General features: G+C 40.7%; 4 protein-coding genes, 3 long non-coding RNA genes and 1 other non-coding gene across 27 annotated transcripts; 3 read left to right on the top strand and 5 right to left on the bottom strand.

The window, feature by feature from the left end:
• Positions 1-3,880: 3,880 nt before the first annotated feature.
• PLAAT1 (phospholipase A and acyltransferase 1) lies at positions 3,881-32,283 on the top strand. 12 transcript variants are annotated; one of them, XR_012507606.1, is made up of 5 exons: positions 3,881-4,018; positions 12,622-12,760; positions 16,167-16,435; positions 22,441-23,280; positions 23,968-25,787. XR_012507606.1 is itself a non-coding variant. In XM_045519802.2 (5 exons), exons 2-4 carry the CDS (start codon positions 12,622-12,624, stop codon positions 23,247-23,249), a joined length of 438 nt encoding a protein of 145 aa, XP_045375758.1. In that variant the 5' UTR covers positions 3,881-4,018; the 3' UTR covers positions 23,250-23,280; positions 23,968-25,787. The 12 variants fall into 12 exon arrangements, 11 of the variants coding, with proteins under 11 accessions (XP_045375758.1, XP_045375760.1, XP_074221960.1 ...); XM_045519802.2 differs by having other exon boundaries at positions 23,220-23,280; XM_045519804.2 differs by lacking the exons at positions 22,441-23,280; positions 23,968-25,787 and adding an exon at positions 32,260-32,283.
• ATP13A5 (ATPase 13A5) lies at positions 25,692-125,312 on the bottom strand. Its single transcript, XM_010959264.3, has 30 exons — positions 125,158-125,312; positions 108,755-108,928; positions 107,753-107,899; positions 107,466-107,536; positions 107,280-107,360; positions 97,596-97,665; positions 94,824-94,958; positions 86,364-86,436; positions 85,304-85,432; positions 79,250-79,420; positions 76,815-76,972; positions 75,562-75,750; positions 70,292-70,353; positions 68,390-68,540; positions 66,026-66,112; positions 65,214-65,370; positions 62,113-62,230; positions 58,669-58,793; positions 57,711-57,871; positions 55,511-55,636; positions 54,326-54,405; positions 51,960-52,002; positions 50,026-50,135; positions 46,380-46,476; positions 44,187-44,259; positions 39,235-39,409; positions 36,622-36,824; positions 30,405-30,493; positions 27,846-27,926; positions 25,692-26,388 (listed from the first exon to the last, which is right to left on the bottom strand). The coding sequence occupies exons 1-30, from the start codon at positions 125,218-125,220 to the stop codon at positions 26,128-26,130; spliced, it is 3,660 nt and encodes a 1,219-aa protein (XP_010957566.2). The 5' UTR covers positions 125,221-125,312; the 3' UTR covers positions 25,692-26,127.
• A 2,213-nt stretch (positions 125,313-127,525) lies between these two features.
• ATP13A4 (ATPase 13A4) lies at positions 127,526-255,025 on the bottom strand. 6 transcript variants are annotated; one of them, XR_012507596.1, is made up of 31 exons: positions 254,646-255,020; positions 218,951-219,124; positions 201,947-202,093; positions 199,444-199,514; positions 199,272-199,352; positions 198,360-198,429; positions 196,643-196,777; positions 192,332-192,401; positions 188,038-188,172; positions 185,491-185,661; positions 184,478-184,635; positions 183,671-183,859; positions 180,931-180,992; positions 177,480-177,630; positions 175,438-175,524; positions 175,056-175,209; positions 173,808-173,919; positions 168,945-169,069; positions 164,351-164,514; positions 163,412-163,537; positions 162,089-162,168; positions 160,638-160,680; positions 160,126-160,235; positions 158,140-158,236; positions 156,326-156,398; positions 149,918-150,089; positions 148,986-149,179; positions 147,806-147,894; positions 144,846-144,926; positions 130,920-131,084; positions 127,533-128,713 (listed from the first exon to the last, which is right to left on the bottom strand). XR_012507596.1 is itself a non-coding variant. In XM_074365834.1 (30 exons), the coding sequence occupies exons 1-30, from the start codon at positions 254,706-254,708 to the stop codon at positions 131,043-131,045; spliced, it is 3,426 nt and encodes a 1,141-aa protein (XP_074221935.1). In that variant the 5' UTR covers positions 254,709-255,020; the 3' UTR covers positions 127,526-131,042. The 6 variants fall into 6 exon arrangements, 4 of the variants coding, with proteins under 4 accessions (XP_074221935.1, XP_045375763.2, XP_045375761.2 ...); XM_074365834.1 differs by having other exon boundaries at positions 127,526-131,084; XM_045519807.2 differs by lacking the exons at positions 127,533-128,713; positions 130,920-131,084 and adding an exon at positions 133,714-136,614.
• Positions 255,026-266,573: 11,548 nt separating this feature from the next.
• LOC141577941 (uncharacterized) lies at positions 266,574-278,626 on the bottom strand. The gene is made up of 2 exons (XR_012507595.1): positions 278,521-278,626; positions 266,574-267,271 (listed from the first exon to the last, which is right to left on the bottom strand). It is a non-coding gene; the product is annotated as an uncharacterized LOC141577941 (long non-coding RNA).
• A 50-nt stretch (positions 278,627-278,676) lies between these two features.
• On the top strand, positions 278,677-362,120 carry OPA1 (OPA1 mitochondrial dynamin like GTPase). Of its 4 annotated transcripts, XM_010959268.3 has the most exons (31): positions 278,677-278,903; positions 287,110-287,428; positions 288,076-288,172; positions 289,890-289,997; positions 290,500-290,553; positions 291,235-291,302; positions 299,501-299,611; positions 304,357-304,410; positions 307,171-307,275; positions 308,915-309,001; positions 309,630-309,743; positions 312,159-312,239; positions 312,369-312,443; positions 312,767-312,838; positions 312,923-313,022; positions 313,363-313,493; positions 316,113-316,185; positions 316,277-316,349; positions 317,259-317,374; positions 318,239-318,303; positions 319,079-319,155; positions 324,954-325,119; positions 327,202-327,354; positions 328,732-328,840; positions 329,317-329,396; positions 332,464-332,604; positions 334,344-334,460; positions 335,998-336,091; positions 336,594-336,704; positions 356,822-356,896; positions 359,041-362,120. In XM_010959268.3, exons 1-30 carry the CDS (start codon positions 278,872-278,874, stop codon positions 356,884-356,886), a joined length of 3,048 nt encoding a protein of 1,015 aa, XP_010957570.2. In that variant the 5' UTR covers positions 278,677-278,871; the 3' UTR covers positions 356,887-356,896; positions 359,041-362,120. The 4 variants fall into 4 exon arrangements, with proteins under 4 accessions (XP_010957570.2, XP_074221918.1, XP_074221920.1 ...); XM_074365817.1 differs by lacking the exon at positions 290,500-290,553; XM_074365819.1 differs by lacking the exon at positions 299,501-299,611.
• On the bottom strand, positions 349,469-359,820 carry LOC141577940 (uncharacterized). The gene is made up of 3 exons (XR_012507593.1): positions 359,719-359,820; positions 355,476-355,541; positions 349,469-349,709 (listed from the first exon to the last, which is right to left on the bottom strand). It is a non-coding gene; the product is annotated as an uncharacterized LOC141577940 (long non-coding RNA).
• Positions 362,121-377,132: 15,012 nt separating the features above from the next.
• On the top strand, positions 377,133-392,945 carry LOC141577892 (uncharacterized). The gene is made up of 3 exons (XR_012507458.1): positions 377,133-377,368; positions 389,512-389,616; positions 391,558-392,945. It is a non-coding gene; the product is annotated as an uncharacterized LOC141577892 (long non-coding RNA).
• An 80,501-nt stretch (positions 392,946-473,446) lies between these two features.
• Positions 473,447-473,518, bottom strand: TRNAG-ACC (transfer RNA glycine (anticodon ACC)). Its single transcript has one exon. It is a non-coding gene; the product is annotated as a tRNA-Gly (tRNA).
• Positions 473,519-487,587: the final 14,069 nt, after the last annotated feature.

The following is a 487,587-nucleotide window of genomic DNA, read 5'->3' as shown; positions in this document are numbered from 1 at the left end:
TTAGAATAGAACAAAATTTGAGAAAAAATCCAGTACTTGGCAATGCAAGGAAAAATGAGGATAATGATATCCATTAAAAGTGATATAGGTGCTAAATGAGATGATATATATGTTTTAAAAAAATGGAGCACTATATGAATATGCCTTATGACTACTTATGAATTACTTCCTTATTTTATTGGCATATTGCTCCTTGGTTCTATAAACACTTCAGAAATCTGTAGATGATCCTTTCCCTCTAATATTATTATGTTCTTTGGCTTCAAAGCCATTATACCTTAGGAAACACTGACCAGGAACACATTTAAATTTCTCAGGAATAATCAGTTTGATTAAAAACGGTGACATTCTTTTCCAACATTCAAGAAACACCTCGATCTGCACACATGGAAAATCTGGAGAGTTTTTTAACATAGCTACAAATGTGGTGGGGAGAGGGAAACTCTGATGGTTTCTCAAGCCTTTTTTCAATTAAAATCTGATTTAACTTACTCTATTATGACAGATATAAGTAAATGTAAATATATAAATGTGGGATTTTTTTTTTTTTTTTGGTAACGTCTGAGATTTCTGAATTTCTCTCTGATTGCATTTAGCAAGGGGGGAATCATCCATGCCTGTGAGCAGCTCCCAGGAATCTGTCGGCTTTTCACAGCATAGTAACCCACCCATCACTGCCTCAGACCTTCCATAAATACGTAGGCTGCGTGCCTGTGCTTTCAGAACTTCACAGGTTTCCATGGATACGGGAATTTTAGTGCTGAGGCACATTACTATCGTTTTTCTTGTCACCAAGAGTCCTGTAAACACTTGTGCTTTAAGATTTTGTGCAGAAATTTAGCATTTTATGGAGGACCAAGTCAGAATTACCTTCTCCCAAGTGCATTGTATGATTTCCCCTTAGGGCAAAGTCCCTAAAAATCATTTATATTTGTGGCCTCTTTTTAATGATGGACTTTTATTTAGCAGACTAATAAAAGACAATAAAAGCTTAACTACATTGTCAGTATCACTTTTACGTGACAGATATTTATACTATGTAAATGTTACAATGAATAAATAAGACAGTTTGCTCTAAACTTGAAAGAGGCAAAAGGGAAGAGCAAGGATAGGAATATTATGTATGTATGTAGCCATTTCTCTTCCTGAATATAGTGAAATGTGTCATTTTCAAGGATACCCTTGTGTTACATCTATTGACCAATCATAGTTTGACTGTATTCTTCCTTATGTTTTTGTATATTTTTTTGTATAATGTTAATTGTATAATCCAAATCTTTATATAATCAAGAGACCTTATTGCTAATTTGTGAAAAATGGCAGGCTATGTTATTACTTTTCCCATTTCATACATGTATAACTGAGGATCAGGCTTAAAGGACATGTCTCATGTCACACAGCTGGCAAATGACAGAACTGGGATTAGAACCCAAGATACCTGATTCATTGCCCAAGTCTTTTCCATTGCCCTTTTTTCCTGGGCAGAATGCAGATAACTTCTTCTATAAAAGTCCTACCCATGTCCTATCTTCCTTGCCACATGCTGGTAGGTTTCTGTGCCTCTGACCTGAGCTCCATTAAATCATTCTTTTCTCCACCAGGCAGTCCCCTTAACTGCCCTAGACCCTTGGCTCAGGCTGACTTACCAAGCATGGTAGTTTCAAATGCACATAACTATGGGGGAAGCAGCAGTCACAGAGATACGACATAGCCTGGATGTGCACTCCGTGAGGATTCTGTAGAGGAACAGATTTCTAGCTCCAACCACATTGACCAAGAATGTACAAAGCACACTGAATGAGAGGTTCGAGCAATTTGTCCCAAAATCCAATCTGAACAGACCTATCGCTTGTCAATATTCAAGTCAAGAAAAAAGCTTTCATTTTTACAGCATGGATTTTGGGGGGCAAGGTTGCAACTACATGATTGACTGTCTCAACTCTCACTTATTATGCTACTGTAGCCAAAACCTGTATCATCTCAGCAAAATTTCTGTTAAGGCCAGGATATCTTTACAAGATCATTTTTGCCCTAAGTCTCATTCACCTCGTATTTGTGCAGACTTTTGTTTTTGTGAATTTTCATCCGAAAGGAAGACTTTGTTTTTACTGTCTATATAAAGAGGGAGTTTGGCTAGAGGAAAAACTCTTGACTAAGAGACCTAATCTGGGTCTTTCCCCAGGAGATCCTGAGTGAGGACTTCCATGGCTCTGACCAAGACCTGAGTAACCACGGGTTTGTTGTGAGGCTCAAATGAGACAAAGGGTATGAAAACACTTTGCTAGTTGTAAAATACGCATTAAAAAACAGGGTTCTTTTGAGGATAACATTACATAATGCCAATTGGTTTCAGTCTCCATGTGTTGAAAAGGCAAATAATGACTCCTGTTAACCCAGGGCTTTTGCTGGTATGTGGACTTTATTTTACAACAAACATGACTGAAGTAGCTCCATTATGGTTATTTCAATATGTTTCAACCCTTTCAGCCCCACTAGGCAGCAACTGAGGGTGCCATCCACTTGGTGCTTCCCTTAATATAATAGCCAAAATAATGGGAACTGGTTATTTGGTTGTAATCTAACATCCGCTCCTATCACATGCCATGTGCAGCCCTTGAGATCCCAGGACTACAACTCTAGATTCAGACAAACTTTGCCTATTACTGCCTGAGGCTAATTCCTCATTCTTTCTGGATGGAAATTTTAATTCTGTGCTGTTCATCCGTAGAGTATTGCTGAGTGATTAACCACCTCTCCAATCGCAGGAGTGAAGGGAAAACTCAGAGTTCCCCTGCGCCACAAAGCTTTCTCTGTTTTCTCCTACAAATTCCATTCAGGCATCGAATTGAATTTACTCTTAACATTTTATCTGTACCTGGCAGGGATCTAGAAGTAAAATTACAAGATTTATTTCATTTTAATTCTATCATGATGCATTTAATCACAAATACCCCCAAAATGAAAAGGTAATTTATCATTTTGCCCTGACTGAGCAACCCTCCTTCGTTCACATTCATGAATCCATAATGCAGGGAGGAGAACGGATGATTAAGTGTCTGATTAGTGAAAACAGATTAACCTGGCAAACACAATAAATTTAACTCATAAGCAGGATGGCTTTATAAATGCTCACAATAACTCTCCTGTATAAAATCATGAACCACTGCCTTCAGTGATGACTCAATTGAAATAGTTGGGGAACATAAAGCAAATGCATGTTTATAGCTTTCTTCCTTGAGACATTAAAAAGATACTGAAAGGTGTACCTGATTCAGTTTATAACTCTAAAAATATATTATATAGGGAACAGGCAAGAAAAATATTGACTCATAAAAGACACAGCCACAACCTCTCAAGTGTTCCAGTTTCCACTTTACCAACAAATATATGTTTTTAATGTCTGCTACTCTGTTTCCAGAGATACCAAAGCCAGACCCCAGTTTCAAACCATGCAGATTCACCCTTAACCTTCACACACTGAACCCAAATTCTTTATAAAGGCAGCTGCATCTTTAGGTAGTTCTTATCCCATTGTGGCAAAAAACAACAAACAATTAGAAAGCTATTTCAGTCTTTGAATCAGTAGGGGGGAAAAATCCTTCCTTTTAGCTGACAGTCCATTTATATCAGAGTAAAAATCTAGGTTATGACTTGTTTGAAGGAAGGTCCTGTGCTGCGCTCCAAAAAGTTCACTGAGCAGTCCGCCAGGACTTCCTTACTTGGTCAGTTAGTATTCCTGGCATCCCGTTTTTAGCAAGGAGAAAATGGATACTCTTCATGCCCAGGTGTATTTTTAAACTCACATGGCTGTATTCCTGGAGGCCTCTGCTGGCCCGGGGCCTGAAAGGAAGTGAGTTAGGCTTTGCTCTGTCACGTGCACCCAGGTCACGCTGAATAAGGGACTTGCTCTCCTCCTCTAGCTAGAACCAGATCTTTTTCAGGGGCAGGGCAGGGGAGGTGGGGAGAATGGGCTGCCTGAAGGAGTCTTGTCTTTAACAAAGGCCTCATCAGGAGCCAGGTAAATTTCCCAGTGGGAGAAGCGGGTACCTGGAGATCTAGAGGCCGACGCTCTGGCTCCATTCCTTCCTCCTTTCCCCGCCCCAGCCCTTCCCACTTCGAAGTTGATCTTAGACTTGAGGGTGGTGAAAAGGAGGAGTCCAAAGGGAGCGGGGTTCCACGTGTGTCCCTACAGACCTGGGAGCTGGATCGGGCTCACGAGCACACATTTTGTAGGTGTGTGGTGGTGGGAAGCCGGGAGTGTTTTTAAGGCCAGTCCTTCCTCCTACCTCAGCTAAGACTGAGAGGCTTTCTTGGGGACACAGGGACCAAGATCCTTTCTGCCGCCTTAAAGGAATTTGTGTGGACCTGGAAGGGAGAGCACTTCTAGTGGATGCAGTCTGTATGCATGTTCAGGAACATTTCTGAGCTCAGCAAGACGAGTTAAGTGCACCAGCGCGGCGAACGTCCCAGTGGCAGGGAGGGGTGTCCTTGGTTAGTTACTGCGCTGGGGCTGCGCTTGGGCGGTTGGGTTTGTGTGCTGTGTCAGTACCGGTGGAGGGCAGGTGTCCTGTGGGTGCTCCTCGAGATGCACACGGGACGGAGGTGTGTGCGGAATGGGGGCAGGCAGGCGGAGGATCCCCGGCGGTGGCGCGTACCCCGGCCGGGGCGGCAGGAGCCGCGCGCGTGCGCAGCAGCATTAGGGCGCCGGGGTGGCTCCGCGCGGCGGGACTGGCGTTGGCGCTGCAGGGCGGCCCTGGGTAACCAGTAGTCGGCCGCCGCCGCCTGGCCCTCCTCCGGGAGCAGATGGAGTCGGCCCGCGGCCGCTAGCGCTAGCGGGAGGGTCTGCAGCTGGGAGGCCGGAGCCACCCGGGACCCCCGCCGCCGCCACCGGCGGGGGAGGACAAGCCAGGCTTCAGAGTGAGGTGTGCAGGAGATGGGGAGGGAGGACTCTAGGCTCCCAGACAGCCTTGCTGAGCCGACTGTCCAATGAGAGAGCCCCGAGGACCAGTGGAGAGCATCTAATTTGACTCATATCCCTCTTTTTACAAATAAGGGAACCAAGTCCATAGGGAGAGACTTTCCTAAGTCACACAGCTATCCAGTGGCAGAACTGGACTGGGGTACTGGGCCTTTCTTATCAAGGCTTTTTATCCACTCTCCTTATTGAAATGAATATGAATAATCATAATACAACTATTTATCATTATAAGATATTAGATTTTGGAACTATGAATGGTGATATCACTTTGGCGTTCAGAACTATTAGTATGATTTCTGTGCTGGAAAAACCCAGCCACTCTGTCCTCCTGGGCTTGGATCCTCATTACTTAATTCATTAAACATTAGCTCTGTGGTTATTTGTGCCAGGTACTCTGCAGCAAACGGAAGGTGTAGAGATAAACAAGCACCAGCCCTCCATATGGAGCAAAAGAGAAAACCCCCAGACACCAGTAGCTGACACAGGTGTAGGAAACGCCATGGGCATTAGAAAGATAATGGAGCACTGGTGACTCACTTCTGTGTCACTGCTGGCTGACTGGAGGAAGACCTTGGTGATATCTGATCTAGATCTTTAAGAGCGGGTCATTTGGGGGCATTTGGAAATGGGTGGCGCATTCCAGGTAGAAGGTTCGGTATAGTATTAGCAACACAGCTGCAGGTGAGACTGAAGAATAATAGCTTGGTTTGCCTAGAATGTGGGGATGAATAGGGAGGCCAGGATTACAGAGGGGGAGAGATGGGGAGTCAGGAGTGGGAGCCTGGGAGGGGTTTCAAGTTGGGAACGACAGTGCAGTGGCTGAGGATGGTTCACCTGGCTGGGAGCTGGATCCCTCCGCTGTAGGGAAAGGATGTTGGACCAAGGATCCTTGCAGCTCTGAGGGTCTGTGAATTAGCCGATCTGGGAGCACAGGGGTTCATAGAGCCATCTCAGTGTGGCCAGGGCTATGGATGACAAATGCAGCTGGAGTGGGAAAGAGTCCAAATTGAATTGGGAGACTGTTGGACTATAGGGATAGCCAGTGATCGTGTTTCAGACTGCCAATAGCATCCTTGGGAGTAGTTTGTGAAAAAGTGCTCTTAGTATTCTTGTAACACGTGGACCCGAGCAGCAGTTAATCAGCCTGTCCCTATCTGTACAGGTTACAGTTATTTCTTTTGATGCATCCCCAGGGACCAACAGGGAACCGTAAACCGGGCAGCTTGTTTTGGCGTCTGAAATGAGAAATTTCTTGTACACAGATTACAGACTTACCTTCATGTCACTCTTTGTTTTAAACTAGTCAAACATTTCTGTGAAGATGAACTAAAATGAAGTGTTTCTACCTTAAAGGTGACACAGAGAGATTTCTGCAGAGGACTTACAAATGTATCTTTAATTGGCTCTGTGCTATCTTGTTTATGAAGCCCTACATGACATACTTGTGCTTGAATGAAATGAGTAGATATCCATGTAAATCAAATCACCCAAGCAGACAGGTTTTAGCCATTTTCCTAAGGTATGAGTCTGGGAACCGTCTAAATACTTCTGGCCCCATCTCCACCCCTTCCCTGCAGGAGAAGAGGAAGTGTTTCCCCCAACACTCCACTTCCTGTTACTCCCTAGTCCTACATATAAATGTTTAAAAACTTCCTGTATTGGCTTATGAAATGTACATTTAGGATGCTTTTGCAGCTTCCCCGTCTAATGAATATTTGAGAAGAGGGAAAAGATGAAATATTGTTTAGTAGTGATTCCTTTGGTTAAACATGTTAATCAGTGGTGTCAAGAAGGAGCGTACAGTCTGGAGTAAGAAGACAGACTTGGAATTGAATTCTAGTTCTGTCACGTACCACCTCTGTGACTTTAGCTCTGACACAATTCATCTGAGCCTCAGTCTCCTCATCTGTAAAATGGTGATCATAATAATCAGCTCACAGTTGTTACACAGTCTAACAGCGTGCAAGCAGGGCTGTAGAAATGTCAGCAAGGGAGGTGGTATAGTGCTCTAGGAGACAAGCAGTTAGGACGAGGAGCCTGCCTTTGGAGGTAGGGCAACCTGAGTCCAGAAGTAGATTCTGCCCTTTCCCACTGTGTGACTTTGGGTGATCCCTGAACCACTGTGAACGTCAGGTTCCTCATCTTTAAGATGGGAGAAATAATTGTATTACTTTGTGGTGTTGGTTCAAGGATCACACCTGGTACAGGTCCTGAGATACAAAGTGAGAGAACCCGGGAGGTGAAAGGGACCTTAGAAGGCCTCCTCTCGCTTACAGCGCCCCCACCCAGCGCCATGGGAGTCTTACTTTCATCAACCCTGACGGAGACTGCTATCTGTACCAGGGCCTCCATTCCGTTGTTGGATCACCTTCAATAAAAGAAAAAATTTTCCTCATAGACAGCTAAAATCTGCCTCAATGTAACTTCCATGTGTTGATCCTCTTCTGTGCTCTGTAGAAAAAAATATATATCGATCTTTATTTTTTAATGAAAATTTTTATTTTAATTAAAAGGTAATTTTAGATTCACATGCACTCATAAGAAATAATACAGAGAGATCCCTTGTACCTTTACCCAGTTTCCCGCAATGGTAACATCTTACAAAACCACACAATGATATCACAAACAGGTTACTGACATGGACTCCACGGGGAGACAGAACATTTCCACCACATCTAGAATCTCTCATATGCTGTCTTTTTATAGTCACACCCACTTCCTTCTTACTACTTCCTTGATCCCTGACAGCCACTATTTATTCTCCATTTCTACCATTTGGTCAGGTCAGAATGCTGTATAAACGGGATCCTATGCATAACATGGCACGTCATTGGCTCTTTTCACTCCGCATAATCCTCTGGAGAATCCCCCTGGTTGCGTTGTTGGATTTATCAGTAGTTTGTTACTTAGCATTCCATGGTATGGCTGTACCCCAGTTTGATGTTCACCCACTGAAGGTCATCTGAGTAGTTTCCACTTTGGGGTTATTATGCTGCAAAATCTGTGGACAGGTTTTGTGTGAATAAGTCTTCATTGTCTTCAGTCTCCGGGATAAATGCCTAGGACCACAATTGCTGGATCACATGGTAGTTACAAGTTAAGTGTTTAAAGAAATTCCCAGACTGCTTCCCGAGTGGCTGAAGCATTTTATATTATCACTAGCTCCACAGCCTTGCCAGCATTTTCTGTGGTCCCCGAGTTTTATTTTACCTATTATGATAGATGTGCAGTGCTGTCGTGGTTTTAATCTGCATTGTCCTAAAAGCTAACAATGTTTAACCTGGCTTACTGATATCTGTGACTCCTGTTTGATAAAATGTGTCTTTGTGTCTTTTCCTCAAGTTCTAATTATATTCCTTGCTTTTAATTGCTGAGTTTTGAGAGTTCTTTCTGTGTTCTCGATACTGGTCCTTTCTTTGATATGTCATTTTCAAATATTTTCTCCCACTCTGTAGCTTGTCTTTTTGTCCTTCTAACAGGGTCTTTCGTGCTGCAAAAGTTTTAAATTTTGAGGATGTCGAATTGTTGGTTTTTTTCTTTCATGGATAGTACTTTTTGTATCAAGTCTACGAACCCTTTATTCACCCTGGATCCTGGGGACCCTATGTGTTTTTCTCCTTTGTGTTTTATAGTTTTACATTTTATATTTAAGTCCATGATCTATTTTGAATTACTTTTTGATTAAGGAGGTGTGAGACATGGGTTGAGGTTATTCCCCCGCCAACCCACTGTAATTCTAACTGTTCCATCACCATTTGTTGAAAATCTTTTTAAAAATAGCCTGTGACCTTGGGTAACTCAAATCACCTGCCTGGCTCTGTTCCCTTTGTTTCAAGAATGGGAGGGTTGGACCAGGACTAGATGGGTGTTATTCAATCTCCAGGCCTAGAAGTCCTGGGCCCTCAGGCAGCAGCAGTGAGGAGCAGATGGGGCTCTCACGCCCTTCCCTGACGCTGTCCAGGACTGGGCTGTTTTATAGTTTTTATATTTTTTTGTGGGTCCATCTAATATCTGGTTTGATACAGGACCCCACTGCTAAAAACGAGTGTGGAGGTCAGTGGATTAGGTAATATCTGAATTCCCTTTTTGCAGTAAATTGCTGTGATTCTAAGTGTTTGGTGTCAGAGATCAGCTTCTTCCCTTCCACATTAGCCTTCATGCTTCTCCCTTAATTTCTTGAGAGGTTATGCATTTGAGAAGTTTTCCTTGTGACTCAGCCATTCCTCTTTATAAGTATAATGGGTTTCATGAAATCAACTCACTTACATTTCATAAGTCGATTTGCAAACGATATGTCAGAATTTTAAATGTGTTTTATATATTAAAAATTTCCAGTGGAATCATCTATTCCACAGAATTGTTGTGGTTGAAAGTGAGGATAAGGAACTAAAGCCACATGTAAGCCATGAACCCATCGCTCAGCCTTTACAAACAGCCACCTCTCCCTGCCATCCACCATCTCCCTGCTCTGGCCAGCTCACAAAGCACTGCATCAGCTTCTAGCCAGTTCATGAAAGGTTACTTAACAACAGCTTTTCGAGATAAACAGTTCAGTTCAATATTATTATTTTTTTATTGAGGTATAGTTGATTTACAATGTTGAGTTAGTTTCTGGTGTACACCATAGTGATTCAGATACACATTTATATATATATACACACATATATTCTTTTTCATTATAAATTATCACAAGATATTTAAATATAGTTCCCTGTGCTATACAGTAGGTCCTTTCGTTTATCTATTTTATATATAGTAGTTTGTATCTGCAGGCCCAAACTCCTAATTGATCCCTCCCTGTACACCTTCCCATTTGGTAACCATACATTTGTTTTCTGTGTCTGTGAGTCTGTTTTGTAAATAAGTTTATTTGTGTCATTTTTTTTTTTTTAGATTCCACATGTAAGTGATATCATATTTGTCTTTCTCTTTCTGACTTACTTCACTTTGTCCTATATTCTTAGGAATATAAACTGAGACTCAGGCATTTTGCCTTTCTCAGAGTGACAGAAGTAGGCAGGGGAAGACCTGAGATTAGAGCTCATATCTTTCACACGTAGCCCAGTTATTCTTTCTTCTGTATTTTATAATATAAGGGTTTCTGTGGATATTTTCCAAAAGTTGGCATTTGCTACTATCACTTCTTATCTGTAAAATGGGATAATAACATACTAAACTCAAATCATGGTAGGCTTTTAAAGAATGAATTAGGGTTAATTGAGATAGTGCATCTGAGAAAAAAAAGTTATACTGCAAAAACGCTCTCTGTTACGTGGTGGTTATTGTTGTTTTTTGTGGGGGGGGCATTGGGTTTATTTGTTTATGCTTAGGAGAGATACTGGGGATTGAACCCAGGACCTCGTGCATGTGCTCTGCCACTTGAGCCGTACCTTCCCCCACGTGGTGGTTATTATTGTAAGCTTGGCTAGGTTTCTGAATGCTAGCCAGCAGCTGTGTGTACTTGCTGATTCCTATTCATGGGAATTGTGTTTGTTTATATCATAGTATAGTATCTATTTTTCCTTTTAGTGCCCATGTGGCCAAATTGTGAACTGCTATATTAATAAGACTCAAACATATCTGAGAGGGTGGTTAGACTTAATGGTTTCCATAAAGTTGTTTTAGTAGTTATTTTTCGACAGATGGACAGCTTACATTTTGGCCTCATTTCTGTGACAGTATGATGATTGAAGTTTTCAACAGATGGCATACGAATAACTTGGGAAAACACCCTCCCTATATTAATTGTTGTAAAAAAGACTTTTAGCATGCCAGGAAAACGATAATCTGTATTCCCAAGCCCTTAGCCTATGCTATTATAATTAGAATTTAGATGATTTGGAAGTTTCCTTTTCTGGCACTGGGATTTATTTTGTAAATGAGTGAACGTATCTACATTAGAGTGAGAGATGCTGGGAAACACTCTGTTGTCAATTAGATATTCAACATGGACATAGCACGACATCTCCTTTTGATTATCAGTGAATGGACACAACTTCCTCTTGCTGAGTCATTCTACTTTGATGCTACGCATAGAAAATGTAATGTTCCATCAGGGACTTATGTGTTCTTTCTAAAAAGGATTGATTTAAAAGGGAAAAATTTCACCAAACTGAGAATTTTCAGACAAATTCATCAATATGGTGAACTCCCCAACCTTCCAAGTTGTTATGTTCATCCCCCGTCTGCATCAACCACCTTGCACTGTTTCAGGAATCACAAATGAGATCAGACATTAAGCGGGGCAGTTAGGGAGTGGTGGAAATCTGTGGGGTGTTTGTGATGTCACAATGACAAAGGGCATTTACTGGTGTTTAATAGGCATGTCACCCAACCTGGATTTGGGTGCGCAGCAAAGCCATCTACTGACACCGGGTTGTGGTGAAGGAAAATACAGTATTTATTGCAGGCACCAAGCAAGGAGAGTGGGCAGCTTATTCTCAAAAGACCCAGCATCCTCCATGGCTTTCAGAGAAGGGTTTTTAAGGGCAATGTGAGGGAGGGGACCACAGGGTATGTGATCAGCCTGTGCTCAATTCTCAGATTGGTTGGCATCAAAGTGAAGTCTTGAACATCATTAATTTGGTTTCAGTTGGTCTGGGGTTTCCGTGCTCCAGGTCAGCAGTTTTTACTGATGGGGGTCTGCTTCCTGTAAAAACAACTTTGCAATGTGTGTCAGACATTTATATCTTTCAGGGAACTAGGAGTTAGGTGACTCTGCTAGGTGTCTGATTTATAGTCTAAATTGTTACCTATTTCCCAACAGCTATCCTTTGTTTCCACCTCTTCACATTTCCTAATCGTTAACTCTTGGCTCAGCCTTTTGAGACTCAGGGGAGGGCTGGGAGACTAAAGCAAAAGCCTTTTACTACAAAGGACAGGGACACAGGCTTGTATACGGTTTCAGGGGGAGGTCAGGGTCCCTGTAGCTGCACAGCACAGTTTGGCGCAAGGAAGAAAGGTCCTGTGTCCTACAGTATGCTTGGATACTTGGCTGGCCACTCATCTGAGCCTGGAACTTATATGTGCTTAAATTAAAGAACAGAGTAAGTTTTGCAATACGAAGTTTTTTTTTTTTTGCGCAGAATATTAGTGTCTATTCATACCTCTGCTCTTTGATTTTACTATGCTGCTATATGAAAGGCTGAAAAACTTCTGATTTACTTCTGAATCCTGACCTTTTCATGCAGTGTGCTTTATTATATTTTTTGTGTAGTCATAGACTGAGCATTTACATAGTAAAACAAGTATTTTTATAAATTGGCTTCCTCTTTCTATTCCAAATAGGACATCATATTAACATTTGAAATTTAGTGTATAGGTAAATTATATTATCCATGAACTTCTGGATTTAAAGAAAGAATTATAAATGCTTATTATAATAAAGGCACCCTGGGGTTAATCAGTATGAGAAGCATTGCTGTAGAAAATTAAGCAACAGACAAATTCTTTACTTGTCCACATGTGCACACAAAATTCAGTGTTGGAATCATTCAAAGAAAAGGACGGTGGTGTGAATCTAAGTCTTAATAAGGAACGCAATCCCAGTAAATTCTCTATTCTTATGTTTCTATGGAAATCTTAAACTGATTTTCTTTTGACGAGTCATATCAGCTAGATCTTCTTTGTATCTGTCATTGCAGATGGCGTTTAATGATTGCTTTAGTTTGAGCTATCCTGGCAACCCTCAGCCAGGGGACTTGATTGAAGTGTTCCGTCCTGGCTATCAGCACTGGGCGCTGTACTTGGGTGATGGGTATGTTATCAACATCGCTCCTCTAGGTAAGGTTTGTTTCCAGAAGCCCATGAGAGCTTTTTCGTTTTCTTGTCATAAGAAGGCATCGTGAAAAAAATCATAAAGTAAAACAAACTAGAGATAAAATGTAAAAAGTCGGTAAATCCAGCTGATCTAGGGTTACGGAAGGACATTCTAAGACGAAAGTGGCATTGAAGAAATCCCAAAAGCCAATTACAGTTGACATTTTAAACACTTTGTATTAAAAAAAAAAACCCACAATTAAAAAGTAAATAATCAGCTGGGGGAAATATTTACCACAAACATGACAAGAGTCAGTGTCTTTCTACATCATACAAGTAGATTATTTCAATTCATCAACATCTGTTTTTGAATTTCCCAGTATGTGCCGAATGCTGTTCTAGATGCGGGGGATACGTAAGTCTCCCTGCACAGAGGGGCTTACATTCTAGTGGAAGGAGAGAGAGAGAGACCATAAACCAAATACGGAAAGCAATGTTAGATTAGAGATAAGTGATGTGCAGAAAATAAGTCATAGGAGCAGGATAGGACATGCTGGGGGGTTGTGGAGTGCTGTAGTTTTAAATGAGCTGGGCAGGAAAATCTCATGGGAAAATAACATTGGAGAAACAGCTTGAAAGAGGCAAGGAAACCCAGGACGTGCTGTTTGAGGAAAGAGTTTCTTAGGCTGAGGGGACAGCAAACACCCGAATCCCAACAAACGAATGGGTTAAAAATTGTGAACAGTCTTTAAAACGTGAAAAGCAAATACCCAAACCCATTTTAAAAGGTTTCAACTTTTTAGTCATTTAAGAATTATAAAATAAAATGACAGGTTTTGTGCCTCTCATGTTAGCAAAGTTCAACAATTTGGTTAACAATCAGTGTTGATAAAGATACAATGAAGTGAACACAAGGATATTGTTGATAGAAATATAACTTGATAAAATCGTTCACAATAACGATTTAATAATATGTATTGAGTCTTAAAGAAATTCGTATGCTCTGACCTTGTACTTTTATTTCTACTAATCCATTCTTGGGAAATATTTTTAGAGATGTTTCTTTAACATTTGCGTATGGGAGTGTTCCCTTCTATCTCATTTATAATGGTTACAAAAATAGACAATGGATTAATGTTCAGTGAGGAAATGGTGAAATGAATTATGATTTAGCCACAGAATATTAGGTATCTGTGTCTGGCAGAATATTTTAGTTGCAAGTAACATAAATCAAATTCAAATTAGCTTAAACAAAGAGGCAGATTCATTGCCTCACCGAAGGAAACTACAGAAAGGGTAGAGATGCCTGGATCCAGGAGTTTGAACACTGTCACAGCTCTTCACCCCATGTCTGCATTCTTTTCTATATCTTGTCTTCATTATTCCAGGCTACGTCGCTCTAAGAAGCCGAATTGTTGACCATAAGCATCCTTCGGCTCTCATACTTATAGTCTCAACAGGAGAGAGCGAATTCTTGCCTGTTGCAGTTAGAAAAATCACGGAGAATGACTCTGTAATTGTCCAGTGTGGGTCCCATGTCCCTCACTGAACCATCACTGTGCCCATGAGAATGGGATAGTCTGAGTGTCCTAGACAAAGTCTTTTCCAGAAAGAAAGAAGTGGTATTAAGATAGGTGCTAGGTAGACAAAAACAGTAGCTCCTTTAAGAGCTAAAAATCATTTCTAGACATTTTTAATTGCATGCAAGATGGTCTTGTGTGATAGTTATTTGAAAATTCCAGACTAAAAAGGCATTCTGTAATATGATACCCGGTTTGCAAAGAAATCACATATATCTACACCTACATGTGAATACACACATACACGCACACATACATGTGATACTAAAAGACAATAGAAGTACATCAAAATAATAATCGTAATTATTTCTGGGTGGCAGGATAATGGGTGATTCATATTTATGTGTTTATGCTGTATTTTTCTGTATTTTCTAGATGTTTAGAAATGAGCACAAATTAAGAAAAAAATGTATGCAAATAACAAATAGACTAGAGCATATTTTTCCTTGAGATGCTTTTTAAAAATGTGTTTATAAGCCTAAGTCTTACTATCTTGAGAGCTGAGAATTTTTAATGAAATGATTTTTGCAATATCTTGAGATATCTGCCTCTTATTCTACAATTCTGGAAATGGAAATTGTGACTAAAACAACATTTATGATACAGAACCGCTCATTCTGCAGAGTCTAGTGATTAGCAAGAAGCAGTTCTTTACATTATCTCTGCAGTTTTCACATTTGGAAAATTATATGAGGTTTCTGTCCTGTTTCCTTATTTTCACGTCTAGCTGCACATTAATGTGGTTCTAGCACTGAGCTTTGATCTTGTAGACTGAAATTAAAATCGCACTTCTGTTAATTACTCATAAGATATTCTGTAGACCACTTTATCTCCCCAAGCTTCAATTTTCTCATCTGTCTATTGATTGTGTCAAACTAGTCAAAAAAAGAAGCTTAGTGATTCTAACTAGAATATATGTGTCCTATGAACTTGTAATATGGAAGAACTTTCAATGTGTTAGGTATTACCTGGAAATGCCGCTCCAGTGAAAAGGAGTTTGGAGGATAGAAAAAAAAGAGGAGTGGAAAGAAAACGTGTTTAAACGCTGGTTATACAGAGACCCTTCATCTCATGCTTTACGTGGACGGTGGCCAAGAATAGCATTCTTGAGCGGATGGAGAGGGCCTGGGGCCTGGCGTTAAAGCTGAACGCTGAGGAATCATTTGTCCAGCATCAGATGCCGACCCCGGCAGGCCAGGATACAGATGGAATGGTAGGGTATGGGGTGTTGTAACAGGTAGGTAGGGCACTGGAAGGGGCCACATACAGTGGACAGTGTCTACTGCATTAGGTTTAATGTTAGGACTTAGCTTCTTGGCTCAAAGAACTAGCAAGACAAAGGCAGGGCCCCAGGCTGACCCTAGCTGACCCCTTAGAAGACTGGGGTCATGTGCAAGTTTCAAATTGAAGCCTTGTTGAAAGAACAAGTGTAAATGCAGAGATGGGGGTAAAGAGTGTGGCTTCGATGCACGATGAGTGCTAAAGCCCAATGGTATTAGTTTGGAAAGGATTCAAATGCTGAAAAAGCAGCTGCCTTATAGAAAAGGAGGCAATGATCTTATCCATGTTATGTTAGAAACATACGCCAAGATCCCTAATAATGATACCAATTGAGAGAGAGCTTACTCCTCAAGAATGGGTAGAGTTTTCACACCCAGTGATATACATTTTCAAAAAGTTTTCTTCTGTTCTCACTCATACAGAATTGTACACGTGTGATTGATAAATTAGAGCACGAGTGTTTAAGGTTAGTAAGATAAAGTGGGTTCTGGTTTGAGGATGGGTTAGGAAGGCATCGCGGTCCCCTGGGCCGGGTTGCTTCATCTTGCTAACCAGAATTCTCCTTACAGAGGATGGCGTCCCCGCATCGTTCACAAGCGCCAAGTCTGTGTTCAGCAGAAAGGCCCTGGTGAAGATGCAGCTTTTGAAGGATGTTGTGGGAAATGACACATACAGAATAAACAATAAATACGATGAGACGTACTCCCCTCTCCCCATGGAGGAGGTCATGCAGAGGTCAGAGTTTGTTATTGGACAGGAGGTGGAGTATGACGTGTTTGTCAACAACTGTGAGCATTTTGTGACTCTGCTCCGCTACGGAGAAGGCGTTTCAGAGCAGGTGAGTTTTCTTTGGGAGAAATAGAAGTTTCTTACAGTGGGGAAAAAAAAACTGCTGACTATGATAAAGTTCTTAGGTCTCAAACAAATTGAAAAGAATAAGAAAATATGAGAACACTGAAGGACAAAGAAGGGAATCGAGGGGGCTCCAAGGGCATTCAGCAAGTTAATGACCCAACTGAGATTAGAACATTCATAGCATGAATTTGGGGCTAGAAGGGACCTGAAGCAGAATCCAGACCATCGCTTTCTCTCCATCTTATTGCTCCCTGTCCTTCCATTGTTTTCCTGTCACTCCACCATACAGCAATCAAATCAGTAACTCCATAAACTGAAAAGAATATGCTGGAAAAGAATACTGACTGTTTTGATTGGGAGTTCACGTGCCAAGAATTAGATGGTATTACTGAGATTCTTTTCCATTAGCTGATAGAAGCTGAGATAATGATGCCATATTTTGGTGGGTTTGTAGATGTCTTCTGTTTCCCTGCCATGCTGGTTTCAAAGAAATGTTGTGCTTTTAAACAGATCCTTTGATTCGTTATAGAGCTTTTGGATGATTTTTAGTGGATTAGTTGACTTTATTTGTAAAGTAACTTACAGTTTTGTTATTTACCATCACTATTTGTAGCATGGCAGATTCCTCACTGAAAGCAGCTGGATTCAGTTGTCCTTTCCCTATCTTCCCACCAATCCAATTCCATCATTGATGGTTTCACCTAAGGATTTATTAAAGTGGTATAAGACAACGAATATATGAAGGCTTCCAGTATCGTGAACTGGTGGATCTGTTATATAAATGTCTATGCTAAGGAATGAAGTTACAATTCTTCTCACGAAAGCTTGGGGAAATGGGAGACGGAACATAGTGAAAGGACACATTTGTTTTTATTAAGAAATAATTTAATTGGAAATTCATTTTTATTAGGAAATACATTACCATAATGAATGTTCTGTTCACATTCTATTCACCATAACTTGCTTCTAAGCCAAAATAAAGAGGACATACACACAAATTTCTGCTCACCTTTGCATTGAAAACTAGTGGTGTAGCTGGGAAATAGACTGTGTCCCTCTCCTTTGTTACTGATAAAGTTGTCCACCACACTCAATCAGCAATTTTTAAAATGTAGCTAAATTAAAAAGAATTAGAGCCATCTTTTTGCTTTGACTCTCACTTGTAATCTATCATCTTTTCACCTTTCATATCCAGATCAAGAGCAAGGAGAAATTAACCACTTTTCAACAAATAGTAGAACTGTGTCCAGCAGTGTCTGATGAAGATGGTACAGTGACAAACTTAAGAGCACACCTAAGCTTTGGAATTTGCTAATCTGAGCTAGAATTCCATCGTCACCACTCCTTAGGGGGATGACTTTGGGCACATTGTGGGCACGTTGTTTATCAGTTTCCTAATCTATAAACCGAGGTGGTTTTGTAGCTTGCAGGAGATTTTAAAAGTCTCTTAGCATATTGTATTACATATTCTCCATGCCGGCAAAAGGTGTGCTTTCAAAGATACTATGTTTAATTTCAGTATCTAGCAATTTTATAGATCTTTGTTGAGAATCGCTGGTGATCTAACAGAAACTTAGCCTTTGAATTATTATTTTTATTACTATCAATAATTGATAGTGTTAGTACTAATAATAGCTAGTATTAGATTCATTTTTTGGATGCCTTTAAAGTCTTAGGGGTCTTGAGCATGGAACAGTTTCCTTGGAGAATGGCTATGTATTTCCCCAACTTAAAAAACTATAAATGCATGGGAAAGTTAGAAAGGTGGAAGTATTATGGCTCCATCTTTTTCTTCTTTGTACTTTTCTGTATTTTTAAAGAAATGAGTAGATTTTATTTTTTAGAATATGCCACCCCCAAATTCATCACTTTGGCATAAGGATTATTTTGAGCAATTGAGAGGCAATTGAAAAGAAGCAGATACAAAAAAAAGCTCCTTGCCCTCCCCCTAGTTGCCTAAAATCAGGACATAAGTTTTCAAAGATGTCCCTCCTCCTCTCACTACCAGAAAGGACAGAAGTGAACCATCAGGGACAATCAGTCGTTAATGTAAGACCTGTATCAGCCTAGAGAGGGCACCAGAGGAATCCACACGACAAAACACTAACTAGCCTCTGTCCACCACTAGTTGCCTGTCTGTTTACCTTCCCACAGTTTGCAGCCCTTGGAAGGTGAACCACTTTCCTTTGTCCTGTCATTTCTCTACAAATTTATTGCTTTTTGTTGAAGATGCTATGTAAGCCTGAATTCTAAGCCACCTCTTTGAGTTACTCTTCCCTAAATTTCTCCCATGTGTATATAGATGTACATGGTAATAAACTTCTGTTTATTTTCCTCTTGTTAATGTTTCATATTGTAGAGCTTCAGCCTAGAACTTAAATGGGTAAAGAAAAAAATTTCCTCCTCTAAAATAGTTAACATTAGGATTCACTTTTTGTGTTGTACATTCTGTGCGTTTTGACAAATACATAATGACATGTATCCATCATTACAGTATCGTACAGAATAATTTCCTGGCCCTAAAAGTCCTCTATATTTTGCCTATCATTTCTCCCTTCCCCTAAACATCTGGCAAACACTGATTTTTTTTTTTACTGCCCTGTAGTTTACCTTTCCAAGAATGTCATATAGTTGACATCATACTAAGCAATATGCACTTAAAATTCCTCCATGTCTTTTCATGATTTGATAGCTCATTTCTTTTTATCAATGAATAATATTCCATTGTCTTGGATGCGCCATAGTTTATTTATTTACTCATCTACTGAAGGACATCTTAGTTGCTTCCAAGTTTTGGTTAATTATGAATAAAGCTGCTGGAAACATTTGTGTGTAGGCTTTTTTGTGGATGTAAGTTTTTGACTCATTTGGATAAATACCACAGAGTATGATTGCTGGATCATATGATAAGAGTATGTTTAGTTTTGTAAGAAACTGCTAAATTGTCTTGTAAGTAATTGTACCATTTCACATCCTCACCAACAATGAATGAGAGTTCCTGTTGCTCCACATCTTCTGCAGGATTTGGTGTTTTGGAGGTTAGCCATTCTGATAGGTAAATAGTGGTATTCCATTGTTGTAATTTGCAGTTCCTTAAATATATATCATGTTGAACATCTTTTCATTTGCTGGCTGCATATTATATGCAGTGATGTGTCTCTTGAGATCTTTTGCCCAATTTTAATTGTATTGCTTGCCTGTTTTCATGTTGTTGAGTTTTAAGAGTTCTTCACATGTTTTGGATAACAGTCTTTTATCAAATATGTCTTCTGCAAATGTATTCTCCCAGCCTGTGGCTTGTCTTTTCTGTATTATAAAAAATTTCTCAAGTCAGCGTTTCTCACTGTTAAAGTCTTAACAGGTTATTAAAATGTGTGTATCTTTGTGGAAGTTGGCAGCACCCTCGAGTGGGCCTGGACAAAGCTGACTGTCTTTCATTGCATAGGACTGCAGCCTTAGAGTGTTGGGGGCCAAGGCATTTTGATAAACCCTATAGTCATCTTTGACCAGCTGCACTGATACCTGGACCCGGCTGCTTCAGTTAACTAACGTTTTCACTGGGCATGTATGGATCCTCAGAATGAGGTCTGTATTACAGCCCACACACAGAAAGCCCTGTAGAGGAAGAAACGTGCAGAATAGGATTTGGTGATCTTATAATCTTATGTAAGCCATGAAGTAAAAGATCTCATGCAGACCGGTTCACCACAAACGTCCTGGGATGTTATAATCTTGCAGGTCAGATCCCTTACACATAACTCTAAGGAACTGTCCAAATTGCATGGGATTTTTTTTTTTCCCTTTAGAATACAACTTGATATAAAAAAAATGCTGAAGATTTGGGAAACTGCATGCTGGAAATGGCTTTATTATAATTGCATCTGGCCTGTACTATCTCAGGGAATTCTGATTTAGAATCAAGTTGTCTGTCCTCTTAGATTTATGGGATTTATCTCAACGTGTTACGTTTCTAGTGGCTGAAAGATACCCAGGGGGCTAAGTCTGCATCTAACTGGGGCCACCCCACCCACAGGATCCTGCCTTTCCCAGGGCTGTCCCCTGCTGCCATGTGACACCTCTGTTTAAAGATACGAGTCACACATTTCTGTTTTTTTCATCGCCTGCCACGTTTTCCTGTATCAGACCGCCTGGGACCTCAGCATCCTCCTGGGATTGCATGAGGGTTGGGCTTGGTCTCTAATTCTTGATCCCTGATTATTGATTCCGTCCCGCTTTGGAATTTTATCCAGTATCTTTTTATCTCCCAGTCTCTTTTTGCTCCCCCTGTGATCTGGGGGTAACTCTATGCTGTAGTGAATTCTGACTCTCTCCTGGAAAACAGTTTAGGGTGCAACTAATTAAAAATTACAATAAAAGGAATAATCAACCAACCAAATAAGGGAAATCGGAATTGTAACCTAAGGTAGGATTTTTCAGTTGTTTGCCAGCATCATCCTCCCTGGCAACAGGGGTGGTGGCAGAGTGGGGGGTAACAATTACAGACCTTGTTCCTACAGACAGCAGGATGTGTAATGAAAGGAATACTCTTGCCATGGTGCTTCTGTCATTTTTGCTGTTCCCCACGGGGAAGCTGCAGTTGGGGAGGGAGCACTATGTGGCATGTGGGGGCAGCAGGCTCAGTGGTGGAGGGCTGAGGGTTAGAGGGAGGGTGTGCTCCAGTGTGGGCTGGGTCAGGCTTCCCAGCATTTGGGCTGGTCCCCAGAGTCATTTAGGAAAACTGTTTTGCTTTATTTGAAAGCCTGATTCTGAAATCCCAGAGAGCAACTGTTGTTTTCAGAATACCTGATGACTCTGAAGTATCAGAATGTGACCTTGGGGTCATAAAATTGCACTCAGACCCATGCAGATGGAAGGCAATATGAGTTGAGTGCCATGAAATCATGAATATTCATCAGATCCCTCATCATGATGATGATTAATATCCTTAAAGCTGTAAATGCCTGAACTCCTTTATGAACAGTTGAGCTTGCGAGGGGTTTATTTTAGTCTGTCTACATGACAAATTAATTTTGATACAATAGTTAACACCAGTATTGACTTCTCTTGAAGTTTATCAGAATAAAAATTGTATCTACCAAATAAGAGTCTATAGGTATTTAGCTCAGATCACACCCCTGATTATTTTTCTAATAGACATTAAGTCAGGGAACACACACATGCGTGCACATGTGTGCACACACACACCCACCCACACACGCACACACAAGATATTCACCCTGGTATAGACTGAACCAAACCAATGTGTGTTTAGAGGATAGAAGTTGTGTAGGAGGAGAACATGGTTCAAGACTAAACTATACCTAAACATCTTGGTAATACAACCTCCCTCGGGCAAATCACTCTTAACTTCTCAGTTGTACAAAACAGGAGTAATGCTACCTCCCAATGGACTATGATGATTAGTAGGAATCGTGGCTTAATGAATTTATAAACTGTCAGGGGCTATAAAGATACGAAGAATATATACTTATGTGTATTTTTATCTTTGTCATAATCATAATAATTATAAATTCATTTCATCCTCCCAGGAATTTTAATTTTGCATTGAGCTTAAATTCATCTATTATACATTAAAATGGGTCTTTGGTTTAGGAAACAAGCAAAAGCTGGGGTTTAGGACACTCAGATGCCTTTAGAGTAAGATGTGGTTTTTGTTTGTTTCCTGTTTCCCTATAGGCCAACCGAGCAATAAGTATCATTGGGTTTGTGACGGCTGCTGCTGGTGCCTTCTCATTCCTGGGCTTGTTTCCAAAAAAACTAAGAGCAAAATACTATTAATTTACCGAAGAGATATTGGAGCCGAAGGAATTTGCGAGGGAAAAAAAAAACAAACCTGGGATGAATACTTATTTTCAATGCATCATTATTGTTTCAAATTCCAGTGATGGATGGCAGGCTCTTTAATAAATTGCTTACTGGTATTATCTCATCTCTGAGCCACGGACATTTTTCTCCCTCTTAACATAGATCTGCTGTGGCAGCTGAACCAAGAAGCAGGAGCCGCTGGAGTGAGCCAGCAGAGGATCTTAAAGTCACATCATAGTTTATCTTCTGTAAATACTGTTGTCCTTTCCCCTGAGGGTGACTATTTTATATTTGCTGGAGGGATGAAGAACCTTTTATATGTGATTTTGAAAGAAAGTTTAAGAACCTCAAATTGTTTGGGTTGATATCAAAATTCATAGTCCTTTTCTGGTGAGAAAAGAAACTGGGAAGTTCAGCATTTCATCAGGCAGCTTGAGGAACATTGATCCATAAGCCATCTGAGGGTGCACGCCCACCTCCTGGCTCCTGTGTAGCTGGTGGCGGGCGTGAATGGGAGAAAAGGGGCTTGCTCCAGTGTTTCAGATCCAGTGATTTCCCTGGAAGCCGCTCATCTGTCCGGAGGATGTGACAAGTAAGAGTGGGCTGTGGCTTCTGCAGACGCCTTTGTTCCCTCTGGATTTTGAAGTATTTCAAGTTTGACCCTTTTAACCTTAGCAGGAGATCATTCAATGTAGGTTTGAGGTGCCGTATTTAGAAAACAACATCCCGTGTTACTTTTGAAGGCTTTTACTCTAAGTCAAGGAGTGTCAGGATTTTATTCTTGCGTTTTGTTGATTACGTGTTGAATGAAACAAACTACTTTTTCATACCTGTCCAGTGGAATTCTTGTTGGCAGCAGGTGGGGAAAAGTGGATGCAGGTCTCTGTACTCCGGAATTAAATCAGACATTAATAACGTTCTGCTGAAAACCACTCTTCCAGCCAATGACATCCTTCTTGTGCTGTCATTAAAAGCATGGCATTGAATAAAGGAAAAGTTCAAGTAAGTAACAGGGGATGGGGGTGCAATGAGGGAACTAGGAATATGGTGGATAAAGTCACTAAATAGAGGACTCAGTGCAAGTCTTGCATTTATTGAACTGAGTTAGCTTTTACTCCAGGGCCAGAAATACTTTACAATCTAATTGCAGGATTAAGAATAATCATAACAGAAGGGGTCATGTGCTACAATCAGGGCCAGTAGAGACCCCGTCTCTTCCTGTTCCCTGATTAACCCTTCCCTTTTTTTTTTTAAACATTTTTTATTGATTTATAATCATTTTACAATGTTGTGTCAAATTCCAGTGTAGAGCACAATTTTTCAGTTATACATGAACATATATATATTCATTGTCACATTTTAACCCTTTCCCTTTCTTATGACACCAATTCTGTTTCCATATAACCGCTGAAACTCTCTCTTCCTCCACTGCTCCTCTGGGAGATGTGAATGCCTCCTACTTGGTAGCATGATCCCAGATTACCCTTTCATTTTTATTCTAAATTCAGTTTCTAGTTTCAGTTCCTTTTATGTCCTACTCTCAGCAATAGTTTAAAAAAAAAAAAAAGCTCTTTTCCAGTATTGTCAAATCAGGGTGGGGTTGGAAACAGCTTGACGTGTTACGTCTCCTAAGGTGTGCTTGCTTTTTAATAAAGATGACTGCAGAGGGCAAATCTTCACCCTAAACAGGAGACTTGGGTGTGGCAGAATTACCACACTGGCTGCTGGGAGAGGGAACAGAATTGACGACCCGGAGGACATCCTGAGGATCCTCCAGTCAAACTCTGGACATCTCCACTCCAGAAGACGGTCCTGGCAATACTGGATAATGGTCACACACGCACTTATACATTAAATTCACTTTTCACACACGTAGTGTTCAAGGTCCTAGTGGTTTTCAGCCTTAGAGCTCACAAAGTGAGCCATCAATTTTTCCCCAAAATGGCCACCCTTGGTGACGGGCAGCTGAAGGCTGTCCAGTTGGTTTCTCCTATAGGTGATCATTTGATATGTGGCCATGTTTCTTGTGCTTTTATCAAACATTTTTTTCTGAGACTAGCAAACCTTTCTCTGAGTATTTTTAGCAAAGTCTAGTGTAGAATTCAACTTGATTATGTCCTGCCTCCACCTTCCAAAAAAGATGTGTGAAATAAAGATCATCACCCATCAGATCCTTAGTAGGTTATTGAAAAAAACTGCATCGGGGAGGCTGTACATTGATTGAATAAAGATTTTTAAAAAAATCTTTTCATGCTATTTAAATGTCATAGTGTTATCAATTGAGTCTTCTCATTCTAAAGGTCAAATTACTAAATTCAGACACGTCAGCTCAAGGAAAACTGAGCTTCCGTGTGTTTTAGGTTGACACACATTTCTTAATCATAAGGTAAAAATCTTTTTGATCTTTTGACCTTTCATTGGTACCCACTATATTAGACATATTTTAAAATGATCACTTTCCAAGAGCTGTGCCTCCAAGAAAAGGTGAATAAAATGTAAATATTAAATATTTGTTTTCATAGGAATTTGCATTTATGCTGCTGGTTTGTGTAACAAAGTGTATAGGGTTATTTACAGCAACGAATTGCTGAAACGTTGCAAACATTTTTTCAATCCTAAAGATGTCAGAATTGTAAGGACATTGTTGAATCCATACATCACATTATTAGGCACGTAATTGGCACTCATGGAATGGGACTGGTTAACTAATTGCCTATGACCCATTAAAGATCTGTTTAATTAGCAAAATTAGATTTATGGTTACAAGGAAAGCCTAGTAGGTAATTTAAATGTTCACTAGGAATAAATATCCTCTCAAAGTCACAGTGAGGTGGATATATGTTAAAGGTAATAATGTGCAGAATATATTTGTAAAGGATGTACCCTTTCTTGTGGTCATTAATGTTCATCTAATAATTGAGTTAGGTTTTTAAACGATGAAACGGAACATTAGGTTGTTTGGCATCCTGAGAATTGTCATGTGGTAGATACACAACATTCTGGGCCCCTTCCCTAGTAGTTCTTTTTTAAGATGAGCAATGCTGAATATAGGCCAACTTTTAGAGGTTTTCACCTGTCATGCTTCTTTGAGTGAAAAGCACATTTTAATAGTTTATTTCATTACCTTTTGATCTATTCTGGACTTTCTAGCTCACTGGCCACAAAACAATATTTGGGAGATGCATTCTTTGGTGGAGTTTGCTTAGACGTTCGCTGTACTCAAGCCAAGATTACAGGCAATAAACAGAAACTGCCATCACTCTCCCCTTCCACATTTGCTACAGTTAGAACTGAATTTTCTGAAGTAATTTTCTATTCTTGTTTCTCTATTAAAACCATACAAAAGGAACAAAAAGAGGAATTTTATGACCTTGGGCCAAGGTATATACATAAATATTCTTTGCAAGCAAATATAAAATTGTGACAGTTTATTGAGAGAAGGATTTTTTCCCCCAAATTCCTTTATTTCTGTAGATGAAAATAAAAATTACATTGGTGAAATTTTCAAAGTCTTCTTCAATTTTTCTTTCTTCTATCAATGTTCATACTATTAATTTCACTACCATGAAAAATTGTGCACTTTAACCAGGACAATGCTATGCATTGTGAATAAAGTTTGTTAAAAAAAAAGATATTCTAGGAAATGCATTTTTTTCTACCATTGGATAATACAGTCAAAATAAGCATATTTAAGGTCTTTTGTTGCAAGGCTCAATACACTGAGAAATGCTCTTTGAATCTTCAGATGGAAAACAAAAAGATAAGGGCAGACTCTCCTCAACTCCCTACAATGCTTTAGTTTCTTGGAAAAGGGGGGCTGGTGCTGTTACGAATGTGCAACGATTCTGATTACAATCTGGTCTCGAAATGCTGTTCTGTGGTTTGGCATCCCAGGTCGAGCTTTCCTTTTGGAATCTGTTCAGCGCTTTCGTAGCCTTGGTTGATGTAGAATCCACTTTCGCTGTCACCTGAGTAATCTGTCCTGTTTGTGGGAGGCCAGGTCGCATCTTCGGCCAGTTTCCTTTGCCACTTCCTATATTGACTCTTAGAATAGATTCCAAATTCTTTCTTGATCAATAGCCAGAGCTCTTGATTTTGAAGGACGGCATCCTGGAAAATCAGATGGGGAAAAAAAAAAATTAAATCATCCTCTACTTCCCACTGCAGCCAGGTTGCTCACTGCCACCCTGTTCCCCCAGGCCTTCCTCTGAGGTGTGCCCATTACTGCCGCCCTGTGGCCACCGTCCTCCCTGCAGTCCCCATGAAGCCTAGCAACTCCCTGGGCTCTGGGTTCTTCCCCTTGAGAGTGTGCTTGTGTTCACAGAGATCTGCTGGAAGCTTACAACCTTTCATTTCCACAGATTTCCTAGTTAAATCCTGGCTGGTGATTCACTCGGAATTATTTCACTGCAAGATTTAAATGATAACTAAATAATGTATTCAAAAATCAATAAAAGAAAAAAAAATCACTGCTACCTGCTATATGCCACAGAGAGGGTGTCAAATAATGGTTTGTTGAATGAATAAATGAACTCTAAAAATCAAGTGTGTTTTGCATTCCATCTTGGGGATTCTCTTTTTTCCTGTGTTCACAAGCACATACAATTTTATGCATTTATAATAGAATCAATCAAATCTTGCATTCCACTTTTGTTTATACTAGACTTTCTGTCATATAAAATTTGTAGCTACTGTCTTCTCCATAATCACTTTTAATGACTATAACATTTCTTCAAATTATTGTAGAACTATTTAAACAGCATCTCAACTTTTGATCACTTAAGTTGAGTGTAATATTTTACCATTGTTGACTCTGCTCATCCCTATGTGATGAATACTTTCATCCATGTAAATTTTTTTTCTCTCCTTTTGGGTTATTTTTAAAAATATAGTCTCAGAAATGGAAATTTTCAGTTAAAAAGTAGGAGAAGTTTTATGTACACTGGATACATGAGATATTTGTATATATACATATTTTTTTCTTAATTTGATTTCTTTTCCCAAGGAACTTCAGTACATGAATCTTTTTTTAAAACTATCCTTTAAAAAATGATACCTCAGCCTTTCGCTGAGTAGGAAAAGCCATTTAGTGACACTGAGTAAAAGAAAAATGCTATAGGGGAAGACCTTCAAGGGTGAGAATTGACTAGAATGAGCAATGACTTCCCTTCTCTCTTAATTAAGGAAGCTCTCCTGAAGACAGTCCTTCACTCTAAAAGGTTTCGTTGAATTTTAGAGCTGGAAGGTCACCTGGTCTAGCCTCTGCCAGATTATTGAGAATACTAGGGAGATACAACACATGGCTTTCATATGAGTCGCAATTAGAGTTAATTTGATGTTTTGCTTTCTACGCCACAGATCCTGAGAGCATTTCAATGCAGCCTTTAAAGAATTTTAAGTCATTCTCATTTCCCCCAAAGAGAATGTGTACAGTTTTTACAAACCCTTAATAACTATAATTTTGGGGGGACAAACATGGTTGTTCTAAAAAATGTTCACCTGTTGAGAATGAGCCCCTTTATTTATCTCCCCAGAAAATTGTAAGAAGCGTACGGAAGTTACTTTACCTCTACAAAGAAGGCCACACAGAACAGGGTGAGGGCTGCCACCAAAATCGAAACCCTCCATGATGTGATGGTTGGGATGAGCTGCAGAGAGAGAAATACCACTTTTATAATTTGCATACTTTAAACTTGAAAAAACTCACATATTAATGATCTTATCTAATTGATATATTTGTAACAACTCTCTGGGCATGGCGAATAGGCATGATTTTTTTCCACTTGACAGATGAGAAGGCCAGTACCTTGCCTAAGGACTCAATAAATAAATGCCAATAAGTAAATGGCAGAGCCAGGATTCGGTGGAGAACTGACTGCCTCTTGGCCTGTGCCCCTCCCCGGCCTGATGACAGACGTGGAGCAAATGCACCCTGGGTCACAGCCATGAGACAGGACTGCTCTGGGGCCTCTGTGTCTCTCTCTTCATTTTTACCTTTTCAAATAGAAAAAGATTAAATCATTCAGCTAATAATATTATTAATCCTAATTTTCCTAAAGCAAAATCTACTTAGAGTTCATTCTTTCAGTAAAATTGACACATGAGTAAAAGAAACAAAAGGGGGCCAGAGGCTCAAGTTTATTTTGATAGAAACTCAGTGAAAAAATTTTGAACCTATGTTCCCAGCCCTAAATCTAATGACTTGATGAGAGTTGAACCCACCCAACCAACCTCTTTGTAAGGATTAAAGGCTATGCCTTGACCACCAGATACACTTATTTAATAGACATAAGAGCTACAAGTTCCCATGGCCGCATCCACAGCAGAAGAATAGTTGTGCAGCCCCCTTTTTGACCCTAAAGGGTAGAGAATGTGTACGATGACTCTGTAAGGGAGGAGCTGCCTTTGGGACTAAAACCACAGACCCCCGGCAGTGTCTAAATGCTCACCTTTGATTCTCATCCCTATTCTGATGTGGGTTATTTCAAAGTAACACTATGTTTGGTTTTTTTTTTTTTCCCTAAGTGGAGACAGCCTTTCTCAGGGTTGTGAAATAGGTACCCTGGGTGCAAGGGTTGTTTGGAGAAGTCTGTAGGATACGGCCGTGGGTCAGATCATAATGGGGAACCTGGCCCTTCCCCTCACTGCTGCCACCACCCTCATCTGGGAGGTCTCCTCTCCAGCCCTTGGCCTGGAAGGCACTGGCCACACTGCCTTGGGATCATCTGCTTGTGTGATGCTCTTCCCTCTCAGCACCTGAGCTACTTGAGAGTGGTGACCACATCTTACCCACCTTTGTAACCCCGATGCCAAGCACACTCTGGAGCTTCATAGTGTTTTGAAAATGACTGAAAGGTCTAGGTTTTCATTTCCTTACTGCTTCTCTCCCACAGCCTCTCTGCTGTCATACACAGCCTTCCTTCCGCCATCTAATTAATCTGTCTTAAGTGCCCTGCTGAAAACCTGCTCAGATATCTTCAGTGACTCTCGTTGCTTTCAGCACAGAGTCCAAACATCACTGGCTGCCTTCATCCATCTGTGCCTTCCTCATATTCTACTGCATGGGTCTTAGCTAACCTTCCAGGGCTTCTTTGAAACAAGCCTTGCTTTGGAGTTTTAGCTCGGCCACCCTACATTCTTTTGCATTTCTGAGACAAAAGAGATTTGCTTAGCCTTCTGCTTGTGCTTAGGCTGTTCTCCTGGTTGGGAATACCCTTGCCTCCTACTTTGCAAAATCTAGCCCATCCTTCCGGACCCAGATCAAGTTGTATCCCCTGCATGAAGCCTCTCATGGCAGCCACAGGCCCCAGTGAGGCTGCTCCTTCCTATATTCTTCCCGCTTCTATTTGACACTCTTTGCAATTATGATGACCTCAGGTGGCGATGCCATCATTTCCCTTGGGTCTGGTTCATCTTTGAAACAAAACTATAGATTGGAGGTCAAGGGTCAATCTTTATCTTTATTTCTCCCACAGTGCTGGGTCCAAAAATGGATTCAATAACTATTTATAAAGTTATTAAATAATTTAATAAATTTAATCTTATCTCAGTGCACCCTGGATCCAATGATGCTCACTGAACTAAAACTCCCTAAATGGGGAGGGTGTGTAGCTCAGTGTAGAGTGCATGCTTAGCATGCACATGATCCTGGGTTCAGTACTTCCACTTAAAAACAATTAATTAAATTACCCCCCCCCCATTGCCTAACCCTCAAAAAGCAACTAAAACTCCCTATAATCAACATCTGACAGGTGGAACATGATTGGCCTATAAACCAACTTTTTCTTACTCTTCACAACTACATTATAAAGGCTTTCTACTATATGATTAAAAAAATTAAAGAATTTATTATTGTATTAATGTATTAATTTCATTGTATTAGTATAACATGGAAGAATAAAGTATCCAAACATGGTATCTCAGGCATGAACAGGACAAATGGACCCAACTAATAGTACTAACAATACGAAAACACTCAGAGGCCAGCCTCTGTGGGATTGAGATGTGTTATTTGCTCTTCTAGTAAATGGGCCACTCTATTCAGCGGCCAGAGAGAATATAAGAGTGATTGACATGCAAATTACAACATAGTCCCCCTGCACATGGGAGTCACGGATACCACGTACCTCCATTCCATGGTATATATCTTGAAAATCAGAAAACAGAATGAAAATTGTGAGGCCCAAGGCAGACATCAGCAGAAAGGAGAATATATCTGAAGAAACAGCAAACATTATTTTTAGATGCTAAAGGAATGTTTCCTATAATTTGGCACACATGTTGCAGAATCAATTAACTCTGTTGTGCAAATACTGGATACATCTTCAGATGTTTTGATATATCCTCATATGTTTTAAAATATGTTCTAATGCTTGCAAGACAAAGGTGATATCTTATAATCTTTCCTTAAAGAGCTGGGTGTAGAAAGCTGTTAATTAAACATATACTAGTAAACTCTATAAAGGAGTTACCTCCACCGAGGAGTCCTTGGGCTGGGACACCCTGCAGTGACCAGCCCATGCAAATAAATGGTAACCAGGGAGGTCTTGATGCTTTGTCATGGCGGGTCTAGTGAGCTGTGCACAAATACATAAATGTAACAGAGGAACAAACCTGACTCCATATTGGATCTTTTCTTGAGCTCTAATCTTTGTGCTCTGTAGCCTGTGCTTAGTCATGCTGACTCTGCACATTTGTAAAAGGATGTTGCCTATAGTTTGAAATATACATGATAGCCTATTCTCAAGGCTCTGTCTCCTGGGTTTGACCTTTAAAGGTATAACACATTTCCATTCATAGATAAAAAGTTGCAGAACAGAGAACAACATTTGTCTTGTTGGAGGTTTACGGGAGCACTGTGACCAGACCTATACTGACAGCTGCAAGAACAAAGGATTCTGGCACCAAGAAGTTTGCAACAACCAGCCACAGTCCCTCCCTCCCCTTTTAGTATAAAAGAAGCCTGAATTCCAACTCGAATAAGATGGTTCTTTGGGACCCTAGTTTACTATCTTCTTGATCTGCTGACTTTCTGAATTAAATTCTCATTCCTTGTCCCAACGTTGATGGGACAAGGAATGTTGATCTCATCTGTTGATCTCCCTGTCACACAGAGAGCAGTGTGAGCTTGAACTCCGTGACATAGTCAGTCCTCTTGGTGGCACCTGACTCTTCCTTGTTGCCTGGAGAATAAGGTCCAAGATCTCCAATGATTGACATGCCAGGCCTTCCAGAGTCTGGTTCCAATCAGCCTTTCTAAACTGATCTCTGATTGCTCTTCCTATGTGCCAAGAAAGTTCAACCACAAACCTGCTGCTTCCACAGAGGCCCATCACCTTCCAGCTTCAGTGCCTTTATTCACAGAATACCCTGTGTAGATGCTGTTCTTCAGTCCTGGCAAGTTCCAGTTTTTCTTAAAAAGCTCAGTTTGTAACCTGACTATACTTCAGTAAAAATATGTATTAAAAAAAGCTTGGTTCCAATACCACTTTCTTTTAAAGTCTCCCCAGTCCTCCCTTACAAAGTTTTATTTCATATGGTGTGTATCACACTCTGCTTGGCATGATCTCCATTTATGTATCCACTAGACTGTAATCACCTGAAAGGGACTTTGTATCTGCTTCTCTGGGACTCTGAATTGAAAGAGGAATTGCGAAAGTAGCACGCACATCTGCTGGATTCTTTCTCTCTAACCTGCCCCAATCGCTTTACTTTGGGGAGCTAAACTTCTCAGAATGCGTTGTGCCGACATCCCTGTTCTTATCTCCCCCACCCCGTCCACTTCGGTGTCCATCAGAGCTTTCAAGCACTTTGTAGACAGCGCCTTGTAGATGTTCTTTGATGGGATTAGCACCTTCAGGCCCCAACAACAGCATTTAATCAGTGTTGCTGTGCTATAAATGATTCTTACAACCGTCAGATTTATGAACAAGCAAACTAGGTTTTCTCTGATTTATTTTCTCTCTACCTCATTTATTCCAGTGTTGATAGTCTACCGGCCCCCAACTCTACATAGTTCTATACCAACTAGAAGTCAGAAGCGATGTCCCTCTACAGTAGGCCCTATTTTTTGAGGCCATTAGAGCTGTAATTTCACCTACATGCACCCTCATCTTCACCCATGCCTCATTTTACATATACAACTAGATGCATCACCTCCCGGAGGAATACTCAAGCTTACTTGAGAGGGGAGTGAGGCAGAGAGAAGAAAAAAGGGAGATGCATCTCTTAAAATAAAGCAATCTGAGCAGCTTGGTGAAAAGAAGACCCTAGGAGATGGCTGTGTAGAGTTTTCATGTACTGTATTGTTTCCAAGTCCCAAGGACCCAGATGTGGGGATGAAGATGATGCCGCCAATGTCCATCCTGATGAAGGCCTGGTACTCACTAGAACTGGGCTGGGTGCTCTGCACATCACACCATCCTCAGACCAGTGATCTGAAGAGCAGGCCAGGCTGGTGCACAAGGGAGCAGTGTGGAAACAGAATAAGGCTCCCTTCTTCAATTCAGCTTTGATTGGAAAACACAAGATGACCTGAAGTGAACGTTGCCCTTCCTAGTTAGTTGCTATTGATGCAGAAACTCGAAAGGATGGGGTTCTGTTTGCACAGGTGATTTGGAGACAAGTCCTGGGCCAGCCATTACAGATTATTCTCAGATAAGAGAAGGGTTAGTAAATATTCCCTCCTGTTTGCATAAAAATTAAATCTGTACTTTTTATCTATCTCATCATCATAAAGTTGACCTTCTGTCAAAGGCTGTTAAGAAGGGTCAGGACTTTTCTGTTACATCAAAGTAAAACTGCTTGTGTATTTTAACAGTAGTTCCAAGGACTTTTGATTTGTAAACTTGAGAGTATATGATTTATTGTAAGATTGTGTTTGTTAGAATGTATTTATAAAAACTGTTTTCCACCTAAAATTATCAGTTATGTTTGACATCGGGATTTGAATTTACCCATAAGCTTTAAGTCGCTATGGTGTAACAAATCCAACTGTAATTAACTCAATTTATGTAGAAGGACTCTGCGGCTACTAATCAAATGAAAGTGCTGGCCAACATAATATAGCCTCCTTGTAAAGCACGTTTACAATAAAATAGATGACTCTGAATTGAAAACATAAAATGGAATCATGGTTTGTTGTGAGAGAAGCTGGGGAATTATCAAATACTATATCAAAATTTAATAAAAATATAAGAAATTTGGGAAGAAATTTATTTAAAAAAACTATAATTAAAAGAAGATCTTAGCATGCCCCCAAAATCTTTGACAAAACACCTATACGAAAAAGGTGGAGGAGGGGATGAAAACTGATACATATGAATCATATAATTGCTAAAACTAATTTATGTAGTAAATTATGTTTCTAATTTAGGAATAAGAATGGATGTCTCTAATACCTATGACTTTTTTAGAAAATCAGAAGTTAGAGGGTATTCCGGATGATGTATAAAACTGGAGTAAATTTTCCAAAGCAGAAATATTACAGGCTAGATTTTCTCTGATCATGACAATAAAATTAGAAATTATGAACCAAATTTAAATTAAAAATCCCTCCCACATACAAATTAAAAACAAAATTCTAAAAATTTGTTTGGTCAGTAAGGAAACTTAGTCCACTTGTAAGCTGTTGAGAAGAAGAGCCGTAGAAGAATGAGAACAAAATCCCTTCCCACTTGAAAATTAAAAATCACTGTTCTTGAAACTAGTGGGTCATAATTAGAGACATAAGAAAATGTAAAGAATGTAACCCAAATTACAATTATTGACCTTGAATGCTTTTCCAATTTCACAAGAATAAAAGAAAATACATGGATTATAAAATCAAGTCAAACATTTAAAAAATTTTCAAAGGAGGTAAGAAGAGGGGGGGAAAATGGGAAAAGCAAAAATTAACAAATTGGAAACTAGAAAGTGTACAGAATTATTATATCTGAGAGCTTGTTATTTAAAGAAAACCAGTAAAAACACATTTCTGGTAAAAATAAATGGAAATAACACACATAAACATAATTAAGATGAGAAGATATTAAAAGAGTTGTAGAAGGCATTAAAAATTATAGGAAAATACCACCGAATATCCTATGCTAAGACATAATAATCTCAAGGAAAAGGAATTACCTGGGCAATCTTTTTTTTTTTTTATTTTAAGAAAAAATTTAAAAAGAGGATAACCTAAATCAATTCTGAAAAAAGTGATTTTTTTCAAAAGAAAGAATTTGGAACCAGATGATTTTACTGGGTTCTTGCAAGTGGTCAAGGAATAGACTATTTCTATCTATAAAATACATTTTTCAAAGGAAAGGAAAAGTCCAAGAGTTTCCAAATCTAACACCCAAACCTAACAAAACACTACACAGAAACCTACAGATCAACCCAACATAAAATGCAGATATTTAAAAACAATAAAATTCAATTCAGTAAAAGTATAATCTACCACAAATAAATAGAGTTTCCTGAAAAATATGAAGATGATTTAATAATAAATTTATTAATGGAACACATTCCAGCAAAGGTCAAAGGAGCAAATGAGTATAATCATCTCAGTAGGTGATGGGAAGTCATTTGATGAAATACATCTCTCATCTCTCATTCTTGATTTTAAAATATACTCTTGATTTACTAGAAATAGAAGGGCATTTTCTTTACATGATGTGACCTACTTGACTTAGTATTCAAAATCACATTTGCAAGTGAAAACTATAAGATATATTTTTACAAAGTAGAACTCTGCTATTTCCGTTATTACTTAATATTGTCCTCGAAATTCTGGATTGTACACGGAAACAGAAAATATAAATAAGCATTTTAGCTATTGGAAAGGAAGAAGGAACATTATTAATTGCAGATGATCATAATTATCTTTCTAGAACACTCAAAAATCAAACAGTAATAGCAAAGTTCAGAAAGACTTCTGAATAGGAAATAAATACGATAAACAACACTGTACCTTTCACGAGTATTTGTGATTACCAGTTAGAAACTATAACAGGAAAAAGTCAATCACAATATAAGCAGAAATACAGATGGCATAGGACTAGTTGTTTAGATAGAGGTACAGGATCTATAATGGAGAAAACTGAATATTTACTAAGAGACATAAAAGAAAGCACGAATAAATGGAGAGAAATGACATGTTCTTAAATGTGAATACCAGATTGTGTAAACAAATAAATGTTTCCCCTAGTATCAAAATCCCAAAGGTGATTTTTTTTTTAGAAGCCTGGCAATTTATTCTATAGTATATTCAGAAGAATGAACAAGAAAGAAAAGTAAGAAAGTAAGAAAAAAATGAAGAGTAATATGATGATACACCAATCTTACTATGTATTAAAACTCGTTAGAAAACTATAGTTTTTTAAGTATAGTGATAGATCAAGAAGAGGTTGGCATATTAACGAAACAGAGAACATAGTCTAGAAACAAATTAATTATATATAAATTAATATGTAAGTATATAACATAAATATAATATAGAAACATACAAGTTTACACACACACACACACACACACACACACACACACACACACACATATATATATATCAGGAAACCATAAGTATACATGTATATAGGTATGATAGAGGTGGCATTATATTCAGTTGAATAAATGACCAAAAAGAATATTAAATGATGGAATCTGCTGGGAAAACTACTGACTAGATGGATAAACTAGTTTGACCTTTACTTCAAACTATACGCCAAAATTAACATTAGATTTAAAAAAGCATAAAAATAAATTAAAAAAACTAAATGAGTGATGATCTATCTGATTTTGTAATGAGAAAAAACTGTGCATAAAAGCAATGGAAGAAAATCACAAAGGAATAAACAGCTCATACAAATAAATAAGAAATATAACAGCAGCCCAATAGAAAAAAAAAAAAAACGGATGAAAATGTAAATAGAAAATTCAGAGAAGAAGAAAGGCTAACAATATGAAAATGCATTCATTTTTACCGGGGATCAAAGAAATTCACAGCATGATTAAAGTGGCTCTCCCAAAGATACAAAGCTACTAAAAGGTCAAGTTGTATTTGAATTGATTAGAAAACCTCTTACAAAATATCTTGACATATATGGATGTGCTTAAAATAATTCTTGATGACTCAAATTAGGACAGGACTCTCGTGACCATTCACTATTGCACACGTTTATCTGCACGTGAGCTTTCTGCCCATGGGCTCTCCTACCTATGGCAAGTACCGTTCAGTGCTCAGTTTTACAGTAATGTGATTTTTTTTTGCTTCTCAGTCAATTGCTTCACCAGTGAGTTGCAACTCTGGGGATGGTGGAAGAGTAGGAAAAAGATATTTGAAAAAAAAAAACCAAACATCATACTTACAGTTTGTGTAGATGGGTTTTCGAAATGGCTTTCCCTTGGAAAAGATAAATGCTACTGTGATACAGTTGATGGTGGTGATGGGCCACAGGGTGGTACTCTCAAAACTTAAAACTGAACCAGGAATCAGAGTTGCATTTCCAGTCCAGTTTCTTTCCAAACTCACATTTGTTGAGAAATGACTCTGGTCGTTCAGAAAGCACTCACTACAAAAGAAATCACCAGCATTTATGGGACTTTTTATTCTATGTTAATCCAGCTGGTGGAAAAGAATTAGTTAATTATTACCAAGGGACCTCACCTTTCAGGCTGTTCCAGCCAGTAACTACCAGAACATATTCTGTTCACCTCTTGCGATGACAAAGCAGAAACAAAATTCAGAGAAGTCAAGATTGTTCTTCGACCAGAATTCCATTTAGAACAAATGATCGCTCTTGAAAGGGCTTGGATGACAATTTCCTATGGAATTACTTTCAACTCAGAGTCTATGAACTGTGTGTGGTGGTGGGGGAGGGGAGAGCAGTTGTGGTGGTTTGGGGGTGTCTTTTCTTTCATGGACTAATGTGAGCCTCCTAACTTGGATCCTGAGTTTGAATCTGCCTGCTCTAACCCATGCTCCTCCCAAAACCAAAGCCTCTCTTCAAGATCCAAACATGACATTCTCCTGCTTACGAGTGTCTATATTTCTATTTTGCTAACGAATTAAGTTCAGACTTCTCAGGCAGGCCCAGAAGACTTCATACTCTGGTCTCAAGCAATTCTTCCAGCCTTATCTTTTGCCAGTCCTCCTATGTTCCTTATACTCCAAACATAGAGAGAGATTCCCTGTTCCCCAACTTGCACAGCTCTGGGTCCACACATCCTATTCCCTCTAATGTAACTCTAACCAAAACGTCCTTATATTTGGTAGCCATCGTGACTACTGCCCCCATCCTTCCCTCTACTGCTGCATTTAGCTCATTGTTTTGCCATTATTTTCTACCCCTGAGATGAGAATTTCCTGAATGTGGAATTTCTCCTTTGGTTTTGTTTTTTTTGTTTGTTTTACTCAGATTTACAACAAATGCTCAGCACTGAGCACAGACATGCCATTCAATATTTGCTCAGAAAAACATTTAAGATACGGGCTTTCTCAATCCTGACTGATGTATTTGCAATATTCATTTTTTTTCCAACAATCAAACCGACAAACTAGTTCCCATCAGCTTTCTCGTTCCGCTTGAAACTTGTTACTACTTTTATAACTGTTTATACATAAAATTCATTTTTCCATTGTGAATTCAAATGTAAGACTTAAGTCTTATTATCCTTGGTTCCCTAGACTCCAGGAATGTGCTTTGCGTAGAGTAGATGTTCAGTTACTGTCTGCACAATACATTAATGAAACAGTCAGTAGTCACAAAGTTTCCTTGTACAAAGGGGACAGAGAGACTAAAAGGCCTGAATTACAGAGCTTAATACCAAAATGTATCTAATGCAGTATGCTTGCATTGCAGACAAGAAAGTTCAGGACTAGGCTGGCATGGCTAGTTAATGATAGAAGCAGGACTGGCCACCTATCATCCTTTTGGCTACACCACGTTGTCTCCCAGATTCAATCAGAACCCTGCTTCTCTGAATACACACACTCCAATTTGGGGAAAAATTTGGTTTTGAAACAAAGATGAATTTCTATATTGCAAGGAATACCCGAGTTGCTGAATTTGGGGTCTACGTCATAATCTAATACATCATTGGGTAGTTTTCAATCTGTCCTTCACGGATTTCCTGGGGCTCTGATACTTTCAATATCACAGTGATGTGAGCAGGAGTTTGTACAAACCCTACTTCAAAAAGAGAAGCTCTCTCTTCCTGTCTTTCCCTTTGGAGGTCAGGCAGCCTTTGTCAGAAAAAATTAGTTTGAACATCTAAGGTGCAGTTCACTTCATCTTACTCTTAATTTATATTTAAGGAAATAAGCCTTGGGAGGTGAAGAGATTTGCCCTGAGTCTAGTGTTCAATTCAAATCATAGTAATGATAGTAGCATCAACTAACATTTTAACATTCATTTGAAATTAGCATTCCTTTGAAATTTAACATTCGTTTAACATTCATTTAAATTAAGCAAATCTCTCTTGTATATCAGGGGTCAGTTGGCGATAGCCCATAGGCCAAATCCGACTCACCAGCTGGTTTTGTCAATAAAGTTTTATTGGAACACAGTCACACTGACTTGTTTACATGGTGTCCACGGCTGTTTTTTCACTATTAACAGCAGCACTGAGTAGTTGCAACAAAGACCACAGAGCCCACAAAGGCCAAAATATTTACTTCTTGGCCCTCTACAAGAAATGTTTGCTGACCTCTGGTCTATACGATATCCAAATCACCAGAGAATGAATACATTCAGTCAACCCACTGTTAGGTCTTCCCACCCTAGAACTTGCTGCTAGATCACCCCAGCATGCCACCTACTGACTGTGTTCTGTGTTCTGTCCCATCACTGGGGTTTTGCAAAATGGAGATAACTTTTGTTAATTAAAATTTTAGAGTATGTGTTCAAACCAAGTCGTACAAAGTCATTGGGTATTCATTGTACCAACTTCAGAAAGGAAAAGTAAGAAACGAAACTTTACCTGTATCTGTAGACCTCACAATACCAGGGCTGCTGCTTCACGTAGAGAAATGCACAGACCTGCACAATGCAGGTGAAACAGGTATTCAGAAAGACTGAGAGCAGCAAGGGAGGAGAAAGGAGCTGTCCTGCTGGTCGGTACGGAGCCAGCTTTGGGTAGGCATGAGTTGAGCTCACTGAAAGACAAATCCATTTTTTCCCCTGTTACAATTTCATTATTGAGAATAAAAGACTGAGATGCATATTATCCTGAGTGTTGTGTTAGGGTTCAAGTTCAGCAAACATGAATTAAGGGTTTACACCTTGGAAAGCTCATTGCTTAGTTAACTGCACATCTAATGCTACCAGCCTTTGCCTCTTCCATGCTTTGGTTTCACCCTCAGAAACAAAAAGTAGTGGGTTTAAAAGTCCAATAATTAATGCATTTACCATATTGAATAGTGCAAATATTTCTCCACAACCAGACTGACCAGGAATGATACGTAAAAGAGGAAGATGCCCTTCCGTAAGGATAACAGCACTATTATCTCTCAATGCTGACGGGAAAGCAGAGTTAAGATGAAGAGAGTAAGGATGCATCTAGCTAGACTAATCTTCATATACTGGGAAGTATTTTTTAAAAAACACTCACTCTATTATTCATTCAACCAACATTCTCTGAGCACTTCAGTGTACCAGGGAGATGCTAGAGGTGTGTCCTGCTTCCTCCTGGATAAGTGTGTAAGTGGAGGACTGCTAGGGGACATTAGACTTAGGAAAAATAACTTTAAAAAATCTTGCTTCTGGATGAGAGTATTAAAAATATATTTTGGCCCTGGGATTTTTTTTTTTTTAACATCTGAGGGGTTGGCAAGGGTCAGAGATTAAACAGAACTGCCAAAAAAAAAAAAAAAAAAAGATCACTACATCCATCTTAGAAGCCTTTTATTCTAACAAACTGATGAAAATGGAATGTATTTTACTTCTCAGGGCAGAGCAAGAAAGAAGCATGGGGAGGTCAGGATGTTTCAATTCTTCCCATCTGTCATCTCTTTCCTTCCCACAGCTGATGACTGCTTTCTTTGTTGTAAGAAAGTAGGGTATGTCTCCTTAGCTTTGTGTTCATGCATGTAGGGGCAAGGCAGTGAGGAGTGTGTCCAGTTTGGGATAATAAAACTCTAAAGTGGGTCTTTAGTTTGCTCAGTGTGTGTTCTGGGGTGATCGCATAAACTCTTTGGTCCTTCATTTTCTCAAGTATAAAACGACTATGTTGGAATGTCTAAACGGTCCCCAGAGGCTTTTCCAACTCACTCACCCTGAATCTCTCTGCCTGCCTGAATCTTTACCTCTAGCAGTTTAACCAGTGTTTCCCGGGAGGGTGCTGGGCTAGTGGCCATGAGGTATGCAGAGATGAGACGGATATCTCATCTGTTTTCAAAGAGCTTGAAGTCCAGTGGAAGACACAGATGGGGTGTGTAATAAAGAAAGTGACTAGCCTTTGTCTCAGGGACTGTGTATGGACAAGCAAATCAATCAGCCAACCAATCAATCAATCATGTGATGGCATTGTCTTTTCCCCATACTAATTCAGGCTTAAGGTCAAAGGCTTTAGTCTGGGAACCTGGGAAGTGTAGATGCCTTGGTGCGAGTGATTTTACGTTAATCGTACAATCATCAATGACTCCGAACAGCTGCAGATAAATGTCCACAGTTCTCAGCCTGGCAGTCAAGATTCTGTGATCTGACCCAACCTACTTTTTCAGATTTTATCTCCTGCTGTTTCTTTCCACATACCCTGCAGTGTGGTCAAATTGAAAAACTCTCGCCCTATACTTAGCAGCTCTCTCTTGCTCCTTCTGCTTCCTTCTACTTGAAATGCCCTTCTTTTTTTTTTTTTTTTTTTAAATATTTAAAATCTATTCACCCTGTATTTTGGTGCCAATGCTACTTCTTCCATGAAGCCACCCCGGTATCTCTCTTTTCTCCATTGTTATCTCTTCCCATCATTAGAAACAATCTCCTTTTTATGAACTCCCAAAGCATCTGTTGGTTTCTGGTACTCAGTACTTCTGACTTGCATTTCATCCATTCATGTATGTGAATCCATCGCTAAACTTGAAACATCAGTGAGAAGCCTTATAATGCCCCTGGTACTTATGTGCCTAACACATAATGGGAGATGAACACTTTTCTAAGAGGAGGTTGAATGGGGATGTCCCTCTTGGCTGGGGAATTTTGCTGAGCCTCATGTTTGAGGACAATGAAAGGCAAGTGCCAATTTAATGTAAAGAGAGATGACTATCGTATCTTCATAGTACCTAGTAAGAAAGCTGTATCCTGGTCCTTCAACTGTAAGCATTCCATCCCCTCTTCCCCAGTTACCCAGGTACAGACCATATATAAGAGAAAACCATGGAGATGATCAAGAGATTCTTTAAAGGGAATTGTTAAGAACAGCAAGAGCTGTGGTTTTCTTTCCAGCAGCACCCCAATACAAATGAGAGGAAGTCCTAAGAATCACCCTAGGAGAGACCTGAAGTGGCGAGGAGGAGACTGAATTTCTCATTCCCCTGCTTGTAATAGCAGAGGGAAGAGAGAGGGGGCAGCATTGAGAACAAGCTATGCATCTATTAGCTGGTAGGTCAAGTAAAAGCTATGGAAATTAACCAGACTAGAGCTATCTTGGAAGGAATCTTCTCAGCGGGGCAGTCTGCTGGGGCTAGAGGGCCAGCAGAAGAAAACGGCTTTGTAGCACATAGCACTAGAAAAAGCAGTGGCTGAAAGGAATCCTAGGGGGTCAGAGGAGAGAACAGCACCGATGTCAGGGAGTGGTCTGGTGCAGACCGCTCCTCAGGGACTCTGAAGAACTCAAGGACTCACAAGTGAGCCGCAGGCGAAGTGCCTGAGTTTAGACGCCTACCCTGCTGGAGGGCACGTGACAGGACAGAACTACAATAGCCCCACTTAAGGAGAAAGTTCTGGGCTGCTGCTACTCATGGTTGCCAAAGCAGGGCTGAGAGTAGCCAACACAGGGAAAATAGACATCCTGGCCTTCTCTCCCACTGCCTGCTCCAAGCCACAGGTCATGCTTGATTTGGGGAAGAAAATTTTAAATTGGATAAAAACATGAAATGTTAATTTCTAATACTTGGCCTTTTCACAGCTAAAGGTGAGATTATTTTAATACCTGGAATGGACCAGGAAATGATCTGCCTGTAGCATGACTGAGCTTGCAAGGATGGGAAAGCAATAGTGTTTGAAGGTAGCGGGTGAAAATAAACAAAAAATAGCTGTTTCCTCACTCTATTACTCCCTTCACCAATCTACCCCGAGTCCAGCCCATTTACTGAGCCAGCTACACATTTGTTGACTAATAATTGGATGAAGTGCCATCTTTCCAGTAGAACACTATGCTTCTGATCTAGCACCCTTCTGAGGCTTTTGTCTCCCATTGGTAACAGTGGTCCTGCCCTTAGTCATCTCAACTCTCCCGCCGAGCCAGCTCTGAGATGAGAGGCTAAGTTTCACAGGGTGACCAAATGGCAGGAAGGTCACCAGGCTATTGCCGTGGGAAAGAGTAAAGTACACCCATCACCATGGGAGTCAGATTCATAACCAATATCATGGAATTAAGTGCGCAAAAGCTCAAAGCAACTTGCTCAAGGTCGTCTGGCAATTCTGAGGCAAGGCTACCACCCATGTTTTGGAGTTTCTAATCAAATAGTCTACTTGTACACAGTCTAAGTCTTTTCTTGGACTCACCAAGTTAGTCAGTCTTCTCAAAAGAAGACGAAGAGGGTGCGTGGAGCACAATATCTTGTAATGAGTACTTGCAAGATGCGATGTACTGGGCTATACACTTTACATGCATCGTGTTATTGGATCCTCAGAGTCCCACAAGGACGCTTCTATGAGTCAATTATTTACTTAGTGAATACGTGCCAAAGGTCACAGAGACAGGGAGGATGCCCATGGCCTTCACTTTGATGCTACTGCCTGCTAGCTTAGCTCTTGGAACCTCCTGGTATTCTTTGTTTCTTTTTAGCATCCTTGTCCATGTTCACAAGTAAATCATGTAAATTGCTTAAAGAATATCCAACACAGTAGAAGCAATATCACTGATTCAAAATTATCCAGCCATGTGAATATTCATAAAACACAGAAAATATTTTAATGGGCTATGAATATTTCAACCTTAAGAATCAAAATTGACAGTACTTACATCTCTGATACTAGTAAATGTTGTCATTGGGCTGATAAGATAAATGACTTTGATATCAGTTTCATGCTTTAAGATGCTACATGGAAGGTCATTAATATTCTGCATTGCTTGAAGTTTTATCTGTTATTTTTCATAACACTTCCATTGTTGAACAAGGAAAAAGAGATGTGTATGTCATTCTTTTTCTTTGCTCTCTGTTGAAGGAGTCACCTTTCTTACTTATTAAGAGTTAGTATCAAGCCCTGAGTTCTTTGACAGGAAATACTTTATCAGTGTCATCTCAAAGGAAGGAAATGAGCGATAGCCACTGTAAGCCACACCTTGCTTTTGAGAGAATTCCACTAGAATAAAACGCTAGCATTTGTCCTCAAACGTCAAAGACCTAGCAAAAATCTGGTTTCACGTCAATGTGAAGCATAGCTGCATAATGGAAAATGACCTTTGGGTTTTAAAGATTTCCCTTCCTGGATTTCTTGTACATTTTTCTATGTACAAGACACAAATCTACAAAGAACTCAGAATACATTGACAATTTTCTGAGGCTAAGACCTATTCGCTATCAGGATATTTTAAGGCCAAGTCTGAGGACATCAACCCTCAACTTACTGTAAAGACCACTTTGAAAAAATTCATAGGTAATGAGGTTTTGGTAGTTGAAGTGTGTTGTTCTCCAAAGCTCTTATTTATATGAGTATTTCTGGTATTTCATGGATAAATACAAACAATATGGTTTACTTTGCCAAAGAGCTTACTTGTTAAACAGACCATCAAGGTAATGGCTACATCTTGCATAAGATACTGATAATTCCCAAAAAGCTGTAGTTGCTGAAAAGGAAAGGAAAGTAAACATAAGTGAAGCTCATCATAACTTCATCATCATTCCCAACACTCTTCTTGAAAGCAGTCAGGAAGCAATTGTTACTTTTCTCGCACCTTAGGAAGAGAGTCATTTACCTAAAATCTTTAGCATCTCGTTAGATAGAACAGAACTAAATCATTACTAGGGGGTGGAGGGTATGGGTCAGTGGCAGAATGCATGCTTGGTATGCACAGGGTCCTGGGTTCAATCTCTAGTGCCTTCGTTAAGGGGGTAAAATTAAATTAAATTAAAAAATTTTAGATCACTCTTTTCCCAGTGTTTAATTTAATTCCAAATTAGCAATGAAAGTCAGTCAGTTGGGAAATATCCTCCTATTGGCCACAGTAATTCTGGCTGCTGTAGTCTCAGCCTGGACGGTTGAACCCTCAACATGAGATATTTAAGCCTGAAAGTCTTGCTGGGAACTTCAAACTTAAGTCTGGGTCTTTTAAGTCAGGGTCTCAAATCATTCCACACATTTTCCCCTCCATCCTATTCACAGATTGAGGTCAAGTAAGCCCATCACAGACTTCATTCCAGTACACCTGCCTTTCTAAGTTGTATGTAGACACAGAACTTCTTTTCTGTTCACATTAATGGAATTGAAGAATTTCAATATAAAAGTCAGCTGGTTATTCTCCAGGAACTTGCCCTGCACTATCTTTCGCAGCCAGGTCTGTTTATTGGCTTCCTAGCTATTGACTGAGCACTCAATTATAATCTGGTTCTACACATTTTACAGACCAGACTCATGCAAATAAAAAATACTTCTGGGTAAACCAGAACTAGAGGGCAAACTCAACGCCAAGAAGCTTCCAGGTGAAGGTCCTCGGGGTATACTCTTACTTAGGGTTAGACCTTCAGAGTGAATGGGGTAACTTTTCAGAGTAAACTCTGGTTCCAACTCTATCCAGGGGGACAGTGGGACTGAAAATCTGCTTTTGTATTTTTCAGAGGATGCAAATGATTCCTCAGCATCCCTCTCATCCTCCAATTCTTCCCCTGCCTTCTTTACATTTCCTTCTCATGTCCTTTCCCCTACTTTTCCCCTCAGATTGGTAAAGTGATACATATGCAGGGTGAGATGGAAGAGGGAGAAATTTTCAAAGGCGGCTTTTCTTTTTATTCTGGGAGCAGCTTTCATAGAACGATGGAAGGCTTTGGCAATCAGCCAGCCTGACTACCTGGAGGTGGATAAAGGCTTGGCCAAGAGCACGATCGCTTTTACTCTTAGTGACAGAGACAGAACGTGAATCCAGGCTTCCTGACTTGCAGTTCAGGTCTTGTTTCTATCCACCTGGTTGTCCCTTAGCCTTGGTGTGTGCTTCTTGCAGTTGGTAGTCTACCAGAGGCTGGAGCCCTGTGCGTCTCTCCTTCACCAGGAAAGCAGTAAAATAATCCCCTCCTTGCAGCATGCCCTGAGCTTGCTGTCATTTTCCTGCAGAGCAAGTTAAACCTGGACCGATACAGATTACTTTCAACCTACACATACTTCTTCCATACAGCTAATGAATTCTTAGATGATTATTTTTATCATTTCATTTCAAAAAATCTTAATTTTTTTTTTTTTTTTTTTTTTTTTTTACAGAATTGCTAATCTTTTACTAATGACATGTGAAAGTTCTGGGCAGGTTCAGAAGGAAAGCTCCAGTATGGGAGTTTTTCCAGTTTTTGAATCCTTCAAAGTCAAACTCAACAACTTATCTTTCTTTTTATCTCCTTTTAGTGGGCCCAAAATATTCCACAGTTGGAGACTGATCCGTTTCCTGCAGTGTTATATTTAGGCGGCTCTGAAGCTCTCTTCACATTCTAAGTGAAGAAATCGAGCCTTGGGGAGGTCAAGAGTCTCAGGTTATCTGGAGAAAAACAACACTCATAGAAACCAATTCATGTGCACTTATTTCTAGTGCCATGTTTCCTGCACAGTTCTACCAAGTTTGCAAATTTGCAGACATCTGTTTTGAGAAATGTCATTTATTTATAAAACATTAAATCCTGGGTAGGAGCTGCACCCCTCCCCACCCCTGGAAATACACAAGGGATGTAAATGCAATTAGAACTGGGAAGAAATTATTTTGGTTCATACCCAATAGAGCAGCGATGTACCAATAAACTGGATGATGCCATACATGGTCAAGTACTTAAATACCCCAAAGGATGAAACCAAAGCAGCTCGGCCTTCTCTGTTGAAGAAAAAAAAAATTGGTTATGTATGATACACATCTCTCAGTCTCTTTTCTATTTCAAAAGGAGCTCATTTTAATAGCCTGTTGTTATACAATCACTTAATCACTGATTCATTCTCTCAATTATTCATTTAACCACCCATTTGCTCATTCTCTCCTTCAATCCTAACCTCACTCATTGATTCACAGGCTCACTTTTTTTAGGGCTTCTGAGTACCAGCGTTTCGCTCAGAGTCATGGAGGATACAAATGAATCAAGCACAGTCCTCATTTTCAACAAGCTTTCAGTGAATTAAAAAGATTACCATGTACATTATAAACGCAATACATTGTGACAAGGTGCAAAATGTCAAGCATTGGCTCTCCTGAGACTCATTCCATTCTAACAACACTTGCTCCCTGTGTATGTTTTAAAGTCCCTTAGAGATATCGAGCTAAGGGACAGGTGCTCTCACATTATGGGAGTGTAGACGTGACACCAATATTTAAGATGAAATGGGTTTTGTTGGCTTCAGTACACCAGGAAGAACCCACGGTAATAATCGGAGCTAGTATGGGAATCAAAAGAAATAGACAATGGTAAAAATGGCAGCTTAAAAAGTAAACAGTCCCTAGTCAATAATATTGCAATAACTTTGTATGGTGATGGACTGTGACTAGACTTACCATGGTGATCAATTCATAATGCATATAAACGTCGAATCACTATGTTGTACATCTGAAACTAATATAATGTTGTATGTCAACTATACTTCAATTTAAAAAAGAAAATAAACAAATATTACCCCCATAAAAAATTCTGTTCAAGCTGTTATTCCTGTAACTGGGTCTAGTTGGTGATAGATTACGACAGACCAAAGAAGACAACGTGAGGTAGCAGCACAGGGTGGGGGTGGGGGGTGGGGAATCCGGCAAACAAGCCCTCCTGCAGCTTCCTCTTGTCAAGGTGGAAGCTTGGGGATGAGAGGAAGCCCGCATCCTCTTGGTTTCCAGTTCCCAGTGACACGGCACCTGCGGTGCTCAAAGACTTTGTCAACAGAACAGGGACACTTGAAATAAGACCTAAAAAGCCAAACCAATAACCACTTTGCTTCAGGCAAGATGAGAAGGTTCTCGAGAGAAGTGAGCCAGGATGCTCTGGGTGGATGCTTTCCACCAGGCTATGAGGCACGGCCCTTTGTTTTCAACACAGAGGGTGGAAGAAACCAGCGGAGAAGGGGCAAGCATGGGAAGCCTGGATTGTTTTCTGACATGAACTTTGTGATTGCGTCTTTCCTTCTGCAGTTGCATACATTTCCAAGAAAACTGACACCTAGACTTTTTTTTTAGAGTGCAAAAAACCAGAATGGTACAGCATAAAGAATGTTTTGCACAGGCCTCCAAAATTACTGCTGTTCCTAATAGTTGTGAATTTTAAGCAACCCAGTTGTTTATTTAATGCATTCACAAATGTTCATGGAACGCTCTGAGGTACTGTGGCAGGCACAGCGACACAGAAATGAGTAAGACATCGTCCTTGCCCTAAAGCACTTGAACTATAACAAGTCAATCATGTTTCAAAAGATAACAATGAAAACCTGTGTTCTGGATCCATGCACCTAAAGCCACACTTCATCGATCCTCAAGAGGATGCTTTCCCAAGAATAGCCAGGGTAAAAGCAGCCTAAAAGAGCTGAACCATATCTAATGTTTATGAAACTGTGAAATATAAAAGCAAAGGGTTTCTACCCCAAAGTCTCACTAAACCATCTGCCACGAGAAAAATTTTACATTCCGACTGATATTTTAAAACAGTATATTGCATTCACAAATGCATTGAGCTGCTTGCATGAGAAAGAGCATCTGAAATTCCATGACACTGCTTTTTGGGTGAATCCAGTAGGCGCTCTGTGCAACCATCCTGGAGTTCAAACCTCCTCCACACCTGACACTCCAGCTTAACTTCCACAGCTCCCATTTGAGAAGACTTCCAGCCCAACTGGGCTACCTGGCCTCTCACCCCAGTCTCCAATTAGAACCCCACTTCTAAGCATGGCTTTCCATCTAACTCCACCTGGAATTCCACCCCCCGCCTCCTTTGTGTTTACATACAACCTATTCATCCTTCAAATTACAACCCTCCTCTGAAATCACCTCTCCCGGCACTGAAATATTACTGCATTATTTGGACACTAACTTATTTAAAGCTCATTTATTGAGCACCTTTCACCTACCAGGTAGAAAATTCTGTGTTACACGATTTTATCTCTGTACATCTATCTATATATACCCTTTACTGGAATGTAAGCCCTCAGGGCAAAGCTCTGTCTCATTCTTAATCCATCACATTTTTAAGCTCAATATTTAGAAAGAGCTCCATGGATTGTGTTGATGGCTGGAAGCATGAACTCTGGTGAGGGTCTTGAATGGTCTTGTTTTGTAGTCACCATGATGCAAATCAAGTTAGGGCACTAGCGATAGTAAGGGTAGGGCTTGGAGACACTCTCCAAAAGACGAATCACTAAAACATGATGCTTTGTTCACTAGAGATGAAAAAAAGGAAAGAGTTAAAAGCACATCGAGGTTCTGAGCCTCAGAGAGGGACTCTAAGGACCCAGTGGTCCTCGGGACCAGGAAACATGGGAGTGAGGAAGGGAAGCTGCTCTGAAGGCAGGGGAGGTGATGATGTTTGCAGGCACGGAGGACACAGGTGCAAGCACCCAGGACTCAGAGAAAGAAGTCAAGCTGTCTTGCTGATTTGCAGCCAGACAGAAGCTAACACCTTTGGGTGAGTAACTCCTACCAGTAGGTGCCAATTCAGCTGCCCTAAGGGACATGCTGAGAACATCATGGTTGTCTTTTTTTGTATAAACCTCAAGATTTAGTGATGACTTCCAGACCACTGGCTGTGAAGATAGGCTGAGATTACTCCACAGTGTTATAGGAGACAATAAAGGAATACGATTTATAAACAAAATGTAAAACCTGATGTTTTATTTTTAACTGCATTTAAAATATGAGTAGAGACAAGATCAGAAATAAGAGTGGAGTGGATGCGAAGGAGCTGTACCAGGAAAATAAAGAGTTTTTAATTCCTTCCCTTTCCCTGATCATTGCCAATCAACGGGAAAAGTCTTTGGTGCAATCATCTTGGATATTCACAAATTTGGATTTTGGAGACAGAACACTTTGGGGAAGCTATCTGATGGAGTGCTCCTTTTCTGCTTCCTCCCCCTTCCCCAACCCCTGAGAGAAAGGTTCCAGTGAGCAGCCAACATACAAAATAAATGAGACATGAGATAGACAATCGGTTTTTAAAGATCAACTTTAGCTTTTGACCATCCACCTAACACAGCCACTTATCCTTTAAAGCTCAACAAAAGCCACTTTTTTGTTGATTTTACTAGCCTTCTCAAGCAGTACTCATGGCCCCCTTACTTGGTGCTCAATGGCACTTCCCCCGTGCCTCTGCTGTGACATTTGTCACTTTTAAATTATAGCTGAATTCTGTCCGGAGCCAGACTGTGGGCCCCTCAGTCAGGGGGTGGAAAGGGAGAGGTGGCTTACTTGATGAGCTGAGGCACACACTCAATATTGCCCATCTTCGAGGTGAAAGGGGATGCCACAGACGCCTCCTGTTCTGACAGCGAAATGCCCGCGTGAGCCATTTTCAAAGCCTGGAATGATAAACTCATGTTGCACCCGCGACTCCTCAGGCCAGCCTCTAAATGCTCAAACACCGTGAGGCCATTCTTCTTATTACAGTGTTGATAATATCTCACCCTGCCACCCCCAGGTCTGTGTTTATGCTGTCCCTCCACTTGGAATACACGAAGTCACCAATTAAAGAGGCACCAACTGAACAACGACCCAGAGGTAGAAGAATGAGGGCTCTGTAGGTATTGGTTGAGGGGGTGTAGAGATGATAAGAAAGTGAAAGCACTCGTTTGGGAAGTCTATTAAAAAGATGGCAGCACTAGATGGACCTTTATGGGAGCCTTTACCATCATGGTTCTTACTTAAGAGGCCATCTTCATGAACTATAGGAAAAACTATCTAATCTCCATCTTTTCCTAGGCCGCCTGATCCAACCAATCAGCTAACTGCTGGGATGCAGTATCAGGCATACAGCATCTTCACTGGAGACAGGGACCAGATCACACTCAGCAGAGAATCATTCCAGGCTACACGTTGCCTCACTGAAATCAGGGCTAGTTAATTTCTCACCAAGACTGAAAACTGTCCACGAGTGCACACACATTGGCCAGCAAACAGGTCACTAAGCCCCTGATCCTACGAGAACTGTATGAGAGTGTGTATTTCTGCAGCTCTGTAGAATGTGCAAAGCACCTGGTTAACATGGCCACTATACACTCAATTCATGTTCAGTGGATATTAGAATCTCTCCTTCTTTCTCCTTTCTCCCTCAGCATTTTGTGCTTCATTATGTAATTTAGGACCGTCTACTTTATGTTAGGGTTAGTTTTATGCATGATTTTTATTCCTGCCAGATAATGAACTCTGTGGAGGCAAAGACTAAATCCTTTTAACACCTGATTTATTTGTTTTGTTCTAAATGCCACATTATTCATGAGAATGGATACTAACTCTAGATTTTGAAGAGCAACAACTAGCTTCTTCTCATAAAGCATGAGGCAGAAATATTCATAACAGATCTCTGAGTATGAACATAGTTTTTCACAGAACTTTGGAAAAATTATTTAAGAAGGAAGTAAACAAATACCCAGATCTTAAGTATCTAATAAGCTTTGCAGATACAAAGCATTTCTCTTCACTTCTTGTCTCACAAATTAGCTTCTAAAATATTTTGTTCTGTACATAAGTCTTCAAGGTAAGCTACTATTTCAACCATATCTTTGAAACTCAGATTACAAAGTATGTACCGCTTTCTACTGTATTTGACAAGTAATCTACAGAGAATCTTTTAACTTAGGTTTGCTGTAGTATGTAATAATCAAATAATTTTGTCTATAATTTCACTGAGCATAAGAGTTCTGGGGTAAAGCCAACTTATAAAAACTAACTCCGGTGTAGAGGTCTGGCAGAAATAAATATAGTTAATACATAATTCAAACATTTGCCATCGGTTTCAAATATTTCCTTCACTAAGCCTTTACCAGCCGTGTGACTTCAGGCAAAAAAAGAATTCACCCCTCTGAGACTCATTTCCCTTTTATAACTGGAGAGATTTAAACCAGCTAGTCTTGTAAAGTCCCTTTAGCGTCTGAAGTATGGGAGCCTATGTAGCCTTTCCTCATCTTTATTATTCTAGGAGTTGCCAGAAAACAGCCGAAGTCACCCATCTCCCTTTACCCCACACCACTTCCAACCCGCACGCCAGTGGACGTGAGTATAAAGATCAAAATGATCACGTGATGCGATTGCTGGTGGAAGGGTGAAGAGTCAGACCCCAGGGGATACAGGGTACTCAAGAGAGATATGAGTGAACCCCCTAAATTAGAAGTATAATTTCTACTCACCCCACAGTCATTAGCTCCGTCTCCACACATGCCTACATAATAGCTGCAGGGGAAGGAAAAGGAAAATTAACAGTTTAACGCCGTGATTAATTCCCATCATAAGTAGCTCATACGTGATGTGTTTGTGTCCTGAATACATGTGGAATCAGGCTGAAGGAAAATGACTTGGAGAGAAATATTCCCAGAGGAAGAAAGTCCTTGTATATTTAAATCGTTTCAATCAATCACATGGAAATGATGGTGATACCGACAAGGACGTCCAGGAAGATGATCACACACTTCAAAAGAACTCCTGTTGGGTTATATCTACCAAGGCCATGCTGAAGTGTGTGCAGTCACAATCGTAGTGCTTCCCACACAACCTAATGCACGGACCATAACCTAGTCCATCTGTGTTTTGGTTGCTGGCTGCCACTGAAAGCTTAGAGTGTGGGCAGTAGGATGAGAAGCATTTGGGAAATGGCTTAACAGATATAATCAGAGGCATATTCACATATCCTAGATGCATCTTGGAGTGAAAATGAGCTAATATGCTCCCCATCTATACCAGTTTGATGTGCAAACACAACGGTATAAATAGAAGAATAAGTTTTAAAGCTGTTGTTAAAGAATAGGAATTTCTGTTGCAAGATGCACTCTGTCTTCTTAGTAAGTAATACATTGTAGGTAGTGATGAATGGCAATACTATTAAAGGCTCAGGGGTAATTTGCCAAAAACACATGAAATAACACCGTCAACACAGGGAAATACGAAATGCTCGGATAATTTCCTTATTATCAGTAGACACATAAGAAATACCCATCTTTACAGGTCAAAAATGGTCAAACATAAAGAAATTCATATGGTTCAACCTGATCTTCACCTAGTATGTATGAAAATCACCCTGTAAGCATTTGCTTGTGATCATGCACATATCAGGACTATGCACATTTGCTGAAAGCGGCTTCCTTTCTTCAGGCATAAGGCCTATATTTAGTCTTTATAACATGCGGAGAAGAATTTACATCTTCTAGTATTGCCTGGATTCAGAATCAGTTCTGAATGATAAAGGTATGAAAAGGAAGACTGAGAAATTGAAAGGACAGCCTATCCTGAGACAGCATATATCTCCCTGGACTGATTTTTCTTTCGGGGAATATAGCTTTTCCAAAGTAAGCATTTAAGTTGGCAATATTTCTCAGGCATTTGAGAAGGGTAAAATTACTCTCTTCATCCAATATCATATAATAACTACGTAAGTAAAATAGTCATTTTAGACACTGGTTACTAACCCAGCCTCAAGGCATTGTGGGAGTTAATAGTTAGTTTTTGAAACTTCCCCAAGAACGCTTAGGCAAGAAAAAATAACAGTCAAAGGCAGTCTCTAGATTTTACCTACTACTTGTCAGCAATTATCTAAAGTTTCACAACTGTCCATTCCTTTTCACTTTCTGGAAACCTGTGGTCCAGAAATTGTAATATTCCCAGCAAATAATAGGTAGATCTGGTCTCAAGAAGACCCGTTTCACTCTGATGTGACTTGGTCATCTGTATTTTGAAGGAGATAGGAAAGTACTTTGTCTTTGTTTTTACTTCGGCCTCTATAGCTAAAACAGTAAAAATGCCATTACATCTCTTTCCTAGAGGGCCAGAAATTATTCACATATCTTCTAATGGACCAATCTCAAATAATTGCAGATGATAACACATGCTTCCCCATTTTCCCTATTCTGAGCTGTACAAACCCCTGTTGTTTCTTTTCTCTACATCGAGCAGGGGATCTTCCTCTAACTTAGGTCACAGAAGGAATGTTCTCTGGGTTAAATGACTTCTAAAATGGCCCTCCTGGTATTCATGACGTATAATGCCCTCCCTTGAGTGTGGACAAGACCTTGTAACTTGCTTCTAATGAAGAGACTAAAGTGATGGGATGGGATGTCACTTCTGAGATGAAGATATGTAAGTAGTGACACCTCTCTCTCGGACTCTTCTTGCTTATTCACTCTCCTGGAAGCTAGCTGACACACTGCGAGCTTCCTCAAGAAATGACCCTGGTGGCAAGGAACTGAGGTCAGCTTCTGCCCAACAGCCAATGAAAAACTGAAACTTTTAGTCTATCCACCCACAGAGAACTGAATCCTGCCAACAACATGAGTGAGGCTGGTGGCAGATCCAAGTGCTCAGATGACTGTGGTCCTGGCCGACAACTGATTACACCCTGTGACAGACTCACTTAGCCAGAAGACTCAGCTAAACACACCTGGATTCCTGAGCCACAGCAATGTAAAATAATAAGCAGTGTTATAGGAAGCCACTATGTTGGGGGGTAATTTGTTACACAGCAATAGATAAGGAATACACTCTCCTTTCATGCAATAACACCTACTTTAATTTCTGAAATTCTTCAACAAGGCTAGATTTCTGCCCAGGAGACATTCTTGCAAAAATAGTTCCATTCACCAGAATCTGGAGAGAAAAACAACTATTGCAATAAGATTAGAAAGAAGAACACTTTTAAAATAAAAGAACAGCCCTGAAAAATTACTCCTGGCCACTGTGTTAATATAGCATTGGGTGGTGTGTCATTAGACCAAATGTCAAAAAAGGGAAAAGGGGGGATTTAGCGCTTTAATATTTAACGTTCACTCTCAGTTCTCCATCTCAAGTCTATTACTTTTTTCCAGGTCGTTTGTCCAAGATGAGGTAAGCTCTAATTAATAACAGTAACTAAAAAGCAACAGAGCATACGGGATTAAGATGCTTAAGGAAACACAGTTCTTGTGACTAAACACTGTCTCCATAAGTGCAGACTAAGCAGAAGAAAGAGCAATAAACTGAGAGGTGAGACTCACGATTCTATTCCCAGCTCCGTCCCAAACCGTGCAAACCTTAGAGGAGTGACAACCTGTCTGAGTTCCCGCTTTCCCATCTCTCCAATGAGGAATTGCACTAACAGCTTGCTACAAGCCTTGAGGGGGTCTAGATTCTACGGTCCTTGACTGGTAAGGCAACAGAACTTCCAACACACTGCTAACTGATTGTTGCTGCCCTGGCCTTGTGCTCTACTTATCTTCTTCCCACTGACAGCACAACCCTACAGGGCGCTATTTTAAAATAGACACACAGCGACAAGATAACAAACGATTTTGAGAACAAACCACGAAGCCTTTGTTTCCTCCGGCTTGTAATTTAAGAATCCAGACAGGAAAGGGACTAGGGCTCAGCCTGACATGAGTTGGTGGCTTTCAGAGAGAAGCTGACCCCAGAACAGGAGGCAGGTTTGGAACGACCTGACCTGGAGGCTCCCTCTGCTGGGGACGGAGTGGACTGGCTACGGGGGCGGGGCGAGGGGGCAGGACCAGGGCGCCCACCCTGAGCAGGAGGCCACGCGCATGTGCAGAGTGGGCGGTCCCCGGAAAGTCCGGAAGCAGCAGTGCCTCTTCGCGGGTGTTTATTCTCCAACTTGGAGACAACCTCGCTGATCCTCGCTGATCGTCACCTGCATTGTTCTCTTATCCTTTTTTGCTTCATTAATTTGGGGAGCAAAACACTTCATTTCTCCAGTACTTACCTTTGGAAGCAAGCTGTTAAAATGCTGAAATAGCACTTGGTATGATTTCCCACTCATAGCAAAATGGTAGCAGCTCCCTCTCTCTCCATCAGACACTGAACTGTTTCCAATGCTGATGTAAGTGTCCTAAAATTAAAAGGGCATTATTTCTACGTTGGCTCTTAAGGAATGTCTCCATTTTCCTACATTTTATGGAAGGAATGGTATTCATGTTACATAACAGTGTGAGGGCCAGCAAATACATCTGTAATTTGCCCAGTGAACTTGGTCTTATATGAGGAAGACACTCAAAATGTACCACGCACCGGACCCCCCACCCCCAACACACACACATCATGATATGCACATAGAATGCCTGGCAGCATGATTCTCTGGATCCTATCCTGGGAGCTAACACGGGTGATGTCAGTCTACTGAGGAAATCATCCCAAGGGCCCCATGAGTGAATCCGAGGAAGAACAGGAAACATTCTTCCATCCTCTTCCTTCTCCTCATGCATCCTTTTATTTCCTAAGATCTCTTACCATTCATTCATTCGAAACCATGCCCAGTTTCCTCCCTGTAAAAGAGGTAGACTCTTTCTCGAGAGCCTAACCTGACTTCTCTGCACCTCACAGTTATCCTCTCCCTCATCTTGCCCAGATCCTCTTCCACATCCTGTGTTCCCCTGCAGCAGCACTAGTCCTTTTCTGAAACCCTCTCTCTCCTGCCTTTAACCTGTCAGTGTAGCCCCATCACTGGGTTCTAGCCCCAGCTGGCTCCGCTCCAAGAGAAAGCATCTGATGACTGGCTATGCACTCATCATGTCAATAGCTGATGATGGTTTTTCACGGAACGATTCTCAGAGGGCCTTACATTTGTGTTGGAGTCTAAATTCAGATAGTAGAAAAGATGAGAACATTTTCTTCATTGGAAGAATTCATTAAAGAAAGCATCTTATTTGAAACAAAAAAAAATGCTTTGATGTGTTAAATTGGGAGGCTAGGTGATACACCCATCCCCTTCCAACTTCCATTGTAAAACAGCCAACAGAAGATGTGCTGTTAAGTGTTCCCTTGAGGCAAGGACTGGATGTTTTTCTTGGAAATTGAGGAGAAAAAGTACAGTGAGAGGGAACCAGAGAGGAGGAGAAAGCCTGAGACTGATGTGACTTCTCCCGGCAACGACAAACCTTTAGTAGAGGCGTTAAACTCCTAAGTGGGTAGTGTGAGTAGACTCTTAAAAATTAGCGGGGATCTGAGTTTCATCATGCACTGAAGTTGAGGCAACTTGCATTGATGCCGAGGCAGGTGGGTTTGCAAGGAAATCAGAACCTGGAATCCACTGAAAGCGGAGCGCTGGCTGTTACCTTTCACAGCCCACACAATGGATTTGAGCCAAGTAAAGGCACCTCTTCACAGGGTAGGGGCAGGGCTGCTCTGTACAGCTGTGCAGTTTGTGTGCTGCACAAAGGCCTCTTCTACACTGAACAATCTGAAGGGCTGGGCAGCCTGGAGGGAGGGAGCATTTCTGTAATTTATCACCTGGAGGACCATCTCTTTGAATTCATACAAAGGTAGAGGAGCTACATTTAGTAATGAACTGTCAGGCTGCAGCTCATTCTCGTCACATGAAAGGGCTGTCCTGTTGTCAGTGCCCGGGAAGCTTGCTACCTAGCGATCCCAGCATCTGTTCACATCATGTCACGGGTACAGTACGGTCCAAATGCCCATGGACTGGGCATGGCGGGGGGAGGGTGTGGATTCGAATTTAATGTCCTGCTCTGCAGCTCACCAGCGTGTGTCTTGGGCAAGCTTACCTCTCTAGGCCTCAGTGTTCTCAAATGAATAGTTTGCTGAACTGTGTAGGGTAACCGAGGATCAGAGGGGTGAAATGGATGTTAGTGAGCGGCTCTCAGTCACGTTGCCCACAGGAATCACTGGGGGAGGGAGTGACGCTGGCTCCCAGCCTGGAGATTCTGATTGAATCTGTAGAGTCTTGGTTTTGGACACTTAAAAACTCTTCTCCGGGTGATTTCTATGTGAAGCCAAGACTGAGACCTGCTGGTAGAAATGCTTAGATCTTTGTAATCTGTAAAACTCTGGCCAGATGTGAGGGACTTTTACCATGGTGACTTCTAATACCGAGAGAGGGCTGCTCAGGGTCAGGGCTATTTTCCATCCACCCAGGGCCACAAAGGGGCCTTCGATTATTCACTCACATTCTTTCCAGGTCCCCTTTCTTGGTTCTCCACCAGCTGCCATGTCACGGAGGCGGGGACAGACTCTTCTGGTTCATTGGCTTCAACAAGGATCACTTGACTCCCTAGAGGAATCATTTCAGAATTCTTTGCAACAGTAATGGCTGTTTGAAGGTTGTCCCCTAGATGACAAAGAAATTCAGTGGGCTTGCTTTGTGTATAAACCTCTCTGCATCCAGAACTGAGCTCGCCCTCCTCTGAGTGTTCATACCATATGGTTGGTGCCCTTGACCATATTGTTGGGGGGCATTCAGTGCTTTCTGCCTTTTCCCATAACCATTGATCAAGCCTAGACAGTAGTCCAGCACTGTCTGCATCTCCCTCCCATAGAGCATCGTGTTGTGAACGTGGCGTATTTCTAAAACACGCACAAATGAATAGATAAATATTTAAGTGCTTTATGACGAATCCTCAGGAGACTAACAGCTTCAAGTGGTGATGGTCACATGGGCCCGGCCTGATACCATAAACCCATTCTTGGGGTCTGGATTCCAGTTAAGTAGAGCACAAAGCACTTAGGGCTGCCCGTGTTGGGTTGGGTCATCACATGCCGTGCCTACCCCACTGACCTGGAGGACAGTCCCGCAGAGACTCACACCCTTTACACAGAGGTCTCACTGGGCTTCTTGATCAGAACCCAATCTCATCTTTCAACATTTGCTGTGAGCCCACTAGCCCTGCACAGATCCTGGGTAGGAGCAGTGGGCATCAGACAAAGAGAGTGAGACCCAGTCCTGCCTCTGAAGCTCACGGTCGTGCTGTGGGGAGTGGCACATGTTCCCAGCTAACTGGAACACAGGGTAACAAACTTGACAGCAAAGCATTTTTCTTTCTGTCTCAGTCACATAAACTCAGCTCACACGCTCTTTTTCTTATGCCTGGGATACAGGCAACCTGTCAGGCCTTCAGCCACCCATACCGGTGATCATCACGGTCCTGATGCGGGCCTCCCTCAGTTCCTTCAAGACGGGTTTGGTTTCCTTTTTCAAGCGATTCTCCATTATGAGAAGTCCCAGAAATGTTAACTCTGACTCCACCTTCTCTCTTTGGATTCGGGGAGAAAGACAACATTAAAGTGTATCCATACAGTCTCAATGGCTGGATCTATTTCTTCTTTTGAAAATGTCCAAGTTTTATCAATGTAATATATGTACAGGTTTGAAAAACTAAAAAGAATCCCAAAGCTTATAGTAATGAAAACTAATAGTCATTGTCTCCACCACACCTCACCCCTCCTGCTTCCCAGAGGCAACCACTTTTATATCTTTTGGCTGCTTTTTCCAGTTTTCAATTCTATTTAAAAAAAAATGTGTTTATCTTTCAACTCTTCTGTTGGTTTTTTAAATTTTTTGTTAGTCATATATACTTTTTCATTTTTTGAGCCTGTAAGCATTTCAGCTTATTAGAAATTTATTAAGTACAGACTACACGTAGGATACTCTAGTAACAGCTGAATGTGGAATCACTTAACTTCAGCCTCCATCTGTAACCTTCAGTAAATACATGACATCATCCAAGGAAGAGTTTTCATAATTTGAAATCGGAGGCTTGGAGTCTAACCGGGTTATATTAGTTATGTGGGACTTCTCCTCTGGAATAAAATAAATCTCAGGTGTTTCTTAAAAAGTAAATTTGGGGGCCAAGAGCTCTTTCTTGATCCCTCATTGTTCCTTTTTTCTGTCCAGGGTGGAGTTAAGATTGCAGGGAGAGGAAGAGGGAGGAGGGGGAGACCCCGGGAACTAACTTTTATACCTGCTATCAGCTAATCCCCCCTGTTCAGTGCCCTGAGTCTCACCTTCACCTGCCATAGTACAGGACATGTCAGAGTCTCACCCTCTCTGGGGCTGCAAGGTAAACCGACTTTCCTCCTGCAGTACCTTTCTGTCTCTCTGGCATGGTGTAGGCTACAGCTTCTTCTGTCCTGCTGACTCAGCTGCCATTCTTCCCCACCTACTTTGCATCGTACACAAATATGTAGAAATCTTTCATCTGAACTTACTGCTTTTCTAGTTTTCTTTCATACTGTTGGTTTTTTTTTTTTTTCCTATCACATTAGGAGGGCTTGGGAGGGAAATACTCAGGTGATCAGTTAACTTTCTTTAAGAGAAAGATCAGAGTTGGATTTCTCGATGAGAAATAATTCCAACTGGGATAGAACTAAAATGAAGCAGCCTCTCTCCGGAGGAGAGTGCAAGTGGCTACATCCTTTGTTCAAAAGTCCAGTCATTAAATCATGACTTTTAGATCTTATATTAGGCACTTTGGTGATTATTCAGATAATCAGATATAAACCCTGCCTTAGGGATCTGAGAGAATGTTATAAAATCCACCTTCATACAGAATTCATTAAATTCCCATCATTTACATTAATGACTTTCTATTATAAATTGGATTAATGTTTTCTCATTAACTAAAACTAAAAGAAATATCCAAAAATCTTCTCACCAATTTATTCTGGTTTTGGTCTCTGTTTTATGACTCTCCTCTTGTTCACTGCATCAGGCACTTGGGTCTCTTGGGACGCTGCAACTTTCTAGCAAAATCCTGTGTCAAGGCCTTTGCACCCACGGACTATGACTGCCTGCCATGGTCCTCCCCTGGATATCTGCATGCCTTGCTCCCTCACTTTACTCTGACCTCTGTGCAAACCTTGCCTCCTTGGAGGACTTCTCTGATCTCCCTGGGGAAAATGGCACTTTCTGTCATTTAAAAATCCCCTTAACCTACTTTATTTCTTTCCTTCAGGACATTTATCACTACCTGAGAATATTTTATAGATTAATTTTGTTACCCATTTCCCTCCATTAGGATGTAAGCTTTGCGAGGACAAGGATTTTATTTTATTCACTTCTGAATCCTCAGTGCCTTGATGAACATCTAACACATAGTCAAGCTCAATAGAAATTTGCTAAGCTCATGAAAGGGTAAATCTTGATCAGGTATTTCTTCTGTTTTTAATTTTTAAGTGATTTTTCCCTAAGTCCTCTCAAGAAACTCTTCTACTTCCCCTTTCTGACCCCAGTCTTTTGGAAGTTATTGATTTTTCTCATTGGAAAACTTTGTTAAATATAATTTGATTCCTAAAAAAATCAAAACTCTATTCTTTCACCCTGTTTGAAACTAATAACTATATTCTAAGAAACATAATCAATCCTGATATTCTCTGGGAAAACCTGAGTTGTTTGAAAATCTAGCACATTTATCTTCATTTTCTTATTTTGTTATATTTATAATAATGTCCATCTCACTAGTGGCTTTTAAATGAGAACATCACAGCTGCCTGTATATGTGGCAGCTGCACAGTGGCCACACTCCATGTCTAGCAACATAAATCTTTTCTTCACACATGACCTTAACTTCCATTATTAAAATTTGTATCTTGAAAAATTACAAAATCCTGTGTGTTACGGTTGCTCAAGTATAGCTAACACCATGAATGTTAAACCCGGGAGTGTCATTCATATATTTCAAAATGAGCTTTGTGATTCTATTTGGAAGATTAAAATGTCATGGCTGAAAGGCTCCTTCAAAATCATCCAATCCCACATTTGATAGATGGGGGAAATAGATACACTGTAAGAAAGGGATGGTGATTACTGATTCGATTAGAGTAGAGGGACTTAGGTTGTAAATAGCAATGTGGAGCCAAGGATATCCACATCATATACACAGGGGCTAGTAACTGCATATAAGTGAGGATCTCTCTAACAGCAACACAAAATGAAAGTAAAGAACGCATAAGATTTGTTATTCAATTTTCCACAGTATTTCTCTACTCCTTTGTCATAAACAACTCAAAAACAACCTCTAATAACTGAGACAGAAAGAAAGAAAAACTAAGCTATAGATTATCCACTACTGTGGGCAGTTTATCCCTGAATGTAGTTAAGAATACTGAATGCCATTCCATATAAGGAATGCAGTTTGCACTCACTGCTTCTCCAGATCTGAGGGAGGTGTACTAGTGATTCCTGAAAGAAGCCAAGTCTGAAGGATTTGGAGGTCATTCAAAGTGCCAGCTGTATCCTCTCAATCTCTTTATACGGGGACCCCCGATCAGTCAGCCATGTGACAGTCCCAGGTTGAAGGAGGGACGGTTGTTTTTCATGGGATGATGGAGAGATGACTCACAGGTGTCTGGGAGTCAGGAGATCTCAACTGCCACCCTTGTTCCTCCAACAACCAGCACTGTGACCTGAGCAAGTCCTCCCCAGTGTGGCCCATCTCCAAACAGGGGGCTCGATGAGTGATTTTTCATCTCCAAGAGACTTCATGGGGTTTGAGCTGTCCATCATGCACTTCCAGAACTCATTCACCTCGTGCACACAGAACCTGTGCTGGTGCCAATTTCTGAGCTCCTTACCTTGCTAAACTCTCCACTTCTGAAAGCTTCTGCATCTTCAAGTTTTTGTGGGCAAGGGCAATGACACGGAAGCCTTGCATTGTGTAATTCCTCAGCTCCTGTGAGAAATTCTTGGGCACTGCCAGGAGAGAAGGGAGAGGTAAATGAAGGTCACATCGAAGGTGACTCAACTTCTAAGCAAGACTAGGATGCAGTCCAGAGACAGTCCAGGAGAGAAGAGGTGGAGGGAAGTAGATATAGCACTGTGGTCTACAGGGAAAACAGAAAAGAAAAAAAAAAAAAAGGCACTGGATTAGGAGCTGGCTCTTGATCCTAATATTTGTCTTTCTGCTGACTGACCATGCATCCTTTAGCATCTTTCAGCTCCAGTTTCCTCATCTCTATTGTGGGAATGAAATTCCCTTGTCTTCCTAATAGGTCTGCAGTTAGACTGTGAGATCCTTGAGGGCAGGACCAAGTCTTTTCCGTGTCTGTCTACCCAATCTCTAACATAGTATGTAGGGGATGATAGGGGTAGGCAAACATCTGCCGAACTGATCCAGAATGAGAGTGTCTCTGAAAGCACACTTCAAGCTCGAAAGTACTACATGACTGAATAAAAGGAAGGGTTACTATTATCTGTTGGCCAAAATGATGCATCACCCCAAGGACCAAATATACGAAGACACTGGAATTCTACTTGGAAGTAGCTGGTGACGTAAGTAAAAAACCAACTTTTTAAAATGCCAATAGTTTCAAAAATAACCAGACCATACAAACTATTAATTATATTGCTTACTAAATAGATGTGTGATTGCCTCCCAGATTCAACCATGCTGTACAGTTTCTTGGGCTGAAAATATGGCTTTACTATACTTGGCCCAGCCCACATCACCTCTCATCGCTCTAGCCATTATATTCAGAAATCTGTAGGCAAAGCCCGGTTCTCTCACTGACGTTGGGTTACATCTATGTTGAGAGCCGTGGACCCTGGCTGGCTGCAGCCTTGAAAAGTGCCAGAGCCTAAGACTTCCTGTTTCCCTCTCCTTGGTCCTTTCCGTCCACTCCATGCTCTGCCTCCAGCTGACTCCATCTCCCTTTCTAATGCTTATCTCACTACCCCCAATCCGCTTTCCAAAAGCCACCTCTAGTGGGGAGGGTATAGACCAGTGGTAGACAGCGTGCTTAGCATGCACAAGGTCCTGGGTTCAATCCCCAGTACCTCCATTAAAAATAATAAACAAACAAACAAACAAACAAACTTAATTGCCTCCCTCCACCCCCCTAACCCCCCTCCCAAACAAACAAACAAACAAAAAGACCGAGTTGCAGTCACTCTACCTTGTTTTAACTTTCAGTCTATAAAAATATTTTAATAGAAAAGCTACAGCTTCAGTTAAAGGCCACCAGCAACTTCATCAGTGAGGTATCATTACTCTATCAGAAATGAATGCCAAAGATGTGTCATTCAGCAGCTGGGTGCCCTATGCGCTGCCTGGGTTCAGTAAAGACAGACCTCAGGACTGCCTACCCAGATGAAATGATGGAAACTATTGATCCTCTAGATCAGGAGTCAGCAAACTACAGACCAAATCTAGCCCATTACTTGTTTTGGTAAATAAAGTTGTACTGGAACACAGTCATACCTATTTGTTTACTACTGAGGGCTGCTTTCAGGCTCCAGTGGCAAGGTTGAGCAGTTGAGACAGAGATGGTGTAGCCTTCAAAGCCTGAAATATTTACTACCTGGCTCTTTGCATAAAAGTTTGCCATCTGGGCTTTATATACTGGATGACACAATGCCAACATTTGTATCTTTTGGCACGGTGATCATAAGTAATGTTAATATATCTATAAAATCTTTACAGTTTATGTATGCCTACAAAAGTGTTAGAAAGGAGCACAGTATAATGAGAAGTGTAGTGGCTTAGCTAGCAAACCACCTGAGTTCTAGCCTCTACTGCCAACCAGCTCCCTGACCTTGGGCATGTTATGTCTCTCTTCTGTGCCTCAATTTACCCATCCATAATAGGAGGAGGTTGTGAGTTTCTCTATGTCCCCCTTCAGTTCAGACTTTTTGAAATTCTAAATAATTTTAGGGGTGGGGATCTAATTTCAAGGAAGCTCTTGGCTCCCTAGTTCTTAAATACAGGAAAAAAAGAAATCGCTGAAAATGATATTAACATATGTCAAAGATCAGAAGTTAGGACAAGAAGAAGAGCTGGAAAGGCTACCAGAAGAATAAGAGGTGGAAAATGACAGACTGAAAAGAAAAAAATTGCAGCCAAGTGTAGACCATCAATCTGGATGAAGTTAATGGGAGCTCCGAGGAAGATCAAAGTCAGGAAAAGAGGGGTACTTCTGAAGTTAAAAAAAGATTCCAAGTAGAGAGAGAAGTTAAAGCAATCATTTGCCAAATCTAGAATTCTGTGCACAAGTTGATGGCTATCAGCAATTGTAAGGAGAATATAGATGAAAATCAGGAGGAAAAAGGCCAATTTTATCCAAATGAACTCATTTGAATGCAACAATATTCTTATAAATCTGAGCTGCAGCTTCGAGATTGCATATGTTTATAAGACTAAGAAATAATACAAATCAACTCAAAATCTGGCCCAGAAAGATGAAATTGCTGTGAAAATGATCAATTACCTTGCTCTAACGGCATCTAATTTACTCTAATCACTTTTTTTCCCCTAAAAGAATTATCTTTTTTATATTCTCCTCCCATTGATCTGTCTGAGGCTCCCAAAGTGGTATGAGCCTCGCAGGGGGTGAAGGAGCACCCCTGTCTGCAGAATTATCCCAGTGTCCAGACCTGTCTCTTTGGTTCCCTCTGAATGCTCCTCATTCTCACCCTCCCTGGTTCTCTGATCCCCGTGTTGTTTCCTGTTCTGGCTCCTGATGCCCCACTGTGGTTGGGCTTTTCTGGCTGGACCATAGCCTGGAATGTACTCTCTGCTTCTCTGCTTTGAAATGATCACCTCTGCCTTTGCAGATCTACTGGGCCTACCTCCCACCTCCTGAGAAAACAACCACCTCCACATTCATTTGATTTAGGTTTGTTAGCTCTGTGTGTTTGAGCTTTTAAAATCCTGAAAGAGACAAGTGGCCGTTAGTACCTGTTTCGGGTCTGCAGAACCTGGCCAACATCTCGGGGGCACCTTTCATGTAGACATGGAAGTGACTGTCCCCTGCCAGCTGAGCGACCACAGACATCCTCTGCAGGCTGGAGGAAAATGGAAACTGACGCAAGACGGTGATGGCTTCCACGGGGCCCTGTGAGTACACCGAGACAGGGGAGCTTAAGATGCTGTTAAGTAGGATTCAGCAGATGCACACAACAAATAAGCTTGACTCTGCACTGAGCCCAGGGACACCATGAAGTGGTATATTGTCACAGCATTGATATTTTTCTGGCTGTGTTTAAGGCGATTCCCTCATCAAGCTGTCTGGTCTGAAAGACCCTTCCCCTTGGCTGTCTGGAGAAACCCCAATCATCTTCCAGTCCAAGCTCACAGGGCACCTCCTCTGGTACTTCTCTCCCAGAAACAGAGTTCACTCCCACCTCTAGACTCCTGCTGTTCTTTCTTCAGCCTTTGTTATAGCACTTGGCATGTCGTATTGCATTTACTTGCACCTCTACTAATTTTTCCATCAGCCCACGTTTTCCTCCAACAGAGCCCAACGTGTCTCGTTTTGAAATCACTTTATCCCTGAGCACCTAGCACAGTGCTCGAGCATACACAAGTACCCTGTGAATGTTTGTTGAGTCAATTAATGGATAAATCCAGGAATCAAAGAATGAGCAAACCAACTATGGACACCATTAGGATAAGCCAAAATAGCAGGAATATAAAAATACATAAAAGTCAGGGGCATTTCACCCGTTTTAAGGGGAAATATTTATATAATTTGAAGAAGCAAATCATACCCGACTGGCTTTTGGTCCTGGTTTTATTATTATGTTTGTATCTGACGTCCCAAATTCGCAGTAGTCCACATTGCAATCTTCCATTACCTGTTTTAAAAGGAAAACATTCATAGCATCACTTTGAGAAAAATACTAAGAAAGAACTACCTCTGATTGGCATGACACTTTAATCTTTTCAGAGCCCTTTTCACATATTTTCTCTTCTAGGCCAATTATCTTAATACCATCCTTGTCCAATTTCTGTTGTGTTGGTTCATATTACGGACCTTATTGTAAAATGTCAAGAAGCCAGAATTATTGTGACCACATTTTAAGTAGTAATTGCTGGAAGAAATGCTAATGACAGCCCACTGGCTCTTCCTAAAAGGCATGTCTAGTAAATGGACGAGGGTTGAAGTGGAATCTACCCTCCAGTGTACCTGAGGGCATGAGCTCTCAGATGACTGAGAACTGAGTCTTGAGATGAGCACAGAACTATTTCTTATGCTCTGTCTATGCTCCTAGCCTAATTGGCTAACTAGAGAGTTACAAGTTAGCTGTTAGCCGATTAGAAAGCGTATTTGACAATAGTTTGTATTCTTTGGATGTTACAACAGTATAAGTTATACCACCTGAGAAACCAATATTAAGCTAAAATATGGGAAAAGCAGTCAGATATGTAAACAGTAGAAGTCAGAAAATAGGAGACAACATCTGGTCTCTGCTCAATCATTTTACTTGTCCAGCCTTGGGGACATCGTATCATTTCTCGAGATCTCGCTTTCTTCTGAAAAATATTCTGACCTCCCTGCTAGTAAACATTCTTAGAGTCTATAAGGACATTTTTCCTCCCCTTTATGTTTAGTGAAAAGCTCCTAACTACCAAAGATATTTAACTGGAGACTTTCTCATCCAGCTTTAAAGTCAGTGAACAATCTCACACTTTTATGCTTTGTTTGGAGTGGATACAACTGTTCTCACAGAGCTAATACTATCGATATTATAGTATTATGCATGAGACCCCAACATGTACGCCATTTGTACAGATAGATCAAGCCTCCTCCAATGGAGAAGGGGGCACTGTTGGAACCAGGATCAAAGTCACATACAGCAGTAATGACCATGTGCAGCTCACCACGGCGTCAGCACCAATGATGCTGGTGAGGACGTTGCTTATAATCATTACACTGATGCCTCTCCACTACGATCCAAGAAAGTAATTTCTGTTTTGTCTTTATATCAAACACTTCTCCACAGCAAAGTCTTTAATTTTAACTTACTGATATCAGAAATTTCCCCATTTACCAGGTTTCTCCTATTATTACCTTAGCCTCTAGAAAGCTACAGTTTTTGTACAATAAATCTTTCAATTAGCCTTTTTGTGTTCTTCACATCCCTACAATCATTTGTTTTCATTCCTCTACAACTTTGTTGAAATGCTGTCCTATACTTGAAGTGTCATTGTAAGAAGCTTTAGAGCGTGTTTATTTTTTTTTTTTTTTGAGGACAGAACAATGTAATTAATTAACTAACTAATGAATGAATGAATACCCTCCATTGTTTGGGCACTTTCCAATGCACGCAGCCTCTTCGGTTCACACTCTCAATGCTCCATAAATGAGGCGTTATTAGCAAAATGCACAGATGAGGTAATGACTCAGAGTCTTCATTCTGGATTTGGAGTCACGCAGCTGGAGAGTAGTGGAGTCGAGAGGTTTTCCCACTGCGTCACGAAAGCCACCAAAATGGGCTTATACCCTTCAAACATCATTCACACTCAGCTCAGGACACTGAACCTGCTGGATTGAGGGACCTCCATTTCGGTGTCGAGACCTTTCCTGTCTATCACAGCCGCTACGAGCCACTTGTGGCTATTTAAATTTAAATTACAATTAATTAAATAATAACATTTAAAATTCAGTTCCTCAGTTGCATACCCACATTTCATGTGTTCTGTAGCCACACGTGGCTAGTGGCTACTGTATTGATCAGTACTGCTTTAGACCAGGATGTCTCTGAGAGTGTTTTGTACCATGTTTTGGCCTGTCAAGGTTTTTGTGGTGAAACAGGTTTAGCAAATGCTGCGTATCATAGCCCCTGGTGAATGTTCACAATGCACCGCAGTAGATTAACGAAATCCCCATAGTCAAGAAATCAGCTTAACCTTGTTTAAACAGTGGTTCCCAAATTTATTCGACCATGGAAACTTATTTCATCTTGGTCTCATTAACAAAGTCTTGGTGCAGAGGTTGGGAAATTCAGGTAGGACCAGACCTTCTTTTGTATATTGCTGTGAATCTGAGTGTCAACCGAAGTTAGGAAATAAACTCTCAGTATTTCTTTAAGTTTTCCTCATTCAGTTGAACTGAGAAACTGTCACCTTACCCAGGCAGTGCCCTCAAACATCTTGAGGTCCAGTGGGTCTCCCTGGATGGTCCCGTCCAGGAGGATCAGGGAGTGGCAGCTGGCCATGGCTGCACACAGAGGGCCCCACGGCAAAGCCCTGCCTGAGGTAAAGCTGTGGACTTCCTGGAAACTGGTAGGGAAGGTAATCAGTAAGTTAAGATCTTCAACAAACTCATTTTGCACACCTTTCCCCTTAAATCTTACTGACACAAGCTTAACCTAACCGCTGTGCTCAAAACCTTTCACCGTTCCCCATGCCCTGTATGATAAAGTCTGAGTACTTGGGTACAGTCACAGGGACTTTTGCCAGGTTACCGGCAGTCAGCCCGGGGGTGGCAGTCGTGAGGGAAGGCGCATTGTGGGAAGGCTCACAGCTGACACCTGCAAACTGCAGAGCTGCTTCTAGAAAGCCACACAACCCAGGCCAAGTGTCTCCAGGTGAATGGGGTAACCAGGATGGGAAGGAAGCCTACTTGCTGGTTCCTTTCTCCTTCAAGCAGAGCACGCGTGGACTCTGAAATGGTTCTCACTACTCGGCCCTTTGGCCTTTGTGCCTATTGCCTGAAACTCCCAGCATGGATATCCAGCAACTAAAACTCACTGCTCTCTTTGACTGTAGACTGGCTTGGCTTGACTTCTATCCTCCCATCTTAAAGCTGAATAATAACTATGTCTAGCTGTTTCTACTTCCCCCAAACTTTCAGAGTACTAGGGGCAAGGGAGGGAGAGAAGGGGTGGAAATTGCAAACCTCTCTTTCCCCTTTCAATGCTCTGGCCACTGGCTGCCCTGGACAAAGGCCTGAGCTGGGCATTGGAGCAGCCTGGAGCAGTGGCACATGGACAGGGCTAGAGCCCAGGCAGTGTATCGACCCCCGGCCCAGGTGTCTTCTGCTCCGTCTCACTGCCTGACTGCTGTTCCCTTGTGCCAGTGCTGCACCCGGCCCCGTCACCATCCTGGGAGGCCCCTGCATGACCCCTTCAATGACAGCAGCCTCGGCCACTGTCTGGAGCCCAGGCGGGCTACCCAGAACTTAAGAGCAGAGGCTTCTCCACTTGGACTGAGAATACAGGTCCCGGCCCCGCAGAGAAGAGAGTTCAGGGGTCCTCTCTGCAGACAAGCCCTCCCTCCCGTCTCTAGCTCTGTTCTGGGGGAGCACCTATGTGATTGCCCTCTCCCCTCCCTAGTGCCAACTTTTAAACCAAATTAGTAAAAATTCTAGCCTTATCCCCTTCAGAACCTCTCAAGTGCTCTCTCCTTCAGATTGGTTTTCCTGGTTCCATTCATTTTCAAAATTAGTCTCTACCTTTTATCCACTATGTTATAAAAATCAGGACTGCGTTTTCTATCACATAGGACTTTTCATATCAAACTCAGGACTTGTTTTAGATGAAGCGATCATTATAATGTCTTCTCCTCTATTCTGATTTCCATGCCATAACTGCAAACTTTTCCTCTGTACGTTGAAGGTGAGTGCATCTGCACCTCCAATCCCACTAGACTGTGAACCCCACGAGGGGGGAGATGGACTTCTTCCTCTCTGGATCTCCCACCTCACAAGACACCCAGGAAGTCTGTGCAGTTTTGAATTAAGCACAGTCTTGATTTCACTCTTTGCTTCTCTGTTTTATTCATTCAACTCCCTAATCATCCACTGTATTCAATTCCATTTTTCATGTGAAGTTTGAAGACCTACTTTCCCTGTTTGATTCTGAACTTAGAACTCATTTAATTTCACAAGTTAGACTAATGGGGAGCTGGTACCAGCCAATTATTATATATATTTTATGTGAGATTCATCCCTCAACACTGGAAGGGTGGGTTAGAATGTCACCAAAATAGCCCCACCAATCACACATTTCCATCTTCACTGAAGTGCCTACCAGTTGTTAGCAGTAGGGACAGTCCCCCAGAGGTCCAGTCCATCTTCCGTAAGAGTACCAGTCTGGAAAAAATTAACATTGGTTTTAGCATAAGATTCAGAGCTTTTAATTATATGATGATTTACACAAAACCCCAGCTCCCAACAAATTAAAGTACATCTAATTGTCCCAAGCCCTTATTTTTTTTACATCAAATGTTTATTTTATTTTTTCTATTCTATTTTTATTGAAGCATAATTAATATACAATATCATGAAATTACAGGTGCACAATATAATGATTCAGCATTTTTAGAGGTAATGCTCCCTTTGTAGATAAAATATTAACTTATTAAATATTTGTAAGCGTCTAATTTTGAATCAGAGAAGAGAGCCTGAAAGAGAGATTGAGGAGGTGACAAATGATTCCCAAAGGACCATGTTGAAAATCAGGTGAGTCAAGCTCTCAATTATTACAAAATGTAGGTTTTTTTTTTTTTTTTTATTGTTGTGACTGTTGCTGTTGCTAAATGAGAAAGTTTCAGTGAATAGAAAGCCAACAAGAACCAGCTCGAGTTTGACTTTTCAGTTGGCACCTGCTGTCTGTCTAAAGCCGAGCTGGAAATTTCTTTGTCTTTCTTTTCAAGACTATTTCATTCACAGTCTGCCAGCTGGTTCACACCTATTTCCTACAAATATGGGTGACATGGTGACTGTCCAGATTGATAACAAAAACAAAATGTTGATAAAGGGCTTTGAGACTCTAGAGAGAAATGAAGTGCTAACATAACTATTAATTAATGCCCATGGGTGAGTTTACTGTTAGATCAAGAGGAAAATGGTTGGGAGATCTGATTTGCTGTATTATGGGCAAGTATTTGTCAGATAGTGTAACAGAGAAAGCAAAATGGAATTGAGGACTAACCTAGCACCTTCCGTCTGCTCATTGCCTCACAGTCGATCACTAATTACAGACCCCGGTGTCTGTAGGCAGTAGGCTAATAGCATTAGGCCTGCTTAACACCCAGCTCCAGAGTAAGGAGGTAGCCCAGCTGCCCCAGCACCATCAAGGCAGAGCAGAGCATCTCCATGCACGAGGGAACATCCTTTTAACACTGACATCCAGGTCTGTGACACTATTTTTCTTTAAAGTCATCTCTGTGTAAGACACTGAAATTTCCAGTTTTCTATCAAATGGTATCTCCTACCATGACAGCACATCACATTAGCATAATGCTTGCGGTGAAGTGCTCACAACGCTCTCGCTCTTACAGCTGAGTAATTAGGATAGAGATATCCTCAGATTAGAGGTGAAATGAGAGTCCTTGGGGTCCAGGGGCCTGCAGGTTGGAGAGGAAGAACCAGAATCCAGCCTGTCTGGAGCTGTCCTCCAGATGGCAAATGTTATATAAATTCTGCAAAGCATATTGAAAGACAAAGCCCCCAGTGGGCTTCTGGATTAAGGAAGTAAGGAATCTTGCTTTCTTAATTCATTCGGCCTTCATGGGGAGCTAACATGCTTTGTGTGAGTTATTCCTTGAAGAATAACAACAGGAAAAAAAAAACCAAACAAACAACAAACAAAAAAGACTATCTGCTTCATTTCCCTTCTGTATTTTATAAGGGCCCTCATCTGTGTGTTTAGATTCTAAATGCTCTTGAATTGTTCCACTTCAAAAACAGTTAGCAACTTAATCCAAACTGGAATGTTTTCCTGATGATCAGATTACACTTTTAAACATCAGTATCTTGAACATGAAAACAGAGATGATACTGCAGCAAAACAGATATAGGACCATGTTATTTCTTTACATGAAAATGACCCTGATACAGTAAAACTAGCCATAATGGGAGAAAAAAACCCCCTAAATTATAGTTGCTGTTCTAAATGGAATAAGACAGAAAAAGAACACTTCTTAGCATACATACTAGCCCAGTCTTGGGCTGAACTGAATAAAAAAGAAAGAGAAAACTTGTTTTAGTGAACTTATAACAAACCAATGTAAACTAGAAATAGATGGGAACAAATGTATTCAAAAAGTCTGTGGTGAGTATCTTCTAAATTGAAATAATACTAGATGGAAATTCAATTAGTTGTAGAGTGCTTGATTCCAACATTGTATTGGTAGTTTTATAATATGAAAGACAGAAAAAAAACTTAGAGGTGATTGTAGTTCAACCTTCTTAGCTTCAAAAGTCACACAGAAACTTAGTGTCAAATTCAGGATTAGATGTCTCATTTTCCTGATTCCCAATCAAGAGATCTTTGCACAATCAAAACTACAATGAGGTCTCACCTCACATCAGTCAGAATGGTCATCATTAAAAAGTCTGCAAATGATAAATGCTGGAGACTGTGTGGAGAAAATGGGACCCTTCTACACTGTTTGTGAGAATGTAATTTGGTGCAGCCACTATGGAAAACAGTATAGAGATTCCTTGAAAAATTAAAAATGGTCTTACCATATGACCCAGCAATCCCACTCCTAGGTGGATAATAATCTGGATGGAGCTCTAATTCAAAAAGATACATGCACCCTAAGGTTCATAGCAGCACTATTTACAATAGCCAAGACATGGAAGCAATCTAAATGTCTATCAACAGATGACTGGATAAAGAAGTTGTGGTATACACATACAATGGAATATTACTCGGCCATAAAAAAGAATGAAAAATGCCATTTACAGCAACATGGATGGACCTAGAGATTATCATACTAAGTGAAGTAAGCCAGAAAGAGAAAGAAAAATACCATATGATATCACTTATATGTGAAATCTTAAAAAATGACACAAATGAACATATTTACAAAACAGAAATAGACTCACAGACATAGAAAACAAACTTACGGTTACCCAGAGGAAAAGGGAGGGAGATAAATTGGAAGCTTGGGATTTGAAGATATTAACTACTATACAGAAAACAGAGAAACAACAAGGTCCTACTGTACAGCACAAGGAACTATGTTCAATATCTTGTAGTAACCTATAATGAAAAAGAGTGTATATATATATATATATGTCTGTGTATAACTGAATCACTATGATGTACACCAGAGACTAACACAATATTTTAATTTGACTATACTTCAATTTAAAAAAATGTTCTTTGCACAATAATATGCCATCAGGCTTTATAGCATTCGGCCAAGCCTGCTGATGTGCAGTCCCTGACACAGTCGAACAAAGGAGCACATGAGGATGTGGAGAGAAAGCTTTATACAGGAAGTAAGATGAACACTTCCAGAAAAATTAGTTTTAGAAACAGATGCATATGTAATGAACATATTTTATAAATCTCCCTCTGGTATCCTAGACACTGGTGAGGCTGCTGGGTAAGTGATGGGAATCCCTATTAGGGGCTGATCTCTGGCCCTGCATCTAAAAGGAGGCTACTTTTAAGTTAACTCTGATGGTTTCTTTGCCAAAGGAAACTGAACAAGAACTGAAGTGATGTAGAGCTATGCCCCTTCCACCTGGGGACCAAGACATGTCATGTCTGCTCATGGTGTCTCTCCAGCATGTCCTGGGCTCTCCATCCCTGCCCTCCTTGTGTAGGAAAATGAGCCATTTCTTCTGTTGTCCCCAGGTGGCCTCCTGACTTAGTGAGACAGGAGGGAAGGGGCCAGGGCACAACCACTGAAGGAATGGCACAGTGATTGAGGACAAACTGGTTAGAACCAAGATGGTGGAAGATTTGGCTTCCAGTAGACCTTGAGCCTCATGGCACACTCACAGACGCCATGACAGTTCCTTGGCTGACCATAAAAGGTCCAAAAGTGGGTGGGGGCCCAATTCCTGGAAATCCCCCCCCCAAATTGTTGGAATAATTCTCCTACTCATTAGCATATGAAATTAGCAAGCCCATAAAAACTAACAACCCCATACCTGGAGGTTGCTCTCTCTCTTGCCTTCTGAGATGGCCCACACTCTGTCTATGGAGTACTTATCTCCCTGACTTTTCTTTACTATGCTTTGTTCTTGAATTCTTTCTTGTACGAGGCAAGAACCCATTTTCTGGCAGCATTAGTCCTAGCTCTCTCTCATCCCTTCTCACAAGTTTCGCAAATGGAATAAATAAAACAAACCAAGAGAGATGCCACTGATCTTAAAAAATCAGAAGGGCTCCCATTCTCCACCCCTTAGCTTGGCACATCAGACCCGCAGCAGTTGACTCCTCCCAAACAGCTGCATCCCTTCCAAGCAGCTGCATTCTCACTATCCATGGTCCCAGTCACCACATGCTGCAGCCCTCACTTCCCTGTTTTCTGAGCTGCTCGCCGCTGAGGCTGGGCCCATTCTGTCTGACAATCAAAGCCACAGCTCAAAGGGGACATCCCACCTGTGGCAGGTAACTGCACCCAACATTTGGCTCATCTCTTTCAGTACGCATCTCTCTGCGTTTTCTTTGTCTACACTTCCCTTCTGGCTGCTTCTTCAGCTAGACCATGAGCTTCTCAAAAGCTAGGAATGTCTCGTGAATGGGGCTCTCTGCCGAGGTGGGTTAACCAAAAAGTGGCGAAGCCTTTATCAATTATTTGCATGCAAATGAACTGAAGACACGGAGAAACCAGGTCGGGTCCACTGCATTAGAGCCAGTAAACTGGGTGCCTGAGGTGAGGGCGGGATGGAAGCTGAGATGGCTGACAGACACTGTATATCCCCTCCAGGTCCCCAACAGGAAAGCCACAGGGAGAGGTCTCGGGACTGTTCTGCAGCAGCTGTCCCCCACCCCCCACCCCCCAAACACATTTCTCCTCTGCCACCTTTCCAAGGCCCTAAGCACAGACAACCTGCCCTAGTCCTGAATCCTAATACCCTGGGAAGCAAAAGAGGAAAGAGGATCCAGAGTGTGTAAACATGCATCCTGGTCCACTCCCTCCTTTTCCTTAAAAGAAGCAGCAGAGGAGAAAGGAAGATGCTCACTTAAGCTCTGGACAAAGTGTTTCAGGGAACAGAAGTGTTCCTCATATTTTTTGCCAGAAAAAGCCAGTTAGTCATAAAAGTTATGACATTATGAGATGGTTTTGAAACCTGAAACAGGCACAAAAATATTAAATTTCACGGAGAAGAAATTCATGACGTGATGGCTAAACTACTTCCTTAGGACTTGGGTAAGTGGAAGCGTGATCTAGAACATGATCTCCTACTAGCTCACTTGGTGACCTTCTCTGGCCTCAGTGTTCCCATCTGTAAAATGGGGGTGCTGGACTGGACAGTTTCTGAGGCCCTTCCCAACTCGGTTGTGTCTTGAAAGTTGGTGACCTCCAACCTGGAAAGTTGAGCTCATACTTTGTCAAAGCACACGAGGTTGATTTGTCCACACATGTTGATTCTCTGCGGGGAGATACAGAAGATTTTCTTTTTTCTCATCCTCTTTTGTGCGTACACGATGCCTGTGGTCAGGGCAGCGGGCAACACAGCAGGGACAGTCACGGTCAGAAGGAGCAGGGCCATGGCTGCAGTATCTCTTTGAGAGACCTAGGGAGGGGAGGGATGTGCAGGTTAGCCTGCTCAGTGTTCCTGCTTCCCAGATGAAATTGGCCTCAAATTCCAGCCCCACTGGCTTTGACATTCTGCCTCGCTCTGTCCAGGCTCCATTCTACCATCACCAGTGTGCCCTGGCCTCCTCTGCCCTTCTTGCCTTTAAAAATGCTCCCTGAGGGCTTATTTCAGGTTGAAATGACTACCCAGAGCTCAAGTTTGAGCATGAACATTACCTAGAAATTCTTATGACTGTGTTTTTGCCTCCTTTCCTCAGCACACATACCATCTCTGATGTCATTAAGTTGGGCATTGAAAATAGGTCACTCAGCCCCAGTTTCATACCTGTGTTTAGATCTTTTTATTTATAATGTTTTATTCCTCCTGATAAGCCCACACTGCTAAGATCCCAGCATGTTTTGTGGAAGAGACTACACAATTCATAACAGAATCAGACTCTCAGGGCCAGAAAGGACCTCAGAGGTCATTGGTGACCACCCTTTCCTCTACAGCTATCACAACTCTTAAGAGAGATATCCAAATAAAACCGGAAAGCCTGAAATTTAAAAAGGGAAGTGGGGATTCATACAGTACACAGCTCTGTAAAAGTAGACATTTAATTTCATCTCAGAAGCTAACAAGAACACAGGGAAACTCACTGACTGCATGGTGTGTCCATGGGTAAGCCATGGACAATGTACACACTCAAATACTTCAACACTCTCCAATAGTCCAGACTTCTAGGCAAGGCATTCAAGGTCCCCTTCAATCTGGTCTACTCCTACTTTGCTAGACTCATCTCTTAATTGCTTTCTGGTTCCAGAATACCTCTGTAATGCTTTTCTTCCTTTGCATTTTGCTCATTCAAATTAGTATATCCTTCCTGCTCTCTGATACAACTGACTAAATCCTCCCCATCAAATCAGGCTTGAGACATGTGTGTTTCCTCTGAGGCTGGTTGGACTAGGATCTCACAAATGCCACAAATGCAGTAAACTCTCACGACTACCCAAGTGGTGAAAGAAAGCTATGCTATTAAAAGCCTTACCCCTAGTACTTACTCCATGGTACACGTAAACACCAAGGGCATAGAAAAAACCCATGACTCCAAGGCAGGCCAGGAACACTATGAACTTGAAGGCATCACTGTATAATTTGAAGTTCAGAGGCCGGGGGTAGAGGATGGATCTCACCAAGTCCCCTTTGGCTGTATTGTAACCTACATGAACATAATCATACGTAGAGTAAGGTCCTTCAATACAGTTTCCCTCAAAACCAAAAAAAAAAAAAAAAAAAAAAAAAGGTTTGCATTGAATTAAGAATTCGTTAATAGGATCACTTGAATATGGAATTCAGAAACAGCATTGCTGTTACCTAACAGTGTATTTATGTTTATTGTTCTTACAGGTTGCTAGGAACAATAAATTGTGTTCACTTGGCCCTGCTCGATTTCTCTTGCTTTGGGAGTCAGTGGTCCAGCGGCTCCTATGTAAGTACAGCTCCCCATTCACACATGGGGTTAAGGAAGAGAAGGCTAAGGGGGCTGACAAAGGTAATGACCAGAAAAGACGAGTTGCTGAGAGAAGAAGACTTTAGAGCACAAATATGTGTTGAAAATAACAGAAAATTAAGAGAAAAATAAAGCACAAGGCAAGTAATCTTACATGCCTCTGATCATAGCATCCTAATGCTCAAAAGCTTCCAGATCCCACACGTTTTAGAACCAAGTTCAAATTTCTAGGCATGGCATTTGGGGTCCCTTTCTATTTGATGTACTCTTGCCTCTCTAGACCTATCTCTTAACTGCTGACTGGTCCCAGAAGACCACCAGGGATTCTTCCCTTTGTGTTTTGCAGACACAAGTTAGCATATCTTTCCAGCTTTCTGATAGGATTGGCTAAATCCTTTCCATCCTATCGGGCTTGGCTCAAAATGCCAACTCTTTAAATAAGTGTTTCCAGAATTTTGCTCCCATACTTCATACCCAAAATAATTGCTTCCACTCTCTGGAGTCCCTGTAACACTTGGTCACATGACGTCTCTCACTGCCCCGTGTTTTCGTTAGCTATAAATCCATCTGTCTCTTGCGCCAGACCATAATCTTCTTTAAGGGTGAGGTATCTCACAAATTTTTTTTCTTTAGCTCTCTGTGCATAACACTTAGTGGGTAATCAATGATGTCTAAAATATTGGCAAAAAAGATTCACTACCATATATTCCAGATAAGAGTCAGTACTGTAAGTATAAAATATGCCTTAATCCCACTGCTTGGTGAACATCTGGTCTCCACAACATGGTTTTGCAGGCTTTGGAGAAAAGGAGGGGAGTTTCCTCTAACCTGTTGCCCTAGCATTTTACCTGCTCAGGTCAGGGGTTCCCATGCTCTCTACCCTTTAGCTTCTGCATAGGCAGCAGTTTGAGGGATGTTCTCATGCCCACTTTTTGAGCATTAAAAAAAACAAAACCCTTGATATATTTAATTTTAAAATTAAAATTTTAATTTTAATAACCAGGTAGATCAACTGAATAATACACTAAACTAAAACATAGAGATATCAAATGATGTGTTTTGCATCAGTGAATATGTGGTGTGGCAGAAACACAGGTCAAGGGTGAATACAGAGAGCGGGGCCCAGACCACAGAAGGTGTTAATCATGTATTGTCATGTGAAAGAGTGGGACTAAAATTGGTAGTCTTGAAAAGTTTTTGATCATGGTGTTTATGAATTGCTCCAAATTATGTTTTAGAAGTGTGATTTGATGATTGATTGGGGATAGGTTAGAGAAAGGTTAAAAACATAGTAATGGTGAAACATATTTGAGGTGAAGGGAAACAGTCAAACGAATATCTGTGTTGTAATAGTTTGGGCACCAATGATGACGGCCTGGATAAAACACCAACCATGGGGATGAAAGAGAGGGAGAAGGTATCTGCAGAATCTCCAGGATGTGGTCCCCTATTTGGTATGGGAGGAAGCGAGGAGTTAAAGATGATATGAAGAGGCTAGCAAGATGGTGATGCTGTCAACAGAGAGCAGCAACAGAGGAAGGCAAGCTCCCTTTTAGATGTCTTGACTTTGAAGCATCTGTAGGACATGCAGGCATCCAGCAGGCATCCAGCAAAAACCTTGAAATAACAGTCCAGTAAACACCTCTTTGAAAGGAAAAAGTCCTCAAGTAACAGTGACTGAAACTTTTCTTGGTAATCACTTAGACAGGGTGCAGAGGGAAAAGAAAAGAAGCTGATGGACGCACACCAGAAAGCCTCCGTGAACATCGTTTTGGCTTTGAGGAAGTGTACTTCATCCTTCATACCCTTCATCATAGACAAGGGTATTAACAATGAACCCTTAAGTTGGAAACGGTGGCAATTTAGAACAATAAGGGTCTGATAAACCAGAATGTGACAAACTCCATAATCTGAAACAAGGTTTTCCTAGTCCAGCTCCCCCACCTCTAATCTTGAACCAAATTTACAAAAGTGGAATCTACTAACCTGTCTGCAAAACAACTGCTCTTACTGGCCCCTGCCCAGAGGGCTTGACCTGGATGACTTCTGTTCCGCAGAAAAGCACGTGTTTCCGATAGTCCTCCAAGCTGTGGGATTTCCAGGCAGTGCTGTTCTCTGTGGGGGGCAATGGTGTCTTTGTAACAGGTATACTTTCTCCTACAGAAGATTGTATTTTGTTGATTCTGTATGAACTTCAGGCGTCATTTAGAGCTGGTACTTGGCAGTTTTAAGAAAGGATACAAACCGCAGCTAATCTGGTTGCTAATTCCTATCTGATGAGTCAGATGACTCTTCTGAGGGATGCTGGTGATTCAAACAGTGGTACATGATTATATTTCCAATGTTTATTTAAGATTTGTTTATGTTTTCCACACACGCCCAGTATGGTTTGTTGTTTTTATTTAAAAAGCAGCCCACTTCAGGAAAGAGAGTTATAACTTAATCACTTCCCCCAGGTGTTCTTTAAGCCCAGCATTATTCTAGGCAATGAAGGAGCTACAAAGCATGTGTAGAGTTATTATTTTTTGCCTTTTAGTCACTTATTAATCAGCCCTTTCATCCGTTGATTCAGCAAATATTTTTATGTGCTTATTCCATACCAGGCACTGCTCTAGGTGATGGGACTGTAATAATGAAGACGACAGACAGAAATCCTAACCTCATAAAGCTCAGGGAACCAGGCTAGTACATAGCAGCAAATAATTAACTATTTAAAATACAATATGGAAAAACATATGATACAGTAAATATTTTGGAAGCAGTACCTGGTTATCTGAAGATCTAATCCAAATGGAGGATCAGGAAAGATTTCTTGTACATTTAATAAATGACAACTTGAAAGGAGACTCGGCCCAGCCAGTTCAAGAGGAGGGGAAAGTGTTCTTAGAAGGTCTGAGAGAAAGAGTGTGGTGTGCTCTGGGCATTAAATATAGTTGAGGATGTTTGGGAAAGGAGTCCTGGAGGTACAGAGATGGATGAGAAATGATGCCTTCATGAGATCTATAAAATATTCTTCATGTGGAGGGTGGAAGGAGAGGAAAGTAAATGAATCCTATCAAAGCCCGCTTATATTATCTCATTCTTTTCTCAAAAGTCCTTTAGCTTCCCCATTGCCATTACTAAAAAGACTCGGTCTCTCTTGCTAGATGATCGGAGCCACCACAATCTGAGCATCCATGGCTAATTGCTCTTCGCAGACTCCAGCTCACCTGGGCCACTGGCATATGCTACTACGATGCCCATTCTTTGCCGACATCATTCAATTAGCAAGATAACATTCATATTTCCTATTTGAAAATATTAATTAAATTGATTATAGTAATTTAGGTTTTCTCTCTCCTTCTAGGTGGTAACTGAAGGCAAGGACTTTGACACGTATTACATTTTAGATTAATCATTTTCCTTACTGGTATCTAATAGGTTCAAAATACGTCTTTTTTGCTGGATGCATGGATGAATTAAATAAAAACAATTACCCAGGTTGTTCTGTTTGGTTTTTCAAAGCTAGTCTTCTACGAGGGTGCAGTTTTTATCTCTTCAGGTGAAAGAAACTATAATATTTTTATTAGTGGTCATGAACATGCTTCAGGAAATTCCTCTAGCCAAGCACTGTCGCTAAATCATTTTCTTTAAAACAATTATGATATCCATCCATTGCATGGATTTGTCAGTTGCATTCTAAATGGCTTTGTAAAAGGGATCGAACCTTTTGACAAAATCTCCAAATCATTGTGCCACACTGCTTTGAAATCAGCCTTTGTAAAAGGCAGATACTTATAGATAATTTCAAATGTTTTTCTGCCTTTGGATCACAGACTACTAAACCACAACATGTGCTTAGACTAATGTTAGTGAATAGTTTCACCCACATAACTGAGGGTATGGGGGCAGGCATTCGATCAATCAAAGCATCCTTTGGAGATCATGTTGCAGAGATGACAGTCAACTCAGAGGATTTTTACACAGAGATGATTTGCAAGTCTTTTTTTTTTGTTTATACTATTCAAATATTAATAAGGAATTGTGTTCTTGGCCTTTCTTGGGATCCTAGAAAAGGATGGATTCCCCTACACAATTTTGGAGATCTAAGCAGACTGGAGAGGGCTTCAGGCGGAAGTACATCCATCAACAGTTCTTTTGGCTTACGGAACCTGGCGATCCCGGGTGCCGTGAAAATAGAGATTTTTTTTCTTTGTCTCCAATGAGCCAAATGTCTCTACATGGTGACAATCTTCGAAAGTCTATGTGCTTACTTATTTATTTTTCTGGGACCATCAGACTGTAAACTACTTGAGAGCAAGGACCATTTCTCATCCATCTTGGTGACTCCAGTGACTCCAGCTTGGCGACCCAATGCTGGCAAATAGCAGGCATTTCTGAAACTTTATTGAATAAATGACTGAATGAGTGAATAAATGAAAGAAAGACAGGAGAGAGAGAACAAAGGGAAAAAGGAAGAGAGGAAAAGATCTGACCTACCCACTGATTATCAGCTTGTCTGAGAGGATATAAGTGTGAAATAACCACTTAGGGAAATTCCTGTGTGTCCAACTCAGATCACTGCCTACTTCCTGCACATATGATCCAAATCAGTCAGTAATTCTAGTGAGTGGAGGACGAGGAATGGGAGTACGGCAGAGTGAATGCTACCTGCCTCCCCTATAATTATTCCTAAGAGAATGAGGAGCAGTAGTTGCAAGCACAGGCACTAGGGACAAAATGCCTGGGTTTTCTTTCCTTCATAGAACTTACAGCTGTTGGAAATCGATGGCATTTGCCTACTTTCTGCTTTTCTGTCTTCCCACTAGAGTGCCAGCTCCAGGGGGGCAGAAATCTGCCTTTTTCACTGCTGTATCCCCAGTACCAAGTAGAGTGTTTGTGCCATAGTAGGGCTAATAAACATTTGTGGGATGAATGAATGAACAGATAAACAAATGAATTCAAATCTCAACTCCACCACTTTTAGGCAAATAAATTACTTACCATCTCTGGACCTCAGATTCTCCCGCTCTACAGAGTTGTGGATTGAATGATATAACATAAGTACAGGCTAGCACCATGTCTAATACCTATAAGGACTAAGGAAAACTAGTTATTGTTGCCAAGAGAAAATGTCAAAATAGCATTTCCCGTGGTATACCATTTTGCCTCCTGACCCCTTCGTGTGGAGCTGAATCTTGAAGAGGATCAGTATATCAGGAAGTAGAAAAAAAAAAAGGCAGAGGTGATGATAACTGGCTTTTGTATTTCAAAAGTCATTCACAAAGTTGGTCACGGTTTTTAGAGACCACTTGCAGGAACAAAACTCTTCTGCTCCATGCCTTTCCTGTGCTACTTATTAGCCAAATAAAAACCCCTGGACTGGGAGTTGAAAGAAAAATCTAAAGGAAACTTCGATATTGTGTCTCTGGGAGAAAGGACTTGAACCAAAATAGGACATGGAAACATTCTAGAAGTTTATGGAAAGTGGGAGCAAATGTCACCTGGGTCTGCTGTCTTTCCCAGATAGATAGGTCTGGGATGGTTCCTAAGCCCCTAGCGGCATGAAGGAACAGAAGGAAGAGCTGCCCCAGACCAGATACTCCTCTCCAGGGCCTAGCACAGCTTCTGTAGGGAGGTCCTGCTAACTGATGGGGATGACTGACTTATATCAGACACTTCATGCGGCATACTTTCAAGTACGGCCAAATTTGGACCCAAAATAAAAATTAAGTGTAGTTATAAAATACAGTTAAGCTTCTTGCATAGTTGAGCTTATGACAATAGGATGAAGGTAAGATGATGAGAGGAAAATCCTACAGTGGGCATGTGCTATGAATGGGGGTAACCAGCAGAGAGGAAAGACAATGAGGTAAAAACACGGAAGGGGGGACTTTAACCACCTTCAAATCTTCATCCTCACTCTTAGGGTCCCTGATGCCTGGAAGCAAATGCCAACTCCAACTCTGACTGTTTCATTCACGAGCTGAGCATCCCTGATCTCTTTTCACCTCGGTTTCCTCATCTGTAAAGTGGGTATTATAATGGCTCCCAGTCTAATTTGTTTCATGCCACAATGGAGTGAGATATAAAAGTTGTTTATAAAAATATAAATTGGGGCGAGGGTATAATTCAAGTGGTAGAGCACATGCTTAGCGTGTGTGAGATTCTGGGTTTAATCCCTAGTATATCCATTAAAAAAGAAAAACTAATAATAAATAAATAAATAGACCTAATGACCTTCCCCACCAAAGAAACCCCAAAACAATAAACAAACAAATAAATAAAAACAAATTGCTATGGATATTTAAAAGTATTTGCTATTTTTCTTCTTACATAAATAAAGACGTCTATATATGCAAAGTCCTATTTTTGCCCATGAGAAAAATTACATGAGTCACATTTGTGGACAAATGCTCCAGAAATACATTTGCAGTTTCAGGAACCTAACCCTAATTCAATTGTCCAATCAGGTCCTTTCCACAAATACATGCGTGAGTGGGAGGACCTGTATAGGCTGTGTAATGAAGTATTCAGAGCAGGCTGGCACTTAGATCTATTTCAAGAAATTAATGAGACAGAAATGTATTTCTGTTTTATATGCCTATTTCTAAAATTGACTTTATCAGTACTTAGGTTATATAGATATTAATGCTGGTGACTTAAATTTTCCTGAAACAGACCCTCAGAAAAGCCACTGACCATGTAAGGTCATTTTTAGGTCAACTTTGCACATTTGTTAAAAGGCAGGATTTTTGCCATTTCTCCTTCTCTGAGACTCTCTGAGTTTCCCTGAGAATCAGGATAAGAACTGTCCTCCAGGTCAGGAGACCCAGTGGAGTAAACCCTGCTGGGCGGTCTTCCTACTGCTGTGCGTTCGGTCCCTGGAGAGAAGCCATTCTTGGCTGGCAGGCTGCTGGGAATGTGTGATGGTCGCTGTCTCCAAGTGAAGAGAACAGTTTGCTCGGGTCTGCGGTTGGCAGCGGTGCACTATGGCAACACTCCGGAGGAAAGGTATGATCAGTATGCAAATCCTCGTCACTACCATCATAAGGCAGTTAGAGTTTAACACATAAAATGGGTATTTTATGATTCTCCTGAACATATTTATATTTACGACATCTTCTTGTCTCAATTTTAAATTAAGCAGACCCATTTTTAATGTGAAATCTGCTAATGTTGAGCAATTGAGGAATAGATAATGACTCTCTTTATGTTTAGGTGACATTAAAAAATTTGTGTCTGTGTGTTTTTTCCTGTCTTTACACCATTTGGAAACAGAAAAATGCAACAATCTGTAAGCATGAAAGACAACTAATTTCTGTATTTCTGCTGCCATTTAGTCTCTTCTTCTCTCATTATGATGTTCTGTGTATTTATTTATTTATTTTTTGGCCTAAAGAATATTTTATAAATAGTGCTTTACTAATTGCACAAATTCAAGTGGAATTTACCAAGTCCAAATGAGGACAAGGACAGTTCAAATCATAACTAGACACTGATTTTCTGCTGGTGAGATCAACTGGACACATGATTCTAAGGAACAGAATTGTTCTACTGCCTTTCTGGAAGGTTCAACTTAGTCTCCTTCCCAGTGACAGCTGGGGCTCAGTTTTCTGCCTACAGAGTACAGAGCCGGATAAAATCTCTATGCCCTGCCAGTGCTGAGGCGGTGGTTTCAGGCTGTGTTTTGTTTGGACAGGTGTCTGAACCACTCTCACATTCATGAAGAGATTGTGCATCATATAAGATAGTGCTCTCAGCCTCCTCTGAACTCAAAGTGCCCTATTCATCCCACTCATAGAGCAATTAATTGTTCTGCTGTTGTGTTAGACTTTTCTTCTAGTTTCGTATGTATTGTGGCTTGGTTCTTCTGTTCTTAAACATTTCTTATTTGCATATATTGAGTTTCCACTCATATGTATAGGCTGGGTGTGTTTCCCCCAACTATCTCTCAGTGTCTTAGCGTTGGTATAAAGCAGGTTAAGTGTGTCCTGATCTGCTTTGCTAATTTGGCCTGGAATTTGGATGGAAATAGGAAGCTCCATGACAACCGCCCACCTGTGAGCATGCCTTCATTCACCACACAATTTCCATCAATCAGAACAGCATCGCATGGCAATGAAACTTTTCCTGGAAGGATAAGAAGATCTCCTGGAACCAAGAGACGGGATTCCAGCTCCTGCAAACCTATACAACAGCAAAGTTTTCATGACTAGCTGAACTTTTCCTGTTTTTACTTAAGAATAAAAGCAATGGAGAACTCTTATCAACCTGTTGGCCAAGAACTACCACGCATGCACCCCTGCCCCAGTCCCTTTCTCCTCAACTGCGGAAAACCGGGATTAGGGAATTGATGCCTGGGCCACAGCAAAACATTTGCTCAGCAACAAGATCCCATCTTGATCCTAGTACCTGGGACGGAGCTCTGCCCACAGAAGACTCTCAAGGTCATTGGTCAACGGAGGAGTGCCCCTTTGCTGCTGCTTGCTCTCTTTGGCTGTGTTCCCGACTCTCTGTAGCATACCCTGTCCTTGTAGTGGGGCCTGGGTGAACACTCCAGACATCGTCTGCTGTCCTGGAGTGCAGTTCCTCACTCCTTGCTGACAGCCATGGCCACCCCACCCCAGGCTAACTCAGCAAATGCCAAGTGTCCAGCCAGCCAGCTATAAGCTTCACTCAGGCCTGGGTTCTAGATAACAGATTGAAATGTAGGATGCAGAGTCTGGGATGGTTAGTTGGGGAAATCCAAAAGCCTTGAGAAGGTTTAACCAATAACATTCCAATAAGCAAGATGTGGAGGACAGAGAGAATTTGAAGTAAACCACATACTGGACAGAAATGGTTCACTCAGGGCTGGGACCATGGTGAAGCATGCCAGCTACCTACGGCACAGAATTCAATGAGGGGCTCACTCTCAGGATCCCGCAGGTGCAGACCAGCATTCTCATGACCTTGCCTCCTTAAATTTTGCATCTGTGTTGCCTTGTTTGCCTCACCTTGGCCCCAGTTCTCAGTTTCATCAGAGAAATTTTTTTCTCCTTGACTAATAATCAAAACAAATGTGACTGTCTCCACTCGGAATATTAGGATGCTGAAGTCGGCAGAACATATCACTTACCTTTGCCTTTTACAATGACTGTAACCTGGACTTTGTTGTGATCCTCCACAAGGTTGTGCAGCTTAACTGATTGCTACAAATTTAAAGTCAATATTTAAACATTACATTGTGTGGGTTGCGAAAACCACCTGATCTCAATACAGTAAGTGCTGAGCCTGCTCCGGCTGTCACAGCCAAACTGACTCTGGGAAAACACTCAAGTTCTACTTTCCATGCTCCTGCGTCCCTGCCCCAACCCCTACCTCACCCCCAACTCCCTACTTGCAGCGGCAAATATACTCATTCATTTAATGCTGTTTCAATCCTGGGGAAAATAATGCACAACCACTGCCCCCAAGGACTTAAGCTAAGGAACCAAGGCTTCACTGCCTAAGGACACACAATTAGAAGTGGGAAGAGCAAAGAGACCGCAAATAGGTTACTCTCCTTCTCTGTGCCTCTGCTGCCCTGCCTGTCAAACAACAAAGCTGAATTTGATCTGTAAGTGACTTTCCATTGTAAGAGGTTGCATTTTGATTGGATGTAGAACAGCCATCGCCTCCTTTATGAACTGGTGGATTTTCATATTGGATGAGTCTGCAGACTGGAGTCACGTTGCTCTGTTTAGAATCCCGGTGCTACCACTTATGAGTTATTTAGTTCCTTTTCCTCTTCCGAGGGTGGACATAATAACAGTATCTATTTTATGCAGTTGTTTTAAGTTAGTTAATGCTTATCTTATTTTAGTTATCCCCTTTGGATGGTACTCATTATGATGGTAAGAGCTCAATGAGTGTTGAAGATAAATAAGAAAGTTGCTGTTTAAAAAAGATATCTGAGTCCATCAGCTGGAAAGATTCACTTGAGGTGGAATTCACTGAGATATACCTTGCACAAAGCAGAGGAATTAAAAGGTGCCTGGAGAAGAGGAGGCAGCATCCCCTAGGATGACTCAGGGGACAGGAAGACAGAGGTGAGAGGGGGTGTGGTCCACACAGTCTCTATACTGACTGTCAAGGGCACCATCAGTCAGAGGCAGCAAGATGCTGGACCAGCCGGGGCTTCCCTAGAAGGCGCTGTCCCTCTCTGTAGGCATGTCAGCTGCTCGCACATTTCCAAAAGAAGAGGTCTGAATTCAGTCAACAGTAGATAAACACAGCTAAATGTAATTCAAATATAAACCTTTTTCTTTTAGGTGTTAGAGGAAATTATTTTTATCTGTTTTGTTGGTGATTTTTAGTGCTACAAATGTCACCAGGCTTAAACAAACACTGCACACAATTATGCACCTTTCCTCTTGAGAGAACATAATGAGTTCAGCGTTAATATTTATATAGGGCAATTTATTCTTTCCTTCAGTTTTGCATGAAAAGCTAAACTTCAGTCATTTGGACCGAGTGGAAGAAGCGATATTACTGTTGGGCACATATTTATTGCTCTAACTTGACTTCCTGAGGCTTGTCTGTTGGGGCATTCATTTTAATGGTGGGTAACAATGAGAAAGTGATTTGGCAGCAAGAACCCCGGACTCAGTCAAGATTCCTGAGTGGTGGGTCAAGCTTACCCATTAACCAGCCAAGTAGCTGTATGTAAGACATTTCACCTTATAAATTAGCTGTTGTCTCTGTAAACAGACAATGTTGAATTGGACCATTTCCAAATTCCTTTCAGCCTCTAAAATGGCATGATACTAGTTTATTCTACATATCAGAGCTTTATTCAAAAAACCCCAAGGGTTCCTAGGAGAAATACCCAGAGTACAACAAATGACTCAAATGATTATTTTTAAACAATTTAGAACTTTATTCAGCCACCATGTACCAGGTGCTATTTTAGGCACTTGGAATATATGGCTTGACTTTTTTAATCCTCGAAATAATCCTATGATGAAAATGTTATTATCGCTGATGTACAAAAAGCAAAAACAATTAAAAAAAACTGAGGAGTTTAAAAATGTTAAAGTAACTTTCCTACAATCATTTGCTTACTAAGTACTAAAATTAACAATAAAACCCAGGTATATCTGACTCTGAAGCCTTTTCTGTTGATGAATATGTCCTCTGAAAGTACTTGAAAACAGCTTTTGTCTTTTAAGAAGATAAACATTCTTCCTTACAAATTTCTTTAAGTTATTTTCTTGCTGAGCAAACTCTCTTAGTCAATGTCATGTAACTTCAGCTTCGCTGAAGAGGAAGATAACACATTTGGAAGTGGTGAAGTAAGAGTTAATAATGCTTGACTATAATTCTCAAAACATTCTGGCATAAAACTGGATTTGTTTATCAGACATAGCATTCTGCATAATCTGCCACACTTCCATGCCTTTGCTCAAACTAGTCCCTAGAATGTTCACCCCAGGTTTCTACTAGCCAACTCTTCCTAATCCTTCCCATAAAGCCTTGCTCAAATGTCATCTCTGCTCCCTAAGTCCCTAACACCCCCAGGAAGAATTAATTGTTCAGCTCGCTAGGTTTCCACCTGTATTAGTGTATAGATCACATCCCACTACAACTGTTTTCTTGTCAGGTCTCCCCTGCAGGACAGAGGTTCAAAGATGGGACTGTGTATTCATCTATGGATCCCCAGTGATGGATCACATAGTAGGACTTCAGAAATACTTATTTAATTGACCTGAATTATTCCACTTCTCCCAACAACGCTGCAGTAGGATAATGTAAGCATCCTCTTTGAGCTAATGTGCTCAGAAACTCTACAAACACAGGTTTCCATGACAACCAACCAACTAGGAGAAAGCCAACACTGTGATGCACGCCATGATTTTGAAACTCGCTGCCTGATTTTCATTAGACCCCCTTTGGTTTCTTCAGTCCCTGTTCAGTGGGACCAGGATCAGTTTCCAAGACTAATTTGCATATTGTTATTATCTGGCCTCTGTTGCTGTGTGTCCTTGTGTTTGCTGTAGCTGGGTTTCCTCCAGCAATGAGTAATGAGGGCATTAACTCAGGTGTCTCTGGAGCCCAGCTCAGTCCTGAATGAGGCAAAGCACTCTGGGCCAGGTACCCTCTGTGCTATTGCTCGCAGCCACCCGTGGAGCCAGCAATGGAGTGTGCAGCACAGTTCAGTGGAAATACAGTGGAGTGCCAAGATTTGGACTCATACCTGCACCAAGCGTGTTAGACCGGGACGGCAGCGGGGAGTTTCTTGGCTCAGGCAAGGTAACCTCTCTCTGTGCGGCATGATGTGGGGCGAGAGCAGATGCAGGAAGGTACCTTACGCCTCTTCTGCCAACTTATTCCCCTCTTGTAATTTTCAAAAGCCTGTATCTGTTTAGCACGATTTGGAGATGGCAGTAGATGCTCCTTCTTTTCCTCCCAGCCTTCCTCCCCTAATCTGCTTTTTGTTATAAAATTATTAAACAATCATTTACTGCCACAGGAAGCTCACAGGTTACTTTGTGATTTTGCTTAATGGGACAGTGACTTGACTTTGAGTCAAGAAACCCTGGGACTAAGGTGTAGAGCTGCTCTTCCTGGGTGACGTGAGCAAGTCGCTTTCCCTCTCTGAGTGCCACTGTCTCTCCCTTTCAGGTGGTGGGAGGATGTATCATATGTGTATCATTTCACAGGTTGCCAAGTCTCACACAAGCACATTCATTATAAATGTCAGAGCCCACCGCAAACTGTAAAGTGCTAAGCAGATATTGATTGTGATTTAAACTGCAAAGGTACAGTTTCAGGAAACTGGTCCGTTTTGTAGAGTGTTACGAGATGCCTTACAGGTTAAGTCAGATAAGTTTGTATTAACAAATGCTTCATATCTTCATTTCAAAGAAGTCTTTGCAATACTGCCATCGAGTCTGAAATTCCCATGCCAGTCACTGTTTTGAATAAAGGCAGTCAGAGATTATTTAAGGTGTAGATTTTGAATGTTTAAATCCCATTAAGAATTTTAAAATAAATATTAAGAAAATAAGAAATAGAAAAAAAGAGCATACCTAATTGTGGAAGAGGAAACTTTTATAAGCAAAACAAGAAACCCAGAAACCATAAAGAAGAAAGAAACATATTTAACTAGACATTTTTTTTTTCATCTAGCAGAAGTCAAGGTCAAAAGAAGAAAAGATTTAAAAAATAAAACTGTTTAAATGCATGCTAGATATAAAGAGGTAGCAAGTAGAGAAGAAAAATGCAAATCTCTTTTAGACGAAGGAAAATGTGTCTAATCTCACTAGTAATCAGGGAAATAGAAATTAAAACATCAATGAGATGCAATTTTAAAAAATGGATTGAAAATTTTATAATGTAAATTAATGTAAATATAACACCTATTGCTGGTGACGATTTGAGAAAATGGTTAGTCTCATATGTTGCTAATAGGAGAATGAATTATTTCATTTGGGGAAAAAAATATTACAGTATCTTTTCAAAACAAACATATCTTTTGATTCAGCAACCTAGCTTTTGGTTGCTTTGCTGAAAAAAAGAAATGCAAACACTAATATGTAAGGATGTCCTATATTGTAATTAAACTTGAATTGAATTAATATATTTATGGTGGCAAAAATTGGAGAAGAAACTCCTATTTTCCATAAATAAGAGAACATTTGAATAAATTATGGTTTATCATGGAATATCACACCACTGTTTTTAAGTATGATTTAGAATTATTTGTTTATAATGGTGGATGGCCATTATATATACATTGTAAGATGAAAAATATAATTTCTAGATTAATGTAAATAGAACAATTCTGTTTTGATAAAACAAAAGAATAAATACATAATTAAACCTCTGTATAAACTTCTATTTCTGTGCATCTTATAGAGTAAAAAGAGTGAAAAAATATGTTTGGCTGGTGATGACATTAATAAATAAAGAGATAGCTGTGTTCGAGATCTTGGTGCTTGAATTTGTCCTTTGGTGGATTCCTCTGTAGTAATAGCTGTTAATTAAGCCTTTAGAATGTATAACAATCACCTGTTATGAAACTGTTTAAAAAAGTGCAAATTCCTGTTATTACCCTGGATATTTTGATTTAATAGGTCAAGAGCTCAGGAATCTCAAGTAATTCTCTTACTGAAATATTTCCCTTTGGATTCTGGAGTCAAACCTAATGTTTTCTACAACCCTTCTCCCTATTCCTACACAGAAATTTCTAAATTTATTTTGGGTCTCCTTAAAGAAAGGTACACCTGAATTCCAAGTGAAGAAATGGCCATCATAAAGGAATTTTAAAAGAGAGACTGAAATTTGTCATAAAGGTACAAATGGAAAAAGTGCAGGACAAAGACAATATTTAAGTTGGGGGAAATAAGTGGAAACATCCTAGGGGGCATGTTCGATCAAATCATAGCACCGCATTTCCTTGAGACAAGTTGATCACCAGTAACAGAATCTTGTTAAGCTGGTTGAAGCAGAAGATGAGAACTTATGAGGATGCAGGGACGTCTTATGAACCTAAGATGGGAAGTGCGGGCAGGTCTCCCTAGGGCTCTGAATGGGAACAGGAAATGCTGTCAGGAACAGGTGACTGTCTCTGCTGGACTATGCATTGCTCACCTCTGTGTCTCACTGTGTATTTGGTTCACTCTTTCCCTCTCTTTCTCTGCGGAAGTTTTTTCCTCTGCTTGTCCATCCACAGGAATCAAGGGTGGTCACCCTGTTCCTACCTACACATCACTTCTCAGATCTCCTTCCTAATAGCGCATGACTAGCAGCTTCAAGCCTTTATTCCAGGATCCCAGGCAAAAAGATACGTTGCTATCACCCCTGTTGATGGATTGGCTTCCAATGGGTGTGGTGCCTTCTGTTGTAAGTAGCTGTGCCAGTGAAGGGAGAAAGCCACATGCAACAAACCAACTGTGGGCTGCCAGAGCTCTGAGCTCACCCAGTTCTCAGAGAAGAGGAGAGGGAGTGGAGTACTTGCCCCCAGACAGGTGAACTTCATTCCATACCTGTCAGAGACTAGGAAGAGGCTGGGAAGAGTAACCCAAGTTCCTGGATCCAGCCCCTGGTAAAGTCCCTCTGTTCTTTGTGTTCTTGGGTTCCATGAGCTACTGGTGAATATTTCTAATATATATCCCTTTTGTGATTAAGGCAGCCTAAACAGGTTTCTATTATCTTTGTACACAGCCTGACTGAGTAGTTTATCTGGCCAGTCAGTCCAACATTAATAGAGTTTGCATCTATAGGATTGACTCCAGTCTGCAACACATGCTCCCACATTTCCAGTGCCCAGAAAGTTTCTTATTAGTGTTTTAATGTTTTTTCATGCTTTATTGGTGGCCCTGGCAAAATGATAGAATTCTAAAAAGGTAGGACCTAAAGAAACAGATTTTAACCCCCACCCCCCGCCATTTGCAGCTGAGGAAAGTGAGTTCGGGGAGGAGAAAGGAGTGCCTAGAGTCACACAGTGAATGAGTCAGTGGTCCCTAGAAGCCCTGTCCTGCGATGTTCCCATGCTACTTCCTCGTTCAAGTCAGAGCTCCTCCCTTCAGTCTCTGTGCCCCCTCCCATCCACCGCCTATATCCCCCACTACAGGAAGAATAATTAAAGCAGCAACAGCCATATCAGTGGCAACAAACAGCAAATCTGATGAGTGCCTAATATGTACCAGGAACACAAGTACTTCAAATGCATGGTTTCATTTAATTCTCGCAGCAATAACATTGAACACACACACACATCTCACAGGTAAGGAAGCTGACTGTTAAAGTGTCAAGTAACAAACAGTGTCAGGGAACGCAAGTAGGAGTAGCGAGAAGGAAAATGTGACTTGACTAGATAAGACCTTCTGCCCAAAGTCCTCAGAATGTTCTGTATCTTTCCGCAGAACCCAGAGATGGTCTGTGATGATACACTCAGGTGATTGTGTGCATATGTCTTCCCAACAGCATGAAGCACATAAAAGAAGGACTGTATTCCCTCATGTTTGACATAAGCCGGGAAGCATGAGAGGCTTGCTGGCATCAAATTACATATTCTATTAAAGCAAAGATTTCTCAAAACCCAGCAACTAGAAATTTGATTTGGGGGCCTCATATTACATACGTCTATCAAATGACAAAGGTAAATGTTTGGGACACTGTCATTTGTTTCCTACTGTGGCTGAGCAGAATGTGGCAGATCTTTTATCGTCCTGGTGTCTACTTTCCCGTTTTTGTTCAAATGCTCAGAGTTCACCAGAAGGACAGTCATTCTTCACCTGACTCGTCAGCTAGACAGAAAGAAATTGCTACCATCAAAGGCAGGTTACTGGTCACTGTTAATATTTCTGGGATTTAAATTAGTCGGTGAAGAAACACACTCAGGAACTCAATATAAAAAAGCAAGAAAACAAATGTAACAAAGCCCTTCTCATCCTCACTCTCTAGCTCAAAGTGTCTCCATTCATTTAACTTTTCATTTTGAGGTCCTGTTTTCTAACCCTTTAGATATATATCGCCTTTCTTTGATTTGTCATCCAACACTTCATAACTCAAAATCTGTAGGATCTACAACCAGATAAAAAGCCAATCTTAGACCTGATATTTGCTGAGTGACTGAAACAGATGAGTAATAAAAGGGCTTTTTCAGTGGGGTTTGTTTAAAAGCCTCCACGTCTGCCTTACTGACATACATCCAGAACTTTACTGACTCTACTAACAGCTAGAATGCATCGCTCCTCTCACACGTTGGTTTGACTTTCTTCCCCAGCTATATGCTACTTTGAAAAGGGCTTTCTGCTAAGGAAATACTGCACACACAGTAGAATTTCACTTATGAGGAGCCAGAAACCCTGACTTTGTCACAAACCCACTTTATGACCTGAACAAGCTCCCTGTATCTTAGTTTCCTCTTCTCTAGATGAAGGAGCAAGTTTGAGACTAGACTACTTCAGTAGAATTGATGGCTTGACACAAATACTATTGCTCCCCATGACTAAAAATCTAATTCCGGAGTCAAGTTTTCAAAAATATACAACAGATACAGTGAGACAGACTTTACAGGTTGCTTCATAACTTAGCCTGGTGAATCTTAAGCAACGTAGCAGAACATTTTCCAGAAAGATGCTGTGGAGAACTGAGACTTAGAGAAGCTTTGGAGATATAAGTGATATTCAGTGAGATTCCAACTCAGAATGTGTTGCTGTATCATTTCGAAGACTAATTTTCTTTGAAAGGAAAATTTTAAATGGCTCTAAACAATGATGGCAAGAGAGATGGAAAGATACTAGGCTGTCATCATTAATCCGTCACAGTTGTCTTTCCTACACCACTCAGATGCAGAATTAGAGTCCTTCTAAACATAGTATTCAATATCATTCAATGTTTTCAGCTGATAATCAGTTTGCAAAGACGATTAAATCTACCTGGTATTCCTGAAGCCCTCCTTCTGAGATGTTTAGTAAGCCTTTACTTTTTCCTTTGTTATGACTTATGTCTAGCAAAGCAACTCTTTGCTCTCAGCGGAAATTCCATAGGTTTACTTCTTGTACAGCCAGAAGCTAATACAGAGTCCAACTAAGATTTCTGCTCTTACCTGTCGCAAATCATACACACTTAAGACAATGGAGATAACAGACAAGATGATGATGGCCACAGAGTATTCGATGTAACCTTGAGACAGCCACAAAGTTAGGGTAAAGGCTTGAAACACGTAGAATGGATTTAAAACCTGTAGGTGCAAAAACAGTGTGTGGGTCACTTACATGGACCTTAATGGCAGTCAAGATGACGTCATTTCTTGATAGATTTTTTTTCCAATTTTTCCAACATACAACAATTGAATTCACTTAGAACTCCATTAATTTCAGTGAAGACAATGTCAAGCACACAGAATGTGACATAGCAGAAGCAAATGTATCTTAATCACTCAGAGTCATGCTAATAAATTGATCATTCTTATTTATTTTGAATTTTCAAAAATATTTTACCAATAACAAATTTCTAACAATTTACCTTTTTAAGCAGATTTACCCATAATGGAGGGGAAACAGGATTCAGACTCTTTTTAAAATAAACTTCAGTTTTGGAATTTTATTGCAGGTTTCTTCTTCATGTAATCACATACTGCAAACGTAGTCAGGTTGTACACTAAAAATTCAAGATTCCGCTTTTATCCAGGTCATTCGTTTAAAAATAACATACTCTCATGTCTCAGGTTTAACCAAGACCCTCTGAGAGTCAGTCAAGCCAACATGGGCCTCCCCTTGAGTGAGGAGGGCTAGTCTTATCCAGGGAAGAGAAAAGTCTCGCCCAAAGCTGCAGGGAGAGTATGGGCAGAATGTATCACCAGCCCCAAAGCTGGTCACCCTTGCAGGTATTTTTGATCTCTAAATAATTTATTCAACTTTTTAAAATTCCCTAAAGGTCTCTATTTTGGTCCCACTGACTTAATAATAACAGAGAGGGCAAACCCGAGGGAGCTAGAGATGGTTCCGTGACTTACCCACGTAGCATGGATTAAAGAGTCCACCTGAACAAAGCAAGGATGCTTTTCTTGGTGAAGGGCTCTGTATAATTATTATGAACTAGATGAAGCAGTACCTAAAGTCAGTGCCACTCTTTCCTACCTCTACTTCTTGTCATTCTCTAATATATTAAATACATTTCTATCTTCGTCCTAAAAATGAACTGACATCCAGTTAATAAGCTAATAGGACATATCTTAAAATTTTCCTAAATCCTTGGATGTATTTTATATGTTAAAAAAAAAGCTCATGTTCCTTAATGTTTTTATTATTTCCATTGCAACACACTTCTCTTACAAATTATAGCTCTTCTCTCTACTTGGCATAAACTGCTTTAACTGTAGATAATACGTTTATGATAATATGATTTTGAGTTTGTATAAATGCAGTAGAAAATTGGTTAAATACTTCTTGTAGGAGAAACAAACCTATCCTAATTAATTTAGTTCCCTTGTTCAAGATTCTTTTGAAATCAAATGTGAAGAAGTAGTTTTACTTGTTTTTTGTTTTTTTCTACTAAAGGCCTAATAAATAAGTGCCGGAAAATATGAGCACTTCTTTAAAAGTAGACCAGACTGGCACTTGAGAGAGTCTTTGGTAATTTGAAAATGTACTTGAGGGAAGGAGTTTAAAAAGCGGCCTGCTTTGTAATGGTAGGAGAGATCGTGCATACATGGACGCATGGAGTATATGGGGCATCTCAGAACCTTCCAGTCAATTTTGCTGTGAACCTAAAACTGCTCTTAAAAAAAAAAAAGTCTAATAAAAATGCATTTTTAAAAAATGACCATGCTAAAAACCAAAATGGCCATCTTTGTGGGTGGAAATAGACTAGAAATGTGCAGCACTGATTGATCCGTCTGCTCGGTTTCACACAAGGACTGGAGGGCAATGGTTAGGAGCTCAATGCTAAGGGGAATTAAAGTCCCATCAGTGGCAGGGGACACAAAGCCGGCTTGCTGAAGGAAACAGCAGTAACGATGGGTTTCCCCTGTCCCAGAGGCTGAGGAAAGTAACAACCAGCCAGGGTTCACCAGCAGAGGGCGGCATAGGAGAGACAAGTTTGTGGTGCAGCTGTGACCTCGGCCAGGCCTCAAGTTGGCTCAGGGTCTGCATCCTTAGGGACAGAGCTCAAACCTCCAATACTGGCCCCAGTTCTGAACTGGGGACCCATGGGGACCACTAAGAGGCAAACGCAGAGTCGCCAAGGAGGGGGCATGAGCACAGAGAGAAAGAGAAAAATGGAGGAAGGGAAAGTCCCACCCACGGCGAGGTTAGCAAGAATAATAGCTTCAAAGCTCACAAGAAAATAAAAGACAAACAAATAAATTAAAAACCCCACTAACAGAGGAAGAAGTCACCTTCAAGAAAATGGATATAATAGAGCAACATGAAAAAGACCAAAATATTACTTCTTAAATCCTCAGAGGTCGTGAGTAACAATACTCCCCAAGTCCCGCCCGCTACACCTACCACCAAAAATTGAAGAAAACAAAACAAACAGGAGATTATAAAATGGGAATCGTCCCTCATACTGGGAAGAGAATTGTAAAGTGAGTTTGAATTTGAGACAAGTGGCTATGAAAAAGGACCAGTTAGAAATCCTGGAATAAATATATATATAAGAAGTAATATTTTTAAAACCTCAGCAGGCAAGAAAAGAATAAACTAAAAATGGGAAAATTGTTGCCAAATAATAAAGTTGCATGAAATACAGATTTTTTTCCTCTTCAAAGTATTCATGTGTTTAAGATTTCCCTGAATACTAGGAAGTAAAAAGTAAAAAACAGAAGGTTTTTTTTGTTTTGTTTTGTTTTTTTTGCAAAAATAAAAACAGTTACCTGTTTAACAAGCAGCTTCCATATGGGTTGTATGTCCACCTCAATGGCATTGGGCCCGCACACTAACCTTCTGCAGGAGATTGATCATCTATTAGTGTCACACCTACAAGCTTGTCAGTAAGCGAGTACAAGGTACGCTAAGCAGAAGTCCCTTCTCTACACTTTAGGGACTTTGTACCTTCAGTCAAAAATTAATGTGCCATTCTTAAAATACTAACATATTTTTAAATGAAAGTACATGATGGACAATGTTGTTTTTCTGGTTAAACGATATCTTAAGTACAATACAACCAAGGATCAAAATGAAGTTAGAAAGGCATCTGAGTTTCTTAAAATCATTTGATTATACTCTAAGAACAGCTAAAAAGACACAGATACAAAGATGTTCCCAGAATTCTCAAGCATTCTGGATTGCTCTTGAGGTTGGAGATTGTATCTATCTTACCTTGGTATCTCCAGCACCCAGGACAGGTTGTTAGTGTATGAACTCAATGAATATTTGAAGGAATGAGCCAATGAACTGGAAGATGGTATATGGTCTTTATGGCTAACACCTTGTAAATCTACACATATGTACATTACAGTAAGAAGCCCTCATGTTTGCACAGCAGTTTATAATTTATAAAGTTCTTACAAAAGATTCTGTCATTTGATCATAGTCCAGAGGAAAGAACTGATATCCCCACTTTGCCAATGGGAAGAACTATTGTCAGTGTGGGTGTTTTGACAAAGGTGCATATATCTAATATTAATCACAATATAACTTTTAAGCAGAGATGACAATGTCAGAACCCACATTTAACCATTTATATGCACTTTCTCCTTTACTCATCACATTATCCTTAGGAGATTTATATTATCATCTTTATTATAAAGAAAACTGCAGTTCAGACAAACTAAGTAACTTTCTCAGAGTTTCAGAGCTAGGAAGAGGCAGAGCCAGGCTTCCCACCATGGTCTCTATGACTCCAGTTCACACTCTGCCTCAGTAAGGACCAACGGTGAAAAGCTGCAGGACGGATCTTTGGTCCAGGGTATGACAGGGAGCTGAGCTCAAGTTTGTCTGACTTCTCTGCCATGCTATTCCAAATGCATTTATTGTTTGAAGGTCAGCGAGGACTCAAATCAAGGTCTTCTGACTCCATGCGTGAAATCACTGTGGCTCAAAGATGTTGAGAAGCAGTGAGGTCAAACAGCATGTGCTGCTGTGTTAGGGACTTCAGAAATCCCTAAACCTCACACCAGGAAGGGGTCATAACTCAAACCCCACTTTGGTGGGTAGGATTTTTTTTCCAGAATCTGCGGAAATAACCTATTTTTGTCAAGTCTCAGAACTCCTCAGAATCCTGTACTTGGTTCAATCTCTCTCTCCCTCTCTCTCCCCCAGTCTCTCTCCTTGGCATCCCCTCCCCAGGTCCTTCACTTTGCTAATGCCTACTTAGCCGCTGAGAACCACTTCTGATAATAGATCCTAGTGGTTGAGAAATTCAAGATCCAACACATCCAAATTTGAGTTCTGAGTTCAGCTAATCCTTTGTACTTCCTCCTCCCTCTGCCTGGAGCCAGCTTCCCCCACATGTTTCCATGACTACTTCCACTCTTCATTCAGGCCTCTGTTCAGGTAACATCTTAATGGAGGCTTCCTGAACAATTCTATCTAAAATAGCTACCCTGACCACCCAACTCAGATTCTCTTTCGCTCCTTAACCGATATCATTTTTCTTTATAGGGTGTTTGATAATCTGAAGTTACACCGTATTATTTACACGTTAACAAGCATGCAAACAATAGAGTGGATCCTCCGCTATAATATAAGCTTCTAGAGGGCACTGGTACATCCTGAATGCCTGAAACAGGGTCTAATACACAAAATGCACTTGAGAAACTTTTTGTTGAATGAATGAATGGATGAATGAGGTGTGAGCTCCCATTCCCTTAGCTATAAAATGGAATACCTCACAGTACATGCTTTATGAAATTGCTATCAGTAGCATATGGTATAACTATGTAAAGCATTTAGCACAAGTGCCTAGAACATGACAAGTTCTTAATAAATGGCAACTGTAGTTGAAGTCCCGCTTATCCCCACAGGCACGATCAAATATTTTTCTTGCCTCCAACAACCCTTCATTTCTTTTTTTTTTTTTTTAACATTTTTTATTGATTTATACTCATTTTACAATGTTGTGTCACATTTCAGTGTAGAGCACAATTTTTCAGTTACACATGAACATATATATATTCATTGTCACATTTTTTTCTCTGTGAGCTACCGTAAGATCTTGTATATATTTCCCTGTACTATACAGTATAATCTTGTTTATCAATTCTACATTTTGAAGTCCCAGTCTATCCCTTCCCACCCCCCACCCCCTTGGCAGCCACAAGTTTGTATTCTATGCCTGTGAGTCTGTTTCTGTTTTGTATTTATGGTTTTTTTTTTGTTTTTTTTTTAGATTCCACATATGAGCAATCTCATATAGTACTTTTCTTTCTCTTTCTGGCTTACTTCACTTAGACTGACATTCTCCAGGAACATCCATGTTGCTGCAAATGGTGTTATATTGTTGGTTTTTATGGCTGAATAGTATTCCATTATATAAATATACCACATCTTCTTTATTCAATCATCCATTGATGGACAAAACCTTCATTTCTTAATAATAGCATGTACCTCTTTGAATTGTAACATATGTCCCTCCCCTCAAATTTCCTAGACCCTCTTTAATGGCAGAGATGGAGCTTTCTCAACTTTTGTTTTTTTCTGGCATCTAAGGGCACAGTATTTGACACAGAGAATGTTCCCTAAATAATGGAAATAATTAATGAGGACCTTTGTGACCCATGACTAGAATGCCCTTTCCCCTAACAAGGCTGAAACCCTGTGTACAGAACTACAGGAGCACACAGGCTATGAAAGGCAATTTAGAAAGGCCAACAGGCACATGAAAAGATGTTTAACATTGCTAATTATTATGGAAATGCAAATAAAATCCACCATGAGGTATCACCTCACACTAGACAGAATGCCATCATAAAGAATCTACAAATAATAAATGCTGGAGAGGGTGTGGAGGAAAGGAAACCCTCCTACACTGTTGGTGGGAATGTAAATTGGTACAGTCACTATGAATAACAGTTTGGAGGTTCCTTAAAAAACTAAAAATAGAGTTACTCTATGATCCAGCAATCTCACTCCTGGTCATATACCCAAAGAAAATACTAATTCAAAGAGACATGGACCTCAGAGTTCACAGCAGCACTATTTACAATAGCCAAGACATGGAAGCAACCTAAATGTCCATTGACAGACAAATGGATAAAGAAGATGTGGTGTATATATATGATGGACTACTGCTGAGCCATAAGAATGAAATAATGCCATTTGCAGCAACATGGATGAACCTTGAGAATACCATACTAAGTGAAGTAAATTAGACAGAGAAAGACAAATATATGATATCACTTATATGTGGAATCTAAAAAAATAATACAAATGAATTTATTTACAGACATGAAACAGACTCACAGACACAGAAAACAAACTTATGGTTACCACAGGGGAAAGGGGGGAGGGGAGGAATGGAGTTGGAATTTGAGATTAACAGATATACACTGCTATATGTAAAACAGATAAACAACAGGACCTACTGTAAAGCATGGGAAATGATATTTAACTTCTGGTAATAACCTATAATGGAAAAGAGTCTAAAAAAGACTGCATATTTACAAAAAAAGTATATATATACACATTTATATATATATATATATATATATATATATATATATATATATATATATATATATATATATATATATATAACTGAGTCACTTTGCTGTACACCTGAAGCATTGTAAATCAACTAGACTTCAAAAAAAAAATAAAAATTAAAAACAAAACAAAACAAAACAAAACAAAAGAAAGGAGCAAGTCAAGTGCCCTATGCTCTTTGCCTTTCCTTGTCTGGTGAGATGGTTTCTGATGTTATTGTTAAGGGAGAGAGGCTCAGGTCTCACGAGGACTGAGATGCCGCGGATTCATACTTCCCTGTCTATGATCCTCTTTAGGGTCATGTTTGACCACAGACTGGCATGCCCTGGCTGCTTCATCTTTTCCACTATGTCTTGCCAAAAAGTACTGTGTGTTGAGGGATCATGTACTCATCTCAAATTCAGTGCAAGCCAAGCAGACTGTCCGGGACATTGACCAATGGCTGAGCAACCACTGGAATATGAGGCTTGAAGCTGGGTCACGTGAGCAAAGTTCAAGGAATGAAGGACAGGACATGCTCTGACTTTAAAAATTTGACGAGCTGGCAGAGAAACGAGATCCTGAAATTATTCCTTGTGGTCTCCAAAACTAAATAGTCTGAATGAGATTAGGTAGACTTACCTCATAATCAGAACTATTCATTAAGGGAATCATTGCTATGGAGGTAGAAGGTCCCTCTCCAGAAGAGATCGAAGAATTTCTTGACAGGAAGGTTATGGGGGCATTTCTGCACTGGCCGTGAGCTAGACTTGAAGGAGCACTGAGGTTTCTTGCAACCATGAGATATTGGTAAATCTGCTGGAAGGTATTTATTCCTGAAAAACCAGGCATGGATGACTGGGAATGTTTTCTTTGGGGATGGTCTGTATCTCTTTTCAATTTGATTATTTGTTCATTCATTCATTCATTCATTCATCAATTTATTCACCAAATAATTGTTGAGAGTATATTGTATGCTAGGCCATTTAGGCTCCAGATGGTGAAGACTATAGGCAGGAGGATCATGTCAGAATCACTGATAAGCTTTTTCAAATTGCATGTGACCACTCTGCTTCCATTTTTCTTTTAAATTGAAGTACAGTTGATTCATAATGTTGTGTTAGTTTCAGGTATACAGCAAAGTGATTCAATTATATATATATCCTTTTTCAGATTCTTTTCTATTATAGGTTATTGCCAGATATTGAATAGAGTTCCCTGTGCTATACAGTAGGTCCTTGTTTTTTATCCCTTTTATATGTAGTAGTGTGTATATGTTAATCCCAAACTCCTCTTTCCCCTTTGGTAATCATAGTTTGTTTTGTATGTCTCTGTCTACTTCAATTCTTTATAAGCTACCAATTGAGTCCTTGGCAGAGAAAATGATTTATAGTTTTCCAAACAGTTAATGCTAAGCCAGGGGGTTCTGGCATGACCCACTTCCATGAATTTTGGAATTTTTAGGGAGCAGGTTTATTAGAGTTTGAAAAAAGTCCCCAGGTGATTCTGCTAGTTAGTCTTTCACTCCCCTAATGCACCCACTTTATAAAGGAAGGGAGACCTAAGAAATTTTCAGATGCCTGGAAATGGCATCCAGTTGCTGGGGTTTGCAGAATGTAACAGGTATGCTGGTCTTAGAGCCCTCACATTAAATAATAATAACAAAGTTCGCATGTTTTGAGAAATCGCTTTCTGGGAGAAAAATCCCTATTTTAACAGTGCTTGAAGCTGCTTCTATACTTTGATGAAACATTTATATAGAGAAGGCTCGATTTACAAATGACAAAGTCATTTTAGGTTTTCATATCAGTCCTCACCTGTGACCTGTCCATTTCTTTCACTCCCTAAAGCACATTTTCAGATAGCCTCAAAGAAAATCAAACTCTTGTAGGATTTCATGTTGTACATGTGAGCTAAGTGAGGCACTTCTGGTCATCTTTTTGGGGGAAGTGCCCAGAGTATTCCCAGACAGGAGGATGCAGAAGGTAGAGGAGCAGGAGGGTTTCTGGGTGGGGGTGGGGGGAGGGGGAGAAACCCCAGGCAGCATCTCACCAGGGAGACCCAGGACTCAGGCTAACTTGTGCTGCCATAAGGTTTTGCTCCGAAACAAGGCATTGGAGTTAAATGACTTTATACTTTCAGTGGCCCCAGAGCCATAGAACCAAGGGTTATATTTTAAAGTAAGTTGCTGACTTCTAACCAAATGCTAAGATTTGAGACAAACTTACTGGTTTCCAGAAAAATTAGTGAGGCCAGACTCCTCTACTTCAACCCACCCTTCCTAACTCTTTTCCAAAGAATTGATCTGATGGGCGAGCGTCTACATTTGGGCTATTTTCTAGGGCTGCAGCTTTCCAAGGGGATAAGTGTCACAGTACATAGCCATGACTTCTTTTCTGACTTCTGCTCCCCACAAGACGTGAGGAGAAAGAGAAGAGGGTTTCACAGAAGTCCGAATCTCTTTCACTCTTTCCTGCTGTGAATGGAAAAATACTGCAAACCGTATAAGTAAACAAAGAATGCTGAAGCCATCAAGTCATCAGCCGCCGCCACACCCCAGGGAAGACAAGCCTGCAGCCCGGCCTCTGCAGCCACTCACAGTGGTGCCCTCTGAGGGGACTCAAAAGAAGAAAGGATAAGATACTGGTACTAGATAGCTAAGTGCTTGTAAAAGGAATGAATTCAGTGAGCCCAAATGTTTGCTTCCTCCCATACAAAGAAAAGCACTAAATTCTTTAACTTGAGATGCCTGGTTTTCTTTAGATAACAAGTAATCTTTTATTGTTCCAACTACCTGGACTTTGTTGTAAAGCTCCTATATATCCTAGCTCCTCCCCTACCTCTTGGGAGCCATCCCTCAGAGCGATCTGAGAGGCTGTCATCCTGGCTCGAGTCCTCCTGCCAAATAAAACATGACTCTTAACTTTTAGGCTTCGCATTTATTTTAGTTGACACTGCCTTCCTCTTACTTCTTTTTTTCTCTTCTTCTGGAACAGCCTCCACCAGCTTGGAGCTTAGCACTGATGGAAAATCCACCCTCCTCTGCTGTTTGTCCCCCAGATGATTTCTGTCTTCTCGTAACAACAGACATGACTTTTGCCCCATGGTGTGACAAGCGTTGAGAATTAAGTTTGGTCCTGTGGAATCACTGAGCTAATTGTGAGCACCTCTTCACAGCTCCATGGTCAGTGACGTCACATTGAAATCAGCCATAGTTGGATCATTCCCATCATAGAAATTGGAAAACCATATCCATCAACACTTTTTTCCTTCCCGAGTTCTGGGTTACCAGCAAGGTGGCTGGTCTGGAACCTACCCCCAGTCAGGAGGTACCTGGACTTGTACTGCCAGAAAGTTCCCCTTCTCTTTTCAGGAAGCTAAACAAAAGAGGCAGGAGCAGGGTGGGCTGAGTGGAAAGAAGATGAAGAGTCATCCCAAAACTGTCCTAATACACTGAGGTATCACCTCACACCAGTGAGAATGGCCATCATTCAGAAGTCCACAAATGATATATGCTGGAGAGGGTGTAGAGAAAAGAGAACTCTCCTACAATGTTGGTAGGAAAATAGTTTAGTGCAGCCATTATGGAAAACAGTATGAAGGTTCCTTAAAAAACTTAAAATTACCTTATGATCCAGCAATCCCACTTCTTAGTATATATCTGGAGGGAACTCTAATTCAAAAAGACACATGCACCCCAATATTCTTGGTAGCACTATATACAATAGCCAGACATGGAAGCAACCTAAATGTTCATCAGCAAATCACTGGATAAAGAAGTTGTGATACACACACACACACACATATATACACACAATGGAATACTATTCAGCCATAAAAAAGAACGAAATAATGCCATTTGCAGCGAAATGGATGATCCTGGATATTGTCATTTTAAGTGAAGTAAGCCAGAAAGAGAAAGACAAATATTATGTGGCAGGGAACCTCTGGAATAATTTGCCTGCTTTCTTCCTGATGCCCTCTGGTGATTTAAGGGACAAGTTATCACTCTTGATGCCTTAATTTGCTTTTTGCAACAGAAAAATGAGAATTACATACGTCTGTGCATTTTCTCTTCGGCTGCTAGGAAGCCTAAAAGAGGATATATTTAGACTCTTGTGGCTTTTCATAATTAGAGGTTTTTTTATGTATTTCCCTTTCTTTATTTCTTATATTGGGTCCTTGCTTTTCATGCCAGCAAGCTTAAATTCATTGAGGAAATTGGTAAGATATTACTCAACCAACTAATCAATCACATTAAATTTTTGAAAAAAGTCTTCAGTCTTCCACTAAAAAACAAGGAGGAAGACTGGGTGCAGGGGGCAGATGTTCCACATTCTACTTACTCTCTTTACTCTCCAAATAGAAAAACTCAGAAAATAAAACATGACTTTATGTTTCTAAGTAGATTATCCCCTCTATTCTTCATATTTGGGAAACTATACCCTTTGTCTTGCTTATTAGATTGTCAAGTTCTTTATTGTGTGGACCGGATCTAAATTTAATTATGTATGATGCTTATTAAAGCTTGGCACTTGAGATATAAGAACAAACATGAGGTGGCTACACTGATGGGAAATCTTTCCTGTGGAAATGGTTTCCTAGGCAGAGTACACCTACTCTGATACATTTATCAACTCTATTTCCTAAATCAATCAATCCTTTCAATGTCTTGTGCTTAATGTTATTAAACCAATATGTTTTTAATGACTTTGAAAACTTTTTCTGTTTCAATGTATTAAGCATTGCATCTGAAATCTTATATAATGGTACCATTTCTAAGGCATTTTGTAATACTGTCATCGTCTAGATGCCTGGTTCATTTTTCATACTGTTCAGAGGGAAAACTTGAAAACAATAACAGATCAGTAACTCTCAGGCTTGGTGTGAATACAGATCACGGGGGTGTTTGCTAAAAATGCAGAATTTCTTCTCTCACCACTCCCCCTAGTTTCTACCCACTAAATCAGAATTATGGAATAGGACCCAAGAGCCTGTCTTTTAAGTACCAGATTGCTTCGTAGCTTGAGAATTTGTATTTTTCACTAACTGTGAAGAAGGTCAGGCAGATCCTTCTTCTTGTCCTTAAATTGGGCAAGAGATGAAGGTGATTAATAAGATTCTTGGGAAGTCTTGCGATGGTTGACTTGGCAGACTCACTAGGATTTATCATTTCAAACTTATAGATGACAGAAGCAGGGACTCTAGATCACGTGAGTTAATGAGTAGTCTATTTCCAGTGCTACTATTTCACTATTACTCCCTAATCTGTGTGCATCTACAGTTCTCACAACTGTACCACTTACCCTTGTCCGTCTTTCCCACTAGCCAGTCAATGTCTCTGGGATGATGACTAAGTCTTATTTATCCTTAGCTCCCTACCGCCTTGCAAAATGCCTGGAATATTTGAGGAGTTTAGTTAACAGATCAATGAGTGCATTTATTTATTCATTCATTCCACAAATATCTATTGAGTTTCTACCATGAATTGGGCACTGTTCTAGGTGCTGTAAATACAGTGGTGAATAACACAATTAACTGAACAGACAAAATTCTCATCTCCAGGGCTGGTTCTCCGTAGTAAGATGCAGCCATTATATTGTCTTTCTCCAAGGATTTAGAGAATTAAGATGCTGCTGTTTATGAAATGACTCAAGATCTTTTTAAGGAAAGAAAAAAGACAACACAGAGAATACTGCTCTACAGTCCTGAGAGAAAATATCCAATGTAATTTGATTGCATTTTTTTACTCTTTTCTTTTTAATAAGCTTGTCTAAGATGAGAATAATTTAAGACTATCTCTCTGACGCTGGTAAATGAACTGGGGTTATTGAAGTTGATGAAGCATTATGTCAACAATTCACTGATCATAAGCTATTTGAAATTTCAGTTCTGCTGGCGGAGTTTTCTCGGGGGGTACCACAAAAACCTACCTGACCTCTTGTTCTTCACTAGTCAGACCCAGCCCAAACGTATGATGGATGTCATGGCAGGAGTTGCTATCTTCGAGCAACCTAGGATGTGGTCAGGACAGGAACCGCACTTCAGTTCATGCTACTCAACCAATCGCTGTTCTTCCCTTATATCCCGATGAGCACTGAGAAAAAACTCGGACTTACCCAACTTTCTGAAACCTCTTCTCCAAGTTGTCCCAAACATACCTGATTTTCTGCACTTGGATACAACGCAGCTGCAATTACAAATGCAATAGAACAGATGTCACTCACAGAGTAAAGCCCATCAGGGGAGGTGAGGGTTGTTTAATCCAGGTCCCCACGTGGCTCTCACTTTCCTTGAGACAAGGCTGTAATTCCCAGATTTTCAGAACTTCCATTTAATAAATATTATTATTATTATTATTTTTAGCAAAGACATGCCATAACATTGCACTCTTAAAATCACTTACTTTTAATTCTGGCTTTAATACGGCTTGGTTTATGACAGAGTGGCAGTCAGCCACCACGGGTTCCTCTGGGTTCTTGCTTATAGGGAACTTCAGCATGGATAAGTAGAGGCAGATTACCTTCTTCCTTGTATATCTTTGAAATTCATCCTAGAGAAGACAGTCCAGCCCATGATATTCTCCAGTGTTATTCAATAAAGCCCTCAGTCAACCAAGTACCTACCAAGTGCTAGACCAGTGGTTCCCGAAGTTTGGGCTACAAGAAAGCAGCGTCAACATTCTCTCGGAACTTTCTGGAAATGCAGATTCTCAGCCTCACCCTAAACCTACTGAATCACACATTCTGGGGTGGGGCCAGCAGTCTGTGTTTTAAGGAGCCCGCCAGGTATTTCTGATTTGCACTAAAATTTGAGAACCCCTGTACTAGGGAATAAGGAGAAAGATACACTTTGCGAGAAAGTTTGAAACCAGAAGAGTTTCTGGCTATCTTAAAATGACATCTAGATGTTTAAAATATATAATTTCCCTCAAAATACATATTTTTGGAAAATTTGAACAAACATTCCCGTGTTGTGTCTTTAAGAGCTATAACACTGACACCCCTGCTCGGGTAATGGCGAAGAGCGCTCACAACTAGCCTGTCAGGGTAGAAATTTCTCCAGGCTGACGTGGAGGAACTGTCCTTCGTTCCTGGGTCGAAGTAAGAGATGGGAAATAGATAGCAGAGATGGTTTCCCCATGTTTTATTTGGAGACAGGGAAACACTTTTTCTTTTTTTTTTTTTTTGGAGGGGAGGATAATTAGGTTTATTTAAATATTTATTTTAATATTTATTTTTTAATGGAGGTACTGGGGGTTGAACCCAGGACTTGATGCATGCTAAGCACATCCTCTACCACTGAGCTATACCTTCCCCCCAGGAAACACTCAAATAGAGGGAGATCCACTCTGGAATGCTGGCCAGTCACAAGGTGTGGCACAGATGTGACACAGAAGGGTACGCACCGTTGTCCTTAGCAAAACAGTGTCTGCTTCTTGCAAGGGGCACGGGATGCAGGAGGCCCACACCCTCCACTGGGGCTTCCAGTAGAACACCAGCAGAAGGGCTCCACACGTCAGCACAGAGGTTAGGAGGCAGAGGGCTCTGCGTAGATTTCTGGTCTGGTAACCAAACACCTCCTGGAGATTAAATAAAAGATCACTCTTTTTTCCCCCCACATAAACACATCGTTTTGTTCCAAGACACAAACTTTAGAGGCAGGGGTGTTAGCTGGTGGAGAAATCTGGTTTTGGCTGGTTGAATCAAATTGATTGCTTACAGCTGTCAGCTGATAGCATAAAAAAACAAGGAAGGACCTATTTTGCTACCCTGACATGTGGGACTAAAACGTCAGACAGCAGGAGCAAGGAGTGGGCAGACTTATCTGGTTCTAAATACTGGTAAGCATCACCTCAGATTTCTATAAAATACCTCATGTTTTGGACCAGATTTACCTTAGATATGAGGTTTTTAAAAAATTATTAATATGAATTTCCTGGAGGAAGATAAAATTATGACTGATATGATCCATACTTATATATCTTTTTTTAAATTGAAGTATAGTCAGTTTACAATGTTGTGTCCATTTCTGGTGTACAGCATAGTGTTTCAATCAGACATTAAATACATATATTCATTTTCATATTCTTTTTCATTATAGGTTACTACACGATACTGAATATAGTCCCCTGTGCTATACAAAAGAAATTTGTTGTTTACCTATTTTATATATAGTAGTTAGTATTTGCAAATCTACAGTTCTCAATTTATCCCTACCCACCCGTTGTACCCCCGGTAACCAGAAGTTTATTTTCTATGTCTGTGAGTCTGTTTCTGTTTTATAGATAAGCTTATTTGCTTCTTTTTCTTCCTTTTTTTTTAGAGTCCACATATGAATGATATCAGAAGGTATTTTTGTTTCTCTTCCCGGCTTACTTCACTTAGAATGATGATCTCCAGGTCCATCCATGTTGCAGCAAATGGCATTGTTTTCTTTTTTATGGCTGAGTACATACTTACATATCTTCCTTTATTCAAATTCAGATTTGTTTTATAATATATGATTGAGAAGGACTGAAAGTGTAAGTGTACTATTTTCTAACACAGTAGGATGATATAAATTAAGAGATTATCTGTGGGCATGAAAGACTTTCAAAAGACAACTTATAGGTATTTACCCTGAGATTTACCTGCTGAAAATATTTCCAGTTCTAATAATAGATTAGTTAACATTTGTTATGAGTTAAGACTTGAGATGTGGATGTGGTTTTAGGGGAAGACAAATAGGCAATTTGCTTAATTAAATCTAATTTATAGTTTCCATCCTCTACAATGAAATAAATTCATAGTATTGCTTTTTAAATGTCAAAAATAGGAGTTTTAGAGTATTTAGATGACCCAGAGGGCTCCTGAATATGAATGACATTGTTACTCTACCCTTTGAATCAGTAATTCCACACTCAAAAATATACCCTAAGGATAGAGGTTTTTACTGAGTTTCTATAACACTTTAAGTGATGGAATTGCCTGAACTTTATGCCAGTTTAGATCATGTAATAATAAATCTCTTGGCTTAGTTCTATGGAAAATTTTTTTGATCTTCAATGTGATCATTTTCATTAGTATTTTCTAATAAAGAACTCTGTGGTAGATCAAGATTTTAATTAACAGTTGTTGAAAGTAATCCTTAAACGTATTGAAAAGTTCACAGGCTTAAGAAGCAAAGACATACGTTTGAGTCACCACTCTGCTAGTTATCAACTATGTGACCTTAGGCAAATCATTTCACGTCTAGAGAATCCCAATTTACTCTTCTACTGATTAGAAATATGTGCCTTCCAGGGTTACTTGTGCTCAAATGAGATGATGTCCCTTCAGTGCTCAGCAAAATAATTACAATGTTAAGAGTTCCTTCCCACTGTTCCTCAGCACTATCACCTGGGGAAAAAAATGATCATTAAGTTTAGTGATGCAGCCACTCTGTTTGGAGATTACTCATGATAAGATTTAAATGTAACTTAGAAACATGTTCAGTGTGATTTTAAGCATATTTTCAGTTGGATCTCCTTTCTCTCTTCATATCTTTCCTCTAGTTTTGTAAACCTGTTTTGGTTTTATTTGTGAATTACAGATTTATTAGACTTAAATAAAAAGTATATGCCAGTTCACATATTATGTCATTAATATGCATTATCTTCCTAAGTTATTTACAAAGGCTTATTGCCAAAGCCCAAGTGTATGCAAAATAGAAACAGAATGGTTTGGAATTTTAGTCTGGCTTGTAGCTGAAATGAGAATGTTTGTAAATGATTTCCCATTTTTCTGTTTACTTACACACAGCAATGACATTGGTAATCATAATTCTGGTTCCCCTTCTGTTCTTTTCCATACAACAATTTTTTTTTATTAAAAAAGGAACTCACAATGCTATCATGACTGCAAAGAAATTACTATAGCTACCTACTGCTAATAACCTTATAAATTGGAGTAATTCTTTGGGGAAAATAAGGGGACAAATTGTATTTAGAGTTATAAAGATATTTCTATCCCTTGAATCAGTAATTCCATACTCAAAAATATAACCTAAGGAAATAATACAGAAAGTGGAAAGTGATGTATATAAAGATATTCAGTGCAGCATTATCTGTAATAGTGAAGTTATTAGAAGAAATAAATAATAGCTAATGGTTCAATAAGATGTGAGTCAAAACAATGGGCTATTGTGCAGCCATTAAAAACAAAATGTATGAAGTCAATGTGGACGCTATGGGACATTATACTATATAGTGTAAAGTGAAGAAAAGAACAAAGAATAGACAGAATAGATGGAAAACAAATAACATTATAAACTTTCACTCAATATCAGTAATTATTTTAAATGTAAATAGCCCTAATTCTATGATTCAAAGCAAAGATTGTCAGACTCGATAATAAAAGAAGGTCCACTATATGCTCTATACAAGAGACACACCTTATATAAATACAAAGAAGCAGAGAGATTAAAAGGATAAAGAAGGGGGAAATACAGCATGCGAAGACTAATGAAAGAAAATCAGCATAGCTATATTAATATCAGACAAAACAGACTTTAAGGAAAGAAGTATTATGAGAAAAAGAAAGACATTTCATAAGCTAAAAGATCCACTCAACAGAGAGATGTAACAATCTTAAATTTTTGTGCACCTATAAACATGATTTCAAAATTTATAAAGAAAAATTGATAGAACTTAAATTCACTCTCATTAGAGATTTTAACACATAAGGAAGGAAATAATAAAGAAAACAAATGAATGAAATAGAAAGCAGACGTACCATAGAGAAACTCAATAATGCCAAATTTTTACTCTGAAAGGTTAATAAAATTGATAAGCTCAAATAAATCTGAATGTTTTTATGGTTATTAAAGAAAATTAATGTGTAACTAAAAGCCTTTCTACAAAAAAACAAAAACAAAAATAAAACAAAACTTCAAGCTCAAATGGCTTGTGAATCTTTTCAAATATTTAAGGTAGAAGTGATATCAATCTTTCACAAACTCTTTTAAAAATAGAGGAGGTGGGAATGCTCCCAATGAGCTTTACGAGGCCAGCACATTCAGCTACCAAAGTCTGATAGGTATGTTACAGGAAAGGAAAATTATAGGCTAAGATCTGTCAGAAACATGGATGGAATAATCTTGAAATACACTATTTAACCAAATCAGTGATATATGAAAAAGGCAATGCATTATTACTAAATGGAGTTTATTCTAGGATTACAAAGATTTGAAAATCAATCAATGTAAATCATTGCATTTTGGTATGTTAACATTCAGGAGGCAAATCATAAGGTGATCTCAGTAGATACAGAGAAACTTTCATAAAACTGAACACCAATACATTTTTTTTTAAAAAAAGAAAGAAACCTTTCAGCAAACTAGTGATAGATAGGAACATCATTCAGCTAGCATCATGCTTAATGATGAAATATTGAACAACTCCCCTCTTGAGATCACAAGCAAAATAAGATTATCAACAATCGCCACTAATATCCACTGTAGTACCAGAAGTCTTAACCAGTGTAATAAGGCAAGAACAAGAAATAAAGTTTAAAATAATTGGAAAATGAAAAGTAACAATACTATATTATATACTTGCAAGTTGATAAGTGAGTGGGTCTTAAATATTCTCACCACACATACAAAAAAAGTAATTACATGAGGTGTTGGAGGATTTAGCTAACACTATGGTGGTAATCATTTTACAATATTCAAGTATATCTAGTCAACATGTTGTATATCTTAAACTTACAAAATGTTATGTCAATTATATCTCAATAAAGTTGGGGGAAAAGAAGTAAAACTCTCTTTATGAGCAGACAATGTGATTATGTACATAAAGTCAAAAGAATGTACAAATTATTAGAATTAATAAGTGAATTTATCAAGGCTGCTGGATCAATATAGAAAATATATGGATTTCTACATATACAGTCAATATAGAAAAATGAGCTGTATTTGTATGTACTGGTAATGAACAATTAGAGAATAAAGTTAAATATTATTTGTAATAAGTACCATCAAAGGAAAAAAAATCAATTACCTTGTAATAGTTCTAACAAAATTGTGAAAGACCTCTAAGTTAAAAACTACATATTATTGCTGAGAGCAAAGATCTAAATAAATGGAGAAGTATATTCAGTTTGAGGATTAGTCATTAGCAATCCCATTTAACTAACTGGTGATAGAAGTCATTGAAGTACACTTAAGAACAGTGCACTTTTACTGAGACCACTGTATTTATATATGTGAATTGTTTTTATTAGACACTGTTCCAAGCAGGTGGAAGTTACCTTAATTACTTTAATAGGATTGCATTGAGAAAGAGATGATGGCAGCAAAATTTGAGAAAGGAATGAAAAAAGAAAGGGATTTCTATGAGAAAAAAAGAAGGGATTTATATGGGAAATAGGCAGTTTGGTGAAATGGGAAAACAGTAGCTGCCTCCTAGTGTGGATGATTGGGAAGTGCTGACATACACTGGAGCAGAGATGAAACCACATTCCTAATAACCAAGATAAATTTCTGTGAAAGATGCCGTTTGTGGCTGGGGACAGCTCAATCAAAATATCAACAGTTTTCTTCCTTATCTGTTAAAAAATAGGTAAGTAGATAGATAGTAGATGGATAAATGACAGACAGATAGAGAGATAGATGATGGATAGATATTAAAGAACTTGTAAATGTCAGAGTAACTTTCAGAAATGTGTAGCTCCAAGAGCAGAGATGAGTAGAAGCAATGTGTTTGCTTACTTGATAAACTGGCCTCATAAAACTTGATAAAATTCCTTTCTATCATTTCTTAGTTTTCCCAGAGTTTATGCAGCTAGATATGGGATTTGAGGTTTCAGCTAAAAGAATCAAATCTCTACTTTATCTGGCATCCTTTCAATCTACTCCCAATCTGCTTGCCAATGTTTATGTGATTTTGAATTTGTCACGTTTCCATTTTGAACAATTAACCTCAAGTATAGTTTAATTGTTCTAAATGATTATTCTTCTGATGCCGTAAAAGTCACTCAGATTTCTTCTAAATATTGATTCACTTCTGGTAAAATCCACTAAGAAATGCAGGGTAGTGGAGGGAGCCTGGAACAATATGTGTGCCCTAAGAGGAAGATGAATAGAATCCAGAGGTCTTGTAAAGATAATGGGTTCAGAATCTTGAACCCATTATATGTGACTCCTTGCAGTAAAGTAAGTTTTGCCACCTATTTAGGGTTTAGCTTCTGTAAGTCTCAGTTTCCATCTCTGTACTTAGGGGATATTAACAGCACACCTCGGGAAGAATAGTTGTGAATACTGAACAAGAAGTGTAAGGTGTTGAGCACAAAGGAAGCCCCCAGTCAGTGTTAGCGGGTGGTTTGGTAACAAATTCAGTCAGAGGAGGAAAGCGGTGATTATTTCAGTTTGGAGTTGCAATTTACTGAATCATGGTTGGCCAGGGAAACGGGCAGTGTTCCATGGGGTGAGGACCCCAGATCTGCCACCTATTAGTGGAGTTGAATAGCACAGAGGTTGTGTCCATCTTCACATGGACCTGAGTCTCAAAGCAGTGATATTCCCTCACTTTTTTGTTCCCCACTAGAATTCTGTATTCCAGATACCAGGAGCAGTAGCACATTCTTAATGGTCTTTTTCCTAGGCGCAGATTACAGAAGTAGCTTGGATTAGGAGTAATTGAAATATGTGTATCTTTTGACAGAGGTCATTGCCTAAGGTCACAATTTAGAAGCCTATCCAGGATTGTCTGCAGAGCCTCTGTTCTTTATACACCACCCCGTTGCCTCCTAGAAGCTCCCACTTCTGTTTCTTGCTCCATCACTTACAAGTTAATGTGATCTGGGTAAAGGATTTCATTCACTGAAATTTAGATTCCTCATGTGAAAAATGTGGCTGGTTGTAAAATGCAATGAAAGTAGTCTGATGTCACAGTTAAAAGCTGGGGATATGGCATGAGAAAACCAAGTTCAGATTGTGCCTTTACAACTTGACCAGATACATGACCTTGGGTGATCCACTTTACTTCTGATGACTCAATTTCCTCCTTCATAAATGGGAGTAATAACATTAACTATTTCTAGGATTGTGAAAAGCTGAAGAGTTAATGCATACAAAGCATTTAACACTGTTCCTGAAACATTCTGAACATTCCATCTCTGTTGAGAGTAAATACTAGCTTGGGTAATTTACAGATCAACAAAATTTCAGTAGATTAAAAGTGACTAGTTCCATTGTACTCACTGTGAAATGTTTTGACCACAGGCAATATTCAGAACTAAATGTTATTTGCCAAAATCATAAGTTGTGTTTCTAAAAGTGATTGATCCAGTGGCTTAAATGGAATTTTTGCTTTCCCATAGAGCACAAATTGTCAAAATTGAAGTCAAATGCAGGCCAAAAAGAAACTGCTCACTTTGTAATACATGAAACTAGGAGAAAGCCTTTTTTTTTTTTTATATTTATCTATTTATTTATATATTTACTTATTTATTTAAATTTTTTATTTTTATTTTATTGAGTTATAGTCAGTTTACAATGCTGTGTCAATTTCCGGTGTAGAGCACAATTTTTCAGTCATACGTGAATACACATGTATTCATTCCACATTCTTTTTCACTATGAGCTACCACAAGATCTTGTATATATTCCCTGTGCTATACAATATAAACTTGTTTATCTATATATATGTCAGTATCTATAAATTTCGGACTCCCAGTCTGTCCCTTCCCACCCCTCCTCCCCCCTGGCAACCACAAGTTAGTATTCTATGTCTATGAGTTTGTTTCTGTTTTATATTTAAGTTCATTTGTCTTCTTCTCCTTCTTCTCTTTCTTCTCCTTCTTGTTCTTCTTCTTCTTCCTCTTCCTCCTCTTCTTCTCCTTCTTCTTCTCTTTCTTCTCCTTCTTGTTCTTCTTCTTCTTCCTCTTCCTCTTCTTCTCCTTCTTCTTCTCCTTCTTCTCCTTCTTCTCCTTCTCCTTCTTCTTCTCCTTCCTCTTCCTCTCCTTCCTCTTCTTCCTCTTCTTCCTCTTCCTCCTCTTCCTCTTCTTCCTCCTCTTCCTCCTCTTCCTCCTCCTCTTCTTCTTCTTCTTCTTCTTCTTCTTCTTCTTCTTCTTCTTCTTCTTCTTCTTCTTCTTCTTCTTCTTCTTCTTCTTTCTAGATTCCACATATGAGTGATATAATAGGGTATTTTTCTTTCTCCTTCTGGCTTACTTCACTCAGAATAACGTTCCCCAGGGACATCCATGTTGCTGCAAATGGCGTTATGTTGTCATTTTTATGGCTGAATAGTATTCCATTGTGTAAATATACTACAGCTTCTTTATCCAGTCATCTGTCAGTGGACATTTAGGCTGTTTCCATGACTTGGCTGTTGTAAATAGTGCTGCTGTGAACATTGGGGTGCTGGTGTCTTTTTGGATTAGGGTTCCTTCTGGATATATGCCCAGGAGTGGGCTTATTGGGTCATATGGTAAGTCTATTCCTAGTCTTTTGAGGAAGGGAGAAAGGCTTTAAGATAAACACCAAATTGATTACAAAATTAACTAGATGTAGCAACTACACACACCAGTGCACACACACACGAGCCAGTACAATCATCCTTCACTTCTATAGGAGGTAAACAGTGTGATAGAGCATCCTCCTTCTGTTGCTTATAATGTGACCTTTTGTATGTTACTTAACCGAGCCTCAATTTCCTCAGCTGTAAATGGGTATCTGAGTGACTAACTCATAGGGATTAAATGAAAATATACATGAAGTACTAGCACTTAAAGGACCCTTTTAAAATCATTTTTTTTCTTTTCTTTAGAGGTAGTTCTGACAGCTGCCATCAGAGACAGAACTAAGAATGGCCATATTCCTCAGGAAAGGAGAAATACAGGGTGCAGCTTCACCTAAACATGGTTTTTCTTCTCCAAATTGCTTTTGGCGGGATCCTCTTAGTCTTATGGAACCATCCCTTGGGGTCTCCTTGTCTTTTTCCAGAATTTTTATCATGTCTGGAGCACTAGCATTTATGAACCACAGGTCTTGTGACCAGGTATTTTTGAGTCTTTGTAAATACTCTCATTCTTATGTTCACTATACGTGTGTTTCTCCATCTGAAATATTTGTTGCATACCCACTACTTTGCATACCGTGTAAAGTGCTGATTCAAATGTTTTGGAACAGGGCTTGTGGGTTGCAGTTCATAACGCTTTCACTTATTCAAACGAGATTCTTACAGCACAAAGTTAACAAACTTCTTTACTCAACCAGGACACAACCTAAATAACTCTCAGGACTGCAGTTCTCTTCTGTGGGTGGCAACACCAGTTTTTTGCTGTGACCTGTCAGGCTCTTCTTCTAGTGAGAATGTTCCAACAGACTTAGAGTAAGTTAGCTTTTTCTGTGTAGGCCTCAGACTTTTAGTCCATTGAATCATGGCCAAGGAGATAATATCTCTATGTTCTTTTATGAAGCTAGAATTCATCATGTTTTATCTTCTTTTTTTTTTTAACAACAATTCCTGCACCGAGTTTCTATTCATTATTCACAATCTCCCCTTTGTTGTCTTTATCTGGACATGCCAAATTGTGTTCTTTTATGTGTTAAATGGGAGGACATTCTTAAAGCTCAGCTCTCTTATCTTGAACTCTGCCATGTTTCAAGGTTCTTTTCTTTAATGCTAGGATAATATTGTCTCTAGGTAATGAATCATGTTATTGGTTATTGTCCCTCAGTTGTCTATTGCTAGTTTGGTTTGGCCACATGCAGTGATTTGTGTTAGTTATCACTAGCTGCCAAGCACTGTTAATTATAGTTCCCCATATTTTGCCCCACATTCATGTCATGCAGTGCCTTTTGAGTAAGGATAAAATGTCTTGAGTCCTTTCACTTTTGTCTACATTTGACAATAAGAATGATCCTTTCCGGACGTTTACTTAGCTGCCATTTAATCCTCACAACAAGCCTATGAAATAGACATGATTACTTTTTGAAATAAGTATTATTATTAATAATTTTTATGTTATCATTATTTGTAGATCAAAGAAAGTGAATCTTGAAGAAGTTCAAAATAATTATGGAAATAGTTTAACCTATTAAATGTTCCTCTAATGCTTTCTTTCTGGAGTAAGAAAGGCCATTCACTCTTTGTTATTAACCTATAGTCAATTTACTCTGTTGTGTTAGTTTCTGGTATACAGCATAGTGGTTCACATATACACATATTCTTTTTCATATTTTTTATTATAGATTATTACAAGACACTTTATATAGTTCCCTGTGCTATGCAGTAGGATTTTGTTGGCCATCCACTCTTTAGAAGTGTGAATCAGAGCCCAGTACCAAAGAGATGAACATCTTGTTACTCTCACCTGTACGCATGCCCATAAAGTCAGCTAGCATCACTACAGCAAAAGTGCTACCACGTGGTCTTCCTGGAAGTAAAAGTGCAACCAAGGACCTTTGTTTGATGAGGCTAATGGCAAGAGAGCATTAAGTGTACATCTAAAGGTAATGAGAGGCGTGGGCTGATTAGCAGGACCATTTCTGGAACCAAAATTTGCCCTACATCAAAGGCATGGGACAACATGGCATGTTCTGTTAAAAGTTATCTGTAGAATAAGAGCATTGCTAAACAGCAGGGGTGTCTCAGGAATAATTTGGTTCAAATTTCTCTCTTGGGAAAAATAGCTGTATACCATCCTTCACAGATGAGCATCTATTGTCTGCTTAAGATAGGCTGCTTACTACCTGCCAGGGCTGCACCTTTGCTTGCTGGACAGCTGTGATGGTGTATTCGTTTTCTATTGCTGCATAATAGGTGGCTTGAAATAACCCAGATTTACTGTCTCACAGTTCCCGTGGGTTAGGTCTGGTTAGCTGGGTCCTCCGCTCAATGCCTTGCAAGAAAAAAATGAGGTGTTGTTTGGGCTGTGCTCCTTCTGGAGATCAAAGATCTCTTTCAAGATCACGTTGTTGTTGGCAGGATTCAGTTGCTTGTAATTTTAAAACAGAAGTCCCCATTATCTTGCTGGGTGTCAGCCAGAAGCTACTCTCAGTTCTCAGGTCTTAGAGAACACTTAGAGCTCCTTGCCACACTGAAACATCTGTCTTCAAAGATGCAATAGAAAACCTCCCTGGCATCAAATCCCTCTCATGCTTTGAATCTCTATGACTTCAGGAAGGGCCCAGTTTCTTTCCTGGGCTCACCTGATTAGGTCAGGACCATCCAGATACTCTCCCTTTTTTTTTTTTAAATTGAAGTATAGTTGATTTACAATACTGTGTTAGTTTCAGATGTACAGAAAAGTGATTCAGTTATTTTTTTCAGATTATATTTTATTATACGTTATTGCAAGATCTTGAATATAATTCCCTGTGCTATACAGTAAATCCTTGTTGCTTATCTATTTTATGTATAGTAGTTAGATCTGTTAATCCTATACTCTTAATTTGTCCCTCCCTCCTTCTCCCCCTTTGGTAACTGTAAGTTTGTTTTCTGTCTGTGAGTCTGTTTCTGTTTTGTATACAGATTCATTTGTATTATTTTTTTGGATTCCACATATAAGTGATATCATATAATATTTGTCTTTCTCAGTCTGGCTTATTTCATTTAGTATAATATTCTCTAGGTCCAATCATGTTGCTGCAAATGACAATGTTTCATTCTTTTCCACGGCTGAGTAATATATATATTATATGTATTATTAATATTATTATAGTAATATATTACTATAATATATAATATATTACTATTATTATATATTCATATATTATATATATACACACACCGCATCTTCTTAAGCCGGTCATCTGTTGATGGGCACTTGGGTTGTAAATATTGCTGCTATGAACATTGGGGTGCATATATATTTTTGAATTAGAGTTTTCATCTTTTAGGGATATATACCCAGGAAAAGGATTGCTGGATCATATGGTAGCTCTACTTTTTGTTTTTTAAGGAACCTCTATACTGTTTTCCACAGCAGCTGCACCAATTTACATCCACACCAACAGAATAGGAGGGTTCCCTTTCCTCCACACCCTCTCCAGCATCTATTATTTGTAAATCCCTTTTTGCCATGCAACATAACCCAATTACAGGAATTATAAAGCTCATTATATTTCTGAGTGCTGCCCACACTCGACCGGAGGGGACTGTACAAAGGCAAAGCTCATCGGAGAGGGGTTATGTTACGATTCTACCACCACAGATGTTTGGAAGGGCTTTCATAAGGAAAATAAATCAGGCTGAGCTCTGCCAACTTCTACTCTGCTCTCCACATCAGCCTCTCAACTACTGGAATGTAACTACCATAACTGATCTTTGGGGGACTATTCCCAATGTCTTTTAAATGATTCTTATATAGTTTAAACAGTTTTTATATAAATTATAGTTTAAACAGTTCTTATATAAATTATAACTTATTTCTTCTCTTCTGCAGAACAGACTTTAACAAGATATCTAAGGACTAATTTTTTATGGTTATATCATATATATGGCAACTAAAATCCAGTTACAAAATAAAGCACTTTTTCATGCATAGCTACTAAGACCAAGTCTTTGAAAACCTCATTTTGTCTTTTGATAATAACTTAAAAACTCAATACTGAGGCCTGTTACACTCCATTTTGCCAATTTCTCCTCTACAATCCAGCCTAGAAAACTTTTTGAATCTGGATCCTGTCACTTATATTGTTCTCTCTCCCTCATGGTGAGGTATCAGTTGAGGATTAGATAAACTTGCCTTCATCCAAGCCGTTAATTTAAATAGTGACTAAACACAGGAAAGAGACAATAAGGCTCACTTTTAAATTTTCAGTTTTAGTCCCTTGAGTTTTGGTTTGTTTTGTTTGTCCTTTCATGGAAAATGAGGAGTACATGACAGTGTTTAAAAGAATTCAGATGTTCAAAATTCCTGATTTTTCTTACCAGCTCTTCAGACCCTGCTTTTGGAATGGTAGACCTCAAAAAGTTACCCCTCCCCAGGTTTCCTCAGAGACAATGGCAATAGCGTCAACATCAATCTCACTGCACATCGATATTAATATTCATTTTTAAAGGGCACAACTCCTGACTCCATGTAAATTGACCCTTTACGTTTTCATAGCACTTTCCCCATTTCTTATGTGACCCTCGTGAACTTTGTGAGTCAGAGGGGCCAGTGATGTCATTCTCAGGCAACTAGCCAGGTCCAAAAATTTGTCCATAGCCACACGGTCAGCAGGGCAGCCTTGACTAGGATCTGCTGTCTGAAGTCCAGAGCTCCTGCACTGTTTCCCAGGAAAAAGTTACCACGAAGGGAAGTGCCCTCCCATCGGACCCGTGTCCTGCACACCCAGCAGCCACCGTGCCTTCTGGGGCTGCTCCCACTTGTAATTTTACACTAGCTTGGTGGGTATCTGTGCAGAGGCGGTGCACGGACGGAATGATTGGACTTGGCAACTGATGTGAACAAAGCAGCTCTCCTGTCTCAGGGGCAGAATCAAGACCATCTCCAGAAAGTAAATGCAAGTGTGTCCAGAGAGGATCCTGAAACAGAGGCCATGGTGCACATAGTTTGCCTGGCAGAGGTGAGATATAATGACTTTTTTTCTCCTAGAGGAGTAATAATAAGGCTAAAATGATACCAAACATTCATTGAGAACATCCCAGCCTTTCCTATGGTGGTTCCATGGAGCAGTAGTCACGAAGGAATCTGCACGCACACATGCGCACACACACACACACGAGGAAGGCTTCCATGGATACACGTGAAACAGAGCACACTGCAATGCCCCTGTTAGAGAGTGCAAGGTAGACCAAAGGCTCTGACAGGCCCTGCTGTTATCCGCCTACCTGTTTCATCTAGTATTTCTCAAACCGAATTGCTGAGGAGAAAAGTGAGACTTTAATGTAATAAAACGCATTAACAATGTTGTATTACAGAAGATATTTTTGGAAAGGCTGTCTTTCCTCATTGAATCCTCACCCGGATTCTGAATGGTAAGTATCACTATCCCCACTTTACAAAGGACTCAGCGACGTGAAATATGTCACCCGACAGGACCAGAATTCAAACCCAGGTCTGCCAGAGAACAGCTCCCATTCCCATTAGGCACTGCACTGTACAGCCCAAAGGCTCCAGGCTCACTGAGGGTCTGGTGTTGTGAAGGATGCTCTGGGCTGTTTGTGAAACTGTGGGTTCTCAAGAGAATATAAGAAAAGCTGACCATGAATGGAGCGGCTGGTGAAACACTGGAGTAGAAAAAAAGGAAATTCTTTGAGGAAAAAGACAAGTGGAGGAAAAAGAGACGACTGGAGCCAGGTAGGAGTGAGGAGGGTGGGGAGTGGAGGAGGATGTGGGGGAGGACAGTGAGGGCCAGTACAGTGAGGGTATCGATCACGTGGGCTGCTGAGAGGGTGATGTGAAATATTGCTTGTCAAGCACCCAGCATCGAGCGGGCACAGGAAATATTAGCTGCTCCCCTCCTGGAGGAGTAGGGACCAGAATACAGGAGACATGACAGCAAGGTTCAACTCTGGAGGCTCCTGCCAGGCCTTAAATCTTGCCTGATATCTGCGGTTGGCTCAGCAAAATAACCCAAGACTGCAGTGGATAATCTCACAGGCCCTCTCCATCCATGGAGGTCATTTGTCCTCAAATCCTCTCACACAATCACTGTGCTAGTTCACATGAAGTGATGACCGTAAATAGAAGTCAGATTGGGCCATGGGGAACCTTCTGGAAAAGAAGAGCAAGTGGAGAGAGGTCGTAATGTCACAGACCGACAGCCCCCAAAGCCTGGGACTAGACCAGACCCCAGTGGAGTTTGGCCTACTGATTATCTTAAAAAAAAAATTCCAAAATTTGTAAGAAGGCTATTTCACATAAGCATACAGATTTCCAGCTTCCCTTTCAAACTGGAAGATCTGTCAGCAGTGAGCCTGTGACTTACAGGATGGCAGTTGCCCAGAGGTAGGGGCAGCTTCCTCTCAGCCCGTCTATCTAGGTCACCCCTGTGCCCCAAGGCCTACCTACCTCATCCAATTTCCTGATCCGGCCAGAGTAAGATTTGCATCTGCGATCTCTGCCCAGGCTCCCGAGTAAGATTTACTGGGAAGGAGAGAGAGGTCTAAAGCCACTCCCCGTCCCCCGCATGCCCATGCCACGACGGTGAGGCAAGCCTCGTGGGAGTCCTCACAGAGCTTCTTGGTGGATCGCTCTAGAATTACTTGGTCATCAACAAAAATGAAGAAAACTGTGGCACCTGACCTGTTATTTAATCCTTTGATACCCACGCCCCCTCTGTAATGGAGAGGATGGAAACACCAAGCTCTAAGCTTTACAAACACAGCACTTGCATGGAGAAAAAATAAAAAGCAGCCAGGGTTTTCCGCACGCTCATCCGCACGTTTGAAAAAAACCATCAGAACTGGCACAGAGGCGTTGGGTGGAGAACACAGGTGAGTGGGTCTTAACTCTTTGCCTCCCTTCAGTCCGAGGATTTCAGAGCACCATATCACTGTCAAGGTCAGTGGGGTTCGGTAAGGCAAGTCCCCCAAAAGCCCCTTTTGGAATTTAAATTTCCCAGAAGCCACATTAAAGAAGTAAAAGGCAGCAGATGAAATTAACTTTCCTAATGTTTTATTTAACCCAACGTATCCCAAACATTGTCATTTCAATAAAAAGTATTAATGAGAGATTTTACACATTTTTAAACTAAGTCTTCAAACTCCTGTGTGTATTTTGCACTATAGCACATTTCAACTGGGATCAACTCCTTTTCTAAAACCACATGAAGCCAGTGGCTGCCTTATTGGACAGACAGGTCTAAGTGAAATCACTTATTTTCCATCGGTTAGCAAATGCGGGCAGGTGGGGAGAGAGTGGGTCTGGATTTCCCGCAGATCTCGCTGGGAACTGGGAACATCAGGCAGGAAACTGACTCCCTCCTGATGTAGGAACCACGTCCTCTGGGTTCCTTTGTGCCCTCCGGTGCCCCCCTCTCTCTTTGTCTCCCTTTCTCATTGCCCAACTGGAGACACCCCTGCAGTGTAAACTGCGCTGGGTGTGGAGGGGGAAAGGGTGCAATGGCTTCCCAGCCCCTCCCTGGCAGGCTGAGAACCTTGGGCAAGTTACTTAACCTCCCAAGTCTCAGGTTTCTTTTCTATGGACTAGTATTAATTCCTTCCTGGAGTCCTAAGAATCAAATAATAAATGTAAACTCTTTGGCACCAAATAGACATTGTAGGAGTTTTCAAGCTTTTAATGATTATTTTTTCAAGATTTACATGTTTGGTGGAAGGGGCAGTAGGAAAAGAATCGGAGAAGTGAGAACTTTTCTTTGTTTGTTTTTACTAAGTCCTAAATCCCAGGCCATGCTCTATTCCTTCTCTAGGACTTGTTGCTTATAATCTCTCCATGTTTTTATAAGGCATGATTTCAGCCCAAAGCACTTTGACTCTAAGTTATGCAGATACACTAAGAACCTTTTTTTAATTTAAAAAAAAAAGAGCTTCAGTTTTTGCCTGAACTTGTGGAATTGCATGGAGTGCCAGATGATAAGGGGGCACACCTCAGTGAGTACCCTGTAGACGTGTACCCCGACTACTCTGCAAAATGTTTGAGGAGGGAGCATCACGGGTCCAATAATTCAGGAGACAAGAACACCATCATCTAGAAGACACAACTTTCTCACCCCTGTAGCTTCCCCCAGCAGAAAATTGTGCCTTGTGCTTTTCAAGGAGCTGTAGCAGACCTAAACCTCTCCAGGTCCTAAAGCCAGTCCCATCCCAAGGAACCCCTGCCCACAGCCGCTGGCACTGTGAGGAGACTATAATGAAAAGAAAGGAAGACTCACCAGTTCATTCTCTTCTCCTGGGTTGAGCACAGCCCGATGGTCCTTCCAGCTTTTCTCCTCCATCTAAACCGGTCCTGTTGGCTAATTCCTTGGGGAAATGTCAAAACCACCAGGGATCAGGTGAACTCGGAACAATCACTACTTGTCATTGCTGTCCCCAGGTGCTTTTAAAAATCTCTTAGCACACGCCTTACCTATTAGTCTAACAAAGGAGAGAGAGGAAATACTTTCCTTAGTCGCGGGATTGGTCTGTTAATCTAACCTCTTTTTTTTTTTTTTTAATTCTTAGTATTTATGTGCTGAGCTAGATGTGAGTACCTGCAGACTTAAGTTGTTGAACTAGGAAGATAAATAATTTCATGTGCTGTCCATAAATGTCTCAGCCAAAGAATGGGAATGGACACTTTGCCAAACATCTGAGACAAAAAGGCCAACCAGTGAGAGATGAGTAAAAACCACACAGACTTTGGAAAAGTAATGGGCATATTGGGGGGTGACAAGGAAAATTGAAGGAAGGGTGTTTGGTTCGTGACAGGGAATGGAGGGATCATTTTAGAATCAAGAAAATCTGAATTCTAATCCCTGATCTACTGATGACCCTGGACAAATCACTTAAAATCTGAATTTCAGGTTTCTAACATGCCACATGTCAACAATAAGGAGAGAGTTGATATAAGGCTCTAAGGTGATGTTTGAAAAAAGCCCAACTCTAGCACCTGCTTTGACTTAGCAGCATGACTTCAGATGACAGCACCAAGGATGAGTCACCACGTGTCTTAGAGGGGGCATGTGACCCCGTTCTCAGCAGTGCAATATGAGGGAGAGACAGCCTGGGGCAGAAGTCTCCTGGGAAAGAATGTCTTATTGACAAAGAGAGAGAACTCTTTTGTTTCCTTCACTTTCTTCTTCCCTTGAAAAAATGATATGTGAGGATGCAATGCTTGGAGCATGACAACCATCTTTAGATCATGAGAAAGATGAAAATCACCATGTTGATGAAGGTGGAGAAAAGAATAAAAAGGCTCAGATCCTCATGATTCCCTGAAGCCACAGAACTAAGCTAGGGACTACCTAGCTCTAGAGGCCTCGTTAAACATACAATTAAATGTTCTTCATAAAGCCACTGTTGTTTGTGGTTTCTGTTGCAGCCCAAAGATACAAAATACAACACTCATTGCAACTCTGTTCAACTTTACTCTGCAATTATGTGTTGAACAACAGATATTCCGGACATTGTGCTGGGCCCTTGGGACTCAGTGGTGAAAAGGAGAGTCACTACCCTGAGAGAGTATACAGGTGCCTGGGAGAGAAGGCCAAGTGAGCAGCCTCTTCAGTAGGAAGGACATCGAACTCAGACTTGATGGGATAAGAACAGCTTCCCGAAGGAAGGACATCTATGCTGACATCTCAAAGACAAGCACAAGTTAACCAGGCGGGAGGAACAGGGGATAGTGGCAGATGGTGGACACATTCTAGGCCAGAGAATAGGAGAAGAGAATGTATGAAAAGGTTCGAGAGAGGTGAGAAAACATAGCTTATTTGGGATATCCAGGGATATCGCAGTAAGACTTAAGGATCGAGGGAGTGAAGTGGGGGATTGTGTTAAGCACTGAGCATGGAATGTAAGCAGCGGTGTGCTTGCTCATAAACGGAGTCAAACTGGCTGCTCCATCTTTGGGTGGTATATATATGTATATGTATTTATTGTTTTTGTATGGGAGGAAAAAAACAAGACAAAACTTCGTCTTCCAGACAAGACCCAAGACTTTAGCTCCTTTCAACTGATGAATAAACATTCTTTCTGTTCCACATCAAGTCTTCTAATAATCACAACTGCTCACAAATGAGCCTTGGAGGTAATGAGCTTCCTGGCCCCCGGAGTATTCATGCTGACGTTCAGCCTATTCACCACACAGAATGAAATCATCAGATTAAAATTTGTGTTAGATAATCCGGAAGCTCTCTAAGTATCGAGCACTTGCTTCTGCCATCAGAGGACAGGTTCTGCAGGGGAAATAATCACATCTGCTTTAAACCCTACCTCCTGGAGGATCTGCAATGGATATAAAAGCTTAAAAGATCTACTGTCTGATTGCTGTAAGCAAGAGAGTCGATCACAGCTCAGTGGCTCAGCCAGCCCCTAGAAAGCCCACGGGTTGAAGAGCCACCTACTGTGTTGATGTGTGTTGATGTGTGTGGTGGGGTGGGGCAATTGTGGGAACAGCCGGGATGCAGACTCAGTACTGGTGGGCGGGGCTTCCTAGAGCAGCTTAGCCTTGGAGCTCAGAAAGTCGTGACCAGTGATTTTTTATTTGTGAAATGAAATGAGAACGACTAATAAACATAGATATTAAAATGATCTTTTATTGGATTTTGCATGTACAATTGTACCAGTAAAAATAATTTTTAAAAATAAAATAAACTTTAATTAAAAAAATAAAAAAACAAATATTACTGTACATGAAGAAAGAAGAAATGAAATAATACTTTGAAATATTATTAATGTATTTTTACGAAAGAAGAAAAATGCATACATTGTAATTAACAGTAACATTGTGGTAACTAAGACATGAATTTTAATAAAATCAAAACACCTACAAAGGGTAAAATTTGGGCACTTATCAAATTGTTCAACGTGATGTAAAGTTTTATTTTCTTGACCCACTCTTTAGTTTTAAAACAAACAACTTAAAATTTGAAAAGAAAAATAAATTTCAATTTTAAAGACATTATTCAAATTCAGTAAAATATTTCAAGTATGAACTAAGATTTGCACTCACCATACACAAATGTTTAAATTTGCAATGTGCACTCTGTTTTACTCTTTTTGAAGAAAAGCCTAGGAAGACAGCACTAGATACCTAAGTTAAAGCCAGGGGATGGAAATCTGAGCTCTCTAGCTGAGAAATTAGATTTTATATGGTTGGCAAAAAGTGCCCCTTGGAGTAGTAATAGTAGCTTGCCAACATCTTTGGCTCTTCTGAATTCAATTCTACCGACACGTGTGAAAAGCCGCCATATGTAAAGCACTGCTCCAGGCCCTGAGATGAGGATCTAACAATGAATGAGGCTGGAACCCTGCCCTTGAGCTCAGTCTACTGCTGCCATGCTCTGGAATAGAAATCTTCTGCATCCTCTACCTTCCTGCAGCTGCTCTTAGGACCTCTACCACAGAAGGGCTTCACAAGCTCATCTGTCATGGACAGGCTCAAATTCAGCTCGTCACCAATGTGTAAATCGTTCATTGCTTAGTTGGAGCCTTTGAGGTACCTTCCTCCTACAGAAACTAGGTGTTCAGAATTTGTTGGTGGAAGTTAGGACATTTGAAAGTGATTGATTTTTGGAGTATCTGAGCTTGTAACAGAAAACTAAGCAGCCCAGGGACTTCTGATTAGAGTATGTGAAGTGAATCCAAGGGGAGAGAAATATTCCACCCGGCTCACTTAACTGCTGTGTCCTGGTCGATAAGGAGACGGCTCCTCCTCTTCTGCTGATGGCTTTTCTCTGGGGCGCTCCTGTCTGCTCCTGTTCTAGGCGTGGCTGTGCATCTGCCCTCCTTAGGGGTAGAGACACAAGTTAGGCAGCCGAGCTTCCTTGGCCCTCACGGGAGTCAAGTACCAGAGCTTGGATCAAGCCCTAGGCTCTACTTGATCTTTATTGTAGAAGTTACCTTATGCAGTGCAGACACTGTGATTTGGTGCAGACCATTGAAGCAGTTACTGTTTTTATATTTCATTTGCTCCTGTTTAGGATTTTTAAAATGTTGTGTCTTCAGTCATTAAAAAAAAGTATTAACTTACTTACTCTACTATGGAGTCAGTTCTATTTTGTTAATGCTTTATATGTCCCAGGCTTGGGGGCCTCGTTGCCTTTGGGTCCTCCGACTTTGATTTGGGGACCATTCCCGTGGAATTTTACATGTAAGTCTATAGTGGCACTTTGCACTTTCCAGGGAAAGAACTATTCATCTTCAGATCCAAGGACTTAGTGCAGGGAGTGGCAGATGTGGCAGGCGTTCAATAAGTAATGTGGAAATGAGTAAGTCACTCTTTCCCTGCCTGGGGAATCTGCTTTACACTATGTCATTCTTCATATTAAGTAAATATTTACAGAATTTTTGCTTTAGAATGGTCAGTGGCAGAGTGGAAAACAGAACTGGGATCAACACTGTTTGTGGTCTGTTCACATCTGCTTGAATGCCTCAATGCCTCCGCAGGCATTTATGCATTTTCTTCTAATGTACCTGCGACTCCCTGTAGAGGATTGTCTGTGAGCCCCTTTGCCTGTCCTAGCAAAGACCCAAAAGCCTCTGGAGTTTACTCCCCACCCCTATCTGGCCCAAGCAGCCCTGAGCCAATGGCTAAGGCTGAAGTCTGAAGCTCTGCTCCCTTGCGAAGAGTCGAGACGCAGGGGTAAGTTTACATTCCAAGGCTCCCTGACATCATCGGGTTGAGGTTAAGACTTTGCCCAAAGTCACATTTTCCCTTGTGTTTTCTTCCACTCCCTTACCAGTTTCTCTTAGGAATACTTCCTTAATAAAATATTTGCCCCTAAATCCATGGCTTAGTGTCTGCTTCCGGGGAATCCAACTTCAGAAAAGAACTAACGGTTCCTAATATTTGTAACCCCCATCCCGGATCTATGGAGGCACCATCAACTCATTTCTATTGTAGGGGAGGGCCAGGGAGGGGAACTACCTGCTGTATAAGCAGGTTTCCTCTTGCCTTTGTCCCGCTTGGCTCTTACCAGCTCCCTCACGCCGAAGCCTCCAGTGGTTAGGTCTAACCATTCTTTCTGCCTAAGCTATTATGATTATTCCAGGTGAATTCAATAGCTCATTTTATGCTCCTGGAAATGTATTGACTCTTGTCAAGAAATTCAGGCTTGCCAAAGCTTATACCGCATTGACCTGGCACTCTGTATTTTAGTAGCAGGACAGGAACAGAATGTCTGTTTAATTTAATCTTCTGGAGAGGTTTCCAGACAATTGGCCACAAGAACAAATCTACACAGACTGCCAGTTGCATGGCTTGTCAGCTGAGTACGAGAAATGCCAGTGAGAATGACTGTCAAGAGTTAACTGTGTTTGTCAGGGAAGTCACCTATCAGAGTCTGACCAGTGGCCAAAAAGATGCCCCAGTGCTGTCAGAGCAGTATCTTGGTGAGCACCACACTCACACCTCTGCTCCCCTCACTGTCGACCATTGAGACAATGCAGGATGCTGGCCAGAAGAACAATGGCATTTCTGCAATCGGTGTGGTCTCCACTCGAAGAACAGAGGTTCAATAACATTTGTCGATCGGAGAGGCTTCCCCAGAAAGAAAACAGCTGGGGTGGGGTGGGATGGTTATAAAAACGGGGAATGGACTTAGGCTTTCCAGAGTGAGCTGGGCCCATCATCTATCCTAAGCAGAATATCACCCTCTGAATTGATGTCCTGAAGCAAATTAATTTCTTGCTAATTGATTCCAGATGATCTAACCTGGTTGGAGAGATGAATATTCTCTGAGATCCTCAGACCAGGATTGGTTGTGCTTTTTCTCCCTTATCTGAAGGATGGATTAGATTGAATGACTTAAAGAGTGGAAGCTTTACATAAATTGTCGACTAGCTTTAAGAGTACAAGGTATTAAACACCATTGTATGTTTTTGCCTTGGGCTAGGGGCAGTGCTTTCTCACTGAACTTAGCCGGCAGGTGATTGTGTTGTCAAGAATGGAGTACTTAGAGCTCTAACAAAGAGCAGGGATGGACGTGCTCACCTCGAAGGGAGAGAAGTCTGTCAACAGACTTTCTTCCCACCAGGGACTGCTTTTATAACACAGAGTCGAGAATGCACAGTGGAACGTAGCATTTCCAAAGGAAATACACCATAAAGTATTCTCTCAGCACAGCAGGAGCTGGTGGTGAAAATTGTAGATGAGTCTCTGTGGGGATAAATGCAAGATAGTACATTTAGGGGGAAATCATCTAAGTTATTTTTTTAAGATTACAGTTCCTAAATCTGATTCATCATCAGAATCACCTGGAGAGCTTGATAAAGTTTGGGCTCCCCAGGACCTAGTCCAGAGATACTGACTGAGTTTGTCTGAGTCCAGGCCCAGGACTTCACTTCTAATAAGCTCCTTGGGGGGTTTCATGGTGGGTCAAATTTGAGAACTGTGTTCCAAAAAGAAACCTATGAAGTGCTGTGGACTATTCCCCTGGGGAGAGTGGGCTAACATATGATGTGACAGCAAAAAATCAACTCAATACTACCTACAAATATGTCCGAATCGGGACTGCTTTGTACAAGTCTTTGCATCTTATAGGAGATTCTGGAGTCTTGGAAATCATCCAGGAAGGGTTAATTTTAAAAAGCAGTCCTTCAGGATAGTCAGGCTGTAAAATAAATTCTAAAAAGAAAGTTGACTCTGGAAACACAAATAATTGATTTTGTAAACAAAGGCTGGTGGTGGGTCACTGTGTATCTCATTTTAAATAAAAAAGAATAGGCAGATTAACTGAAAAATAATTTTAAACAATTAGTAAATCATTGATAATTACCTTTTAATTAAAAAAGAATTATATTCATTCGATTCCCTGAAAGTTTATAGTGTGTCCATTATTTCATTTATTCTCCACCTATGCGTTCTTTCACTTACTCCTTCCCTGATTCACACAACACATTAAATAACTACTATATACAAAGCCAAAACTTTAAAATCCTCCTTAAAGCATGAGAAGTGTGGGAAAAGAAATTATGTGCCACATTTAATCTCCATGGATTTTTGCAGCTATGAATGAGATAATAAATAATATTCTCATGCCAATAGCCAAGGAAACTAAGATGTAGACATAGTAACTAATTTGCTCAAAAGCAGAAATCAGAGAAGTCTGGGTTAGAGCTCATACCTGTCTGACTGCTACGCTTATACTCTGAGCTGCCACATGCCATTGTCCAAAAGAGGCACTTTTGAGATTGACTTTATCTGAATACTGTGTGGTCCCGGAGATGAGGTCAGACGGGGGTACTTGTCGAGAGCCTATGACTTCAGCTAGCATGGCTGTTCCTATGCCTCCACAGGTCACCTCTGCCCCCACATAGGCTCCAGTCCTGAGCCACCCGCTCTGCCCTGGGACACTTGCTGTGTAAGGTGTGGGCAGACACAAATATTTGGTCTTTCCCAAGTAGGAGTCTTGGCATCCAGATCAAACTAGCATTCATCTAGGGAGGATCTGAACCTATAACATTATCCCCAGACCAAACCAGTTTCCAGTTAGTCATGGATTGCAGCTGAATTCTTGAGGTTATTTAAGCCTTTATATCCTCAAAGCTAACCTTGGGCTGGGTCAAGAGAACTGAGTTGGCTTTCAAGAAAGAGCGCCCACCCAGCTGTCAAGTCACCTCATCTTGTACTTTGCTCAGTTCCTGCGCAGATCAGGAGCACGGAGTGGCCCTGGGGCTCTGAGCTGCTTTCCCGGAGTGCTTTTACCCCTAAGTGTTCCTACCTGCTCTTTCGCCAAGTGCACTTCACTTCCTGGGGAGGTATCTCTCCAGTCTTTACAAGCTATGTTTCCCTGGTCACATAAACCTGGGGCAGCAGTCAAAAACAGGGTCACAGAAGCACTGCCATGCTGAAGCCCCTCCTGAGTTATTGAGAAGGTCCACAGAATGTTGCATGGAGGGCTCCTGGTGACAGCATGCTCTTCCCTCCCACTCAGACCACAGACCACTGCTCTGAGATGACCTCTGCAGCTTCCATGAGGTTTCTGTGGGTCTGATCTGACCCTGAGATCAGTTGCAGGGGACCCCAGGTGGCACACCACTCTATCACACCTCGCCATTCTCCATCTCCTTTAGCCACTTTCTACCTTCCTTAGCCATTTGGGGACAGGCTCAGACTGTTTATGTCACCTATATGTCTCTGTGTGACACCACTAGCCACTGGCAAAATGCATCTCCCACCGATGCTCCCACAGTCACATCACTGCCAAGTGACAGAAGTCACAGGTAGATTCCTTCCACCCTGCCTTTATTACACTCTGACACACCGATCACAGAGTGGGCCTCTATCTCTGTCTCCACCCCTATCCCTATGTCTGTCTCCACCCCTATCCCTATGTCTGTCTCTACCCCTATCCCTATGTCTGTCTCCACCCCATCCCTATCGCTGTCTCCACCTCTATCCCTATCTCTGTCTCCATCTCTAGCTCTGTCTCATCTCTCATTTCATCATAGCTTTCTCTTCCTTGGGCTCTTGCAAAAGTTCATAAAGGTGGGGTGAAACCAGAGAACAGACTGAAAAATACACACCCAGTTGCACTGAAACTTCGCTTCTGTACCCTAATACCCAATGTTTGGTTTTCAAACATGGTTGCTTGCCTCAATTCTCTCTTTCCTTGAGTTGAGTACCCTTCTAGGAGAGTCTACCCTCACAGATAAATTTCTAGCATCCTCTACATATTGAGACGGTCTTTGTAGCATATACCCAGCTCTTCTAATCCCACAGCACACCTCCCCACACACACAGTATAAATGGAGAGCCAAACTCATCAAGCACATTGGAATCAGTATACTTTGTACTTTTGGTTGTATTTATTCACAGTCCTATTGTTTTAGTTAAGCTTCTTTGTACCGAGTGGAAAACAGATGTTCACAGACAAAGGAGGAGAAATTAATCAACAAAGTGTCCCAGTGATTATATTCTTTTATCGACTCATAAGCCACAGCTGCTTGCAGCACTCCAACCATGGCCCTGTGCTAGGCGCAGTGTGGGAAGATGAAATGAATCAGGCTTGGTCCCTACCTCCAGAGAAAGGTGCTCTTTAGTTAAAGTGGGGTTGTATAGGATTTGGAGGAATTTGAAACAGTCCAGAACCATAATACAAAGTAAAAAGAACTGCCTGTTATTCAAAGGATCGATACGTAGAGTGTGATGTGTGTGCAGATAAAAGAGATCTCCTTTTTGGCTTGGCAGGTCCAGTCACATTCTAATTAGATCTTGAGAAATAGGTGGGATTTGGATGTATGAAGATAAGGGTAAAATTTCAAAGAGAAATCAGCATGAGCAGAGGTATTGAGTGGGAAAGTGGTTACTGTATGTTGGGAATAAGCTAGTTACTGAATGCTGGGGATGACAGTTTGTGGCAACACAGAGCACAAGATAGAGAAACGTCTGAGATGGGGCCAGTACAAAGGGTCTTGAATTCCCTACTAAACAATGTATATTTTATCTGGTAGATAATTTAGACTACAAAAGGTTTCTGACCATGGATGTGAGAAGATCAGAGGTGGGCGATAAAATTAATGGAGACCTTGAGAAGCAAAAATAGAAGAGAGAGCTCAGTTGGGGAGACAAGCTAAGACATTCATATTTAGGTAGGTGGTGGCCAAGGTCCTACATGAGAGATATTGCCAAGAGTGTGCAAGGATTTAAGAACTGATTGGAGAGGGGAACGGGTGGGACTCTTCATTGCATACCCATGTTTGTGATTCCAAAAGAAAACTATCTCACTTAGCCACAAAGCTTTCTTGATATCACATACAGCCACCATTTTTGACCTGCAACACAGTGTGAAACGAATGGTGCCCCGCTGAGTTGTGCAGTGCATAATACATGCAACGTATGTGAGACCTTCCAGCAGCCTAGTCACCCTCACCCACGACTTGAAACGCAACAGTTTCCTTAGTCAATATGTGTGCAGCCTTTATCACAGACCAGGGCTTTATCAGATTTTTCATGGAGTTGAAACACTAAGGAGAGACAGTCTGGAGGAGACAGCAAAGGAAACAGAGCTGGAAGGGTCTGGATAACCCCTAGAAGTCTCTTCATTCAACCACAGGCATTGCTGTGCAACATGTTACATTCTTTTCCTCAGTGGGTGGGCTGATGGGATTAGCAGGATCTGGCTGGGGGCGAAGAACATAAAAGACTTGGGTTTGGAAATCAGTAGACCTGGATTTTCTACCCAGGTCTCCCATTTTGCAGGTGGATGATCTTGAACAAATGGCATTGTTTCCACCTCGGTCTCCTGAAGGGTTTGCATAAGTATTATGTAAGAAACAAGCCAAGCTAGTGGGGTGAGGACACCCTTAGATGAAGTGGTTAGGGCAGGGCAGGCTTCTTTGAGGACGTGATGAATGAGTTGAAACCTGAATGAGGAGTCAGCCAGGAGGGTGGGAGCCGGTGGGGGTGGGGGAGCATTCAGGGCAGAAAGGATGGCCACCGCAGTCCTCCTGAGGAAGGAACAAGCTTGGTGTGTTTGGGAAAGCCAGTGTGACTCATCCTAAGATTTTCTCAATGCCTCCAAGGAGAGGTAATTTTGTTGATAAAGTTTAAAGGGTCATTTTAAGAAGCCTAATGGAAACCAAAGGGCAGACAAAGTTGTGCAGCAGCAATTTTCAAGTTTTTGTGTTTTTTTTTTTTTAAGCATAAAGAAGTAATCATGGCACGGACATAGAAAACGAACTATGGTTACTAAAGGGGAAATGGCAGGGAGGGATAAATTAGGGGGTGGGGATTAACAGACACACATTACTGTATATAAAATAAATAAACAGCAAGGACCTACTGTATAGCACAGAGAACTACATTCAATTTTATGTAATAACATATAATGGAAAAGAATCTGAAAAGAAAATATATATCTATGTATATGTATAACTGAATCCCTTTGTTGTACACCAGAAACTAACATTGTAAATCAACTACACTTCAATAAAAAATAAAGTGATACAAATAACATATATTTTTAAAAAGTGAGTATGGTACAAAGCCAAGAGAAAATCCGTGTGACCCTAAAATGCTGTACAAAACAGGAGGTGAGCAAAGTTCAAGCGGAGATACGGGTTTCTGCTTCTGGAGGCTGAAGGCAAAAACCAGACCTTTATGTGATCTCGTGAAATAAGCTCACAGGGCTCTAGTTTTATGATTTTACTCTCTCAGCTGTGGGAGGTGACTTTTCCTGTGATTGATGGTTGGGTTCAAGAGAAATTCTAGGAAAGATAAAAGGTCTTTTTGGAGGAAAGCGTGATCGTGATGGCAACCCACCGGAAAGCTGCCTCACCTGCCTTCCCATGTGGTGGTGCCACAAACATTTCATCCTGCAGAAAACAATGTGGAAAACGGACACAGCAGGGAATTCACAGGCAGAGGTCCTGGGTCTGAATCCAGCTCTAGCTCCTCTTCTTATGAGCTGTGTGCCCTCGGACAAGTCACTCAGCCTTTGGAGGATCTGATACCTTGTGAAAAGGAGGATAGTAATCCTTGCCCTGACTTCCTCCTAAGATTGTTACGAGGCTTAAATGGAAGAATGAAGATGAAAGTATTCCTCAGACCATGGCACCCTGTGTACAAAGCTGGGGGTCACAGCCCCGCAGGGTTAGGAGTCCCTGGGACTTCGTAAAGCTGTTGCTTTATCTCGACATTATTGGCGGAGATCATGTCATTTTTTTAGCCAGAGTGAAAGACTTCACTGGAGAGAGAGAGAGAGACTGATTTTAGAACAACAGAATGATAGATTTTACTTGTCTCTTTTGTACAAAATAATTTATTATAGCATACACTACATACAAGGCTCTGAATAAATAATCACTTTTTCCAGGTGTCACATCTGTGTGTGTGTGTGTAATGCACACTTCTGCAAGCACATAAGGACACAGATGGAACAGGCGTATTTCCAGTCTCTATTTCCATCATCACATATTTAGTGAGGCGAGCCGGGAGTCCCGGTTCTTCTCTGCAGGTAAGAGCTGCATGCCTTGGAGTGAACATACAGGGGACCCTCTCAAATGATTTGGACCAGGTGGCTGTGTCCTTTTCTCCTCCAAGTCCTGGTCAGGAAAGATACTGGGCACAGGTAGTTCAGCCTTTGAGTTTGGAGCACTCTCGTGGGAGAGTGCTTCTTGTCCTCAAAAATTTCAAGCATCATTTTCTAAGAAAATACACACATCAGAAGTATCTCCCTGCTGTTAATTTGGCAGTCAGGACCCCTCACTGTGCACCTCTTTTCCAGGTTCCTGTTCCCATCAGAAGCCACCCTCCAAGGTACAGAGCGGTCAGGTCACACCATGGGACCTCCCCAGCCCCGCTTCCCACAGGCTCAGCCTCATGTTCCGTGTGGGCAGCAGTAGCCAAGGGTTCCCACAGCAGCCTGAGAATGACACACTGGGCGTATCAAGCCTGAAAGGAGCCCCGCAGGTAACTGAGTTTCATCCGATACTTGACCTCCTTTGCTAATTAGTCTTTGAATATCCACTGGAACCACCAACGTCACAGAGCTCACACCTCGTGAGGTCGCCGGCTTCCTCCTCTGGCCGTGCTGACCTGAAGTGCTTCCCAGCCTGCTCTTCACCCACAGGTGGTGACACTCAGTCCAGGTCAGTGCTTTCGTCCTCAAGGTAATCTCTTCAAGTATTTGAATACAATTCTCCCGTGCCGTGAACGCCCATTTTCCCAAGCTGAACACTTCCTGCTCTTTCCCTTACTGCGTCTGAGATGTAGTTAGTCTCAAGAACCATCTTTAGAAGGAGTCCCTTTTGCAAAGATTCTAGGGCTGGTTGGCCAGTGAGGAACCAGAGTCCTCCATCCCTGTTCCTTACCAGCTGTGTCTGACTCTCTGAGGGTGGAATCACTTTGGGTCAAGACAAAAGCAACACTGAGTTTCAGAAAAACAAACAGACAAAGCCCTGTGGTTCAGGGTTTTGTTTTGTTCTGAACACACCTCCAGCCCCGGCCTGGCAGGCTTCCTGGCATTCATTTGAACAGAAGGCCCTGGTATGTGCAAAGGCTCGCCTCCTTGCACCTGGCAAATAAGAAATTCACTCTTTGTTTGACGGAGAGGTCATGCCATGCACCCTGCCCTGCTGGAGCTCAGTAATTAGGAGGTATTTGGAAGTAACAGAAGGTTCACTCAGAAGAGCTGTGTCTGTACTCTGGGTGTGCTCTCTTCTCCGTGCATCCCAGCTTTCTCACCTGCAAGGTGGGGATGGTAAGCCCTTCCTTGTCTGAGTCCTGGAAGAATATCACAATTCAGATGGCTAAAGGTGACAGCATTAGGTGAGGGGCTCCTCAAAGTATGACCGGAGCACCCTACTCTTGCTCATCAGTAGACTGTAGCTTGTCCCCGCCCACAATATTTGAAAAAAGGAAAAAAACTATCAGTTTTAGGAAGAGACATATAGAGCTGCCATCTCACCACTCAGGCTGACTTTGTAGAAGGAAACATTTCTTTCTGTACCAAGGAAGACAGAGTCTGCATTCTGTTTTAATGATTCTTCACACCCTATTTTAAAACCAGAAGCAACCAGGTAACTTTGCGGCTGAGAAACACCATGTCCCCAGAATTACCGGCCATGCTCAGGAGTTCAGCCGGGGAAGGGAAAGCTTCCAGATGCTTTTGGTAAGTAGCAAAGCCAGTCAGGGACTCACTCCATGCCCAGAACATGAAAAGTTTGCTTTAGCTTTCAAATACTATTTGTGGCTGGTTTTCTAGAATTCAGTGTTGCCTGCTGAGCTTCCAGAAACCTGGGTGCTGTCCATGTTGAATGAATCCAATATAACCAAATTGTAGTCGTGAGAAGATAAGGGAGATTTTTGTTTTCTGAAAACTAAAGCCTCAAACTTGAGAAATGTGTAGATTGCAGGAGGACATATGTTAATGGTAATGTGGAATGTTGATGCATGAGATTAACTTTTCTCAAAAATAACAGAGCAGAGGGGTGGAAATTCTGGGAGTTGTGCATGTGAGACGAGGGGTCCTAGAACACAGAAGTTCACAGGGTCAGGAGACAGAGTTTAGTGGGTGGTATTCGTGCTCTTTGATATGTGCTGCTTTCCTTTCTTTCCCAGGAATACAAACCAGACCAACTACACAACTGGTGGGGCCCGATGCAAAGCAAAAGTGCGGGGACCCTTACTCAAAAATCAAGAGTTTAAAGATGGCAACAGCAGAGTATTAAACCAAGTATGGGGCCCTTTTGAGCAGGAGGCACTGTATGACTGCCAGATCACATGCCCATGAAGCCAGCCCTAGTAAAGACAGTACTTCCCAGCTCCTTTGCCAAATCCCTGGTTAATGGGGTGTGAGTGATGGAAGCGATATGGGCTACTTTGGGCTGAGGCAGTGAAGAACCCCCATCTTCCTCCCCCTCTCACGGCACACGAGGAGTCCTTGTATTGAGTTGGTGGAGCCATCAGGCTGGAGCCGTCACCACTTCAAGGAGAGCTATTCTAAAGAGTCACCTGGACCAAGAAAGAAGCTCTCAAATGTTAAGGCACTGAGATCCCGGAGTTGCCTATTATTGCAGCATCCACTTAGCCTATCCTGACCAATACGCAGAAGTCCAGAAATAGAAGGAAACATCTCAGATCTGAAAAGCACCACAAAGAGAAGGAAACCAGGCAGTGAAGATCGGTATGATGGTTCTTGTGTGTTTGTTTTTCCATCAATGAAATAAGAATTCAAAAAATGATCTTTAACATGTTACAGTTCTATGCTATATACCCTCAACTCATTTAACAAATACGTTATCTAAGAAGAAAGATTACCTACGCTCCTCCTTCAGCCTCCCAATCTCTTGGCTCATTGCCATCCCTGGGACATTCTTGATTCACTGAACACCTCTAGTACTTTCAGAAGCCAAGAGAAAACACTCTCCGAGGGCAGTGTTCTGCTCCGTAGAAAGTATTTTACCAAAAAGATTTTAATTTGTCACCATGCTTGGGGAAGTTTTTAATTCCCAAAACTCCAGCTGAATGTTCTAAGAGTCTCATTGCTTAAAAATCACTGAAAACGGTCCCTTTAGTCATCGTTTCTATGCTATATAACCTTGGATATCACATTGCCTTCACAGCTGTTCCTCGTTGCTCTCAAACACCGGGTTGCTGTAAGACACACCCCTGCCACATTTGGGCATGTCAGAGTAGGAGGTCTGGTTTATCGGGGGCCAACTGGGGTCATCTGCCAGGGCTCTCTGCCATATCCGATACTGGCTTTTTGATTGATAGCCAAAACATCTTTTGATTATCATCCACAGGGCTCTATTTTCAATAATGGCCTCCTGAAAAAGAAAAGAGTTACTCTTTACAGTCAGAAACTAAGTCTTTCCAGAGTACAGCCTTCCGTAGACCCTCATGAGGCACCACTGCACTGGCTGCTTCAAGCCAGCTTGACAAAGAACTTGAGCCTCCGACAGATCCAAGGTGGTTTCAAGCAATAGATCATGGCCTCTCAAACTTTTTCACTTAAGAAACTCTTTGGGGAGAAGAGAGAGGTACATATTTTCAAGAATCCAGAAACATAGCTTGAAGTAGTCTGCCTCCAGGATGAAATTTCTTCTGAATCTCATATGTAAATTAAACTTAAAAGCATCCAAATTCTGCAGTCCACTCCTTACTACCTCCACATTTGGTGGGGGAAAGGGTATAGCTCAGTGGTAGTGTGCATGCCTAACATGCATGAGGTCCTGGGTTCGATCCCCAGTACCTCCATTAAAAACTAATGAATAAATAAATAAATAAACCTAATTACCCCCCGCAAAAGAAAAGAAACAAACTAGAAAAAAGGAAAAAAAATTATTAATGTAAATGACATTTAAAATTACTTACTACCAAATGGTACTATCCCTATAGAAAGATGTGCCACTTATATGATGTGGCTTGGGTGTACTCGAGCTGCACAGTCATGAACACAGGTGGATAAAATTGGAATGTGGGCCTCAGTCTTGGAATTGGGCAGATCGGGGTTTGAGTCCCAGCTCTGACACCTACTATGGGCAAATTAATTACCCCATCTGAGCCTTAGTGATTAGAAATAATAATTCCTTCCTCTTACATTTGTCCTAAAGGTTAAACACCTTCCCTCACAATGCAGGGCATGGCTTGGCATAGCTGCCTCCCTTTACCATTCTTCTGAACTATTCCTTTAACAAATGGCTGTGCGTTGTGGCCTTATTCACATAAGCCTTCAATCTTCACTTACAAATATTTCACTGCAATGTGTTTTTTTAAGATTACAAAAGTTATGTCTCTTTGGAAACATTTTGGACTGCCATTTATGTCATGAGTTAGACTGAGCCTCGAATAGAGCCCAAGTTATAACTTGTAAAACAGAGTGCATGAGAGGTTATCATGTTAATTTCATTTTTTTAAAAATCATATGTGGTCAGAGAGGTTGACCATCTTAGAAGTGATCAGGAAAGAAATGAAGAGGATAACATGGGGAACCGAGCGTCCCGCAGGATTGGAACTGGTTCTGGTGTCTATCAGTGGTGTCTTTGCTAAACTGAGTTAATTCTGTAGGATTCTACAGGGAACTTTGCTAGAGATAATAGTTTCCTAAAATCCACCCCTCTTTGACATCTGAATCTGCTGCCCATGGAAATGACAGAGAACAACTAACCTGAATATTCCTCTAAAAACTGATCATCTGCTGACAGGCTGTTAAACGTCCACACAGCCATCTCATCTGCATCTTGCCAACCTCAGGGATCACCTTGCCAGACCTGTTACTCCACTTTCCCACAGCAAGATTATTTGTCCTTAATTAACAGAAGAACAATAGTTCTCCTTAGAGCTGGGATAAGGAGGATCATAGGTATCCAATGAAAGGTTTTAAAATCTAACTCACCTCCAGGAAATCTTAGCAGGATTTAGACAAAACAGATGAACATACACACAGAGAAAGATTTGAGTGCTCTATACCATGTCCTGAGCTTTTCTACAGTTCTAGAAGTAGGATGATCTGTATTGCTTTGTTGCCCTACAAGGAAACCACTGAGCGATGATCTGCCCTGTCACTCTACATTGTACATTAAATGCAGAACTAGAAACAAAAAGGAATGCCTTGATGAGATACCACTTCTTAAAATAAACAAACGAAAACTTCATTATACAAGCTCTTCTGATTGGCTGTTCAAGTAATTCATACGTATATGAATAAACACATAAGTAATAAAAAGAGAGGGGTTAAAGCTATCCACGTTAGCTCCCCTGCCTGTTAGCAGGAGGTTAGATTATGAGACTCAGCAAAGTAAGGATAAGGTCTCACTCAAACCTGTTTCATGAGTATCAAACTACCCTCTCCGTCTGCTGGGGGTGGGCAGGCTCACTTCTTACATTTAACAATTGAATAAGCCTTTACCCAGCTCCTATGAGAATAAAGCAGGGTTTCAGGTGCTATGGCTACCGAGACGACTTTTTGCCACCATAGTTTAATGGCAAGTGAAGAAATTTATACCCAAATAATGATAATGCTTGTCCTCTTTCTCCCTGTAGATTGTGATTGTGAGCTCTACCCCTCTGCCATTCTCCCTTTCACATCATGCCCTAGGACATAGCACATGTTCGACAAGTGCTTGTGGAAAAAGTGAATGAGAAAATGATTGAGAGATACAAAGTAAGGAATGGTAAGTACCACAAGAGATAATATAAAAATGATAGCTGATATTTACTAAGCACTGTGCTTTTCACTGTTCACATTTCATGGTCGCAGTAACCCTATGAGATAAGGTACCATTATTATCATCATTTTACAGATGAGGAAACAGAGATGCAGAGAAGTGTAGTAACTTTAACCAAAGTCAGATAGCAGGAAAGGGTGGAGCCAGGACTCACACCCAGGTAGACTACTCCCCAGTGTATACTCTTAACTGCAAATATACTGACAGTAGAATGGCTTCCTGCTGGGGGATTACGGCAGACTTTGCTGCTTGATTACCCTACAGCCCATTCCTCTCAGCTTTTCCCTGCCCACCTAAAAAGAAAACAAAAAAATCATAAACAGTCTGAGCCAATCTGTCTAACTTTTTGGCATAGATCCACTTCCCCAGAATACTTTTCTTCTAAAGATGAAGATGAGATAAAGTCCTCAGCAATGAGACATAAGAGGAAACCTGTTGGTGGGCTGTGAGACATTTTTCTGCTGTCTGATAAAAAGTTTATACTTGAGGGGAAAAAGCTTGCTGGTGCCTCATCTTCCATATTTTTTCCTGCACTGAAAACAGAATGCCCAGAATGGGAAAACAGAATGGGAGCTAGCTGGGTACCATAAGCAACAACCACCAACACAAAAGGTCAGCCTCTAAGGATGGTGACACAGAAGAATGGTGGAAGAACGTGGATCCCCAAGGATGCCACAGAGTCACTAAACTAGACCTGAAGCCACTCACCTCCAATCTTCTTGTTAAGTGAGTCAATAAATATCTTTATTGTTTAAGCCACTGTTAACTGAACTTAGTTACTTGCCTAACTGATTCAGGCATCAGGAAAAATTCATGAACAGGATAATGCCACAGCTGTGCCATAGAGGGTGGAATGGCATTTCAGTATGCAGAAATGGAGAAAGATGTTCTAGACAGGAAATGATGTGACTGTGGACAGTGACAAGATATGTACATAAGGTTATCCCATAAAGGACGAGGATCATCTTCCTGCAACTCCATAAAGGACTCCCATGGTGATGCTCTATTATTAATTTGGTTTCTTTGGAGAGCATATGGTTTAGCATAGAACTTCTCAGTGTGGTCCCGGAGTCAGCTGCTTCAGAATCACCAGGTAACATATTAGAAACAAAAGCTTGTGTCAGCTACAGACCTACTGAATCAGAAATGCTGGGGCAGGGCTGGACAATCTGTGTTTTAACAAGCCCTCCAGGGGTTCTGATACCCACTGTGGTTTGAGAAGCCCTTAGAAGTGAGATGCTCCTTATCCTAATTCTGTCCTGTTCTGCCACCAGCTCCTGTGCAACCTTTACCCTGCTTAGTAAGGAAGGTTCCTTGAGCTTCTGCCCATAAAATACCGCAGGGAAGTCAGCCTCCAGGAGCTCTCAGCTCCCCATGAGTCGCCCCTCACTGGAACAAGCCTAGGCTTGTAGCTGAGAGCAGGAACAGGGACAGGTGCAGTCTTCTAGTTCATCTCTCCCACGAAACGGATGCCTTTTCTGGGACACCCCGCCCCCAAGAGTGGGCTTAAAGAAATGGAGATTGTATCTAACAGCACTGAAGGAGGAGAGAGTGAACCACGCAGCGAGGGAAAGGAGAAATACAAGTTCGTTTTACTGAGGAAATGGAGCATAAAGAATAAACGTCGGGAAAAGCACACTATGAATCTCATTTCCCATCTGTAAAGTGAAAATGATACAAGTTGTTAAGTGAAAGAAGCCACACACAAACGGCCATCTACTGTATGATCCCCTTTATATGGAATGCCCAGAATAGGCAAATCCACAGGGACAGAAAATAGATTAGTGGTTGCTATGGGGTGAAGGAGGAAGAAAGGGAAATAAGGAGCAACTGCTAATGGGTACAGGGTTTCTTTCAGGGAGATGAGAATGTTCTGGAATTAGTGGTGGTGGTTGCACACTCAGCAAACATACTAAAAATGACTGAATTGGATACTTGCAAAAGGTGAATTTTATAGTATGCAAATCACACCTCAATTTCAAAAAAATAAATTGAGTTGAGTCTTTATTTGTGAATTACAGAAAAAAATAGGACCTTGTTCCATTCTCCCCAGCTCCACTTCACAGATAAGAAAACTAATGCCTTGCTTGGAATTCATCAGACAGAAACATCGTTGCTCATGTTGCCAAGGAAGGGAGCACCTTGCACTGTTGATCCTCCTCAGCTAAACCTCTTCCTTCTCCAGACTCCCAAAGAACGGCTCCACCGCCCCAACCAGTGTGTTCAGCAAACTGAGGACACTTACCTCCACAATAAGGGACACAATGAAATTGGAGCTGAGCATAATGATGATGTAGACCCTCCACAGGGCAGGCGTGCAGAGCAGCTGGTGGGAAACGGAGAAGCACAGTCAGTCTGAAGACACAGATGATGCTGCAAAAATGTTCATGCATTCACGATGTGCATTTTCATAGGTTATAAATTACTGGTGTAATAGACACATCATGTATGTGTAGGTATGTGTTACCTTGAGACACAGATACATACTTCATACATGTAAGTTTTCTATGCATGACTGCACAGAAAATGTGGAAGGATTACATTCAATGCTTGCGATGATTTGGGGACTCTGTAGCTTTCTTTTATCTTCCTTTCTTTCTTTTTCCTTCGTAACTTCAAAATTTTCTAAAATAATTTGGTCACTTTGCAATAAAAAAAAAGTAAAAGTGGCTTTTTGTTTGCTTGCCTTGTTTTCTTATGAGGGAATACAGGACTGTGGCTCTCTCTCCAGGAAGCTCTGAGGGTACACGTGTCAAACCTCCACACTGGGCAGCATTGCCCTCTTCCCTCTGGTGCCACATCTCCCTTCAGCTGAACCCTGCTTTTGAGCCCTGGGTCAGGGCTTAACCCCCAGGGCTGTGCATACAGCTGCCCAAGCTGTGCCATCGTAAGGGCACTTGCCAGTGGAGCAATCAGGGCTGAATTCAGCTGTCACGACCTGTCTCTTTCCCCACTTTCTCTGTATCTTCCCTGATCCCTCCCCAGGCATGTGATATATATGATATACATGTATAATTGAATGGATGAATGAGTGAAACGAAGCCAGGAGCACTTTTTTTGTACCTGGCACTGCCTCATGTATTGCCTTATACATCAGTGGGAGTAAAAACTGTTACAACTCTATGCTGGGAGGATCAACCAAAGGGCTGAAACTCCAAAGGCTATGCTCAGACTCTACCACCACATTCACCTTAAGGCCACACTTCCCCTGGGCCCCTCATAGCTAATAACCGAGGAAAGCAGGGCTTCTAATCACACACATTCTTGTGGAACACTAGACACCTCTGATGGGCAACTTTGGCCTTGACTTCCTTGGACTTGCGTGGCAGTCCGAAGCTGCTCACGCAGTCCTCCTTCTTGCCCTCTGTCCTTCACGAGGGTCAGACCCACTTCCTAATGTGGTGCCCTCCCCACCTCCTCTGGCCTCCTAACCTTTTCCCCCCATAGATAATTCCTCCAATACCTGTCTTACACCTCACAACAACATCTCCATCTCAAAAGACTTGGACAAATGTAATAGTTTCCTACTATTTGGGTAAAAATGTGGCAGAAAATACATATAAGGAATATATTCATACATAAGTATAATGTATCTCTAAAAGTGTGTAAAATAAATTGGGGTTATCAGTTGTCTCTAGAGAGGGGAACTTGGAGTTGGGGAACAAGGATGGGAGGGAGGTTCTCACAACATAACTTCTCTAACTTTAGAATTTAAAATCATGTGAACGTTTTCTCTATTTGAAAAAATTCATGCATTTTTTAAGTGAGCAATAACTAGGCTGCAAAGTAGCATGATCCCATTTAAAATAACTAGACGTCATAAATCAAAGGAACATTTATAATACATGAATTTTCAAACATCAAAGGTTATAGTCAATAATGTTATCATTTTCCTTGCCTGCATATTTACATGTTCTAAATGCACTCATAATTTTATGTAATAATAAGAAAAATAACTATTTTTAAGGTAAGCAATAAGTCTTTGCAGAATCTTTTGAAGTCATGCTGACAATGACTCCACACATCAGTTCCCTCCACACCAAATATGTTCCTTATTTTGTTATAACAGAGGACCCAGCTCTCCTGTAGGAGTCTTCTCTATTAAAGAGTGTAACTAAATCCAACATGTCTTAACCTTAACTTTGGCAGGACTAAGAAGTTTTAATTCATTTAGAAGACTAGTGGGCAAAGATTCTTTTTATCTCCATGAGTACTTAATCTAATTCACGAATACAACTACACTGTTAATCACAGCAATACAATTACAAAAATGAAAAACTGAATGTAGATATCAGTTTGGATGTCAAACTTCACCATGGGTTTGTGAAGGTGCTGCTGGTTTGGAATGCACTATGTAGTCCAAATGCTTGTCTACATTTAGGAAGCTGATGTGCAATGATGAGTCAGTCACTGTCTTTATGTGCCGTTCACTATGACAGGCACTGGTAATATAAGAAGGAATAAGACAGGATCTTGGCCTTCATGTGAAACTTATCTTTGAGATGGAGAAGCAGACAGGCAACTTCACAAAGAACTAAGAGCTCAGTTTTTCTATCATCCCTTCTGTACTTCATTTATTGGTCTAAAGGGTAGTTAGCAATGATTAAATCAAATTTAAAAGAACAGATTAGAGGAATTAAAATATGTATATTTCCCCTTGCTTGAATATGTAAAATTTCTGTCTCTTACAGAGTTTCAAAGTTGTCTTAAAATTAGAAAATTTAAGGGAGTTTATGAGTTTCAAAATATGAATCTTTTAAAGTAAGTTCCATAGACATTATGTACATACAGAAAAGCATGTTTTTAAAGAGTTAAAAAAAAAAAGTAAATACAGATTTGAGAACTAACCCCAAAAGTGTTATAGGCAAAACTGTTTTAAACAGCTTCAAAACAAAACCATTTAGAGGAAAATTCTGTCACATTTGGAAGAGAAGATGTATAAATAGAATTTCCAATCTTACAGGGATCTTTGAAAAGAAAAATGTTCAATGTATTTGAAATACTTAGTCAAGATTGGACAGAATTTTATTTCCTGATCAGCTTAAATAAAAAAGTATGAATAAACTCAGCATTCTTTTTAACCTTATCATCTCAAAAGAGTAATTGGTGTCAAGAATTCATGTCAACTGTAATTGTGACTTGCTTTTTGAAGTCAGGATGTTATATAACTACAAAATCTCATCATATCCCAGAAATAAAACTTACATCCAAACGCCTATATAAGTCTGGAAAATCAGCAAATAGAATGAATAGACACACACCCAGCTGTATGGCCAGTACAAGGACAAATATATCTGAGGAAATAAGAACACAAACTATCATTTAGATAAATCTGAGTACAGAGTGTTACACTTATTGATAGACATATTTTAGATTAACACTGATTAAATTTACTTGATTTCTACACCTAACACAGCATAAAGGATGAAGAGTACTCATTTCTATGCAATGGGTCTCACCTCTGCAATGTCTATGCCTGTCCTTGAGGTAAGTGGAAATTTTGACATGCATGTTATATGTTTCAATTAATAAAAATGGGAACTATATATAGGGTAACATTGGCAAAATACATTTTCAATAAATGCCTTGGAGATAGCCAAATATCTGGGTCTCCTTCATGCAAATCATCTGCCTCAAATCCTTCTCTGGAAAAAAGAAGGGCTGAAATTAAACAAATGTTTAAATTGCAATTGTGTGAAGGTCACATTCGACTGCTTCGTCATCTGAAGAAGAGTAAAATAACTTTCTCCAAACAGATTTTTATGATGATATTAATTCTTCAACTTTTTCTTCTAAATTTTCCCAATTAGAGGAATGGCGATGCTATATAAATAAAAGTCTCAAAGGCTAACCAGGTCACCCACTTCTCCTAACACACACCTCCACCCCCAGCCCAGAGTGTAACGAGGTGACAGGTACTTTGGCCAAGAGCCTCAATAATCTTCTATAGTCAGGTTCCTCCAGGCTGGAATCACTCCCAGAACTGCCAACCACACAATGCCATCCTGACCATCTTATACACGGCAGGAGACACTTCCAACTGAGTACTGTGACCCTTCTCCCAACTTCCTCCAAGATGAATTCTGACAAGTACTGGCAAAGTGGAGAAATGTGTCTTCCTCATCTGGAGTGATCCCATGAGAAGACACCTAAATTTCGAGTGAAGGAAAAAGGTGGATTAAGAAGCCCTAGTATTAATGCAGCTTTGAAGGAGGTAGAAAGGGACCAGAAATGAGACTGCATATATTTTTTTTTTTTTACAGAGCCCTGGAGTGGAAGTCAGGAGACCCTAGATGCACCAAGTCTGAAAGTGCTCCTTGAGTGACCCAGGCTTGTCCTCCTCTCTGATGACATCTCACCTCTGATCTGGTATAGTCCTACTCACAGTTTCTGTAGGTGGGCTGCCTGAATGGTTTTCCTTTAGAGAAGACAAGAGCCACAATGATGCAATTGATTGTTCCCAAGAACCATATAGTAGTATTCTCAACACTTGGGAAGTCACCGTTACTTCCATTCTTTTCTAGAGCAGTTGGAGAAACGGTTAACTTTGAGATGGTTTCATTTCGCATCGTGCAGGCACTAAAAAGGAAACCAAAGAAACTGATGAAGAAGGGAGATGGCAAGTCCTTATGAAGCATTTGTATCCACACAACTGCATGTCCTCAATGCTTTTATAATTGCCTATACTTTGAGAAAGAATATACTGAAGAAATAAACCAGCATGTATAGAGCTATATTTTGGGTAGATAGACAGATGATGATGATGATAGAAGATAGAAGATAGAAGATAGATAGATAGATTGATAGACAGATAGATAGATAACAAATTCAGTAAGTTATATATTCAATAAATTGGGCACCGATCATGTGTTAAGTCTATTTGCAAGAAAAAGACATAAGTAAGTCATGATTATTCCTTCTGTTTGCTTAAGATCTCTGAACATTTACAAGCAGAATGACCGTATAATTTTATCATCCAACAGGCACAGATGTGAATGTGAAAGGGAAAAATTAATCATTTCATTGGGATATCAGACTTAGACTAGGGCTGCCTAGCCGGACTATAATGCATGGTCACCCTAGATATAAAAGATGGACATGGTTTATTATCATACAAGATGAGCAAAGACACGTGTCAATGAATGACACCACAAACTGTGCTACAGAGAAGAGAAGATGACTGGAAAATTGCCAAGGGCCTTAAGGAAGCCAAAGCTTTTGGCAGAATGAAGATCCATTTGCCTCTCATCATATGGGCCGGACAATGTTCGACAGAAATTAGAATGTGAGAAGCTGGAAACGAGGCTGTGATCATACCTGTGCATCTCCATGGAATACCAAGGCTGCCTCTGTACCAGAATGAAGCCCACAATGTGCATGGCCAGGCTGAGAAGAATGTTGAAAATCACAGAGAGTAGCAGAGGTGGGGAGACCAGCCGTCCTGCAGGTCTGAAAGGCACCAGCTTGGGATAGGCACCATTCAAATTCACTAGAAAATAAATTCAAACTTTTATATATGAGAACAGGAAAATGTTGTATTCTTCACCAGAAGAGTGGTGTAACTTCTTGGACCCACATATATTAGAAAATTGGTAAATTGAAATACATCACAAAGCGAGGGAACACAGCAATGAATGAATTCAAACTCAAGCCATATGAGGAACTCTTAAGAGAGCAGACATAGAACAACCAGAAGATGCTTTTCCCCCTATTAAATAGAGAAAGACTATTAAATTACAGATGAAATGAACACTCTCATACATTGCCTGTGGAAACATAAATTGACACAAAAATACCTTCTGCAGGGCAATTAAGCAATAAATAGGAAGAGACTAAAAAATGTTCATAACTTTTGACACATTTATTCCACTTTCAGAAATTTCTCCTAAGCTAAAAAATCAGATTTAGAAAGATGTTCATCACAGCATAATTTACAATAAATTATGGTACACCTCTACAATGAAACAACGTGCAGTCACTAAGAAGTAATGCTTTCAAATACAAAATTACAAAGTAAGGAGTGACATCAACAAAATGGTAGATTAGGCAGCTCCAAGATCCCATACTTCTACAGAAACACTGAAGAACATGCAGAAACAATCAGAATCAACTTTGTCAGAACTCTGAAAAACAGACACAGATTTACAGCAACCAAGCAAAATGCAGAGTCAAGAAAAAGACAACTTAAAAATGGAAGGATAGGGGTGGAGAGTGTAGCTCAAGTGGTAGAGTACATGCTTGGCTTGCATGAGGTCCTGGGTTCAATCCCCAAGACCTCCATTAAATACATAATTAAATAAATGAACTTAATTACCCCCCCCAAAATGAAACTAAAAACTTTTAAAAAATGAGAGGAAAGCTGTGTGGTATTTTTACTTGCCCCAGCCCCTCTCTCTCCTTAGCTCAGTGGCAATCTTGAAGATGGGTGTCTGCATTCCCAGTTGGGGACCCTGGTGCCTGGTTACAAAAGGGAAAAAGTAGACTTTATCCACAAATGATTGTGTATGTCTGTCCTGTCCTGTCTAGGGGCTACCTGAAGGACTGGTGCAAGGTGCTCACCTCTGTGTCACCTAATACAAAACTCGCTCCGGGTGGAAGAGCAGCATACATTCCTTGAAAACACTGTAAGGCTAACAAACTACCCACAGTCGCCTAGAGCTAAAGACTACAGTTGAGACATAAAATAACCATCTGAAGACTAGGTAGAAAAGTTAAGGAACATTTGTTTAAAAAATCATTGTATTCAAAAGTACCTGTGTATGTTGGGGAACATAGAAAGTCATGTGCATGCTCAGGGCAAGATGTAGGCTCAGAAAAGACCAGAAAAGACCCTAAGTTTTCAGCCCTGGATGATCGCTAGACTCAGCACAAGAGTGGCTAAGTGCTGAAGAGCCCGGCACAGAGCCAATCTGCAAAGACTGGGACAGGTATTTCTATATTCCTGTTTTTAAATTCTTGGAATTCAGTGGAATCCCTGTCAAAACATTGGCTTAACAAAAGCTAAAGCAACAGAGATTTTAGTGACCACACATGACAACTGATACGACCTTTGCAAAAATAGTTTAGAAAAGTTACTAAATAAATGGATTACTACAGTCTTCAAAAAGCAGCCAAATATCAAGCCCTGGGGAAGGGAGAGAATCTGATTTCCAGAGTTACAGCATTATAACATTGAATGGAATAAAAGAAATTGACAGAAATAAATTCTGAGGAAACACAGACATTGGACTTACTGGGTGAAGACTCTAAAAAAAAAAAAACTGTCTTAAATATGCTCAAAGAACTAAAGGAAATCATGGACAAAGGACTAAAGGAAACTAGGAAAATAATGTGTGAACAAAAGGAGAATAACAACAAAGAGAGAGGAATTTTAAAAAGAAGCCAAAAGACATTCTTTTTAAAGAATCTTTTTTTAAGACACATGCACCCTGGTGTTCACAGCAGCACTATTTACAATAATAGCCAAGATATGGAAACAACCTAAATGTCCATCAACAGATGAATGGATAAAGAAGATATATATATATATATATATATATATATATATATATATATATATATATATATATATATACTGGAATATTACTCAGCCATAAAAAAGAATGAAATAATGCCATTTGCAGTAACATGGATGGACACAGAGATTATCACTAAATGTAGTAAATCAGACAAAGAAAGACAAATATCATAAGATGTCACTTATATGTGGAATCTAAAAGAAAAAATTATACAAATTTTATTTACAAGCCCAAAATAGACTCACCAACATGGAAAACAAGCTCTGGTTACAAGGGGGGAAAGGCAGGGGGAAGGGACAGATTAGGAGTCTGGGATTAACTGATATACATTACTATATATAAAATAGATAAATATTAAGGAACTACTGTATAACCCAGGGAACTATATTCAATTTCTTGTAATGAGCCATAATGGAAAAGAAACTGAAAACATATATATATGTATGTATTTATGTATATGTATAAATAATTACTTTGCTGTGCACTTGAAACTAACATTGTAAACTGACTACAGTTCAATAAAAATAAGAATAAAAAAAGTTAAACAACAAGGTTTCACTGTACATCACAGGGAACTATATTCAATATCTTGTAATAACCTATAATGAAAAATAATGTGAAAAGGAATATATATGTATATATGTATAACTGAATCACTATTCTGTACACCAGAAATTAACACAACATTTTAAACTGACTATACTTCAATTTAAAACGTCTGAAATAAAAGAATCCTTTTTTATAATTTCTATCTCTTTATTGGCATACTCATTTTGCCCAGTAAAGGTAACTACTGGGGTGAATATAAAAGCAAATATTATTACATTTTTGTTTTTTAACTCCACTTTTTATTTCTACATGATTTAAAAGACAGATGCATAAAAAATAATTATATTTATGTTATGGGCACACAAGAGATAAAGACGTAACCTGTGACAACATGAAAAAGGGAGACAGGGCTATAAAGCGGTAGAGTTTTTGCCTCCTACTGAAGTTAAGGTACCAATTCGAACTAGATTGTTATAAATTTAGCATGTTATATGTAACTCCCATGATTATATTATGTAATAATTAAAAAAAGTTACAGCTAACATCACACTCAAGGGTAAGAGACTGAAAGCTTTCCTCCTGAGATAAGGAACAAAACAAGAACGCCCGCTTTCACCACTGTTATTCAACACTGCCTTGAAGGTTTTGCCTAGCACAATTAGAGAAGGTAAAGAAATAAGTCATCCATTCAAATAGAAGAAAGAAAACGATCTCTATTCACAAGTGACAAAATCCTTTATATTGGAAATTTCAAAGAATTCACAAGACAGCTGCTAATAAATGACTTCAGTTAATGTTGCAGGATACAAGGTCAACACATAAAAATCAGTTGTGTTTCTATACACTAGCAATGAATATTTTAAAAAGGAAATTAAGAAAATTCTATTTTCAATGGCATCTAAAAGAATAAAATACCTAGGAGTAAATTTAACCAAAAAGGAGAAAAATCTGAAAATTATAGAACTTTGTTGAAAGAAATTAAAATAAGACATAAGTAAATGGAAATACATCCAAAGCTCATGGATTGGAAGGCAGTATTTTAAGATATCAATACTACCCAAAGTGATCCTCAGATTCAATGCAACGTTTGTCAAAATTCAAATGACATTTTTTTGCAGAATGGAAAAGTTGATTCTCAAATTCACGTAGAATTGTAAAGGGCCCTGAATAGTCAAAACAATCATAAAAAGGAACGATGTTGGAGGACTTACATTTTTTGATTTCAAACTCACTCCAAAATAATAAACAAAACAGTGTGATACTGACATAGGAACAGAATTGAGTGTCCAGCAATAAACATAAATCTACAGGAAAGGAATTATTTTTTCCCATTTATGTATTTCAAGTGCCTGTTAGAGTAAATAGTACAAACTAGACACTCATTAAATGCGTAACAATTTTGTGGAATATCAAATCTGGTAGAGTAAAGCATTGCTTGGGCATGTCAAGTGTCTGCCCTGTTAAATATCCAAGATTAGATGCTGAGTAGTTGCATTTCCAGAACTCAGGATAGACATTAAGGCTAGAGATATAAATTTGGGATTCATCAGCATATAAATGACATTAAAGCCACAGAATTGGTTGAAATCACTTAGGGAGATGGTGCAGATGGAAAGGACAAGAGAACCAAAGAACAAGCTCTGGAACATTCTAAAAGTCAGAGCACAGGCAAAGGAGCAGAGGCCAACAACAGAGATGGGGAAGGTGTATTCATTAAAGGGCTAGATAATTCGGGAGTGTTTGGCATCACAAAAGCCAAGAGAAGAAGCCTTTTGAGGAAGGAGAATGCTGTTGAGAGATTCCAGCACAATGAGGAAGGAGACATGATCATTACTGTTGACAGCAGGGAAGTCCCTGGTGGCCTTGACCAGACAACAGTGTCAGGGAGGTGGCAGCAGAGACAGGAGTTGTTCTCTTTGAATATGTTCTTCGAAAACAGAGCTTTTGAACATTTTTTTTAAATGATAAGTTGGTGTGAGAGCGGTTAAGATTATGATGAGAAGGTACAAGATGAGACAGTGTGAAAGCAAGACCACGAGGCATGTGGAAAAGGCAGCTTAAGACTGGTACTTCTGAATGTGTCAGTACTGTGTACCCTCCCAGCCAGTGGTGGTTGGAGCTGGCTCATATGGGTTCACAAAGGCCAATCGCTGCTAAGTTTGTGAGCCAGTTATTAAACACAGCCGTTATTAAAAGAAAATTATATAAAGTTGCAATTAAATATCTTAAAAGTAAAGGTAATAAATACTCAAAATTGACAGCATCCTAACCATTTTACTACATTTTAGCATTATCTGTGTTCTTACAGTTAATTATGACAATTCAACTTAAGTGTATGTTATGTATGTAACGTAGCCATCATATCAAGAACAATTTTTAACTGAGGAACTATTTTTCCAGCTTTCAAGAACCAAGCTTCCAAATAAGCATATAAGTTGCTCATATGACTGATGACTGATTAAAGTTTCAACATGAGTCTTTGTTATTTTGCTCATTCAGGTAAAGAAAGACGTCAACCAACATTCACGTTAGAACTGATTCAGTCATCAGTCGCAACCATATGTTGACAATGGATAGAGGGGTTTGGCAAAACTCAGTGAAAACGTTCTGTAAGAATCAGTTGGCTGAATGGAATTTGCAAGAAAGCAATTATTTTATTATTATTTGAAAATTGCCCTCTACATATTTTTCTTTTCAGTAAAGCTTATAATACACTCATGTGCATACATATACAAACATTTGGGACAGAGGGAAGCCAATTGTTAAATATTTTCTGGCATACCACTGCCTTCCACCAAATACAGCACAGTGTCAGTATCCAAATTCATGCCCTCGAATGTTAGAATCTGGCTGAGTGACATGAAATGACAATAGAGTTACAGATGGCAAGTGGGCAAAGAAGAGATACACAACTATTTGGGAAGTTTGAGCTAGTGGTGGGTTTGAGGTCGAGGAAAAGCTTTTAAAGAAAGAAAATGCAAAAATATATTTGTATGCTGATGGTGAAGAAAGAGATTACTACAGCAATACAATCCTTGAGAAAGCAGGATCGGGTAGGGTTAAAAGTACAAGTGGACCTGCGGGCATTTATATGTAACAGAGAGAAAAGCAAAGAATATGGTAAAGATGATGGTTAGTGGATGGGTTGGGGAAAAAAAATCCCATAGCAGGGAAACTGGAGAGACAATTCATATATTAGTTAAGAGGTGGGAAGTGGGAGTGGCGCATTGGCAAGATTACCTTTAATCTCTATTCTAAATCCTGAGAGGCTAGGGTTGGACATGGAAACATAAAAGCCATTTAGCTTCTATAAATTGGGCACATTTGGACCATAACTATACCTAAAAGCACACTGAAGTCAGCATTCCTGATTTTCAAGGTGCTTTTTTTTTTTCATTTTAAATGTTTCATGACCATTTATGGAAGCTCTATATTTTATGGAGAACAGCAGAACAGCTAGCCAGCTTCTCCTTTGCTAACTCTTTCAACACATGAAAATGAAGATTCCATTTCCTCTTTCTCTGTACGCTCTACCACTTTGGGGAATAAGTCACTACTGTGGCAGGCTCTGCCCCTCCTGATGGACAACCCTAGGCGGGCAGAGGGAGGCATGCGGAAGGAAGCACCTCTGAGAAGAAGGCTTAAAAAAATGTCTTACTTGTTACACCAATTAGAGTTGTAATGGCCAGATCCTGGAACAGAAACTGGTAATTTGAAAGGCTGTTTGTCTCCTGAAAATAAAAAGGAAAATGGTTCAAAAAAAATGTTACGACCTTCTGGATGAACTTTGACATCAATTGCACTCATTTTCTCACAGCAACATAGGATTTCCAAGCAAATTACCAAGGAGACAGTGTGGTCAGGGGTCTGGTCATGTTGGCAGGGGTATCAAAGACGAGCCTGCAAACCCCTCTCTAACCAGGAGGGCCACTGCCATGTGCTTTTGGGGCTGGTCCTTTGAGCATAGATATCATCCCTTATTGAGGGGACTATCTCATTCTACCAGATTCATCTCTGCTCTCTTTTCTACTTGTTTGCAGAAAAGTTAGGGTTTGGTCTGGCATAAAAAAAAGGGTGTGTTTCCAAGTGTAAGTGACAAATGTGTGGTGATCTTACCTAAATCTCACCAGTGGAAAATGAAAATAACTGAACTCACTATTTGCATTATTTGGTGTTGTTATAAAGTCCTAACAAAGCTCCTTGATATTCTTGAAAGAAAAAACGTTCAGGTCTTACTGATTTTAAGCAACGTGCTTCCTTGCCCTCCTCCACCACTCCTTAGTGTAAAAGAGCTAATGATGACCCATGTTTAACTCTACTTTTGAGCATGAGTTATTGGGATTCCAAAATAGGGCCATATTTCTATAAAAAGCCTCCTCTTTTCCAGCTTATTCATCAGTGAGTAGTAAAAGACTTATATAATCTGGAAATAACAGAAGTAAAACCTTCAACCTTCAAGAGGGCAAGACATGGAGAAGAGCCTGGATATCTTCAGCACAAATGGAATCTCCTTTCTCAGTGTAAGTTAATGGAAGAGGCCCATAGATTAAGTTCACAGACACTACATGTATCTTTCTTCCTTTTCTGTTTTGTTAAATAGAAAAAGCCATCAAAAGATCTGTGTACTTTGCGGGGTATGATATGCCAATTTTCAAATCCTTACATTCAGGAAATCAGTGATATGCTGCTTTATACTAGTTCATGAGAGTCAATTGCTTAATTTTCAGGGGTTTTGTGAATTGGCTGTGAAACACAGCCAATATAAAAAATTAAATTATACAAATTTACCATTATATAAATTGTGATAAAAAATAAAGTTAATAAATACTCAAAACTTCACATTTCCCCATCATTTTCCTACATTTTGTTTTGCCGTTATCTATGGTCTTGAGGTTACCTACAACTTTTGTATCTATATGATGCAACCACTATAGAAGGCATACTACTGGACGTGTCTTCCCAACTCCATGTTCAGTGGCACCAGGGAGATACCTGGAAACCAGCCATGGTGGGCATATTTATACCATTGAAATTGGCAAGTATTAAGAATCAGGGTTTGTTTTTCCAGGAAGAGCCAGTTATGTAACAGTTAGCAGCACCCCCGTCAGAGAAGCATCTCCTTAATGAATGATGTGCTAAGGCAGAGCCACACTGGGGTTGGGAAGCTGGAGTCCTAGCCCAGGCAAGCAAAAGTAACAACGAGAGAGAAAGGTTGTGTTCAGTTCTGATCCTGGGCTACAACTATATAAAAAGCTTCTGTCAGGGACTCAGAGAGTTGACACCAACAAGTTTTCCTGAGTACTTCAGTCTATTTCTGATTTACTTTCAAAAAACTTTAAAGGGCATTTTAGAGGGGCTGTTGGTGCTCGAAATATCTCCTTTGCGCACTTTGTTTAAGATGCATTGCAAATTGAGAGTGACCGCTACTTGTTTTAGGCTTCACTAACCAAGAGGCTAGGTCCCAAGTCATACCCAGTAGAGCAGCAGAACACCGATATACTGAATCATGCTGTACAGAGCCATGTACTTAAACATGCAAAATGACGTAACGAGAGCTGCACGTCCTTCCCTGTGTGAGAAAAGAAATGAGAAAGTAATGAAATGAAAGCACTGGGAAGAAATGAGGTCAGTTATTCTGTGCTGTTCAGCTGAGCTCAGGAGAAAAAAGTTGAAAGCCTGATTATTCGATCATTTGTCTGACAGACCAGAAAACCTTGAGCCAGTGGGAGGCAGCGGTCAGTATGCTAAATCACCAGATTTTCAAGAAAGACCAACTCCAGGCCAAAGTCCACAGGCCTTTGATGAGCAGTGGAGCCCAGAGTCAGAGTCACTCTTGTCCTCTCTGTGGGCGCTATTTCAGCTCCAGGTCTGGAGACCTGTGAACTGGTCCCAGAGCTCATATCTACTCACAAATGTGATTTAGAAGGTCATTTTCCATCTCTCAGTCACTGTTTCTTCATCTGTGAACTGAAGAATTTTAATAAGATTGCAGGTTTGGGGGCCATTTTCATGCTCCAGGTGCTCCGGGAATTTGGCAAACATCTCATTCAAATCGCATTTGGCAGTCCTACCTTCTTCTAAAACCGAACTAAAACAATCTGCATACTCAAATCAGGCATACATCAAATTTAAAGAGACTGGAATCAATGAGCATCTTCATTTGTGTTTCTGTTGATTGAGTAAATAGTATATATTTAAAGCATAAAACAGATTACTCATGAAATACTATGTTCACCTCTTCCATTTGGGAAAAGAATAGAGTTTCAATTTACTTCTGGTCAGAATGATTTCCTGGGATTCCAGATCCCAGTCCTCAAAGCAGGCTTCTTCTTCTTATCAGGGCTCTGCTGCTTCCGTTTACTCTGCCTAGAAGGTAGTTTCTCCTCCTCCCTCACTCTCTTCGCAAGGCTTCTCCACACCACGCGTCTGAAGCAGCCAGTTCCACCACCCAAGCCATCTTCCCCTTTTTTGTGTTACCCTTGCTTTTCTGTACATGTGTTTATCGCCTGTCTTCTTCACCGGCAGAAAGCTTTGTGACATCAAAGCATATTTAATCGATTTGCTTCTGGGTCCCCAGTGCCTCCCCCAGTTCCTGGCACTAAGTCCCTACTTTATAAATATTTATTGAATACAGGAATACATTTTTAAACAGGGAGGAGCTCGCCAAATCATTATTTTAATGTGGTGGGAAGAGTATGGTATTTGTAGGTAATACACATTGGAACAAAATTAATTCTAATACAATCTTCAGTCCTATATGTCTGTGAGCTTGGATACATCAATTAAGTTCTCTGAGCCTCAATATTTTTGTTTCTAAAAGAAATAGTGACCATTCCTACATTTCCAGGCTGTTTGGTGTATAATAGGCATTAAAGCATTTTATAAACTGTAAACATATACTAGTTATAATAACCAAAATCAGCCACAATGTCCACCATTTCCATCATTGAAATAAAGGTATACTCCAGGGCTGGCTGAGGGGTACAAAACACCAAGGGAAATTTTAGTAGAAGCAGCAAAGATGAATAAATATTCTGAAAACGGGGGATGGGAAGGATATTTCAAGGAAGCACAAAGAGGCAAGAGAAAAGGAAGGCAGCTGGCGAAGAACGTGTTTCTGTCCATCCCCCCGTTAATACAGCATCTAAGGAGACATATTTAAAATAATAATAATAAGAGTACAATTGACATTTTCAAAGCAGAAACACATTGCAGATTCCAATCTTCTAAAAATAACCTATTCAGTGATTTTTGTTAGAAATGCCACTGCTTTCCCAGGGTTATTTTTGCCTCCTGCTAAATGTACTCAGGAGTAGAATGTTTGACGGCGTTCTCCCACAAAGCCCCTTCCCTGCCCAGGGACATGTGGTTGCCTGGTCTTTGCCTGGCAGAACAATGGGATCTGGAGCTAAAAGTCAAGAGAGGTTGAAACAATGCTGGGGAAAAGTGCCTACTTACTTGATAAGGTGCGGTACACACTCAATGTTTGGAGTTTTGGAAGTGAAAGGCGAGGCCACGGATGCCTCTTGCTCTGATAAAGAGATGCCCACATGAGCCATTTTCAAAGCCTGAAAGCAAAGAGTCAACTTACTGTGGATGCGCACTCACGTACACACTCTCCTGAGGGCATGCAAGGAGAGGCCAGTTAAGCTGGCCACAAGGTGGCTTGTGGGCCAAGCACTAGCCAGGAGATGATTAAATTTGGTTCTGCCTGCCACATAAGAAAGAGCTGGCACTGGGTCACCTACTCAAAGAAGTGGGGAATCCAAGAACCAAATTCTATTTCATTTAGTACTGACGAATTAATCATTATGTAGCTTTGGTCAAAACCATCCCAAACCCTCTGCATCAGTTTCTCCACCAGGAGGAATGGAGATGATGTGTATCCCAGGGGACATTATCTCTTAAAGGGCTCTGAGCAAGTACAACTAAGAGTGCGACGATGGCCCCACTCCCCGGCAGCTACTTACCCCACAGTCATTGGCTCCGTCACCACACATACCTACAAAGTAACTAAAAGGGAACCGTGTCAATTGTAGAGGAGATCAAAGCAATCTTGACTGCTAATTTCTCTAATTAAAAAGATAAAATGAGCTTCATTACTTAGGGCTCAAACTTATTATCTATTTTAAGGGAGTTTTCCTAACAGTCTGGTTTGACTAAAAGTAAAGTATGACTCGGCAGTTCCTACTATGGATTAAGGAATCCAACACACCGTTCCTGACCCCAGGGGTTTCAAGGCCACCTCACTGTCTAGAAAACAGCTCTGTCGGCTGTAAAACAGAATGTGGATGATTACATGACAACACTGCAAGGCGAGGAGGGCACAGGAATTGAAACCAGAAGATCTAGACCTTTGATCTGATCACGTTACCATCTTGACTATCATTTTACTCATTTTGCTATGAGTATTCGGTGAGGTGCTATATTCTAAAATGATAAACTAAAAATTAGTTGTTGGTGCTGTTAACAGTAACTGGAGAAGAAATCCACTGTGCCAGTCGTCACTCAACTCAAAAATGCAGTGCCAAGCCCAGGAGTTGAGAAAAGAAAATATATCCCCATTTCAGGATTGCTTTTTGAGGCTGTTCTTTTGAATTATTGATGAATATTATCGACAGTCTGCTTTTAAAGGTAGGAGGACCCTGACAGCATTTGCAGAATTTGCTGTACTTCTCTTCCACGCTCCTATGTAAGGCAACGAGTTTACTGTGTAGGTTTTTAATCCTACTTGATAAAAGAGGACTTTTTAAATATAGAAGCTTGCCTAGTGACTGAATCATGTGAGTTGGAGGGTAGACTGGGAGCAAATAGGAGTTGGAGTCATGTCGGTCTGGTCCAGCACCAGAAGTAAGGGATGCCCCCAGACTCTGTAGGGTTCCATTAACAGGAAATAAAGGATGTCAAATGATGGGAGTGCATCAATGGAGACCCTTTGTGTTAGGAGCATTCTTCTGATTTAGGATGGAGAGGATGCTTCGGCACAAGAACACTTTAGTATTTTTAGGGCTATGTGAGCCACTCGTCATATGGACCTCCCTGCATCATAACTGTGATGATACTTTGTAAAAATGAAGTCTAAATTTGCATAGCACCTTCAGGAGCTGAGTTCAAATTACCTTTCCAGAATTATTTCTTGTGCCCCTTATGTTCTAGCTCAGTAGTGTTCTTAGCTCTGGATGAAAGGAACTTTTAAAAAATACTGATGTCCAAGCCCCACATGAGCAATTGAAACAGAATCTCTGGATGGTGGTGTCCTGGTATTGCGATTTCTTTCAAAGCTCCCAAGGTGACTGTCACATGCAGCCACGTTGAGAACCAGTGTCCTAACCAAACTGAGTGACTTCTTGGACCTCTTACACTCCCCTTAACTGTCATGCCTCCATGCACCTCACACCACCTGAACTGGTAAAGAACCTACTCCAGCTTCTGAAATTCTTCCACCAGACTGGATTTCTGCCCAGGAGACATTCTGGCAAAGATGGTCCCGTTGATCAGTATCTGTAAAGAATGCAAGAGGGAAATGTTTTTATCATGTCAGCTGGTCATACATAAAATAACTGATAACAGTCACAACACTGACTGGGTAATGATATGCGTGAACGAGAAAAAATGTTTCCAAGAAGTCCTCCTTAGGATTTTAAGACTGACATTGAGACTTCGGTCATCAGATAAGTGACTGGGGAGACCGAATCAGTAAATAATAATAATCAGTTAGTTAATAAACAGAGTTGATGAAAATGACAACCTACAGGTATTTAGCTCAGCTGCCGTAGAGATTGTGGTCCTGAAAAATCCTGAGTTTAATGGCATCTTACACCAACAGAGTACGAGAAATTGCAAAATAACAAGAAGCCAGGATCCCAGGAGGGGGAAAGGAGCAACTGCTTCTCAGAAAATTGTTCAGCTCTAGCAGAAAACCGGCCTAATGATGAGACAGTGACTGTCTGTGGTCTTTGACTTAACTGTACCATCTGGACTTGACCAGTTGTGAAACTCAGCTGCTATCCCAAATCTAACTTGGGCTATGAGACACTAATGGGCTGTCATATAAAAACCTACACCAGCTCCATCCACCTGAGCCCCATCCTACAGACTAAATTCTTCTATATTACAGCTGTGTGCTCCTTGCTTTTCTTGGCAGTGAATTCAGCTTAGTGTGAACTCAGCTTTAAAGTCTTCTTTATTTTTTCTTAATCAGTACCTAAGATAATGAGCAATTAAATACAAATAAATAATCTTTAGTTTACATTGGACACAGACTTTCTCTAGTTTGTTCACATGTTCCATATCTGTAACTTACCTGCTCCCACTGTGGGTTTGTTCTTCATTAGAAAAGTTTTAAGTTTAAGACCTCTTCTATATAGAGGTCCTCTACCAAAAATTTCATGGAATTCTTCTATTCTTGGCCTGCTGTCCTGCATAATTGCTGAATTTTCACTATACTGTGAAACCTCTAACCATGGGAATACGGTGACAGCTGCCCCAGAGTAATCTGATCACTTGAGAAGTCACTAATACTTAAATCCTATAGACAAAGGATACTTGGTTAATCAAGTTTACCCAGTTTAAATCTAGTAGCAAATGAGACAGCAGTGACCTCGGCAAACATATCTGCCTCTCTTACGATACATTCAGTAGGTATATCTAACTTATTTAGAGATTTGAAATTACTTAGGATCATGCTCTGAAGGTGACATTGTTAGCATCTTTACTGGGAGATTGGTACCCTCTTAGAACTTACCTTTGGCAGTAGGCTGCTGAAATGTTGACTTATAACCTGAAAGGATTTTCCACTTAGGGCAAAATGGTAACTTCCTTCTCTGCTATTATCAGAGATGTCTTCCCTGATGTTAATGTAATTGTCCTGCTGAGCAAGACACAGTTATTTCAGACTTGGTATAGTGGTTAGGACCACAGGCACACCTGAGAGAAGGCAACTATGGCAGTCTAGGTTCTCTCTTTAAAAGTCACACTCCAGCCCTGATTCCTCAGAGAAGCATTTTCTCTTTGCTGGATTAACCTTTGCACATCAACAGCCTCTAGTGACCAGGAGAATAACACTCATGTCCTGTCCTCATCCTGATTTGATCTCGGTGAGTCCCTGAGAAAAGCACATTTCACACATTTCAAGTGTAAAATACAAATGCTTTGCAGCTTAACAAATATCTCTCTGAAATGAAAACTTGTTTTTTTTTTCTTACAGAATTAATATTGTCCCACAAGGACACACAACAGAGACAGGATACTAACAAGACTAGAGACAAATGAATAAACTTTTTTTTTTTCCACCCTGAAGACAGAGTCTGATTTTCCAGTGCACACAGCAATGTCTCTCCTAGGGACTGAGTCCTCTTTGAACTCAATGGGATGGCTGGCAAATAAGAAAACAATGAAAAGTTAGACTTGCAGCCATGCTCACTATATTCTTTCTAAAGACTTTTTTTAAGTTTAAAAGAATAAATTATTTCTAGCAGCCAGGAAAGCACCATAACTTAAAGCTCAGTAGAAACGGTATGGGAAACTGATATAATTGAGTTCTATGAACTGCATACATGTTAGACATTTGGAGAAGTATGTTGACCCTAGGTCACCTGTACACCTCTGCCAGTCAAAGCTGCTCCGTAGTCAACACTGGGTGACAAGTTAGATACCACGGCAGAAGGTCTGTTTTCAGGTGTACCTGATTCCTGTATGCCATGTGCTTCTTCTCTTCTACTAATTTCCAAGATACAGATGCTGATGAGGACCCAGGAGTTTCATTTGCTTCAATGAGAATGACTTTCTGGTTTTCAGAAACCATCCCAGACTTTCTGGCCACTGTTATTGCAGTCTGAAGATTGTCACCTAGAAAAAAAGAGAGTATCCCAAGATGAGGTTGACGAGCTAGAACCAATTCATTAGAGCCTGGAAAACTAGGGTCAGGAGTTTAGGCCTTATTTTGGGTGTGAGGAGAAAGAATCTCTAAGGTCTTTCTCAGCCCTAATCTTCCATGATTTCATGATCCTTTTTCTTATTTTTGCTGCTTTTCATCTGGTTACCTCATGACCTACAGTATATTTTTGCCAGAGAGTGGGAAGTAAAATTAAAAAGGCAAAATTCAAATCTGTTTCTATCATTTGTTAACAGCTTGGTAAATGTTTAGCAAAACCTCACTGGTTTAATCTCATATCTCGTGGCTCCACTTCTAGCTAAAAGGGAGTAAACCCACTAGAATCTATTTCTCCCACTGATCACAGTGGAAAACTCTGAGGAAAAAATACAAACAAACAAACAAACAATAAATAAATAAAACTCCAAAACCTACCCAAGGACTTTGAAAAGTAAATATAAATGGCAGTATATGGAAGGGAATCAAATTTGGAGAAATAACCTATAAGATCAAGAGATTCTCAGCTCTTTTTCCTCTTTCCTCTCACATAATTTGGCCTAAATGTAAGCCCCAGTTCCAGAGCTCTGCAGATAGCTAAAACTCCAAGAAAAATCTAGTCTTTCTGGCCAGAGGAACCAGGAAAGGGGCACTGGAGGGCGGAAGAGTTATGAGGGAAATCCTGGAAAGAAGAGAGCTAGACAAGAAGGCTAATTCAGTGTATGAACTATGTAAGTTCTGATCTCAATCCAGAGCTGTGCATGGGCAGAACAAACCCAAAGAAGGATAGCAAAAGCTTCAAGAATTGAACTATGATATTAATCACTTCCCATGCCCCAGTTTTACTTGCTAAAATATCTACTTTAGAACTGAATAATATAATAGCTGAAATTTTAAAAATTCATTGGATGAACTCAATAGCACAAAGGATATGACAGGAGAGTCAGTGAACCTGAAGATAGATCAATAGAAATTATACAATCTGAGGAACAGAGAAACAATCTTAAAAACAGAAGAATCAAGACTGAAGAATAGCAAAAGAATTCATATTCATGTCATTAGAGCCCAAGAAGGAGAGGGGAAAGAGACTGAAACAGGACAAAAAATTTTTTGGAGAAATAATAGCACAAAACTTCCCAAATACGGTAAAAGATTTAAATTTACAGATTCAAGAAGCTCATTGAATCCCAATCAAGATAAACTCAATGAAAACCACACCTATACACATAATCAAGTTGCTAAAAACCAAAGATAAAGAAAAAGCAGAGAAAAACAATATATTACATATAACTAAGGTAATTTGTTGCCAGAAGATATACTCAAAAAGAAATGCTTGAAGTTCTTTGGGCTAAAAGGAAATGATATCAGAGTGAAACTTGCAATATAAGGAATGAAAACAGTAACAAAAATAATAAAGATCTGGATAAACATAAAAGTCGATTTTTTCTGCTCTTACATTCTTTAACTCTTGACTGTTGAAATTAAAAACTCTAACATTGTCTGGTGGGGTCTCACTCTATGTCATACACAGGACAACTATAATGTAAAGGGGAGAAAGTCAGGGACATTTATGATTATACAGCTATGTGAAAGGTTTGGTAAAGATGTTGTGATTCCTAGAGCAACCACTGAAAAAATAAATAATATAGTAACAGGCATGGCTTCTCCTAGATTTCTACCATAATACTTTGAAGATCCTTAAAAGAGCTAACTGGTGGGAAGAGGATGCTCCAGCCTGAGATCAGAAGAGGACAGGGAGCCTTGAGACGGAGAGGTTTCTTCCACAAATCTCAGCAGGGTAACAACAGCCCGTCCGCTTTGCCACAAAGCCTGTGAGAGGCATCTTGTTTAGGATGTGCAGCCCAGGCCTGAGCCTTAATCATCTGGCAAAAAAAAATTCAACAACCTACTTAAGAAGTCCCGGAAGCTAGGGAAGGAAAGATCAGGCAGAACAACCAGAACACGTGACTAGGGAAGTAGGATCGCTGCTGGAGACCGATGAAAGCTGCATTAAAAATAATGAGAGTTTTTTAGATCCACTCCTACCCCAAAACACAATTTAAGAACATCACAATTCAAAAGGTGATTTGAAGGAGATAATCGTCATTTTTGATACTGGAGTTTGCGGTTTGGAAAAATTGAGTGCAAGAAAAAAAAATCTTAGAACACAAAGCAAAACTATAAAAATATGAGAGCTACATAAGATCGGCTACAAGGATGTACTGTACAACACCAGGATATAGCCAATATTCTGTAATAACTGTAAATGGAGTGTAACCTTTAAAAATTGTATAAAAATTAAAAAAAAATGAATGTTACAGGAGAAAAGATAAGAGACTGAGAGGATAGATGCAGAATAACAGAAATTCCAGAAGGGAAAAAAGAAAGAGAGAAAACAAAAGGCATTAGTTAAATGAACAAGGGAACAAATTTTCCTGAGAGGAAGAAGACAGATTTAAAGTGCTCACCATGCTTGAGACTAAATTAATGGAAAAAGATAAATATACAGGCACATCCTGGTAACATCTCTAAACTCCAAAGTTAAAGAAAAAAGATTATATATAAAAATAACAAGTTACCTACAGTGAACTGGCATCGGACCTGTATATGCAATACCCCAAACCAGAAGACGAAAGACTAATACCTACAGACCATTAATAAAAAAGGACTAGAACCTAAACATTCTATACCCAGGCAAGCTATCACTCACCTGTCAGAGCAGAGAAAGATATCCCAGGATATATAAGAAATCAGAGAGCATATCATCCTTCTATCCCATCCAAGGACAGTTCTTCAGAAAAATTACAACCAAGCAAGGAAAGAAACAAAGCAGAAATTTCAATGTGAAGGAAGAGGTGAAGAGGGCGGTGGAGAGTGATGAGTTCTTATTTCTACGTAAATCTAAATGGTTAAGGATAGATTCTGAGAATGTGTAAAATAAGTGCTAAATCAAGATTTTTAAATGGGAGGGCCATACATAAGGGGAATTCTAATAAGTGGTAAATTAATTCAGCAACACCTAGAAATTGGATCAAGGGGCTAGAAAGGGAGACGGTAAAAGTGATCCAAAAGTTTCTTGGATTGTGGGGGGCTTTTTAGGGGGTGGAGATGTACCAAAGGGGAGGTGAACATATTCTAGCGCTCCCAACACAGAACTGGGTTCAAAGGAAGCAGAGTGGGGAGAAAGTGCCTTGGTGGGGAAAGATTGTATCCTGGTGCTACAACGAACCAAGTCGAATGCATCTGAATTATGAGAGCAGAGGAGGAGAAGGGAACACATGCTCAAAAAACATGACTGCATTAGGAAATCATTTACTCTTCACTCAAGAGCTTTCATTAAGAAATTTCACAAATTTGTATTCTATATCTATGACTCTGCTTCTGTTTTGTATTTGGCAGGGGGTGGGAAGGGACAGAATGGGATTTCAAAATTATGTAGAATATGTAGACTAGATAAACAAGATTATACGGTATAGCACAGGGAAATATATACAAGATCTTGTGGTAGCTCACAGTGAAAAAAAATGTGACAATGAATATATGTATGTTCATGTATCACTGAAAAATTGTGCTCCACACTGGAATTTGACACATTGTAAAATGACTATCACTCAATAAAAAAATGTTAAATAAAACAAAAAATAAAATAAAAGTTCATGACAGAAAAAAAAAAAAAAGAAATTTCACTACTTTCTCTTGTGTGATCCTTGCTCACCGCTCCCTTGTTTGCAGTTTGGGGTTTGGGAGTAAGACTAGAGGGGACAGCATTTTTTAATCTCCAGAACTGTAGATCTCATTGATGGGCCTTCAGTGTAATTTACAGACCATGCTGACCGAGCATTCTTCTTCTAACATTTAACAATAAAAATCAACATCTTAGCTGGGAGGGTAGAGCTCAGTGGTAGAACGTATGCTTAGCATGCCGAGGTCCTGGGTTCAATCCCCAGAACCTCCATTAAAAGAAAAAATTAATAATAATAAATAAATAAACCTAATTACCTTCATCCTCCCACTATCCCTCCCCCCCCCAAAAAGAATAAAACCAACATGTTTGCCCAGCTCATGTTTTCTTATTCAGGTGTTAGCTCAAATGTTCCCTCTCAGAAAGGACATCTCATCTAAAGTAGCTGGTCAGACACACTTTACCACATCACTCTGTTTTGTTTTATGTATCTCATAATATTATTGCCAGCTGTTTATTTGATTGATTGATTGACTGATTTTCTATCTCAACCCATGTGAATGAAACTCAGTGAGAGCAGTAACTTTGCCTTTTTTGTTGCCCATCTCCTGTATCTAGAATAGTATTTGGTCCATAGTAAGGAGTCAACAATATTTGCTGAATGAGTGCATTTCTGTCTATTTCCCCATCAATTTTTTCCTGCTTTCACACACACTTGTTCTATACCTGTGATCATGACGGTCCTTATCCGGGCAGAGATGAGCTCTTCCAGGACAGGTTTTGTTTCTTCCTTTAATCGATTCTCCAAGATCAACAGTCCTAAAAATATCAGATCTGATTCTACCTGGTCCCTAGAAGTATATGGATGATTGAACAGAAATCACACATTAATAGTTCTTCTTATAGGAAGCAAAACAAAGACCAAGATAGCTCTCTCTCTGTCAGAGTGGTCCCCACTCAGTCATTCAAGCACCATTCCTGAGGCACTGAATATGTGCAGGAACCATCCAGAAAGAAGACAGGAGAGGGCACAAAGGATACAAAGATGTTTGCTCTGACTGAATCGAGAGGAAGAGAGAATACTTATTAAACAAAACATTTGCTTTAACTTTTATAGACAATGAACTTAAATGACCACGAAGGTACTTTCCATACGCTGTAGTGATTTTCATCACCTCACCTTTAGCAACCACCAGAGAGGTGTTCTAGCTCTGGTACAAAACATCATGAAAAATAAAAGAAAATACCAGTTTCTCTAGAAACCAAAGCTATCATCAATACTGTTTTAGTCCAGGAGGTATGAGGCTATAATCTCAAAAGAAAAGAAAAGGAAAGAAAAGAAAAGGAAAGAAAAGAAAAGAAAAGAAAAGAAAAGAAAAGAAAAGAAAGAAAAGAAAAGAAAAAAAGAAAAGGAAAGAAAAGAAAAGAAAAGGAAAGAAAGGAAAAAAGAGAGTCCTTCTAAGATCAAGCTTCTCTCTCTCTCAGTTGGTAGCACTGCTCTTTTACATAAAGTGTGCATGTTTCTGCAAACAAATAATTCTCTTATGCTCCTGTCCACCACAAGAACATTTCCAAGATATTCTGCAGGACCAGTAGCAGGGGAGTACTTCTGGGTTGGGAGTTCAAAGATTCTTCCATGATTCATTTATCTGAGACCCAGAAACTTCTAGCAGACACAAGAGCAAGACACCAGCACTGCCTAATTCTGGCCAAAATGCAGAGGAAAGCAGTACCCAGAAAAGCCAACCTGCCTTTCTTGGCATGTGTGTCTCAATGCTGGTCCTCACATCAGCCAGGAGCCTGGTGGAGAGTTAGGGACGCTCCCCAGGTCACTGCTAAAACCTCCCCCAGAGTGGCAGGAAGTGTACACAGATTGAATTGCTCACCTCAGAGCTGACTCAGAAGGATAGCATCTCCTGTCCTTCTGAACCTGGCATTTAAGTCTCTCCATAATCTGATTCCAAATGATCTTTCCAGCTTCATCTGTCACTAAATTCTTCATCTACTACAACCCCTAGCCAAGTTAGACCACTTACCATGGGTTTGCCTGCACACAGCTGTCTCTAAACATTTGCTCTAAACTGCCATAAGACATTTCTTCTTATTCCATGGGAAAGGTCGTAAGTTTCCCAGGATCTTCCATTGAAATCCTTCCTATATCTTGAGGCCCAACTCACATGCACCTCCTCATAAAGACTTCCCCAGAGAGAAATACTTGCTCCCTCAGCGCATTACTTCTACCTCAGTTTATCTTGTATATTATTTGTCCACATATTATCATTTTTTGCTGTCTGATCTGTCTCTGTCTCAGCTCCTTAAGGGCCAGTTTGCCTGGTTCAATGACAAGTTCAACAACACCCACATGGTGCCAACACAGAGGAGGTACTCGGCAAATATCTGTCTTTTGAGGTGCTCTGCTGCCTGGTGTGACCTTTTTTTTTTTTTTTTTTTTTTTGCCAAACTACCTAGGGAAATTCATTTCCTCTTTCAGAAATTCTACTGCCAGAGGTTCCTCATGGGAACTGAAGTCAGCCAGTCTGTTAAATCAATGACCATTTACTGAAAACCTAAGTAAGTGCAAGGAACAGGGCTTGGGAAGTGGGGAAGAGAATAGGCAAGGACTATAGTAACTCCTGACTCCAGAGATTTCACATGCAATGGGGATGGCAAGATGACGCATGACCACCTTGGCTATATAGAAGGCTGGGAGGAGTATCGTGATCATGTACACACAAGAGTCCTACAGAGTCGGAGAGGAAGGTGTAATCATTTTTAGGTGGAGTAATTGGAGAAGCCTTCCTGGAGGAGGTGGTATTTGAGCTGGTCTTTAAAGGATATCCTAGCTGATGCCTGATGAAGGTCCTCCAGTCTTTCTGGTGGCCCTCATACACAGGCCTCAGGTTTTAGACATTTTTGGAGATAAGAATGGTGCAACCTCAAGGCACCAGATCAGGCCAAGAAAATGGCTCCAGAGTCAAGCATCTGACAATGTGTGCAGCCCCTTTTGACACTCGTATTTCTGTTCCTCGGGCACAAAGCTGTCATAGGGTTGAACACACTGTAATTAGGAGATCAGCATTCTAATCCCAGCTCTGCAACTACCTTGCAGTGTGACCATGAGTAAATCACTTTCTTTATCTGGTAATCTCTTTCTTGTTTTGTAAAAGAAAGTGGTGAAACTAACGAATCTGCAAAGTCTGTTCTAGCTCTAACATTACATGGTTCTTCTTTTCATGAGTATTATAATATCAGCGCTGGAAGCACTTTGAGTAAACAGACACACACACACACACACACACACACGTCAGAAAGAATGTTCTGCTCTAATCAGGGATTAACAAAGTTTAGGTAAATTAACTTAGCTAGGAGTAGGTGTGTTGGTACTGTGGCTTTAACACAGGAGGGGCAGATTGATGACCTAAGATCAGATCCTGCTAGTCAACTTGTGTACAAAACTTACCAGATTTTGAAAAGTTGGAATTTCAATGCTGTGGGCCAGGGCATGTCTCTTCTGTGTGCCACAGCCCTCACCATGCCCCATTGCTCGTGGGCCTCCATGTGCTCATAGGCTTTGTTACATATGCCAGCCCCAAAGTCATAGGTTTGAAACTTACAGATATGGAAATATTTTACTATAATAATTAGAAGCAGCAGCATAGTAGCCAGAATCCTGACATACGTGTCAACAGGCTCTCAGGAAACAGAATTCCATTCCCAATTCTGCTACATCCTGGACCCAAGTTTCCTCTTCTTTAAAATGGGAGATCCAATCTCAAAGCTCACTTGTAGCTCTCTGACTTGAGTGACCTGGGTTGATTAAATTACGACAAATATCCAGAACTATAATAGCCAAAGTTTTAAGGGTCACATTAATGTGGACAGGGATCCCGTAGTCAATGACTTTGGAAGAGCCACTTCCACCTTTGAGCTTCAAACTGTTCACAAAGTGACAGGGTTGGGACACATCAGTGATTTTAGCAGGGGCAATACTGCCTCTAGAGGACATTTTGGAAACAATGTTAGACATCTATGCAAGATTTTCAGAAATGACCAGTGCCCAATGAAGAGTTACCCTAGCTCCTATATGCCTTTTAAATATTTTCCAGGACATTCATGGACACTAACAAATCATTTATACTTTCCTGAGCCAGTACAGGCTTACACTGTTTATTTTACACTATGATTTTACTATACAGTACACTGTATTATTATAGTGTATGTGTGTATATATATATATACATACATATATATATATAGTAGTATTATATTAAGCATAAATAAAACTGTTTATACTTCCTCTTGATCAGTTTTACATATAAACACAAAGTATTTTTGCCCATTTTTAATATTCTATTGAGTTTTCCAAGAATGTAACTACCATGTAAATTGAGAGCAAGTTATATTGTTTTATTCAGTATTACCAACAGTTTTTAGCCACTTCACAGAGTCACCTCACTGACAGTAAGATGGCTGATGGTATTTGAGACTCAGATGTATAACATACCTGTATCAGTCTGCATTCCTAGCAGCCCCAATAATTCTACACGCAGGTGCAACCAACGTACTGCTTCACTTTGTTTTAGTGGAGTCAGCTGAGTATTTATTGAACTATCTATTACTTTTTGTAATGCATTGTAGTTTTTGCTTCAATTTTCACCATATAGGAGGGCATTATATTTCTTTTTCACAGAGAATATGTACAGATCATGTTACATATGAATTTTAGTGTATTAAAGGAAGTGGTACAAAACACAGTTACAATAAGAGAATGTTGAATCTGACAGTGTTGAACACAAATATAGTAGATCTCCCAAATTTAAATTCCTAAATAACAAAATAAGTCGCAGTGTGATAAATAGTGGCTGACATACATAGAGTATTGGACATGACACTGAAAATGAAATAAACACCATGGCCTGAAAACCGTGGAAAATAAAACAACAATAAATTTCAACTAATAAATTAATCCAGTCCCTTTTAGCTTTTGAGCATTCCTATTTTAATCTATACATATTGAAACTATCTTTAGAACGGCTGCTCCGAAGCTTTTCTTGTTTCTCTACAAATTTATCTAGATTATGTGTTGAGTCCAAGCTATATTTATTTGTTTCATTTAGTTTTGTATTTCTCAAGATTTTTTTCCAGATAAGCATTATGTTTTCTGATTTTCAACTAATTCACCAACTATAATAAAAAATCAAGATAATAAAATACCAATATAGCAAAAAATTAAATAAAATATCCCAAATAATTAAAAGTCAAATATTTACATTTGGTTCAAAAGAAAGACACAACCACAATTTCAAGCTCTCTGAAACATGGGTTATATTCCTATATGTTTTCACAAAGCTATACAATCACATCATGTTTTACAATGTACACAGCTATTTATCATCAATTCTCCCAGTCAGTGTTCACATCAGCTTTGTGATTTAGGCAAAGCAGGGGTACTATATCCCCATTTACTAAGTTCAGAAACATTTCACGCACTCAAATTCCACAGGCTATGTTACTAAGTCTACTGCCCAGTCTGGTACATCTTCCCATGAAACCATTCTGCTTCATCAAAATTCTCCCCATCCCATTTACCTCATCAAGGCAGTGGTATGGTGGTCCATTTCCAGCTTTTTGTAGGCGAGTCCTATGACCCGGAAGCCCTGTGTCGTGTAAATCTGAAGTTCACTAACAAAACTAGTTGGTACTGTTCAGAAAATAACACAAGATTAATATGCAATATGAGCTCAGTTGGCACTGGTGGTGAAATTCTTTATAAACAGATCCAACTCTTGCCCAAGAATACACACCTCTAGGAAGGTACACAAACAAGTCAGTGGGAACCCTCAGTAGAACTATATTGTCACAGTTGACCTCTTGGGAGCCAGTGAAGTGGAAACAAAAAGGAAGCATTCAAAAAATAAAAATAAAAAAAGTGTATAATCCAAAGAGTTTTACCAACAAACATTGATTTAGAGTCTACCATGTGTCAGGAATTAGCTATGCAGAGATTGAACTGTAGGCTCCGCTCAGAGCATCTCTGTCTAGTAGGGTGACAGCCAGTAGACTAACAACACAATGGAATGAGATGACTGCTATGATTCAGGCAATTTGCAGCATGCTATAGAAGCCCTTGGTGCATCTACCAGACTGGGAGGAGGTGGTTAGGTGGAGAAGGGAAAGGGCATTCTGGCTGAGGGAGCATCCCGTGCTCAGGCACGGGGACATGAAACAGCAAGCCTTGAGTAGTTAGTTCAGCTCACAGGGAACACAGGAGTGGTAGATAGGAGTGGTAAAGAAAATTTGGAAAGTTTAATAGGATTCATATCATGAGTGCCTTATGTATAATACTAAAGGAGTTTGAGATTACCTGGAGCCTATGGGAAACAACCAGAAAATGAAAGCAGGAAAGTGACAATAGAGTTATACTATGTGATGGGAAAACCAATCTGGTCACAGTATGAAGGGTGAATCAGAATAGGGGACACTGTGGGCAGACAGCCAATTCACCAACTATTGAAGGGATCCAGTGGAGGGATGAGATGGGGGCCTGAGCTGATGGAGTCACAGGGCCATGGATGAGCAATTGACAAGACAGGGATGGGGAGGAATCTGGGAAGAATCCTATATTGGGGTTGGGGAGTGGTACTATCATTCACTTAGATGGGAAATATAGAAAGTGAGAAAGATAAGCTTGATTTTGCTGTTGAGTTTGGGATGTCAATGAGTCATCCCATTGGTGATGGTCAGTGAGCATTTGGATTCATCGATCAGGTGCTGAGGGGACATATTTGGGGTGGAAATACAGATTTTTCCAGTTGTAATGTAAGTCTGTTCACTTACTTGTCTCTGGTTGGCAAAAGCTGGCCACCCTCTCTGGTGCACCTTTCATGAATGCCAGCCGGTCACCCCCCATCTCTTGGACAATGACCGTCATCCTCTGCAGTGCTGATGAGAATGGGAACTGATGCAGGATTGCAATTCCTTCCACTGGGACCTGGTGGAGGGATGGGGAATGGAGAGGGACACACTACATAGCCTCTAGCTTTGAGGAATTAATTACTCCTCCCCCAATCCTTATTTTACAAATAAGGGAAACAAGATCTCACTAATTTTCACATGTGGAAGTCAAAGAAAACATACGTCCAAGCTTTCAAAATTGTGGGCCTGTCGGGACTCTCCTTTTGAGTCTGACGTTTTGGGGTAGAGTGCAGGCAGGGCTTACCTGGCTGACTGTCTTGCAGGGCTTAACGACCATGGCATATGCCGGCAATCCCTTGATGTGGAAATTGTCCCCGGAAATCGCCATTTCCTATTTCAAACAGGATAGGTCACTGTAGAGATTTATTTCTTGTTCCTCCACTAATACAGTGCTCAACCCCTCCCCTGGAGAAAATCCTCAGACCGGCACAGTGTACTCCCCTCCCTCTGCTACATGGAGGTGAATCAGACTTAGTTCACCACACACACACAAATAATGCATCGGAAATGCTGTGGAACTTGAAGGGCAGATACTTCTGAATTATTTGTACAATTTATCCTGCTTTCTCTGCTAGAATGTGCTGAACAGAGGCTCATTCTCCATTTCTGAAGGGCTTAACTTGAAAACAGTGAGCATGAATAGCCAGACTTACTGTGTGTGAGGCAAGCACCTTACTGTCTTTCTTCTCCTGATGTTCAAGGCTGCTTCTGCTCTTCCTTCTCTGTCTAATTTGAATTGACGGTCCTCAGGGTACAGTAGGACAGGGACTGTGATGTACGTGGTTAATGTTCAGTAAACACGCGGTAATTGCTATAATAACGACCCTAAATTATAGTCAAAGGAACCTTTTACCCAAAGATCCCAAAATGTTTTATAATCATCTCATTGACTGGCAAAAAAAAATCTCAGAGAGGAAATTATGATCCCTACTTAAAGATACAGAAAAGGTAACCTAGAAAGGGTGGAGAAAATTCAATCAGACTGCTGCAGAACCATGCCCTACAACAGTTGGAGGGGACCCGGAAGATGTCTCCTTCGGTGGACTGGATACACATGTATCGCAGGGACCTAGAGCTGCACCAGGCTACGGGGCCACAGGAGGTGGGCTTGTAATAAGCAGGTGGGGGTGTGTGTTCCCTAAGCTGTGCTTTTACTCCCCATCTTTTATCTTAGTCAGAGCAACTCCAATTATTTGTTTGTTAGGGTGTTTTTTTATCTTTTATTTTCTTATTGAAGTACAGTCATTTTACAATGTTATGTCAATTTCTGGTGTAAGGCATGTTTCAGCTCATCATATACATACATACATTTGTTTTCATGTTCTTTTTCACTGTAGGTTACACTAAGATATTGAATATGGTTCCCTGGGCTATCCAGGAGAAACTTGTTGTTTATCTAATTTATATATAGTAGTTAGTATCTGCAAATCTCCATCTCCCAATTTATCCCTTCCCACCTCTTTTCTCCCCTGGTAACCATAAGTTTGTTTTCTATGTCTGTGAGTCTGTTTCTGTTTTGTAAATAAGTTCTTTTGTGTCTTTTTTTTTTTTTTTTTTCTGTAGGGTGCTTTTAAATAAGGTTTCTTTTTAAAAAAAGATTCCAGGTTTTTTGTTTCATTTTGTTTTCTGTGAACAGTGCTAGTCTAATTCAGTCCTCTCATTTTAAGGCCACGGAAGCCAAAGCCCCGACAGCAGAGATGACTTCACCGAGTCAAGGAGTCAGAGCAGAGCCAAGACTAGAACCAGGAGGGCCAGATTCCTCATCATGAACGAGACCATTTGTTCTGAAATCTACTTCAGAGTCTCAACAAAAGCTCTCATGGTTTTCCTTTTTATTGTTTCTAGTCTTTGAGACAAAAATCAATACTAAAGTAATAGTAATAAAACTCCTGGTACCAATGAGTTATCCTAAGCACCGGGGACAGTGCTGTTTCCTAATATTCATGTTCTAGAAAACTTTGAAACCAGACATTGCTCATACTACAATTAGAAAGATTTAGAATTAATTATACAATAATTATACTAATACTATCCAGCCTGTAATATGTGCCAAGCTCAGTACCAGGGATTTTTAAAATGCATTATTCCCCTTTCCTCACAGGAACCCAAATATGGAAGTACTTGTACTGAGGAGAAAACCAGGCTTAGGTGAGTTCTCCTCTCACTGCCACTTGCACTCCATATTGGAGACCTCACCTTTTTATAAGTACTGGATAGCTATGATACAACCCATGTTGGTCTGGCATTGAAGAAACTACTTAGATTCTCTGCAGAGCACAGGCTTACCCAGGAGGTGGCTTCAAACATCTTGAGGTCCAGTGGGTCTCCCTGGATGGTCCCGTCCAGGAGGATCAGGGAGTGGCAGCTGGCCATGGCTGCACACAGAGGGCCCCACGGCAAAGCCCTGCCCGAGGCAAAGCTGTGGACTTCCTGGAAGCTAAAGGAGCAGAGGGAAAGGGCTTTAGTCCCACCCCTCCAGGCCAAAATGGAGCTTCTGGAGGGGACTATCTTTTTAAAAAGTAAGTTAATGTGCTTTGCTGCATTGCAACCCCACTGTTTAATCCCCCGCAGTGAATGATAGTGCTTCCTGCAGCCATCATCCTCACGTAAGTTCAATGAATATGAGAAATATCCTGAGGTTCTTTCAAGCTCTTTCTTCCCTCTTCTCCTTACTTTCTCTCTGGCACCAATTTAAATCCAGGGATATAGAAAGAGCTAGAAGTATCACCCTCAGTTCTAAGGGCATCCACTCCCACCCGCACTTCCGGACCACTTCACTCCCTGTGCTGTGAGACAGAACAGGCGAGCTCATACTACAGCTACTGGCGTGTCTGTGTATCTCCCTCAGTGCATCCTTCAGGGCAAGGCCGTCTCCTCCATATCCCTCTCTCCAACATATCCGATGTTTGGTCCACAGTAAACAATCAACAACTATGTGACTGAATAAATGAATGAGTGGTTATTGTAAGTCAGAAAGATCCTAATGGCAAAGAAATGAAATTTTTAAAAAACATTTTTGAAAAGGCACCGCATTCCCCTCTTCCACCCCAGCATCTGGTGTCTGTATTGCAGCCATCATCACCACCGCTTCCTACAGAGAGTGACCTCATCTAAAACCTGCTGAGACACAACTCAGATGTCATATACAGGGTTCTTTCACTAATTCAGAGTTGAAGTCATCCAGTTTGGCCTGAGCCTACTAAAGGATGCCCTCTGCACCTTATTGCTCAGTACCTTCTTTAAGATGTAGCGCAGTAAGTGGTTCACCGAACAGTCCATCCTGTTTGGGGGACCCTCAGTGGCAGAAGGTGCTTCCTGGATTGGGGCAGAGTCTGCTTCTTGGAGCCAGTCAGAATCTACTTGTGCCTCATCCTACACATGTCAACTCCTTTCAGATTCGTGGACCAGCCTGACCAGCTTCCCCTTTTATACTCCCTTCCTCTGAGTTTACACAGGAACCTCTAGCTACGCCTCCAACATGCAGATTCTGGACTTCTGATCTTCCTAGATATTCTTTCTTGGAAAAGTTTTTATTTTTTACTTTTTGTCCTAGTTTTTCTTAAAACATGGTCCCCAGGGTCAGACTATCATATCTCATGACATGGATATAATCATTTCCTTAGGTTACTCTGGCCCTTTGTTCCTGAAACAAACACATCAGAGTGTTAACCTAGGCATACTTCTTGCTGCCTTCCTCACTCAAGCTTCCTTAAGAGTTCAAAAACCTCTTGACTGATTTCTGACCCTGTTGATCGTACCTATAATTATATATTGAAAGGTCAAGTTATCTCAGTGGTTTACGATGAGTACCTGGCATTTTCATAAACATCTAAAAGGAAGCAATCACCGTCAGTGATTAACACAGATCCTCAGGCTCACTCTGTGAAGCAAACACAGATCAGAAAAAAAGAATCTTATTTTTAAGATGGCCCACAAACTGTCTTCAGTATGTAATTCTGACTACATAGTTCTGAGTTCCTGCGGACTGGGCGAAACTCCGGTTTCCACAACAAACAGAACTCTCTGACAGCCCTGTCTTTGTACTTTTATTTGAATGTTTGTGACTTATCAAGACCAAGTCGCTCAGGTAGCCTTCCAATGGGTCTTAAAGTACCTGGTACATTGGGCAGACCCTCTTTGGAAAAGATGAAAATTATCAGAGATGAGCCCATCTTTTACCAGAAGAAATTAATAGCCTCTAAGTCAGGTACTGACTTCTTATATAGAATTGAATCTGTTTTCTCTAATTCTATTAATTCAATTTGTCAATTAAAAAATATTTTTAATTGATCTTTTAGTCATTTGAAGCCAACTTCATTTTTGAAGGAAGGAGGGGAGAGAGAGAGGGAAAGACAGTGACAGGCTGAATTAGTCTATCAATAATCTAAACATAATATCAATTGTTTTTATTTAAATTTGACAAGTCACTTTTAGAAATAGAAAGTTTTAAAAGTTTTGTGAATAATATGATGTCAATTCTACTGTCATTCAGTAGATGAATATTTGCAAGATGGAACACATTTTGCTCGTTTTAGATAAACAAACACTTATTGTGCGTCTACTGTGTGTGTTTGTTATAGTGCTATGACATGAGAGATGCAAATATAAATAAGAAAAAACTGCTCTCAAGCTGCTCACAAATTTGAATAAATGCATACTTTTTTTGTAGAAGCTGGAACAGAAGAAAAAATGAACAAGGAGACCAGGTATATATCCAAATCTATCTTCGAGAGAAAATGAAAAGCACTTTAGAAAGTTTAACACTTGCAACAGGCTTCTTCTGTAGATGAAAATGGTTAGAAGCACCAGGATTAATTTTTTTTAATCCAGGAAGTAGACTTGTTTAGAAATAGCATTTTAATATGAAAACGTATTAAACGTATATAATTAACACATTTCATGGATAAATTGTATGTCAGCAGCATAACGCAGGAAAGGTACCTTTTATGTAGAAGAGGCTTTGTGATTTTGGTTGCGAGTGTGAGAAGGAAATGCATTCATTAAAAGAACAAAACCTGAAATGAACTGTACTTAATTAAAAAGCAAAACAGAACCTGAATGTCAAATGCTTCGTGTTCTGATCAGGCAGGAAGTTGTAGTGGGGAGAAAAAGCAGGCTGAAAAGTAAACTCAGACAAGAGGGCCCCGGGAGAGGTTACATGCAACAGTTTACCACCCTGGCTGAAAGCTGCCCAAACTGAGTCTTTTCTGGATGGAAAAGAGGAGTTTCTGGCAGCCAGAAGGTGGAGCTCCCAGAACTAGAATATGAAGGAAAATGAAGTGTACCAGGTGTGGTTCCCAGGTGTTTCTCTTCCTGAAATTCAGTGTCTCTAAGTCAGGGCAGTGTTCTCCCTCCTAGCACATGCGAAGGCTTCCGTTTGTGCGAGCACGTTACCTTCTTGAAGGACAGTGTCCTCTTATTGTCCAAAGGACGCACCCTGGCCCCTGACTAACATGCTGAAAGCAAATCACATTATAGTGAGGATTTGAATGCAGTGTTGAAACTTGCCCTTCATCTCCTGGGTTTTGTGAGTGTCCTGGGGCTGGGGTGCGGGAAATACGCATGTTTTAGTGAGCTTTGGAAGTAATCAAGAAGAGAAATTAAAGGAAGCTACTCTAGCAACAATTGCTCACCAAAGCCAATGCTAAAATCTCCCCATCACTAACATTCTGTGGGGAAAAAAATGTAGAATTCTGGGAAAAAAGAAACTATAGTGCATTCAGTCCCAAATACTCACCCATTCCCATCACAGGGCACGACTCCCCAGAGATCCAAGCCATCCCTTGTCAAGGTGCCTGTCTAAACAGAAACAAGCACTCGGTTTACTCTGAAGATCCAGTAGCCCCCTAGTGACAATGATAAATTATATTTTAACAGGAAAATAAATGTCACAATCAGATTATCAACACCAGCACTTTAAGAAAGGACAGTAAGGTGGGTATCAGGAGTCCTGGGTGGAAGCTTTGAGGAACTCATACCAGTTGTATGACAAGCTGGCACTTAATCTCTTTGAACGTTAGCCTTCTCAGCGATAAAGGAAGAAAAGGGTACCTGCTTTCCATATTTCAGAGGCTTGTTTCGAGGATTTAATGGAAGACTGAATGGATGGGAGAGTCCTTCGTAAGCCTGCTAGAAGCTATAAAAGGGGTGAGCTTTAAAAGCGTTTCTAGCACAAGTTAAAAGTGTATCTTCAGAAATAAGTGATGGGAGTAGAATTTTTCACTATTCTAAAGAAATAGCTTGCTATTTGACACCTATTTGGTAAAAAGGTGCTTGTTGGCATTTCTCTCAGTGTGGTGTAATGATGAAAAGCTTAGCGCGGGTTAAAACACCAGCAGTGGGACCAGGTTAAATTATTTAATCCCTCTAATCATCGGAGCCCTTATCTATAATATGGTCATAATTATATAGGGGTGTGGGACAATTAAATGAGATAATACAAAGTGCCTAATTGAATATCTGGCATAGAGTAAGAGCTGATAACAATGATAATTACTCATAATTATTACTTATTTTTCATTCAAATTCAGGTCACAATTATTTCCCCCACCCCTGTTTCTTTTTCCAAGTCTGAGGATAACATGACCCAAGAAACAGAATGTCTTTCCTCATGATGCTAGTTTGATCATAAAATAATACTGAAGTGGTGGCAAAAGCCATGTTAACCTTCTGTTCTTGGTGAGCTTTCTGATATTCCGGTAATTATAAAACACAACTCTAATCCCATTAACTCTTGACTATCAAAATCCTTCAATGTACTGTTTAACAGACCCAGAGCTTCAGTTTGGGAAAATGGGAAGTCCTGGAGATGGACGGCGGTGATGGTTGCACAGCTACGTGAATGCACTTAAAGCCACATAAGAATGGTTAAAGCGGTAAATTTTATGTTATGCATATTTTACCACAATAAAAAATAAATTAAGAAAAAGGAAGGCAGCAATAAAAAAGAAGAAAAAAACACCTTCAATGACTCCTCACTGCCTAAAAAGTATGTAAAGATTTCTTAGTCAGACATTGGAGGTCTACAAAACCCCTCTCCCATTACGAATATCCTGCTCTGATCAAAAACACACTCCTGACGCCGTGCCTTTGCCCATATTCACCTGCCTACAGTGCCCTTGGATTGTATACATTTTTTAATTTCCTGTATATTACGATGTTTGATAGCTTAAGAAGTCCTTCTCTTTTTTAAATTTATATTTTATTGAGTCAACAGAGGTTGATATTTTATAAGCTACAAAAAACATTATATAAGTTTCACATGTACAACATTATATTTCTACTTTCATATATCCTACAGCGTGCCCACCACCCAAAACTTAACTTAAGAAAGCTTTCTGAGAGGTTCTGAGTCTGGAGAGAGACAGCCTCCTGGGACCTAGTCAGTTCTTAAGAGACAGCGAGGGACTCAACCATGAGCCTGCCTGTGACATGCTAACCAACCAGTCAGGAGTCACACCTCCTCTAGCAGCCACATTCCCCAGGAGACAAGATCCCTCTGCCTTAATCATCCCAGGGTCAGGTGCCACACAGCTAGAGACCACTCCTCCAGCCCGAAGCCCGCCGAAATCACTCCAACTAACTGATTGCTGGCTATTTACCTTGCCTTGTCTTGCCTTCCCTGCAGAAATTCCAAGAAAGACCATAGACTAAGCGCTCCCCTCACCCTTGTGTTGTTTCCTGGTCACAATCCAGCATTCCTCCTGCTGTCCTGCATGGTGAGACACGCCTCTTCTCTGTAGGGGAACTGAGAGTAACACTGAACTTTCCTTTCAATGGCTTTGACCTCTGCCTGCAGCCACTTAGTCACCTGTATAAATTAAGACCCAGGCACAAAACAGCCATTCATTCCCATCTTATCCTCACAGCTCCCAATATGTGTTTACAGATGAAAAGAATGTACTCAAGAGAAGGTAGAGGAAGAGGCTGGTTGGGAATAATTGGCATGTGATCAAGGATTATTTTAAGCAATATATTTAGCAGATGGGAAAATATAGTAAGGGGTTGACTAGGGGTTTATTTTAACCAAGTCTTTTAGTAAGCCACAGCTAAATAGGAACTCTTCCTTTTCTATTCATTCATTAATTCAAAACATATTTATTGAGCACTGACTATATGCCATGTAATAGCCTTAGCATTAGAGACACAGCAGTCACCACAGTAAAAAAGTTTAAATTTGCTTCTTTGTATGAAGGTTTTGACCCTAGAGGGACAGAATGCTATTTTAATTAATTGTGTTTCATAGAATATTAGAGTTGGAAGGACCCTAAAAGATTCAGTACCTACTCTCCTTTCCCTAAACCCTAGAATTTGAGAGCTCAAGGATGTATCTGTCCTAGATCACACATCCAACCAGAGATAAAATGAAGTCAGTTGCCCACATCCCATGTTTCCTGCCTCACAAGCATGTAATGCACCTGTGTGTGACAACAATGATGTTAAAAATGGCAATGAGAAGGAGTATGAAACACACATACCTTGTCAAAGCAGACAAGGTTTAATTGTCCACATACATTGATCCTCTGGGGGCTAATGCAAAAGATGCCTCTCTTCTTCAGCCTCCGCTGGGCATAGATAATGCCCGTAGTCAGAGCAGCAGGTAGAGCAGGAGGAACTGCAATGGTGATGACATCCAGGGCTTTCTTCACCACCTCCTCAGGGGGTTCCTGCGAAGATAAAGTCCCTCTTCAGCTATTACAGATCAATCAGTCGTGAACTCTTTAGTGCATATGACTTTTTCCCTTCTTTTTGTTTATTTCTTTAGATCAAATTCCTAGAAATGACATGAGCGGGTCAAAGATGGTTCAGAGGGTATGAATGTGTCTATGGCTCTCAGGACATTTTGCTAAAGTGGAACGAAAAAGCTTGTAACAATTCATACTGCTACCAGCAGAGGAGAATGTACCAGTTTGCCATGACCTCATCAACCTTGGGTATGTGGATTTTATTTAAAAGTCCTCATCTAACAGCTACGAAATAATACATTGTTGGGATAAATGTATTCTTAGATTGAAAATGAAAAATAGCATAAAGAAAAGTACAAGAGCAGAGGCATGTTGGTAACTCAATAAACAAAGTGTTTTATCCCACTAGATCTGATGGTTGCCAGGGAACTTGGTGATCAACTGCTTATATTGGGGACCTGGGGGTACACAAGCAGGTTTCAAGGTTTGGCTTTGTTTTCCCAGGTTTGAAAACCATGCCTTATATGAAGTTCTACATGCAGAGTATAAAATATAGATGAGTGTACATAGGCAGGCAGAATAAGAACAAAAGCATCTCACCCCACTGAGCACAAAGACGCACAAAGTATAGATCATCCCAATGGTGGCTGTCCCTACAAGGCACAGGAGGAATCTGATGGCGTCCCTGTAGAGCTTAAAATTCATCGGCTTTGGGTAGAGAATGGATCTCACGAGGTCCCCCTTCGCAGTGTTGAATCCTGAAACAGCAAACACACCCCCCACACTCTCAGGATGACAAATCCTACTGCTAGAGTTCTTCTAAACTTCAACATCGCCTTTGTTTTCTCCAGAGATAATTTAAACAGTGCTTAAGCCCAAACGCAATTAAAGGCTAATTGGCAAAATAGCTAGAATAGCTATATCTTAGCTCTTTCAGTGCCTGTTCTTCTCTGGCCTTCCCTCCTTCCACTTCCAAGTTCAACGCATCCCAGTCATAGGAAGAGAGCACCATACGGGGGCAGAGCACAGCTTTTCCAAATACAGCTTCATTATAAGGAAAGGACTTGTAAACACACGTGTGCCCACACATGCACATGCATGCACACACATACACACACACACATGACACTTGAATTTAAATTAAATGGCCCAGTGAATACATATGGATTCAATTTCTAATACTTTTCATCATCAAGTTTTCAGTTTTCAGTCCTGCCTAGAAAGAACTTGGGTTAGCTTTTTGGGTTAGAAGTTTGAAGTTCTAGGTCCAGCTCTGTCAAAGACTGGCTATGTGATTTTTTTTAAAACTTCACTTGAATAGTGTGGGTCCCAGTCTATTTGTGTACAAAGTGGAGACAGGCGTCTTTATACTACTAATTTGATATGTGGAAATAGTGTATAAACTGCAAAGCGCATCGTCATTGCTGTCATCAGGTTTATTATTTTTACTAAAAGGCATAAGCCATAGTTCAATTCCCATTTAAAATATCTATATTTACATTTATTAAGTTTGTTCTGTAAAGACTGCTCCTTACCTAATTAATTTAAGGCACTAGACAAACTGAGCAAAAATATTTCATTTAAATAATAAAACAAAGGAGATGCTAACTAACCCGTCTGCAGTACCACCGCTTTCACGGTCCCAGAGCAAGCCGCCTTGGCCTGAATAACCTCTGTTCCGCAGAAGAGGACATGCCGTTTGTAATCCGCTTCACTCTGTGTTTTCCAGGGCACAGAGCTATCCATCTTAGGTAACGGAGTTTTAGTGACCGGAATACTTTCTCCTACAGAAAACAAGCAACACATTTTGTGAGATGGGATGCCTTCACTCGCTTAAATCATGCGAACACTAAGTCATCATTCGGCGGACATTTTTTGTGAGCCTGCCAGGTGGCGGGAACAACCCTGGGTACTGGGGATGCAAGGAGAAACACAACTTGTTTTTAAGAAGTCTGTAGTCCAGAGGGAGAGATGGACATGGAAAATAAATAAGTATACTGTCATATTATAAATACTATGCGTATTGTAAAATCAAATGTGGATGCTGAAACAGGCTGGGAAAAACCTACATTTAGGGAGTAGCAATGTGCAGTCTAGAATGTGGGGTCTGGGTAATAAGAGGCCATGAGAACTATGTAGGAGCCCAAGCGCGGAGGGCCCTGTGTGCACATACTTAAGCGCTGACATGTTTTTCTCTCGGCACCGATGGTAGGAGGGAAACAGGGAGCTATTTAACTGTATGACTCAGGAGAATGCCATCATATCTATGTACAAGAGGGTGTACTCTGTCTGCAGTCCAGGGAATGAATTGAAGTCTGATGAGGTTGGAGGCTGGACATCCAGTTGAGAAATGATCACAGGAGTCCCAGTTGAAGAGGATGAGTTCTGAACTGTGGCAGCTGGCAGCAGGAGTAGAAAATACTCCTGGTTTTGAGAAATAAGGAAATGAGTAGCTACAAAACTTGGGGATATTTTTATATTGGCAGATCATGGGTCCAGAGGAATTTTAAATGGCTCCCTGGTCTCTGACTTGGGAGAATGAGCAGAAGATGGCATTAATCTTCAACACAGGGATTATAGGAGGAAGGAAGAATTGCCTTTTGGTCGCCATGAGCTGGAGATGCCTTGCGGAATGATTATGTTGAGATGCTTTGTAGGCAGTTAGATATTTATTTGGGTCTGTAGCTCAGGGGAGAGGCCTTGACCAGAAATATTTAGTTACAGTTCATCACCTTAGAGATGATAATTAAAGCCAAAGGGAAGAGACAGGATTACTTAGGCATCAAGTGAAGGGTGAGAAAGGAAAGGTCCAGGACCTCTGAACAGCAACGAAAATCAAAAAGATGGAGGAAGAGGAGCAGTGCAGAAAGCTGAACAGTATTGTCAGTGGTTGAAGAATTTGGAGAGACAGCACTGTCTTGGAAAGTTAGAGAGAAGAGCATTTTCAGAAGGAAGAGATGGTCAGAATGGTCAAATGCAGCAGATAGGCCAATAGGATGAGAAATTTAAAGACTCCATAGTATTTGCAAATTGGGATATTAGCGACTTTTGCCTGCGCACTGGGAGGGTCAGATTTCAGTGGGTTGAATTGCTAATACAAGGTGGTGAATGAGTTGTGAAAGTAACCATGGCCTCTTCTGAGAAAAAAACTCATTAAAGCCCTCCACCGGTCTTTGCAGAATGGACAGAAAAAAAGTCAGGGATATATTCCAGTATACTAGGGCCACATTCATTAGGAAAATGGTAGTTGGCACTGTAAAAGTCCCAGAACTAAGAGATTTTTATGAAATCTATGGATTCCTTAGAGAAAGGAACCTGACCTGTCATACCTTTTTTCTTGAAAGTTCACATAGGAGAGAGCTATGTGTTCTTGTCTCCATTTCGTGCCTTCTTGGTCTGCCAGGAGAAGTGGATTTGATTTGGACTTTAATGGGAACCAGAGTACATCAGTATGTATTTACAGCCTCCAATTCCATCTCTGAAAGAGGCTTTATGATTCTTTATCTTACAGAATGGTTGGCACAACATCTTTTCATAAATGCATCTGTAAGTGAGAACTCAAAGCTCCGTGACCTTGAGAAGTCACTTTTTTCTGAACCTCAGTTTCTATATCTATGAGATATGACGTCCCTCCCAGCTCCAGCCTGCTATTTAAAAATGAAATACAGTCAGTCCAAAATAGCCAGTGTGTATTTTGAAAGTAGCAGATTTGCCAAATCCTGCATCATGAACTTTTCAACATTTTCAAACCAAGCTAAGAAGAGCTTGGACTTGACCGAGGGGATTTCAGGATGTCCTTAAGGGTTGTCAAACCCTCCGAGTTTATCTGAAGATGTATTTCATGTAAAAATACTAAACATAAAAGTCACAGATGATTCTGAAACATCTAATGACCTCTAAAATCTTTAAAGGTAAAATGACAGAATCGTAATAACCCTTTGTTCAAGAAAGAAATGCTAAACAATCAAAAAGTATGACAGTATCAAGCCTGGCACACAGAAAACAGCTTTAATTTGAACTCTTGGATCCATCCGGTGCAGAGCTGTTAGTAAGATTTGTGGGGATAGGAAGGCCCCCAGGCAACCCCATGCTTTGCTATTATCATTAAGGAAAACCTGGGAGAGCTAGCAGAGGCTGTAAGCCAGGAGATAGGACCATACCTGTCAGCATGCCTTCATCTACCACACAGCTGCCATCAATCAAAACGGCATCACATGGCATTTGTACTTTGTTCCCTGTCAAAATTAATAGATCTCCAGGTACCAGGAAGCGTGATTCCAGTTCCTGGACTCCAGCTGAAAGTATGAGGAAACAGAGTCAAGTCAGGTTTTTCTCCACACAAACACAGTCCAATGTCTACCTAAATTGGAAATCAATGAAAAAGCAACCAGGGTATATAGAAAAAGGAGGGTATTCCTCAACATTGATTCAAAATCTGCAAACAATAAGAATAAAAAAGATAATATATTATATTACTACATAAAATAAAAACCTTTGGGTGGCAAAAAAAAACCAAAGGATAAAACTAATAACAGATTCAGAAAACACATTTGAAACCTACATTATAAACAAAAGATTAATATTCCTAACAAAGTGTTCTGAAAAAAGGCATATAGCAAATGACAGTATAGCAAAATTGCTGGAATGTCAACATACAGTTCACATGCGCGCACACACACACACACACTACAAATGGCATGTTGCTAAACATTTGAAAAGATGTTCATTCTTACTCATAGTAAGAAAATTGAAAAATCTGTCTTTCCTGCCTTCCTTCCTTCTTTCTGGCCTTTCTTTACTTCTTACCATCCTTATCCAGTCCCAAAGCCCCAAAGCTATAAGGGGTTAACCCAAATAGACATCTATGCAGGGGGCTAAGTGGGGAGGGGAGGGTGGCAGCCCCCTCCACGTGTTGGAGACTAAGAACAATGGACGGGTGTTTACATGGCCTAGTACGGAGTGTCAGAGTCTGAGGAGGGAGACAAGGGCCCCCACAGTGTCAGTGGCCTGGTGTGAGATGCTGGAGTCCAAACAGGATGAAGAAGGTGTCTGCATGGGAAAGCAGCAGCAGTGATGGGTGATGGGTTACATGCTGGTAGGCTGACACAGTAAGTGGATATAACGAGGCTAATGAAGACCAGGTTTCTCACTGAAGAGGGGAAGTTACATATACAAGCAGATATAAAACCAGAATGAACTCTGTGGTGTTGGACTAGAATTGGAGACAACAACGTAAACTAGTTGTTTTCAATAGACAGGGAATTAATATAAATGTGACTGTGTATGTATACAAGAATATACGCAAATATAACATATTTGCTTGTCTTTTTTAATATGCATATTCTCTAATTCGGTTCCTGAGAGGGCCTTGGAACAGTGAAAACCCAATAATACTGTGCACATCCAGTGCCCAAATTTTGGTTTCTAAATTTCATTTCCCTCCAAAAAAAACCAGGGCTCTTAAAAAAAAAAAAAAAAAGGGCTGATTACAACACTGGGCCAAGAAAAGTACAGTATAAACTAAAGCATCCTGCTATGCCACTAAATAGGGCAGTGCTCAAAGAGTGACGGGGACAGATCAGAAAGATATCAAAGCCAGCCTAAAGGACTCTCACTGCCTCAGTCTGTAACAATTTGAACATCAAAGTTAATAATGATAATAATGAATGATAACCCATCAAATAAAATAGGCATTCATTAGTCCATAATGACATGAGTAAATGAATAAGTAAATGAGGAGAAAAGATAGCTTTTCCTTACAGTAAATTGGCCATTAATTAGTGTAGAAGAAAAGAAAATTAGAAAATCACCATTTGGCAATTATCAAAGCAATAACTAATCTAGCTAAGAAACATCAATAGATACTAAAAACTAGTGGATGAAAATTTGATGAGCATGGTTTATTTATATAGTCTCAAGGTATCTCTCAGCAAAATAAAAATTAATTAGAAAGAAAAAAAAAGTAAATTTACAATAGAGAAACCTGGCAGACACCATTTAACTAAGTAATCCAAGTTATTATCACCAGTAATAGGACAAATTTAAATTATATGATACCTGAGAGGAAACAGTGAGAACATGACATCACTTTTGTAATATTCCAGCCCAAAATGCATAAACCAAATTTAACTATAAGGGAATATCAGACAAATCCAAACTGAGGGACATTCTACAAAATAATTAAGAGTTGAAAGAGTCAAGGTCATGAAAGTCGAGGAAAGATTAAAGAAGATTAAGGAGACATGGCAAACAACAGTATTGTATAATCTTGGATCCTTTCTTATTAAGACCATCACTGAGACAATCAGAAAAATTGGAATAGGTCTGAGCATTTGTTGGTACTAATACCAATATTAACTTCCTGATATTAATGTTTTCACTGTTGTTTATTTAGAAGAACGCCCTTGTCTTTAAGAAATATACACTAAAGCATGTGGGGGTCATTGAGCCTCATGTCAAAAACTTATTCTCAAATGGTTCAAGGAAAAAGTTATTTGATTTATTCTTGTGACTTTTCTGTAAGTTGTGAATTATTTCCTTAAAAAAAGAAGAAGGAAAAAAAAGAGTGAAATATACATGAGATAGCATCACTCATCTATCTAATTAGAAAAATCTGTAAGTTTGTCAGCATATTCTGTTGGCAATACTGTGAGGAAACATCCACTTTCACACTTTTCTGGTCCAAATGAAAACTGGTACAATGTCTATGGAAAAAAATTTGGCAACATCTATCAAAATTGCATATACATTTATTATTTAACTCGGCAATTTTACTTCTCAAAATCTATACCAAAGATAGATTGGGCAAAAATATGAAAAGACATATGCACAAGGTTTTTTATTACAGCATTATTTATAACAGTAAAAGGCTGGAAAAAAATCTTTCAATAGAGAGTTGATTGAAAAAAATTATGGTTCCTCCACACAAGAGAGTATTATGCAGCTGAAATAATCAATGAAGACTATATATACTGCTCTGAAAGGGCCCCTGGGAGACATCATTAAGTATGTAAAGAATACACTCCAGGAAATATAAGTTAAATGTATGTAACATACCCCTGGTATTTAAAAAGCAGCTGTATAAATATATATCTTATTCTCTATATTATCACTATGAATGTTACAGATCATTGTATTTTTGAATGCAAAAAAAATTAAAAGACAAAAATGATTACTATTGACAGTATGAGTACATAGGTACAGAGAGGAGAAATAGGAAGTAGATTCTGAATGTCTTTTATGGATTTAACTTTCAAATCATGTAGATATTTTATATAATATCTATTCAAGCTAATATAAAAATAAATTTGAAAAGCTGGCACTAAAAATCTAAAGCAAAATGAACGAGGTGAACCTATCAAGTCATTGGAATAACCATACAGAGAAAAGTTTTTTTGAGTCACTCTAAAACATACATTTTTAAAGTGTAATTTGTATCTTCCTAATGTTGTTTCACAAAAAGGAGAAAAAAGGAACTCTAAAAAAGTCTTAAACTGTTTTTAGGAATCATATTGTTGCAGGTGTGTTGGTTTGTTACTCAGAGATTATTGTGTATAATGGGATAAAGCAGATGAGTAATTTGTTGCTGTCATTGAAAATCAGGTCTTTGGGTGTAGAGAAAGGAGAAACAGAAGTATAATCAACAAAGTTAAGTGAAAAAAAAAATACCTATAGTTCCAAACTTAAACTGGAAATATCAGTATAAACTCTTAATTTATGTTATCTTTAAAATATTATTTCCAAGGTATGTTTTCTGAAAAGGCCTGGAAACAATGACTAACTCCATAGAAATGAGCACTCCTAACACTCTGATTGAGGTTTCTAAATACCATACCTAAGAGGTCTTTGGGAAAATGGATGTGTCCAGGTTTGGAGCAGGAATTATCCAAGATAAATTTAAATCTTATCATATCAGAAAGCAATAAAAGTTTCAGACTACTGGGATCATGTCAAATGAATTCAGGAGTCAACCTGAAAAGACTCTAAATGACCAAAGATGGGCAATTTCAATGATAATAAGAATAAAAACTTCAATGGATGATAATATATTAACCATGTTGACATTATTCATCCATAATGACACTTAAAATTTTTTTAAAGCCTTTGGAAAATGTTAGAAGATCAACCTAGTATTTTGAAAGCTGATAAATAAAGAGAAATAGTCATATATTTATCCTGCCTTTCTTAAACAAACTGGATCTCAGGGTAATGAAATAGTTCAAGAAGAGTATCTCTCTTTACAGAAATATTCCATGTAATATATGAAGATGACATATATTTTAAACTCCTAAAGAAATAATAAATCTAGGTCATGAAAAAAACTCAAGTTTCTCATCCCTTTAAGTAAATACGCAGAAAAAAAATGCGTATGAGGATGAGAGTAGTAGAACAACCAGAAATACAAATCAAGTCCTTTTCTGACTTCTTATGTACATCTAAAATAATGTGACTTACCTTTTCTCCCAAATACAGAGACTGTAATGCTATTATGTGATTCAACTAAACGGTGGAGCTTTACGGATTGCTGGAAAAGAAGAACAGAGAATAGAAAAAGGCTTTTCTATTTGAGGATAGGTCCCAGATACTATTCAGTGAAGTGCTAGCCTTCTTTAAAGATGGAGCCAACTGAATGTACTGTCTAAAGATAAGATTGAGTAGCCTGCTACTCAACTGAAAAAGCATCTAGTGCATGATGCTCTTCACCCAGTGATAAGAGGTATGTGTTCTTTAGTAGAAAGGAACTTCCCAGCATGCTCTGCCCACTCAAAAGAACTTTGATCATTCAAGATATATATTTATACCTAAATAGCTTCAAGAGCTAAACATTATTTCAGCTTCAGGTTACCCCACATCAGAGTTCCTAACCTATAACTTAATAAAGGGTTCAGTGGTTCCTGTTATTTCTGTGTAGTATTTGTTGTTTTAATATATGAAATACATGGGACATTAAGAGTGAATTAATAAGAAGAAAAAAAATAATAATAAAATTATACTTTATTTCACATTATTAAGAAACTATTGTGTGAAAGACCTTTCATATGGTGCTGGGGATTAAAAGTCTCAATCATTTAGTGTTTTCATTTATTTATTATGATTTTCCCATAAGACACTCCCCAAATTTCCTAGCTTCAAATCATTTACAAATCTGATTAATATGTTCTAAGAATGATTAGTAGAATAATACAAGGTGAAAGGGTGTTTTGCTATAACTTAACTCTTTTATTCATTTAGGCATTCACTCAACATTTATTGAACAAACTTTATGGGCCAGGGACCCATAAAGGGGTAGAATGGTCAACCAAACCGATATGGTTCTTACCATCAAGGAATTTACAACTTACTGGGAGAAATACATTTAATCAAATAATCACATTCATGAATGCATCATTACAATTGCAATAAAAAGAAAAAATAAGGTGATTTTGGAGCATATATAGCTAACGGAACCAATAGAAATCTTCACTGAAGAAGTGACCTGAATCAAATTTAGATTGTTGGATCTATGAGTCTCAAACTCAAAAGAGGTATTTGGACTTGAGATATATAAATCTGAAAGTCATTAGCATGTGCCTTTAGAATTCACTAGCATATACAGTACAAGAATAATGAAGATTCAAGGTACTCATATGAAAAGACCAATCAAGATATTAATTATAATAATAATAACAAAGCTATGCAGAAAGTAATGTAACTGTGCTACCTCTTACATAAGAAAGAAAAACTAAATATATGTATTTGTATTTGCTTGATTTGCCTAAAAATTTTTTTTGAAGAATGCTCTAGAAACTAATAAAAATGTTTACAGAAATGGAGGGGCCAGGGAAGAGGGAGACTTTACGTGATATACATTTTCATATTGTTTTGATTTTGAGACACTAGCTTAAAAAAAAAAAAAAAGGCCAGGTAGAGGAGGATGAGCTATAAAAAGAGGAATTAGAGAACTGGAGAGGTGTTGTTACTGAAGTCAAAGGGAAAGAGTGCTTCCATAGCAGTTAATGGTCGCAACTGCAACGGGGATGTTTAGTGAAATCTACACTGTGAAAAAAAGTATCCTTTGTAGGAAGGGAATCATAAAATCAGTAAGCAAAAGGCCAATAGCCTAATAAAAATTAATGAAGGACACGAATACAGTTCACAGTAAAAGAAATACAGATAGCTTAACACACGAGCAAGAGCTCAACTTATAGTGGGAAACATGCTGTCAAGGTTATGAAATTCTATTTTCACTTATATTGGCAAAAATAAGGAAAGCAAACACTCATCTACTCTTGGGAGAAGTGTATATTGGTATTACTTGTTTAAGAGGCATTTTGACAATGCCTACTAAAATAATACATCTAACTTATGATTAAGTAATTTCAAGTAGAGATAATTTATATCTTTTTATCAATACAGATATATATATGTGTATATGTATTTGTTATGTACACATTTACATGTAATGTAAATTATATATACTTGTGATGTGTGAAAAGATACATATGCAAAACTCCTCACTGCAGCATTGTTTTAATAGAAAAGACTAGAAACAACTTAAATATCCATCAGTATAAGACTGGTTTAAAGATTATGGTACATCTAGAGAAAATATATTTGTGCAGATATGGAAAGAGATTTAAGATGTATTCGGTGAAAAATGCAAATGCGTAATAGTGTATATAGCGTACTTCCATTTGTGTAAAACAATTTAATGCATGTGTGTTTAATAGTGCTGAAAGTATATAGAACATCTGGTCCAGTGGATATCTCTTAAGAGGGGACCTGGACACTGAGAGAACTAGGGTGAGAAGAATATTTACTTTTCAGTTACACTGTTTTGTTCTGTTTGAACTTTTTAAAAAAAACTATGTCCATATAGTACACCTTCTATTAAGGAAGAAAACTAGCTAGTTAAAAAGAGAATTTTTTAAAAAAAATTTTGAAACCATCTATGGGCCTTAGGATTATAGTGGTCACCTTAGCAAGAGTTGTTTGAACGGAGTCATGGGAGAGGAAGCCATCTTAGTACAGATGAGAAATGGAGAGAAGAGTAAATGAAGAGAGAGTGCGTAAAGAGCTAGCTCAAGAAATTTTGCTGTAAAAGGGAGAAAACAGGTAGAGTAGTACCTGTTAGAAGTACCTTCAGTACCTGAAGTTAGAAGCATGGTCAAGAGAAGGGATTTTTTTCCCGCTCCTGGGCATATATCCAGAAGGAACCCTACTTCAAAAAGACACCTGCACCCCAATGTTCATAGCAGCACTATTTACAATAGCCAAGACATGGAAATAGCCTAAATGTCCATCAGCAGATGACTGGATAAAGAAGATGTGGTATGTTTATACAATGGAATACTATTCATCCATAAAAACAACAACATAATGCCATTTGCAGCAACAGGGATGTCCCTGCAGAATGTCATTCTAAGTGAAGTAAGCCAGAAAGAGAAAGAAGAATACCATATGAGACCGCTCATATGTGGAATCCAAAAAAATAAAATAAACATAAATACAAAACAGAAACAGACTCATAGACATAGAATACAAACTTGTGGTTGCCAAGGGGGCAGGGGGTGGGCAGGGACAGACTGGGATTTCAAAATTTGTAGATACTGACAGGCATATGCAGAATAGATAAACAAGATTATACTGTATAGCACAGGGAAATATATACAAGATCTTGTGGTAGCTTACAGCAAAAAAAAAAAAATGTGTATGTTCATGTATAACTGAAAACTTGTGCTCTACACTGGAATTTGACACAACATTGTAAAATGACTATAACTCAATAATATAACGTTAAAAAAAAGAGAGAAGGGATTTTTTTTTCATTTGTTCGTGGGTTTTTTTTTTTTAAGTGGGGAGAAGCTTGAGCATGTTTAATTGCTAATGGGAAGGCTCTTGGGAGAAGGGTGGAGAAGGGGTCATTCACTGACCACATTAGCATGCTGAGAAGGTGGGAGAGGAGGCTATGGAAAGCACAAGCAGAGGGCATTTCCTCCTCCGTAATGAGAGATCCAGGCAGGAGGGAGGTGGAGACAAGAGTCCCTGGCAGTTGGAGAGTGAGCAGTTGAGCAAATTCCTGTCTTATGGCTTCTATCTTAGTGAAAAAGTGAGATTATCAGTTGAATTAGACCAAAAGTGGCATATGGGTAGTTAGGCATCTCAGAAAACTGAAGGAAGATTTGGTTTGAAATCTTAATTTCAGAGAAAGAGAGAGTATGTTGACCAGAGATGTATAGAAAGTTTGCCCAGGTGAGGTTGGTATTCATGGATTTACAGTGTACTCAACCAACCTGTTTTGTGTGATTTTCCCTCTACAGCACCTAGATCCCCTGATGTAGGCATAAAGAAAGCCAAGAGTTGGATTAGGATTTTGACAAATGAATACCAACCAAACCAAAAGGGCAAAGATAATAAACACTCCTTATTTATTAAAGATTCATCCACCTCCACCCTTCTATCATCTTCAAGATCCATCAGGATTCTCTATATATAATTTTTTCATTTATTCACATTTCATAAATATTTGCATATTCTTCTTGATAATCAGCCTGAATAATCTAAAGAGAGGGGAAAAAATAACTTGAAAGGTTAGGGATTGGGATGTGAGGGAAGGGAAAGAACTAACACTTGAGCATTGGCTATTACGCTAGACATTTACAAACTCAGTCTCATTTGTTAGGGAGTGGGCAATCACTATTTCCTGATTATACTCCTCTCTAACAAAATTTCAGCCAAGTCATAACTCTTCCTTTCTGAGACCACAGGATTGGTGGAAAAACTCACCTCTCTGAGATCATACACTGTCAAAGCTATGGAAATGATGGACATGATTATGATGGCAAAAGCATATTCCTTATAGTCTTCACTAAACCACAAACAGACACTGAAGAGTTGAAATATGTAAAATGGATTTAAAACCTGTTGGCAGACATAAAAACAGGAAGACAAGGGAGATATTTAGGCTTCACACTTAGCTATTCATTGAGTTGCTTGTTGTCGTAATCATCTCCATGACACAAATCATCCCACACAAAATTCTTTTTTTTTTTTAATGGAGGGACTGGGGATTGAACCTAGGACCTCATGCATGCTAGGTACACACTCCACCACTGAGCTATACCCACCTGCCCCCACACAATATTCTTATTCTTATTATATTTATGCAATTGCCATGTGTCAGACACTGCACTAAGCAACTTTACCTGAATTTACTCCTTTGATTCCCATAATTATCTTATTAACTAGAAGTTATTACTTATCTTCATTGTAAAGATGAGGAAACTGAGCCTTAGATCTTGAGAATCTTGCCCAAGATCACACAGCGGCAATTGTCACAGACCAGGACTTGAACCCAGGCAATTACTTTTAATCATCGCTGCACCTTATAATTTACAAAGTACTATCTTGTGTATCCTCATGTTGACCATCACCACAGTTGGGTAAGGAGTAGTTATTATCATGTCCAATTTACATTTACTGGCCTTTAGATGGGAGAAGTCATAGGTCAAGTTTACAAAGTTAAAACGCTTTCTAGTCTATTGTTCTTCTCCATGACACCACATCTGAAGCCATTAAGGCATTTTAGGTTAATGTATGCATTGAAGACTAAATTTTCTCATCAGTAGAGAGCCAAGATGAAGGTGGTAATCTGTATGAGCACCTGGAACACTATGGAGAAAGCAGAGATTAACTCCAACAGTTGTAATCTTGCTTTGGTTAAAAACATTTTGTGCCCTTACTCAAATTCCCTCTAGTTGATTTCCATCTGTCTAAACCAGGAACAGTAATCCTTGCCGCTGGTTAGGGAACAAGCACACACAGACTTTCCTTATCAGTTTATTCTGCTTTCTTTCATGCCTTTAAGCTTGCTAAAAAATTTTAAGAAAGTAACTTGAGTTTAGTAAGCATTTTTGAAGGCAAGGAGGAGTGGAATTAAAGTGTAGGAGAGGACCCAGAGTACAGCTGTCTGGTTATAGTGTCATAACAACCGCCATAAAATGAAAAATAAGCCCAGTGTTAGAGTCAAAGAGAAAAAAAATTCAGCTTGGTAAATAAGGGCCAAATCTTTCTTTCCATCCCCACACATTGAGATCAATAGAACTAAGGCTGAACAGGTGTTTTCTTCCTACAATTCTGGATGCTAAGGAAATTGTATCTGTTGCCCATCAGAAAGGGATTGAGGTGTTTAAGTTTTATTACTTTAGTTTCACAAAGTTGAGACAGGGGATTAAAAGTATAGGATTAAAAAAGGAAATAAAGAAAAGAAACTTTGTGCTCATCCAGTCTTTAAAGGATGGGCAGACACATAAGCATCAAATCTTACACTGTTAACAGGCAATGTGTGTGCAAAATGGACTCCAAAAAAGAGTAGAGATATGAATACACTTTACATTCTTTTTAAATATCCTAAATTACAGTTACTATTAACAAGTATCATTCTTGGTCGCTTGACTAGAACCAAACTTCTTTATCTTCTAACCAGCACCAAAATACTGATTACCTCTTTGATGAGCAGTTTCCAAATTGGTGTGATTTCAACATCAATGGTGTTTGGTCCACATATTAACCTCCTGTGGAAAGAGATCACACATCACTTCGTTACTAATAATAAAAATGAAATATATTTCTCACCCATTCAAAAAAAGATCTATTCCATGTTCACTTCCTCACTTGTGGGGCCAACATAAGCCTCCTTTGTTATATTCCATCCCTTCCTCTCTCAAAATAACTTGGAAGAGGGTTAGTTTCCAGGTATAAAAACAATAAGCATGATCGTACTGCATTTGTTGAATTAGACTCTTTCTGAGGTCTAACTATTTCCCTGATGGTAGTTTGAGTGTTTAATTTTAGCCATGGTTCCATTCAAGTGGTTTCAGGATTGGCACTCTCTCCACTCTGTCTCTCCCCAACTCTGGCTCCATGGATGTGGAATGGAAGATTCATTACGAAAGAACAGTTTCACTGACAAGGGATACTGTACCTACTTCCCTACTCCTATTCAGTTCTGGGAAGCTGCAGAATTGGTTTTACTGTGAACGAAAAGGTGTTGGGCTCTCAAAAATAGCTCCACATGGAGTTCTACGGTCCTTTAATTGAAAACTCAGAGGGAACCAAACCTAGAGTCAGAGTGTGAGACGCAATCCTTCCTCTGTCACTTCATCTGTGAGACCTTGTTTAGGCCATTAAACCTCTCTGAGTCTCAGACTTCTCATCTGTTACGTTGAGATGAGCATGTCTATTCTAACTACCCACCAAGGTTGCTTTGATGAAGTGAAATAATTGGATAATACTAAACAGAGCATTCCAATGTATTCTGGTATTGACCAGTTAAGATAACTGTTTACTGGTCTGTCTACCTGGCTAACTGGTATTGGCCCTTTGGATCTGATGCAGATAACAAGAAACAAGGTACCTAATCTCTTGTTCTTCGGTTGTTAAACCTGATCCAAATTTTAGATGTATCTTGGCAGAACTGAGCCAGTCTTCCAAAGAGCTAAAATAATAACAATGAAAAAGACATAATTAGCAATAATATTTTTGAGATAACGTTTTTCTTTTTGAATGCGATTGCTCAAACAACTTACCCAATTTTCTGGAACTGTCCTTCTAAGTTGTTCCAAACATATCTTATTTTCTGCACTTTTATACATCTCACCTACAAAAGAAAAGTACCAAAAAGTCTCTAGTCTGAGGATCAGTGGCTACACAGGAGTTCATGGCCAAAGAAGCACTTGTGGAAGAAGCCTGGGGTGTGTTTGTTGTCTTGGCTCATCCTGGAGCCTCGAGTTTCTTGCCTTATACCTTCCTCCCCTTTCCAACATTCTCTGCAATTTTGCAAATAGAGCTGGACTGTAATCACAGCTACTGTTTATTGAATATTTGTGGGGTTGACTTTTTCATTACTCCATGGTAGGAAAGATATTATCTTCATCTTTCCTTTCCCCTTAAGTTCATTTTGATTAAGTAACTTGCCCAAAAGGACACCTATTAAGAAAAAGGGCTGGAAATTGAATTCAAGTCCATCTGGCCCCAAAGTCTAGTGTCTCAAGGATCTAATAGTTAAACTGGTCTCAGAGGAAGGTCTGAGATTCCCATAACTTCCACTATTTAAGTTGTACTGAGTGAGAGTTGCCTAGTTCATTAATTCTCTAAGTTCAAAACTCTAAGTTAGAAACAATGTGAAGGCCAAAGACGGTAGGTGATTGTGAGACCGCTGCTCAATTAGAGAACCTAACAATAGGCCATGGAACCATGAGCTGTGATTGGCAAATTTATGACATAATAGACACAAAATGGCAGATGGAGGCAGTGATGGTAAAGAATAAAGAGGTGACTTATAAGTTTCACCTCAGACCACAAAATGGAAAATCTCATTATCTCCTGACAATTCCTGAGGCTAATCGTCACAGAGTGAGAAGAGTGACTCCATCATAGACCTCTTAAATACCTTTGCGATTCCCCTAGCAGGAAACATCTCTGCCTGGACTATCTCTGCTCCCTTCCTAGGCTCTGGAAGCTGGTAAGAGGCTGTTAAGCATCATATTTGCAAGGGGTGGAGTTTATTTGTCCATTTTCTGGAACTTCAGACCAGGAAACAGCAATTAAGAAATCAGGGATCAGCTGTGGGACGATTTCCATCTTTCTGCTCAGAACCAGGAATTGTTTCCATCCCCAGGCTTCCCACTCTCCACTGCTTGTTGGAACAAGTTGTAAGAGAATCCTGTTTAACAAGTTAAGCACTGGGTTTCGGTTTTGTATGTGATCCTACAAAATGGCCCTTGGAGTCTCCTCTTAGTCTACGTTTGCTACAGTCTCCAAACTCCCCCTACGTGGCCCTGAACGGTTACCATTTTGGTTTTGTGTTATTACTGTTATTGTCATCATTGTTGCCACAGCTGAGCCTGTGACACATCTTCCAATTTTAATAAAAGTTTCAGTCCTTTATATGAATACATCTCATGACCGCTCACCAATCACCTGAGTGTCGATCTTCTCATTTTAGGTTCACAACAGTCCTGAGAAGCAGGCAGAGAAAGTGTTACTACTCTTATTTTATCAATAAGAAACTCAAGGCTCGGGGAGGCAGTAACCAACCAAGCTCCCTGTGCTATATGCTGGTAAACGAAGCTTTCAAGCCTGTGGGCCAGGACTTTCCATTTCACAACCTCTGCCCCTTCCTCATATTTCGTTTGTTTTAATATTCTTCTTTTGTTTGTCCACCTGTTTGTTTATGCAGTTAAAGATGCTGGAGGTCAGCAATACTCTGAGGCCAGGCCCATAAGGCTGATTTGGGATGCCTGCTTCTCCAGGTGAACGGCCACCTAACAGATTAAGCAATCTGTTAGTTGTAGGCTCTTGACCACGTTTTGTTTGTTTCCTTTGCAAGTTAAGACAACTAGGTAATAACAATTGACAGTAGAGAAGCTGCTGAGAAATTGACTTTGGTTATTTAAAAAAAACTGACCTTGAGCTCATAAAACCAGCTTAAACAACTGTCTACACATATATAAATTTAAGAGAAAGCAGTCTGTGTTATAAAATGTTTTAAATATGAATGTTAGCTAGTCATAACCCAAGTTGTATTCATTTAATATGATGAGAAGGGAGTAACCCAAATACATCTGAATGACAGAATACAAAATAAGGTCATTTGGCAGACATAGCAAACTCCCTAGATACTCCTGGGTGATAAACCCTGTTACATAGATTACAACACAATGTATGATGCTACTAAGAGCTAGTATGCACTGAGCATCTACTAGGTACCTCCCACCACATTGATCTTTGTATCTCTTAGTTTTTATTGAATTTCATCAATTAATATTAGAGGTAGGTATTACCATCTTTTTATACATGAGAAAACTGAGGCTCGGCCGAGTTGAGCGGTTGATCCAAGGTTGCACATTTTAGAAGGATGAAGCTGAGATTTGAATTGAGCTTTGTCTGGCTCCAAAATCTGTGTTCTTTATAATGTTCTACATTGTCAATGAAAGATTGGCACAGTGGAGGATCTGAATTTAATCTTAAATTTGGAGAGAAAAAAGGTTCAATTTCTCTAGCCCCTGCAGTAGCCATGAATGGGCTTACCTTTAGGTCTGGCTTCCTTATGGCTCTGTTGATGATATACTCCTCATCGGAGATGAGGGGGTGGTTGGGAGTGAGAGGAAATGTGCTGTTTAACGCAGACAGGTAGATCCACACTACCTTTTTCCAAGAGTAAGTCTGGAATTCATCCTGAGAAAATAAACACCAAAACCCCCGGGAAATTCAGAGAAGTCATCAGGCTAAAATTCAACCTGAAAAGCATCATTTTAACATAATTCTGTAAGTTTATGGAGTTAATAAACATTCTAGATAGAATGATATGCCTTTGAAAGCTGGTAGACCCAGAGCCTTGAGAGAAAAAGCCTTGTCATCTCTTACTGAGGAACTGGGATGTAAGTATGAGGCACTGGCCTGAGTCATGAGGCAGAGTCTTCGGCAAGAGCTAGTTTTTCCTATTACCTTCCAACCATGGTACTATGGCCAGATGCAAATTTCATACTGAAAAAAATTAAAAATATAAAAAACCCAAAAACCAAGCAAGCATTCCAAAGTGTTTCTGTAGGTCTCAAAGGTTAAGAAACCAGGTCAGCTGAACCATCCCCATGTTTTGAGACTTGACTTCAATTCCACCTCTTCCAGAACAACCCTTTAACACTCTTTCATGGGGGTGGAAGCAGTCTGGGTGGGGGTCCTGTCACTATACTAACTCCAAAAGATTCTAAGACATCCGAGTGGATTTTATGTGTAGCATTTACCCATTCAGATAATAACCATTGTTAATATCACATCAGTTTGTAAGGGACCATTCCGGTCCCTGTTACTCTGCTGCTCCCTATAGTTCTATTCAGTGATGGAGTCATCAGTGAATGGAAAAGGGACGTGGCTTCAATTAGGGTCATGCATGAAGGTAGCTTCCTAAATGATACCTGTGTTAACTTCTTGACAATTACACATGGGCATGTTCAGTTCATGAGTTCAGTCTTTTCCCCATTCATTCATCAGATTCTCACTGAGCGGTCGCAATTCTCCACATGGATGAGATATGAGGGACAGTAAAACACGGTCCTTACCTTCAAGATAAGCTAGGAGAACTAAGTGAATAATCCAAGGCAGAAGGTAATTGGGAGCACAAGAGAGGCCTGGTAAACTTCAGGAGCTAGGAAAAATGGCCAAGGAAGTCAAGCCTGGGAAACAATGTGGTGCCTGGGGAATAGAGGTCAGAGGTGAAGACTGTCTCCACCACACCCACTTCTGCCATGAAGAGTGTCTGAGCTGACTCTGCAGAAAGCAGAGGGAAGGTACAGCAGGTGTTGATTCTCCTGCAGAGAAGCCCACCTCTATACCTTTGCTCTTGCTGCCTCCTTAGCCTGGAATGCACATCCTTCTCTCTTCTCTTTATGTCTTCATGGGGCCAGATCCTAACTATCCATCAGGGTCTGGCTCAAAGTTCACATCATGGGAACCTCTCTAATTTCTCTGGGTGATCTTTCCTCTATATCATCAGGGTACTTGAGATGCTTACCACATCCTACCACACTGCATCCCCCTTTGCCCCTTCACCTTATGACTTCTCTTGGACTGTGGGTAGGGAATCATGTCTGGTGCATGTCTTGTGCTCCTGCCAGGCTCAGCACAGATTCTGAGAAAAGAAGAGAAGGAGAGTGAAGAGAGAAGCTCAGGGAGGGAGAGGAGGAGGTAAAGCACAGCCAAGGAAGTAGGGAGGAGAGTGGAATGAAGAGGAAGGGAGGGAAGCAAGGGAAGAGAAAGGAAAGAAAAGGAGAGAAAAAGGGGGAAGGAGAGGAGGGGAGGGAAGAAACCTTAGTAGAAAGTTGAAAGTTAATGAGTTAATTTTTAAAGTCGGTAAAATTGGCTCTTACCTCATTTTAAAACAAATTACTAAATTGAATCAAATCAAATGTGCATGGAGTTACCTTCAGAGACTAAGAATGACCAAAGATGGCTACGTTTCCAATGATCAAGCCACTGAACTGGTGGACGTGTTTTGTATACTGTGGACTATGTGACCATCACCCCAGAGCACACCATGACGTAGCTCAGAAATACATAGCTTTGCTTTTGAGCACATCGGTGGCTCATGTTATGAGAAGAACTTTGAGTTTCTAATAATAACAGTAATAAAAATAGTTAATATTTATTTAGCACTTACTATGTTCTAGGCACATAATGCTACATGTGTATGATCTCATTTAAAGCTCAAAAACCCTATGAGGTAGTTGCTGTTCATTCTCCTCCCCATTGTACAGGGGAGGAAACTAAGGCACAGTTGGTAACTATCAGGGCAGTGATTTGACATTCTCATCCTGTAGCCCCTCCAGGGTCCCATCTTACCCTCTGCTCTAGTCTACATTTTGTTTAAAAATACAACTTGATTGGATTGCCATTATTATATCCAGCCTGAACTAAGATTGCCAAAGGACAAAGTTTCAGTGAAAAACTTGGTATGAAAAGCACATCATACTACTCAGCCATAAAAATCGACAACATAATGCCATTTGCAGCAACATGGATGCTCCTGGAGAATGTCATTTTAAGTGAAGTAAGCCAGAAAGAGGAAGAAAAATACCATATGAGATCGCTCATATGTGGAATCTAAAAAACAAAAACAAAGCGTAAATACAGGACAGAAATAGACTCATAAACAGAGAATACAGACTTGTGGTTGCCAGGGGGGCAGAGGGTGGGAAGGGATAGACTGGGATTTCAAAATTGTAGAATAGATAAACAAGATTATACTGTATAGCACAGGGAAATATACACAAAATGTTATGATAACTCACAGAGAAAAAAATGTGACAATGAGTGTGTATATGTCCATGAATGACTGAAAAATTGTGCTGAACACTGGAATTTGACACAACATTGCAAAATGATTATAAATCAATAAAAAAATGGTAAAAAAAAAAAAAAGAAAGAAAAGCACATCATTTGTAGGTAAATAAGAACACAAATGACAAAAGGAGCATCAGCACCAGAGACCTCGCGTCACCAAGTAAGGACGATGATGGAGATAACCTACTCTTGGTCCTCTTAAACGAAGCACATAATACTAACTACTAAATTTCCAATGATTACTTAGCAGTTTATAAAAAACCTTTTGTGTCAGTTGTCTTCTTTTAGGATCACAATTCTCCAAAGTCAGTATTATCGTCTCCATTTTGCAGATGAGCAAACTGCCCACCCACAAGGCTACTAATTACCCAAGCCAGTCTGTTACGGGGAGTAAGAGAGAACAGAGACCTGAGACCAGGTCTTCCCACCCTGAATCTCGGCTCCTTCCTCTCTGTTTCAACAAGTCATCCCATGGTTTGTGGCTCATGTATAAAAATCACCTTGAATTCTGCTCTGTGTAACAAACAGCATCCAGTTTCTCAGAATCTCTGATCTCCTGGCAACAGAGAATCTGATTCCTAAAATCCAGCTGTCACTCTCTGGCTCTGTTACAACCACAAACAGACCTCTGGACTGTCTCTAAAACAGGAAAGGCAAAGTGGAACATTGGCACTCCCAAGTTCTCACGGGCCAGTGTTAATCCAATGTACCAACTGCATGCCTTAGTCTAGGTGAGTATTAAAAGATGAAATTCGTCTTGTTACAGTTGGTAGCATCACTAAATTGAAGAAGGTGCTTGGATATATTTGCCTTTAAACTCATTTCCTGTCATTCCCTTTTACCACCAGGGTCTTTTAACTCATAATTCTGCATAATGCAAAGTAGAATTCTTGAAGTTAAATAAAGATGCCACAGTGAAACATTTTTCCTAGAATAAGGCAGTATTCTTGACTTTTGTCTTATTCACTACCCTGTTAAAGACTGTAAAATCATCCATAGTTTTTAAAAAAACTCACCCACCTTTTTTGGGGGGCGAGGCAAAGAAGTGAAGGGACAGTGTGTCCCTAAGAAGTGGTCACTCGGGTGACATCATCAACTTCTCTGTGTTCAGCTTGGTGTTGTCCAGGATAGAAAGAGCACAGGCTCCTTTGTGAGTTCAAATCTCAGCTCCACACCATGTTGAAAAAAATCACTGCAATTCTCTGAACCTGATTTTTTTATCCAGGAAGTGGGGGGATAAAAGACGTGTCATGGATGTTTGAATGTTTGAAGGATTACATGCAGTAGCACTTAATGACCTGGTCCGGGGTGTGGCCCATAGCTGGGTGTGACAACTGCTGGTGACAGAGCTGTACCCCACTTCCATAGTGTGTTGCTCTTGGGATCTTTCTGTAAATAGAAACTTATTTTCCCTTTAAGGAAACTTTAGAGTTTCTAAGAGTCTATTTCTCTTTTCTGGAGAAGTCTATTTACCTGGAAAAGGCTATTTCCATTTCTATCTGTTTCCCAGCTCTCTCAAGCAGTTAATGATCTTTAAAAGCCCTTAAATGCACCAGAAGAACCACCACTTACAGTAATTGCTTTGTAATGCAAATAGTCCAAATTGTTTGCCTGATAAATCTTGACTTTTTAACACCTCAAGTCTCATTGAATAGACTTTACCTCCTCTTTACCAAGAGAATTAACCAGATCTGCCTTTGAACTCTTAAAGAGGAGGACTTCAAATAATTTAAGAGTGGATTTCAAAGAATTGAATGTACACAGAAGACTTATGTTTGACCTGGACCGAAAGAGAATAGAGAAGCAAACTTGGGCTTTTTTTTAGTTCCCTGTGAACTTGAACTTTCTGAACCTGGGAATGCTAACTTTTATACTGAATAAAATGAGTGACCTTGCTTATTTTCCTTCAACTTTTTGCTATAACCTCCTCATCTCTTGGAATTCAAAAGGAGTGTAATGGTCACTCCACAAAATGCAGTATTTCTGAGCTTGCCTTCAGAGGAAAACAGTAACCCATTGCACAGTTCCGGACATATTAGGAAATCAGTATTTTTCACTTGGAGATGGATACACTGCCTTGGATCTGAGCAGGATCCTGACAAGAGCCCACTGTGGTCTGTCGTCTCCTCTGGGGCCCCGGAACTTGGTGGGAAGTCCTCCTGGACTGAAACCTCCCACCTTGGTGGAGGTTCTCATATATCTGGGGGTCCTCCGTTGCTGGCTGCTGTCCTCCAGGCTCGCTTCCCATTTTGTCTGTATTGTTCAGGTGGCCTCTGGGATTTGCTTCCCATTTTGTTTGGGTGGCTGACTTCTGCTTTTGGGATTTTGTTCACCATTTTTTTCCTGAATTTTCTTCTTATAACACTGAGATTAAGACCCTGCAGAAGGCAACAATAATTCTAAGGGCCTGATGAAAATGTCTATGGTTATTATGGCCATTTTGAAAAAATATTAAAAAACAAATTCTGATCCTAAGGGAACAGAAGTGCTTCTAGGAGGAGCTTGCATCTCTCTCGCTGTACCTTTAGGACATAAATGTTCTACCTGGTCTTCTCAGGAAACTCTTATCTAGGCCATCTCTAATTCCTAAGACCAAAAAACAAAGGAAAAGAGGCTTTTTAACTCAAACTGCTAAAAGGACTGTCTTGCTCAAACAGCCTCCTTGAAATTGTCTGTCAAAGGCAGATACAAATCTTATAGTCTTTCCCACACATAATATAAGAATTTGGTCCTATGAGGAAGGAGGCAGACATCATTTATTCCAATTGTTATTTATAAACTAGTGACTTTTTTGTTGTACCCAATTCATGACTAAAGTTTTAAAATGAAAACTAGGAGAACTCTGTCTGTGTCTGCCTGGACATCTTTATGTCTCTGTATGCGCCTTAAAGACATCGTGTGTTTCTAACTTTGGGCAGAATTGCCAAATTAATCTGTAAAAGAGTTCTATTTAATTGGCTTAAAGAAAATTAAATACTCAAATTAATTCTCAGAAATATAGTAAAAACTAACCCAAATGAATTTCAGGTTTGTGTGATCTGGGAAATATTCTGTATTAAATTAATATTCAGTAGTAAAGGTAAAGTTTGTTTTAATTAATACAGACATGCCTTTAGAGTCATCAGCATTATGTATAATATTTTTATTGTACCTAAGTTTACTAAAAGTCAAATAAGTTATCTCTGTTACAAAATTTGTCAGCAAGAAAAATAACTTGGTATGATATTTTCATAAGTAAATTAAATAAATGTAGATGGGATAAGAGTTTTTAAGTAAACTCTTTTAAGAATAATTGTGTTGTATGATGTGTCTACCTCAAAAGAGTTACCCCAAACCTTTTTGGAACTTGAAACTTTAGGGTCTTGCTAAATTAAGTTAAATGATGGAAATTTATTAAATATCTAGATAATTCCCAAATAAGATACTGAAACACTAATTACTGAAGATAGGCCTCCTTTTACAGAGAAACTAAAGGTATTTGGGGACTATTAGAAATATGTTTGGTTCTTTTCTATAAGAAAGCACAAGTTTTTAAAAATTATAAAAAGTAATTATAAATTTGCCAATCTAGATTGCTAATGCAAAAGTTCATAATTGCTTACTTCTTGATTTTTTACTAAAAATGAAGGTTTCTAAGGCTTAAATATTGTAATTAATATATGTAATTAAAACTACCAATATTAATAAGGACAATATTTTCATATTCAATGATATGTTTTTAAAGGTATAAAGATTAGAAAAGCATTTTTTTAAGGGAAAAGAAAATAATTTTGTCCAAAAGTTGATTATTTCTACATGGGAAAGAAAACAAAGGGCAAACTTAAACACATATAGAAAGCCATAGAATGTTTGTAGGGAAAAAAAATTTTGGAAAGAATTTTATGTGCAGTCAAGACTGGCTAAGATTGGGATGAATTTAATTAAATGAATAAATTTTAATATCAAAAGTAAGCTGGTGCAAAATTTGGTTTTTCTCTGTTAAAAGGACAAGGTTTTTCGAGATTATTGGTCTGGTCTTAATGAGAAATTGTAAACAAGGATTCTCTTTACCTTTAATGTTATCTGTCTAGAAAACAAAGTTTCTACAATGTGTAGCTAAGGTTATTTATAACTATATAACCTTTTACATTTGCCTATGAAGTCTTTAATTGTCATTTTGGTTAAATGAACAACTAAACATTGTTTCACAGTGATTTATGAGCCTACTTGTCCAAGTGTTTAAAAAAAAAAAAGGCATTTGATATTTTTGACAAACTTCCCCAAATCAAATTCTAAATGAAGTCTTTTTAACTCAGAACTAACTTTGAGGTATGAGATGTTCCAGAAGACCCCTGAGATAGCCCACAGATTTGTTCTTTGTCCTTATAAAAAGGGAGATGTTAAACAAATCAGGCTTGTTTGATCTGTTAAATTACATGGGAAGTGTTATCAAATAAGAAGTAATACTGTCTTCTTTATGTTGTGTCTGGATAGGTATATACTGTAAGTGTTTCAGAAACTGAAATTTCTGGAAATCTAATATGTCCTGGCATAATGTTATCAGGCATAATCCTAGTTATTAAATTAAAGTGTTGTATGCCACAGAAGAAACCTAATTCCCTTGTCAATTGCATTGTAACCATACCATTTAACTCTTTTATCAAGTACATATAGTTATTGTTTTACTCTGATGCTTTTATAAATACGTTTCATCTTTAGAGACATTCACGTAAAGGACTCTGACACTTTCTCTAGAGGACAGGTTTCTGACAAACTTTCAGATCTTACTATTGAACTGGGTAAGAATTTATAGCACTCTAAAGAAGAAACAATGGCTTCATAAAACTGCTAGCAAAAAACCAAGCTCAAGAATCAATTCTAGGGGCAGAGTATAGCTCCAGTGGTAGAACACATGCTTAGCATGCATGAGGTCCTGGGTTCGATCCCTAGTATCTCCATTGAAAAACCAAATAAATAAATAAACCTACTCACCTCCCCCTGCAAAAAAAGAACAGTTCCATAGGAATGAGTGAACTGATGAGGATGATTATAACTTTTATGTTTTTTATTTAAAATATTGACAGTTATTTTATATTTTGCTTTTCTAGATTTAAAGAAACTTTTTCTCTCAAGCTGTGACTTGTAGCAGTTTGATAATGCACACTTTGCAAACAAAGATAAAACTTTTATCTTTTTCTCCCTACCTTATCCCTCTAGAATTTGGAAACTCTTAGTGAGTATTCTTATTTTCATGGCAATATGGTTATTTGCATAAATTCAATAAGATTCTGTTCTCCTTATAACAGGACACAATTGAAAACATTGGTTATATAACCAAGGCTTTGACGGGAATGTCCTGTTTGACAGAGACATAGATTAACTCAGATATGACCAGACAGCTGTAAGGCACTAAGATTGACTTTATGGAGCCAATAAAGACTCTTGGAAATAGCTGCCTAGTATCATGCTTACAGAGTTCCACAGAAACATTACCAGTTAAGTAAAGAAGGTCAGTTCCTGGCAGGTGCAGGAACCTCAAGATATTTTGAGGATCTCAAGCAGAGAAGAATTTACCCAAATTTGTAGGTGTTGAAGTTCCTGGCCTGGAGAGGCCTTTTAAAAGTTCAATCTGAGATTCCTTATGAAAAGTTCCTGCAAAGCAGATTTAAAAGAGCCTATATGATCAGTTGCTATTTTTTTTCACTCATGTAAATAATCAGGCCATATATATTGAAAACAGACTTATGTTGCAAACAAATTAGTCTTAATTTGGCTATATAAATGAGAATGATTTTAGAGAGAAAAATTAGGTTTCAATAATACATCTTTGGTATATTCAGTTCTAGTGCTGTTAATTGTCTTTGAGGTTTGGGCAATTACCTGTAAACTAGACTAGATCCTGAATTCGTCCAGATTTCTCCAATATCTGGTATGACTCTCCAAACTAATGTTTCTGGTTTTTCTTCCATTCTTTTAACTTGGAATCATTGAGAACTAAAATTGCCATTTACCTAAACACCCAATGACATCATAGAGGCATTTCAAACTGCAGAACAGGCTTCAGCTCCGACATCTAGAAACCTTCAGCTGGCTCCCCTCTGGACTTGGTGGTTTATTGCAATCCAGATTGCAACTAGCTATGCTAATTATTTTTCTAGTTTGTTCTCTCTTTTTTGTTGTTAAGCTGTTTATACTTTGTGTCTCTCACTGCTATATTATGACACCCCTCACAGGAAAAATGACAGCTCAACATCTGGAGATGATTGAAGAGCTGTGAATTTCTCCTGTTTTGAATGCTGCCTAAGACACACTTCCTAGATATCTCTTTATTGCTCAAAGGTGGTCATAAACTCTCTAAAAGCATACACCTCCCACATGACCACGTCTCTCTCTCTCCTCTTATGAGACATGGCTTTCTGGGAATAAGCCTTCCTAGTGCCGAGGGAGTTGAGACCAATGCCGAATAACTAAATGGTTGATCATCAATGCTTTCTAAAGGAGAAATTTGAAAGAAAAATCAAACTGGACTCAATATTGCTAAGAGAGCTCTCTTAAATGGAGCCAGGAGGCCATTAAGGAAGTGTGACATGCACCTCTTAGCCTAGATAGAATCTGAACTTTTGACTTGATGAAATCATCCACAACACCTGCCAGAGACTCAAGGTATTTCTCAGACCCTTACCCTAAGACAAATCATGTCAATCTATCTATTTATTGGGCCCCTACCCTAAAATGACTGATTTTTAAGGACAAATATTTTCTGATCTGTGTTAGAGCCAATCACAATTCTCTCCAGGCAACTTTTAACAACCTTGTGGTTTTTTGTCTTTATAAGCCCCTGACACTTTCTCGTCCCCAGAACACTCTTTCAGGGTTACCTTATATGTCTCCCAAATTGCTGTTCTTAAGACCCCAAATAAACTCTTATCTGTAGCCTTTTGCATTATTTTTGGTTGACACAGGGTATGTTGAACCACATCCTCCAAAAAGGAAGTGGGGTGGGGGGGAGGTGACCAAAGCAGGAAAGTTATATGACAAAGCAAACACAATATCCATATTTTTATGTAAAAAGAAGAAATCCTGAACAACTCAGCATAAATTTTGTTTTCACTGCTTACAGCTCTGGATTCATGAGCATTTTTTTTAAACATTTTTATTGTGATACAGTAAACTACACATATTTCAGATGTACAATTTGATGAACTTTGATAGATGTATACATCCATGAAACCACCACCACAATCAAGATAGACAATGTTTCCATCACTCCCCAAGAGGTGCAATTTTCGAATTCCCAATTTATCTCTTCCCACCGCCTTTACCCTCTGGTAATCATAAGTTTGTTCTCTATGTCTGTGAGTCTATCTATATTTTGCAGGTAAATTCGTTTGTGCCCCTCTTTTTTTTTAGATTCCACATATAAGTGATATCATCTGGCATTTTTCTTTTTCTTTCTGGCTTACTTCACTTAGAATGATGATCTCCAGGACCATCCATGTTGCTGCAAATGGCATTATTTTATTCTTTTTTATGGCTGCATACTATTCCATTGTATATACCACATCTTCTTTATCCAGTCATCTGTTGATGGACATTTAGGTTGTTTCCATGTCTTGGCCATTGTAAATAGTGCTGCTGTGAACATTAGGGTGCATGTGTCTTTTTGAATTATATTTTTCTCTGGGTGCAAGCCCAGAAGTGGGATTGCTGGATCATAAGGTAAGTCTATTTTTAGTTTTTTAAGGAACCCCCATATTGTCTGCACCAATTTACATTCCCACCAACAGCATAGAAGGGTTCCCTTTTCTCTATATCCTCTGCAGCATTTATTGTTTGTAGACTTTTAATGATGGCCAGTCTGACTGGCATGAGGTGACATCTCATTGTAGTTTTGATTTGTAGTTCTCTAACAGTTAGTGATGTTGAGCTCTTTTCATGTGCTTGTTGGCCATTTGCATGTCTTCTTTGGAGAGATGTCTATTTCAGTCTTCTGCCCATTTTTTTTTTACTTAGGTTGCTTTTGGGGGGGTATTAAAGTGTTTGTATACTTTGGAAATTATTCCCTTATCCATCCCATCATTTGCAAATATTTCTCCCATTCTGTAGGTAATTTCTTTAACTTCTTTATGCTTCCTATGAAAAATGGGGAAAAAGTAATCTCTACCAGTGAGGACCAAATCAGGCAACATACGTGCAAATCCTTGCAAACTATAAATCACAATATAAATAGCCCTGTATTGTAGATAATGGCCTCAAAACTATTTGTCTTAATAAAAAATCATCTCTAAGAGCCCAGCCTACAGAGTTTCAGGGATTTCTAACTGAATGCCTAACAAAAAATGATTTAAAATGGAGGAAGGGGGAATGGTATTCAGAAGAGGAAAGGAGTACCTAAAAGAAACATAATGGCGGCATCTTCTCTTACTTTCTCAGCCATGGCTTTCACTTTAGTGTCTTTGTGATAAAGTGTTGGTGGAAATCGCAAGACCATTTATTAAAGAGTCAATTCATTTACTAAATTAAATTAAATTAAATAAATATTGAGTACCTGCTATGGCCATGTGCTAGGTGCTATGTGAAATAAAAAGCCATGGCCACTATCTCCAAAAAGCTTATAGTCTAATAAGAGAAAAGGCTATAAAAAGGTATGTAACTTACTAGGGGAAAACCCTGAACTTAGAGAGTCAGAGACAAGTTCAAGTTCTTTGTCCATGCTGTCCCCTTTACCTGGACCATTCCCCATGTGCTCCTCCCCACCAGCCACCATCACATTCTAATTCTTTACCATCCTCTGATGCTCAGAAAAGCCTTTCCTGGTTTTCTTGACTTAGTCATATCCCTTGTCTGTAATCCTACAATAACCATGAACCTTTCCTAAGTACCACTTATGACAGTCAGAGGTTTGCATTTATTTGTGTAGAGATCTGATGAACTGCATGAAGTCAAGAACCCAGATTTTCCTAACCGTCATACTCCCCCCACTTCCTACCCACGAGCTAGCGGTGTGGCTGGCATACAACCTGTGCTCATCAAATTTATGAAGGAAGGAAGAAGGGAAAGAGGGAGAAAGGAAGGGAGGACGAAATCCTGGCTGACACTTAGAAGGTTGCAAATTCACTTGTCCTCTCTGTATCCTCATCTGTAAAATAAAAATGAGCATGCCATTTCCCAGGGTTGTTATGGGAATCAAATAATATAATCAATGAGATGCCGTTTTATAAAATGTAAAATGAATGGCATTTTAATGTAAGGCAGACTGCAGAAAGCATTACAGCAGTCAGTTAAAAATACAGAGCTAAAAGAGAATGAACAGGTGATTAATTCCCTCTGGAATTAGGGCAGAGAACGGATCAACAAAGATTTAATAGGGAAGGTGGTATATGGCTGAGGAATGAGTAGGTTTTAGTAAGTAGAGATAGAACATCTACTTTGTACGTTTACTGTGTAGAGGGTGTGTGTGTGTGTATGAGTTGACTCCTCTCCAGAATGTCACTGTGTGAGAAGAGGGATTTCCATGGCTGTTCATAACTGTATTCCCAGTGCTTATCACAATGTTTGGTACATAATTGATGCTCAATAAATACTTACTGAATGAATAAATAAGGGAACGAATGAAGGAAGGAGATAGGAAATATCAGAAGAAATTTTATGAGTAAAAACATAGACAAAACAAAGTATCTGGTTCCCTTAGAAAATGATGCTGATGTGGGGAGCCTGGGCTTGGAGAGACCAGGTTGCAGAGGAGAAGGGAGGGGTGGAAGCAGGAATCCAGGAAACATGAACACAGACACTGGTGGCTGATGAGTGTCTGGTGGGCTGGTGGACTCTGCATGCCATGTGCATGGCCGGTTTGCCAGATTTCTAAGTGTTCAAACTACAGCCCGTTGCACGACATCTTTAGGTGCAACAAGGGAAAACGTTCCCCGTTAAAGCATTGGAATGAAATGCCCGGAGGCAGGCCTAATAGCCCATCATCACAAGTTCTCCTCTGCACTTCGGGAGCCTCTGGCAACACGCGACATACAATGACAGTGAAGGGAAAAATGTATTTGTAATCATGATAAAGATGAAAACTATGGAAATCATCAAGAGCATCTGAATTCAAAGAGGCCAATGAATGCAAATCATGTTATTTGCATAGCAATGTGGCATCCTCCAGATATTGGTTAAAATTCAGAAGTAGATGAATAATAAATAAAATGCCATTTTTTACATTATAAAATAAAAATGTAATTACTCTTATCTTTTGGAAAAATCTCATTCTTAGAGGTCCTTAATAAGAAAAGGGGAGCAGAAAATAAACTGGGTGCTAAAGACTTCGAGTCGGTATATCACATTACTATTTTTTTTAGTGTTAAGAAATGATTACCTAATCAGTATCTGTGATAATGATCTGTAATCTTACTAGTGTGAGATTGATGATAAATACCAAGTACTGATTTTTTAATAACATGAAAAACAGATGCAACACATTTTCAGGTATGAGTCACCCAGTCTTTCTTCCTGGGAAATCTTTACTGTCCAGCTATTATAATTCAGATAATGTCTTTCTTCAGGTGTCATTTTAATGCAAATAACCTAACAGCAGACTTTTAAACTATTGGTGCCCAAAGCTTATTTTAATCTAAGGCTCTCAGAGTAAAAGTGTTTGAAATAATTGAGTTCTTGTCTAATTACATAAAGACTAATTTAGCACCTCATTTATTTGGAGAGTCTCTGGCATAGCAAATCCATTTAAACTGACGCCCAAGAGCAGGTAATTAAAAATTAAAGTTGAAATCAAGATGAGAACGTCAAGATGGAAGCTGATTTCAATAGCTCTGATTATTTGTAGAGAGCAATGAAAGGGAGAAGGGCAAAGAAAGAGGGGGGAGAATGGAACGCAGCCCCCTAAGGCACTTATGCCTGTTTGAATCCTTCCACTATTGGTCCAGTTGCAAAGCTGACCCCATGCAACTAGGAGAGGTGACCTGACTGAACACGGATGACGGCTGGGGATTCCTAGCTACAGGACGCCTTCTCCATGTCTCCTGTCCTGGAAGGAAATGCCAGGGCTCCTGGCTAGTGAGGGAAGGATGCAGCATCCAGATGAGTAGGGCCATTAGACATCGGTGCTTCTGGTCCATAGCAAAGCCCTTTTATACAGCAAGCATGTGGAGCTGCTTGAGCAACAACACACACACACACAAACACACACACACACACACAATCAAAATGGTCTTTGATAATGCATTTTACAGTTTGTGAATGGCTGTTACATATGTGATCTCGCTTCATCCTCACACCAAACCAAGAAAGGACAAGTGCATTTTACTAGACCTGTTCTATAAATAGAGACCCTGAGGTCCTGAAAGTTTAAGTAAAAAGCTAAGGGGGGGGGGCGATACAGCTCAGTGGTAGAATGAGTGGTGCCTAGCATGCCCAAGGTGCAGGGTTCAATCCCCAGTACCTCCAGTAGAAAAAAAATTTAAGTAAAGAAACTTAATTACCTCCCCCCGCAAAAAAAAAAAAAAAAAAAAAGGACATCACACATCTAAGGTGCTAAGACTAGAAGTTCAAAACTTTGGATTCCAAAACCCAAAATGCACCATTTCCCTTTTTTACTTCTTTCACTCTTGCCAGATCTTTCTTTTTTCTTTATAAATTTTAAGGTTTTTTTTTAATTGAAGTACAGTTGATTTACAGTATTATATTAGTCTCAAGTGTACAGCATAGTGATTTAGTATTTCTACAGTCATATTCCATTGAAAGTTATTACAAAATAGTGGCTATAATTCCCTGTGCCGTACAATATACACTTCCTTATCTATTTTACACATAGTAGCTTGTATCTTACTACTTCTTTCTTTCTTTCTCTTTCCTTCCTCTTCATTTTCCTTTTCCCTACTTCCTTCTCCATTGCCTTCGTTTTGCTCCCTTCCTTGCCATTTCCTTCTTCATTTCCTCTTATTTCTGTCTGTGCCTTGACCCTGCTAGCAACCTCAGAGCTTACAGCTCTGCCGACCAGGTGTTCTCCCATCAGAAGAGTCTGGGGGCACATTCTGAAAGGCAGAAAGCTTTTCTGTTTCTGAGGTTGTTTCTGTTGAAGCAAAAGCATTGCCCTCTGAGAACTAGTTGGAAGAAATGGTAGTAACTGCAGGGTAGAGTAAAGTATTTTCCAAATCCTCCTTTCACGCCCAAAATTAAGACTCTCATAGGTCCTTAAGTTCACATGGAGGGGGTTGATCTATGAAAGGATCCCAAAGATGTAGTTTTACATTAGTTTTTATGTTTCCACCCTGAGCCCCGGAAAACAAATCTCTCTCTACCCCTGTTCCAGCAAGACACTCAGGCTGTGTGTAAGAGGACCACTTACAACACTTCGCTAAATATCAATCGTTCTCCTTGAAACTATATAAATATACATTGGCGAGCCATATAGCAAATATCCAGGCCTCTATTTGTCTCCCAAGGACCAAATGAGCTCATAAATGGGAGTGAGGACTACCTACGGCAGTGTTGCACAAGGTAGGGTCCCTTATCAGAAGCATTAGCATCACTTCAGAACTGGCTTAAAATGCAAATTCTTGAGGCCCAGTCCAAATCTAAAGAATTAGAAACTCTGGGGACGGGGCCCAGCAATCTACGTTAAGAAACCTTCTGGATGATTCCAATGCCTGTGGAAGTTTGGAAACTACTGGTCTCGGTGCAGTTGCATGGGAAACAGCCTTGAACTAGGAGCTGGGATAAATGCAACTTAGTCCTGGTTAGGTCTTCTCTCACCAAGAAGTGTGGGTGTGTCCCCTCTCCAGGCCCCATTTCCTCCCCATCAAAGGACGAAGTCTTCCTTGGTGAGCACCAGGCAGTCTTCTCTCATGCAGATTCCCTGAGCCTTCATGAACTATGGCTTGAGGCAGCCTAACATCATCAATATGACTTGCTCTTACTCCACTAGAATCTAGCCTTCTTAAGGTCTTGAACTTTATTCTCCAAGAATCCGAGTTAAATTATAGTTGAAGTTGGGAGGAACTGCTTCAGCTGTCACCTGTGTCATGGTTCATATGTCAGCTAAGCTGAGGCATAGAATAGGTGGTTCTTGAAGTGACCAAGATCCAGAAATAAGGGGTGGGGCTGACCCCAGGGAAGCCAAGTTCACAAAGACAAACCTCATCCCAGTCCTAGTTTCCCTGGGGTCTAGCCCCAACTCCGTTAGATTGAATTGTGGAACTTTTGTTTTTTCATCAGTTATAAGACTAGTTGCTGTCCTCTCCTCCTGCTGCAATAAAGAAAATGTTTAGAGAGGTTGTTGTACATAAAAAAAGCTAACAGCCAGTAGAGTTTGATTTATCTAGAATTGGGTTGTCGTTCTGGGTCTTTTGGGCTGATGCATTGGGAGACCCACTCAGTAAAAGACAGACAGAAATGGGTCCTCTGTGAGACTGTACTTTGACTCTTATCAAGAGGAATATCTACTTTAGCCTGTCAACCACCACGCATTTATGGAATCTGTACCCCGTGCAGTATCTAGGGATGCAGCAATTAGCAAGTTGGAAATGGTCCCCTCTCTTGTGGAGCTGACACTCCAGCAAGAACAGTGCTCATCGCCTAAGTGTGATGAGTGTCAGTGTCAAAGAGAATATAGGGACTCTCACCTGACACCAGGACCTGGTATTAGCAGAAAAGGGCAATGACCTCGGGGACAAGATGGCTGCATTTTTACCCTAGCACGTCTGCAGGATGTAATACACCCTTACCAAGAACCGTGGCTCCCTCAAGGAGCTGTGGAAGACTGTATCCTCTGCCGGGTGGGGGAGGTTGCTTCCCATCTCCTCCCCCTTCTCCTTCCTCCCTTCCCCCAGGGATGCTCCACTGGAGGAGGGCTGGGATAAGCATGGATATGTCAGGATGCAGGGGAAAAATGAGTGTGAATGTTACTGCCTGGAGCCTGACTTCCCTTCACACTACCTATTACTTTTAGCCAATAACATGATTATTCCCTACTCCAATATTCACTAAAATCACAGTTTTAAAAGGACTACCCTGTGACATAGGTCTTCTTCATGAAATCCCATCATACACAAATTATTGAACTCTTGGTAAATAAATGAAAGGCTGTGACAGAACCAAAGGCTGGAACCTCCAGCTGCCGCCTGCCCTGCGCCCCTCTCCCCACAGCCATCCCATCACAAGACGTCCGGGGGAAAAGGCCGCAAGGTACAAGACCGGGGACATACTTACTGTTGTCCTCAGCAGCACGACATCTGCTTCTTGCAAGGAACACGGGATGCAGTTTGCCCACACGTGCCAAGCGGGTCTCCAGTAAAACACCAAGGGGAGAATCCCAAAGGAGAAAATGGAGCCGGCAAGGCAGAGGGTTTTCCGGCAGCTCTGAGTCCGGTAGCCAAATATCTCCTGGGACAGAACCAAAATGATCCCGAATAAGCACAATAAACAACAAAGGAACAAACTGGAATTTGGGCGATAAAACTGGGGGGCAGAGAATGAAAAAGTGGAGGAGGGTGAAAGGAGGACAGAATGAGGGGTGGAAAAAGGGTTACCGAATGCAAGTTCATGTGCCCGCTGCACCATGAGGCCAAACAAACTGAAACGTCCAATTTTGGAGCAGAGAAAGGTTTATCACAGAGCTGAGGAAGGAGGACAAGGAGGCTTATGTCCAAGAAAATCCTGAACTCCCCAAAAAGTTTCAGCAAAGCATAGGCCTTTAAAGGAGGTGGGGTTGAGGGTACGTGATCAGCTCGTGCACAATTCTCTGATTGGTGGGCGCTGAGGTAACAGGGCGGTCAACACTGTCAACCCCTAGGCGCCAGAAGGTCTGGGGCCACGCGCTCCCGATCATTAAGTAGTTCATTTTCTCTCATTTGCTGGTGGTTTTAAGCATCTGAAATATCAGGAAATATACATGAGATATTACTATGTGGGTACTTCAGAGAGGAGCTACAGCAGAGGTTATGGGGGAGGGGTCTGTCCTGGGAAGGCCCCACATGGTCCTGCTTAGTTACAAAAGTGGGGAGAAAGACTCCTGGCAAAGTGTAATACACGATCCCAGGCCTCCAAGAAGTTGGAATCTAACTGGGAAATTCAGTTTCTACAATTTTAGCATGTGACCACTCTGATGCCAAACCTATACTACGTGATACATTATCTTTGGGGTTTGGGGTTTTTTTGTTTTTGTATTTTTACTATTTCCTTTTTTTTTTTAATTGAAGGATAGTTGATTTGTAATGTTAGTTTCAAGTGTACAGCAAAGTGATTCAGTTATATACATACATGCATGTATATTTTTTATTTTCAGATTCTTTTCCATTATATGTTGTTACAAGAAATTGAATATAGTTCCCTGAGCAATACAATAGGTCCTTGTTGTTTAGCTATTTTATATATATATATAGAGAGAGAATGTCTGTTAATCCCAACCCCTAATTTATTCCTCCCCATCCTTATCTTGTTTAAGTCTCTCAAGCATCCCCTGAGTAGGATAATGTTACCCTCACTTCATAAATGATGAGGCTGAGCTCAGAAAGTCTGCATGTAATGACTTGTCCAAGGCCACACAGCTGGCAAGTTCTGCTGCCAACGTTCAAACCTAGATCCGTCAGCCTCCAAGTCTTGTGCTTGCTCCACAGCCTTCACAGAGGTGCCCACGAGCCATGTGACAGAAGAATGAGGCAGCAGCAGCAGCAATGAATGATTCCCTTGGCTGGGATCAGCAGCACCGTGGGCAGGAGGTACAAGAACCAGGTCTTGAGTTTGGAGTCAGGATTTGGTGAAAGTATTTGACCACACGAAGATAACAACTAAATCCTAACTTGTCTTTGGAGGTTTGGGGTAGAGCTATGCATTCCCACCCTCCTCTCTTGTTCAGTAACAAAAAGAATGTTATGTCGAGGGGTGGGGGGAAACCATAGAGACGATTTGATTTATTTCAACTCGTGCTTACCGAGCAGCTGCTATGAGGGGTCAGGAGACCCTGGAGGATACAAATATGAAGAAGATAAGAGTCTGACCTCTAACAAATTTATAATCTGGACAAACTTCTTCTTTCCAAGTGAAGCCTGGGACAGAATGGAAAACCAGCCCTGAAGTGTATGGCCAGAGTTCCAAGGCTCTACCCCAATAAGCTGCAGGTGCACTTTATATTGGTTATAATGGCTGCAACTGACAGGAAGCAGAGTGCCTGGGGGAAAAGCACATTCTCTGGGTGAAGACTATTAGAGTTCAAAGCCTAGTCTACCCCTTCCTGGGTGTGACCTTGAACAAGTTAGTTAACCTCTTTATTCCTCAGTTTGTCACCCATAAAATGCGGGTGGTGACGATGGTACCCACTTCACAGGGCTGCTCTGACATTTAAATGAGTTACTATACATAAATGCTACATAAGCATTTACTACCACTGCTGCTGCTCCCACTACTTCACCATTTCCTGAACATAGACCTGAAATTCAACCCCTGGGTTTATCAGCATTTAGATCTAAGAATTCCTAGTGTCAACAGTTCTACTTTTGTTAGAATTGCCTGTTAGGATGAAGGATCTGGAACATGTAACTTTAAAGCCACCAACTTCTCTTTCTCATTTGATGAAGATATATTATCAGAAAAGTTTCTGTGCTTCTGGGCTGAAAGCTGCTTTCATATGTAATTAGGAGGTTACTTCCTCTTATTAGCAGTGCACGCAGGTGCTGAATGTTTTTCTCAGCTCTCGGCCACATCTGGCGTGCCTTTGATAAAATGCTCACCTCACCTCAGAAATACAAGCTCTTGACTGATTTTGCAAAGTAGCATGTCAATCCTGACATGCATACTCAAGCTGTTGCTCCCCAGATGCCAAGGCTGGAATGGTTCTGTCCCCTTATCATGCCGGAAGCAATGCTTTGTCAGACCCTTATGGAGTATGGTCCCAATCCTAAATTCCAGATCTGTCCCAAGTCCATCCCACCATCTATTCCCATGTGCTTTTATCATGTTCCTACACTTTGGAACAGATCACCTTCTACCCGCCCTTTCCACCTGGCCCTATTTTAAAAAATCATCTTTTAAAAATATTTAAAAGCTTCTTTATCTTGCCATTCAACTGAGTCCCCATATAATTTGCCCGAGTTATGCTGGTTCTATGAGCATCAATCTCTCTGTTACCTGCCTTCTTTTACAGGCTATGCAATTAGAGCTCTCTGTAGTTTCCAAAGTGTCTTCATGTTCATTATCAAAATAAAGCAGGAATTATTACCTTCCATTTCCAGCTAAGAAAGCTGGAATTTCAAGTTATTTTAGTAATAGTTATTATTAGCAACTAATGATTTGGAAACAATGACAGAACCTAACATTGACTGAGCACTTAAAAGCTTTTCACTAAGCACCTTACACACACTTGCATTTCGTTGCAAAAGATTAAATACGTTTCCCAAGGCACAAGGCTCATAGTAACTCAGACCTGGGCCTCCAGTCCAGATCTTGACAGCACATGGAAGACAATGTGAGCTGACTATTTCTACTCTAAGGCTCTTCTTTATTCTGTTTTTAATTTCAGTTCAATTTAAATTCAGTTCAATGTTTTTTTAAGTGTCCACCAAATCGCATCCTTGTGCTAGACACAGAGATGAATGAGAAAATGTTTCCAGCCTCAGGAAGCTCATTAGTTTAATAGGAAGCTCAAGAAACAAATAAACAGACAAAAATTAAATAAGGTTAGAGCAATAAAAGAGTTATATAGAGGAGCGACCAAATAAATTGTCATCTGAATGGGGTGCTATTAGCAGTAACACCAAAACAGTGCAGGTAGACCAGAAGTACTCCAGGCAAGCCAGGGAAGATCCCCTAATGATACCACAGTGTTACTCTAAAAGCTTACCTGCTTTCAATCTGTGGATATGACACCACCAGTTAGTAGCTCATGACCCGTTAACCTATTGAACTTTTCAATAGAAAAGCTGAAATAATGTGGACAAAGAGCATTCAGTTATTGCTTGTTGGAGTGAGTTGAACTGTACTGACTTGGAGTTAACTGCATTGCAGGGGCTATTAATAGCTACTGGATTTAAAATTGCAAAAATTAGTACAGTGCTGTTTTGTATTGCCCCATAGCAATTTCCTTCCTGCATTACGGGGCGCGTTCCATGTCCCTGAAAATGCTTAAGGGAACGGTCCCTGCTACCTAGCCCTCCACCTACTCCTCCCTCCCATAAAAAGAAATCAATCAGAAAAAAAAAAAAAATGTTAGGAAAATGTCCAAAGAATATCACCCTCATGGCAGTCTACGTGCATTACCGAATAGCGTGCTGTCCCTTTCTTTAGCCCCCGCCGACCCACACATCCTCCTCCTCCCTCTGTCCCTGGGCATCTACAGCCTTTGCATCCCTAAGGGCTTAAAGTCTGGCTTCCAGGTGTACAGGCCTTCTCCCTGCAGAACCTCCGTGCTCAAGAAGTCAAATTTTGCTCCTCGAAGCAACGGTCTAAGCCACCTTAGCCAAAAGAACCCCCTAAGAGTCTACAGACTTTCTCCCCAAGAACACACATACCTAAAGTTCTTCGTAGAGATTCAGGGGGTTCCCATAATCTAGAAAAGACCATGTATTAGAGGGTTCATAAGGCTATATCCAGGCTGATTTTTCAGAGTTTACACTAAGAACGTGACCTTGGGGCCTGGCAATAAGTAAGTACTTAGTGAACAGAGGAAGTGTGAAGACTGGGGCTTATGGAAATGTGGGGCGGGGGGGTGGGGTCCCAGAGGGGGACAGCAAGAGCGGAGTGGTGGCGGACTCCAAGAAGCTCCATCAGGTGGTATCATCACCTGGGGGCCCACCAAGTCCTGAGAACGGCTCTAAGTCTTATAGTCCCAGAGGCTGCCAGCAGAACAGGGAAGACTCAAGTTACCCAGGGCTCAGAGGTTGGAACATCATGAGAGAGGGAGATGTATGCACCGGCCACACTGAGCAGATGTGCAGATGTTAAGAGTTTGTAATCGTCCCAATAGCACCGTCTCCACAGCTGTGATTGTCCTGCCAGGGGAGCTCATGTAAACACAAGGCTTAAACTGGGCTCTGGAATCTTCTCTAACTCCCTGACTGACATGACTTCTTTCAGTATATTCAATCAATTACTATCAAATCCTGTTGGCCTGGGAGCCATTTATTCTCTTTAAGACGATTTTGCTTTTCTCGACTGGCTTCATTAAATATTTGAAAATGTAAGTGATTCATTTTTTAAAAGTTTACCTCCCTAAAGATAATCTCTTTCCCCTTATTTCCAAACCTGGTGCGTGAAGAGAATGTTTTGCTGCAATTTCCACACAACCGCCACAAATTAAGCTAAAGGAATGCAGTTGACCTCACTGCTGATCTTAACCACAAATTTGATTCGAATTTTTGCCTCAGTCCTTTTCTTTTTTGCCACTCTTTCATGCCAAAGAATGATTTCCTAAGTGGCCTCTAAGTTAATTTAACTTCTAGATGCAGGTGAGTAATTCTCAACGTGGATGACCTAATCCAAAAATCTTAAACTGGAGGCTCAAAAAGAATGGCCTGAAGACAGGTTTCCTGTTAGCCTGGTATTTCTTAAAAACTTCAAATTGGTCCCTGAGTTATCTTCACATAAAAATTCTACCATTTAAAAAAATAATAAATCAGGGATAAATTGGGAGTTTGAGATTTGCAGATACTAACTACTATATATAAAATAAACAGTAAGTTTATTCGGTATAGCACAGGGAACTATATTCAGTATCTTGTTAGTAACCTATAAAGAAAAATGAATATATGTATATATATATATATATATGACTGAAACATTATGCTATACATCAGAAATTGACACAGCATTGTAGACTGACTATACTTCAATAAAAATAAATGAATAAATCAAAAATTGTGACTCTACTAAACCCACACTCTTGTACCACAAGAATCAACTAGAGGTCTCCAGGAAACACGTAAAAGGAGCCCAGGAACTAACCCAACACCACGCAGTGAGAGAAGATGATGCAGCATGGCGTGGTGTGTTCCCACCACAGGCTCTGGTACAGCACTTCAAAAGAATCAACTCCCAGCAGTGCCCGACAGCCGGGATGACTTAGTAATATAACAGTAAGTGAGAACAACCAATGTACAGGATTGCAACGGCATGATAATCTTTTTATAAAGTTAAAAACAATTAAAAGGTAAAAATTATTTTTAGGATACACTTAGATAAAAGAAAACTACATAGAATGGAAAGGAAGGGAGTGATGAACACGTGGTACAGGACAAACAGTTACTTCTATTGGGCTGAGGTGGAGAAAGAGGGGCCAAGTTGTCAAATGTAGGTCACGGTCAAAATTCTAGCTTCTGTTTGACTGGTGGGGTCATGCATTATTGTAAGGAATTAAGCAACTAACTAAATTAATGGAATCCAGCATGGGCAAATAACGAGTATGTCATGAACCAAAAACTATGGACAATCTAATTGTGAGCCCCTGAAGTTCTGGGGGAAAAAGAAAGAAAGAATCAGCTGGAATTAGTAAGAGGTGGCCCCTTTAAATGAGCAGGTGATGTCTGGTTCCCATAGTCCTTGCCTGTTTCTGGAGACTCTAAAAATTAGATCAAGGTAGTGGGGATAAAAAAAGAGGAAGCATCAGCAACCCCCAGATACTGCCCCATGGGCGATTAGGAAATTTTAACTGTCCCATCATTTAAATTACACTGAAGTTAGTTTGTAAGGCTAGGTTTCTTGAACAAGTGTTTTTCTTTTTCTTCCTCCTTATTGTCTTTCTCCAGGAGTTGAAAAGATGCTAAAGGTAAGACTGAGTTTCCCAAACTCCTCACCTTCAACAGAGACAAACCAAGGGCCTGGGCTGAAAGGGACAAACTGATCTGGACATCTGCCCCACAGGCTCCTGCTCTGGCCCAGAGTGTGTTCACAATTACCTTTGGGTGAACTGTGCTAATTTCTCAGTCTTGGAAATTGCTTTACAAAGAAACTATTTTTAAAATATGTTAGAAATACTCTCCAACAGTGACTGCTTGACAGCTGAGTCCATTTTCCATTAACAGTGTTGACATCCACTGAGTGGTGTCCCCCACAAGCCTCGAGGGGGACCCTTGGAAGTCTGGTGGCCTGGCTGTCTTTTGCTGTCCTGTGACAGACACTTGGACTGTCACTTAATTTCATTCCCAGCTTTGCAATTTCACTCCTCTCTCATTCCTAGCCTTGGAGTGCCACCTCTCTGGCCAATAATTCCTAGATTGCTCATACAGCATTACCCCACACAACTGCTCTGGGAAACAGCATGGTGGCACTGTCAGGCCCAGGACCGAGGAACTCCTCAGCAAAATGTCTAGGTGCTGCGTCCCCAGCATAAAGTCTTCAAGGTGTCTTTGCTTCAGTTCCATTCAAATTGCCCACTGTGTCTAAAGTCATGGGTAAGGTAGATCTGCCAGAGATAAATTTCCCACCCTCAAGAGGCTGAGAGGAAAGGTGATAGATTAAAAATTATGATTGAAGTGGGGAGGGTATAGCTCAGTGGTAGAGCACTTGCTTAGCATGCATGAGGTCCTGGGTTCAATCTCCAGTACCTCCATTAAATAAACAAACAAACAAACCTAATTAACCCCCTCCCAAAAAAACCTAATAAAGGGAAAAAATATGATTAAGAAAATATGAAGTGTCATGTGAAAAGCACAGAGGGAAACATGCTGTCACTTTAGAATGATGGTGATATCCTACTGAGATGATAATTAGGAAAAGCTTGACAGGATAATTGTTACTTGAGGTGGACTTGGAGACAGTTGTTAGAACTTCAGGAGTCGGGAAAGAAGCAGATGAGAAAGGGCACTCCAAGTGAAGGAAAGTGATCAAAGGTACAAAGTCTGGAAACATGGAGTGTATTCAAGGACAAAATGTCAGTTTAAGGTGTTACAGGTCAAAATGCCCATCGACAGAAGAATGGATAAAGAAGATGTAACATATACATGTACATATATACACACAATGAGATATTACTCAGCCATAAAAAAGAATGAAACAATGCCATTTGCAACAACGTGGATGGACTTAGAGATGATCATATTAAGTGAAGTAAGTCAGACAGAGAAAGACAAATATATGATATCACTTATATGTGGAATCTAAAAAAAAAATGATTCAAATGAACTTATTTACAAACCAAAAACAAATTATGGCTACCAAAGGGGAAAGAGGGTGAGGAGGGATAAATTAGGAGTTTGGGATTAACATAAACATACTACTATATATAAAACAGATAACCAATAAGGACCTACTGTATAGCCCAGGGAACTGTAATCAATATCTTGTAATAATCTATAAAGCAAAGGAATCTGGAAAGGAGTATATATGTGTATGTATAACTGAATCACTTTGCTGTACACCTGAAACTAACACAACATTACAAATCAACTATACTTCAATAAAAGAAAATTTTAAATAAATAAAATTTCCCTCTGATCTTTGGCCAACTCAAAAAAAATAAAAGGTAACTACAGGTCAATGTACTGTGATGTTACAATCAACCTCATACTCTACGGCCATATAATGCACCTTTGGTGGGACTTTGGGATTTCAGGACATGTACCCTACTCCAGCTAGTCACTGACCCAGAAAGTCTGCTGAACACTTCAAAGCTGCACCTACATCCTTCCCCCTCTACAGCCAGCAAGTGGACTTCCCATGACTCCCCTAAAGCTGCGGTCTTCAGGCAAAGTCACCAGCTGGGCGGCATTCTGGTTATGGAAACAGGAAAAACAGAAATGCCTGGGGTCCTTTGACCTAATCAAGGCAACCTTTTCTCAGCCCAGAAGGCTGCCAGCATGGGCTGTGGAAACTCCTCCTTGTCACACCTGTTGGCTGGCAGAAAAGGAATCTGTCCCACCCATCAGTGGCAGACAGGGTGGTGACACCCTGCCCTATGGCTAACTGTCCACCCAAACTCAGCTGAACATCATGAAAACACACAGTTCATGTGAATAATAACTTTCGTTATTTCCTAGTCACCCTGAATATATATTTTTCCATATTCTCTCACAACCCGATAAAGAAGGTAACAACCGTGTGGGTGAGAATAAGGAAGGTAAGTTTCCAGGGGGTTAAGGAAAGTCCCCAGAGTCACCCAGCTTGTAGGTAACAGTGGAAACTCATTCTACCAAGAAGCCTCTCATAAAGACGCTCCCACCCCAGCTCCTTGAAATTCTCAACTGGCAGGTGTCACCAGGGACAGTGCTTGAACTCTTGCTGATTGTTCACATTTGAGCTAATGGATGCACCGCCCAGACAAGTTCTTAGGTTGCCCTCAAACAGGTTTTCGCAAGCTTCGAACTGCAGAGAGAGAGAGAGGAAATAGGCAGGAAGGACTCCACCCAGCAACCACACAGTGGTTTCTGCAGGCAACATCTTAATCTTCTGGTCTGGTCATCTTGGGCAAGAGGAGTTTTCTAGGTTCCCGTGGAATGCTAGAACTACAACCTCTCTTGCTGGTGATGTCTGAGTAGTGTGAGACAAGTGGGGCTCGGACAGATCAGCGTCTGGGACCCCATCCTGTCTGGGCAGCCGCCACTGAAGAAAGGGCCAAGGCCGGGCAGAACAGGGGAAAAGCTACATTTAAAGACCAAACACTGAGTTCAAGATTTGTTTCTGTCACTTACTAATTTTAACTGGAAATCACTATCCCACCTAAAAAATAATAATAATAATGCCTACTTCAGAAAACTGTTATTGACAATGGAATGGGACAGCAGTGATGAAAGCGCCACTCAAAATACAAGTTGTTCTTAGAGGGCAGTTTGACTCAAGGTTAACTGATAAGCCCTCAGGGACGCTCTGACATGGCTGGTCCCTCCTTATCACTCAGATCTCGGCTTCCCTGAGCACACAGGCTAAAGAAGCCATCCAGTCAGTCTCTTCACAGCATCCTTTTAAAATCTCTACCAGCCCTCATCGCTGTCTGATACTTTTCTTATTTGTTTATTTTGTGTGTGTGTGAGCTGTTTCTAGAATCTAAGTTTCACAAGCACAGAGTTTTGATCTGTCTTGTTCATTGCTGGATCCCTGGCACAGAGAACAGTTCCTGGAACATAACAGGCCCACTGATATTTTCTGAGTGAACAAATGGCTCTGATAATGTTGTAGAATACAACTAGACTGCTAACTAGAGAAGCCAAAAATGGCGATTACAGACTGTTAGCGTCTGACGACTCTGAGCAAATGTCCAGTCAAACACCATTTTTCAGAGAACAGATCTGAGATCTTTGGAGAACTCTCAAACGAGGGCACACAGAGAGAGAAAGGACCGGAAAAGCCATGATCTCCTCCCAAAGTTAGACTCTTTGATCAATGGAAAATGTATCGACAATAAATTGTATTCTCAAGTGGTGTGATTTGTCTTTAGCTTCAGGTATTACTGTTTGTCACTTACCATCAAGTTTTAGAAAATGAAGGAGAGGGAAATACGCTACAAGAATTCTGAGAGAGGGCAGGATCTGAGATGATCTGCTCCTGCATTTCTTTCACAACATGGGACTCCCACACCTGCAATGAAGCAAACTCTACTTCCTGGGGAAGCCTGTTTCATTTTCAGGCAATCTTACTAATAATTACACTCTGTGCCAGACACCGGGCTAAAGCCTGGAAGGTGGTACTCTGAGCTCCCGGTCACCCACCTCATGCACGCACACACACAAACACTTTCCTCCCAACCAGAACAACTCCATTTCTATCTGTCCAAACAACACAAAATCCGTGTAAATATATTGATCTTCCATTCCAAGTCGATGTGTAAACAACAGATTATGTAGATAAAAATCATTTCAACAATCACTATGTTTATTACCAAGCTCTCTTGTTGAGATGGCTTGAAATGTTTACCATATAGTGGAGGTGGGGTAAAAGCATGCCTAGAACAATGGTTACCACCCTGATTTGGAAGGAGGAGCCCTTTCTTAACATTGCTGGTGAGAGGCAAATTGTTAAAACCACTTTGGAACGCAGTTTGGCACTATATAGCAAGGTGAAATTTATGCATACGGTGTGACCCAGCAATTCCACTCGTGAAAACCTTCTCTGCAGAAATGTGTGCACATGTGGCCCAGGAGATATGAACAAGAAAAACTCAAAACTGGAAACCATCCAAAAGTCCATCCACAATGAAACTGACTTTGTTTTTTAGTATAGTCTTACAATAATATATCCTGGTGCAATTGAAAATGAATCAACTCTAATTTTATGCGATAATAGGAATACATCTCACAAATAAGTGTAAGAAACAAAACACAAAAGAATACGTGATTGATTTCAATTATAAAAACTTCAAAAACATTGCTATGGAATGCATATGTGGTTAGAAAAAAAACTTTTAAGGCAAGAAAATAATAATTATAGAAGTCAGGTAAGAGGTTACCTCTACACTGAGGGAAGGTGACAGAGATGGGTTATAGTTAAGGGACCCCAGAAAAACATCTGGAATGCTAGCACTGTTCTATCCTCTGACTTAGGCAGTGACCATATGGGTTTCGATTTATTATTAAATACTCTCAAATGATTGAGTTCTACTTTTGCTTATGGAGGCTTGGTCATTGCTTGGTGGGCACACAAGTCCTTGAACCCATAGTAATAATGCTAAGACTTATTGAGAGTGAGAGTCGTAGCCGACAGACAGGTTGCAGCACTGTCCTGCAAGTAGGGGGAGAAAAAGCATCGTCTTGGAGATGGGAAAGGCTGAGCTTTAGTCTGAACTAAAGTCTATTAAAAAATCCCTTTCCCTTCTCTGGGCCTCAGTTTCACCATCACTAACAGAGGAAGATGAATTATATGATCTCTGAGTCCCTCTCAATTTTGATACCTATAGTTCTTACAATAACAGGAACCTCACAAACGTCATCTATGTGGCCAGCATGCATCTATGTGACCCCTCGTGGGTGCACATCTAAGGTCATAAATCCCTTCCATGGAGATGCCTGCCCACGTGGTCTTCACTCAAGTTTTCAATAGTCTTTTAAGGAAAAATAGAGAGTGGTCTCTATTGCACCACTTGTGCAAATGGCTGCCATCGTCCTGTGCAGACCACCTGCTTGAGACCATCAGATAGTCCTCTGGAAGAGGGAGCATGCCACCTGTGGAAAGCCCTGTGCTTGGTCCGGAGAATGGGAGCTGGCAGGCCACCGTCTGACTTCCTGACCACTGTGTCATATTCATCAGCCAAGCATCGGATTTCCCAAGGGTGACAAGACTACCTGATTCACTTCCATAACTGGTACTCAGACTTGAGCATCGCCTTGGGGAAGGTTTCTCACAGTTCTGTAAGATGGTACCATCAAGCCAAGATGCATGATTCTGGTTTTGACAGACAGAGAAGGGGCCTCTTACTCTGCTGGGGAATCTCAAGCAAATGGACTGAAGTGGCAGATGATGAAATTAGGACAGGTGATGGGGAAATGAGTGACCCGATAAAAATGGAAAATTGTTTGGGAGAATCTACCTTTTTGAAATATCCTGGGATGCCACCCCCAACTGATAAAGGGTAATTCGTGACATTCAGTGCTGGGCTAAATAGTTATGACATCATTGCAGGGTGTTTTGTTTTGTTTTTGTTGTTACAGAAGAAATACATGCAAATTTTAAAGATCAAAAAAGGAAAATACAAATAAAAACTTCATGCAAAAAGAAAGTGAATGAAGGGCAGTAAATAGCAAAATATCCTTTTTTTGTGTGGGTGAGTTCTAATTCATTGCATATATATGCTACATCTTTATCCATTCATCTTTTGATGTGCACTTAGGATGCTTCTGTGTCTCGGCTGCGGTTAATAGGGGGGTGTATGTATCTTTTTGAGTTAACGTTCTTGTTTTTCTCAGGTATATGCCCAGGAGTGGAATTGCTGGGCCATGTGGTGGTTCTATTTTTGGGTTTTTGAGAAGCCTCCATATTGTTTTCCATGGTGGCTGTACCAATTTGCATTCCCACCAACAGTGTACAAAGATTCCCTTTTCCCCACATCCTTGCCAACAGTTGTTACGAGTGTTCTTTTTGATGATGGCCATTCTGATAGGTGTGAGATGCTGTCTCATTGTACTTTTGATTTGCATTTCCCTGATATTAGTGATGTTGAACAGCTTTTCATGCTCCTGTTGGCCATCTGCATTTCCTCTTTTGGAAAAACATCTCTTCAGTTCTTCTGCCCATATTTTAAATGGGCTTTGTTTTTGCTTGCTTTTTAATTGAAGTACAGTTGATTTAAAATGTTGTATTAGTTTCTGGTGTACAGCATGGATGGACTTGGAGGGCATTACGCTAAGTGAAGTAAGTCAGACAGAGAAAGACAAATACTGTAAGATATCACTTACATGTGGAAGCTAAAATAGTACAGCAAACTAGTGAATATAATAGAAAGGAAACAGACTCACAGATGTAGAGAAGGAACTAGAGTGGTTACCAGTGGGGAGAGGGGCAAGATGGGGGTGGAGCATTAAGAGGGACAAACTATCAGGTATAAAATAAGCTACAAGGATGTACTGCACAGCATGGGGAATATAGCCAACATTTTAGAATAATTATACCCTAACCTTTAAAAATTGTGAAATCACTGTATTGTATACCTGTAACATACAACATTGTATATCAACTATACTTCAGTTTTTAAAATATGATATTATAAAATAAATACATAAATAGATAAAAATTAAAAGAACAAGTAAGAACTTCATAATCCCACAACCCAGAGGTTATCGCAGTTAACAACTCACTGCATGTATGTTGTTTCTTTTATCAAAATGAAGCCATACTGTAAATGCTTGCTCTTTTATAATCTGCTTTTTCACCCCCTGGCCTCCATTTCTCCAGGTTCAGTGCGTTTTTATCTAAACTTATACCCAAACTATATTCAGATTTTTCGATGGACCCACTAATATCCACTACGACTGGTTTTTCCAAACTGGCTTGGCATTATTCTATTTCTTAGCCTAGATAATAGTTAGTGATTGTTCACTTTATAGTTATCCATTAAGCTGCACAAAAATATTTCATGCACTTTTATATAGATATTATATCATATTTCACAATAAAAGAAAGGCAGAATGTCACATACTCTTACATGATTATCATCTTGCTTTTGCTGGTTCTTTTAATCTCACTCTTACCCTGTTTCATGATAATGACTTATGGAATGGTCAGTGCCTCCGCAAGAGTTCAAATGCTAATAGCTACCTTCCCACAATTTCAGATGTTACACAAAGACAACCAACAAATGACCTAGTCTTCGGCTGCTTTTATTTAATGGGTTTTTTTAAGAAATAATAACATTTATCTCACAAGGAAATGGTCAAAAAAAAAAAAAAGTCCAAAGCTTCTGTTTATAAAGAACTCAACCATTTCACAATATATATATAAATCACACTGTACCTCTTAAACTCACACAATGTTATATGTAATTATATCTCAGTAAAGCTAGGGAAAGAATAAAGTCTGTGAGCCAGAAAGAAAAAAGAGAATTGAATTTTTGTTTTGTTATTTTGCATTCCAATAAAAATGTAGGTGCAATTTTATGTCAATTTAAGCTTGACTATAAACCAAAGAAGGGATTTCCTTAGCACAGTGCTTCCAAATCTTTTTGATATAATAGTATCCATAGAAAAATGACAATATTTGCACAGTGCAGATCTGATGAGTAGATGATGCTACTTAAAGCTGCAGGGGACACCATCTGAACATTCCTATAAGAATCCCTGTAATGGGCCTGTAGCACCCCAGTGCCATCCATGACGTATCAGGTGCATAGCCTTGCCTTATCCTATATTTATAGCAAAACAAGACCTCTCCTCTTTTTTCCCTCAGTCTAATCAGAGTCATATCAGGCAAAGTTGTACTTAAAATGAGTGTGTCCTATATCTAAGCACCATTCCTAGTAATACCCTGTCTTATCCACTAACATGCTTTATTCAAGCAGAATTTTTGTTTGTTTTTGTTTTGCAAATGCCTGCCCCTACCTCGTTGTTCTTTCTCTTAGGGGGGAAAATCATAGTAATCTTTAAAAGTACTATTCAAGTCAAATCCTTCTACAAAGCTCCCTCAATCACAATTAATCACAAGTTTAAAACCAGACTCATTAGTCACACCCTCTTCTCTCTCTGAATCCACACCACCACCACACAGCCAGTTATATGACTCAGAAATCTCGGAATTCCCTTCATCATTCTGCCCCTCCTCTAATTGGTTCAAAGGCTATGGATTGTCTCCTATATTTTTCTCAAATATGGTCTCTTCTGTTCCATCCCTGACACTACTCTGTTAGTTCAGTCTACGCTCACTAGAATCATAGTGAGAGCCACTGTTTCCAGTTCCATTTGTGCCCCCACTGTTGCCCACCCTGCTACAGAGTTACCTTCCTAAAGCTGCTTTCAATTCCTTCCTACAGTGACCAACCATCCCAATTTGTCTAGGACTGAGGGCCTTCTCCGGATGTGAGTTTTCAGTGCTAATGCCCAGAGGGTCCAGGCAAGCCAGCATGGTTGGTCATCTATTTTAAAACCCTTTAATCCCTTTCTTTAGAATGACATGCAAAGCCCTTCCCAACCTTCCCCACAGTATCTTTTCAGCCTCCCCTCTCTGTTCTTCCTGTCCCACTCCACCACACACACACGCCCTGCTCACCAACTGTGCCAAGCGACATCTAGTTCTCCGAATAGAATGTGCTCTGTTTCTTTACACCTCAGTACCTCGGTACATTGTGCCTCCTTGACTTAAAATGTTCTTTACCTTATCTGGGCTTGCTGGTAAACTCCGATTTGTCCATCTAGATTATTTTCAGTTGGTACTTTTTCACTGAAGTCATCCAGAAATTTGCTGTAGCTTCCTTGGTGTTCTCACAACACTTTGCATATACTGCAGTCATAACAGCAGCCCACTGAACTCCATCCTCCACTGGATATTCAGCCCTAGGACTTTTTGTTCTAGCCCTAATACCTAGCACAGGGACTCATATATAGTTAGTACTCAAGAAGGGTGGAAGGAAGGAAGGTATAAAGGAAGGAAGGAAGGAAAGGTATTTCTTTAGATCACTTTAGTTCCTTGTAGAACTTATACTTGAGTTAGTTGAATAAAATGTTTGCTTCTTCCATTAAAGTGTTAGTCCCTAGAAGGCAGGAACAAAGCTTTATCTATATCCATAGCATCCACATTGTAGAGACTCATCACATGTTCAATTGATATAGATTAGCTATTGTCTAAGACTGAGAAAAGATGGGTGCCATAAAGGCATTTGCTGGGGGACATGTCAAGAGGGACTGCAGGGCTGGATACTCATGGTCCAAAGGTATTAACTGATTCTATCCCTTCCTACATGTGACTACCATGGATTTACCTTTACAGCAATCACTTTTCTTAAGGGAAAAACTCTTTCTTGCTAAATAAATAGATAGGAAAGTAGAGAATTAGAATCTCCCATCTAAACCAGGCACTGGAAACAGTTGAAACAGCTCTACCCTCAACTAGTTTCTCTGCCTTTTGAGAGAAAATGATTCCTTGCTCCATCATCACATAGCCCTTATTTCAAAGTCATAAGTAAATATCTTACCAGTGTACCTAAATGTGGGACTTCCAACCATATGAATCAGAATCACATGGACACTTTTTAAAAATGTAAATTCCTGAAACACCACCCCAAATTTCTGAAGGTAGGACCAGAGGACCAGGGCATCTCCAGCTCAGTATCTCAGCTGATTCTTATGCACATGGTATCTAGGGATGGCAGATCGATACAGTGAAAGAGATATTTCCATTTAGACAAGTAATAGTTCTTCCATCAAATGAGTTTTATAACGGTAACTACCTCACAGGGTTGATGTGACAATTAAATAACATGTTGCCTATAAAGTGCTTATATGATGCCTAATACAAGGCAAGTGCTCTCTATGTACTAGCCAATACTGTTCCTAGACTTTGAGTTCCTTGGTGAAAGAATATGCCTTTTTCATCCTTGTATTGACCTTGACATTTTAGCATCCAACATATGGACCTACAGATAATTGGCCCCCAACAAACTGAATTATACCAAACTTTGATCTTGTGTAAGGTTGGATGGAAAAATTAAAACAGGATGCCATTTTTTCTTAAATTGGCCAAGATCTTTGATAAGTTCTGAAAAGTGACCAATGAGATTTACCAGGGCATTTTTGTACAAATTCAGTAGGATCCTTCATGAAGTGGCACAAACTTTCTAAAAAGCAATTCAGCAAACTTATCAAGTGTCTTAAAAGCATTCATAATTTTGTTGCAGTGATATAATTATTGTTTCCAGGAATTCTTTGTAAGGAAATAATCTGAAATGAAAAGGTAAAATTCTATATTACTACACACAAGAGTAAAACATACACACACACTAGAGAGAATTTAATTGTCAAACTTCTGGAGAACAGTTAAGTAAATATGACACCTCCACAAAATGGAATATTATTCAGTCATCAAATTAAAATTCACAATAGGGGGAGGGTATAGCTCAAGTGGTAGAGTGCATGCTTACCATGCACAAGGTCCTGGGTTCAATCCCCAGAACCTCCTCTAAAGATAAATAAATAAACCTAATTACCTACCCCCCCAACAAAAAATAAAATAAATAAGTTTTAATAAATAAATAAAATTCACAATAAATTTTTAATGACATAGGGGAATATTTATAATGTGTTAAATGAACAAAGGCATTTATACTTCTAGTCCAATCATGTAGAAGAAAATTATAGAAGAAAAAGCTAGCAGAAAATACACCAAACATTAACAATGATAGAACCATGGTGATGCTTATCTATTTCCTTATAGTTTTCTGTGCTTTCAAAAATATGTAAAGTAGAATCAAATATATTTTAAAATAAAGTCAGAAAGTAATGTTACTTTTAAAAGTAAATGAGACTTTTACTTCTGGAAACATGGGGAAGACTTGCTTTTTCCTATTCCTCCCAATGAATTCAACTAAGACTCATGAACATTACATAGAAAACAAAGATAAGAAGCCTAAATGGTGGAGCGAAGGCAGATTGGCTGGGGAACTTGGGAGCCAAGGAACAAATGACATGGTAGTGAGTTCCCTGGGTTTTCTTTTTGCCTCATCTATAACTTGAATCAAATGAAGTAGCAACCTGGAAATGAGAGAAAACACACACACACACACACACACACACACAGCCTGATCTCTCTACCCACGTGACCAGGAAAAGGATCCAAAGTTCATGCACATGAAAAACTGTGGCCCTCACTCCACCTACAGCAGCAAAGGCCAAGTGGGGAGTCTAGACTGCTCTTCTCAACATGTTGTAAAGAGGAACCTCACCTTCCTGCAGGAATGATGTCATATAAGACTACATAAGGAGCCAAGATTTTCATTCCCACCAAATAGTAACAAGCACCTTTTCCCCTTGGATGTCAGTGGAAACCATGTGGAGCCTGGACTTCCACTCCCAACCAGCAGTAACAAGGCTCCCCTCCTCCTCCATGCTGGGGTGTTGTCAGAGGAAGCCTAATGGAGATTCAAGACTTTTTACTTCCAACCAGCAATAGTAAGACCCTATCCCATGGCATCCATGGAGGCCATGTTGGGAGGAGGAATGAGGCACTTCTCACACTCCAAGCCATAGAGTTCTCAGTGGAAGCTGGTGGTGCTGAAACTCCCACCCTCAACCAGCAAAAACGAGGAGCCTCCCTCTCCTCAAGTGTCCATGGCGGTTGAGTAGGTAACCGGAACTTGCACCACCAACTGGCAGGAATGAGACGCACAAGCCGCACAAGATCCAGGTGGCCCAGAACATCTCCCAGATGATCACCGCATCACAGAGTTGTATCTGTCTCACTGCTGACAATCTTATGCTGAACCTACAGGAGGAAGGTTTCACCCGGGGAAGTGATAGCCTCATCAAGGGTAAGAAATGAGGCTGGTGACCAAGAACTCCACCCCCAGGGAAGAAGTGGATCTGTTTCTCCCCCGGTTTTTGAGGAGGCAGCTTGGGGTCCAGCACACCCCCACCAGTGGAGCAGTGGAGCAGTGTCAACAGAACCAACTAAGTTTTAAATAAGATCCAGAGTCTCATAACATAATATCTAAAATGTCCATGTTTTAATTTTCTTTAAGTCATACCAAAAACAGAAAGATCTCAAACTGAATGAAGAAACATAACCCATAGATGCCAACACAAATATAAAAGAGATGTTAGAATTATTTGACAAAGATTTTAAAGCAGCCATCATAAAAGTGCTTTAAGGTGCAATTAGAGTCACATGTAAAAGAAATGAAAAACAGAATATCTCAGCAAAAAATAGAAGATCTAAAGTAGAATCAAATGGAAATTTTAGAACTGAATATTAAAAAAAAATTTAGAACTGAAATTAAAAAAAAAAAAACTCTCAATGGATGGGCTCAACAGTAGAAGGGAAGGACAGGAAATAATGAGTGATGTGAAAGATAGAACAGTAAAAATTGCCCAATCTGAACTACAGAGAGAAAATAGCCTAAAAAAATGTTGAATAGAGCCTTAGGACCTGTGAAACTATAACAATCTTATTATTCATGTCATTAGAAGGACAATAGATAATTTGAATAACCCCATAACTATCAAGAAAGTTGAGTTTATACTTTTTAGGTTTCCAAAAAGAAATCCCTAAGCCCAGGTGGTTTCACTGAAAAACTCTACTAAACATTTAAAGAATAATTAATATCAACTCTTCAAAATTTCTTCCAGAAAATAAAAGAAGATGAAACATCCCTTAATTTATTTTTTGAAGCTAGTATCACTAATAACAAAACTAGACAGTATAAAAAAAGAAACAAAGTTGACACAACATTGTAAAATGACTATAACTCAATAAAAAAATGTTTAAAAAAAAAAGAAACAAAGGAAGGAAAAGAAAGCAATCAAACTGTAGACCAATATCCCTCAGGAATACAGAAGCAGAAGTCCTAGATAAAATATTAACAAATAGAATTCAACAATATGTTAGATGAAATATGCACCAAGTGGTGTATTCCAAGGACATAAGACTACTTTAACATCCATAAATCAATCAATGTAATCCATCATGTTAACAGAGCAAAAAAACAAAAAATAAAACAAAAACATGATCATAGCAATTAATACAGATAAAGCGTTTGACAAATTTCACATCCATTCCTGATAAAAACTCTCAGAGTAAAAGAAATGAAAGGAAGCTTCCTCAACTTGACAAAAAGCATCTTTAAGAATATATAAGTGACATTATATTTAATGGTAACAGACTGAATGTTTGCCCCATAAGATCAGGAACAAGACAATGTGTCTATTCTCACCACATTTATTCAAAACAGCACAGGAGTTATAACTAGACAAGAAGAAGAAATAAACAGTGTACAGAAATAAAATTATTTCTACTTGTATATGATTTCTATATAGAAAATCCCAAGAAATCTACCAAAAAACCCTCCTAGAACTAATAAACGAGTTCACCACAGTCACAAAATACAAGATAAATATACAAAAATCAATTATCTTTCTGTATCCCAGTAATGAACACATGAATACTGAAAATAAAAATATAAGATGATTTACAATCACTCAAAAAATGAAATACTTAGGTGTAAATCAAACAGCATGTACGGGACTCGTATACTGAAGACTACAAAATGCTAATGAAAGAAACCAAAGAAAATCTAAATAAAATGGAGATAAATACCTCATTTATGGTTGGAAATCTCAACATAGTAACAATTTTAATTCTTTCCAAATTAATACATGGATTTAACACAATTCCTATCAAAATCTCAGTAAGATTTTTTGTAGCTATAAACAAGATTATTCTAAAATTTACATGGGAAAGCAAATGAACTATAATAGCTAAAATAATTTTGAAAAATGAAATAAAGTGGGAGCAACCAGTCTACCTGATTTCGAGACTTATTGTATAGCTACCTTACTCAGGACTGTGTAGCACTGGCACATAACTCAAAGGAAAAGAATAGTAACCAAGAAACAGACATATAAATATGCCCAATTGACTTTTGACAAATATGCAAAAGAGATTTGATGGTGAAAAATAGCATTTTCAACAAATGGTACAGGAGCAACTGGACATCTAAAGACAAAAAATGGACCTAAGTCTCACATCTTATACAAAAACTAACTCTCAACGGATCTCACACTTGAATGTAAAATATAAAACTTTAAGAATAGAACTAGGAAAGAATATTGGGGTCTATGGCTACACAGAGAGTTCTTAGATTTTACTTCAAAAGCACTGTCCATGAAAGGAGAACATGATAAATTGGAATTCATTAAAACTAAACTTTCACTCTGCAAAAACGTTTGCCTGTTAAGGAGAGGAAAAGAAAATCTATTGACTGGAAGAAAGTATTTGCAAGCCACATATCTGACAAAGGACTGGTATCTAGAATATATAAAGCATTCTCAAAACTTGATAGAAAAAAATTCAACTAGATTATTGACAAAAGACTTGAAGTTACAGATGGCTAATAAGCACATAAAAAAAGATGTTCAAAATCCATAGCCCTTAGGGAAACACAAACTAAAAATATCACTAATTACCCATCAGAATGGTTAAAATAAATACTAGTGACAACAGCAAATGCTGATGAGGACGTGGAGAACATGAGTCATTTGTCCATTGCTGTTGGGAATGTAGAATGGTACAGCCACTCTGGAAAACAATTTAGTTGTTTCTTTAAAAACTAAACATGTAACTTCCATACAACCCAGTGATTGCTCCCCTGAACATTTATCCCAGAGAAATGAAAAGTTACGTTCACACAAAAACCTATACACAAATGTTTATAGCAGCTTTATTCTTAGGAGCCAGATACTAGAAACAACTCAAATGACCTTCAATGGATGAATGGTTAAATAAAACACAGCACCATGGAATACTATGGAACACTACTCAGCGATAAAGAAGGATGAACTCTTGATATACGCAACAATCTAGATCAGTCTCCAGAGAATGATACTGATTAACAGAGTCAGTGTCAAAGTTTATATACTGTATGGTCACATTTATATAACAGTCTTGAAATGACAAAACTACTGAAATAGGGAACAGATTAGTGGTTGCAAGAACTTAAGTGTAGATAAGAAGGAAATGGATATGGCTATAAAAAGGCAAATGAAGAGGCCTTGTGGTGATGGAAATGTTCTGTACCTTAATCATATCAATGTCAATTTCCTGATTATGAGATTGTACTATAGTTCTGCAAGATGTTACTAATGGGTGCACAGACTCTCCATGTATTATTTCTCACAACTGCATGTGAATCTACAATTATCTTTACCAAAATAAATAAATAAATAAATAAATAAATAAATAAATAAATAAATAAAATGAATATTTAGAGTAGATTATCTCTAAGTGATTTTCTATATCTGAAATTCCATGATTTGGGTGGGGGGGGGGTGTTTCAGGATCCATTTGGCTCTTGGTGAAAAATAGCTGCATTATTTCCAGGAAGCAAAGCTTCCTACAGATCTGTTCACCAATCTTCGTGCTGGTAAGTAAGGGTCTGGGCACCCTCAAAATGAGAACAGGTATGAAACCAAATCAGACAGATCTTACAGATCTACGTCTATTTAGAGGTGGAAGAAACAAGGGTCAGGCAAAGGGAAATTCTTTATACAAAATAAATGGTTAATGGAAGAATCCTTATTAGGAAGAACCCAAACTTCTAAACAGGCCCTTCCCGTCACAACATTTTGTAAATATCTACCACTCTCACTGACAGCGTGTCTAAACTCTTTAACACCATGCAGCCCAAGTCCTTTCTGAGCTCTACAAAATCAGCATTAAAAAAAAAAAAAAAAAGACTTGGACCATCCTAACAAGTAATATTTCACTATGACAATGAAGAAAAAGTTAAAAAAAAAAAAAAAAAAAAAAAAAAAAGGAAATGAGACCAGAAAGGAAAGGAAAAGAGTAAGGGTCAGTCAAATTTTTTTCTGTAAAGTACCAGATAGTAAATATTTTCAGCTTTGTGGGCTGTACAGTCTCTCACAACTACTCAGTTCTGCTGTTGTAGTGCAAAAGCAGCCAGAGACAATCTGTGAACAAGTGCAGGGAGCTTCCAATAAAACTTGATTTATAAAACAATCAGTGGCCATATTTCAAGCACAATCCATAGTACGCAGACCCATCCCATAGAAGAGCAACAGAAATGTTTAATGTTTACACCTGCAGTGACAGTACCTACCTAATGGGGTTATTATGAATTTAAAATGAAGGATCACATGAAAATGTGTGTCAATGGACATAGGCCCTAACAAGTTGTCGATAAATGTTAACTGTTACTATAATTAAGCAGGAATTGTGAGCAGTTCCTTTGCCCCTTTTCTGTTTGTCCACCTCTGTTTCCCTCAGACATTAACTTTGAAAATGAGATCACTAGGTAACATTTAACCTAACTCCTGATTTATGCTTTACTGAATGTACACAATGCCTTGCCTAACCTGTTGATTCCTCGCCTGGATTAAAAACAGAAGGAAGGAAGAATTAAGTAGTTAAAGAATGACTAACTCTCTACTTCTCGCTAAGCAAATGTGCACATGGACCACATGGGCAAGGCAGCATCTAAAGGAGGATCAGGAGTCAGCTAATCTGTACACAGTGGAAAACTGACAAAGAATCTGACCCCCTCCCTTAAGGATTAGCCAAGATTATTTCCTCTTTTTCCCTTTAAAACCTTTCATGGCTGTGCAGAATCTTCAGAGTTGATTTTGGGAGGCAAGTTTACCTTCTCCCTGAGTTGCCAGCTTCCTGATTAAGGCCACCTTTCCTTTGCAACCAACGCTTGTCTCTTGTGTATTGATTTTTATGAGTGGCGAGCAGCCAAACCTGAGTTCGGCAACAGAATCAGACTGATCTAAGACTTGTCTGGATCTGAACAGAGAGGTCTGAACTCCTTATCTTCAACAATCTTAGTGACAAAGTGAGTGGCACCTCTGTCTTCTTCCAGGTAGATGTCCCTTTATCCCAGAATCTCTGTGGATATCAAAGAGAGAATTGCATGGAGAGAAGGTAGCTTCTTTAAATTATCATTGCAAGAATTTCTGAGATGTGTTTCAAAGAACTCTGCCACATGAAGGGCAGTTGAAGAAACTGAGTGTTTAGATTGAAGAAGAGATGTTTGGAGGGTGGGGCTGGGGGACACACAAGAACAATTTTTAATGCCTGCATTGTAGAAATGGAAGCTGATTTTTTGACAAGTGGCCCCAAAAGGCAAAAGAAGTAGGACTAATGAATTCAGGTTAATAGAACCAAATTTCAGTTCAACATAAGGAAGTGTTTTGTTTTTATTTTTAAGTAGTCTGCTCTGTCTTACAAGGAAATGATTTGTCTTATGGTAAATTTCCTCCTCTGAGGGCATTTGAGGAGAGGTTGAATGGGTGAGGTAAGGGGCTGGAGAAGGTTAGATAAACCTTGAAGAAGCTCCTGGCCTGAGACTCTATGCTTCTACGGAACAGGTAAAATGAAGTGTAATAAATCAGGCATCTATTTCTCTAAATTCTAATCCTTATTTACCTCTCAATTTGTGTGCTATTTTATATAATTTTGGAATGTATCTGTAACTAGCTACATTCATCCATCATTCATTCATTTTTTTCTGAAAATATATATTGTGAACTTTCGAGGTGTCATGCATTTTTCTAAGCATTGAAGACACAGCAGTGAATAGTTGGTCAGTAATCCATGAAAGATTAAGTAGAAAATTATATCCTCCTTCGGGTAATAAAATATTTACTTTAATTTGCGTATTCTTTTGCTGTTTTCAATTGGACAATTAATTGTTATCGGGGCCATTTGTAGGCAATTATTTCAATGATGTTAAAACTCAAATATAAATTTTTTCCTGCTCTGTGATCTTGTGTAAAAGTTCAGAAGGAAGATGATTGGGTTTTTCTCTCAATAGTTTGAAAGCCCCCATAATCAGGCCTTTATTAAAGAGCAGATACTATAGCTGTGGCCACAGGGGGTGGAATTTGATAGTAAGATAATAGGAATTCTAGCTTTTATTTATTCCTCATAGGGTAGAAACTGCAGGGGGAAGCTACACAGGAAACCTTCCTGAAGTGAAATATGAAGGCTCCCTGGTCTATTGCCAGAGGCCCGTTCACCTCTGCTACACGGGACTGCTGTGGTCAGAGCTGGTCCTTCAGATGCACGTGATGCCTTCTGCCTGAAAAGCCTTTGAATAAATAGAAGCTTCACAACTTTCTGTTGTGCACTTGCTCTTCATAATTCTCTGGGATGGAGAATGGCAAACATGGCATTTCTGAGCATCAAAATCATACTCTTTCATGGCAGATAGACATGAGTTTAGATCTCTGCTCCTGAGAGGGGGATTTTCTTAAAACCTAGCCAATCTAGCCTTACAAATTTGTAGACCACCCCTACAAAGGGCATGATTTTAGGAACTAAGAAAGACTATCTTTTAAAAAAATCCCTCTCATTTATACAAAATGCAGGTAAGATTTATAGGCAGAGGTATTCACTACAATATTAGTAGAAGTAGTAAGAGAAAGCAGTCTATGTATAGGATTCAGGTAATAATTGAAAAATATCATATAGCCATTAAAATAATGTTTAAGTATTTTTAATAACACGGGGAAAATATATACATAATAATAATAAGTGAAGGGAAACAACATAAGATTATGCAATATGATTTCAAATTTAATTGAAAAAAAGATGAGGCATAAACAAAAAAAGGCCAAAAGATCAATGTATCAAATAAAACACCAGTGGTATTTGCCTTGGGTGATGGCATCATTGAGATTCTTCTTTTACTTCTCTATTGTACACAATTTAACCAATGAATATGATTAAAAGAAATTTTAAAATTGGAAAAATAAATATTTTTAAAAGCCCTTTTTTTTAACCTCTTTACAGATATCTAAAATACCACCAGGAAAGCCCCTTGAAGCCCAAATACAAAATGACTGGCTAAGACCAAGTTGAACAAGGGCGACAGATAACCCTATCTGCCCCTACTAGAAGCCTGGCACTGAGCGACAAGCCAAGGAGGCCACACTGGCGGAGCGACAAGACCGTGAGGAGAGACCACTTCTGATGCAGGCACGCAAGGATGACTAAAAACTGCAGGGGAATCTGGGTGACCTGATACCAGCCCCTATGCTCCTGTTCACTGGTATGCCCCGAAGCTCAGAGAGCTATGGATTTGATAAAAAGAGACCTGGAGGTTTAGTTTCCCACAAGCTCAAGATGAGCCCAAAGTATAAAATCGCTGCTAGACTGATGCACGTGGTCTTGGTGTCTTTAGGAGCTGAAGCGGTGGCAGTGGTAGTAATGCTAGTCGTGGCGGTGGTGGTGATAGCAGCGGTGGGGGTGGCAGTAGTGGTGGTGGTTACGGTGGTTGTATTGGTAAGAGCAGTGGTGGCAGTGGTCGTCGTGGTAGTGAAGGCAGTAGTTGAGACAGGGGTACTAGAAGTGGTGGCAGCAGAGATGGTGATGGCACTGGTGGTAGCAGCAGAAGACCCCATCAGAGGTCTAAGGCAGGAAGCCACCGGAGTTAGAGCAGGAGCTTTGGAGTCAACCTTCCCAAGGTTCAAGATCTGCTTTTGCTGCTTTTTAGCTTTCAGCGTTTGATAAAATGCATAACTTCTCAGGGCTTCCTTTTGTAAAATTGGGATTAACAAGTCAATTGAGTCAGGAAAGAAGAGAAAAACTCGTATAATATTTGCACAGAATCTTCAATTCACCTATTTAGTAATGTCAATGTTACATGTAAGATATAAACAATCTGTTGGGGGTGAAGGATAAACACATGACTCTACTACAGAACCTAGTAAAAATTGTTACAGTTCAGATCTACTTTGGACAAGGAAGTGACTGAGTGTGACTCAGGGGATCCCAGATGTCTTAAAGAAGAGGATCAGATTTAAGATGAGTTCTGCTGTATGGGCAAGGCGCTAATGGCTAGGTATCAGGGTGAAGACACATCTCTGACAGACAAAGTATATAATATATTCTGGGAAGAGCAAGAAGACCACATTTGGGTGATAAGAGAAAGTAGAAAGGGAAAAACTGTCTCTTGGAATGAAAGTAAAGACCTGGACAGGGTGGTGTGATCTCCAAGCTAAAAAATCCTTATCACGTTTGCTAACTCCAGGTTGAAGAAGAACAAACTTGAAGGTAAATGTGTGTCATAAAAATCAACATTATATACAATGGAATACTATTCAGCCATTAAAAGAATGAAATAATGCCATTTGCAGCAACATGGATGGACCTGGAGATTGTCATACTAAATGAAGTAAGCCAGAAAGAGAAAGAAAAATGCCATATGATGTCACTTATATGTGGAACCAAAAAAAAAAAAAAAATGACACAAATGAACTTATTTACAAAACAGAAACAGACTCACAGACATAGTTACGGTTACTAGCATGGAAAAGGGGATGGAGGTAGAGGGATAAATTGGGAATTAGGGATTTGCAGATACTAACTACTATATATAAAATAGTTAAACAACAAGGTCCTACTGTATAGCACAGAGAACTACATTCAATACCTTGTAATAGCCTATAATGAAAAAGTATATATATGCACATAACTGAATCACTATGCTGTACACCAGAAATTAACACAACATTGTAAACTGACTATATTTCAATTAAAACAAAACAAAACAAAACAAAACAGGTAGAAGGAACCACTTATCTACCCAAACTGAATTCTTGGATGCTTTTGTTTTTGAACTGGCTTCAAAAATTGACCTTTCCTCACAATATCATCTTCTCTGTACTGATTCTGAGGCTGTAGTACCAGAGATTCAAAATCCTCCAGCCATGGTTTCCCCAAGAAGCTAAGAGATTCTGGAAATGCTAAGGTGATTATGGTTTCAGCCAAGGCCCTGTGTGTGCAAGCACTAAAATCAGAAAGTGTCCTAGCCTGAGGGACATAATACTTCTCTGAAAAGCACACAGCACCTTTGGGCCTCCTGCTGTTCTTTCTCTGAGGGCGCATCTAGGGCATAACTGTGCTCAACGTCCATAAGAATAGCCCCAGGCTGAGGACAGATTTGAGGAGGTGATGTTCTGAGCTGCCTTTCAACTCTGCCCAGCTGTGGTTTCAGGCAAATCACCCAGGCTTCCAGGAAGGGCATGTAGAAATAGCTGTAGGCCATTTAGATAAGTGGTCCTGTTCTGCCTAGTCTTCACAGGGCTTTGAAATAACCACAAACCCTCCTTGAAGCTGGCACCCAGGAGTGAATTTCCTCTGGACATATCACCAGATCACCAACTCTTTTGAAGGCTAAGTCCCTGTGCTCTGTGTCTTCTGTGGGCCTGAGGAAGCTATAGGGCTCAGCACCGGTTACTTAATTGTGGGCAGATTTACCTTTATTCCTTTATTCATGAGTAATTCATACAGCCGCTGCCAGAAATCTCCAGTTCCCACTTAATGGAATGTCTCCAGACATGTTCTCCTTTCCATGGCTAAAAAAATCTCACAGTGCTTTGAAAAAAATCAAGAGTATCACTTACATTTCTTCAGATGCTTCACAGAGATTTTATCCACCTGTTTTAAAACTTTTTAAATCATAATTTTTGTATGTGTTGGAGAGGATCCCAAGAAGCCATCTGCATTGGTCCCTAGCTCAAACCAGTGAAGTATTATTATCTCCACCTTGTAAATGAGGCGACGTCAAAGAGAAGTAACCATTATCTACTTTAAAGTAGATTATTCAGAGAATAAATAATGGCAGAGCCAATGCCATAGTGCTGCTCTCCAGCCTCCTAATGTTGTGTTTCTTTCGATTATGCCCTGCTGTTTTTTCCACTGTTAACAACCAAAGTAGTGCAAACAGAATTTAGCAAAACCAAGAGGCAGTAAACCACCATGTTTAAAGCGAGAACTTGAGCTGTATCTTTCCATTTACTTGGCCAGATGAAATTGGGCACGTCATTTAATCTTTCTGCGCCTCAGTTTCCTCATTTGTAGAAGAGAGATGATCATTCCTCCTCGGGTTGCTGAGAGAATTCAGGAAGTTACTATGTATAAAGATTTTAGTCCAGATCAATCACCATGTAAGTATTTGCTACTACTATTGGTCCCCTACTATTATTGCCATCCCTACTGCCTCCCACTATGGGATTAGGTGGTAGCATTCTTCCAACTTCTCCTACTCATCCTGTTCGCCCTCCTCTCTTACCCCACAATCTATGGATTATGAAGTCCTTTAAATTCTGATTTCTAACTATCTCTTAAATCCATTCTCCCCTCAGCATCCTTTATGACAATCTGTAGTTTCATCCTGAATCTCCTACCTGGACCATTTCAAACACTTCCTTGTCTTTCCTCCTCCAAGCAAACTTCCTTACCCTCAATATGGCATCCTTTGGAAAGGTAAATCCTACCATATCATTCCTTGTTTTAAATCTTCTAGCTAATTCCACATTGTGTCCATCAGGCTGGCATCACAATCATTCTGACCAAGTGTAGCTCCACCATCACAGGTTCTAAATCAGTAGGTCTGGAATGAGTGCCTAGGAATTAATTTTTTATATATTTATTCCCCAACTTGATTCTGGTATGTTTTTTTTCATGGACGAATGTTTGGGAATCATTGAAAAAGATAAAATGTACACTCATTGAACATCTTATAAACTCCTTCACAGTCTGGCCCTCACCTACCCCTCCAGGAAAATTAAATGCTATCTTTCCCCTTGGAATACTCTCTGACTGAGATGCTCCTTCTTCTGTGCTCCCACGGGTTTGGATGCATAACTCCCACAATGACACCCACTTCATCACATTTTCATTATGTTGGCATCCCTGGTTCCCCCAATTGTAGGACCAGCTTCATGAGCAGGTGACTTGTGCAGCCATATAAGGCCCTGCTCTTGGAAGGACGCTCTGCGAGAGCTATCCTGAAGTTCTTAATACTTGTTGAACCAAGGCCATCTCATTTTCAATTTGCACTGGGCTCCTCAAATTATGTACTTGGTCCTGCCCACTCAACTGTGAATGCCTTGAAAACAGAAACTGTTTGCTATTCACTCAAAATCCTCTTTGGTGAGCACAGAGGATTCCTGGCATAGAGTAGGGGTTTGGTAAATATTTGTTGAGTTTATACATGAACGGATGAAAGGGTAGAATAAGGTATCTCTTAGAAAAATATTGTAGTTTAGCTAATTAACTCAGATGAATAAGCTTTGTTTATGCTTCAGGAAGAGAGCAGTCAACTGATAAACTCACAAGATGATTGACAATCCCCCCAAAATAACACAAAAATATCCTAGGTTTCTCTTTAAATGACTCAAATGGTTTCTCCCTTTGAGTCCTGCTGCCTGCCTGTTCTTCCGAGAATGCAAAATTTCAGGTTAAGGGAGCTTGTAATTGTGCCATTAAATATGTCCTGAGTATGCCAAGGACTGTGCTAAATCCTGGGGATGGGGAGGAAAGGGAAGAAGGAGGCCATAGAAGGTGAACCAAGCAGGGTCCCTGTTCTCAAGAAGTAATTAAGACTTACTCTTCATAAGTTTCTATCAGAGATGAGTTGACTTCATGGGAGTTCTGCAGCAATGAATCAAGAATAAAGACACCAGACTTGGCCAGTAGCCCAGCTTCCTGAACAGTTCAACTGGCAAAATGTCTCAGTCCGAACACAATTCCTCCACTATGAGATCTGTGGGTTCACTAGTTAACATTGGCAACCAACTCGGAGGTGCTCGCGGAGCATAATAAATAAGTGGCTATAGCGGTGGGGGGAGGTGCTTTTGCTCCCTGCTGTGGGGGAAGAAAAGGCGGACATCAGCTATCAAAGTGAGCCAGATCATCGAGGAGGACAGATGCCCCAGCTCGTGGTGAAGGCACGGCAGGACTGCCGATGTGGCAAGGACCCCACACCATCTGGCTGCCACATTATGTGCCCGTTGTACTAACTACTTGCTGTTCTCACAAATGACTTGGAATTTCAAAGAGTTCTTCTTGCTTTTCCACATGCACTGGGTTTTAGCTCCCCAGTCTACTAGTTGATATCACATCGGTGATGACATTAAGATATTCGAGTCAGAAAAGATGCTTATGAACATATAGAGATGTGTTCAACTTCAAATCAAGGAAATGCAAAAATAACACAGCTATCATCATAAAGTATCATTTTCACATTCCAGTTGAGCCAAAGTTAAAAAGATTGATGACACTCAGCATTGGCAAGTACGGTGGAGAAATCAAATATTCACAGAAAAGATTGCTAGTCAGAGTATTAACTGGTACAATCACAATCTTATGGATGGCAATTTAGCATTAAGTATCAATAAAAATTTAAAACACACATCCCCTTTATTTTTTATTATTATTTTTTAACGGAGGTACTGAGGATCAAACGCAGGACCTCATGTATGCTAAACATGCGCTCTACCACTGAGCTATATCCATCCCCTTTAATGTAGCAGAGCTATTTCAAGGATTTTATCCTAAAGAAATGATCTGATAAATACGTAAAAATACATGTACAAAGGGGTCCATCACTGCCAAAAAAATTTAGAAATAACAGAAGCGTGCAACATGAAAGATTTGCTTAATCTAGCATAGTCCATCCAAACACCATTTAAACGTTATGTGTAGCTATAAATATCAAAAAGGAAAAAATATCCATAATATATTTTAAGTGTAATGAAAAGGCCAGCTTTAAAAAAGAGTGTAAATGGAATGGCTCCATTTTTTACTTTAAAAAAAATACTTATTTGTGGGTATGTGTGTGAATTCTTTTAAGAATAGATTGTGATTGATTTTATTTGATTTTATTTTGTTTCGGAATGGTGTGTAGTGCAAATAAATGGGTGCTATTCAAATACAATACCCTTATTGTATTTGGAAATGTGGTGGGGAGGGCAAAGAGAATAATATGTTCTGTGGTGTGCTGATGTATTTTTAACAACTGGCCTTCAGGTGGGGCAGGTGGAAGTTCTGCGTAGCATCTACTGACTTTTATGGCGTAAATACTCCCAATATTGCTCATTTCAAGCTACTAATGTGACATCACTGAATGCAGAGTTAGGAAGAGATGTACAATAGCATATCATTATGTAGTGTTTCCATGATACGGATACAAGAGATATAGGTAATCACCAGTTTATCAATAATATTAAAATGTAGTAAAGTATTACAAAGTGGTGAATTTTGTGTATGCAGTTTTTATAAATCTAGAAGGAGAGTCACCAATATAATAATATTGATCATGTCTAGGTAGAACGTTCATGAATCATATTTACTTCATTCTTTAAACCTTTATATGTCATTTCAATATTTTTACAATAAACATATTCTACCTTTATAATCAGAAAAATATTCAAGGTGGTTTTTTTTTTTTTCCCCTTTCTTATTTGCTAAAATCTAGGAAAGAAAAAAAAAGGCAGGGAACACAACTTTTAAGACAAGTCTCGCTGGAACACTACACTTCCTCAAAAGGAGGGTGATTTCATTAGAGTGTAACTAAAGATAGTGATACTAAGGTTTGCATCAATTAAATCATATCTTTGTTTGGTCATGGTATAAGCAAGTGAGCACTTGATGTTTCTGAGGCCTTGCAAAGTATAAATATGTAACAGCAGAATTCAAAGGAATTTGAGATTCCAACTCATTCCAACACAAATAAGGAAACTGAGTCCCAAGATTGGTAGGTGTTTTCCAAAGTAAGCACTATGAGGCAGGTTATGAAGTAACTCAGCTCCTCTCTGCTTATAAATGGCCTCTATAGCTTGTGAACAAACATATGTATTCCCTGGGGGTGGGGGTACGGCTCAGTGGTAGACCGTGTGCTTAGCATGCATGAGGTCCTGGGTTCAATTTCCAGTACCTCCATTAAAAACAAAAAGTTAATTACATAGGCAAATAAAAGTATCATTTTTTTAAAGTATAGATTCCTCACTTGTTATTATTTAATGAGAAGAGGTAACCTTATTGGGGGGGAGGGTAATCTGTATTTAACTCATTAATTGCTGAAGCCCTGATTCCTCCTATCATTGTATAGATAATATCAGCTTACACTTCTCCAGAATTTTGCACTTCTTAAAACACTTCCACATAGACTGGCTTAGTTGATCCTCATAAGAGCCCTGTGAGACAGGTAAGGTAAAGACTACTCCCATTTTACAGATACAAAAACTGAGGCTACAGCAAGAGAGTGGCTAGCCCAGAGCTGGTGAGAGCCATGCCTCTGGTCCCATTACGGTGCTGTCTGGGAGTCAGTTTCCTCTGTGGGTCCTTTCTGAGGTATTCATCTGGATGAGCCTTCTCTGAAGGTCACTGTCTCCCCTTTCCTGCCTTGTTCTTTTAACAAGTCCTTTCTTTCATTGGCTCCTGTCTCATTTTTCACTTGAGGATATTACTTTCAGGTCACCTAGCATTGCTCTTCAGTTCCTGTTTTATTAATTCTAGAAGGGAAGACAGTCATAGGCATCATTAGGTCTGGAAATAATCCATTCTTCTTTATTTGACATGAGGACTAGACCCTGTTTTCTCTTGAAATTTGCAGTCATGTCTATCATCAAAGCAATGACCAGTGTATATTAGAAAATGAGAAACTGTATATACTTTGATGTGACACATTTCTAGATAATCTTAATTTTCTAAATAGGATTAATATTGAGGTCAAAGGAAACATACTAACTCAGGAACTAACAAATCATATATAAAAATGAATCCTGGGGAATGTAAGATCAGATGCTACTAAGCTTTGTTTTATTCAGGCAGGAAGTTTGTTCTCCTTTGAAGAGTGCAATGTCTTCTGGGAGAACCTAAAAAGCTATGAATGGGCTATGTTCGGGTCTACCAACCTAAACTAACCTATGTGGGGTCTCAGCTCCTGGTTATTGGCTGATGTAACCTTAGACAAGCAAATTCTCAGGGCATCAGTTTCCTCCTCTTTAAAGTGGGAATCCTGGCACTTACCCCACAAAGTGTAGCAAAAACTAAATTAGCTAGTGGCCAAGAAACTATTTCATAAACTAAAAATCACCATAAACTATACTCAACAGTTTGTAATGGCCTGTAATGAAAAAGAGTATGACAAGGACTACATATGTAATTGAATCACTATGCTGTACATGAGAAATTAACACAACATTGTAAAGCAACTATACTCCAAGAAAATAAATAAATAAACATTAAAAAAAATAAGTGGCATACATTGAAGATATGTTGATAATTTTTGAAGTTTACTGCTCTGGGTGAAGGGAATGGAGAAATAAGTTTAAAAGGGACAGTGTCAGTCACAACAGCAGGCAGGTGGCCAGGTTCTCCAGGCAGAGCAGGAGGCAGAGCTCAAGAGTGCATATTAATTGCTGCACCTCCTCTGAGGCCACCAGCCAAATGACTCCTCTCCAGAAAACACAGCGTCCCTCCCCGTGTCAAAGGCCCTCTCCTAGCTGGGATTTCAGCTGCATGCAAAGCTAAGCTGACTCCCTGGTGGCTTGATTGGGTGGTGCTATTATGAAGACGAACTAGTAACAAAATTGCTTCACTCCAGTATATAGGCTAAAGAAGGGACAGTGGTTTCCCTGGTGCTAGGAACTAGCAAGTAGATGATTCTTCATGACAAATTGTGGCAGAGCAGAAATAAGTAGACAGGAAACGGATGTATTTCCATCTGAGGATTTGATAGAGAATTTAAAAAACCATTAGAAGGAAGGAGACCTTGCCTTCTGGTGAAGAATATTCAAGATGAATATCAAATTTTCAACTTAACACAGAGAATTCTCTTAATATAGAGAAAACACTCTGGAGAAATAAGGATGATCGCCAACATGGCTCAGAAGGTCATTTCTGGTGACACCTGTGTAGAGGCTAAAGTCATTTGGTGGTCAAATTGGAAAGAAGTAAGGAGATAGTTAAGAAAGCATGTAAGCTTGGATGCCTTTTATTTCCCTATAATTTTTTCAGCTTTGATAGCGGAGGGATCTACTCTTGAAGGTCAAAAAAATGTTGTTGCTATAGGAACAGGTAAGCAGATTAGACCTGAAAGACCAGTTTAGGAACCAAGAATTTAATAGTCAGGGCTAAAGCAATTAACCAAGAAAACACTTTAAGTAAATATCTTTTGGGTTGGTTATTTATATATTAATTCCAGGAAGATAAAAATGCTGTTGGAGAATGAGAACATCGCATTTTAACATTTTAATTACACCATTACTGGCATAAAAGACTATGCTTACACAATTAGCAGAACGGCCTTATTAAGAGAAAGTACACATTTCTAACTCTCTCTTGATTATATTGTAATTGAGAAATATAGCTTTAATTTCAGCAAGAGCATAGGAATCATCTTTGATTTTCCTGTAGTTTCCCAAATGGGAACACATCTAAAATAAAAGAGTGAACTCCAGAAAGTTGTCTGTAAGCAATCTACACAGGGAATTACAAGTAACATTCTAGAAGTAAACAGAAAATGAGTGTAAGCTGATAATTGTTAATATTTCATATGTTTCCCCTGCCCAACAGTCTTTGTGAACACAGATATGTGAGCAGAGAAGGTCAGGACCCTGGCTGCCCTCCTGCTTCGCTGTAGCTGTTCCTCTTCCTCTAATCAGGGAATACACTGCTCCCAGCATCAGGGATTTGCTGAAATTATTAGAAGTTTTGAACAGAACTTGCTATACTGGTGAGGCTCAAAAACAAATCATAAAGTGGCATTGTACTCTTCTCCCTTTCGATTTTACTTAAAAAGAAAACATTCTTGATAAAATGAATACAGTATTCTCATCCTAGCAAACTTCTGCTGTCAGAGATTATATTTATGGGAAAGAGATGTCTTGAACATTACCTTTGCTCACGGCATACCAGAATCAAATCGCAAAGAAGCATGTGAGTGTGTGTCTGAGTATGTGTGTGTGTGTGTGTGTGAGAGAGAGACAGTGTTGGAGGTGGGGAGTGGGGATGGGGAATAGGGGGGATGTGGCAGGAATCTTACCATCTCATTCTCTTCTCCTTCATTGAGCAAAGCTTGCTGGCCCTTCTCAAACTGGTCCCCCATGGAAAAGTAATTCCACTCCTCCCTGACCTTCCCAAGCAGAAGATGCGTCCAGGACGAACTTGAACTTGCCGAGCCACCACCCTTCGCCAGCTGACTGAAAGAGTTCAAGATTCTCCAGGTTAAACTCCTTCTGGAGTGCACACCTTCCCTCAGCAAATGACAGTACTTAAATACTTAGCAAGCCGAACTCCTCCCACTAGCCACTCTGTTCAGAGTAATTACTGCCGGCTCCTGACTTGCTGAATTCTCCCTGAGCAGCTGTCCCAAAGGAGGCTGCTCCCATGCTGATCTTTTTGTGCCCAACTTACAGGGAAAGAACTCATTGCCTGCACAGTGCCTGCCAGCATAAGACATCTGACTGCAAATCCAGCAAGACAATGCAGAGTTGGCAGGACCTTTCCGAGAAGTGGGGAGCAGGCGCGAGGACTCCCAGTCACCACTTTATTCCCAGGGGCTACAGAATTGGGGTGGGAGGGAAGCTAACAGAGCTGCAGACTTTACTTGATTAATGAAAACCCTAATCCATCGGCGTGTAATAGGATCCTCATTCATTTTGCTTACAAAAGGTAAAAATTATGGCTAATCCTCTTCAAAAGGTATTTGAAATCACATTTTTGTGTGTATGCAAAAAACATTCCACTTAATGTGAATGTGGTATTGAGTTTACTTTGTTAAGAAACTTACAGAAAAAGAACAAAGGTATAATCAAACTTCTGTGTAGTCTCCTCTCACTAAAATGTTAGTGGCTAAACTCTCAAGGAAGTCTAGAAATAAAATAGTCAAGTGACTACACGGAAAGACTCATTCTGAAATTTTTTCACATGTATATTCAATACACATTATTTGAGTGCAGGGACTACATATGTAAATCAATTCATATTTGCTACCCTCAGACTGCTGTAGGGATTTAAATATGCCAACAAATACGATAAAAAGCGGTTAGTTACTATGAGAACTGGAACAGAAGTCTAAGATAACTCTTAAAAGTCCCAGTGTGATGGAGGGGAACACGCATCCATGTGGGCTCTAAAGGGAAAAAAAAAAACCCCAGAATCCAGCCGTTCATCTGTGCCAGCCTCACTGGGTGATCATTTTAGCTGCAAGAGCTGGTTGTTCTCATTTGGTAATCGGAGGAACTGAAGGAAGACTTGGGAAAGCGTGTTATGCAGCACCAACCAAGGGCTGTTGGAGTAATCAAACTAAAGGTTCAGTTTAACAGCAGGCAGTAGAGTGCAGTGATTAAGGACATGTGCTCTGGATTTGGAGGTCCTGGGTTCAAATTTGTCTTTCCTAATTATGTTACCTTGGGATAACAAGTTTCATAAGCTCCAGAAGGTTCCATCTGCTCACGTGTAAAATAAAGATGATGATAATAGAACTTACCTCCTAGAACTGTTGTTATGAGGGGTAAGTCCCTGGGAAACAGGGTCTGTTCTGTAAAGGAGAGTTATTTTCACCTTCACTGTGTCCACTCACTCTCTTTAAACTTTGCATACCTGTTGGTGCTGGTATCACTAACCTCACATGAAAAACTCTAACAAGACCAAGACTGAAGTGTGCGTATGTATAAAAGATTGAGCAAACAGTAAAGTATAAATGAGATAAACATAAAAAAGTAAGCTATTATGGGAGAGGGTATAGCTCAGTGTTAGAGTACATGCTTAGCATGCACGAAGTTCTGGGTTCAATCCCCAGTACCTCTGTTAAAAAAAATTTAAAATAAACCTAATTACTTCCCCCAACAAAACAAAACAAAACAAAACAAAAGGTAAGCTATTATGATATTAATTTACACATATACACATCCATCCATACATGTAGTTCTCTGAATTTCTAAAAATTATGAGCACAATTTAACCAAATAAAACATTTTATCACAATATCAAAATATGAGGAATATGGGATTTCTTTTTAGGGAAATGAAAATGTCCTGGAATTAGATAGTGGTTAGGGGAGAACAACTTGGTGAATATACTAAAACTCGCTGAATTGTTTACCTTTTAAAGGGTAGATCTTATGAATGTGAATTATATCTCAATAAAAACTCATATCAAAAAAATAAGTGAACATTTTAAGAGTTCTAGCAGGCAATCATTTAAATATTTAAGAGGGAAAATAATAAAATAAGATTTTAAATGTTATCTGGAATGATGAGGGTTGAGCAATATTCATATGTGAAGTGGTAAAACTATGCCAGTGCTAGTGGGCAGGTGACAAGGAAGTGTTTCATTCTATTGTCTACAGCTGGCAATCCTTGCACTGTTTCCTTCTGGCTGGGTTCCTGAACACACTTGACAATCCATGCACCACTGTGGGGGTTAAGATGAGTGCGTAACTGACTAAGAGTTTTACAGAAAAACTGCGCACGAACGTACCTCATAAAACAGATCTGGTTATGCCCTAACAATTTTAAAGCCAAATTGGAATAGCAAAATAAGTCCCTAAGAACCTAAAAGACTTTTGTGAAAACCAGGAGGCCCTAGAAAACCATTTCGACAACATAGCCCAGGAAAACTGAGGACTTTGAAGTAACGAGTTTCCTCACATCCCTCAAGACGTTCTCATGGTACAGTGTGCGAGCGCCTCTGCAGCCACGTGACTTGTGCGCCGCGCTCTCCCTGGTTTAGCACCGTTGTTCCGCCAGCATGAGTATCTCCAGAAACAGTACTAGATTCCATGGAAAAGGAAACGGGATGTTTACGAAACACTTCCATCCGTCAGGCGCTATTCTAAGCATTTTATACTCACCATTCACAATACTCACCAGGGTCTCTATAGTCAGTACTGTTATGGTCACGCCCACTGAGCAGACACAGGCACAGAAGTACTTAGTGAAGAGTGGGCATTTGGACAAGGCAATGCCGCTCTCCCAATCTGTAGTCCTAGTTGTTAGGCGAACGGCTTCTGCAGGTTTATTTGGCATATCCAGAGTGCTCTGCGAGGGATGTTGCATGTATATGACCAGGAGAGCCTCTTTGTGGAGGAAACATTTGGGAAGGGCCTTGAAAGCAGACAGCAAAGTCTTCATAGGTGGAGTTGCTGGGCCCTAGACCGAGAGTGGAGCCATAGGAAAGAGCATTTGAGGCAAGAGAGCCGCCAAAAGAAGAAACGCGCAGACTTGTCCAAAGTCCTTCCTCTTTGCTGCAGCCGGGGTGGGTGTGAAGGAAGAAAAAGGGAGCGAGAGATGGCAGACAAGAGAGATCAAGGCCATTATATGGAAGTCTTGAATTTGAAGCTTGAGTCTGGGCTCAGTACAAGTAATGATGTCAGTGAAGGCAAACTGATATCATAAGTATAAATATTTTTCTTGATCAGCCCATGCTTAAATATTGTAGAAATCATTGCCTAAGCAGGTTCTAAAGTAATTCAGTCTTTGTAGACAGTATTATATGTAAATGGACAATTTCTTAAACCCTCTAAGTTAAACCTCGTATTTCCTTTTAGAACATTGTTTGAAAGTTATTATTTATTAAATAAATTTTAATATAAAATAAATTTTAATAGACTTTTTTTTTGGAGCAGTTTTTGGTTCACACCAAAATTGAGCAAAAGGTACAGAGATTTTCCTCTGCAAATACACATCCTTCCCCACGTTAGCATCCCCCATCCGAATGATACATTTGTTATAATCACTGACACATCATTTTTGCTCAAAGTCCATGGTTTACATTAGAGTTCACTTTTGGCGTTACATATCCTATGGGTTTTAACAAATGTATAATGACATGTATCCTCCATTATAGTATCGTGGATATTAGTTTCACTGCCCTAAGAATTCTCTCTGCTTCCTCTGTCCATCCCTAACTCTCCCATGAGCCCTGACAACCACTGATTCTTTTACTATCTCTATAGTTCTGCCTTTTAGAATGTTAAGTAGTTGGAATCACACAATGTGTTGCCTTTTCAGATTGACTTCTTTCACTTGGTAAGTTGCATTTAAGTTTCCTCCATGTCTTTTTCTGGCTTGATAGCGCAGTGCTTTTTAGAGCTCAATAATATTCCATTGCCTGAACGTACCACAGTTTATTTACCCATTCACCTACTGAAGGACATATTGATTGCTTCCAAGTTTTGGCCATTATGAAAAAGATGGCTGTAAACATGCATGTCCTGATTTTGTGCAGACATATGTTTAGGAACCAAGAATTTAATAGTCAAGGCTCAAGCAATTAACCAAGAAAACATTTTAAGTAAATATCTTTTGGTTTTGTTATTTATAATCAACTCATTTGATTATGTCATTAGGGAACTTCAAATTAAAACAACAGTGAGATGGAAGGTAAATAGCTCAGTGGTAGAGTGCATGCTTAGCAGGCATGAGGTCCTGGGTTCAATCCCCAGCATCACCATTAAAAATAAATAAATAAATAAAAACCTAATTACTTCCCCCAATCGAAAGAAAGAAAAAGAAAACAACAATGAGATATCACTATCCACCTATATAAAATTGCCAAAATCTGAAACACTGACAACACCAAATACCAGCAAGGATGTGAAGCAACAGGAACTCTCCCTGCTGATGGGAGTGCAAAAAGGTATAGTCACTTTGGAAGACAGTTCAGGAGTTTCTCATAAAATTAAACATTCAGCAACTGTGCTCCTTGGAATTTACCGAAAAGAGTTAAAAGTGTATTATTTAAATCAGTCTCTCTTGCCCTTACTTTTGCCTGTTTGAAATTCCTATTCCACACTCTGTGTGCCTCACAGGGTGCGGCATGGCACAGCGAGAGAAGCAGGTGTGGATTTGATGTGTTCCGATCTCGAATCTTCACATTTTGTGGACAGAATTCATTCGTTCACTCATTTATTTAGCACTTACTGGATTACCTTCAGTGTCCCATGACCTGTACTAGACAAAGAATGTAGATTAATAAAATACATCCTGGAAGAGCTAAGTCTATTAGGGAAGCGAGACAAACACCAAAATATGAATTCCAAAACAAGTGCCAATTACAGAGGCATGGCAGAGGGAGCTCAAGCAGGGAGTTAGGCCAGGAAGGCTTCATGGAGGTGGGGAGCTCTATGCTGGCCTAGATAAATGGAAATGAATAGAGAAAATATTATTGACAAAGAAGACTGAAAGCAAAGGCCCAGTGGAGGACCTGCACATGAGCCAATTCTGGGGATTCCAAATGATACACATATATTGATAACTTAGAATTGGGAGGAATGCCCAAGGGGAAAAGTTGCTTCAGCCTTTCCCTGATTCTTTCTCCGCACTCATTTCCTCTCAAGTGCTCCATCTTAAATAAGAACGGAAAGGGAAAAAAAAGACAACAAAAAATTAGCTACATCTTTGCTGACCTGGTATCTCGGCTTGCTTTCATTTCTCCCAGAAGCATGTCTGCTGCCCTGAGCGCTTCGCAGCCTCTTTGGGTGTCTGTAATAGACGCTAAATGGAAATAATGGCAGTACCAGTTTCTGCTGGGACCAAGGGGATGCTGATACTTCACTTGCCTAAACCATTTAGATGATGTGAAGATAAGTGGTAGTAATGTTTCATCATGTGTTGATTTCCACCTTTCATCTGAGAACTCCACAGCATCTTACAAACATTATTCCTTGCAACATCTCTATGAAGTATGGAGATGAGTAATATTATTGCCCCTGCTTGGGAGCTGTAGGAACTGAGTCACAAAGGGGTCACAAAGAACTCTTCAAGGTCATGTGTGTTCAGCATGGAGTGGAATCTGAAAGGGCGAGGTGTTTCTGCCTTGTCATCATTGACAGTGCGCTGCCTCAAGCTTCCCCTTATGTCCTTGTTACTCAAATCTGATTATTTGTAAAGGGCTTGAGATCTTTACGTCCAGAACTGTATCTAAGTTCAAAGGTGTCATTATTAATTATCCTAATCTGCACTAAGGCATGAACTGTGGAGTACACTGGAGCAAGCAAAGATGTAATGTCCCAAAGAAGAATTAACTACCTCAAGGTGGTGATGTGAAGTTTAATTGGATTAATTAACATTTGTAAAACATTTAGCAACCCTTAGATGAAAGGGTCTAATATAGCAATACAGGGCCTCCCCATTAATTACAGAAGGAAAGAGCAGGTTAATGCTGGCTCTACTTGTTGGAAGCATTGCTCTCAACTGTCCCTGCTTGGCACTGGATCCTGACCTTCTCTGAGGTGACTTGGGGTGGCGCGTTGGTCCATGTTCAGAAGAGCCCCCCTTGCTTTCTGTTATTTTCAAAAATAAAACATAACAAGCTCCTCTCTGGAGGTAAGGTAGCTTCCCTTCTGTGAAGCGTATCTAAGTTGGCAATTCTTATGACAATCCCAGGTCATTAATGACAGTCTATAAAAACAAAAGCCAAAAGAGAAGAGTCCCCAGGCAGAAACTTCATGCCAGTGTGCTTAATTTTGAGAACTTTTAACCTGACATTTTGAATATCAAAACAGTGCATATTAAGGTGTAACTATTAAGAATCACAGACTGTTACAACTAGACTGGGTCTTAGAAATGACTAAATTACCCTCATTGTTTCTCAGGTGAAGAAAAAGTTTCAGAAACACTGTATAATGATTTCCAAGGTCACCATCTATAAGAGGTGGGACTCGAATAAATGATTCAAGACTTACGTCATGTACTTCACACAGTACCACCTTGTTACCCACTTTTTGTTAAGGAATCAGAATAGGGTTCTTTAAAACAGTTTCTCTAGCATACTTAAAAGAGGATTTCATTTGGAAAGTTCTATTTAGATAGGACGTTTGCAGAACATACTAATTGTGTAAAGCCATGGCCATATCACAGAATTGCAGAGTGTATCCAATTATTGAGGCAGGGTAGAAAGGATGTGGACACACCCAGTGTAGTAAATACCTACACTTGGGGAACTGATGAAATCGCAGATGCTGACAAAGAAGGTTCAATCCAGCAGGCAATTGAAGTTTTGGCAATCTTTGCTTACAGCTAAGGAGGGCAGTTGGCCAAGGGAAGGGAGGTCATAAGACAGAAGTGGAAACATTTCCAATGAACAGCTAAGTCCAGCCATGAGGAACACGGTGCAGGTGATACTTGGAAATCCAAACAGGAAGATGGCTCCGGGAGTCTATCCTCCAATGGCTAGGCCCAGCCAGGGGCTTTGGGCCTAGGGCAGTGTTCCAGGTCCAGGTAGGAGCCTGGCAAGAGAAAGCCCAGTCCTTACTCCTAGGAAGGTTCTGGGGCACAAGTGCAGGCTGCCAGGCAAGAACTGGGAACACTAGTACCCACGGGGGACCTGACACTTGGGAATAAGGCAGAAGGCGAATTAGCAGAATCAGGGCAATGTCCCCGCTCAGACTGGTGGGGAGTGTGAGCACTGGAGAGTGAGGCCTGGCTGGGTTCAGTACCCCCTCTGTGGGGCTGGGATGACCCCACAATGGCTGAGCCTCCTGGCGAGAATCAAGAACAGGTCCCAGCTGGAGATGGAGAGAGAGAGGCAAAGCTGGGACTGGCTGCTGATTTTCCTGTTTATCATCCTTCCAAATGTCCTCTTGAGGATGACTTGATGCTAGTTATCGCTGTCATCACTCATCAGCAAGTAAGACACTGCACAGAGGAGGAGACTCTTGAGTGGCTTGATCAATGATATTTGGGAGGGAGAAGAGGCTGAAATGAACGACTAAGTTTGGAGCTTTTATTTGTTCATGTTTAGCACGTCTCCCAATGCCCTAAGCAAATGGGTGATAGGAAATGTTATTTCCTGATTTAAAAATAAAAGAGTGGACCTGATGCACTCCCAGTACTCAGACCTTCCTCCCGTTAACCTGGTGTCACTGGAGGCTTGCTGAGATCTTTAGCTCTCCCAAACCCTCCGAAAACCCTACAGAAGCACCTCAAATTAACAGTCTAAGGAAAAACTGAGTCTGCCATGCATATGCAACTTTAAAATAAGTTCCTCAGCCTCCAGCCCGACCTCTGTTCTTATAGAGGCGTTTGGGGGCTGTCACCATCTTGCCACTGCCCTCCTGTGCAAGTCCCTGAGAAAGACCGCATTCTTTCCATGTCTGCCACAGAAATGTCCCAATACCTCTCCCTACACCGGGGACTGAGCCACCTTCTCCCCTTTCCTCTCAGTCCTTCTCTGGCACCAGGACCCCTATCGCTGGCTGGTTGCCTGCTCTCTTGTTGCTCCATTTGTTTATACTCCATTCTCCCTGCAGGAGGTGCTTAGAGGAGCAGAAGTTCTTTACCAGTGGTCCCTGTCCTGCCCCCAGGAGCTCTTCCAAACTTTTTGTGGCCTCCCAGCCCAGCCCTACCAAATCAGGATCCCTGGAAGTGGGAACACAGAATCTACATTTTTGGCAAGTATGGGTTATGTTCAAAAAAGAAAAATTGTTTAAATAAGGTAGATGTATTATCATAGCAAGCCACCCATGATACATAAACTGCCAAGTTAAGTTGCAGAGCACTATGTGGAACATAATCCTGTTTTTGTAAAAGCAGAAAATACATGTGTGTGTGATGTGATGTGTAAGAAGGGATTTAATCAAAGGAATCCTTGGACTTGGGGTTTTAGCCACTGTTTTCCTATTTCCCTCTGCCACTCACCTCCCAAATCTTTGATGCCCTGAAATTAGGTCCAGCCATGGAATCAAACAACTTACATTATGACTCCACCATTTAATAACAATGGAAAATTTGGCAAGTTACTTAATTATCTTAAGCTTCAGCTTTTCATCTGTGAAATGGAATAATACTATTCTATTCAATGGGATGGTTGTAAGGATAAATAAGATAATGTGCTCATGCCCAGTCTAATGTTAGGCCAATTATATTTTTAAAGGAAAAATTAGTGGCAGTTGAAGATAACTGTACTTGGGAATTTTTTCTTTCCTAAAAAAATATTTTTTATGGAATAGTATATATATAAATATAAAATATAATACATATTGAAAATATTTATATATTTATTCCATATACGTGCATAAAATGAGAAAACAGACAATTAAATCATTTTATTTTAGGGAGGACGAGCAAGACAGTGGTATTGGATTAAGAGATACAAACTACTATGTATAAAATAGATAAACAACAAGGATATAGTGTACAGTACAGGAAAATATAGGCATTAATTTGTAATAACTTTAATCGGAGTATAATCTATAAAAATATTAAACCACTATGCTTTACATACGAAACTAATATAATATTATAAATCAACTATATATACTTCAATGAAAATAAATAAATAATATAATAAAATGTTTTATTAATATTTCTAAAATAAACACATGCACAAATTGTTTGGTTGAAGAATGTCAGCCTATTAGGACGAGAGGGTTCAAAGCAGGCCAGGCTAAGCCCGAGACATTCCAACCCTGGCCACTGAGCCTGCCAACATGGGCCTTGCTGAGGGCACCGCTGGCTGCCACCTGCAGGCTTGGTCCCAGCCTGTGTACTTTAAGGCAAAAGCTGCAGGACTTTTGGCAGATTGAAGAATCATCCAAATATCCAATTACCTGCGCGAAATCTGTGTGGGAGGATTAGCAAGCTGATAAGTGAAACTCAGCTATGTTCTGAGAAATGCATTTGCAGGAACTCACGAAGGTGCTTGTCTTAAGGAATAGGAGATTTAGGAAGCGCAGGTTGGTCATCTTCAAGCATCTGACTGCTTGTCATGTAGGACGAGATTGACACTGACTAGCGAAACCAAGGGAAGAGCTAGGATTAGCGCGGGAAGCTGCTGCCTAGTGGTTAAGAGTAAGGGCTTCAGTCCTCTTGATTGTGATGATGCTTTCGCGGGTACACCCTTGACGGATTTTACACTGTAAATATGCTCAGTTTATTGTAATCCAATCACACCTCAGTAAAGTAGGGAAGCATAGGAGCCTTTATGTCTGGTGGCTTGGGCTCCATTACTACTGAAGCCCTTACCACCAGTGTGATCCAAAACAAACCCCTTAACCTCTAGTAAATCTCCTGTGGTTGATAAGAAGCTAGCTGAGATAATTCATATAAAGCACTGAGCACAGAGTCAATGTGGCAAACATTTGCTGTTATTATTGAATGTTCTGACTTCTGTGAAATTCTTAGCATTGGTAGGGGTAGTTTAATACAAGGGTGCCAGGCCTATGAGGGTGGTTTTAGAACCCTGGGTTTCCAGGGACATTTGAAAGGCCATCAGAGGGCACTGGAAAGACAGAGAATCCCAGCTAACCTTTGTCAGCCTCACTGTCTAACGTGGGCAGCCTCAGCCTTTTAAATGAGAGGAATTTAGAGTCAGATAGTCTTGGCATTGGGAGGGAACTTTAGAGATTAGCTGGTCTGATTCCAATCCAGAAGTTCCATTATGTACATGAGGTGTCTAGCCTTCCTCTCCTCCCTGCTCCCAGTGCCCCTGCACAGGACACCTTCTCCGTCAGCACTCTGCTGGCATCTGGCAGCCAGGAGCCCACATACTAAATTGCATTAAGTGGTCAGGTATTTGGAATAGGAGGTGGGAAACACATTCCCGTCCTGTGTCTTGTTCTCCCACTCTGATCTTGAACAAGTCACTTCACTGCTCTGAGCCTCACTTTCCTCACCTGTTAGACGAAACTGCTATTTGTCCCTTCCTTGAGATCTTGTCAAGCACTTAGCACTGCTCAGACGAGAGTTAAGTGCTCCGTGAAGGGCAAGGCACGAGACTGTGTGAGTGAGCACCATGGGGGGTAGCAGAGGTAAAAGCAGCACAGAACGGAGTGCCTGAGTCCTCCACTCACAAACCTATGTGGTTGCCGAAAGGATCAAGTCAGAGTGCTCCCCTCCCCTCCAGGAAACACACGTGAGTTTTCGACCATGGAGGCAACACACCCATCATCGTTCTCTTAACCTACTCGTTTTGCAACTCTCCTAAATTCCTGCTTCATTTATCGAAATGTAATATCTCAGGTTGCAAAGATTGCTTAATTTTGGATCTTCAGACTTTGCTTTAATTTTTTAACCCTTATGATAGAGCAAATGGTCTCCAGCTTATACCTTCTCCACAACTGAACATTCCATGTATCGGAACAGCAGCTGGCCTGACTCCCTCCCAAAGCACTGGTGACCCCACTTAGCCTGTATTCTCTCCCCAATAACCTGTAACTCCTGGGTGCATAGCCCCAAACCTGATCTTCTGGGGACTCCCAGCCCCAGGAAGACGTTAAGTCACAAAAGCCTTTCCTGTTTTTACCTCTAGTCCCACAATGTTACACGCACTATCCCAGCGTAAGCCCTGGTTACTCTTCCATCAGATGCAATGGTGACATTTGTCTCACCATTCCTTTCCATAACATTTCTCGCCCCTTTAACCCTACAAATTTAGCCTATTGCTAATTTCTTCAACCCCTCTTGCCCCAGATGTCATTCACAAAAGCTTAACATTGTGGTTCATGATATTTTCAATTACTACTCAAATATTTGATGACATGCTTATGTTAAGAATGAAAAGGAGTTTTCTAGAAGACTGCTTGTGAATTTTTATCAGGTAGAATGGATTTTCAGCAATCATACCTAACATTCATTGAATGCTTGCCATCTACCAAACACCGTTGTGAGTGGTTTAACTCCTCTGATCTCACTTTCCTGTCATCAACTCTATGAGGCAGATGCTTTTATTATCACCACTTTATTCCACTTCTAGAAATTGTTCCTAAGGGAGTAGTCTTGGCTATATTCAAAATGTACATATACAAAAATTTAATCACAGCATACTATGATAAACTGAACATATCCAATACGATGTAATAATATGCATCCACTAGATATCAAATTTTCAGGAATATTTGATAAGATGAAAAAGGAAATAAAATGTTAAGTGAAAAACAAGATGTAAATTTTTATATGCAACATGAGCCTGATATTATAGATGGATGCAGAGACAAAAAAAAAATAAAGAAGAAATATCTGAGAGTGAGTATCTGTACGTGAGAGAGTTCTTTATTTGCTTGTCTCTATTATCTAGTTTGCCACAATAAACATGCTTTAATGCCATAATCAGAAAAAGTAAATGTTATTAAAAACATGTTTTGCTACAGCATAATTTCTTCAAGTTCTACTTAACCTCTACTAGAGCCCAAGTCTCTTGCCCCATTGGGAGCTTTACAATGTCAATCTATATGCTAGAATTTAATATTATTTATTCCCAAAGATAAGGAGTTGGAAATGTAATGCAAGTTTATTCCAATTACATAGAAAAAATCCAAATAAAGACCCCGTGTGCCTCACTTGTGTCAGGAAAGTTATCCTCACTAAGGAGCCACCAAATCCTCCTGAATTGCCCTGAGGAATGAAAACTCAGTTACTATGCATTAGGCCTTCTCTTTTCCACCAGAACGCTTCCTTCTTCTAGGAGTTTTCATCTCATTGATGTTCTTTCTTTCCTCCTCGCCAGCTCCTGCCGTTCTGAATCCCATTGGCTCTGGTCCTGTTTGAAGCTTGCCCTGGTTCCTCCAGAGACACTCCCCTTCTTCTGATCTCGTGAGCCAGATCAGGATAGCCCACCCAAGGTCCCGGGTCCATGGTGGCGCCCTCAGTAAACTGGGGGCACCCGAAGCACCACCCATTTCCTCTGACTGCCAGAGAGCTTCAGCAAGCAATTCACTCCATTCTTTCTCTGGAGGAAAACAAAAGTAAAAGTAAGCATCTTTCACCCAGTTGCAGGGAGTAATGTACTCTCCTCTTCCACCTGAGCCATTATTTCTGGGCATATTGAAAGGAACATGGATTTGTAGTCACCTTGAATCCGGACGTGAGGACAGGCTCTACAATTAGCTAGGGGAGATTTGCATGGTTGCAAAGATTGCTTATCCATAAAGTAGGACTAATAACTTTACAGGGCAGTTTGGAAGCATAAAATTAGGCAAAATATGTACCTAAGTGAGCATAACCCTAGCACCCTGATCTTCCTTTCTAAGACCATTCTCCAATAAAAGGGACCAGGGCTCCTTGCAATAAATGGCTGATGCCAGGACTAGGGCAGCAAATATACATGATGAGCTTGAAGCCTCTTTTAGGGCCAGAAAGTCAAGCAGTGCTCAAAAACAAACAAAACGAAGACAAAAAGAACAATGATGGGGATGTATCAAAAGGGCACTAGAGCAACTGGAAGATCCCAACAGCCAAAACAGTCTGAGCAACAGAATTTTTAAATCGGACTTTTGGATTATAACCCAAAGTATAAAATAATGATCCACGAGTCCACACTGATATAAATAAAGGATAGGGTAAATAAATAAATAGCGGAGAAGAGGCAAATCTGCTAAGCAGAAGAATCCAAATAATGTGTGTAGATACTGCCCCTTCAAGGAGGATTCCATGGCTCCCCACTCCTTACATGTGGGCTGCTCACAGCAACTTCCTTCCAAAGAGCACAGCATGGGAAGGGGTCAAAAGAGCAACTTTGTGGTAGAGAACCCTGACAAACACTAGCTCAGCGAGGTGATCAAGCTCAATATCAACAGTCACCAATCATGCCTACCGTTTGTACCCTTAATAAGATGCGATGAGAACTGCACTTTACCTGTGTAATACTCTCCCCTTAAACTCATAAACCCATCTATTAAGAGAAAACACATTAGACAGATCCCCATTGAGGGATGATGTACAAAATACCCGCCCTGTACTCCTCAAAACTCCCTAGGTCATCAAAACAAAAACAGTTCAAGAAACTGTCACATCCAAGAGGAGCCTAAGAAGACAGACAACCCAGTGTAATGGGATATCGTGGGACAAATAAAGAACATTTGTTTAAAACTAAGAAAACTTGAATAAATTATAGACTTTATTTGCTAATAACGTGTCGATATTGGTTCATTAACTGTGATAAACGTCCCATATAATGCCAGATGTTAACAATAGGAGAAACTGGGTTTGGAATATATGGGAAGTCTCTATATTATTTTTACAATTTTCCTGCAAATCTAAAACTATTCTAAAATTAAAAGTTCATTCTTAAGAGGAAGTAATGTGAATACAGTGTGTTTTTTAGAGAAAGTAGAACAGCTTATTTTAAATATATAGCATCCCAGCCTCTATCACCTTGTGAAAATAATTGGAGCCACTTTGATGGCAATGTCAGGATTTAGATCTAAATTGACGGTATAAACTGGCTGGGGTTTTCAAAAAACAAAAACAACCCACCCCCCCCCCCGCCTTGGTTTAGTGGGATAACTCTGCCCTCTAGTGGCTTAATATTTAATCTACATGTTGTGTCAAAGGACAGCCTTCATGCTCCAGACAATTTTGAAGTTTCAAAGGCTAGACAAGAGTCAAGATACACTCAGAGCTTTGATCTACTGGACTGAATCCCACTTTGTTCATATACATAGAACTTGACCCTTCTGAATGGTCTCTGAAGAAAGGCACAGCCAGATGAAGGCACCAGCTGACGGGAATGTAAAAGGGCACAGCCAGACAGGAAGGCTGGCGGACAATGTAAACAGGAAGAGTTAAAAATATTTAAATACCTTCACCCAGTAATTTCACTTTTGTAGATTGTCCCCCAGAACATAATGCAAGTTAGAGGAAAAGATTTAATCTGTTAAAAGATATGTTACATACAACAGTAAAAAATTAGAAACTAAGTTTTGAACAGTCAGGGGATTGTGGAAGGAAGGAAAGAAAACCATACCCATATAATGGATTTATTATGCAGTCAACAGAGACATGCCTAAGAATACTTAATGATGTGATTAAACTGTTCATGATAGAATGTTTAGTAAAACTCTATAAACAATATGATCAAAACTTTAGGGAATAACATAGAGGACCATATACACATAAACACATGAACATCATACATATTTCTTAGGTCACAGTGTGCAGAAAATGTAACTTTTTTTTTCATATCTCCACTTGATTTTTGTTTTATTCCCTCATTTGTACTGATCGCAGGAAATGAATCTAGCTAAGTCACCCCAGAGTATTTCCAGGCACTTTATGTTTAAACAATTAATTAAGGATTTTCCCCTTCCCTCTTTCTTCCATTAGATTAGCATCTATGTTCCACGGATGTTGGTGTCACACAGAGGGTAGAAAGGCTGGTCGTTCACCAGCCTCTGGCCTTCACTGGCATAGGTTGAGCCATCGCTGGTCTCTGCTTATCCGGTCATTTGTGTTTACTGGGCTTGACTCTGTTGAGATGTCTGTGGCTCCACCAGGGGTTGTATCCCAGCCCTCTCTTAGTCCCTCTCCACACCTTTGGAGCAAATGAAACTCTAGGGCATTTTCCCAGGCCTCCTGGACCAAAGGCAACGTGGGGTGTGGTACCCTGCTAGGCTCTTGCCAATTTCTTCTCCAATACTGCTGTGGTCTGTTAGCACATAAGGCTTCTCTGTCCCCCTCAGGTTTCTCCGGAACCAGGATCCAGTTCTCTGCTTGAGGTCCCAGCCCCACCACTCTGAGATGTCTGTCATCCCACAAGGTATAGAAGTGTCTCTGGGACCTACACCAACCCTGAGCAATCACACCTCCCACATCTTTCCTTCCTCAGCCATGAAGTGATTCCTGAAATCCATGACAGGAAAACTGAATCCTACATTATTCATTCTTCCAAAGTCTATTATTTATAAAATAAAAATTAGCTCGTGTACGCAAAAGTCAGACTGTAAGACTTAGAAATCCTTTTTCTCTAAGTAAAGTATCTTCCGGAAATTTCAAGTCTATTTTGAAAACTTAAGTGCTGGTAATTGTCTCATTTCTTTCTCTTTGCTTTCCTATGGTAACCTTACACTGAGGGCACCTAGAAATGTCTTGCTGGTGATCGAACAATCAGAGGAAGGATGGGAGAAAAAAGGAATGAATATACGTCCACATACACAAACATACATACATGCACAGAAGCATTCATATTTATAAAAAGAATAGAGAAATCAACTCAACAAAAGGTTTTAGTGGTTGTCTATGCACTTCCCTCCACACATTATTTCTTAAATTTCTAGAAGAAACGTATTTCATATCATCAAAAAAAGAAAATTATATTAAAAAAAAATCAATGAACAAGTCTCTGACTCCTAGCATCATCACCCACAGTAAAGGAGAGAGAGGAGGGGACCCAGGCTTTCCGTTGGCCGCACCCAAAGCTCTCCTCCCCTCAGTCTCTGTTTTGTGGTCCGTGACACTACTGCCCACTTTCATCTTGAAGCCCTCTCTTTCCTCAGCGTTCAGAGCACCAAGCTTTCTTAGCTCTTTTCCTAGTTTTCTCATCCATCAAAAACCTGAACCTCAAGTCTGTGTCTGACGCTATAATGAGATGAGACATTCAGGGGTCCTGGGAGGGAAAGAGGGTGATTTGCATGACAGGTTAATGTCCAAATTTGTGGCCAGAGGCAGTACTATGGTCATAAGATGGATGCACATTTACCTGAATCCGACAGGCTCTGGGACCACTTTGACCAACGTGGCAGACATGACACTGAAGGGTCGGGCTTTACAAGACTGGCAGCTTCCACTTCTTCTGGAAGAGCCCTTTCTCTAGGAGTCCTGAGCCTCCACGTGAAAGCTGAACTAGTCTGAGAATACACATTCTGCTGTGAGGAGCCCGAGCCAACCATGTGGCATGCCATTTGGAGAGACATATGATGAAATGGTTGCTGTTTTAGGACACCAAGTTTCAGGGAGTTGTTATACTGCAATGGGTAATTAGAACACCCCAGTAAAAGGGGGTTAATACTATTGTAGCTATCTACGAGGAGCTGTAGTGAAAATTATCTTCACAAGTTCCAGAATTTCTATGGTGGAGGGGGCTATTTAGGAAAATACCTTGATAAGCCAATTAGGAGTAGAAGGTGAGACCCTAAGGGGATAAGATGGCACAGAGAAATAAAAAGATATAACTAAACAACTGGGAACTGAAAATGGACAAGACTCTGGAGGCAAAGAAGAGCAATAGAGAAGTACATAGAGATAAAGTAAGAGAAGTGGAGGAGGGGCAAGTAACGTGGCTGGAAGCTAGAACACAAGTTGCCGAAACAACCAAGAGACTTTAAAAGCATGAGCATCTAACACATTTGGTTTGGTTGCATATTCATGATGAAAATGTCTCCATTTCTCCAGAACTTTCATCAACTTTGCTACCAGTATTAGATACCTTTTGTTACATTAAAAATTTTGGGGGGGGGGTGGAAATTAAGGAAAATATCTGAGTACCACGCTGGGACAGACTCGGTGAGAACAGAGACAACAAGTGCCAATTCCTACACTGAATTAATTTAGGATAGTGATTCCCAACAGGGAGTGATTTTGCACCCCCTCCCACCCAGGGAACATTTAGCAATGTCTGAAGAAACTTTTGATTGTCATGCCTGGGGACAGGGCAGTTATGACATTCAGATTGGCACTGAGTGGGCAGAGACTGGGGATGCTGCCAGGAATTCCTACAATGTACAAGACAGCCACCCACAATAAAGAATTGTTCAGCCTGAAATGTCAATAGTCCCAACGCTGAGAAATCCTGATTTAGAGGACACTAAAGTTCTGAGTCAGATGTGTCTGTTAGAACCCGAGTCTTCCATGGAATTTATAGAGCTCTTGGAGAAAATGTTAGACTTTCTACAGTCCGTGGACAATAGTTTGAATCAATCTTATCTAAATGATCAGGACAAGGTTGTTCTAGTCAGCATCTGAGTTACGGCATCAAATAAGAAAATTGAAGTAGTCATGGTTCTTTTTGCAAGTGACAGAAACTAACTCTGGGAAAACTGAGCCAGGTAAGGACTGTATCAAGCAATAGTGGGCAGCTTACAGAATCTCTGCAAGGGCTGGAGAAGGTGGCCTGGAGGCTATGCAGAGAAGAACAGTCATCAGGGCACACTGCAGAGCTGGCCCACAGAGACAGTGGTGTCCCCATCACTGGCACAGAAACTGCTGGAAGGAAGGAAGGAAGTATGGATGTGCTAGCAACTATGATGGAATGGATGCTTCAAAAGAGGAAAGGAAAAAGAAACATAACATCAAAGAAGTTTATTTTAAAAGCATATAAATGTCTTTCAGCCTTAACATTAAAAAAGGAAAATCCAGCCATTTAGATTTAAGCTTTATTGATATATGCACCCCAATGTTCATAGCAGCACTATTTACAATAGCAAAGACATAGAAACAATCTAAATGTCCATCAGTAGAGGACTGGATAAGAAACTGTGGCATATTTGTGCAATGGAATACTACTCAGCCATAAAAAAGAATAAAGTAATGCAATTTGCAGCAACATGGATGGACCTGGAGATTATTATTCTAAATGAAGTAATCCAGAAAGAGAAATAAAAATAACATATAATATCACTCATATGTGGAATCTAAAAAAATAAAAAAGAAGATGTGAACTTACTTACAAAACAGAAACAGATTCACAGACATAGTAAACAATCTTATGGTTACTGGGGGGAAAGGGAGTGGGAAGGGATAAATTGGGAGTTCTAAATTTGTGAATAATAACTATTATATATAAAATAGATAAACAACAAGTTTCTTGTGTATAGCACAGGGAACCATATTCAATATCTTTTAGTAACCTATAATGAAAAAGAATATGAAAACGAATAAATGTATGTATATGCATGACTGAAACAGTATGCTGTATGCCAGAAATGACTGACACATTGTAAATTGACTATACTTCGATTAAAAAAAATCAATATTAGACTTAAGCTTCATTGCCATCTTTGACCTTGTAATCATAATCCAAGTCAGAACACATTTTGGATAATTACGATGTCTTCCTACCAGGCTCTCTGCTTTTAGTCTCCCACCTTTAACCAATCTTACGCCTCACCCCTCACGGTAAAGTAACCTCCATAGAGCACCATTTGGAGTATGGTGCTTCCCCACAAAGCTGTTACACATAAGAATTTTTGCCAAAAGACAAATATCCAAATATAACTTGACATCTTCAAAATACTCTGTGATCTGCTCTGAACCACTTTTCACTTTTCTCTTCCATTACTCTTTCAGGCAATAGTTTGGAAATTGAGCCCTAAATATACCACACATATCTGAATAACGTGTGACCTTGAGAAAGTTAACATATTTCTCTGAACTCATAAAAATAGAACATGGAAGTCACATTGTCCACCCTGCTCATAGATACGACCAGAGGAAATCACATAGTCTGCACTGCCCATGGGTAGACTAGACCATGGAAGGCCTGCTGTCTGCACTGCTCCTTGGCAGCACTGGAAGCCCTAAACCCAGCGTCCTGAGGTAATGGAAGGTAAGCACGAGAGCAGTCTTCTTCGTGTCTTTTTGGCTAATGCAGTGGGATTAATTTCCAAGGCCAAGCCTTTGTCAGACAGATTTCTAAGTTGCAACTTAGCATGTGGAAGCCTGCACCTCACAGTGACTTTTTTCCAGTGCTCTTAAAATAGCCAGGTCTTATCAATGGAAAAATCCTGCAAGTTGAAAGTACTTCAAGCTCTTTCATTCTGCATAGAATGTACAGTTTAATAGAATAGGTATGAATCTCAGATCGTAAACTCAGGTGTGTGATTAGTATTGCATTTCTTTAAATCAACTGAATTTTAATTCTGAGCCCTCGTTCAGTGGGTTTCTAAGAAATCCAACCACTGTCAATATGCTGGTTCTCCTTTTATGGAGAGTAAAATAAAATTAGTTTCCTCTCTCACTATGGAGAATAAAATAAAAGCGGGTCTCATGGTGTTTTAGAAACAGATGGACATAGGTTAAAAAGTAATCTAAAACTGTAAGTTCAATGGGAATATAGATAGCAGTACTTAAACAGAAGGAAACATCTCATGCTTAGAGAAAAATAACACTATTTCTGATGTTACTGCTATAGCTAATGCTTGTAAGGCAGAGACAGGCAGTGAGAACAACTGGCCGAGTTCTCCTCTGTAGTTCTCAGCTTTACTTGTGGTTGAGCTGGCCACGTGACTAGGTTCTGGCCAACAGAATGTGGGCAGAAATGATCTCTGACTGTACTGACCACCCATGTAGTAGTCACATTGTCAAGTCATTTCTATGATAGCCCTTCAAAACCAGACCAGACAATTCTTAGAGCTCAGCAGAGTAACCCTAAAGGGCATCTATTTCAGACGGCGTAGGCTTAACAGGGAAGCCTCAGGAGAGCCCTCCAGTGCACATCCGACTGTCACGTGAGAAAGAAATAATTCTGTACTGTGATTAAGTCTTTGACATTTGGGAGTTTATCTTCTTAGAGCAGCATATCCCATCCTTTCTTAACGAATACAATTATTAAGCGTTTACTGTGTACCAGGCATACTTTTAACGCTTCATATGTATTAGCTCATTTTGTAAGGAGACAGATCAGCCCGTATTACAATGTCAGGAAAACAGAATGATGCAGAAGTAAACCTAAAATGGTCATGGAGCCCCAGATTCACCGCACACATCCTTACAGGATCTCTTCCTCCATCTTTTCTGCTCGTCTAAATCTCACCCATCCCCAACAAAATGACAAACTAGGTAGAGTGAAGGAAGCAAAGAAAGAAGGGATTCTAATCTGAGTTCGTTTTAGGCAAATATGCATATCTAATCCTACCCGTGAAGGAACTTCTCGGGGGCTGTGCATTCCAGCGTCTCTCCTACCAGTATAAACTGGTAAATGAATCACTGTCAGTAGATCCATTTTGCCTTCTCTAAATGCAAGTGTCATTGCTGCTAAGGTGGTTCTCCAGACTGGGAGATAGTAGATCTCACTCTTCCGGTGCTGTTTGCAAACCAGATTAGGATTCTAGCAGTTGTAGGGGGCTGTTGCTTCAACTGTTCATCTTCCTAACACAAAGCTAAGACCACCTGAGGCATGAGGGAGCAAGGAGGCTGTCAACAGCTTACAATGATGAGCAGCAAGGATGTGACAGCTGGTCCCTCTGCAAGGCACACAGCTCCACCCACTCCTGCTGAGGAAGACTCCTGCAAGCTGGAAAGGCATTTGGTACAGGCGTTACAGGAATAGATTACGATGCAGGGTTACTTAAAGGCTGGACAGGCCTGGAATAGGGTAGAGGTAGACGATATGGTATTCGTCTAAAACAGAATCAAAGAAGAAATGTTTCAAAGCGTAGAGCAAAAATACCTCTAAGTAGGGGGTAGAATGCTCAGAACTGAGTGAGTGGAAAAAGGAGTATTCTGCAGGCTTTGGACATGACATTGGCCCCAAAGAGGAGACAGAATTATAAGCAGTCAGAGACAGGAAACTTCAAAACAAAGGGAAAAGCTAAATAGCACAAGTTTTCAGTGCATTTGTTTTCTTAAGTTTTTGGGTTACACTTTTTACAATAGAAGTTTTTGCCAAGTTCTTCCTGGGAGATGCCCAAGTTCCCTAACACTGCATTCTTCCTCTGTGGTTTCCTGGAGAAGGAAAGCAGCTAAGTGACACAAAACTGCACCATCATTGTTATTAAACTCTCCCCACCCCTCAGGAAAGCATGTTATAATCCACATCAACAAACATTTACAAATCATTTCTTAAGAATCCTGGTCTGGAGATACTGAAAAAGAGTAAAACTCAGCTCCGCTTTCAAGGTACCGTGGTCTGGCTAGAGAGACAGACACTCATGTAATAAGGTAAACAGTGTGACTGAGTACACACTGAGGACCAAGAAAAGGGGGGAAGTTCTGCTATAGGGCAGAACTCTAGCATAATCAAGTGGGCTTAAGAAAGATAGTTCTGGAGAAACAGAAAAGGATGTACTTCTAAAGAGAAAAACAGGCTCAGGAAGGCTTGATGAGAAGCTATTGGGAAAGTCAAGTATGAGGGGCCTGAGCTAAAGTGTAGCAATGGGGGTAGAGGTGATACATCATTTGAAAACATATTTCTGAGTACTTAAATCAATAGAAAACTAAATGCAAAAATGAGGGAGAGCAATCAGAGGTGACTGGGATTTCAAGCCACAGTGAATCAACAGTGCTAGTGACAGTTGTGGATATAGGGAAGCTAATTTCGAGTGGAGATGATAATTCTGGTTTGGGATTGGTGATTAATGCTGAGATATTATTGAGTTATTCAGGTGGAAAAAATCTATTATGCATTTAGAAATCAAGTCCTGGAATTCCAGAGGGAGGTAAAGCTTACAATACAGATTTGAGAGTTTTCTTTATAAAGGTGAAACTGAATCACATTAACCTTTGTGAAATTGTGCAAGAATTGAAATTGAAATCATTTGTAAATTATTAGATCCACATTATTTTATAATGTTTGTATTTTAAGACTAAAAGTATAACCTGCAGTGTGATAATGCAGGAAAAAAATATAAGGTAGAACACTTTCAAATAACATGATTGTTTACATTGAAAACCTTAAGAAATCAATAAAAAAATAAGCCACTGGACATAATGAGTTAAGAAGAATCTCAGAATACAAGGTCAATACAAAAAATGTTGTATTTCTGTATACTATGAATTGCTCTTGAATTCTTTCCTATGTGAAGCCAGAGACACTCACTTAGCAGGGTATGTCCCAGGGACTCACCGGAGACCTGGGACATGACCATCCTCTAGCACCCCATTCTCCTGCAACACCTCCAAGAGGCGAATCCAATTTTTTATGGAACAGATTCAGTAGGCTAAATTCTTAGAAGCAGAATTGCAAGACAAGGACTTTGTAAAATGTAAAGATAACTCATATATGAAAGGAGTTACCGTTATTAGGTTTCTCTTCTTTTCCCTAGAACAACAGGGAATTAACAGTAACAAAGGAATTTTTGCGTAACTCAATAAACCTGGAAAGAGCTACAGTTTGTACAGATCAGTATAGCAAATTCCTATTTGCTCCTGCCATTAAAACAGTCACCATAACAAATATAATAAAGAAAATTCCCAGAGTCCTTCATTTGGGAAGTTTACTACCAGTAACTAGATCTAGACTTGGTATTACTATGAATGGATGATACTGACTTATGATTCTGATGATTACAGGGAAAGAAATTTTCTTTGTGTGTAGCATGTGTAGGGATGGTACCCTTAAAATGAAGGGAGCACAAGGCAACTATAATTTTGGTCCTGGCTATGCCACTGATTGACTTCACTACCTTCCATAGGTTAGGTCCCCAGTTTCCACATAAAACATAAAATGTTAAGAGTTGGAAGGGGAAAAGGGTATTTAAAGTTATAGAACTGACTTTAAACTACTTAGGGAGATAATGAAGACAGAAGAGAAAGGGTCTAGGATCTCCAACCCTCCAACTGTTGAGAGGTTAGGCGGAGGAACCAACAAAGGAGACTGGGGGGGGGGGGGGGGGGTAACAGACTTGAAGAAAAAGGAGACTGCGATGTCCTGAAAGCCAGGAGAGGGAAGCCAATTAAAGAGAGTGCTGAACACCTAAAATTCTGAGCTGAATGCAGAGAAGTACAGTGATCACCGGCAATATGCAATTTTTGCAGAAGTTGACAGCAGCAATTTCAACAAATTAGTGAGATTAAAAGCCAGAGGAGAGCCGGTTAAAGAGTGAATGAACGAAATCATTTTTGATGACTTTATAAACTCCACAAGCTTATTCCAAACCCTTAGCCCATCTAATCTGAGCCCCACTCAGATCTAACCTTCAGAGATTCTAAAGCACTTAACCCGTCCATGACTCCTCCCCCAACTTCCCGTTCTGAGGATATTAAAGTGTTTTGTAAACAAAGACGCCGACAAAAGCGCTCAGGGGCGAAGGGTGGGGGGAAGTCGTGGGTTTTCATTACTCTGTTCTATTACTCTATTCCTACACTGTACGCATTTTGTATTCCCTACGCTCCTCCATACTCTCTCAATATCAAATTTTCTTAAATTGTTAGCCACCTAGTGAGAATTTATCAATCCAGACTTCATGCCCTTCAACCCGCCAATCCCAGCCCAACATCTCGACCCGTCCCCTCTCCAAGCCTTTAGCCTGAGAGGCTCGAATTCACCTTTCCGACCCGGAAACAAAGAGGGCGAGGCAGGGCGAGGCCCGGTGAGGGAAGCGAAAATACATTGGTCCTTCCAGAGGCTTTGAGCGCATGCGCGAGTCCTCCCCGGCCTATTTGTGCTGCCCGCCTAGGAAGGGTGGAGGGGCTGGTTTTCCTGACGGACCGAGTACGGGTGCCGGGCAGGCTCTCGCGGAAGTCCATTCGCCATTGGGAGGGCCGCAGAGGCTGCTGTGTGCCCTTGTTCCTGAGGGCCTCTTCCTGGGTCATTCGTGGAGCAGGAGCCGGACTGGGGCTGACACCGGGGCTCCCGCGTGGCCGCCTCGGCGCCTGTGTGACCTCGTCGCCGGTGAGATGTGGCGGCTACGCCGGGCCGCTGTGGCCTGGTAAGTGCGGGCTCTGACCTGGCCCTGTTATCTCTGGGGACTGCAGAGAATGGGGCTGTCCCCTCACTATCTTCAGAATGTGTAGGTAACTCTCAGGCTTGGCAGGGGGCGGTTGGAGGATTCGGGAATATTTTTGAGGATCCAGAGTGGCAGGAGGCCTGACTCGGCTTACCTGAGGTGCTGGCCCCAGTACTGACCCCTGTCCCTGTTTCTGTGCCACTGGAAGATTCTGGGCGCTTTTCAGTCTTGGCCTGTCTCTGTTGTCCTTTTGTGCCTGCCGCTTTCACCCTTCTGTCCTCGCTGTTATCTCTATCTCTGCTGGCTTCTTGTTTCTAACCCCTCCTTCCCCGGTCTCTGGCTCTATCCATGTGTCACCTTTTCCGCGTCTCTTAATTCTGTCTTTTTCTTTTACCTACATGCCAGGTTTACATTGCTTTTGCAGGTACCCGAGTTCTTCTCTCGGTGTAAGTGGGATTCTGCTTCATTCCTTAATCCGCTGAATGAACATGATTTGGAGTTTGATCGGGAGCAGTGACGCATACAGTGTCAGAGATAGTGATTAGAGATAACCTCTTAATAGCAGCTTTTTTCAGTGTTTGGGGAGGGAGACTTGATTTTTGGATGCGAGGTGGTGAATGTGGCACCACCTTTCTAATCACTGTGTTATTGTTGCCCAGGCCTGGCTTAATCCTAAACAGAAAAATCGTTTAAGTATTTACATTTCTATGGATTACTGTGTGCATTTTAATGAGTTTAAATTTGACTTTAATTAGCACACGTGTTCTTGTATTCTTAGACATCTTCAGGTTTAACTCATTGTTGCAGGCGTTTGGTTAGAAGTAACATGCATCAAGCAAGGTTGGAAAAACTTGGTTTTCCTGAATGAACTCAATCTCGAAACACCTGTCTTGGTTTTTTTTTTTTTTTTCCCCAGAATGTTTTAAGTAGTGCAACAAATAGTGTTCATAAGCAATGGAATCCATTTGTTGTATGAGTCTAAATTTAGAACTAAATGGCATACAATAGGTATCCTTTTAGTCAATTAGAATAATTGAGTAAGTTATTTCTAACCTCATGGAATTTTAGTTTCTGAGTAAATCCACAGCCCTCAGTACTGAAGTAAGTTATTTACAACTATTTCTAATTTCTAATATATTTACTGGAGAAATATATCTAAATGTCTTTAAGTAAGAAAAGACTTTGCAGAAAATAGAGTACTTCGTTGGAGCAATTAAGATACGCAAGACAAACTTTAAAAATTGAGTTTAAAAAAGGCTGCTCAATAACTGATTATTGTTTATTTAATTGGATGCTGTCAGCTAAATTGTTTCTAAAGATACTTTCGATTCCATAGTCATGGCTTAAAATGTCTTATGTTGATATCACAGTTTAGCTACCTGCAAAGTAAAGATGTGGAAGGTCAGAAGCCCCAAGATCCGGAGTTTGTCTTTTGATGTAGTTCCTATGCATGTTATGAAGGAGTATATTTAAATTCCTATTCTTTAACAGATAAACATTTTTTGACATAAATAGGTGCTCATAGATATGTAAGAAGACCGATGGCCACCATTTATTTAGGTGCAATAAATATTTTGTGTGAAATTGTTGAATACTTTAATTACATACTAAGAAATGGTATATAGGGTAAAAGAAGATGGTATATGGGTGAGAATAGATGCTTTCTGGGGTGGGGGTGGAGGAGCCTTATTTTGCATCACATTTGATTTTTAGTTTGGTCTAATACAGAAGTGTATTTTCAAAACCGTTTTCCGATATTGCTACATACTTGTCTAGCATTCTTTGTTCCTAATAAAAATTCTCAGGACAATTTAATGTGTGTGTGTTTGTGTGTGTGTAGGTATCCAGGTTTTCCCTTCATGGACACTTTTAGGATCTTGGCCTTATCTTAAATTTCTCAAGGCTTTATCTTAAATTTCTCAAGGCTTTATCCGACTACCCCCAACCTAGATCTGGCTTGGTACTCGGTGTGCCTTTCTGTTAAAAAGTCAATTCTGGAAAAATTTTTCTTACTTTGTTTTCTCCCACTCATTTTTTTTTCTGTTCTTTTTCTTTTCAAATGCATATTAGATGAATATTGGTCTTCTTAGATTGATCCTGTTACCCATGATTTCCAAAATATATATGCATATCATCTTAAAAAAAAGAATGCATGTTCCACAATGTGTGTATGCATATTTATTTTTAAATTATGTACATGTACCTTTGTACTAATTAATTATTTACCTTATAAATCTACCCTGACATATTTTTGAAGGATGAGATACAAGAAGTATTGTATTTAGAAGCTTTGGTACTTTCTTCCTTAATCCCAGTGGGTCATTTTGTGTAGCCCATGAAATGCATTTCACACACCGCCCCCACTTTGGATACCACTTCTCTGAGTCACTTAACTTCGCTTTCATGGTTTCCACCTTTTTTCTTTGTCTTCTAAGTTCTGGAGAATTTCCTTAGTTCGTTTTCTGGTATTGCTCTTCTTTTTTTTTTTTTCCAAAACAGCTTTAATTTCAATGAATTCTTTTTTAATATTTATTAAACTCTAAAAGATATGTTTAATTGTGTAAACTTTGTATTGTTCTTTGATTGCTATTTTTAGTGACAACCTGCTTTTATTACTTACCTGCTTTATCTTTTGGAAGCCTCCCAAGAATATTAATTAAAATTTCATATCTCTGCTTTTTTCAGGATTAATAGTATTGTTTATCTTTGACATCCTCTTAAGAGCTGCTAGTTTTCTGCAAGAGTCTGGTTATCTAATTATATTTAAACATGAAGGACTAATGATTGACTTAGATGCCTTGTGTGGGTTACCCTAAATGAGAAGGCTGACATAGCAAACCGTGTTTTAGGTGTATGATGTATCATCTAGCAGGCTTCATTTTAGAACTTTTAAAGAGTAGGCAGGCGATCTGATCGTGTTACATATGCCAGCATTGTTGGGGCCCGCTCTGGGAATCGCTCCCTGGCCCCCCTGCACACATATACACACACTCTGGAGCCTTAGCTCTTCCCTGCCAGGCTGCTCAGCCTGTGGGCAGGTGTTGCTGTTAGCACTCAGCTGCATTGCAATGGGGTGGAGGGTGACCCAGACAGCCTTTAATCTGATGGTGCTTCAAGAAATCTCAATTTCTTCTCTTCACTCACTTACCTGTATCTCAGGAGGATGCTGTTGGGAAAAATAGTCCCTCCTGAAGGAGCATTGATCTTTTAGAGCAACATCATGAATTGGAAGCTCTAGAAGTAATTCTTGACATTGCCTTTCCAAGCACTAGGATTTTGCTTTGAGTCAATTATCTCTTCCAGGGGACTAATGGAAGAGCATTTTTCATGTAGTTCCTGGCTTGGGCTGCCATACACACCCCCGTCCCTGCTCCCAGCGACAGCTATTGCTGCCATTGTGGAAATAGGAATTTTAGGGGCTTTGAAGTAAAAGAGGGAGAAAATAATGAAAAGCCAAAACATCTTAGAGATATGACCACTGAGACCTGGAGTTCATCTACTTGGATATTTATTTAGATTAACTCCTTTCTAAAATAAAAAAAATCATGTAACTTTTGATACTTAAAGGGCTATATTAGTGGAGGTTAGTGTGCTAATGTTGAAATGACATTTATTGAGCATTTACTCTATGGTCATTCCTAGGTTCTTTTTTCTTTCTTTCTTTTTTCTTTCTTTTTTTTTTTTTTTTGGGTTCTTCTCTCAATAACATGTTCATTCAGCAAATTTATTGAATGTCTGCTGTTTGTGAGGCATTGGGTTAGGCTTTAGAAATACGGTGGTAGGCAGAACAGACAGACAGGATCCTGGCCTTATGAAGATGGCAGCTTACTGGTAGAGACAAATTTTAATCCAATAATTATAATACTAATACAAATTTTTTAAGCACTGAAGGAAAAGTAAAGGGAGCAAAGAACTGTAGCAGGTGGACCTGAATTAGAATGAAAGTTCAGGAAGAGGAGGGAATGCATGAGGTGGAACTGATTGTGACAGGAGTTAACAGGGGTAGCAGGAATTAAGTAGGTAGAAGAGTTTATCCAAGTACGGTAGATATCAACGCCCTGAGGTGGGAAGGAGCATGGTACAGTTGAGGAACTAGATGACAGCTGGTCTGGAAGGAGCTTGGATATGGGTTGGAGTGAGGCAGGGACCAGCCTACATAGGGCTTTATAGACCAGGAGTTTGGATTTGATTCTAAATGCATGGGAGACAGTTCTGCAGGTGAGTGCCAGTGATGAGACTTTCATTTCAGAGGAATGCTCTGGTTGTGCTGTGGAGAACATATTGCTACAGACTGTTGTAGCAGCCCAGGTAAGGAATAGTGGTAGTGGAGATGGGAGACGTGGAAGATTTGAGATCTATAATGAAAGCAGAAATAACAGAACTTGACCATGAGGGAGTTATCAGGAATGATCCCTAACTTTGTGGCTTATGTAACTGGATGGATGTTCATGTCATTTCCTGAGCTAAGGAGTGCCAAGGGTCAGGGCTTCAGGAGGAAGGAGAAGGAGGGAGATCATGGTTTTGGACATCTTGAACTTGAGGTACTCTTTTGGTATCTTAAGTGCTGATGTTGAATAAGCAACTGGACACATGAACCTGGAATGTAACTATTTGTATTAGACATAAATTTGAGAGACATGGGTATGTAGATGGTCAGTGAGGAAACAGGCGAGGGTAAGATTGCCTGGGAAGAGTGTGTGTGCAGTGAGACGAGAAGTGCATTTAGATCTAAGCCAGTTGAACTCCCAACATTTACAAGGTAGTTGGGGAGGTAGTGACTGAAAAGGAGTAGCCAGTGAAGTAGAGTAAAACTAGAGTCTGCCCAAAGAAGAGGGAGTTCCAGCAGTGAGGAGCTGCCAGCATTGTCATACATTGCTGTGGGAGAGAAAACGAAAACTGAAAAAACAAATTCCCAGTAGAAGGCTTCGGGGCACTTGGTAAGAGCTGTTTCACTGAAGTGAGACAAGTGGAAATCAGGTTGGTGCGACTTTGAATAGAACAGAGAAGTGGACCTTTTTTTCTTTCTTTCTCTCTCCTTTAAGATGGCAAAGGCTTGATTGTGATCCCTGAAAAGGAAGGAGGAAAGAAAATTCTGAACAGAGTGATTTCCCCTTTAATGGGAGAAGGAGTAATTCCTGTAATCTAACAGGGATTGTGGGGCTAGTGGGGAGCTGGTAGAGGATGGATGTAGATGTGGTCAGTGGACAGCATGTTTCCTTCTTCTGATAGCTTCCATTTTCTTTGTGAAGTAGGGGCAGGGTTGTCTCCTGAGAGCTGAAGGAAGTTTGGGGGGATGTGGGAGGTTAGACGAGAGTGGAGAACACCTGCAATAGTCCTAGAAGAGAGTGAAAGAATGAATTGATGAAAGATGAGAAGCAAGATTGTCAGGCAGTCTTGAAGGCCTTGGTGAGATGCCTGTTCAGTTGGGTGTGGTTTTCTTCAGTAGTGCTTCATTCCCTTGGTACAGGCAGGGAGAAAAGTGATAAAATTCATTTAGGGTTTGTATTTTGACAAACAGGTGAAACAAGTCAGAGGGCAAAGGAGTCTATAGAGTATTTGTAAAAGAGTTATTTAAAATATGAACAGGAGAATTCTAAGGTGGGTAAGTGGGTAAATACCTAAGATGGACACTAACAGATAAGGAGAAGAGTGAAGTCTCTCAGTGACTTGGTTGTCCCAGTAGGATCAAAGATGCTTATAGTGAAAGGAGATATGGTTTAAGAAAAGACACTTGAATTTGCAATTATTGTCAGTGACTCTCTGATACAGCCATTAGCCCATTTTAACATTCTGAGGTTTTGATGAGTTCATAATTTGCCCTTGATCACATAGCTAGTAAGCAGTGAAGCTGTGACTGGAACCAAAGGTTATCTAACTCAAAAGACTAGGTGGGTATAGGGAAAGAACTAAAAGAAGTTTGAGCTAAATGTTACGGACCCGTGAGCTATTCCCCCAGTTGGTTCAGCCCTTGAGTTTTTGTATCTGTAAGTGGTGATGTTCATCTTCCCTGGTAAAACCTCATGGCTACTACTGCTCTTTCTGTGCCTCTTGTGTTTGCTCTGTCACTCTGGTATCCACCTTTCTCTTTCCTTGCTCCTTGCTGCCACCCCACTGTAGTCTCATATCTGGGCAGCTGAAATAAGGTCACTTTCTGTCTTCCTTTCTGATCTACTTTTACCTAACATTGTGTCTTTGTCATTTCGGGCTGCTATGACAAATCACCACGTACTGACTGGGTGGCTTAACCAACAAACATTATTTCTCACAGTTTTGGAGGCTAAGAAGTTTAAGATCAGAGTGCTGGCAGATTTGGTGTCTGATGAGGACTCACTTCATGGTTTGCAGATGGCCATCCTTCTCTCTGTGTCCTCACGTGGCAGAGAGAGTGGTAGAGTTCTAAGCTCTTTATCTCCTTATAAGGGCACCAGTCCCATCACGGGGGCTCCACCCCATGACCACATACAAACCACTAAATTACCTCTGGGTGGCCTCACCTCTAAATACTGTCATGTTGGGGAGTAGACTTCCACACATTAATTATTTGGGGGGAGTAGGGGGTCACAAGTACTCAGTCTATAGCACATTGCCTTTAATATTTTCTTTCATTACTGTTTAATTAATTTTATTCTACTCAGAAACTCTCAGTGGCTCCCTATTGCCTACAAAGTAAAGCTGAAGCTCAACCTGATGTTCCATGTCTCCATAGTGAGCTTTTAGACTCCTCTCCCATTTCCCCTCCCATAGCGAGCCTTCTCAGGCAGCTCATTGGGCCTCTTCCCATTTCATTGTTTCAGTTCCAAATCCCTCTCCCTATCTGAAATGCCTTTTCCTATTTTTGACCCTTCAGTTCCCACCTAACTTAAGATTTACTTTTTCTTGGAAATTTGCGCTGACTACCTCATCCCCCAGGGATCGCTTTTATTCCTGTAAATCCTTGTACCATTTAACTGTCTCTACTGCTCCCTTGACATGGAGGCATTTGTTGTTTTACTAATTTTTATGTGTGTATAGTTGCTGGGATGGAGCCCATTTAAAGCTAAAATGAGGACTTTTGCTCTTTATGTAGGCTGAGTTTGAGGCCATGAGAATTTAATTTCTTGATTAATAAAATTCTACTTATTTTTATAAGATGCGGGAAATTATGATTTATCTTGGAAGCAGAGCTTAAAAAAAAAGTTTGGGATGTTTACCAAGTTGTAAAAAGAAGATAAATGTATTTGTGATCAGAAGTAACCTTTACCTGTAGAGTTACAAATCAGCTGTGTGCCTAAACTGGCAATGTGTATTTTCTCCTACAATTAAATCCTATTTCCCTCAGGTTTCCTGAGTTAGAAGGTTCCTACAGAGCCTTGAATCAGAGCCAGGTCCAGTGTCATCCCCCAGGGTTCCAGAGGAGGTGGCAGGTGCTCACAGTGCCACCTCATCCTTTTACCTGGGGCCACACCTGGTTTTTGTGTCTACTGCTTCCCAGATCTTATCCACTGGCATCTGTCATGGAAAGAATCTGGGCTCTATTGGCAGACTAACGTGAGGTTCCATCCCTCTTTCACTGTTCACTTGTCATTTTGCCTTAGGCAAGACACAGTTTAAAAAGGCAAATTGGTAAAATAAGGATACTTACCTTACTGGGGCTTTTTGAGAGTTAACAGTAGCATTTGTGTAAACATCTAGCATATTGCCTGGCACTTAGATACTCCCTCTCCCCTACTGTCTTTCTTTACAGCATTGTTTCTGTGTTCCTTGATTCCTTTTTCTTAAGATATTTCTATTCCCCTGTGATTAAAGGAATTAATAGTTTAAAACTCTTTAGAATGGGGCCTGGCCCACAGTAAGCATTGTGACTATGTGTTGAATAAGATAATCAGGTTATGGTTGTTGGTAGGAGGCTTTCATTCTCTGCCAGGAAGGACAAGAGGGAAGAGCTTAGACAGTAACATGTATATTTAGATTCTTTTCTCTTTGGAATGTTTTCTTTTTCCTTTTTCTGGGGAACCAGGTACCTGAGGTATCAGTGATTTTTCCATAATTTCCATCCCTCAGCTGTCTCAGGATTGTGAGACTTAGATGAGAGGGCAAAGAATAGCTGTTCTAAGCTGTTGGAATTTTTGTACTTGAAAGCAAAAGTTTGCTTATTTCCTTTGAATTATTTCCCTGTCTGATCTTTCTTCCACACCCATTTTTCTTTCAGTGAGGTCTGCCAGTCCTTAGTGAAACACAGCTCTGGAATACAAGGAAACTTACCACTACAAAAACTGCATCTGGTTTCACGAAGTATTTATCATTCGCATCATACTACCTTAAAGCTTCAAAGACCCCAATTCAGGACATCATTTCAGCAGTTCTCCTCTCTAACTAACCTTCCTTTACGTAAATTGAAACTTTCTCCAATTAAATATGGCTACCAGCCCCACAGGAATTTTTGGCCAGCGAGAGTAGCTGCAAGACTCTTAAAACTTCGATATCTCATACTAGGATCTGCCGTTGGGGGTGGTTATACAGCCAAAAAGGTGAGTTTAAGTTTCCTATTGCTTTTCCAATTATTCCAGCATGATTATTTTACGGTTTCATAGCGTATATCATTTTCCTTTAGTGCAGTAGAATACAATTAGATGTTTTCTGAGTGTCTACCGTGTGCTGAATTGTTTTACTGGTGCTAATAGGAAAATGCTCTCTGACTGTTACTTACTATAGGAGATGCTAATGGCCTAGCGGAAGGAGCTCTGAGCTGGGAGTAAGCACACTTAGGTTTGAGTTTTGGTTTTGCCATTTAGTAGCACAGGCAGGGAAGTAAGTGGCATGTTCATGCAACCACTTCTTGGCAGCTCTGGGACCAGAGGCAAGATGTCCTGACCCCTGGTTTGTCTTGCTTCTATTCCTCAGTGTTTAAAGCCAAATCATGAAACCTGTTTGAAACAGGAATATATTTTGAATTTTTACACTGTCTATATTTAGTAAAGCAACATTTACATGTTTTATGTGGTTGTCTGCTAATTTATTTTTAGAAGAGCTGAGGCCACTTTGTTCTAAAAATTTTGAACATAATACATCACTCTTAGTAGATTAGTGTGTTTTAACTAAAGAAATTTAAGTACTTTTTCTTTGTATTTTGTGTGGTATTCAGAGCATTTGATTAACATGCTTTTTTATCTTTTAGACTTTTGATCAGTGGAAAGATATGTTACCTGACCTTAATGACTATAAATGGATCGTGCCTGACATTGTGTGGGAGATTGATGAATATATAGATTTAGGTTTGTATCAACATTAAAATACTTTTATTCGTCTTATCTTTAGAAAAGAGAGAGTTTCTTAACTCATAAGTTCAAGGTGTAGCAGTTTTATTTTAATGATAAAATTAATAGAGAAAAAATTGGTAAGAAAAAAAATTATCCCTTAGTTCATCACTTTAACACAGCTGCCATTATCCTTAAGAAACAGTTTCTTTTCATTGTACCTATTTTGTGTATGTGGTTATTATTTTCGTTTCCTTTTTAAAAAGTATATAGTCATAGTGAACACACACTTTGCTCTCTTTTCTTTTGCTACCTTCCACATTTGTCAGCATTTTCCATACTGCCAAGCCACCTTCTTGAACATCATTTTCAGTGTTGTATGTTACGCAGAACAGATGTACTGTGCCCTACCTAATTAACCCTCTTTGACTGGATATCTTAGTTATCTGTACTTCTTGTAACCGGATTCCTTACAAGACTGCTGGTGTCCAGAGTAACTTCTCCTGTTAGTCAGCCATTGTTCCCCTTTTCTAATAACAGAAGAGAAAAAAGTATATTTGATAGTTGTGATTGCCAGTAAGTCATGGTGATCTTTTAAAAAAAATTTTTTTTTTCCTGATGAAATGATTTTCGTCAAGTCTTTTATTTAGGCTTTGTGTTGGCTTTTTTAGATTTTAGCTTAGGTGTATATGGGGGTGGATTTAATCTCTGCATGCACTATTCACAGCACTTTCTTAAAGATAAAACTGCTGCCTTGACAAAGATATTTGCAGGAAAAGCACTCTTTGAAATTATTTTTCTAACATTTATGAGGAGAGCTTTTTAACTTGATACATTCGCCAGTACCACAGAACAGTGGCTGAGAGCCTGAATTCTGAAGCTGGCCTGCCTAGGCTTAAACCTGACCCTGCACTTTGTTCTGTGCTCCGATCCTGTTACTCACCCCCTGTGCCCCATTCCTCATCTGTAAAGTGGGCTCGATGATAACTGTTTTGTAGGATTGCCTTGAAGATTAAACGAGTTAATGCTTTTAAAGCACTTAGAATAAAATCTGATACATATTCTTATTTTGAGAAACTTTGTGTGTTTTGTCTTTTCCAGAGAAAATTAGAAAAGCCCTTCCTAGTTTAGAAGACACATAAAGTTGTACCAAACTTTGACAAAATTGTTGAGTATTTATAAATGAAAGTACTTAGTCACTTTATAGATAAAGCTAGCAAAAGTAAGGGCTTGTCTTGGGCTTGTAGACAGCTTTTTATGTTTTGAAATGGTAACAAGTGTGAATCTTCTTAGGGAATATGAAAGGAGAGAGGAAAGTAACTGAATTCTGTTCTTGGACTTGAACTGGGATTTCATCACTTTTTTTTTTGTATTCAGGCAAGGTGCTACAAATGATTTTTTTTTCTTTGCCTCTTTGCTATGACTTCCAAAAGGTACTTCTATACACCAATCCAGTGTTAACATTAATACAGTGCTTCTGTCCCAAGGCATTTAACTTATAAATTAAAGATACTCCTCTAAGCCATATGTTTGGTGAATATTTTTTAAAAATTTTCATGGCCTGCAGAATATCACTAGAATAACACATTGTTTCAGATATATGTAGCAGTTGTAGTTGTAATGGAGAAAAATGGAAAAAATATTTTTATTTAAATTTATATGTGGTTATTTAAATTGTATGTTTTAATAATCAAATTCTTAATTTTGAGAGTATGTATTTTTTTCTTTTCTCCAGAGAAGATTAGAAAAGCCCTTCCTAATTCAGAAGACCTTGCAAAATTGGCACCTGACTTTGACAAGATTGCAGAAAGCCTCAGCTTATTGAAGGACTTTTTCACCACAGGTAAGGAAGGACTTGTGTTTGATCTCGTTTAAAATGTCAGAAAATACAGAGGAAAAATACTTAAGATGTATTCATTTGTTTATTACCATGTTTTAAATGAAAACATTTAGTACAAATAAAGACTAGGTTTTTGGAAAAAGAAGATACACACAAAATTTTGTTGCTCACTGGTTTTAATTTTTGTTTGGCCAAACAAAATGAAAATTTGCAAGAACTTAAACATGCTTGGCTTTAGTCAGTGAAAAAAAATAGCATTTGTTCTTGACAAGTAGGTGAGACTTCCTGTGTGTTTACTTTTCCTAATTGGTTAGAGCCAATTTGGTGATTTTAAAACAAATTTAATTATAGTAGACCATAATGAACAGAATTTACTAAGGTTAATCCAGGTGTATTTGCCCAATTCTGCCCTATCATGCTATAAATCTGAGGTCTCAGACATCTTTGTTTGCTCATTCCTGTTAAATTTTACATTTCTATTTCCCCCTTTGCTGATTTTTCACAGGTCACAAATTGGTTAGTGAAGTCATAGAAGCTTCTGACCTACTTCTCTTGTTAGGTGTGTAAACAGATATTTTTGCTGACCTTAACATGCCTTTTAAATGCTTCTAATAAACTAGTTGCAAATAAAATTGCAGACCAGATATATAATGCTGCTTATGCTGAATTTTAAAATGCCAGAATTATATTGGGCAAATTCATTATCCTTTAGGTGGAAATAATAAAGTAATTATTTTTTGGTAAAACTAAAATTCCTAGATATGTATCTATATTATAAGAGTAAAGCTATTACAAAGAAAGTTTGCTTAACCAAAATATTTTCTTGAAACTGATCTGATTGTTTCTGACAATTGAAACGAAAAGTCATTTTAGTTTGTCTCATCTGTCCTGTCACAGTTGACATTTTAAATTTAACTTTTTTACTGTATGTGGTCTGTAAATGGCAGTTGTGTAAGGCCAAACTGTAAGTACTCTCATGTAAAATAATCCTTATCAAAGATTGTCTTATTTTTATTGTAATTTTCAGTGATATTTTAAACAATCAGTTAAACACATCCTATAATATTTTTGAACTTTTTTCCTTAGGTTTCCTTTATTTCTTAAAATAAGAATAGTTTCCCAAAAAGTGATGTTTCCTCTAGAAATACATTTACTTTTCAACTGACTAAACATAATTTGGAATTTAGTTTAGCCTATCGACATCACTGGAGAATTAAAGGATCGCATATTTATCTTTAAGGTTCACCTGGAGAAACGGCATTTAGAGCAACAGATCCTGGATCTGAAAGTGACAAGCGTTATAAAAAGGCAAGTGTAAGGGAGCATTCTTCACATAGATAGTCTGGAAAGATTTTAAAAAGTTTTTATCTACCTGGAAGATTTGAAAATGGTAACATCTGAGGAACAAATATACAAGCATCCTACAAAGGTATTGTTATTAATCTTGGTATAAAATGCAGCGTATTATGTAACAGTTCTGGAAATATAATGGGAGGAGCCCATTTCCCTCAAACGTGTCTGTGAAGCATTAGTTTCAGGGATTGTCCTCAACAAAGGGTTTTGTTGTTAAATATATGTGGGGGAAAGCTGGTATAAGTAAAACAAATCAGGCTTCTTTTCTTTTCCCTGGAATTTCTCAGACCTTTATATACCCGTGTGCATTGTGAATCTCTAAGATAAGTCAGAGTATGCAGGGTTTTCCAGATTTGTTTAACAACAGAACCCCTTTTCCGTGAAATATCATCTAGGAACTAATATTTCATGACATACATTCAGGGGAAATATTAAGGGAATAGCAAGTTCGTTACAGTGATGGGGATAATAGTAGATAAATAGATTTCTGTTACATTGGTAGTCAACAGAATTATGTATGGGGTTATTTAGGATATGTTAATTTCAATACATGTAATAAAATCCTTATGAAAGTTTTAGGAGAATTGCTGACATTTTCTTTTGGAATTGGTAAGATAACTGCTTCCTTGGAATTTTTTAAAAAATTAATACCTAGATAGACAGATATCTGGGAAAAATATTCTATGAACATTTTAAAATTAAATACTGAGAGTTTTTACGATTTTAATACATTGAAGTAAATAGTTCATTTGGGAAGCAGGAGGAAAATAATTCCTGTGTGTAGGTTTCCATCTTGTTTCCTGTCCTTCAACTTTGAACTTTTTACATGATGTTCCAGGTTTGAATTATATTTTCAAAAGATTTTTTCTTTCGTCTTTTAACTTGATCTTTTGGAGAAAACATTTCAAAATGTGTGTATATGTGTGCATGTGTATTTTAACTTTTAATTTGATCATTTTTGATACCTTTTCCATTGGCATTATTTTAACCAAGTGACCCCCTTGACTATACCTGCTGGGGAGAAAAATTTGAATAAAAATTAACCTATGATGCACAGCTTATTTTGAGCCTACACCTTGGCCCTTAATGCAGATAGAGTTATTGTGCAGAGAGGAGCTAATCTATCTGGGGTGAAGGAGGCTCTGTTAAGGAATGGAAGTGTGGTTTTCAAGTGACAAGATTTCTTGTTGCCTAGATCAGTTAGGTGAGGCCTGCATCTCTGTTCTTTTCTGTTATGGCCTAGGATTGCTTTGGTAAAGGAGAAACCTGTTTAGGGCTGACTTGGATAATTCCCTTAAAATCCTGCCAGGGTGATAAATGAGTAGTAATTGATAAATGATTAGGAGCTCTGCAATATAGAAGAAACAAGAGACTGGATCTCTGGGAATTTGTATGGATTTCATTTTATGCAATAGGCTTCAAAGCAAATGTATTGCTTTATTTTATAATTTACTTTGCTTGAAGATAAATGCTCTTGTAGACTATTTCTTTTTAACTTTTTGCATAGCTTATGGTGGTTATCTTACCCATTAAAAACTTACCAGTTATTTCCAACTATTTGTTCAAATGCTAAATCTAGAGTTCTAATTAAGCTGTTCTCATTATAGGCGAAATCAAATAGTATTAAATGTTAGTATAAATATTTACTATACAGAAGAAGTATTTTCAGCCTCAATTAGTGGTTTTGAATTCTGTTAATATGTAGCATTATGTTTTCAAAGCTTGACTATTACCTGTGATATTTGAAAATACTGAACTGCTCAGATAAGATGGAAATAAACTGATTTTAAGAGACTTGTTTATCAATTGGTGGTTGAATGTAAGCATGGAAAGGGAGACCTTAGCAGAAGCCTTTTTGAAATTACTCTAAAACTCAATAGGCAATCAGGTGGTATGGTGTTCAGAGTTTGAAGCAGTCATGTCTCAGCTTAAAGACTGTCTGGTTTGTACCAAAGTTTCTGGCTAGACTTCAGGTAGAAATGTAAAAGTAAATGTGAATCAGATTCTTTTAAAAAGTAGTGATAAATTAAACACATTTTTACAACTGGAACTAAAAAAAGATTTGTTCTTTCTAATAAGAGAACACATCTGGAGAAGTGTTAGCATGTCAAGGGATAGTTAGGAGCCTTTCAAAGTCAACTGAAGTGAAAGTGACAGGGAACTGAGGGAACATAGATGTCAGATTGACCTGAGTTAGACAGAATGAACAGCATGATGGACAGATTACCTGTGGTTCCCAATCTGGGGTCACTAGACTTTGGGTCTTCTGCAACGTTGTAATTGAGTTCTTCAAAAAGTCAAAAAAGCGTGTATTCCCACATACTGCTGCCCAGGCTAATGAAACATCCAGTTTCTTTGATTTTGCCTGGATTTATATTCATTCAGTTTGTGGACACTAGTTATGTTATGTTGATCAAAAGTTCTGATTTTATTTTTGAGAAATAAAGGAAAAATAAATAATGGAAAAATACTGAAACAATTTTTTAATAACTGCTTTTAATCAAAAATTTGAAAACTTGTGTCCACTGTAGAAAAATATTAGAGCCCTTACTGTGAAATGAATAATGTTCTTGAGTCTTGATAATAATATTCAGGAGACCTAAAGAACTACCTGAAGATGAATTAGGAATTGGAGTGGCGAGCCTTTTTTAGTGAATTAATGGACTAATCTGGTTTGTAAATCAGCAAATTTCTGTATATTGGTCATAATACATGTAGATGACAGGACCAGTTAGTGTATCTTCTCTTTTTAGATTTAGAAAGATTGTTGTGTTTTAGTGAAAATTAACTTGCTAAATGAGACATTTTATTATTTGTACTTTTGCTCTATGATGTTTCTGATTGGTCATAAACATATCACAGAAGTAAGGAATATTGTCTTTTGGAAGGTTACAAGCACATTTATAATTAATAGAAAATATTTGGAGGATCTTTTAAAAGTCCAGATCATAAAAATGGTATTACTGTTTTAAATATTATTAACAGTAATTCTCTTCCATTCCGTGTGTTACTCTAATTCTTATTTGTGTGGCTTTACTTATTTTGTACCTCCCAGCTGAAATAATCTCTTTTCCCTTTTCTTTGCCTAATTTTCACTCATCTTCAAAGCCCAGTTCATTTGTCACTTTCATGAAGCCTTCCATAACTATTTTAGTCCCACTAATTTTACTCTTAATGTTTAAAACATTTGACAGATGAAACACCATTTACTTTGGCTTTCATTCTTAATATTTAATGGGCTATTTCTGTCACAAAATCTCTGTACTCAGAGCACCTAGGATAATGCTGAATTCTTAACAAAATTCCTTGATTGATTTAACTCAGTAAAAGAGAGGCTAACTTAAAGTAAGTGAATTTGATTAATGCTAACAAGAATGGGCCCGAAGATTTTATATAATGTGGGTTTGTTTTTTTTTCTTTTTTTTTTTTTTTTTTTTTGGCTCTCATTACCTGTGAATTTCTCTTGGCCTTCAACATTTGGCAACTATTCAGGAAAATAAGAAGGTGAAGGTAGCGTGTATATTTGGAATTCTGAATTGTGACAAAGCAGTGTTACTTAAGTAGGATTTACATTTCTGGGATTCCTCATGCAACAAATAATGTAAACTGGCAAAATGAAGTTTTCACAACCAGCACCATCAAGTAGCCACAGATTCAGGAAACTTAAGTTTCCTGAGCAGCTGGCAACTAGCAAGTATAGTTAGTTAGATACTTATTTTATTCCTTAATAATAAGCATACTTCATTTTTATGTCATTTAAAAAACATTGAACATATACTGTATACATAACACTGTTTTTAGGTAGTAATTTAGAGCAAAGGGGATTTGATAGAAATTGTAATATTGACAAAAACTATTGGTAATTAACCGATTTGTTCATCTCTTAAAACTATTATTTGTAGAAACTGTCCAAATAGTAAAATAGAATATGGTATTTCTGAATTGAAACAGGTTAAACAATACAAGTGGAAAGACATGTTTCCTGCTGATATCTAATAATAAACATATTTTAGTTGGCTATGCATATCTTGAGCAGGATTATGTATTACTGGGGTTGGAGAAAAATAGGAAAATAGTTCTTTTTAGCTAGTCAAATAACAGAATTATTCAAACTTTGAAAAGTAGATTAGTGCCTAGGAATATTTTTTACAGGAAGGGGAAAGAAGTCTTCATTGTCAAACAGTTCTTTTCATGGCCCCACGTTACTTACAAGACTGATAAAAGCTGGGTTGACAAGCCTTCCCTCAGAGGCGCAGATAGTAACTGTTCTAGCTTGGCAGGCTCAGGGTCTCTGTGGACTGCTCCCCCAGCCCACTGTAGTTTGCCAGCTCCTTCTCTAAAAAGTACGTTACATATGCCCTCCAAAGTTTTGTAGTCGTCCCATTTTTCTCTTTTAAATATAGATTGAACCTGATGGGTCAAAGGCAGTTTGAAAGTAGTGAGACTACAGAGCTAATAGGATGGTATCAGGTGCAGACTTTGGAGTCACACTGCCTGTATTCAGATCCTGCCCTTCCTGCTTTCTGAGCTGCACGACCTAGGATAAGTTCCAGCTTCTCTGAATTTCTGGTTTCCTTTTCAGTAACAGAGGGAACTCGACCTGATAGGGTTGCTGTGAGAATTACATAAAGCTCTTTAGCGCAAGACCTGGCACATAATAAAACTAAATATTAATAAATATGATGATGACAGTGATGATCGTTACTATCTTACACTTTGAATTATTCCTTCAGTTAACAGCATATTAACATTATTTGATTAATTTCCTCCCCTTTTCTTATTTCTGTGGGAGGCTGTCTGGGAATTGTGATGAGTGGGAAAATGGATTGTACGGTTGATGTGTAGCTTATTTACAAAATAAGCATTTTTTTAGGAAACTCAATTTGGATTTTATGCTATAAACTTTGTATTATTAGGTAAAAGTAGGTTATCATTTAATTCATTCAATTCATTCAGGCAACAAACGTGCGCCAAGCCTTACTCTGGGTGCTGGCTGTGACACATGTAATGTGTCAGGCCTTATTCTACGTGTTAGGTGTAAAAACAGACTATGGGCTCTGCTCTGCTATTAATTTTTAGAATGCTATTAACAATATAATATTTTAAATGGATGCACATATATATACATAATTATATATGAATATAATTTAATTTTATAATTTACAATATAATGAGTCATAACTTTAAGATTTTAAAAAATCTTTTCTATGAACCTCATCGACTTTTAGAGGTATTTGCAGCACTTTCAGTTGATGCTTTGGCTTCTGGAGTAACCACTGATTTTCTGGTCTGACATTATACTTTTTTAAAAAACCAAGAACGCTGTGCATGAAATACAGAACTATGAGAGCTACAGGGTCAAACTGACAGTGACCAGGAGATGTTTAGAGAGTATTTTATCTGTGGTTGTTTACAATAACTATTGTTATAGACAAGAATCATTACAGCTTTAATATAATACATGTCATTTTAAAAATTATGTGCTATTTCTTGAGAGAAAAACTTCTGTACTTGGGAAGATATTGAGTAAAAGTATTTTGTTCATTTAAGGAGTGTGCCCTGCACTCTTAAAGGCACACACAATTCCTCCTCTTCCTTGTTCCACATGAGTTAGCTTTAGAAATAGCCCATCATTATTCAGAGAGAGTTGATGCCTAAAACTGGATAAAGGTAAAGCTTTTTTAGTCATGTAGTAAAGTGTAAATAGCTTTTTCTGTGTCTAATTCTTGTTCTCTTCCTACTTTTTTCAGGAGGTAACAGTTAATTTCAACTATCTTCACATAACAGTGCTTCAGTAACAGACTTGGAAGGAAAGTGAGGTGTCACTAGAAAGAGGGTGTTTTTCTTGTAATGGTGTAGATATTAGAGTATTTATCATACAGTTTGTATATAGAGATAAGCGATGGACTAGGGAGGGGTGGTTAAGCTGTAAGTAAAAAGAATCATGTGCCTGATAGACCAGCACAGTTAAGAAATGTGGAATATTTTCTCACTGCTTTGATGTTTTATAAATTATAATACTGGTATTATGTTAGTTTAAACACAGGCACACTAATGTAGAAGCCAACGTGAGAAGCCTTCTTTAAAAAGGAGTCACTTAGAGAAATCTAAAGATTTAGATGATTAGGAGAGGTGTTTATGATAAATGACTAAATGAGTAAAAATAAGTTGGATTACTTTTCTTTCTGCTTGATGAAAGTCAGTGATATAAAAAATAAAAAAGGACATTAAAAATTATGGGGATGATGAGAGTAGTGAGTTGGCATTGCATTTCTTTGATAGAGTTATCAATGACCATAAAAGTATTTATTTAAAAGAGACATCTTAAAAGATAACTGCAGGTTTTTTATACATTTTGTACTATTGAATTTGGACACAGATGTTGAAATTTCAGTTATGTTACTTGCCACTTTGATGTCCTCGTACTTGTCATGCAGAAATAACAACTAGTTTCATCCTTTGATTTATAGTAAGTAAACCAGTTTTATTATTGTTGGTATAGTTTAATGTAATAAAACTAAGGAGCAAACAAAATTAAAATCCCCCAAATTGTATACTAATATTTTCCCTTGTTTAAAATGCTTTACTATATTAAAGCTTTTCTATTTGTATTTACTTCTTTTCTGGAAGACTTTGTTAAGTCTTTAGATTATATAAACTAGGTTATTAAGCCTTCGGATGAGTCTACTAGTTAAAATTTGGATGTAATGTTAACCAGTATTTCAGTTTAAGAAAATTTATAATTGTCTTATGCAAAATAAAATATTTTTGGCAGTTATTTTATAAAGCTGTGAAGCTGTTTGAAACTCCTAATTTAGACTATTTTGATAACTGTTAGTTTTCCTCTTTTAGTTTTTATAACTTGGTAAAATTGAGCCTGTTCTCCCAGAAAATATTTTTGTGCAAATTAAAGAGTAACCTCATTCATTGGAACTTTACCTTTTTAAGGTTTCTAAGAAAAATTAGGCTCCCAACCTTGTCAATTCCTAGTTTTTTTTCTTCTGCGTTTCTTGAGATCGATTGTCTGAAAGACCAGCATTTAAAAGCATTGTATAGAAAATGACTTCTATTTTAGTTTCATGCCACATGTGAAAACATTGCACCAGATGAACATTTCATAATTATTAAATGGAATTCATTTTAAACATAGAAATGGTGATTATTTTGTGCATAGGTCCAAACTGGATTTTGTTTCATTTTTATTTTCATAGTAACTTGTGTTATCTCCATATCTTAATTATGTTCTTTTATAGTACCTATGCTTTAGTTATTGATATCTCATTGGTTATAGTCTCATAGGCTATTTTTATTTAATGTCAAAACAGCTCACAAAATGAAAATTCATTGAAATCACTTATTTGATGATGTATAAAGTTAAAAGAGTATCCCAAACATTTTTTAAATTGCCAAAAAAATCCCTTAAAGCTTAGTCAAATAAGATAGTGTGCATAGCATGTAAAATATATGAATTAATGTAAAACCTTGATTAACTTGATGCTCAAAAACTTAGTTTTGAGGGGCTGTAATCTTTAATTAATTGAAGACATTAAATGTCAAGGAAAATATAATTAAGAATAAATAATGTAATAAGTAAATAAGCTATTATGTGTTCTCCGTTTAGTCTTATGAAACTTATGGTTGAGAACTAAAAGATTCGGGCCTGTAAGATCAACACTGTTCAAAAAATCAGTTTTGGTTTTTCCCCATATGTGTCATCAGGAGTATACACTAGTTCATGTTGGCAATTCAAAAATAAGGGTTGAAATTTTTGTTTTCTTGATTTTCGTGTTCCTAGGAAATTTAGTGAACTATAGTGCCGCCTTCCTTGAGCATTCCAGTTAGTCTGGGTTTTACTGTATTTTGATATTATATATCTGGCTCATTTTATTTAGCAAACAGACACTGCATTTTCCTTTTTACTTTTTAAACTATTCTGTTTTATATTTTGAGACATAATTTTACTGAGGGAAAAATGGAAATGTGGTACAGAGCCCAGTTATATAGTGGCTCTAAAGGTATATAACTGAGTTTCCATTTTTGTTATAAGCTGTCCATTCCTTCCTAACTTACATCTGTACCTTTCTTGTGCCCTTTGGTTTAACATTGTTCTCCTCCCCAATTTTCCTCTTCTCCTCATTATAAACTCATGGCAGGGTCTGCTTGGTGAGCTCATTCTATTACAACAGCAAATTCAAGAGCATGAAGAGGAAGCGCGCAGAGCCGCTGGCCAATATAGCACGAGCTATGCCCAACCGAAGCGCAAGGTGATGGATGGTTTAAGGGGGCTACTGATGTGTTCTCACTAATCAGCCATTTCTACCAAGATCATGTCGCCTTAATCCATTCATGGACTCCAAATATGAGAAATAATCTTTGACAAAGTGAAAATATGAAAGATACATAATACAGATATGCAACTTTCCTAGAATAGGTAAACAAACCCAAAATACCAAACACAGGAATTTATTTTCTGAAAATTAGATTATCTGTGAGGAATAGTGGATTTGTACTTAGAAAAGAATTATAAATTGTGGTTTATTTGGTCCCGTTATTAAGTCACCCTAAGTTTGTAGCCAACTTGCCTGTTTATTTGTTCTCCAAGTTTTCATTTCTAAAATGAAACAGATTACTGTCAGTGACCATGTTAAATTGTTTAAAGAATGAAATGTATTTGTTTTAGCTGAAATGAATCAACAGAGAACATTCTTATTTCTTACAGAAATTAACTTAACTTTTGAACAAAGTTATTCCTAGATACTTTAAACTTGTGGCATAAAGATTTTCCACATTTATTAATAGAGTAGGCAACCAATAAATGTTTGCATTGGACCATTGAAAGATTGAACATTGGAAATTTTATATAATTCTGGTCACTTAAAGAACAGGTTTTAATAAAAGTCAGCATAACTCTATACAAATATTTGGCTATAGATGTAATTAAGAAGTCCTTAAATATATGCTTTTCGCTGTTAGTCGATCCTGTAGCATAGATCCCAAGATTAATATTCTAAAGTGACTAGAGTCAAATGAAACGTATGTAATGATTTTAAAATTATACTCTAAGATCTTGAACTAGGCTAGGTGTATTACATATATTAGATCAGAAAAGTTTCAGAGTTAGGTACAAATCTTACTCAGGAAAGAAGATTGGTCATATAATTAGCTTCCTGTAGGTTCTGATATTGAAATCAATCAGTATGGTAGATAATCAGCGCAGTAATTCTGCTGGCTAACCCCATTACGTTTGGTGGTAGTTAACACTTGAGAGTACTCATCATAGTTTGATTTATTGTTCAGTGTCGCTTCCTGACTTTTCTCAATTCCATGGCTGTGGAATCAACTCCTGTGTATTGTTTAGCTTTCAGTGAATGAATAACATAGGTATAAATAGAAAGCAAGTTGTTTTTCTACTTGTGTTAAACCAAGGAAGTCCTTGTTTTAAGTGGTGCTTTAGCATTCTCTGTTCTGTGTGCTGTTGAGAGCACCACCTAAATACTCTAACAAATTGGATGCTTAGGCGGAGCCATCCACTCCTTAGCTTTGTTACAGGAAGCAGGGGAAGGAACTACTGTGTTTTGGTCTGTTATAGTCCTAGTTACAAGTAGTTCTCGTCTTTTCATGATGGTGAAATATGAAAAATGAGCCCCATAGATTTGCTGTTGTAAGTTCTAAGATACGGTTTTAGATTATCGATAAACTATTGAATCTGATGATTTAAGTGGTATCAGTAGTGAATACTATTTATTTTTGACAGTGCCACTGCATAGTGTTCATTTGGGGCCTACTTTACTAGCCTTTTTTCAGGCTTAGAGATATCCTTCCTATTTATAATATTTATCAAATTATCCATGTAACCCTTTTTACTGACAGGACTGTACCTCCACTTGTTTTCTTTATCAAAGTATACTTAGTAGAGCACCAAACAGGGCTTGTTCCTGCTCACTTAGGAGTTATCTTATGTGGAAGTCAGTGGTACTTTAGAAACAATTTATGCTGCTCTGTCATGACATCATTCCGTGTACTGTCCTTAAAGTAGTTTCCTTACTGTCTTCCCCTCGGTTCCTCCTATGGTTAGTACTCGGATGACTTGTCAGCCCTTCATTGTCAGAATGATCAAAATCTTAATTTGATGAGATTTTTTTCATTCCAAGGATTTGCAGTTTACTTGAGGTCCAGAACCACAGCTACTTTTTGCTGCTTTTTAATCATTTTTTTCCCATTACTTGAAAATACAAACAGGCCTTCATTTTTTTATATCTTCTTAGTAGCAGCTAATAGATTTTCTCTGTATTATCTGAACAGAGGAGCTCATGCAGAGACAGTAGATTAAAACTGCCATTGGTGGGTTGCCTCCTATGAATATGTGCACATACATAGAAATTTTTACGAGTCTTATGCATTTCAGAATGGCCACAATGGCTTGGTAGGAAGAAATACTTAAATTTTTAAAACTAGGCTTGGTTTCGTGAGGAGCTAGTAAAGGTTTTTCTCTTTCAGCTTTAGCTTGTTTCTGTGGAGGGTTCTGCTCTTTCCCCATCAATTTTACAGCCCTGGAATTGTAGAAAAGCTCTGGTTTCAAGATTGTTGATATCCCTTTTTGTCAGGGTGAGTTTTAAATTAATTTCATAATGAAAACTAAATATATTAAACAGCAGGACAAGAAGTTACTGTAAGTAGCTGAATTTTACCAGTAAAATGCATCAACATAAAATATACCCAGATTGCTGGTGAAGACCTTAAGTGACAATAGCATGTACTAGTCTCTTAAGAAAACATGTAAAAGTATCATCTGATTAATCTTTAATATTTATCTTATAAACTTAGAAGTTTAAGTCTTTTATCCTAGAAAATATTAGGTCTAATTCTTGACTCAACCCCCACCTGTCTTTTAATATAATAATCTTCTAATTTAACATTAATCTTTTAATTTAACGTTAAACTAAGCAGATAGGAAGTGTATTGGTAAAACTATTCATGAGTTATTCCTAACAATTGTGCAGGACAGGCACATGATAAATTCAAATACTCCTAAAAATCTGAATTTATAAAAATCTTAACAAACGTGATTACTAAATACTAATATCCGCATAAAGATTGTATTTGTAATGTTCTAGTAACTTTATATCATTTTAACTTTTTATTTATAGTTTTAATTTTACTACATTACCAAGTTAACCTTTTATAGTCCTTGGCTTATAGTAAACATTGTAACTTTTTTTTTGTAATTGTATTAGTTTCTTAATTATTGCCCCAGATGTAGAGTAATGTTGGGTTTTCTCCTGTAATTTAGAGTATATTGCATGAAATCTTTAAATATTCATATCCAAAACTAAAACAGTTTATACTAATGTTGTTTATACAGTTCATACTAATTTAGCTGCAGTTGGATGAATATTTAATGGAACAGAGTAAATCAGGGTGCCTTTTAAATTGAATCGGGAATATAATCTGCTTAACGAAAGTTTTATAACCACATCATTACAGTATGATGGCATGCCATATGATCAAAATATGGAATTATTTATTTCTTCATTGGGCTTCAAGATTTTGTTCTTTGGATTGTGGGCTCCTCCCCAACTTGCTTGTTTCCTTACATTTTAGGAGACTTAATAATTCTTGTCCATTTTACTCAAACCCATAGTCAGATGGAAAAAAGCTACTATCCACAAGTCTCTACTTGATACAGGAATGAGAAAACAATAATACAAAGTTTGTTTTGTATTATCTTTTCTATAATTACCAAACCAAATTTGGAATTTTTAGGCATAGGCTTTTAAGGAAAAATGATATGTACCTGTCATTTCTAGCAAGCATTGTCATTTTTATTTGAAAGAAGTTTGGAGGAAATTTTGAGAAAGTGTTTGGAAATAGGACTTAAAATCTCTAACTTTATGCATGGATAAGAATTATTAATGCCTACCTCAATAAGCAAATCATTTAAATTTTTTTCATATATATTTGCTACCATGATGTTTTGATTGCTTAAATAGCCAATGAATGAAGATGAATAAAGATTTTATGAATTTTAAGTTAATTTTTGTCTCCTATGGAATAAAGTCACATTTAAAAGTTTTGAGCATTAGAAGTTAGATAATCATTTTGAAAGACTGAGTATGACAACTTCAGCATCTCACTAAGGAGTCAAAGCACAGTTACATGGATTTTATATAAATGACATCATTTTAATTATAATTAATTATTGTGTCATATTTAGAATTGTGACTACTGTAAAGCCTGCTAGACAATAAAGTTCTTTATTTTGAATATTTTATCTTAGAACTATTAGCATTAATAACAATTGGAAATAGTTTACACAATACCTGTGGATTTTATCCTACTTTTGTTTTATGTTCAAGTCAGTTTTAGTTGCTTTACTCAACTTCATTGCTACTGGATGCATTTGCTTTATTATGGCTAGCAGATCTTGCACTGGAACTGAATTTAAAAACAAGAATCTGGCTCCACTTAAAGCTCTGAATATGCAAGTTGTTCTTTGCACTTATTAAATACTTCCCTATGTACAGAATAGGAATGGATAGTATTTGCTTAAAAGATACACTGTGACGAATGAACTTTTTCGATAGTTGTAAATGGTAATGTGTCTGATTTCCCAAAACATTTCTGTAAGGGTATCAGTACCTTATTTCTGCAAGGATCCAAGTCCCTGTGCTTGAGTATAGAATTATCTGTCAAGAATATAGTAACCATATGTGTTGATCTCTTATTTTTCTAGCAAGCCAGTCATAAGAACTGACTAGAGTGACAAGAGGATGATTGCTTTTTTAGTTTTTCACTTAATATAAAATTTTGATGAGCTATTTTTATTGATGAATAAGATTTTTTTTTACTTTCTTAAATAAGCATTTGATTTAAAATTCACTTTGATTAAATGTCCATGTAAAGCCAGTAGTTTTCACTCTTAAAAATGCTTTTTAAAAAAATTAAACTTACTGTATATTCTATATAAACCTTATTCTACTGAATGAAATAATTTATTTTAAATATTTAGGTGTCAGACAAAGAGAAAATTGACCAACTTCAAGAAGAGCTTCTGCATACTCAGGTAATTCTGATGAGTAAAAAGAACCAGAGTTTTTCTTACACTCTAATGTAAATTTGGTTATGTAAAAATTTATTGTTTTTAACAAAGCAAAATGTGGAATGGTTCAATGATAGAACCTTATTATCAATAGATGAAAAAAATACAAAAGCTAGTTGAGAAATAAGGAATAATGAAGGAACTTGATAAATTTAGTTAACTCGTGTAAAAACCTATTTTTGAGTGAATCTTATGCTTCTAATTTTAAAGAAAAGCTATAGGAGGAAAAAAAAACTGGGGTAAGTGGCTTGTCTTTATATAAAAGTATGCTTGCATTTTTACATTGATAGGCTGATTAATTTAAGTAACAGTTAAAGACATTGGAGTTGAATCTGCCACAGTTCTCTGAAGCCCAAAGCTATTAAGATAACCTTTCCAAAGATATTTCTAACACTGCTCTGAAGGCTGTTTTCTTATAGCTGATGATACAATTATCATTATTTTAAAGACTTATTCTGTGCAATATAATGAATAGGTACCATTCTAGTGAAAAATTTCCCTATTACCCACTCTGTCGTTAGTTATTCTATGTAGATAAAATGATATGCAATAATTAAGAATTTTTTTTTTAATTAAAAAGACTTACCTTGGGTCTCTCTTTTTAGGGGCAAAAATACAACAAAGACAATCTAGGTAAAATTAAAAACCAGTACATTTTGAGTCTCAGGTTTATTTATTATCTATGCATTGATTCTTATACCTGACTATGTGTTAGAATCCCTCTGGGCAGCACACTATGTACATATTTTAAGGCTGCTCGGCCAAGTGATTACAATCTGCAGCCAGAGATTAAGACTGATTATCCTCAGAGTGTGGTCTCTGGAGTATTAACATCAGTAGTATCCTTTGGGAACTTGTTGAAAATGTAAATATTGGTCCCTTCCCAAACACACTGAGTTGGAAACTGGGAGTAGAGCTGAGCAATCTTTCTTCTTAAAAGCCCTCAAGTGATTCTGATGAATTCTTAAGTTTGAGAATCATTGGTTTAGAGACTTGCAGGACAGCCCAGTAGGACATCTCTGCAGGATGGCTGCATATTGGCACCTATACCAAAGAATATTTCCATCTCCAGGAAATGCAGATCCATAATTGATTCCATATTTACTAAGAAGTGAGCCAGTGGAAATCCTACCACCCTTATACCTATTGATACCAACCCTTCAGTTTGTGCAGTTGTGGTTGTCAGCTCTAGGTGTTGACGCAAACACTCTATGGAAAATTCATGTTGTAATAACGGTGTTACCTATATCAGTAGTGCCCGGTAAAAATATAATGCAAGCCATGTGTAATTTAAAATTTTTACATTTAAAAAAAGGTAAAAAGAAATAGAATTTTGATGTTAATATTTAACCCAGTAGATCTCAAATAATATAATTTAAACATTTAATTAGTAAAAATAGTAATGAGGTGTTTATGTATTTTTACTGAATTATAGAAATCTGGTGTATATTTTCTGCTAAACACATCTCAATTCAGACTAGCCACATTTCAAGTGTTCAATATCTACATGTGGCTAGATATGGGGGTACCGTCCGTATTAGACAGTGAAGACCTAATTCTTAGATAACTACCAGAATTTGTTGTATAGGCTATTACTACATGTAAATGAACAAGTTCTGTAAAAAATACATTTATAATCGAATCTAGCCTGTAGTTCTACCTGTCTCGTACTATATAGTTCAGTGCTAATATTGTTTTCTTTAGTTTGGCTTAAGTTGGACATTATCTGAGGATAAAGCCGTGATCTCTTGTTACTTCCTTTGTTCTTGGAACATTATAACAACCTAAAAGATTTTCTAAGAAATATTTTCCATTATAAAAGTCATATTATTATAAGTTGGACATAAACATTCAGTTGATTATAGGAAAGAGTAATTCTTAATAGTTTTCTGAACATTGTTAATGTTTAGAGGAGAAATAATTTAAAAACAGAGAAGAACAATTAGAAAAGGATCACATGTATTTGAAAACAGTGTGTAGCCAAGCATCTACTTTGACAAAAAAAGCTTGTCTAAACATATTCGTCTACTTTAAATTGTTTTTAAATCAGTATTTTAAAAATTAGTATGTATTCTCTGGCCAAGAAACTTACTAAAACTTGAAAGAGTTTGAGCCCTCAACTCAGACCTATATTCCAAACTCTGTGTCCTTAGGTAAATTAGCAAGCCTCCCTAACCTCAGATTCCTAATCTGTTAACCTTTGCCTCACATGAAAGCCTACAGGAGTTAATGCAGGGGAAACACTCAGTAAAGGGCCTGTCACATAATGCATGATCAGGTACTGTTAGCTGTTTGTATTTTTTATCATTTTAATTAAAGCATAAAATAATATGGGGAATGGAGAGTATTTGAATTTTTTGTCAGGTGTCCGTTTAATGAAGACTGAAAACTTTTGATGTAATAGAAAATACTGCTTCAAGGGTATACTTAGGAACTTGCTGCTTTAACTCCTTACGCTTTTAGTATTTTTAAGTAATTTCTTCAATATAAACAGCAAAGAATTTTTCAAATAAAATGCCAATTATAATAAAAAAATAATGAAGTTCATTATTTGAGATAATATGCATAATTTATTCAGCATTTTTCATAGAAGCCTTTTAAATGATGTAACTTAAGTAGTCAGGAGATAAAGCTTCAGGGTTTTAAAAGATTTTAATTTAGATTAAATTAATGTGTTTTTTTAACTTATCTTTTTCTTAAGTTACATGTATTATTTTGTTGCAGTTAAAGTACCAGCGAATCTTGGAACGATTAGAAAAGGAGAATAAAGAATTGAGAAAATTAGTGTTGCAGAAAGATGACAAAGGCATCCATCATAGAAAGCTTAAGGTATTTCAAATTGGTCTTGATTTGTCAGTTCTCAGAACTTTGCCACTTCACATTGTGTGTTCATCAATACCAGTTTTTAAGGAACTGCAAAGCGTTCTATCATCCTTTTCTTTCTAATCTGATATTTTTGGGGGCTAGAGAGTTCTCTTCTCATGATAAGACATTTCTCAAATTATAATCTCCAAACATTTGTTTATATGATGCCCATAAATTCTTCATGCTTTTAAGAGTCTTATCTTGTGAATCAATTTATTTTTTCTTAAATACTCGGTTTATCTTTAGACTTACTTAACTTCTGTAGCTGAAGAGCCAGCATTGTGAGCTGATAGACATTTATATATGACTTAATCTTCATTGCCTTACCTGTATTTCCACTGAATGAAGCAGTAACTTTCTTTAGTTTTAAAAGAGTTAACAGTTTCTTCTGGAAGTTTCCTTGGTCATTTTAAAGAATTTTTTGAAAAAATATGCTAGTGTTGTTACCAGCACAGTGGTAATTACCATTATCAGTAAATTAAATCTTACTATTCCTCACTAAACCAACTTGTATGTGCTAAATTAAATTGAAGTAATTCTTTTAACTTAAATATCATGTAAGTAAACAGAATTTGTGTGTAGCCAAATCATGGCACATGCATTTCATAGCCAAGATCCTAAGATATATAGTTCTAGTTTAACTAACATGTATTAGTAGTTTTGACTCTAAATTATGACTGCATAAAACAAACAAGTAGCATGACTTTACTTACAAGTCAACACACGGCAGTTGAGAAAAGTCATATCCAAGTGTTAATGTATGTTGAGGATTTACCTGAGAAATTATATTTTCTCTCATAAAATGAAGTGGTAATGAAAATTTGAAAAGCTATTTGCTTATTTTTGATGCGGTGAAAGGATAACAGTTGCTTTCCTTTTAATTATTTCTAGGTGTTTAGAAATGAAAGGAACTGTAGGCCTTCATTTTGTTCTCCCTACCTCAGTATTAACACTTACCTTTAATTACTAAATGCTGGATAGTAGCCATTTTTCCAGTCTGTTTATATGTTCGTTCATTCCTCAAATCCTTGAAGCTTGTTATTTTCCAGGCACCATGTTTGATACCGGTTTTACTGAGAGAACAGCACAGGAGGTCTGCCCCTGATGCTGTCACATTACCAGTGCACACTTACTCATTCTTACTGACTTAACAGTAATCTTGGTATTCTTTCTCTGCTTTACCCTTTCTTCTGTCTCTCTTTCTCTCCCTCTCTGACACATACACCAAACATTCCTTTCAGTTGGTCACTTGACCACTTTTGGGGCCTTTTTGGGATTAATGGTCTTCCTTTGTTGAGCAGTTAATATTAGCTCTTCAATATTAAACAGTAATGTCCTCCTTTACCAATTAATTAGAAGGTTAGGAAAACCTGAATTAATATACTTTCAGTGTACCTTTAAATAAAATAAATCGGATAAGAAGATGTGGAATTTTATTCTGTACTGTTTTACATTTACTAGGAGTATTTATTTGCATAACTAGAAAAAAGCAATACAATAATTATGGAAAAACATTTTTAATTTATCAGCTTTTTCTCTTGATATCTGTAGTTTCTTAAAACTGTCTCACTGTTTTATCATATTAATTTTTTGAATTTTATAGAAATCTTTGATTGACATGTATTCTGAAGTTCTTGATGTTCTGTCTGATTATGATGCCAGTTATAATACACAAGATCATCTGCCAAGGGTAAGTGAAAAATGGGTATGCAGTAGACTTGCCCATTAGCAAAAAAAAACTTTAAAAAAAGTTATGCGTATATATACACACAGAGTACATACACATATATACACACATAGACAAAGACAAAAAATTTTCTTTACATAATATTATTCATGTGGTGATGTCTTAAGCATTGAATGTTGTTTGACTATTTTGGACCATTGGTTTACTTATATTTATGCATAATGAAGGAAAGCTATAAGATATTTGGCATTATGTATTCTTAATATCCATGATATTATTGAAATACTTGAATGGTGGATTAAATTAACCTCATAGAGTTGAAAATATCATTGTAAAGAGTAAAGTAGCTATGGAAAAGATTTATGGAACATTAATGTTAATCTGTTTTTAGAACTAGTGGTTTAAATTAGTATAAGTTTTTAATAAAAATTTGACTAATAGTGGATCCAATTATATTTTGCTGTTTATTTTTAATACATGTATCAACCATCATTCTTTTCATGGTTGATATTTTAAAATCATTTAACTGTGGATAATGTTTAAAGACTAAAAATTCTCAGCAGTGTTCCAAATCTATTTAAATTTAAGTTAGTGTAAAAATACGAATTTGTGGTATTTATTTTGTGGTAAGGTTGTCGTGGTTGGAGATCAGAGTGCTGGAAAAACTAGTGTATTGGAAATGATCGCTCAAGCACGAATATTCCCGCGAGGATCTGGGGAAATGATGACCCGTTCTCCAGTTAAGGTGAGAAGATAGGCCCTTCGGGTTAGTAGGCTTACCTTGGCGATCATTTTGTAACGTGTTTACATGTCAAATCACTGTTCTGTACATCTGAAACTAACGTATTGTTTGTCAACTATACTTCAACTAAAAAAAGAAAAGAATAGGCCAAATGAAGTTTCTCAGGAAAGTAATCACTTTCACAAAGTTTGTCTGCTGTGTTGCAATGAAGAATTTTGACAAAAGAAAGAGCTGATACATGGCATTTGGAATTATTCCTAGTACAGAAATCAGTAGGAGGCATCCCTCAGGCAAGAACAAAGATCAGGAGTTTTGGACTTGCCTGAGGAGTGTTAACAAACAAAGGAGCAGTTGGGATATACAAGTTTGGAGAGAGATTTGGGCCAGAGATAGAAACTGAGGAGTCGTAATCATTGAATTTGCCAGTGGAGGCAAATAGCTAGAATACTGGATGTTTTCTTCTGATTGCTTCCACTTCCTCAGGAAAGTGGAAATAGGAAACTAGATTTATTGGCTGTTAAGTAAAGAAGGGAGAAGGTATTGAAGGCTAAGGTAAGAAAGACGTCTTTTAAAAAATAGGTACACACACACACCCCATTAAAGTCTGTGGACATAAATCTAAGGGGGATCTGTGTGTGTGTGTTTGTGTGTGTTTTAGTTCAGCTGATGGGTGAGTGGTGTAGGAGTGCTTGGAGAATTGGAAAATTGAAATCACCAAGAATGAAGGCCAGAATAGTGGTAGAAAGTGAGACAATGAAGCTGATGCTAAAATCTTCCAGAAATGAAGTCTGTTTATAACTGCAACAGGCAGTGTGATTCATAGAGTGCATTGTCTGGGGTTTGGCTGTGAGTTGAACCATGTTGTGTAAAGCTAGTTTCTTTTTTCACCGCTTGGTGTTCTGTGAACGTAACATACTTTATAGATCCATTTAACTATCGATAGGCATTTGGAATTTTTCCATTTTGGGGGGAAAAAATGAACCGACTGTATCTTATATGATGCTCTGTAATCAACTGTAGAAATAGTGTAAACCTACCTTTTACATTGTTACCAGCATCCTATTGTAGTGGCTGTGGCTGATGGGATATTTTAGGAAGGAATCAACTTCGGCAGGCAGGTATCATGGACAGAGTTCCTTGAAACAAGACAAGGGTGGTCTCTTTCCAGTTTGCCATTACTCCTCTAGTATTTACCAGGATTTCTTAAAGGACTCTAACTCCAGATTTTCTAGACTCTCCTTGAAGAGTGAGATGCCAGAATCTTGACTTAGCATCTTAACCTCTTTAGCAGCTTCTTTCTGCTTTGTTCCTTAATGTGCAAATGCCTTAAAGGGAAATTGTGTGTAGAATGTAGGGCTCAGTTTTTGGAAGTTCATTTTTGCTATCCATTTTTCTCTGGGATCTTGGCACCTTAAAATTGTGGCTGCTTGATAATCCTGATACCTGCTTTTGTCCCTCAACCCAAAGAGACTGCTACAAGTTTTGAGCTTCTCTCTCAGGCTGCCCTGTGCCACAAATCAGCAAATGCCCCAAGGGAAAATAGAGGAAAAAAAGAATATCCCCCTATGTCCTTTGGGGTCTTGGACTCAGTCCAGGTTACCATGGTTGCTCCTCTGATGCCTTCAAACAGCTGGCTTTTGTTTGTTATCTTATGTATGCTTAGGTAATCTCAATAGAAAGAACTGTATTTTCAAAGTGAATTTGAATCATTATAGAGAAGCTTGAAAAGTTACAATTGAAAAGTTAAGGAATGTGAAGCTTAGAAGTTCGCATAAAACCACTGACCATGTAAGTTGTTAGAAAATTTCTTGCTCAAATATCCCTCCTTGGGTGAAGGCTGCCTTAGTTCCCCTCGGTACTCTGTCTTCTGTGGCACCCTACATTTTGTTACTCTGATGTGTTATCTCTGTGTATATTTCTCCCAGCATATGGCGAGGGCTAAACCAGGAACAATCAATTCTTCACGTTTCCCCTGCTACGTCTGCCACAGTTAGCCCTCAATAAATCGATGTTGGATAAATGAATTGCCCTTTACCTACCTAAATTTACCTTTGAAGTGAAATGCAAGATTTTCTTTTAGTTTTTCAAGTTTGAGATTAATGATTTTGTGCTTGATACTGTGTGTCACGTTGACTGGGAAATGAGAGAGGCAGCAGCGTTTTGGGTCATGAAAAATGTAAAGTAGCCAGCAGTCTTGTTGGGAGATTATAACGCATGTGACAGATGTTTGGACAGTGTGGATACAGAATTCTGTAGTCTCTGCATTGTCATGTTGACAGCCCCTGGAGTGCTCCTGACATGTAATATAAAGGGACCTCTGGATTTGTGTGATGCAGTGGTCCAGTCTAGACAAAGTAAATGCAGTGAGAATTCATAGGAGTTGTAAATACAGTCTTCTCAATTTTCTGTTAATTTCAGGTGACTCTGAGTGAAGGCCCTCACCACGTGGCCTTGTTTAAAGATAGTTCTCGGGAGTTTGATCTTACCAAAGAGGAAGATGTAAGTAGAATTCATATGCAGCTTAATATATGTGTAACTTTATAACCTATGTCAGCTCATAAAAGGCAACTAAATGGAGTATTTGCTAACTGAAGATTTTCTTAGGATTTTGTTGTTTTCCATTGATAGCTTGCAGCATTAAGACATGAAATTGAACTCCGAATGAGGAAAAATGTGAAAGAAGGCTGTACTGTTAGTTCTGAGGTAAGTGTTACTATTCATTTCAACAATGTTTTATGGAAAGCCAAGGTTTATCATTTGAAATAATGACATTGCTATTGATGTTTAGACTGCAGCTATTCCAAGAAGCTACATTAGTTGTTCTTTTTTTATTCCAAATAACGTATTTTGTGGGTAATTTTCTAGGATAATTACTCTTAAGATCAGAAATACTTTAACTTTTCTGAGTCGCATATCTGAATGGATGAGGTATAGAAGTTTCAGAATTTGTGTCACCAAAAAATTCTTAACAAGCTTCCTCCCAAAATATTTTTTTGTTTTTTTGGGTTTTTTTACCCTCTGAATAGACCATATCCTTAAATGTAAAAGGCCCTGGACTACAGAGAATGGTGCTTGTTGACTTACCAGGTGTGATTAATGTAAGTATATACACAACGTGTGTTTTATCTTATTCCTATTGTGGAAGGCATTTATAATGACATTTAAAACCTTTTTTCTTCAAGACTGTGACATCAGGCATGGCTCCTGACACAAAGGAAACTATTTTCAGTATCAGCAAAGCTTATATGCAGAATCCTAATGCCATCATATTATGTATTCAAGGTAAATTTTATCGAAAGATTTTTAATATCACTCATGTTCTTCCTTATTTAGCAATCCAAGCTTTGCTTTAAATATGCATGTTACATAAACATAGAAAATAAATATGTTTTGTCCTGTCCTCTTACTTCTTCATTTTATTAGTGACTAGAATTAAAGTTGGTAATATAGCGATACATTTCACTGTGTAGGCATCATAGGAATTTTTATTGGCTAGAATTTCTTTTCATAACTAAAGTAAAATATTAAAAATTTTCTTACTATAACAAGGTTATAGCTTGTTGACTTTTTAAAACCCATTTTGTAACTACTACAGTGTCATTTTTCTTTTTTTTTTATTCAGATGGGTCTGTGGATGCTGAACGCAGCATTGTTACTGACTTGGTCAGTCAAATGGACCCTCATGGAAGAAGGACGATATTTGTTTTGACCAAAGTAGACCTGGCAGAGAAGAATGTGACTAGTCCAAGCAGGGTGAGAGCAAGTTCTTTATTGTGCAGGATGGGTTCTTTGCACAAGCTCCAGCTATGACAGGGACTGGTTGGGCTGGTCGGTTTGTTTTTTTAAAAAAAACTTACGATACACAAATTGTATGGGATTTTTTTTCTTGGTTCTCATTAAAAGCAAAGTATTATAAAGTTATAGTAAATTACTTAAGTGCAATTTTGAAGTATAAATGAAATTCCACAATTATAATTAGTTTGCTTCAAATACTTAAAACTGCCAATGTTGCTTACTCTAAGGAATTTTATATGCTGAGTCATTAACCTCATTTGCAGTATTTTCTGTTTTAGTTTAAAAAGCTTAAGTTGATGTTTGTAAATTAGTATAAAACTAGTGACAGTTTAGATTCCTTTTGGATCTTATTTTATTCTTAAAATTTTTAAATTATTCATTGTTTTTTTAGAGAAACATTACCTTTCCTAACTGATCAAAGACTGTGTAGCAGATTTTCATAATAGAGAGGCATTGGGGTGGGTATCAGGGCTCGGCATTCTTATCCATGCTCTACTAGCAACTGGCTACATGTCCTTGGGCAAATCGTGTTACTTTTCTGCATCCAGGCGATGCAGAACCCAACCTATTAGTCTAGTTGATCTCTAGGGTCATTTTCATTTGTGAGATTCTCTGACTTCTATACATGGTGTTCAGTGTCCTTTTCTCTCCTCTTCCCTTAACAAGGAAAGAGTTCTATTTCAAGGTAACATTGTATTGTTAGTTTTATTAGAGTGGAAGTCTTGTCTTAGGGCATGCTCTCTACTTAATTGTAAAGGCATAGGGTAGTGGGCCAGAGTGCGCAGTCTATAGCCAGATTGCTTGGCTTCCATTCTGCTCTACTCTTTGCTAGCTGTGTAACTTTGAGTAAGTTATTTAACTTTTTCAGTGCTTTAGGCTTCATCTGTTGGAAATGAAGATATGAATGGTAGTGCTTCATAGGTTATGGAGGTTTATTGAGCTTAATATTTGTTGTAAAGTGGTTGAAACAGTGCTTGGCACAACAGTGTTATGTAAATGTTGCTGTCATCTCTTGTTATTATGATATCTTTGTCCCCCATAGAATAACAACTTCAGATGTGTAAGTGCCCATCCCTTGTGCTACTGCTTAGAATTTCTCTTTTTCCCATCTGAAGCTTTGTGGGACTATGCCTCTGTAGTAACTGGTTTCCAAGACAGACTACCCCTTGGTTTACTGATTCTCTCGAAGGACTCATAGGACTCACAGGACTCAGCACATAGTTACACGTGCACCTAAGGTTTGATTACAATGATAGGATACAAAACAAAATCACAAAAGAAAAAGGCGCAAGAGATGATATCTGAAGGAAACCAGGCCCAAGTTTCCAAGAGTCCTTTCCCAGTAGAGCCACGCAGGAAATGTTTAATCCCTCCAGCAACAAGTTACCCGTTAGAGACTCGGCACCTAAGGTTTTCCTTGGGGGCTGGTCACGTGGGCACCCTCAAGTACCAAAATTCCAGACGCCCAGAGGAAAGCAGATGTTCAACATAAACCACACTTATTGCACAATGAGCCACTGTTATTTAGGGAAAGTTCTATATCAATGTAGGGAATTGTTTACCAGTTATGTTCCCAGTTGCCAGCCGAGGACAAGCAGGCCTTTCTGAGGACAGCAGTCTCAGGTCTGCTATGTCAGCTTTTTTCTGCACAGCCTTGTGACCTTAGCTTTGCCTGATTTTTAAGGGTAAGACCTGCCATTGCAGCATTGGTCCTGATACAGAGAAGGGGAGAGGTGAGGGAGAAGCACGTTTCTGTGCCTCCTCATCTCTTGTCATTCCTTTCATTTTTTTTTTTTCTCCTCTTCTCTGGGATAGTAAGTTTGAATTTCCTTTGAATACAGTTGAAGCTTATATCAGTCTTTTTTTATACCAAAGATTCAGCAGTAGCTTAGGGATGTATCTTATCTCAGAGAAGGGATTCTTACCTCAGTATTGATCTGAGTGGACTTTGGGGGGTAGGAACTCTTTTATATTGTGTGTAAATGATCTCTGTGCACATGGGCAATTTTATGGAGACAGAGTCTGCAGTTTTTATTACAGTTAGAAAAGGATTTTTAACCCTAAAAGAGTTGAGAACCAATAGATCCTTTTTTTTTTTTTAAAGAGAGAGTTTAAAACATCCAACTTTGTTAGAATTTAGATATTTGGAGAAGAGTATGGGGAAAGAATAACAAGGACCATTTATTGAGTGCTTGTGGCACTATGTTAAGTCTCATATTATCTTATCATCTTTTCAACTACCATTTTGAAAAAGTTAAGTAACTTACTTAAGGCCACATACCTAGTAAGTAGCAGAGCAGAAGTTCAAACTAAGGCCTGACACTGTATATCATTCCAAGTTCTAATTTTGGTACTTATGTTTTCATATGACATTTTTAATATAAGAAAATTAAATGTATTTAATTCTTTCCTCAAATAGCAATTGAAATACATTTCAATACTTTTGTACATCCTTATATCTTTAACTAAACATATACATGTTCAGCACCATTAAATTTGCTTTCTAAATAGTATATTATGCTTTAAAAATTATGTAAACCTACATCTCACATTTATTTTTCCCACTTTTAAAAATAGATTCAGCAGATAATTGAAGGAAAACTCTTCCCAATGAAAGCTCTAGGTTATTTTGCTGTTGTAACAGGAAAAGGTATGCAAAGATGGATTATTATAGTTTTTTGTTATTTTTAAATAGTAAAGATTAATTTTCTTAGGAGAACTTTACCATCATCTGTCCCTAGGAAACAGCTCTGAAAGCATTGAAGCTATAAGAGACTATGAAGAAGAATTTTTTCAGAATTCAAAACTCCTAAAGTAGGTATTTTGTTTCGATATTTAAAGAATTTATGGTGAGTGAGTAGCTTAAACTGTTTTCATTTAAAAGTTTGTTTTATAGCTGTTAGCTTAACATGAATTTCCATAATTTCTCCCAAATAGTGATCTGTATCTAATAAGCAAGTCCTTAAGCTGCTGAATTGGGAGCAGTTTGTCACAGTACAAAACGTGCTGACAGGATAGGCTGGCCCTTAGCATGTGGGCACTGAAAGACAGCACAGAGGCCCCCCCCCCAAAGGTCACTATAAAGTGATTTTTTTAATCGCTTATATTTTTAAATACACATATATATTTCTTTTACAGTATTGGGGGAAGTTGGAGTTGGGGATGTCAAAGGGATGTTCTTAAATAGGTATTGACAGAAAATAACAGGAAATGAGATACTGACAGAAAAGCAAAAAGGAAAGGCTAAAGGGCAACTGAATTTTAAAACGTTATGACATGTAGAGAGTCTTTTGAACTGGAAAAGTGTGTTTGCCTCTGTGTTAGTATAGTAAATCAGGGTAGTCCTCTTACACAGTCTTGAGTATTGTCTGTTGGGGTGGGAGCTGGCAAGTGTGTAGAACTGTGCTGTCCGATACAGTGGTCACTAGCCTTGTGTGGTTGTTTAACTTTAAATTAGTTAACATTAAATAAAATTAAAACCAGCTCCTCAGTTACACTAGCCACACATTTCAAGGGCTCAATATCCCCATGTGGCTAGTGGCTACCATATTGGACAGCACAGATACAGAATACTTTCTTCATCACAGAAGGTTTATTGGCCATCCCTAGTATAACGTGATTAAGTAGGGCTGTTCTCATTATAACAAGCACATTCTCAAACCTGATGTTAGTATTGTGCTTTCTACCACTTCAATATACTTTTGCTCTGGCTATTTTTTATAGAACAAGCATGCTAAAGGCACACCAGGTGACTACAAGAAATTTAAGCCTTGCTGTGTCAGACTGCTTTTGGAAAATGGTACGAGAGTCAGTTGAACAACAGGCTGATAGTTTCAAGGGTAAGTTGGGTTTTAAAGTAAGCTGTCAAATTTAGATATTTTATTAGCTGATAATCTTAGGCATCCATCAGATTCTTTACTCTCTTTAACAGTTGCTTTTTAGTTTATTTACAGTAAGACAGTATGTGGGAAATGGAAAAATATGATTTTCAGTTGTACAGGAGCAGGATTTTCCCTTTCAGAAGAGACATTGCTAGGAGCACATTACGAAGTTTGCAGTAGAGTTTAGGAGAAAGAGCCTAGTAAACTATGGAGAACTCAGGGTCCCCCTTTTGAGAGGGAAGAGAGGAAATGTGTTGGGAAGCAGAGCAGCTAATGTGCTTCAGCTCCATTGTACTAGTTCCTGAATCCCACACTTTCCTGTCCCAAGGCTTTGCTTGCTTCCATAGTTTCATTTGATGAGAGTATACCTTCCTTCCCTTTTCTCATCAGGAAATTCTACCCTTTTATCCCATTGAGTCCCTCACCAACCTTGTAAATATAATTCCCATTTTACAGAAGAACAAACTGAGGCACAGAATAACTTACCTAAGTAACATACCCAGCATCAAACAGTAATAGATAATAGACCCAGGATTTGAATCTTGGTGATGTGACTTCAGAGTCCACGTTCTTAGCAACTGTCCAAATTGCTTCAGCTATGTGCTTTGTGGCTTGAAAATGGAGAGACTAAAGTCAAGGAGATTAGTCTGGAAAACTGTTGCAGTAATGCGATTCAGATATTAAGAGCCCAGGGTACTCAGGAACTTACAGGGTCACACTCAGAAATTGAGTCAATACAGAAGATTTGTGAGGTAGTCTTTAACTACTGCATCTGGAATGGAAGAGAATCCCCAAACTTGAGCATCTTTCCTTCTTCCTCAGCAACACGTTTTAACCTTGAAACGGAGTGGAAGAATAACTATCCTCGCCTGCGAGAACTTGACCGGGTAATCTTTGTGTACCTTGTGTATTTTGTATATACCTAGTTTAATATTGTGCTGTAACAAAATTTATGTAAAGCAAAATCTGGTAATCGAAATTGTTTTGGTTTTGACCACGATTACTGATTCAGGACAGCAAGGTTGCATTTCCAGGAGCAGTTGTCACTTCTACAATAATTTAAATTATTTGTTACATAATAATAAAAGAATTAGGAATCATAGGCTGTCAAAACAAGTGTTTAAAAATGTTCTCTGAGAAGGTGAAGAATATTCTTTAAGAGTTTTATCACATTAACATATTTAATGTAAACTTTTAAAAATTGTGCAACATCTTTTTTACCTTCTCTCTGTTTCCTATGGAGAAATATACTCTGTTAGTGGGACTTATGTATTGGTTTTCCTTGATCTTAAAATGCCATCAATTGTAAAACACAACATCAACTTACTATTACTAATACAGTAAATTAATATGTATTGATAACTTTATCACATAACATTTGTCATGTGAAAAACTTAACTGAACAAATGTTACGTGAAAAACTGTATTCAGAATTAGCTGAATAAGATAGATGTTTGTGTCAGTTTCTTTGTCTTAACCTGAATATTGACATTCCTAAAAAAGAGACTGGAAGAGAGGAGCGTTACTTGCTGGTCATGCATGCTTCAAACCTAAGCCCAGCCAGAATCCTGTCAGAGGCCTTCCTTTTAGTTAATGTCTGAAAAACATGGCGCGGCAAATTGACTAACTTATGAGAATCTTACATGTATCTGTATTGCCTAGAATGAACTATTTGAAAAAGCTAAAAATGAAATCCTCGATGAAGTTATCAGTCTGAGCCAGGTTACACCAAAACATTGGTGAGTATTTGACCTTTTCTCAAAGACTTTACTATATAAATTATAATGGAATACTAAAATTTAGATCAATAAAGCAGTGATTTATTGTAGCCTTCACTTATCCCCCCAAACACTTAGTAAACAGGCAAGAGCAGAGAAGTATGTCTTCCTGTAAAATCTAATCAGTAACCAATCAAATATTTTAACTGTAATAAATTTTGCACTTATTAAATATCTCTGAGAAGAGACATTCTGAAAGATAGCATTCTCCATGCTCTTTTTAAGTCTTGATTTGTCTTAGGCTTTTCTTTACTTTATACTTAATAAATACATAATTTTTATTTCTGTAAAATCATTTAGGTAAAAGTTTTATCAAATTGTGATTTAGATAAATATCAGTCTGTCAAAAGTGGTTGCTCTAGTTGAATTACACATAGAGAACAAATCTACAGTGAAAATTGATTTGTTAAAGAGAAGACCGTATTGTTTTCAAATTCTCATATCTGCATAAGAACACTGGTGCTTTTGGTAAGATCTGCCTGATATGTTTTGTACAGATTACATTTGAAATTGAATTCTATTTAAGATTTTTTTTAAATAGCAAGTAAATGCATCCTTTTGAAAAATACTCATGCAAAAATTGCTTTTAAGGCAAGCTATCACCTTCCACCTGTTTTATGTAAATATTGGCATTCCTTAATTTGTTGGAATAGCACAGTAACCAAAATAGGTTCCATGTACCTCAAGCATGCTATATATAAATAGCACTGAAAGTTTTATAATCATATTTTAATTATCAAATTCCTTGTACATAAAATGTCTAATGAAATATGTAATATTTTAAGAATTTATTTTTCTTAAAGCAGAACTATCCTTATTACCATTCACTATAAATATTTTCTGTAACTCTTCTGTTTGCTCAGTTGAAGGTTATCAAAATTGACTGGAGACAGTAGTGTCCAGTCCTTAGATTTCTGTTGAGTGTCACTAGTTTCCTTAACTTTTCCTCAGTGGTGAACCCTTTTCTCTCTTCAAGTGGTTAAAATTTTCCTGTTTTAATCTCTTCTCCTTATCCAAAAGGAATTCTGGTCTTACCTGTATTTGTTGATTGACTAATCATATATACACATACACAAAGCAACTTGTTATCTTTGTTATTATTTGTATTTTAAGCTAGTTCTGTGGTTTTCTGAAAATCAACCAGCATTTGAAGTCTGCAAGAGATGTATATATATGTTGTGTGTGTGTATGTATATGTACACACACACACACACAGAATGAATGTAATACTACTTACTAGGTTGTATAAGGATAATGTACAGAAAAAGTGATTTGTAAACTGTAACAATAATGCTCTTTATGGGAGAATTTGGCATTATCAGGTGGAAATGGTTAGTTTTCTTTGGACAGAGCAAGTCTGAAGTCAAAGTATGCATACACTCAAGTGAGCCTTAAAGATAAATTTAATTTACCTAACACATGGATGACTGAAGGGAACTGTGAGGGGTTAAGAAACCTATGTTACCAGATTGGCTATTGAAAAGGCAAGGGAAGAGAACTAGGATGTCTGGCTGCCAGAGATTTATTCTTTAAGCTGCTGGATCTTTTCATCACTTTCCTACCCGCCCCCCAAAGCCCCACTTTTTTTTTTCCTCCCAGACTCTATCACTTAATACATAGATCAAAATAGCAGGTCCTAATTTTAGCTGTTTGAGCCACATTGATTTCAACTGCATTGTATCCAAAATGTTTTATTTTTATGACATAGTTGATGTCTTATGTAGTATCTTTTTGCTGCATAATGCCTTATGTGACATTTTAGGATGCATGCCTAAGATGTTTATAATTATTTAAGTGACAGGACTGTTTGATCTGTAGTTGGTGATATGAAAACAGTGTTACAGGCATTTTGTCATTCTACAATACTTCAGTTATATTTTTAGAAGGTTATGGGAGGTTTAGATTTGACATATGCTTCATTATAGTGAGAAATAGGCTCAACATTTTCACACAATACACTTGCTCATTAGGAGTTGATTGTGGACACTAAGCAGGAGATAATGATACATCATTAACACTATGTGACCACCATTATAGTCAGATCTTTTTTTCCATGTCATTTAGAAGGATAGCTGGCTGGACTTGTAGAAATACACTTTAAAAAAATAATATTGTGCTATGCATACAATTTTTGATAAAGTATTAAGTTTATTTTGTTGAAGTTAGAAGAATGAAAGGAAAATAGGAATGCACAGTTAAGTGCCCTCAGATTTCTTATATCATAATCTGAGATTTAAAGAGTGAATAGGTGCTGGGTAAAAGGCAGTGACCAGAATATTGCAGAGACCAAGAAAGGTGGCATAGGTAACTGAATAGTTACCTATGGCTTCAGCATAGAAGGAGGCAAGAGGAGGGGATGAAATAGTGGATATAAACCAGGAATAGATGATTAAGGGCTTTACAAGTCATGTTCAGAAGCTTGGGATTTATCCCATGAGCAGTAAGGGTCAATGAAGAGTTTTAAGTCACATTTGCATTTCAGAAGGATCTTTGTAGTAAGGAAAGTGGAATACAGGCAGGGAAAACTGAGCAAGGAGACAGCTGGCTGTTGAAATAATCAAGATGAGAAGCAATGGTGGTTTGAACTTGAACTGTGGTTGTGCAGATGGAGAAGGGGAGACAGTTTTGAGATATTTGAGAGGTTACCTAGAGGATAGAATTGACAGGATTTAGTGATTGGCAGGTAATGTAGAAGAGGAGTTAGTTAAGCACTGAGTACATCTGTATCCAGTAATTATGCTGCTAGAACTCTATGGAAATGAAGATATTTTTGACAAAAGATGAACGCATAAGAATCTTCACCATGGTTTTGTTTTTAAGTGTTAAAAAAATTAACACTTATGTTTCTATTTGGAATTATATAATAGTTGATTTATCCATGGAGTGTATTACTGCGGACCCATTGAAAAATAATAGGTTGTTGACATGGAAAACTATGAACAATATACTTTTTTATTGTATTTATTAAACAGTATGTGTAATTATCCACCTGTGTAAATACACACAAATAGTAATGTAGGCATTAACTTTCTAATGATAAATTAAGCTGTGACTTGATGTCATCTAGTGAAAGAGAAATTATGGAGGATTTTTTACTTTTTCTGTGTTGGTTGAAATTGTTACATGGAGTAAGTTTTCCACTTTAAAAGAAAAAATTCCGTTTTGAAAAAATTTAATTAAAAAGGAGGTAGGTAAGGTTTGGGAGAAAAAGAAGGTAATAAATAGAACTATAATGGCAATTGTATTTTGTGTATTAGTGGAATTTATCCCTGGATGATGGCAAAACTTAGGTTAGGATAGGGAAGAAGTCCACAATCACGTAGAACACATACTGGGGAAATCGGCTGCTGTAAGTTGAGGACAAATGGTCTGGAAGAGAGATTGTCGGGTGAGGAGAACATAGCTTCCACTTCCTAACTCTGAAGCACGTTCAACTAATTCTTGCTTTCAGGCATCAGGATTCAAGGACAGTGACTGCCTGTAAGGGAGAGTCAGGAGAGGATTAAAGATGCAAGGAGCGGAGAAAGAGTGAGAGTGTAAAATCGTTGTTTGTTATGGAACAGGGTTTCATAACATACTGAGGGCACAAGAAAAGTTATTGTGATGGAGGGAAGCAGGGGAGCCTGGACAGAGGACAGCAGCTTGGTGATGAAAGGGTGAGTGAGCCCGGGTAAGGATAGGTGACAGCAGCTGCCTGTGGTGGATTGGGAAGCTGCAGCCTCCTTTGAGAAAGTTACTTAAGGCTTGTCAGGATTTGGTGGTCTGGGGTTTTGTTATGATCTCCTTGAAGGGGAGTCTGAATTGTGGATTCCTGTCCCACGGACTCCTAGGAAGAGGTAACAGACCATGTGTGTTCTGAGGCAGGAGCAGCAAAAGGCCATAGTGGTCAGAGGCTGGATCCTGATCTTTTGTTCATCTTTTTGAAAATTGTATCTGAACGGATGGCCCTGATAAGCTTCTTTCCTTCCATCTTGTTCTTAAAATTATCCCATTATCTGTCATTAATACCATTGACTTGATCCTTCTTGTCCTCAGTGGTGTGTCCTATTCTCATACTCTTTCTTCCTTCCTTTCTTCCTTCTCTCCTTTCCTCCCTCCCTCCCTCCCTTCCTTCCTTCCTTCCTTTCTTCCTTCCATTTGTTCTTATTGAAACATAGTTGACATACAGTATTATGTTAGTTTCAGTATACTACATAGTGATTTGACATGTGCATGTATTATGGAACAATCATGGCAAGATGTCTAGATACCATCTGTCCTGATACAAAATTATTACAATATTATTGGCCATATTATTCATGTTGGTATTACATCACCATGACTTATTTTATAATTGGATGTTTGTACCTCTGTATCTTCACCTGTTTTGTCCTCCCTCCCATACTCTTCCACTTCCTGGTTGTCAGGGAAAAAGACACTGAAAATTAGCAAGGGAAAGCCAGCAGCTAAGCTCATTGACTCAGTAGACTTAATTTTACACAAAACGTTGGGTGAGTACAAGCAATCTTATCTATGAGGGAATGTTGACTCCTCTCACCCAAGGAAAGTGCAGTTTGGCTTTTGGATAGAAGAGGTGTTTCTGCTACCCTGAGCTTTGTGGCTACATCCCAAAAGGTGGAGGTTACTCTTAAGACTGATCACTTGATAAACAGGGTGTTTTTGTGTGTTGTAGTATTACGTTGCAGTAGAGATTAGTTTGGGAGAAGCCAAATAAATATTTTCTTGAGATTTCTTTTTTTCTTGATTGAAATAGTTGTCTTTTTTCTATTTAGAGAACTGTATTCTTGTAAGATGTCCTCTAAGGTAGTATTTTCAACTTGATTTTGCATCTTTTATATTATCATGCAGTGTTGCACAGTTTTACCTAGCAATATCTGTTAGCATCTCTGTGCTTTGTGCTGTGGTCTGATAAATTATTAAAATCGTACCAAGAAGTTTACAGTCTTGGACTCCACTTCACAGTCAACGTGTATAAAGTGTGTATTAATATTAGGTAAATAGCACATGAAAATTTGCTTGGAATTATTTGTCATTAGGGAAATGCAAATTAAAACCATAACGAGATACCACTATAAACCTATTAGAATGACTAAAATGAACACAGCTAATCATACCAAATGTTGGCAAGATGTGGAAGATCTAGAACTCTCATACTCTGTGGTAGGAGTATAAAATCGTTCAGCCAATTTGGAAAACAGTTTGGCAGTATCTTAAAAAGTTAAATATATAATTACCATATGATCCAGCCATTCCACTCCTAGATATTTGCCTAAGAGGATTAAGAGCATGTATCACACAAAGACCTGTACATGAATGCTCATAGCAGCTTTACTGATGATAGCCAACAACCATAAACAACCCAAATGTCCATCAGCAGGTGAATAAATAAACAGATTCATGCAATGGACTATTACTCACGAAACAAGAAGTGAAGTATTAATATACACAGTAGCATGGGTGAATCTCAAAATAATTACCTTGAGTGAAAGAAATCAGACGAAATAAGAGTACATGTTGTATGAATTCTAGAAAACATTAGCTAATCTGTAGTGACAAAAAACAGATCCAATGGCTACAACTTTTGAGGATGATGCATAAGTTCATTATCTTTATTGTGGTGATGTACAGGTGTGTACTTTCATCAAAATTTTAAGTATGTGCAATTTATTGTGAGTTAATGATGCTTCAATAAAGCTGTTTATAAAAACAATGTTATATTTGAATGTAGTGTTCTTGGAACTTTTCTTTTTTAATTTCAGGGAGGAAATCCTTCAGCAGTCTTTGTGGGAAAGAGTATCAACTCATGTGATTGAAAACATCTATCTTCCAGCTGCACAGACCATGAATTCAGGGACTTTTAATACTACAGTGGATATCAAACTTAAACAGTGGACCGATAAGCAGCTTCCTAATAAAGCAGTCGAGGTTAGGATATAATTTAATTAAATGGGTAAGAAGCATTATCTGAAGGGAGTAGGAGCTGTGAATTTTAGGTTTTATTCCCATCGCAGTCACTATCTTTCTTTTTGGTCCTTATGCTCCTTTTATTCTTTTCCTAATATCTGTGCTGGGATTAACCGTAATGCTGTTACCAGTTACGACTGTTAAAAAAACAAAATTTACTAATTGATATGGTATTGGTCTGAGGGTATTGGTTGTCCTTCCAAAGGTAGCTTTTAACAAAACCAGCAAAATTTGTTTGAACTTCCTCTGCAGATAGAGATTCCATAAGGAGAATGGCTAATGGATGAAACAATTCATTTGTTGGTTTTTCTGCAGGGCTCAATTTTACTTAAATAATTATTTTCTTAGTTAGGACCCTACCAGGTTAGACTAAGAATTTTAAGAAAGTCCCTTAGAGAATGCATTTCTGTTACCCGTGTATCTTGTTCATAAGTGTATGCTATCGTTGGGCTATTTGCTTAATATGCTTCTTGTTTCCTCATCTATAAAATAGGGACAAAATTGTTGCCTATGGCACAGATTGTTACAAGGGGTTAACATATGTAAAATACTTTGACAGTACCTGGTCCATAGTAACCACTCAGTGAATGTCAGCTGCTGTTATGATGATGATCATCATCATCCAGGTTGATCTTGCCTCTCAAATCACTCTGAAGACTGGTTGTTGTGGATAAGAGTCAGTGTGTCCTGTACTTCTGTGTGAGGTTGCTCACAAAATAAGAATCCACATTAAAAATAATTTTGTTGTTCATACCTACCTTAGAAACAAAATGTCAGTGTCTAATTATTCAGGTGTTTTTCACCCCTTTCCTGTTCTGCTCCCGTCCTTGCTTCTTCACCTCTGATCTCAATTCCCTCAAGCCTCTTTTTCTAAGAACTCTTAACAGCTGTTCTACCTAAGCTGCATGTTGCTGACCCCTGGTCAGTTCTTGACACATTTACCCCTGAAGTAATTAGAGAGCTGCCACCACCATGTCACCAGCACTCCTCACCACTGGCCCTGACATTTTTCTGGGCCCTGTCCCATGATAGCATCATATTTTCACATCCTAAGGTTCGAGCAGTGGAAGTGATCGCAAAAATGGCAAGTGACTTTGTCTCCTGCTGCTTTCTCCCTCCCCTAGGTGTGGTAGAAAGACGTGAACCTGCTGAGGGTCAAGAAACTAATTTTAATACCTCCCTGTGTTCTTGGACAGTCACCTTTCTTTATGCCATAATTTCTTAATGTTTAAAATGAGAAGGGGCAAATAAAAAACACAGCATTAACTAATCCACTTAATCCTAAGTAGGTTTAGTTCTTAATTGCTTTCGACACTATCAGATAGTTGGGAGTTAGCAGTAATGCAAGGCTGAGTAATACTCAACTATGTTTAAAAGTATTGACACATTACTTCATCTATTTGTATAAAGGCAGAGATGTGAGAGATTAAATCATTAAGAAATTTGCAACTTGTTACAGTGTGGCAGAAGCAGGCAAACTCAGATGTTTGGATGACCTGAGTCTGGCGGCCGCCATGGGGTGCGGACCTTCTCGGGAGGGGCAGCTCCTGTTGGGCTCCAGTGGGTGGTGCTGTGCAGGAAAACATGGGCCCAGTGCTGCTAGATAGTTCGGAAGAGGCTGGAAACGCAGATTTTATATAAAGTCTCTCAGGTTTTAAATATTGGTTACTAATTTTTAAAAATTAAAGACACTGTGTATGTGTAGCAAAACATGTCAGGAGGCCAAATCTATCCCGCCAGCTACCAATATGAGCCCTTTAGGCCAGAGTTTATATTTGCTACTTTTTTTTTAAAAACATGATTTTATATGTGTTTTTTTTTTAATTGAAGTATAGTCAGTTTACAATGTTGTGTTAATTTCTGGTGTACAGCATAGTGATTCAGTTATACATCACATGTGTTTTCTGGTACACTGATTTATCACTTCTGATAAACTGATCTGTCACATCTGTTTGGCTTACATTCACGTGCTTATTTTTCTTGTTACACGTTAAATAAAAGTATGCAGTATAAATACAGTTTTTTTCTTTTTAATAATTCTAGGTTGCTTGGGAGACCCTACAAGAAGAATTTTCCCGCTTCATGACAGAACCAAAAGGAAAAGAGCATGATGACATATTTGATAAACTTAAAGAGGCTGTTAAGGAAGAAAGTATTAAACGCCACAAGTGGAATGATTTTGCAGAGGACAGCTTAGTATGTCGTTTGTATATTAGGGTGTCAGCCTCATATTTTTATATAATTTCTCAAATTGATATTCCTTTATAGACTTTTTATATGGCTAAATTATCTTCTGAATTGAAAATAATGAAGGAAAGAAATAGATTTATGAAATGTAATAGGCCCTTTGACATTTCTCTGCCCTTCTAAAATCATCCTCTGCTATTTCTTTCTTGGCTATCATTTCAAAAAAAAAGTCAGACCTCAAAGTAAACAGTTTTCTATAAACTTCCACCAAATTTACATGGGCCTAAACTATGGATAGCTGCTTCTCATTGGTAACAGTGGGAATTAGATGAATTGGTTTTCAGCGGAGTTGAGTCATAAAATGTTAGAATTCTAAAATCGTAATGCTAACTACCATATATTGAGTGCTTATGAGGTGCCAGAAACTCTGCTATGTATTTTGTAAGCATTATTTTATTTAGTTCTTAAGCAGTTCTGTTACTGTTATTGACAAAGCTGGGATATGAGCCCCACTCTAATTACAAAACCTGGCTCCTGACCTCTACTACCTGATAAATCTTTTGTTACGTAGAATGTTCTCATCACCATAATCAAACCTTATTAAGCACCTGCTCTGCGCAGTTATGAGAGATCCTGTTGAAAGATAAGATTGAGTAGTTTTCTAGGAAAATGCATATCTCACTATAGGCTGATGGTAATTATAATTTTTTTGAAGAAATGTTTGTCTTCATATTTGAAATATTCATTCTTGTCAAATGCTTTAAGATTTCTGAGAGAATGGTGCCATTTTCATTCATTTGTTCGATATTTATAACATTTGGAGACCAATTTTCTTATAATAAATAACTAACATTTACTTATGGTTGTCTAGACCTTTTAAGCTTCCTTCCATTACATTTTTCATTGCTGTTCACAGTCAGATAATGGTTATTGCTTTTTTTTTCCTCTTCTCTTTTTTTTGAAAATGCTAACACAGGTCATAATGGCAAAAGGGAACAGTAGACATGATCTGAATCCCTAGCTCCTGAGTATCAAGGTTCTAGGGTATAATTTTATGTAGTTAAGTATGAAATTCTACAGACACACACACACACACACACACACACACACACACACACACACACACACACACACACACCTGACTGTCTTATAGATAGTGAATTCATTTAATTTGGGCTAGGAGAAAATCTCCACTATTTATTTTTTAGACAAAAAGGTGATAAGCAGACAGATAATAAGACCTCCTACATTTGTGTGGGAGGGACATACTTTTATGTTGTTGTAGATACATCTGTTATTTTTGGATATTTGCTAAGCTGTCAGTTTGAATAAAAATTACTAAAATGGTAAGTTAAAATAGAGGTTTTTCTTTCCTTGTTATTTCAGCGGGTTATTCAACACAATGCGTTGGAAGACCGGTCCATATCTGATAAGCAGCAGTGGGATGCAGCTATTTATTTTATGGAAGAGGCTCTTCAGGCTCGTCTCAAGGATAGTAAGTAGGGACATGGGTTATTGAGTTTTGAGTATTCCCAGTGGAGACAGAGTCATTAACCTTAGTGAACATTGGTTTAAAAAAAAAAATTCCATTTCAGGGTCTTGGTCATAAATATTCTAGTTAAATATTATTTGTGGAATTTTTCAGTCAACTGCTTATAAACTATTCTTAAATATTATTGAATTGGACACATGCTATATGTGCTCATATTCTAAAAGCTGTGATTCAGACTATTTTAGTGTTTGCTACTGTACTTATGGGAACTTTATAAGCAATTGTATTTTTCATAGATTCTAAACATACATGATTCTTATACATTTACATTTCAATAATAGTTTTTAAAAATTTCAGCTGACTTTGTATTGATATAGCATTTTGAAACAGTTACGAAAGCAAGACAGCATTAGTTATCATTTATGTTCTTGGTAAGTGATAAAATTCATGATGAATTAATTTTTAAAAAATTTTTCTAGCCGAAAATGCAATTGAAAATATGGTGGGTCCAGATTGGAAAAAGAGATGGTTGTACTGGAAGAATCGAACCCAAGAACAGGTAAAAGCAAACAAATCCTCATCATTTTAATTCAGGCATTAAGATACAACCTTTGTATGCCTTAGACCAAACTTAGTTATTTCAGATGCTTTATGTCAGCCTTTCTAAAATATAATAAATCTTTAGAATAAACAGTAAACCACAAAAGAAAGTTCGAAACAAACGAGATAGCTGTGTTATTAAAAGAAAAGGGAGATGAAATATGCCCCTTTGTGGTTTATTACTTTGTTCATTTCATTGTCCTATTTGAGGTAAAATGAAGGTTAAGGTTATGAACAAAAAAAAAAAAAATGACAAGGATTTCAGAAGATGTGGAAAGAATGTGATTAGAATAAAAGATACAATGACTTTTTTATCTTATTCTATTAATATTATCTCTGGATATTTCTATAGTATATTCGGATTATTTTATTCTTTTGCATTTTTTGCTCCTATGTTCACAAAGTAAGTATAAAAATTCAGAGGTAGAATTATAGAATTCATTCACTTATTTATTAATGTTTATTAACATTTAATGAGCACTTTATAAAAACAAAGTGGTAAAGGCAAGTATTAGTAACTTTACAAATGAGTAAATAGAAGGAAAATGTGTAATCATTAAAATTCCACCTGCTTTTTGTTCTTTCTTTATTGTTATGGCTTCTTTTCCCATCTAGCATTGATTCTTACACCAGTAACTGTTTTTTACATTAATTCCTCAAATAGAATAGTGTAAAGAGAGTGTAGAATCAAAATCCCTAAATGAAGGAAGTAATGAATAAGAAGAGTTAGCATCCAATTCACTGTCCTTTCTTCCTTCCTTGAATCCATTAGAGAAAAGAGACCAAGATACGGAAATATTGAGAGAGAGCAGATAAAGAGAATGAAAAATTACCAAATTACATATCATTCCTATTTTCTTCTTTATTTCTTTTTGTTTTATTTTCATTTTAAATAGAGAGTTAATTGTCTAACCAACACCCTATTTTTTTCTAGTTTTATGTATTTCTTGTTTCATAAGCTTCTGTCAGATGTGAGTCCCAGTTTGTCTTAATTTGTGAGGGGACAGCCTTCCTCTTCTCTCTTTTTCTGATATGATTTTTGTGAAAAAATGAGTCATTAAGAGACTGAAGAGAAGCTAAAGAAGTGGGCAGAGGTAGTGGTTGGGTCCTGCCTGTGTGCAGAGTGCATCAATTATCTCTGCCCTACACATGGGCTGCAAGGAGCCAGTCTTTCAGAAAAAAAAATTTTTGGAGATCCATCAGATATTTCTGACTTTGAGACAAGAAGAGGCATTGATTAGAAGGAACTGGTATAGGACAGATAAACTCCAAAGAAAAATGGTGTCTGACTCTTAAGGCTTAGTGAAATTAGGCCTATTAGGTCTAGAACAATCAATGACGGCAGAACTTGCCTCCGCAACTAGTAGTAAATATGCTTAGGCCAGACGCTCTCAGAGAGAAATGATTCCTGGTTGTAAGTTACTTTTCTCAGGAACTTGAACCCATAGGGGATCCCTTCAAGAGAAGCAGGGGAGTTTGTTTTAAGGTCAGTGCAATGATCTGTAGCCTAGAAGAGGAACATGGAAGCCCTTCAGAGAAGAGCTGCTCCTCCCAGGGTTTCAGGGCAGCAGGCGTTAGAGCCAGGCTGACTAGAGCAGAGGCGGTGGTTTGGAGTGTGGAGGGAGGGGCGGGAGAATCACTGAGGGAGGGGTTTGCATATGTTTGTTTTGTTCTCTCTTTCAAAACAGTCTCTTGTCAGACTCACTGAATCAAGTTCTCCTTCTCTAACTCTCTAACCCTCCTACTCCCAGTTGAAAACCACTGGTAGTATCTAGAGGATTCTCTGAGGGGCTGAGGATATCCCTAGGTCTCACACCGCGAATTTACATAGCTGACAGTTCCTTTACTTTTTGAGTTAGCGGGATTTAGCAGGAAAAGAAACTTAAGATTGTCCTGTGTTAAAGATGAGAAATCCATGTTCTGAAAACTGTTTTGTGCTTTTGTGTGGTTACTTTTTCCTTTATTTTCTAAGAAAATCCTTCCTTTGAACCCTTCTCACCTTGTCTGAGCTGCCAGTAATGGACATCTTGGTCAGGATAGATGGGAGAGTGTTGTTCTCCTGAACACCGAGTGCGGTGGGACAGGTGGGAGTGAAACAGGACAGGAAGATTGGGAGACTGTCGCTTTAGAGATTTCCTTCCTGTCTCTGGCCAAATAGCAAATGTTTAAGGAAACAGTGACATTTCTCTTTATTAAATTTCTTATGTCATGTTTTCAGAGAATATTATTTAGTAGTTCTATTTATAAGCCATTTATTTGTGTTTTAAGGGTTTATATAAATACTCAGATTCCATAGCTTGGTAGAGTTTAGGGCAAAGTGCTGTGGTAGTATCTTAATCAGTCATTTCAAAGCTAGTTTCTTTACCATGCGATCTTGAAAGAAGGATGGAAAAATTAAAAGATAAACTTAATTTGACACTACAAGAATCTTGCTTTCAAACCTATCACTAATGTGTATGTGTTTTCCTCATTTGGTGAAGATATTGTAAATAATCATAGAGACTGGAAGTGAATTAAGAATGATGGGCACCTCACAGAAGTAAAGAATAGTTTTTAATGAAAAAACTTTCTAAAAAAAATCAAACTATGAATTTTATATTGAATATATCAAGAAAAGAACATGTCAACAAGTATAAGTCCTTACAGTCATCGGTTCTTACATAAGTGGCATTTATAGAAAATAACCTCTTCCTGTGTGTGCAGGGTACTTTTTCCTAGATTGAAATCACACCCTAAGTTCAAGAAAGGAAGTGCGTAGTCAGGTGCCTGATGTCTTCGACAGTGAAACATCTCAGCAAAAGTAAAATACAACAAAAGAGCTAATCCCCCTCCCCGCTTGGCCCCTCGTACGTCCATGTTGTTCTGCATTCATCAGCCAGGGTACACTGGCCTTTCCTGATTGTTGTGATAGAGCTGCTGTCACCTGTTGTGAAAAAGCAATATATTTATTAAAAATTGAGACTGCTTTTATAATTGTGCCAAATCATGAACTATCTAAACACAGTCCTCTTTTAAACATTTTAAAGTGTGTTCACAATGAAACCAAGAATGAATTGGAGAAGATGTTGAAATGTAATGAGGAGCACCCAGCTTACCTTGCCAGTGATGAGATAACTACAGTCCGGAAGAACCTCGAGTCCCGAGGAGTAGACGTAGATCCAAGCTTGGTAATAATCATTGCTGAGAAGCATGAACGTGCTTCCTTCATCTTTGTTTCTTGTAGTAAAATGTCACTACTTCTCATATGTTCCTGAGATATTGAAGTGCTTAACTTGACTGTGGTCATGTGTACTTTTGCTAACAATATGAACTCTGTCATTTTGAGTGTGGAAAGAGTAGAAATTTTATTCTCAGTATTGCTTTTTTAACTGTAACGCTTTAATTTGTAAATGGGGAACTTGAGACGTAGAAAAGTGAAGCATCTGGGCAGGTTCAGCAGTTACTTCTGGCCAGGGTGGGTGAGACCCAGATCTCTGCACCACGCTATGTTGTTTCAGATTACAAAATAAACATTGTGCATAAATTTGGCTCATTTATATATATGTTTTTTCAATCAGATATACCTTAGGTATGAGTAATTTGGCTAATGATTTGGGGCTCCATCTCATTTTCCATGTTTACAATAAACAGGATAAAAGTAATTATAGTTTAGACTGCTTTTTGCTTACCTTCATGATGTTTATTTGGAGAACATTTTAACAAAGCAGTTGTTTCTGAGCCTGTATTCCCTAGTTAGGGTATAAGGGATCAAAACTTCATTTTGATATTAGTGTACTAAAGTTAGCTTACGTGAAACCCATTTAGAAGAGTAATTCTAGTGGGGAGAACAATTATATAAGAAATTTCAGAGCCATGCATAAATTCTTTTAAGAATTATTTACCATTTATATTTCGGTACTTGAGAAATGAGTATACTTACTTAAAATTCCACCAGAGGTCAGAACAAGGAAAGAAAATTGGTGAAAAGAAACAGTTAAAATGCATCTCATTGTTTATGAATTGAAAATGAAATTAAAACTAATGATTAGATGCAGTTATTAGTTGAATATAGATTTAATTTATCCACATTGGTCCTAGCTCTCACTAACAGTAAGTTCGGCTGGATGCTTTTAAACTTTGTGAGTAAATACAATAGGAGGGAGTTTGCCCGTATCTTAGGATGTGGATTGGCTGTATATCTCACTTTCTGTGAGCAGGAAGATACCAGGTTTCTTCCGAGAGAATCTATGCTCACCGCCTATGAAGCTATAAAATAGGTAGTGCAGTGCTGTGACAGGAATAGTGGATGGATCAGATGTCAGGAGGTGTCAGTCCTAGTGCAGTTCCATTCCATTAGCTAGTAATACTGCCTTTAGTAATTGGTATAATCTCTCTCAGCCCCCTTTTCTCATCTGTCAAGTACTGTTGATGATACTTGTTCTACTTTCTTAACATTGTCATGATCAAAAAAGACAACGGTGTGAAACACCTTCAAACACACTAACAGACTGTATAGTAGTAAAGTGGTGGGGGTTGTACTGCTGTGGTAACAATGAATTTTAATAATCAAATTTTAATAATTTGTTGGGTTGATGGACATGGTCTGAGACCAGCTTTCTAGTCTAACTCTGACCTTAGATGAGTATTACAACCTCTTTTTACTTTGGGCACCTTACCTCTAACCAGGGAAAGAGAATCCCCGCCTTCTCAACTCTACAAGGTGATTAGTAATAATGCTCGTTAGAAACACTGCAAGTTTTAATGGATAAAAAAATTTGGCAGAATAACAATATTGCCATTGGTTTTAATTAACTCTTTTATAAAGAAACTTTTTGTATGACTTTTCAGAATGTGTTTCATGAACCCGGAGATTGTACAGTAACTCTTTGGTCTTTCCTTTTTTTTTTTTTTTTTTTTCCAATTTTAGATTAAGGATACTTGGCACCAAGTTTATAGAAGACATTTCTTAAAAACAGCCCTAAACCATTGTAATCTTTGTCGAAGAGGCTTTTATTACTACCAGAGGCATTTTGTAGATTCTGAGGTAAGGTTTCCAAAAACAGGAAATTTTTTTTTAATGATAGTTATTTAATTGCTTAAAAGTAAGCTTGAGGTTTAGCATTAATTTTAAGTCTTTTGATCTTCAAAAAAAAAGTATGTGTGATTTATAGAGTAATCTAACTCATTTTTTTCCAAAGATGTTTATCACTCTGGTAGTAACTGCATTTTACGTGCATATCATCACAGTACCTTTGAGACTGTGTGCTATTAATAGGCTCTAAACTACTTTTAAGATTTTTTTTTAAACAATTTTTTATGTTAGAAAATAATAAATTCCCATTGTGGAAAATAAATGGAATAAATAAATGTTTAAAAAATGCAAAAAGAAAGAGTAACTTATAATCCCCTGACCTAGAAGTAATTTTAGTTGACATTTTTATATATATCTGTTTAACTCTACATGGCTGTGTGTATGTATATAAAATAACTATCTGTTTGCATAGTAGAAATCATAATGTAATACATTTTTATCATGCTCTTTTCCCATATTGTAATTCTTTCTTTATATCATGGGAATCTTACTTTAAATAATTCTTTAAAAGAAATGTATACAGTTCTTGGAATGGCCGATTGTACAAAGCTTAATGTCACATTTTGCAAAGTAACCTCTAGGTGGCGATAGACTAATGTATTTTGAGCATTTTCTTTCAAGCAGAAATGCTTTTTAAAATATCCTTCTGAAAAAGCCTTGTTAATTAGTGATCTTGAGACTTCAGCAGCTTAAAAGAAAATTGTGTTTAAATTATATTATACACATTTTTTGCATAATTTTAATTGTTGGAAAGACCTCTCTGTATAGAATAAGCTTTCTTTCTTTCAAAAAGGAACATGACAGTTTTTTTTTTAATTGAAGTAAAGTTGATTTACAATGTCATATTAGTTTCAGGTATATAACATAGTGATTCAGTATTTTCATAGATTATACCCCACTTATTATAAAATATTGGCTGTGTTTCCTGTGCTGTACAATACATCCTTCTAGCTTATCTATTTTATACATAGTAGTTTGTACCTCTTAATCCTCTACCCCTATTTTACTCCTCACCCAGAGAAAAAGCATCTTTTTAAAAATTTTATTAATTTAATTTCATATGCTACTGAATTTCAAAAATGGCTTGAGTGCACACTCAAAGAAAAGTTAACCTAAGGACAAATTTAAGATAACATGATTGGTAGTTGAAACTAAATAGAAATTAAGGGTATATTCTGTGAACTTCTATTTGTATACAATGTAATGAAATTCTCTACTTCCAAAGTTTACTTGCTTTGTCATTGGAACCAAAACAGAGCTCTATAGCTGTGGGGAAGATAAAACTCAAATCAAGCAGAATTTCATAGATCCTGTGTAGAAAAAAATTGGTAGGTTACGTCTAGTAGGAATATATGTATTAGGTAAATCTGATTTTTTTTTAAATTAAAGCTTAGGCTATAGGTACTAACTGTAGTGGTTGTATGTGATTGTGATTGTGGTTGTCATTTTTAAATTTGCACCTGGTAATCTTACTTACCTAATATTTCAGTTGGAGTGCAATGATGTTGTCCTCTTTTGGCGAATACAGCGCATGCTTGCTATCACCGCAAACACTTTACGACAGCAACTTACAAACACTGAAGGTAAGCCGCAGAGGGACCACTTTCTAATTTGTCATCAAAAATAATAGTAATAACATTCCTTTTAAATAAAAGGATGCCAGAATACTTCCTGAAAAGTAGATTTATGAGAAAAACCAAGAATTTTAATTTGCCCTTAAAATATGACTGAAAATAAATCATAATTGAAAAAGATGGGAGATAAAATGTACCAAGAGTCCTTCTTCATTACATGAAAACTCTGTTAGGAAAGGACACCTAAGCATCACTTAGGTTTTTTGGGAAATCTGTGCTTTCATTAAAGCGTTCCTTTAAAAATAGGACTTTCTCTGAGAATACATACTAGTGTCATGCTAATGGAAGTACTGCATAACAGGTAGGCTTCTCCCTGTGAGAAGTCTGAACTTAACAACAGATTTAGTGTGATGAGAAAACAAAAACGTACTCTCGATTATCATTAATTGTATCATTCTTGTGCATTCATAAACATGATGCTTCTCGTGTTTTTTTAATCTGCTTTCAACAGTCAGGCGATTAGAGAAAAATGTTAAGGAAGTATTGGAAGATTTTGCTGAAGACAGTGAGAAGAAGGTTAAGTTGCTAACTGGTAAACGAGTTCAGCTTGCCGAAGACCTCAGTAAGTAGTTCTCCCTGCCTGCCACCTCACTACCTTTTCACCTTCCCCATGTCCATTTATTTCTCCATTTCATCTCAAGCTTATAGAAAAGTGTATACAAAGAACTTTTTCCCTCTGAGCTGTTTGAAAGTTGCTGACTTGAAGCTCCATCAGTTTACAGTACGTTAATGTGTGTTTTTAAGAAACAAGGACTTTCTCCTAGCAACCATCAAAGTCAGGATGTTAACACTGATAAATTACTACATCTGATTTTCAGACTCCATCCTGGTTTCACCTGTTGTCCTAATATTGTCCTTCCGTATGACAAGGTGTTTCGTACACATCTCGTACTTTCCCTGACCGAGCTTTCCTTTTTGAAGAATGATGTTTAGAAATCAAGAGCTGGGAACTAGATAAGTTCATTGATGCTAGAGTGCCCCCGCTCAGTGGGGCTAGGGAACAGGTACGTTGCCTGCGTGCATTTACACATATTTACACCTGTGTATATATCTATATTGAAAACCATAAGTTGACACCAGTACTTTGCAGTTTAATCTAATAATACAGAGTTCATTCTGATTTTCCCTTTTCCATATTTGTAACTTCTTTTTCTGATGAGAAATCTGGCTCTAAGTGTCCTTAATATATTGACTTATTTTGATCAATCCTCTTATGTGTAACCAAATTTGTCACTGTCCTCTTCATTGCATAAATATCCTTCTCACCCAGTGTTCTTATCACCCAACTCCAGGCCCCCGCCACAGTGCCTGCCTCACCCTGTGTTGACACCCTTTCCACCTCAGCTAGGCTCTGACATCCCGTGCCAGGTTGCCCTTCTTCACAGAATTCTTTTTACTGAGCTCATGCTGTGACCCTGTGCCAGCCATCTCTCCCATCCTTCCTCACCCCACACAAGGGCTCTTCCTCACCCCAAGCCAGACCATGCTTTTATAGAGACACCATTTTCATCCTGCTTGTGCTTCAACACCCTGCACTGACTGCCCTCCTACATGGATCCTCTCTTCACTACCGGGCAGGCCACCAGCACCCCCTGTGAGTGCCCTCTTTACACCTATATCTGGTTGATATGCTCCCCACTCTTGCCCCTCAACCTGTCTGGCCTTATTAGTCACTTTGTCACTGTGTCTTTTGCTTTTTCTTTTTTTGGGGGGGGGGAAGTGGGTGGAGGAGACAGAGGAGCAATGTTTGGTTCTTTCTTGAATGCTGGTGAATTTTTAGCTTTAAGATGTTTGGGCTGCATACTAAAATTTACTAGTTACTTTACCTTGTTAGAAATTTCCCTTATTTCAGCTTCATGAAACAGTAATTTTTTCCTTTCAATGTACGCTTTAATTTATTATCTTTGAGTTTTTGGATGTCCAAAAAAGATAGTATGTGCTCAATAGAAAGCAGTTCTTCAAATCTGAAAACAGTTTGTAAGCTGAATACTTATCCCTGCAATACCGTCACTAGACGATCCAGGAGAGACCAGGCAGCGTTTCCCCATCTTCTCCCTGTGCCCAAGCCGTGTGTTCTCCCCCACGGCTTGTCCCCTCCTTCTCTCCCCTCCTCCGTGCTTATCTCAGCTTCTTAGTTCTTTCTCTTTTCCTTTTTTTCTACAACTTTTATTTCCATCTTCTCTTGCTATCATTTTAGTTTTTTCATGCTGCTTTGGAAGTATAAGACTCCTAAGAGGTCTGTTTAAATCTAGGCTACCATGTACTGAGCAGGGTATCTCCCAAAGAAGCCTTAGCTGCTTTGTTTGTAAAAATGACTACTATAATAGTTATTTCACAGGGTAGTGAGGAGAATTGGTTCAAAAAGCTGTTTGGAAGTTCCTAGTTCGTAATTTTATGCTAAATTAATACAGTTACAGGAAGAGATGTGTCAGTGTCACAATGCATGCAGATATATTTCTTTTGTATCCTTCATAGGATAGTTATTAGACAGTGAAATACTTCATGTGTTTTACCAGCATATACATTTTTAAGTGATTAAAGAATGATATGTCTTTTCTCATGTTCTATAATAGGGCATTGTGTGACCTCATCACTTTCCACTCCCAATTTGATTATTTAAAGGAAGTGTACTGCTAACACAGATTTGTGCACTGCCAAGCCAAGTCTTATGTTCTCCTGTTGGTTTTCCTGAGAAAGTAATCATATGACTCCCTTGAAATGCTTGAAATGATTTACCAGTGTGTGTGTGTGTGTGTTTGTGTGTGAAATTAGGTTCGTGTTAATGTTCCAAATAATGTCCTTGGAAGCAAGTGTTTGACCAGTGACTCAGCTTCATCAGTCACACTGAAGGAGATGAGCCATGACTTTGTCCACTAGTTGAAAAAGAATCTTGAGAGTACCTTTTCCTTACTGTTTATCTTCAGTCTAACACTTGGGAATATGGTCATGGACACTTTCAGCCAGAAAACTTTCAAAGTTAATAGCTACTACTGTATTACACAGACCAAGGTTCCTAGTATAACATATTCAATTAGAATATGCTGTGTTCGTTAATGGAGTTTAGAGAAAGTGAGGCAGTCAGAGTTTTACTACAATTTCAAAACTAGTACAGGGTAGAGTATTGTAGAGATTGGTAGAAGTTTGATGCATCGTACTTTTTGCCAGTCTTAAACTTGCCCAAGTTTAAATCATTTTACCACCTTACTTTGGAGATTCATCAATTGGTTGTCCTTTAAGATATGAAATAGTACAGTGTTCTCTCATATTCTGGAGAAGATACACCATGTTCACTATTGAAATCAAGCCATGAAATTAGTTTCTGTCCTAGTAGACTCATGGGAGAGGAGTCATACAAGGAACCAAGACTCTGGAGATGTGGTGGATTCCACAGGTTGAGCAGGAAAAGGTCAGGATGAACCTGGGACATCTTAGGATGTAGAAAGTAAGGAAGTAGTTGAAGGATGATGGAGACATGTCAACCAAATACAGAAGCCAGTGTGCAGAGGCTCCTCCTAGCCAAAACTAGGACAATTTGGGCATCAAGATAAATAATGACAGTTATAAATTATAGCCCACTGAATAAAACAAGACTATTAACTGATAATTATATAAATAAATGAATAAAATCAGTGATGAGGAGTGGGATGTTTATATAATCACACAAAATATCTCCACACAAAATAATTAAAAAGGAAAAAAGAATAGCTTTACAGTGGAGAAGCCTAGCACTAACCATCTTAATCAAGTGGTCAGTAATGGTCAAATCAGAGCTGTGTGCAGTGAGGACTCAGTGAGACGAACTTGGCATCACTTCTACCATTTAATTGCCAAAGATGTATAACTTAAATCTGATCATAGATATATCAGAAAAGCCCCAATTAAAGCACACTCTACAAAATAATTGGCCTGTAAGCCTTAAGTGTATCAAGATTATGAGAGACAGAGGAAGACTGAGGAACTGTTCCAGGCTGAGGGAGACTAAAGAACATGAAAACTAAATACAACGTGTGGTCTTGAACTAGATCTTTTTGCTCTAGAGGGCATTAATGGGATAGCCGGTGAAACCTGAATGGGATCTGAGGGTTACATGGTATTTATTAATACTTCAATGTGAATATTTAAGCTTTGTTAGATAGGGATTATTTAGGAAAATATCCTTATTTGTAGCTATTACACAGTAGGATATTTGGGCTTACAGGACATAATGACTATAAATGATTCATGAAAAAGTATGTTCTTTGTAATATTCTTACAGCTGTTCCCTAAGTCTGAGAAAAGGGTAAAAAAGATTTAATTTTGTTTTTATAGCTGATAATGGATCAGAGATCATGAGAAAATAATTTAGAGAAATTGAGACTTTTGAAAACATGGTCTCTGAAGATGTTGAAAGACTGGTTTGCCTCCTGGACAGTTTAATGAGATACATAGCTAATCTCTCCATCTTAATTCCTTTTTTGCAGTGTCCAGTCATACTTAGAATTGTCCAGTGTTTACATTTGTCCACTCTAACCTTGATGAAATCTTTTGATTTTGTAGTGAATTTTATTTCAAAGGATTTTTATAGCTATTTAAATATAGTATTAATTTAGGTAAAAATCTATTTGGATTCCCAGCATGATTTTTTAATAATGTGTCCAATCTATTTATTGAAACAGACTGCAATTTTAAAATGCTTTCTTTAGAGAGGGAAAAATTGGTACATTATAGCTCAGTTCAAAGTTTTTCTTTCAATTATGATCTATTTATGATTTATAAAATCTATTTTATGATTGTCATTATATAAAACAAGTAATAGTGCTTACATCTCACAGACTTTTTTTGGAATTTGTTCTTCATCCAGCCCAGAAACTGAGTATCTGGACACTGGGAGCATTTGCTGGTAATGTTGCTAAACTGAGTTTCATCAGTACAGCATGAGATTCTTTTCTTGTTTGCTCTATAAATATTGTATCAACAGTTAACTAGGTTATTGTGAGTTTTTGAACCTTGATATCAGATGCATAGGATTTAGAGCTTAGGTTTCTTTTTTAACTCTTGTTCACTAAAGCCCAATTACACTTTTCATTCTCTTTGTACATAATCAAGAGTCATTGATACCCAGGAATTAAAGGGATATTACCCATCATTTAGATTTTTCTCTCTTTATTTTGCAGTAAATTCCTTTTCATTTTTGTATCAGAACTTGAAACTATTTATGAATGTGAGTTAATATTGAATACATTTCCTATGCCAGATAGTAGGCTCTGTTTTTAACGTGCCTTCTTATAGGGACATTTTCCTTATTTTATAGACAAAGAAAAGGGGGCCTAAGAAACACATACACAGTAAGTGGTAAAGCCAAGATTTGAGCCTGGGTCTTTTAACAACTAATTTGAGGAAAACCTCCAAGCCATTGGAAAATATAATTACATAAAATGGTCCTTTTTATTTGGAAGCTTCTGTAGTTAACAGTGTCCTTTCTGAGTGGGTCAGAAAGACATACATATTAGTCATGGTCATGATGATGGTCGTGATCATTACCATCCTGTGTACTTCCTACACTACAAAAAGCTTCGTGGCTTAAACTTTCAAACAATATGAAGACTTTGATAGAATTAGAACATCTGTGTAAGAGGACACTAAAGTGTAAACGAAGGCACTAAACAGATTGAAGGAAGTTAATTTTTTTATACGGCTTGTAAGCATGTCTCAAACTAAACTCAGCTCAATTCCACTGCAGATAAGTAGTATCCAAGTTGCCCAAAATTCAGATACAACTTTTCAGTGTGGTGTGTTTGTGCTTAGAGACTTAAGGTCCAGCTATCACAGATACAGAATCTTTAATTGAGCATAAAGACTTACCCTAAGTTGAGGCTTTTTGTTGAGCTAGTCTGAGAGTGTTGAAATGTTTTATAATAAGCTTTAGTGTATTTCTTCATATTTCTTGTACTTTACATAAAGGGAAGACAAGCTTCAGTCAAAACTGAATGTTTCATCTTTATAGCTCATTTACTAATGGATTGTGAAAACAGTGGTAAACTCCTTTACTTGGGCTACCATTGCACAGGCTTATTTTAACAATATAGTTTGATGTCCTGAATGTTTTGAAAAAAACAATGTAGCTTAAAGAGGCTGGTAAATTAGAATTTTCCAATATCCGCAGCTTTTTTCTCCCGTGATTAATTTGCTCTGCTGACTCCCTACGCGAGGTGGCAACAGCTGGCCCTTTTACTGGAACTCCGGGGATTAGAGCAGGAGTCGCAGCAGCGTGCTCGGCCTCTTGCCTCTGTTGACTGTTCTTTATTGTTTGATGCCTGAGCATCTCCCAGACAGCAAGCAATTGTTTCTTGAAACGTAAAGTTTGTTTCTCTTGGGAGCACACACAATGCTGGTGGGGATCCTCTTTGTGTCTCCTCACTTTCCCAGTCTCCTCTTGTCCTCCATCCTGTACTTTCTCTTGATAATTACGATGGAGTAAAAATACAAGCTTTGTATCTTAGTGTGCAGGAGATTCGGTTTTGATGCAAAAAACTTAAGAAATATAGACAACAGATAGAAATTTCTTTTTTCTCTGAGCTGCCAGATAGTAATAGAAATTCTTTTTATAATGAAAACTTTATTTTTCATAATTAATGTACCTAGTGCATTTTTGAAATTACAGTGATAAAGAGGGAGCAGCAGCAGAATGATGCAAAACTGCCACTTTAAACGCTGAGGTGGAAGAGAAATGCACCTTAGCTGTTTCACTATCAGAAGAGGCTTTCATTAGCTCTAGAATATTATTCTAATAAAGATATTTAAGAAATGTCTTCATGCCACATTAAAATGGGGATAAAAAGTAGTCAGAAAATATCTAGATGGAAACTTCAGCAAGAATTTTGTTCTTCGTTTAGAAAAGAAAGATACCGAGATACTCTTGAATTTAATTTTCAGTGGTTACTCCATATTCCTAGCCTTCTGCCATACCTGCAGAATCCCTGAGGGCCTTATGGATGAAAATAGTGGCCATGAAGTAGTGCAAGACTGAAAATTATCCTAAAAAGATTATTATAGTCAGCATCTGGAACTTAAAATTATAGAAAAGGGAGAAAACTCTTTTTCCAGAGGTAGAGCTCGGGCATGCATATTTTGACCAACCTCCAGGCTGACTCTTGCCATGCACCAGTGCCCTGACTCTCCTGTCCCCGAACCAGTACTCTAGAGAGTTCTTCCTTGTTTACAGCGGTACAACCTGTCATTTTATCAGTTGAAATAAAATTGACATGAATCTTCTTTTTGTAGTCTGATACCTAATGTGACTGTTGAAAATGTGTTCTTTAAGCTATATTTATAGTAGCATGTTCATTTTGTTTCTGTAGACATAAGCAAAGAAAGTGAATTTTAAAGAGATTAAAAGGAGGAGAGGGGAGCAATGAGTTGTCGAATTCTAGGTACCTAGGCAACTGTGAAAACCGTAAGCCCTGTGGCATCTTTTATAGCGAAATACTGTTATTGTTTCTTTGACCAATAATTATAGAACCTCAGTACTGCATTCTCATCTCTCCCAGCCTCCAGCACATTTCTCAGCAGTCTTTTCCCTTTGTCTCTTTTTTTAATGTCTCTCACTGTGCTTCTTCTGCATCATTATCTCTTGGTCCTCAACTAGTGTTTTTCCTACTCCCTGCTTATTTACCTTCCTTCAGTGGTTAGAAATCTTGCTCAGGTACTGCCAGTGTTGTTTAATTGAGTAGAAGGCAGGCTTCCCACTATAGACAACTGCAGATCAGCCAAAATAACCAATTCAGGAAAAAAAATGTTTTTCGTGTCTATTGTGATTGATCTGTTCTGCCAGAGTGATTTGATTCTTTCATAAATTCACCACACTTCATGTGTCATGTATTATATGTGTTCACTGAATGTTTGATTATGACGTCTTAATACAGACTCTTCTTTAGCCCCCTTCTCATGACTTAAAAAAAAAAAGGGAGAAGGAGGCTTTCTCATCCTAAGGAATCGTTCTTCCGCTCTGTCATGCCAGGAAGCTCCCACCTCATTTCTCTTGCAGAGTAGTTTGCAATTGCTGCATTCTCCCCTTGTGGTCTAGCTTTCATCCCTAGCAGAACCACTTCTTTTTCGGTCACCAGTGGTGTCCTAACTGCTAATCCTAACTGCCACCCAATTCACCGAAACTCTTATTTTTTTTTTTTTTAATGTTTATAAGGTATTTTGAAGTTGACTGGAATATTTTTATTCTCTTTGACATTCATGTACCTTTTGTAATGGTTAGTAGAAATGAATATATTTGAAAAATGAAGATTAGAATGTTTCTCTCCTTCACTACAGAATAAATAACTTCTTTCTGTTTTATGTTATCAGTGTTTGAGGTCTTTAAAAGCATCTCACAGTAAAAGTGATTGAATTTTTAAATTGTGTTTTTGTGAAATATTTTTCATAGCAAGGTGAAATTGACAAAGCAGATAAGGAAGAGAGTGAAGGATTATTTTTACCTTGAGTCTACATAGATGTAGACTCTGCCTTTGTGTTGTAGCCAAAAAAAAGGGAGAGAGAGAGAGAGTAGGGGTTGACACAAAGAATAAAGTAATCCTCAGGGAGAGTCCTCTGTTAGAGAAGCAGTTATTTACACGCAGAATTCCACATGATAAGTCTGAGTGCTGTGCTTTCTGGGTTATTGATGAGAAAATTCAGCCTCAAAATGGGGCTTTTGGAATCCAGCACATTTTTCATGCCTTAAGACTGTTTTTTAAAGACAACATTGAAGGATATTGATAAATTGTTTCAAGATTAAAAGGCTATTTACTTTTCTGTAATCTTACAGAGGCTACTGATACTCAGGGCTTTACTAGCAAGTATATTCTTTTTTCTTAAAATTCACATTTTAACTGATTAAAAGTGAGAAAAAAGATAAAAAAGTGCTCTTCAATAATTTATGGATTGAATTTTTATCATTTTAAAGTAGATTCTGTTTGTGTGTTATTTTGATGTGTGTATTCTTATGTACAAAAAAGCCAATGCACATATTTAAAGCTAGAAATTAAGGGGTTTTTTTTTCTTCTTATTAATGCTTACCACTCCCTCACTGAGAGTTTAGAATGAAATAATATCTTGATGTTTGGGATTGAACTTTGTTTTGTTTTTTAATTATGTTTTAGCTATTCTCTCTATTCGAAGATGGAAAACATGGAATCTAGTCATTGAAAATTAAATCTAATCACAGAACAAATCCACTGGCCTGTGAAACTATATTAAAAAATAAAATTAAGCAAGATATGAATAAAATTTTTTAAAAACAGAACTATCTTGAAGGACAAATTGATGCACATTGAACTGGTAACTTCTGTGAAGTAATATTCTCAGAATAGTTGGAGAGAGGGGTTAATAAAGGCAAAAGGAATTATTTATTTATTTATTTATTTGCCTTTTTATATATTTCTAAACTGTTTTCCCAAATGAGCAGAATCCATAATTACCTCATAATTGACTGTACTTCAGTCAATAAATCAAGTAAGCAATAAATAAACCCTAAAAAAATTACCTTAAAAATTTCATATTCTTAATTACTGTGTTCATAGAAACAATAAAGCTAATTCCTGATATGACACTCTTAAAAGTGACTGAGTATTTTCCCAAATAACCTGTTGCTGATTGTGACACCAGGAGACATTTCATGGGGCCACATAGTGATTGCTCATCATTGCATCATCCTTCATGGTTGGAATTCACTTTGAATTCTTCTCATTTCCAGTAACTGTCCTTCATAAATCTGTCATCTGTGGATGAACTGAAATCTTTCTTGAACTAGTGAAGTTTTTAAGCTTGTACAGCCCGTTTAAGATAATAGATTTTCTCTGCTTTATTGTTACCTACTGCGTATGGAAATAGTCCGTTTTAATTTCTCTTAGAAGAGCTCTTCATCTGTTCCTTAGTTTTAGTATTTTGAGTTGTAGAATGAAGTTTGCTATTTATATATTCACTTCAGGTAGATCTTTTTTCTGGCCAAGGAGTTTAAGTCTTTTTTGGCCTCTCCTTTTATTGTCACTGTTTCATATTCTGAGTCATGTGTACCTGGCTTCACATACTGCGCTGCCAGAACTTTAGGCGTTTGTGTTTTAATCTTGTTTATCATGGAACTAGTCCATATGCATTGTGGAAATTTAGGAAATATAGGTGGCAAAATTTCTTAAACAGTTGCCACTGCCCAGAGATAACCAGTGTAACATTGTATTCTAACAAAAATTTTAATGTTATCTTAGGCATGTAATTTCTGTCGCATTTCTGGGACATATTTTTTCATGAAGAGATCTTGGATTGGCTTCCTCCTCAATTTGTTGTCATTGCTCCTATTTCTGGTTTCTCATCTATCAGAGAAGGCTAAATTTCTCTTCCTTTTCTTCATACAAAGTTATTTCAAAAAGGTTCACTGAGATGAATAAGCAGCATTAGTAAAAATAAAACCTATGGTATCCATTACTTTAAATAGGTCAGGCTATATTGTAGCGAAACATGTACTAAAAATCACTCTGCTTTTAAAGTTAATCCCCACCTCTATTCAGGACCCTGGCACTTTTTGTGTGTGCCTGTGCCTTCATTATGTCTCTCCTTTCTTCAGAAATGCTCAGGTCGCTCCTATCTTAAACTACTGGATTGAGTCTTCCATGCACTCTAACTACTTTTGATCATGCTTCTCTTTTACACAGGAAAACCTTTGAATGTTTGGCTGTTGCCTCTACTTTAAGCCATCCACTGTCTTCTTAACTTTGTAATCTTTCATTCTCACTTCCCCTGAAATTGGTTTTGTTTTGTTTTGAGATTGCTGACAATCAATAAGGCAGTGAGTAAGCCAGGCGAGCATTCGGGAATAGAAAGTATTCTCATATAACTGCGTCATTTAGTACTTTGGAATCCAAATCCTGCTTGGAACTCTGTATATGTGCCTTAAATTTATATAGAGTTTTGCACTTTACAGAGTTTGTTATGTTTGCCTTGTAAAGGCTTATGAGGCTTGTAAGTTATTATCCCCATTGTTCAGATGGGGAAATTGATGTTCATTGAGGAGAATGATTTAGCCAGTTACATAAATATTTATGGCAAAGCTGGGGCTAAGAACTTGTGTTAGAGATAGTATCTTTTTAGATTTATGTGGGATTCTGTTCATCTTTAGTCTTTGAGTTTGTGCTTGTGGGCGGCCATAGATAACAAAATTCATATAATTTGGCTTCCTTTTTTATATTATTTCCAATCTGTTAGTTTTAGGGCCTACTCTCTTAGCGAATTAATTAATTTAGAATCTGCATCAATAAATTTGTCTCTTGAAGACATGTAATGGTTTCATTCTTCAAAAAAGATAACATAGGCTTATAAATATATGCATTCTTATTGCTATTTCAATTTTATGATTATTCCTTTTCTATAAAAAAAGAAATTGTGACTTATAATTTAAAGGGGTTTTTCTAAATTAGTGAATACATGAAATTAATTCTGAAGTTATTTTATTTCTTTGAGCCTTATTCTAACTTATGGAACCAATATCAGTATTGGTACCTCTTTATCAGTATCAACAGGGTTGATATTGTGAGAAATTGTGGGTTGTTGTGAGAAATAACTGAAAATCTATGAAATCAGCTTTAACAAAACACAAATGCATATTAGTTCTGTGGGTGATAAGTTTAATAATACTTTGTCCTAATACATCATCATATTTGAGCTGTAATTGTATTTCATTTTTGTTTTTCATCACACTTAATTCATAACTTTATTAAAGCCTACAATTTTTAATTCCATAATTTTCCCATAAACTTTTAGTTTGTTCATAAATCAGAATTACATCTTCAGTTCTTGTATTATTTTCTTTTACTTTTGAAATTACATTAATGAGCTGACTGTTTAAGAATCATTCTCATGATTCATTCGTCTGTTACGCCTCCTTTTGAGAGCTTCAGCACTGAAGGTCTTTTGACAAACCAATATTTATAACAGTTTGACAGCAGGATGAGGAACAGCGTTTGTCTTTGTAACAGCTTGAAGAAAGACCCTTTCCAGGACCCAGTCATGCAGTTACAATCTTGACCTCTTTCTTATGCTGGGAACATACATACAGCAGCACCTCCCATGTGTTTTCTTGTCCCATTGACTGTCCATTCACTTCCCATCTGTTTTGCAGTCTTAAAGGAACAGAATGGGCCCTCTTATAAATCTGTCTTTGCAGGTGATAAATGATGTCCTGTCTCTTTAAGAGCTGCTTGGGTGGTTTTCCTTTTCTTAAAATGTTTCAACTTCCCTCCTAACAAAATTCAGAATAAAATATGTTTTTAAGAATAAGAGGAAAATAGAAAAGAAAAAATGATGTGTTATTTTAAAGCCTTCTCAGTTGTTTGGGACTGAATATTTTACTGGTGATAAGGTTAATACTTTTTTAGCTTTCCCAATTAATGACCTATATCATAGCTTTTAAATTTTATTGATATTTAGGTTTTTCTGTGGGGGAAAAATGTATTCATTTTGAAATTGTGTATTTTTTTTTTTTTTTAGAAAAATCAGCCTATCATTAATGAGTTAGCATATAAAATAACTTCTAAGTAGTTTTTTCATTGTAATTTGAGTTGATAGATGTAATGAATGTGGAACATTTTATGTATTGGATGTAGAATAAAATAATTCACAGAGGTAATTATAATCTTACAGTGGAATCTAACTTTAAAGAAGATGATCATGAATTCCATAAAAAATATGATTTTTTCTATTGCTGAAAATATAGAGTTTAAGTATAGATATTTATATCACTGAGTTTTCCAAGAATTGAGCCAAAATACAGATAATTTTTTCCCTCCCATGCAGAGATTATTCATAGAAGGTTAAATGTGATAAATGTTGTCTCCCCTAAAGTGTTCTTAAATTAGTGATTTAAAAAACATTACCAGTATAGAAAGACCATTTTAGAATATTATAGTGTATTGTATTAATCAGCTACCTAGTGGTATATCTTCTACAAACTAGGTTATTTGTTTATAAATTCCCTGCCTTATCACAAAAACAATTTGAGGCAGTTTACAAAGATCTACCCTGTTCAAAAGGTAAAATACTTAGGTGGAAAAGCTGGATGGAAGGGAAGAGAAAAAGTCCAGGCAAGTGAAACAGCATGAAACTTGGGATAAAATTGGTACTTAAGGGTTCCATGTACTTTACTCTAAGTAAGCTGCAGGTTTAGCCCTGAACTTCCTAATAATGTTACCAAACCGAACTCTGGTCCACTTGCCCTATGTACAGCAAAGTCAATCAACTGGTAGAGGTTTGTGGTGAAGGAAGGTACAGCATTTATTGCAGGACCCTAAGCAAGGAGAACAGGTAGCTCATGCTCAAAAGACCTGAACTCCCAGATGACTTTCAAGGAAGGGTTTTTAAAGGCAGCCATTAGGGTTGAGGGTCAGGGTGCCTGATCAGCTGGTGGACATTCTTCTGATTGGTTGGTGGTGAGGTAACAGGATAATGTTTCAGGAATTTCAGTCATCAGCCTTCTGGTTCCAGCCCTTCTGGGGTCTACGGGCTTGTGTTGAGTCAATGGTCACCATCCTCCATCAGGTGGGGGTCTTAATTTCTGCAGAACAACCCAAAGAAATGCATCAGATTGTTATCTGCATCCCTTCAGGGGGAACTAGGAGTCATGTGACTCTGTTGTTCTAATCACTGACTCCTTGACCCTACTCTTTGGGACTCAGGAAAGGTCAAACAAGAAGTGGGGAACACAAGGGCCTTGTACCTGGGAGGGCCCCACAGGGCCCTGCTCAGTTTCATTCCCCCCTTTTCTTTGATATTCCTCAATCCTGAGGGGAACAGGGATGGGTCAAGAAAGGGGATACAGTTTTAGATAGAGGTTAATCATAAACTGTGCAGGGGAACTTGGTTTTAGGGGGACTCAGTTTCACAGGGAGTTGGATTCAGCAGCTGATGCAGAATGGAAAACAAAGTTGATTGCATGATTATAGTGGCTACATGTTGTCAGACAACAGCACAGCAGTGGCTTAGTTGAAATATAGTTGTTCCCAGTACACACACCTGAGAGAAATGTCATGCGTCCTCACAAACACTGAGTCTATGATATAGTAAATCAAATGACTACACATAATCATGAATTTCATGGGACTCTTACTGTGATGCTCCTCAGTGTAGGCCAATAACATAAGCAATTCTGGCAAAGTCAAAATGATGCAGTCCAAATGCATGGCTGTTTGGTTTGGCTTATCTAAAGACAAATTATATGATACCTAAAGAAATAGATGAATTACATAGCCCCTATACTGTTGTCCATATGTGTGATTTCTTCTTGCAGCTGAGTCTTTTAGAAGAAGTATCAAGCAGCAGAAAGTTCACAGTTTCACACTGATTAACATTGACAAGCACCTGGAATGGTGCTATTCTTTATTGACAAGCACATAAAAATTAATAACTGAGCTGAAATGAGGGTTGCCATCCATTTATGAAAGTTTAAGGGCCTAACCAATATAAATGCTTAAGTATTAGGCTGCTACTCTGATCATCCACACTGAAGTCTTTTAGAGAATAGGCTTCAAAATACCAAGAAAGTATTTTTTTAAAGATGTTTTGACTGTATTAGCCAAAGGGAGCCCAATAGAAATGCTTACATTTAAAAGAATTAAAAAAAAAATAAAATCTAAATGTATCCACAAGTCACTTTGAGCTGTTTACACATTCAACAGATATAAATTATAACTTACTTCACAGACCCTCGTGTAGAAGCTTTCTTTCTAAATCACATTGTTTTAGGGTCTGTAATAGCAAATTTTTAAATGCTCATCTTGAATGTTTGGGTTGGGTATTGGTTAAGTTAGATCACTCAACGATAAATGAATGAACAAAGAATGAATATTCATGGACATCGATTATATAGCAAGTTCTGTGCTGGCCTGAGTGACTTTAAATGACAGACTTTTTGGTAAGTAGGTAATTCATACAAGCAGTCCCGCATTGATTCCTGGAAGAAACATTGTAAAACTGATCTTTCTAAAATGAATTATGTAACCCTGTGAGAATAATTTTATCATTTGTGGTTGCATTTTTAACAAGGAGCTTAACATCACATAAAAGGATACTAAGGAACAAGCAAAAGACCATTAACAAGTTTTTAAAGATGCAGTTAAAACACGATCAGTTAGAATAGAACATTTCAGTCCTAAGTTTTAAAGTAATATGGGCTTTGAATTTTGGGGAACAGATTTCCTCGTTTTATAAATAAACTAGGACTGTGACTTGTGTACAGTCATAAGGCAAAGCTGGGACTAGACACTTAGTTCTCCAGATCATGTTACCATATAGCTGTTAATATGTTCTCATCTTTATAAAAATCATACCCAATTGATTACTAGGGGCATTAGACCAGGGATTCCTAACAATTTTTTTCATCAAGCACTCCTTTAATATTGTATACTCCTGTGAAGCCCATGTTTTATAAGATCTGGCTACAATATACTTACATTTTTAATTTGAAACATGGAATTACAATTATATCTTCTAATCAGCCTAAATAAACGTTAACAAGAATAGATATAATTCTAGCCCAAACAAAAATTTCCATTTGAAATTTTGAAACAATTGGAAATAACCCAGAGAACTCTTATTACCACCTTTACACAGACCCACAGAAGTCTGGGACCCCACACAGCTTTGAAATTACTGTCTTAGTCTCAAACAGCTTTTCAGGACATAGGAGATGATGCCTCCTTCTTCTGTAACAAGCAGAAGTATACTGTTGGTCTTCATTAATAAGTCTGGTTAGAAGTAATCATACCTATTTATAGGAAAAAAGCTACAGGACAAGGTTCAGAAGCTAAGTGTTAGATTTAGCTATGTATCTTTGACTCTAATCTCTTTGGTTCTTCCTTTCAACTGTAAAAGGTATACATTTTTTCTTGTGCTCAATCTAAGATCTTGACTATAGTTTTGAGACTCTGAACCTAGTCTCTTGTTCACCCTTTTTTGTTTGTTTTCTTCTTTCCCTAAGACGATTCCTTTAAATACTGAATTTCTAAAGAGCAGAGTATAATTGTCTAAAGAAAAGCAGGCCTGTTAGAAACAATATGTATGATGTAAGAAGTGTTCCTTTAATGTTCAGTCCTTTAGTGAACAGCTTTGTATAGCAAAATCTCACCTGCAAGGTGTCCTCAAGCTTTGTATAAAATGTGTGCTCAGCATGTTATAAAACAGTTCTGTTGAGGTGCATTTGGGTCTTTGGATTTGTGGTTTGTTTAAAGCACACTGCCATTAGCAAGTTTGCAGCTCGTTTTCTTTATGCTTTCTTGAAAAACATCAAAAGTTTTAAAAGGTTGATTTCAGTGCATGTGGTAGTGTTTTGTGTGTGATTCTTTGTTCCTGTTCTAAACTGTTATTAACCACTGAAGTGAACCTTCTCCCGGCTTTGGCCTTTTGGTACTCACAGTGTATTCAGAACCTAATTACAGATTAGTCTATATTTGAGACTTTTAGAGCAAGTATCAGAAGACTCAAAAAGAAAATGAGAGTAGCAGTATCATTTCGTGTGGAGATAAAGAGACAAAGAACATGAATGGGTGTCAAGTCATCTGAAGAAAAGAAAAAAGAGAAGGAACTTCATTCAGACTGACGGTTTATGAGTCGGGGATTATGGGAATATTCATGACTCAATCAAGAAACACAATGAATTGATGTTTGAAATTGTTCATCTTTTAAGTAAACATTGGGTGAATGGAAAGTAGACTCAGTATTCACTACATGTAGAGCTGGCTATTTCGGTGTAACAGAAATAGCAGTTTGTTAATCCCTTCCTGAGCTGGTTTAGTTTATCAGGTAATTCACAAATTTATGAGTTCTCTAGCTATAAATATTTAATACAGAATTTTAATAGAAAAAAGAGTTTGCTTTATAATTAGCATGCTAATCTGTACACATTCTGTGGGGAAGTAATTTCTAATGGTGAATAAATTAAATACAGTTAGATTTGAGGATTTGAAAACACTGTAATACTGAGACATTAATTTGGAAGGATCAGAAAGTAGAAAGTTTTAATTGCTAACATTCCAACTTGATTTTTATGCATAATTCAGTTTTATGTGCAGCCAGATGGCATAGTTAATACACAAGACAGTGCTGGAAACTTACATCAGAACTTAAAATGAGTGAAATCAAATATGGAAAATTATGCTGCTTAATATTTGTAATATAACTTCCTTGTAAAGCATGGAATCAGTTTACTCTCCAAAGCTGTGTGCTTGTGTAGTCAGCATGTTTTACCCTTCTTAAATAAGGTGCAAAAATTAAGTCGAAGTTGTTTCCCCTACCCTCACCCCCGCCCTCACCGCGTACTGTGTTGTGAGACCTGCGTATTCTCTGTCCCATGTTGCTTACGTGGTTCACGTGACCCGCCGGCTTCCCTTAGTCTTTGTTGTCAGCGTGTACCCTGCCTCCTGTTCCCAGCCTGCCCTAGCTCTTGGGGTCCTGGCGTAACATCCAGAAAGCCTGTCACGTGTTTGTTTGTTTGTTTGTTTGTTTGTTTGTTTTCCTTCTTGATAGCCTATAGCCCTTCTCGTCTGTGCCATGTTTTTGGGAACTTCATTTATCAGGTATTTATTGAGCGTGCATAGTGAGTCAGGTGTTGTAGACGCTGAAGACGCTGAGCCTTTTGGGTCCAGTTGCATGCTCTTACATGATTCTCTTAAGATTTTCTCCAAATGTAGAGAGGTCTGGTCTCCTCAAACAGTAATAATGTTCCTCTGAGTATGGTAGCATATTACACATTTTTTAGACATTCCTGGAAACATAACTACTTAGGAGGTGTTCGATAACAATTTCATTCCCTAATTTTTATCAGAATGTCTTATTTCACATAAAAGGTGAAACATATAACAAGCACACTTGAAATAATAAACACTTTTTTGGCTACATGTAGAATCTGTACAGTAACAGGTCTAATATGTGTTTCTAAATTGGAGGAATGTGGACAAGGCTGACTCTCCAGGCTTAATGTCCTCATCTTTGGCAGTGATACCTGCAGGGTTGTGTGAGAACCAAATAAAATGTGGGATCTGTAATCACCCAAAACGTAGTAGCCACTTACAGACTTACAATAAGTAGACAGTAAGCAAGGAATTATTCTCAAAGGTGAGGTATCACGTGTGTCCCCATGTTACTCCATTAAGCCCATGGTGTAAGTGAGGGAACCAGTGAAGAAATTAGTTTTTAAATTTAGTATTAAAAGGATACATTTATCACAATTACTCTGATCATAAAATACTGTGTAAAAATAGCTTTTTAAAGGGAAAGGCAATTTTTTGTTTTTATATTAAAATTCATTTTTTAAGCTTTCATCTATATGAAAACCATTGTTTGTCTCAAATTTTAGAAGAATTTGAATTTGATTCAGATTCAAACACCTGCATCAGAGTGGCCCTTGGTCTCTTTCAATACAAGTAGATCTTGCTCTGAACAGTCTGTTGTGAGTGACGCTACTGTCCCACCCACTCACAGACAGTCTGTCCAGCTGAGCATGGAGGTCACTGACAGGGCAAAAAGCTGGATAGATCTGGTCCTGCCTGATTTTACTCAGATCGTGGAGCAGATAGAACGGGATTTCCTTTCTTCATACAGTACCATTTTCCCAAGTAGAAATAGTTCTCAGTGTAGAGTTTAGAGAGCTGCTAAGGCTCTAAACACTTGTTTTTGATTTTCATGTCTTGTGCTGTTTAAGCTAGATGATTTTTTAAAAACCCCATTCATTTCTAAAATTCTACGAGAAACAATTATAAAAATTCTTTTTCTCTTAATCCTGCCCCCTTTAAAAATTCTTCAACTGATGAGCTGTAATATCTAGAACTCTCTAAATATTTAGTAAAGAAAATAAGTGAAGCTATTTCTAAGCAACTAGATGGATTAATTTTAAATATAATAATGTGGCTTTCCTTTGAGAAAAGAAGTATGTTTACTGGTTTGACTGCTGGTAAAAAAAAAAAAAAAAGAAAATACGGACTACCAAAAAGTGCAGACTGAATTTCCAAGACATGGATTGGAATTATTTTTTCTAGTTTCTCTAGCTTAAATTTTTATATAGAAGGAGTTAATGCTGTCTTTGTGATAACTGTTATCAGATTTTCTCAGTAAATAGTTTGATTAAAACAATAGGGGTCCCCTCCTCCCCTGCTTTTTTCGGTGTGTGTTAGTCTCAGACTAATACCAAGAATTAGAAGTGCTAAATTACTGGGAAAAGAAGATGATGCCATTATGGTCTTTATATGCAACCATCGTAGGCTTTGTTAAGTTCCTGCATGCTAATAAGAATTTATAAAAAGGACAGTTTCCCTTTTTATTGGCTACTTACCACAAATGCTGGCTCACTCGTAAAAAGGGATACTTATATCTTCAATTGAAGGTTATTTATTTTTGACTGTAAAAGATATAAATGTTGAATATTAATGCATCTTATATGGTTTTTCTCTAGAGTGCTTTACAGTTTTGCCTCTAAATCACCAGGTTTGAACTAGTCGCTTCACTTTAATTGATAATTTTCACTAACATGTTAAATTATGTTAACAGGACAAAAATATTAGTTACTGTGCTTAATATAACCTGTGTTTTAAAATGAGAGTTGAATGATTAAGTTATCAATGAAGTAAATAAATTGTGGCTTTTTCTGTTTTTAGCACTAGGAGATTGACAAGTCTTGTGATTAGTTTGCATTTTGAAGAAAATTTTTGTATTTCAGAGAGAAATTGAACATCTATAAATATGAAAACCCAAAATCAAATAAAATAATGTAAATTTGTCTTCATGGGCTCTGGTGTTTTTAAACTTTCCTTTCTTCATTCACAGCTAGAAAAGCACATTTTTATTTTTTAAAGTGTTTTTGCCCTTTTCATGGTTTTATTTTTTCCATAGGTAACTTTTCTCATTACTTTATGCCTAGAAAGTCATTTCCCAATTGAAGACCAGTTATGTACTCACCTGTATTCTTTTTTTTTTTAATTGAAGTATAGTCAGTTTACAATCTTGTGTCAGTTTCTAGTGTACAGCATAATATTTCAGTCTTACATATACTCTTTTTCATTATAAGTTACTACAAGATATTGAATATAGTTCCCTGTGCTGTACAGAAGAAACTTATTTATTTATTTTATATATTGTATGTAGTATCTGCAAATCTCGAGCTCCCAATTTATCCTTTCCCATACCCTCCCCCCTGACCCAGTAACCATAAGTCTGTTTTCTATATCTTTTGGGGTTTTTTAATTTTTAATTATTTTTTATGTATTCTCTTCTAATTTTAAAAAGTGGTTTTATTATTTTATATTTTTCTCTGCTCCAGATATTGCTAACCATGAGTCCTTGGTTAGCTCGAGAATCTGAGAACTCTTTAAAATTCTATACATAATTTTATATATATATATATCTACTTGATTTTTCTGTGTAAGGATCCATAACTTTTATTAGATTCTCAAGGGGATCTGTCACAAACCTCCATCCTCCTCCCCTTTCCAAAAAATTGTGAAGAGATACTGCTACAATCCATTTGAACTTGATTTGGGTATAAGATGGTGTGTGGCGCTGAGGTAATTTCCCCCCTTTTCCAAAGTAAAGTATCCCAGACCCTTCATCTCCTGTGATTAGTGATGCCTTTGAAAATAAATTAGTTTTTAACTAATTTATTATCTCTTTTTATCTCCACAGAGAAAGTTAGGGAAATTCAAGAAAAACTTGATGCTTTTATTGAAGCTCTCCATCAGGAGAAATAAATTGTAATAAGTGAGTAAAAGTCCTATTACTACATTGATACTGGCTAAACACAAAATTTATATTTTAAACTTACTTTAATAGTTTATCATCCTACTTAACCATATCCTACTTGCTCCTTAATAATAATTTTAATGTAAGTAAATAGTTTAAAAAGAAGAAATCTCTGACACTAGATTCTAAGTTTCATATGTATACTGTCCCTTTGAATAACTTGATTGCCTTGTGGCTAAACTAAAAGTATCTTCTAGAACTCGTGTTGAACAGAACAAAGGTGAACAAAGCTAAGATATTTCATAATATGCAGGTGGCTCATAGATTTTCTGTGTGTGAAGAATTGAATTGTAACTTTCATTATTTTAGTCCTCATTATTTGTATTCAGTGGATAATAATGTGTATGTTAACTTGCAAAGCTTTATATTTGGCTTGACTAAAATTTTTAATAATTGCTCTTAATCTTATTCTCTTATGTTTAAAAACATTCAAATAAACCATTTTTCTGTTTAAAGTAACTTAGATAGCTGTAGGTTTTAGGACTCTTCAGAATGTATGGGCTCTTGTCTAATTCTGTAGTCTGGCATTATAAGCTGTTCCCAGTAAAATAACTGCATATTTAAAGACTTCCCTTAGTAGCATAGTTAATTGTAAATTACTCCTGAAGAATTATAATTAGTAAGTCTTTTGCTTTTATTGAAGAAATTGAGAAAGGGAAAATGCTATAATTAAGACCTTGTCATTTATTTAAAATATTTAATTAATTACTTTATCTGTGAGCCTTACCCTGTAGGCAGCCTGCAACACAGAACTGAAAAGAATAGAAACGTGACAGATTCTCTCCCTTGCTGCATTCAGTTCAGAAGTCCTTAAACCAGACGACGTCCTTTCCTCTACTGTAGGGGCAGTATGTTGGAGAAAGTAAGCCAGAAAGGGAAGCACAGCTCAGACAAGCATCATTCAGAACCGTACACCAGCAGTGAATGAGAGGAATGAGCCAGAAAGCTTTATTTAGAGTGATGCTTTGTTACTTTGTTTTGTCTCTTTCATAAGTTAAGACAGATGTAGAGATATATACAAAAATATGTCTAGAAACTGAATATCAATCATCTTTACCACAGGCCAAAAATAATGCAGTGTTTTTAAATGTCTGCATTTGTAAATGTTTTATACAACTCCAGTGATGAAAATTTTCTTTTAAAACCATGAAGTTATGGTATCTTCCTCATCATCATATTTATTATCAGTAGTTAATGTTAGAAACATTTTGAGAGTCTTCTTGATTTGGAGATTCTCTTCTTCAGCACCAGAGTTTACTTGATATTTTTGTTTACAAATGTGGTTTTTTGGCAGGGAAATTCACAGAAATTCTATTAAAAATATAAAATACGTTTCTGTCTTTTCATGAAATAAGGAAGCCCAAAGCCAACCAGTGCTTTACAAAATAGTGTTGTTTCCCTAAGCTGGTCAGTGTGACATTGGGAGTTACCGTTGCTGCCAGGAACATACCTTTTCCTGCCAGAGTGTCTGTCCCAACTGCAGGCGGGGCAGTCCTCAGAGCCAGGTTGTGTATAGGAAGACAGTCCCCACTTCCTTGATTTCTTGTCTGTATCTACTCTTCCCAGCCCTCAGGACTTACAGCTCTGAACTGCTACATATATCTATGAACTGGACAGGTGATCTATGCTGTACCTTGCAAATCCATTGAAAAGAATCATTCTGGCCAAATGGTCACCTTGCTTCCTTCTGACCACTTAAAAAAAGTTACCAAATATCTTTAAGGAATAGTTTCTCGATGACAGTTTTAAAATGCATGGAGTTCCTCAACCTGATAGTTTTGAGTAACTATCTGATATTTCTGATACTTGCTGAAGATGCTTATACCCAACATAGCCATATGTAAAATCTTTCTATCAACCAATTTTAATGTTTTTAACTTTGTATAAGAAATGAATTCTAGTATTTTTTGATTCATACACATGTTTGATAAAGTTATGTTATATTGTTATGGTGGCTATTTTGAATTTAATAAAGCTAGCAAACTTAGACAGTTAAGCTTCAATGTTTTTATGATCATGCAATAGTAAAATTTACTTTGAAACTTTACATTTGTCTCCCCAGACCTAAATTTAATCAATAAAAATTCTGTTTATTTTCACAGAATCCTACTCATAATTACCTCTGCATACATCTGAAGAAAGAAAACTCCAAAGTCTTTTGTCCTGCCTTTTTTTCATCTGCTCTTCCACCTTTCTAAACATAAAATAAAGTCATGGGAAAAAATAATTTATATGTGTTAGAGGCGCTTGAAACATCAGCTGCCTTTTGAATGGAAGAACAGTGGAAATGACATTAACATTCTGTTTTATTGTACCGAAGTGACAAATTGGGATAATTTAAGCGGTGTGGCCATTAGGCTCAGTCCTTGAAGATAAGAAACTTGCTCTCCTGCTTGTTGTCTCATTTGTGGTGACACTAGTTCAACTAACTCACTAGCTGATGTTACTTGATGTCACTTTCTTTTCCAGAAAAAGAATGCTAGGTGTATTGAAATAAAACTTAACAGCAGTTTTCTAAAGGCTATCAAAAATTGTATATAAGATGATGGTAGCCCGCTGAGTTGTTGTCTGTATCTATAATGTTCTATGCCCAGAAACTATTTGACTGTGATAACTCAGTTTATTTATTTATCACGTAAAACAAAGCAAGTTAACAGAGAAACCCTCAAATACATCGATTTGGGCTACAGTAATTCCATGTATATTCAGCAAAAGAGATTTCAGTTCTTCATTGACAGCTTAGAAAGTTGCCTTCCCAGGCTAAGTCAGTAGCAGCTTACCTGTTTGATTCAGTTGGTGTTTTTGTTCTCTGTCCATTTGAAATTCATTCATTTGGCTGTTGTACAATTGAGCTAGGCTTTCTGTTAACAGTGTTTTTTCACCTGTTGACAGAGTTATTGGATTGTGACACAGGATAGGAAAGATTAAGAATAATCAACTGACTAATTTTGTTTAGACTGTTGTCAAACATTTCAACTAGCCCTCAGGAAAAAGCTTTCTTTCATAAGACTGAATTTTTAAATAGAAATTATTTCAGCAGTTAGAATAATGTTGACCATCCTCCTCTGTGCTGAAGATTTAAAGGAAATATAAAGTTTAATTCATTGCAGTTCAATTACAATAATATCCTCACATCATTTTCATGTTTTTTACATAAATATTTTTTATTGGCTAAAGGACTTTAAAGCAAAGTCATTTTTGACTTTAAATGTCATTTTCATTTAACTCTGCTCTTTGCTGCCATTTCATTAAGCCTTTTTTATTCTAATAAAAATGCCCATTGTGTGACAGTTTTTATTTTCCAGTTTAATTTCAAGTTTTCTTCGAATTATGTTTTGGTAACAGTTCCCTTGCCACACCTTTTTTTTTTTTAATTTACCATCAATATATATTCTTTATTGTGATCTCTCTTAATATCTGACACTTAATATGCAAGTTATATCAGTCATATCATTGAAGGATACCACAAAATATTTCAGAAACTGAGAGTTCAGGACATAGTTTTTTTGATCAGAAAAGTAGATCCACTTTTAAGCAGCTAGTAGCAATATACTTTGTTTGGTAGCTGAGTGGTCGAGAACATTTCCTGTGTCCTTTAGACCTGGGAGGGGGAAATAGGAAGGGGGTGGAGCGCCCCAGGATTGTGTACAAAGGTTAGGAGATGACATCACTGGTTAATTCCCTCTAACCAGTGCTGGCCGGTGGGCAAACACCCTCACTGAAGCCGACATCATGCATTATTAATTAATATTTTGCAATTATGAAACACAACCACTTTACAACTACAGATCTATTTCTAAAGAAGAAGGAATAGGACTGTATTTCTTTCTGAGAGCTATGGACAGGGGCAAGTGCCCTGAGCTGTATTCCTACAGATTCCCCCCAGGCAAAAGGCTGATGTTAAGTCAGTACTTATCACAACCCTTTGTATAAATTTAAGAAAGGGGTGGTCGGGTATCCATTTCTTTGAGATCAGTATTTGTAATTTAAATATATAAATAGATGATAAAAAAATACTATTAGAAATCCCATATTAGAGTCCAGATATTCCCCATCCCCCTCAGTAATATGACTTCTTTCATAGATTAATATTTTTTTCCCTTTATGGCTGTCTCAGACTAAGCATGCCAAGCCTCTCCACCCCTGCCCCACTGAAAGTGAAGTATTTATTAAATGCAGATGTTATTAAAAGAAAAAAAATTAAATTCAGATTCTCAACAGTAAACCCTGTGTTTTGTGTCTGTAGTTCAGAAATTACAGATGATTCTGTTGTAAACAAATCACTATACAGAAGTATGCAACTGTAACAAATGAAAACAAATTCAATATACAGAAGTTAAATTCTAACTAGACCAGGAATCATTTGTTTTTCATGTCAGAATCTGCAAAGAATAGAGTGAACAGAGCTCTGTATGGAAGACTGAGTAACTGTAAATAGATTCTATCTAGAATTTACTGGATCAGGGCATCAGTTTTAAAAATCAGTTTATGAATGATAATGCATGATAGGAAACAAGCAGTTCTTACAGCTTCATGGTTAAACTATAGTTCAGCTGAGCTATAGTTGTAAGTGGAGCAACCAGCCTTCCCAAGTGGCTTATTTATGTTCTCTTTTATTTGTATCATCCCACCTTTCCAGGCTTTACAACAGCAGACTCCTTCCCACAAGTTGCCTCTGGATGGAAATGAATAGTGTAAAAATGAGTAGGGAATATTGCAGAAAGTGGTACTTCCTAATCGTATAATCTGAGAATTTTACATACGATAAGATACAGAGTGTAGGTTTAAAAGTTAAATTCCTTAACTAGTCGATTTTATTTTTATTTATTTTAAATGTATTTATCTGCAAAAAGAAATGTGGTATTTTAGTTTTTGATAAAGGGGATCAGAGAAATTTTTTTTTAATTTCAGTTCTCTAAGCTGATATATGCTATAGTTTCAGGTACTTTAGCAGAATGGAAATGTGCTCGCAAATAAGCTTACCTTTTGAATAATCATGGCTTTGTGTTTAAATATTTAAAACTTATTCTTGTTTTTACTTGTGCACTATGAATGAACTGTGTATTATTTTTAAAAACCTTCACACTACTTGTAGATGTAACTGCAGTTTATATTTTGCCTGTGCTTGATCTAAGGTCATCTGTGTAGATGAGTAATTAAAGATACTTAAATCATGTTATAATTCTGTTATTGGAGAGCATCTTTTAAGTGGTCTCTATTTTAATGAGGGAGAGAGAAAGAAACCTGTGCACCTAGGGTAATAGTTTGACCCCACGGTATAACCAAATCCATGGTCTAACAAGCCTCTTAATGTGGCTCTTCTCTGAACGCTTGAATTTCACATGCCTCATGTTTCACAGTTGTAATTTGTGGTCTAACAATGCTCTTTTCCATGTCTTGATACTCATCAATACATTTTGCTATTTTCTTTGGTAGAATTTATTAAAAAAAATTTTCTAATTGCATTTGCTGCCAGGACCATCATTGTCATTAATGATGGTAACATGTTCAGTCATATATGAGGCTTACTAAAAAGTCATCATTAAGTATTAGAACTGGAAGATCACTTAATTCCATCTACCCTGTGATTATGAACTCCCGTTCCTTATAATTCCTCCCAGAACTTTGTTCATAAATGATACATAAAAGATTTGGTGATCATTAGATGTGTGAAATACGGCAGAGCATAAGAATGCCTTCTCCAGGATTCATGTGGTTGGCTAGAGTCAAAACTAGGAAAAGACTCAAAATCACGATTGCTTCCATAAGGGGTACACAGGGTCTGGAGTGTGATTTATTTCTGGTGAATAAATGGCGAGGCAGTCTTTGAATTCCTTTAGAAGTTTTGTAACAGAATATGTTTCAGTCATTTTAGCAGTTATTTCACTGTTATCAGCACTAACAAACCAATCCTCATGTGAAGCCCCAAAAGTAGGTGCATTTTAAATTGTTTTCATCCTTTGTGCAATTCAAGTTCAAAATATTCATGGAGCCAGAAAGTTTGAAGAGTTTATTTCCTGAAGATTTAATAGGGTAATTTATGTTTTCTTCTAATATTTTCAAATGATGAAGTAGTATCTTTGTCAAAGTGAGGTAGCTACCATGTGCTTGTAAATAATCAGATGTATAATTATATTACAAAACGTGTTTTAAAATAATTATTGTTTAAATAAAATTTAAACAATAAAATACCCAATTTGTGATAACTAAGTCATAATTTCTGCACATCTCAGACTAAGTTGATAGATGTAGAAAAATTAAGACAGGTTCTACAAAAATTGTCAAAGATGAAAAAGCAGGATAGTGCCAGGAAAGTTTAAATGTGAGTGATCTTCAGCCCAAAGAAGAAAATTTTATAAAATAAGGGTAAGAAAAACGTGCATTGTAAGGCACTGGATTAAATGTGTATTTTAAAATGAGAGTGTAAAATGGGGGAGCGTATATGATCACCCTCTGAAAGTCTTGTGAGCTTTATTCACATTCTGTAAGAGCAGTGTTAAGGTTCATTTGGGATCAAGTCATTGACGAGGGGGTAACTACAGCTTTTAAATGGTTTTAAATCAGTTGTCCCTTCATTATTGGTTTTGTTTTGTCTTTAATTAAATAACCCAGGTGTAGGCTGGTCCCCATCCGATTATTTGAGGGAATGCAAAAAGTCATTTAAAAAAAAAACAAAAAAAGTAGGCCAGAGGCCCCCCTGAAGCCCACCCAGTCAACATGCAGTGACATTGCCAGCAGCCTCCACCGAGGCATGGCGTACAGTTGTGTGAAGACGACTAGTGACGCTGCTTAGAGTTCAAAGAATTGTCCGTTCTGCTCCTTACTCTTGGAGAAACTAAATCGTAGCAACAACATGGGGTTTTAACTTAGAATTGTATCTACTTATCAAATAATATGGTCATGATCTAACACTTGGCCAAAAGTTTGTGAGGCCTCTAACATTTGTAAGAAAGTATGTGGGGAATAAGTTAACTCCATCTTCTTGCTTTGCTGAAGTTTTTCTGGGAATTGGGCCAAATCATCAGAAAGCAGTACTGCTGGGACTACTTACTTTTATCCACTTCTTAATTTATCTAAAATGCCCTTAGCTTTCACAGACAAATATGATGTGATGCACCTATTTGAAGAAAATACACAGTATCTTTTTTGCAAAGGTAAAATCTAATGACATATCTCTCTAGTCACTTGAGTTCATTAAAGTAAGGATTACTGGATAATTCAGCACCAGCAAAGTTTCCTGGTGCTTCCCTTCTGTCAGAGAGCTCAAGACGTCAACTGTTTGTTTGCATCAGCTGCCAGGGATAAATTAATGCTGAAATTAATTTATCCCTTAAGGAATGAGCCTATTCATTTCTCTGCTCCCTTAGTTTGTGTTCTATTTTTGTTTTCAATCTTTTCCATCCATCTTAACACAGAAATAGTCATGCATCATTAACAAAATGCAATACTTACTGTTTCTCTGTAAAGAAATGTGTTTGCTGGAGGGCTTAAATCAAAAATTCTCACACTTGCAGTCAATGACGCTCCAAGTGGTACACAGCCAATCCCTTTGTATGCTAAATATATATATAATTTTTTTCTACACTCAATTTCTAGATAGTGAAACCAGAAGTCACCTTACCTATGCCTTAAGAACGCAGCACACACCTGCCTCCCCGCTGCCATGAGCGACACTAGCAGGAGGAGATGCCCGATGTGTGTTGGGAGAGGAGATGCATAGACGCGCAGTCTGCGGCCCTTGCAGGGGTGGTACCACCCTAACTGAGGGCTTGTATAAAGGTCTTAGCGGCACTGAGAACACAGCAAAGAAGTGCACTGTCACTGGCCATGAGCTTTTGGGGAATCTATCTAGAAACCCCCCTGAAGCCTTTTTAATGGTCAGTATCCTATCTTGCCAAGGAGTGATCCTATGAAAACTTTTTGACTTCCCTTAAAATTTTGAAGAAAAGAACTCAAATTTAGAGCAAAGGAATCACTATGGCTTGTGTCATGCATTCATTATCACAGGCAGTAGCAGTTCCATTTTATAGATTAGGAAATAGGCTCAGAGAAGTTTGAAGTAACCAAGGTCATTGGCGTGAACAGCAACGTCTAAATTTGAAAACAAATCTGGTTATAAACCTATGCACTTTCCAAAATACGCTCTCTCAAAAATACTTTGAAGAAAATGAGCCTATTTATAAGATTGAGTATATTAGGGCACTGATACACCTAGAAAGTGTAGTTTGAGCTAACTTTACGGAAATGGCCCAGGATGGTTTTCCCTCGCTATATATAAAGGCTGTTGTTGCATCACCAGGGTGGAGGAACCAGTAGAGGTGTGGTTCCCTACAGGGTCCTGTGGGGCAAGGCCATACGGAGACTGGGGGGTCTAATCTCATGTCTATCCGGGCTGTAAGTCTTAGGAGTAAAAATGAGTCCTCTGCAACTTTTCAGCATGTTAATCATGTTAATTTCCCCTTTTTACCTATTAAGTTTCTCTGACTCTTTCTGAGTTACCCCAACTGTTAAGATACATTATTATTTTTACCCTAGTTTTCAAAACCTTGACTGAATATTTAATTTTCCCAAATTTTGACTGCCTTTTTGTTTCTAATAAATTTAACACTTGAAAGGAAAGCTATTAGCAGAAGCCTTTATAATTTCGACTGAAGTTGAGTTTCAGGAATATCATATTCTTCCATTTTCTTGCCCTGAGAGTTTCTCCTGTCCCAGGACCGTTAGAATGGAAATAGACAGCACTTCCCTGCCAACATTCTCAGGAGTTTCTCTTTTCACGTGTCAGATCCCCTCTAGTATGAGCACCTGGTTGAACATCCCTGCCCTTTGCTGCGTCTACTGTGTTGGAGGCTCTCAGTGGGAGCACTTAGCCACTCCCATTTTCATACATTCAGATTTCTCTTTCTAAATATCTGCAACATTTACATTCTTGCGAATTACACTAATTGCTCTGGTCATAGCTGAAGCAGGATCGCGAGACCATGGGCCCATTCATGTCAAAAGTACTGTTTTGTCACCGCAGCGGTGGATGAGGTATTGGGATCTGGTTCTCTGGGACAGGCGCCCCGTCGGTGTGGTTCGCCAGCTGTGTACCCTACAATTGGCTGGGCTTTTGATGTGCAGATACTACAAGTTGGTCACAAACTTGTGTACAATGGGCCTGTTCTGGTTCATGTGAAAATCAACATCCTTTTTTGTGTTCCCGGGTGACAGGATGCTACAATACTATTAGCATTTGCAAAGAGTGTGCTCTGTCCGAGGGTGTAACCACAGATCGTGTGCTGCTCAGTTTGTGTTTCTCTATTATGTGAGAGACACAAAGAAGCTGAAGGCTGGCAAAGGCCTGTCAGGTCTTGTAATGTGGCGCTCGACCCCCAAACTCCGCTTGGCCTCCGAGGGGCTCTTGTTCCCGGGCCCACCCCTCCCTCTGAATGGGCTCTGAGGTAGGTAAATGAATTCAGGGGCCGGTACGCGGCGGATTCCTTTCTGACCTCATTCCTGTACCATTTGTTTGCAGGCTTGTAGGGGGAGAGGAGGACATTTTGGAATCCTTTGTGTCAAATAATTTTCTTGCAGGTTGGGGAGTTAATGGTAACTTTGTCTGAAGCCACCCGAGCAGAAAGCCTCCACGGCTGAGGCGTGGCATGCTCAACCTCAAAACTACAAGATGAGAATGTGGAAATAGGGAAACTTCCAGAGCAGATGGATATGCGGCCTGTCTGCCTGTTGAGCATCTGGTCCTGGGCAGCGTCCATCTTCCCACGCGGACGAGACGGGGCACTCCTTCCTTTAAAAAACAGCTTCCTCTTTCTGAGCTACCATGGCTTTTATACTGATGCCTCGAGTTTGGATAATCTTTTGTGTAACCAGTGATGTATACACACTCTGAAATGTTTTTAAAACCTTCTACCACCTGGCTAACTGCACAGAGTACAGCGTGGTTCCTGGAGGAGTTACATCATTTTTTTACCCTCGGACTTACTGTGCTTATCTGGAAAGTGAATTACAGTTTTAGAACCACAAGAGCTCTTGTTTGGCAAAAAAAGAAAAAAAGAAAAGAAACGAGGCCCAGAGAGAAGAAGCAATTTGCTCAATTCGTTCAACAGAACTAGAGCCCTTGCCTCCTGACTCCTAGGCTGGTACTGTTTCTGTTCCATGAAGAATTAAATCAGGGGCCATAAACCGAAGGGCTCCAAAGCCAGGAGTTTTTGTAAAAGAAGTAAGGGATCTGGAGAGTCACGTGAAACCTGCCTCTTTTTAAATGTCGGCAGCTAATGTTAAGAATCTTAGACTGTGTGAGTCAGACAGAAATATCTACAACGTGCTGCCCACCCAGGCCATTTGAAACCTCTGATTTAAACTGCAACTTTCTGTTCACTTCTGGCCTCAGTGGATTTGAGTGACAATACTACTAGGTCTTGTGAAAATAATATGATTTCTGGTCATTCTTAGAGATGCATAGATTTTTAGCTTGGTTTAGATGCATAGAGAGAGCGTCATTTATGATGAGGCTGGACTGAAGGGAAGAGCTCATTTATTACATGCCAACTGTATTGCAGGCACTTTCTATTACCTTACTTATTCTTATAGCTTCCGAAGGCAGGCATCATCACTGTGCACCTGCAGGTCAACTCTGGCTCAGAGAGGCTGCCTGAAGGCCCAAGGCTGGCTCGTTGGCCAAGTCTTTCTAGGATCCCAGGTAGGTCTGAGTACAGAGCCTGGAAAAGGGGCAGGTATGGAATGGGCTGACGGTGCGCTCACAGCCCCTTCCCTCACCTCCTCAACTCTCCTGAGATGGTGGCTCCTGTTCATGCTGTGAGCTGCTTCGCAAAACGTGTATGTTCACAAAGGGAGAATTGGATGCACCGCTTCCAGCACCATCGATGGGCAAGTCATGGGAAAACCCTGATTGAATAAGATGCACATACTTATAAATAAAAGCCTTTGGTTCTAAACAGCCAACTTTTTCAAGTTCTGAAACTCACACTGGTGAACCTCAGGTGAGGAAAATGACGCTTGGCATGCCAAGTTTTTCACAGTTTAAGTGAATTCAGAGTATTAAGAGCACATTCATTTTTAAGGTTTACTGAGAAGGAGATAGCCCAGAGTTTCGGTAATTTATATTAGTCGCACAGCTGGAATAAAATCATCTCACTAAAGGGTGCTTTATCACAAGAGAGGGTCTGTTGTCTACCACACTCAAGCGTGCTCGTGTTTGTGCATGCGTGCATGCCTGTTCATCCTGGATTTGTAACCAAGAGTTCATCTCTGGTTCCAGAAAAAGAATTTTACTTGGAGAAATTCTACCAGGAAGAAGGCCGCTGTTGAGAAGGGGAAGGTCGTGACAAGCACACACATTCAGGGTGTGAACCTGTGCATTTATTAAGCAGAACAGCAAAGGCAGAGCACAGGCTGTGAAGCCAAAGAAGCGTGCTTGTAATCACACTCTGTGCCCACGTGGTAAGTGACCTTATTAGAGCCACTTCCTCCTCCAGGATGGTCCCAAAGGTCTCTGCCAGCCCAGATAGCCTAAAGCTTCTGTCACTGATTAAACTTGGCATCTAAAAATGTTCTCCTGAAACCAAGGGAAAACGTGTCCTGATTCAACTAAGTCAGGACGTTTTCCACATTACATTCTCTTCTAAGTGAAAAGCATCATATTTGCCTCCAATCTGGCTACAAAAGATGTTCCTCGCCTAAATCCTTCTAAATAATGATACTAACGTTTACTGAGCGCTTACTATGTCTCAGGCACTATTGTAAGTTTATGTAACCTGTATGAATGCTGCTGGTTTCCATAGTCCTGAGCGATAGGTGATGCTATTTTCCCCTTTTACAGATGAAAAAATGGAGCTTCTGAGTTGCTCTAGTTGTCAGAGTTTGCTTAGCTCATAAGTGGCCAAGTCGGGATTTCCACCCTGGCAAGCTGGCTCCTAGACTGTGCACTTAACCACTGTGCACTGTGCCGCAAATCTTCACTAGAAACCGCCAGCATTGCTCAGTGGGAAGCCTGGGGAAGAAGCTGCTGTTGGCAAAGGATGTCGGAGAAGTCGGAGAGGCTGTGAGCTCAGAAGGCAGGCATTTGGGAGCTGTAGATAAGAGTCCCTGCTTGGTGGGGAATGTTTGCAAATAGAACATTTTTCTATTTCTAGGGCTCACTGGAGCACCTCACCACACTCAAGTCCTTGGGAATCAGGCAGCCCCGTCTTGGGATGCCCCTGACTGCCAAGGAGACGGCTCATGAAGCTGCCCCTGCTGCCGGGGCGGGGGGCAGGAGGCTCAAGAGCTTAATATGCACTAGCAGAGGGGAGGGCCAAGGCCTGAAACCAAGGTGGTTTTTGAAGAGATTATAGACTGCCTGCCTGAGAGGGCAGAGTACAGTCATGTCCATGGCAGGCAGCAAAGGGGGCTGGCTCCCTCTGTCCCAGTAGCCCTGCTACCAGGCCATTCGGTATGGTTGTTTGCATTAGCTATTTTTACAGTTGTCTAATTTAAATGGGTTTTCCTTTGTTCTCATTTTATACCACCAGTTTAACTTACTGTCTTCTGGATACTCTGGGTATAGTTATCTGGAAATAAGGCAAATGAACTTTTAAAATGCCCTTGAAACTCAGGATCTAAAAATAAATTGGTATCTTCAGTAAACTTTATGTATCTGTGAACTACGCACCGTCTTTCCTTTATTCTCAGCCAAGCTCCTTGGAAGAGAGAGGGTCCCATTCTCCAGCTCACTCCAAGCCGGCACTTTCTTTATCAGCTGGGCCCCCGTCCTCCACATTGTCGCTGTCTCCACCACTGCCGCTCACTGAGGCCCCCGTGACCCCCAGGCCGCCAGTGGCCCCGAATGCTTCTATACTTAATTTGCTTGATCCATTAAGGCCATTTAATACTTTGTGACATTGCTTCTCTCTCTCTCTCTGTAAGCTCTTACTTCTTTGACTTCTGTACTTTCTCCTGGTTTTCCTTCTAATAACAAAGTGGCTGCTGATTTTCAGTACTATCTGCTGACCTTCCCGAGGGTGGGCCTTTCCTGGAAAAGTCACTTGGCATCACTTTTCTCAGTCTTACATTCCACCTGGCTGGTCGACCTCCAGCCACATCTGCTTGTGACTCTCAACACTCCAGCCCCATCCTGTTCCTCTCCCCATGCCCCCGACCCCAGCTCCAGCTGCCTACTTACATGGCCCCCAGATGTCCAGACATCTGACACTCAAACTGTCCAAAATGCAGCCCTTTCTCCATTAAACCATCCCGTCCCCAGATTTCACTATCTTGGTGGCAGGCACAGCGGCAGCTACACTGGACGGACGCCTGGGACTCTCCCAGTCCCGGACACCAACAACAAACCAATCACCAATTTCTACAGTTCCTTTTTTAAGTTTCTTTTTGTTTTGTTTTGTTTTTTTGTGGGAGGAGGTAATTGGGTTTATTTATTTATTTACTTTTTAATAGAGGTATTGGGGATTGAACCCAGGACCTCGTGCATGCTAAGCATGTGCTCTACTACTGACCTACCTTCTTCCTGCCCCCACTTTTTACAATTTTTATTTTTCTATCTCTTCCCCTCCTCCTGTCTCTGCACACCTCAGATGGTCACACAGCTCACCTCCGTTACCACCACACGCCTTCACTTTCAGTTCTCTCTTATGCATCCTCCATCCTCTTGCCAGAAAGAATGTGATCATTTGATTAAAACTGTCTCCAGATAAGTTTCAGGTAAAGTTCAGAACCTTTAGCCCATAGCCCCTCAGGGTATGGGGTCTGCCCAGTTCTCCAACAGCAACTCCCCCATCCCCCCATCCCACATCCGTATCTAGAGCCACAGACCTGCTCAGTCACTCCGCCTTCCCACACACACACCCTTCCATCTGCAATGTCCTCCTTGTCCTGATAACCCTCACCCACCTGAGGGGACCCTGATCCTGCATCACCTCCTCTGGGAAACTTCCGGGACCCCTTCCATCCTTCCTCCCCCGACTCCCCCCTGAGCTAGCTGTGTTTTCATTAGTGCCCCATGCATATGCCTGTCCTGACACAGCACGGAGCCCTGGGACTGCTGACTTACTCACACGTGCCTTCCCGAGACGGAGAGGTCTTTAGGGGCCAGGCACTAAGTGTTCTAGATCTTCTTATGCCCAGCACTTCACACAGCATCTGGCACATAACAAATACTGAAAAACTGTTTAAATGAGTGAGTTGTTCATGTCTATAAAACATAAAGTATATAGACACTGAGTTAAGTATTAATGTTTACTACTCTCTGTTTACTCAAGTTTGTGTGTTCGTGAGTATATGAGTGTGATCTCTTTTTTCATTTGCTATATAATGTAAGTACTTAACTTTTCACTCCAATTGGCAAAAAACTGGACCTATAACCAGGGTTTACTATAATTTGGAAAACCCATTGCGTCTTTAGTTTCCTCATTGATAAAAATAAGAAGGTTTGATTGGATGTTCACTAGAGGTCCTTCTAACGCTGCCACTTGTAAAAGCTTTGGTTCCATTTTTACATAAAACTGCCTTGTCTAAATAATACTGCCCTGAACTGGCATATTGCTTTCAGAGCTATCATCTCATTGAGCCTTTAAAATAATAAGTATGGTAGATAAGATAGCCAATGTGATGAAATGAGTAATATTGTTATTGGTTTATTTGTTTTGTTTTGTTTTGGGGGGAAGGTAATTAGGTTTATTTATTTATTGGTTTAAATGGAGGTACTGAGGATTGACACCAGGGCCTCGTGCATGGTAAGCACACATTCTACCACTGAGCTATACCCTCCCCCCAGTTACTTGTTCATCTTAAGCATTTAGCCATCCTTAATCGAATAATTTGATTCTAGCACTAAATTTCTGAAACACTTATCTCTGCAGCACAGGATGCATTTCTAAGTCCTGTAGCTCTCAGAGCTGTACTCAAAATAGAAAACACTTTCAGGGGGAAATCCTCAGCTTTTCATTTTTGGACCCTGGAGGGTCTCTCCTGAGTAACTTCTGTCTTAGATGCCAAGTCTTCCTCACACCAGCAATTGATAAGGGTGGTCCGTGTACCCCAGACCCTTTCAGTGGTCACAGGGCGATCATAAAACACGATTTTATAACAGCACCAATATTTTATTTCCCCGTCTCACTATGTTGACATTCACCAGCTCTGCAAAGGCAGCAGTAGGTAACACCGCTGAGTGTGCATCAAGGCAGCGACAGCACCTGTCCTAATGGGCACTGGGCCGTTTCCACCACCACGCACCACAGCTTCAAACAGACAGACAAACAAACCACAAAGCTAGTTTTACTCAAAGAATGGCTGGATGAAACAATAAAAATGATTCACTTATTTTATTAATTTGTATTGCTATATTATTAATGTAATTTACTGATTTTGAATTTTTATTAAATCTCAACCCTTAAGTACATGTCTTTAAATAGTCTGTGTGACAAATTAGGAGGATCACAGAAATTCCTTTATCACCCAAAATATGATGGTCATCTTGAGGGAAAGCACTTGTGCCATTATTTGATTTCTGTCCTAAACTCTAATTTTTTTTTTCAAGGAACACCATTTTGCTTAACAGAATGACTAATAAACTACAGTCATTCAAACTGACTCACGAGGCAGACGTTTTCTGCAAAGTAGGAGTGACCCTGCCACTTCCAGGAAGACGCCTCTGTAGTGCTGGTTGCCCATGGTGAAACTTACACCTTTAAGCAAGAATGAGCATTTGGAAAAACATAACGAGCTTGACAACATCTCCGTATTCTTCTGATGAGGTGGAGGACGGTATTTATGAATGAGATTTTTTTGATATTGTAAAAAGATGTCAGTTGGAAGATCTGCATACCCAAGGAAACCAATATTTTCTGGATGGCTAAGTGCATGACGGGAACAAATCAGGCCTGGGGAAAGGTCCTCTCTAAGCAGGAGGTAGATTGAGGAATTTCATGTCAGAGAGTATGTGCTCATTGGCACATCAGGCGTTGGTTTAGTGTCAGAGGAGATGTGCTATCCCCTGGAAAGCCTCATCCTTTCTTCTTTTCTCATCCCATCACTGCATGAGGCCAGCTTGTCTTCATCTCCTTCAACCAAAACAACATATTGCAACAAATTGAATATAGAAAAAGCTATAAGAATCTGTTTATCTTCTGTCTAGCCAGACATTAAAGAGAATTGCAAAAAATTTTTTTAAAAGCTACTTTTTTAAAAATGACATATAGTTAATCTACAACGTTGTGTTAGTTTCTGGTGTACAGCATAGTGATTCAGTTATATATATATTATTTTTCATATTCTTTTTCATTATAGGTAATTATAAGATAGTGGATGTAGCTCCTTATGCTATACAGTAGGATCTTATTTATCTATTTTATATATGGTAGCTTTTATCTATTAATCCCAAATTCCTAATTTATCCCGCCCCCTCTTTTCCTCTTTGGTAACCATAAGTTTGTTTTCTGTATCTGAGTCTCTGTTTTGTAAATAAGTTCATTTGTATCATTTTTTAAGATTCCACAAATAAGTGATATCAGATGATATTTGTCTTTGTCTGACTTACTTCACTTAGTATGATAATCTCTAGGTCCATCCATGTTGCTGCAAATGGCAATATTTCATTCTTTTTAATGGCTGAGTAGTATACCATTGTGTGTGTATATATGTATTTACCACCTCTTTATCTGTTGCTGAGCACTTGGGTTGCTTCCACATCTTGGCTATTGTAAATAGTGCTGCTATGAACACTGGGGTGCACACGTATCTTTTCAAATTAAGAGTTTTCTCCAGATACATGCCGAAGAGTTGGATTGCTAGGTTATATCATAGTTCTATTTTCAGTTTTTTAAGGGATCGCCATAGCGTCCTCCATAGTGGCTGCACCGAATTACATTCCCACCCACGGGGTAGGAGGGTTCCCTTTTATCCACACCCTCTCCAGCATTTATTGTTTGTGAACTTTTTAATGATGGCCATTCTAAAAAGTTACTCTTGTTGCTAGATTCTTTTGTTTTTCATTAGAGATGTAACTTATGTTAACATGAAACCATTTTATTTTAAAAAATTAATTGAGTAAATATTTTGAATATTTCTCAGTTTCAATTTCTAATTTATTAGAAATATCCATTTCTAATTTATCAATATTAAAATAATATCAAGTATTATATCAAACATTAAAGATCAATAGGCATAAACCCATGTAAACAAAAACTTTGGGGTACACAGTAATTTCTAAGAGATTAAAGCTTTGCACTGGGAGGCTTAGCTACAGGATCAGCGCCTTTGTTCAAAATATCTGAAGCAATGCAGTCCCCGTGAGAATTATTGCTTAGTTTCCTTGCTTGAATTCAGGGTATATTTTAAATACAATGGCAAGTGTTAGAAGAGGGTCTAGCGAATGTCAATGATTGTTGGTGTGTGAGTTGCAAGTTAAGCCGTTTTAATACATGACTTAAGGAAACTGTAACATCAGGGATGACATTTTTAACACAGTACACGGTGTTTTTGTTTATTGGAGGACTCAGCATTCATGCGGAGAGTCTCGGGTCTCTGTGTCAGGGAGAACAGAGCGCCCGGTATGCCCTGACCTTCTGGCAGCCACTTTTCTCCCTTTCCTTTGGCTGCTAGGAAGCCCGAAGCTAAATTCTCACAAATGGAAACATACATGTCTGTGTTAGCCCGCCGTGGTTTCATTTTGCTATTTCCCTTCCCCCCAAAACTTGTCTTTGATTTCTTCATCTGAATTTTCAGAGTTTTCCCAAAAGCTACCTCCAATCCTTTCACCAGATGAAGTACAACGTAAACTTATGTAACTTATATAACTTATGCAGCTGCCAGTGGCAGGAAGTTTGTTCTCCTCTGTGTACCGAGGACCAGATTGCACATCTGTAACTTCTTTGTCGTTATCTCCTTTAATGTGTGTGTAGAATAGGGATGTGGCTTGGAGAAGGAGAGCAGCACAGCCATGCCTTGTGAACATCTGGAGAAGCCAGCCAGCACCCAGAGAGGAGGCAGGCCGGTGCGTGGGAGCGGTGGCCAGCCCCCAGGTCGCCAGGAGGAATCTGCTTCTCTAATGAAAGGACCCTTCTTTCCAGGGGATTATAAGAATATTCATGACCCGTGAGATCAGCAGGTGAGGCCCAGCCCTCCCTACTCATCCTTTGGGCAAATAGTCCAGAAAGCCGAGGTTGCTGGGATGAGAAAGGAACAGTGGGAGTCGGGAGATTTCCGCGCTTCTCTTGGCCCCCGACCCCCAGTATTTTCAGGGGGGCCAGGAGGGGGGCACTTGTCTTGAGGTGGAGCACGGACTGTGTCTTTCATTTCTAAAGAGCAGGCAGCAAGGCCGAGGCAGAAGTCCCGTGACATGACTTGAGACACAAAATGGTATCTTAGCATCGAAGACCCCCTTTGACAAGAAGAAGAAAAGCCCTTTTCTTCCCAGCCCGGATTAGGCAAGGAGGGAATTCTCTGGAACATGTGTGCATTGTTTTGTGGAGGGCAGCCAGGCTGGCCCGGGGCTGGCCTCCCAAAGTCCGCCCAAGGAAGCTTGTCCTTGTGTAATTAAAAGGGAAGGGAAACAGCAGGGGGCCTTGTTCCGCTGCTGCCCACCAAAGTGGGGCCCCCGGGGGGACAGTGTGGCCCCGGAAATTGGCTAAATTAATGGTTACTGGAGGCCTCATTGGATGTGTGGGCCCTGCAGGCGGAGAGAGGGCAGGGCATGGAGCCTCCTCAGAGCTCTTCTGACAAAATGGGGGGAAGAGAAATGCTCTCAGACAGCAGAGACATCTGAGCTTCTTGCCACCTGACCGGACAGCAGGCCGCCCTGGGGACCGGGCACCTGCAGGGAGGGGTCGGCCCCTCGTGGAGAGCAGAGCCCCCAGGGCAGTGTTTCCAGGCTCTCATTTGTCCAGCTGACGCAGGCTGACAGCAAGGCCGGGAGCCCCGAGGTCAGAGGGCACTGCCAGGCACTCAGGCCTGGGGGCCACAGAGGGGCTCAGGGGCTTCCCCTGGCAACAGGAGTTTCTGGAAAGCTGTCTCTCATATTTGTCAGTGGCCCAGCATCTCACTCAGAAATAAGTCGGAGCAGTAAAACCCTGAATTGGAGGCTGACACGTTTGGCATTTATAGAGTTTAACCCAGTTCGGGAGAAAAACAATTCCTTCTCCTATAAACAAAGAAAACGTCCTCATGAAAACTTTCCAATGTTTTCTGAAAACTTCGGTTCAAGATGTGGACTTCATGCTTCATTTTATCCAGGTACCTCTGCAAGTCTTGCCGGTTGGATTTAGAGGAATTCAGGCAACCTTTATCAGCAGTCTGGAAACTCGTGTCTCCTGAGTCCCAGGTCCATGGGGAAGAGAATAGTGAAAACTGCCACACAGAGGTGGTTTTCCAAGACCCGCACACGTTCTGCCTAAGGCCACACACTTCCTAAAGGCCGGGGCCAAGAGCCGGCAGGCCCGGGCCCTCCGCTTTTTCTGGTGAGTGATGAATCTAAGTCAATATTGCAAAGGCGACCTGGCCCTTCCGGCTCCGCAAATATTGGAACAAAGACTTGAGCGCGGTGGCGCTGTTGACAGTTACGAGATGGTGGCATTGTTGTCTTTGTCACCATGAAGTGCGGCTCTGTGGAGCCCGGCCTAACACCCTGTGTACACAGAGGAGACAGTGTGCTCAGAGGCCCAGCTGTTTGCTCTGCCAACAGGCGCAGGCGACTGGCCCTCCAGCCCCCTTCCTGGGGCACAGCTGGGGGTGTGGGACACACCCACCCTCTCCCGTGTGCTGGGGCCCCACTGCCCAGCACAGCATCCGGGGCACATGCCTCCTCTTCGCTCTCTTTTCAGTTCATTGGCTAAAAATACGTTTTTATTGAAGTGAAATGTACACATGTCATCTGTCCCATTTGATGAAAACGACCACACCCTTGTGTCCAGCAAGTCAGGAACCAGAGCACTCCCGGCATTCCATGCCATCTGTGCCCCCTCCCGGGACCCCCTCCGGCAAGGGTGACCACTGTCCTCTCCGGACTTCTCACATAAAGTACTTTCACCTGTTTTAAGCCTCGTGCTTTTGAAACTTTCCCTTGGCATTTGAAGCCAAAGTACCGTGTGTTTGTCCAGCAGGGCATGGTTACAGTGCAGCCTGCGCAGGGATCTCAGCCCTGCCCAGTTTGAGCACGCCCCTCTCAGTGTGCTGGCATCAGGGCTGACGCCGTTAAAGGACCGAGTTGGTCTGAGTCTCTTGGGGCCCTTCCAATGCCAACACGCGACCCCCTGGCTCCACTAAGGGGGCAGATGGGCTGCCCACAGGAGGACGATCCATGACCCCTGTCCACCCCTGTCCACAGGCTCAGGGGTATGTTCTAAGAAGGAGAAGGCTGCATGCCCATGATGCCTCACTGTACCTCCTCCTTCAGTGTTGCCCTCCAGACACATCAGAAGACAGGTTAGTTCGGGGTTCTCTTCTCACCACCGGGATGAACCTGGTTGGCTCCAGCCCTGAATCTGGTCCATTCTCCGATCTGATAACTGCCCAGGCACATGGAGAGAGGAAGGGTAAAAACTTCCCTCTAAATATGCTCTGCTGGGTGACAGATGTCCCATTCCTTTTTATATTCCTAAAGCCTCGTGTGTGTGTGTGTGTGTGTGTGTGTCTGTGTGTCTGTGTGTGTGTGTGTCTGTGTGTGTGTGTGGTGGGGGAGGTGGGGAGCGGGGAGTTGGGGAGAAGGGAGTGGGAAATGGCTTACAGAAAGTGTGCCAGAGCTGGGGGTTCAACTTCTTCACTCACAGAGGTGAAGAACCAACCATGGGTTTGCATCTTTGGGCAGCTCTGTGGGAGGAGCTGGCTCCAGTTGCAGGATTCTCTTCCATTCGGTTCTGACTCCTGGCCTGGCCCTGGGCCGGGCCCTGTTTGGGGAGACAGAGGTGAACAAGATGTGCGCCCTCAGCTCAAGAGTCTCACACAGTTTGTTAGGGACTGAACATGAGGAAGGGAGTGATAGTCCCAGATCACAAGCAAGAAGTAACTTTAGAGAACCAGCACTCTGAACGGGGATATACAGTGCTGTAGGAAGACCGGCCAAAGATGGCCCGTCAACCTAGGTGGCCTTTGTGGAGGTGGTGGCATTTGAGCTGCATTGACGGACAGCCTTCAAAAAGTGAAATGCTGTATTTCACCTTCGGTGTGATAAGCCCTTAACCGTGATCCTGGTTAAGAAAGTTTATAGTGGATTGCCATCTTACATTTTGCTTCAACCTATGTTATAAAGTCCCCAATACATTGTTATTATATTTGCTTTAAACAGGCAATTGTCCTTTTAAAAGTGATCTTTGAAAGGGCCTGGTAATAATGAGAAAGATCATACGCATGGACTCATGTTGTTGCCATTTCCGGTGCTCTCCATTCCTTTCCAGATCCAGATTTCCGTCTGGCGTCATTTTTAATGGATTTCCCTTAATATTTCTGATCGTGTAGGTCTGCTGCTGCTGAGCCCGTTCAGCTTTTATGTCTGAGGAAGTCTTTATCTCATTTTCATTTTTTCAAAGTTTTTTTGGTTGGATAATGAATTCCTAATTTGGTTTTCCCTTTCAGAACTTTAACGATGTTGCTGCCCTGTCTTCTGAGTGGCGCTGTTTTCAGTGCGAAGTCTGTCACAATTCTACTCTTTGTTCCTTTGTACATGCTGTGCCTTTTTCCTCTAATTACTTTTAAAATTTTCTTTTTACCACTGATTTTAAGCAATTCGATTAGGATACACATTGTACTTTCCTTCATGTTTCTTGTGCTGGGACATTGTTGGTCTTCTTGGATCTGTGAGTTGTTTGTTTGTTTTAATTACGTTTAGAAAAACTGCAGCCATTATTTATTCAGTATTTTGCTGGGCACCCCCTCCTTTTCTGTGACACCTGCTACATGTGTATTAGGTCCCCTGGAGCTGTCCCACAGCTCACTGGTGATCTGTTCATTTTTTCCTCTTCTTTTCTTATCTCTGGACTTCACTTTCTGTTTCTGTTGCTATGACATCAAATTTGCCAATTGTCTCTTCTTTTTTAAAACACATTATAAAATTTTTTATTATTATTTTTTAAAATCTTCTCTTCTGTAGTCACCTACTTGCTGTTTATCCCATCCAGTGTATTTTTCATCTCAGACCCAGGGTGATGGGAATTTGGGGGTGTGGTAGAGAACTGGAGCATGCAGTTGGGGGAATCAGAGAAGGCTTCATGGAAGAGGTGACATTTGAGATCAGCCTCAGATGATGGGGAGTGAAGGTATATCAGGAAGAAATAGATGCAGATAGAAAAAAAAAGAGTCCATCACTGGCAGAGGGCAGCAGAGATCAGGAAGGGCCCTGTTGGTGTGGGCACAAGTTGCCTGGCATATGGTGACAGAGAGTGAGCTGGAATGCAGTGAGGAGAGCTCTGAATATCAGCATGAGTCTTTTACATTTTTAGCAGCCAAAACATTAAACCAGATTGCAGTTGAAATCCTAACATAAAGCACAAAACCAAACAAAATCAAAGCCAGAAATCCTAACAGTGGTGGGGTTACAGAGTTCTTGCATCACAAGGTCACTTCCTTTCCTTGATAATCAGCTCTCACATCTGAAACAACAGAGTTGAACATTGCTTCTCCACTGTTTGGTATACATGACCTCTAAGGTCTCTTTCTGCTCTAAACATCCATGCCTCCACGAGTCAACTTGATTTTAGTAACCATTGGGGAGTCATTGTTTTTGAACTCAAGAGTGACAAGCTTTTTAAGGAGATTAATATTTGAACATTCATAAACCAATCTGGCAAGTTCTCATTATAATACCGACTAGGAAACTTAGAGGGGAGGTGTTATGCACATAGATGAGAGTGTGCATTTTTCCCATTCACAGAAGAAATGAGGATAAAGTGAGGGCCAAAGAGAACATGAAGAGTATGTTTCTGAAGGTCTATTTTGCAATCAAATAAACATCAAATGATGGCTTACGTATTAAATACAACCCAAAACTGTTCCAATGGGGAGTGCCTGCTGAAGGCTGGGACACCATATATGACCCAGCCAGCTGATTCAAGCACAGTGGTGTAGTGGTAGCAAGAATTATAGCAGGCTTGGGTTCAAATTTGTACTCTATCACTGAGGAGACTTTGTAACCAGAATGAATCTTGGTTTCTTCATCTACAAAGTAGTAAAAAATAATGCCACACTCAAAGACTTTTTGGTAAAATTTAAATATTATTAGCATGTAATTAAGGATATGCATTTCATCAATATCCCAGCAGATTTCTTAGTAGAAATTAACAGACTGATCCTAAAATTCATGTGGCAGTGGTACAAAGGACCTAGAAAGCCAAAACAGCTTTGCAAAGAAAAATAATCCCAAACAAGATTAACAATACTTGATTTCAAAATTTATTGTAAAGTTGGAGCAATTAGGACAGTGTGATAGTGGCATAAAGACAGATAAATAGATTAATGGAACAGAATAGAAACTACAGAAATAAACTCATGAACATATGGACACCTGATTTTTGACAAAGTTTTCAATGTAATTCATAAATATTTTTTTCAATAAATGGTGCTAAAGCAAATGAAAGTGCAAAAAAAAAAACTTTCAATTCATGATATACATAAATTATCATGAAATGAATTATAGACCTAAGTGTAAAGACTGTAACTATAAAACTTCTAAAAGAAAACAAAGGAAAGAAACATTGCAACCCTGAGTTAGGCAAACACTTCTTAGATACCACAACTAAAGAATCATCCATAAAAGAAGTTGATCAATTATACATCATTAAAATTAAAAAGTTCAGCTCTTTAAAAGACACTGTTAAGAGAATGAAAAAAACAAGCCACAGACTAGGAGAAAATATTTGCAAATCATGTATCTGATAAAGGACTTGTATTCAGAATATATAAAGAACTCTCAAAACTCAATCATAAGAACTCAAATAACCTGATTAAAAATATGGGTGTCTATCCAAAAGAAATGAAAGCCTGTATCTATACAGAAATTTGTACATAGATGTTCCTAGATATTTTATTTCTGACATCCAGAAACTGGATATCACCCAAATGTCCATCAACATAGAAATAGATAAATACACTATGGTAGATCCATACAAATGAAATACTACTCTGCAGTGAAAAGGAATGGACATGAATGCTACATGGGTGACTCTCAAAATGATTATGCTATGTGAAAGAAGACAGATTTAAAAAAAAGAGGACATACTGTATGGTTCCTAGAACATACATTCTAGAAAGTGCCAGCTACTATAAAGTGGTAGATCTGTGGTTGATTGGAGACAGGATGAAGGTGCTATAAAGGGCATGAGGGAAATTTTAGGCTGATGAGTACGTTCACTATCTTGACTGTGGTGATGGTTTCCCATATGCTGAAACCTATCCCTGGGACACACTAAATATGTGCAGTATGTTGTACATCAGTTAATCCTCAGTAAAAAAACAAAGAATATAGGCTTCTCTGTTGCACAGACGTGGATTCAAATCCCACACTTAAATCCTAGCTCAGCACTTACAAACTTCGGGAGCTTAAGCAAGTCCCTTAACATCTCTGAACCTCACATTCTCATCTATAAAGTGAGAATGATAATATTCCTACCTTCCTTATAAGATGATTATGAACATGGAATGAAATAATACAGATAAAATGCTTAGCAGAATGCCTGAGACATCGTAGGTGCTTAGTAAATATAAATTATTATTAAAGTGCTTCTTGCAGTGCCTGGTATTTGGTAAATGCTCAGGAAAGTTTCACCCTTTCTCCACCCTTACCTTCCCCATTGAACTCTCTGTGTTTGGTCATGAACAGTCTTGGCACTCTGGATCAAGAGGGGTCACTAGCTGCACCTAGCAGGAAAAGCCAGCTTCCGGGTGAGACAGCTCAGCCAGGTCTAGGTCTCCCGGCTTGTTCCCAAGAGGATGTGGCTGATGTGGGCCCCACCTGGCAGAGCTGGAGCCAGCCTTCCATCCAGGCTGTGACTTAGCCTGAAAGGAGCCTGGCAAAACGCAGTCCCAAGCCCTTCTTTTCTCCCAGGCCTCCTGGGACTTTCCACGTCCCCAGGTGCTTCGCCGCCACGTGGCCTGTGAGCCTGGGCTCTCCCCCTGCGGGGTGGAGAAAGCTCTTGGAGGGGGAGGGTGGCCCTATTATCTGGAAGGATTTTTGGGCCACAAAGGCCCTGCTGAAGACTCCACAACCCTGGAACAAAACTGGGACTAGAACTTTCATGAAAGAACAAGGCTTGCTCTGTGTGGCCACAGCAGCTGAGACTTCAGCCAGGAAGGCTGAGCTGGCCGCCCTGCCACTAGCTTATTCTGGCAACAAAAACGTCCCCTTTCGGTTAACCTTTCCTTTCCTCTGAGTTCCCTGACAAAGGACAGCGGGGGAGCTGGGAGGTGTGGTCGGGCTGGGGTGGTGGCCCGGAGAAGCCAGCAGGTTTCAGATGCAGTAGAAATAAAGGGGATTTGTTCTGCTTCTCCTGGAAGGTTTGCCCATTTGCCTGGTGGCAGGTGACGGTGCTAGCTTTAAGAATCAGATCGGACCCACAAATGCGCCCTCATGGGAAGTGAGCTGAGCTCTGAAGACCAGGCCTCTATAAGAGGAAAACTGAAGCACTGTCTGCAGTCCAGGATTTGGGGGATTCTGGGAGGCAGATGGCTTACGTACCCCTGTGTTTACCAAATATTGCTGGGATCCATTTTAACCTCCCGCCAAACCCGTCTGTTTCATGTTATTTCCAGACAAGGCAACAGAGGCTCAGGGTGCATTTAAGCTTGGGAGTTGGAAGAATCTTGTTTCAGTCATTCATTCAGCAAATACTCAAAACTGCAAAGCGTAGGCAGGGCAGGGGTGATGACAGTAAACACTATGCAACCCACTCTGAAGGAGTCCACAGCATAGTAATTTGGGTCCATCGTGTCTCATTGTAGAACCTTGGGCAAGTTACTAAACTTTTTGAGTCCCAGTTCCCACCTTTAATAAATGGGATTGTAACCCTTTTAAAGGATTGCCGTAAAGATGAAGTGGCATTAAATGAGATGTACGTCGTACCCCCAGAGGGATTTTAAGGGTATCTGAGACACCACCCCTGCCCTCAAGGAGCAAGCAGTCCTGGTACTTGGTGGGTAAGCCACATTGGCACCTCCACTTTGTTGGAAGAAAAGGGATTTAAACATGGCATTGGCTGTGGTGATGCAGAGGTGCCATCAGAGGGGCAGGGACAGAACCCCAAAATGCTCTGTGAAGGCAGCGGGACTTGAGAGAGCTTGAGGGAGGGAACGACAGATTCAGAGAAGGGGGAGAAGTTGCAAAGGAAAGGACGGGGAGAGGACGGATGGAAGCAGAGGGGGGAAGTGGGGGAACCCATTCCAGAGAAGCCCCTTGTTCTCCTCTTCATCCTGATTATCTGCATTCCTTCTTCTAATTGAATTCTCTTTCTTCCCAAACTAAGGCTAAGTAAGGCTTGTTGGATACCATAGCTTCAGATTCAAAATAGACACCTTGTATTGCATTCTACACCCTTAGTTTTATTATCTGGTACCTGGAAAGTGTAGGGTACTTTTTAAAAACAGAAAATATGGGGTGATTTTGAATGCACACAATTCCTGATGGAATCTTAATAGGAAAAACTCCAGAACAAACCATTTCCCTGCTCCTGCTGTAAACCAGCCTACACTCAGGATGAACTCTCTTTGCAGCCACATAAAAGGCCAGCGACGCCAGTGGCCAGCTTTTTGCACTCTCCAGGGACGGGAAGTTTTTCCCAGCTGGAGCCCAGGCTGCTTTGTGCCTGGCGTGGACACCCCTGTCACTGGGAACACCACCCACTCCTCCAGAGGAGCCGGTTGGGCTAGGTGCCACCGGAGGGAGCCGCTGGGGAGAGACCTGCAGGCGGGCTGCGGGCGGGCGGGTGGAGGGTGGGTGGAGACTCACTCCAAGTGCCAGTAGTCAGGGGCCCCACAAAGCCCTGGAAGGAGCTATTGAGATTTAATTGTGCAAACCCACGTGGCTGATGGGAAGGACCCAGAAGGGGCTCCCGGGGGCTTCTTTCTCCTCTCTTCCCTTTCTTTTCCTTTTCTCACTTTTTCCCCCTGACTGAGGGAATAAAAAGAAGCGATGTGTCTGTCTGCCGCGGCCTGGGGCATTCTTAGGGTACTCTGTGTGGTGTTACTTGGAAAAAGACAAAACTCCCAGACAGAACACAGTTGTATTAACACAAAAGTCCAACTCCACGGTTGAAGTGTCCCTTTCCATTCCCAGGGACGGGTTTCCCCAGTGAACCCTGGCTCATCCGTGCAAACAATGGGGTCCCCAGGGAGCTGCACGTGATCAGAGCAGTGAGTGAGGGGCCAGGCGGGTCAGTGGGAGGGGAGACTCTCCCGGCTGCCAGCGGGGTCTCTGTGACCTGCCCTGAAGCCCTGTGAATAGGGCACATGAGTTTTCCACTTTCAGCCTATGTCTCCCGTGTTCAAATGTGATTCCAAATGCCCAGAGGATCGAGGCTCGGAGCACATCCTGATGTCACTTTCTGCTGACATGTCTCATCTGTGTACCCCAGGAGGGGACCTGGCCTCCAGCACTGGGCTTATGCCGAGGGCACCAGACACATTTTGCTGAGCAGATGTGTACGGATGTGTGTGCACCCTTACATATGCATCTTCTCATGTATTTTTAAAAGCTTATGAAGATCCTTAAAAAAAAAAAAAAAGACATTTCTCAGCTGCTGGAATCTGGGAAACAGAAAGATATCTGGCCCTGAGACCGAAAATGGGCGCTTTCAGACCTAAAGGAATCTCTGGGGATCCTCCAGGCCACTCTTTGGCTGAATTACAGGCAGGAAGTAGGAACTCTTACCTAACTTCTTATGTTAACCTGGTAACTGAGTGCAGCTGAACTTGGGGCCATAAAGACACACCCTAGGCTGTCACAGGAAAACAGAATATTTTCTTTATTTTTGATGTGGGGAGTCCTTGGTAAGCAGCGGCCTCTCTCTGGGATAAAATCTCATGTGGTTCCACCCGGAGCCACTGTGTCTGGAGACACAGGCTTTCAGAAGTCAAGGCGTAGGGTTTACAGAGTCACAGGAGAGCAGAGCCAGAGAGACTGGAAAGTTCCTGCAGTCCCTTACTCTACAGATGTGGAAACAAAGGCCCTGAAAGAAACCCTACTCAGAAGGAAGATGAATTGGAACCCTCTCCCCCTTCATCTTCTCCTTGCAGGAAGAGCTGACCTTGGAGAGGCTCCAGCGCCCCGCTCAGACCCCTGGGTTGCCCATTGTGCCGATATTGTAAGTTTGGAAGTTTAGCCTGCGGGGCAGGTACTTCCCCTGTTCTCAGGTTGGCCCAGGGCTGTCGGCCACTTGAGGAATGCCCCAGAGGAGACACAGGTCCCCTTTGGGGGTCCACATCAGCCACAGTGTAAGATGGCACCGTCCGGGCATCTCCCTGTCCAGGGTCCCTTGGTGCTGGCGGAGGCCACATCCCCACATGGCTGCAGGTCCACCTTGGGCAGCAGGCCCCCTCCAGCGCAAGCCCAGGGTGGGGACTGCAGTACAGTCCCAACCGGCACAGAGCGGGTGCCCAGATCAGCCTTGCCTCACTTTCCTAGATGCTGAGGGCCCGGGCCAGGCCGGCCAAGTGTAGGCGGGGTCTGTCTGGGGGTGACCCTCTCTGTCTCATTATAACTGATGCTGCTGAGTGAGGCAGCCACGATGGTGGTGACTTTGCATCCTTGATCTGGCTGCTTCCCTGCCCGGCTTCAAAGTATGGCTCAAGGGCTCTAAAGCTCCCGTGTGGCCTCCGGGTGAGCACTTCAGGCCATGGCAAGCCTGACGGTCTCTATATCCTCCCTTTCAATCACACCCCCGAGCCGCATCAGCAGGTTTCTGTTAAGCCTGGAGCAGAGTGGCCAGTTCACAGCCAGCAGGAGGACCTTGGCTTTACTCTCAGTTACACCCTTGGACGCAGCCTGGATAATCTAGGGCTTTCACAGGACGAACAAGCTCATGTTTGTATTCGCTGCTGCTCCCTGGGCTTCCAGCAGTTTTCTGTTCATTCACACTTTCCTTTTCTCTCCCTTCTCCTAAAAGAAGACTTCTCTTCCCCAAGGTAACGAAGGATGGTAGACTGAAGAAGGCAGTGGAACTGGTTTAGGAACAAAGATAGGAGGAAAGGAGGAAGTTCCTAAGAGGCCAGTGGGACCAGAAAGAACACGCAGTGAGGAGCTGGGAGACTTGGGTGTAAGCCCACCTCTGCACATAGGTGCCTCTCCCCTGCCCTCACCTCAGTGTCCTCATCTGTAAAATGGGGATCAAATAGACCTCCCATGTGGGTTTATTGTAAGATGGAATAAAATAATGAATACAGTGAAGGTTTGCATAGTCATGTGGCCCAGGTCTGCAAACTTCCATTTACCCACAGAATCTTCTCTGGCAAAGTGATGCTAGCAGACAAGGTGAGCTTTCTCTTTATGCTAATGAAGTGGTTACTTAATACTATTCCAAGCCTCTGGCAGGTTTAGTAGTTGCAGAGAGGAAATCTGACTCCCCCCATAGCTGGGTAGGGAACAGGTGCAGTGGCTGGGTGTGGGTCATCACCTGAGGTGAACAGTGAGACCCTTGGAGGGCTCTGAAAGAGAAGATGCTTTGGGATTGCCCTGATGGACATGCATTATGTTTTGCGTAAGAGATGTTTGGCCAACTCTTGGGAGTTTAAGAAATTTTTTAAGTGACAGATCCAAGAATTCCCATTAATCCTGGATATTGAGCTTCATTTAAAAATGACCTAAACCACCTCTGTGGCCAGTGAGTTTCCTTTTGTCAAGGTCTGGGGTGACTCTATCTGAGACTGGATTAGCAGGTGGCTATGTGATTTAATCAGCAGAACCTCCCCATCTGAACCCTCCTCTATTACCCACCAGCCTGCCCTGCTGCCTAAAACCATGGGAGGCTAATCACCCAGAGAGAGGGGCCAATATTGACCATCAGTCACTGAGCTGTTTCAGGGCTAAGCAGGCAAGTCCTATTTATACATGTATTACTCTGCAGCTTGGTCTTTATCACTGAATATATCTTGGATATCTTTCACTCCAGTATCTATAGGCTTCCTATGTGCGCTTTTTAGTTGTCGCATAGGGAAGGAAGGACCACCCAGTACTCAGAGTGGTCTGGCAACAATAGAAGAGCCTTGGAAAGTAATGAGCTTCCTGTCACTAGAAGTGATCAAGTGGACACTGGCCTTACATTAGTCATAGTCAGGATTTCTGCCCTGGGAGCAGGAACAAGAACAATTGCTATACCCCAAGCACCATTCTAAATACAGATGACCCTTGAACAACCTTGGGTGTTAATCTGTATAATTTATCGTCTGCCCTCCACATATGCACTTCCTCTGCATCGTCAACCAACCGGGGACTGTGTTGTACTGCAGTGTCGACTATTGAAAAATATCCACGTATAAGTGGACCCGTGCAGTTCAAACCTGCAGTTGTTCAAGGGTCAGTGGGACTCTACGTGGGTTCTCTCATGTAACATTCACAGAACCCTATGGAGTAGGTACCCTTATTATTCCTGTTAGTACAGATGGGAAAATGAGGCACTGGGAAATTAAGAAATGATGCCCAAGGTTGCAGAGCTGATATGAAGCAGAGCTGGGGCTCAAACCTCGGCAGTGTGCCTCCAGAGCCCAGGGTCTCAGTCTTGATACCATAGCACCTACCTTTATAGGAGATCTCCAAGCAAGCACCCTTCCATCTCTGGGGTTCAGTAACTCCCCATGTTTCCAAGGAATGGCACCCTTGGTGCTCCTGTGAAGTTGGACCTAACTGGCTGATTCTTGCCCTTGCTCAGCCAGGCAATCAGTCCAAAAAAGACGCATGTCTTTGAGGGATGAGAGGCTTCCCCTGGAGGAAGGAGACAGCAGGAATGTCCCCTGTGTTGCACGGCTGGCCTAGGAGGGACGGGGCCCATCAGGGTGCGTGTCTTTCAGCTGACATCCAGGGCCCAGTCTTGGTGTAACAGAAGCCCCCAGGCTTTCACAGTCCTGTAGGGGCTAGGTCAGCTGCCCCTGTGGCATTTTGGCCTGGTACTCCACCAGGCCTCAGGCCTGGAAGGAGATGAGCCTGGGGGCCTGGCACATCTTGCCTTGACAGCTAACGGACTGGAAACCAGCCAGGGCCACAGCTCTAATGGCCTGCACATCTTTCCACAGCTCTGTGAGGACCCATTCCTGCTGGTTGGATTTCCTCCCAAGGGCTCCTCGACCCCTTTTAAAGAAAGGGTAGAAAAAATAGAAAACAGATTCCCGGGCACAGACTCTTCAGGTTGATAGCTTTGGGGTGTCAACCGGAATGTCCTCTCTCCTAGGACAACTTGCCTGGCCCCTCAAGGTGGTCTCAGAGCCTTCCTGTGCGTGCCACAGCACTGGGCTCTGGGGGAACCAACCTCTTCGTGGTCAATTTATTGACCTACAAGCTACCATTTATTGAGCAGCAACTCTGAACCAAGCCCCGGACAAAATGCAATTTCAATGGTTGCTTCCGGTGCTGCCTCTACTCACAGCAGGAAGCGTAAGCGGAGCCGTGGGTCAGGCACTGGGCTGCACAGGAAACTGAGGGCAGTGGGTAGAAGTGAGCTGGTCCTGGCTTCTCCACTTACTGACTGTGTGACCTTGGGCAGTTTACTGAACCTCTCTGTGTGGTGCTTTTTTCATCTATGGAATGGGGGTAATCATAGTATGTTGTTCTAGGTGGATACTGAGATACGATGTAAGGTAAGACATATAAGATACAGATGCACTAGAGATTGCAATAAGACATACTAAGCATTTAGCATAGTATCTGGCCCTTAATAAACATCATCTGCCGTTATTAGCTCCTCACTTGTTATTAGCAATAATTGATTAGGTCAGTGTTATTATTATCCTCATTAAAAAATAGGGCACAGAGAGGTCCAGTAAATTGCCCTAAATTACATAGCTAATGAATGGCAGAACCAGAATTTAAACCCAGGTGTAAAATTTCTGGTTCCAAAACACTCTCTCTTACTTGTCAACAGACCTGCCCCTAGAGAATCCTAGAAGGTTATCATAGACTTTCAAGAATCCTCCTTGGATTTTTCTTAGTCGTCAATGTTATGTGGCCATGTCAGCTATCCCCACTTACAGGCTGCTCGTCTGGAGAAATTGCTTAAATTGATCAAAAGGTCGAGGGCCTTCCACAAGGAATTTAAATAGTAAATCTTCCAAAGAGAAAGCAGTGGCAGATGTGAACTGAAAGGTGGTGGAGTTTGCTGGAGAGCCCCCTGGGCTGGGCCAGGACACCCACGATCCCTTTTTGATCTGCCATGAGTTTGCCACATGACTCAGTACATTATTGGCCTTCTCCGGGGTCAGTTTCCTTATTTGTACAGTGAGGGTTGTATCTCAATGCCCTTCAAAAGGCCTTATGATTCAAAGAATGTTTTTAACCATTCACGCAACAGACTTTATCGAGTGCCTACTATGTCAGGAACCATTTTAGGAGCTGGAAGTGCAACAGAATAAACAGCACTATGGGTGTGTCCTTGCTTTCCCAGGGCCTGGAGGGACAGAGAAGCAGACATTGACCATGAAGTGGTGGGTGCCCTGAAAGCCCCGGGGCATGGCACCCACAAGTCTCCAAATCCAGCTTGAGGGGCCAGGTGAGTTATCCTAGAAGACGGGATGTTCCAGTTGACACCCAGAGGTTGAGTAGGAGCTAAGGTGGAGGTGGGCGGGGAAAAGGTTTCTGAGAGGAGGACACAGATTTGCAGATTCGTGCGCCTGGCACATCTGAAGAAGTGTGTGCTGGGTGGCTGGGTCACAGAGGGTGAAGGGAGGGGAAGTGGCTGGAGACAGGGCTGGACGGGCAACAGTACCACGATACTGTGATACCGGAACCCTGATACCACGCCAGACCTTGGCCACCAGGTAAAGGATTTGATTTGATCTTGACATGACTCGAGCATCTCAAGGGTTTTAGGCCAACTTGCAGTTTAGAAAGATCACCCTGGCTCCACAGGGAGACTCAGTCAGAGGAGTCTCTGACTCCATCTGGTTTGGAAGAATGGAAGTGGGCAGACCTGAAAGCAGCTACTGCTTCAGATTCTGCAACAGAGATGCCAGGATGCTGTCAAGGAGGCAGGCCGTGGGGAAGGAGAACAGAGTGGAGGGCAACTGAGCAGGTGGAATAGGCAGGACTTGGCCTCTGGTGACTCGATGAGCAGCAGGAGTAGAGGAGGGAATCAAGTAAGAAGAGCAGCAGCAGAATCAAGCGAGGGGGACTGGGCTATAGGTGGGCACTGACTTCCCGCTGGACCATGCCCGGGGCCCTGGGCCTCCTGCTCTTTGCTCCCGATGCACCCTCTCCTGGATGACCGTGCTCCTCTAGGCTCACAGCTCCAGCCCAGACCTCTAGCACAGGTCCTGAGCTCCAGATCCATCCATCCAGTTGCCAAGTGGTCGTTCCTTCTTGGCCTTCTCGGAGCACCAGATGCCAAGGTGTCAAGCCAGAACTATTCACTTCTCCCACCCTCACCTTCCTCCTCTTCCTTTTGGGACCTGCATTTCTACAAAGGGCGCCACCCTCCATCCTGCCCCCTTTGGAACACAGGCTGTCCACAGCCACAGGGAGCGGTGTGTGCCTGCAGCATCACCGGGCATCTCTGAAACCTTGGGGCTGGTTTAGTCGGCAGCAGGTAGGGGCAGAGGGGAGAGAGCAATTATCAGCCTTCAAGACTCCGCCTGCGCTGTTGGCAGGAATGTTTCTTTCCTGGGTGTCAATACGAACCCAGGGTCATTTTTCAGCATTTGCCAATGGCTGTAATTGCATAAGGCTGAGTGGCTCTCCAGAGAATCCCCATGGTCCTCCATTCTCTCTGCCCGGGCAGCGCTCTATAGACACACCCCAGGCCATGGATCATGTTTTTCACATAACCCGTTAATTACCAAATAAAACAACCCAGCTTTCAACCTGATTAGCCCAGATTAATGGCCAGCAGCGGGTTTCACGCGCCTGCACAATTTATCACTGAAAAGAACTGTGTCTTTAATGATTTAGCTACCTGGCCTAGCAGGGCCAGCTCAGGGCTGCTGGCCTCTGAGAGAAGTTAATTGCTGTTCTTCGTTTCTGACCTGGAAAGGCCCAGGTGACAGTTCCCATTAGCCAGGCTTGGCCTGCTTGATGACAAAGGATGGCAGGAAGCCCTTCCCTCCCGCTTTGTGCAGAAGATAAATCGAGGTCAAGTGTCCCCAGCCCCACCACGCCAGCTGCCAGCTGGAACAGGTTGAGTCAACCTGTAAATTTATATGCTTTCTCCGCCCCTCCAACCCCACCTCCTGCCCTTTCTTTCTTCCTTCCTCAATGTATCGAAAAAGTGAATCATTTTTAATTGTTAAATTTTGCCAAGAATTCTAGGACCTTTTGTGAAAATGAGAAAAAAAAAATTTCCCCTGGTTCCTTTTCTCTACATTTTACATGATTTGTGAAGGAGATAGAGTGAAAACATTTTTTAATCACTTATCATTGAAAGATTCTTTGATTAATAGGCTTTTTGAATGTCAGAATTGATCACAGCATCTGGTCCAACTCTTGTGTTTTTCAGACAAGGGCGCTGAGTTGAAAGGAGGTGAAATGATCTGTCCAAGGTAACAGAGTTAGTGGTAACACTGAGCATCACCGGGGCTTTCAAACAACCAACACGGCTGACCTCCTGTTTATTAAGCACGAGACCACCACTTCTCGAACACTTACTCTGTTTCAAACACCATTTTATTTAACAGTCACAGCAACCTGAGAGATGGAAACTATCCCCATTTGTGAGGTGAGGAGACAGAGCCCTTGTTTTGTGCTAGGGCGGTGCTGGGCAGTAGAATTTTCTACAGTGATGGCAAAGTTCTATGCGGTGCTGGCCCACAGAATGGCTGCTAGTCGCGTGTGACTCTTGAGGGATTGAATTACGGCTATAGTGATGAATTTTCAGATTGTTCATTGCTGCTAAAGAAATACTTTGTATGTTGAGACACTGTATGTTGATTTTTATATGTTGATCCTGTATCCTGGAATCTTGCTGAACACGTTAGTTCTAATAGTTATTTGAATTAATAGAGGGTTTTTAAAGAGCAGTTTTAAGTTTACAGAAAAATCGGGCAGGAAGCACAAAGTGTTCCCATTCACCCCCTGGTGAACCCCTCCCACCTTGCACAGTCTCCCCTATTAACCTCTAACGTTAGATGAACGTCTAACTTGAGATGGGGTCTGTTTGTTACAAGTAATGAACCAATATTGATACACTATTAGCCAATATCCTTAGTTTAGGGTTCACTCTTTGTGTTCTCAGTGCTATAGGTTTTGAAAAGTGCATAACATCACATATCCATCATTATAGTATTATACAGAACAGTTTCACTGCCCTAAAAATTCCCTGTGCTCCATTTATTCATACCTTCCTGCCTCCTCCAAACCCCTGGAAACCACTTTTTTTTTCACTGTCTTCAAAGTTTTGCCTTTTCCAGAGTGTCAGATAATTAGAATCACACAATATGTAGCATTTTCAGACTGGTTTTTTTTCACTTAGCAATACCCACTCAAGGTTCCATCATGTCTTTTCACAGCTTGCTAGCTCACTTCTTTTGATCACTGAATAACATTCCATTGTATACAACAGCTTGGGTGTACGACAGTTTGTTTATCCATTCACCTATTGAAGGACACCTTGGTTGCTTCCAAGTTCTGGCAATTATAAATAAGGCTGCTGTAAACATTAGTGTGCAGGTTTCTGTGTAAACATAAATTTTTACCTTACTGTTCACTGCTGGTGTATAGGAAAGCTATTGCCTTTTGAGTATTGTATCTGTTAATCTTGCTGTTATTACTAATCAGTCGTTTTTGCTTTGAGGTTTTGTTTTGTTTTGTTTTCCTGGTCTATTCTTTTGGATTTTCTATGCAGACAATTACGCTATCTGTGAACAAAGACAATTTTATTTCTTCCTTCCCAATCTGTATGTTTGTATTTCCAAATAAACATTTTCTTCTAAATGGTATTTGCTTGTGTTTGCTTGTTTGGGTTTTTTTGGCCTTTTTTCTTTCTTTTCCTCCTTTTTTTTAAAAGGTCTAAAATTTTATTATGAATAAGTGGCAGAAAAGTCTTTAACATATGACAGTTATTTTTAAATTCTTGCACTGCGGTTAAATGGTCAAAGTAACACAAATTTGTATATAAACCTTTAATAATTAGGAACTAATAGTAGTTATTAGCAACCAACTAATAATAAGGAAATCCTTGTTCTAAACGGAAAATCATTCCTTCTTGAAGCTCAGAGCTTCCCGGCAGGATTGTCTTCGTCCTCTGAAGCACTTCTTTTTTAGAGGTTCCATTAGTAACTGTTCTGTTTATCGCAAAATTTCTCAGTTTTCATTTGAAAATGTTTTCAGTTCTTTTTGTTGAATAATATTTTAGTTAGGTTTACAATTCTTGGTTGACAATTATTTTCTTTTAGCACTTTGTTTTTCGGTTGACTCCAAAAAATACATATTCTGCATATTCCTTTTGATCTATCTTCCAGCTCACTAATTATTTCTGCAGTGTGCCTTATTTCATGTTTAATGTCCACCTGGTTTTTTTTTTCTTATCCATTTAGTTTTTAATTACAATAATTGTATTTCCTCATATTTAGAATTCTATTTGGTCTTTTTCCACAAACGCCTGGGCCTTTTTGACAGTACAGTCATCCCTCAGTATTTGCAGGAGTATTTGGTTCCGGCACTGACCACAGATTCCCCAGATCCACAGACGCTTAAGTCCCCTGGCCCGCCCTCAGTATGTTTAGGCTCTGCATCCCACCGTGAAAATCTGGTGGTTTTCCTTACTTTCAGCTCAGTCAGTCCTGAATCTAAAAGTGTGCCTGTTTGTATTTTATACAGAATATGTTCTATTTCAGGAGGGATTTTCAAGTTCTCTAGCTCTTTGCCACAAGTGCCTTAGCACAAGTTTCTTTTTAAAAGTAGTTACATTTCCATTCATTGTAAAACATCACCTTTTCTTTGAACGGATGGATTATGCATGTATGGAAAATATCTACTACCCCCATACCACCTATCACAGGGAAGAGCAGCAAATTTGGAATAATTTCTCTTTTTGTAAGAGAAAAATTGTGCCTCAATTTTAAGTGCCTTGCCATGGGATACCCTGTTTGGCCTTTATTGTTACCATCTGCCATTTAAAATAATTACTAAATTCACCTATTTGTACACATATGAACTGGAACACTTTGTGATAAGCCCAGAGGGACAGAACAAATGAGGAGGTTCCTGTCTACCTGTCCAAGTTATGTGCATCTCACTGACATATCTTGGATGAAGACATCGTTAATGTTAATAAAAGTTAAATATTTTATATTTATATTTTTTTATAATTAAACTTTTATAATATTTTGATTTTTTATAATCAACTAAAAATATATAGAAGTTCTAATATTTTATTTCCCTCATCCCAGTGGCTAATCTTATCTTTCTTGTGGGGTATAAGTACCAGTTTCCACACTGAAAATTTTTTTGTCACACTGGGGAAGGTGTTTCCAGCATCTAGTGGGTACAGACCAGGAATTCTGCTAAGTATCCTACAAGGCACAGTATAGCCCCCTAAAACAAAGAATTATTTTTCAAAAATGCAAAAAATGCTCAGGTAGAGAAATACTGAATTAAAGACAAATTCCTCAGAATAGCAGTTCCAGTGTTTTAATTTAATTCTGTACCGCTACCCTTCAAAGTCCTCTGATTCCCATATGCTGGGTGCTTCTCTCAACCAGATAATCCATGTGCTGTTCATTTCCCCCCATCCCATTTTTAGCACCGTGCTGGTTTTGGTGTGTGAACTCTTTTCCAGCTGTAGTATTTCTGATTTCATCTCTGCCTCGGAACTAGATGGTTCACCAGGTTAAGAGAAAGATGCTTTTCCTAATGCTCTGCTTCAGGCAAATAGTCAGGTTAATGCTATTATTCTAAACCATGGAGACTTGTGGGCACTTTTTCTGTGAAAGTAAACTCAGGGTGACTATGATGCAATATCTTGTGTAGTCGTCAGGTTCTAAGAGTTCTAAGAGTAAACACAGAGGTGGGATGCAGTGAGATGGGGTGAGGGGTACAAGAATGGAATAAACACAGACATGGCGGGACCTGTGTGTTGGGGAAGATTTTTAAAGTCCCATATTTGGACTGGAGGGCATGTGAGGTTCAGGTGGCATACGTGAAACTCATTTAGCTTGGATGAGCTGATAAGCAGGGTCTGGAGCAGACAGACAAGACAGGAGGCCAAGGACGTGGAACAGCGGGACACAGACTCCAAAACACTGATTCAAGAAGGCTCGGGGAAACGTGTGCTAGACATTAGAGGGGTCTTTTCACCTGTTTCTCTTCCCTGATGACACAAACCCAGCGCAATCAGAGTGAGAGGTCCATGGATGGAGTAAAATAAACCACCTGGTGAGGCGTGCCCAGGGCTCCACTGGCCCCGGGGCCCAGGCAGAATGTTCCTGCCTGTTCCTCCCCTCGTGACCTCACCCAGCCCACCCCGCCTCCAGGTGCTGCCTGGCCTCTCAGCGGCCTTCCACTTCACAGAACGTCCAGATTTTTTTAAATTAATTAATTAATTTAAAAATTTTAAATTATTTTTTTAATTTAACATGGTGGCCTCCACGGACTTCTAATAATTTTTAAAAATTAAAAAAACATTTTTTTAAATTTGCATCAGGCTTTTATTTTTGAGGGGAGCTCCCCGTAGTTGGAAAGGCCCAAGAGCAGGCCCTAGACTTGATCTCAAGGCACAAAAAGGGAAGTGAGGTGGGTCGGAAGCGCCCCAGGGCAAGGGGAGCAGTCCAGCTTTTGCCTGGAGGAACTAGATGCTCAGCCTCAGGGAACAGATGCAGAGAGGCTCCTTAAGCTGGGAGCAATGCCTTTTCCCACAAGGAGTGAGAAAATTAAATCCACGTTGAACCCCCACTAAGGAAAAGCAGCCAGGACTGCTGGGGTGGGGGCGGCCAGGGAGTGCGGGAGGAGGTCTCCATCCATTGGACTTTATCTGCTTATGCAATAGATCTTCATTATCTACGCTGTCCTGTGGTTCCCCAGGTCCCCAGGGAGATGCTTAATGACATAAACTGCTTAATAAGCAGTGACTGGTGCCCCCAAGGAGCTGATGGAGGGGGAAGGCTGCGCTTTCAGTGTTTCCTTTCTCCCAGCTTATCTTTGCGAGCAGGCCAGAGTCAGAGAGAAAACGCATCTGGCTCCCCAAGGGCCTCGGCATTTGCTCTGTTGGGAGCTGACTCCAGGGCAAGGTTGCCAGTCACAAGGCACCAGGGATGCAAGGCTTTTGTTTTGTGCGCTCTTCAGTGCAGATTTCCTGCCTGGGCACTGTCTTAGGCTCCCCGCAGAAGTCACACTTACTTCTATTTTATTTACCAAACATGTATATAGCACTCCGAGTGTGCCAGATCACGTTCTAGGCGCTTTATAAGCATTAACCAATTTAAGCCACAGAAGAGTGTTACAGAGTTAGGTACTATTTCTAAGTTCTTTTTAAAGATGAAGAATCTGAGACACCAGGTAAAGTCTGCCAGCCACAAGGAGCACGGCAGCCTCCAGGGACTTCTCATCTCTGCGCTGGGTGCAGGCGTGGCCTCCTTCTGCCTCTGCCTGCCATTTAGAGTCCTGCTTGTGTTCCTCTTCCTCCAGGCATTCTCCCGGGTTGCTCCGCATCTTGCTGCCCCGCCGTCTTTGCCTCTCTCAGCCCTGGAGGGGGCATCCGCCTGGTCCTTGCACATACACTCCCATTTCTACATTTCCAGCTAATTAATTCACTGTCCAAGAATTTCATACACATCAAACATCAAGAAGAGATGCTTCTCTCCTAAGGAAATAACTTGAAAAAATGTCAAAGATTTATGCCTAGAGGTAGTATCTCAATGTCATTTGTATGACTGAAAAATTGGGAACGCTTTCAGTGTTCAATAAGAGGGGATTGGTTAAAAAACTATAAAGGAGTATCACGCAACCATTTAAAATTCCTACTTCAGGAAGCTTCTATTTTTATTTATTTATTTACTTAATGGAGGGACCAGGGAATGAATGCAGGACCTCATGCATTTGAAGCACACACTCTACTCTAGCTATGCCCCCAGGAAGCTTTTATTTTTTATTTATTTACTTTTTATCAAAGTATAGTTAATTTACAACATTGTGTTAGTTTCTGGTGTACAGCAAAGTGACTTAGTTATACATATATATTCTTTTTCATATGCTTTTCCATTATAGTTTATTACAAGACATTGAATATAGTTCCCTGTGCTATACAGTAGGACCCTGTTGTTTATTCAGGAAACATTTAAAGAGGAAATATGTCAAGATTAATGTTCAGGGGACATGGGATCTAAATTATATATCTAACAACGGCTTAAGTACCATCAGTGGTAAGTGGGTGGGGTAAGAATATTTTTGCACTGATAATTGTCTAGAATTGCTGTCACATAATGAAAGTCAGGCAACTTTTAGTAGGTTTCATTATTGTTTTAAAAGTTTTACAGACAGCCCACCTCTTTATGGTACTCTGCATTGACTGTCCTCACCGCAACTACCCCCTTGGTAGGCCACTGCTGTTTTGGTATGTCGTTTTGGTATGTCATTTTGTCCATCAAATGTCATTTAATTGCTTGTTCAATGTCTGTCTCCCTTGTAGGACCTCAAGCACTATGAGGGCATCTCTCTGATGACTAAAGATGTTGAGCCTCCTTTCATGTGCTTGTTGGCCATTGATGTCTTCTTTTGTGAAACGTCTTTTCAAGTCTTTTGCCCATCTTAAAAAACAATTGGACTGTTCAGGGTTTTTAAAATACTGACTTGTAGACGTTATTTATGTGTTCTGGATACAAGTTCTTAGTGGGACTTTTTTTTTTAATTGAGATACAATTGACATAAATCATTATGTTTCAGGTGTGCAACATAATGATTTGGTATATATGTATATTGTGAAATAATCACCACAATAAGTCTGGTTAACATCCACCACCACACATAGTTATAATTTTTTCCTTGTGATAAGGACGTGTAAGATTTACTCTTTCAGCAACTTTGAAATATGCATTATTATTAACTATCATCACCATGCTGTATATTACAACCCCAGGACTTATTTATTTTATAAAAATTTTTGTAAAATTTGTATCTTCTGATCCCCTTCACCCATTGCAACCACCAATCAGTTCTCTGCCTACATGAGTTTGTTTTTATTGTTTGTTTATTTTTTAGATTCCACACAGAAGTGAGATTACGTGTTATTTGTCTTTCTATTCCTGACTTATTTCACTTACTATAATGCTCTCAGGGTCCGTGCATGTTGTCACAAATGGCAGGATTTCCTTCTTTTTTATGATTGAACAACATTCCATTTTACATCTTCATATATATGTGTGCATTTTTTCTTTATCTATTCATCTATCAAGAGACACTTAGGTTTTTCCCATATCTTGGCTATTGTAAATAATGCTGCAATAAACATAGGAGTGCACATTTCGAGTTAGTGTTTATGTTTCCTTTGGATTAACACATAGAAGTGGGATTGCTGGATCATATGCTAGTTCTATTTTTAATCTTTGGAGGAGCCTCCGTACTGTTTTCCATAGAAGCTGCACTAATTTACATTCTCACCAACAGTGCGCAGGGTTCCCTATTCTCCCCTGGTGGGGCATTTTATTATACATATTTTGTTTCAGATTATGGCTTGCTTTTCTTTTTCCTTTTTTAATTCTTTTAATGAGTAGAAATATTTAATTTTGATGAAGTCCAGTTTATTGATTTTTAAATTTCATGGCTTTAATGTCATCTTAAAGAAATCTTTGCATACCCCAAACCTCAAAAATATTCCCCCACTTTAGTTCCTAGAAGTTTTATAGTTTTAGCTTTTAGACTTAGAACTAGGATCCATCTTGAATTACATTCAGCTCTCCGTATCTGCAGGTTCCAAATCCATGGATTCAGTCAACCAGGATCAAAAATATTAGAAAAGAAAATGTTACAGAAAATTCCAAAGAGCAAAACTCGAATTTGCCATGTGCTGGCAACTATTTACATATCATTTACATTGTATTAGGTATTATAAGTAATCTAGAGATGACAAAGTATATGGGAGGAAGTGTGTAGGTTATATGCGAACACTGCATCATTTTATATAAGGTACTCAGATTTCGGTGTCCATGGGGGTGTGGGTGGGGGTCCTGGAACCAATCCCCTGCAGACACTGAGGGACAACTGTAATTTTTATGAACTGTGTGAGATAGGGATCAGGGCTCATTTTTTCCATAAAGATGTCCAGTTATTCCAGCATTATTTGTTAAAAAGACTTCCCTTTCACCATTGGTTTGCCTTGATGCCTTTGTCAAACATCAACTAATTATATATGTGAGATGTTTCTGTTTACTAATACTCTGTCATTTCTGGGCCAGTTTTGATTCATGGATTTTTTGCTCATCATGGCTTGTACTTTCCTGCATCTCTGCAGGAAATTCACAATGTTAGACCTTGTGAATTTTATCTTGTTGGGTATTGGGCATTTTTGTATCTGTAGTCTTTCACTTCCGGTCAGGATGAGTTACGGATTTACCCTTACCACAGACTTCTCTTTGTATTCTAACTGGTAAGCTCACAATCATGAGTTTTTCCATTCTAGCTTTTGGGAACACACACGATCCAACCTTGTGTGTGCTCTGGGTTCTGTTCCCGCTCATTATTTTGGGAGATTCTTCCCCCTTAGGTAGTTTTTCCACATATTAACTGACCAGTACTCAGTTAAAGATTCACGAGGACCTTCTGAGAATCTCTAGAGCTCTCTTTTTATGTAACTCTTACTTCTCTGGTATTCTATCTCATGATCTCTAGCTGCATTGGATGCCCACCTCCATCTCCTCAACTCAGGTAGACCACTGGGCTCTACCTGGGTTCTCTTTCCTTGTGTCTTGGCTTGGAAACTTTCTCCAGTCAGTAAGCTGTGGCCATTGTAGGGCCACCTCATTTGCTTCCTGTCTCTCAGGGATCCCCGTTCTTCACCTCATGCGCATTGTCTTGAGTGCTATCGTTTCATATATATTGTCTGTTTTTCAGTTGTTTTATCTGTAAAAGTAATTCTTGCTCTTGTTAATCATCTTGACCAGAAGTGAGAGTTCTGACTGGAATCAGAAGCCTCACAAATTTTGACATGTGTTTTTAAATATCATTTAGATCAAAATATTTTTTCGTTTCTCCTTTGGTTTCTTCTGTGATTCCTGTCTTGTTTAGAATTGTGTTGCTTAATTCTCAAACATTTGGGAAATTTCCAGGTATATTTTTGTTATTGATTTCTAGCTTATTTCCATTGTGGTCAGATAATGTATTCTGAATGATTTTACACCTTTTAAATTTAGTGAAACATGTTTTATGGCCAAGAATATGATGTATCTTGGTGAATGTTACATATGAATGGGAAAACAATGTGTTTTCTGTTTTGGGGTATGGTGTTCTATAAACAGCGGTTAGGTCAATTTGGTGAAATGTTGTTCACATTTTCTTACATCCTATCTAATTTTTTGTCTACTTGTTCTTCTAATTACTGAGAGAGTGGTGCTGAGTTTGTCTATTTCTTTTTTCAATTCTGTCAGTTTTGCTTCATGTATTTTGAAGCTTTGTGGGGGTATTTGTTTGTTTTCTTTTTTCTTGTTTGTTTGTTTTGTTTTTGTTTTTGTTAGTAGAAGTACTGGGGATTGAACCCAGGACCTCATGCATGCTAAGCATGTGCTCTACATTGAGCTCCACCCTACACCCACCCCAAGCTTTGTTTTTATGTGCATATACATTTAGGATTGTTAGATCTTCTTGATAAATTGACTCTTTTCTCATTATAAAACATCCATCATTTTCCTAGTCTTAATGTCTACATTTTCTGATATCAAAATAGCCACTTCAGCTTTCTTATACTTGGTGTTTTTCATAGTATATCTTTACTTTATATTGAAAGTGAACATCTTGTAGACAGTATGTAGATGGATGTTGCCTTTTAAAAAAAAAAAAACTCTATTCCAACAAGCTCTGACTCTGAAGTGGTGTATTTAGACCATTTATATTTAATATAATTATTGAGTTGGTTGGATTTAAGTCTACCACCTTGCTATTTATTTTCTATTGTCCCCATTTTTCTTTACTCCTTTTTTCCCTTTTCTTATCTTCTTTTGAATCAAATTTATTAAATTTTGTATTACACTTTATATTCACTATTGTCTATACCTACTTATTCTATTTTTAGCAATTTTTCTAAATTATACAGTATATACATTTCATTTATCACAATCTACTTTCAGTTTATATAAGGTCAGAATTTTACATCAATATACCTCAGTTTTTCCCTTTCCATTCTTTGTGCTAAAGTTGATATACATTTTACTTTACTATATATGATAACCACCATATTTTTGTTTAAATAGTCCGTAATCTTTTAAATAATTAAACAAAACAAGAAAAATAGTCTTTCATATTTACCCACACATTGGTTATGTATGATACTTTTCATTAATTTGTTTAGACCTGAATTTCTATCTGTTATCTTTATCCTCCTGCAGGAAGTACTTTAATATTTTTTGCAGCCTACTTCTGCTGATGGCAAATTCACCCATCTTTTGTTTGGTGAAAATGTCTTTATTTTGTCTCTAATGTTGATATTTTTGCCAGCTATAGACTTCAGGGATAATTGGATTTATCTCATCTTTTCCCTTCTGCACTTTAAACATCTCTTTCCTTGTCTTTGGCTTTCATGGTTTCTGAAGAATTCAGCTGTCACTCATCTAACCATTTCTCGTGTATATGTGTCCCTATGTTCTTTAGCTACTTTTAAGATTTCTCCTCTGTATTATTTATTTTCAGCATTTTGATCATGGTGTGCCTAAATATGATTCTACATATATTTAACAAACATTTTTACAGAATATTTTGGATCTGTATTTTAATGCTTTTGTATTTTAATGTTTTTCACTAACTTTAGGGAATGATCCAGGTATTTTTTCTTCAATTTATTTTTTCAGCCTCATGTCTTTATTCTACCCTCCAGGACTCTAATTATGTATATGTTAGCTGCCTGGTATTTTCCCACAGGTCACAGAGGCCTTTTCTGTTTCTTTTACCCTCTTTTATCTGTTTCAAATTGGATAATTTCTACTGATGTATCTTCAATTTTATTAGCTCTTTCTCATGTAGTTTCCAATCTACTCTTAAGGCCATCCAGTAAAGTTTTTTATCCTACACGTTAGACTTTTCATTTTCAGAATTTCCACTTGATTCTTTTTTAATGATTTCCATTTCTCTGCTGAGATTTCCTATATTTTTCTTTAAGCCATCAAATACATTAATAATAGCTGCTTTCAATGTAAAATCTGTCTGCTAATCCTAACATCTCTATGACCTCAGGGTCCATTGCTATCAATTCATTTTTTTTCCTCTTGATTGTGGCTGGGTTGCTTTTTCCTACTTCTTCACGTGTCTGGTAATGTTTGATTCTATGATCCTCAATATGGATAATAAAATGTAGGGAATCCAGATTATGACATCTTCCTTTGAAGGGCATTGGATTTTGTTTTGGAAGGCAGTTAAACAATTAGAAGATCTTTTTGGTCCTGTCAGGCCCGTTTCTTTTCTTTGTTGAGAGAGGAGAGTCTGTTTTGGTTTTGAGCCTCATTTTCGCATCGCCCTAATTCTCGGTCATGGTTTTTACTATGAAGGCATAGACATTGAGGGCTCCGCTGAATCCTTAAGGTAATTTAGACAGTGTTTCCACTCCTCTCGGGCCAGAAGTCCAATGTCTGTCACTGCTGCAGGACCACTGGTGTCTCTGGGTTCTTAGTTGTGTATGTCCCGCTCAGTTCTCAGCCACAGACTCACAGTCAGTCCCCATGAAGACTACAAGGGCTTGTGTTTTTGTGAAGCTTTTTCTTCTCTGATATCCTGCCCCATAAATTCCAGCCTCTTCTGTAGCCTGGAGCTCTGAGCTCTGCCACCTCTGCTGTGAGAGAGCACTACTCAGCTTGGGCTCTGTCTCCACTGTCACAGGGAAGTCCCCTGGGCAGAAAGCTGGGGTGACCACAAGACCCTCTTCCTCCAAAATCACAGTGTCCAACTGCCTGTTGTTCAGTGTCTGAAAACATCTACCTCATATGTTTTGTCCCTGTTTGTAGTTGTTTAAAGCAGGGAGATAAGTTGTGTGCCAGTTTCTCTGTTGTGGCCAGAAACAGAAATCCCCATGTGGTTTTAATCTTTGCAACATTAGCCCTCCACATGTTGCAGAGTGAAAGGGTCCAATTTCTCTTAAACTATCACATATTCTTCAACAAGTCCCCTTAGCTCAGAGCAAGAAGTCATGTGGCACTCAGCCTTGGCTGACTGAGTGATTTAACTGAGAAGGTTTATGAGGATTAACTAGAAACTGGCCAAAATGTACAATAAAGAGATAACTAGCTGCTTTATTGCATATGTATATTATTTTTTTCCTGGCCACAAAGTCCCAAATGGAAGCAATTCCACATTGGACAGACTTAGTCTTCTAATTTTCTCTCCTACATCTAGGAAGTAAAAGTGGTGTCAGAGCACATGAAACCATTGCTCTGTTACACTCATCACCCTCTGCCAGAATCCCTCTTTCCAGGTTAACAGAAAAATGAGATCTGTCTGATACCAATGGGCACCGAATATCCTTGTGAAGACCTATCTCAGCGTAAGATGTCACTTCCTTGTTGTCTCGTGATTAGTCACACCTATTACGTTTGCCTTGCTCTTTTTTACTTCAGAGCACTTTAAACAGTTTGTAGTCACACATATATCTGTGTTGCTTCTTTGCAGTCTCCCCCAGTTTTTCGTTTTCCACGGGGGCAAAATCCTTGTCAGCAGCCCTGGTGTCTAGCAGAGTGATTGGTATGTACAGGAGCTAAGAATTATTTGTTGAATGAATAAATAGAGGACTGAATCTACAAATGAACAGAACTCTGTGGAATTAGACCGAAAAGGATACAAGTAGAAGGGCCTTATGGATTAAGAGAAAGGACTAGTCCCTAAATACCTACGGTTTTTAACTTTCAAGACACACAGACCTCTTAGCCAGAGATGACTATGAGGAGCTACTGTTTCACTCAAAACAGACATTGTTTGCGGAGGGTCCATCCAAAGATGCTGCTACTGAGACCGGAGCATGAGGGTGCCTGCCCTTTCCATAAGGGCTTTTGTGACACATAGGATTTTGCCTCCAGACTGTACAACCATAAAAGCCCTCCCTCCCTGACAGTTGCGTGTATCAGGGAAAGACTTCTTGTTCTCTATGGGAGGGCTCAGCATGTGTGGATTTTAATAACTCCCAGGGCACTGAAGTTTCTGCATGTGGCCCAGAGAATATCTTGTCTTCTCTTGGTTACGGTGGAAGAAGAAACCAAGAACAAAGGCAGAACATTCTTTGACTGAAGGAGCCCTGGACACAGAGCACTAAGGACTATTTGTCAAAAGGTCTCATCTTGTGGGCAGTGAAACTTGATCTAGGGACCAGTGGGACTGGTCAAGGTCACCCAGTGAGTAAAGAGCATCACAAGGACTAGTTTCCTGTAGAGGACATCGATCTCTAGTTCAGGTGGTTATTGTTTATCTGTTCCCCCCTCTACCCCTCTCCCCACCCACCCCTGCCAATATACAAGGCTGCGTTTCAGCTTGAGTGGTTTACACTCCCAAGTAAGAGCATGGTATTTTCTGATCTGGTGTGACTGGGGAGAGCCAGAAGAGAAGACTTTTTTTTTTTTTTTTTTTAATTTGGCAGCACAGTCCCAGGGCCATGAGGCCTTGATCAAAAGTTCAGTGACTGTTTACAATCAGGAAAGGCTGCAGTGAGGGTCAGGGGAGGATGGAGACAGAAGCAGCCCAGGGGTTTAAAGGTCCGAACACACGCTGTTTCAGACTTGTTGCATGAGCTACGGGTAGTCCTCCCCTTCTCTGCGTCTTGGTTCCAGCATGTATGAAATAAGGGAGCTGAAAAGAGATCACCTCTACCATTCCGTCTTAACTTACTCTAAGCAGTAGCACACTTGAAAGAAATGCATACTGCCACTGTGCAGATTTACAGGGTCCCGACTTCTCTGTATGTTCTCAAAAGCAGAAAAGATTCCTAGTTTTTGTGGAAATATATGCATACCAAAGCCTAAACCTGCAGCCCCGAGAAGTCTAGTGATGATGAACATCCCGGATAAAACTGCAAAGGCTGTTGCAGTCACAAAAGCCACCGCCCCCACTCCCCACTCCCCACTCCAAAGTGCGTAAAAGTACTTTTTTGCACAGCGCTTCCACTGAGGGTTAGGACATCAGGGTTCTAATTCTTCTTTTTCTTTCTTTTTTAAAAAATAAATTGTACCTGTGTTGAGGTTTACTTTCTTTTTTTTATTTTTATTTTTTTTAATAGAGGTACTGGAGATGGAACCCGGGACCTTGTGTGTGCTAAGCATGCATACACTCCACCACTGAGCTACACCCTCCCCTCAGGGTTCTTCTTCCAGTTTCCCCTCTGACCTGCTGGAAAGTCTAGTCAGCTCTCTTTCATGATAGGGCATCCTCTACAAATTCAATAAAGATAGAAACAAACTATTCACGACTATGATTTGTATCCTAGGATGAGAGTTGTGTTTGATGAGGATAAAAACCCAAAAAGTTCTTTAAAATGTTTAGAGAACATATCATTACCAGCTTAAAGTTTCTTTCAAAGATAGTCTTCTATAAAGTCCATTTAAATTTGTACAAATCTTTCCTAGAATCGTTCTTACCACATCTCCCACATAAGGAGAAACAGCAATAGCAAATAGAACCACTATGAAACTGATAGTAACTGTGCACATCACAAATTGTCATCTTACTGTCCTAATTCATCTTACATTTGTTATATAACAAGACCCAACACAGAGGTATTGACTATGCATAACTTAAAATATACAGTGCATACGATTATGAAAACATAAGAACATGTGCGTGTTCACTGACAGGCCGTTCTTACAGGGGAACCCAGCAGCTGTCGAACCCCTACATGAGACGTCACCTAATATGGGGTGAGAGGCAGTGAAGAATGCTGGATGTCATTGATAGGAAGGAATTTATAAAATGCAGGGGAAACATTCTGGGTGTAATTAAGGAAACTGGAAACTAACAACTTGATGTCATTAAAAGTAGGGGAAAAATGGAAGATGACAGCCTGTTTGTCATGCTGGACCATAAAAGACATGTTGAAGTGTCTTTCTTAGGTGGAGCTGGGCTTTTCAGAATGTACCAACTCTCAGAACATGTCAAAGTGTGGAGTTTTTCCAGAACATTCTCAGGCTTTTCTCCAGCAGGGGATTCTCAGAGGTGGGTAGAGGTAAGGCAGGGCCTTGACTACCAAGTGGCCTTTCTTCTAACAACTCTGCCGCCTCCCAGGTGGACCACCACTGGCCTGCAAGCTCATTGGGCTAGAGACAAGCAGCTGGAGACTCACAGAAGTGGGTGATCCCTGGTGGGGTCGGGGCAGGAAGGTGCTTCAAGGACCTAAGGATGCGGGTGGAGTTGGGTTGATCACAAATGCAGAGAGAGGAGAGGCCCTCCAGGTCTATGCAGTCTGGGCTGGAACAACTGGATCCCACCTGTCTCATCTACCCGAGGACATTACTCCAGGCATTTTCCTCTCCTGCATCCTCAACTTTCCCTTGCCTTTTAGATCATTGTCATAAATAGGATCTCAAATGCCCCTTGGACTATCACCCTATTTCTTTCCTTCCCTGACCTGCTAGATATCATAAAAAATTTGCTTGCCCACCCCATCATCAAATTTGATTCCTCAAAGTAAAAAAAAAAAAAAATTAATTGAAGTATAGTTGATTTACAGTGTTGTGTTAGTTTTGGGTGTACAGCAAAGTGGTTCAGATGCTCCAGGTCTCCATGTTTGGATCTCTGTTGTCTCTCTGTAATTGTCCCCTTGGGCATCTCATTGTTCCTATAGCTTTAAACAATATGCTTTCGATTTTATATGTCCAACTGCATTCGTTTCCCTTTGCTGCTCTAATGAATTACTATAAATGTCATGACTTACAGACACAAATCTAGTCTCTCGTACCTCTGGAGGTCAGAAGTCTGAAATGAGTCTTATGGGGCTAAAACCAAAGTGTCAGCCAAGCTGGTTCCTTCTGGAGGCTGCTGGGAGAATCTGCTCCTTGCTTCTTCCCACTTCCAGATGCTGTCGGCATCCCTCGTCTTGTGGACACATCACTTTCATCTCCGCTTCCATAAACACATCACCTTCTCCCCTGACTCTGTGTTCCTCTTGTAAGAACCGCTGAGATCACACCTAGCTCATCCAGGATAATCTTCCCATCTCAAGGTCCTTAATCAGATGTGCAAAGTCTCTTTTCTTGTATAAAGTAAGATTCACGGGTTCTGGAGGTTAAGATGTGACCATCTCTCAACTCACTGTTAACGTTCACCCAGATTATTGCAACACCTTCCTAACTAGCCTTCTAGCTTTCTGCACTGCCCCACCTACTGCAGTCAACTCTCCACACAGTAGCCTGAGTAATCCTGTTAAAACTGAAATTGGATCACACTGTTCTTAAAACTCGTCTTCAATGGCTTTCTATTCTACTAATGATGCCCACCAGGACCTACGTGATCTGTGTCCTCATTATCTCTCTGGTCTTATCACCCACTGCTGTCTCTTTCACCTACTCTGCCCCAGTTACACAGAACTCCTGGATGTTCCTTGAAAATGCCAGGCACATTCCTACCTCTGGGCCTTTGCACATCCTCTTCCCTCTGTCTCAATGTCCATGTGGCTCACTCTCTCATGTCTTTCAGGTATTTTCTCAAATGCTACTTTCTCAGTATTGACATCCCTGGCCTCCACAGAGAAAAGTCCAGCCCATGCCCTGCCCCTACCCCAGCTTTCTCTCTCTTTCCTGCTTTATTTTTCTCCATCGCTTGTTTCTCCACCAGTTGTTGCCATCTCTCAGTCTACCTATTTTACACACTTGTTTTGCTTGGTGTTTTCCTCCCCCAGATTGTTTGTTCTTCTTTTCTAAACTATAAATTCCAGGAGAATATGCATTTTAGTTTGCTTCATTTCCTTCTCTAACCGAGAATGATGCTTTACATATTGTAGGACTCAATACGAATTTGTTGAATAAAGAAAAGGAGGTTTTCCCCACGTAAGTGTCCAGAAGATCAGCAAAATGTGGCATTTACAGCACTGGTTCTTTTACTAACCTAATCATTTAATATTTACTCAGTGTCTACTCTGAGCCTAGACCTCAAGGAGCTCACAATCTTTGGGGGAGGCATATATGCTGTGATGTTGTGATTTATAATAAATATAGATTTGGTCTTCATCCCGGTTCCTGGAATGGAGCTCCTAAGCCCCTTGGAATTTCCTGTGACAGGAGTGATAAAAGTGACCTTTGTTATGTTACAACCAGTTGGTCAGAAGCATATGTAACAACCTGGGCTTAAGACTGGCATCTGAAGTGGGGACATTCTCGTGGGGTTGAGCCCTGAACCTGTGGGATCTGATGCTATCTCTGAGATGACAACATGAGACTTGAGTTGAATTGTAGGCCATCCAGCTGGTGTCTGAGAATTGCTCGATGGTGTCGGGGGAAAAGCCCACACGTTAGAATTGGTGTCAGAATTGGACAAGCAAACACCTAACTTTAATACAAAGCAGACTTAGAAGGGCCACAAGAGTTCAAAGGGCACAGGGGGAAAAGAGAGAGAGAGAGAGACTTGACCCTGCTGGTGGTTTGGGTGACTGGAAGAGGGTTCACGGAGGTGGTGATTTCGGAGCTGTGCCTTGTTGGATTTCTAGTTGTTCTGTAAGTACCAAGACCCATGGCTCAAGCCAGCATCAGGGCTCCTTCAGAGCCCAGCGTGGGACCTGGTTCCGTGGCTGTGATCTTGACACCAAGCAGCCTGATGGCGTAAAGGCTAATCTCTGCCTCAGCCTGGCCCATCTCTGAGGCCTCTGCAGAGAGGACCGAAAAGCTCACAGCTGCCAAGCAGCAGGCAATGCCTTCAGCAAGGTCAAAGTAGAAGTAGTGTCTTCATGACGTTAGCCCTGGAGTCTGGACAGAGAACCCTGGCAGGAGAGCAGAGCCTTGCCGAGGGCGGGGATGCAGGAACGTCAGGAGCCAGGCCTCCGGGGCCCATGGGCCTGCGGTGAGGGCTGAAGGGAGCGTCATTCGAGAGCCAGGATGGAGATGCAGCCCTGAATGGCTCCCCTATCTGTCTGCCAGGGGCCTTGAAGTCCTGTTTGTCCACAAGAGGACCGAGGATTTCTGAAGGAACAATGCCGGGTTGCCCTGGCTTTTTCAAATCTGACCTTCTGTTCCCATTTCAAACGTGAGAGTGGAGTCTTCTCATCTCCTTATTCTCTCCGATGTCTTCAGAGGCAAAGGTAGAACAAGTAAAGTGGAGACTCGGTTTCGTAATTGCTGTGGCTGGTCAGCGCCCCTCCCTCTCCTGCTGATTTCTCGGGGTGGCTGGCTTTCTCCTGCGTTTGCGTGTGTTATGGAACTGGCCCATGACGGGTGAGAGGCTCCATGCAGACGGAGCTCCATGCCCTAAGTGTCTGGCCCGGCTCTGGACCCCATGGGGCTGCAAAAGAAGAAAAACTGGTGGCAATCCAGGCCAAAGATGGTGGTGGCCTGTGGCTGTGTCCCAGGTCTCTGGGCTGCTGGCCAGGTTCTGGCCACAGCTTGGGGCTGGGTGGTACCAGTGTCAGGTGGTGCCCACGGCAGAGCTGGGCACCCTGACCTGCTTCACGGCGCTCCCTATGGTGAGAGGGAGCATGCTGAGTGCCTTCCAGAAGTCACTCCATGAAGTGCACCAGACACCCACGGTCATGGCCTAGTCCATCTCTGCACTGGGGCCAGCCTTTCCCCTGGGGAGAGAGTAATGGTGCTCTGTTCTACAGACCCTGGGTGAATCTGCTTCCGACCTGGCAGGAAGATGAACAAAGGGCCCCTGGGCCACCCTCCAGGCAATGGGGCTGCTGCATTGGCTGGGACCATTCCTCTGCTACATACTCTGTCCTGGGCCTTCAGCTCACCTTCTTCACTTGGATCAAGTGATGACCAGGAGACTGATCTTCCCTGCCTTTGCTTTTGGCAGGAGATGCTGAAATAAATAACCTTCCTTGGGAGAACCAAGGCTAAAACCCAGGCCTCTGCCTCGAAGAGCATCCCTCTGTAAGTTAATGCCTAGACCCAGATGCTCCGGACTGAGGCAGAATTCGGTGTTTGAAGAGATGATGAGGCCAAGAAGGGTGAGACTGAGGGAAAGGAGATCACAGAGCTGGGCTGAGGAAGAAGGGCGGAAAACTAAGAGGCCAGGAGGACCTCAGCAAGCCACTATCTGCACCTTGGCCCTGGCCAAGCCACCACGATGGACCCAGGGACAGAATCGCAGCTTTCAGGCTGAACACAAGCTTGTCCACACCCTCAGTGTTGGTAACTTATTTTTAAACTATTTATTTGATTTTTTTTTTTTAAGGAAAACTAGAACAACAGAATGAAACTAGCAAGATCTCTTTTCCTTCTGTGAGACTGTCTCCAGCCTGCTGTGATTTTTCTGACGATACACACAGGCATTTATACAGAGCTCATTTGGAGCCAGACAGCCTGGGGAGGAATCCCTTCTCTGCCCCTTTCTAGCTCATGGTGTGATGGGCAAGAATCTTAACTTCTGTGTGCCTTCGTCTCCTCATCCGTGGGATGGGGTAACAATGGGACCTATTTTTCAAGGATCAAATGAGTGAAATTCTCAGAATGATCCTGTATATGGATGTGAAATAAAATCACTACAACAGGTGGACGAGCCAGCCTGCCATCCCTCACCCTCGGGCCTCCCCGACTCCTCCAGTCCCGCTGAGCTGCCCTCCCTCTCCCTGGAAGCACCCCATCTGCGGGTTTGGAGAAATAAAGCCCGTACCTCTGCCCCAGAGGGCTTCCCCTCTGTTGGCGAACTGCGGCCCCCACACAGGCACTGGCCTCTGCTCATGTCTCAGGCTTAAAGCTCTTCCAGGGCAGGAGCCGTCCTATTTGTCTCTGTATCCCCTGTGCCCTCACAGTATATGGCACACAGAAGGAACTCATTTGATGCTTGTTGGAGATCAGTAAAAATATCCTCCCACCTAATGACTCCTGGTACTGCCTTTCCCAGTGACCCCCCAGCAGCTGCAGGAATGAGGCAGGACAGGCATTGTCTCTACGTACAGAGGCCCCGAGAGAGGATGCCAGAGTCCAGGCTTCCCCGCGCGGCAGGCCGGTTACGGATGCAGGTCTCCACCCAGGGTGCTTCCTGCTGGGCTGGCCTGGCCTCTGAGACTCTAAGCCATTTCTATTCCAGTGGCTGCGTTTGTCTCCTGATTTGTTCTGGTCATCCCAGCAAGCGCTCCTTATTAAAACACAGAAGAGATGATAGCTCAGGATCTGGGAGCTCACGGGGCAGGGGCGTAGAGAGCTGGGCTGGCTTGTCCACTGGGCCCCAGGCCTTAGCCTGCTCTCAGAACAAAGCCGTGGCGGTGGTGTGGCCATCGGGGTCCAGCTGCTCCTGTGTCTCTGTACCAAAACATCCTCGTGCACCTGGCAGTCTGTGCAAGCGGCATCCTGGCCCTTACTCACTCCTGAGCCCACCCCACCCCGTTCCCGGGCCCCTGGGGCGTGGGGGAGGGGACAACTGTGGTAGATATTATTTAGCAATTAGGAAGAGAACAAACAGAAAGCAGTGTTTTGTTTTATTTTGTTTTTTTCCCCTTCTGGCTTCATCAGAATGTTTCTGGTTCCCAAATGGCCATGCAGCCTCGCCCCATCCTCCCTCTCACGCAGCCTGCCCCTGCTTCTGGCTCCCGGGCTGCAGAGCTGAGTCAGCAGCATTAGCTGCATGGGGAGAGGCTGCCAGGAACCTTGTGAGGGGGCCTAGGAAGCGCGGGAAAACTGTGCTTCTTAATTGCACATCACCTATCACTTTGCAAGTCACTTCCTCATCCATTATTCATATGACCCTCACAGCTCTCTGCCTCGGTCAGCAGGATATTACCAGGGGCAAAAATGGATTTTGTAAATCTCAGTAAGCTTAGATTGGCCATGACCCTTCTCACAATCCCTTGGTGTGAAAACAGCAGCATAGGAATCTAATACAGCCTGGGACAGAGGTGATGGAGTTAATCCAAACACAGAATGTAGCCTGGTGCAGAGCCAGCACACCTGGCTTCTGGGCTGGCTTGCCAGATGAACTTGGGTGAGAAGCAAGCCCCTCTGGGCCTCAGTCTTCCTACCTGCAAAGTGAGATTTACGATCAGCAAAATCTCCCCCAGTTATCTGGATGAGGCTATACTAAGAGATGACATGATAGGGCTATTATACACCTACTGTTGAATTCCCCCCACCCCCACCCCACGCCACACACACAAACCCCTACACACTCTGAAGCAGGGTCAATATTGAAATCAACAAATTCACGAACTTCTCTCCAGTTGTTACCTAATCAGTAGGCAGTGCCTTTCTGAAGCATTTGATGCTAACTTCATTGTGTGATTTTCTTTATAAATTGATGGCTCCTGGGCTCATGGGGGTCTCCTGGAACTTCAAAAGGGTTATAAGAAGATGGAGTGGTGCCCAGAGACCCAGTGGGGCCTGTACATTGTGACATCTTTGATGTGACCTCAGAAACTGATGGTCCCTCTGTTTCCTTCTTGGCAGCAGAAGGAGCGGGGAGCAGGACCCAGAATCCTCCTCTTCACTCACAGGCCCAAGGAACAAGAGATGCTGCTTCTTTCTGGGTCCTCTGCTTAGGAGGGTAGCAGGTCCAAGGCTGTTCTGCCTATTTGCAAATTCAAACCCTACTCAGGGCAGCAAATGTGGCAGAGCATGGTGAGTACACAGCAGCTCCTCCTTGTGCTGTGAACTGCCTCTTAATCCACAAATACCCTCAGAAGAAAAAAAAAAAAATAAACAGAATCTCAATCAATCATTTTGCCAAGCCCAGTCCTGTACCGCTGATGTGGTGAAGTGCTAAACCCCGTGGAAACAACAATTGTCATCAGTTCAATGAATGAAACACAAGTTGAAAAACAGGACTTTCAGCACGTGTTTATCCTCAACGGACAAGAGCCACACAGTTACATATCCCTTTCTGCTGGGCTGACATTGATTGCCGACTGAGTGAAAATGAAGAAAAGTTTGATTTAGTTTTTAAAAGTAATATTATAAGAGCAAAAAGCTATGATGGTTTTATAAAATGTAGTGTAAGCCATTTAAAACAAATACAGTTTATTAAAGCATTTATTGTGAAAGTGCTGGAGAGGGAATGAAAGTAAGATGAAAATTCATCGAGAAAGCAAAATTGTATTAATCGCTTTTGAACTTAATAGTGTTGTTCTTTTACATTTAAATGTTGTAAGTCTTTATTCAGGCTCTTTTTGTAGCCCTTGCAGAAATTCTAGCTAATATATATTGGTTATATATTAATGAGATAAACAGAAGAATCAACGTAAGTTAGTGACATTAATATTTGTTATATCTCAGATGTAAAATATGTATTTTAACTCTGTTAGAAGAATTTTAAAATTCTATAAGAGATATATGAAGTATAGGTCCTAGAAAAAGGAATGATTTAATGATCTAATTTGTATGTGTTAACTTCAAGAGTGTCTCGCTTAATAAAAGAAAAAAGGAAGAGAGGTTTTTATTGTGGCTCCTGAAAATTAGAACACGCATTATGGTACAAAATCTTGCAACAGCCTAGAAGGAGTGTGCATTCAGAAAGAATGAACAGAAGGGGAAGAAAAAGAAAAAAGAGTCCGCCGCAGTTCATTTTCCACTGACAAGGTTTCTTAACACAAGGCTGTTCAAAGCTCCGAAATCCAAACACTGGGGTCACGCTGAGCGGCGGCTCACACATCCTCCACCTGACGCCCCGCCCGCTGCAGCTAATTTCTTTCACGTGTTGGGCAGAAAGGGCGCTGTACATAAACTCTGCACGCGCAGCGGAATCTTTCATCTCACAACCCGCAAGTACTTCTCGTTTTATGGAAGGAGCTTGAGAGGCAAGCCAGGTTAATGACTCGCCTAAGGTCACGGGGAAAGTAAGTGGGGAAAATGGAAACAGAGACCATCCGCCCTGACAAGCCTCCCGACCTCAGTCTTTGCTCCTCTCCTCCGTTCTCTTCTGTGACACAAAGCAACTGCTCAGGAAGCAAGATAAAATGGTATTTTTCCTTTGCTTTCGTTTCCCGACAGTTGGAAAAATTGCTTTGCTGAGACGATGCCCAGTTTCTTTCTAACGCGTTCACTGTGTACGACCTCCTGAAAGTACCTGTAAGTGAGCTCCGTGCCCCTCCGTCATGTCATCAGTGCTACTGTTGCTATCACCGTTGTGGTGATGGCGGTGGGTGCTCTCTATAGTAGCGGTTTAGGCTTTCCACCCTCACAGGCCTTTGGAACCACAAAGCCCTTCACGGCTTCCCACTCTGAGGTCCTGAAGGCACTCCTTTCACGAATCCTGGTTTGCAGAGGCTCAGAGGAGGGTCACCGCATGGCCCAGTTAGAGGGAGCCAGCCTTCTGTGAGGTTTAGTAGCCTGTTAAGCACCTCATGGTGGCTACTATTTATTTTGACCATCTCTTACTCCCTGTCCCACATTGGACCTTTAAAACAAGGTCCTTGTAAAGTCCTTCAGATTGAGAGTTTCCAGGAAAGAGAATGTTGATTGTGTTGACAAATTCCAGTGTCCTGAAGCCCCAGGTCTTAATTCCTTATACAAACTCTCCTTCCTGAGTTTGCATGCCCCCCGTGTGCCCCTAATTAGTCTTGTCATAGGTCCTACGCTGTTGTTTTAAACACAACCCTTGTGCCGGGAGCCAAGGGGTCCTTCGGGGTGAGTAGTGTTGTATTTGTGTATATTTTTAAAAAATGGTCATCGCTCATCTCCTTGTGGCTGCCATCAGTCTTCAGTGGAGGTGTTGCCATAGAGATGTTGTCTGATCCATCTCTATTGATATCGCCCTTTAAAGGGGGCCGTGAATAGGCACTGAGGTAGGTAAATGTATGCAGTGACATTGAGCGGATGATTCTATTCTGAAAAATTCCTGCACCGTTTGTTTCTGTGCTTGTCTGAGGGCTGGGACACGGTGTTGGGTTTTGTTGCACGTGCTCTCCTCACAGGCCCGGAGTTAATGCAAGCCTTGTTTGGAACCACTGAAGCAGAAATTTCTCTGCTGCCAAGGACAAAAGCTTCACAGGCCACCTCGGAGGCTGCTTTGGGAAGGCCGTGTCTCCTGGGCTCCCAAAGGAAATGGGAGATAACGTGGACCATGGAGGAGCACCCTCAGAATTCTCCCAGCCCTGCTGGCCCCGCCGGACACATCTGGCCCCGTCGAACACATCTGGCCCCGCAGACACTCCTCTGGCCAAGTGCGGGCTTCTCCAATCAAGGGTTTAATTTGATTTGCCTTTTTCCAGGCTGTCGAGAGAAATCATCTTAAGATGTGTGTGCTTTTCTGTCTGTGGTGAGAAGTGTTGTTTGCACAGCTCTCTGCTCTGTCTTCCCTCTCGGGTGCGGGGGTGAGAAGCTCTCTCAGGAAAAACAATGATCGTTTCATTGGTTCATGCCTTTATGTTTAAACCAAATAACACCCAAGCCTTCTCCCGCCTCGTAGAAAAAGAAAGGGAGGAAGGATTTATGGAGTGCCGTGTGTCCTGGAACAGCGTCTGGGACTTGGAAAGTTGCCATAAATAAATTTTGTTGAAGAATGAATGAAGGAATGATTAAAGCTAGCTTGATGCAGGCTAGGAGTTTCCAGAAATAATTTTAAAATTTACTCTTCATGATCCGGTGACACAGGAGTGATTAGCCCCTTTAGACAAAAGGGTTAGGTGACTTGCCCAAGGCCACATGGCAGATGAGTGGTGGCCCCCAGACTTGAATCTGGGTCTTTTGGTCCCAAGTCCAAGTGTTCTTTCTCCGGGACCCCTGCAGCCCCGCCCCTTGCCTCTGTGTTTGGTGGCCATCCTGCGGGCCAGATCTGTGAGTGAGGTCAGCGTCCTCACTTCAGGCTCACGCAGCCTGGGTGAGGCCACCCTTTCCCTCATGCTCCTGGCCCTGACCCCTGTCCTTGGCCATTTGGCCATGGCCAGCCCCTGCCTGATGTTAGCAGCATCGTAGGAGGGAAAAGCATGAGACACAGTGGAAACTGGAAGGCTGCATACATTTCCCAAGCTTTGGGATTTGGTCCAGGGAGGTTTGTGTGCTGGTGGTTCTGGCCCCCAGATGTCTGCTTGTCTGTTGAGTTGCTCCACGTGTGAGTCATGTCGGCTGAAGGCTGGGAGGCAGGGGAGGGACTAGTTTGGTCGCAGCCTTGCTGAGCTTTGGTGTATGGATCTGGGGACATAAGAACCCCAGTGTTCATTTGTTCATGCCCTCACTCATTTTCTCAGTCAGTCTTAACCTCCCTCATTCATTCCCATACTCAATGCACACCCAGGGTGGATGTGAATCAGGCACGGGAGTCTGGTGTGAAGGGTGTACAAATGAACAAGACATACGCCCTGTTTCCCATAAACTCAGAAATGTATAATTATAGCACCCAAAGAACCAGTAACACCCGCCCTTTATGGTTTACAGAATGCTTTCACATCTCGGCTCCAACCTTCACAAGATCTGATGTGGCAGGAATTATTGCTAAATCCATTTTGCAGATGAGGAAAGCAACACATAGAAAAGCTATCTGAAATCCTTGGAGCGCAAGTCCTGTGTGGTTTGGAATTGTTCCAGTCTGGAGGAGCTTTTCTTAATCCCTCTGCCTGCCTTTTTATGACTAAGGAGTCAGCTGGTTTGGGATCACGAGAAGCCACTCGTACCAGCTCTGTTTAACTTCTTCCAACAGGGAGGTAGCGATATTTTACAGAACTCTCCAAGAAAGACTGCTTTGGGTAGGTTCACGAGATCCCACAAGTGGATCACAAGGTTTCTACTATTTTGAACTAAAGAGATGATTTTTAATTTTGACTGCACCTTGGGAGCTTAGAAACACTCAGGCCTGCACCGCACCCCAGAGACTGTAATCCATTGATCTGAGCTGGGGTCCAGGCTTTATGTTTTTCCCACATCCATCCTAAGCCTGGGTGTTCATTGACCCTCCCCAGTTTAGGCCTGCCCTGAAGGTGTCCCCTGCCAAGGTGTGTCGGGAGAGGGGATGTTAGCTCTAGTGGTGCCCTGGGCTTGAGGGGTCTCACGCCTTGCTGAGCTCCATGCTGCAGTGCTGGGATCCTCATGGACAGCTGTGTGGATGCTAGACATTAACATCTAACTAGCAGTGATCTGCAAAGTAGGACTAGTGACCAAGGATTACCCTCAGTGACCCAGAAAATTCCTATGAAATAGTCTAAAATGATTTCTGTGCTTTCATGTACCACACTTAGAGAGGGAATGCAAGTATTCTGCATGAAGTGTGACCAGGAGAGGGGGCACAAGGATGGATTAGACATAACCCTCCTTTCATGGAGTTTACGGTCTGGGAAGGAAATACACACAGAGATCATTTCAGCAGAGTGGAACACAGAGAATGGGTGACAGATGACCCTGCCTGCTGAGCCTCAGGGGTGCTGCACCAGGAAGAGGACACTTGATTTGGTTTTGAAGGGTGAGCTGGATTTCTTCAGGCCTGGCTGCGAGAAGAGCTTTGTGAGTAGAAGGCAAAGGCTGGTGATGCACAGGGAGTAAAAAACCCAGGAGGACAATTGGAGGGGTAACTGGGGAAAGATGAGGCTCGGGCCAGGAGATCACAGCTTTGCATTTTATTCTGGAAGCAACGGAGAACCAAGAATGGACTGCAAGCCTGGGAGGGACACGGTCTGAGTCTTGGGAAGACCTCTCGCACAGTGGCGTGGGGCCGGGTGTGCTGGGCTGGCAGAGGCCCCAGCCAGCAGCAGAGGCTGGAGGACAGACCCATTAGCGCTCTTGCAGGGCAGTGGCTGGAGGGTGGAGAGAAGGGGCCAGGGACGGGTGCTCTAGCCAAGGCCCTGGGGAGGAAGGAAGGATCCTTCCCAATAAGTGACGGGCCAGCTGCAGCTCCTGCTTTTAAAAAACAGACCGTGCTGGGTGGGCTCCATTCTCCAACTCCCGCTCACCGTCCTGCTCCAGAGTTATCTCAGGAGATGCTCCCCAGAAACCTGGTCCTGCTGCATCTTCCCCTCTAGCCCCTCAACTCCCTATGGGGACTGAGCTGCGTTTGAATGTCTGGTGCAGACGTGCCCACGTGTGGGGCCTTAAACATGAAGGTCTCTCTTGTTGCCCAAATGCTCTGGGCTCCCCAGGGCTGAGAGCTATTAGGGAAACAAAAGAGAACCCTTTTAATTAGACTCTCTCTGTGTCCCTGCAGGGCGGGGAGAGAGGAACGGAGCCCCAGTTGTTCTGGTGATTAGATGCAACAGGGAAAAAGTTGAAAACATCTGGGTGTATTTATACCCCCAAAGCCATGACCGAAGCACACAAAACCCACGAGGATTTAAATGAGCTGAACCTTCCTTTCGGCTTTTGTTTAAACTTACTTGCAGCCACCTGGAGGTTCTAGTGATGACTGGGAGCCTCAGGGTCAGCCCTTCCTGGCTCTCTGGGGACACTCACCTGCTCTCCAGCAACGCCAAAGCCTGGAGAGGAGAGGAGGGGGAACTGTTACCTTTATACTGTTTCTCAGGACACCTTCTGTTTCATAACCAAGATCCTTAGACCCAGCGGACACACGAGGGCACTGAAGCTGGGGTAGCAGTAACGGGCAGAGAGAACTCCAGAAGGTTTAAGACTTTCAGTTGAGAACTGTATAAAGACCCATGCCCTTCTTTCTCCTTTTTCAATTGAATTATAGTTGATTTACAATGTTGAGTTAGTTTCTGGTGTACAGCATAGTGATTCAGTTATACATATATATAATATATATTCTTTTTCACTATAGGTTATTACATGGTATTGAATATAGTTCCCTGTGCTATACAGTGGGACCTTGTTGTTTATCTGTTTTAAATGTAGTGGTGTGTAATCCCAAACACCTAATTTAGCCCTCCCCCCCTGCCTTTTCTCCTTTGGTAACCATACCTACTTTCTGTAATACATAAATACATATCCTAAAAGAGGAATGGACAAAAAAGAAGGGATGGGTTGTTAAGAGCTTTGGGAGTCACTGGCAAACGCAAAAGACTCACCTCCCTTCATCCCAGAAGGCTTTGTTTTGCAGTGTCTGGCAAAATTCTTCGAGCGCCTTCAGAGTGGTTGACTTTTGAGTGCAAATAACAAAAGAAGAATGCATTTTTCTAAAAGGTGCCCCCAGTATAAGACAGAAATCTCATACTACAGCTAACGGGAGAAACAGGTAAGTGAAGAAGGCCAGCTCCTTCTCTCTTGACAAAATACCCAGGGCTCATTTCTAGAATAGTCAGCTCTGTGCAAGTACTGTCACCCTGAGAGTCACAGAGGATGGGAAGCCACTCTCCTGGTTGATGCAGCTTTTTTTTTCTTGTCTGAAAAAGACCGCTTCGCAAAAGCGTTTTGAACAAATTGTGCCATTTGAAAGAAGGCAGGGATAGAACAGAAGCCGTCAAGCTTTAATTTCTTTGCTAATTAATGGTCGATCATATATCCTTTTATGATTCTTGACCCCAGAGGGAAAATTTATTAGTACTTTTAGATTTTGCACAGTCTTGCTAAATGAGGCGTGTAATGCACTAATTTAGTGCCTCGTTAGCATAAGCGCGGTCTCCCCGGCTCCCCGGCGCCTCGGCTCCCCTGCCCACGGAAGGCTTTCTCCAGAGCCGTGGGCGACTTTCCTGGGGCGGCCACGGCTCCTCCGGGTTCAGGTGCCTGAGAGCCCATAGCCAAGATGGGGGCTCACCCCACCCACCCTGGGACTGCAAACATGGGCTTTGCCCTTCATCTTAATGAAAATATTTAAACCCTCAAGTCTTCAAGCCTTTGCATGACAGTGTCTCCCCCAGTCCCGATTTTACGGGAGGTTCAGCCTGTGCAGCTATCTTTCAGCCTCTCTGTCCCACCCCTCGAACGAAAAACCAAATCTTAGCCCTTGGAGAAGATTTCTGTTTGTGGAGATTGTGGGCAGTTGGTGACGTTTATTATTTGGTAGGCATAGAGCCTAGATGTGTCTCTGGTGTAAATGCCAGCTCAGTAAATGTCCAGGTTTGCTGCATATACGTTTGAACCCCTGAGAAGCCTGCACCAAGCTGATGTCCTTCCACATCTGGGTTCTAAGTAGAGATGCTCGCTGGCAGGGAGCCGGAACTCTGCTTGACTCTGCCGCCAGCGTCCTTTGGGAACTACAGAAAGGCACTTGCCCTTTGTGGACCTCGGCTTTCCCATCTGTTCAATGATCTGTAAATCTTCCTGCCTAAGGTCCCTTCCGGTTTTGACATCCCATCATTCAGCAAGCTGGGAATGCCAGAGGCAGGCTGCGTGGCTCAGCCACAGCCAGGGGGTCGGTTCAGAAGAGCTTTGAAATAGTGGAAATCTTCCAAAGGTCCATTTCCTTTGGCCCAGCAATTCTATTTTAAGGACCATAACCTAAGAAGATAATTAGACAAATGCATGCAAATAAAGGTATTTATGAGGCCATCTGGGACTGGTTAAATAAAATACAATATTATTATATTATATTACATATCATATCATTATATTATATGTTTTATATATATATATATTCATAATGGGATACTATGAAACCAGGGAAAAAATAACACCACAGAATATTGTAAGCATGGGGAAATGCTCACAATATTTTGCTATGCAAAAATCCAGGGTTTCTAAACAAGACTTCTCACATGATCCTAGTTTTGCAAAAATATGTCCATAAATGTGTCTAGACAAAGGTTTGGAAGGATATACACCAACACGTTCACAGAGGTCCTTAGTGGGTAGGATTCTAGCGGGGGCTGTTTCTTCTTTATACTTTCCTATATTTCCAATATTTATTCACAATGACTGTGCATCACTCCTAGAATAAAAAAAAATTATACTTATTTAAGGAAAATAAAATCTTGGCTCTGAATATATGTACTCTTTTCCCACCTCAGTTTCCACACATACACAATGGCAACTATCAATCACCTCAAAATGTCAGGAAATAAATGATTTATTGGCTGGAGGTTCTTCATGAAAACTTTGGATGACCAAAACTGTTTGATGTCGACACAACCTTGGTATCTACATGCCTTCATTTTAAAACTGTACAGACAAGATGTGTGAAGGTTTCTGAATGAAGAGCCACTTGCCTGCTGTGGGTCCTTACGATTCCCAAGTGTTAGCCTCGCAAAGGCATTGAAGATGTTCCAGGCCAGCCCCCATATTATATAGACGTGGAAGGAACTTGCTTCAGGTCTAAGTGTTGGTTATAGCAAAGCGGGACTAGCACCTGTCTCTCGCCTTCATCCCTAGACCAGTACTGTGAAAACGCCTTCCCTCTCCAGGTGCCTATGAAAGATGCTACAAGTGGAGACTTCCTTCTGGAGCTCTCCAGGTATGAATTCTGAGAGCTCAGGTTACTTCATTCTCACAGGAGGTCCTCAGCTAGGGAGTGAGGCTTCCTTGCAGATCCTGAGTCTGGAGTCTGCAAGGAGCTGGGACATCCACAGCACTGCTGCCGCCTGTACACCAGGGCTTCGGGCCGTGCTCTCTTCTGAGAAGTATTATGGTGGTGAAGAGTTTGTCTGTTTTCTCTTAAGTATGTTGCTCTTCTGGGTTCATTTGTCCTAAGGAAGGGTAGCAGAGATTGGAAAAGTCAAAATATTGGATCATCTGAATACTGTTTCCAAATTTCCCCCAAAACATCCTCACTGCTGGGAACAGTGCTGGGTAGGGGGAAGGAGTGAGGAGGAGGATGCAGAAGAACGAGATGCTGCCCCTGCCTCTCAGGATATTCAGAATCTAAGAGGGGGAGTCATCAATGTGAGTGAGGGGCTGCCGAATAAAGCAGCCTACAAGATCCTGAAGAGGTTCCAACCCAGTCCATCCTGGGAGACTCAAAGGACATTCTGTTTCCTTTGGAGGGAGGAGATCCCTGAAGACTTCCAGGAGAAAGTGACCTTTGATTGGCTTTTGGAAAACAGAAATAATTTAAACATTTGGAGGTAGAGGGAAGGGCATGAGGTTGAGGGAAGCAAGGCATGACAGCAGGGCTGGTGTAGTTGCAGAATCGCGTGGTGGGGGTGGCGGGGAGGACCAGAAACAGGGAAGACATCGACGAGGCTGGAACTCAGTGCATGTGTGGAAACACAGCCAGAGAGCCACGTGCTGGAGGGAAGTGAGGGTCATTCCTTGAGGGGCTTGAAGAACTTGTAAGGTGTTTGGACTTAACTACAGACAAAAAGGAGGCGTCGCCTGCAGGGTTTTGAACTGAGCTGTGTTTTAAGAGCTTTTCCTCATGGTAGAGGAGGGAAGACTGAAGTCAGAGGGAGTGGTTTTGGAGAAAAACAGCCCCCCTCCTTCTTCCAGGTGACATGAGCAAAGGAACCCAGCCCTTCTGCTCTCCTGGGACTTTTGGTGGCTCTTACAACCCGCAGAGGGGATGTTCTCATCTCGTTGTTCCAGCAGCATTAGCTGGGAGCCAGGAAAAGTAAGTCGTGTCCTTGATAGCCCCTCAGGGGCCGATGCAAAGCTGATATGTTTCCCACTATCATGCAGGAGAAATTCTGCTCCCACTCGAGAGCTGGAAACCCAATGTGGTTCTGAGTCTGAAACCGGAAAGCCACATTTTCCAACAAAAGGGTGCCGCAGGAAATAATAAATCTCTCAGAATTTATGGGTCAGGAAATTCCTTCAGGAATATAAATAGAGAAGAGGTAAGGCAGAGGTGGGGCACGGCAAGGGAGCAGCTGCCTGGGATCCTTCTGGGACACACACCCGGCTGAGTTAGGGTAGGAATTTGTCCATCAGAACTCATGTTCAGAAGGACATGAAAGGGAATCTGATGGGGTCTCTCTTTCCCTCTTCCACCATTGAATTCACGGCTCTTAGTCTGCAAAATGGTGAGGATGAACTAAATGACCTCCAGGGGCTTTATCCCTGGGTCATGTGATGCTTGTAGTCAAAACCAGTGCTCTCATTCTGGGCCGTGATCACATTGTGTGTCTCACTCTCCCCAGCTGAAAATACAATCAACAGAGTCTCACCCATCACCCGTGTTTGGGCTGAGGATTAATGAGAGGACATCTGGAAACTTCCCTTGGAGGGATACATCTGGGCCTGATTACCTTCTTATTTACTGTCTTCTCCCTCTGGAGACAGACTCGTATACTCACCCCAGGGAACAATAACAGAAGCATGCACACCATCCCAACACACCTTCCAAATTACCCACAGCCCAGCCTGCGGGCAGTCACCATAGAGGAGTCCACACCCGCACTCACTCGGGCTCACACACTTGCACGCACACACACGCGATCTTTCTCCCCCTTTTTCTGTCCGATGTCAGTGAAACTGAACTGCCTTCACTACCAGAGCTGCGAGACCAGGCTTGTCCCCCTCACTGATCCCTTCCTGCCCTCCCCCGTCTGCCATTGCCAGCTGGTTCCTCGCTTCCGCCAGCAGATGGCGCCCGGAGCTCTCAGACCACCCGGCCACAGCCTCAGGACTGATCTGCCGGCCTCCCCCACCCCCAGCCTTGGAATGGGATAATTTGGGAGTCATCTGTGGGAGGGCTGCCAAGGACTTAAATTTACTATTTGGAACTTGGATAAGTCTCCCCAGACGGGGCACTGGAGGGGAGAGGGGAAAAGGGAAGGGGGGGCTGCATCTCCCAGGGGTTGAGGGGGGTGGATCTGGTCAGGGCCGGACCGCTCCAGCTCTGGCAGCCAGACAAGTCTTTCCTGCAAGGCCCCACCCCAAGGGGTGTCTGAAGCCAGGGCGGGTCACACCCTGTAAGGGAAGTGCTTTCTCTGGTGTGAAAACCCAAGAGAACAAAAAGGATTCACAGACCAAAAATGAAGCTAATGAGAGCTTCGAAATCATGGCATCTCTCCCACTCACAATCTCTGACTCATCCCTGAACCCCGGTTTCAACCTCACCTACTGCGCGAAGCCAGCGCTGACCTGTGTGCCTCGTGTTGGAATTAATCACCAGCTGCCTCCCTGGGCCTCCGGCGCTGCCTCCCTGCAGCGTCAATCCCAGCTCTCCCACGGTGAGAGTTCCTTGCCTAAGTATGTGTCACCCCCGTTTGACTGCGGTTACCCTAGACCAGGGGCGAGACCCCACTTATCCCAGAATCCCCACGAGCCCAGAACAGCCCCTGCTCACGGGTCCTGCAGAGCCAGGGCACAGCGAAGAACCTTCTCTCCAAGAAGACACTCACTTTGTTTACTTCTGGTCCTCACTGGAGCCTGGAGAGAACTCTACCAGATGGAATGGTGAGGTCAAAGGAGAAAATCCCTTTTAGGCAGGGTCACAGGACTCCTGAGGTAGGTGAGAGACACGTGCACACAGACAGACGCCCACCTCCTGCAGCAGTGGAGGAGGGAATCTAAAAAATGTGGTGGTGCCAGCCGCAGAGAGGTCTGCAAATGCCTTCTTAATTGAGCCTTTCTGGGAGCAGGCTGGCTGGAGGAGGAACAGGAACAGAGAGGAGCCTGGCGAAGGAGGGCCCAGGGGCTCCGATCCCACTTCCTTTTGGAAACTCAGAGACAGCAAAGGTAGAACCTTCGGTTTCTCCCCGGGAAGTACCATATGGCAATGCTGCCCATCAAGAGTCATTCTCTCCTGGCACAGTTCTGCCTGCAGGAAAGTCTTTTCCTAACAGGAGCCCAAGTCCATTTTCCTGCAGCTTTCACCCCCTGGAACCACCCAGGGCAGATCTACTTGCTTGGATGGGAAATTATGTGGTAGAGACAGGACACAGGCGCCTCTGCAGAGTCCCTACTCAGTGCTAGACATCCTGTGTGCATTATGTCGTGACCAGGAAAACCCCAGGGTACTGCCGTTAGAGGTGTTACAGATGAGGAAAGGCAGCTCAGAGAGGTGGGCAGCTTGCCCACGGCACACATTCTGCATGGGCTCTCATCTTGCCTGGCTTCCGGCTTCCCTTCACACAGCTGGAGACAGGGTCCTGGCTCCACAAACCCTCTCATCCCCGGGCTATGCACTGATGTCCTTAACGCTCCCTCCTGGCTCGTGCGTCCCAGTCTCTCTTGGCCAGCTTCTGGGATGCCCCCTGGTTAGCCTGCATCCCTCCACAGCCAGGTCCCCAGACGAGGACAGAAGCATTCTTGTTGCTTTGCTTGAAAAGCATTACTCGCCAGCTGGCAACTGATGTACTTCTCCTCCTCCTCCTCCTCCTCCTCTTTTTCTTCTTTTTTTAAGAGTAAGATGAGCCTTGACTCCTGGCCCCTGGGTGGGTGCTGGTAGCAGGAGGTGCCCAGTCTGAAGTCCATGGGCATCGAGACCATCAGCCAGCCTGGCTGAGACAGCGCCTCTTCGTCCTGCTCCCTCCTCCCAGGTCTCTGAGCCACTGACCCTGCTGCTTGGAATGTAGCTAGTATTAGGTTTTTAATTAAATGCGATTTCTTCTAGTGTAAATAGGTAATACATTCTTATGGTTTAAAATTCAAAAGGTACAAAAGGTAGAAGGCAGAAATTCTCCCTCCTCTCTCTTATTCCAACCACCCACTACTCCTCTTCTTGTACCTGACGTTACCAAATACATCCATCATGCTTGTAATACAGCTAAATATGTATATGTAGATCCATATTCGTTTTTCTTTTTCTGAAAATTCAAATATCAGTATACTATATCCTCTCTTCCACACCTTTTCTTTTTCCTGAATGTTCATATCTTCCAGTTTATAGACTGGGGTTTAAATTCACCCTCTTCTGCTCTATGAGACCAGAGGTCAATCCTGAACCCTTGTCCTGAGCACCCAAAATGCAATGAAGATGAAACTCTCAGTCAATTCTTATTAAACAAATAATTGTCATATAGATGTTGAGATCACTGCAGATATATTCTTGTTTATATTTCCCGGGTAAATTTTCCAGGAATTCGAGAGACTTTGCACTGAACTTTGGGGGATGTGACCCTTACTTTATAAGGAGAATCACCTAGGGATTGAAATGACTTATTCAAACCAAGCTGCTGCTCCATTTCAGCTACTCTGATTTTGCACTTTGGAGGCATTACAGTTGAGCTCTGGAGAAAGGAGACACTTGGCTGAGTTTTCTCAATAATAATTTCAATGTATACAGACATGCACGGTTAAAATCGTGCAGTCAGTGTGATGGAGTCATGGGACTTATGGGCTTCCCCCTTGAGCTAAAGACAGAGCTTGCACCTAACCATTTTGTTTTAACCTTTCTTTTAGCTTCCCTGGCTGGAAAGCAGTGATAATTCAACCTGCTATTAGGATTTTAAGTGCTCCAAGGTTTTAAGAACCCAGCATTAAACAGCACAAAAAATATGAAAAAATACCAACTAGCAAAGTGCTCAAAATGATACTCTATCTTTGCTTAAGTATATTCTAAGAAATGGAAAAGCAGGCCTCTGGGGGGCTGTCTGCAGAGGCCAGGAGTCTAGGAACCTTTCCATGATGTATGTGCAATAACTTCGTTATACTGGAGAAAAGATCTAACACAGACGTAGTTTTACAGTATTCATGATAAATGGTTCTTCACAAATTGAAGCTGAATATTTCTCTCCCTCGCCTTCCCAAAGAGGTGGTTGTGGGTTTTAAACTGGTTCATTCCTGGAAACTCCATCTTAAAGGCAAATCCTCCTTTAATTGGATGGTTAAGGGCCTCTCTTCCAACACATTCGGTCTCACGGGAGAACGGAACGGATGAAAGTGACAGGAAGAGGAGAAGAGGCATTTTTAAGGCCATGTTGCGCAAGGATGGTGAAAACAGAAGCCCACTTCAAATGATGCTCTATGAAGAGAATGCAGTTTATGGTCACAAACAGTTGGTGCGGTTACTGACTTACGTAGATGGTCATGGAAATAAAAAAGAAGTGCCAGTTGAGACCATATGAAGCGCTGGACCCCCACCTGCCGCCACCGCCCCAGTGAGGAGATTTAGAAAGTGGTTCCCAAACGGAGCTTACTCCTTCGTCTCCCCCCACCCCTCTTGGTCTAGTATAAGCAACAACCTTTCTGTGCCTCAGTTTCCTTCACTGCAAAGTGGCCCTGCAGTGGTCCAAGGACGAGGGAAAGGCCTGTGGGCTTCCTGAGGAGGAGGAAATCACATCCAGCAAAATGTGTGTGGCCTGGGGGCCAGCAGCACCCGCTGAGCCTCTTCTCCGAGCCTTCTGGACCAGGAGCATCTGAGACCAGAGACTAAAAATTAGCTCCTTAAGAGGTTAGTTGCAGGGCCAAATCAGTCTCTGTTTGTTCTACATTCTTTGTCTGCCATTTTAAATACCAAATTTAAACATGTAAGGGTTTGCTTTCTGAGTTGATGAATGATTTTGGCTCCCAGCAGGACAAACCTGGGGAGAAAGCAGTGAACTCTCTCTCTCTCTGGAATGGAGGGTACATCTAAATGTGGGCTGGAGATCTCCCTCCAGGGCAGGATTGGGGACCAGAACAAAGCCACCAGTGTCAGCTTCCCACTGGTCCCAGACCTGGCAGCAAGCTCTGCGGAGGGTGTGCCTGCAGTTGGGATGAGGTCCCTGTGGGTGAGCTGGCATAGTTCTCCCTAGGGCAAGTACCAGAGAGGCCTGGCTCAGAGGAGGTTGGAGGTTTGACTTGCCTGGCATCATCTTTGGGTGAGAGTGTTCGGGCAGATACCATCTCCCTCCACCAACTTGGCAGGAATCTGGTGCTGTGTGGGGAGATGAAGAGTTCTCCTGGATCCGGTGAGCACTCGCAGGTGAGGCCGCGCAGGGCTCCTGTCCCCTCTGCGGCAGAGGGAAACTAGTGTCCGTAGGAGAACGCTGCAGAGCCTCTCAGCCAGGAACAGCTTCTCTCCACCCACACAGGCTGTACCCCTGTCCAGCTCTCGTTGACTCGATGTGCGTTCTCCCTCCACCCCTGGTAACAGATCCTAACTGAATGCAAACTGGCCATGAGACCACCTTCCCAGCACCTCCCTGCAGCAGGAGTGGCCCTTGAGATGCAAGCACAGGTCATTAGGTGAATTTCAAGGGGACTGACCTAGTGGGAAGGGACCCTGGGGACCCTGGCCCACCCTCTTCTTCCCCCCTGGCTAGAATTTAAGTCATCATCTTGGTCTGTGAAGCCCATGAGGAAGTCATGCTTTAGGAATCACCTAGGGAAAATCTGCAAGGAGCTCTGGTTCCCAGTGATTCTGTGGACGGCAGCTCTCTACAGGAGTCTCTTAGATGAGCAAATAAACCCCCAATCCGACAAAGTCAAGTTTGGGATTTGGACTCTGTTACTAGCCATACGAAATCCCTAATGGACACAGGCTGACTCAGAAAATCGTGAGCTCCTAGTCACGGGAGACGTGCAGGCGTCCGCTGTGGGTTAGGGGGCAAGTGGGCTGGCCGGGGGTGGGGGGGCAGCTGAAAGCAGAGTGTGAGCCAGAGGCCTTCAGGACTTGGTACTCGGTGACCCCCAGCGCACTGTGCGCTAACCTAGGTGCCCCACGGGGTGTTCGAAACCAGCCTGTAGTGGCTGTTAGTTCAATGGCTTTAATCTGAGTCTTAAAAAAATAGGCTAAAAAGATAGAAAAATTCCCCACAACCTAGGGGCCAATTTGAACTGTCTGCTTCTAAAACCTGAGGCTTTGCAGTAGAAGAGGCTGGGGTGCTGGAGGGCAGGGGCTCCTTGGACTACTCCTGTTTCAGCATGGCTGCCCTTTGGGCCTATAGGGGGCGCTAAGGAACTGTGGGATCTCTGTCTCCTCTCTGGCTGGTCTCCAGCCATCCCTATCCCTGACCCAGGAGAAAGACAGGCTGGGACTAATACTAGGTTGTAATGGGTGGGAACAAAATCCCCTCCCTTTCCCCTGTTTTTCTTAAAGATCTAAAAATGCAGAGCATCTGATTTTTAAAGTTCAGAAGAAAATGCTCCCCCAAGACCAGCAAAGAGAGCTTGACATTTCTGTCCCTGAATCTGAGGCTAGGAAGGGGCCCTGGAAACCAGCCAGCAGTCCTCACCACTCATTTATCAAATGAGGAAACTGGAGGTGGGAGAAGGGAAGCGATGGGTCCAAAACCACACAGGGCAGGGCATTAGTGACAGCGCAGGAGCAAGAATCTGGGCCTTCCAATTTCCAGTCTAGAGTTCTTTCTACCACACCCATCACCGTGGCCACGTTTGTTTTCTTTTCCGGCCCTTGGGGGACTCTGGCAGGGCTGGGGGTCTGATGTGAACTGGAATCTGTTTAATTTCACCTCTCATTGCTTCTGCCAGCTCGCCAGCACTGGCTGACGGAGGCAATTAGAACCAGACATCCCAGAAGGGCATTCCAGGGAGATCTTTTAAAATTCCACAGCAGCTGGGGACTTGCCTTTTCCTGCAGGGATCATCTGGTGTGTAAATACTCAGTTGTGTTAAGTCACAGGGTGGAGGGGGCGGTGCTCACACACACGCTATCTCTCTCTCTCTCAATACACACTCACCTACAGACAGAAAAATCAAGAAAGATTCAATAGCAATCTTTTTCTTTCCCGCCTCCCAAAAAGAGGAGTTAGCAATTTACTGGCCACCCCGGGAACATCTAATTACTTGCTTGTGAGGGGTGAGCACTGTTTGCGCTGGGTGTGGGTGGCGGAGGGGTGGGGGCATCTCTGTTTTTCTTCCACCCCTTGTAGATGGCTGTTCACCGCTGGGCTCTGGGCAATGGCCAGTGGGTGTTGGTGGCCAGCTCAGCTAATCCGCAACCGCCCGCCCCTGGCTCAAAGGTGTTATCCTCATTTTTCTATGGCAAAGCTGAGCCTCCAAAAGACAAGACAGCAGAGCAAGGAACCACAACCCAGGAGCCCTGACTTGGACTCAGCCGCCTAAGACATCCACGGACGGCGACACCCTCCCTGGGTTGAGTTGACAGCAGCCTTCCCTGTTTCTCCGGGCTCCCCTTCCACACTTGTCATCAAGGAAGCCTTGCTTCAGCCAACAGTGTGCTACTGTGAAGCTGACCAATGTTCAGTCAAGCTAGAGGGCCTTTTGTTAGAAGCCAGTGGGAAATGGCTGAAGGCACTGGGGGCTGAGGGAAAACTGTACACCCTCCTTAATCTGAAGGTCACACAGGAGCATCTGCTCTAACTGTGATTTACAGGAGGACAGAAGGGGCCCAAAAGGACATTCTTCTGACATGTCCACATACCCAATTAGTTGCAGAGCTTGGCCTAGGACTTTCGTTCCCAGACTAGGATGTTTTCAACGCCCCTATGCTGCCACTCCCAGCTCCTCCCTTTGGGGTTGGATATTTGAATATCCTAGAAGAATAGGTGTAAAACAATAAAAATTAAATCAGTTCATGATTACTATCATTTTTATTAGATATGCCCCATAACTTGGACTACCTGTTAAAAATAGGTCGTGCCACAAAAACTTTGTGGTTACTTGGTGATTAATTGTCAGCCCGTGAGTTATGTGATTTTGTGTTCCAGTTGACCCTCCATCTCTGTGTTACCCACTTCCCAGGGATGCCGATGTCCCTGAGGTCTTCTGTCTGTGTTCCAGATGCAGCATTCCTTTCAAACCCACACCCGGGGAGAGAAGAACGGACTCAGCAGTCCAACTTCTGGTGAATTTTGTGTTTGGAAGGAGAAGTATGTTCATTCATTTGTTCCTGGGACACCAAGCCCTTGCTGGTGCTGGGAATTGTGCAGGGTACTGGGTGGGGTTGAAGGGTGGTGGACAGAGAACTTGATCTTGAGAAATTCCAACTTTGGTAAAGGGGAGAGAATGTGCCCACAATGAGCTCTAACAGAAAATAGACCCTCTAAGAGAAGGATGATGAGGTGAGTTCAGAGGAGAAGAAACCACTTCTGTTGAGGGTTGGTGGGAGATCAATCAGGGAAGACTTCCTGGAGGTGGTGGCATTAAAATTGTGCCCAGAAGGATGGGTAGGCTTCTGATGCGCAGAGGAGACAGAGGTTGTGGAGGCGGGTCAGGGCATTTTAAGTGGGGGAAGGTAGGAAGAAGAAAGTTTGTTGGGTAACCAGGACAGGATTGGTTTGACTGGTTAGGCTAGTCAGTGGGGTCAGTCCTTGGAAGGTTACAGATGTTGGTGAAGGAGCTCAGGCAGCTGGTGTGGGGAAGCTGTCATGGCTCTCTGTGTAGACAAGCAATGTGGGCATGGCTACCTTTGAGAAGGTGAGCTGGTAGCTGTGTGTGCACACATGTGACCAGGCTCACCCACATGAATGTCCTCAAGGATCCTTAGAATGAAAGCCTGGCACTAATAACTTCTATTTGAGCAGCACCATATAACTGGCAAAGACCTTTGCCAGCCTTTATTTTTCTAATGCCTACTATGCTACTGTGAATGACTGTGCAGCATTTCCATTTTATGTGTCGGGTAACAGAGGACTTTTCCCAGGTAGAACAGTGAGTCAAGGTTAAGGCCAGAATCCTAGTCCCATTTCTTCTGACTCCAAATCCTAGACTTGATTTAGCACCACCCTGGCAAGCCAGGCAAGAAAGGGGAGGGTCTGTCCCCAAGCATTAGCCTTGGGATATTGTTTCCCTTCTTTAAAAATGCATCATGCAATGCACCCCAGTGTTCATAGCAGCACTGTTTACAGTAATCAAGACATAGAAGGAGCTTAAATGTCCATTAACAGATGATTGGATGAAGAAGATGTGATATAAATATATATATAAGGAATACTACTCAGCCATAAAAAGAATGAAGTAATGCCATTTACAGCAACAGGGATGGACCTAGAGATCATTATATTAAATTAAGTCAGACAAAGAAAGACAAATATTATGTGATATCACTTATATGTGGAATCTAAAAAAATGACACAAATAAACATTTACAAAACAGAAACAGACTCACAGACATAGAAACAAACTTATGGTTAGCAGAGGGGAGAAAGGAAGAGAGATAAATTAGGAGTTTGGGGATTAGCAGATACAAACTACTATATATAAAATAGATAAATAAAAAAGCCCCACTGTATAGCACAGGGGACTATATTCAATAGCTTGTAATAACCTATAATGAAAAAGAATATATATATATATATGTAAAATGCATAGATGCATAACTGAATCACTATGCTGTATACCAGAAACTAACACAACATTGTAAATCAACTAAACTTCAATTAAAAAATAAAAAATAAATAAAATTTTAAAAATACATCATGGGTATAAAATTAGTTTAATCAAAGGGACAGGACAGTGTGCGTGTAGGTGCGCACGTGACCGTGGAGGTACTTTATATTAGGCTGAAATGCTTGTCTAGCAGGTTTTCTCTTCCTGTTTCTCTTCCAGAAGCACAGCCGTGGCCTGTATCTCAGAGCCATCATTCCGAGCGTAGTGCAGCCATAGTGCACTCATCAGCACTGTGTTTTTGAGCAACTGAACTATTGTGCCCATAGGGGCAGGAAAGCCACAGGGCTTGTCATTGACAAAAAGATTAATAACGAGAGGCTGTTTTCCCAGTGGGTCCTTTCCAGGCTATCCTTCGAGAGAGAAAGGAGTGCTTTCAGTCAAATATCTCCACCATCAATCCTCCCCCAAAAGGCACCTGTCCTTTACTGTCCTTCATGTTCTTGGCTGTAACCTTTCACCCAGGGGTGTGGGGGTCTTGGTTCTTCATTTGTGGAATGGGCATAGGTGATGGGGATAACACTGAACCATCAGTTAAAAGGAACTTCCTAGTTCTAAAAGGGGGAAAATGTGATGAAACTTGGGGTTCTGAAATTGACCAAAGTGATCATGTAGTGATGAAGGGATGGATAAAGGGATGGTGTCTAGTTTCCAAGGATGGAGAACCGCATTCAGGCCTGTGGCAGCAGGTGGGTGCTCATTAACCCCGACACTGTGTGACACTCTGGGAGTCCGCGGCTCCGGTGTTGAGAGATACTTGAGCTCTGGGCCAGAGTCAAGAGGCTGAGAATGGCCCTCTCGGCCTACCTGGTTCAGCAAGCCTCTGAGGAGCTGGAAATCCAGAAGTTGTTTGGGGAAAGAAGAGTGTGCTGGCTTCTCAGCTAAGGGAGGGCTCAGCAAAGGACAGGGCAGCCTTGAGAAAGGGAGGGGAAAAAAGAAGGGGGGTTCACCAGAGGGATATATGTCAAAGCTGCAGGGGCCACCAAGTTAAATCCTTCCACTTACTAATAGGAACCCTGACTGGGATATGACTTGCCCAACATTGCCCAGCTAATTGGTGTTACAGTTGACTTTTAGGGGTGGGGCAAGCTTTTTGCAAGATAGACAGGTGTTAGGATGGGGGTGAGGAGAGGACCAGAAGGAGTAAGTCCTGAAGGGGAAGTGAAGTGATCAAGGCCCTCACAGTGAGAAGCACCCATGTGCCTTGTTTGATGGCGAGCAGGATGACAGCTAAGGACTGGACTGATGAACTGGGAGGGCTGGTGATGGGGAGGGAGAAGAGACAGGATCAGCTCATCCAGAAATGCTGGAGGAAGGAATAGCAGGGGTCCATGATGGTACCGAAACCAAGGATGCAGACAAAAGTTCAAGTTCTGAGCTCAAGTTCTCCTTCACCACCTTCTTGCGCTATGACCCTGAACAAGAGAAGTCAAGACACTCTGAGATCTAGTTTCCTCAGGTGTAAAATGGGAAGAATACAGCCACCTTACAGGGTTGTTGAGAGAGTTAAGTGACATAGAATGCGTGGGCATGTTCAACCCAGTTAACTCATACCTGCGCCGGTTACTTTATTCATACCTTCAGCAAGCGTGTGTTATAAATCTACTGTGTGCCTGGGAAAGAGTAGGTGCCCAACCAGTGCATTAAAACAATAAAGTAGGGAGAGAAAAGGAACCCAGTCCGTCTGCCTTTGAGGCCTAGAATAAGCACAAGTAGTGGAGGTTGGGAGATGGAGCCATCAAAAAGGTGAATGAGCTGCTTGGTGGTCACCGTTTTGGGCGTAGGTGATGGAGAGGCCTGGCGACTGGCAAGGTGAAGTGGAGGGGAGGCATGGATGGATGTCATCCAGAGACACATAGTGGTTCTCCTTCAGCAGAGAAGAAAGACGGCGGTCTGTCTAGGGCTTCACAGCCTGAGCCTGGGCTAGTTCAGCCCGCCCGGTAACGCTTTTTTCCCTACGATAGGGACTTGGGGTTCTACCTTCTCAGGTCTAAGCTTCAGAACACTGGACACAGTTGGCTTCTCTAAAGACATTTTACCCCATTTGTTCCTCCATTTGGGATCTCTAGGATTTTAAGGGTCTGTGAATATTATGGTAAGGATTTGCAGCCTATTTTCAAAATTTTGAACATCCTAGAAGCAACCACATGTCATTACAATGAGGTTTTACTTGGCTAAAATAATATCAATCAGCCAGCTTGATCAGAGCCTCCAGTGCGGGCTTTGATGAATAAAAAGGAGAAATAAAATAAAGGTTGCTTAATGAGTTCAGAGTGCATAGAAGTAAAAAAAAAAAAAAAAACTTTCAAACATGGAGACCTAGAGCAGTAAGGATATAATAAAAAAGACTGAAAAGAAAAATGAAAACGTTGATAACCATGACTTCGATTCGCCTCCCCCACTTCCCAGTTGAGGACCCAGAGGCCAGAGAAGTCAAGACACTCATCCAAGGTCCAGAGCTGCTCACTGGCAAAGCCAGACCCAGAACCCAGGTGCCAGGCCCCTGGGGTTTTAAATGCACCTCAGTGTCCTTGAGCACAGTTTTGAAATCCACTTAAATTGCTGTGTGGGTGTTAGAAAACACAAGCCACCTTGCTGAAATCACTGCCTAGGTACAAAGGGGGGAAAGAGTCTTCAGAAGGCTTCTCCCTGGGCTCCTCCACTTCCACGTCCAGTCACCTGAGTGGTTAGTCCAGCTCGCACTTGCCTGACGGACTTTCCCAAGACAAGGGGGAAGACTGACAGGCGGGAACGCCCTGGGAGGCCCTTGACAGAGATGAACATCCTCTCTTTATTTTCAAAGCAAATGTTCAGGAAGGGAAAAGGCAACACTTCCCAGAACTCAGGCTGAAGCAAAACACAGATGACAGGTCAGACTGGCATCTCATTCACAAGATGGAGGGGCACCGTTGCCAGGGGTCACTGAGGAGATTGCTTCTCTGTAAGCAAAGGAGTGGCAGAGGTAAGAAACAGCTCCTATCCGAAAAAGGAGTACCTGCGTCCATCTAGATTTTCCAAACAGGGGGTTATGCGTAGGACTCGATGTTGTGAGCTGTTAAAGAAAGATATTTAGTTGAAATGTATTCCCCAGGGTTCTCAGTAAATAGCAGAACACATTTCAAATTTTCATCAGGATACACAAATTCTGGGAAAATTGGGCAAGATGAATTTAAGTTCACAGTGGCCACGTGGTAGTGTATTTTCCTTTGGGAAGGCTAGCAATGTCTTATATGATGATGCTTAATGATTATGTTTAGAACATGAGATTCGTTTTTCTGTTTGGGGAGCTTCCATAATTTAAAAAAATATGCTGTTTGGCTTCCTTCAAGCAGCTGGTGTCTTGAGTTCCCACAGATTGGAGATTTCATCCTGGCCCTGCTCGCTTCCAGGGAAATTGACGTACTTGAATCCCAACTGGGTCCGCTTAATAGTCACACAGAACTTGTATTGACTTTCGCCTTCTCCACATGACAACCATCTGTATCTTTCAGAAAAGAGAATCTAATGATGCCATCTCTCCTTGCTTCATACCCCATGGTGCATTCCTATTGTTCTTAACAGTTTAAACCTCCCAATGCACCCTATTGGTCTTTGCCGACCCGGTGGCTCCCTGTCTCCCTGGCCCTTGACTCTTCTTGCTCTAGCTATACTGATTTTTTTTTTCTTTCCTTGGAACCACCAGGGTCCCTCTTACCACTGGACCTTTGTACAGGCTGCTCCTCCCACCAAATGCCTTTGCTTCCCCTCTTCGCATTGTTAACGTCTGCCATCCTTTAGACATGCACCTGCTTGTCACTCCCCTGGGGAAAATTTCCTTCACACCCTTGTCTACATTAAATTCTCCTTTTATGTGTGCTGAGAGCACCACAAATCCCTCCTTTATACTCCCCCAAAACAGTCAACTTTAATTCTGTGCACAGTTATTTGACCATGTCTACCTCCTGCATTGGACTAGGAGCTCATGAGGACAGGCAAATGACCAACGTTGCTGACTGTGGTGTCCCTAGTGATGGGGACCGTGCCTGCTACATGGCAGACACTCAGATGTGTCTGACTGCGTGAAGGGACGCTCTCACATTGGCCCATAGGAGGTGCTCCTGAGAGAAGTTAAATGGAAATGGGAAGAAGAGAGTGTTAGGAATCAAGGGAGCTGGGTCTCAGTCCCAGCCGCCCCACCAGCCTCCTCCTGCCTCTTCCCTGGGCAGGGCCTGTCCTCTGGGCACCAGGGCCTCTGGCAGGGTGTTGGGTTGGATCTCTGTTCTATGCTGCATGGGTCATGAGGTTGGACCCCAGATCTACCACCTTCTAGCTGTGTGACTTTGAGCCTGTTACTTCACTTTTTTGAAATATTATGTTTAAAGTTTAAAAGCTGAGAAATCAGTGAGGACCCTAAGCCAGTGGCGGTGAAAATGGAGAGGAGGTGGATAAAAGAGGGAGTGTGGATAGGGTTGAAGTAAACAGTGGGTCTTAGAGCGCGGCCCCTGGAGCAGCGGCAGCAGCAGCACCGGGGGACTGGATAGACATGGGAAACCTCCAGACCCGTCCCAGGGCTAGTGAGTTAGAAGCTGTGGAGGTGGGTCCCAGGAAGCTGTGCTCTAAGAAGCCCTCCAGGAGATTCTGATGCATGTTCGACTATGAGAACCAGTAGATTAGAGGCTGAGGGTGAGGGAGGGGGATGCTGAGGGCAGAGGAGGTGCTACAAGGCAAATGAAGCCAACCAGGACCATTAGAGAGCCTGGCTTGCCTGTCTCTAATGGAGTGACTGACTGCCTGACTTGTAGGAGTGTCTATGGGGCATAATGGGTGGGGCAGAAAGACGCATTTAGGTCGTCTGCAGATACAAACTCCACTTTTATGAGGGACATGAAGGAAGTTCTAAGTGGGGAGAAACCTGCATCTTGAATTCATGAGATGTCCCAACACAGCTTGAAAGATAACAAGGCCTTGGGAAGCGAGACCATCCCATGCACCTGTGTCCTGCGGCATCTGGCAATCTCAGACACACGGAGAGGCAAACGGCACTGAGGAGACTTAGCTATTTCCTTTCCCCGGAAACATCCCGGGCCTGAGCAAGCACTTGCACTGGAGCAGTCTCTCTCCTAATGAGGAGTCCAAATAGGCACTGTGCAGTTCAGGCAATGCTTCCTATTCTTGCCAAATGATCAGAACCTTTAATAGGCAGGACCTTGAGGGGATGGCTGAACGCATCCCCACCCATATCACCATGAAGTGTTGAACAATAAACCCAACATCTGGTTTCTTGCCTGTGACATCACCACTGGGAAGCTGTTGAGGCCAGGGAGCCATTGTTGTTATAAATTCACAGACCTTGGAATCCAATGAACTCTTTTTTCACTCTGTGCTGATGTATTTTGCACATGCTTTGCCTATGTTCTTTTTGGGTTTGCTTGTTTTAATCGATATGTTGTATATATAAATCTGTTAATGACAGTTATCTCTGTTTTTAAAAATTAATTGACTTTTTATTGAAGGGCTGTTGATTTACCATGTGGTGTTAGCTTCAGGTGTACAGCAAAGAAATTTGGTTACACATACATATATGTGTGTGTGTGTGTATATATATATATATATTCTTTTTTCCAGTTCTTTTCCATTATAGGTTATTACAAGATATTGAATGTATTTCCTTGTGCCATACAGTAAATCCTTGTTGTTTATCTACTTTATATATAGTAGTGTGTATCTATTAATCCCGTACTCCTAATTTAAGTTATCTCTGTTTTTTTAAACTTTTGTGTATAGCAAAGTTTTTTTTCAAGAAACATTTATTATCGTTATCATCATCATCATCATTTAAAAGCTAGTGTTTAGTGGGAGGGATCTCTGGAAGACAAGGCTAGAGAAGATATTCCTTTATTCACTCATTTAATAAATATTTATGAAACGACTATTATGTATCGGGCACTGTAGACACCGCAGTGAATAGAATGAACAAAGATCAGACCTAAAGGAGATTACATTCAATTTAGGGATTCAGGCTATAAATAAAAAATTGCTAGATAAGCATATAGTTATGTGTGTTCTGTTAGAAAAGAATGAAGCAGGAAGAAATGATAGGAAGGGTGAGAGAAGAGGGTATTATTGTTGGGTGGTCAGCAACATGATAAGTGGTAAGGAATCTAAAAGAAACAGGGCGATGCAGACCCATCGGGGTAGAGTCTTCCAGGCAGAGGGAGTGGCAGGCACCAAGGTTCTGAGACAGAATCTTGCCCAGAGCATGGACGGAGCCAGTGTGGCTGGGCTGGAGGAAGCACTGGAGGAGAGGAGAGATGGGTATTGGAAGCTGGGGAAGGGCCAGATGGAGGAGGACTTTTGAGGCCACTGTAATGAAATTTGCCTTTACTCTGAGCAGGGTGACAGTTACAGATTTTGCACACAGGAGTTACGTGATCTGGATTCTGGGTTTTAACAGGAGTCCTCTGGCTGCTATTTGAATAGTAGCAGAACAAGGGAGGAAGCAGAGAGACCAGCCAGGGGGCTCTCGCAATGATCCTGGCGAGAAATCAGGGAGATTTGCTTCAGGGTGCAGGACACAGAGGCAGTGAGCTGTATGAATTCTGGCTTGCTTGTGCAGATAGAGACGACAGGATTTGCTGCCTGGATTGGATGTAGGGCAGAGAGAAAAGGGAGCGTTCACTATGACCCCCAAGTTTTGGCCGTGCAACAAGATGAAAGGGATGGTCTTTAACTGAGATGAGCAAGACTGTGCAGGAGGAGGTACGGTGGGTCCTTTGAGGATTCAGTTTGGAGAGTTTAAATTTGGAAAAGACCAGGACAAGGACAGAGGGGAAAGAGGAGAGGAAGCCAAGCTGAGAGATACTTAGAGATAGACTCAGCTAGACAAGACAGCAAGATTAGATGTCAAGGCTGTGAGATGACGGCCTGCCCTAAGCATGTTTCCCAGCCAGACTAGGTGATGAAGATTCATAGCGATCACAATAGACACTGTGGAATAATTCCCCACATCCTGGCCAGTGGCCCACTGCTAAATTCATACCCAGGAAATCAAGACTACCAGGTCACAGAGGAACAGAGGCAGTTATTTCAAGTTCTGATGCTGGATCAAATCCAGGACATGTTAGTCATTTGAATATTAATTAATAGCACTGAAGTTTCAATTTAAATAGTCCCCGACCCTCCGCATAGATAAAAACTGAGCAGTTTTGCTGTCACTCTGCTGCTATTTATCCTGCTGTTATCTTCTCTGGCAGTGACTTGCTTTCCTGTTAAAACTTTTAAGCACTCCTTCTGTGCCGTATCTGTTACCCAAAGCAATACATAATGGGTTAGACAGGATTATTGGTGCAAATGGCAAAACCAGATGTAATATGGGAGGGTTTTTTTCTATAACCACACGTAGATGGTTGGCCTCACACAGCTTTCATTGTAAGTAGGAAGAGTCACAACACAGTTTCGAATGGGCAGTCAGGGATGCAAAAATCACCCATGTGCATTCTTGTGGGAGCAGGGAGTAGTGAAGGGGGGGAGTGGTCCTCAGGTCTCCACTTCTGGCGAGGTGGCCTTACCTTGTTGCCTACAGGATGTGATTTGCAGATCGTAAAGGGGCTGCTTTCTTGGAAACAGCATGGTGGAGAAATTCTGGGTTTGGAAAACTGGGCAGCTCTGCGTCTTCCAAATCCTGAGATTTGGGACAAACTGTGTCACCTCTCTGAGCTTCAGGGTCCTCATCTATGGAGTAAAGCGGATGTATTCCTTTTCCTAAATGTCTCTGTCAGGCTTTTCTATCAAGAGTATTCTAGCCTCATAGATGGAATAGAGAAATGGAATCTTCACATCTATTTTTCTAAAAGAGTTTGTATAAAGTTGCTACTATTAATTTCATACATGTTTGATAGAACTCACTAGTGAAACCCTCTGGGCCTGGAGTCATCTTTGCGGAAATGTTTTTGACTAAGATTATGAATTGAATGTCTTTAGTAGAAGTTGAACTATTTAGAGTTTCTGTTTCATCCTGAGTCAGCTTGGTAAGTTATGTCTTTCAAAGAATTTGTCCACTTGATCTAGATTACTGGCTTTATTAACATAGAGTTCATAATATTCCCTTATTAGCCTCTAATGTCTTTAGGATTTATAGAATATCCCCTCTTTCATTCTTGAAATTGGGTCATTTGTGTTTACTTTTTTCTTTTCTTGATTAATCTTAATAAGGAATTGTAAATTTTATTAATCTTTTCAAAGAACCAACTTTTGGCTTTGTCAATTTTCTCTGTTTGAGGTGTCTTTCATTTCATTGCTTTATACTCTTATACTTCTTATTTCTTTTCTTTAATATCAGATTTAATGCTTTCTTCTTTTTCTAGCTTCTTAAGCTAGAAATCTAGGTCATTGATTTTTAAACCTGTCTTCCTTTTTAATATAGGTGTACAAACTATAAATTTCCCTTTAAGCATTCCTTTAGTTGCACAACATTAATTTTGATATATTATATTTTCATTATCAATCAATTCAAAAATTCGCTGATTTTCTTGTAATTCCTCTTTTGACCCATATGTTTAGAAGTGTGCTATTTAATTTCTAAATATTTGGGTGATTTTCTAGAAATTTTACTGCAGTTGATTTGTAATTTAGTTTTATTGGTTTAGGGAAGACATTTTATAAGATTTCAATTATTAGAAAGTATTGAGATTTGTTTTACAGCTCAGCAAATATTTCATCTTGGTCAACATTCTATTTTCACCTGAAAAGAATATATATATTTTACACATATTGTGTGTGGAACATTATATAAATATCAATTGTGTTGTTTGGATCTATTCTTGTTTGCTTTTTTGTATACTTGTTATACGAATCACTGAGAAGTTCAGAGCAATCTAAAAGATAAACCAGCATAAATCAGAATATATCCTTCCCAAAGTAAAGTCCTCAAAGTCTTCTTAGTGTGCATAGAATAAGACACAAATGTCTTTGGATCTATAAGAGACAATGTGATCCAGTCTATGCTTTCTCAGATCTCTGCATCTGGTACTCCACACCCCCCTCCTCTCCCCACCCTCTGCTAATTACATTCCAGTCACTCTGGCCTTTTTTCTGTTCTCTGAACCCACTAAACTTATTTCTACCCCAGGACTTTTGCATTTGCTATTCCCTTTGTCTGGAATTATATCTTCACCCCTATAATCACATGCTGGCTCCTTTACACGCCTTCAGTCTCAGCTCAAATGTCCCTGCCTCCAAAAGGCCTTCCATAACCTCTCTATCTGGAACACTCTATCACATGACTTTCATTTATTCTCTTTATAGAACTTTTCACTATTAGAATTAACTTTGTTTATTAAGGTTTTGGTTTATGGTTTGTATGCTGGTTCTTTTGTTTGTTTGTTTTTGTTTTTGTTTTTAGTGTTGCATCCCTGAAGCTGAGAATAGAGCTGGCTTGCAGTGGATATTTAATAAATACTTGTTGGAGAATGGACGGCAGATGAAAGAATGTGTAGATGGACCATCAGCATTTTATGTCATTCAAGATTATCTGTCTTATTTCATAGCCCTTTCTATTAGGATGTTATGACTGGACTGTGAAGTCTTTAAAAACAGAATTCATTCTACTTTAACTTCTGTCTCTGACACAGCATGGCAACTGTTCAGTAAATAATTGTTGGACAAAAGCATGGATGGCCCAGGCACCTTCAAAATACTCTGTACACACCTCTGTCAGTAGGCACTTTACTGCATCTGTCTTCTGAATCAACTAAAAAAGAGTCTGGCAAGTGCTTTTGTACATAATACATGCTCAATATGTATAGTAGAAAGAAAGAGAGGAAGCAACAAAGAAGAAAGAGAGAAAGAAAGAAAGAAAGGGAAAGAAAGAGAGAAAGAAAGAAAGAAAGGGAAAGAGAAAGAAAGAAAGAAAGAAAGAAAGAAAGAAAGAAAGAAAGAAAGAAAGAAAGAAAGAGAGAGAGAGAGAGAGTGAAAGAGAGAGAGAGAAAGGAAGGGAGAAAGGAAGAAAAGAAAGGAAGAAAGGAAGAAAGGAAGAAAGGAAGAAAGGAAGAAAGGAAGAAAGAAAGAAAGAAAGAAAGAAAGAAAGAAAGAAAGAAAGAAAGAAAGAAAGAAAGAAAGAAAAAGAGAGAGAGAGAAAGAAAGGGAGAAAGGAAGGGAGAAAGGAAGAGAGAAATGAACTTGTTCCAACTCTGATGGACACGTTGGCTGCAAGTTTCAAATCTGAGTTCCCAAAGCCGAAACATCAGAAAGGATCTCCTTGCCCCTTTGTTATCCAGAGACGTCAGAAGAACTTCAGTCCTTCAATGGATGGTCCATTTCATCTCCAATCACAGGCACAGGAAGCAGGGGATGTGGAAATGAGCTAAGAGAGTCATAGTTCTCTCCCTATAGTGCTGTGCGATAGAACAGATGTCATAGCAGAGGCCTGGGAAAACGATGACCAAAGCGTTTCCATGCACATCTGATTAGCTGTGAAGGCATAATTATTTCTTAAATGTTGAAAATGAATACTTACTAGTGAAGAAGAAGGAATGAGAAATGTCCAGCACAGACCATGAAATCATTTCCCCCGAATGTTGAACATTCAGTGTTCTTTTTCTTTGAAGAATTCAAACTAACCTGGAAACTTTAAAATTTTATCATTGTTCTGTGTACTCCCGGGTTCATTAGAACTCCCAGAACTTCTTCCCCACTGGACTGCAAGCCCCTTGTCTGTAACGTCTTCTTTACTCATCTCCTCCCGAGATTAGCCACCTGCTCGACCCCAGATTGCACTCAGCAACGGGGCCTTTTGTTGACAAGATGCAGACTTGGAAGCTGTGCTGTTTTCACCTGAGGCGCATGAGTACTGAGATGATCAGTCAGCCCTTGTACCCCGGCTGTCCCTCCAGCCCACATGCATCCACTACAGCTGTGCGGATCTCATAGGAGGGGCTGCCTGTGTTGTTCCTGAATTTTACTTCATTCTCTGTGTCTAAGGAGGGAGAGCAGAGGGGAGGAGAGGGTACGACATATGGTGTTTCTGTTTCCATCCAGTAACCAGCCAAACCATTACAGAATATTAGGTATTTTAAAGAGTGGAAAATCTACTGCAATTTGGCTTACTTAGACAGAGATATATGATTCTAGAGAGGCGTGAACATTAGGACTAACCTATTTTGGACCAAAAATCTATATTATATTCCAGTAATAAAAATCAGTAAATGCTATATGTAGAAATAAAGGCTAACCAGTGCCCAAAAGCCAGGGTGGAAATTGATTATGATTACAAAGCTAAATTAAGATTCAAATGCATATAATTTATCCATCAGATCCTGATGTAATACTACTGCAGATTTGTAAAATCAAAATCTTTGATATTACATTGTAAAAAAAAATGACGTTTAGAATAAAAAAGGTTAGGATTAATAAACTGGAGTTATTTGCTATCATATGTGACTTTTGAAAGCTATTTTCAGGAGTATAATATGCATGTCCATGATGCGTATTCAAAACATTTAGATTCACCAGCTTATTTTGAAATGAGAGAAAAAGAATACTCTATCAGAAAATCAGACCTGGAAGAGAACTTCATAATCAGACTGTTCAACACTGTAAAATAAGCAGGTTGGCCTACAGAAGGGGTTTCCAGACTCCAGTTGCTGGACTGGAGCCAGGCTCCTGCAGTGCACTGTCTCACCTGGAAAGCTTGTTAAACAGGCAGATTGCCAGGCTCCATCCCTGGGAGCTCTGAGTCAGCCAACTAGGTCTGGGAACCATTGGATTCAAGCCTCTCTCCCAGACAAGACATTCAAGGAGGCTGTGACACCAGGCTTAGCCCTGCCCTTCATCACCAGGATGGTCAGAGTGAGGACAGAAATAGCATTAGGGTCCATCTGCACTGGGACTGGCCTCTGTGTTTTAAAGGAATCTGGGTCCCCAATAGTTGTTCAAACTCCTCGATTCATAGAGGACAGCCTTCTGATGGCCAACTGCAAGCTTATAGCTCCAGCCATCCTGGTCTCATTCATCCATTCATATCACAAATAATTACTGAGTGCCTGCTGGGAATGACAGACGAATACAGTTATAACCCGGTGTTTGTGGACAAAGAGCAGGCTGTTAGGGGAGCGTCTGGGAGGATCACTTCATCAGATCTAGGGGAGTCAGCTGATGATGATGGGTGAGCAGAAGTTAGTCAAAGTGGACCTATCTTGATCCATCCTCTGGAGGTGGACACATTTCCATTTCCAGCTAGTAAGAGGGGGAAAAAGATTCTGGGGAGGCAAATAGGCAACCAGGCAACCAGGAGTATCTGTCACGGAAGCCATAAAAATCGTTCAGTACACAGTGTCAATATCTTTGTTCTGATAACTGTACCATGGTTATGCAAGATGCTAACATGAAGGAAGCTGGGTGAAGGGTATACAGGAACTCTCTGTACTACCCTTGCAACTTTTTTTTTTTATAAATTAAAAATTATTTCAACCAAAAAACATTTTTAAAAAATAATCATTCAGATAGAAAAGATGCGACAGACCCAAGGTGGTAACTGTGGGAATAGCTGATGCAGACATATTTGAGAGATATTTAGGAGGTAGAATGGAGAAAATTTAGGAATTGATCAAATGATGGAGGATAAAGAAGAAGGATGCTTTGGCCAACTGGGGGATATGGAGCACCATTCCCCCGGATGGAGAGCAGAGGAGGTGGCATCTGGGGGAAAAGGTAATGACATCAAGTATGCAGACGGTGACTCTGAGGTGTTTGTGAGGGTTTCACGTGGAGGTGGTTGTGAGAGCACTGGGTATGTAAATCTGGGGCTCAGAAGAGGGGTCAGTGTTAGATACAGAGATGTGGAAATCAACAAGAAACAAATGAGGAAAACATGACCAGGAATGTAATTGAAATAATTGGAGCAGGCAGACTTTTCCTGAACATAGTATGCAGGGTGATAAATGAAAAATGGATGGAGGGCAGAGCCTTAAGAAAGGAGTTAGAAAAAGAGTAAGTTGAAAAAAAACATTCAAAGAGGAAGAAAATACACCAGCCCAGCATGACATTATGGAAGGGAAGGGAAGGGAAGGGAAGGGAAGGGAAGGGAAGGGAAGGGAAGGGAAGGGAAGGGAAGGGAAGGGAAGAAAAAGTTTCAAGAAGGAGGTAAGGTCAACCCTCAGGAAGGTCAAGCAAGTTAAGAACAGAACTCACTGGGTTATTGGCAACCTTAGTGATTTTAATCTTTATCTTCTCACTAAATGTTTTTGACAGGGCAAAAACAATATGGGGGAAAAAAAACGATGAATATTTTTAAGTGCCTACTTTAATAAAACAAGTCCTTGGCATCAGTCAGCCTGGTTTTGTGGAGGCACCGTGTGTGATCTTGGGGTCAGGCAGCCTAAGTTCAAGCTGTGGTTCTGTCACTTGCTAGCTGAATGACCTTGAGTGAGTTACTTAGTTCACCTCTTAAACCTCAGTTTCTTCACCTTTAAAATGAGGATGGTAATGTGCATCTAGCTCTTTGAGGATTGCAGATCATGCGTTCTCTTCTGGGCTCTAAAGCACCCCGTGGACCCATCTACTGAGCCAGTAACCATGATGTACTAAAACCACTTGGTCTTTATGGCCCTCTCCCAAGCCTAGCCTCCAACAGACTGCTAGCTTCTTAAGGGCCTCTTACTCAACTTTAGTTTCCCCATCCACCAACAAGGAGCAGACATCCTGGATGGGACCTTCATTCTACAGGATCCGAAGGAAGCTTGGGAGGTGGGCCCTGCCCTAGAAATATCATGAGGAGATTTGCTGTACTGAGATAGCATTGGAAATGCAGGTCTGCAAACTAGATAGTCCAGTGGGACTCCACATGAGTTTGCAAGGAGCCGAAGGTCATTTGTCAAACTTTGCAAGCAGTCTAACTCTGGAAATCTCAAGGAAAAGATGGTGAATCAGGAAAACTGGCAAGAACATTTGGCAGTAACAACCTCACACAATATGACTCTGAATTTAAAAAAAGAGAAAAAACAAAAGAAAAAAAAAAGACATGAAAATCAGGACACACATTCTGATTAAAGACTGTCATCAGTTACCAGGTATAAGAAGGATATATGCCTGGATAGCTGGGCATGGGAATTTTCAAGTCATTGGGATAGTTCCGTGAGAAGCATCTGTAAAGTTAGGGACATCATAGGCTACTGACAAGTAGAAGCTCGGAGTGGCTCACAAGCCCACAGTATGAGTTTCCTAGCGCTGCCATAACAAATCACCACAAACTGAGTGGCTTAAAACAATAGAAATGTATTGTCTCCCACTTCTGGAGGCCAGAAGTCTGAGATCAAGGTGTCGGCGGGGTTGATTCCTTCTTTGAGATACAGGGGGAGAATCTGTCCCACGCCTGTCTCCTAGCTTCTGATGACTGCTGGCAATCCTAGATGTTCCTTGATTTTTCGATGCATCACCCCAGTCTCTGTCTCTATCTTTGCATGAAATTGTCCCTGTGCCCAAATTTTCCTCTTCTTATAAGGACACCAGTCACTGAATTAGGACCCCGTCCCTGCTATGACCTCGTCTTAACTTGATAACGTCTGCAAAGACCCTGTTTCTAAAGAAGACCACATTCATAAGTAGCTGGAGTTAGGACTTCAACACACTTTTTGAGGAGGCACAATTCACCCTGCAAAAGTCCCAGGCCCTCCTTGCCACTATCCACTAGCATCTGAGAGTTATTTGCAGTTCTTCAAACTGGCCATATTCTCACACTTCCAGGTCTGCACACCTGCTGGGCATTCAGCCAGGAATGCTCCTGCCCACCCCTTCTCTTCCACCTGGGTGACTCTCAAAGAGCTTGCAAAACTCAGGGCATTTCCCCTTTTATATGACCCTTTTCCATGACCCTTTTCCTCTCCCACCACCATCTCTCAGAATCAGTTGCTAGATTTTCGGTGTTCCTCCTAACCCATCTGAAGTGTGACGTTTAGCAAGGCAGATGGTGACAAATTGTTGGCATGTCTGCTCTTCCTACTAGACTCCCAGTTCAGCAAGGACAGAGGCCATATGTTTTTGTCATTGTGTGCCCTGGGCCCGCTCCACGGTGGACATCTCACCACGTAGGACTCAGCCCTTGCTAGGAGGCTTAACTCAATGCTTGTGGCTTTCCATGGTCTGATTGAACAGGACAGCCTGGCCAACCTAAATTGTGCCCTTCCTTCTAGCCCAAACCAGCACTTTCCGTGGGGTCAAGTGTGGGTTGTCAGTGAATTTCCAACCTGATTTCCTCTGCTCCCAGTCTCCCTGGGAGGTCTCCCTGCTGGACCCAGGCAGGCCCAGCCCGATGATGTGAGTTGACAAGCCGGGCCGGTTGCTCCCCCTGCTTCAACGGAGACTGCAAACAACGGCGGTTGGCCCGTGGGTCCCAGTGCCACAATGCAGCATTCAGTGGCTGCTGTGGGGTGCCCCTGTATGTGTGTGGGCAGCTCGTGGTCCAAGGCCAGCAAAGCCCCATAAAAATGTCAGGCCTGTGCAAAGGCCAACGCTCTTTGGACTTTTTCCCTCTCCTTGCTAGTGGTTTTCTTAGTCATCTGTCTCCTTAAAATAGTCCTTCCTTCTCTCCATCTGGGATTCCTGCTCTCTGATGCTCTCACCAACAAGCCCAGCAAAGTCAAAGTCAGAAGAGAAACAGTGCAGATATTCATGGCATTTCAGAGCTTGAAAGGGCTCAAGAGTATCTTGTCTGATCCTGCTTCCCACAGATGGGGAAACGGAGGCTGGGATGGGAGAGAGACTTGCCTAAGATCACGTGGAAAAATTCCGAGAGAGAAAGAGGGTTGTGGGAGGCGAGCCTGATTCTCCAACTCAGACAGGCTCTTTCCCTTCAATCATACTGTCTCCGCCTGTCTCTTCCAGGAATTAAGAGAGTTAAGGTTTAATTGCCCTTAATAGCAGAACAAACTATGTAAAAATTTCGCTTGAACTCCTCCTCTGTCTCTGTCCACTTAAAAGCATACTAACTATTCAAAGAGGCACTGTCCCCATTTGAAGGGCCTCCTGCCCAGGACGGAGCAGAGACAGTGTTAGCTGTCCAGGGTGGTGGCATCAACACGATTGCCTTAGCGGAGACCACATCTGAGGGAGAATTCTAGAGATAAAAATGGATGTGGATGGTGACTACAAATTCAAAACAAGCCAATTTAAACCTCCCATGAAAACAAAAACTGGTTCATTCTTCACCATTTATTTATAAGGCCCAAGTGTTCACTTTAATTAAGTGTCTTAAAAATAAAGGGGGGAAAAGGGATACTTGGATTCCTTTGAAACTCAAGTCAACAAGAGCCAAATTAAACACCAACCCTCTCAATTTGTGGGCGTTGATTCCGTCACCACTTTCCTTCAGCCCTTCCCCTCCCCGCCATCCCCGAACGTCAGCCCTAATGCAGCAAAAACAGAAGTTCACATCCCGCAGTCTGGCCTCAAGGCCCCCACCGGGGTCTGCCCCGCTCACCCTTGTCTGCTCCTACCTCCGGCCTGGCGTTTCTCCTTACTGACCCGCATTCCTTCACTGTCCCTGTCCTGCCCCTGTTTTACTTTATTGGAATTCCCTCTCCTTCCTTCCTCCCCAGCTGCCCCGCTCCCACTTGCTTCTCTGTCTGCCGGTCTAAATCCTAACTCCACCCTCAGAGCCGTAAAACAGTCTGCATCTCTCCCGCCTCTCATCTCCTTTGCGGAAAGTCCGGGGCACGCAATCTGCCTCTCCTGTGGAGCACGCGGCTTCCCGCCTCTTGGTGGATTCTCTCTCTGCTTATTATTCAGCTGTTTCCCGAATACCTCCCAGGTGCCAGCCACAGCGCCTGCCCCAATGAGCTCCCACCCCGACACGGAAGACAGGGCAGTTATCACAGAGGAGCCACTGCCACTGTCACAGGATTTAAATTTTATTCTGGAGGCAATGGGAAGTCATTGAAGGATTTTTTTAAAACATTTTTTTATTGAGTTATAGTCATTTTACAATGTTGTGTCAATTTCCAGTGCAGAACACAATTTTTCAGTTATACATGAACATTCATTGTAGCATTCTTTTTCTCCGTGAGCTACCACAAGATCTTGTATGTATTTCCCCGTGCTATACAGTATAATCTTGTTTATCTATTCTGCACATGCCTGTCAAGGAGGCAAGAATATACAATGAAGGATTTTTAAAGAGGCAAAGAGGCAAAGCGGCAAAAGGAAGAGATCAGTGTTTTAGGGGGTTTTCTTGGAGCGACGTGGCGGACAGATTTGGTGACGGTGGGAGTGCGGGCACAAGGATGATGATGGTGCCAGAGGGAAGGTTGAAAGGTTCATTAGGAGGTGATTGCAATAATTCCAGCAAAACCTGGAATGTCCCAAAGGAGTAACAGAAGGAACATGGAGGAGGGAATATGTGGGCCAGAACTGACAGGAAGTGGTGGTTGTGGGAGGGACTCTGCACGTCTGAGACCCCAAGGTTTTAGGCTGGGGTTCCTGTGAGGAGGGTGATGTCAGCCACTGGCCTGGGAGCCGTGAGGGCAGCGCTGAGCCTGAGGGAAGGACTGCAGTGCTCGCTGCCGTGTGCATGGTGGTCGAGGAGACTGAGGGCAGGAAGACAGACATCTGTGGCTGTGAGCTGAGGTCTCCAGCAGGCTGTAGATACTTACAGACATATTTCCATACTGGCTCTTGAGGTCAGGAGCAAGGACTGAGAATCACTCCTATTTACCTGTTCATTTTCTTTCTCTTTCAAATATGATAGATTCTCATTTGCTCTGTAGATCAATGATGGCTTAAAACTACAAGATACATGATGGAAAGAAGGCAGAGAAATGGGTGGGAGTATAATCACTCTGATTCGCTACTCACAACAGCTCCCTGGGCCCGGTTTCTTCACCTACGCCCGAGATGCTGATACCTAGGACACAGAACCACTGTGAGGCCAGGTGTCGTGGTGACACGTGCTCTCATCAGCCAGCCGCATGCGTTTGTGGAAGAGGCTTTGGCATCAGACTTGAGAGTTTGCAGTTGTACCTCCAGCCATGCCTTTGGGTAAGGCATCTTCCTTTACTGGACACTAGTTTCCTCTCTGGTAAACTGAGAAAGACTGGACTGCAGGATCTGGAAGTCCATCTCCAAGTTTAAGATGTCTCTTCCCAGAGACACCATGAGAAAATACTGATTTAAAGAATTGTACCTCTTTACTCACACCCACCAAGAAATCATGCTTTCCTGTCAAAAAAAAAAAAAAAAAAAAAGAGAGAGAGAGAGAAAGAATTGTAATCACTTCTGACACACCTCCGGGCTCACTAAAGGAGGAAAAGGATGGCAAAGTATCTATCAGATGTCCCTTACTTAAGATAGCCAAGCCTTGGAAAATTACTCACTGAAGCCTGCTCCTCCCTAGGAGAAAAGTAGTTTGCATTTTCCTTCTTCCACAAACAGGAGATTAGGGATCTCTTAGCACTGGGGATGTCTATGCATGCAACGATGACAAATGAACTGTATCCACATTTCCTGTCAAATAAGAGTTCACTTTGTGCGAAGAAGGCAGAGATTTTGTAATTGCTGATGCCCGAGGAAGAGGACAGGGCTGTGGAAGGACAGACACTGTAGATAGGGGTGGAGACTTGGTGGGGACACTAGGTGGATGGTGGATTCTGCCATGATTGCCCATGTTGTGGTGAAGAGATCGCGAGATGGGACGCCTGGCGTGATCTGGCTGGAATCCTGCCTCTGCTACCTCCTCGCGCTAGGACCCGGGGGAGTTACTCAACCTCTCTCAGCCTCTGTCTCCTCATCCACAGCATGAGAGCAGTGACACCAACCTGGGGAGACTGTGAGTCTGAGATGAGAGATTGTAGGACCTGGCACAGAGGATGTGAGGCAGAAGCTCAGCGGCCTCTATAGAGTTAGAAACATTTTTCTTCAATCGTCTTCCACTGTTCCAAACCAAATCCAGGCTGCTGGTGCGTGGGGGGTGCACCTGGCCGGCTCAGGGTCCTCTGGCTGTGGTGGGGGGGCACTTCCTTTGGACATGCAAAGGATTAGGCTTGCTTCCTGCAGTCTTGGGGAGCCCTTCATATGCTTCTGCAAGGTGAGGGGGGAAGGCAAACACGGGCCACATTTTGCAAAGTAGCCTGTGTGTCGGGGCTGGTTGAATGAAACTTTCATGGGGCCGGTGTTGGCCAGTGAGACTGCATGCTCCGATGTGGACAATTCTCCCTCACGGATCAACCTGAGGACAAGGGTTAATCCTGTTTGTCTGCTCTGTTGTAGCCTCCCAGGGGCGGGGCACTCCTTCAGGTGAGCCAGCATTTGAATGAAACCCAGGATTTTGTTTTCTGGTGTGGAACAGAGCAGGAAGACATCTGCATTTAAATCAAGGCCCGGCCACGACCTTGAACCTCTTCCAGTGCCACCCGCAGGCTGGGGTGGAGGTGTCAGAATGTGTGTTTGGGGGTGGAGGTGTGAGGTCAGAGGGCACGGTGGGAAAGGATGAGCTCCATTCGGGTGTTTCAGGTTGAGGTTCATTGACTTCTCACCTCGTTTGGGTGCCAGACACAGGTGGAGTGGTCGGGGGGAATGTGGGTTTTTACATCGAGACGCAGAGGCGACTGAGGAAGACAGGAGCTCTGCATAGGTACACTGCAAAGGGAAACACAAGCATCCAGAGAGGAGTTCAGAAAAGGGCCCGTGTCCTGGCCATGGTAGACTGCATTCCAGACCCCGGGCCTCACCCTTCTAGCCTCAGGCTTTTAAAGATATTCTGGCTACTTTCCTGAAAGAATCCATAGGCTACACACCTTAGTCTGGAAGAAAAAACAAAGCCATCACCTGCCTGAGAGACAAGCAGAACACATTCTGCCTAATTCATTCTCTCAGTGGCAATTTCTGGAGCTTCTGCAGACCTGGACCTTGCCTGCTGCTTCTTTGATTTGTCCTTGGCTTCCTTGGTGACCTAGCATGGGGAAGACCTCAGTCAGAGGCTGATGAATGACAAACGAACAAATAAATAAGTGAACAAGTGAACGAATGAGTGGGTAGGACAAAGATGAGCGTGCTGCAGAGGGACAGTAGGGGACAAAACCCAGAGTCCTCAGTCCCCAGTCAGCCACCTGCTGGAGCAGAGCCAAATGGATGCTCGTACTTGAGCATGCATTGGCTCCACTCCGAGCCGGTCCCACGTTGGGGAGGAAGTCCAGCCTCCTACCTGGATGAGAATTGACCTCAGATGCCTGGGCTACACTTACCTGGTGGTAAAAATAACCAACAGTGCAAACGTATCTGCCTTTTAAGTCTCAATGGAGAGTCTGGCTGAGAATTTAAGTGTGAGGACCAGACCAGCCATCTAAGCTGCTTATCACAGAGGCCCAGACCACCTCCAGTCTGCCACCCCGCCCCTTCCTGCTCCTTCCTCACCTCTCCCACCCCCATTGCTCATCTGCTCTTTCCACACCCTCTACCTGATCTCAGCACGCTCTTCTCAACCACTCCACATTTCCCCACCTCCCCGGCTTGGCTCATGGATGTCCTTCCACTATCTCTGCCTGCTCAACCGTCAGCCACGTACAGAAGCCTCACCAAGGACATGCTCCCCAATCCCTCCACTCAAGATTAATCTTCCTCCACTGTGTTCCTGCAGCCTGCCAATTGTACGTCTGCCACTGAGACTCTTTGATGTGGAGTGGGGCCAGTGGAGCCGGCACCAAGACAGCGTCTGGCTGGGGCAGAAGAAAGGCAAACCAGTGGGCTCCAGGCATCTGTGTGGACTAGCGGCTGTGCTGTAGGAAAGGCGCGCTGGGTGCTGTGACTCCAGGGCAAGTTTCTGCGATGAAGACAGGGTGGTGCTAATTCAGGAGCCAGCTCTCTGTGGAGGGAAGCTGCAGGCCAGGGCAGTGTGAGAGACCTTAAGGACTGAGAATATTCCACTGTGGCCTCCCCTTTGGCTTGTCCTGACACTGTTCCTTGTACTAACAGTGCTCAGTTTGATTCTCTTCTGAAACAGCCAGGCGAGGCTGTGCTGGGTTTGCACTGGACAAGGGGGCCTCAGCCGTAGCTCTGCTGGGGATTTCACTTGTCCAGAGCAAGGGGCACCTTTCTGTAATCTGCACAGAGGAAGAGTGTGTGCTACAGGCCTGCCTCTGACATTCATAGGGCCCGGAGTAAGAGCACCAGTGGAGAGCTATACACTTTATGCCTGTTCTTTCAAAGTTGTAAAATCATCTTAAACTATTAATTAAAAGATCTTCTCACTAAGGCCAAGTCTTAATTGGAAATTCTCAAATTCTGAGATTTTTGCACTGGAATTTAGTAGCACAAAGGGAGCTTACCCCTGACCTGTGTCCGGCCCCTTATTTTCCTCCCCCCAGCAATAGCCCTGTCCACAAGGGGATCTGTACCGAAAACTGGACACCTGGCCCAGATGGCTGAGTTCTCTTCTGAGTTCCTTGGTTGTAAGTCTCCCTCGGTTATGCCCGGGCTGAGGGGTGCACACACCGACTGTGTATTCCTCGGTAGTCCCTGCACCAGGGGTGCACAGACTTGTGGCAAGACTGATACACAGGAGGACAGACCTAAGAAAGGCCCATGCAGGCCCTGGAAGTGGTTAGTGGTGTTCTGGCAGGGGATTCAGGGGTTCCAGGTACCCAGGGTAAGGTCTAGAAAGAGAGCACAGGCTACTGATGGCTGCATGCCCTTGGCCTGTTGGACTCCTTGCCCCTTGGAGATGCCCATGGCCTGTAAAATCTAGGACCCCTCCTGCCCAGTCCTAAGGAGGGGATTGTAGGATTGCAGCAGCCTCAAGTTCTAAGTGCTACCACTAAGCAGGTGGGGCCAATGAACCAGCAAATTCCAGCTTTCATCTAATGCCCATCTGCCCATGGCCAGATGGCGACATTCAGGTGGCACACGTCTGCCCCTCCATCTCGCCCTTGGAGAACAGGTACCTAGTCTTGTCCTTTTTAAATGCACCTTTTTTTTGGCAACAACAAGCACTGTCCTTCAAGGCCTAAGTGTTCAAGGGTTACTTTTCAACTTTGCTCTGGTCCGTGCCATGAAAACAACCCTGGACTTGGAAGCAGGACACGTGAGTTCTCTCCCAGCTCTGCCACAGTCACACTGGAGGCTCGACTTTATCAGGTTCCCACCCAGCCCTTACGTTTCTCCATCAATAAAATAAGGGTATTGGGCTGAACAATTTCCAAGATCCCTTTCAGATCTGAAGGTCTGTGGTTTATGACTCTTGGGAGCGACGTTTTTCCTTATCTGTCAGTCGTTCTTGACCTTGAGTACTCATTAAAATCATCTAGGAAGCTTTAAAAAAAAAAAATACCAGAGCCCAAGCCCTACCCCTAGAGACTCTGATTCAGTCATTCTGGGGTGGGGCCGAGGCCAAAGCTCCACCGAAGACTCAGATGAGTAGCCAAGGTCAAGAGGACTGCTGTCAGCGTCCAGCCAGCATCTCCCCCGCCCACCACCCACACACAGACGAGGACGCATGTAGCAGGACAGACGCCCGATGCGCAAGCAGAGCAGCTGCAGGCAGGGCTAGACGCTGGGATCCTGGGGTGGGGGGTCTCCTGCTTACTCTCCAGGAAGATGTGGATAAACAGAGCCAGTTTCCTGGCCTCCCGCTCCTCACCTCCCATCCATCTTCCCATCCTCCAGCTGAGAATTGAGGGGGAGGAGAAGATAGAGCAGGCAGCTGCCTAATCTGGGGAGATTTTCTCATGGGTGGGGGGAGGCTGATTTCTGGCTCCAGCCTTCCTCCTCCCTCACAGCTGGAGCTGGAGCTGCCAGAGTGAGTGCTGGGGCTGGGTCCCAGCTGCTGGCAGCTGTCCCCATGTTATCTCCCTGACAGCTGCAAACCCCTGACGGGTGTTCCGTGTGAGCGCGTGTGTGTCCACGTGTGAGCGTGTACCCTGTAGCCGAAAAAACAAGATGAAGAGGTGGAACACGGAGTCCGTGAGGTTGCCCATTCCTCCTAGACTTCAACACACCCCTTAAGCCTTTCTCGACCCATACTCACCTCCAGTCTGCATGACCCCTCCTCCCTCATTTCTCCCATAAGCCTCTGGGGCCACCCCTTATTAAGATTCCATGCCAGCGGCAGCTTCAGGACTTACAATAGCGATCATTTACTGAGTGTGTACTCTGTGCTGGGCATTCCTCTAAGTGTTTTAGGTCAGTGAGTCTACTCAACCCTCAGAACAACCCTGGGAAGCAAGCACTACTGCTGTTTTACAGATGAGCAAACCAAGAAACAGAAATGTTAATATTGAATCCAAGATCACACAGCTGCCAAGAGTCAAAGTCAGGAAATCTGATGCCAAAACTTGAGCTCTTATACACGTGGCTATTCTTCTCCTATCGGTGATCAGTTATGAAGTTCTGTTGGAATAAATGAGGTCTCTTTCAGCTCTGACACTCTACCTGTGGTATTGCTTACAGTGACATATATTTTAGACTTCGATCTGTTGTTTAGATTGGGATTCTTTTTAGACAACATTCACTGCTCTTAAGCCACAGAATCAGAAGCTCCTGCCATCACTCCTGCAGAGCTCTGCTTCTAGGAGGACTGGAGGAAAGGTCCATTGAAGGAGAGCGATCAAGGGTAGCACTGCCCACACTGGGCACCAGGGACCAAAACTTTGTTGAAAAACCACTGAAAAAGAGAGCCCCTAGTGACGGTGCAGAATATATGGATCTGGACCCTCCCATACCTAGAGACTTCTGCTCCCTGGAAGCATGTGAGCAGCGGGTCATTCTCCTAACAGAGGAGTTACACTGTGTTGAAATCTACATGCCCTCGTTCTCGGTGATGACTCACAGTCTGCACTTCCAAGATGGTGGGCCAGGGCCTGAATACAGCATGTGACCTGGTGCCCACAAAGCTTTGTGGCTTTGGTGTGTTTTTTACTTTGCTTACTGACCTAGTAGATGTGTGGCTGTGGGGATGGGGTGGTTTGCTGAGAGGGGAGTGACAATGAGGACAGCCAAGATCTGCACCTCAGCAGTCTATGTTCTAAAGTAGGGAGCTACCAGTCAGATGGAAAAAAGGAGACCATTCACTGCATGGTTTGACTGGTCCCAGAAGCTCATTTTAGCTCCCAAATTGTTTTTTATGAGCTGAATTCCCTTTCTCCTCTCTCTTTAACCAGGTTGTATTTCCATTTGGTTAATTACTAGTTGCATGGGCAAGTCCTTCCATTTTTCCATTACTAGGTTTTAATTTTTCATTATTGACACACACCAAAAATGATAGGTTTTTTTTTTTTTTCCACCAGACAGTTAAATCCTGCTTTAGGAAAGTGTTTTTATGGTGTAAGCCAGTGCTTCTCAAACTTTTTTGTATGTAAGAATCACTCGGACATCTTATTAAAAAGGCCAGTTCTTCTGTAGGCCTTGGATGCAGTCTGGAATTCTCCATTTTAAACCAGCTACCAGGTGATGCCAGTGCTGCTGGACCCCAGGGCACATCTTTTTTTTAAAAATAACGTATGTAAATCTTTCATTTTTTTCCAGGTTTAATGACATATAACATTGTACAAATTTGAGGTCTACAAAGTGATGACTTAATTTATGTGTATAACATGAGATGAGTGAGTACTGCAATAAGTAAGGTTAGTTAATGCATCCATCACCTCACATAATGACTGTGGTTTTTGTTTGTTTGTTTTTTGCTTTTTGGGTGGTGAGAACTCTTAAGGTCTACTTTGTAAATCTGGAAAGTATGCAATACAGTGTTGTTAACTGTAGTCCCCATGCTGTACATTTGATCCCTAGAACTTACTCATTTAACATGTGGAAGTTTGCACCCTTTGACCAACGTCGTCCCATTTCCCCTACCCCACCATCCCTGGCAACCACCGTTCTCCTCTCTGTTCCTGTGAGTTTAGATTATTAGATTCCACATATAAATGAGATCATATGGTATTTGTCTTTCTCAGTCTGACTTACTTCACTTAGCATAACGCTCTGAAGTTTGCAACCATATTGTTGCAAATGACAAAACTTCCTTCTTTGTTGAGCAATGTTTTGTTATATATATGTATATATGATATATGTGTGTATATTTTACACATATTAATATATGTATATATTAACCATGTATCACATTTTCTTTATGTATTCATAACACACAGACCTGAAACCAGCCAGAAGTCAAGGCAGAAGGTAGCCCCCACTCTGTTTGAATTACACAAATATTTGTGCGTGTGTGTATACACACCTGTACTCCAACTGCTAATTTGCTCTGATGCCAAGTGTGAACTCTGGATTTAGACACAGGTGTGATTGGACTAATGAGCATTTTTTTAAACTTTAAAATGTTTTTATGTTGAACTAGTTTTAGACACAGAAAAGTTATAAAAATAGTACAAAACTTCCTTACAGCCCTCCGTCTGCCTCCCATAACGTGAACATCTTACAAAACCCTATAAAGCCCTGTACAGTGATTAAGAACAGGACATTAACGTTGGTTCAATATTATTAATTAAATTACAGACCTTATAAAGTTTTCACCAATTTTTCCACTAACATCCTGCTTTCTTTTTTTTTTTTAAGGAAAGGAAAAAGTAGACAGTGGAGTGACTTGCTTTTTCATTAAAAATTTTTTTTTCACCTAGGACTCATAGTATCTGAAAGATCCTTCTGTATCTTTTCCTTAAATCCCTTAACTTTCCTTTATATTTTCTATTTCTCTTTTTGTATTGAGATAGAATTGACATAGAATACTGACTGTATTAGTTTCAGATGTACAGCATAATAATTTGATATATGTATTTATTGTAAAATGATTGCCAGAGTAAGTTTGTTAGGACTAAGGGTTATTTGATTAAAGTAATGAGGTCCAGTGGCATCTGGGGCCTGTAGAATGACATCTTAACTCCTTGCCTGGCATTAAATCCTCCCTCACTCACAGCATGGCCCTCCCAACAGTCTCTATCTTTCTACCATCTGGCTTCAGCCACAGGAATGTCTCCTCTCCTAGGCAAGCTGGTGCTCGCTCCCCTCCACATCTTTGCTCACATCCTCTCTCTTCCCAGAGAACCCCAGCTGTCTCTACTTGACGAAATCCTGTCCATCTTTTGAGGTTCAGCTCAAAGGCCACCTCCTGCACAAAATCTTCTCTAACTTCCTTCAGTCCCATCCAAACTGAGCTCTCCCTCCTCCATGCTTCTGCAATACTTTGAAGCCCTCTTATGACACATCACATCCCACCTTAGTATGTATTCCTTTATGTTCAGTTTTTCATTCATTCATTCAGAAAATATTTCTCATCCTGCCATGTGCAGGCTCTGTTCTTGGTGCTGAGTTTACAGTGGAAGATAAGACAGGCAAAGGGCTGAAGAGACAAATAAAGCCGGGTAGGAAGATAGAGAATGAAGCGGGTAGGGAAATTCCTTTAGATGTGGTTTTCCAGAAAAGCCTCTCTGAGGACTTGAGGTTGGAGCTGGCCCTCAAATGAAATGGGATCAAGCTGTTACAGGAGCACCGCAGGCAGAGGGCATGGCCAAGGCGAATCATTATGATAAGAAAGAGTCTGGGAGGTTCCAGGTCAGTGCTTCGCAAGCCTCAGAGTGCACGGGAAGCCCCTGGGGATCTTCTAAAATGAAGATTCTGATTCAGCAGATGGGGGGCAGGGTGAAGCCTGAGATTCTGCATTTCTAACAAGCTCCCAAGTCTTGTGACCACATTGAAACAGTCAGAAAGCAAAGTTCCAGGAGCAGAAGGAAGACAGGTGTGTCAAGAGCAGAGCAAGGAAGGGAGGCCAGAGAGCGGGCTGGGGGCCAAGCCAGGAAGAGCTCCCGTAGCCGTGGTATGGAGCTGATGTACCTTCTACCTGACACGAGAGGCTGTGGGAGAGTTTCCGGCAGAGCAGTAATACAGTCTGGCTTCCTCTTTAGAAGGAGAATAGACTGGGGAGTGAGGAGGGAGAGGAAAACTCGGGAGCAGAGGTGCGAGGCTGTGGAACTCTCCAGGTGAGAGGAGGTGAGGGTCTAGGATGGCCTCACCAAGGAGGGGAAAGGTGTATAGGGACCCCCGCTGTTTACACACTCTGGGGACCCCTTGAGAATAGGGACTGTGTCTTAACCGTTCTCTGTTCTTTTTTATTCACACTTCGTGAGAGGTGACACCCCTGCTATTCTACTGACACTGATCTCCCAGAGGCCACAGGTGACTTTTGTGTAGGAAAATAATCCCACTTTCAAAGCGTCTCTCACCCCTGCTCTTCAACATTGGCCTGGACGGCCTAGCCAGTTCGGCAGGGTCCAAAAGGGGAAAAAACCACACATACTGGAAAGAAGTAAAACTGTCTTCTTGTGAACAAAGTAACTGTGTATGTAGGAAATCCTAAGGAAACTTCTAAAAAAAACCTCTTAGAACCAATAAATGAATTTAGCAAGGGCACGCGTTATGAAATCAATATGTAGAAATCAATTATACTTCTATATGCTAGCAAAGACGAACCCAAAGGATAAAACTTCAAAATATCTATTCATAGCAGCATATAAATACTTAAGATTACATTTATTAGAGATATTTAAGGCCTATACACTGAAAACTATAAAACAGTGCTGAAATTGAAGGCCTGAATAAACAGAGAGATATATATGATTATGGTTTGGAAGTCTCAGTATTGGTAATAAGAGAAGGCAGTTCTCCCTAAATTAATCTATAGATTCAGTGAAATCTCACTAAAAATTCCAGCCGGGTTTGTTTGGGGAGGGGGGGTAGAAATTGACAAGCTAATCCTAAAATTTATTTGGAATACAAATGACCTAAGTTAAACAAAACAAACTTTTTATTTTTAACTGTGCTCAAACACATAACAAAATTTACCATCTTAACTATCCTCCAGGTGTACACTTCAGTAGTGATAAGTGCACTCACATTATTGTATAACCAATCTCCAGAACCCTTTTCATCTTGCAAGACTAAAACACTATACCCATCAAATGACAACCCCTCACTCCCCCGTCCCCTAGGTCCCGGGAACCACCATTCTACTTTCTGTCTCTGTGAACGTGACTCCTCTAGGTACCTCCTTATAAGTGGAATCATCGTGTTTTATCTTCATGTGACTGACTTATTTCATTTAACATGTCTTTAAGATTCATCTATGTTGTACTTTGTCAGATTTTTCTTTCTTTTTAAGTCTGAATAATATTTCAAGATATGTACATACTGCATTTTGTTTAACCATTCTTCCATTAATAGTCACTTGGGTTGCAAACACCTTTTGGCTATTGTGAATAATGCTGCTATGAACATGGGTGTACAAATGTCTGTTCAATATCCTGCTTTCAATTCTTTTGGGAATGTGCCCAGAAATATAATTACTGAGCCATATAGTAGTTCTATTTTTAATTTTTTGAGGAACCGCCATCCTGTTTTCCATAGAAGCTGGACTATTTTACATTCCCACTGACAGTGTACAAGTTTCTTTACGTCTTTGCCAATTCTTATTTTCTGGTTTTGTTTTGTTTTGATAGTAGCTACCCCAATAGATGTGAGCTGGCATCTCACTGTGGTTTGGATTTGGATTTCTCTGATGTCGAGCATTTTTTTACATGCTATTGGCCATTATATATCTTTTTGGGAGAAATGTCTATCCAAGTCCTTTGCCACAAAACAATTTTTTAGAAGAACAAAGTTAGAACACTAATTCTACATAATTTTATGACTTACTATTAAACAACAGCAATTAACACAGAGTGGCATTGGATAACAATGGACATACAGATGCATGGAACAAAATTGAGAGTCTAGAAACAGACTTTCACTTATATGGTCAATTGAGTTTTCTAAAGGCACCAGCACAAGTCAATAAGGAAACAATTAGTCTTTATAAATGATCTTAAAGTAACTGGATAGTCATTAAAAAAATGATATTAGCCTTGACCTTTCTTCACACCATACAAAAAATTAATTCAAAATGGATCATGGACCTGAGTATAAGAGATAAACTGTAAAACTTCTAGAAGAAAACATAGAAAAAAATCTTCATGACATTGGGTTAAGCAAAAATTTCTTAAGACACAAAAAGTACAAATCATAAAAGAGAGCACTGATTCATTAAACTTCATCAAAATTTTACAATTTGTTCTGTGAGTGAAAATGAAAAGGGAGACCACAGTTTGGGAGAAAGTATTTGCAAACTATCAGACATATTCAGATTATATAAAGAACTCTCAATACTCAGTTACAAGACAAATAATCCACTTACTAATTGGCAAAATATTTGAACTAATATTTCACCAAGGAAACTATGAATGGTCTATAAGCACATTATAAAATGTTCAATATCCCTGGTCATTGGGGTAAAACAAATTAAAACCACAATGAGATACCACCCTATGCCCACCAAAATAGTTGGGGGGACAAAACAAAAGACCTGACAATAGCAAATTTTGAGAAGGATGTAGAGAAACTGGAACCTTCATAAGTTGCTAGTAGAAATGCAAAGTGTATAGCCTCTTTGTAAAACTATCTGATAATTTCTTTTAAAAATGAACACATGCTTACTGTGCAACCCAGCAATTGGACTTCTGAGTATTTACTCAAGAGAAGTGAAAATATATGTCCTCCTAAAATGTTGTTAGTAAATTCCCAATGCTGTATTAGTCATAGTAATCCCAAATGGGAAATGACATAAATGACCCTCAACTGGTGGATGGATAAACAAAATAAAGGACATTTCTATAGTGGAATACTACTCACCAGAGAAAGGGATGAATTACCAACATACTCAACAGCACAGAGTAGTCTCAAAAACAGGCTGAGAGAAAGAAGCGAGACACAGAAGACTCTATGATCCTATTTGTATGAGATTTCTAGAAATGGCCAAATTTTGATGACTAAAGCTTATCTTTGGTTGTCAGGGGCTGGCTGTGGGATCAGGGATTAACTGTAAAGGGGCACAGGAGACATTTCTGCAGTGATGAAAGTGTTCTAAAACTTGAGTGTGGTCATGGTTGTACAACCGTGTCCATTTCCTAAAATTCAGGGAACCATACACTTAAAATCAGTGAGTTTTATGGTATGTAATTTATACCACAATAAAGTTGTAAAAAAAAGAAAAAACTTTACTATGTAAAACCTACCAACTCAAAATAAAGGAAAAACCCTCCAAACCCCACAGACACCTCTGCTGGAGACACCTGTGGTTCCACAGTTTTCTGGTTCCTTCAAACCTCCCTGATGGTTTCCAGCCTGCTCCATAGACCACCCTCCTCTGCTCACCCAGAGACAGCCACAGCCCCCAGAGCTGGCCCTCCGCCCCTTTCTCTCCGACACCAAAGCCCCTCTAATGGGCCTTCTCTTATATACCTTTGTTTTAACTGCCCCCAGGAGCAAGTGATTCCCAAGGGTAGCACTGCTTTGCAGACCAGCAGGGATAATCACTTATAATGCAGGCCACGCTGCTGCACCTTTCCTGTGTCATCTTCCTCATTAGAATACCCTCCCTACTTCTCTTTCTCTGACTCTCTCTTTTCTTCTTTTAAGAGTCAGGTTAAATGGCATCTCTCCCAGGAAATCTCCTGTAAACCCCCAGACTGAGCTGGGTCCCTCCTAAGTTCTCAGAGCTACCAGCCACACATTCATCAAGGGCCCCAGTTGTGTTGACGTCCTTGGCTTCTATGGCCCCTCTCTACTCCTCCGTGACTGAGAAGCTGTCTTCTTTATATTTCACCTTACAACCCCAAACTGTGACAGAGGCTCAGCAAATGCCTGCTGATTGAGTGAATCATGGCAATTCATTTATTTCTTAGTGATATCAGGAAAAAGCTACACACACTTTTAACCACTTCTCCCCCGCCAAAAGGATGTGTATGGACGGATGGGCAGGATGAATGAGATGAACTGGTACCATTCCCTCCATCTGAACGGCGGATGCCCCCTCCACTGGGAGAAGCTGGGGTGTGGGAGGGACTGATTTGCTGGGCCCGCCCCATAGAGTGGCGCCTCTGTACTCACGCTGCCCTGGACGGTGAAGTTTCAATATCTCCATCCCCTGGAGTCAAGGGCAAGGGGACTAGAGGAGCTGAAGGGGATCTGCTGCCCCATTCTCGGCCCTCTTCACTCTTGCTTGTCACCTTGTAAAGACACAGCCAAGAGACACCCCCCCCCCCATCCTGCTGAAGGGTGGTTTATCAGCTCCTGGAGGCATCAGCATTGGAGCAAGTTGGAGATTCAAAATCCCACCTTCAGACCTGCAGAATGATTCTGCTTTCCTCCTTTTTCTCTCATTCCAGCGACCCCTGTGGGAGCTGGTTATTAATTTCCCCACCTGCAGTGCCAGGCCTCCCCATTCACACCTCGGTGTGTTTGAGTAAGAACCCAGGTGTTGGTGTTAGCAGCTCATTAAGTAAGAGCGGGAGGAGGGGAAGAATCCAAGGCGCTCAGAGAGAGTGAAGCTTAAAGGATCAGACCCTCTCCCTCCTCCCCGTGCTGGGTTCTTCTCTACCGTATATCCTGTTCCACCTCGGGACAGCTCCCACTAGGGAGGAATCTCAATTTGGAACCACAATAGGTCCCCTGGACGCATCCCCTACAGTGCATGCGCTGCCCTCGGGGGTCTTCCCCATGGCGCTCTCTCAGGTATGTGGAAACAGCTCTCTTGTCCCCAAGTCTTTTCTTCTCCAGGCCAAAGGTCTTCCATCCTACAAATCTTCTCCATGTGACATGGTTTCAGGTTCCCTCAGCAACCGCCCTGCTGTTACCATGCCATCTGCAAACTTCCCTTGGCTCCCTGGGGATTCAGAGCTTCGATGTTCTCCTCACCCTCCCAAGTCCAGTCATCAGCCCAGATCAACTTTTTTCTCATTTTGTTTTGTTCTCAGTTGGTTCGCCGTGCTCTTGGCAAATAGACACGGGCTAGAAGCTTACTCAGCTGCAGTAGCAGCAGAAAGGGCTGTGTCCCCTTCATCTCTGTCTCCCCGAGGGACCCACTATCGTCCTGGGGGAATGGGTGGGTGTCAAGGAATTGTTTGTGCAAGTGAATGGAATTAAGAGATCTGACTGGAACCTTAGAAAAGATCATAATTACGTGGATTATGACCTATATAATTGACCAGATCGATTTTTCTTTTTTTTAAGTCCTCAGTTATCATCAGCAACATGGTCAGTCCCTAGGTGGTAAAAGGAAGGTGAAAGGTCCTTTCAGCTAAAGCAGGTCTATGGAGGGCCTGCTAGGAGCCAGTTTCTGTGCCAGATTCTATTCTAGAAACATGGCTCTTCACCTTCCTTTCCTCAAGGGCAGTGTAGTATCCACATCTTCCCTTCTCAGTTAAATAACTCAGTTTGGAAAGCCCATTCTTGAATTTAGGATTCATATGTATGTTAATGGCTCTGCGGACAGGCAAGACGTTGACACGTGCTTCCCCGAGAAGATGGATGCTTTCCCAGAGCTCTGCAGCTCGTCTGACGTAGCCTACAAGGCCTCCCCTGCTCTGGGCTCCAGACCTTGACTTTCTCTTCAAACTAAACTGCCAGGAAAATTACCAGTTCAAGGCAGGTCCTCACAACTCACAGAGGGGAGAGGCTGTCCCAGTACAAGTCCTGAGTCTGAGGTCAGCCACGGGGCTGGGGCTTCAAGGATTTGCCATCAATTTCCCTGGTGACCTTAGACCTGTCTCTCTGGACCCCAGGCTCCACATTTGCAAGGAGCCCTAGAGACTCTTAGAAGTTGGAAGCAGTCCCCGATACTGATTTAGGGCCCTTGGGTTTCTGGAAGCACTCCAGATCTGAGGCAGGAAAAAAAAAAATCATTGCCAAGATGTAAATTTCAGAATCAGAAGCGCTGTTTTGTGAATTTATGTTTTAAACTTAAAGGTTGTGGCAAAGATGACCTTCTACTTCTGCCAAAGGAACAAAACCTCACATGCCAGAGTTCTTTGCTCTGAAAGTCTTTTTTCTTTCTTTCCTTCTTTCTTTCTTTTTCGTTTAGCTTCATGGGGATCACTGGGGAAAGTTACTGCCTTTGCACACTGTAGCGCACCAGAGCGTGGAAAAGATCTACAAGAAACCTAATTAAAATATAACGCAGGGGTAAGACAAAAAGCCCACGCCATGCCGCATGAGGGGGGACCTTCAGGGCTAACTTTTGATTCCGATCCAGGCTCTCAGCAGAAAGCGACCTTCCTCTCACAGATCCGTGGGACTGAGGGAACCGAGGGGACTGGGCCAACCAGGACCACTCAGAGGAGAACAATGCCCTTGGTGACATTTAGGTCACATTTGTCTGAGGTTCCCACACATCCCCATGGAATCTGGAAGATTAACAGTGAAAAATGACCTATTTTAACAGGTGCACACTTGTGTGTAAGTGGAATTTAGCCGAGCATGGAATTATTTTAACATGGAAATAAGTTGCGGACATTCAGAAACATCACTGTTTTGACCACACAGGAATCAGACACATGGTCAACATTGGAGAGTTTCTCAGGACTTGAAATGGATGTGTTGGTTGGATTTTTCCAGAGGAAGCTACAATATCACAGAGAAATAAACACTAATGTCTACAAGACATGACTGTTCATGTTCAAATTCCTTCTTCAAAGCATGTCCCTTTACTCAGAGGAACAGAGAGCAAAACTTCCAGAGAGGAAATCTGTTTGGGGAAGATCATTTCAGTGATACCAGAAAACAGCAGGTGAAGGAGACCCACAATTCTCAGCATAACGCTTTTGAAAGGTGCAGTGGTCCGGAGAAAAGAGCCCTGGTCGGGTCAGAAGCAGTGGTTCAACACTTGGCCTGTTCAACCCAGCCCTAAGGCAAGACGCTGAACCGCTTGGTGCCCTAGCTTTCTCTCCTGTGAAATGGGTTCCTGAGCCTGCCCGCAGCCCACCTCACAGGGCTTTGAAAAGAACAAATTCACTGATGCATGACAGACACTGTGAATGTGAAACACGGTCCCCATGGGAGGGCTTCATGGCCAGTGGATCCGTCATTGCTGTGAGCGTGACTCGAAGCTGCATGTGACCTAGGGCAGAACAGCACCGGAGGGACTGCTGGGGTCCAGTGGTGTCTCCAGGAGAAAATAATTCTTTTCAGAGTGACAGCTGTTCTCTTCTGTGGCTTGACTTCCCCAGGAAACTGTTCAGGGGATTTGGAGATAGGATCAACAGTAGTCACAGGGTGAGGGGAAGCATATTTCCTTAGAGGTAAAGACTTGAAGCTTGCCTTTTCAAAATAGCCAGATGATACCTTTTAAGAGCAACTTAAACGGCCCTAAAGATATGATTTCAATGTCTCTTCATCAGATTTCATGTGTGTGTGTGTGTGTGTGTGTGTGTGTGTGTGTGTGTGGAAGTACCTTAAAGAAATGTTGACTCCTGGTCGTTTCTTTTGGAGAAATGGAAACATTGGCTGTGTCACTTTTTCATGTCACTTAATCTTTCTGACGTGAGTATCGACACCTTTCGAAGGAGGAAGATCTAACTGTGCCCTGTCCACACCGCAGGGCTGCGTGTGCGGATGTGAGCCTGCGTGTGTGTACATATGCACATACTGTAGGATGCAGAAAATGTGCTCACTATGCTGAAAGGATGTTTTTCTCTTTTTCTCTTCTACACACACACACACCCCACCTGAGGCTATGGATATGGTGACGTCATTCAGAAAGAAGACAGAGCTTGCATATGGGAAGCTGGTTTCTGAGCGTAAGATTTAAAAGGGAGTGAGTGAGCAGTGTTTGGTCAGGGATGGTAACTGTGACCATGTATTTAAGGCCTACTTTGTGCCAGGCACATGATGAACCATATCATCATTTAAACTTTACAACAACCTGGGGAGGTGGGTTTGTCCCTTTTCGCAAATGAGGAAGCAGAGGCTCAGAGACGCCCGCTAACTTGGTCAAGGTCACACAGCCTGTAAGTGGCAGCGCTCTTCGGCTGGTTTAGTGCTCTGCTCTGTCTCCTCCAAAACTGGCCCCTGCAGCATAGAACAGGGGACAGTGCAGGAGTCAGGGATCCTCAGCTGTTCACAGACAGTGACAAGCTGGTTCCTGAGCCCTTGTGCTTTGTCGTTTGCGTAGTCTGTCCATGTTCCCTGGATCCCTTTCACCTTTTCTAGCCTGTTTTCCAGTTCTTGGGCCCATAGCTCTATGACAACTGAGGTTCGCATGCTGCATTACAGGTGCTCCAGCCCCGGGCCTGCTCCACCTTCTCCTCCAGCCCAGCCACCCCAGGTTCCCAGGCTGTCGGCAGGACCCACAGCCAGGGCAGTGGGAGAGGGGGCCTTGCTCAGGAGTGAAGGCTGTCAGACTCTGTTTCCTGCAGCAGGGGGCCCCTGGGCCCTGGCTCTGGCCACCCAGGAGACAGGGCCTGCCTGGGCAGGGCAGCGGCTTTGAGAGGTCCTCCAGCTGCCTTGTTTACCGTTGCCCAGACTCCCAGGCCTGCCCGCGGCCCCGGGAAGTGACAGGGAGGGGGTGGTTTCAGTCGCTGATGAAAGCCGCCGAAACCAGAACCCGGCACACATGAAAAGACGGAAAGAAGAAGAGACACGGGCCAACCCCCGGGTCGCAGGCATGATTGGGCTTGTCTCCCACTAGGGGAGATGGAGAGGACGGTGGCGTCAGCCCCCAGAGTGAGTGGTGCGCCTCCGCGGGGCCGCCTCTGAGCCAAGTGACTGAGTCTGAAATGGTCTGTGAGGGCGATGCCCGTGGCTCCTTGAGTTCCCAGCCATGTCCCCTGGCAGAGCGGGCTGTTCCCATCAGGATTCAGGAGTCCCGGGGGGTTGAGAAACCTTGAACGATGTGAGCCGAGAGGCAGCACCATCAATTCCTGTCTAGACTAGATGTTTGCAATTCAGGTTCCCAAGATGAAAGGGGACATTATGAAGACAGGGCATAAATCGACCACGCCAACAAGACCCACATTCACCTCGGATTATTTACACCTCTTTGCCTCCCTCTGCTCATTACCTGTCCCACTGCCATCCACTTTCAAGTTTTGACAGATTCACTTAATACATCATCCCTCTAAGTAGCCAGGCACATGTATTTCCATTTTGCAGGGCCCCTCTCTCCAGGCCAGCTTAGCCCCTTCCAACTCCTGCAAAATTGTACCTTTTCACTAGAGACCTTAAGGACACCATGAATGTTAAGTAAGGGTTCACATTAGTCATAAGCGTGCAGTGAAACCTGGCTGGGGAGGGCACCAAGTGTATACTACTAACTCAGCCTCCGCCGCACCCTTGGCCACATGCCCAGCACCTTTGTGCAGTGGTTACTCAAGGATGTGGGAAGCCTCCAGAGCAAGGGCACTGACGCGGCCCTTTTCAGAACTGCCCAACCCCGTTCCTTGGCAACCAGAGTTCACCATCTGCCCAGGCACCCTAGGGGAGCATGCAGGGCAGTGAATTTCTGCCAGGGCAGATGGTTTGGGGCTTTGAGAACCAGCCGAGGGGTTCCACTCAATCCCAAGGAGTCAGCTCTACCTCTCCCGTGGTCTGGCATTCCCAGCTGTCTGTGGGACATCTTTACTGGGATGACCTCTCAATGCTTTCGGCTTAAGACTATGAGCCTGGGTCAAGTCACTTTATCCTTTAAGGTCTTCACTTCCTCATTTTTATCATGAGAAGCTTGTACTGGGAGAGCCTTTCAGGTCCCTTCTAGCACGGTGCAATGGGAAAACAGCTTGTGTGGGCTTTGACATTGGAAATGTCCATATCCTGGCTCCTGAACCTCTCCCACCCTCAGTTTCCTTGTCTGTAACAAGGAGGTAAATAATACCAAGTGGCCCATAGGTGTTATTATTCCTGGTCTACAGCGATGCTGACTACAGCTAGCATTTACTGTCTGCTTCCTAGGAGCCAGGCTCTGTTCTGAGTGCTTAGCATACACTAACTCAGCTAATCTGTAAGAGAATCTCTACAGACACCAAGGCTGAAAGGGGCTCCACCATCCCCAAGGCCACGCAGCTAACAGGTACTAGGTCTGGGATTGGAACCCAGCAGCCAGACCTTAATGTTATTCTCTCTTCCAGGGGAACCTCATAAATGTCAGTTTCTTTTTCTTTTCCTTCCCTCTTTCCACTCTGCACAGTCTTTAACTTGGTGTTAATAGTAATATCCATCTATTCTTCATGTTTCTACAACTCTCCTGCTCATTCCGCACTGTCCCCTGTGGTTCCTGCCATTCCTCCCACAGTTAGTAGTGTTCCAGGTAGTGGTAACTGCTTGTGCAAATGTCCTGTGGCAGGGGGCACGGAGGGAAGACTAAGAGCAAGAAGAGCGCAGTGGCTGCTTCAGGGCAGGCTGAGCTCCATATGCAAACTGTGGGTTTGGAGGACCACACAAAGGCATTTTTTTCTGTATGCTAAGAGAAATGGGAAACTTCTGAAGTATCTTAAGCCAAGAAGTGGCATGACCCAGGCTATATTTTTGAAATTCAATTTTCCTCCTACCAGAGAACTTTCCAAGAGCCATCAGTGCCTTCCTACGCCTCTGAGCCAAAGTTTCTCTGCCTCACTTTCCAGGCTTCTGTCCAGCATCCAGCAGCATCTAGTCGGGGCTTGTGTCTGGGTTGGGGGTAAGGTGAGGGCTTCCAGATGAGAGCGGGGTGTAGGCAGCCTGTAAGACCCTTTCATCCAGGGGAGTCCACAAGCCTGAACCCTTGTCTCCAACTCCTTTCACTCCTGATACGCATACTTCACCTCTTCTCCTCGAAGGTGGGGGGGCTCTTCACCCACTACCGCGAGTCTCCACAGTTTCTTTCTTTCCAATTTACCTTTTGAAATACTTTCAAGTCTTTATGATAAGGTCTGTCCTCCATGTTTTTAGAGCTCCATATATCCAAGCATCCGGTGCTAACAAAGAGGTTTCCTGAGCACCTACTAGAGCCCAGGAAGGACACAGAGCCCTACCCTCAAGCCGCTCACAGTCTAGTGCTGGGGGAGGCTATGTAGTGTCAGCACACAAACTGTTACAAGCAGGAGAGGAGGACACACAACGTGCTGGGAGATCAGGAGAGGAGTGCCCGACCCCACCTGGTCGGGGATAAAGGTCGGCACAGTTGGGTCACACTGCGGGTGACATTTGAGTCAGGCCCCATGGGCAGATCTGAACACTAAGCATAGGAAGAAGGGTGCCCCAGAGGCAGACAGAGCAGAGCAAAGGCCAGGAGGCAGGGCAAGCACTGCTCAGCCCAGGGGGCTGTGTGTGATGGGGGAGCAGGTACTGGCAGGGCTCCTGAGAGACAAGCCTGCGGGGATGGGACGGAGTCCTGCAGGGAGTGGTACCACTTTAGCTTGTTTCGGAGTTTTCTTCTTGCAGCTAAGCTTTTGTGCTCCTGCCAGGCGGGGTTGAGCCACTCCTCCTCCTCTTATAAACAGTCTCAGCACCTGGAACCATGATCTGAACAGCACAGATGCTCAGAGATGCTGAGAGAAGCTCCCGGGCTCTGCCTCCTGGGCCCTGTGGGAGGAGGAGGAAAGCGGTGGCTGGGCCCTAGGATGTCCATCCTCTCTCTCTGCCTTTCCTCAGGCCGTTTCCCCAACGTGGGGTTCTTTGCAGCTACCACTTCCAAATCTGTGCCCTCAAGTCCCAGCTCAAATGCTACCCTGCCCTCTGCCTTCTCAGGATCCCCAGCTAGAAAGAACTGCCTGCCTCCTCCTTGGAACGTGGGAGCTTCTTCAGAACTGTCCCCTGCCTCTCCCGCACCCCAAACACTCCCCTCCTACATATGATTTGTCCATGTGCTGACCATTCCTGCCCTTCAGGGTGAAAGGTGCTTGAGGCAGCTCGGTATCCGTTCCCCACAACACCCTCCAAGACCCTAATGCGACAATTGTCACGTGTTACTTGCACACGAAGGATGTGCTGCTGAAATAGTAGCTTTAAAAGGATGCCTGAGCCCTCCGCAAGCCCCAGGAGCTGGGAGCTGGGGTGGGGTGGGGGTGGGGTGGAATCCTGGGTGGGGCCCGGGGCAGCCTCAGGCGTTCCCTGGAGCTGCACTTATCTGACTCCCTGCCTACTTGGCAGGCACCTGTCAAGCTGCCTGCCCTCCAGAAACGCCTGTGCCTTGATGGCTGAGTGCTGATAAGGTGGGCCAAGGAGTGCTCTGTTCACCTGCCCCTCAGACAGTCACACCCGGATTCTCTGCCCTGAGTCATCAGGAGGCTCCCTGCCACCTGTGTTTTGTTGACCTCTCCCCACGTGCATTAAAAAAGCAACAGGAGCCAAATTCTCTCTCCAGCTGCCAGGGAGCTGGGTGAACTCAGCGGGGCTGCGGGAGTGAGGCAAGTGCCTTCTCTGTAGGATTGGGGAGTGTAGGCTTTGTCCCTTCTGGGCAGAATCTCCTTGCTCCCAAAGGGATGACATATCCTGTGAAACCATCTCTCTCTGCTGATTTACCAACCCCTCAATTTTTCCTTCACGTCTTGAAATCAGGGCAAGTTATCAAATGACTTTATGAGGCATTTATTGCCCAGCTCTATGTGCTCAGTGATGTTTTTAAGTTTACAGGCATATTATGGCCCCAACCTAGTGGGCAAGCCTCAAGTCCACGTGCATTGCAAAGGCCCTCTGCTCTGGGTGGGGCCAGTCCAGCCGCGTGGGGCTGCCATCGCTTCACTTGCTCTGCCTACACTTTCCCACCACCAGCCGGGTTTGGACTGGAGCCCTTCCCTTCTCCTGGAATCTCCTTCCACTCCCATTTTCTTCTTCATTTCTAGTTATCTTTTTAAGGACTCACTCTAGGATAGCCGTCATCAGGAGACCAGAAATGTCTCCCTGTCCCCTGATCCAGAATTCCTGCCCCCTCACCTCCTAGCTCTCATTGCAGATTTCTGTGCTTATAAAGCATCACCTGCTGTCTTCAGCCAATGCCCCCTCACTCACGTAGGACATGTCAGCACAAAGGAGAGACAGACAAATACCCAGAGGCCAAGAGCCCCAGGCTCTGATCCAGGCTGAACCTGGAGAAAGATGGGTGACCTTGGGCTCAGTGTCTTCCTCTTCAGCCTCTCATCCGGAGAACAGGGAACTTGGCTGGAGCAGGGCTCCCCGGACTGGCTCTGTCCAGCCCTGCCTCCGGGGGCACGTGTCCAAAATGCATAGTGCTGGGTCCCCTCCCCAGACTCTCAGAGGGTACGGCCTGGAGTCTGTATTTTGAGAAAGCTTCCCAGGCAACTTGTATAGCCCGCCTGGTGCCTGCCTTGGGACTGCTCCACAGGACCCTTAAAAGTGCTACAGCCCCGTGTCTTCTTGAATGATCTCTCCTCCTCCCCCACCTTCTCCTTCTTCTTCTTCCTCATCTTCTCCTTCCCCTTCTTCATCTGATGCTCCAGGAATAAACCGCATCAAAAGCACCATCGTGAGAGATCTGGCGCTTGAATGGGAAGCCCTGGGTTGTGAGTCTGCTTTCAGGTCTCTCTAGGGGCTACAGGTTTTTGTATAAATTTCAGGTAGTTGAAAACACATCACCACCATCAACCCAGCTGTCTAAGTCAGCGCAGGCTGCCGTAACAAAATACCACAGACTGGCTGTCCTGAACAGCAGGCATTTATTTCTCACAGTTCTGGTGACTGGGAAGTCTGAGATCAAGATGTCAGCAGATTCAATTTCTGGTGAGGCCCCTCTTCCTGGCTTGCAGATGGCTGCCTTCTTGTTCTGCTCTCCCATGGGAGAGGGGTGGGGACAGAGCGATCTGGTGTCTTTTCCTCTTCTTACAAAGTCACCAGTCCCATCAGAGGAGGGACCCAGCCATATAACCTCATTTAGCCTTTATCACCTCCCCCCAGGCCTATCTCCAAATATAGTCAAACTGGAGGTTAAAGCTTTAACATACGGATTTCGGGGGACACAAACATTTACCCATAATACCGTCTATACCTGATGCTCTAGAGAAAGACAGGCTGACCTAACAGGCAAATTTGTGTCTAAATAAATTCCATGACCTATTTTTCCTAACAAGTTCTTGAGACTGGATGCTGCTCCCTCTGTTGCATGGGTAATTCAACATTCACAGTTTAGGAAGACCACTGCTCCCTCCTTTGTGGTGGTGTGGGCGCCATTTGGCATTTCCTGTGCTCTCCTGGAATGCTTCTGGACAAGCTTCAGGGTTCCAGCTGTCTGAATTGCACTAGTCTCACCCATTCCTTAAGCATGATTTCCAACTTTTCTGCCAATTCTGTGAACACCCCCCCCATTTCCTCTTTTTTTTTTTTTTTTTTTTAAGAAATTCTTTTCTTTAGTGGAGGTACTGGGACTTGAACCCAGAACCTCCTGCATGGTAAGCATGTGCTCTACCACTGAGCTATACCACCCCTCCTCCATTTCCTCTTAACAACAATGTCTTTTCTACCTAAGTCAGCTAACAGGGGCTTCTACTGCCTGAGACTGAGAATTTTGACTGATACATACATCACATGAGGAACGACTGAAGGAGTTGTCAGTACTTGGTCCGAAGCAGAGATGTCTCAGGGAATTGCTGTTTATCTACAGATATCTGAAGGGCTGTCATGTGGAAGAGAAACAGGCTACTCCTGCATGGCTTCAGAAGGCAAAACTAGATCAACAAAGACAGCTCTGGAGAGAAATATCCCAACTCAACACAAGGCAGCATCCGTCAGAGTTCTCAGTCGCAGGCAGTAGAAGCCCACGTTCTTTGTATATTCCAGGTACAAGTCACTTATCAGGTATCTGATTTGCAAAATTTTCTCCCATTCTTTTGATTGTCTTCGCACTTTTTTGTTGGTGTCCTTTGAAGTACAGAATGTTTTTAATGTTAATGAAATCCAACTTACCCATTTTTTCTTTTGTTGTGTGTGTTTTTGGTGTCATACCTAAGAAACCACTGCCTAATCCAAGCTCATGAAGAGTTACCCGTGTTTTCTTCTCAGAGATTTGCAGTTTTAAGTCTTTGTTTTACAGATTCGAGTGTTACAGATTCAAGTCTTTGATCCATTTTGAGTTAATTTTTTGTGTATGATATGACACATGGGTTCAACTTATCCATTTACATGTGTGTATCTAGTTGTCCTAGCACAACTTGTTGAAAATATTATTCTTTCCTTCTTGAATTGTTTTAGCATATGTGTCAAAAATCAATTGACCATAAGTGTGAAGGTTTATTTCTCGACTCTGAATTCTGTCCCATAGATCTGTGTCTATTCTTACACCAGTACCATACTGTCTTGATTACTGCAGTTTCTGTAGTAGGCTTTGAAATTGGAAAATGTGTGTCTTTCAGTGTTGCTTTTCTTTTTCAAGATCGCCTTGACTCTTCTGATTCTCTCAAATTTCCATGTGAATTTTAGAATCAGTTTATCAATTTCTGCAAAGAATCCAGCTAGAATTGTGATGGAGTGCACTGACTCTGTAGATCAGTTTGGGGAATACTGTCATCTTAAAAATATTAAGTCTTCTGATCCATAAACATGGGATTCCTTTCCATTTATTTAGATTGTAATTTCTTTCAACAAAGTTTTTTTTCTTTTATAATTTTCAAAGTATAAATTTTGCATTTCTTTTGTTAAATTTATTCCTAAGTATCTTATCATTTTTTATATTAAAAATTAAATTGTTTTAAAATTTTCATTTTGCTGAGCTCATGCATCAATTCTAATTTTGTAGTGAATTTAAAAAGTTATTTTCTCTATATAAAATCATATCATCTGCAAACAGAGATAGTTTTACTTCTTCATATCCAATCTCAATGCCTTTTATGTTGATTTTTTTTGTCTAATTGCCTTGGCTAGAACATCTAGTACAATGCTGAATAGAAGTGGCGAGAACGGATATCCTTGTCTTCCTGATCTTAGGGGGAAGCAGTCATTCTTTCAACATTAAGTGTGATGTTAGCTGTGAGTTTTTTTATAGGTACCTTTTATGAAGTTTAGGACGTGCACTTCTATTCCTACTTTGTTGAATGTTGGACCCTGAATGGGGGGTGTTGAGTTTTATTAAATGATTTTTCTGCATCTACTGAGATAATCATGTATTTTTTTGGTTTTTATTCTATGGAGATGATAGAGTACATTAATCATTTTTTGGACTTTAAACAAACCTTGCATTCCTGGAATAAGTCTCCCTTAATCATGGCGTATAATCCTTTATCTATGTTGCTGGATTTGATCTGCTAGGATTTTATTGAGAATTTCTGTGTCTGGATTCACAAGAGATATTGGTCTATGGTTTTCTTTTCTTGCAATGTCTTCGTCTGGTTTTGGTGTCAGAAGAATACTGTCCTCTTAGAGTTAGTTGGGAAGCATTTTCTCCTTGTGCTAGTTTTCCATTGCTAGCGAAACAAATCACCACCAGCTGGTGGCTTAAAACCACACAAAGTTATTCTCTCGCAGTTCTGGGAGCCAGAAGTCTGAAATCAAGGTGTCAACAGGGTTGGCTCCTTCTGGAAGCTCTGAGGGAAAATCCATTATATGAGCCTCTCCTGGCATCTGGCAATCCGTGGGGTTCCTTGGCTTGTAGATGGATCACTCCCATCCCTGTCTGTCTTCGCATGGCCTTCCCCTCTGTGTGTCCCTGTAGTTTCCCTCTTTCTACCTCCTTTAGAGACTACCCTAAATCCAGGATGAACTCGTTTCAAGATCTTTAATCTAATTGTTCCTGCAGAGACCCTATTTCCAAATAAAGCCATATCCCCCAGTATTGGGAATTAGTACTTGGACATTCTTTTGGGAGGCCACTAGTCACCTGTCCCATGAACTGTCAATCCTTGCAAGGTCACTTACTCGCCCATCTGCTCACTCCTTCAATAGTTACCCCAAAGATCAGAGGAGGAAATGGGGATATAGTAATAAACTGGATAGAGTCCCTGCCTTGAAGAATAGAACTTTCTTGTAGGGCACTGGGGCATGAGTATAAAGAAGGAGATGGTGAGAATTATAAGACTTGGAAGCTGAAGGACTAATGGGAGAAGCCCAGGAGAGGGATGGCTTTCAAAGCAGAGGGTAACATGGTCAGCAAAGGCAGGTGCTGCAAAGCAGCAACAGGTCAGGGATCACTGTGAGTGCATTTGGCAGGAAGGGGACGATGTGTGTGGGAACGATGGGTGAGAAGACAGGAGAAGCAGCCACCCAGAGAACTCAGGCTCTGATCGTTGTCCTTCATCTCAGGACATGTGAGGGAGGGCTGAGGTATTCTGAATATGCAGGATCCTCTATTCATACCTTCAGTAGCCTCCAAAACTAGCCTGAAGGTGTATAACTTCAGGTAGAGATGACCTTGAGTGCATCCTGCAGCTAGAAGATGCAGGCTGACCATGAACCTCAGACCTTCACAGGGGAGGCCTCCATGGGTGACTGCCCAGAACCAGTCTAGCTCCCCAATCGAGACTCCTGCTGAAGCCAATTCTGAACGTCTTACTTCCTCACCTGACAAGAAAATCCCTGTAGCAAACCGGTTCCTGAGCTTCACTTCTTTCATGCAAATTTTGCTACCAAATCTTATCACAACAAACAGCACTGGGGCTGCTCCTTGGAGCTCCAGGAATGTGGACTGGGCGCATTGTCTCACTTGGAGGAGTCAGAGTGGTGGTGGTTGTGGTGGGGGAGTACTGTTGCTCTCAATCCCATGGCCAGGGTCCTGTCGAGGGGTCCATGAAGGAGGGTGGAGAACCGAGTGTGGGAAAGAGAATCACGATGGTTAGGCCGTGGGGCTTTTGAGATTCCAAGACAAGGAGGTGTCACCCCACCCCACTGGACCTTATCCATGGCCTCTCCCCTCTAGAGAGCAAAGGCTGGGGGCAAAGAGGAAAACAGATTAACATTGTAAAAGCCTCCGGGTCTTCAGCCAAGGAACAGCAAGTCCCAAACAAATCTATGGGAGGCTGTTGAAGGGAAGCGTGTCGCAGAAGCGTAACAATAAACAGCCGTGCTGGGCCAGCCACGGAAGAGCAGGCTCAGGAGCCAATCTCCTGGGAGGAGCCCCCTCGGGTGGAACATTCAGACACACAGGAAGAGCACACACTGGTGGGGCCTTCCTCCCTGCAGCACCATCTGGGTAAAAAGGAGGTCAACATGTGCAGATTCGGAAGCACGAGGTTATGACACGGAATATGCAGGGACTTCCCTCTCCAAAACCACAGTCCCCCAGATTCAAAATGAACAGCATAATATCCACTCTCCTCCCCTACCCCCAGGTAGTGGCCCTTGTCTCATCGAATTCTGTCTGGGGCCCTCACTGAAATAGGCAGAGAGCACTGCTTCCCATTCTCCTGCTCCCAGGGACATCGGGGGAACGGTTCCCCAAAATCAGCCTGTGCTTTTCCCTTGGAAGAATTGAGGGCCACCGGGGACTAGAGCAAGGGGACTTAACTTCTAGCTCCAGCTCTGCCACTAACATACTTGGTGGCTTGGGCAATGTCAGTTAGCATCTCTAGACCCAAATTTTCTCTCCATAAAATAACCCAGGGATAGGTGATATCTGTGCATTGCAGAGCTCCTTAGAGATCTAGGGCAGGGCTCCACAAGCTGCAGCCTCCTGGCCAAGCTTGTTTACAGCCTGTTTTTGTAAATAAAGTTTTATTGGGACATGGCCACACCCATTCATTTGCAGACTGTTTGTGTCACCCTGAAGGGCAGAGTTGAGTAGTTGAGACAGACACCAACCGTGTGTGTGGCCCACAAGCCTGAAATATTTACTATTCGACCCTTAACAGAACAAGTTTGCCAACCACTGCGTTAGACCGACAGTGTCACTTTACCAGCAAGGAAACTGAGGCACAGACAGGGCAGGCAATTTGCCAAAACTCACAGAGGAAGTCAGGACAGAGGCCAGGACAGCCTAGCTCTCCTGATTCACATCAGCCAAAAGTTCTCACCTGGCCTGAAGCTCTCTGTCCGATGCTAAATACTGGGCAGAAGCTGTGTGGGGGGACAGAGGAGGTGGTTCCCAGGAAGGAAGCTCTGGTGAGCTCCGTGTAGTCAGTGCGATGTGGTCAGCATGGTGCTGCCACAACCCGGGGCTGCCGAGCCCAAGAGCAGAGTCTGGGGCCCTCTTGAAAGGCAGCGGCATTTCAGGTGGGAGTCAGAGGAGAGCTGGCCTCTGGGGACATTTTCACCACAGGTCACAGATCTTGGTAAACTTTAGTTGGCTTTTGAACTCCAGGGAGACTTTTTTTTTCCTTGCCTCTTTCCTCACTGGCTACTTCCTCCTCCTAGCATTTATTAATCGGACTAGTTAACCATTGACCCCAAATGCAGCCTCCTCTTGTTTCAAGTCTCGTTCTCCCTGTTGGCTTCAGAAAAGAGCTCCCACTAAACAAACCGACTTTTCTTCTCTTTCTTTTCACGGCCAGAGTCAAGTGATAAAGGAGGTGGGGTCAGGGGTGCCATGTTTGCTACAAAAGACACACCCCAAAAACCTGGGGTCCGGGAGAGGAGGGGGCCCTTCCAATGCAGGCCAGCCAAGCTCAGAAAACAGCTCAGCGGGGGCAACATGCACAAGGCAAGAGCAATTTCATTTGATTAGTGTGGGGCACATTTTAGAGGAGAGATTTATAAAGCGTTAATGTATCTGATTTCTCTGTCATTGAACAAAGTATCCTATTTCCTGCTTGCAAGCACAATTGTTGTTTTGCTTTAATTTTCCCCAGTTAAAGGGGACTGGTTTAAGGAAGGAGAACCATGACAATGGAGGAGGAAATAGAGACAGCTGCTGCTGGAGGGGAGCGAGAGGGGGTCTATGCCAATTTAAGGGAAGAGCCTGTGAACTGAAGGGCCTCAGAGCCTGGCATCCGCTCCGTTACCACATTCCTTTGAAATTTGGAATCCTCTAGAATGCCAGCTCCCTGAAGGCAGGGAGTTTATTTGTTCACTGCTGTGTTCCCAGCACCCAGAATACTGACTGACATGAAGCAGGTGCTCGAATATTTGTTAAATGAATGAAGAATGAATGAATGAGAGGTTATGGTCTGGTCACTGGCCGCAGGCTTTCCACAGGTGATGGCCAGCTCCACAGTGGCTCATTCAGAGGCTGCTCCAGCTGGGACAGAAGCCACCATGGCAAACTTCACGAAGGACAAGGAGGCAGGCTCGCTCTCCTGAACCATTAAGATGAACCCCAGAGAAACAGCACCCCCCAGGGCCGTTTTTCCATCAAGTACCCAGTGACACCCAGACAGTGACCAGCACAGCCCTTTCATTGTGATTCGGCTTCTCACTGAAGGGAGCTGTTCATTTACAGACAGTCACAAAACGATTCGAATAACACCTTCTGGCCAGCAAGCAACTATTTTGTGCCAGGCATTTTTCATATATTTTCTCATTGAGTCTTCCCGATACCCTTGCCAGGTAGGTATTATTACCCCCATTTCGCAGATGAGAAAATGAGGTTAGTGAATTTGTCCGAGGTCACACGGCAGAGTCTAGGTCAGCTGTGGGCCTGTCAGACCCCAGATAACTGTGTTCCTCCCACCAATCACACACTCAGCCCCTGACTAGCTCTATGACCCTGGGCAAGTCACTTCTTTCTGGGCCTCTGTGTCTGCGTCTCAAACCCAAGGAGCCGAGCAATAAATACTACATAGGAAAGTTTTCCACGTGTGGGTCTGTGAACAGGTGACGTCCTTCCTCAGAAGGCCACGACGTAATTTTGCTTTGGGAAGTTGAAATATCAGCACCCTTTATTGAGGGCAATTCAAAATGTTTCCTCCCCACTCAATTTGGGGACATGTGGGGCCACCCTGCTAAGTCCTGGCCCTGCTTCCTTTTCTACAGTGAAGAGGAGCCCCGTCCGGCTCCCAGGACCAGACTTGTTCCTCCGGTTGCAGGTCCTTACAATGATCACATCTTCTTCCCCATTTGCTCTGTGCAAGGGTGAGAGTAGGCAGGCCCCTCCCGGGGAGCTGGACACAGGGCAGCGCCTGGTGTGGGGCCCTGCTCTCTGTGAGCACTGGTCTTCAGGCACCTCCCGGGCACATGCACACACGTTTGCTTCTGCAGCTGAGTTGATGAGGGGAGAGGACGGAGCTGGGATGGCTTCTGAAGGATATAAACCCTGGGGAACCAGCTGTGGGGCCAGGAGCCCTAATTCACTTGTTGCCCAACAGAGGAGATGGAGGAAGTTCAGATCCTTAGACTAGAAGGAATCTTAATGATAAGTACACTGTCTTCAAGCTTTTATTAGCTGTTGAATCCAGTGTGTAAAACAAAAGCCCATCCTTCTGGTTAAATCCAGGGGAGTGGGGCCGACAACTCTCTTCTCCAGTCTCCCCAACCTGCCCTGCTTTCAGGTGGACTCCAAGGGTCTCTATGGAGCACTGTTGGCAATGATTTTCATCTGACCACAATCTCCACATTTTTCACCCAGAATCCTATCAGGTGAGCCATTTACCAAGCTTGACCCACTGGCTGGTGGCAACCCTGTAGCTCACATTTGGGACTGAGCGCTGCCTTGATAAGCCAGTGAGAGGGTTAGGAAAGGGTCAGAGGTTGTGCTGGTGGGACACTACAAACTGGATGTGGTTACCTGAGAGCCAGGCATCTCACCTGAGCCACCCTGAGAACAGGCCACACTGATAGCAAGGCCAGGAGCGATGTTCCAGCTCTGCTCTTCTCCAGGCCTTTGAACCTCCAAATCCATTCTCTTACCACCATCTCCCATTCTCCCAGTGCCTCACTCTTTGACCTGTGTTGCACCTGTTATGAAACTTCATTCAGATGTCCAAGTCTTTGGTTCCCCCATTTTCTCTAAGTCCATAGTTCTCTCCTAGTTCATTTCTTATCCCATCCACCTGGCCCCCAGGAGCCATCACTCCCATCGCTCTGAGCAATCTCTAACCGATGCCCCAGCCCCTTCACTCTCAGGTGCTGATGTGCATCCAGTGACTCAGGGTTCCACCCCTCCAACCCTGACCTCTCTCCTCAGTCTCTATCCTGTAAGCAGATGCTGAGAGGGACTGGCCAGGGTGTAAAAACAGCAAGCCCACGTTCTCCACATCCAAAGGGGGTGGTGTGTGTGTGTGGGGTGAATGGACCAATAACCAGGCACATGTGTTTCTCCAGCTTGATCCCACATTAGAATCACCTAGAAAACTTTTAGCCCACTGAGAAGTCTGAGCTCCACTGTAAACCAATGAAGTCAGAGTCCATGTTATTTTTAAAATAAACTTTTTAAATTAATAGTAATACACATCAGAAAATTATACAGAAATCTTGGCCAGTTTTCACAAAGTGAATACCCATGTGTTACTACATGGAGGGGAAATAGCGCTACCAGCTAAAACCTCCCACATGTGCTTCAGCCCCTCCTCCCCAGGAGAGGAACACTCTTCTGATTTCCAACACTGTGTATTTGTTTTGACTATTCCTGACACTTGTAGAAACAGAACTGTAGAGTATGCATTCTTTGTATCTGAGTTCTCTGATTAAATCTTTTTTGTAAGAGTCACCTGTTGGTTGGATAGCTGTTATTAATTTTCATTGCTGCATAGTGTTCCATTGTCTGGCTATCCACACAATGTACATCACTAGTCTACTCTTGATAAACCTGTGGATTATTTGCAGTTTTTAGCTCTTACGAGTAATGCTGCAACAAATTTTCTTGTGTATGTTTCTCGGCACACACACGCATATGTCTCTGGAGTGTATGTCTAGGAGTAGAAGTGCTCAGATACAGCCAGGTGTTCAGCTTCTGTGGATAACAGCAAACCATTTTAAAACTGGTGTTTTGCAAAATTTCCTCGGGTGATTCTAATGGGTGGCTGGGGTTGAGAACCCTGCCGTAGCCTTACTAAGGGATGGCAAGACCGGTGCCACTGCCAATCATCACCCTTGAACCTCTCTCTCGTCAAAAGACTGGCGAGGGGGAAGGGTGCACCAATGGCCTTGTCCCAGGGGACAGGCTTGTCCTTTTCTGTACTGTGGGGAGGGAAGGGGACTGTATCCAACTCCAAGTCCAAGTGAGGTGGGGTCTCCACAAGCATCTCTCTTAGAGACTGGGGTTCTTCAGGCGAGGGGAACGGACAGTGCAGTGTGAGCATAGAGACAGTGCCTGCTTCCTTTCTGGCCTTGCCAGACTGGCTGATACCAACAGGGTTTAGGAAGGACTGCGGAATCTGGGCCCGCAAAGAGAGAAACGGACACCTCCCCCAGTGTCCTGCGGCTTCTGCATGTGAGTCGCTGTGCTCCTGCTGGGCCCAGTGAGTAAGCACAGAGCAGAGAGAGGGCTGTAGCCACGGGGGCTGCCCAGTGACGGAGCCCCTCACAGACAGGAAGTAGGGGAGCGGTGGAAGCTGCCAGCTGGGCCCTGGTCTGAGGGGTGCTCTGTACCAGAAGGGACCAATGTGAGGCTGAAAATAACACACTCTTCCTGGAGAGATGGTCATGTTGGTGGAGGCCACCAGCAGCTCAAAGAACCAGAGAGGGGCCGGGGATACCTTCTTACTACTCACGAGACCAGAAAATGACCTCCACTTCCCTTGGCCCTCCTTCCCGTTCCAATTCAGAAAAAAAAAAAAGAGAGAGAGAGAGAGAGAGACCCAGAACAGGAAGAGGAGGAGGGGAAGAACTGGTCTTGCCCCTTCCCTGCACAAATCCTTCCACAAGAGCCAGCACTGGGGGTGGGGGACACTGAACCAGATGTGGGATTGATGAGTTAAAGGAAGTTTGACTGAATTTTTTTTTTAGATAAAATTCATCTGACATAAAATTCACCATTTTAAGCATTTTAAAGTGTACGATTCAGTGGTTTTTATTCCATTCACTTGACTGAGATTTAATTAACTGAAAATGATGACATCTGTCCAAGATGCCATTAAGGGCGAGGAGGAAAAGCAGGGATTTTTTCCTGGCTGATTAGAGGGGCATGAAGAACAATTGTGTGACAGTTCTATGAACTTTAATTAACACTGAGCATCTCCGTTCGTCTATCCCACAGACAACTCAGACTCATCGTGCCCCAGAGTGGGTGCGTCTCTCACTCCTCCACTCACCCCGGGGGAGGAGGGGGAGACAACAGCAGCCCCTCCATGCCTTCTTCCATCAGCCAAGCCCAAATCCTGATCATCTCCCAGACTCATTCTCCCGCACCTCTTGATATTCACAAAGTCTCTACATTCTACCATCGAAATACCTCCCCTGTTCAACCTCTCCTCCTAGCCCTCTCTGCTGCAGCCTTTGCTGTGAGTGTGGCTGCCCCTCCCTGGACTATGGCTGCAGCCTCCTGCCTGGCTGTGCCCCCTCCACGGGGCCCTCCAGTTCTGCACAGGCTCTGCCCCAAGAGCCCTGCACACCGGGCATCCCCGTCACTCAGGCGTCCGCATCAGGGTCACGTCCGTGGCGAGACCTTGCCTGACCACCAGCTGCTTGCCAGGCACAAGCCCCCATAGTTTAATGTTTTTGCTCTACTTTCTTCATATTTTTTTGCACTGCTTGTCACTAATCTGCAGCAATCTTGCTGATTTACCTGTTCCCTGTCTTCTTCTCAACCTCTACTCTTCAACCCTGGAAAATAAGCTCTGTGAGGGCAGAGACCTCACCTGCCTCTTTCTCCACGGAGTTCCTCGCATCTAGAGCTGCGCTGCCCAGCACAATAGCCAAGTGTCTGTGCTGAGCTTTAGCACAGCAGCTAGTCCAAGTTGAGATGTGCTATTAGGAGTGTCAAATACACACCAATTTCAAAACTTACAATAAAATAAAGTAAAATATCTCAATTTTTTTTTATTATTTATTAGTTGTTTTACAATGTTAGTTTCAAGTGTACAGCAAAGTGATTCAGTTATACATCTACATACATATATATATATTTATTTTCAGATTCTTTTCCATTATAGGTTATTACAAGAAATTGAATGTAGTTCCCTGTGCTGTACAGTAGGTCCTTGTTGGTTATCTATTTTATATATAGTAATGTGTATCTGTTAATTCAACATTTTTAATATTGATTACCTGTTGAAATGAAAATACTTTGGAACTACTGGATTAAATAAAATATATTATTATAAAATTAATTCCACTTGTTACTCTTTCTTATTTTAAATATGGCTACTGGGAAATTTAAAGTGACATGTGGCTCACATTACATTTCTGTTGGACATCACTGCTGTACACCGTTACTGGCTCAGTGAACAAGTAGATCCTAACTGAACATCTGTTGAAGGAAAGAAGGTAGCCAAAGGGGTCTTTCTAAGCAAATCTCATCAGCAACCTACCTGCTAAAAGCCCTTTACTGGTCCCCCATTTTCGGCTAGACCAAATTCCTGTTTTATGACCCAATATGTGAGGCTGTCACCATCAGGTCCTGCCTCTTCCACTGGGTTTATTACCTGCTCTTCCTCAAAAAGGAGATACTGTCTCTTTGCACATGGGTCTCCCTTTGTTGTGCCCACTCCTCCACTGTGTCTGCCAGTGAGCTCTTAGGCAGTTTTCAAGATGCAAATTCAATGTCATCCTTTCAGAAAATCCTTCCCTGCTCTGTCGGCAGAATCACCTCATCCCCTGGCAGAGGGGCCAGTCCACTGTGAGGGTCCTTGTTCCTGTGTATTGAATCCCAGCAGGTCACTGACTCAGGTGGATCCCACGGTAGATCAGGGCTCCCCAAGGCTGAGCCAGGCCATGTCCTTTTCTTCATTTATTCTGCAAACCTGGTATAGTCTGCAGGGTGACTGGGCTCAGCTGCTGTGTGGTTCCCACTGGGGTCTGGAATGACAGTCAGATGGAGGCCGGGACTGGGATCCTCTGAACACTCGACTGGGCTGGGTGTCCAAGATGGCTTCTGCACTCACATGTTTGGTGCCTCAAATGGGGTGGCGGAAAGACCTGGGCCTGGCTAGGCAGACCCCTCCGTGTGGCTAGTTTAGGAGTCCTCACAGCATGACTATTTCAGGATAGCCGGACTTCCTACATGCAGTGGCTTTCCTCACAGCGAGCGTTCCCAGAGACCCAGGGCACTACTGCAAGACTTCCAATGACCTGCCTTGGAAGTCAAGAAGCATCAGTCATTTCTACTTGCACACGATTGCCCCAAAGTGAGTCACGGGGAATTCAAGAAGAGGGGACTTCTCAAGGATGTGGATGTGGGAGGGGGAAGTTTATTTGCAGGCACCTTTGGGGACCAAAGTCTAATCTGAAACTTGAACCAGGAAAGACAAGTGAAACTCAGATACCTTAAGTGTCTCTGGGAACAACACAGGGCAAAAATAAATACTTAATGTAAATACTTTGTAATGTAATATAAAGTACTTTCAGTAGGGCTCTGGGCCTCAGCTGTGTGTCATGCTCTACACCACACAGTCATCAGGGTAAACCTAGAACACCCTGGGACAAACTAACACTTGTGAGTCTCTACAAAAGACATGGCGCAAGAGTTTCAGAGGGTGGCCGGAGTCACCTGGAGAAGTCTACCGGGAACAGATGCTTGATGGTGGGGCAGCACTTAACAGCGCACAGTATAAGAATGTTCAACACTGTTGCTTATAGTGACAAACAATCAGGAAAGAACCTTGATAGTCAGTGTAACCGCCCGGTAGACGATTGTGCGAGCATTAAACACGGTGCAATGGATTTTAATGGCAAAATGTAGAACAAACTGTTAGGTGAGAAAGGAATCAATATGCAAAACTTCGCATAAATATTATCCCAATTAGGTTAGAATATGTACATGCGTAGCCAAAAGACTGGAAAGGTATATAGCAAAATTTCAACAGTTAAGCAGAATCTTGGGAAATGTTTCAAAGTTTTCTTCCTTATGCCTTTTATGCTCTGCAAGTTACACACAGTGAGCACATGCTACATATATAATCAGAAAATAAAATTAAGAGTGAGATGAGACTCCACTGGGAAGTTGGGGCTGCATCATGGCCCTGTGGCCCCCCAAGAGCCTTTCATCCCAGGGCTTCTAGGGACCCTGAGGCCTTATCAGCTATTGCCTTACACCAACATTGTATGGTCTCACATGAGTTTCTTAACATCCTAGACTTTGGTTACCTACTCTATAAAATTAAGGGGTTGGACCATAAGATTAAATCTGTGGAACTTCAGAATTTACAATCACTTTCCTGTCTGCTATTCGATTCTCACAATAGCTGGATGTTAGAAGCAAATCCAGTCTTATCATCACCATTTGACCTATAAGAAAACAGAGGCTCAGCAAGGTAAGGTCACTAGGCCAGGGTCACACAGATGGTAAGTAGGGGTCAGGATTCGGAACCAGGTCTTCAGGCTTTATATCTGGGACCCTAGATACCAAGTCAGGGCTCCTTTTCTATATGAGCTGTAAACTCATCCAGCGATACAATTTCAGCCGAACTTTCCACCTTCTGAGGCCACACAGGAAACAACTAATCGCTCTTCTTCATTTCCAGATTCCAAGGATCTTCAAGGCAGCTCTGATGTCTCCTCCGAGTCACACACATCTTCACTTCCCTCTGCTCTTCCTCAAGTGGCATTGTCTGGGGACCATGCACCATTTCAGAATCTGAAAAATTTCAGAACTGGAAAAGATCTTTAAAGGTCATCTAGCCTGAGTGGCTGTTGTCAGCCTTCTGCAGACAGCTTCTCCCCTGAAAGCTGTGACCCTCCACAATGCTCCCTAGGGGGTCTGGGGCCGGGACAGGCCAATAAAGGCGCCCTTTCCCCCACTGAGCCACCCAACACCTGCCAGGTTACCTTGATTCAAAGAGGGAGTGTGGAGGCTGCAAGGCAGAGTGACTCAGCCTTTTAACAGGGACACGGCACACAATGGAAAGATCGGAGAGTTCCAAAGGGAAAGAAAACCAGAAAGGCCAAGACGACTGCCACACAGAGAGCCAGTTTAGAACAAATCCCGAGGGCCAAAGAAGAAACCCAGGGGGAGGGGGAGAAAAAAAATCGCTCTCCTGAGAGAGCTCTATTGTATGTGCTATGTGCTCTGGGTCAAAAGAGGCTCACTGTGTGAAGGGGCTCCCCCACCTGCTGGGACTCTCCAGAATGAGTTCTTTTTCTTCTGTCCGGGTTCAGCAAACTTCCTGCTTCCTCCATCCCAGGGCGGCTAGCCCCCCGGCACCGGTCAGCGAGGGCGCTGGGGCTTGGCAGCCGCGGTGGCAGCTTGCCGGGCACTGGCACAAAGTTACTGAGTAAATACCGCAGCTTTGATAATTTCTTGCTTCACTGGTCTCTTGGGATTCTTTCCATCCGCATTAAGAACAAGAAGTTGCACTTCCCTCTGCCCACAAATTCAGATGCTTTTATTTTGTGGAGGACTTGATGGAAACGGATGCCTATTTCTCATACCAGATCGTGGAATAATCTATTTTAAACAGGTGGCAGGCAAAATTTTTAAAAAAGGAAAGTTTTCCCCCTCCTCCAGCTTCAATGAAAGCTTTGTTCATATAGACATTTAAAAAGCAAAACTTTCTTCCAGTTGAAATGGAAACATTAATCATAAACATTATATGAAC

The sequence above is a fragment of the Camelus bactrianus genome, chromosome 1 (assembly GCF_048773025.1).
Source record: "Camelus bactrianus isolate YW-2024 breed Bactrian camel chromosome 1, ASM4877302v1, whole genome shotgun sequence".
Taxonomy (NCBI): domain Eukaryota; kingdom Metazoa; phylum Chordata; class Mammalia; order Artiodactyla; family Camelidae; genus Camelus; species Camelus bactrianus.
The sequence above is the reverse complement of the archived record's forward strand: the minus strand, read 5'-3'. Positions and strand labels throughout refer to the sequence as shown.

What these genes read in the sequence shown, in the direction of transcription:
- PLAAT1 (XM_045519796.2), top strand. Translation starts at nt 12,622, where the DNA reads ATGGCGTTTAATGATTGCTTTAGTTTGAGCTATCCTGGCAACCCTCAG. An exon ending in TATCAACATCGCTCCTCTAG is followed by an intron (nt 12,761 to 16,166) that starts GTAAGGTTTGTT and finishes TTCTCCTTACAG; the next exon opens with AGGATGGCGTCCCCGCATCG. An exon ending in GAGAAGGCGTTTCAGAGCAG is followed by an intron (nt 16,436 to 17,647) that starts GTGAGTTTTCTT and finishes TTTCATATCCAG; the next exon opens with ATCAAGAGCAAGGAGAAATT.
- ATP13A5 (XM_010959264.3), bottom strand. Translation starts at nt 125,220, where the DNA reads ATGGAGGAGAAAAGCTGGAAGGACCATCGGGCTGTGCTCAACCCAGGA. An exon ending in GAATGAAGGCATGCTCACAG is followed by an intron (nt 79,421 to 85,303) that starts GTGGGCGGTTGT and finishes AATCTTCTGTAG; the next exon opens with GAGAAAGTATACCTGTTACA. An exon ending in GTACATCGCTGCTCTATTGG is followed by an intron (nt 44,260 to 46,379) that starts GTATGAACCAAA and finishes TTTCCTTTTCAG; the next exon opens with CAACTACAGCTTTTTGGGAA.
- ATP13A4 (XM_045519805.2), bottom strand. Translation starts at nt 254,708, where the DNA reads ATGGGGGACCAGTTTGAGAAGGGCCAGCAAGCTTTGCTCAATGAAGGA. An exon ending in CTCTGTATTTGGGAGAAAAG is followed by an intron (nt 188,173 to 192,331) that starts GTAAGTCACATT and finishes TCATACTTTCAG; the next exon opens with CTGGAGTCCAGGAACTGGAA. An exon ending in ACGGAGCCAATGACTGTGGG is followed by an intron (nt 160,236 to 160,637) that starts GTAAGTAGCTGC and finishes CTTTGCTTTCAG; the next exon opens with GCTTTGAAAATGGCTCATGT.
- OPA1 (XM_010959268.3), top strand. Translation starts at nt 278,872, where the DNA reads ATGTGGCGGCTACGCCGGGCCGCTGTGGCCTG. An exon ending in GAAGGACTTTTTCACCACAG is followed by an intron (nt 289,998 to 290,499) that starts GTAAGGAAGGAC and finishes GATTTTTCACAG; the next exon opens with GTCACAAATTGGTTAGTGAA. An exon ending in TGCTGTTGTAACAGGAAAAG is followed by an intron (nt 316,186 to 316,276) that starts GTATGCAAAGAT and finishes ATCTGTCCCTAG; the next exon opens with GAAACAGCTCTGAAAGCATT.